The 576716-nt window shown below is 36.7% G+C and overlaps 1 protein-coding gene and 2 long non-coding RNA genes across 6 annotated transcripts; 1 reads left to right on the top strand and 2 right to left on the bottom strand.

The window, feature by feature from the left end:
• Positions 1-162874: 162874 nt before the first annotated feature.
• Positions 162875-176913, bottom strand: LOC129050826 (uncharacterized). Of its 2 annotated transcripts, XR_008514652.1 has the most exons (5): positions 176537-176913; positions 176257-176413; positions 174802-174882; positions 164135-164330; positions 162875-163142 (listed from the first exon to the last, which is right to left on the bottom strand). It is a non-coding gene; the product is annotated as an uncharacterized LOC129050826 (long non-coding RNA). The 2 variants fall into 2 exon arrangements; XR_010137785.1 differs by having other exon boundaries at positions 176257-176913.
• Positions 176914-179160: 2247 nt separating this feature from the next.
• CDH8 (cadherin 8) lies at positions 179161-570619 on the top strand. Of its 3 annotated transcripts, XM_054534013.2 has the most exons (13): positions 180895-181248; positions 195718-196168; positions 312178-312472; positions 360538-360657; positions 395186-395353; positions 399213-399400; positions 402597-402850; positions 423528-423664; positions 489968-490089; positions 503246-503363; positions 562239-562490; positions 563857-564039; positions 570052-570619. In XM_054534013.2, exons 2-13 carry the CDS (start codon positions 195917-195919, stop codon positions 570096-570098), a joined length of 2136 nt encoding a protein of 711 aa, XP_054389988.1. In that variant the 5' UTR covers positions 180895-181248; positions 195718-195916; the 3' UTR covers positions 570099-570619. The 3 variants fall into 3 exon arrangements, with proteins under 3 accessions (XP_054389987.1, XP_054389986.1, XP_054389988.1); XM_054534012.1 differs by lacking the exons at positions 180895-181248; positions 570052-570619 and adding an exon at positions 179161-180399 and having other exon boundaries at positions 563857-565900; XM_054534011.2 differs by lacking the exon at positions 570052-570619 and having other exon boundaries at positions 180880-181248; positions 563857-566431.
• Positions 275690-282463, bottom strand: LOC134760448 (uncharacterized). The gene is made up of 3 exons (XR_010137883.1): positions 282352-282463; positions 278563-278629; positions 275690-276299 (listed from the first exon to the last, which is right to left on the bottom strand). It is a non-coding gene; the product is annotated as an uncharacterized LOC134760448 (long non-coding RNA).
• Positions 570620-576716: the final 6097 nt, after the last annotated feature.

Here is a 576716-nt window from a genome sequence, read left to right as displayed (position 1 = left end):
AAATTGAATAACCTGTTCCTGAATGACTTTTGGGTAAATAATGAAATTAAGGCAGAAATCAAGAAATCCTTTGAAAATAATGGGAACAAAGGTACAACATATGAGAATCTCCGGGACACAACTAATGCAGAGTTAAGAGGAAAATTTATAGCACTAAATGCCCATCTCAAAAAGTTAGAAAGATCTCAAGTTAACAACCTAACATCACAACTAAAAGAACTATACAACCAAGAGCAAACAAGTAGCTAACAGAAGACAATAAACAACCAAAATCAGAGGTGAACTGAAGGAGAATGAAACACAAGAAACCATTTGAAAGTTTAACAAGTCCAGAACTGGCTGTTTCAAAAAAGTAATAAGATAGACTGCTAGCAAGACTAACACAGAAGAAAAGAGAGAAGATTCAAATAAACACAATCAGAAATAACAATGGGAATATTACCACTGACTTCACAGGAAAACAACCAACCATTAGAGAATATTATGAACACCCTATACATATATACTAAAAAATATAGAAGTAATTAAAACATTTCTGGACATATATACCTTCCCAAGACTGAACTAGGAAGAAATTGAATCCTTGAACAGCCAAATAATGAGATCTAAAATTGAGTTTGTAATAAATAGTCTACCAACCAAAAAAGCCAGGACCAGATGTATTCACAGCTGAATTCTACCAGATGTACAAAGATGAGCTGGTACCATTTCTACTGAAGCTATTCCAGAAAATTGAGAAGTAACTCCTCCCTGACTCACTTTATGGGGCCAGCATCATCCTGATACTAAAACGTGGCAGAGCCACAGCAACAACAAAAAAAACATCAGGCCAGTGTCCTTGATGAACACTGATGCAAAAATCCTCAACAAAATCCTGGCATACAGAATCCAGTGGCACATTAAAAACTTATCCACCACGATCAAGTAGGCTTTATCCCTGGGATGCAAGGTTGGTTCAACATATGCCAATCAAAAATCAATCAATTATTCATCACATAAACAGAACTAAAGACAAAACCACATGATCATCTCAATAGATGCAGAAAAGATTTTTGATAAAATTGAACACCGGTTCATGTTAAAACAAAAACTCTCAATAAACTAGGCATTGAAGGAACATACCTCAAAATTATAAGTGCCATCTATGACAAATCCAAAGCCAACATCATAATAAATGGGCAAAATTTGGAAGCATTCTTCTTGAAAACCAGCAAAAGACATGGATATTCTCTCTCACCACTCATATTTAACATAGTATTGGAAGTCCTGGCCAGGGCAATCAGGCAAGAGAAAGAAATAAAGGGCATTAAAATAGGAAGAGAGGAAGTCAACCTCTCCCTGCTTGCAGACGACATGATCCTCTATCTAGAAAATCCCCTATTCTCAGCTCAAAAGCTCCTTAAGCTGATAAACAACTTTAGCAATGTCTTAGGATACAAAAATCAATGTACAAAAATCACTGGTATTCCTATACACCAATAATAGTTAATCCAAGAGCCAAATCAAGAATGCAATCCCATTCAGAATTGCCACACACAAAAATAAAACACCTAGGAATACAGTGAACCAGGGAGGTGAAAGATCTCTACAAAGAGAGCTGAAAACACTGTTCAAAGAAATCAGAGATGACACAAACAAATGGAAAAATATTCCATGCTCGTGGACAGGAAGAATCAATATTGCTAAAATGGCCACACTGCCCAAAACGTATTGAATAGATTCAATGCTATTCCTATCAAAATACCATTTACATTCTTCCCAGAACTAGAAAAAAAAACTATTTTAAAATTCATATGAAACCAAAAAAGAGCTCGAATAATTAAGGCAATCCTAAGCGAAAAGAACAAAGCTAGAGACATAACACTGCCTGACTTCCAACAATACTACAGGGCTGCAGTAACCAAAAGAGCTTGCTGTTGGTACGAAAACAGATATATAGACCAACAGAAAAATAATAGAGGACTCAGTAATAAAGCTGCATGTCTACAACTATCTGATATTAACCAACCTGACAAAACCAGGCAATGGGGAAAGGATTCCCTATTCAATAAATGGTGCTGGGATAACTGGCTAACCATATGCAGAAGATTAAAACTGGACTCCTTCCTTACACTATATACAAAAATCAACTCAAAATGGATTAAAGAGTTAAATGTAAAACCATGAACCATAAAAACCCCAGAAGGCAACCTAGACAATACCATTCTACACATAGGAAAACAGGCAACGATTTCATGAGGAAGACTCCAAAAGCAACAAATGCAGAAACTGTCAAATAGAATCTAATTAAACAAAAGGGCTTCTGCACAGCAAAGGAATCTATCAACAGAGTGAACAGACAACCTACAGAATGAGAGAAAATTTTTGCAAACTATGCGTCTGACAAAGGTCCGATATCCAGCGTCTATAAGGAACTTAACAAATTTATAAACAAAAAACGAACAACCCCATTAAAAAGTGGGCAAAGGACATAAACAGACACTTTTCAAAAGAAGACATACATGTAGCCAACAATCATGCAAAAAAAGGCTCAACATCACTGATTATTAAGGAAATGCAAATCAAAACCACAATGAGATACCATCTCACAGCAGTCAGAACGGCTATTCAATAAAAAAAAATAACAGATGCTGGCAAGGCTGCAGAGAAAAACGAACACATACACTGTTAGTGGGAATGTAAATTCGTTCAACCATTGTAGAAGACAGTGTGGCGATTTCTCAAACATAAAAACAGAAATACCATTTGACCCAGAAATCCCATTAAAGAGAATATACTAAAAAAAATGTACATCATTCTATCATAAAGACACATGCAGGCATGCATAAGTTCATTGCAGCACTATTCACAGTAGCAAAAACATGGAATCAACCTAAATGCCCATCAATGGCAGACTGGATAAAGGAAATATGGTACACATACACCATTAAATACTACCCAGCCATAAAAAGAATGAGATCATGTCCTGTATAGACACATGGGTGAAGCTGGAAGCCACTGTTCTTAGCAAACTAATGCAGGAACAGAAAACCAAATACCACACGTTCTCACAAGTAGGGGCTAAATGATAAGAACACATGGACACAAAGAGGGGAACAATGAACACAGGGGCCTGTTGAGGGGTTGAAGGTGAGAGGAGGGACAGGATCAGGAAAAATAACTAATGGATACTAGGCTTAATACCTGGGTGACGAAATAGCCTGTACAACAGTCCCCCAGGACACAAGTTTTCCTATATAACAAAGCTGCACTTATACCTCTGAACATAAAATAAAAGTTAAATTAGTAAAATGAAATATATGTACTTTAATAATTGTAGTGATATATTTTACCAAAATTATTAATACTTCATTTAAAATTAATTTTAAGAGATACAGCTTTGGATGGTTTTACACCAGCGATTCACACATTCTGCCTTAGTATCACAGTCTTAGAAGTTCTGACGACACTAACGATACATTTAAATGATTTTCTGTATTATGAAAACACATAAGACATTTTTAAAAGAAAGGAGATATTAACTCTGAAAGTATGATCAGAGGGAGCAATTTTAAGCAATGCTCTCAGCTACTTTGGGAAAATTAGAGAGACGTAATTTGGAAAATTATGGAGTAGGGGCAGGGAAGAGTGGTGTGTAAAGGAGAGGATACCATGGTTTTAAGAGGTGACAGAAAAATTTCATCAATTTATTCATTAATTTGATTAAGGTTATTGAGGACCTTCTGTTGCCAAATACTAATCTAAGTGATCTTAAAAAGGTTGCCAAAACCATGAGCCTGAAATTAGCCCCAGGATGCATTCTTTTCGTAAATATTTACTGAGTGCCTACTATGTATTAGGCATGGGTGGTACAGAGTGGCAAATCCACACAGGATGCCTTAGACTCTTCACATCTATGCCTATCCTGGATCAACCCCAATTCTAAAAAGGCATAAACTATTCCAATAGAGCAATGAAACATAAAATTCTGAAAATAGAAGATATTTTTCCCAACCAATTCAGGAAAAAATAGATATGTCAAAAACAATCTCAAAAAAGTATCAGTTAGTTCTGCCACTAAAGATTTCTAGGAAAGGGATATCTTGAATGATTTAATTATCCTAGGAATAGTTGATTTACTTTTGTTTCTCCACATCCCTTCCAGTGTCTTACTGTTCTTGTTTCTGTAATCTATTTTTAATCTCAGCATTCAGAAGGTTAAGAGGAGAAAATAAATAGGAGACTATATCTAGGGTAATTTTGTCTATTGGAAGAATTGTAACACCAAATGCTCAATCTTGATTCACTGAAAAAATATTTAATTGCAATAATAGCTAACATTTAATATGTAGCTACTAAGTGTCACACAATTTACATGGTATATTAGCTTTCTACTGCTGTGTAAAATATTACTATAAACTCAGTGGCTTCAAGAACACCCATATAGCAGCTCACAGTTCAGAAATTGGGCAGAGTTCACAAGTCCAGGCAGGCTCAAGTGGGTTCTTGCTTGGAGTTCTCACAAGGCTGAAATCAAGGTTTCAGTCCTGCTAGACTCTTACCCAGAGACTCTAGGGAAGAATACTTTTTCAGTTTCATTCAAGTTGTTGGCAAAATCCAGTTGCTTCTATGCAGATGTAGATATGTGGTACCCATTCCCTTACTGGTTTATAGCTGGAGGCTGTTCTCTCCTTTTAGAAGCCTCCTGAATTCCTTCTTCCAAACCCCCTTCTGTCTTCGAAGCCAGCAACAGGATATCAAGTCTTTCTCATGCTTCAAATCTCAGCCTACTCCTGCCACTAGCAGGAGAAAACACTGCTTTTAAAGAGCTTGTGTGAATCGATTAGTCTACCCTCAGCCTCATAATCTTCCTATACTAAAATCAACTTAATTGCACATGCAAAGTTCCTTTGCCAAGTAAAGTAACATAATCACAGGGGTAGTACCAAAGGGCAAAGGCCATGCTACCTACCACACATATTTTAACTCTAATCTTCATTACTACTCATTTAAAGTTGGGTATCGCTATTCCCAATTTTCACAAAGTGTGATGTCCAAGGTCACACAACTGTTATGTACTGTAGCAGTGGTTGAATCTCAGGTCTTTCCAACTCTATATTGCTGTTATTTTCCACAATTCCACAATCAACAAAACTTTTCTGAGCTCCTATTTTTGTTATAATCTAGAGATAAATAAATGAATAATGCCTTTCCTTGCCCATCGGAAGAAAAAATCTAGCAGGTTCCTTTTTATCCAATTAGTCAGTAATTAAATAATTCCTAATACGTACTATGTGTTCTTTTAAGGACTGTGTTTATGTTAGCTCATTGAATTCCCACAATAATATGAAGTAACTGCAATCATTTTCCCTGAGATTAAACTACCTGTGGCTGGCAAAGTTCACATTGTATCAGGGACACTTGGCCTCCAGAGTTCATGCTTTTAACCATGACATATACTGTGTCTGAACCATCCACATGTAAGTTCCATATTCAAGGTCAGGTCAGGTAACGTAAGTAAATGTTCCACACATCATACTATATTTTGTTTTACAGTGTCAAAATCCACCTTATGTTATATTATAAAGTAAAATTTCCTTATTCTCAATGTTGACTTGGATTCGAGGATTTCCTAAAATATCTGGAGCTCTCACAACACTAGACTGAGTAGTATTCTCCCGACCTTCTCTTTGATAGGAATCCTCTCTAATTGGCCATAATCCCCACCACCCACTATTGTCTCCATGCATTAAAAGATTAAGTGACCATCTAATATCCTCTAACACTATTGCATTTTATTACAGCAGAGAAATATTTTTTTTGGCACTCATCCTAAGTAAAACATTGGAAGATAAACTAGGAATTGGAGACAGCAAACATTAAGTCCTCCTCCCTTAATTTTAACTGCCCAATCTCTATGGGAGTTTACATTAGTTGACAACCTTTGCTTCATCTAGACACCATTTAATTGGCTTGAGGAATTCTGTACCATCTTCAGGTAAAAGAGAATATTGGAATGAGCTCTGAAATTGTAGGATTTGAGTAGGACAAAGGAAATTTTTTAAATCTCATATCCAGCCACTAGGAGGAGGAAACACGCTTTCCAAATGTAATTGTAGGTCATCATATCTAATTTTAAACTTAACCACACGTTTAAAATGTTAAATTTAAATTGATGAGCATCTACCTCATCTGAATCTATGGTGATATTTACCCTTTGTCTTTGCAATGATTTTTTTTGTGAATTAATCAGTTCTCTTGCATATCCTTTTTTATTTCTAACATTTATGTTTGGTAATCTTTGTGTTGCTTTCCAAAAAGCATTTTGCCCATAACATTTGGGCCACATTCAGGGAAAACAGAACTAGTAACCCATTGGAAAATCAGTAGGCTGTATGCCTGAAGAGCCCACGCGTTTGTGTTAGATAAATGTCTCCCTACCTGGTTTTTGTTCAGCCCATCCACCTATATAAAACTTCACAGCGGCCACATCTGTATTCAGCCACCAGTCTTTGTAAAAGGGACAGCTTGAGAACCTATTAAAAATACATTGTTACTATGAGTATTTTGTTCCTCTTTGCTATATAATAAGCTGAAAACTACAGTAGGTGAGCATTCTATGGGGAAGACTGCTGTTCCTTTTATTGACTTTATGGCCACACAAACTAATAGAAAATGCATTTTATATCACACAGGTGAACTCAATCACGCTGAACTCAACGGGATGGAATATTTTCCCCACATTTAAGTTGTAAATGGCAGGTTGGTTTACAATAAATATCTGGGACAATAAAATGCCACTTCTTTATACAGTTTTATTATAAAAAATACTTATGTTGTAAATAATATTTTAAAATTCTGACTACGTAGCTAATGCCTATTATAGAAAAATTGAAAGTTCTTAAGAAATATATGGAAAATAAATAACGCCCACAATTTTACCATCAGAACTCTCAGTATATAGAAAATGTGAATTTCTTTTTCCGTATTAACTTTACATGGGCACAGATATTTATGCCACGACTATTTTTCTATAAAATACACTGTTTATAAACATGATATTTCATGGCTTAACATGAATTATTCAATAATTTTTCTATTTTGAGGTATTTGAAGCTATTTCTCTTCATATCTATCCATTCCTTTTTCTTTTTCTCTTTCATTTTATTTCTTTTAAAAGATATTTACTGTGATTTATGTCCACACAGGAAACTGTTAGCATGCTATTCTACTTCTTTCCTTCAGATGAAATTCTGGATATAGAGTTGCTAGTCACAGGCTGTTATTATTACTGATGGTGTCACTGTTGTTTGTAGTAATGGTAATGTTCTCACTTGTAAATTGTGTTCAATATATGGAAAATTCTCTTTTAGAAAGATTGCACAAATATGCCATTTCATTTTGAGTATAGTGGTGCCCCAGAGCAAGTAATTTAAAAGCATCGGTTCTCTACCATGATATCATGAGAAGACGCTAAGTACAGCCCCTAGATCACTGGCGGGAAGAAAGAAGTCGCAGAATTGAGCTACCCATATGCCTTCCAGGATGTAGTTTCACTGGATATTAGTTCTGTTGGTCTAAATGTAGAAGTCCCCATAGGACAGAAGCATAACTCAGGTAAACGCCAGAGCCTAGTTTTCTGGATACTGAACACTGTTTCTTGCCACATTCTAGCTTCTAACTAGAGCATGTTAATCTTGACACAGCCAAAAGATACGGGGTAACATGTTTTATAGCAAACATAAGAAAGATGTGCAGGTTAAATCACATGTGAGATAATTAAAGGTGCTCTTTCCAAAGACAAACAGTTAAATGAGGAAAGTAACTTTAAACAGAAAATTTCTTCTAAATTAGATTTCTATATATGCTTTATATATTTAATAGACTTATTTGAGGCTTTAAAATGTATCTAAATATCCATATACATAAAATTTTGCCATCATATTTCATTCTGTGTTAAAACATTTTGAAAAAATTACTAAGATCATTTTTTGCTAGGGTGATAAATAATTTATAATCTGGAACTTATTTTTAAGGGTCTCACTATGTTTCCCAAGCTGGTTTCAAACTCCTGGGCTCAAGTGTTTGTCCCACATCGGCCTCCCAAAGAACTGGGATTACAGGCATGAGCCACCACACCAAGCCTAACTTGGGACATTTTGAGAGTTTAAAGGACGACAATTATTAATTACAACAAGAAAATTGACATAAACCAGAACTATCTCAGGCAAACTAAGAAGAATGAGCTTCTTCACTCTTGTCTAAAAAGCCATATCATGGCCTTTGCTTTCTGATGTTTCTATTTTTCAGTGTGAGTAAATAAGCAATTGAAAAGCCATAAAACACCATTTTTTACCACACACTTACCCATTTTATTTCAAATAACATTTGTTTTTTTTTTTTTCTAAGTAGGATGATTTGTAATAATGGAGTTATTTACTATTATTTTACGTTGAGTACGGCAGCAATTCTCAACTTATTACCTAACGTGTCAAGATGAGTTAGAGAGGAAAAAAGGGACCTTATGGACCCCTTTTTTGGTCTTATTTTATCTTATTTTAAAAATATTTAATTAATGTCCATAGAAGGGTTCAAATATGGGACATTATATAGCAGATACGTTATCAGGGTTGGAAAAGGAAGATATTGTTAAGAAACACCGACGTAAAATTGATAAAAGTGTAAGTTCAGTGGCCTATATCTAAAGCTCTTAAAACTCTAGCCCCATCTATATTCCTAAATTGGTTTCTCATTTCTCCAAATGTAATTCTTAAATTCTATCCAAAATTATCTATACACTTGCCTGCTTCTCTCTCTTCTTGTATTTGCTAAATCCAAGTTTTGGGTGAGTGAAGATCTGGAACTTTACCCAATTTCTTTAATTTCCTTTTACAACACTTCTCCCTCCCCAACCCCTTCCACCCAGACACACACACACACATCATGCAAGAGACCCAAGGGCCATCATTTGGACCCTGCTGATATTTCTGTGAGAGACGAGACATGCAATAAAATTGTTAAAATAATTATCCTATTGTTAGATGTTAGGTTATTTACATTTTATTTCTATCATAAAACATTTTTTCGTTAATAGAATGGAGATACTTGGGTAACAAAAGTAGAAAAACTTTAAAAATTTCTCTTGTCCATAAAAACTGAGATATGCCCTATATTTGAGGCAGAATTGCTTGTAAGTCCTACACTTGGCTTAAGTTCATGTCTTCCATTGACTTAGAGTAACCTTTATGTCTTTTCTGCTTTTAGCTATAAAAATACTCTGTTAAAAACTTAGAATCAGATACACAATTCCTAGCAATTTGGATTTATCATCTCGATTTCATAGATGCTAAGTTGCCTGAGTGGTGTTTAGAGGCTACCATTTCACATTGATGTAATTAAGAAGATATGGCCCCAGAAAAAATGAACTACAAAAGCCACCCACAGACCACCTCCATTTTTGGATTGCAACATGCAATTTACCTATATAACAAAACTGCCTATGTACCCCTGACCCTAAAATAAAAGTTTCTGGAAGTACTGAGACAGACCGGTGGGAGGGGCTCTCTGGCAAAACTTCAGCCGTCCTGTGCTCTGAGGTGGAGCCTCAGGAAGTTCCCACCATTTGCAGTGGGGAGGAGCTTGGCCCCGCCTCTTCCTGTGTGGAACCTGGGTTTCAAAGGGCGAGGCTGTAAGTGCACCAAGAGGAACTCTGGCCTTGTGGAGAGGCTCTGTTTCCCCCTTTTCTTCCTTTCCACCCAATAAAACCCTGTCTTACCATTCGAATTGTCTGAGAACCTGAATTTTCGTGGCCGTAGGACAAGAACCCTGTCTTTAGCTGAACTAAGGGAAAGTCCTGCAATAGTACTACTTTAAAACTTATTATGTTTTTAGCTTTTTAATAATATATTCAATTATATAATTAAATAATTATTATTTCTTTTAATGGTTTCATTCTGTATCATCATTTTTTCATACAAAGATCCCTACACTGTTCTTGGGGTCTTGAATATGATTCATCCGTCAATTAGCTAGATTAAATATCTCCAATTATTGTTGTTGTCTTAGTTTTTATCTTCTAGAAAGCATATAATAATCAAATTTTCTAAGTGATTGAGGAGCTTAGACTTATCTTTGTATTGTTATCACATACGAATCAAAATTTGACTATGAAGAGAAGTTGGAGTTCATAACTTTTGCACCACAATAATAAAAAATGTTACTCCATTATATTCTGGCATCTAGTAGTGCAGATAAAAAGTCTGAATTAAGATTTTTTTATATCTAATATTTTCCACACAATTGTTAGATTAACCCTTCTACCTTGAATTTGAAATTTTCATTAAGTAATGAATATTACTTGATACACTTGATAGTCCTGTTTTAGTAGTTGGTCCTAATATATTGTGATCATTCAGGCTGTAGATTTAAGCTTTTCTGTAGCCAAAGAACAATATTCTGTATAAATATTGACCAGCTACTACTTACCCTTCCAATCATTCAGTTTTCCTGAATAAGTGAAATAAACTGATGATAATAATTTCCTTTTATTTTTATCTCTAATTATTTTCACTTTGAGATACTTCCTTAAACTTGTTTTCCATATTCTTAAGACAATTATGTGCAGAATTTGTGCCGCCTGTAAATATTTACAGATGTAGTAAATATAATTAGTTCTTCAATCCCTTTTTACTCCTGTTTACCTCTCATCCAGGTTTTTCTTTCATCTCTGAGATGATAACCTACTGTGTATTGTCTGTCAAATCAATAAAACCACTTTATTGATATTTTATGGAGGGAACAAAACAGACGTGGCTAAAATGTATTTTTATTCTGTGCAGATATTTTAATGATTATATTTTCCTTTCATTTCTTGAGTTCTACATTCAGGTTTATGCTATTTTTTCTCTTTTTTACATGCTTTTCTGTTTTTTAAGTGATTTAGAAGGGTTATGAAATAAAGAAATCTAATATATTTTTAATAATTTATTCCCCCTTGTATGCTGTTGGAACACATTTTAAAAAATACTTGTAGTTTTCAGGATGAAGATCTTGTTATTAGTTGAGCATCCCAGCCAATGTGCACGAAAGGAGATGCTGTGCCTCTGGAAAATACAACATGGTTTATTTGTTTTGTGTTTTTACTTGTTTTTGATTTATCTGTTTATCATCATTAATATTGTTATATTGTCTGTGGATGTCTGAACTGAAACCATAAACAGCTATCCAGCTTGCCAGTAAGATAAAATTGTAGTAATTGATGTTCCATGAAAAATATCTTTTTAAATTTTTGTTGTTGCTGGTTTTCCCCCCTCTTTTTGTGAATTCTTTGTGTCACATGCCAGCTACCACTAATGTAGCCAATCATCTTTCCTAGAATTGGGATGGGACAGATCTTTCCGTTATTTTTTATAACTTTGAGATTTAAAATAGTTCTATTATATCCAAATTGCCTCTTCTAAAACCATTGCTACCACGGTCACCATCTCAGCCCCAATGCCAACCACATAAACCACTTTTCAGATCTGTTTTCACCAGTGGCCTCCCATCTTAGCGGGCAGCACAACCCCAGCATTTCCTGGCTCAGTTCCTTCAGTCACTACTCGGGTGAACGGCATGCTTCTACTAGCCACCCAGAGCAGCTGGTGCAAGGTTCCAGCTCATTGGAATCATCTGAGATTCCAAATAGCCACAATAACCAAAGGAAATTGAAATAAACTATATTAGTTTTAAATCCCACTCCCACGTCTATGCTCACGGACTACAGGATCTCCGCCATTTGCCTTTAGCCTGTCCAAAACTTTCCTTTATGGAAGGTAATTTCTAAAGTGGCTTGTGCTGAACTTATGTACTGTGATTACAGTCGTACTCTTTATGGTTAGATGAATAAACCACATAGATAAGAATTGGGAACTAGGAAAGAGAACAAACTAAATCTTTAGTTACTTAAAGACATTTTTCAATTTTGTAGTTTGTGTGTGAATGTCTGTGTGTGCTTATATATGTGTATCTGTGAATATTTGTGTTTCTCTTTTGTTACTTTGAGATATTCTCAAGATACTCTAATTTTCTCAAGGTATTCTGTGCTGACTGTTTTCTTTGTTGTTCTGACTTCCAAACAACTAAGAGCCACATTTGCGTCTCAGTGAAGTAGAGTCTGACATGAATTCTTGAAATATGATTTCCCTGAGGCTTTACCTTCCATTCTAATTTTTATATTTCCTATTTATGCTTTTTAATCTATTATATATAGTTAACATTGATTGTATATATTCTTATACATCATCAAATTACTTATGTATGAAATGGGCTGCAATTAAGGGACTATTACAAATAATTTGAAGCATATATTTGTTAAAAGAATAATGTTACCATTAAATTCATAGATTGCCCCAAAAAGAGGGCCCTTAAATCATGTCTTCCAATTTTAGCATATGTAAGTATTAAATAAATCACAAATCTAAAGCCCAAAGAAGACAAATACCTCCTTCATGTCTCCTAACTTATACACTGGAACACACTAATTTTCACCACTGATTTATTATTTATTTTTATACCTGACATTTTAAATGACTGTAGGAATCATAACAGCCAAATAAACATATGAGGGATTCTATAAATTCTTATTTTTAAACTAGAATGCTGTGCAGGTAAAATAGTGATATAGAGATATACATTCTTATAATTGAAATTCAATTTATATTATGAATCATACATGTGAGATTTTAAGTAGTATATTAATATGAACTCTATGCAAAATCATGTATTTCACACACACACATGCATATATAAATTTTGAGATTTTTTTTACCATTAGCACTAGTTATTCCTTTAGTATAGCACTAAACGTAAATAATTTAAAATCATAGATTTCTATAGTATTTCAATTTTTTTTTTTTTTGAGATGGGGTCTTGTTCTATCTTCCAGATTGGAGTGCAGTGGCATGATCTCTGCTCACTACAACCTCTGCCTTCCAGGCTCAAGCAATCCTCCCATCTCAGCCTCTCGAAAAGCTGGGATTACAGGTGTGCACCACCATGATGAGCTAATTTTTTTGTGTTTTTGTTAGAGATGGGATCTCACAATGTTGCTTAGGCTGGTTTCAAACTCCTGAGCTCAAGTGGTCCACCCGCTTTGGCCTCCCAAAGTGCTGCTGATTACAGGCGTGAGCTACCACACTTGGCCCAACATTTTAATTTTTAACAAGTAATTATAACATTTATAATGAAATCTATTCTAATTAATTTTTGGAGGGAAAGGAACATTTATTTTTTAAGGCCAAAATATTAAAAACGTTAAATTTTCTAAAAAGTTTTTAATCTTTATATTTAGTTATATCCAAATAATTTGAATTTGAATCCTACAAAGGGTTTACAGACATCTTTATCTCATTTGTTAATCAGCGGCCATGCTATGCTGATGGTTTTCTCTTTCATAATATAAAGCACTTCATTTTTTCACTCAACTTTATTATTTTATTATTTATATTGTTTTCTTTCTTTCTAAAACATACTAAAATTGTGTTTTTCTTAGTTATCTATGAATCACCATTGTTTGCATATTATAGTGTCTCAATTTTTTTGCATTGAATTAACGTTTAACAATTGAAAATAGAATGTAAAATTTGTACACTGTCATCGTAGATCTCAGTTAAATGTTGGAGTTCATAATGAACCTCATTTTGAAAGTGAAGATTGGATTTTTGAATAGAAATTTAATGTATTATGTTTATGGGGGAGATAACTTATAGGGGCGTTGTGCATATCTCCAAACTTTTGTAGTTTATTACAAAAGAAGAAAAAAAAGAAACAGAAGCAGGTGATCTGAGTCAAGTTTTTTGTCACAGCCATGCATTAGATATATCCTGGAGATTAGCGTTTGCCAAGTATATATCAGTTAAAATAAATGAATACATAGAACTACTGGCTTTGTATGAAGCAAGAGAAAACCCAATTTCCCCTCAATTATGGCATTTTGTGCTATCAAAACACTAACAATTGAAAATCACGGCAAGTACCAACTCATCTTTCTCAGTTAGCATGTGTGTATATGTATTCATCTTAGTCTTACAATCAATTGTATCTTAATACCTAAATGGAGATCATCAAAATAGAAAATGAAAGAAAAAAAATCTCAGCTATAACTCTAGAACAAAATCTCTACTTCCTTTCTTCTTGGACCCCGTTTGAAGTGGCTCTGAAATGCAAGTAACAAATTGCACTATCTTGATATTCCATAATGATGTTTTTAATCTTTATGTCAGCCTTTTCTGTCATTGTTATTGTCATGCATGTTTCTGACATTTTATGCCAATGTTTATCTGTTGGATATCACAGACTTTATCAGAAAACATTGACAGTTATACATAACATTTTCTGAATAATCAGATATTACTGTTTTTCCTTAATTTGTCTTATATTTTTATGTATCTTTGTAATAAAATATATCTTAAAATAATACTTTTCATTATTATAGTTTTATAGATTGTAAAGCATTTTCTTATGTGGCTCAAATTTAATTATCACATACTCTGTAAACTTCATAAATCATCTTGTTATTGAATTAAAGAGGCTATAAAAGCTCAGGGCATAACTTGATAAAGGTCATTCAACTTATACAATGACAAAACTGGATCAGAGTCTGTGGTTTTTCAGTAATTAATTAAACCCAATGTTTACAAAATACTTATGATATGTGAAGCCCTTGGCAAGTTCATTTCATTTAGTTGTACAACTTCCCTATGAGAAAGAAATTATTAGTATTTCAATTTTACAGTAACTGAGGCTCAGGAAGGTTAAGTACTTTGCCTGCAATCACAGATATAGTAAGTGAAGGAGCCAGTATCCAAACCCAGACAATCTGCTTTCAGAGCCCACCTTTCTTAAATGCTAAACTTTAAGCTTAATAGTATATATTTTGCCTTATTTATCAATGACTATTAATTTAAATATGAATACACAAACTTGTGATGGGACACCACTGATTATACTATAATTGAAAAGCTACACCAGTTACTTAAGTCAAGCATAAATACAGAAAAGGGCAAAAATCATTCTTGTGCACTTTGGGAAATTTTCACAAAGGGAAAAATACCTGTGTAATCAATCAAAAATTAGGACACTAGGGGCCAGGCGTGATGGCTCACGTCTGTAATCCCAGCACTTTGGGAGGCTGAGGCGGGCGGATTGCCTGAGGTCAGGAGTTCGACACTAGTCTGGCCAACCTGGTGAAACCCCATCTCTACTAAAAATACAAAAAAATTAGCTGGGTGTGGTGGCGTGTGCCTGTAATCCCAGCTACCCAGGAGGCTGAGAGGGGAATTGCTTGAGCCAGGGAGGTGGAGGTTGCAGTGAGCATTTTGGAAAATGTAATGTTTTTAATATTTTGGCCTTAAAAATTAAATGTTCCTTTCCAGAGCTTTTCCAGAGTGAGACTCTGTCATAAAAAAAAAAAAAAAAAATTAGTACACTAGAACCCTAGCACCCCCGCATTATACATGTAACACCCATGTAACTAACAAGCACAAGTACCCCCAAATCTAAAAATGAAAACGTCAACAGCCCTCATCATGCTTAACACCACCACCCCCAAGTCATTCCACCTCTCTTTAAAGACCACTACCTTTCTGACTGTTAACACCATGGTTTATTTTGCCTTAATGCTGAACTTGATATACATAGATGTGTACAATACATAATCTTTTGGATTCGGTTTCTTCTCGATTTTTTAAATGAGATACATCAATATTATTGCAAAGAACAGAAGTTTGTTCATTCTCTTTGCTGTATAGTACACTAATATGTGAATATTTGACAACTGATATATCCAATTGGTGATGGGCATTCTAGAAATTTCCAATTTAGGGGTATTATGAATAGTGTTGCAATACATTTTGTAAACTGAAGGTGTAAATTTTGTAATAACACTTTAGTCCACAGATAACACATATTTCTGTTGGAATGCGCCTAGGAAGGAACAACTCAGTCACAGTGGATGTGTATATTCAACTTCAGTAAATATTATCTGAGTGTTTTCCAAAGTAGTTTTACTTATTTATATTTCTACCTTATTGAATAAGAGTTCTTCTTTTGCATATCTTCATCAACATTTGGTGTCTTCTGGTTTTGTTTCTGTGTTTTTATAATTTTATCCATTCTTGTTGATGTGTAGTGTTATATCATTGATGTTGACGAGTTCTTTTTGAAATATTTTTTGGTTATGGATATTCTACTTGAGAAATTGCCTACTGAAGTCTTTTGCCAAGTTTTCTTTTTTAATTAAGTTGTCTCTTCTTCTATTGAAATGTAGCTCTTCATTACGGATATAAGTTGTGTGTGTGTGCATGTGTCCATGCACTCTCATACTCTTTGAGCTGTCATTTTACTCTCTTAATGGCATCTTTTCATAAACGGAAACTCTTAATGCACAATTATAATTTTATCCATCTTTACATTTTAGTTAGTGCTATTCACAGTTTACTTAGCGATTTTAGTCTGCTCCAAGGTCATAAACATTCTATTCTATACTTTTTACTATACAGTTGCATTGTTTTGTTTTTATCATCTATAATCTAGTGGAGTTAATTTTTGTTTCATGGTGTGATGTAATAATTTATTTTTTAAATATGAGTATCGAATTGAGCAGTACCATTTATTGTGAAGACCATCGTTTTCCCCACTGGATGGCAATAGTGTCTATATTGCAGATCTGGTAATCTATCAGGCCTCCTTCTGGCCTCTATTCTGTTACAGTGATCCATTTGTCTATTCTTATGTTAATAGCACAGTGAACTGCTTACTTTAGATTTATAGTGACTCTGGATATCTGGTAATGTGAGTTCACTGGCTTTGCTTTTAAAGATTATTTTGGCTATTCTAGGTACTCTTCATTTCCAGATAAATTTCAGAAGCAGCTTTTAATTTTACAGAGGAATATTTGCTGAGTTTTCAATAGTAATAAGTTGAACCTACACATCATTTAAGTCATCTTACAATTTTGAAATTTCCAGTTTGGAAACATCGTATATCCCTTTATTAATGGAATCTTTTGAAATTTTTTCAGTAATAATGTATAATGTCCTGTGACAACATTTTGCAAATTTTGATTATATTTGGCCCTTGGTATTTCCTATTCTGTTTTAAATGCTAGCATTTATATTTTACTTATTTATATTTTATATGGACATAAATAAAACATATGTATTTTTATTTATTTATATATCATTCATTACTTTTATACAGGAACACATGATATAGATGTAGCATTATATAAGAATTATTATATAAAGCTCGCATTAAATAGCTTCTACGCCCTAACAATTGTATAGATCTTTTTGGATTTTCTGTATACTCATCCATGTCTATGTAAATGATATATCTGTTTCTTCTTTTCTAATTCGTATACCTTTTATTTTTATTCTTTTTGGTTTATTACTAATTTCTTCATTCATTTATTAAATGTTTGCCTAATTGCACTGTCTATGACTTTCAGTAAAATGGTGAAAAGACATAGCATACATCTTTGACTAGTAGGCAAATTCAGGGCAGGATAATACTTATGTTACTATTTCATATGAAAATTGCTGTTGAACTTTAAAATACTCTATATAAATAAAATATTTAAATTCATCTCTAGTTTGTTATAGTTTCTTTTCGTATAAGTGCTTGTTGAATTATATCATTTTTTCAGTATCTATTTACGTAATCGTGTAATTTTTATCTTATCTTTATTTTTATTTTTATGTTTTAATGTAAAAAGTTACAGTGCTTGGTTTCAAATCTTATATTATGTGTGTATTCCTCAGTTAAATCTCATTTGGTCATGATATACTATAAATTTTATATGTCTTTGGGTTCAGTTTGCTAGTATCTTGTACAAATATTTCAGATTAGTTCATCTATGTTTATAAGAAATATTGATGTGGTACCTGTGTTAGTCATGTGTTTGCTTTGATAATAAACATACATTGATCACATATATTGTGATGGGAAGTGTTACCTGAATTTTTATTCTCTGAAAGAGTTTGTATAAGTTTGTTGCTATTTTTTTCAAATGTTTGGATAAACCAGTAAAATCATTTAGACTAGAAGTTTTTTTGTTTTAGAAATATTTATTTACATATTTAACTTTTATAGAATTATTGTTTAAAAATTTCTACTAGATAACATAATTTATAAAATTTAATAGATTTCTATATCTTCTCAGTTTTGGTAAACTGTTTTTCAAGAAATTTATCAATTTCATCTAATTTATCTTAAATCTGTCAAATTTATTACAAATTTGATTGTAATATCCTCTTTTCTTTTCAATATCTGTGGAATTTTTAATAATGCCCTTTGTTTTACTCCTGAAACTGGGTTTACTAGTGTTCTCTACTGTAAAGTATTCCCCATTCCATTCATTTCTGTACTTTCTTTGTTTCTGTTTTGTTTTTGTTGTTGTTTGTTTGTTTGTTTTAACTTTTGATATGGAAGACTAAATTGTGGATACTAAGCCTGTATTATTTTAAAATGTATATATTTAGGCTATATATTTTCCTTTGAGCTCTTTTATTGCATTACACACCTTTTGATATGTCACATTACATTACTCTTCCATTTCAACATGTTTTCTCATTTTCATTTTAAATTCTCCTTTCACCCAGGAGTTGTCTCACACGCTGTTTGTTCCTTTCTTATCTTCTTCCTTACCCTCTGTTAGATTAATAAATTCTTTAAAGGATTCATGTCCCCTTTATTAGCTTTGTAGTTACAGTTATTCACATTTTTTTCTCTTTTTTGAGATAGGGTCTCACTTCTTGCCCAGGCTGAAGTGCAGTGGCACAATCTCAGCTCACTGCAGCCTCTGCCTCCCGGATTCAAGCAATTCTCCTGCCTCAGCCTCCCAAATAGCTGGGATTACAGGTGTGTGCCACCACGTCTGGAAAATTTTTGTATTTTTAGTAGAAATGGGATTTCACCATTTTGGCCAGGCTGGTCTTGAACTCCTGACCTCAAGTGATCCGCCCACCTCTGCCTCCCAAAGTGCTGGGATTACAGGTGTGAGCCACCACATCCCACCTACAACTTTTATACTAGTTTCACTATATGCACCTTGACTTATTAGAGCCTAATATAAATTAATGCATTTATCATTTTTAATATAATGCTAGGATTTTTTCATCTTTTACCTCCATAGAACCCTTTCTTAGCTTTTGTATTATTAAATTCAATTAAATTCTAAACTTCAAAAAAATTACTATTTGTATAATCAATGTTTGAATAGATTCTGCCAAATATTTACTTTTTCTTTTCCCTTCACTCCTTCTGGCTGCATTTTCGTATGTGCTCAACTTCCCATTGATGTACTCACCTTAGTACTTTCTTTGAGTGTTTGTTTCCTGAGAACAAATTATATGTTTCTGTATGTTGGAAATTTAATTTGTTTTTCCTTAATGTTTGAAAGATATCATCTCTGAGCATACAAATATAATTTGCCAGTTATTTCCCTTCTGCACATAAAATGTGGTATCCAGTTGTATTGTGGCTTTTGTCTTTTCAATTTAGAAGTCAGATGAAAGTATTATGGTTACTCTATAGATCTCTCTTGTCCTCTACCCTTGACTACTTTTAAGATTTGCTTCTTGTCTTTGGTGCTCAGCAGTTTGAATGAAGTGTGACAAGGAATGGTTCTTCTCATGTTTATCCTGTTTAGATTCTCTGAATTTCTTGAACCTGTAAGGTGATATCTTTGATCAGTTTTTGATAATGTCTTGGCCTTTACTTCACTGGGTAAAGCACCTGTGGCTTGTTATTTCTTCCCCGTATGGGCCTCCAATGACATAAACATCAGACATTTTCACCATGTACTATAGCTGTCTTACACATTGTTGACTTTTTTGTTGCTGACTTTTTTGTGGTAGTTTTCCTTTTTTTACTCTTTGTGAGTTTCAGTTGTATATATTCTACAGCTTTTCCTTTAGATCACTTATTCTGTCTTCATTTGGGTCCAATATGCTGTTTAATTATTTTTTGTTTTAGTTGTTAATTTCAATTTTTACTTGTTGTAGTTCTCAAATTTGTTTCAGTCCTTAGTTTTCAAAGATTCCAGTTCTTTGGTAGAATGCTTCATCTTATATTTTTCTTCTCTTTGATATATTAATTAATCTTATTTTAAAGTTCATGTAACACATTTATTATCTAGATCACATAAGGGCCTGCTTTTTTTCCCCATTATCTTGATCTTATTTTAATTTAGCCTTCTAAGTTTTGTTGGAATGCCAGATGTTATGTTTTAAATGCCATAGAGGCTTTGAAGGTTGTTGTCTTCCTTCCAGAAGATTCGATTATCCTCCAACTATCCCTTTGGCAAGTAGGGGCAAATCAATACAGTCTAATGAGGGATTGAGCTGACTTAAGGCGGAATTTTGGACTGAAAAATATGCATCTCCCTTAGCCACTAGTTTTCTCCCATTCTCAATGTATTTACCTGTGTTCTTCTGCACTGACAGATCTCAAACTCCAATGATGGTCTTCCTAATACACTGAGAGCATCAAAACTCCACTAAAATTTCAGCTGTTGTTGGTTTGGTTCCTTATCCTCTTGTCCAATGTATTTAAGGAATAAACAAATGTCTTTTTATGAAACTTGGGTCACAGTGAATAATAAAAATGCAAATTCACCTCCGTGAGCTTACCTTCTCTTAGAGCTTTACCCTTCAAATCTTAGATGTCTCCAATGTCTTCAAACAGTTGTCTTTTTTTTTCAATCTGGTCTTTCTATTTTTTCCTGGTAAAAGTGTTGATTTGCCATCAGATACTGTGGCTTAGCCAAACAACAAAAAAAGCCTATGGTACAGCTTTAATTGCAAATTTTATGCAATTATTGCATTTTATTTCTTAAAATAAATGAGATATCTATTGCATATGCAACAAAGACTGTTGCATTGCCTCTGTGTATTTGCAATTTTCATACAAAAGTAGATTTCACCCAAATGTAAGTGTTTTTCTGTATAAGAGCCTATGATCTGTGATTTGTTTTTAAAGGCCTAAAAAAGGGCTGAATTGGGGACTTTGGAATGCAATTGCTAACTTAGTTAAGCTCTAAAGCACTGCCACTCTGTGGTAACTCTGAGACATAGCAGCCCCCTCTATATTTCTACTAACAAGATGCCCCAGAAAGTTAGTTCAAAATTCCCTTCCACTGTTATTTAGAAAGCTGAAATATTTCTGTTCAGTGCAACAGTCCAGCTACTCTATACTTCATCACTTGCACCTCTCTTTCTATCCAGTTTTCCAAATCTGAAGTCTAGCCTTAGGTTCTCTTCCTTGAGATAACCTGAGTCAATAGGAAAGCATTAAGTCTCTGGCACTTATTTATGATGTGGTCTTAGGCTCATTACTTATTCTCTCTTTCATCACCAAAAAAAAAAAAACAAAACAAAAAACCCAGCAACGTTAGCAGGCATATTCACTTTGTGAAAATTCACTGAGCTATACATTTGTGTGTATGTGTGTGTGATATTTCAATAGAATTAATTTTAAAAGAGGTTAATAATACATATTTAAGTGCATCCTCAAAAGATTATTCTGAACACTTAAATATATAATGTCACCTCCACAGCGAGGCCTACACTGACCTTCTTTTTCAAAATTCTAATCTTTCCTCTTCATCCCCATCCACACAAATCTAGACATCCCAGCATTTTTACTCAGTGCCGATTTCTTTTTTGTTCCTACAGCACTTAGCATCTTTCAAAATGTTATATAATTGACATGTTGTGTATTTCTCTCTTCCCTTGCCTCATAAAGGCAGAGATCTTTGCTTGGCTCCTTGGTTTACAAAAAGTGCCTAGAACAGTGCTTGGCATATAGCAGTGCTCAAAAGAATTTGTTGAGTGCATGAACTGGAACTTAGCATAGTTATTGGTGCATAACGATAGCTTATATTTAAAAAATATGATCATCTCATTATCATCAAGGTTTCCACTAAAGGCTTTTGTTCTCAGATCTTAAATATTGCCTATGGACAAGAAAGGTGCTGATGAGTAGATGGTATAGTATCAGGTATTGCTAGGAAAGAACACTAAATACAACTGAATGGTACAATTTAAAAGCATTAATTTGATGGTATGTAAATCATATCTCAATGAAGATGTTATTTGAAAAAATAAAAGTACATGATTAGCTCTTCAGGAGGAGAAAAATGTTTAACTCCTGGTTCTGACACTAACTTATTTTTTGATCTTATATTGGTATTTCCCTCTTGTCCTTAGTCTTCTCATATACAGATTGAATGTATTGGTTAGCTAAATACTAAAACACATTCGAGCTCTAATATCCTGCCTTTTTAAAAATCAGCTTCTGCAAAAATGGAGAGAAAAGAAAGTCAATGAATATTGCGCCGTCAAATTGCTCTTCAATCTGGAGCACACACTCTTCAAAAGCGCTGGGCTGAGAGGATGAGCTCCTTTTTACATATATACATTTACATACAGACATGTAAACACACAAACCCATACATGCATACAAATATCTAGCTATCTAATTTTGTTGGAAAGGAAATAAGACAATGAATATCGATTTCTTGGTTTCCACATAATCTTTTCCAAAACAGCTTTTCCAGTTCAAAAAAGTAGATCATGGATTACAAAGGCACTGATTCCCCTGCCTGCATACCAGAGTGTACCTTAGGGGCCATCTGGAATCTCAATGCTTAACAAAATTAGCTTAGTTTAATTTGAGCGAGTTAGAAAACTCTGTTGTCAACAATGAGAGAATGTTCCTATTACCTAATTAACAGGGCTGATTAGGAGAGCAGTGACTACTGAAGTCCACTGAATACCCAGCCATATGGGCATATGAAGCATAGATCAAACAGGTCTCTTTGTAATTATGTTAATAGTTACTCTATTTGCTTTCCCTCATTTTTGTCTAAGGTCACTGCAAAACACATTCCCTGGATTTTGAATGAGTGTCAAATAATAGGCACTGTAAATGGATTTGAGGTATTAAGGCCACCATTTACTGGACACATGTTTGCTGCCCAGTGGCTAACCCCTTTCGCTGCTTCCCAAAATGCCTTTCTGTATACCTCGTCTGAGACACCACAGGTCGTGTGCTTGATTGCTGTGGCCTTTTCTCTGCCATATGGGTGTGCTGCACCCAACTACCCATGGCAATGTGTTCCTTTGATATATCTTTAATGCAAAACCCTTTGCTAAATAGGAAAGTACAACATGTGTAATTTCCCCATTAAATCAATAGACAATGTCACTGTGTGTTAAATGGAATAAAAAGCCCATTCCCACATATTACACACTGGCATGAAAATACAACGCATTGACATTTCAAGAAAGTATTTAATAAGCACAATCACATATTTCCCTCTTGCTAAATGGTGGGCAAAATGATATGCATACACTCAAAAGCACAGGTGAGAGTCAGTACTCTTCTTTCTCTCATTTCAAAGAAGAAAACTGAGTCTTAGAGCAGAGAAATGATCTCAAGTCAGACTCACTACAGTGTCTTTTGAAGCCTATGAGCACCCTGCAATCCAACAATGTGCCTGGCACACAGTAGAAGCTCAATAATTTTTTTTCAATGAATGCCTGTGTAATACTTATACATTGGTTAGTCATTTATTCAGAGTGTTGCCTTAACAAATAAGTGTCCAATGAAGTCTGAGAAAGGGAAATTCTAAACCTGAGAGGAAGATAAGTTTATGTTGACAAAAAGAGTCAAACTCTGTAAAACATGTAAAGAGGTTTATTCTGAGCCAAATATGAATGATTAAGGCCTGAGGCACATTTTCCAGAGATCCTGAAACATGTGCCTAAGGTGGATGTGTTGAAACTTGGTTTTATATATTTTAGGGGGACATTTAGAACCTCAATCAGTACATATGGGGTATACATTGATTCCGTCCAGAAAGACGAGACAACTCAAAAAGGGGAGGGGGGAATACATGTAACAGGTGGATTCAAAGATTTTCTGATTGGCAATTGGTTGAAACAGTTAAGTCATTATCTAAAGATCTGAAATAAATAGAAAGTAGCATCTAGATTAAGATAAAGGATTGTGGAGACCAAGGTTCTTATTATGTAAATAAAGTTTCATGAGCAGCACCCCTTAGAGACAATAGATGGCAAAGTTTTCCTTTTCAGGCCTTAAAAGGTGCTAGACTCTCAGTTCATCTCTTCAAGATCATGAGGGCCTGGAAGGAGGAAAGATCTCCTTATGTTAGTAGAAGTTCTTTACAGATGCAACTTTTCTTCCACAAAAAATGGCTTTGCAGGGTCATTTTAAAATACAGCAAAGAAACATATTTTGGGGTAAAATATTTTTATTGCCTTTTATACCTGTCTTGTGATGTTATGCCAGAGTCAAGTTGGAAAGTAAACTACATTACATAGGGTTAAATATAATCCATCTGATGAGATTTTGTTGTTCCTAGGGTATGACTCTCCAGGCCTTCCAGGTAAGAATTTGGGCAAGAGAGGACGAAGGTCAGAGTTTAGTCTTCACTTATTAATATAATAGAGATTTGTTATTAGAAAACACTTTTTCCTACCGAACAAGTACATGAACAGACTATTAGGAAACTGAAAGGAAATTCAGAAAACACTTGTTTTTCAGTCCCTTGGGGCTATTGCTGCACACAAATCAGGAGAAGGGGCTAGTTCTTATCTGTATAATTCAGATCCCAATTCCTGAAATATCCAAAAATTAGTGAGAGGGAGGAAAGATGTTCAGATTTTACTAGCACTATAAATACATTTTCAAATCTCCAGAAAGTAGGATCCAAAAGGAGATAAAACAAAATTAAAATTGGTCTTCTCAATTTGAAAATTACAGTGTTAAATGCCAAGTTTCTGTGTATGAGTGCATCTTGTTCTGGGGAATCCTACCTCACCCCTTCCTCCATCCTGATGTCCCATTGGGATCAACAAACATCCTGAAGCTACCTTAATACTGAAGATGCTTAAGTTTGAGCAGCAGTAATCACACCCTATTTTTATGGTTAATTTGCTGTTAGCCTCAGTCCTATCTTGACTCAAGCTCTCTATGTAACTAATATGTAAGCTATCTATGTAACTATTTTTTCATTTGTTGTTGGCACCTATTCCAATTAGAAGAGGCATTTAACATAAGAAAATGTTTAGAATCACACTGACAATTTGGGTCATTAAGTTTTTTTTTTTTTTTTTTTTTTTTTTTTTTTTTGTGGAAGAGCATCACTTACTATTCTACCTGAAAAGAGAAAATTTGCATTTTTGCAATCAAAATTGCTAGACTCATCTATAAGTACTTTTTCCCATTTTTAAAAAAAATTCTATATAAGAAGACACTGCTAATGAGAAATGAAGACTGTTGGATATTAAATTAAGAGGAATCCTATAGAGAAAATGTTACTGCTCTTGCAACCTGGGATGTCATATGTGTACTTCACTAACCTATCAGTCACTATCTCCTTTGTAGTGATTAGAGAATTGTATTTCTATTACAACAATTTTATAGCAGATATTCATAAAGGGTCTTGAAGAAGAATCTTTATTTTTACTAATTTGCATAAAGGAGAAGTTATTATTACCAGCAGAAGTATTCTAAGCCACAATTTTACTCCCAAAATGTTATTTCTGGATTCTTCTTCTGAAATCCCATATTATTCCTCTTATGAAATTTTTCAAACTTCACTATAATTATTTCCTTGAGGATGTATCTCTTTGGGAGCTTCTTGACACCAAAAACTGTATGAGATTCAGCTCCAAATCCCTAATTTCTAACACTGATGTACACTGATAAATGTTAAACGATTAGGTAAATAACACTGAATTAACTCACCTTGAAATTTACTTGAAATAATTAGCAGTTGCTGCAGAAAAAGAATGAGTCACAATAAAACAGAAATCAAAATACTAATGTAAAGACATAGTAATCAGCTATATCTCAGCAAAACTCCTATCTTTTGACTGGCCAATAATTAATTTTATTTTCCACCAAAATTCTGCAAGTTTATTAAAGAATATGATGGGTTTTTGGCACAAATTGGATATGCGCCATACCTTTCATAATTTAGGAAGGAATGACCATGTTATTGCATATATTTTAAACTACTTACATTTGTTTTGGAAACAGATACATTAAATGGCTCAAAATCTGAACAGTACAAAAATATATACTGAACAAGTCACTTATGCACATCCGTCTCTTAACATTCAATACTTGTTCAATAGAAATGTTTCTGGACTTCCAATTCCAAAATGGCAGTGGAGAAACAAGCTGGCTTCACTCCCCTTCTTTCCAAAAACCAAAAATATAAATATACAGTGCCAAGATTATTACCAGCAATCTCTCAGATTTCAAATATGAGGAAAAGACAGTTCCCGGGTCCACAGGGAAATGAAAATAGTTTGAGCAGATGGTTAAAGAAGTGGACTTCCATATTCATGATATTCCTCCCCGCAATCCTTCTAGCGGCAAGCATGTGGAAAATTTCCCCTGACTGACAGCTTCTACACTAGAAAAAAGTGATATCAAGGTGGATAAGCAGCTTCCCCATCATCCTAAGTTTGCTGGCAGGAGACCTGTCCCTGCCAAACTCATGAGAAGCATCTAGAGGGCCTGGAGGAAAAAATATCCCTGAGGAAATCTAGTGACAAAGGGGAGAGGAGGGACTGCCATCTCCAGCCCTGGAAACTCTGCTCTGTAACTCCTCCAAAGGTAATGCCAAATCAGAATGGACATTCAGCAGCACCACACTGTAGAAGATTCATTCTAGAGCTCACCCTAGCCACCCTTCCCATGCTATTGGACATCCCCTTTAGGACATCCCCCATTTAGGAAAGGCAGCACTCTGATCATTTACCAGAATTGAGGCAAACCTGGGCTTAAGAAAGCATCTAGTGCCAAAAGGAGGCAGTAACCCAGCAGGGGGACGGGGAAAGAAAGAAAATCAACAGATAAATTACAAAGAATTTCTAAGAATACATACCCAATAAAAACTAAAACAAGCCAGATAGAGATGATTTGACTAAATAGTCCTTTAATGCAAAGAGACATACATACACACACACACACACAAACAGCAAACTGGGAACCATAGCCTTCCCAAACCCAAAAGGCAAGAAACAAGTGACTAACTCTAACAAGACAGCAATATATGATCTCTCTGACCAAGAATTCAAAATAGCACCTTTAAGGAAACTCAGTGATCTCCAAGATAACACACAAAAAGCGGTTCAGAAACTTATTAGAGAAATTTACCAAAGCTATTTAGTTGTTTTTTTGTGTGTGTGTGTGAAAAATCAAACAGAAATCTTGGAACTGGGAAATATGTTTGCTAAGCTGAAAAATTTATTAGAGGCTCTCAACAGCAGAATAGATCAAGCAGAGGAAAAAATGAGTGAGCTCAAAGACAGGCTATTTGAAAATATATTGGCAGAGAAGAAAAAGAAAAAAGTGAAAAGGAATAAAGATCACCCACAAAATATAGAAAATTACCTCAAAAGATCAAATTTAAGATTTATTGGTGTTTAAAGGAGTTGAGCAAGAGCAAGGGGTAGAAAGCCTATTCAGAGAAATAACAGAAAACTTTCCAAAACATGAGAAGGAGATACATATCCAGGTACGGGAAAGTCAGAGAACACCAAACAGATTTGCCCCAAAGAATATTACCCCAAGGCATATAATAATCAGATTCTCAAAGGCCAAGGACAAAGAGAGGATTCTAAAAGCAGCAAAAGAAAAGAAGCAAATAACATAAAGACCCCAATTTTTCTGGCAACAGACTTCTCACTGGGAACTGTACAGTGCAAGAGGGAGTGGTACAGCATTTTCAAAGTGCTAAAAGAAAAAAAATTGTCATTTAAGGATACCATCTACAGCAAATCTATCCTTCAGCTATAAAGGAGGGCTAAAGTCTTCTACAGACAAAAGCTGAGAAAATTCACCAATACCAGACCCATCTTACAAGAAATGCTCAATGGAATTATTCAATCTGAAAGAAAAATAAACACTAATGTGCAAAAAGTAATCATTTGAAAGTATAAGACTGATTGGTAAAATTAAGTACAAACTCAGAATACTAAAATACTGTAATTGTGGTGTGCAGTTCACTCATAACTCTAGTATGAAGCCCAAAGACAAATCTATCAAAATGATATCAAAAACAGCTTGTTAAGGGAACAATTAACAGGAAACAAGAAAATATTTAAATTGAGACAATATAAAGTCAAAATATTGAGGGGGATGGAGTAAAAGTTTAGAGGGTTTCTTTTTTCATTTGTGTTTGCTTTTTTTATTTTTGTGTTTGTGATCTAACATAATTCATCATCCCTTTAAAATAACTTGTTATATCTATAAGACTTTTTTTGTAAGCCTTATGGTAACCACCATGCAAAAACCTAGAATAGACTCACTAAAAATAAAAAGCAACAAATAAAACATATTACCAGAGAAAATCACTTAACCGCAAAGGAAGACAGTGAGAAAGAATGGAGAAGATCCTCAAAACAACCAGAAAACAGGCAACAAAATGACAATAGTAAGTCCTTACTTATAAATAACAACGCTGAATATAGAGTGCCTGAATGGATAAAGAAAGAAAATTCAGAAACATGTTGCCTACAAGAAACTCACTTCACCTGTAAAGACATAGACTGAAAGAGAAGTGGTGGAAAAAGCTATTCCATGAAACTAGAAACCAAAAAAGATCAGGAATAGCTATACTTATGTCAGATAAAATAGACCATAAATCAAAGACTATAAAAATCAGAGACAAAGAAGGCCACTATATAATAATAAAGGTGTCAATTCAACAAGAAAATATAACAATTATAAATATTTATGCAGGCTGAGTACAGTGGCTCATGCCTGCAATCCCCGCACTTTGGGAGGCCAAGGTGGGCGGATTGTTTGAGCCCAGGAGCTCGAGACCAGTCTGGGCAACATGGTAAAACCCCGTATTTACCAGAAAACAAACAAACAAACAAACAAACACATTAGCCTGATATGGTGGCACACTCCTGCAGTCCCACCTACGTGGGAGGCTGAGATAGAAGGATTGCTTGAGCCCGGGAGGTTGAAGTTGCAGTGAGCCATCATCACGCCACTGCACTCCATGAGACACAGTGAGACCCTGTCTTCAACAAAACAAAACAAAAAATCCTATGCACCCAACACTAGAGCTCTCAAGTATATAGAGCAAACACTGATAGATCTTAAGGGAGATATTTATCAGAATGCCTAACAGGTATATGAAAAAATGCTCAACATCCCTAATCATCAGATAAATAACAATCAAAGCCATAATATAATATCACCTCACCTCATTAAAATGGCTTTTATCAGAAGATGGAATAATGGATGCTGTCAAGGATGTGGAAAAAGGGAAATCCCTATACACTATTGGTGGAAATGTAAATTATTACAGCTGCTATGGAGAACAGTATGAAGGCTCTTCAATAAATGAAATATAGAACTAACACATCATTGAGCAATGGGAATATATTCAAAAGAAAGAATATCAATATATCAAAGAGATATCTACACCCCCATGTTTGTTGTAGCATTATTCACAGTAGCAAAAATATGGGACCAACCTAACTGTCCATCAAAGGATTAATGAATTTTTTAAATGGGGTATATATACGCAGTGGAATATTATTCAGTTATTAAAAAGAATAAAAAGCTGTCATTTGCAGCAACGTGGATGAAACTGAAGGTCATTATGTTAAGTGAAATATGCCAAGCACAGAAAGACGAATATTTCATATTCTCACTCATATGTAGGAGCTGAAAAAGCGGATCTCATGAAGATAGTTTATTTGTGGTTACAGAGGCTGGAAAGGGTAAAGGGGAGAAGAGAGGTTGATTAATTGGTACAAATATATAGCTTGATAGAAGAAATAAGACCTAGTATTTGATAGATCAGTAGTATCTATCAAATAAACTATAGTAAACTATAGTTTACAGTAATCTAGTATATATTTCAAAATAGCTAGAAGAGAATAACATGAATGTTTCTAGAATAAGATAAAGACAAATACTTAAGGGGCAGGAGGCTCCAATTACAGTGATTTCATCTTTACATTTTATATGAATATATTGATTTATCATATTTATCCCCAAATATGTACATTTGTTATGTATCAACTTTAAAAATTAAAAGAAAGAAATCAATATTTCCAAAATATTTTGTATATTTGTAGAGGCAGCTTGTGCAAGCAAAAGCAAATACCTGCACGCATATATTTATACGGTTGAATTATTTCCTATTGCTGCTGTAACAAATAACCGCGAAGTTAAAGCAACATATATTTATCTTACAGTTCTGTATGTCAGAAGTCTCACAGGGGCCACACTGGGCTAAAATAAAGGTGCCCACAGGATTGTATTTCTTTCCAGAAGCTCTAGAACAGAACCTATTGCATTGCCTTGTCCAAATGTTAGAAGTCACCCACATTTTTAGGATTTTGTGCTCCTCCAGTCCTCAAAGACAGGAATGGTGGGTAGAGTTTTTTTCATGATGCCATCTCTCTGATCCTCTGAGTACATTTAGGAAAGGTCCTCCCTTTTGAGTATTCATATGATTATATATTGGGCATATCTGAGTGATCCAGGATAATCTCTGCATCTCAAGTTTCTTAACCTTAATCACATCTGAAAAGCTTCTTTTACTATGTAAGGTGTTTACAGGTTTTAAGGAGGATCAAGGCATGGACATCTTTGGGAGCCATTATTCTGCTTATCAGTGTTTCATGTACACATACACATGCACACACACACACTCATAGGCGCGTACACACACACTCATATGCACACACACACGTAGTTTTCTTTTAATGAAACAGCACACTATGTTTAGCACTTCGTTTTTTTAATTATTTATTTAGTATTGGGTTTTGAATATTTTTCCATTTTACTACATAAATAACATTATCATTCTTTTCCACAGCTGCACAAGTTTTTTTTTTGTTTGTTTTTTGCTTTTTGTTTTTTGTTTTTTTTTTTGAGACGGAGTCTCACTCTGTCACCAGGCTAGAGTGCAATGGCACAATCTTGGCTCACTGCAACCTCTGCCTCCTGGGTTCAAGTGATTCTTCTGCCTCAGCCTCCGAGTAGCTGGGACTATAGGTGTCTGCCACCATGCCTGGCTAATTTTTGTATATTTTTAGTAGAGATGGGGTTTCACCGTGTTGGCCAGGATGGTCTTGATCTCTTGAACTCGTGATCCACCCGCCTCGGCCTCCCAAAGTGCTGGGATTACAGGCGTGGGCCACTGCTCCCAGCCCACAGGTGCATAGTTTTATATTAAAAGACTATACCATAATTTATTTAACTCACTAAATCCTTTGTGTATCTGGATGTTCATGTTCATGTTTCTTGAAAGAGGCTTTCCTGGCTAGGCAGTCACATTTATGTAATAAATGTACTGCTTGCTACCATTTCAATTATTATAAATGTCCTCCTGGTTAATTCCTAAATGTTTTTATTTGTTATTAATAATTTTTCTTAAACTCATAATGCCCTGGGATGTAACTCCTTGCAAGATAACACTCATCTTTCCCAATTTCCTTCACATCTTCATTGCTTTTGATTATTGGTTTTCCTCACGTGTGAATAATCTTAGGAGATTGGAGGTGGGCAGCTACTCATCTTCCTTTTCCTCTCTCATCACCCTGGTTCCATTGGCCTTGTTACATCCTTAAGGTCATTTACTTTTCATTTTCTTCCTGTCTTACAGGCTGTCCTCAAAGTCATAGATTATACAACATCATTTTCTTCCTGATATGGTAGGTATTGTTCAGTCATATAAGTACTTTCAACTCTTTCTAAGGCTGCTAATGTGTACCTACTGAAAATATGATTTATTTTCTGTCAATTAACTTTATATAATTTTCCCGTGTCAAAACATTAAACTGGCATTTAGCACAAAACAAATTCATCCTATCATTGGATAAGAAAGATTGGGCATTATTTGCTAAGTTCGATTGACTGATAAAATAGTTTCATCTGGAATTCTTGAACATTTTCTAAAGTATTATTTTTTTAAAGCTTCTTGATTTTTGCTGGATTTCACCTTTATTATTTATGAGATTTATTGTTCCTTTTTTAATGATTCTTCTTTAAATTATAGTGCCTTACGGAACTAGAATTCTTAAAAATTAAACACTAAAATAAAACAGTAGATACAGAAAGTTCAGAAATAGTGGAGAAAAATGTCTAATAGCAAATACAGGCTATTTTTTTTACATGCAAGAGGCTTAAGTATTGTTTGTATTACTGCATTTTTCTTTCTTGTCATTTTTTTGCATAAGACAATTTAAAAAGAAGTTACAGGATTGTTGTTGTTGTTGTTTATAATGCAATAAACATTATACTGACTACCACTAGAAACCATAACAGAAGCAGGAGAGAGGAAAATGAAAAGGGAGAGGAAAAGAGAGAGAGCAAGAGAGAGAGAGAGAGATGGGGGGAGAGAGAGAGAGAGTGAAGTTATAGAATAAAAGAAGGTACTCACTTATGTCAAAAGTCTGTTAATATGAATAGGGTAAAGAGGTGTCAAAAAGCTTGTAGACATTTTCATACATGATAATATACTTAAGTACAAATTATATTCAAAATGTCTGAAGTTTGTATTCAAAATTATATTTCAAAATGTTTATTTTATGCTGAGCTGATACCACGAATCAAAGAAGATACTCATTTGCTCTGAAAAAGAAAAATATAATTCACCTTAAATATAAACTGTTCTTTTGAACACCGAGGTAAAACTGAAATAAAGAAATTTGTTTAAAGCTCAACAATTGAATAAATAGCTATAGTACCTCTTTACCAGAGATATAGGGATCATTTTCTTTCTTGTAACAGTGTTTGTTTTTAAACTGCAAGAGGTCTGAATACACCCACTCTTCAAATCCAAAACGTATATTTCTATAAACATTGCTTCAGGTTGATTATATTTTCTTACCAACAGAATAAAAGCTTCCATTTCCATGTGCAACGGAATTGTACCACGGGGGATGGCAGAATACAATTAAGGAAGCGAGTGTCAATTTAAACCAGAAGCTGAGATGTCTGAACCACCAGCTAGCTGGAAGGGGATTTACATAATATGTAGGAAGTCACAGGATCTCTACTTAGACAGTATCCCTTTTCTCAGTTCTGTGTCCATGTTACTCAACGCTTTCATAAACGCATCATGGCAGAGTTTGTAAGACGGAGTTTTGGAGTGAAGAGATGACATCTTTCTGTCTTTAAAACAATCAGCTCTGCATCAAATATTCTTCTTGTAGTTTAAGTAGGTACACAACAGCCAATATTAAAGGGGATTGTGGGTTGCATGCACTTGCTGCCTGCAGCATCTGAAAGCCATTTTCAACTAAAAGTCTGACTACTTAGAATTCAAGCCGTATGCAACTAAGAGACTCCAAAAGAGGTAATGAACCATAAATTATTGCCGTTAGATATTTAATACTCAATCAGTATGTGCTCTCTCAAGCATATCCCACCGGCATTACATTCATTCTGAGAGTGTGGTACCGGTTCAATTACTTTGCTCATTTACAATAAAAGATTAATGAAAAGGGGTATATTTTAGTTCACAGAGATTAATTGCATCCCTTACTTTCCCTATACTAGAAATATTCAACCCATAATCGTGATAGCTTTTGCATCAACAAGTATATGGAAAATTAATAGACTTTCTCCTGCTAGAAATCTCAGAGGCTTTTTCAGAGATAAATATCCAGGGAAAACAAGATTGAAAGTCGGCTTTGGGCTGGAAATGAATTAATTTACCTGTTTCTTAAGATTTACTCTTATGACATTTTGAATTAACCAGTATAAAGATGTGTGTGCTATACTTTTTTTATCTGCACATTTTCTGTTGAGTATTTGCAAAGCAAATTCTCTTTTGAGACCTAATTCTTCCAGATAGACACAGCTATGTCTATGGTTGGTAGATGTTCCAACATTTGAGGAGATGTTGACTGTTAACATTTCACAGCTTTTTCCTCAGAGAAAATAGATGCCAAGTGCACTAGTACATTTATTTTGATTTTTTTTTGAGCATAAAGTTATTTACCACTGGGAAATCTAGGATTAAAATTTCAAAGTGCCTCACTGGTAAATAATTCTTGAGTTTTCACAAACTTTGTGGGTGTGGTACTGTGTTTTCCAGTACCTTGAAGATAACAAGCAAACATCTCTAGCTAGTGTGTAGCTGGAATAAAAAGGAAAGTTAAATTTGTTGAGCCTTCCCTGCTTTGTATAGAGCTTTTGTCATACCTCATGTGACACAATCCTTACAGCAATTTGCTTATATGATTGTTTCTATTCCTCAGAAAAGAAACTGAGGTTCAAAGAAGTACAGTGGCTTGCCCATGATCACTAAATTAGCAAGTGGCTAAACCTGGAGTCAAACCATTGTCTTTCTGTCTCCAAAATTCAGCATATAATGCAGAAACCAGATTTAAAATAAGAAAACCTCTGTGACCAAGAATAAATGCTTCTCTAAGCCTAATTTTTTGTCTATCAAATGGTGAACATAAAATTTACTTGACACAAATGTTTTGATGATGAAATGAGGCAACCAATACGAATGGAAACCAGGCAAGCAGAACTGCTCTATGTACAGATGGAAATAAAATAAGGATGCATTGGGGTTGAACTGTGCAAACCTGATCTTTCAGTCCTAGTGGAGTCAGTCCCTTTGGCATTGCCAGATGGACTGTCTGAGATGTTTTCCTGAGTCCAAATAGAAGTTTGACTCATCTCTTCTTCTTTGCAATACAGTCTATTAATCTATTTCTCAATCAGAGCTGTTTAGGAAAATTTCAATGGCAGAAGTATCTAGTCTGTTTCTTCAGATTGTTATCCTGTTGCTGAGAGAGATGTATTTCCTTCCACATAAACTTAAATAGAAAGAGAGAGAAGGAGATAGCCTAATTTCCCTTCTCTATCTCTTAGGTACCTTCCATATGGCTTATCCCCCAATTTCAGTGATGTCAGCCTCCAGGAAACTGTCAGCTGTTTAGTAGACACTCCAGTTTTTCAGTGGTCTCTGAGGAGGAACCCGGTGGATCAGAGACAAATCCACTACTTCTAAAAACATATATCCATCATAAAAATCAAAGATGAGCAGGGCTGAATCAACTTATAACAAAATTTAGCCTCGTTGTCACAAAGAAAATACTGTCTTTGTAGCACCAACTAACCCATTTTGTGATGAATTTCACTGAATGTATTATATTTCGGCACTGATTATATTGTGTCAAAAGGAATAGAGCTCACCATTGTATTTTGACAAAGTGGCATATTTTGCAGAATTTTTAAACTAGATTTATTTTGTAGATATCTGATCGAGTTTATTGCATTTCATTTTAAGAAAGTAATCTACAAACAGTGGCCACAGAATGATGTCTTTGTGTTTGTTTTCATACTTGTAGGAAATTTAGATGAGGAAGAACTGGTTGTTTCCCAATGATTTCTTGCTTGCTTTATAAATGATTATTATACTTCTATTCCTCATGGAAGCCATCACTATTTGGAATTTCTTACATGTTTTGTGCCTGTATTAATGCAGACTTTGTGTATTGTCTTTCCATACTTTCTATTTAACAACTATTATGTATAAGAAGCCACCTGTGTAATGCTGTGGGCAAGTCTTTTAACCCTCTTAGACCTTAATTTCTTCATTTATAGAACAATGAAATTAGAACAGAGAATGAACCAACAAATACTATCTATCTGTTGGGCTACATCTTTAAAGGCCTGGAGTTTGGTACTTTATAAAATAGAGAGTGTGCCTTCAATAAGCTTACTATATAGAGCGGAAGATAGAGGCAAGCAAAGAAGAAAGCATGAAAGAGTGATCAGCACAACATTGGAGAGAGGCACAAGATCCCAACAAAATGAAATACACAATGTGACCAACATTCAGAGAGGGGTGATGTAAAAAGTCAGAAAATGCGTCATGAAGAAAGGTAATACATGACCGGCATCTTGAAAAGTGAGTAGCAGTTTGTGGGCAGATGTCAGGAGATAGATAATGTAGGAACCAAAAAAAATAGCAAAAAAAAAAATGCCTATCAAAAAAATTGTGCAGACAGCATAATACTCTTAGAGACTGGCATATAGGCAGGAGGATAGGTAGGAAAAGATAGAGATTCCAGCACGGGCCAAGTTTTATATTGCCCTATAGGCGTCCTGAGATCCCCAAGCTTTATCTCAAAAGTAATAGGAAACTACTGACAACAATTACCAGCCTTAGATAATATTATAATTTAGTCATCAAGTGACAATATAAAAAAATCCTATGCTCTCATACTTATAAACTACTTAATAAAAGTGTAAGAAGAAAAAGTATGGTAAACACTCTTCAAATTTAGGGGTGGATTATTCAGAGTTCTCCAGAAAAACAGAACCAATAGGGCCATATAAGAATAGATTTGTTATGAAGACTTGGGTCATGCAATTATGGAGGCTGAGAAATCCCATGGTCTGCCATCTACAAACTGGAGACCCAAGAAAGTTGGTCCTGTAATCTCTGCTCAAGGCCAAGGCCTCAGAACCAGGGTAGCTGATCTTTTAAACCCCATTACAAGAGCAGTAGAAGACTTATATCCTAGCTCAAGCAGTCAGGCAGGATGCTAAAAAAGAGTGAACTCTTCCTTCCTTTGCCTTTTCATCCTATTCAGGCCTCAATGGGTTGGATGATGTCCAACCACATTGGGGATGAAATCCAAGTCCACCAATTCCAATGCTAATCTCCTCTGGAAATGCCCTTTCGGACACACTCAGAAATAATGTTTAATCTGGACACTGGGTGGCACAGGCAAGTTGACACATAAAATTAAAGAATGCAACTCCAAAGGTCTCCAATTTCATCCTGATGTACAGTGACTATAAACCTTTTGAAATCTGCATTAGATAACTTTGCAACCTAATGCAGGTTAGGTAAAATTATAACACTATAACAAGTTCCTTCCTTGATGCTTAATGAGGACATTAAAATTATTCATATTTGGTTTGAGTTTTTTAAAAAAATTCTTGTTATAGTAGACAAATAATATTTCTGTAAATTGTAGCTTCTCATTATAGTCACTAAACACTAAATCTGGCTTAATATCAATTAACTAAAGAGGATACAAACAAAAGGAAGAACATTCCATGCTCATGGGTAGGAAGAATCAATATCGTGAAAATGGCCATACTGCCCAAGGTAATTTATAGATTCAATGCCATGCCTATCAAGCTACCAATGACTTTCTTCACAGAATTGGAAAAAAACTACTTTAAAGTTCATATGGAACCAAAAAAGAGCCCACATTGCCAAGTCGATCCTGAGGCAAAAGAGCAAAGCTGGAGGCATCACACTACCTGACTTCAAACTATACTACAAGGCTACAGTAACAAAAACAGCATGGTACTGGTACCAAAACAGAGATATAGATCAATGGAACAGAACAGAGTCCTCAGAAATAATGCTGCATATCTACAACTGTCTGATCTTTGACAAACCTGAGAAAAACAAGCAATGGGGAAAGGATTCCCTATTTAACAAATGGTGCTGGGAAAACTGGCTAGCCATATGTAGAAAGCTGAAACTGGATCCCTTCCTTACACCTTATACAAAAATTAATTCAAGATGGATTAAAGACTTACATGTTAGACCTAAAACCATAAAAACTCTACAAGAAAATCTAGGCAATACCATTCAGGACATAGGCATGGGCAAGGACTTCATGTCTAAAACACCAAAAGCAATGGTAACAAAAGCCAACTACCATCAGAGTGAACAGGCAACCTACAGAATGGGAGAAAATTTTTGAAACCTACTCATCTGACAAAGGGCTAACATCCAGAATCTACAATGAACTCAAACAAATTTACAAGAAAAAAACAAACAACCCCATCAAAAAGTGGGCGAAGGATATGAACAGACACTTCTCAAAAGAAGACATTTATGCAGCCAAAAAACACATGAAAAAATGCTCATCATCACTGGCCATCAGAGAAATGCAAATCAAAACCACAATGAGATGCCATCTCACACCAGTTAGAATGGCGATCATTAAAAAGTCAGGAAACAACAGGTGCTGGAGAGGATGTGGAGAAATAGGAACACTTTTACACTGTTGGTGGGACTGTAAACTAGTTCAACCATTGTGGAAGTCAGTGTGGCGATTCCTCAGGGATCTAGAACTAGAAATACCATTTGACCCAGCCATCCCATTACTGGGTATATACCCAAAGGATTATAAATCATGCTGCTATAAAGACACATGCACACATGTGTTTATAGCAGCACTATTCACAATAGCAAAGACTTGGAACCAACCTAAATGTCCAACAATGATAGACTGGATTAAGAAAATGTGGCACATATACACCATGGAATACTATGCAGCTGTAAAAAATGATGAGTTCATGTCCTTTGTAGAGACATGGATGAAACTGGAAACCATCATTCTCAGCAAACTACTGCAAGGACAAAAAACCAAACACTGCATATTCTCACTCATAGGTGGGAATTTAACAATGAGAACACATGGACACAGGAAGGGGAACATCACACAACAGGGACTGTTGTGGGGTGGGGGGAGGGGGGAGGGATAGCATTAGGAGATATATCTAATGCTAAATGATGAGTTAATGGGTGCAGAACACCGACATGGCACATGTATACGTATGTAACAAACCTGCACGTTGTGCACATGTACCTTAAAACTTAAAGTATAATAATAAAATTTTAAAAAAGGAATCTCTTAAAAAAAAAATATATATATATATATAAATTAACTAGACTTTGCCAGATCATCTCATACTTCCAAACCCTTGGGACGAGTAATCTACTTTGCTTTCTGAAGAACATAAATTACCTTCTTCCGTTGTCAAAAATGCAGTTGTCTTGGGGCTCTGATTGGCTCCATATCCAGCAAAAAGTTGAAACTAGGAATATCTCAGGTTCCATGTGTCATCTTGGTGCCTTGAATTTGCTGTCCTAATCATTCTCTTGGCATTTCAATATGCTTTTGGCACCTCAAAGTCATACCACTCTAAGTCAGGCATGGTGGTACATGACTGTAATCCCAGCTACTCAAGAGGCTGAGATGGGAGGATTGCTTGAGCCCAGAAATTCAAGATCAGCCTGGGCAACATAGCAAGACCCCCACCTCAAAAAATAAACAAATAATGACACCATTCTGATATTCAACATTAAAAATCATACCATTCTGATAGTCAACATATCTTTCCTTTTAATGACATTCTTGCCTTGTATCTCTGATCTTCACGGGCCTAGCCATAATTTTGATTTACTTAATGTGATATCTAATAGAAACTCCTAAATAACAGGCCCACACATAGTAGACATAGCCTTCTTTTCCTTTTAATTTCCAAACAGAGGAGTTTAAAATGAATGTTCTCCAGCCTTAGTTAAGGCCATCCAGTATGATTTACAAAGTTATTTTTAGTTAAATGGAAACACAACCCTCCCCACTTGTTGGAAATCCACTGAGCAAATTAATTTCTAAATTTATACAATTCCTGTGATAAACTGAATGGGGTACCACAGTGAACTGACATCAATACTGACATCAAGAAATGCCAGTTTTGTTAGGGGAAAGTTGTAGGATTATGGAAAAAAATCTTGGGAGAGCAATCCCATTTTTTTTTTATTTCTGCTCACTGTGACCTTGGAATATTCACATAATCCTTTAATTTCAATATCATTGAGTTTATTTTACAGACCAGAAAATGAAGATCTTGAAGGAAGATTTTAAACTAACAATAGTCAAAATAATGTTTATGAAGCACCTAGTATACCATATGGTGACACATATTAGGAGCTTGATAAATGGAAGTTATTATCATTATGTCTTCAGTCATCACTTAAGGACGAATAAACATTCTTTCTTCTATAAAAGGAAGAATGATATTCTTACATAATTACACCCTCAAATTGGAAAATAAAAAGCAGGTGTTAAATTGAGGATTAGAATCAGAGCAATACTCTTTTTTAAAAAATTAATGGTCCTCTGGTTCTAAAATGAAAAGAACAGTCTATATAGTCTTCAATTTGCTGAGCTCTTTAAAATATTCTCCTGAATCTTTCTATAAATGTGGGGGGGAGGAAAACTCAAAAGTTTGATGACTTGAAAAGATTAATGCCTGTCCACCACAGTGCTACTCCTGTGACAAGTTCAAATGTCCCACTCACTGCTTATTAAACTTGGCTCTGACATTTGTCCTCTAATCCTCCTCCAATTGTTCATACGTAGTGCAATGGTGGATTCAAGTCTGAGTTATGGGTAATAACAATATTTTAATGTCACCCGGTATTTTAATATGCTATGGTCTCTAGAAGAAAATGAACCTTCATTATAGTATAAATGCCTTTTATATACAGACTCAACCGGATTCTTGACTACTATTTCAATACATTTATTTCAAGCATAATCAAATTCTGAGAAAATTGGTTAGTAGAGGGAGCATTGGCTGAATTATCCATCCTGTTGAATTTTAATTCATTGTTCTAAGTAAATCTAAAATTGGTGATATGACTAGAGTGCAAAGTCAACCACCAAAATGAACATGTATAAGTTGGAATTATTTCTATCACAGTGTCTCCCTAAGAAGGTTGGACACAGCAGTTACAGGAGGATTTGAGTTTTAGAAGCTTAGGAGCCCATAGAGCTAGGACTGTTGTGTAAAATGGGTATATATTTTCATGTCAGGAGATGGACTGGCTTATTCATTTTTATCAAATAAGGGAATCAATAAATATTGAGAAATAAGAGTTATTCTATTATTAGTATCAGTATGGCAATAAATTATTATGCTTAACTATTAATATTCTTGCACATACAATTATACCATTACAAAAGTCCATGACGTAAGCTGATCAAACATGCTTATCTCCATTTCATAGAATTAGAAATGGAGGCACAACATAATGATAGCTCATCTACCTTCTCAAAAGAGATTATTCCACTGGGGAAAAGCATGTCCCCAGCATGTCCCCACAACATGATCCTACAAATACTAGCATTCTTGTAGGAAACACTTACATCAAATCATTCCGATTTCACTGAGACACTACTTGTAAATAATCACACTTGACTTAGAGTTATCACCATAAATAAAATAAAGTCCTGGTGTTAGGATTTTAACTTAAATTGTGTCATACTCCATCCCCAGAAAATTAAAGTCAGGGGGATGGAAGTGAAGTGGTAATATTCCTAGGAAAAAGAAAAGTATATAGTAAATTGTTCCTATAACAGCATTGAGAATTGTATACGTTAGAAAACAAGCTCCTTGCCCCACGTGAGGACACAGCAAGAAAGTGCCATGTATGAAGCAGAGAGCAAGTCCTCGCCATACAATAACACTGCTGTCACCTTGATGATCCTCAACTTCCCAACTTCCAGAACTATTCACATGGGATTTGGCATGAAGTAGGAAAAAGAAAAATTTATCTAGAATGTGCACTCAAGATTGAAAGCGTATGGCTGACTAGAAATGTCGGATGCCAAGTCTCAGAAAGAAGATCAAAGTTATAGGTGAAAGGTCATGATGTGAAAGAAAAGCTGAGTGAAGAGAGCCAGGACAAGTTGGAGAGCCCACAAAAAGAAATTGGGGCACATAAACAGGGAACAGCAAGAGTATAGAAAAGATTGACCCCAAAGGAACTTGGAGCCCTGAGGAAAGGGTAGGTGGGGAGGATTTTCTGCTCCTGTTACCCCTGTGACAATCTGGTGACCACCAAATTGTCAGGGGGCCCCTCTGCCCTTGTGACCCCAAGAAATGCTGTCAGTGGTGATTTGCAAACTTCCCAGGGACAGAGCACTAGCTGGCCAGCCCATGTAGGTGCAACAACACTTCCCAAAGGCCCGAGCTGAGACAGCACGTACCACAGTGGTTGTGCACCTGGTGGGGGCCACTGCCCTACCTGGGGAACCTCAGCCCTTGTGTCAGTACATCACTAGATCCCCTGCAAACATACCCCACAGCCCACTCTGACTTTGGAAACCCAACAGTGAACCAGTGGGTTCCAGGGGAGCTGTGGGATCCCCACAGATCTAACCCATGGTGTAGATCTAACCCCTTGGCGATGAAGGAGTACAGCACACCAAAGCCCCTCTTGGAACAAAGGAAACATGGGCATAGCACCAATTGCTGAAGGTTGTTGCACCATTGGACAGAAACAGAAGTGAAGAGGGGAGTAATCCCCACTCCCCCTGTCAACTTTTGTGCATGGTGCAGAGACCCTCCAGGTTGAAGAGTCCACCTGGAGAGAGCCTTCCCAGCATTTTTCTGCAGTGGCGGCACCCACATTGAAATTGAGCTTGTGCTGCTAGGACATACACAAAGGACAAAGCCCACCTCCCACTCCCTGCACCAAACGGCAGCGTCCTGGCAATGGAGGGCAAACAAGATGCAGACCTGTCTGCGCTGGGCTGGGAAATCCCAGCCCAGTTTGGTCATAGCTGCTAGAGAGGGACTTCAGTCCCCAGTCACAATTGGCAGAAGCCAAAGGATGATGTCTATATGAGGTGAAAGATGTGAGCCCTGTGATATGGGCATGGTAGGAGAGTGGATCACATTCCGGACTGCTCAGGATGAGGAGCTGGTGTAACCCTCCCACCCTGCCCTTACCCCTGAGACCTAAGCGCACTCTAACACATCTTCCTCACCACTTCTCATCAGGGCAGGTGCCTCCACTCATTATTGGGTTACACCAGGTAGAGCTGGCTCTTAGTCTCAAGTGCCACCCACTGGTATGAACCCTGTACCGCACCACCAAATTTAAAAAACAAACCAAACAGTGATAGTACAAGATACACTCCTGAGACCTCCACACTCTCAGTCTCTGAGGGCTAAGAGTGTTGGCTCATTTATCCAATACATTGCTATAACAAGCAGCCTTTGAGAAAACCACTGCCTAAAAGCTATCCACAACCAAGAAACCCATACAGAGCCCACTGAAAGCACCCAGAAAAGAAACCACGTGATCATACACAACATACACCACAGTCATAACCTCAAGGGAAAAATAATAAAAAATGTAAAAATCTCATCTAAACAATAGAATATTCAAAAATAAGAAGGAACAGCTCCTTCAGATGGTAAGGAATGAGTACAAGAACTCTGGCAGTACAAAAAGACAGTGTTTGGGTTTTTTTTTTTTTTTTTTTTTAAGTTCCAGGGTATATGTGGGGGATGTGCAGGTTTGTTACATTGGTAAACCTGTGCCATGGTGGTTTGCTGCACCTATCAACCCATCACCTAGCATAATGTGCCCAGCATGCATTAGTTATTTTTTCTGATGCTCTCCCTGCCACACACCCTCCCTGAATAGGCCCCAGTGTGTGTTGTTCCCCTCCCTGTGTCCATGTGTTCTCATTGTTCAGCTCCCACTTAAGATGTGAGAACATGTGGTGTTTGGTTTTCTGTTCTAGTATTAGTTTGCTGAGAATAATGGCTTCCAGCTTCATCCATGTGCCTGCAAAGGACATGATGTCATTCCTTTTTATGGACACATAGTATTCCATAGTGTATATGTACAACATTTTCTTTATCCAGTCTATTATTCATGGGCATTTGGATAGATTCCATGTCTTTGCTATTGTGAATAGTGGAGCAATGAACATACACATGCAAATATCTTTATAATAGAATGATTTATGTTCCTTTGGTTATATATCCAGTAATGGGATTGCTGGGTCAAATGGTATTTCCAGTTCTAAATCTTTGAGGAATCACCATAGTCTTCCACAATGGATGAACTAATTTACATTCCCACTAACAGTGTAAAAGCATTCCTATTTCTCCACAACCTCTCCAGCTTCTGTTGTTTCTTGACTTTTTAATAATCATTATTCTGACTGACATGAGATGGTATCACATTGCAGTTTTTATTTGCATTTCTCTAATGATCAGTGATGTTGAGCTTTTTTTCATATGTTTGTTGGTTGCATGTATGTCTTCTTCTGAGAAGTGTCTGTTCATGTCCTTTGCCCACTTTTTAATAGGGTTTTCTGTTTTTTTCTTGTAAATTTGCTTAAGTTTCTTGTAGATTCTGGATATCCGACAGAGGTCAGACTAATAGATGGCAAAATTTTTCTCCCATTCTGTAGGTTGTCTGTTTGCTCTGATGGTAGTTTCAAAATAACAGTGTTTTGACACCTCCAAAGGATTGCAGTAGGTCTCAAGCAATGGACCCTAACCAAAATTAAAATTCCCAAATGACAAAAAAAGAATTAAAAGTATGGATTGCAAGGAAGCTCAATCCAAGAGAAAGTTGAAAATGAACACAAAGAAACAGAAACATGATTTGAATGTGAAATAGAAGATAGCTATATTTAAAAAACAAATACAACTTTCGGAATTACAAAATTCACTAAAGGAATTTCAAAATACAGTTGAAAGCTTCAACAATAGGCTAGATGAAGCAGAAGAAAAAATGCAGAGCCTGAAGACCAGTCATTTAAATTCACTTAATCAGACAAAAATAAAGAAAAAAATAATTAAAAAAATGAAAATGGCTTCAAGAAATCTGAAATTATGTAAAGTGACCACACTTACAATTTATAGGCATTCCTGAGAGAGAAAAAGAAAAAGTAAGCAATTTGGAAAACATTTGAGTGAATAATTCAGGAAATTTTCTCTAATCTTGCTAGAGAGATAGACATATAGATACAAGAAATTCAGAGGAAACCTGTGAGATACTGCACAAGATGAACATCACCAAGGCATATAGTCATCAGACTATTCAAGATCAATGCTAAAGAAAAATCTTACGGGCAACTAGAGAAAAGGGCCAAGTCACCTACAAAGGTAATCCCATTAGACTAACAGCAGACTTCTCAGCAGAAACCTTACAAGCTAGAAGAGATAGGGGGGCTTATCTTTAGCCTTCTTAAAGGAAAAACATTGCCATTCAAGAATATTATATCCTGCCAAACAAAGCTTCATAAACAAAGGAGAAATAAAGTTTTTCTGAGACATGCAAGTGCAAAGGGAATTAGTCACCAATAAACTGGTCCTGCAGGAAATGCTCAAAGGAATTGTAACCACAAAAATGAAAGAACAATAGTACTTGCTACCACGAGAGCATATGCAAATATAAAGTTCACAGATCCTATAAAAAAACTACATAATTGAAACTACAAGGCAAGTAGCTAAAAAAAATAAGAAGGAAGAAAACCTCATATATCATTATTAACCTCGAATGTAAATGGCCTAAATACTTCACTGAAACAATATAGGCTGACAAATTGGAATAAAAACAAGACCCAACCGTCTTCATCCTTCAAGACACCCACCTGATGTGTAATGACACCCACAGGCCCAAAATAAAGGGATAGAAAATAATATTTCATGCAAATGAAAAACATAAAAAAGCAGGGTTGGTATTCTTGTGTCAGATGCAACAGACTTTAAACCCAAAACAAAAATCCCCCCCAAAAAGGAGAAGAAGACAAAGAAGGGCATTATATAACGATAAAGGGTTCAATTCAACAAGAAGATTTAGTTATCCTAAATACATACGCACTCAATAGTGGAATATTCAGATTTCTAAAACAAATACTACTACATTTAAGAAAAGAGACAGACAACCATAAAATAATGATGGTGAACTTTGATACCCTACTGACAGCATTAGACAGGTCATTGCAGGAAACTAACAATGACAACAACAACAACAACAACAACAAAACTCTAGAAGTAAGCTGGTCTCTTGACCAAATGGACTTAATAGACATCTATAGAAAATTCCACCCAACAATTGCAGAATATACATTTTCTCATCTGCACATGGAACATTCTGTAAAATTGAACACATGGTTGGCTATAAAGCAAGTCTCAATAAATTCAAAAAACAATAAAAATCATATTAAGTATCCTCTCAGACCACAATGGAATAATATTAGAAATCAATATCAAGAGGAATTCTCAAAGTCACACAAGTACATGGAAATTAAACAACCTCCTCCTGAATGACTTTGGGTAAACAACAAAATTAAGGCAAAAATCAAGAACATTTTTTGAAATAAACAAAAATAGAAACACAACATACCAAAAATAGTATTGAGAGGAAAGTTTATAGTGCTGACTACCTACATCAAAAAGATAGAAAGATCACAAATTAACAATGTAATATCACACGTCAAGAAACTAGAAAACAAGAACAAGCCAAACCCAAAGCTAGTAGAATAAAATAAATAACAAAGAACAGAGGAGAACTAAATGAAACTGATACCAAAAATCATAAAAAGGTCAACAAAACAAAAGTTTGTTCTTTGAAAGGATAAACAAGATTAATAGACCACTAACTAGATTAACAAAAGAGAGAGAGAGAGAGAGAGAGGATTCAAATAAACACAATAAAAAATAATAAAGGTGACATAACAACTGATACCACAGAAATACAAAGAATCATCAGAGATTACTATCAATTCCTCTATGCACACAACCTAGAAAACTTAGGGAAAATGCATAAATTCTTGAAAACACAATCTCCCAAGATTGAACAAAAAAGAAATTGAAGTCCTAAAGACACCAATAAAGAGTTAAGAAATAGAATCAATATTTTAAAAAATCTGCCATCCAATAAAAGCCCAGGATCAGATGGATCCACAGCCGAATTCTATCAGAAGTACAAAGAAGTGCTAGTACCAGTATAACTGACACTAGTCCAAAAATCAAGGAGGAGGGATTCCTCCCTAACTTATTCCATGAAACCAGTAGCATCCTGATATCAAAATCTGGCAAGGACACAACAGACAAGGAAAACTACAGGCCAGTATACCTGATGAACATAGATACAAAAACCTCAGCAAAACACTAGCAAACAGAATCCGGCAGCACATCGAAAAAGATAACTCATCATAATAAAGTAGATTTTATTTCAGGAATGTAATAATATTTCAAAATATGCAAATCAATAAATATGCTTCACCACATAATCAAAAAGTATAAATAAAACCTAAATGAGCATGTCAATAGATGCAGAAAAATAATTTCATAAAATCCAACATCCCTTCATGATATAAACCTTCAAGAAACCAGGCATTAAAGGAATGTGCCTCAATTATTACAGCTATATACCACAAACCCACAGTCACCATCATATGGAATGGGGAAACATTGAAAGCATTTTCCCTAAGAATTCAAGACAAGGGTTTCCACTCTCACCACTTTTATTCAACACAGTACTGGAAGTCCCAGCCAGAGCAATTAGTCAAGAGAATGAAATAAAGTCATCCAAATTGGAAAAGAAGAGTTCAAAATTATCTCTGTTCACTGATGACATAATCTTATATGCAAAAGAATCCTAAAGATTTCTTCAAAAGACTCTTGAACCTGACAACTTCAGTAAAGTTTCAGGATACAAAATTAACACACAAAATCAGTTGCATTTTTACACATCAACAATGCTCGAGCTGAGAACCACATCAAGAACTCAATATAATTTATAATAAACAAAAAATAAAATACCCAGGAATATATTTAACCAGGGAGGTGAAAGATCTTTACAAGAAGAACTACAAAGCACTGATGAAGGAAATCTTAGATAACACAAACCAATGGTAAAACATTCTATAGGAAGAACCAATATCGTTAAAATGACTATACTTCCCAAAGCAATCTAAAGATTTAATGCAATTCCTATCAAGTTACCAACGTTATTTTTGACAGAATTAGGAAAAATAATTCTAAAATTCATATACAACTCAAAAAGAGCCTGAATAGACAGAGCATTATTAAATAAAAAGGACAAAGCTGGAGGCATCACATTACCTGATTTCAAACTATACTACAAGGAAATAGAAACCAAAACAGCATGACGCTGGCACAAAAGTAGACACACAGATCAATTGTTTAAACAGAATATAGAACTCAGAAATAAAGCCACATGCCTACAATCAAATGGTATTCAACAAAGTCAACAAAAATAAACCATGGGAAAATAAGGTATCTTATTCAATAAATGGTGCTGGGGAAACTGGCTAGCCATATGTAGAAGAATGAAGTTAGACCCCTGTCTCTGACCATATACAAAAATTAACTCAATATAGATTAAAGACTTACATGTAAATATAGATTAAAGACTTGAAACTGTAAAAATCCTAGTAGAAAAATCTAAGAAAACGTCTTCTGAACATTGGCCTAGGTAAAGAATTTATGACTAAGACCTCACAAGCAAATGCAACAAAAACAAAAATAGACAAATGAGACTTAAAGAGCTTCTGCACAGCAAAAGAAACAATCAACAGAGTAAACAGACAACTTACAGAATGGGAGAAACTGTTTGAAAACTATGCATCCAACAAAGGACTAATATCCAGAATTCATAGAGAACTTAACAACAACAACAACAACAAAAATAAACACATTAAAAAGTGGGCAAAGGACATGAACAGACACTTCTTAAAAGAAGACACACATGTGGCCAACAAACGTATGAAAAAAATGCTAATTATCACTAATCATGAGAGAAATACAAATTAAAACCACAGTGAGATATCATCTCACAGCAGACAGAAAGGCTATTATTAAAAGACCAAAAAAATAACAGATTTTGGTGAGGCTACAGAGAAAAGATTACACCTATACAAGGCTGACGAGAATGTAAATTAGTTCAACCTCCATGGAAATCAGTATGGCTATTTCTCAAAGCACTAAAAATAGAACTACAATTTCATGCAGAATTCCCACTCCTGAGTATCTACCTGAAGAAAAGAAATTTCTTCTTCAAGAAGACATCTGCACTTTTATGTTTATCGCAGCATTATTCACAATAGCAGTCATGAAATCAAACTAAGTATTACCAACATTTGACTGGACAAAGAAAATGTGGTATATATACACCACACAATACTATGCAGCCATAATGAAGAAGGAAATTATGTCATTCGCAACAACATGGTTGGAGCTGGAGTTCATTATCCGAAATGAAGTAACTCAGGAACAGAAAATCAAATACGGCATGTTCTTAATTATAAATGGGATCTAAACAGTGGGTAAGCATGGAAAAAAAGTCCAAAAATAATAAATGCTGGGGACCCCAAAAGGGAATGGTGAGAGGGAGGTGAGGGTTAAAAATTACCTACTAGGTACAAATTCACTATCTAGGTGATGAGTTCACTAGAAGCCCAAACATTACCATTAAATAATGTGCCCTTGTAACACACTTACATATGTACCCCCTAAATCTAAAATAAAATTAGAATTAAAGAATTATGGTTAAGGATTGTAGAGAAAATATGTTTAAATTGATCATATCAACACAAAAGGAGCTAAAACATACAATAAGTTATTTTTAAAAAACAGCCTTTTTTTTTTTTTTTTTGACAGAGTCTTGCTCTGTCGCCCGGGCTGGAATACAGTGGCAGATCTCTGCTCACTGCAACCTCTGCCTCCTGGGGTCAAGCGATTCTCTTTCCTCAGCCACCCGAGTAGCTGGGATTACAGGCGTGCACCACTATGCCCAGCTAATTTTTGGTTTTATTTTAAATAAAGATGTGGTTTCACCATGTTGACCAGGCTGGTCTTGAACTTCTGACCTCAGGTGATCCTCCTACCTCTGCCTCCCAAAGTGCTGGGTCTGCAGGGATGAGCCCCTTGCCTGGCCAAGAATAGGCATGTTTGAAAAATAACTAAATAAAACCACAGGGAAAACCATGTGATTTTTTTAAAAGAACAGTTAAAGGCAGACTAGGTGCAGCTAAAGGAAGAATCTCTGAACTAGAAAACGGATTTTAGGAATTACCCAGAATGCCAGCACATAGACAGAAAAAGATTAAAAACACGGAAGAGAGACTGGACACTTGAAAAGAGTGAGACCACCAAATACAAACATGAACTCGTAATTTGTTAATTAAGTAACAACATTGTTAACTTGTTAGTTAAGTGATGAAATTACTCAATATTTGTTTTCCAGTGTGGTAGAGCCAATACATGAAGGGAATTTCTCAGAAGTGATAAAAGACATGAACACTTTTATATTAAAAACAACAATTCATTGGGTCTCAAGCAGGATAAATAAGAATAAATTCATACCTGTAAATATTGTAATAAACTGCAAAATTACCAAATATTAAAAGAAAAACTTAAAAGCAAGTGGAGACAAAAAATAACACTATACATAGAACATACCGAAACTTCTGAAAAGAGAAAAAGACCAGATGTTATAGATCGAATGGTGTTTCTCAAAAATTCATATGTTGAAGTCCTAACTCCCAGTACCTCAGAATGTAATCGTATTTGAAATAGAGTAATTGAAGATGTAATTAGTTAAGAAAAGTTCATCCTAGAGCAGCATGGTTTTCCAATCCAATATGACTAGTGTCCTTAGGAAAGGAAAAATTTGGATTTAGATAGGCAGAGTGTCCAGGAATATGATGTGAAAAGAGAAGCACAAAACGGCTATCTACAAGCCAAAGAGAGGAGCCTAGAACAGAGCCTTCCTTCATATCCTTCAGAAGAAACCAATCTCTGTGACACCTTGATTTGGGACTTCTAGCCTCCTAAACCAAGTGGCAATATATTTCTATTGTTTAAGAAAAAAAAAACCCACAATGTGACATGTTACACAGCACGAAAGTCCCATGTTATTGACTGAACATGCACCGTGCCTGACAGAAAGGACATATTCATAGTTAGTGAATACTTGTCAACTTTTTATAAGTCTTTGGCTGGTGACAATATAATAACAGGTCTATTAATATCTTGGCACTAAGGACTTAGGTTAAATGATTCAGTTTAGGTCACTGAAAATCAGAACTTTATTACTTTCCATGATGCTGAAAGAGGGGAAAATGGCAAAGCCATCTTTTATATTTCAGGGTTGTGGGGAAAAAGAGAGATAATGAGATACTATCAGAAGATCGAATCAAATGCGTTTGAAAATGTTTTCCCCGAGACACAAAAATGAAACATTTTAACAGGTTGTGTCTTCTCACCATTTTGATGATTTCATTTAATTTAGAATAGCAGAGAAATAAAAAAACCTTGTAAAGGTTTTCTAGGCTGGGCACAGTGGCTCACGCCTGTAACCTCAACAGTTTGGGAGGCCGAGGCAGGTGGATCACCTGAAATTAGGAGTTTGAGACTAGCCTGGCCAACGTGGTGAAACTCTGTCTCTACTAAAAATACAAAAATTTGCTGGGCATGGTGATACATGCCTGTAATCCCAGCTACTCAGGAGGCTGAGGCACAAGAATCTCTTGAACCTGGGAGGCGAAGCTTGCGGTGAGCCGAGATTGCACCACTGCACTCCAGGCTGAATGACTCTGTCTTTTTTTTTTTTTTTTAAAGAATTCTAAAACTATTAAAAATTATAAAGAAGAAAACAGAAATCATCTATTACTATTATAATATGCTGCCTCTCTGGCTGTTTCTGGGTGAGAACCTGAACAGCATAGACCTTGGAGCCAGATCCCTTAGGCTGGAGCAAATCTTGGCCACTTGCAAACTTACTAACCTCCGGTAACTTTACTTAATTTCACTGTGTCAGCATTTTCGCACCTGTAAACTGGGGTTAATAATAGCATCTACCTTTTAGGACTGTTATTAAGTCTAAATAAGTTAATATTTGAAAGTGCTTACAGCAGTACCAAACATATCATAAGAGCAGTGAAAGGCCGGGCGTGGTGGCTCACGCCTGTAATCCCAGTACTTTGGGAGGCCCAGGCAGGTGAATCACTTGAGCTCAGGAGTTTGAGACCAGCCTGGCCAACATGGTGAAATTCCATCTCTACTAAAAATACAAAAATTAGCTTGGTGTGATGGTGTGTGCCTAGAGTCGCCTGTAGTCTCAGCTACTCAGGAGGCTGAGGCATGAGAACTGCTTGAACCCAGATGGCAGAGGTTGCAGTGAGCTGAAATCCCACCACTGCACTCCAGCCTGGGCGACAGAGTGAGACTCAGTCTCAAAAAAAAAAAAAAAAGCAATGAAAGTGGTAAATATAATAACAATAATGTTAATATATTTATTAAATATGGTAAATTACAAATATTGTTGGCAAGTATTCTAATCATTCATTTCTGGTTTCCATGAGAGCATGTGCTTCTTCCTCTCATTGCAATGGGCTTTCAGTATCCTCTGTGGGAGGACAATAGTGCACTGTCCATATGAACTTGCTTTTCATAATGAAATGTAAGCAGAAACAATATACACCATACTTAACCAAGGTCTAAAATGCCGTATATGTTTATTCCAACTCTTGTACTTTTTCTTCTACCACTACAATGACATGTCTGAAATATGGACTGCTATTTGGCCCATATCCATCGCAGACAAATAGCATGAGCAGAAAATAAATATTTGTTGTGGTAAGCCATTTAGATTTGTGAAGTCCTCCATTACTCTAACAAAGTTGACAAATGCAATACACAGATAACTAAATGAATAAATAAATAAATTCTATTAGCATGTAGGTGAATTTCAAAATAAATCACCTTTGATTATTTACATATTTCATTTCTTTAATAATCTTAAATTTTACATATGTATAATCTTTAGCATGCTTTCCTTCCATTTAGCTTATGAGTTCATTTAGCTATATGTGAAGCATCAAACAGCCTTTTAAAACCTTACGGCTTATAAGTAAGTTGAAATAGCCACTGGGAGCCTATACGTGACAATAAAAACAATAACAATTATTGAATTAAAGTTTTCTAACAACAAAACTGTAAAATGTACATGTAATGTATTTAAACTGAATCTTGTAAATCCAAATAACGTTTCTCAGGGAGTGAGGATATACATAATTTTACTATAATAAAATCAAACATAGAAGATATCTAAATAAAGTAGATAAAAAATGACAGAGCGGTTGAAATTATCAGTGCCCACTCAAGAAGTGTTCAACGATTATACAATAGATTTAAGTATATTTCCTTTAGCAACGCCATCCAGAGGATAAACTCTATGCATCTAGGACTGGTTTACTTAATCCATAAACTAGCCATATATTCATGGGATCAATTAACATGAGTGTAGAAAAAAAAAACTGGTTTGATAATTTTTTTTTTTTTTTTTTTTGAGACAGAGTCTCACTTATCGCCCAGGCTGGAGTGCAGTGGCGTGATCTCGGCTCACTGCAAGCTCTGCCTCCCGGGTTCACGCCATTCTCCTGCCTCAGCCTCTTGAGTAGGTGGGACTATAGGAGCCTGCCACCATGCCCGGCTAATTTTTGTATTTTTAGTAGAGACGAGGTTTCACCGTGTTAGCCAGGATGGTCTCAATCTCCTGACCTCGTGATCCACCCGCCTCGGCCTCCCAAAGTGCTGGGATTACAGACGTGAGCCACCGCGCCCGGCCCGGTTTGATAATTTTTAAAAGCTAATAATTCATCATGGAATATTCAGGAATTCATTGAGCCTTCTTATTCTTATTTCATCCCGCGAATATGGAGCATAGCATTATCATTCAGGGTATCCATCAACTAAATGTCACAACGCTACCTGTAAGCATGGCTTTAAGGACACCTACTGCTATGAAAACAATGTATTTGGAAGCATATTCCATGAAATGCTTGTTCTACAGCATGCCAAAAATAACAACCACCAAAAAAATCAAGAAATTCCATAGCCAAAATGTTTTAAAAAATCTTGGTAAAAACAATGTTTGATACAATTCTTCACTCTAAAACTTTAAGGACCCGTTGAGAAATCAACATTTCATGAATTGGTAAGAAAAGATATTCCACAAGGAAACAAAATTTTTAATGACCACAAGGTCCCTTTTTGCACACAGCATTTTGCAACCCTCTACTTTTCAATTAATACAAATAGGGACTTACCTATTATCTAGGTAATTTGTCAAATAATCTTTTTGTGTGTGTGATTTTATGCTCAGCAAACAACCTTTATATTGCTGAGTTTCGGTTTCTGAATCTTTAAAATGAAGATAATAATAGAACATGCCTCAAAAAGTAGTTATGAAGATTAAATGAGACTGTTCAAACCCAATTTTCAGCATAGAACCTGGCAGATATGTGCTTTCTATGGACTCACTCATTTAATACTCTGAAGTTCCTTGAACAAGGAAATTGACAGAGGAACCTCGTTTTTAACCATTACAAGACTGCCTGTGTTCATTTCTAAGCTATGCCACTTTATTATTGAAACAACACTGGTCATGTTACTTAACCACTCTGGGCCTTCCCTAATTTATAAAATGTAGATCAGAATAGCATCTATTTCTGAAATAAAATACTGATTATAAAGAATTTAGAAGAATGCCATACAGTAAGCATCCAGTAAATATTATTTCTACCAATTGCTTAACCTAACCATGTTAAAAAGAATACATTTCCCAAAAGCAATGACTATATTCTTCCACAACAATATTTAGTACTTTCTGATCATCATCATATTAAACAAATATATATAATAGGATAATATATAATATAGAACAGTACCCACACAGTGAAAAACATAACTACTTATTGAATTTCTACTGTATGATAGGCATTGGACATGCATTAATTTATTTAATCTCCTACAATCAGCTTGGAAATGAGCATTAATGTTACCATTGACAAACATATCAATTGAGTATCAGGGAGGATAAACATTTTGGCCAAAAATGCATCTAATAGCTGTGATGCCACCTAGGATTAGACCTATTGTGTCAGAATACATGTAGCTTTTCCACTATGCCACTAAATATGAGATTTATACATAATGGCAACTTGAGAGACATGTCTTTTCAAATCATCAAGTTTAGTACATTAGCGCGGAACCACTTTCTAACAGAAAAGAGTGTGATGTGCCATGATCAGAAAGTGCACACATCTGTTACAATCTGACTGTCACCTGCTTCTCCTAGTAAAACTGTTTTATTAAAGTAAGTCACAATTCTCACTATGTCTACTCCCATCACTGAAGGTGCACAAAGAAATAGCAACTTGAGATAATCCAGGAACAGATTACGAACAAAAATCAGCCGATAGAAAGACAGAGAGCATGCAGCGCACCAGCATGGCGCATGTATACATATGTAACTTACCTGCACGTTGCGCACATGTACCATAGAGCCTAAAGTATAATAGTAATAATAATAATAATAATAATAAAAAGAAAAAAAAAAGAAAGACGGAGAGCATGTATCCATTCTGTTTTTAACAGATTCTATTTGGTTTAAAAAATATGTTCCAATACAAAATTTCATTAAAAGGCAGGGATTTTCCCCATGCTGAACATGTATTTGTGTATTGTGCTGTTATTCATAACGTGCTTTTGATAAGAGGAAAAACATTCCTAGCTTCTGTTTTGAAGTGGGAAGGAAGGAAGGAGGGAAGGAAGGAAGGAAGGAAGGAAAGGAGGGAGGGAGGAAGAGAGGGAAAGAGGGAAGGGAGGGAGGGAGGGATGGGATGGGAGGGAAGGAAAAAAGAAGGAAAAGAGAAGAAAAGAGAGGAGAGAAAAGAAAGAGAATGAGAACAAAATATAATTGATAGATTCTAAAAAATAATTGAAACCTTTCTAATTCCTGGACTTCCAGCAGACACAAATGCTTTTATTCTCTTTTTTGACTTTTCTTAAAAAAATTGTCTAAGTTCTATATAAATATTTGCTTCAGGAAAACCACAAGTAACTTGCCTATGATGTAATATATCAATGAAATTTTGCTTTCTGCGTGAGTCTGAATACTTAACCTTAATTATGTTATATAAAACACAGCTTTGGAAGAATAAAGTAAAGATTTGGAAAAATTATGTTCTTCTTATAGCTGTTAAAGAAACTTTCACAAGAACTACTAATCTTGTCCTGAATATTTCTGAACCATAAGGTTACTGACATCATTTTCCTATTTTCGCATTTTGTTAAATTTTCAAACATACACAACAGTAGACAGAATAGTATAACGAATCTATAGTAGGCATCACTTAGATTTAATAGTTGTCAGCCCATTTTTAAAATTGTTTCATCTACACCTTCTGACCTCATCTCTTGCAGATTGTTTTATACGTTTTATTGGGGTATAATTTATCATAAAATTAACTTATGTAAGTATATAATTCATTGAAATTTAGTACATTTACAGTTATATAAGTATATAATTCATTGAAATTTAGTATACTTATAGAGTTATATAAGTATATGATTCATTGAAATTTAGTATATTTATAGAGTTAAGCAATTATAACTATCAAGTTTTATAATACTTTAATTCTTCTGATGACCTTTGCAATCTCCTTTCTCTCCCTCAGGCTCAGACAAACACTTATTTGCTTTCTAGATATTTCTTGTAAATTAACTTATAACATATGTAGTCTTTAATGTCTGGATTTTTCACTTAGCATGGTTTTGAAATCATGCATATTGTAGTGTGATGGTTAATACTGAGTATCAACTTGATTGGGTTAAAGGATGCAAAGTATTGTTCCTGGGTATGGCTATGACGGTGTTGCCAACAAGATTACCATTTGTTAGTGGACTGGGAAAGGCAGACCCACCCACAATCTGAGTGGGCACCATCTAATCAGCTGCCAGCATGGCCAGAATAAAAGCAGGCAGAAGAATTTGGAAAGGCTGGATTGGTTTTGTCTTCTGGCCTACATCATGTGTCCGTGCTGCATGCTTCCTGCCTTTGAACATGGGACTCCAGGTTCTTCAGCTTTGGGACTCAGACTGGCTTCCTTGCTTCTCAGCTTGCAGACAGCCTACTGTAGGACCTGTGATCGTGGGAGTTAATACTCCTTAATAAACTCCCCTTTATATATAAATATACATATCCTATTAGTTCTGATCCTCTAGAGAGCCCTGACTAATACATGTAGCATGTATAGGTAGTTTATTCATTTATATTGTCAGATCGTATTTCATTGAATAAACATACAACATTTTGTTGATCCAATCATCAGTTGATGTTTGAGTTGTTTTCACTTCTTGGCTCTTATGAATATTGCTGCTATGAATAGTTGCATACAAGTCATTGTGTGGACATATATTTTTAATTCTCTTTGTTACATCCTAAGAGCAGGATTGTTGAGTCACATGGTGAACTCAACTTATTTTTGGAAAAACTGCCCAAATTATTTTTTAAAATGTCTGCATTATTTTACAACCCCAAAGGCAATGCATGTTAAGTTTCTGTTTCTTCACATCCTCTACGATAGTTATTATTGTTTGTACACATTTGTTAAAGATTTTTGCATTTATATCATTAGAAATATTGGTTTTTAATTTAGGGTGATGGTTTTGTCTGGATTTGGTATCAAGGTAATACTGACCTCATAGTACTAACAGGGAAGTGTTTTTCCTGAAAGATTTTGTAAAGGATTATTATTTATTATTTATTTGAAAGAGCTCACCAGTGAAGTCATCTGACTTGGAGCTTTCCTCTGTAGGAAGATATTTAATTATCAATTCAGTTTCTTTACTTGTGATAGGACTATTCAGAAGTTGATGAGTAGAAGATTTTGAGAGAGGAGGCAATGAGAAATAAAAGAGTGACTTCCAAAGTAGTGGGTATAGAATGTGTACATGTGTAGAGCCACAAAGGAGCTTGACCCGATTTAACACTGTAAGTGGATGGTTAGACCCAAGAGGGGGGAAAGTCAAGAACTATAAATATAGCATAGTCAGAGTAAAGCAAACCCATATTTTCATCTAAACTAAATTAAATGCATCAACAAAATTTATTTAATTATCTTCAGAAGATCAAATCTGTTGCTTACTTATAAGAAATGTATAAGCAGATGATAGTACCTGAAAGATCCAAACAAAAAAACCATTATAAATTAATGACTAACCATATTTTCTGATGATTGTTTTGTAATGAGAATATTTAAATATGAAAACATGAATGGTGAAATGGTAGAGCAAGATGATGGAATAGAAAGTCAAAGTCCTTGTCCCCTCCACAGAAATACCAATTTAATAGTGATACACAGACAACCAGAATACCTTTACAAGGATTCAAGAACCTTGTTAAGAGGTTGAAATGCCCCCAGTGCACACAGAGCTAATAACAACGGTACTGAAATAGATAAGAAGAGGAACTTCTCTTTACTCAAGTCAACCTCTCCCATAAGCTGGCACAGCTCAGTTCTGAGAGATTACCTTAGCCCAAAACTTCTCCCTTGAAGAGAATGAGTGGAGTTTCTGTCCAACATCCCTTGGCCTTTTGGAGTGCTGCCCAAGGGACCGGTTTCTATCTTGCCTCATTTGCAGTGCTGATGAAATTGACATAGTTTGGATGCCTAGGAGCATATTCTAACAGTGTAATGGTGCTGTGTGCATCACTCATAAAGATTAAAAAACAGTATTAAAAATAATTATAGTTACAATAATTTGTTAATGGACACAGAATATAAAAAGATACAAGTTGTGACATCAAAAACATAAAACATGGGATGAGGGAAAATAAAAGCGTCTGGTTTTCATATGGGATTAAAGGTAAGTTGTACAGAGCTAGAAATAGAGTGTTTTAAGATGGTTTACGGAAGCTGCATGGTAACCACAAAGGAAATACCTATAAGAGATACATGAAAGAAAAAGAGAAAGAAATTAGAGATTATCAAAGAAAGCAAAAAAGAAAAATAAAAGGAGAAAAAGAGCTAAAAGACAGGAAAAAAATAACAAAATGGAAATAGTAAGTTCTTCTCTATCAATAAATAATTTAAACACAAATGGATTAAACTCCCCAGTCAAATACATATTGTGGCTGGATGGTGGAAAAGATAAGGTCCAACTATATTCTGTCTACAAGAGAGTCACTTTAGAATTAAAGATACACATAAGGTCAAATTAGACGGACGTAAAAAGATATTCCATGCAAATGGTAACCAAAAGAGAGTAGTGGTCAACATGTAAGTATGTATGTGTGTGTGTGTGTGTGTGTGTGTGTCTGTGTGTGTGTGTGTGTGTGTGTGTGTGTGTATATATATAACCAAATATATATATTATAATCAAAGAGAGTAGTGGTGGACAAATATATATACATATATTTATATATAGAATATATATGCACACACATTGAATATATATACATTGAATATACATACATTGAACATATATATGTTTTATATATATATATATATATATATGTCCACCACTACTATTTTTTGGTTATATATATATTCAATGTTACACCACATTCACAGAATAAAGCACAAACAGAACATAATTCCTTAATAGATGAAGAAAAAGTATTTCACAAGATTCAACACTCTTTCATGATAACAGAAACCCTCAAGAAACTAGGTTTGGAAGGAACATACCTCAACATAATAAAGGCCACATATGAAAAGCCCATAGCTAATACATAGTAGTAAAAAAACCAAAAGCTTTTCCTCTAAGATCAGGAATAAGACAAGGATGCTCACTCTTGCTGTTTTTAGTACTGGAAGTCCTAGCCAGAGAAATTGGGCAAGAAGAATAAATAAATGGTATACAAATCAGAAAAGAAGAAAGAAAATTATCCATTTGCAGATGACATAATCTTATATGTAGAAAACTCAAAGGACTCCACACACACAAAAAAAGTTAGAATTAAAAAATTCATTTAGTACAGTTGCAGGATACAAAATTAATATACAAAAATCATTTGTGTTTCCACATACTAACAGCAAACTATTCAAAAAGGAAATTTTAAAGAATCCCAACCACAATAATATTACAGAGAAACTTAAGAATAAACTTAAGCAAAAGGAGAAAAATTTGTACACTGCAAAGTACAAATGATGAAATAAAGACACAAATAAATGAAACAATATTATGCCTTCATGGATTGGCAAACTTAATATTGTTAAAAGGTCCACATACTAAAAGCCATATATAGATTCAAGGCAATCCTCATCTAAATCCCAATGGCATTTTTTACATAAATGAAAAATAAATTCTAAAATGTATATGGAACCACAAAAGACCTAGAATAGCCAAAGCAATCTGGAGAATGAAGCACAAACCTGGAGGCATCACTCCTCCTGATTTCAAAATATATTCCAAAGCTGCATAAATACAATAGTATAGTACCAGTATAAAGATGGACAAATAGACAAGTGGAACAGAATGGAAAGACCAGAAATAAACCCACATATACATGGTTGTCTGGTCTTAGAACAGGATGCCAAGGATATACAATTGGGCAAGGATAGTCTCTTCAACAAATGCTGTTGGAAAAACTGGATATCTACATGAAAGAGAATACAATTAGAACTTATCTTACACCATGCACAAAAAAAGTAAACTCAAAAGGAACTAAAGTTTTAAATATAAGAGCTGAAACTATAAAACACTTAGAAGAAAACATACAGGAAAATCTTGGCATTCATCTTGGCAATTATATCTTGGATATGACACCAAAAGCACAGGCAACAAATGCAAAAATAGGCGGGGGTGCCTATATCAAACTAAGAAGCATTGGTACAGAAAAAAATTAGAGTGCAATGGCAGCCTACAAAATGGTAAAAGATATTTGCAAACCATATATCTGAAAAATGTCCAAACTATATGAAAAATTCATACAACTCAATAAAAATTAATAATCAATTAATAATATTGATAATAATAATCTAATTAAAATGGGTTAATGCTTGAATAAGCACTTCTCTAAAGAAGACACACAAATAGCCAACAGGAATAGGAAAAGTTTCTCAATATCACTAATCACCAGGGAAACAAATCAAAACCACAATGAAATAACACCTCACACCTGTTAAGATAGCTATTACCAAAACAAAACAAAAACAAAAGATAACACTGTTGGCAAGCATGTGGTGAAATTGGAGTACCTTGTGCACTGTTAGGAGGGATGTAAAGTGGTCTAGCCACTAACAGAACCATATAGAGACTCCTCAAAATATTAAAAGTGACCTACCATATGATCCAGCAATTGCACTTCTGGGTATATATCCAAAAGAATTAAAATCAGAATCTTGAAGAGATATCGGCCCTCTCATGTTCATTGCAGCATTATTCACAGTATTCAAGATATGGAAACAACCTATATATCCATCAGTGGATGAATGGATAAGGAAAATTCTGTGTATATGTGCAATATAATATTGCTCAGCCTTTAAAAAGGAAGAAACTGTGCACAGTGATTATATGCTTGTAATTCCAGCTACTCAGAAGGCTGAGGCGGGAGGATAGCTTGAGACCAGGAGCTCAAGACAAGCCTGGGCAACATAACAAGAACTAGTCTGATAGAGGAAGGAAGGAAGGAAGGAGGGTGGGATGGAGGGAGGGAAAAGGAAAAAAGAGGAAAAAGGAAGAAATCTTGCCCTATGTTGCAACATAGATGAATGTGGAGGACATCATGCCAAGTGAAATAATCAGTCACAGAACGACAAATACTGCACAACTCCACCTATATAAGGTATTAAAATAGCCAAACTCATAGAAACTCATACAGAGTAGAATGGTGGTTGCCATGAACCGGGGGTGGGGAGTGGGGGCTGGGAGGAAGAAATGATGGGTTTCTATAAGATGGATATCAGGTTTCAGTTAGGCAAAGTAAACTAGTTCTAGAGATCTACTGTACAGCGTTGTGCCTATAATTAACAATCCTATAATATGTACTTAAAAATGTGCTAATAGGGTAGATCTCATGTTAAGTGTTCTTACTACAAAGAAAATGGAGGGGAAGTAGGAGGAAAATGAAGAAAATAGTGGAGGTAATGAGTAGAGTCATTACCTTGATTGAGGTTGATAGTTTCACAGATGTATACACATGTCAAAAGTCATTAAATTATATACTTCAAATATATACAGTTTCTTGTATAACAATATACCTCAAAAAAACTTTTTTTTTTTTTTTTAAAAAAAAGGCCAGGTGTGGTGGCTCATGCCTGTAATCCCAACACTTTGGGAAGCGAGAAGGAAAGATCGCTTGAACTCAGGAGTTCAAGACCAACCTGGGCAACATAGTGAAACTCTGTCTCTACAAAATTTAATTTAAAAATTTAAATTTTTAAAATTTTAAATTTAAAAATTTAAATTTTTAAAATTTTAAATTTAAAAATTTAAATTTTTAAAATTTTAAATTTAAAAATTAGCCCGGCATGGTGGTGCATGCCTGTAATCCCAAGTACTTGGGAGGCTGAAGTGGGAGGATCGCTTCAGCCGGACAGGTCGAGGCTGCAGTGAGCCGTAATTGCACCATTGCACTCCAGCCTGGGTGACAGGCAGAGTGAACTCCTGCCTCAAAACAACAATAACAACAACAACAAAAAGACAGAGAAATGGGATCAAAACTGACATATGCGAGAAAAAAAATAAATGATTACCCAAAACATTTTCTTGTTTTAGCAACTGTGGGAGGCAGAACACTGGCCCACAAAAGATGTCCATGATCTAATCCCTGAACCTGCAAATTGTTACCTGATGTGGCTAAAGGGACTTCGTAGATATGATGGAAGTTAAAAGATCTTGAGATGGGAAGACTATCATGGATTATCCAAATGGTAATAATATAATCAAATGAATCTTTAAAATCAGAAAATCTTTCCCAGCTTTCGCCAGAGGAAGATGACTACAGAAGAATAATCAGAGAGATGCAATTCTTCTGGTTTTGAAAGATGTTCAAGAGCTAAGGAATGAATAAAGTTTCTAGAAGCTAAAAAGGCAGGGAGACACATTGTCTCCTATAGCCTTTACAAAGGAACATATTCCTGCAGACTCTTTGGTTTTAGCCAAGTGAGACCTGTATCAAATTCTCACCTCCTAAACAATAAGACAATAATGTGTGATATTTTAAGCCATTAAGTTTGTGGTAATTTGTTTCAGGGGTAACAAAACACTAATACAGTAACTATTCTAAAAATGTATAAAATCAAAGTGCTTCCAGGCTTATTACTAAAAGCGCTATAAAAGGAAAGCCTGTGGTTACTCAAAATATTAAACACCATCAGCACAATCTGTGCATGACTCAGTCATATAAAGTAAGATCTTAGTCTGCCAGCCCCTGCCAAAAGGATCCAGCAATAAAATTATGAGTACATACACTTCTATGTATATATCCAGTCTCTTCTACTTTCAGCAACATTTTAAATCACTGGTTTCAAAGACTTTCCTTCCCAGTACTTTGTTTTTCATCAATGACTCATCTTTTTCTTCTCCATTATTAGCTTGGGTTCCAGAGTGGATTGGTTATCTGCAACTTGACTTTGGGATTGTCTTTTGAGGTCAGCCATAGGATGTACACCCCATCACTCCGAAGTTTCTTACTGTCCATTTTAAGATAAAGTTTCTTTTGCCAAGTTATAAGATACTGCCAAATCTTTCCACTATCTTCCTAAGTCCCTTTACTGATTTCTCAAACCCCCTTTCATTCTCTTCTTAAAATGCAAACATTTCATCTGGTAACTCTTATTTTCCTCTTGCTCCATCTTGACCCTACTATAGTTTCTTTAATCTGTAGTTATATATATATATGTGTATCGTTTTGAGTGATATCACCGAGGATAAATTTAAACACTTACTAATATATATTTTTTGTATAAAAGATGGGACGTATTATTTAAGTAATACAACTAACTTATTCTTTATAATTCATGTGTCATATGAGACTCTCAAAGCTGTCCAAATGCTTTCTGAATCTTTATTGAATAACAGATACATGGCACAGTTTTAACCCCATACCCCTATCCCATATGCAAGTGTCAGATATTGTTATCAGGTCAACAATTCATTGTTTCAGATTCTCCATGATGCCATAACAAATTTCCATATGTTGGGCAGGTAACAATAACAGACATGTATTCTACCATAGTTAGAGTCTGAAATTCGAGTGTCAGCAAGGCATGCTGTCTTTGATAGCTTTGGTGGATTAGCTTCTGATGTTTGCCAACAATTGGCATTTCTTGGTTTGTCAATGCATCATCCCAGTCTTTGTTATCACTTGGCCTTCTTCCCCGTGTTTCCTCTATGTCTTTAAATCTCTGTCTTCTTATAAGGACACCAGTCATTGGATTTATGGCCCACCCTAATGCAGTCAGACTTCATCTGAACTTAATCGCATCTGCAAAGACCCTATTTCCAAATACCATCACATTCCTAGGTACCAAGGATTAGGATTTCAATATGGCTTTCTTGAGGTGGGAGGGTGAGGGGTAAGGAGGTACATTTCATCCCACAATATTCCTATACAGAGCTTCAGAATACTCAATAAAAAATTCAAATTCCAACTTGCAATCAACAAGGAATGGGATGTAGAACAAAACGCATTTGAGAAGACAATATTGAGGAATGTTTAAAGCTTGGATTCTGGAACAAGAATGCCTTGGCTGGAAGGCTGGCTGGACTTCATAGCTGGGTAACTTTGTACAAGTTATTTAACATTACTGTTTTTCAGATGTCATGTGCAAGACAGGAATCATAACAAGACCTATCTCAGAGGGTAACGGAAATTAAATGATATGATGTAAGCAAAAGCACAATGCCTGGCATGAGAAATGATTGATAAATATTGGCTATTAAAATTATTAATTATCCTGAAAATATTTTAATTGTTTTATTATTGTAAACATTATTTGAATTGTTACACGTAATTGGCATTGTACAAAATATCAGATTAATGGAAACAGCCTTTACTTCACTTGTAAAAATATATTTAGTCCATATTACATACAAGTTTAAATGTACAAAAATTACATGTATTAGTTTTTATTATTAAAGTAATAATTGCACCATAATGTCAAGCATAAAATTTTTAATGATTTTTTTAGTTTACTTACAGTCTTAGCTGCTCTATCTCCCACCACATCTCTCTCTTCTGTCTGTCTTGCTTTCTTCCTCTCTTTCTCTCAGTATCTATTTATATATTCCGTTTATTTATATACTTGTACAATTATATTATTTTTATTATATTGAAATCTCTAGTACATGTAATATTATATGTAAGCATTTTTCAGGTTTCTATAATCCTGTGGAAACATAATTGTTAGGATTCTGTAATATTCTATTAAATGTTCTTATTAAAACTTATTTAGCTTTTATAATATTTTAAACACTGTGTATGGTTTCAATTTGATTGTTTTGTTAATGTTAAAATATCTGACACATTAACAGAAAGAAAACTGTTGTGTTTTAGAATTAACTAAAAAATCTGATGAAAAACTAAGTGAATACTTAGGGAAGAAGTACTGCTTAAGTGCAGAACAAGTAACGGAAGTAATGGCTAATTTTAGAAGCTTTGCACAGCAGATAAAGATCACATTTCACATATAATAAGCAGTTAGGCTAAAGTTAAATTCTTATAAGAATTTCCTTATAGGTTTTAAAAATTCTGAATTCATACATTTTTATGTGTCACTTGCTATGATGTATTAAGTAAAAGAACAGTGTTTATTTTATTTGTTGTTACATTTAATCAATTCACATTTGTGCTTTCAGATTATTTTACTAGGTCCTGGGTTTATAGAAGCATAATAGTCTGTTGGGCAGCACTAGAACAGACAAGAGACAGAAAAGTCTGCAAATTACCTGTTTCCTCTCAATTTTAAATTATGGAGACTTCTTTTCAAAAATAAAAGAGAAAGGTATTGATATTTGTTGTTAGTAAATTAAACGTGATGAAACACACAGGGATCCTAATGTGTAGAAGGGAGACTTCCTCCCTTAACTTTCTTGCTTTGAGTAATGTTTTCCCGCTGCAGCATGAAGCAACTTTGAACCTTAAAAGGCATCAACATAAAAAAAGAGATGTCATATTTAGATGCAAATTATTAATCATGGAAGGGAAAAATCCAAACTGGTCTGTTGTGGCAGACACATGCCATGAGATATATGACTAATTTGATGGTTTGTTCAGCTGTCAATGCCACCTGACTTACTAAAATGTTACACTTTTCTCCCCTGCACAAAAGATTATTGTTCAGTATCATTCTACCTACAAGAATGTTGTACAAACTCTGGTACTTGTATATATTTAAATAATACTTTGTGTGTAATTTTTCCAAATATAGTGACAATGAATAAGAATATGCGGTGGCTCATGACTGTAATCCCAGCACTTTGGGAGGCCGAGGTGGGCTGATCACCTGAGGTCAGGAGTTCAAGACCAGCCTGTCCAACATGATGAAACACTGTCTCTACTAAAAATACAAAAATTAGCCAGGCATGGTGGTGGGAGCCTGTGATCCCAGCTACTCGGGAGGCTGAGGCAGGAGAATCGCTTGAACCTGGGAGGCGGAGGTTGCAGTGAGCTGAGATCATGCCACTGCACTCCAGCCTGGGTGACAGAGCAAAACTCCATGTCAAAAAATAAAAATAAATAAAAATAAAGAATACATTAATTTATTGGCTCGAACTTCTTTTGAGATGGACTGTTTTAAAGCGGCAAAGACACTTTTTTCTCTGGGGCAGCGGTTGGGAAGTTATTTTTATGTTTCTCGGTACCAGAAGCATAATATTTGAAAGCAACTGAACAACTTTCTTACCTGTTTCAGGTATTTAAATTTATGTTGCTCGTTTTTCCCATGCATAATATATTTATCCACCTCAGGTGAAAACAACATCAGAAAGGGGGGAGAAAAACACCAAACCAAATTAAACCAGCAAGATTAAGCAAAAATTTAGGTGCAGCCAGCTTGATCAGTGATGTTTTATTGATCAATCACCTGCACTTACATTGAATTGTTTACACACACATTTCCAGCATAACTAGCAAATGCACAACTTCATTTTACTTATGTGATATCATGGGTTAATGTACACATTAGTCTGTTAGATCCACCTTAGGTGTTCAGGTGCTGCATAAAATGACTTGTTGTTAGTTGCATTAAACTTTTCTTTTTTCAAATACAATTAAAAGAATTTTCAGGTGTTTTAAGACATAATGAGGCAGATGATTTAAGTACCTAGGCTACTTTATGAAGGTAAGTTAGACATGACTGGAAGCAGTATTAATACATTTATGTCACAGAGAAAATTGCTGATGTTTATATAGTTATTCAAAGTGTGTTTCACAAACTATTCGCCAGTATTTCTCTAATTTTATGTTATGGAGGCAATGGAAATTTACAGGGTTGACTGATACAAAGTATGTAGGAAGTTGTATTAGTCAGGGCTCTCCAGAGGGACAGACCTAATGAGATATATGTACATGTGAAAAGGAGTTTGTTAAGTTGAATTGTCTCACACAATCACATGGTGATCCCTGCAAGCTGAAGGCAAGAAAGCCAACAGTGGCTCAGTCCAAGTCCCAATGCCTCAAAGTAGGGAAGCCAACAGTGCAGCCTTCAGCCTGTGACCAAAGGCCTTAGCGCCCCTGGCAAACCACTGGTTTGAGTCCAAGAGTCCAAAGGCCAAAGAACCTGGGGTCTGATATTCAAGGGCAGGAAGTATCCAGCACGGAGAAAGATGAAAACAGGAAGACACAGCAAGCCAGCTTATTCCACCTTCTGCCAGGTTTTGAAGCCATGCTGGCAGCCAGTTGGACTGAGTCCAGCCTCATTGAGGGTGGGTCTTCCTCTCCCAGTCCACTGACTCAAATATTAATGTCCTCTGGCAACAACCTCACAGACACACCCAGAAACAATACTTTGCCTCCTTCAATCCAATCAAGCTGACACTTAGTATCAACCATCATAGAAGTCTACTTCAGAGAGGTTGGTTCAGTAAGAGCTCTAAAAGGGAGAATATTGAAGCAGAACTTTTCATAGTAATGAGTCAAGCCTGAAAAGGTCACGAGGAATCACATTCAAAATAGAGCCACTGCCAAGCGCAAGATCCAGAGGCAGGGACAAGCTTGGCATGTTCCTGGAATAGGAAGAATGCTAGTGTGTCACTTAGCATACTCAGTTCTGCCTGATGCCAAATCTATACTATTGATACTACACCAAGCTACCATGAAAAGAACATGTAGAAAATATGAGAATATTCTTTATTTTCCTGAAGCAATTGATCACTCTTTTCTTTAGGTCACTAAATATCCACTGATCATGCTTTCCTTTTCTTTCTGAGGTCCTCACTCAGCAAATGGAACTCTATTTTCCAATCTAACATACTTACATGTTGCTAAAATATTTACAAAAAGACAACACCTAGTTTATATGTTTTATGAGAAATTTCATTTTCAGGAAGAAAGGATGGCTTGATGCATATTATTTTTATTTTCAGGAATTCTGTTTCCATGAATTTTACCTATGTTCTTCAGCACTTTTGAGCAATTTAAAATCACAAAGACCAGGACTCTAAATTATGCATTATTGTGAGTATTCATTGCTTAATCATGATTAATATTCTTCATCACTAGTTCTAGAAAATTGAGTCTATGAAACCTATTCTTTTTATTATTACTATTATTAGCATATTCAATCATTTGCTTCAAGAATGGTATTATTACCATTGTGTGTTTTTTTTAAAGATGAAATACAGTAAAATTTATAAATAATAGCATGAATAATCTTTTTGTTTAAAACGGTGAAATTTCAGAAAATAATGATTGACAAGTTGAATGATTACACAGTAGCTTAAAATATACACCCAATAGCTTATATAAGAAGTGTAAATGCATTATAAAAGGCAAAGAAAAGTAACAAAGTGCAACACTCAGAAGAATGATTTTACCAAAAATACCCTTTGATTTTCTTTTTGCCTTGTATTTCTTACCACTCTAGATCATTTAAGATATCTTTATAAGATATATGAATGTCTGTAAGCCGTCTTAAACTATGTTTATTTGCTTACAGAAAATTAAATAAGTTAGAGCTGCACTACACTTAAAAAATACAATAATGAAATTGTAGGTAAAATCTAGCATTAAAAAAGCAACAAGCAGAACAAATGCTTTTGTGCTGAAAGTACACTAAACTAAGAAGAGAGAAAGAACTCTTGGATCAGATGGCTCACACCTTATTCATGAACTGGTAGAATCTCTGGTTGTTCATCTTATAAATTTCATTTCTGCTCATCATGTGTAGTAACTTTCTTCTTAATTTAAAAAGTAGAATACTAATCATGTAATTTTGAGATGAAAAAAGAGAATCCCTGTGGCATTTGAATGGTTTCTCCACTCCAGACATTGTTTTCTAATTCAGAAAATTGAGAGCTATGAATATGTGACCTCTAAGCATCCTTTCAATTTTGACATTCCCAGATTCTATATAAAACCAGACTCTCAAATAAACTGTCCCTAAGAATGATGGCATAATTTTGCTTTCGAACATCAATAGTTATTTATTCTTAACATATGTCCTTCAAGAGTGTACAGCATAGTGCAAAAAGTCTTGGTAGAAGTGTTGAGGCACAATAGTGCTCCCATCCCAGCTCTGCCACTGACAAGCTTAAGATATTGAATAGCTCACTTAATTCTGCCAGTCCTCATTTATTAAGCTAAGATGAGTTGAAATATTTTTTCTCATTATAAATGAGAAATTTCAGTGAGAGATCAGTAAGTTGCTCTTAAAATGAATGTTAATAATTATAGCCAACACACAATGAACACATTCTCACTAAACAAAAGACTATAAAGCTTTTAAATCTTGATTTGCTTTTTCCCTTTTGAAATGTGGAGTGAGTTATGATGGCTACTTGGCATACTTGAAGCCCTTCAAATTGTCAGTTCCTTGCTCTTTCTAAAGCTCTGGAGGTCTGTTTTCTCTGAAATGTTTGTTTCTTTCAATTTGTAGCTCTCTGTAGGTTCCCGCACTCAGAGCATAAAATAAAAAATACAAAGAAAAGTGAATAATCTTACCCAAAATTTATTACAAATAGCAATGTAAAAGACTCATTATCACAGTATGAAACGTAAAAAAGAAGGATCATAATCAAAAAATGTGAGAAAAATGTAGAAAATGTGTGGGTATATATCTAGCTATTTCAACAGCATCTGAATATATGATGTGCTATCCATGAATGAATCAATAAATACATTTCTGTACTCATTTAATAGTGCATTATTGGAATTAAACTATAGCTATAAATACTAATTAGAATTAAATCATTAGAAATGAATTGTGCTCAGCATCTTTTACCAGGCTGCTATTAATGAGGAAGCTCAATTGGTTGGAATTCATCAATTTTGGTTTTATACTTCTATCAGGGTTTATAAGACAAAAGTATTGGGGGAGGAGAGTCCCCAGGCTTCAAGATACTATAAAATCTCATTGAAGTTTGTTTCCTGAAAGTTAAATAAAAAGGAGAAAAAAACCCTCTTGGTACTTGTGCATTGCTGAGTTAGTCAAATTGAGCCAATTCTAGTTTTTCAGGGTTGTTGAACTCACCAGGGAGGACATGAGCAGACAGATGAAGTACAGAGGATACTCTATGCACCAGCTTCAGCAGAATCCAAGTGATTTCTCAGCCAGAACTTCCAAGTCCCTGCATCCTGGATCTGAGTGCTCTTTAACACTCTTTAGTTAGCACATAGTGCCTTGCTCAGGCAGCCCTACTTCCTTGATCATTGTGATGGTTAATATTGAGTGTCAACTTGATTGGATTGAAGGATGTAAAGTATTGTTCCTGAGTGTGTCTGTGAGGGGGTTGCCTAAGGAGATTACCATTTGAGTCAGTGGACTGGGAAAGGCAGACTCACCCTCAATCTGGGTGGGCACAATCTAATCAGCTGCCAGCAGAGCCAGCATAAAAAGCAAGCAAAAGAATTTGGAAGTACTAGACTGCCTGAGTCTTCTGGCTTTCATCTTTCTCCCATGCTGGATGATTCCTGCCCTTGAACGTCAGACTCCAAGTTCTTCAGCTGTTGGACTGTTGGGCTTACACCAGTGGTTTGCAAGGGGCTCTCAGGCCTTTGGCCGCCAACTGAAGGCTGCACTATCAGCTTCCCTGCTTTTGAGGTTTTAGGACTTGGACTGGCTTCCTGACTCCTAGACTTGCAGGAGGCCCATTGTGGGACTTAACTTTGTGATCGTGTGAATCAGTTTGCGTAATAAACTCCCCTTCCTATATACATTTATCCTGTTAGTTGTGTCCCTCTAGAGAATCCTGACTAATACAATAATATAATGTGTGACCTCAGCCCTCTCCAGCTCTAAGATCTACTAGTCTGGGCCAGAGCAAGGCTGACCATTGATTGCAGCTTTTCCAAGAAAGATGGGAAGCTTTGGAGTTCAGAAACTCTACGGAAGACTTCAATTTGTCGCGGGTTGGAAGTAGCCACCTGGGCCAACAAGAGGGAACTGAGAGCAGTGGGGAGAAAACACCAAGAAAAGATGCACATTAAAGGCTGGGGAGGTAGAGAACTGCTGAGGGAAGGTCACCAGTCTGTGCTCGGGGTTCTCAAACTTGACACTGTTGGGCCAGATAAATTTTTCCTGTGGGTGACTGTCCTCTGTACTCAGCAGCATCATTGGACTATACCTAGTAGATGACAGTAGCACTCCTTCCAAGTTTCAAAAATCAAAAATGTCTCCAGACATTGTCACACATTCCACGATGTGGGATAGAAGAAAAGGCAGCAAAATCTCCCATGGTTTCAGACCAGTGATTTATGCATTCCCATCTCCAAGATTTGGGTTAACTCCTTCTTATTTTACCATTGCATAATCACGCCCTGCTACGAACTGAACTTTGCCCCCTCAAGATTCATATATTGAAACCCCAACCTCTAATATAATGACATTTGGACAGAAGGCCTTTGGGAGATAATTAGGTTTAGATGAGGTCATGAGAGTAGGGTTCTATTTTATTTGTCTAATTTTTTTTTTTTTTTTTTGAGACAAGGTCTCGCTGTGTCTCCCAGGCTGGAGTGCAGTGGTATGATCACAGCTCACTGCAGCCTCAACCTCACAGGCACAAGTGATCATCCTGCCTCAGCCTCTTAGGTAGGTGAGACTACAGGTGCATGCCACCACACCTGGCTCATGTTTGTATATTTTGTAGAGATGGAGTTTTGCCATGTTGCCTAGGCTGATCCCCAAACTCCTGGGCTCAAGCAATCTACCCACCTCAGCCTCCCAAAGTGATGGGATTACAGGCGTCAGCCACCGCATCTGGCCTGGTTCCCTTGATGGGATTTTTGTCCTTATAAGAAGAGACACTAGAGGTCTTGCAGTTTTTCTCTTTCCATCATGTGAAGACATAGTGAGAAGGCAGCCATCAGCAAGCTAGGAAGAGAGACCTTCCCAGAACCCAACCATGCTAGCACCCTGATCTCAAATATCTAGCCTCCAGAATAGTGAGAAAATTGCCTTTAAACCACCCAGTGTATTGTATTTTGTTATGGCAGACGGAGCTAAGACACGGCCTCTCTCCCAGAAAACTTTCCCTCACTCTTTGTAAGATTTAGATGCCTGCCCACCATGCTTCTTTAACACCTTATTCTTTGTTTATTCAATGTAAATGTAGTAGACACCTGCTACATACTATATATTGTCCCCAATATATGGTAGCAAATAAAATTGACAAGGTTCCTGTCCTTACAGAGCTTTCATGTTTGGAGAGCAAACAGACCATAAAGTGCATAACCATAAGTAAATGAGATACGTGTGGTTGCCGTGAAGCAAATTAAACAGAGTGATGTGATACTACTAGGGAATTAACAAAATAACTAAAATGTTCATGAAAGCTAGCAACTGAGCAGACACAGGTGAAAGGAAAGGAAGAAACTATAACAACCAGAATGAAGAGGCATCAAGGGTGAGAACCCCAATGTGAAAACCAACTAGGCTTATTTGCAGAATTATAGGAAGGCCAGTGGCTAAGTGCTGTAAGTCAGCGGTTGAAGGCAAGTCTGAATTGAACTAGAAGAGATGGGAATGGCCCTGTTGATACGAAGCCCAGTAAACCATGGTAAAGAGTTGGATTTTTTTTCAGTGGTCTTTATAGTACTTAATGCACTATCTCTAATTGTCAAAACCATTGGTCTCTTTCCCTTATTATCCATATGGCCTTTCACAATTCCTTCAATGTCTTGTAAAAAAAAAAAATCTGTAAAACAGGTAATAGCAAATGTCTCAAGTAATGTTGTGAGGTATACATAAAATGTGGTGATGCTAATAATAAGCATTATTTAATAAAATTGTACTTAGTGCATTGCGGCATTATATTAATATCTTTTAATCTTCAGAGTGGTAGGCTTTATTCCTGCTACAAGGATAAAGAAAAAACACTTGAACTTAGTGTTGAAGGCAGAATAGGAGATTGTCGTTGAAAAAAATCACAATGAAAAGTGCAAGGCACTTCAGAAAATGGGAATAGCATGTGCAAAGCACTGTTATAAAAAATCCCGGAATGGAGAGTGATTATAAGCAATTAGATGCAGCTGGAGTGTAAAGTGCAAGGAGCAGTAGGAGAAAAACCTGGATAAATATATTCTTACCTTAATTAGCTTATGTGATTTTGCTAAAAGTAACTTTATGTCCATTAGCCTCAGTTTCCTAATCTACTAAAAAAAAAAGCAACAACACCTCCTCATTGCAATATTGTGAGGGTAACATGAAATAATACTTTATCAAAGAGCCTAGTACAAAGTAAGTTTTAAAAACATTAGGTATATAGCCAACCATCTAAAGGATACATATTAGTGCACCAATGCCCCTCTAAGCTAATTTCCAGTGGTAAACTGAAAGACTCTGTTTTCAAAACTTTTCCATTTTTGATGAATGACTTGAATGGTACACAGATTAGATATTTTAGGTTACCGAAGTTGGAATGGATAGTGAATACACCACATGACAAAAATCAAATCTTCACAAGCTGAAGTGATTCAATTTAACACCAATAAATGTATAGTCCAAAACACACATTTAAGGGGGAATAAGTATCTATTTGAGATGAACCAGATGTGAGTGAACAGCCATTCATATGAAATATCAAAGGGCATTTTTTTGGGTGAATGCAAGCCTAATATGATATAAGAATGGGATGTATTTGCTTAAAAAGCAGATGCAATGATTTTCAGTAGCATTCAGAGAGGTACATATCCCATATAAGGAAGTAATTATCTCACTTCAATAAGACCAAAGAAACTTATCATAGTAACAGAAAATGGTTGGTATTTATAAATTGTTCAAATGATTGCATCTTTGGAACTAATGAATGAAGTGGTCAGTATATTAACAGTGTAAATCTATCTCTAGTTAGTTTCCATTTAGAATGGAAGGTGTGAAAGATTTCTGAAGGATATGAAAAGCAATGCCCTGAGAGGAAATGGAGCCCACGATGTTGACCTTCATCCTCTCTTTTGATTCCTATAATTCCACTTGTGTTAAGGAGGCCAGTAGACCAGTTGGCAGATCGTTTCAAGGAAGTTGACCCTGAGTAGCTTGCTTTTGACATGTAGCCAATGGAAAGTCCGACTGTAATTCATCTGGGGAGTGTGGTTGAAATGTGCAATGATGGGCATGACATGTACTCAGCAAGAGTGGCACTAACCCATACAAGGGAATTGGAATGCTTACAAAGAGGATGCTCCAAAAACAGGGGGCAGAGAAAAGCGCAGCCTTCATTTGAAATATACTCTTAGTGAATTTCAAGAGACTGGAACATGTTTTAAGGAAATCTGGGCTTGCTTTCAAAAACAGGATCCATTTATAGTCTGAGGGGACAGTCACAGGAGGCTAAGGGAAGCTGGCTGAGATTCACTTTGAATTCCTTGATTTTCCAAATCTGAAGCTCAAAGTGAAATTTAGGCCCTGCCAACTACTTGAACCATGACAGGAGTTAAAAGGTTTTTAGAAGTCCTTGAAAAATTATACTGCTGGTGGCAACGATAGCTTGACGACTTTAATTCTGCAACATCAATAATGGTGTCTGGGTTGCATAGTCACTGTGGTACTCCTCATTTTCACTCCCTCGTACAAACTCTGCATATATTCCTCGTTTTGGAAAAGTGTGACTGATATGGGAATAAGTGTAGCATATTTTTTGTAATGTGATTTTCTTGAAGCTGTGACAATCATGACTTGCTTTACATTTGGGGGGTGGATTTGACCCTCAGCAGCTATGGAATTTCATAAGAGCATATTAAAACTATTTTAAGAAGCAGGAAAGGAGAATTAGAAAGATAATGAACACAGATTAAGAACAAGTGCACCATTGGCCCTATAATGCTTGGGTTCAAGAGATAGATAACAAAAGATAGAAAGATAGATGACAGACAGGTAGATAGATAGATAGATAGATAGATAGATAATCAACTCAATTATTTACACACTGTTATGATTTTTATCTAGCAGGCCCTTTTCCTTTAGACTTCCCTCTGATATCATCCATCTTTGTAGTTTTTCAGCTAATATAGCTCTTGCTCACAGTTTTAGAAAAACTTATTTCTACTAAGCTGGTCTTACCAAAATATTACTTTATAAGCTCTTTTTCACATGTTGATTCTGCTGTCCATGCTTATTTCTACCTATTCTATAATAAGCTGGATAATCTAGGTTATATTCCTGACAACCCCAAATCTCATTTGCAAAGAACAATGAAATCTACTTATCATCTACTCTAAATGTTCCATGCATGTCAGTGTGGGGTTTTGCTCAACACTGTCACCCAGGGAGCCTGGCTGACCCAGGCTAGCCCATGTTATAGTGGCACCATCTGTGACACCTGCCCCTCTTCAGTATGTAACACAGGGGAAGAGAAAGAGTGACGACTTGTGAAAAGTTGATCCAGACATCTCTCAAAAAGCGATATAAATAAATTACACTCACATTGCATCATTTAGATTAGTTACCTGGTCTTGACTTACTGCAAGAAGGTTGGAAAGTATAGAAAAGAAAAGTGATATTGATCTTGTCTGCCGTTTTGCCTATTTTACAATTCTGGCTAGCCTAGAGTCCTTTAAGTTCTGATCAGGAGACTGAAAGATTAAGATTTCACTTGTCATATGTGGTCCTGGCAACATCCCAAACTTCATGTTCCCATGTACCTTGTGATGAATTCTAGGGCCTCCTTATAAGAAGCAGAATATAGAATTTAAACTCATGGACACAGCATCAGTAGTGCTACCAAAACCAGACTTGTATTATTGTTAGAAAGGCCACCAGATACGACTCTAAGTGAATGAATTAATGAATCATTAAGCTCCTTTATTCAACAGCCCATTTAATGTATCAGTTGAGAAACTGACGTTTATTATCTATGCTACAGTGAGAACCATGCTTTGTACCCATTGTACCTAACAATCTGAGACAAGCATGGCATATTTCTACCCAAAAGGAGTTGTAGCTGCCCAGGAGAAGGGAGGTCAACAAAAGAACATTGAAGTTTAGTGTGATAATTAATAAGATAAAAGTTAAATGCAGATGCATGCGTATACTCCCTATCCCTCACCCACCCATAAACACTCACAGCATGCCAAAACTATACTAGGTATTTGAGTTTCATGGCTCAGTAAATACACACATATAATAAATTCTGTGGTGTGCCACATACCTCTTGCAAAAATCTGAGGCACTCATTTCTCCTTCTGCTGGGAGTATGGGTAGTAACTATAGCTTTCAGCTTTGACGTTCTCCACAAATTGCTCTCAGCTTAAAAGGGCCCCCTTAGTCAAGGTCATGCCCCATTCATGGGAGTAACCCACATTCAATACTGATCAATGGAGGGGGGATGGGATGGGGGAGGGGTATAAATTCCCATCTTTTTTGGCTTAAAGCCGAGGATGAGTAATCAGCAATTAAAATCTAAGTGTAAAAGCCAATGGATCATCATGAGAGCACATCAAGTGACTCATTTTTCAAAGTCTAAGGATATAAAAAGGTTAAGTTCAGACCCAGAGCTTATATAAGAGTATTTTAACTCCAGTGGAAGTTGAATTCTTCATTTTAGCCATACTATGGTCTGGCCCTAATTAAGAACGAGCAAAACCAGAGACAGGAGATGGGGATATATGAGTCCATACATATAAAATCTTAAATCCCCAGATCTCTCTGAAATATCTGGGCTCAGAGAAGTGGCCCACTCCTTGTTAGAGGATATGACTTTCTTTTTACTTGAAGATGATTCAGACACTTTGCCTTGCAAGAAAATATTCATGCCCATAAGGATCCTCTTACGCTTCTCCTCTGACCACCAGACCACTAATTTGGGTTAGGCCACAGATGACTTGGCTCAGTATGTGTGTGCTACCCTAAAACTCCAATGGACATATTCCTTTAAAAAAGAGCTGTAGAAATGAATCCTGACAATGAATTAACCTTCAGGTAAAACACCTGGTCACACATGTTTTCTGGAAATATAAGTGGCTCAAAGTAAAGAATATAAATATGAACGAATAACCATTGGCTAATACCTTGGCTCAATGGTCAAGGGCCTGGAAAGAAAACTAGAATAATAGGGATAAAGAGACTAAAGATGTATACATATAAATAAACGTATGCTCATAAGCAGAAATATAAATATTCTTGTATCACATGTTAATACCCAAGAAAATGCATCCACGTTTTTGATAGTCTGAATAATGATCTCCCTCTCCCCACAAAGACATTTCCATTCTAATTCTAACAGGTGTCTCTGAAATAATTTGGATGTTTGTTCCATCCAAATCTCATGTTGAAATCTAATCCCCAATGTTGGAAGTGGGGCCTGGTGGGAAGTGTTTGGGTCATAGGGATGGATCCCCTCATGAATATCTTGGTGCTCTTCTCATGGTAATGAGTTTACATGAGAACTGGTTGTTTAAAAGTGTGTGGCACTTACACCCTGTCTCTTTTGCTCCTTAGCACCATTTGATGCACCTGCTCCCCCTTCACCTTCTGCCATGATTGGAAGCTTCCTGAAGCCCTCAGAAGGTGCAGAGGCTGGTGCCATGCTTCCTATACTGCCTGCAGAACTGTGAGCCAAAACAAACCTTTTGGAACTTCTTAGAGACCGGTTAAATAGTTGTGGCCAAAATACTGATAGAAATTGGACAGTGAAAGCCAGGCTGAGGAAGTCTCAGAGAGAAATGTGTAATTTATTAGGAGTTAGAACAAAGGTCATACTTCTTATGCCCTAGAAAAGAACTTAACCACATTATGAACGTGTGCTAGGGATTTATGGAAGATTGAACTTAGAAGTGATGACCTAGGGTATCTGGCAGAAGAAATTTCTAAGAAGCAAGGATTCAAGATGTGGCCTGGCTGCTTCTAACTATCTATAATCTGATATAAGAGCAAAAAAATGACTTAAAGTTGAAACTTATACTTGAAAGGGAAACAGTGCAATAGTTTGGAAAATTTGTGGCCTGGCCATGTGGTAGAGAAAGAAAAAGCATTTTTGGGAGAGGAATGCAAGCAGGCTTTGGAAAAACCACTTGCTAGAGCAATTAGCATGACTGAAAGGGAGCCAAGCACTGATATCCAAGACAATGAAAAAAATGGCCTTAAAGGCATTTCAGAAGTCTTTGAAGCAGCCCCTCCCATCACAGGCCTAGAGGACTAGGAGAAAAGAATGGTTTTAGGGGCCAGGCCCATGGTGCCACTGCCCTGCACCACCTCAGGATACTGCTCCTCACATCCTGGCCCCTCTGGCTGTAGTCAGAGTTCAAAGGGCCCCAGGCGTAGCTCAGACCACAGCTCCAGAAGGTACTAGCCATAAGCCTTGGCAGTTTCCACGTGGTGTTAAGCCTGAAGGTGCACAGAATGTGAGATTTAAGGAGGCTTGGCAGCTTCCACCCAGATTTCAGAGAATGTACAGGAAAGTCTGGGTGCTCAGGCAGAAACCTGCTGCAGGAGCAGAGCCTCTACACAGAGTCCCCACCAGAGCACTGCCTAGTGGAGCTGTGGGAAGGGGCCTGCTGCCCTCCAGACCTGAGAATGGTAAAACCACTGGCAGCTTGCAATCCTAGCCTAGAAAAGCTACAGGCACTCAAATCCAACTTGTGAAAACAACCACGAGGGCTACATTCTGAAAAGTGCCAGGGGCAGGTGTACCTAAGGCCTTGAGAGCCCACTCTTTACATCAGTATGCCCTGGATATGGGACACGAAGTCAAAAGAGATTATTTTGGAGCTTTAAGATTTAATGACTGCCCTATTGGGTTTCATACTTGTGTGAGGCCTGTTGCCCCTTCCTTTAGGCTGATTTCTCCCTTTTAGAATGGCAATATTTACCTAATGCCTGTGCCACCCTTGTGTCTTGAAAGTAAATAACTCCGTTTTCATTTTAAGGCTCATAAGTGGAAGAGACTTTCCTTGTCTCAGATGAGACTTTGGGTTTTGGACTTTTGAGTGATGCTGGAATGCATTAAGAGTTTTGAGGACTATTGGGATGGGATGATTGTATTTTGCAGTGTGAGAAGGACATGAGATTTGGGAGGCCAGGGGCATAATGATATAGTTTGGGTGTTTTTTCCCCTCCAAATTGTCATGTTGAAATCTGATTCCTGGTGTTGGAGGTGGGGTCTCGTGGGAGATATTTGGGTCATGGTGGCAGATCCCTCATGATTGGTGCCCTCCCTGTGGTAATGAGTGAGATCTCTTTCTTTATTCACATAAGACCTGGTTGTTTTAAAAAGTGTGGCACTTCCCCCTCTCTTTCTTGCTCCCTCTGTCACCATGTGCACACTGGCTCCTCTTCACCTTCTGCCATGACTGTAAGCTTCATGAGGCCCTCACCAGAAGCAGATGCTAGAGCTATGCTTCCTGTACAACCTGCAGAACTGTAAGCCAAAATAAACATCTTTTATTTATAAATAACTCAGTCTCTGACATTCCTTTATAGTAACATAAAAATGGACTAACATAGTCTCAAAAGACAACAATTAGAAAAAGCCATCCCAACTCCAACATTACCCTTGGATTGTAGTGCCTATGTATAGTTCGATAACTCCCACTGTCTACTCTTACCTCTTTTACTCACCCACAGGTTTTGCTTGAAAGCATATTCACCCATAAAAGTCTTACATAAATCTCCATCTCAGAGACTATTTAGGAAAAGAAAATGGAACTAAGACAATTACATCTACCATATAAGCTATGCATAGGGAGTACAGGTTTCTATGAAGTATGGGATATAAGAGTAGATTTCACTAGGAGGCTGAAAGCCACATATGTGAAGTGAATATCAGAAGGATGTAAATAAAGGTAGTACTTGAATAGCCTCTGGAGAAGCATAGGGAGCAGGAGGAAAGAACCTCTCTAGGAGCACCTGCACATCTGAAGCACAGTGACAAGAGAAGCATGAAATGTCTTGGGGAGTAAAAGAAGGCCAAAAAAGCTGAGGCAAAGTAAACTGAGACTGTAGAGATAGCATCTCATAGAAATCACTTTAAAAATAACAATTCCGGGCTGGGCGCGGTGGCTCACGCCTGTAATCCCAGCAATTTGGGAGGCTGAGGCAGGTGGATCACAAGGTCAGGAGTTTGAGACCAGCCTGGCCAGGCTGGTGAAACGCTGTCTCTACTAAAAATACGAAAATTCGCTGGGCAAGGTGGCAGGCACCTGTAATCCCAGCTACTAGGGAGGCTGACGCAGGAGACTCACTTGAACCCAGGAGGTGGAGGTTGCAGTGAGCCGAGATCGCACCATTGCACTCCAGCCTGGGCGACAGAGTGAGATTCTGTCTCAAATAATAATACTACTAATAATAAATGAATAAATAAATAAAAATAACAATCTTTATTCTAAGATCAGTGAGGCAGCTACTGATTTTTTGTTAACACAGTTGTGTGAAATTGGGCAAGAAGTGAGATATAATCAGATTCTCATTGTGAATAGAACTTTCTGCCTTCAGTATAGGAGCCAGAGAAGGTGTGCACTAAAAGTAGGGAGACGTGATAGACAGCTATGGAAGTCCAGGTGGCAGTCTATGAGCACACAAGAAGGGCCATCTAATCCAAACCAGGGTGGCCAGGGGCACCATGTAAGGCTTCCTAATAAAGACACGACACATCTAAATAGAGTGGGAAAAATGAATCACATTGGAGATTGTCAGGCAAAGGAGAGAGGAAGGGGTTTTCTAACAAAGCCTCTGACTGAAAGAGGGGAAGCCTTATCACTAGCACTATAACTTGGTAGTCATGGATGGCTGGAGAGAAAAGGGGAGTGGAAGCACAAGAGCTGGAGAGCTAAAAGGTCATGTCTTCAATAAACATTGAGGGTAGGAATTCAGGCTCTGCCAAAGGTAAAACAGAGCTGTGGCATGGTGTTAAGAAGCAGGGACATGATCACAACTCCACTTCAGAAATATCTCACTGGAAGCAGCTTAGAGAACAAAATGGAAGAATTGAAGAACCATGGCAAGGTTCTCTGATGAGGAGAGAGGATGACTCTCTATTGGAGTTTCAAGTCAGGAAGTTCACCCTAACAGCAGTATATAGGGGGGATTTATAGCAGAAAAATGTATGAAGGCTGGTTACCAGAAGCATAGAAAGATAACACAAAGATATTTTTATATACCAGCAAAAGAAACAGACTTCCAGCCAGCTGCAGTGGCTCATGCCTCTAATTTCAGCACTTTGGGAGGCCAAGATGGATGGATCACCTGAGGTCAGGAGTTCAAGACCAGCCTGGCCAACATGGTGAAACCCCGTCTCTACTAAAAAAAAAAAATTACAAAAATTAGCTGGGCGTGATGGCAGGGGACTGTAATCCCAGCTACTCAGGAGGCTGAGGCAGGAGAATCACTTGAACCCAGGAGGCGAAGGTTGCAGTGAGCTGAGATTGCACCACTGCATTCCAGCCTAGGCGACGAAACAAGACTCCATCTCAAGAAAAAAACAAAACAAAACAAAACAAAACACACAAAAAGAAAAGAAAAAGAAAAAGACTTCCATGCACCTGGTGATGACAGAATTTTCATGACATTTTTGCCTCATCTGTGAGTAGAATTTTCAGTCTATTTTAACTGTATCATTGAGATTCAATGAATAACCATTCTGGTTTGCTTGGGTCTCTTCCGCTTTAGGAACTGAATGTCCCACATGCCAGAGAAACCATCAGTCCCAGACAAAGGGTAAGGTTTCACTATGATTTTCACTATGTTGAAGTTTCTGAGGTCTAGTTTCAGAGAAAACAGACTTGGCGGCAAAGATTTGCATGCAGGGAATTTATTCACGAGTTGTTTGAGAAAGAACACCAGTGAAGAAAGGAAGGCAGCAGAATTAGGCAAGGGGCAAGCTGAACTATGATGCCATTACAATAAAGACTACAGCTGGTTCTAGAACTGGGAGGACCCATCAGAGCTGCCCCAAACTGAGACATGGTGGCTGGGTATCTGTACTCCCACATAGACTACATTTTGGATTTTAATTTGAACCCAGACAGGGAGCATACTCTTGGGCCCGGTCAAGGTTAATTCCTGGTAAGGAACTCAGTCATGAGTCATCAGCTGTATACACTCTGATTCTCAGCAGGTGGGGGAATGAGTAGTTTGGCCATTAATGGGGGAACCGGTCCATACACTACAACATCCACTAGAGAAAACAATTCTACAACTAATCCACCCAAGACATCCCTTCAGCTCTCCATGGATTCTTGTTTGCAGCTTGGCCCTCTGAGAGGACTTATACACTTTTCAGTAAGTCAGCTTCTTTTCCTTTATTCCTTCCAGTTTATTTTGGAGGCTATAACTCAACTGCTTATGCAGACTTGAATAAATGCATTTCCAGCTCTTTGCAAGAGAAGCCCATATTAAATATTAGATGGATGTGCTGTTCACCTCTTTACTTAGACTGGGTAAGTGAAGCCATCTCTTTATTCCTCTGCCCTTTTCCCTATGTCTCTCTCACTAGGGAAACTTTTGCCAACATCAAAGTGTAGCCTAACTGCAGAGAGCTGACTTAGCCATAAGGATTTCTCATTCCTGTGATACATGTGATCTTTTCCTTTTACTGTCACTTAATTCTGCTCCCTGGACTTGCCTCTAAGGTGTCAAGAGAGAAGCAACTCTCTGCACTTCAAGGAGGATGTTTCTTTCTTCTCAAATTATCGCTTAACAGACAGGATGATTCTTCTCAGACCTTTTCAAATTTCCCAATGGGTTTCCAAATACAGGGCAAAGCACAGGCAAAGTCTCGCAGGTTCCTGGCACTCCTATGTGCAAATTACTAGAAGGAAAATGCAAATAATTATTGCTAATTAAAGACATCTGAGAAATGAGTTAAGATACATTATCACTGATATTACTATAGGTTCGTAACCCTTTTGTTTTTAAAACCATTTTATTGAATATTTATTAACAGCTTCAACATTGGAGTCAAACAGTGCAGCTTCCAATTTTACCTCCTCCTACCCTTGCCTGTGTTATTCTGAGCAGGTTGGTTAAACACAGTGAGCCTCTGATACACCATTTGTCAAAGGGGGTTATAATAAGCAGCACTGTTGTTAGCGTTCTGCCCAATCCTCTCTTCTATAACAGCAAAACCCTCCCGCTGCTGTGGGTTCTGACTTGTCCTGGTACACACATGCATGGTTCACCAAAGAATTTACCTTGGCTGATGAGGTCCCCCTGAAGTGCCTGGGAGGTTATGTACCCTCAACTCAGGCCAGCAATTGACTCTGAGATGAGCACGTGTCCTAATTCTGACCAAAGAATTCGGAAAATGAAAAGTGTTCTACTAAGAAAAGGGAATTTTTTTCTCATTAAGAAGAGACAATCTTTTCCATCCTCTGTATGTTGCTGTGTTTCCATGTATTTTATGAAACAACTGTAGTTATCCACAAATCATACTGAACAACACGAAGCTGTCAGAGCACACATAAAGCAAAACAAAACAAAACTAAACTAAGATTCTTGATGACACATGTGATTGCCCAAATCACACATTCTGGTGTCTTCTCTACCTGTGGACTTACTATTACATTAGTTACACATGTCATCATTATTTATTGAGTTGATTCAAGGTTTTTCTTGCAGTCAAAAGCAAACTAACATATATAATGTGTGTGTGTATGTGTAGGGAGGTGGAGAGGAGAGAAAAAGGAAAAAAAAAGGAGGAGAGGAGATGGAGCAGGTGGAGGAGGAGGAGGATGAGGAGGAGCAGGAGCAGGAGGAGGAGGGAATGGGAGAAATGAAAGGAGAGAGAATATGTGTCCTGGTGTCCACCTTGTTTCCCTAGGTCTGGTCCCTGCACATATTTTCCCAATACATCACCCAGCTTTCACTTCTACTTGGACTTGAATGAATTGTTAAAGGGAACCTGAAAGATAAATATTGATTAATTCATCTTCAAAGTTATTGGAACAGTTACAGTGCAATAAACACTCAATGGCTATTAGCTATTTATAGCATTCCTAATTATCAAGATAATCATTATGTTCTTTTATCTTATCACTCCTGATGAAGCTGAAGTAGTGGTTCCTAAAACTAGTTTCACATTAATGTCACCTATAAAGCTTTTAAAAATTAATGCAGTCCAAATTTTCCACTTCTAATATAATGGGGTAACTGATTCAGGTCTTTAACTGAAACAAGGAAACTAGACAAAATTCATGAAACAAATTTTGTCAGACATTGTAGAACAGACAGCATAGGATTATTATACCTGAGAGACAGGAAATAAATGAAGTGAACTTTACAGTTTCCCCAGCTTTCAGCCTGGAAAACTTTTTAGATCCAGTACAGGGAGGAGGTACCCCAGCATTACTGGGCAATATTCTTGAGATTTGGAGGCAAATATCAGATTTAAGGGAGGCTAAGGTAGATTTTTAATGCAGAATACTGGAAAGGATAGAGCTATGAAGAAAGAGAGCTACAGAAATTTGCAAAATGTCTCATGAGTATGTTACTCAAACAAAGGTGCACATGTGTAGGGGATAATTTTGTAAACCCGGGCAAAGGTACACTATCAGAAAGCTAAAATATAAACAATTCCCAGAGCTCACATAAGGCTTTGAGTCTTTTTACTTCTGACTAGTCAGAGTAGAGATGGCTCCTTGTACATCTAGGGTATCCAGTAGGCACCAGATGAGTCACACCTTAGTAGCAGGGCAAAACTGTCTCCAGAATAAGAAATACGGTAGACAAACACTAACAATATTTAAACACAAGCAAACCTAGGAAGTCTCAAACTGCTCCACAAAACAATATTCAACGTGTTTAAAGGAAGACAACACAATCCAGACCCTCATCAATGTGAGTCACTATGCCCAATGTGACTAAAAAATTATTAGGCAGGTAATTCTAGGCAGCTGTTATGACTGTTTGTGTTTCCCCCAAATTTATATGTTGGACTCTAATCCCCAATGGGATGGCATCCAGAGTTGGAGCCTTTGGAATGTAATTAGGTCATGAGGGTGGAGCCCTCATGGATGGGATTAATGCCCCTATAAGATGCCAGAGAACTAGCTTGTTTGCCCTCTTTGTGCCGTGTAAAGATACAAGAAGTCGGCTGTCTGCAACTGCAAGAGGACCTTCACCAGCATGAACTATGCAGACATCCTGAGCTGAGGCTTCCAGCCTCCAAAACTGTGAGAAATAAATGGTTTTTGCCTAAGCTAGCCAGCCTATGGTAATTTGTTATGGCAGCCGAAACTGACTAAGATATTGCCAAGGCAATATCAGACTTGTAAATTTAATGTACCCAACCAGGGCAGTAACAGAAGCAGTAAAGAACTACAAGTATAAATAAAACTAAAGAAATCCAAGCTGCCCACACAACATTAAGAGAGTGAACAGCTAAAATGTAATTGCCTGTAGGTAGAACAATAATGCCCAATTCTTGCCAGCTTTCTCTGTGTTTCCGGCCAGAAGAATTTGAAAACGCAAGTAAAGTTTGAAAAAAAAAAAACTGTTGAAGAGAAAAGAGAAGAGGTACCCTTGGGTCTTTTATTTTTTCCTAAAGCCATATTATATAGAGAAAGTCTACCTTCTGTGTGAAAATGATGAAAAAGCATATAAGTAGATCAAAGCACCGAATATAGGAAAAAGGCTAAAAAGGGCTTTGTGGGCAGAAGTGGGTGAAAAGAAAAGGAGAGTCACCCTTTGAAAACTGCATGGGAAAGAAAGAACAGCAAGAAGAGAAAGTTCAGGATGTTGCAAGATAAAATAGAGTAAAAGGTATCAAAGAAAACACAACCTCTCCCCCAGCCCCTCCCCCTCCTCCCAAACTGGAAGGAAACATACTTTGCTAGTCAGACAGTAGAGGGCACTCTTGAAGTAGGAATCTTACAAACTATTCCAAAACTGTCTGACCATAGAAATGCGGAGTGGACAGTCTGTCTACTGGAGGAGGTTCGTCAGGGTCTCTCTCTCTCTCTCTCTCTCTCTCTCTCTATATATATATACACATATACTGAATATATATATATATGAATATATATATGAATATATATGTGAATATATATATGAATATATATGTGAATATATATATGAATATATATGTGAATATATATGTGAATATATATGTGAATATATATATGAATATATATGTGAATATATATGTGAATATATATGTGAATATATATATGAATACATATATATGTGAATATATATATGATTACATATATATGAATATATATATATATATATATACTGGATTTATACAGAGAGACCGTCTATATATTTAAATAACTGGAATATAACATTCAAACCTCAAATAAATATATTCAAGTAAGTATTGGGAGATATGAGAAGATAATTTGAGGTGTGTGTGTGTGTGTGTGTGTGTGTGTGTGTGTGTGTTTGAGACAGGGTCCCACTCTGCCACCCATGCTAGAATGCAGTGGCACGATCACAGCTCACTGCAGCCTCCAACTCCCCAGGCTCAGGCGATCCTCCCACCTCAGCCTCTCGAGTAGCTGGGACCACAGGCGCCCGTCATCATGCTTGGCTATTTTTCTTCTTATTATTATTTGTAGAAACACGGTCCCACTATGTTGCTCAGGTTGCTCTCAAACTCTTGGTCCCAAGCAATCCTCCTGCCTTGGCCTCCCAGAGTACTGGGGTTACAGGTGTGAGCCACCAAGCATGGACTGAGAAGACAATTTGCATCAGAAATTCAAAAACCAAAAATAGAAATGGACAAAAAAAGGAAGAAATAAAATATAAATTGATTAATTCCTGGAAGAAAACAGAAAAAAAAAGACAAAGTCATATTAGAAATTACGACTAACTTATGCAGTACTTAAGGTAAAAAAGAAATTTGAATGAAAACATTAAAAAGGCACTGAAGTAGACAGGAAAACAATGCATTGAAAATGTGGTAAGTAAATGAAAATGATGTGAGAAAAAATGTTTGAAATTGAAGACAAAGGAAAAATAACATCTATATATTTAGAGTCCCTGAGGAAGCTAAGATAATGAAACAAAACGATTAAAATGATTATACAAGAACACTTTCCAGAAGTAAAAGAAAATTTGTATCAACATATTTATAGGGTCTGTGGGGTGCCTGTAAAAATTGATCTGCAATGATAAACTCTATGATATATACAAGTAAAGATCATAGTCTGTAGAGATTTTTAGACCATCCTTAGGACCTTCAGCAGAAAGATAAAATATTTCACAAGGGAAAAAGAGTGATTGGCCTTAGACCAAAATACAAAACGAGGCAAAGAGGAGAAGCATTTTCAATCAATGCTAGGAAAGAAAGCCTGAAATAAAGTTGGCATTACATTTTTTTCCTTCAGTTTTTTATCAACAGAACTGTCATTCAAGTATCAAGGCTATTTACAAAAATGTTAGACACAAGAACTCAAAGAATTCTGAAACCACGAGCCCTCCTTGAAAAATCTACCAGAACACAAACTGTATCCAACCAAAAGATGCCTGGGGAAACTGAGCAAAGGATTAATAAAGAGCAAAGTTTATTAATATACAAATTGATATTCACATTTGATCTTAGTTATTGCATTTGTAAGAGACTAAGTTGGGCTGGGAGTAAAAGAATAATATGCTATATGATATATATTTTATCCATTTTATATTCTGACGAAGTATAAATCATGCCACTGAAAAATGGAAAGAGAAAAGTAAAGAAGAATGGAAAGTAGACTAAATGATTTGGCTCTTTTATAGGAAATAAATGTGAGTTAAAGGATGCCACAGATAAATGACAAACCAAATGGAAATATTTTGAACATGAAAATAGGGGATAAAGGGCATTTTTAAAAGTATAAGTAAAAGATATTCAATAAAACAAAACCACAAAGCTTCCTAAATACTATAATAAATTAAAAATTTTTAAATTAAAGAAAATACATTGTATAGAGAAAAAACATAAACGATTTGTCCAAGTATTAATTATAAACTAAGATAATATGGCCGAATTGAGGCCAAACACATTAATCTTTTCAATAAATGCTAATGGATTTAACTCACCAATTTATTTTATTTATTTTTTAGTTTTAATTTTTAGTTTAATTCCGGTATACATGTGCAAGATGTGCATGTTTATTACATAGGTAAATGTGTGCCATGGTGGCTTTTTGCACAGATCAACACATCACCTAGGTATTGAGCCCAGAATGCACTACCTATTTTTTCCTAATGTTCTCCCTTCCCACACCCCAACCCCTGTCAGGTTACAGTGTGCGTTGTTCCCCTCCCTGTGTCTGTATGTTCTCATTGTTCAGCTCTTGCTTATAAGAGAACATGCGGTGTTTGGTTTTCTGTTTCTGCATTAGTTTGCTGAGGATAACGGCTTCCAGCTCCATCCATGTCCCTGCAAAGGACATGATCTCATTCCTTTTTATGGCTGCATAGTACTCCGTGGTATATACATACAACATTTTCTTTATCCAGTCTATCATTGATGGGCATTTGGATTGATTCCATGTCTTTGCTGTTGTGAATATTAACTCAACTATTTACAAAAGAAAAGATTTTGCCTGACATGGTAGCTCATACTTATAATCCCAGCACTTTGGAAGGCCAAGGCAGGAGCATTGCTTGAGCTCAGGAGTTTGAGACCAGCCTGGGCAACAAAGGGAGACCCCGTCTCAAAACAAAACAAAACGAAAGATCAAAAAATTATCCAGGCATGGTGGTGCACACCTGTAGTCCCAGCTACTTGGGAGGTAGATGGGGAAGGATTACTTGAGTCCAGGAGTTTGAGGCTGCAGTGAGCAGTGATCACAACACTATCCTTCAGCCTTGGTGACAGAGTGAGACTCTCTGTCTCAAAAAAAAAAAAAAAGGAAGAAAGAAAGAAAGAAAGAAATGAGAGAGAAAGAAAGAAAGGAGACAGAAATAAAGAAACTATAATCTGATTTACAAAGACTCAACTATATGCTGTTTATAAAAGGCACACAAAAGAAAATGAATACTTGCATTGAAGAAGACTAAAGAGTAAGTGTTAAGATATATTAGAAAAAAACAATAAAAAAAGCAGTAAGAAAGCAGGGGTAATGACACTGATAATAAAAGTAGAATACATACCTAATCACATTATACATTCAAAGAAAAGCATATTTAATGAAAATATGACAATTCATAATGAATAATAATAAACATCTATGCACCACATAACAGAGCAACCACCTATATAAATAAAAAACAAGAGACTCACAGAATCATAGATGTTAAAACTTTAGTAATAGGAGACTTAAATTGCTATCAGTATAAGACATTGAGTAAACAAAAATATATAAATAAAACAAGAATTTAGATGACCTATTCAACACAATCTATATATATATTATTGTATATGCCCTGCTAATAAAGAATACACCTTTTTCTCAAGCACACAAACATTTAAGATAGTTTAAAATATAACAAAAAAAGTATTAAATCTCCCCACCCAAATCTCATCTGGAACTGTAGTTCTTATAATTCCCACATGTCCTGGGCAGGACTTTGTGGGAGGTAATTGAATCATGGGGGCAGGTTATTCCTGTGCTGTTCTCCTGATAGTGAATAAGTCTCATGGGATCTGATGGTTTTATAAAGGGCAGTTCCCCTGCACACTCTCTTGCCTGCCACCATGTAAGACATGCCTTTGCTCCTCCTTCACCTTCTGCCATGATTGTGAGGCCTCCTAAGCCATATGCAACTGTGAGTCTATTAAACCTCTTTTTCTTTATAAATTAACCTGTCTCAGGTATTTATTCACAACAGTATGAAAATGGACTAATACAATTACAAATGTCACTCTGTTCATAATTCACCAAAACTAGAAATGTTTGAAAATAAAAACCCTAGAAATCAAATAAATTACTGGTTTTCCTAGAGGTCCTATGGACTGTTTGACATTGTACCAACTACACTTTACAGTCTCTACCTAGAATTTTATCTACTCTGGCTTAAATTCAGCCCCAAATTTTTGTTCAGTTACTCAGTTAAGAGAAAGCCCCAATTCTACTTGTTTTTATTCACATGTTTGCTGGTCAAAACTCAGATGATTTCACCTCTTTCAGTTGATTCCCTTATATTCCTAACATGCGTAGCAAATAGCAGCCCAATCATTCTTTTTCCAATCCTACCCTGAGATCCAAACTCCTAATGCTAAAATGCATAATGAGTGAAATCACAGAATTTGTAATTTGTGAAACACCACGAAATTACACACCATTAGGAAGGAAAACTCTTCAGCTCAGCTCACTCGATGGTGTTGGAGCAAAAAAAAAGAGAAGGCAGATTTTTCTGGAATCTAGGAGTTTACTCCAAAGTGTGCTTCCACTGATGACAAGAAACAGACATTACTACCCATGTTTGAATAGTTTAGATAGTCTCACCTTCCTTCCAACTAGAAATTTTTCCAGATAAAAATTTAAAAATAACACATTAAATACCCAAATGTCATGTGACATCAGATAACTGGAAAAGGCATTGATCTATCCATTCCATCATTTAGAAAAGTCTATTTAAACACCAGCTACATGTGAGGTGCTCTGGTAGGTTGTATCTCCAAAGATACATAAGACACATTCCTTGCCGTCCAGTAACTTATCCTCTACTGAGAGAGATAAATGCATGAGCAACAAATTTCAGTAAAATGTAATGAATATTATTATGGACATGTGGGCACACACACAAAAAACTACATTTGAGATTGAGAAGGATCAAATAAGGAGAAAACTTTGGGTGTGACTTGGGCAGATTAAAACATAGTTTACTCAAATATACACATGGTAAAATGTATTTGTATCTGTTAGCTATTTCTGCAACAATGCTGCATAGTATACAGTCATAACATCCAAATGGCATACAAGAATAAGCATTGATTATTTCCCTTGTATGTAGTTAAGCTGAGCCAACTCTCATGATCTCTGCTGGACCCATCTATCCATCTTCAGGTTGTTTTGGGGTGGTCCGATCCTGGCTGAGCCTAGATGGTTGACTCTGCTTCAAGCTACAGGGAAAGCTGGGCTTTCCTCATTACTGTTGTGCTATGTTTAAACCTAATCCATATATTTACTCTGGAACCCACGCAGAAGGGCAGCAGCTGCACAAAGGAAGTGCTTCTCTTAACAGCAATAAAAAGGCAAAAGAATGAGCAGAGTACCATGGTATCTCTTAAGGTCTGAGCCCAGAAATGTCATAGTGCCAACCGCACCCACATTTTATTGTCCAGAGTCACTTGGACAATCCAATACCCATAGGATCATAAGTAAAATTCATCCTATTCTGTTGGATGTTATTAAAAGTCCATGGCAAAACGAGAGAAGGAAAGAAATGAAGAATTGGGAATAAATGATTCAACCTACAATTATATTTGCAGCCAAAGTAATAGCATGAGTGAGCCATAGTTATTAAAAATATATAATATATATCCTTTTCAATATGTTTTATATAATATCATATAAAAATATATTAATTTTTATACAAAAATTGCATATGAAAGTAAAATTTCATATATATGAAGTTTTAGGGAACTGAGAGTAGTTCCCTTAGGTTGGACCAGGACCAGGGTACACTGGCAAAAGATACAGATAGAATCTGAGCTCTTTTTTTCCCCAAAAATAAACATTTGATTTCCTTTTGATTTAATGTCTGTTTAATAGTCAAACTTTTTTAAAAGTTTGTTGTCTGTCATCTCTTACCCACAATTACAAATAGGTCTTATTCATCAATTTAGTGTGCAAGAAGCAGAGAGTGTATTGTAAGTTTGCAGGTGATGGTAAGTCCTTACCACATCCTAGTTAGCGTTGAAATTACTATTATTGAAAAAATGCGCATATCGATTTGTACCATGTGAGATGCCATGGGGAAAACATGAACCTAAATTGGAAACAAAATGAAACACAATATTTAGACTTTAGAAAACTAACAATTTCCAGGATAGCAAACACTGCACGCTGTTTCATGAAATGAAAAATTCTGACATCTTTACCTTTCATCAGTCAGTTAAAAATGACACATGATGAATGTTAAAATGTTTAAAACCAATATAAATACCCTGTTTCATTCCTTTTCCAATTTGCACCAATATCTCTCCCTCTGTATCTCTCAAAATGCAAATTCAAGTGTACTAACCCGTGGAGAAAATTTTATTAACAGTACCGTGAACATGAAGGAAAAAAATAGTAACTATTTGAATCTGTGGTTTGAAGAATAAACATGATCTTGCAAGAGTTTCTTTTTAATTGCATCTACATCAAAATATTTGTTTTCAAAGCAAAGTAATACTAACAATAGAATCATGCATTGCTATAGTTCCAGAGGCTCTTGGTTCAGAAAAATAATTTAAAATCCTTATATTTGGAGGCCTTGAGATATGTTATATTTGGAGACTGCTATCACGTTTTTTAGCCATATGATTATATGACTTATATATAAAGTCTTCATTTCATTGAGCAGTGGTTTGTAGTTCTCCTTGAAGAGGTTCTTCATATCCCTTGTAAGTTGGATTCCTAGGTATTTTATTCTCTTTATAGCACTTGTGAATGGGAGTTCACTCATGATTTGGCTCTCTGTTTGTCTGTTACTGGAGTATAGGAATGCTTGTGATTTTTGCACATTGATTTTGTATTTGGAGACTTTGCTGAAGTTGCTTATCAGCTTAAGGAGATTTTGGGCTGAGATGATGGGGTTTTCTAAATACACAATCATGTCATCTGCAAACAGAGACAATTTGACTTCCTCTTTTCCTAATTGAATACCCTTTATTTCTTTCTCTTGCCTTGGTGCCTTGGCTAGAACTTCCAATACTATGTTGAATAGGAGTGGTGAGAGAGGACATCTCTGTCTTGTGCCAGTTTTCAAAAGGAATGCTTCCAGTTTTTGCCCATTTAGTATGATATTGGCTGTGGGTTTGTCATAAATAGCTCTTATTATTTTGAGATACATTCCATCAATACCTAGTTTATTGAGTTTGTATCATGAAGGGCTGTTGAATTTTGTCGAAGGCCTTTTCTGCATCTATTGAGATAATCATATGGTTTTTGTCGTTGGTTCTTTTTATGTGATGGATTACGTTTACTGATTTGCGTATGTTGAACCAGGCTTGCATCCCAGGGATGAAGCCGACTTGATTGTGGTGGACAAGTTTTTGATGCACTGCTGGATTCGGTTTGCCAGTATTTTATTGAAGTGATTCCTCAAGCATTTAGAACTAGAAATACCATTTGACCTAGCAATCCCATTACTGGGTATATACCCAAAGGATTATAAATCATGCTACTATAAAGACACATGCACATTGTATGCTTATTGCGGCTCTGTTCACAATAGCAAAGACTTGGAACCAGCCCAAATGCCCATCAATGTTAGACTGGATAAAGAAAATGTGGCATATATACGCTATGGAATACTAATCAGCCATTAAAAAGGATGAGTTCATGTCTTTGCAGGGACATGAATGAAGCTGGAAGCCATCAATCTCAGCAAACTAACGTAAGGACAGAAAACCAAACACCGCATGTTCTCACTCATAAGTGGGAGCTGAACAATGAGAACACACGGACACAGGGAGTGGAACAACACACATCCGGGCCTGTCGGAGGATGGGGGGAGGGGGGAGGGATAGCATTAGGAGATATACCTAATGTAGATGACGGGTTGAGGGGTGCAGCAAACCACCATGGCACATGTATACCTATGTAACAAACCTGCAAGTTCTGCACATGTACTCCAGAACTTAAAGTATGATTAAAAAAAATTAATTAATTAATTAATAATAAAGTCTTGAGAAAAATTAGCTAGGGGAGAGTCCATTGTAGTGATTAAGAGCTAGGCTTCTGGTGTCTTTCATTATCAAAGCCAACAGCAGCAGGTCAACTTTTTCTCATGCCTTGAATTTCTCTTTCCTCCCTTTTTCTTCATCTCTTCTGCCTTCCTCTTCTATTTTTAAGGGTTTATATAATTACATTGGACCAACCCAGATTATCCAAAAGAATTTCTCTATTTTGAAGCCAGCTAATTAGTAATCTTAATTTCATCTACAATGAATAATCTTAATTCCATGTACTAAATTCCTTCATAGCAACAGCTAGATTAATGTATAAGAAGGTACTTTTTTAGGGCCAGGTGCTGTGGCTCCTAGAACTTTGGGAGACTGAGGGGAGAGGGTCACTTGAGCCCAGAAGTTCAAGGCTGCAGTGAGCTATGATTGTGCTGCTGCGCTCCAGCCTGAGTGACAGTGAGATCCTGTCTCTAAAGAAAAAGAAAGAAAGAAAGAAAGAAAGAAAGAAAGAAAGAAAGAAAGAAAGAAAGAAAGAAAGAAAGAAAGAAAATGTATTTTTTAGAGAGAAGAAAAGGGTATTTAGATTCTGCCTATCACATCGCTTCATAGGGCTTTGGGGGTATTAAATGAGATAATACAGTCACCTGTTGCTTAACGATGGGAATACACTCTGAGAAATGTGTTATTAGATGATTTCATTGTTGTGCAAATATTATAGAATGTATTTACACAAACAAATCTAGATGATAGTATAGCCTGCTAAGTACCTAGGCTTAGGGTATAGCCGATTGATCCTAGGCTACAAACCTGTACAAGATGTTACTGTACTGAATACAGTAGCAAATTGTAACACAATGGTATTTGTGTATCTAAACATATATGAACACAGAAAAGGTACAGTAAAAATTTTGTATTATATTCTTATGGGATCACTGTCTTATGTGCTGTCTGTCATTAATAAAAATGTCATCATGTGGCACATGACTATACTGATAAAGCACTTTGTATAGTAGCTGACACATCATAAAATCTCTAGTAAATGAGCTAATAATAACTGATTAATCAATAGAAAGTCTGATGTTTGGGAATATTTGCCTTGCCCTCCAAGGACTGGAAAACAATGATTCAATTTTTTTTTTTTTTTTTTTTGAGACAGAGTCTCGTGCTGTCACCAAGGCTGGAGTGCAATGGTGCCGTCTCGGCTCACTGCAAACTCCACCTCACGAGTTCAAGTGATTCTCCTCCCTCAGCCTCCCAAGTAGCTGGGATTACAGGCATGCTCCACCACACCTGGCTAATTTTGTATTTTTAGTGTAGACGGGGTTTCGCTATGTTGGTCAGGCTGGTCTCAAACTCCTGACAGGATCCTGATCCACCTGCCTTGGCCTCCCAAAATGCTGGAATTACAGGCATGAGCCACCACGCTGGGCCACAGTGACTCAATTTTTGAGGGCATATGTACAGACCAAAATCACTGGGATGATTAGAGTTGTCAATGCATGTCAAATATTGAGTAAAGCTCTTATTTTAGACATCTAAACTCAGATATGTCATTTTGAAGTTCTTTTTTTAAAAAAAGTTCTTCAATACATAAGGAAGGCTGCAGACTTAGGCCTTTTTACTTATTTGCCATATGACCCCAGGTGATTCACTGAACTCATCTTAGCCCTAGGAGTTTTCAACTGTGAAACAAGGATAGCGATACTTACCATCACTTAAACAAACAAAAAAATTAGGCAAGAGAAATTAATAAGGGACATCCAAATTTGAAACAAAAACATCAAATTAGCTTTGTTCATAGATATAATCTTACTCTTAGAGAAACCTAACAGCTCTACCAAAAAAATGTTAGAATTGATAAGCAAGTTCAGTAAAGTTGCAAGACACATTATCAACATACAAAAATTAGTAGTATGCATAAGCACTAACAACAAACAATCTGAAAAAGAAGTCAAGAAAGCAATCCCGTTTACAATAGCTACAAAAAATATAAAATGCCTAGGAATCAATCTAACCAAAGAGGTGAAAGCTCTATACATGGAAGACTATAAAACTCTGATGAAAGAAGTAGGACACACACAAAAAAACAGAATGATATTTCATGTTCATGGATTGAAAGAATCAGTACTGTTAATATGACAATACTACCCAAAGCAATTTATAGATTTAGTGCAATCCCTAGTAAAATACCAATGACATTCTTCACAAATTTTTTTTAAATCTTAAAATTGAAATGGAACTACAAAAGACCCTGAAGAGAAAAAGCCATCCTGAGCAAAAAGAACTTCCAAGCTGGAAGCATCACACTACTACCTAACTTCAAAAGTTATTACAGAGCTGTAGTAATCAAAAGAGCATGGTACTGGCATAGAATAAAACAGACACATGGACCAATGAAACAGAATAGAGAACCCAGATATAAACCTGTGCATTTACCAGTGACTCATCTTCAACAAGAACTTGCACCAATAACTTACAATGAAAAAAAGCAGGTTTTCAATAAATGGTGCTAGGAAAACTGGATAACTATATGCAAAAGAATAAAAATAGACCTCTACCTCTCACCATACACAAACATCAAATCAAAGTAAAGACTTGAATCCAAGACTGAAAGCTGTGAATTTACTAGAAGAAAACATTTGAGAAATGTTCTGTGACATTAATCTAAGCCAAGATATTTTGTGTAAGACCTCAAAAGCATGGGCAACCAAAACAAAAATAGGCGATAGGGATTATGTCAAGCTAAAAGGATTCTGAATAGCAAAAAAACAATCAACAAAATGTAGAGACAACACACAGAATAAGAGAAAATATTTGCAAACTATCCCTCTGACAATGAATTAAAGACCAGAATATATAAGAAGCTCAAACAACTCAATAACAAAAAGCAAATAATTCTATTTAGAAATGGGCAAAAGATCTGAGCAGACATTTCCCAAAATAAGACATACAAATGGCCTACATTTATATGAAAATATATTCAATATCTCTAATCATCAGAGAATGCAAATCAATACCACAATGCAATATTATCTCACCCCGGTTAAAACGGTTTGCATAAAAAGACAAGGAATAACAGGTGCTGGCGGGAATGTAGAGAATGGGGAATGCTCGTACGCTGTTGGTGGAAATGTAAATCAGTACAGCCACTATAGAGAACAGTTTGGAGGTTCCTCAAAAAACTAAAAATAGAACTTCTGTGTGATCCAGCAATTCCATTACTGGGCACATATCCAAAAAAAAAAAAAAAGGAAATCAATATAAAAAACAGATATTTACACTCCCATGTTGCAGTACTATTCACAGTAGCCAAAATATGGAATCAACATCAGTGCCCATCAATAGATTAATGCATAAAGAAAATGTGGTACATATACTTCATGGAATATTAGTCAGTCATAAAAAGAATGAAATCCTGTCATTTGTAGCAACATGGATGGAACTAGAAGTCATTATGTTAAATGAAATAAGCCAAGCACAGAAAGACAAATATTTCATATTTTCACCCATATGAAGAAGTTAAAAGGTGGATCTCATGAAGATAGAAAGTAGATTTGTGGTTACTAGAGGCTGGGAAAGGGAGAGGGTAGGAGGTGTGATAAAGGGTGAAAATATATATGTAAAAATATTTAAACTGTACACTTAAAAATGGAAAAGATTATAAATTTATATATACATAATTTTATATGTACATAATTATATATAGTTATACACGTATATATATATATATATTTTAAACTCAATAAATTATTTTAAAAGGATAAGGAAAGTACTATGATGTCTTCTAAATAATAAGTGCCCAGTAAATATAGGTTTCTGCCTCCTTCTCATTTCAAACACGGGTTTTGGAATCAAGCCAAAGAAAGTGTTGCTTTTTGCTCAGTTTTTATAACGGGCCTTCATTTTCCTAGTCTGTAAAATGGTGATAATTAGTCTTACCACAAAGGAATACTGGTAAATTAGAGGCTCGGTACAGGGCTCATGCCTGTAATGCCAGCACTTTGGGACGCTGAGGCCAGTGGATCACCTGACAGCAGGAGTTTGAGACCGGTCTGGCCAACATGGTGAAACCCTGTCTCTACTAAAAATACAAAAATCAGCAGGTGTGGTGGCGGACGCCTGTAACCCCAGATACTCCGGAGTCTGAGGCAGGAGAATTGCTTGAACCCGGGAGGCAGATGTTGCAGTGAGCCAAGATCTCGCCACTGCACTCCAGCCTGGGTGACAAGAGCGAAACTCTGTCTCAAAATAAACAAACAAACAAAAATCAGAAAGTCCGTGACTAGATGATTACTGACTTGACCTTTCAAAAGCATGCAAAATGTTAAAGCATATCCAAATCTTTTGATTGACACATTTTCATCTTTCAGGTCATCTGTTAAGTAATATTTGTGTTCTAATTACTGTAATAAGAATGATTAAAAACAATCATGTTTGGAAAATGTGCAGCTAGCTAAATATAGTCCCAATATCTAAGGCATTACTGCAAGGAATTCACCTCCTGTGGTTTTGTGAGAATGCGATCACCCTTAAGTATTTCAGTGTGACATGTGAAAGGCTGTGGTTTGCCCTACTATTTATTAATATGTGTTATCTATATTTTAAAATGAATATTCTGTATCTGTGTTCTCTATGATCACTATTAGTGTGGTAGCCAAGGTTATGGAAGATTAGCTGAGATTTAATGTAATTTGATATTTGACAATGATAATGAGTGTACTGTATTAGAATTTTGCTTGTTAAACAGGCATAGTTTTTAATCTAGAAATGTAACTCATGAAATAATTACAATGCTGAACCCTAAAACTAGAACAATGAAAGGAAAAAAAAAACTGGTTACCTGGTTAGGTCTGTGGAAATATTTTACAATTCGGGAGAAATATTTACTACAGTACTTCAATGAACCTAACCATCAGTGTCTGTGTCTGTGTCTGTGTTTGTGGTTTGTGTGTGTGTATGACTATGTGTAATACACACACACACATATATATATAAAAATAATTAGTAAAGGTGTATAAGTTATCCATATAGAGAGAACCATATATACATAAAAGCATTAAATTAGTAATTATATATATAAAATGATACAGTAAACCTAAGTTGTATGTATGTAGGAAATATATAAAATATAAAAATATATACAATTAGTTATGGTATAAATAACATTTATTATATGTGAGTATGCCTAATAAATGACTTTTTATTATGATTATCAAATGTCATAGATCAATATGATAAATATTGGTAATTGATATAAGATAATGACTTGTTTACAAGTTATTTCTTTTATAACACCACAAGTTCCTTGAGGAAAGAAACTATAGGGAAATTCTCTACGTGTATATCTATATATTTTTTCTTATTTTATTTTAGGTGAATGATATCAAACATCTATAAATGTTTAATATGTATAGATGTTCAACAAAATAAACTGTGTTCAGATAGACAATAAACCATCCTGTGGAGAGAGAAGACAAAAGAAAACATGAAAACACATACAGGTTCCTAATATATGCTACAGAGTACAGTAGGTGCTTTCAGATGAAATTACATGAATCTCCTCATTTAATATTCCTGCCCAAACTCTGCTGTAAATACCATTTATTTATACCAATAATTATAATTACCAATTATTAATATAATCATTTATATGATTATATTAATAATTTTCATACTAAGCTTATTGGATCAAAGAAAATGAACGTTTTTAGTAACTTCCATATATAAAACACCAAAGAATACTTCTAATGTGAATTACATTACCGAGTCTTCTTCATTTCAAAGTTTTATTTCCTGCAAAATCCCTGTTAGGTAATATTGATTTACTTCTAGATAGCATGAGGTCTTTTACAAAGCATTTGATTTGAAGAAAAAAAGTTAGTTACTCTAGTCATTCTCCTTTTATTAGGAGATGTTGTCAAGGTAACAACATCTTTTATTGTACTTGGAGGTACCTGTGTGTAATGGTTAGGACGGTATACTTTACCTGAATTAGCAGGCAATAAACTGTCTTCTGTCTGGGCCTTCCAACCAACGGTGTCCCCTGTTTAATCTAACAACCTGCTGTGTAGAAACTGTTTCTAGAGGTAATTCCACTTAAATGGGCATTCAAGAAATGTCTTTTTGAAGTACAACACTGTTGTTATTCCCTAAAATGCCACTGCCTAAAATTTCGTTTCACAAGGGATGTTAATGCTGTCAATAAATGAGAACGTCATAAGCAAAAGAAAACTATTCTAGAGAAATTTATTCAGACATTTGAAAAGCATTGTGCCCTAAGTGCTGAGACAAGAGGTACAGAAATGAGGAAATAAACAAAATGTGGTTCCTTCACTAAAGGAACTTGTAGTCTTATGAAAAAAACAGCAGTAAACAAGTCATTATGTTACAATATACTACTTACCAACATCGATCCCAGTAATCTATCCAGTTTAGTAATCACTACTAAAAACAGCAACCTTTAGTCCAGATGCTATGGCTCATGTCTGTAATCCCAAAACTTTGGGAGACCAAGACAGTAGCATCACCTAAGGTCAGGAGTTGAGTAGCCTGGGCAACATAGCAAGACAAAAAATAAATAAATAAAAATTAGCTGGGCATAGTGGTACACACCTATAGTCCCAGCTACTTGAGGGCTGAGGTGGGAGGATCACTTGAGCCCAGGAGGTTGAGGATGCAGTGAGCCATGATCCTGCTGCTTGAGTCCAGCCTGGTCAACAGAGTGAGACCTCATCTCTAGCCGGAAAAAAAAGAGAGCAATCTCTATTAAGCACATCACCTGTGCCACATGCTGAACTTAATATTTACAAACATAATCTCATCTGATGCTCACAACAACTTAATGTGGTAGATGTACTATGATCATCCTATTTTCCTGAGTGCTAACTAAGGTTAGACTGACATGATGTGGATAGAAGGTGGCACAGTCAGGAGCTGAGCCTATCTGTCTACGGAGTCAGAATGTGTCATCACTGTGCTGTGTAGCTCAAAAGAGGGTGAGTTTATTTCTTTTGGGGGGAGGGGGTAAGGAAGGAGTGATGTCAGAGGATGACATTCAAGAATTCACAAAAGAGACCAGGCACAGTGTTTCATGCCTGTAATCCCAATGCTTTGAGAGGCCAAGGCAGGAGGATTGCTTGAGGCCTGGAGATCAAGACAAGCCTGGGTAACATAGTGACATAGTGACACTTTTGTAGGGACACGGATAGAGCTGGAGGTTGTTATCCTCAGCAAACTAATGCAGGAACAGAAAAGCAAACACTGCATGTTCTCACTTATAAGTGGGAGCTGAACAATGAAAACACATGGACACATCAGGGAGAATAACACATACTGGGCCTGTTGGGAAGTGTGGGGGGAGGGAGAGCATCTGGGAGAGTAGCTAATGGATGCTAGGCTTGATACATAGGTGATGTGTTGATCTGTGCAACACATCAAACCACGATGTGCAACACAACAAACCACCATGACACACGTTTACCTATGTAACAAAACTGCACATCCTGCACATGTACCCCAGAATTTAAAATGAAAGTTGAAGAATAAAATAAAAATAGGGCCTGGCGTGGTGGCTCACTCCTGTAATCCCAGCACTTTGGGAGACCGAGGCGGGCAGATCACCTGAGGTTGGGAGTTAGAGACCAGCCTGACCAATATGGAGAAATCCCATCTCTGCTAAAAACAGAAAATTAGTCAGGCGTGGTGGTGCATGCCTGTAATCCCAGCTACTCGGGAGGCTGAGGCAGGAGAATTGCTTGCACCCAGGAGGTGGAGGTTGCAGTGAGCCAAGATCATACCATTGCACTCCAGCCTGGGCAATAAGAGCGAGACTCCATCTCAAAAATAAATCAATAAATCAATAAAATAAAAATAAAAAAAAATGCTTGTATGTTTTTCAGTTCAACTGATGAACATGGGGAATTTCAGGAGGAGGATAAAGCACATGCAAAGATGGAAAAGCCTGGGAAATCGTGGTGGAAAGAAGATATACAATCCAGTATGGCTGGGAAGAGACTGAAAAAGGAGCAAATGACCTTATATGATTCTGGAAAGGTAGTCAGGCATCACAGCTAAGGATTTTAGATTATAAATGGTCTTGGAGTGCCATGGAAGAGATTCAAGCCAAAGAGTTGCATGGCTGATTTGGAATCCAGAAAGATTACTCTTCAGAATGATGGAGGGATCAGAGGGAAAATGACCATCTTCCCAAAAAGAAAATTGAAAATGTCCAGGAGAAAATGATGAACTAAGGTAGAGGCAATAGAATGGAAAGATCAGGCAAGATTAAGGAATACCTAGTCAAATGTGGGCCAATGAAGAAGAGAAGGATTGATGAGACTTCACACTTCTAATTTAGGTGATTAGGTGAGAGAGGGGCTTGAGTGTTGGTGCAAGGTAGTGGGAAGGTGGAATTAGAATGATGAGTATACTTTACTTATGTCTGACCCTTAGTTATATCAAATATGGAGTTATCTCACTAGAATAAAAAATGAAGTCTTTTAATCCATTTTATTTTCAAATGAACAGTGAGTTGATGCCTCACTGTTCTTTTGAAAGCATTATAGTTTAGCAAACCCACACATTTTTGAACTATAACCCATAAGGTACAGTTTATCCACATCCTGCCTTCTATTCAGTAGTTTGAGGAGACCCAAATAAATCTATAAAATTGCCAAAACAATAAATATCCCGGGAGCACATTGTTCCTTCTCTTAGCACCTTGACCTTATTGGTGAATGACTTGCCTTCCTCACCACGGCTTCTGTATTAGTACACTTTCACACTCCTATAAAGAACTGCCTGAGATTGGGTAATTTACAATGGAAAGAGATTTAATTGACTCACAGTTCCACATGATTGGGAAGGCCTCAGGAAACCTACAATCACGGCCTAAGGCAAAAGAGAAGCACGTACCTTCTTTGCAAGGTGGCAGGAGAAAGAGAGTGAAGGGTGAACTGCCAAACACTTTTAAACCATAAGATCTTGTGAGAACTCACTCGCTATCACAAGAATAGCATGGGGGAAACTGCCCCCATGATCCGGTCACCTCCCACCAGGTCCCTCCCTTGACACGTGGGGATTACAATTCAAGATGAGATTTGGGTGGGGACACGAGACAAACCATATCAGCCTGCTTTATTGAGGAATCTCTGTTTTCATCTCTGATATCCTGTTAGCTACTGCAGTTTTGTTCCTGGCTCTATTTATGTTAATTTGCCTGATGGTCATCTCCCTGCCGCCAAAATCTTGTACAACAAGTTTCTGAGTTTATTAAGCATAGTCTTCATACCAGCAGATACTATATTTATTGAGTGTCATATTAGCTATTTAAAATACATTTTACTTGTTCTTTACCCAGAGAAACCTCGTGGAGAAGGTTGTAAGTAGAAAATACAGACTTCATTTGAGATTGAAGAAAAAATCAAATATATGAGTTACTGAGAATCCATTCTAAGCCAGGTACTGTGCTTCCAAGACATCAATTATTCTTCCAGCTAACAATATGAGGTTGATATTACCATCCACACTTTTTGAAGCAGGTTATCATGTATAAGAAGGTTAAATATCTGCTCAACATGCCACAACTAACTGATATTTAATTCAGTTTTGCAAGGAGAAAAAATACTGCTGCATCCAGTTGCTTCCCATTGGGAAGATGCTGAAGAATCACTAAAAGTTTTTGCTGTCAGCTTTCAGTTATTCCACAACCTCCGAGAAGTGTTAGATCTCACCAGAAAAAGGAATTGCTAAGATGAAGCAGTCACTTTAGGACAAATATTTGTTGTTCCAAGTTGTTTTTACTAATATACTCTAAAGGGATCATTTTCTCTTGCTGGGGGAAATATGATGGATGTATTCACATTGTCCATTGTCCTGGCTCCTTAGTGAAAGTCTCAATATTTGCAGATGATATTTAAAGATGACTTACAAGTGTTTCCAATATCTTCCTTCGCCATGTCAAGGAAGAACAATCCTCCCATCATATATTAACTACCTTTTCTTTTGTGATGGTATAGAATTCAGATACTGATGTACACATGTGGGCGAGTTGAAATAAACATAGCCTCTAAAGTAATCCACATAAAAGGTGTTGAGCCAAACAAGGAAGGAAGAGAGTCAAGAACTCTGTGAGCTGGGTTTAGTAACATTTTAGATGTCTAGAGTAAGGAAAAAGAAACATTTCAGTGCGGGGAAGTATTGTGGGAAGAGGGGAAAAATCTGAATAACGTTTTAGAATCAGAGATTACCCTATATTGTTCCTTTAAACATTTTAATGATAGACAAATATTTCTTTTACTGGCACCTTGTAGAAAGATGTCCACACAGTTGGTGGCTTGTATTAACTAGATTCACACGATAGAATAAAGAAGTAAAAAAATCCACCTTAGATCTGTAAGCAAAAGCTTGAATTTTAATTTAAATTCTACCGTGTTTTCTTTATGTGATGATAGAAAAGATATGTTAACCTCAGGGTCTTAATTTTAACATAAAAAAGAAAAGGTAGAAGATGAAGAATATTATCTTTTTCCTATATCCCAAAGACTAGCAACGTAAGAAAATCTGGCAAGGAGAAGCCATGATGATGATGATTAATTCAGCAAAGGAATGCAGAAAGTTGCCTCTTTGTAAACAATACTTCTCTAAAAATTCACCCAAAATTCAAAAATGCAAATTGTACATATTAGACTTACAAATTTTTATGGTAATTCTATTTCCAGAGAGTTAAAACATAATATACTATCGCTGATTTTACTTTTTTATTTTAAACACAATTTTCAGAAACATGATACTAACTTTTAAATGTATCATTCCTTTAATTTTGTTCCTTTGCTTCACAATCAAACATGTTGATGGCTGGCACAGGTTCAATGAGTGTCCAACTAACCCTCAACATGTCTGCTTTTGATATGCATTTTAAGGATTTCTATCATGTTTTTAATGCCATTGAACTTTTATAACATTCTCCTTATCCCTGCTATCGGTACTTCTCCCTGTTGTACACTGTTTTTATAAAGCCATGCAGGAAAGAGCAATAAAAAATTCAAGTAGTTGCACAAATTGGCAAGCTTTTGTAGATGCTGCCAGCAGCTAGAGACAGTATGTGAGAAAATGAAATGTGAGCTAATCAGCTGATGAGCAAAAGCCACAGTCTGGCATAAGAAGGGGAGTTCAGGGTGCCAACACATATTACATAAAAACACAAATGTTTCAAAAGTGAAATTGATAAAAATTAAAGATGAGACTCTACATGTGTACACAGAGAAAACAAAGCATCAGAAGAGATGAGAACTAGTCATGGCAAGCTTACTAGGAGCAGAGGCAAGTCGGCTCAAGCAAACTTTCCAGAACAAAGAGACAACACCGAAGAATTGCAGGGGTTTAGGAGCATAGATTTAGGAGTAATTTCAGTGTGAGGGAAATTATTCAGAGGGAGATGCCGCAAAGGTTTTGACATGCATTTCAAGAAGTGTTGATATGCAGCTGGCTAAAATTTCATTTGAAAGAAATAAGGATATATATATGGGAACAGGAGAAATTGAGGTATGGCTTATAGAAGATCAAGACAGAAAGATAGCTTGGGGCCAGACAAGAAGAATTTCTGCACCCCTTGGGACAGTCTTGCTTCCTTTTTCATTCAATTCTTTATAATCCATAAGTTTCTTATAAATGGAAACTTGGAATTACTTTTCAATACATGAATACTCTGGTATCTCTGGAATCAAAAAGCAATATGAGTTGATTCTACGGTAAAACCAATAAAAAATACCCTTTATTCAAGCAGATTTTGGATAGTACCCTCATATAGTTACAGAATACCTACAGACTCTCACCTTCAAATGTCAAACTCTCACTCTCCCCCCAACCAACCCCTATCAATTCTGGCTAAAGTTTTGATAATTGGTTCAATTACCATCACAGAGGCACTACTTTCCTCTTTCCAAAAGTAATGCTGAGATAGTGAAATTTCGAGTCTCATGTTGCCTGTAAGAAAATGAGTGATACATCCTGTTCCAACGAATGTTTTTTAAAAAAATCATGAAAGTATCAGTGTCTTATTGTTACAGAGGGAATTAAAAAAAAAAGAGGTGCAAAAATGAAATTCTTCTTTCCACACTCAATTTTGAAACAACTGAATATTGACACAGTGGGAAATGTAATAAAATATTATATAAACTGTTTTGAGCCTTGTGTGATTAAATTTTCAAGAGACTGTCAACTGGCCACATTTAGATTATTGTCTATGAACTCCTTATTTTATTTTTTCCAGATTAGAAGTTTGTTTTCTCTTTGTTTGAATTTTCTTTTTAATTTTTGAGTGATGTACCTAAAAGAAAAAGCGTTGGGAAGAAAATTAATAAAACTCAGTTGTAGTTTTGAAGTATTTAATTCTGGGATTTTAGACAAAACATTCAACCTCTTTGGGCATCAGTTTCCTAATGTGTAACAACTACAACAACAACAAAAACTGGAACACAATAGTTGTAATTTTAGGGTAGGATGTAACCTTATCTGCATTTATTTAGTTAAATACCGAAATAAAAATTTATTTGTTCCTCTACTAGTTATATCCACATGTCGTGAAATTCTCACAGACAGAGCTACCCAATGAACTGTGGAATTTCTGTCTCCTCAAGACAAAAATCTTAGACATAATGGTGCTCTCTTCTGTTTTTCCTACCTTAACCCAAAAGCTTAGGGCCTCTGTCCAATCATCTTGAGTCAACATTGCTTACGTGCATCCATTAACTGAACTCATTTCCAACTGCACTGTATCTCTTTGATTCCTTTTAATTCATGAGCAGCTACCCTCCCTTCTCCCAGGAAAGGGCCTCTTCAGCAAGCCCTCTTGTAGTTTGAAAAAGGTGAATATACAAAATTGAATCAAACTTTATCAGGTAAACACTTGGTGGAGGGAAATAGGCATTTATTAAGAATGGTTATTAGCAAGTGAGGAGACTGGAGAGTGGAAGGCATATGACCATCCCCAGAAGTCCAGAGACTTTAGAAGTTATTTTGTCTGTTTAACTAAGAATTGCTGAGTAGTAAGCACACAAGCAAATTATCTAGCTACTTAAGATCTGAAATAGTGTGGCAGCAATGACATCATCCACTGTTCTTGCCTTGCTAAGAACTTGCTTTCACTGATAAGCTGACTAATATTTGATCTGAATAGCTCAATCTTTCCCATTTAGAATGATTACTAAAGAAACTTTTGTAGAATATTTTGAAATGTCAAGATCGACTCAATGAGCATCAGTTCTCAGAAAACTGATACAACTTTATAGCTTCCTAAAATATTGTAATAGGCTGTAAACTTTGGAAGTGAAGGCCAAGGTTTCTAAAACATATGAAGTATCATAAGAGACAATGATCTCGTTGGCTATTCTGAAAATTAACACATGTATGAGATTCTAGCTACTTCTGTTCATATAATCTATACCTCATAAACTGAGACAGCTTGTAAACAGTATTTTTGGAGGGACACTGGTCTCACTCATTCTGCTTTGAAATGGTCAGCAAAATACAACATCTACTATAGGGGTGGTCCTAAGATGCCCTATTGACCACCTAATACTCTTCACACTACCTCTATAAGCATTAGTCATAGCTCATGGGACCAAGAAGACTAATGCATAGACAAGGCTAGGAAAAAACATGTATTCACTTAATAAGATTTTTTCTGACAAAGTGAGAGTTATTCCAGGAATAGAAAGATGGTCCTTGGGAAACATGTCAATATATTTAATATTTCACTATTTTTAGTGAAAACTGCACAATATTGATGGAAGAAATCAAAGAAGAACTAAACAAGTAAAGAGACATGCTATGTTCATCAATTGGAAGAAACAACATAGTAAAGCTGTCAATTCCTTCAATATTGATATACAGATTTAACACAATTTAGACCAAAATCCTAGCAACTTTTGTCATGGGTATGAACAAGATTATTCTAAAATTTATATGGAAAGGCAGAGAATCTAGAAAATATCAAACAATTGTGAAAAATAAAAATACAGTAGGAGGAAATAAGTCTACTCAATTTTAAAAATTATTATATACATGCATTAGTCAAGACTGGGGAATTGGTAGAGGGATAACCACATAGATCAATGGAGTAGAACAGAAGATCCCGAAATCAATGTACACTCTCTCAACAATTTGAATTGAAAGAAAAACGCTCCTGAATCAATTAGATGATAGTGTTACTGGAGAAAGAAAAGTCAGAATGGAGCAACTGTGTCATTCACATTCAGGAAAAAAAGCCAGAGTCCCTGAAAGCTAAAAGGATAGATCGGAGACTATAAGAGGCTAGGGGAGAGAGAGAGAACATGATTGATTTTTCACTTCTATGAGTTCCAGCTGGGAAGGAACTCCCTATTCTTTCCTATTAACCTATTTTATCCTTGAGCTAATTAGAAAAAGTGTTGTTGCTGTTGCTGTCATCCAGGCAACCAGCAGTCATTTACAAAGACAGATATGCAACTTAGGAACTATTTAGCAAACTCAATAGTTCAGGTATAATCACAAACACAATTTTATTGAGAACTTGAGGTTTCTACAAACAGCCTTTATGTTTTTTTTGCAGAGAATGACAGAACAGCAATCTCTCGGGCAAGATCAAGAGGCAAACGTACATGACTTCCTGATTTAGGATAAAATTTAGAACCCTGAGATGGCATAGATGAGGCGATAAAAACCAGTGCTTTATGGACATGAGCAACACTAGGAGATGTATGTGCATAAGACTGTCACTGATTAAGACTGTGCACGAGCTCCAAGACTAAATCACCTTGGGCAAGTCGCTTAACCTCTCCAAGCTTTCATTAGTTCAATGCAGATAATAACAGTAGCTACAGGATCGCTCTAATGTTTACCAGTAAAGCATAGCACTCTAAGTGAAAGAACTTGAGTGTTTTAATTTTTGTTATCTGTTGTGTGTTTTAGAAAAGGTCTATATATGGAGACATTAAAGCGGCATTTGTTAAAATTTCACAAATGTATGTACAAACGTATGAGATTTTGCTGTGTCACTTGTGACAGAGCAGGAGCACTATCATCTTGGACAAACACAGCCACTTTAAGTTTCAGCTCTCTTTTTAGCTTTAGGTATTCTAAGGAAATTACTTCTCTTTTAACTACAAGCAGCCAAAGACAGCAGACAGTAAAATACAAATAAGACAGCTCAGGCACAGAGGGAGGTGGAGGGAAAGTCTCTTGGGTAACAGCCAAACTTCACCCTCATACAATGGGCCCCAGTAAAACAGTGGGCCTTAATACGTACATTCATTTCCCTTCAGGTGCACTAAGATAGGGAAGCTAAAAGCAGACTCAGGGGGTATGCCTGCAGTTGCAGAAAGATGTATGGCAACAGACACACAACTCTCCCTCCCAGATAAGCACAACAAAAAGGCACAGAAGCAAGCCAAGTCTCTGATAAACTCTCCCACCCTGAATCCTTAAAAACTCTTAGTCTGTAAGAGAGTGCACCTCTAACCTAACTCGGCCAGAAGCTCCTCTCAGGTTTGTTTTCTCTAAAATAAATCTGTCTTGACTGGTGAGCCACTTTTCGTGTTTCTTTCCTCTTTCTTTAATTCTTACAACTTAAGACACATGAAGTCACACACACTTAGGAAGAAAATTCCAAGCTCAAAATTTCACTTATTCGTGTTTGAACTGTTAAGTGATTTCTTCAATGCTAACTTTTCTGAATTGCAAGTTATTCATATGTAAAAGAAAAGTCATCATGTGCCCTCAGAGATGAGTCATTGGGATGAACAGATAAAATGTACATTAAATGATTTATAAAGTTTCAAATACTATATAAACATGTATGACTATTATTTATAATTTTGTACTCCCTATGGTCATGGTGATGAGTTTGAAACAAGTTCCATTTGACAAACTTTTATCTCTTTCTTCCACATTTGTTTGCAAAACATAAGTTCTCAGCAATTGTTTGGTTTATGACTGATAATCTGTATTAATAGAAGTTAGAACACAAATTAGTTATATTTATTAAGTAACTATTTGCTAAATGATCTAAGAAAACATTGAATTTCAGAGTTTAAGGTAAAGAAAATCAAAATGAACTTGCTCACTTAAAGTATATACTTGTTTTAGAGATATGATAAAATTGGTAGATATTCTCTTAAGTGTCAGATAGCAAGATAAATGCCACTGATTGTGAAATAGTTAATTAAATTAAGTATAGCTATTTAACTCACCTACCATGAATCCCAAGAATGTGTTACAATTGAAATCAAGGTTTCCATTTGCTACGGTTCACTGCTGTGAGCTTTCTTGAAATCTCTGCCAAAGAAAATGAATGGAGGTTACACATTCAAGGGCCTTATCTTTTATTCCTTAAAGCTCATCAATATGTAAACCCCTGGGGAGTTAACTTTCTCAGTTTGCACACCAGGCCTTCACTCATGTGAAGATCACAGTTCAGTGAGTTATGTTAAAGAAACCTGCCATCCTTCTCCACCCTCTCCCCCTAAAAAGAAGATAATCTGCAAAATGCTTAGGATACAAATGAAAAGGGAAAAAAAAAAGCAAAAACAAAAAGCAGAGCAGAAAGTTCTCTAGATAGAAGGATGGATGGATAGATAAATAGATGATAGATAGATAGATGGATAAGACTGATATCTCAGGGTGTTAGGAAAATTAACAACAAAATCTTTTAGGAATATTTTATTGTACAGACAAAATTCCATCACTGGAAAACATTCTGGAATAAAACTGACTTGAGAAAAGAAAACTTCAAAAATATTTTACATAAAATCCTAAATTGCAACAACTTCTTAGTCTCTTTCCACTAACTGAAGTCACTTCCTAATCACTTATGGTCATCAATCATCCAAGTCCACATCTTGGATCATGGGTCAGCTCCTCTGGCAACCCCCCACCACCCCGCCCCACATCCTGATGCTCTTTGCATCTGTTGCCATTGCTAATCTAGTTGGCTTTTGCAGTGCTCATAGTCTGTGGAGAGTCTGGTGTCTTGAGATATTAACTAATTCACATGAGATGTTAAGAAGTGTATAGATGCTCAATAAGATTTGTGGAATAAATGAATGACTGAGTACTGGAATTAATGGATGATAGACAAACGGATGGACAAATAAATGAATGGATGGATAGATGAACAAGCAGATGATTGCAGGTGTTTTGGTCAAATTAAACTACTTAATTTTCATAAAAATAAAAACAATGCATTAGAAATAAATATACACCATGCTAATTTTACTAATTGCTTCCTCATTATCTACTTTATTGTTCTTAAAATTGCTATAGCAGGTGGATCTTCTTTCTTCTTAAAATGTATCAAAGAAGGAATTTGGGGGAAAACACTTTTATAAAAAAATGCAAGAAATATTGAACAGCCTACGAAGTCTCTACAAGAAGAGAAGAGATCAATTGATACTATCATCAGTGCACTTAAACATAGCTTCAAAAATGAGACACTGATGAAAAGGCATTTAAAAGCTGTTCCCTTTACACCATTCTAAAGTTGATGTGGTTTCGTTTTTTTCTCCTCTGAGCTTTCAAAATACTCATGCTGAGATACTGAGATTGTATTCAGTTTGTGAAATTAGTGACATAAACCTTCTCCAGCCACCCCTATTATATTGCACAAAGACACCAAAGCAGAATTGAAATCCTATTATATATATTGCATTAAATTGGTTCCCAGCAGGGCACCTTAATTAAGATGTGCTTATTACCTGGGTCCAGATTAAGTGGCATGGACTGTATCACAGTCTTTATAATCAGATAGAAAGCAGGGTTAGCCCAGGTCCTAATTTGTTAATGAAGTCTAATGGCCCATTGCCTTCATGGTACAATAGTGGTGGGGACTTTTTAATACCATACCAGACACTGTTTTAATTTAATGCTAAGAATGCATGTAACCCTGTTGCCCCGTCTTAAGTAAATACTTGTAGGTTTTTAAACATTACTTTCCTAACGAGAGCCTTGCATCAGACATTCACTTTATGCTACGTGGCAATAATATGGTTATTCTACTGAACCTAGAGGCAATTGGAATTTCTTTCCAGTTTGACTTCTCTCATTTCTATTGTATCCCATCTCAAACTCCCATGTTATCACATCTCACCCTGCCCCACATATACCTTCGTCTGGCAAGTATTCACCTCCCCTCCCAACCTGTACAAAATCCCAGAGTAGCAAATCTATGAACAGCAATGAGTCAGGGTTCAATTCCCATGGTCTAAGATGGCTAGGAGATTGAGCTCCAAAGTTCCAAGCAGGTTTTTATATGTCTTTTGTGATATCAGAGGGAGAAAGGTGTTCCAAGTGGGCCATCCATACAACTACGTAGTTTTGTAATGTCTTCACTTTTATTTCCCTTTTCACTTTGCTAGAAAGTCCTGTCTTTCTAATCTGGTATGTACTTGATTCAGCAGGACAGAAGCAATTCCACTTGTGAGAAAGCAGGAAATTTAGCTGACCAAAGGAGCAAGACGCTTTCTCATTCAGGTAAATACCCTCTGGTTCATCTTCATCGACCTGTAAGTAAAATCTTATCAAAGCCCTAGTTTTCCTCACTCTTGCGTGCCTAGCAAAACTACAGCTGAATTAAAAATTCAGCTGAATAGCAAGGATCCTATGTAACTGTCCATCAAACACCTCCATAATCAGCATTGCTGAAAGAGCTAGCATAGTTACATAAATATTTGATGAAGGGGACACAGTTATTGGTGCTGCAATAATTTTACAAATTGTAATGGTAATCCTCGATATTAATAATACCTTTAGAGGAAATGGCATTATATACTTCACTCACAGAGAATAATAACAATATTAACACAGTTCTGACACTTGGCAAGTCAGTATCTCCCTAGCTGGGCTCACTTGGCAATCAGGACAGCAAGGATCCTTAGCAAACACATATTTTTTTTTTTTTGGCTGTCATTCAGTTGCTGGAGTGTCAGAGAATATTTGGCATTTAATGCTATGCAAAGTGTTGTTCCCATTTGATTGTTGTATACTATTTAAGCCTTGGAGCATGACGTGAAGTAATTTAACAACTGGAATAACAGGCATTTGGGACAAAACTAATTTCATAGGAAAGCTGATCACAGACACTCAACTTGTTCATAAAAATGTTACCTTGTCATATAATACAAAGTTGAAGAACAAGTAATATGAAGAAAAGCTGGTTGTGGGAAAATGTCCCTCAATTCTGGTGACATGAAGTCTATGTTTCATGATAATGTTATCTTAGCTCTAAACACCAAGATGTGCCTTGATCTTTATGGCTGTATCCTTCCCTAGTTTCCAAAAAGTGGGCAATTGAGTTAGTAACTTTGTCTGTGTTTTAATGAGCTCTGTTTCATGCTCCATGTCATGAGACAGCTCTTCACTTCTGCCTGGTTGCCTATGGAAGGTGCTGAAATATTCTCATCAGTGCATCAGATATGATACAAAGACATGAAAAATACAGAATGAACAAGGCAGAACATGAGCTGCTCCTGATGATGGGAGCCTATTTTCTTTTCCTAGACCATTTATACAGATAAATTCTTGGGAATCAGTATCCTTGTCATCCCCACATTTCCAGAGTCAGTGCCCTTTAGAATCTGTTCAGGAAGGGGAGGGTTTATCTTGGAAGCCTCCAGATTCACCTGCTCTGTGGACGCTCTTCAACATCATGCCCCATCCCCACTAACTGTGATCTTGTGATGCTTGTCACTGTCAGTAACTTTTCAGCATTGATAGAACTGTGACAATGACAGAATCCTCCATCTTCTGCCTGGTGTTGAGCAGAGAATTGAGCGTTGGGAAGAGCCACAGTTGGTTTTACTGCCTTCCTTTTTTTTTTCTTCAAAAATCTGTCTGGTGTCTTAGAATGTAGTGAACCTTAGTGTGTAAGACTTGCAAGAACTAACTTCCAAAAATGTTTTCTAGACATCCACTGATCAACACACTCATTCCCAAAAACTTAATTCAGCCTGCCATGATCTTTCACCTGTATTGTGGTAACAGCCTTTCTCTTGTTCTTTCTACTTTTCCTGTTGCTTTCCTGCTGTTCATTCTCTACCTGACAGCCAAGATGATCTTAAAAAAATCAAATATGGGCCAGGTGCAGTGGCTCACGCCTGTAATCCCATTACTTTGGGAGGCTGAGGTGGGTTGATCACGAGGTCAGGAGATCGAGACCATCGTGGCTAACACGGTGAAACCCTGTCTCTACTAAAAATACAAAAAATTAGCCAGGCATGGTGGCAGACACCTGTAGTCCCAGCTACTCGGGAGGCTGAGGCAGGAGAATGGCATGAACCCGGGAGGCGGAGCTTGCAGTGAGCCGAGATCGCGCCACTGCCCTCCAGCCTGGGTGACAGAGCAAGAGTCCATCTCAAAAAAAAAATAAATAAATAAAAATCAAATATGTTCAAACCACCACCAAATGTTAATAAAATAAATGCACCTTTAAAACAGAACAAACTGATGATATATAATGTGTAGAAATAATACATTTCTCTTTCTCAGTGCAATGTACACCTAAAGAAAGAGACAGGGACAAGGGATTTGGTTTGATTTATTCATTTTTATAACCTTCAATATGGCTAGATCAGTTCCTAAATGTTGCGGAATTCAATATACATTAATTGAATTAGTTAATTAATTATGGGATATTTAACATTCCTAACTGTATTCTACTTCATAGAAAGTTCTACATATTATCTTCAGGATTTGGTCTTGTCTCAAGTCCTTCTTCCTTGTAATGTTTCTCCCTAATGTGGGATAAATTTAGTCGTAAATCAAAAGAAAGCAAAACCAGAAACAAACTAAAAACACAAAGGGATTCCTCTGCAGGACAGTTCATTATGAGTTTTAGCAATGTATGCTCCTTGGAAAACTGCACCATGGGTGTGAATACTCTAAAGTCTCCAACTTTCCAATGTGCAGTGTGTTTGTGTGAATCACACACAAACCCACTCATACACGTACTCAATCTCAAATATGCAAACACATACCTGAAAAGGATACATTTTAAACAACATGCTAAACCTCTGAAAAAAGAAGCAAAAAGTCCTAACTGCTCCACAATTGCATAACCCTCTACACCATAGTTTCTACTTTATGTCACCTTTATTAGCTTACCTTGGGTCTGCAGAGAATTGAAAACACATGCAAAGCTGAAGCATATACAGCACTATTTAATTGCTCTTCTTCCTTGATGTAAAAAGCCCGGATAAAGCTCTGAAACTTTGGCTAGTAAGGACTCTGACATTTTTAACCAAGGCCATCTTCTTTCTCAAATTACTTAGAGAAAGAAGATATTTATCTCAATGCCAAGTAGAAGAGCAATAGTCTACTGTCCAACCTTGTCATGTTTTAAGGGAAGTACAGTGCTTAAATCTTTGAAAAGAAATTATTTTTAGGGATCATTCTGGATAATCATGCCCATTTCTGGGGGGTACATTTGAAGGAGTCTTTTGAACGAATTAGATCATATACACACAACACTTGTCCACAACTTGACCAGAATATTAAAATAGAGTTTCTCTGTTTGAAGTGGAATGTATTATCTTCTTGATTTGACCTTTGAGGAAACCACTTTTCAAAAGGGGAAAGAGGCACATGCTATTTATGTGTAATACACAATATCGGTTTCCAGAAGTCTCTTTCTCCACATGCATTTAGGTCATTTTAACCAATATATTTTTACGTAGTGCATCGAGAGCAAACTCCTAGTCTCTGGATCATAAACTTTACTTCCAATATCTGCTTTTTGTTTTAATAGCACCTTTCTGTGGCCCGTTAATTCCACTTTTGACACCTTAAAATAAGATAAAAAAAATCAAGAAGTTAGTTGCTCTTGCCTAGTCATCGAGTCTTACAGATGATTGATGGAAGGACAGAGCTGTTCATATGTGCCTGGCAGAAATCAGGTTTGTGCTCCAAGAATCAGAAGATTGAAAGTCAGGAAGGGGCCTGTGATTCATGGCAGAGGGTGGTAGGCGCTTGGATGAGTGTAAAAAAGTGGGAATATGTGGAGGCGGGTGAAACGGAGAGAGACTGTAAGAACTTGAAAGACCAATCACCTACAAGAATATTAAAAATATTTTAAAGTCATTGTGACCAAAACTTAAAGCTAATATTATGGGGTTTTTTTTTGGTCAATAAAAATATTCATTGTTAATTTTTCATTTAGGAAGGAGATATAATTTAATATATAGGAGGAGCCAAGTCTGAATAGCACTAGGCATTTTCTGATGCTGATTTGCTGATGTTTCCTATTAGCTTTTTAAAAAGCTGCATGGAAATCTAGTTTGACAGATGCGCTAACAGAGATAGATGTGACATTACATTCTGGGTTTTGTTGTAGTTGCTGTTTTGGATGAATATAAATGGAGTTCTATGTGACTGATATCCTAAACTTTTACTATTCAGTGATTTAATGGAGTTTGTGGTAAGACAGACCCAATTTTATGTAAGAATTTCAGGTGTTCTGTCTTATCTTTCATCCTGACTATACCATGCAGAGATACTAGTTGAAATGTACTCTTCTTAACAATAGGGCAAGAATAAGCAACATTAGGACTCAGCCACAAAGGACTTCATAAGGAGAGATTCTGTGAACCTGGGGCTGGATCACTGAGCAATGCAGAATCAGTTCCCTGGAAAGACACTGTGTGATGGGGAGTTGCATACAGAGGGTTAACTTGGGAGTGCTCTCAGGGATTTCACCTGTAAGAAAATGAGGAAGGCAGGATTGGGCAGAGAAAAACGCTAGCCTAAAATAAAATTACAATAGAGGCCTCAGAAAATCCTACAGGACCCTGAAGCTGGACTGGCCCATTAGAATCATCCAACATTGAGTCAAGGTGCTGGACCTGTGCACCTCTGCATCGGCCAAGCACCACTTGTGGCTGAGAAAATGCCCAGTGAAGTACAAGGCTGTGAGCTCCTGATAGCCAGTATTGCCAGGAGTTGGGGCATGGAGGCTTGGACCCTGAAGAGGAATTTGGGCACAGCACCACAGTATCTACCGTACTCTGCCCATATCTGGAAAATTTGAGCCAAGAGCTGTGTAGAATCAGAATGCATGTAGAACAATGAATTTAAAATGTGATACTGTATACTTCTGAATGAGTGACAGATCCCAGAGAGACCTCCAGTAGGGACAGTGAAGAGCCAAGGTTTTAGAATAAGGGAGACAATACCAATGAAGTCTTTATCAGGATGAAGGCAATTGATTACGGAGGGTGATATCCTTAATGCAAGATGTTAAAATGTCAGTTTCCAGAAGTTACTATAGTGGGAAAATAGGTGTTGCTGGTTTAATGGCACAAAGCTGGAGGAAAAAAAACCCAGATATATCATACCTAAAACAATAAAATTGATTTCATTTATAATGAGGCCAAAAAGTAAGATTTTTTTTCAGAAATAAGAATTCCCATCTTAAACCTACAAATATTTTAAAAATAAAAAAATATGGATAGAACTATGCTTTGATCAAGGAAGCAAAAACCTTCTAGAGCATCAAAGAAGCATTTTAAGTGTTTCCATCAAGGTTTCTTAAGAGTGGCACTACTGGCTGGGCACAGTGGCTCATGCCTGTAATCCCAGCACTTTGGGAGGCCGAGGTGGGTGGATCATGAGTCAGGAGTTCAAGACCAGACTGGCCAACATGGTGATGCCCCATCTCTACTAAAAATACAAAAATTAGCTGGGCGTGGTGGTGCACACCTGTAGTCTCATCTACTCGGGAGGCTGAGGCAGGAGAATTGCTTGAACCTGGGAGGCAGAGATTGCAGTGAGCCGAGATCACACCACTTCACTCCAGCCTGGGCAACAGAGGAGAGAGACTCTGTCTCAAAAAAAAAAAAAAAAAAAAAAAAAAGAGAGTGGCACTATTGGTATTTTGGATCAGATGGTTCTTTGTTGTGGAGCCTGTCCTATGTCTTGTAAGGTATTTAGTACTATCTCTGGCCTCTACCTCACAGACGCCAGTAGCAGCTACTCCTCCAAAGTCACGACAACCAACAATGCCTCTAGGTATTGGTAAGTGTTCACTTGGGGGCAAAACCTCCTTAATTAAAAATCACTGTTCTAGATACTTCCATTTTCTTTTATTTCATTTAGGGTAACTGGCTACTATGATTTGCCCAGGGCTGAGGTGTTTCTCTGAATTTAAGAATTTCAATACTAAAACCAGGGAAGTGCCAGACAAACAACTCATGTGGGTCACACTAATTGGGTGCTGTTTTTTGTTGGGACTTGAAAAAAAAATACATAGTTGTATACCAATTTAAATTACATGCAACAGGATTGCCTAGTAATAATTTTCTCTTACACCAAAGTGAGCTTCTGTTTTCCTCAGGACAGTGTTGGGGAGACATGCTGCAATTTAAAGAAAAGTTAATTCAATGAATTTTCATAATTCTGGTAAGAGCTATTGCACTAAAACTTGATCATATATATAAATGGATTATATCATTTTTCACTTGTAATGAAATTGTGAAATCCATCTAAGCAAATGGTATTATATTTAAAAGGTCTTAACAGAGAATGATTTTCACAAATAAGTTTAACATTCAAAATCTAAACACGTAAATAAAATTAAAAGCCCAATGATTTATAAGTGAGTTTTCAGCAGAGGTTTCTCAAAAAACTTACGTGTTTATCCAATCCATTCATTTGCTTCAGTAAATTAAGAAGGTTGAAGAGAAAATGATTCACTCAAGGGCATAAAGCTAGCATTCTGCTCTCAATTTGCAGGCATTCTAAATATAGTAATGCAAACTAATTGAAAATTTACTAGTGAGAGAAAAACTAGGTTAAATATTGTTCCTTTTGCTAACAACTCATTGTTTTATCATTAAACAAATACTTATTAGATCTTACTGTTTGCTAGGGATGCCATTAAGGGTCATGAGGGGCAAAGTTCAAGTGAAGTAACGCAGAAATAAAATCAAATATTCATGTTCTCACTTATATGTGGGAGCCAATGGGTACACGTGGACATAAAGATGGGAAAAATAGACGCTGGAGACTCCAAAAGGGGGAGGTTGGGAATGGGATGAAGGCTGACAAATTACTTATTTGGTACAATGGTCACTATTTGGGCGATGTGTACACTAGAACCTCAAACCCCACTATTATATAAGCAATATATCTATGTAACAAACCTGAATATGTATCCCCTGAATCCAAAATTTAAAAAATTGAAAATAATAATAATAATAATACTTTCCCTAAAAGACAGCAAACTTGATAAGCACCAGTAAATCACTGATTACTATACTTTGGGATATGAGCAAAGATTGGTAATAATAATAATGTCTTATTAATCACTATGTGCCAGGCATTATGCTTAATGCATTTGTATTTTTTTCTCAACATTCACAATAACCTTATAAAGTAGATGTAAACACTATACAGATTTTCTATAAATAAATTTTATATATATATTTTTTATATTTGTATATACTGAGCCTAAGATATGATAACTCCCCCAAGGCCACATGGTTTGCAAATAATGGGGCCAAGATTTAGACTCCTACTCTGGAAATTATGCTTTTAACTCTGATCTTGGGCAAAGTACTTTATGATTTCTGTTTCTTTACTAATCACAGACTGTTCATATTTTTATAAATAACTATATGATTACTATGTTCACAAATATTAGAGCAATATATAATATGTATATAATTATCTTTTTAGATTTTCTAAAATAGCCTTAATTTCAGTCGTTTGCGTTGTTTCCAGAGTGCATTTCTTTTTTTTACGAGTCAAAAGATATGGGCACTCTAAGAAGCATTATCTACTATTTGCCTACTAATGAAAGAGATCCATAGAAATGACTTTTCCAGGGATGCACAGCTGTTAACTAGGAAACCTAGGATTGGGACCCTGACATCTAATTTCAAAGCCCACTTTTATTAAGTACTCTACCTCACAAGGTTGTGAGGTAGGCAGCAAAATGTAGCCAAAACCCGAGCTCATATTAGCATGTAATTTTTCTTGTGTGGTTTTATTAAAGACTAAAGATCTTCATACTCTCAATCAAAATGGTGTTGGACAGCAAGGGAAGAAAATCTTCCATGAACACTAACATTCCTCCCGCTTGTTTCTTATTAATCAGGGGAATACATGTCCAAGGTAAAAGTTTGAAAGCTTTTCCATGCAACTTCCTTACTTCCTTCTTATTCTCACTATTGAATATCAAGACCCTATATTTTGAAAACCTATTTGTTGCCTGGATCTTATTTTACACTGCAATACTGACATTTTCTTGAATACCTCTGAAGGGGGAGCAGAATTCTCTCTGCTTCTCCTGATTTCCCAACCAGGTCTTCACAAGAGAGGAAGGAAAATGAATCATCTTGTACGATTCATAAGTTCGTAGCTTATGGATTCTCTCTTCAGAATAGATTATCAGATGTAGAGGTGAAGGAGACACTCTCTTTTCTGACCACTTCTTGATGTACAGTTTGCTACAGTATATAGAACAGAAATCCTGTTGCTGAACATTTGCTGGCTTTTAAGCATTTTATTTTTGTCATAGTACATTTTTTAAAGCTAATTATAACAGCCAAGGTTCTAGAAGACATAATTATAAAACAGCAGCGTGCATTGTTTAGATAAGAAACTCTGATACAGGCAGGAGTTTAACTTATTTTCCTCTATGTATCCCAGGAAATTTATTGGCACATCGTGAGTGGGCAACAAATATCAGCTGTATTGAAGTGAAGTGGATTCAATGTATCACAATGGAATCAATTGAATTACATGTATTATAGTAATTTAAACGACTGCTCTTTCTCTAGAGTGGAGCTCAGAAACTGATCAGAAGAACTTTGCATCTCTACTGGAAAGCAGTCTCTTGAATGAGTAGCAGTGATGTGGAGCAAAGTGAGCAAGGTTTGAATTTCAGTCCAAGTTCTGACGTGTACTCACTAAAGAAAGATGGTAACCCTCTTTGCCCACCTGTGCCCCAGGTTTCTTGTTTATAAAATTTACCAGTAGAATTTTCTTTCTAGGCCTCAGGTTCTAGTAGTATGTGGTCACAACCTTATCCATGCTCATTTGGTTTTATAATGAGAAGCCAGTGAGAAATTTTCCAACTTCAGAACTTTCAAGAAAAAAACAACTCTAAGCTCCTTATTTTGAGCATGTTGTAGATGCAAAAAATGCAGTCATCTCCACATTTTCCCCAAATTCTAAGCACTATTCTGCAGATGGCACCATATGTTCTATTTTACAAACTCTGTTTTATTTAATTAAGGTGTTTTTGCTTAAATGCAAAGCCCAGTAATTACTATTTGAGTTCCTAAAAGATAAATATAAAAGCAGGTTTTTGTACTTAAAAAAAAATTAGAAAAGAATATATTGACACCTATATTTAAAAATACAGAAAGGAAAAGAATGGAAAGAAAATAATCACTCATTATGCATATTTCTCACCGGATCACTTTTTCTCTTCTTGAAGCATCACCGTCCCTCCGTCAACCTCCATTGAAGTGTCTGTCCTCGTCAATTGTCTGTCACTGCTTAATGTCATTCTTAAAAAGACTAGCAAAGTTTTTGAGTGACATTGTAACTTCAATCAATTTGCATTTCTGCCACAGTGGAAATTATTTTTGAAAACTACTGCATCATTCCTAGGCTGTATGAGGCCTTAATTGCCTAGAATGTCACTTGATCTATAAACTTTCTGCAAGTGGTTCCATCTGAAAGAAGCCTGAGTGAGCATGAGGAGGATTTCTTTCATAAGACACTTTAAAACAATTTCTACACTCTTGTCTAGCACACATTATTACGGGATTTTGAGATGACCTATTGTCATGGTGTGTTGAATTATTTTTTAATATTCTGGACTTTTGGGAAATACAGCATAAAATCCTATAGTAGTTCCTATGCAGTCTTAGAAGCCAAATTGGTTTACAATCATGGATTTCTCTTTTACCCATTCTGTAACCCCAGGTACTTCACGTCAACTCTGTTAACCTTGACTTCCACTTTGCAACACTGGAGACTGAAAAGGCCCTTCCTGAGATTGTTGTGATGGTTAAATTTAACTGTACTTCATGCTTTGAACATTGCAGGCACTCAATCAATGTTCTCTTTCCTTCTTCTATGCCTGTCTCCAGAAAAAACTTTAAAGGACATGTGTATTTGGGAGCCCAAAACAGGAAACTTGAATACAAGTCAAGGGTGTTGTGAAGAAGAGTCCTGGATATTGCTAACAAGTTCTAATTTAACATAGTTTGTTTTTGTCTCTACATAATATGCATCCTTGTCACATTACATATGCCATTATTTATTCTCTCTGTCTGGGTCTCTCTATCTTTTGTCAATCTTTCCCTTCCTCTCTTTTTCCCTCCCTCCCGCCCTTCCTCCCTTCCTCCCTTCCTCTCTCTTTGGCTTCCTTCCTTCTTGCATATGCTTCAGAGAATAGGTTCAGGAAACTGACATAAAAGAGTGAAATGTAGTTACATTTTGCAGATGAAGAAATGAGATACAGAGAGGTTTAGAAATTTGTCTAAGTTCACACAGCTAAAAAATGTGATAGGTGGGCATGCTGCTCTCTGTCGGATCTTTCTACTGCACAAAGCCGCTCTATAGCAACATTTTATAGCCATCCTATTAGTTTCTCTGATCAAATGACACTAAACCTGCACTTTTGTTTCCCTCTTAGGGAAGGACTGATTCTAAGCCTAATAGCAGCTATTAACATTCTCATACAAGGTCCTTTTAAAATGTTGAAATAGCTTTGAGATTAATTTCTTTTAAAGCAAACTTGAACTAGCTTTTCTATTGATGCTATGAAGAGGAAAATAGTCTTGCCCAAGGTCGATAAAGAATTGAAAAGTGAGGTTAATAATAAAAGCAGAATTAGAAGCAGTTTCAGTGGTGATATGTCATGTGCAAGCCTATAAAATAAATAGCAATTATCACATTAGAAAAATGAGTCTCTCAGAACGAGAGCGGTTTCTGACAACCCCATCTCTGTACCACTGTCCTCTGACTTGCTCACTTTGTGCCTGTTATTGACTAAATCAATTCACAACACTCCCCACCTCTGTGCTTAAGATGAAAGCTATTTTGCCCCATAAAAACTCAATAACTAGAGATAAAACCACAATATTTAAAAGCACCCCCTTACATATTGGCTTAATGTATTTGCAAATATTTTCTGTATTACATTTTGTGTATAAAACAAAGATTACTTGCTTATATATAAAATATCTATAACAATAAATGGTCAATAAATAGTATTAAATATTATGTACAACATACTACATATTAAGTGCTCATTTTATGTTATCTCTCTGAATCCTTGCAACAGTTCTGTAAGTTAATTATCATTATCTCACTTTGTGATCAGAAATAGGACTTTGGAGAGGTGTCATGACTTGCCCAGTTTCACAGTGCTGTTGGGTGGAAGAGACAGAGTTAAAATTCAATTTTGCAAGGATACTTGGCATTGGCATTGATCTTAAGTGTGTATCACCTCCTTACATTTTTTCATATAGAATATCTACATATATTTATATCATGGCCACTACCAATGGCAGAAAGTTAAAATTCATCTATCTAAAGCCTGGAGATAATTCTGAATTTTTGAAATTGGGCAAGTACAAGTACCTATCTCAGTACGACTTAATTATATTGATTTCTAAGTCATTTCAGTCAAATACAAAATTCCTGACCACTTCTTGAGACCTTTATGATGTCTAACCACTCAGCGGGTTCACCCTGGCTGCTGCCTAGACAGAGACGATTTATGAAGAAAGAGGAATTGCAATGGAGAAAGAGTAATCCACACAGAGCCGGCTGCGTGGGAGACCAGAGTTTTATTATTACTCAAATCAGTCTCTCCGAGCATTTGGGGATAGGAGTTTTTAAAGATAATTTAGTGGATAGAAGCTTGGGAAGTGGGAAGTGCTGATATATCATGTTGACAATGGAAGCATAGGGAAGTTGAAGTGAAGTTTTCTTGCTGTCTTTGTTCCTGGGTGGAGTTGCAGAACTGGTTGGCCAGATTACCAGTCTGGGTGGTGTCAGCTGATCCACTGAGTGCGGGTTCTACAAAATATTTCAAGCACTGATCTTAGGTTTTACAATAGTGACGTTATCCCCAGGAGCAATTTAGGGAGCTTCAGACTCTTGCAGCCAGAGGCTGCATGACCCCTAAACTGTAATTTCTGATATTGTCGCTAATTTGTTAGTCCTACAAAGGCAGACTAGTCCCCAGGCAAGAAATGGGTCTTTTTGAGAGAGAGCTATTATCAATTTTGTTTCAGTCAAATCATAAACTAAATTTCTTCCCAAGGTTAGTTCCGCCTATGTCCCAGAATGAACAAAGACAGCTTAAAGGTTAGAAGCAAGATGGAGCCGGTCAGGTCTGATCTCTTTCAGTGTCATCATTTCCTCAGTTATAATTTTTTCAAAGGTGTTTTTGATGGACTTGTTTATTTGTTCCAGAGATCACATGTGGTGATAGCTTCGTATTTGTATCAGAATTATAGTCCTCCAGGTAGGGAACGATCTATCCTGAGGAAACTTCTCTGCCCAAGCTCTCCACTGGATGTCTTAGTGTCAGTCAAATGGCCACCACTAGACAAATCCCTGTCAGTGTTGTTCATGACACAAATAGAAGCGCTGTTGTGAATAATTTGACTCTAACAATATTCCAAGGACCTCGTCATCCAATACAAAATAGTTCACTAGTTCTCAGAAATAAGTATGCCCAAAATGTAATTGCTTAACTGAATTCTTTTTACAAAGCACTGAGTTTTGCAGGCTGGTAGATGAGACATAGTGAAGAAAAAGTCCAGCTGCTTAATATTGGTTTTATTTCTGTCTACTTGGACTTATCTGGGGACCACTGGAGCAGTCATACATGGGACCTAATTGTATGGTGGATCAAAGAGCATTTCTGGAAAAGCATTCATTTTAGTGAAAGCAGAAGTGTCAAAGGCAGTGGCTCTCAAAGAGGAGTGCCCAGACCAAAAACCAGCATTACTTGTGCACTTGTTCAAACAAAAAGCTCAGACTCCATTCAAGACCTACCGAATCAGATACCCTGAGGGCTGGGTCTCGAATTTGTGCTTTAACGAGCTCTCTGGGTGATTTCTGATACACACTACCTTTTAAAAATTAGATTTAAGTGCAATGCTTCTCAAGTATGGCTGCATGTTTTTCCTCTATTATATGTACTTTTTTAAAATATATACTTTAAGTTCTGGGACACATGTGCAGAAAGTGCAGGTTTAATGCACAGGTACACATGTGCCATGGTGGTTTGCTGCACACATCAACCTGTCACCTACATTAGGTATTTCTCTTAATGCTATCCCTCCCCTAAACCCCCACCCCCTACAGGCCCCTGTGTGTGATGTTCCCCTCCTTGTGTCCATGTATTCTCATTGTTCAACTCCCACTTATGAGTGAGAACATCTGGTGTTTTGTTTTCTGTTCCTGTGTGTGTTTGCTGAGAATGATGGTTTCCAGCTTCATCCATGTCCCTGCAAAGGACATGAACTCATTCTTTGTTATGACTGCACAGTATTCCATGGTGTATATGTGCCACATTTTCTTTATCCAGTCTATCATTAATGGGCATTTGAGTTGGTTCCAAGTCTTTGCTATTGTGAATAGTGCTGCAATAAACATACCTGTTCATGTGTCTTTATAGTAGAATGATTTATAATCCTTTGGGTATATACCCAGTAATGGGATTGCTGGGTCAAATAGTATTTCTGGTTCTAGATCCTTGAGGAATTGCCACACTGTCTTCCACGATGGTTGAACTAATTTGTACTCCCACCAACAGTGTAAAAGCATTCCTATTTCTCCACATCCTCTCCAGCATCTGTTGTTTCCTGACTTTTTAATGATTGCCATTCTAACTGTCCTGAGATGGTATCTCATTGTGGCTCTGATTTGCGCTTCTTACTTTAAAATCGTTTGGGAAAGTTTGAAACTAGTGACAACTGAACGAAAATATCTGGAGATAGAGCCCAAGTATTTGTGGTTTTTGTTTGTTTGTTTGTCTTTTAGATGAATTTAATGAGCAAAACCAAGCCTTCAGGGTTAAGGGTGATGGCTCTGGAATTCTGCAGTCCTTTATTCAAATCCAAATCCTGTCTTGTCTCCGAGGCTTTTAATTTCTTCCAGCCACTACCCTCTCCTGTTAAATGAGATTTAAATACAGTACCTATTTTTTTTTTAAGCCCAAGTTACGTATCTGACAGGGAATGATTATTTTGCATGCCTATCACATTTCAGAATTAGGTAAATATTAACCCCATTTTGCAGCTGAAGAAGCTAAGAGACAGATAAATTAAGCAACTTCCTCAAAGTCACTCAGTAATGGAACTTAGGTCTAAATGCTGGCATCTCAAACACAGAGCCGGCATTCCAATCCACTATTTGGCAACAAGCAGGATAAACGGCAGGTGCCCAACATGCATTGGTTCTTTTATTTTCTCCTAAGACTTCAAGGTATATTTCTCTCCCTACTTTCTTGGATGCTCTTTAGCAGAATGCATTATTGAGCCGATGAATTATTTTTGGAACCCTGCTTTGTAGGAGCCAACCGCTTTTTTTTTTTTTTTCCCAAAAAAATATAGCAAGGAAAAAGAAAGAGATATAGTGACAGAGAGATTCTTTTAATTTAAGAGAGAAAGAAGAGAAGAGGGGATGTGATTTCATGAAAGATCTTAGGGTTTCTGGATTTCAAATGTAAGTGAAATAAAAACTCCCATCGTATCCCATTATATACTGCCCTATCATCGTTTTCAAGATTTTCCCCTTTCCCTCTAAACTCTTTTAGTGTTTTTGTTTTCATTACAGGATACAAACAACCTAATTTAGGGAGCTAAATTAAAGCTGGGGAGCAGCTTTAATGTGAGCAAGAAAACATGACTTTGAAAAGGATGGCTCTTTTTCATAGCATTTTAAACTAAGCAATTGGCAGAGTGACAGCAGCGCAAGGAGCAAGGTGATATTCCCCTCCTTGTCGTGCTGCAAACTTTTTTTTTTTTTTAAGATGGAGTCTCACTCTGTCACCCAGGCTGGAGTGCAATGGTGTGATCTCGGCTCCCTGCAGCCCCCGCCTTCCAGGTTCAAGGTATTCTCCTGCCTCAACTTCCTGAGTAGCTGGGATTACAGGTGCGCACCACCACGCCGGGCTAATCTTTGTATTTTTAGTAGAGACAGGGTTTCACCACATTGGTCAGGCTGGTCTTGAGCTCCTGACCTTGTGATCTGCTTGCCTTGGCCTCCCAAAGTGTTGGAATTACAGGCATGAGCCACCACACCAGGCCTGCAAATATATTTTACCACTAGGCTACAGATGGTTTTGATATTTTCTCACTAAAGGGTTAAGGCTGGGCTCAATAGAATCAGCCTGAGTTTGATTTGAAAGAGTAGTATAAGAAAGCGGAAGAAAAATACTTTATCCTAGAAAAACATGAAAGATATTGAATGTTTATAATGTGCCCTTCACTCCTCTGGTGGGATAATGGACCTTGGAAACTTGTGGGGTGAAGAGGGGAATAAAAGACTGCATATTGGGTACCGTGTACACTGCTCAGGTGATGGGAGCATTAAAATCTCAGTTCACTGCCGTAGAATTCATCCATATAACCGAAAATCACTAGTACACCAAAAGCTATGGAAGTTTTTCTTTGTCTTAAAAAAAAATAAAAATAAATGTAACATCCCCATAATAACCCACTGTGTGTCCATCCTCCATCTCTGGGCAGGTTTTGCTGTTGCAAACATCTCTACTAACTATTGGTGAAATCACTGGCTCATATATACGTTTTTACCTAAGTTGCCTAAAACCAGAATAAGAACAGAGAAAATGAGATTTTTCATTTCATTTGCAAATAGCACCGCAAATGATTGGTGATGAGTTATCAAAATCCTGACAATAAACAGATTGCCTTCCAAAAAAAAAAAAAAGGCAAAATACCATTCACTCTTTATGCACCTGCCACATCACCTTGAAACACTATAAGGAATAACTGTTATTATTCCCATTCTAAGGAAAGTTAAATAATTTCTCAAGGTCATTCAGTAAGTGACAGAGGTGGAAGTTAAACTCAAGCACTCTTGCCTTTAGATAATGGCTCCTTATTTTTACCTATGTATAGTCTCCTTGAACATTGTTTTGTAGAGAACTCTATGTTGCTCCTAATCTTTTCTTGAATTTAATCATTTAAATAACAACAGTCTTTGTAATGCCTACCCTCTGTTAGAGACTGAAGGAAGTGCTGGGAATACAGGGGAAATTTATAGTTATCCATATATTGAAATAACTCTTGATATTGTCTTTAATATACTGAAATGTGTCTTCCTCACCACACTTCAAAAAAAATTGTAAGTTACAGTTGATACTGAATACATGATTGTTCAATGAATAAATGTAGAAATGAATACATGAGCTAATAAACAAGCCAAACTGGGAGTGATAGATATATAAACATATGCTGCTGACACCTATGTAAATAAATGTTTTCAGCACAGACTATTATTTGTACCCCAAAATCCATTCCACTTCTTTTCCTTACTAAAGGAATCCCTGATATTTATATAGGCTAGTGGAAACCAGAAGTTTAAATGACATTCCCTACTCTTCTATGTAGTGAGGTGCTATGGCTTCAATGCATGTGTCCCTCCAAAATTCAAATGTTGGAACTTAACCTCCAAGGTGACATTATTGAAATGTGGGCCCCTGGGGAGGTGATTCGGCCTTGGGGGATCCACCCTCATGAATGAGATCGATGCTCTTACAAAAGAGGTTGAAAGGAGTGCTCTAATGCCTTCTGCCCTCTTTGTCCTTCCATGTCTTCTGTCAAAAGATGACACACCACCAAGGCACCACCTTGGAGGCAGACAGCAAGCCTTTTCCAGACACCAAATCTGCTGACACCTTGATCTTGTATCTCCCAGCCTCTAAAACTGTGAGACATACATTTTTGTTATTATAAATCACCCAGTCTAAGGTATTTTGTTATAGCAGCAGGAACAGACTAAGACATGAGGTAGGGTCGTGTAACTACTTGCAGTTAAATTAATTTTTAAAAAACCATAGTTTTATCTTAATTTCAAATAATTGTTTCATAGAGAATTAGCCCACTTTTCTTTATCCTTTTCTTTTTACTGAATTAGCCCACTTTTCTTTATCCTTTTCTTTTTACTGAATTAGCCCACTTTTCTTTATCCTTTTCTTTTTACTGATCTCTGGAATCCAGAAATATCTGGATAAATTTGTTACTGTCCAGAAATATCTGGATTCCAGAAATATCTGGAGCTCAAGTGCCCATATTGGACTACAAGGTGACACATCAAGAATTAGAGGGTAGCAACCTAGAAGGACATGGATCCTGAAGGTCACAATGTTTCATAGTATTCTTTATAAGAGAAATGAATAAATTTCTGTCTTTTTCAAGCTATAGTTATTTGGATTTTCCTGTTATAAGAAATTAATCCCAACCTCAATGATTCAGTGTTGAAACACAAATATGCATGAGGTATTGTAGGAAGAAATGTTGGTGAGCATCTAACTTAAAAGATGGCAGGAATTAGGAATGATTCCCGGGAGGTAGGGGGCAAAACTTAAAGAATGATTTGTTTTCCTGTTTCCAAGGTGAGGAAATTTGCTCTGGAACCAAACCACGTTTCTAGGACTCACTGGCTATATCTCTCTCCAGGCCACTCCTTATTGATAATTGTTGATGTATAACATCAATTCAAAATTCATTCATTAAATATTTACTGAGCATCTAATGCAGCAGACACAGCTTCTCTGCATGATAGAAACTCACTGTCCTTCACAGATTGGGGCCAGCCTACCTCTTTAGCCTCAATTCTTGCTACTGAGCCAACTTACACTTTACAAGTATAGTGATAGGATAGTGATTTTTAACACACCATGACCTGTCTGACCTTCGTGCGATAATGTTTGTCCAGAATTTTTTTTCCAGTCATAAGAGCTACTGAAACTCTGTGCATTCTCTTCTTCTTCCTCTTTTGCTTCCCTTCTCTTTTCCTCCCAGCTAATTCAGATGAGACTGAGTCAGGTAGGCATCTGTGCCACGTCAAAAGCAGCTGTGTAGTATGGGGCAGGATGTCAGAGTCCAAGCAAGTGGAGGAGAGCATAAAAAATGAGCCTGCAGCATCTTGTTATGCCAGAGAGTAAGGAGGGACTAACAGACAAAATAGACGATACAGCATTTCTTTTTCTTTTCTTTTTTTTTTTTTTGAGACCGAGTCTCACCCTGTCACCCAGGCTGGAGGGCAGTGGCACGATCTCGGCTCACTGCAACCTCCACCTCCCATGTTCAAGCAATTCTTCTGCCTCAGCGTCCTGAGTAGCTGGGATTACAGGCACCCACCACCACACCCATCTAATTTTTTTTTGTTTTTAGTAGAGACGGGGTTTCACCATGTTGGTCAGGCTGGTCTTGAACTCCTGACCTCAGATGATCCACCGGCCTTGGCCTCCCAAAGTGCTGGGATTACAAATGTGAGCCACTGCACCTGGCCTATAAGAGCATTTCAAAAGCACACAGAAGGCTCATTCGAAGGGGCTATCACTGGCCAAATCTGGGAAAGTCTGAGAATCAAAGTAGGTAAGACAGTAACAAATTTGTCCATTGAGTAAAAAAAGAAACAACAAATCCACACTTTCATTTGAATTAATCAATAGATTGAAAGTTATATGAGAATTGAACTATGTGCATAGATTTGAAGTAACTCCCCAACAAATACTTACTAACTGTAAAGGGGAAACTAGGTATATTTCTAATGATGATCTAAATTCAGGCTGATATGGGTTTTAATCTAAGATTCACTGCATAGTTTATTTTCTCTTGTGTGCAGTAACCCCCTCTGCAAAGAGAAAAATAATAATAATGTGTACCTTTGTTGTGAGATTTAAATTAGCTATAGCCTGCCAAAAGAGTCACAGTGTCTGGCACAGGGCAAGCATTGAATATGTGCTAACTCCTTTAGTTGACATCTTATGTCCCCATATGTACGTCAGGATCTCTAGCCACTGCAGTCTTGTCACACAACCTGTGGCCACCAAGGCACCCTGCAGACATGCAACATCCCTAGGCCTCCTCTGGTATGGCTCCTTTCATCTACCTCAAGCTTTGAAATTTCAGAATCCTCAGTAGAAGAATGGCAGGCCAGCCAGAAACCATGGGACCTTTTTCATCTCCAAACTTATTTGATCCTTACAACCTTCCCAGGAGGTACTAGCAAGTCCACTTTACAGGAGAGAAAACAGACTCCAAGAAGTGAAAGACCTCATCTAATTCACTCAGCAAATAAATGGTGCAGCTTTGAGACACTCTTCTGATTCAAGTCATATAGTCTTTCTACCACATTATGCATCTCTGTTTAATTGTGATTTCTAATGGCTGTACGTATGTCACTGATGTAATTGCATGCATTAGAAAGTGGGAGCTAGAGCAAAAGAGACAGCATGAGTGGAGAGAGCAAGAGTGTGAAAGAGAAGCTGAGTGCAGTGGCAGGAGGATCACTTGAGGCCAGTAGCTCAAGACCAGCATGGAAAACATAGTACGGCATCATCTCTACAAAAAAATTGAAAAATTTCTGGGTGTGATAGTGCATGTGTGTGATCCTAGTTACTTGGGTGGCTGAAGCAGGAGGATCCCTTGAGCCCAGGAGGTGGAACTCCAGCTCCTCTGACTGTACCACTGCACCCCAGCTTGAGTGGCAGAGAGAGACTCTCTCGCTGAAAAAAAAAAAAAAAAAAAATGAGAGAAAGTGAGAGACGTGAAAGTTTGCAAGGTTCTCTAAGGAAATATCTATATATCTATATAGATATATAGGAATTCTAAATCTATATAGATATATAGATATTCCTCTTTTGACAACGGGGAGCTCAGAATTTCAGAATGTGAGCGCTGCAGATAGGGGGTCGAACTATATCCAGAAACTAAATATGAAACATGAGATTGACACCCCATATCCCTCTCTCTTAAAACACTGTCGGTGATGATAAAGACAATAAGGACTTAGACTTAGAGTCTTTGTGAAGGGAGAGTTCTGGTGAGTCACCACACACAGTACCATGGTAACCCAGAACACTAGTGCCTAAGCAATTACTTTCCCAGAACTATCTGATAAAAAGTGTGACTAGCTGAGTTTTCTTCGTAGATTACCGTTTAAGTAAATGTCTGGGGTCTGCAAGAGGAATCATTGCCTTGAAGTCATTGTGATCAAAATCAGCAAAAACTTTTCAAATAGCATTCTTTATGCTATGTAAATTAGACCCATATTCCTGAGAAATGTGAGACACCTTTAGAAAATAAACAAATACATCTTGGTCTAAGATAATCATAGCGCACTTTTAACATTGTTTGAAAGGAATTCTAAATTCATATAATTACTTTGGAGATGTACAAATAAAATATGTGTGTTCTTCATTGCACACATCTATATTGCGTCTGTGGACACTTTCAAAATAGAATTAATAAGGGGGAAATATCTTACTTATTTTTTCTCAGACAATCTTTCTGTGCATATTTAAAATCAAAAGATCTTCTGTCCTCTTTATGGGCATAAAGAAAAGAAATATGTTACAAATGCTCTTTGTAATTACCTGGCCTTCTTGGGTTTTTAAAATCCACAGATTGCAAAGTCCTGTGACAGGAGAGAGAAATACATAAGCCTAGAGGCTGAGAACTCTGTCAGTTCTTCATCATGTTCGTAGAGAGTATAAAAGGATGATAGCGGGCATTTCCTTGTTGGCCTCATCTGCAAGCATTGAATAACGAACACTCCAAATTACAAAAAGGTATTACACCATCAGTACAGAACCCCTATTAGGCAATGCAGAACCAATGTACCATCAGTATAGAATCTCAGACCAATGCCAAACTCCAGACTGTAGGTGTTAATAGCTTAGAGAACTATTGGCAGACATCAGAGATGTCTTTGTAAAGCTTTAGGCTCTGTGTTCTGGGATATATCCAATCAAGGCAAGAGAGTTGGGCTCAAAGAGAACAACTTCTGTTGGAGAGTGGAGCTGCCTGGCAGCACAGGAAACCAGAAACTCAGCCATAGAAGGAGAGCTGAGCTTCAGGAACCCACAGGATTGTCACAGGACAGCTAGTGGAGTGGAGGGAGCTGATGCATTTTCAGGGATCGGCATGCCAAGAATGAGGCAAGTAGGCAGCACAGAAGGGACCCCCAGCTGAAGTTCCTTGAATGATTCCACCCAAGAGGATCATTGGAGCAGGAGCTGAAAGGGAATTGCAAGAGGCCAACAAGAGAGGGCAGCACCAGCCTCAGGTGGTGATAGAGGCTCCATGGCAGGAGGGGAATAGGTGTGGGGTTCACACCAGCATATTTAACACACAAGAGAAAGGTAGAGCACTTCTAAGTAAAATCATCCCCCTACCCTTTTCCCTTCCACTCATCCCCTTTGCTCTAACTTCTGTAGGAGTCAGAGCCATAAATTAAGTAAGAGGGAAGGAGCAGAAAGGAAAGAGAAGGAAGAGTGAAAGAGCTTCTCAGACTCCACCCACACAAAGCTGGCCTAAGGATTATGGAGACTGAGCTGGGTTGGGGGAGCAAATATTTTTTAAACTGGTGAAAGAATGAAGTTTTTTTCTAAACTGATGAAAGAATGAAGTTTTTATATGCCACGGAATTGGACATTTAAATATGCATGACATGAGAAGGTTTTAATGCCAAAAAGTGTCAAAAACAAAAAGCAATGGGATCTGCTTGATGCTGTCCACGAGTGAAGAAGGGAGATAGGAAAGTTTTTTGGAAGAACTGGTTAAAAAGAGAGAGAGAGAGAGAGAATAAACGTGTTTCTTTCTGGTACCCATCCCTCCATCATTCATTCTTTTGATTTAGTTACTCTAGGTATTAGTTTGTTAGGGCCACCATGACAAAATACCACAGACTACGTGACTTAAACTACATAAATGTATTTGTTGCTCACACTTCTGGGGGCCAGAAGTCTAAGATCAAGATTTTGGCTGGTCTGGTTTCTTCGGAGGCCTCTCTTCTTGGCTTGCAGATGAATGCCTTCTAACTGTGTCTTCACGTGGTCTTTCCTCTGTGTTCTCCCATTCCTGGTGTCTCTTGTATGTCCAAACCTCCTGATAGGAAGCCAGTCATATTGGAGTAGGGCTCACCCTACTGTCCTTAATTTAAATTAATCTCCTCTTTAAAGGCCTAATCTCTAAATGCAGTTACATTCTGAGGTGCAGGGGGTTAGGGCTTCCATATATGAATTTGAAGAAGATACAATTCAGCTGATAACACTTTGTTAGTAAGTATTTTCTCTACACCATAGAGACTGCTAAGTGCTTTCCTAATAGTAACTGAGTGCCTGGCACTTATGACGTTTTCCGTAACACTTAGCCAAGTACTGCATTATGCCTTATGTTGCTATAGTTGAATGTGTCCCCTCCAAAATTCATTACACATTATGTTACTTACATCTCACAACATGATTTGGTAAATCAATCATTACAATCTGCCTCTAGAGTAGAAAACAGAGCCACACAGTAATTAAGTAAATTTTCTAAGATCTCAGAGTTGAGAGTAATTCAGCTGAAATTCTAACACAGACAGTAAAACTCAAGCCAGCTCTTCTTCATTTATTATCTCACTCATCATTGAATGTATATAACTATGTGATAATCTAGCTCTATACCTGGGTTTTACAAATATCCCAGTAATGGAGAGATTTTTAATTGGTGTGTTTGTAACTCCACTCTTCTTGATATCATTGATATAAATATGTGTAATACTACTTAAAAATAAACTACATATAGTTACATGTACATAAAATTATGAATACATTTATCTTTAACAATATGGCAATATAACATCCATGTATGTATATATTTATACATAAGAGTTAGCTGTTTTGTAAAGTGACTACATTCTGTTCACAGTGTGTGACTTGTTCTTTTTGGTGAATCTTATTTTTGCTTTTTAATTAAGGGAATTAAAGAACAACTGAAATTATTATAAAAGAAGACTTATTAACATTTTTTGAGAATTTTCTATGTGCTGAGGCCTTTGAAAATTTATCCTGTTCCATCTTCCCTGCAAGTCTTAAAAGATAGTACTTTACAAATAAGAAAACTGAGCTTTGGAGAAGTTAAGTCACAAGTATCTGCATTAGGAAACTTGACTGATACTTGCAGAATCTCCCTTAAGATTCAAAGTAGGCAGATTAAGGAAGTCGGCTCCTAACATAGTGGACAAAAACTTCCAATGCCCCTAAAAAAAACTGTCTTGTGATCTCTGTCATGAAAAGAGCAGAAAAGTTGAGTCCAGAAATAAAAGGAAGCTCTATGCTTAATAAACAACCTATCAGAGGTGTTGCTATAGATTGAATATGTCCCCTCTGAAATCTACATGCTCCCAGCCTGGGGAACATAGCGAGACCCTGTTCGTACAACAAGTTAAAAAATAAAAACTAAAAAAAAGAGAAGATAATTTTTTTAAAGGCCAGGCATGATGCCTTACAGTTGTAATCCCACAGGTTGGGAAGCTGAGGCAGGAGGATTATTGAGCCCAGGAGTTCAAGATCAGCCTGGGCAACACAATGAGACCTCATCTCAGTAAAAATAAAAAATAAAGAAATAATTAATTTAAAAAATATATACATGTTGCCAATATGATTATATTAAGAGCTGGGGCCTTTAAGAAGTGATTAGGTCACGAGGCCTCTTCCCCTGTGAATGTATTCAGGACCCCTAATGAAGAGGCTTCACATAGCATTTTGCTAGCTTGCCCTTCTACCTTCCGTCTTGTGAGGTCAGAGCATTCCTCCCCATGTGAAAATGCAGCAAGGATGCCTTCACCAAATGCCAGCACCTTGATCTTGCACTTCCCAGCCTCCAGAACTATGAGAAATCAATTTTTGATCTTGATAAATTACCCAGTCTGTGCTATTCTGTTATGGCAGCATAGAATAAGACAGGTGCTAATAAGGCAGGTGTTACAAGTCTGACAGAAGCTGCAATTTCAAAAACTTTAGAATACTAGCTACCAAACTTCATGGTAGCTGTGCATCAACTAAAATGCTCATAAAAATAGTTGTCCCTGTATCCCCTCTCAGAAATTCTGATCCAGTGAGTTTTGCTAGTGCCAAGAATTCATACTCTTTATTAATTCTCCCCAGGTAATTCTAATTAATGTTGCCAATTTACTACACATTGAGAAACATTTATTTATATATTAATGGTTCTTTGCCATGGCGCCCTATTAGAGTTACCTAAGCCATTTGAAAAATTAATAAAAATAAACTATCATTGCTGATGGCCACGCCCAGAAATTCTCGGTTAATTGGTCTGTGGAAATGCTCAAGAATCAGACCATTTTTAAAGTTCCCCAAATGTTTCTAAGAGGCTCCTATGGGGCAAGATCTGGAAATGATCTCTTAGATATAATGGAGTCAGGCAGATCTCAAAGACCACACTTATCCTCCCAAAGAAGGCATCCCAGTTAAAATGTTGCATGGAGATTATTTTCTCCAATGTAAGTATTATTTTCTCCTCCAAATTGTGATACAGTTATATTTAATAATGTCAATTTAAAATTCCTACTTTGCAAAAAGTGACAGAAATATAGGCAGTTTTTACTCAATATAAACCTGACAAAAAGAACATCAAAGAAAGTGTAAGTGTCTAAAGATTAGAAAAGCAAAGAAAATAAAACAAAGTTGAAAGAAACAATTATTGTTAAAATGAAGAGTTTCTACATTGTGCCAGGTTCTGTGCTAAACTGTTAAGATGCATCATATTATTTAATCGTTGCAATAATGCTATAATATGGACATCGATGGATACACTTTACAGCTAAGAAAACTGGACCAAAGTCACAGACAACATAAAGTGACCTACTGGAACTAGAACTCAAAGCTCATGACATCAGGCAATGTTCTTCGTGTTATTATAAGATAGCATTATTACACACAATTCACAAATAAATGTGTGGACTTTTCCATGGAAGAAGGAGAGATGAATTCTGAGATTCTACTTATAACAAAAGAAATTCATGAGGATGAAAATGACAGACAAGAACTGATCATGGAGATGTAAATGCCCCGAAGTAAGCTGATGGGAGCCCAGATGGAAGCCCACATCCCTCCTTTCTCCTGCCCCTCGTCTTGAGTTAACATCACTCTCCTTAGAATCCAGATTTTGGTAGGGCATGTAAAATACATGCAGGTTTCCAGACTTTTGCTTTACAGAATTGTTTTTCTAGAATTGTCTGCTTAACAGTTGGCTTGCCACATGTAATCAGTGTGCCAAGCAGTATACTCCATATTGAGAATATGTAGTACAATCTCTGCCCTCATAGAACCATATAAATAACCAAGATGAACTGACAAATACATTAAAGCAATGGGGGGGTTGTATGCTAAAAGCAATGAGTAAAATCATTTTGATGGGGGAGGGATGACAAATGGAGAATGGAAGGAAAGAAGGAAGGAAAAACCAATGAAGGAAAGAAAAAAAGAAGAAAATTGATTTCAGAAACATGAAAGAATAATGTAGGAGGAAAACCCTAAAAGCTAAAAATAGGTGCCTGATATATTGTACTTCTGCAGAAAACTCACCTTTCCTAATTCCTCTTGACTTTTTGTCTTGTAAAATAAAGAGCCAATAGTTTATTAAGTCTTATTGATGATGACATAGTGAAACTTCACCTCTCCACACATCCATTCAATCCTTCAAAATATTCCCAATGGGTAAGAAGTACTTTATAAACCTCCTATTTCCTCTGAGTGCTATCATTATGAGCCAATTTATTTGAAAGCGTTTCCTGAAAAACATTACCTATTGACTAATAGGAATCTGCTTGTCAATAGCAGAAATCCTATGGCAACTATTTAGCAGTGCTGCAAATACAAAATGTATACGCACTTGTGTTTTCTCTTCTAGTCTGAATGTTATTTTCTTAAAAATAGCAAAATATATTTATATTGACTGCTTCTCTTTTATTTGTCAGATAAATTAAGTAGCTCTATTCTTCTATTCCAGGAAATTTTTTTTTTAATGATTAACCTGTTGGGTAGGGCTATTGAAAGAGATAGGAAAGGTAGAAATTCTATTCTCTTTTAACTCATCCTAAGTCTTCTGCCATGGGGCATGAAGACCTGAAGTGTTTGCTATTCAGCCATGCATGGTCCAGTAATCTACTCAGAAACATGCATACATCTGTTTATACACCTTCTCTTTTTGCTCTGCCTTGCCTTGCCTTGCCTTGCCTTGCCTTGCCTTGCCCTGCCTTGCCCTGCCTTGCCCTGCCCTGCCCTGCCTTGCTGGGTTGCTTGTTTCCTTTCTTCCTTTCTTTCTTTCTTCTTTCTTTCCTTTTCTTTCTTTCTTTCTTTCTTTCTTTCTTTCTTTCTTTCTTTCTTTCTTTCTCTCTCTCTTTCTCTCTCTCCTTCCTTCCTTTCTTTTTCTTTTTTTGAGATGGACTCTAGCTCTGTCACCCAGGGTAGAGTGCAATGGCATGATCTTGGCTCACTGCAACCTCCGCCTCCCAGGTTCAAGCGATTGTTCTGCCTCAGCCTCCTGAGTAGCTGGGATTACAGGTGTCGGCCACCACACCCGGCTAATTTTATATTTTTAGTACAGACAGGGCTTTGCCGTGTTGGTCAGGCTGGTCTCGAACTCCTGACCTCAGGTGATCCGCCCGCCTTGGCCTCCCAAAGTGTTGGGATTACAGGCGTGAGCTACTGTGCCAGGCCTACACCTTCTATTTCACTACATTTTCATTTTGATTGATTTTTACATTTCTTCTCTGAACTTTATAACTTGGAGAAAGACGAGTTTGGCACTGACCACTTGATATTAAAGAATGTACTGAACACTTGCTCTTAAGAGAAAATTGAATCCGTGATGTGACTACTTTTATTTAATGTCAGGTAGTCACAACTTGTTGAGACCTACTTCTCTTAAGACTGCAATTGCACTTATAATGGAAATTCATTTTCAGTGTTTCGTGTATTCTCAGAGCAGGACTTCATCTGTAAATTACCTGTAATTTTCCTTTTGTACTAGGCTAACTCCTCAAATAACATAGTTTATTTCCAATTATAGTAATATAAATTAATAAATAACAATAACTGAATGATCACCATGGTCCAGTTAACAATATCACACCAATATGGCTTCTTGGTTTTGATATTGCATTAAAATTACTTAAGCTTTTACCAGTGGAAGAAGCTGGGGGAAGGGTACATGGGACTCTTACATACTATTTTTGCAAGGTTCTGTGAATATATAATATTTTGAAATGAAAAGTTAAAACAATTAACAGTAAAGCAAACAGTATTATAGTATTAACAAATGTACACTTTATAACAATAACATTTGGGTTACTGGCTCCACCACTTAAGACCTGTGTGACTTTGAGAGAATTCTTTGATCTCTCAAAGCCTCATATTATTCATCTCTAAAATGGCAGTCATAGATGAGTGGCAAAATTAAATAAGAAAATGTATCCAATGAACCTCACCTGGAAGCACTGCTAAAAATGTGATGAGCAGGCTGGGCGCGGTGGCTCGCGCCTATAATCCCAGCCCTCTGGGAGCTCAAGCAAGCAGATCACGAGATCAGGAGTTTGAGACCAGCCTGGCCAACATGGTGAAACACTGTCTCTACTTAAAATACAAAAATTAGCCGGGTCTGGTGGCAGGTGCCTGTAATTCCAACTACTCAGGAGTCTGAGGCAGCAGAATTGCTTGAACCTGGGAGGTGGAGATGGCAGTGAGCCAAGAGCATACCACAGCACTCCAGCCTGGGTGACAGAGCAAGACTATCCCGAACAAAAAAAAAAAATGTGATGAGCCATTTGTGGCACAAGTTAAAACCAACATCAACAAAAATCTGTGTTGAATTCCTTGTGTTTGTTTATCTCTACCACACACACTGGGCCTTAAGCAAAAGGTATGTTTTAGGGTCCTTTACAGCCCTCTAAATTCCCTGCCCATTTGTGTCCCTATCCTATCATTTTGAAATGATTGCAGGATACTTTACTGATACCAGGAAGAGAAATTTAATCTTTCTTGTCTTCCTCCTAGCCATCTCAAAACTTCCCTACTGGGGTACTCAGTCTCTCTTATCACAGGATCAAGATCCAGGTGTGTTGGCTAAATAGATGATCAGTCCAAGGCTCTTTGATATTGTAAATAATACTCCTTCATATGCCCTTTCACAATTAAAGCAGATAATCCATTCTAATTAAACAATCCATTGGCTATCATCTTTGTCAATGAACACAAGTACTGTTACTTCATGATCCTAGAGAGACAAGGAGCAGAAGTTTTTTTCCCTGTGATAATAGAACATAGCACAGCAAAACACCTTTTGGAAAAGGACATTAAAGCTTCCCATTTTTTTCATTTGTCTCTTATCTAGTATTGAGTATATCAGTGCATTCCTAATGGGCATCATTATAGACAGAATTATCTGCAAAGTTCTTCTGAAACACATGGTCTAACAGAGGGGTCCCCACCTCACCATGGCATGTTAGGAACTGGGCCATACAGCAGGAGGTGAGCGGTGGGTGAGCAGGCATTACTGCCTGAGCTCCTCCTCCTGTCCTATCAGTGGTACCATTAGATTCTCGTAGAAGTGTCAACCCTATTGTGAACTGTGCATGTGACAAATGTAGGTTCCATGCCCCTTATGAGAATCGAACTAATGCCTGATGATCTGAGGTGGAACAATTTCATCTCAAAACCATCACCATCCACAAGCCTGTGAAAAAATTTTCTTCCAGGAAATCAGTCTCTGGTGCCAAAAAGGCTGAAGACTGCTGGTCTAACTTCTACCCTATGAATTACATTTTTAAAAAGTTTAGGCCAGGCATGGTAACTCACGCCTGTGATCTCAGCATTTTGGGAGGCCAAGGTGAGAAAAGTGCTTGAGGCCAGGAGTTCGAGACCAGCCTGGTCAACATAGTAAGACCCCGTCACTACAAAATAAATAAATTAATTAATTAAAACACAAGTTTATTCACTGATACAAATATATATAATGTATTTAATTTTTATTTTTATAAGCATCATCTTTCTGGGAAGAATGAATCCCTTCTCTTCATAGCCATAATGTAATTTTATGCCTTTGTGTTGAATTTTCATGTCACAGCTTTTGTCTGATCAAATCCTCAATGAAGTGTTCATAATAAACCATTGACTAGTGGTTGAAAGTTGAAATTGATGTGGTTCCAAGATGCCTATGTTCTTGTCAGATATATGGAGATCAATTCTCAATGCATATTTTTGGTTTTGATTTCTATAAGAGTTCTATACACTTTGACAACCATTTTCCACAGTTATAACTGCAAATGATGTTGATGAACAAAAGGATAGCTCCCACATGAACAAAAGAATGCTGATGACACATAATATACAACCTGATGAACATTTATGTTCTTATCAGAGGACTAATAGAAAAGCTGAGACTTCTGAAAATAAAATACTCGAGCATCAGTGGCTGCTACAGAAATCTTATACATTAACAAAGAAAAAACATTCCTTTTCTGATACACCTTTGACAACAAAATCACATTTTCAAAATTATTTATAACTTTGACTTATTTTGAATGAAGCCAATCAAGTCACTAAAATGTTGAAATCTTGGGCAAAATCTAAATATACACTTTCCCACTTATTTCCTGAGTGATCTCAAATAAGTAATTTAGCACCTAATTTCACAATTTCATCTATAAAATGAGGGATATTTAAAAAGCTTGTCAGTTATTGTGTTGATAAAATGATGCCATGTGTCAAAACTGTTCCCTCTCATGTATAACACAAGTGAAGCTACAATCCTTTTTCCCCCAAAATTATATTAGAACTGGCTACCTCCCAAATTGTTAAGAATACAGTTTCAGTGTCTTGTCTCCACCATGCCCTTCTTTGTCCTTAGAACTTAAGCACCTAAAGAATTCAAACATCACTTAGTAATATGCATTTAAGCTTCCTCCATGTCTTTTAATGGTTTCACATACTATGTAAAACCAACTGTATGACATTCTAGAAGAGGCAAAACTGGAGACAGTAAAAAGATCAGTGGTTGCCAGGGCTGGAGGTAAAAGACATGATTAGGTGGAACACAGAGGATTTTTAGGGCAGTGAAGCTATTCTGTATGATGCTATAATGATGGCTGCATGTCCTTATACATTTGTCAAAACCCATAGAATGTACAACACCAAGAGTGAACCCTAATGTAAACTATTAAATGATGGTCGGGTGATATAAAAAAAAATAGAATTCAAACATCAGACAGACTCCTATGTAAAGCTATGTGACTGTAGAGAGGGAGGATTCTGGTGGTATAAGCTATCTCTACTGATGTCCTTACTTGTCCCTGCCACAAGGGATGCTCTTGTGTATGGTCTTCCACTAGTCAACTACGGTGACTTGTCTAGGCTACAATGATGTCTCTATAACCCAGACCCTGAGAAAATGTCTTGGAACATGAGAATTTGTTCTGCACGTAATATCCTTTCATCAATGCTTTCTTTGATTTGGAGGCCCCTCCTGATATTTTGTCAGTCACACAGAGTTGTAGCCTCCTTGAGGTCCCTCTCCTCTAGTACAATGGTTTTATTTTCCCTGGGTGACTCCATAGTATCTATATTTCTGAAACTAGAGAGACCATTTCAAGTGACTTTTTCTTTATTTTATTGTGGTTGTTTTTTTTTTTCCTCTAGAAACACAAAGTGTTCTCTCCCTAGCAATAGAGTTTTCCAGCTTCCTTTAGGACCTGAACTCAGAAACAAAAAGGCATATTTGGATTGCATTAATCACAACTGTCACAACTGTGACTTAATTTAAGAGGTCAAACTCAAGCATCTTCCTGGAAAATAGCTGAATGGTCTCTAATAGGACCCAATTTTAATTTAAAAGGAGAGACGTGTTTAAAATTTCAAGCACCACTACCCTTGCCTTCCTTTCTTATAGTTATTGATCATAATTTCATGGGGAAAGATTTAGATCTTTTCACAACCTAGTCTGATATTGTCTTTGCAAATTATTTTCCATTAACTGCCGTATTATAGGTGATATTTGGGCCTTGTCTTTTCACCCCTAAATAGTGTTCTAGGAGCCCTAGGATTTGTTTTGAAACTCTGCAGGTGTAGGGAATAGGCCAATAGGAAGCTATCAGTTTTAATCAGAGAAGCTCTAGTTTCCTTTCACCTGGATGCCACTGAGAACCTGTCTACACTGAACTGAAGTTCACAAAACAAACCAGTGTTCATGACTTTCTTTGCGCTTTTACAAATCAAATTTTCCAATCTCTCATGCCCTAATTTAACCCAGTCTTTGAGTCTGAAGTATTTGTTGAGTGAATGATGTCTCACAGCCTCTCAGAATTCAAGTAAATTTGTTTACTCTAATTTTCACAAGTGTTATACTAATAAAAGAGGATTTTGCCTGTCTAGACTGACTACAGAGACCTAGGGAAATAGGCTTTATATACAAGAAGCAATGGGTTGTAGTTACTGATTGTATTTACAGTAAATATCCTTTGTATACCTCTACTTCCTCTTGCCGTACAGATACAGATCATAAGGCCAACAAAGCTTTCCTTTGGGTGGTAATTATTGCCACATAAGATTTGGATGGGTAGTACTAAACTGTACGTTGCTTAGATATTTCAATATTTTCTTCTACTTTTTTTTTTTTTTTTTTTTTGAGAGACAGAGTTTCACCCTGTCACCAAGACTGGAGTGCAGTGGCATGATCATAACTTACTGTGAGACAGCCAAGTATAAAACGGTCCCCGGAGAACCACCAACCGCACTGGGAGGAGGGTGCACTAGGGTGGAGCCATGGAAGTTTGCCCTGTTTGCAGCGAGGAGGAGCCTGGCCTCTCCTATTCCTGGGTGGTAACCTGGGATTCAGTCTGCGAGGTGGGAAGCCTGCAAGCAGGACTCTCACTTTGCTGAGAGTCCCTGTTTCCCTTTTTTTCTTTTTCACCCAATAAACCCTGCCCTTCTCACCATTCAAAGTGTCTGTGAGGCTAATCTTTCATGATAGTGTGATAACCCAGTTTTTCCTACAACTGTAACCTCGAACTCCTGGGCTCAAATGTTCCTCCATTCTCACCCTCTCCAGGGAGTAGCTGGGACTGCAAGTGCATGCCTCCATATCTGGCTAATTTTTTTGTGTGTGTACAGATGAGGTCTCATGGTGTTGCCCAGGCTCGTCTCAAATGCCTGGCCTCAAGAGATCCTCCTGCCTCGGCCTCCCAAAGTGCTGGGATTATAAGTGACACTATGCTCAGCTTTTTACATTTTGAAAATAATTTTTAACATTACACTCTTTAGACTATTTTTAACTCTCATGTAGACAAACTGTATTATTAAATCCTTCATTACATCCAAAGCTCCCATTATGTTGTAAGTGTTTATTTCTTCACTCTAAATTTCCACCTATTTGATAATTTTTGTTAGTGCTAAAGTAGCTGGAACTTTTCCTGAAGAAAATATAAAATATTTGAGTGCTTCACTAGGCCACTAAATAGAGATCATCTGCATGCATTTTTTTCTAAAATGATTCTTGTATGTCATGCAAATAACGAGATATTAAGGTTTATGTGTATAATATATTTTATAGTATTTTTCAAAGTAGTATCAAAGATTAGAGAGGTTGGTTTTTCAAAACAAAAATGCCTAATGGATCAGATCGTATATTTATATTATTAAAAATACTGGTCAATGGTTGCATTTTCAGAGTCAAGAAAATGTGCATGGATTGAAATGCACCTGGCAATGTACAGTTGAAGCTGATAATGAAATCCTTCCTTGTAAACTTGTACTTTATGTCAACTTTGGGGTGGGCAAAGTTGGCAACTCTTATGTAAGACACCTGGCATTAGGGGCTGTGAAGGAGAGCAGTGATTCTAGTTTGTCACCTTATGACAATTTATTTTCTCGGTGAAAAATGAATAAACAAATAGCTTTTTGGGCCATTGGTACATTGGTACTATTGTCTTCATCATCTAGTTGAAGAAAATAATGAAGGAAGCCATATTTCTTGAAACACAAACATAAGGTTGTAGTGTTGAATATAAATTATGTATATGGTATTCTGTAGGGTAGTCTCCAGTGATATTTATTCTCATTTCATCTGCACATTAACTCTGCAAGAGATAATTACTACTGAAAGAGACAATTTTTATAGAGGTATCATAATGTACATTCATCGAGGTATTGTAATGGACCTTCACTGAGTAACAACTCTTTCCTTAGAAATGCTCCATTTGATTTATTAAAAACGCTAGCTGGTGTACAGTGAGATACTATTTTACAAATGAGTAAATCAAGGCTCAGAGAAGTTAAGAAAACATTATTTATTCACACTGTCATTTAATAAACATTACTGAGAAACTAAATTTAGTCTAGTGGTAAAGGGCATTGTGTTACAAAAATGAGCAGAAAGACAAGTTTCCAGATTTTGTGACATTTAGAGTCAAATGAGCGAAGCTGCTGTTGATTAACTAACCCTAAAATAAATGCATAATGAAAAGTTGGTAAACATGCTATGCAGGTAAAGAATGCCATTCTGTGACAGCATATAATAAGGAAACTTTACTGAGCGTAATGGGCTACGGGAAAGCTTTCTCCAAGAAAAGTGTCATTAAGAGGAGATGTAAAAAAAATAAAAAATAAAAAATAAAAAGTAAAAAATAAAAAAATTCTAGGATGGGTGCCAGGAAAATTTGGACAGTTCAAGCCATGCCAAAATTTGCTATATGTCATTAGAGAATTATTCTGATTTTCAAAAAAACAAAATAACTAAATCAAACCAAACAAAACCAAAGTTTAACAGATCCCTAAAATCCACTTCAGTTCTAATAGATAAAGAAAGTGAAACTCTAAAATAGTACAAGGACTAATATAAAGCCATTAAAATTCAAGTTATAAGCCAAGATTCTTTTTTCCCCTTAATATGAGAGAACAGATAAGGACCACGCCCCTGTCCCCATTTGAAACCACTGAGCAGAGACAAATCCTGTGATTTCACTCTTGCACTTTTTGATTTTTTAGTCATGTATTCTTTTTGGGGGCACTGAGAATTTACAGCCCATTTCATTCTTGGTAAGTAAATATCCCACACTTTGGCATGAAATCTGCAACAAGGGAGATACAAGTTGACATTTTGTTAATAGTCAATATTTTTACAATGCAAGTTAAGGCAGCTCCTCAAAACACATTGTGTCCTAAAAATCTTTTAGATTAAAATGTCAGATCAATTGTTTCATTTTGTCTAAGAAAAACCGCTCCAAAGGTGAAGGACAACAGAATGGTCTACCTGGGACTAGCTGTAAAAGACAGCAGGAAATATAGGTGGTCAGAAAGAGTAAAAGTAAGGTATTCCCCACTGTTATCACCATCAGCATGCCCCCCGGGGCTAACCTCTCTTTAGGTTCTGACCCGAATTTACCTGGAGAAAGTCCTTGTGTAAACAAAAGTTGTCTCTAATCCTAGTATGGCAATAGAGATATGTCTTTGGGTAAGATCCAGGAAGTAGTGAAATAAGGAATCGTAAATCCCATGAGTGCTTATGCCTGCTAACAGAAAAAAATACGGGGGCCTCTGAGTGTTGCAACTGTTTCCATCTGTTCTCTTTATGTGTAACTGATGTAAGAAATTAGTGATTGCCAGAAGTCACTTGGTTTGCAATTACAGTGTTTAATGATATTAGCATAAACTAGGAAAATGAGCTACTCTGTTCTAGAACAGAAAGCACAGATGAAGGTGAAATCAACTTTTGAGATGCTATATCACTTATGACATCCTTTCTCATTACCTAAAGCAAAGGAATGTTCTCACTTTACTTTCAGAGCAGATGGAAAATCCCTGAGACCTGCTGACACAAGACAAAAAGAGCTTTCATAAAAGCTCCTGAATTCTCACAACGGATCATTGCAATGGTTTTATTTGTCTCAGATAGGTCAAGTAAGTAGGTAAAATAGAGATTAAAGTCACAAAGCTAGTCCTACTACAAATTAGCCTCTGTTGCTAAGTATGTGTTCTATTTCAAAATGAGGTGGTATAATATTGATCTTTGTTTTTAGTCTGAATGTGGCAGGTCACAGCACCGGTAGTCCTGACTTTCACTAAATCCTCCACCCAGCAGGAGAATATTCACATTAACCAAATGCAGTTGGATAAATAATTTCAGGAAAACGAGGGTCATAAAAGCATCTGTGGAATGGGCTTGTTAATCTCTGCCCTGAATAATACACAAAATGATGGTATGATCAGAAGACATACAGGCTGTTAATGGTCAGTGAACCAAGCACCATACAAATATAAGTGGTCAAAAAATAGTGTCACTATTAAAGTACAAATAAAATGCATAGCTTTCTTTTAGTCAACAATGGAAGAAAAACAAAAATTCAGACACACAACTGTTTAAATATTTTATCTGTGGGAGGCAGTAGATTTTAGCAGAAAATGTACACATTCTGGAGAAAGATAGACATGAATTTGTATGCCCAATCTGTTACTTACTAATTGTATGACATAATTAAGCCCCTTAGCTTCTCAAAGTCTAAATTCCTAATAGAGGCTGGACACAGAGGCACACATCTGTAATCCCAGCGCTTTGCGAGGCCAAGGAGGGAGGACCCCTTGAGCTCAGGAATTTGAGACCAGACTGGGCAACATGATGAAACCCCATCTCTACAAAAAATACATAAATTAGCTGGGCTTGGTGGTGCACATCTGTATTCCCAGATACTTGGGAGGCTGAAGTGGGAGGATTGCTTGAGCCAGAGGTGGCTGAGGCTGCAATGAGCTGTGATTGCTCCACTGCACTCCAGCTTGGGTGGTAGAGTGAGAATCTGTACCCCAAAAATAAAATAAAATAAATAATTTTCTAATGGAAAAATAGAAATAATTTCAATTGTCCTATTATGCTGCAGTGGACAATTTTATGTATTAATGAATATGAAGTTCTTAGTATGTAATAGGTAATAAATGAATTGTAATCTATTTAAACTTCTGAAATTCTTTACTTTTCGAAGAATTTACTATTTGAAGGGTCACTGAAAATCTAATAAAAAACTTCATTATAAAAATTTTAGACAAATACAATTTATCATTCATTTCTGAATGTTCATAGATGACTTCTAATCCACTAATGGCCTATACGTTGGCAATAGATCCCTGGCTTAGACTGAGTTGATATACAAAAGGAAGGCCGAGGGCAAGTATAGTGTTTAGACATAGTGTTCTGAAAATTCTTCAGGCACATCAAGCAAAAATATATGGAATATCTTTTATTAAAACACTCAATAAAACATATTTCTTAGAGTTGAGTTGTATAGCAATTAACACTTTTTTCCTAAAGTCAACTGCTAGAATAATATAAGGTTATAACAGAAAAATCAGATGTGCATATTTGCGACAAAACATTTGATTCTTCTGCACTTAATATTAATGTTATGAAGGTTACTGCTTATTGGCTTATATTCTCAAATTTGACAATACCTCTGCTGCTGAATACACAGAGCATCTGCAAGTGGTAGAGAAATTTGGGACCACAAAATCAGCCACTTGAGAACTTCCAATATTCGAACTCCTCAGGTAATATAAGGTGTTCTGTTTATTTATTTAAGTACATTCTCCTCTGAAACTTCTAGATATTAAAAATATATTTTATTGCAGATCTTCCTTATCTAGTTCACTTAGTAGTATGAAAACTCCTTCAGTCATTGTTTTCTTTTGAGTTATGGAGGCGAAATATTGGGGAAACAAAACAAAGTCATCTTTATATAAAACCTAGTTTCACATGTATTATAATAAATAATTATAGTATTAACAGCTATAATTACTGCAATTTTGCTACAAGCAGCAACTTAGCAATTTATATAGGATTTTTTTAAATGATCCTTTTCAATAAAATGTTTCCAACTAAATATTTATCTTAAAGTATTAAAATTATTTTTTCAGAATATCTGTTTCTAACAAAGCCTTGATACTGCCAATAATCTCATAAGCTTAGGGGTACATTTTTACATATGTCTCTAGTTAAATGGTAGAGCAAAAACAACTACAAGAAAGTCATTGGGAGGGGGGAGGAGCCAAGATGGCCGAATAGGAACAGCTCCGGTCTACAGCTCCCAGCGCGAGCGACGCAGAAGACGGGTGATTTCTGCATTTCCATCTGAGGTACCGTGTTCATCTCACTAGGGAGTGCCAGACAGTGGGCGCAGGTCAGTGGGTGAGTGCACCGTGCGCCAGCCGAAGCAGGGGCGAGGCATTGCCTCACTCGGGAAGCGCAAGGGGTTAGGGAGTTCCCCTTCCAGGGGTGACAGATGGCACCTGGAAAATCGGGCCACTCCCACCCGAATACTGTGCTTTTCCGACGGGCTTAGGAACCGGTGCCCCAGGAGAGTATAGCCCGCACCTGGCTCAGAGGGTCCTACGCCCACGGAGTCTCGCTGATTGCTAGCACAGCAGTCTGAGATCAAACAGCAAGTCGGCAGCGAGGCTGGGGGAGGGGCGCCCGCCATTGCCCAGGCTCTTAGGTAAACAAAGCAGCCTAGAAGCTTGAACTGGGTGGAGCCCACCACAGCTCAAGGAGGCCTGCCTGCCTCTGTAGGCTCCACCTCTGGGGGCAGGGCACAGACAAACAAAAAGACAGCAGTAACCTCTGCAGACTTAAATGTCCCTGTCTGACAGCTGTGAGGAGAGCAGTGGTTCTCCCAGCACGCAGCTGGAGATCTGAGAACCGGCTGACTGCCTCCTCAAGTGGGTTCCTGACCCCTGACCCCCGACCCCCGAGCAGCCTAACTGGGAGGCACCCCCCAGCAGGGGCAGACACCTCACACGGCCGGCCAGGTACTCCAACAGACCTGCACCTGAGGGTTCTGTCTGTTAGAAGGAAAACTAACAGAAAGGACATCCACACCAAAAACCCATCTGTACATCACCATCATCAAAGACCAAAAGTAGATAAAACCGCAAAGATGGGGAAAAAACAGAGCAGAAAAACTGGAAACTCTAAAAACCAGAGTACCTCTCCTCCTCCAAAGGAACGCAGTTCCTCACCAGCAATGGAACAAAGCTGGACGGAGAATGACTTTGACGAGCTGAGAGAAGAAGGCTTCAGACGATCAAATTACTCCGAGCTACGGGAGGATATTCAAACCAAAGGCAAAGAAGTTGAAAACTTTGAAAAAAATTTAGAAGAATGTATAACTAGAATAACCAATACAGAGAAGTGCTTAAAGGAGCTGATGGAGCTGAAAACCAAGGCTCGAGAACTACGTGAAGAATGCAGAAGCCTCAGGAGCCGATGCGATCAAATGGAAGAAAGGGTATCAGCCCTGGAAGATGAAATGAATGAAATGAAGCGAGAAGGGAAGTTTAGAGAAAAAAGAATAAAAAGAAACGAGCAAAGCCTCCAAGAAATGTGGGACTATGTGAAAAGACCAAATCTACGTCTGATTGGTGTACCTGAAAGTGACGGGGAGAATGGAAACAAGTTGGAAAACACTCTGCAGGATATTATCCAGGAGAACTTCCCCAATCTAGCAAGGCAGGCCAACATTCAGATTCAGGAAATACAGAGAATGCCACAAAGATACTCCTCGAGAAGAGCAACTCCAAGACACATAATTGTCAGATTCACCAAAGTTGAAATGAAGGAAAAAATGTTAAGGGCAGCCAGAGAGAAAGGTCGGGTTACCATCAAAGGGAAGCCCATCAGACTAACAGCAGATCTCTCAGCAGAAACCCTACAAGCCAGAAGAGAGTGGGGGCCAATATTCAACATTCTTAAAGAAAAGAATTTTCAACCCAGAATTTCATATCCTGCCAAACTAAGCTTCATAAGTGAAGGAGAAATAAAATACTTTACAGACAAGCAAATGCTGAGAGATTTTGTCACCACCAGGCCTGCCCTAAAAGAGCTCCTGAAGGAAGCGCTAAACATGGAAAGGCACAACCGGTACCAGCCACTGCAAAATCATACCGAAATGTAAAGACCATCGAGACTAGGAAGAGACTGCATCAACTAACGAGAAAAATATCCAGCTAACATCATAATGACAGGATCAGATTCACACATAACAATATTAACTTTAAATGTAAATGGACTAAATGCTCCAATTAAAAGACACAGACTGGCAAATTGGATAAAGACTCAAGACCCATCAGTGTGCTGTATTCAGGAAACCCATCTCACGTGCAGAGACACACATAGGCTCAAAATAAAAGGATGGAGGAAGATCTACCAAGCAAATGGAAAACAAAAAAAGGCAGGGGTTGCAATCCTAGTCTCTGATAAAACAGACTTTAAACCAACAAAGATCAAAAGAGACAAAGAAGGCCATTACATAATGGTAAAGGGATTAATTCAACAAGAAGAGCTAACTATCCTAAATATATATGCACCCAATACAGGAGCACCCAGATTCATAAAGCAAGTCCTGAGTGACCTACAAAGAGACTTAGACTCCCACACATTAATAATGGGAGACTTTAACACCCCACTGTCAACATTAGACAGATCAACGAGACAGAAAGTCAACAAGGATACCCAGGAATTGAACTCAGCTCTGCACCAAGCAGACCTAATAGACATCTACAGAACTCTCCACCCCAAATCAACAGAATATACATTTTTTTCAGCACCACACCACACCTATTCCAAAATTGACCATATACTTGGAAGTAAAGCTCTCCTCAATAAATGTAAAAGAACAGAAATTGTAACAAACTGTCTCTCAGATCACAGTGCAATCAAGCTAGAACTCAGGATTAAGAATCTCACTCGAAACCGCTCAACTACGTGGAAACTGAACAACCTGCTCCTGAATGACTACTGGGTACATAACGAAATGAAGGCAGAAATAAAGATGTTATTTGAAACCAACGAGAACCAAGACACAACATACCAGAATCTCTGGGATGCATTCAAAGCAGTGTGTAGAGGGAAATTTATAGCACTAAATGCCCACAAGAGAAAGCAGGAAAGATCCAAAATTGACACCCTAACATCACAATTAAAAGAACTAGAAAAGCAAGAGCAAACACATTCAAAAGCTAGCAGAAGGCAAGAAATAACTAAAATCAGAGCAGAACTGAAGGAAATAGAGACACAAAAAACCCTTCAAAAAATTAATGAATCCAGGAGCTGGTTTTTTGAAAGGATCAACAAAATTGATAGACCACTAGCAAGATTAATAAAGAAAAAAAGAGAGAAGAATCAAATAGATGCAATAAAAAATGATAAAGGGGATATCACCACCGATCCCACAGAAATACAAACTACCATCAGAGAATATTACAAACACCTTTATGCAAATAAACTAGAAAATCTAGAAGAAATGGATAAATTTCTCAACACATACACCCTCCCAAGACTAAACCAGGAAGAAGTTGAATCTCTGAATAGACCAATAACAGGAGCTGAAATTGTGGCAATAATCAATAGCTTACCAACCAAAAAAAGTCCAGGACCAGATGGGTTCACAGCCGAATTCTACCAGAGGTACAAGGAGGAACTGGTACCATTCCTTCTGAAACTATTCCAATCAATAGAAAAAGAGGGAATCCTCCCTAACTCATTTTATGAGGCCAGCATCATCCTGATACCAAAGCCTGGCAGAGACACAACAAAAAAAGAGAATTTTAGACCAATATCCTTGATGAACATTGATGCAAAAATCCTCAACAAGATACTGGCAAACAGAATCCAGCAGCACATCAAAAAGCTTATCCACCATGATCAAGTGGGCTTCATCCCTGGGATGCAAGGCTGGTTCAATATACGCAAATCAATAAATGTAATCCAGCATATAAACAGAACCAAAGACAAAAACCACATGATTATCTCAATAGATGCAGAAAAGGCCTTTGACAAAATTCAACAACGCTTCATGCTAAAAACTCTCAATAAATTAGGAATTGATGGGACATATCTCAAAATAATAAGAGCTATTTATGACAAACCCACAGCCAATATCGTACTGAATGGGCAAAAACTGGAAGCATTCCCTTTGAAAACTGGCACAAGACAGGGATGCCCTCTCTCGCCACTTCTATTCAACATAGTGTTGAAAGTTCTGGCCAGGGCAATTAGGCAGGAGAAGGAAATCAAGGGTATTCAATTAGGAAAAGAGGAAGTCAAATTGTCCTTGTTTGCAGATGACATGATAGTATATCTAGAAAACCCCATTGTCTCAGCCCAAAATCTCCTTAAGCTGATAAGCAACTTCAGCAAAGTCTCAGGATACAAAATCAATGTGCAAAAATCACAAGCATTCTTATACACCAATAACAGACAAACAGAGAGCCAAATCATGAGTGAACTCCCATTCACAATTGCTTCAAAGAGAATAAAATACCTAGGAATCCAACTTACAAGGGATGTGAAAGACCTCTTCAAGGAGAACTACAAACCACTGCTCAAGGAAATAAAAGAGGATACAAACAAATGGAAGAACATTCCATGCTCATGGGTAGGAAGAATCAATATCATGAAAATGGCCATCCTTCCCAAGGTAATTTACAGATTCAATGCCATCCCCATCAAGCTACCAATGACTTTCTTCACAGAATTGGAAAAAACTACTTTAAAGTTCATATGGAACCAAAAAAGAGCCCGCATCGCCAAGTCAATCCTAAGCCAAAAGAACAAAGCTGGAGGCATCACACTACCTGACTTCAAACTATACTACAAGGCTACAGTAACCAAAACAGCATGGTACTGGTACCAAAACAGAGATATAGATCAATGGAACAGAACAGAGCCGTCAGAAATAATGCCACATATCTACAAGTATCTGATCTTTGACAAACCTGACAAAAACAAGAAATGGGGAAAGGATTCCCTATTTAATAAATGGTGCTGGGAAAACTGGCTAGCCATATGTAGAAAGCTGAAACTGGATCCCTTCCTTACACCTTATACAAAAATCAATTCAAGATGGATTAAAGACTTAAATGTTAGACCTAAAACCATAAAAACCCTAGAAGAAAACCTAGGCATTACCATTCAGGACATAGGCATGGGCAAGGACTTCATGTCTAAAACACCAAAAGCAATGGCAACAAAAGCCAAAATTGACAAATGGGATCTAATTAAACTAAAGAGCTTCTGCACAGCAAAGGAAACTACCATCAGAGTGAACAGGCAACCTACAAAATGGGAGAACATTTTCGCAACCTACTCATCTGACAAAGGGCTAATATCCAGAATCTACAATGAACTCCAACAAATTTACAAGAAAAAAACAAACAACCCCATCAAAAAGTGGGCGAAGGACATGAACAGACACTTCTCAAAAGAAGACATTTATGCAGCCAAAAAACACATGAAAAAATGCTCACCATCACTGGCCATCAGAGAAATGCAAATCAAAACCACAATGAGATACCATCTCACACCAGTTAGAATGGCAATCATTAAAAAGTCAGGAAACAACAGGTGCTGGAGAGGATGTGGAGAAATAGGAACACTTTTACACTGTTGGTGGGACTGTAAACTAGTTCAACCCTTGTGGAAGTCAGTGTGGCGATTCCTCAGGGATCTAGAACTAGAAATTCCATTCGACCCAGCCATCCCATTACTGGGTATATACCCAAAGGACTATAAATCATGCTGCTATAAAGACACATGCACACGTATGTTTATTGCCGCATTATTCACAATAGCAAAGACTTGGAACCAACCCAAATGTCCAACAATGATAGACTGGATTAAGAAAATGTGGCACATATACACCATGGAATACTATGCAGCCATAAAAAATGATGAGTTCACGTCCTTTATAGGGACATGGATGAAACTGGAAGTCATCATTCTCAGTAAACTATCACAAGAACAAAAAACCAAACACCGCATATTCTCACTCATAGGTGGGAATTGAACAATGAGAACACATGGACACAGGAAGGGGAACATCACACTTCGGGGACTGTTGTGCGGTGGGGGGAGGGGGGAGGGATAGCATTGGGAGATATACCTAATGCTAGATGACAAGTTGGTGGGTGCAGCGCACCAGCATGGCACATGTATACATATGTAACTTACCTGCACATTGCGCACATGTACCATAAAACCTGAAGTATAATAATGATAATAATAATAATAATAATAAAAGAAAAAAAAAGAGAAAAAAGAAAAAAGAAAAAAATAAAAAATAAAAAATAAACTGGAGGAATACCTGTGATACGCTGCAAAATCAAAATAAACTGTTGCAAATTATGTATACAAAAAAAAATTAAAAAAAAAAAGAAAAGACTATTCATTTCCCAATGAATAGTTTTAATGTCCTTGTTAAAAATCAAAAAAAAAAAAAAAAAAAAAAAAAAAGAAAGTCATTGGGAAAGCAAGGCATGAGTTACTTTTTGATTAGTTAAACTGGAATCATGTAGATTAAATACAGGGGGAGATATACAGTGTGAGTCAATGACACACAATTAAACACCCCTTGTCTTTACTCAGAAGCAAAATAAACACTGAAATAATTTTACCATCAAAGATCCACTTCTTTGGTCAAATTGGGTGACAGATTGGCAGAAGACGAAGTGCGCATGAGCCTATTGCATCTCTAGTGTTGGTAGTATCTAGAGACTTAGTTGCATATAGAATTGCATTTGGAGCCCACAGGCACTTTGAAAAATGGAGTCTTTTGAGCACAGTCATTTCTAAATATGTGCTTTTTTACAATAAAGGTGTCATGCTGCAAAGGATCACTAAATGGAAAAAGCCAGTATGCTTTAGAGCACCCAGTTTTTTTTAATAAGAAATAGTTTTCCCTGAATCTTTCATCACCCTTGCTGTGTAAGGTAGATTTTCCTCTGCATTGATATTTTAAGTTAGTCACGAGACCAGTCTGTTTGAGGGTGCAGAACCATTTGTGGATGGGAGCTGAGTATTCTTTCCTATGGCATGCATATGCTTTCTAGCAGGTGTGGTTGCAGACAGTGTGTGTTAAAAGAAATACAAAAAATCAAAGGCATGGGCCCCGCTTCCATCCCTGTATAGGGGCTTGAAAATATGACGTCTCAGAATATGTTAGATGTGGGACTAAGAGATGGGAGCTCTAGTTACCGTGTCCTCCCTTTCTGTTTGTCTTTTTTATTTTTAATTCTGCAGCTTCAGCTTTTTTTTCCAACATTTTTCACACATCAATATTTACTTTTTGTAAATGGTGCATATATGGAATGCCCACTGTATGTCAGGCACTTTGCTAAGAACCATGGATTTGTAGATGTTTAAGAGAAAAATTTCTGCCTACAAGGAATTTTCAGACTTGTGTTGGAGGACTTGAAAACAGATGATCAGAGAGCAGGATGGTAATAGCACTGATAGAGGCATGAAAATTACAGGGTAAACTCAAAAAGAGGGATAGATAACCCAGCTAGGGAGAGAACAGAGTTTTGGAAGACTTATCCATGGAAGTGAATTGTAAAATGCCAGGCTTTCTCTGGAGATTCCCCTGAAAGAGCCAACAGTAGTCTCCACTCTGGAAAAAATGTATTTTCACTATGACACTCTACCATCATCCTATAAATAATTACAATGGCTATTGCACAATAAACCCGGTAAGTGCCAAGTTGATGGCCGCTTGTCTAATGACTAGAGCATAATAAGTGATATGGAACTCATCCCTTGGCGGAATAGGGTAGGTTAAGAAAAGAATCCTGGAAGAGATTACATCTGAGTTAAATGCTGAAAAAACAGGAGTTGGCCAGAGATGGAGAAAAAGAAATTCATTCCAGTAAGAGGCTTGTGAGAACTGGGCATGTTTTTGTGTCTTTCCTTCCAGAAAGTGTGTCCAAAGTTCTGTTTCTCTTAGGGGAATGTTAATTCTGATTTGTTAGGGTTTGCTAAGGGTCAAGACTAGAACATGTCTCAAGGAAAACACCAATTTTTTTTTTAAGAAAAATGAAGGTACAAAACAGGAAAGATTCAATGGGATGATACCTTCCTTTGGGAAAAGGGGAATTAGGACATGATTTCCATCCTTACTACAATGACAACAGGAGTTTTCTATAGCTCACAGGGTTTTCAGAAGGAATTAATGACGTAAACTTTTCATCCTCAGGCCTAGGAACTAGTTAGAACCTAATAGAAATAGTTCCCTCTCTCCCTCCTTTTCTCTCCCAAACATGCTCTTTCAGTTAATATGATCTGAAGACAGTTAATGTGTCTGTAAACATTCTGAAAAAAAGCACAGATTTTGTAAAAGAAATACATTGAATAGAAAAGAAAGATGCCTGGCGTCGTATGTTAGTTTCATTCTCTTTATGGCCCTAAAACCTGACTCATAACAGTCAAGCAAACAAATGGATTTCTTCACTCCTGCCTAACTTTCATGTACATAATACATAAATAATGCAAAAGGGTGACTTCTAGGCTGGCTTGATTTCTCTTTCACTCATTTCCCAGTGCCTTCTCAGAATTCTAAAAGCATTATCTTTGTTTTATGAAAACAAAACCATGTTTAATTGAGTTTTCAACACAGATAAAAGCTTATCTGTATAATTGAGTTTTCAAGGTTGGTAGAAGCTTATCTGTTTTAAAAGCTAGAACCCATATAGTGCTTAATATATCTGGTCACTATTCTAATGCATTATTTTAATCATTAGTATAAGCCCATGAGTTCAGTTTTATTATTGTTCCCATTTTAAAGAGGAGTCATAACAAATAAGTTAGTAAGATCACGCATCAAGTAAGAAGTGTAGCCTGGACTTGAACCCAGGCAGTAATGCGTGAGCATCTGTGCCTCTAGCTACTATTCTAAAGAAAGAAACACATGGTAGGAGAATCAACAGAATGAATCTTTACAATGTCTCTACCCTATGTGTTCAGACGATTAAGGTAAGGTTCTAAAAAAGCTGTCTAGCACTGCCTACGCATACCCTCTGTAAAAGTAAAAGGAGTGTGAGTATGTTTATGTGTGGGCGAAGGTGTTTGACCGTGCAGATCCACCAAAGGTTAGAACAAAGCAAACACCTATCTGGCATTACCTTTGTTATCTCATTTGATTCCCACCACACATCTATGATGTAGACATCATTATTCCCAGCATGGAGGGGAAGAAATTGAACTCAATGTGGACAGGTTGACTTTTACCAAGTGACAGAATTAGTATGTGACAGAGCCAGGATTAAGTATAGGTTTGTCTACACAAAAGAAAAAACAGTAGTATGAAAGCATTGAACAAAAAACCCCAACAGATTTGCTGGAAATAGACGTAGATTCAGGGATGGTTTTCCTGAAGAAAGAGTGCTTGCACTGAGATCTAAAGAATGAGTAAAATTAATCCAGAATGGTGAGTTTCAGGAGGAGAGAAGAACATGAGCAGAGCCTGGATTGCATGAGGACTAGTGCCAAAGCCAGTATTCCCCAACACAGAGAAGAAGTAGCAGTTTCCTGCAAGATAAGGAGAGGTATTCCCCATTCAGGATCTTGTAGGAGATGACAAAGGTGTCAATCTGCATACTAAGAGGAAAGGGCAACCTCAGGGTGGTTCTAAAGAATGTCATGAGCAGCGAGGGCGAGGGCTGAGAGGAAAAGCTATGCAGTTACATGAGCCGATTTCCGTTTCTGAAAGCTGATTTTTATGGATTTATGTAGACCAGTTCGGGAGCTTGTAATTATGTCCCCAAGAGATGGTGAAGACTTAGAATAGAGCAATGTTAGGGGTGATGCAAATGGATACATTTGAGAACTATTAATGTGCTAAAAATCAGGTGAACTTTTACTGAAAGACTGCATGAGTAGTTAGAGAGAATGATGGATGCAGTCTTGAATTTCAATTGGGGGGGACCTCAGCATCCCTCATTAAGAGAAGAAGAATGGATTAGAACTGCTCGCCTGGCAGGAAGTGTGGATGGGGGGATTCCAAAGGGATTCAAGCAATGCACATTTACTCACATCCAAACATTTGTGACTCTACTATTGAAACATAAGAGTTCTTCATATGCCTGGGGCATATGCCTATTTTGTAATGGTATTCTGAATAATACTTGAACTATTTTTGCAAAGAATGAACAGTTTCTTTTTTAAACTTTGTTTTTTATGTTCAGAGGTACATGTGCAGGTTTGTTAGATAGGTAAACTCATGTCATGGGGGTTTGTTGTACAGGTAATTTTATCAGCCAGGTACTAAGCCTAGTACACATTAATTGTTTTTCTGATCCTCTCTCTTCTCCCACCTTCCACCTTTTGATAGGCCTCAGTGTTATATATCCATGTGTTCTCATCATTTAGCTTCCACTTGTGAGTAAGAACCTACGCTATTTGTTTTTCTGTTCCTGCGTTAGTTTGCTAAGGCCTCCAGCTTCCTCCATCTTCCTGCAAAGAACATGATCTTATTCATTTTCATGGCTGCGTAGTATTCCATGGTGTATGTGTACCACATTTTCTTTATCCGGTCTACTATTGATAGACATTTAGGTTGATTCCATGTCTTTGCTATTGTGAATAGTAAGAATGCATAATTTCTATTTAGACAGTCTTCCCTATGTCCCTCTCTTTGGTTCTAGTTTACTATTCAATCAATTAGCCTCAGAAAAAATGTATCATAAAACATATGCAATTAACCAAATAAATAGATACTATATTATTTTTATCAAATAGATATTATATATAAAATATATATTGCATCTACTATTTGCATAATATATGATATATATGACATATCTCATGTATACTCTATGATACATATGTTTAAACTATTTTCATTAAGATCCTAAACACTAGATGTTCATTAACATTAGGAAAATTGGCATAAGATGACTAATTTTACATTGGGCACTGTAATGACACTACTTAGAAGATTTAGGTGGCAGAATGGTTTGGTGAAAATTATGCGGACTTTCTAAATAATAATAGGTCAAGCCAAATTCCAGGATTTAGTCTATGTTTTCTTGAGAAAGTTATTAAGTCTTTCTGATTATCTATTCCTCATTTCAAAAGTTAAGGTCATATAACCTATCTTACAGTTTTAAACAGATGATAAAATAGGTAATACACATTTAAATGCCAGGTATCAGGAGACACTCAAAAAGTACTGATATCCAACTCACTGTAGCAAATGTAAACATAAGTGATACAAAACCACTTGACTTTTCAATGAACTAATTAAAAGGGTCATTTTAGGACACACATAAAATGAAAGATCGCTGATATGGGAGTCAGGAATCCTGAATTTGAATTTTGGCTGTTAGCTGTTATGCATCCTCACTGAGCAGAAATCACCGGCACAAGACTTTTGTGCCTGGGCCAGTTAAGAGCCAGCATTTCTAAATACCATGTGTGATCCTGAGCAAGTTGCTCGAACAGCACAGATCTCAGGTTGTAAAACAAATCAGTAGGCCAGGACTGCAGTGGTTTTATGCCTGTAATTCCAGCACTTTGGGAGCCCGAGGCAGGCAGATCACTTGAAGTCAGGAGTTTGAGACCAGGCAGGCCAACATGGCAAAAAAAAAAAAAAAACATTAGCCAGTGTGGTGGTGCATGCCTGTAGTCTCAGCTACTAGAGAGGCTGGGGCAGAAGAATTGCTTGAACCCGGGAGGCAGAGGTGGCAGTAAGCCGAGATTGCGCCACTGCACTCCAGCCTGAGCGACAGAGTGAGACCCTGTCTCAAAATAATAATAATAATAATAATAATAATAAAAGATTAATGACCAAAATTATCTTGAAATGTCCTTCCAGGTCTGAAATGGTATGACTACTAACACCTAATGTTTAAAAATATTTAATAATGGATCTCGCCTTATTTTTTTCCTGAAAATTGATTTTAAGATGGTAAATAATGCAAGTAGTTGAGAGGAAGTATGAGAAAAGTCATCTCCTCCAGTTTCAATTGTCATTTGAATCCTAAGTCAGAGATAGAGTTTTCATGAGAAAGAGTCAACTTGGAAGAGCGTGTGGTATGTGTGCATCTTTAAAAAAACCAGATCTTTCCTATTCTCAATAAAAAAAAAAAAGTACGTCCAGTCGACGGCTGTCAGCTACTGTCAGGTGATTTGTTTATGGCTCATTGTCCCTTTTACCTTTGTAGCATCATGCATTTTAATTAGGAGTGCTTACAAACCTGGTGACCTCTCTATCTGCCACATGGAAATGAATGTTAGCATGTTGCAGAAGACAGTTATCCTAGGTGAAAAGAGCCAAACATCTCAGAAAATTGACTGATATTCATAAAATGAGTTAAAAAACCCAGGGGATTAAAATGAAAGAACCAATTTGCATTGAGCCAATATAATAGATATCCCAAGGTCAGTGGCTCAATTTCCATATGCAATATTGATTAAAGTCACCATTGTTACCATTTAAGAGTCTTCCTGTGTGCCTGCTATAATGCACTCATGTTATGTTACAAATGTGGACATTTAGATTCCAAGAGGTAATGATATCTCACCTAAAAAACAAACAAAAAATCAAAAAATCCAAGTCCCACTGCAGCTTTACTTGATGAAGTTTACTCTTCAACAAATTGTACATTGAGTGCTATTCGGGTGGCCACACCATCTATTTGAGGAGGAAAATCTCTCTGAATGCAATTAAAAAAAGAAATAAACTAAGGGAGAAAGGGAAAAACAGAGTGATACAAAAAAGAAATAGAACCTAAAGAAAAATAGTTCTGCTAAAATAGTTGAAAAGAACAAAAGAAAGAAAGAGAAAAAAAGAAAGGGAAAGAAGCAGGAAAGCAAGGAAGGAAAGAAGACAAAACAGAGCACAAATTAAACTATTTGCAGAAAAGCCGTGAGCCAAAATGAGAGTATCAGAAATGGGATTTTTGCGTGACAATGCAGAATGGAAAAGAAGGAGCAAAGGGATTTGCTTGTATGCATGTTAAAATCTAACTGTTTCCCTTAAGGAATGCGTATTAGTGTCTCTTTTGATCAGTAAGTCAATGTTTCAACTGTGTTATCACTGCCTTCCTTGTGGCTTTTAATAATCATTCTTGAAATAGAAGTGTTTTTGCAGACATATTGGGAGATGCTCTTCTCACTTGACTGATTATTTAATCCACCCTGAAGCTGTCTGTCTGTCTGCAGGACAAGGTGTTCATGCAGATTGAAAGCCAGGAAAAGCCAAGAAGGGCTGACATCTTAGAGCAAATTAACTTACATAATGGCCCTGTCAATCCACTCTCTTCACTTTCCATTGTCTTGGTTTATACTAAATTTGGTCAGCGTCTCTTCGGGTTTGCTTTTTTTCCCCACCCATCAGTTGGTTATCTCTGTTATTCCAGTTTCTCTGAACTCCTACTAAGTGCTAGGCTTATATGAGTTCCACAAGGAATATGAGGAGCATTTCTACCCCAAAAAGAAGTAGACAGGTAAGGTCATGCAAAAAGGTGGCTGTGACTGCAACAGCTAAGGAGGCAGACTAGGGAACAAATGAGAAGGATTTTCTGAATGTTATAGACCTGTGATACATTAGGTCTGAGGGGGTAATTCCCCATGAATTGAGGAAATCAGGACGTTTTCATGGAGGTTGTGAATTAGCAGGATTACTAATGATGAGACCAATGACGCTGGCCATTTCAAGCTGAAGGAAGCATGCAAGCTTATTTGGCAAAGGAAGTTAATCTAATTGTCAAATTCTGAATGATTTTTGGTGGCTGTCTTAAGTGCTGCCCTGAGATAAATCTTAAAAATGCTTCCATACTCAGTCACAATCAATTAAAAGGGTCTGCTGTGGTTACAGCATGGCAAGAGGTATCTGTAATAACTGCCATAGTCAAAAAAATTTAAAGAAAAATCTAGTAAAGCAAAGCACTAGGTTCAGAGTGAGTGGAGAGAAAGTTTCACACAGAGGGTATGAGAGATTGGTTAGTAAAAGGAAGTTGGAGGCAGATTATAAAGGCTGTGGACATCAGGCTGAGGAAATTATACACTGTGAGGAAATTATCCACTCGTATCTTCTCTATTCACTATATTATGTGTGAAAATCTAGTGGGACAAACTTTGTTCGACTTAAGCTATAGGTATACTATCCACAAAATTTAAACACTGTCAGTCACTTATCATTTCCCATATGTTCACAATCCTTCAGGACATTCTATTTTCTTTATTGCATATTGCCTTGTGTGTAGTTCATACTTAGTTAAAATCATAGGTGCTCCCTGTTTTCCCAGATCGCTTGGTAGGTGTGACAGGACAGATAACAGACATCTGGAAAATACTGCAGAGTGCTCTAAGTGCAGTAGTCATGGTGGAGAGTTTGTGGATGGGCAGAGATTGCAAATAATTCTTACAGCAGTTGCCTCATCAGCAGACTGGATCTTGGAGGTCAAGCAAGATGTCCATACGCATAAACTGCAAGGGAAAGTAAACAAGAAATTCTAGGTTAAAGCAATGAGCAACGATGATGGAGGAGGGCAAGAGCAATGGGCACTGTTGCATGTCTGCCTGGCAATACCTGGGGTCTCATGTTGCAGTGGAGTCATATACTTCAAACTGTAGACAGAATCTACTGATGCCTCGGACTCCTATCACCCTGGTGCACTTGCTAAATGTGCATGAGCTGTTTGCCAAGCACTAAAGAAGGCTGTGTTAAAACACTATAAAGATAACAATAATTTATGCAATTCAGAGTGCCTGTTCTGGAGGTACAAACGATATCATAGGCACAGAGATAGCAAGTCCAAAATGTGCATTCGAATAAAAAGCATGTTCTTATAATGCTTTAGCTTAGTGCAGGCCCTCCTATTCTCCCACCTGGACTACTGCAGTATAACGTAATGGTTAAAAGTAAGATTTCTGAAGGCACTCTAACTGTGATCATGAGCAGATTACCTAACTTCCCTTTACTTCACACTTCTGATCTACAAAAGACAATAAGAATACCTGTATCACAAGTACCTATATCCTAAGGTATTCTTATTATAGGTATAGGTATGAGGTATCTATGTGTGTGTAGTCAATGGGTTAAAGCACTTATAAAAGTTCTATTTTATGTTTGTTGTTATTTTGTTAGTATTGCAATTACCTGTTAAATGGTATTCCTGCCTTCCATTGTCCCTTATAACATCTACACTTCACCCGACCTCTAGGGCTATATATTTTTAACAGCTATCATGGAAGTGATATATATATATACACCTCCTGGATATTTTTCAACATGAAAGAGGCCTGGTAGACTAACGTCCAAGTTTCTCAGCCTGGAAGATAAGGACCTCACGAGTTGGCTAATTTAACTTTCTTGGCACATGATCTTCCAACTTCTTATACTCTCCCATGTATTCTACACTCCAGCCACACCCAACTATGTGTCAGAGAAGTTAAATGACACAAGATTAGAAGGTTACAAGGTTATTCAGAGAGGTGTTTCCAAGGATCTTCTCGGACTGCTATGCCTTCGCTGTTTCCATCAATCCATTCTGTACAGCACTTGAGAGCTGCTGTTGAACCAAGATCACGTGTTCTCAATGTCTGTCTCTGCCACTTGACTGAGCTTTTGAGGGCATCTTGTCTCATTCATTTCTCAGTTAGCTGCACCTGGTACTAAGTAGAAACCAAAATGAGATTTAATGCATACTTGATAAAAGTGAGTAGTCAGGTAGATGTAGTCATAGATACACTATTTATACATTAATAAGACACTGAACTTCTAGTGGGTTAATCAAACAAACTAAACACTATTACTACTAAGTATTCACATAATGCTTTTGCTTATAATGAGAAATGTTCATGGTGAAATTTTCAAAGAGAATGGCAAGCCAGACAAGTATGTCTGCTGATGAGGGAGATTTTGGCTCCCGCACATATAACATGGTACCCACTCTCTCTGTCTATGTGTAATATCGTTATGGAAGATGACAGATACAATATGTCTTAGTTTACTGTTGCTACAAAGGAATATATCTGAGGCTGGGCAATTTATAAAGGAAAAAGATTTATTTGGCTCAAATTCTGATGGCTGGAAAGTTCAATATTTGGCATCTGCATCTGGTGAGAGCCTCAGGCTGCATCCACTTATAGTGAAAGTGATACAGGAGATAGAAAGAAATTATTTAGACAGATAGTGAAGGTAAAGAAGTCCTCAGCAGAGCTTCCCTTCTAACAAAAACAGCCACCAAAATAATTTCTTTCCTAACAAAGAGCAGCCTGAAAAATTGAGCTGCAAACAAATAAGGAAGCTAGAAGCTTGCATGGGGGAATGCTGGCAGCGGCGCCAATAGAAAAGGGCTACCTGGGGGCCTGGTATGTCCAACATGGAGGCTCCATCTTCCTTTTTTTTGTTACCACATGTACAGTAATAAAGAAATGGGCAACATGGCACAGCTCAGGCAGAGAACCTGCCTGCATAAACAATTAGGGTGGGATTACCAGAGATTCACACCGTATGCATATGACACACCTGGTCCAACCAGTTTTTTATGCCTTATGTAGATCAGACACCACCTCCTCACCAGCTCATTTATAAAACCCCCTGCATTTCACCATGGACCTGGCAACCCATTTTTCTGGGACCCTGCTTTGCAGGGAGCTATTCTCTTTCTTTCCCCTACTAAACTTCTGCTCTTTTTTTGTTTGTTTGTTTGTTTGTTTGTTTTTTTGAGGTGGAGTCTCACTCTGTCACCCAGGCTGGAGTGCAGTGATGCATCTCCACTCACTGCAAGCTCCACTTCCCGGGTACATGCCATTCTCCTGCCTCAGCCTCCCATGTAGCTGGGACTACAGGTCCCCGCCACCACACCTGGCTAATTTTTTGTATTTTTTTTTTAGTAAAGACGGGGTTTCACCATGTTAGCCAGGATGGTCTCAATCTCCTGACCTCGTGATCCACCCACCTCAGCCTCCCAAAATGCTGGGATTACAGGTGTGAGCCACCATGCCCGGTCTAAACTTCCACTCTTAACCTCACTCTTTGTGTGTCCACGTCCTTGTTCTCCATGGCCTTGAGACAACAAACCTTGGGTGTTACTCCAGGCAATGACACTGCTTCAAAAGGTGAAGGGGAGGTGAGGAGCTGATGTGTGCAGGGATCACAGGGCAATAGAGGAAACAAGAGACGGTGGGGAGGTGCCAGGCTCTTTTTATCAACCCGCAGTAGTAGGGGAACAAACAGAGAGAGAACTCACTCACCCTGGAAGAAGTGTTAATCTATTCATGAGGGATGCATCTCCAGGACCCAAACACCCCCCACTGGGCTACACCTCCAACACCCGGGATCAGATTTCAACCAAACATCCAAACCATAGCACAACGTTAGACCCAAAATTTCTGACAAACAGGAAGAATTTTTCTTTCTTGCTTTTGACTTCACCTGTTAACATAAATGACTGTAACATTGTGTGTGTGTGTATGTGTGTGCGTGTATTTAGAGTTAGCAGTTTTGCCACATAGATTTCATATTATTGGAATTTTACTAAAACCCAGTGAGAGAGGTGAGACAAGGGTAATTTCTTCCCGATTACTGATGAAGAACCCCAGGTTCAGAGAGTTAAATGCAATCTTTTACTGAGAGTTAGCGGAGGTGTGACCATAGAAAAAGGAAAAAGGAGAGGTGAAAGCACTGTATACATATAAAAGTGACATTGACAAAAGACTGCCGTAATAAATTAGCATTCCCATCTTGACTGATCCAACCAGCAGGAACAAATTCACAGGGCAAGTAGAAAGGAAAATGGGGAGGGTTCTGTTATAATTTGTCAAATAGTGACTACCAGAAACTCATCTCTGAAAGAGAAACAAATCAAAGCGAAAAAAGAACAATTGCCATTTTACTTTTTAAAAGTCCTATCTCTAGCAACAGGGCCCAGAATACATCCTAGATTTTCTGAGTCCAAACTGGTACATTTCCAAAATTGTATATTTCACATCTGGCAATGATAAAACATGTGCATGGTTTACAATTGTGAATATCCCCACAGAAGCACCCCAAATTCCAAGGCCCTGAATACATCATGCAAAACCAATGATCAAAAAGGGACACAGTGTTTAGTACTGTGTGCATAGCACCCTCCACACCCTCTCTCTGTTCACTTTTCTTTGTAAAGTTTTTTTTTTTTTTCCTTACTCAGCACAGTGTTAGTCAGTAATTCAAACAAAAGAAAAACATAAATGATACTTCAGTATTAAGTCTTGGGGGATTTAAGTGATTTATGCTCTCTTTCTTCAGCAATATTTGCTATAAAGCTACTGAAGGTAATATTTAGAGAAAGTGGATATTTTGTCACAAAATCACCTTCTAATCCTCAGAGCATTTCCTTGATATCTATCAGCAGTTCATAGAGACAGTCACACTTTATGAGCAATATGTTGACTTCCCTTTGCAATGGCAAGGAGAAAAAATAAAAATAAACTTTCATTGAAGAGGACCACAATGTCTCCCCAAATGAAATTGGGTGATAAACCAAATAAAATAGTCACAAAACTTGGAAGTAGGTTTTAGTTTGTTTTCACATACTCTGCTTCAAATGTGTACACTGGGAAGATTTATTTGATTTATTTTAACTCAGCCTTCTGTGAAAAAAAGAAACTACAGTGGAATTCCCATTAACCTATGTCCAGGATGTTAAGTGAAGATGATGATTATTGTTTTGAAATATTGTTGGTGGGGAGGAAGGCAGGCAGAGATACAATATTATAATTCTGTTTGTATCTGAATGGTAGCTGAAGACTAAAAGCATTTCTGCAATGTCCACTGGAATAGGTTATACTGTTCCAATTCTTTGTAACTTCTAGACCTAACATTTATATTTTCAGAGATGACTTTACAGGAAATCAAAGTAATCTGAAACATTCGATATTGAATAAAACTTTAAGCTCAGGAATACTACTTTAAATGTGTATACTTCCCAGTTTAAGTGGACAGTTTACTTGATAATGTTATTTTGAAAAGACGTTGATTTAATATAATTATTTCTCCCCAAGCTACAGTCATATATACAGTGCTGTCTTTTTTTGTCTGTCCACCATCTGCGTGATACAATATTTTAATCAACTCATTTCTCTAAAAACATAAAATAAACATTTGTTTTGAAAGAAAACTTTATATTCATACCTAAAAATAAGAAAATTATTTTTACTTGCCATAAATACAAGGTAAACTTAGAAATGAATTGAATGAATGCAAAACAATGTTCTTCAATTCTAACAAGGTACTTGGAGTCCGCTTAAGGCTCTGAACCTGAGGCCAGCATTGGCCTTGTTAGAGAGATCAGCACTGGCAGGGAACTGAAATGTTCTCTCTTGACAAAAATCAGAGGGTTGAAAGAAAATTGGAAAGAAAGTAACTTTCCCACCTGTTTATTTTCCACATCTCTGTCCCATCTGAAATCGCCATGGGGACTCACTACCTGCAGCATGACAAATGCTGAGGTCTTCTAAAAAGTTTGGTCTGAAGGGAAAACACTGGTAGAAATCCTACACTCGACGCCTACCACATGTGTGATTTAGGGAAGTCAATATCTCTTTCTGAGTCTTACATTCTTCATCTAAAAAATGGAATTAATAACATCTGTATCTCCTAACAATTGAGTAGATTAAATAGAACAGCATTCTGAAAAACTCCAACATATAGTGGTTGCTCAACTAATTCTAGTTACCATCACCTCTTAAACACATTTTCTTTTGGTTTTATCTACTCTACAAACATGAAGACATCAACAGTTCCAAGCCTCTATCCTCAGCCTTTGTTTTGCGCCTTCTTCCTCCACATGATAATCTTGTGTAATTCATTCACTCCTCCATTTTGCTAGAAACTTCTGAGGTTTTTTTGTTTGTGAGGAAGGAGATCACATCCTATATTCTGACAGTCTCCCCAAATATATCTGCCTGTTTCCTTGAGAATGCTACTGACAAAATAATGAATAAATAATAGATAGATAAAAAACTAATCATAATCAAATCCAGGTTAGCTACCTCTGGGTAGGGGTAAATGGAAAGATTTTGAAAGCAAAAAGATTCTGTAAATGAGACTTGAAACCATATCATTTGTTTATAAGATCATGGCGGAAAAAGTAAGTTCCTCTTCTTAAGACAAAAACAGCTTTAAAGTCCCATTAGACTTTTTTAAAAAGGCTTCTTGAACATCAAATATCTTTTGCAAAATACTTCATTGATTTAAGTGTAAATTAATCAGAAATGCATGGATCCTATTTCCCTTAAAATACACATGGATTTTTACATCCAGATGCAAAAAGCTTTTCCTGTTTTCTATCACTTCAAAATTTAAAAGAGTGCTTTAGTTGCTCAAGACTGACTCAAAAGTGTTAAGCCTTGTCCTTGATCCTTGCAAAGCATAAGAAGTGGTAACTTTGACATGAGATTTCTTTAGTCCTCTATATGAATACTAAAGGAATGTGCTTTCTTAGAATTGCTAACAGAAAACAAGTAATTATTAAGCAATGTGACCTTGGTAATCTTTCTAGGCTATACTATGGCACTGCAGAAAAAAAACAATGGGTTCAAAAATCTCAGATTTGTTTTCCAACTTCAACTCTGACCAAATATCTCTGGTTTTCTCATCTAAAAAATGGAGGTACAGGACAGGACCTATTTATCTTGGAGCTTGCTGTGGGATAGATATAAGATGATAAATCAATGAAAATGTACGAGCATCTCTTCTGTGCTACCGAGGATTCAAAGATAAGTGAATAAAATACTTCTCTCTGGTCTTAAAGAAAACTCCGAGCTCTGGAGGAAGAAGGCACTCTGGGAATCTATTTTAGCACTCTATCTTTGGAATGAGATGACCATTGTGAGTCTAAGGCAATGGAGGCAGTATACTCTGCCTGAGGGATCATTTACATTCTGAATGAGAAATTGCTCTGTAAACACTGAGGTACTAAATTATGAGGCACTAAGAAACAGATAGATTCTCGTTGATTCTTGGTGTCATTATAATTATTATTGCTACTAGTATTACTATTATGCAAATCATCATTTGGAATTTGAATTGTTTCCCTGTGCTCACTCTTAATCTTCACTGTTTTATTTTTGCTCCAGAAGATTGAGTTTTCTGGTTTTTTTTTTTTTTTTTCCACTTTATTTTGCCATCCTCTTTACTCCCTCTTTCTTTTCCAGAGAAATCTGTTATTCTCATTGAGCTCCCCACACCAATCTGCTGGGCCATCTGATTTTTCTTAACTCCAAATCTGGATCTATTTCTAGCTAACTGCTGACAATAGTGCCATAGTTATCCCTGCAGTCATATTCATTGGTTTGTTATCTTAAATAATATAATTTCTGAACATTGACTACATATCAGGCTTTGGGCTAGATCTGGGATACACAGATATGGATATACACAGATATGGATAATAGACTCTGTCAGTCCTCTGAGCCCAAGCCAAGCCATCGCATCCCCTGTGACTTGCACGTATACACCCAGATGGCCTGAAGTAACTGGAGATCCACAAAAGAAGTAAAAATAGCCTTAACTGATGACATTCCACCATTGTGATTTGTTCCTGCCCCACCCTAACTGATCAATGTACTTTGTAATCTCCCCCACTCTTAAGAAGGTTCTTTGTAATTCTCCCCACCCTTGAGAATGTACTTTGTGAGGTCCACCCCTGCCCACCAGCGAACAACCCCTTTTGACTGTAATTTTCCATTACCTTCCCAAATCCTACAAAACGGCCCCACCCCTATCTCCCTTCGCTGACTCTCTTTTCGGACTCAGCCCACCTGCACCCAGTTGAAATAAACAGCCATGTTGCTCACACAAAGCCTGTTTGGTGGTCTCTTCACACGGACGCGCATGAAAGACTCTGCTTTCATGGAGCTCGAAATCAATCTAGTGAGGGTGGAAGATAAATAAGCATAAAGTTATAGGACAGTGTATCGAGACTGATGCCGTAGATATGCACAAGGCATAGTAGGAGCTTACAAGTGAGGAAGCATGGATGTAAGTGAAAACTTAATAGTACATGTCATATTTATGATCCATCTAGAAAGATAAGATGGCCACTATTCATAAGGAGGTAGCCTAAGAGAGGAAAAGTCATTTCTCTATGCTCGGGGTCTGTTCAATAAGCTGATCCCAATTGAATCCCCAGATTATGGAGCCAAGCTTCCTGGCAAGTCCAAGGAGTTGGAGTAAAGGGGTTGAGCCCCTTTATAATCACCAGCAGCACCATAACCGTGCATATCCAAAGAGACCTAAAATCTATGCCAAAAAACAGTGTTCTTGCTAGTTCTTGGACAAGCCAGACCCTCTTCTTCAGCTCCAACCAAGGCATTTCCATCCAGATTTTTCCTTCAAGACCTTCCCATGTATAAGGCTGTTTAAGACCCAGTCTCCAAGATCCACAGCTTCCAGGTAATTGAATAGGTAAAAAAGAAATCTCAACAGAGTTCATCAATGGGGAAATGGATATGAAGAAGACCCATTATTCAGAGGGTACTTCTCATCTGCAGCCCTGGACTGGTCAAGAACACACCCACCAGATGTTCTGAATGCTAGTATGAAGATCAGTGGCCAGACTTTTCCTCCATCTGTAAGTTTAAGTGGTTTCCAGACTGCAAACTGGTATCAGAGCCTGTTTCCCTGTAAAAACAGAAGAGCTCTCCTCCCACAAGGATCTTGGCCCTAACACTTTCCTTTCTCTCATTTATGCCTCAGGATTCCCTTATTTCTTCTTTAGGTCATTAAATACAAAATGTTAACCCATATTTATTTACTAGACTATGAAACTGAAGCAACCCCTCTTCTAACATTAGCTGCCTTTAGTCTTGTATTAATGAAAAGGAATAGAGAGAGAAACAATTAAAACAAACAAACAAAAAAACAATTTTGTCTGGGCACAGTGGCTCATGTCTGTAATCCCAGCACTTTGGGAGGCCAAGGCAGGCAGATCACGAGGTCAAGAGATCGAGACCATCCAGGTCAACATGGTGAAACCACGTCTGTACTAAAAATACAAAAATTAGCTGGACGTGATGGCACGTGCCTGTAGTCCCAGCTACTCGGGAGGTGGAGATAGGAGAATGGCTTGAACCCGAGAGGCAGAGGTTGCATTGAGTCAAGATTGCGCCACTGCACCACTCAAGTCTGGCAATAGAGCGAGACTCCGTTTCAAAAAAAAAAAAAAAAAAAAAGAAAAGAAAAAGAAAAAAAATACAAAACACAATTTTACTCTCCAGGAAAATAAGCTGTTACATGTGCAAGAATTAACCGTTTAGAACACGATGATTTGGAGGATGAAAGGAGGGTTTGCCTGGAGCCCTGAAAATACTGGAGAACAGTGGAACATTTAAAGGGCTAATTGAGAGTGGAATGAATGCGTGAATGCCCTGTAGCCACAAGACAGAATGGTACTCTAAGAGGAGTAGCCAAGCTGTAGGAATCACAGAAGGACCTATTCTCTAACCATCTGCTCTTCTTAGATAAGTATCGATGGGCTCACTGAGAGGAAACCAACATGTATATCAAAAACTAGACATGTGTCTTTCATTGCATCCTTTAATACAACAACCTGTGAGTTAAATATCTTTATACACAAAGGTGAATGAGACTCAAAGAGATTATCAACATGGTTAACCAGCTGGTTCAACTTACAGAGTGTATTAGTCCATTCTCATGCTGCTAATAAAAACATACCTGAGACTGGGTAATTTATAGAGGAAAGAGCTTTAATTGACTTGCAGCTCGGCGTGGCTGGGGAGGCTTCAGGAAACTTATAATCATTGTGAAAGGGGAAACCAACATGTCCTTCACAAGGCAGCAGCAAGGAGAAGTGCCGAGCAAATGGGGAAAAAGCTCCTTATAAAACCATCAGATCTCATGAGAACTCTCATTATCATAAGAAGAGCATGAGGGTAATCACTCCCATGATTCAATTATCTCCCACTGGGTCCCTCTCAGGACATGTGGGGGTTATGGGAACTAAAACTCAAGATGAGATTTGGGTGGGGACACAGCCAAACCATATCACAGAGCTAGTAATGTGTTCAGCCAGAACTTGAAATCAGATCTATATGACTCCAAATGCCTTGCTTTTCCTTGCAGGTTTTACTTTCCCACCAACAAATAAAGGAGTTACCATTTTCAAAGTCTTGAGAAAAATAAAGTAGTTTGGCTGGTGCATACATGACAAATAGGTTGTATTATAAAGTGATATGGGAGAGATAAGCAGAAGTCTAATTGGGATTTAGAGAAGCAAAATACATTTCCCTTCACAGTTTCTTCACCTGAAAAATTAGGGAGTTATTATAGAGAATGAATGGGATAACATATGTAAATCAGTCTCTATAGTGCCTGGCAAGATATTAAGCCCTCCATGTTAAGAATACCAATTACAACTGCTAGTGCCATTTATTATCATTTTCTATTCCAGAAAAGTGATTATGTGTCTTATGTAATTTAGGGGCAGAAAACAATCCAGTGAAAAATAAGGTGTTCCCTGCTCAGACACAATGAGATAGTTTCGGGGAAGAAAGCCAGAATACTATTATGCAAAATAGAGGAATGAGAAAATATTCATTAGATTTCCTAATTTGGACAAGTCATGTACTTTGGCTTTTCTCTGCTTTGGGATAATGTAGGAGTCAGTCTTACATACCTCCATTTTAAATGAGTTATTTTTTCTGTTTGGGTTTCTTATCAGAAAAGACCAGTGAAAGTTTCAGTACATTAGAGCATATGAGAGCACTTTTTGTTTTTCTTATGTTGTTGTCTTCCTCTGATTTCCTAATAATCTTCACTTCAAAAATCTACAGCACATGTGATGTGCTTGGAAAAAAGCTTTGGGGCTACCTTAGTGAGCTAGACTCTAGGGTGCTAAAATAATTCAACCAAGACAAGACATATTGTTAGACTGAATAGAGACTAGGCGATGAGAGCCAAGGTAATCTCACCAGAAACTAGATCAGAAAGTAGATCTTCTCTAGACAACATTAATTTGAATCAGAGTACCTAAACTACATTTTGTTTTGTTTTCTCTAGTCTTTTAACTTTATATGTTGAAGACTACTCAGGTTATTAGCTTAATAATTTTTCCCACGTGCAGGGACATGTGCCATGCTTACATCCTTTAAAGACCAATGACCTGTGCTCTGGTTTTCTTTTGTTCAAGAGCTCACTCTGTAACCTTAGGCTCAGAAGTCAAAAGCCTTACCCAGCTTTTTTTCTGTGAAATGAAGGGGTTGAACTAGACGATCTCTAAGGGCCCTTTGGGCTCTAAAAGCCTGTAACTGTATAAAATTGAAGTAATAATACATCGTCTTCTCACCTCACAAGATCATGGCAAGGATCACATAGGAGAGCTGATGTGCTTGAAAATACGTAAAGGGATATACAAACCTAAATAGCAATAGCAGAACTGTAACTTAACCTTGGACTTTAGCAGTAAAGAGGTTAACAAGACTTTAGATGTCATTTGGTTTCATTATTTCCAAATGGTCTCCAGAATGATGCTTGTAATGTTGATTCAAAATTACCTTTTTTGCTTTCTAAAAAAAAATACACACTCTTTTGGAGAGTTTAATTTAATTGGTTAGCCACGGAATCTGGGATCTATATTTACAAAATCACTTGCAATTAAAGATTCAGATTCTCTTTGTAAACACAGAATGTTTAGCTTCTCTTTCATTGCAACTTATGAATCCATTCTATAGTGAGGTATTGCATTATTTAAAAGTAGGTTATAATAGTCACTTATTAGTATTTTAATATTGACAGGCAGTGCTAGACAACACTTGAAGTTGGAAAACATGGGTTTAAATTATACTCTTTAATTTTTTAACTGTGTAACCTTGAACAATCACTTAACTTCTCTGAGCCTCAGTTTTTTCCTATTTTAAAGGATACAAACAATAGCCACCATCCACAGTGCTTTAATAATTAAAGAGATACTGCATGAGAAGAAAGTAATGAAATATGTCATGTTAGCTTGCCTTTCTCCTTTCTTGCCCTTCAAAGTATTGTAGCTATGAGGATATTAATAAAACACAATGCTGCATAATAATCACATCACTATAATAGTAATCTCCAAGTTGTATAACAGGTGTCTAGATATCTTACCATCAGAACAGATGTCAATACATAAATTTGTTTACAGGTATCTCCTCCTTTCTCAGAGAATAAGAGTTTAGTGGGTGGCATCTGGGTGAGTAAAAATACCTTCTGTTATTGTTAGTTTGTTTTAAAATTTAGGAAGATATGCCCAAATGTATGTCTTGCAGAAATTTTGCCTTACTATTTAACTATATTTATTCATACACAGACATGTTTGCAAAAACAAGTATATTTTTCTTCTGCAAATATCCTTTTCCATTTCCTGCCATTCCAAATCTCTTCAGTAAGTCCACTATTTACAATACAGCTGTTTTAACGACATGTTTATGAAAATACAGATCCTGATCACAGTTTCCCTATGGACTACCAAAGAGAATTTGAAACCCCGTTAGTAGTTGCAAGATGAAAGTTAAGTTCAAATGTATATCGAATTGTATCTAAGGAACTGAAATTGTTTTATAAACCTCAGTTAGACCTCATACCACCCCCCTGAGGATGGAAAGAAGTGTTATGCACTCTTATGGAGACACAAACTTAAAACCCATTGAAAGGTTAATCACTTTGCATCAAAAGCCTTATAGCTGGTCTGTGGTGGAGTGAGGAACAAAACAGAATTTCTTCCTAGGGAGCAACTTACCTTCTATTTGCCTGATTACTCGAGTGTACGAAACTTCTGGAAAATTATGATGAATGTTCAAAAGAAACCCCTGAGAAAGGATTAGCATTTGTTTCTCAGTTTAGAAAATGAGTGATTAGTTTTTCATGCAAAAGCAACAGCACCTTTTTTGTTTTGCTGAACACTTAGGTGGAAATGACCCCTTTGAGGAAGGAGAAAAGAAGAGCAGAGCAATTCAGGAATTAGGATAGCAATTGGTAGAATATTTCTCTTTCTTTCTTCTTTCCTCCTCCTTGTACATAGCAACCTGCACAGATATTGCACGCTAGAGGGCACTTGAGGTAGAAGAAAAAAAGCCTCGACATCCACTCTAACAGGACTAGTTGCCTATGCAGGCGGGAGACGGCAACCTAAGAGCAGTGCCCTGATTTCCACATGGCAGCATCTTTAGCAAAAGAACAAACAAAAATCCTTAGTATTATCCAGCTTTGACTAATAAAAGAAGCCTGTTCACATTCTCAATAATTAATTTCCCTTCAATATTTTGTAACATTTGTCCACTGCATATATATGTGGTCTTCTCTCTAATAAGCAACTTGATAACTAATCACAACTATAAATTCCATTTTACACATATTAAGATAATTGTTTTGCCTTCACCTCCCCTCCTCCATACATCTGTATTCCCCTATACATCTGTAATGGTACATTAGTATAAGTGTGCAAATATCAAATAATGGTAATCTTCTAAGCCAAACTTAACATTAATTAAATTTAATTATTATATTTTAGTATTAAATACACTCTGTTATACCAAAGTAGTAGTATTTTAGGGAGTGGGGTACCTTTTTTACTCCTCTTTCTTCTTTTTTTATTCTTACTCATTTTTCTTCTTTCTTCTTTTTACTTGGAACACATTGTGAACTATTTTTAATTTTTTCCTCCTTTTTTCTCCTAAGTTAAACAAGAGTGGTCTAGAATCTTAATCTAGTTGCTATTCTCCTACAGAAGAAAAAAAAAGAGAAAAACCAAAACACTAATATGCTAAGTGTGTAGTCCACAAAACCTGGACTGGCTTATTTGATAGCTTTGTACCAGTCCTCTTAAATCTATTTACTACCCTACCCGCCGCCCGTCCGACCAAGCTTCTGTTCAGAAGCTGAGTTGAAGCTTATCTCTTTTCTAGCACCTGGGAAGATGGAAGATAATGCCATTTTGAAAACCTTCTCCAAAATGCTCTCAGCACAGATGTGGTTTTCAGAAAGTGTTTACACCTCCATTTACTGAAAATATAATGACAAGCTCAAGATTAGTAATTATAGTCAATATTCAGAGATGCAGGCCTAATTTCAGGGACAGCTAAAACCAGCAAGCCAAGAAATGTAGAGCATCACAACTCTGAATAGCAAGCCCAATGATGATTTTATGCCAAGAATTCATAACTACTTCTAAGGAAATCAATTTAGTTTTTCAAATCCCATACTAAACATTAGTGAGGTACTCAGACGATAAAATTAGTGTGCTTACATTTTTATTCTTCTTTTCAAATCTTATTTTTTAAGATAGTATTTTGTCTTAGAATATTCTGGGACAAAAACAGTAAATATTGATACAATACACTATTTTATTTTTTTCCTTCTCATCTTTATATATGTCACACGAGAAAGAAATTGCCTAAAGCAGTGTTCTCAGATGTTAGCAGGTAACAGAAACTCCTAGGACATTTGTTAACACCCAGATTTCTGAGCCCCACTCAGATTCTGGGTCCAAGAATTTGCATTTCTAACAAATTTCCAGAGAATATTGAGGCAGGAGCTCGTCCAGGGATTGCAGGTTGAAAACTGCTCATCTAAAGGAATCTCCAGAATTGCTCACATTGGTTTAATGAGAGCACCATAATAACTTCTCATAATCTTAGTAAGAGAATGGTTTAAAGCAAATTCATAAACAAACAAAAAAGCTGTCCTAAATTTACTTAAACATTTACAAACTTCTCAAAACTTCTTCTTCTTTTTTTTTTTTTTTGAGACGGAATCTCGCTCTTTTGCCCAGGCTGGAGTGGCTCACTGCAAGTTCAGCCTCCCGGGTTCACACGATTCTCCTGCCTCAGCCTCCCGAGTAGCTGGGACTACAGGCGCCTGCCACCAAGCCCGGCTAATTTTTGTATTTTTAGTAGAGACAGGGTTTCACCTTGTTAGCCAGGATGGTCTCGGTCTCCTGACCTGTGATCCGCCTACCTCCGCCTCCCAAAGTGCTGGGATTACAGGTGTGAGCCACCATGACCAGCCTCAAAACTTCTCTCTTAATGTTTTTATTTTTATGACTTACGCTTCAATATTGGAATCCAAAATAAAATTTAAGTTTCTTATGCTTAATGCCAGAGTTGTTATATATTACTTACCCTTGCCCCATACCCTAAATAAAGGGCGTGGTTTCAGATATCTTCATCCTAATGAAATACAGGAAAGGGACCCTGCATTTCTGGAAAAATATTACAGGGTAATTTGAGTTGTCATTTTTCATATGTCAGATTGTTGAGATTTTGTTTTAAATGATAATACCTGGCACCATAGATATCACATTACAAGCAATCCAATAAATCTAAAGGTTACCAGTAATCATAATATGGTAAATACGTTTTGTTTTTAGTTTGTTTTAATTTTTAATTCTATCTTGATGAATGAAAACTACAAAAGATTGCATTTTAATGCAGCAAATAATAGTTATGTTCCATTCTGTCATTTCCTGCTCCAACCAGAGAAGCTGGAGACTTCCTAACACTGTCTCCCTCTTCTCGAGCTCTGTTTCCTATGAACCATCTGATTCCCCACTCTGCAACTGCTGGGCACTTGGTTTACTGTTTCCCTCGGTCAAAATTATGACAAAGATTCCAGCCACAGTGGAAAAATAAAAGTCTTTTACTATATGGAGTCCCTCTCCTTCTCATTCACTCTCTACAGTAGACTCCCCTGCAAAACTGCCTGCCTGTCACCGACACCCGGGCTAGAGACATCCCGCCTCATTCTATTTTTTGCATTAGTCAGCCAAGGTTATTCTGAATGCAATCTTCTCTCCCTCCCCCCCACTCCTTCTCCAATTATACTCCTGCCCTATCAGATAATTCCTCACCCTTTCTCTCCCGCAATGCTCCACAACACATGCAATTTCACTTGCCATTCTAAAAAGCCTATGTACCACAGTCCTCTTCCCGCTGGAAGGCTGTAACCCTGGAGAGGATGTTGAAAGGAAAACACTTTCTTAAGGGGGTAGGCTCTCACCATTGTGACATTACACTGCATCTTATTAAGAGTGGGTGGAATTGTTAAAGAGATAAATGCCTTGTCTTTCAGCATCCCTGATAATTTTAGAAATATCCTTATAGGGCTTTCTAACATTATCCTAATCCTCTATCACACTGCTTAATCATCCAAACCTCTCTTAAGAATTAGTCAGGAAATTCCTATTGCAACGCTTTGAGCAGATATTAGCAGGTATAGATAGGTTACCTTAAATTCCAGAGGACCAAAATTCAGGGAAGACAATGTATATAACTGCTGTAAGAGTAAATGTGGACAAGATGAGTCAAAGCAAACTCTTCTTAACCCTAGATACCCAAAGCCATTGGATTCTGGCTCTCTTTAAAAGCCACTGGATTCTGACTATCTTTACTATGTCAGCATAGTTTGTTAAGAAAATGAGATTTGAGGATATTTTCTAACAATCTGGCTTTTTTTTTTTTTTTTGAGACAAGTTTGTTACTTGTGACAATCCCCGGCTTTCAGTAGCACATGAGTTTTTTTTAGTTTTCATAGATGTAAGAAGTTACCCCAAGGAAAGGTTCACATTATTTGTTCAAAGTGAAAATGAATGTCTGAAATTAAGCACAACCCAAAATGTGATCTATTTCTTTGTCCACTTGGGACTGTCTGGTCTAGCAGCAGTTATAATTTGATTGAGCCTTGACTGCTGCTCCTTTTTCCAAGACAGAATTAGCCAATTCCAATACCCTGTAAGCAGACACAGTCTGAGAAGAGAACAAACAATTACTTAGTGACTGCCTGGGGGGAAAAATACCACCTGGTTCTCTTCACCTCTCCCTCTCTGAAATAATCCACTAAGTTTCTTGCCTATGACAGCTAGAACATGAAACAAACAGATATTAGAGCTACAGTCAATATTCTTTTTCACATTTCACAACGGGTTGTTAGATGCAGCACACAAAAAAATGTCAAATTTGCATAAATATCATAAGCATGTTGTGCCTATTTTCTCATTCTGTTCGCTCTTTCTCATTAATTTGAGTCAGACAGTACAAGCTCTACAGACCGTGCGTCTGGTCCCCTGCACCTTTTCCCCCTTTCTGTTCTTGCTGTGTCCCCAGATGGTAAAATCCACCCTCAGGCTCACGTCTAGTGCACACAGGGAAGGGACTAAATCGGGATCTCCTGTGGAGGGGAGGGTTTTTTTTTTTTCAGGTAAGAATTTATTTGTCTTATATTTAGCTAATTTTATTAGAAGATGATCACTGTGGCATCGTCTACATGTTAGCCCCAGTGTTGAAAAAGAAATCTGGACCTCCTGATTCATGATCCCTTTTACCCCAGGGTGGCCATTTCTCAAGATCTGAGCGCAGCCCATCAGAAGACTTGAAGTGACCACAGACCGGGCAGCTCTTGGTGGAGGCAGGACAGCCGCAAGGATGGTATCTGAAAGGATATGAGGAGATCAGGGCACATTGAGAAGACCTAGAAATTCCTCCCCTATTTCCCAAGCAAGTTCTGCTTTGCCTGCCCTCCTCCCCATAACAAATTACTGCGCGCCCCTCCTGGCTGCCACTCTGCTGTCCCTCATCCCATTTTCCCAAAGGAGCACGGGGACATCACGAATGCGCTCCATCACAGAACCGCGACACACAGCGTCTGAGTTGCAGGCAGGGGTCTCACAATCACCCTATTCTGTACGCAAGAGGCCCTTGGAATAAAGAGGAGGTAAGCTGCCCACGCTCAGCCCTTTGCCCTGTCGCGTCCTCTTCCTTCTACGGAAAATAGCTGCGGGTCACTGGGACGCTTTTCAACATAACGCCAGCCCCAGAGCTCAGGTGAGACCTCTAGAGAGAAAGCTCGCGGATACCTCCTCCGCATGCTGTTATTATCTGCCAGCCCCCTTATCCAGGAGCTCGGCCCTCGGCGGGCTGCGCGCACCGCGCGGAAGGGCGCAGCTTCACCCTGTGGCTCTGGCGGCAGAGACGCGCGGGGCTTGCTCGGGAGCGAGGAGCGAAAAGTTATGCGCCCACTTGGGTAGGGGGAAAGAGAGCGATCGAGCCAGCGCGAGAGAGCGAAGGGGGAAGGCGGGGAGGGGGCGGAGAGGGGGGACTGCTTACATGAATTTCCAAGTGGTAGACCTGCCTCTGCGCTCTGCCCAATGAGATCCGTCAGGGGAGGCACCCGGCTCACTTTTCCACATCACTTCACAGTTACATTTGGCAGGCAGGCGGGCTCGCACGCCGGAGCGCTCAGCCCAGAATTAGTGGATTTATTTGGAATCTCCCTGCCTCCTGCAAGCTCCGCCGCCGCCGCCGCCGCCGCCGGCTTGTGCATAGACGGTAGCGTCAAGACACCAGCTGCACTTTGGGCTGCGGACACCCAGTGCCCAGCGCGCCTGCCCCGCATCTCCGCACCAAGCCCTGCAGCTCCGAGAGGCATGAACGGAATCTGGAGGCGCCTGCCCAGCGCGCGAGGACCGGTCGGCGCTTGCCGCCCTCGGGAGCTGACCCCGAGCCCCTCCAGCCATTTGTGAACCAGGAGGCTTGACATTCGCCAGTGCAGGGCCCCACAAGAGTAAGTGTTCCCCTAACCCACCCCCGTTTTCCTCTACGTCCCGACGATCCAGAAGGGACCGTTTCTTATAGGATTTCCCATGCCCCTTCGGACACCTTGCGCGCCTCCTGCCTCTCAGATGGTGGATGCGGGTTCCTAGCATAGGCTCTGGGCTAAGCTGTGTCTTTCGCGATATCCGTGGGTGATAACGTACGTACGCCTCAGGGTTTTGCCTGACTGTTTTTGCAAACTGCTTTGACAACAGATCCTAGAGAGTAGCAAGCTCCAGGCTGTGCCCCTCCAGTTTTCCTGCCGGTTTCCTTCCCTGCGGGGACTTGGCTATTTCGCCGCCTCCCAACGCAGGCAGGCGCGGCTGCAGCCGCGCGCCTTCACTGCCGGGTCCGTGCGGTCAATGGGAAGCATCTGCCGCCCGCTGTGCGGAGGGTGCAAGCCAGGGAAAAAAGGAGGCGAGGGGGCCAGAGTGCTCTATGGCTGGTTTTCTGCACCGCCTCATCTCCGAAGCGAGGGAGGGCGACCCCCGTGGCAGGGCTGCGGGCCAAAGCTCAGCTGCGAAAGCCTCAGCACGAGGCTTTCCCACAAGTGGCAGCTCCAGCTCTGGGAGATGCGGTGCCGGCTACAAACTTGCCGGGCTCCGGAGTCGCCCCGCGGCTCTGCCCTCGCCAAGACGCTGCCCAGCACCCCTGCAGAACCCGCAGGCAGTGTCTCCCCGCAGCTCGAGATTGCGCGCACGGAGGCCCCCTTAAGCCGGGGACTCAGTAGCCTCTCTCCTAGGGACCGCTGAGCCCAGAGCTGCGCTTTCTGTGGTCTGGCCGCTTCTCATCCGAGAACCTTTTGGGGGCTGGTCGCGCCCCTCGCAAGACCGGAGGGAAAAAGGCAAGTCTTGCCTAGGTTCTGCCAGTATGTAACAGGTTCATAAGGGACCTACTCCCGTTCTCCCAGGCTCCAGCCAAGGCTGGGAAACGGTAAAAACGTGGTGCTGCCAACGCTGATGCCAACAGGTATCCACAATTTCCCCCACTTATTCCTCCCAAGCGCCAGAGACTTCCCCCACCCAGTCTGGCAGAATCCTCAAAGTTTCCTTGCGGTTGACCCTTCCCCCGCAGGCACGGAGCCGGCGGCATGTGAAGGACTAGCTGTTTGCCTCCACCAGCGGAGATGGCAGCTGTTTGCTTGGGTTGCTAAATGTAAGAAATCAAACAACATTAATTGTTTATTGTTGCAAACGCACAACATTAGTCCGTAATGGAAAATCGGGCTGGCAGCTGCTCACTTCAGCACCAATTAAACGATAGAGCTTATCACTGAGACAGCGGGAGGGAGGAAAGGTCCTTTCAACTTTACCACCCTTTCCTGAAGATTCCACAAGAGTTTCCTCCTTAGGAGGCATGATTCGACAATCCCCTAGCGCGCCCGAGCTGCTAATCAGATCAGCTGCTTTCTTTCACCTGGCGTCATGATATCTGGGGGCTGACAATGGGAACGAGGGGACGCTAGGGAAGGTAAGCGAGAGTACTGTCCTCTCGCATCCAGCACCATCGCAAAGCAGATCCGAGGAATGGGGGTTGGCTTTTGAAGCGCCTGTCCTCTTTACAACACTCCTGACACCCATCTCAATGGTTAAAAACCCTCCTTGGGCTGTCACCTCCGGCTTCATTATAGGAGCTTTTCAACTGGAAAACGATATGTGGGAAAGATGTTTATGTAAGATTCGAAAGTGGGATTTTCCATCCATTCAGCCTCGCTGCTGCACCTCACTGCATGCAAAGTGAGCCCTGTCGTTCATGCTAAATACCACTAAAATCCCTGCCTAGATATTGCTTTGCATCAGCTGTGTCCAGTGTTGCAGGGATTTGTTCGTGTGCGTGTGTGTGTGTGTGCGTGTGTGTGTGTGTGTGTGTGTTTGAGAGAGAGAGAGAGATATGAGGTGGGGGCTGGGACTGGGATTCTTCTACGGAGAGAAGTGATACCTTTGAAGGATGATCTCTTAGGGTTACATTCTTTTTCCCTTAAAGGGAGTTCTCCATAATCATCACGTCCAGACATGTTTTTCCACTTCCCCGAGCTCTGTGGCTGGAATAAATTCTAGAGCTCTCCCCCTTATTAAATAATAATTCTGATAATAATATTCTGTAATTCTGCTTTAGCAGATTTGAAGCTCGCTGTCACATAGTCATTTCATGCTGGAGCAGTCGCAGTATTTTAAATCGCCTTTGATTTTTTTTTTTTTTCCTGGACTCTGAAGAAGGCGAGGAGTTGAGGAAAATCACTCTGAAAATAGAGAGGGGAGTCTTTCTAGCAACTCCGGGGACTGCTTCATTCAGAGCCCTTCAGTGGCAGTTCACCTTCCTCATTCTGATCCCACACTCTCCAAGTGAATGTCAAGTTATCCGACCATCACAAATAGGCCAAATATTTTAGAGACCCTGGCTAATGTGCTCTGACATTTGTGCTGTAATGCTGTCATTCAAACTTTTTAATCTACTCCCCCTGCAAATTGGTTCTTACATTACTAATTATTATTGCTGTTAGAAATCAGTGCTTCTGCTTTATCATTTACAGTCTCTTAAAGCCTTCAAGATGGGTAAATCTCTACATTCAAGACTCTGTAACACTTCTTGGCTGCATTTCTGGTGTGTAGGATGCATTTCTTGAGTTCTTGAAGCTGCATGAATTTAGCTAAAAGAACAGAAAATTTGATAGCAGCCTTCACTAGAATAGCAGCTCCATTTGCCTGCTGTACACATGTCAACTCTGAAGGGAAGGAATTCCTTACCCTGGAAAACAACTTTATTTGGGTATTATGTGGAACTGTGGTCAACACAGTATTCATTTATAGCAACCCCTCAATTAGCACTGAACACAATTTAAGTAGCCAATGGCAGCATGATCGATGTAAAACAAAACAAACAAACAGCCCAGGAAACATGCTCAGCCGGATGGAGAAGACCAGTTGAGAAGGCATTTGTAAAGACTGATGTGAATGTACTCAAAGGTCTGATACTGCTTGTTAGTCAGGAGGAACAGATTGTTGGAACAAAGCAAAGAAACTTCAAAGAATGAGAATATAATGATTCTATTCAAGAAATTGTACCTCTGGGCTTTGCTTTCCAGGTTCCTTTCATTGTTTATTGGTGGGGAAAAAGAACATGCACATATTAAAAAGTTCAAACTCACACTTCAACAGCTGTTCAGAAAACCTTATCAATGTAGGTAAATTAATGCTTTAAAGAAAAAAATGACAATCTTTGTTATTTTTCTACTCAAGGTGGCACACCTCACAGCTTTATCAACATTCCAATTTGAGCAGATTTTCCATGCAAAACCAAAGGCTTTCAGTGGGTAAAGTGACATTCAATTTGTATTTCCAACCACACTTTTCTGGTCCATCAGCAAACTTTTGTGTCTGGCAAATCAAGGGACAAGGATAATCGGAGAAGCCTTTCTATTATAGGTGCAATTTAAGGTCCAAAGACTTCTTTTTGAAAATATTCTGCTCAGTGGTGCTGCTGAAACTGGTTTCAGTCATTTTATATTTGTTACAAAGTTATTCAGTGTAGCTGGTGGAGAAAAACAATTTTCTTTTTGTTTTCAGCTCTATTGGCATTCACAGAGGAAATGGTCTAACTTTGCTTTTTAATTTAGGAAAAATGTCCTAACTTTGGTGTGGTATACACTTCTCAGGGTGGGGGGGTGGGTGTAGATAAACCAATGATAATTCTTGTTGCTCTGTATTACATACACACACACACACACACACACATATACACAGCATGCTTCTTGAAAATGTGCCCAGATAACTAACTCATTTATTGGTCAAGTCTGAGATTTTTATCATGTTCCCTTTGCCATTTCGTCTGCCTTAGATTATTTGATTTGCCTTTCTGGCTACTCTGATTTGTATATTGATCAGTCTTTCAAAAAATGTTATCTGTGGTGCTGGGAATTCCCCTCCAGTATCCAATACACGTATATTTATGAAATAGAACAATTTTTTGATGGACAAAGGCCATCATCCGATTTAGCAGGGCTTAATTAACCAAAGGGCTATTAGTGCTTTCTCATTTCATTCTTACAGAAAGTTGTGATGCTAATCTATTTCTGCTGAACTGTTTGTTCCTGTCTCTGGAACCTGCTTTAGATGTAACCATGAAGAGAAAATTAGTTGAACCTGGCAACTTCAAAAGGTCAGAAAAGAAATAAGTTCAAGGGATGCCATTTAGCTTCTTCTACCATATGTTGCCGCTAACTAAATCTCTGTTGCTTCTTTGTGGCAAAGCACCGGGGCCAATACTGTTTCTTTTTCTTATCAAGTTTTAAGCTTTATTTCCTGGGTTTTAAATGTCATGTGCTATTCCCTATCATAAACAATATCCATCCTCTTGCTTAGATGTCGTGTGTGTGTGTGTGTGTGTGTGTGTGTGTGTGTTTAAGTTCTCTTAGTAGGTAGAGGTATATAGATGTGATTTTCTGTATCTCTTTGGAAAGTATCATCAATGAATAACATTTATATTTGGAACCTTCAAACAGTTTTCTTTCTCTGCCTCCACTGCCAAAGACAATTGCAAATGCTAGAACGATGATGGTTCAGGGCTAAGCACAGACTTAGTGCTCAGGAAACATTTATTTAATGCAATAACAAATTAGCAAAGACCCTGCACCCTATACTAGTATATTTTCTTTAAAAGAAAGAGATACAATCATATCCAAAGTTCAATATTGTGACTTATCTACCACAATTTTCTCTACAGAAATTTCATAAGTCCTCCTAAGTCTATTTTTAGTCACAGCTTTTCTCATTTTTTAAAATCAATTTTACTCATGTTCCACAAAGCATATTTTTGTTCTCTCACAATCATCTTTTAAATGATATGGGAATATAAAAAATGACATAATTCAGCTTTGTAAAAATGAGAATGCCTCCAAGACTAGACTTGCATCAAAGAATGCTATTAAACTATATTTGATGCAAAGTTATAGTTTATTGGCAAAAAAATGCACTAATTGTGGGGTTGCTGCATGGGTGACTCAATGTCTGTACATTGTTGAGAATGTATAAAAAATAATTGAGGATTAATTTACTTCCTCTCTCCTTCCTGCCCTCCTTCTTTTTCTTTAGTATATTTTTGCACTTGAATTGAACAGTTCACCTTACCCTCATGTGAATTGCAACTATGGGTGTTTTCAAAGACAATTCCATACTCTTCTGTATTAATCAACAGGATACCTGGCCCTCACATATACACACAGGGAAAAATAGTGTGCCATGATAAGGTACTTTTGTGGATGTGTTTATTGATATTTTAGGCATATTGAAGATATTACAAAGGAATATTAAATGGAATCTCCTTACTCTTTTTTATGTACATCAAGTGAAAATATTACAGTATATTTATGTTTCATTTGCAGTCAGAACAATATTTTCCATGCCTTTTTTCTCTCTAGATAGATTAATGAATAAAATATGATTATTTGATTCTAGATGTGACACAAATGATACAAAATAAGTAGATGGAGGAATGGTATAAATATCACAAGGAAATTATTTCCTTTTTATGTAAGAAGATTCATCTCCAAAATTTAATTTAAAAAGTACAAAGGCACATTTTCTTCTTTATTAGTCTGTTGCTGGTTGAGCTTTAGAAACAGAATTCACATTTGTGTCTAACTATTCCCATCTTCAACATGGGGATGCTCAGAAAAATGAAAAAAAAAATAATTCATACTTATTTTTATCAGAGGGGTAAAACACACATCTTCTCTTGCCTTTGAGTGTCACTAAACTATAGTAGCTGAAGATTATATATGTATTTTGGAATCTGCATAAGCAACTCCCTTAATTTTCATAAATTATACATTCTGGGTCATAACTCAATAGTATTTTTGTCAAATAATTGCTTGCTGTCTATCTGACTGTCTACTCATCCATCACCTGTGTCCGTAGTTCACGTTAAGTGTCAGTGAGTGGTTATTAAGCTATAAAGTTTTAGAAACATGAAAGAGTGACAGTAAGGTGCACTTGTAAGCATGGTTACTACACAGTGTAATCTAATCGGCAGAATCTGGATGACTTATACCAGGATCGTTGGCTGCATTTCAATTTCAGTATAAGAGACTTTGAAGCCCCCATTATGTGATATAAGTGATTTTAACCATTTCCACATTTCTTAAGTGAGAAGAGAAATCTAATTTCTGTCATCAGTAGTGCTAAAGTTTCTTGAAATAAATAGAAAAAGTTAGTTGCAATCTCTGATGAGCATTACCTTCTCTGAGCTCCCTTCTAAGTAGTATACAGCTATCACCTTGGATTCATTTCGGAATTAGTAGAGACTTTCCACTTGTGCTGTCCTCACAGGAATGTAGATGATTATGAAGTGCAATGGAATTTATCTTGTAAAAGAGATGTACCAGGCAATGTTTTTTAATGAGCGGCTACAGTTTGATTGAAAGAGAATAGCTCACTGATGAACAGGTAGTGCTTGTACTCTGTCCTCTCGGCAGAAAATAGTGATGGACAATGTCATGTCTTCTATGGGAAGGAAAGACGTGGTTGGTTCTGGACAGTAAAAATGCAGCCCTTCTGAGGCTTAATAAAACTACTTGAAGTCATTGCTTTAATTGTATGTTAGTTGTGGAGAGGGAAAGCTATTTCTAAAATGCTATTTTATTTATACCCACCCTGGTTCATGCCATTTTGGTTTTACAAATCAAGAGTTTAAAAAAGTTACTTTACTTATTACCTGTCTACACAGAACATTGGAATTTTCCCCACTGAAGTAGATACACAGCACGAGATTGCAACAAAATAATTTTTAAAAATCGGTAAATATTTTCGGTTAAGCACTCGAAACATTCAATAAATAGTTACTATAATAGCTACATTGACAAAGAGTTTAAATTACCTTATTTATTTCTTCCTTAATCTTTCAAAGTAGGTAGTATTAAACACAGCATCAGTTTCTTCACCTGCCACAAATAAGATAAATGTGCCCAGGTGACTTATTTCATGAACGATAGAGCTGTGTTCAGACTACTTCTATCTGACTCTAGAGTCAATGCTCTAAACAGCTATCTCATGGGGCTTTCCACAGTTCGGCTGAATTACAAGGTTGATAAGAATAAGCTTGATTCTGATTGATTGCTATGATTTAAAGGACCTGCACAAAATGTTGTCACTCAGTAGTAGGTCTCTGGCTATTAAATTCTGAACGTGTGATTTAAAGACTGCAAAGGATGTGACTTTAAAGAAGGAGGGATTTAGGTAAGACTCGAGAAATGATTTTCTGGCACCACTGTGTCTGTAACTGGCAAGGGAGTTGTGGGACTGATACTCATTTTTTTTTAGGATGATCTTGATACTGGTTTGCCTTTAAAAAGCCCAAAAGAAGAAAATTATTAATATCTTAACTAAACTGATGATTCCAAGAAAGTTTTCTAAGTAAAGGTCTGGTTCTAGAACACTAGAGAAGAGATCTTATTTTGACTTTATTGTCTTTGTCACTGGCTTAGTCACCCCATTCTGAAATTTCTATAACAGAAAAATGTCTACATGAAGAATAAACTTGTGACTCTACCTTGGGAAAGAAGGAGGAGGAGAGGCATTTATTTATTGATTTTTGCAAAGGAAACCAGCAATTATAGAACTTAAAGAAAACAAAAACTTCAGGTAGAGAGGAGTAGCATGGCAATAACAGAGCAAAAAGTGGATTTGAGGCCGGTCGCGATGGCTCACGCCTGTAATCCCAGCACTTTGAGAGGCTGAGACAGGTGGGTTACTTGGGTTCAGGAGTTCGAGACCAGCCTGGCCAGCATGGTGAAACCCCATCTCTACTAAAAATACAAAAAAAATTACCCAGGTATTGTGGCGGGTGCCTGTAATCCCAGCTACTCAAGAGGCTGAGGCAGGAGAATTGCTTGAACCCAGGAGGCAGAGGTTGCAGTGAGCCGAGATCGTGCCATTGCACTCCAGCCTGAGCAACAAGAGTGAAACTCCAACTCAAAAAAAAAAAAAAAAAATGGATTTGACAGATATTATTCTGGATGGCAAAACAAGCAAACAATATGCTTTCGGACAGATTGACATCTGGATAAATATGTGGTCTGATGCCAAAAAGGATGACCAGAAGGGTTGTGGCTGAGTGAAGGATACACAAAATAATATGTGCGTGTGTATGTGTGTATGTGTGTGTGTTTACATAAACAATTTCAGAATATGTTTCTGCCAAGGGAATCTGGTTAAAGAATTCTGAAGGCTTTAGGAAAGGTGATCTTCTTGTATTATTTATATTTGAATAAATGCCAGTGTATTTCCTCTCTAAAATCCAAAGGCTTTTTCTACCTGCTCAGCCCCAGTCAGCCAGGACTTGGGTGAATTGCTCTGGGTCACACACTGAATCGCCATCCCCTGCTTTCGTGAAATACCACTTTGAATTCAATGTGCATTTACCTGTTTTGAAACAGGCTGCTAATGGCTCTAAATTCAAGGTCAGAAACATTTTTAATAGAAACTCACTGGTCCTCTGTGTCATTTTTGCTTTCATGAAATATTGTGGCTGCTAAGCCTAGTGGATAATAAAAGCATAGTTTCCTGTCAACCACAATAATCTGCTGGATTGAATCCTGAAGTGTCTGTAAAAGCCTGTTTTTTTTTAGACTTCACCTATCAGTGTGTTGTTCATCATTTTGAACTTTAATCCACATTATTTTTAAAATGGATGGAGTAATATGTTTTTGCATAACGACTTATATATCCATGATTTGACTGAGTTCATCTTAAAATAATGTTGGAATCAGCAGAGTGAAATTCAGGCTGTAATTAGAACTATCTCTGAAATGTAAGTATGAATGAAAAGTCAGATTATAAGTATTTTACCCAGGAAAATATATCATCATATGGGGGAATTCTAAAGACTTTCGTATATGTAAGAATTCCAGAGAAGCTGTAAAATCTCTTCATCTCACTATCTGAGTGTAAATCAATGCAACAGCATTATAATAAAGTAGATTGCTTGGTCAGACATACATACTGTGGTTGGAAAATGTAAAAATAAATTGATTTTTTTACCCCAGCTTTACAACCTTGCTCAATTTCTTCTTCCTTGCATCAAGTTAAGCAGTTTGGGTATGCAGCTACTATTCACAGTATTTATTAATACTGATAACACTGACATAAGACTCAGTTGCATCTCGAAAGTTTCTACAAAGCCATTCTCTGATATTCTAAGAGAACAATGTTAGTCTGCCCATGGCAGAGGTACAAGCATACAAATAGTGTGGTTCCAAGTGTCACAGCAGAGTCCCATTTCTCTCGAATTGGCGGGATTGCCTTGAAGACCAAGTCTCAACTCTCCCTGATAGCATGCATGTGCCTGTGAACATACCAGTTAGCTCAGCAATTTTCCCAGTGCCTCACATAAAATAGATACGCGAGGAGAGGAAAGTATTCTCACATCATATAAAATTCCGTATATTCATACACCCTAGTCCAAGGTTTCCCCAAATCTGTGTGTTCACTCCTTTATTCACAGTGGTGGTTAAGTAGTTCATGGCGTGACATTCAATGACATGAGGAAGTGACTCTTCCACCACACCACTGAGTCCTTTAGGTTATCTCGAGGAGGTCTGAGCTGGGAGCTGGTGTTCTTTAGAACTACTTGCTTCGGAAAGTGTGGTTTTCAAATCAGTAAGTAGCATCAGCACTGCGGGAAGGTTATAAGAAATGCAGAATCTCAATTCCCACACTAACCTAAGTGATTCATAATCTGTGTTTAAACAAGATTTCCAGGTAATTTGGATGCATATTAAGATTTGAGAAGCACCCCACTACAGGTGTGCTAGCATTGGCTCTTTACTGGGTTTTAACAGAGCTGATGGTTAAATTTTCAGTAATTTTCAGAGCTGGTTAATGGTCAATTGGAAGCTTAGAATTGGTCGTGGTGGAAGTATTTATACCATGAAAATCAGAAAACATTACAAATCAGAATTTTTTCTTTCAAAGAGCCACTAATTAAATATTAACCAGTCTGCCTCTAACTATTGCTGGTCTTTCTTTTTAGCAAATAGTGAGATGGCCTCAGGCTTTTAACAGTGTCTAGTTCAGTAAAAATAAAACATTACTTAAAATACTAATCTCCCTGTACTTTAATTTGGTTATCTCTACAATGAGAATGATGATAATAAAGTAATAATAATATTATAGAGTTATTTTGAAGAATAGATACGAATCTATATGTATATATCTGTGTATGTATAGTTCTTTATGATTTAATATTATCTGAGTACTTTCTAAGTGTTTGCTATTAACCTCGTAATTTTAAAGTTATATTCCATTATGGCAAATAATATTAGCTTTCCATTTAAAAATAAATATTTCAAAAACTGAGCCTATTTCAATAAAATTTAAAGTAATAATACAGATGATTGAAGAATTTGGCAAAATCTAAGAGATGGCATATAAGTGTTTCGATTTCTAGAAGCGCCCTACAGACGATGTGACAGGAATGACCTATGTGGATGAAAGGTTTCCCCTGAGTTGGGCTAATTTCTCCCCAGGGCTATACCATTGACTTCAGAGTATTGGCCATCTCACCCCTAGAAACCCCTGAAAATTGGGAAGTTGCAGGGGAATAGCACTCAGTTGCCTCTCACACCCTGTCTGTGGTATATGGCTAGACCTTTGGAGAAACCAAACATGCTCTCCTCTTCACAAAGAACTGGCAGAGGAAAGGGCTACATATTTAACATGTAGTCTGTAGAGACCATCATTATTATGAATTTGATGGGTAGGAAAAAAGATGGAGTGACCATGGACTGGGTGATTCTGTAAATAATAATTTGAAAGTTACCTTAGATGCTGATTCATTCAGAGATCCTAGATTAATTGGTGGTCTTGTTTGTATCCATTGGTTGACTGAAATGTTCTTTCACTTATACCCCCTTCTCAGTTGGTTAATTCTATTTCAACATTTAAATAACATCCCCTCTAGGAAACCTTCTTTAATGCTGCCAATATAAGTGGCTTACCCATCACTCCGTATTTCTTTTAAACCTTCTAAGACTACGTTTCAGTGAATTGTTTATGTATTTCTTTATCTTTGCCAAACAGATTCTTTGCTTCTTGAAGAGAGGAGTTCTGACCCATTTGCCTTTCTCTCCCCAGTACCTGACATACAGTATATGCTCATAAAATATTTCTACAGTGAGAGGAAGGGTCTTGTTCAGAAAGAACTTTGAAATTACATTACTTAGGTTCATATAATGGTTATCTCTTTACTCAGAGTTGCTCCTTGAGTAAATTATTTCATTATTCTCCCATCAGTTTTGAACACAACAAGGCAAGGCATTATATGCTTTATCTAACAGTAAGATATTGTGTTAGTGGATACTATTTGTGACTACACAAGTATCCCCTTTCTAATTAACCTACTCATTCTGACTAGTCAAGCTATGCCGTTGTATAACATTGGTCCAGAGTCTATTATCATTTTTTAAATTATTCTGGTGAGTTCAGGTAGAGGGAACTCACTGCAATCAATGCTGCAGTCCATCCAACATACCACAGTCCCTCATTGCCGCTTGGTGGTTTCCATGAAAGTGTCTATTATGAATTTAAATTGAGATGAAATTTTCTTATCCCAGAGTCATTAGCAACAAAGCAGATGCCAGAGTATACTTGCAGAGTGTTTGGCAAAATTTTAAAGAACTGTGCATGCTAGTCTATCCTATCTGAGGTACCACGAGTATCTCCTTTAGTCCTCAAAACCAACCTGTCAGGTCAGTATTATTATCATTGTTTCATTGCTATTGTTATTAATTATCCCTCCCTCTGCTGTTATACAACTGGTCAGTGTAAGAATTAGAATTCAAACCCCAAGCAGGCTGACACTAGAGGTCATTCTCACAACCATCTCATTATTCTGCTATTGTAGAACCCAGGCCAACCAGGTACAGTGGCTCATGTGTGTAACCCCAGCTGTTTGGGAGGGTGGAGTGAGAAGATCACTTGAGGTGAGGAGTTCGAGATCGAGATCAACCCCTCCCCCATTTCTAAAAATAATAGTAATAATAAAATTAGCCAGGCATGGTGGTGCACGCCCAGCTACTCTGGAGGCTGAGGCAGGAGGATCACTTGAGCCCGTAAATATGAGCCTGGGTAAACAAATAAACAAAAAAAACTTATGCCTTTGGAGAATAACATACATGGCTTTTGCACGTTCAAGTATGGTCTATCATGGAGTAGGGGAGAACTGGAAAGAGTTAAGTCCCTTTTCTCTGAGAAGTTTAGGCTGAGCCTCCATGACTAGAATGGATCTCCCCATGTGCGTTAAATGGCACAGGTCTCTCCCCTCTAGCACCATCCTCATCCTCCACCACAGGGAAGATCTTTGAGCACTTTTTGACACCCTCATACCTTACCAACTTTTACTGCAGAGGTTACATAGCTTCACTCTGCTCATTCATTTGTCTTTTTGTCTCAAAGCCTCTCTAGGGCAGGAATCCTGTCATCACCACACATCTAGCCCAGGATAACCACATGGATTCGAGTTTACCGAGTATTTCCCATGATCTGGCTGGTTTACATGTGTCTTATTTCTGAACCACGCTACCGTCCCGTTAGGTAGGAATTATTATTAGTGCCACTTAGCAGAAGAAAAGACTGAAGGTCAGAAAACTTGACTATCTTGTCCATCATTACAGAGACAGCAAGCAGGGTGAGCTGGGATCCAAATCCAGGTGTATCTGTTTCCAGAACAGACAGTCCTCAGCACGCACAAGACGCCTTTAGCACCTACTTCTCGCTCGGGTCTAGAGAGAGCACAGCATGGGTATGCTGTAAATGCTGTTAAAATAATAAGTGGCTTGACCATTCAGAAAGACACAAATATTTGGGGGTTTCTTTATGGGGGCTTTTTGAATTTTGTTTAGTTTAAGTTTTGAAGCCTGCCAAGATCTGCTCACACACTGGGATGAGAGAAAGACTTAAGGGGAATCTGTTTTAAGGGGAAGATTTTCTGCAATTCCAGGGAAAGGAGGAGACTTTGTTCTGGACTCCGTTTTCTCTGTTTTGGCTCTCCATTGAAAGCTGTTTTTTTTTCTTCTTCCATTTCCAAAACAACTGCTGCTTGCCGTGGCTCCTCTATACTCATCAGGTTGAGCCCTTTTGAATTATAGAGTCCCAGTGATTGAGCGGAGCCCAGGCAAAGAACGACAAGCAGGGTGATTCTACTGGCCATCTTGTTAGATCAGATACTGCCTGTATTTGCAGTACAATCTGGGTCTGCCCCTTTTAGCTGGCTTCAGTAAGGCCACTCACCAGCCCAGCTAATGTTAATGACTTTCTAGGTTTCTTATTCTGAGCCAGAATGGAACCAGAGACCTAGAGGTGAAAGGTTTCCTCCCCTTCTATGAATTCCCTGAGCCACAGTGTCCCCGAGGGTGTCCTGAGAAATTATTTTCCCATTTAGTCTAATTCAGCAAAGCTTCTCTGTTGGATCTGCAGTGAACATTATTTCTTTAAAAATATTTTTTTTTTGAGAGGGAAGAAACACATTTTGCCATGCTGAGGGTAAGCAAAAAATGTATCTGACACCTCAGGTAATGGGGATTTTTTTGTGCCCTTGCCTTTCTGAATCTCTTCAATTGAACATTACATTTGTTACCATATTTTATTCCCAAGGAGGATTTCCATAATTTAAATCTCCTGTTTAACTGTACATTTAGAATGGGGACCCTGACACTGTCCTGATTATAGCATACAAGCTGGACATTACAGAATTTTTCTCTGGGAGCATTCTAATTTTATTCACTCATTATTAGCATCCTGGCAGAGGATTGCATTCTGCACCCTGAACTGGGCAATCCTTTCTGGTGAATCCTGGAAGCTAAGATTGTAAAAGTTGGGGTAAATTCCCCTTCCCATTCTCATGTGTATTTTTTTAATGTTGTTAATTCAAAGCTAGTCATTTCATGGAGTTTAGCATAAAAGGAACTAAAATGTATCTTTTAAACAGGTAAAAAAAAAAAAAGAGAGAGGAAGAAAGAAAGAAAGAATAAAAGGCCTACAGTGTGTTCGACAAGTGGGCTGTGTTAGCGTATACCCCAAAGTGTTAAAACAAAAAGAAATGGAAGAAAGAGAGAGGAAGGGATGGAGAGAGGAGGAGGAAAGTCAAGAGGAAGAAACGAAGGAAGAGAGGGAGATGGGAAAGAAAGAAGCAAGGAGGAAAAAGAACTTCTATTACGCAAACCAGTTTCTGATAAGTCACATAGCTACAAATGAAAACTGAAATCTAAATAAAGCTTAAAAATTAAAGGACTTACTAGCCTACTTATTCTAATTCTTCAGATCCACTTTCTTAACTCAAGAGTTTGAGAAGTGCCTACTATTGTTCACTTTAGGTGCTTTTGAAAAGCAGTGATTTTATTTTAAAACCGGTTTGAGTAGACCCTTATCTTTCTTCCTCCTTGTTTTCGCAGGAAATTTCAATGAAAAGAAAAGCCAATGGATTGTGGTCTTAGAAAAGCTGCTTAGATGATGTCTGTTTCCCGTGCTATAGACACGTGGCAGAGCTGTAAGTAAATGCTCGGCACTGCATGATGAATTGGATGGCTGCAGACCGGAGACAAAAAAAATAATTGTCTCATTTTCGTGGTGATTTGCTTAACTGGTGGGACCATGCCAGAACGGCTAGCAGAAATGCTCTTGGATCTCTGGACTCCATTAATAATATTATGGATTACTCTTCCCCCTTGCATTTACATGGCTCCGATGAATCAGTCTCAAGTTTTAATGAGTGGATCCCCTTTGGAACTAAACAGTCTGGGTGAAGAACAGCGAATTTTGAACCGCTCCAAAAGAGGCTGGGTTTGGAATCAAATGTTTGTCCTGGAAGAGTTTTCTGGACCTGAACCGATTCTTGTTGGCCGGGTAAGCTTTGTTTTTAAGATCTCAATTTCGGGGTCTGTTAGTGGTCTTCAGATGTTTAATACCAAACTCTTTTTAATTGTGGCCACACTTAGCTGTAAATTGTTCAAGCCAGATGGTTACTGAGTTTACCCGTCGTTCTGTTAGGAATATGATTAATCCCAAGGTAACAGTTTTAAATGGTCTTGTAGGGAAAGCTTCTCCCACCACCTCGTCTACCCGGCTATCAATAAAATATAACACTGCTTATATAATCCATAAACAAATAACGTTTTCTTTCTCATTCACATGACAGCGATCTCATGCCAAACCTTTTCTCTAGTTTATAGTACTTGGAAGAGATATGCATCTTTTCTCAGTTTGAGTTCCTACCACTTCAATTACTGAGAGTTTATTTTGTTTTATTTTATTTTAAGGCTATGCAGATTTCTCTAATTGCAGGTAGATATTTATCTTTTTTGTTTTGTCATCTGCTTTTTCAATAATTAACCTAGGATGGAGAAAAGGAAGTTCTTAAAGTAGATGCTTAACTGTGCATTGTACTATTTGAAAAACTTTGCAATAGGAAACTAGTTCATTCATTGTCAGGTGAAATCAAATGTACAGAATCAAAATTTTAGTTTAGTGGAGTGTGTGTGTGTGTGTGTGCACGCGTGTGTGTGTTAGACTGGACTTACATTTGTTTTGCTGTTGTTGGCAGGTTAGACAAATGTTCTTTGTGTAGACATGGGCTGCCTGCTTTCCAAAATCACACTGTGGGTTATTGGAGACTACACGTGTTTATTCCTCAAAACTGTTCATAAGCTCCTTTTAATTTTGATGCACATCTTCATGTAGGTATAATTCCAATTATGAGCCTGCAAATGACTGATTTTCTTGATAAGTTTTAGAAGTGAATCAGGCCAATGTTATTCACTTCCCAAATGCAATGATTTAAAAGAAAAATAGGAGGGGAATTAAATGCTGATCTTCAGGACTTGAGTTAACTCTTTGTGTTTCACTGGGAACTTCTGATTGCGTTACTGCTTTTACCCTATTGTCTTGCAAAACAAATCGAGTCTCCCCAAGGATTATGTTTCTCATTTCATATGGTTCTACTTGGATGAAGAAAGCCTGCATAAGGAGATATAACGAATCATTACATGGATATTTATTGAGCCTTTCCTATGTGCCAGATGCTCTATTAGGCACAGGAGGCATATCAATGAATAAAACTGTGATCTCTTATAAAACATAAGGAACTTATATTTTGGCCAATACTGAGTGTTTATTGTCTGTTGAACACGATTATAAAAGCACTTTGTGGGCACCAACCTTTTTGATTCGAACAATAGCCACCTTCAGTATATGCATATGTATGTTCATTTGCATGTACGGATACAAATATATATGTATGAGACAAGTCTGCACTCCCTTTGTCGTAAGCTCAAAGTATAAAATCCAAAAGATTTTTTTGTGTCCTTGATACAAACTCAGGGAGCAGAACTGACTTGAGGCTATTATAGTCATAATGCGTAATTGTGACTGTTCACATATTTTGCTGCAAAAATGTTAATGTGGTTGATTACAGGGTGCTGCCCCAGACCCTGCTGAGGGTGTTACTTACCATATAGTTTATATACCTTAATGTTTCTGAAGTATGAAAAGTTTTGAATTCCAAGATACATCTGGCCCCATGGGTTTTGGATATGAGCTTCTTTACCAGCATTGTCTTATCTTTTTTGTAGGTACAAAAGTGAGGTTTAGATGGATTAATAAAGCAAACCAAGATCACAGAGCTGGTAAATTATCTGCCTGAGTTTGAATACTGTTGGAAATTCCAATGGCCATTATTTCACCCACTATACCTTATTACATATTAGGAATCAGCTAACTGGAGTTTAAACTGTAATTTACACTTACAAGTTATTGAGTATAGAATGTAAGGTCTTTAAATGCCTACTTCTGGATATTCAGAACTTCTTTAATCAGCCCTAAGGCAAGGCGTTCTCATGCCATATGAAATTCTGGGAATACATGCATATTTACGTAGTGGATGCTTTGTTCCTTGCTTTTCTTAGTTATCTTTTTATGAAGGTATATCACTCTGACTGTGTCTTGCATAATGTAAATAACAAAACATGCTATGCCCAGGAAAACATTTCATTTTTATCTGGGTAGAAAAAGTAATTAACGTGGGGTTGCTTTGGACTCAGAATCCGATAACTGATTTCATCTCCATTCCTTACATGAAGTAATAGAGATAGAGGTAAACAGCCAGGCATTCAGCATCTTCTCGTGACTTATTGACACATGAGACGTTCATGCTTCTCTGAACGACAGAAATGTTGCCAGTGAACCCTAGGATTTTGAAATAGCCCAAATGCTTTTGAGTCTTAGTGATGGTGTTTATCTAGCCTTTTCACGGCTTCCTACAATGACCAATTCCCAAACAATTGTTAAGTCAGAGTTTATTTTCTGGAAAACTTTTCTGCGAACATTTCCCATCATACCTATTTCCCTTTAAAGAAAAATGCTCCTGAATTATGACAGTGTAGCCTTGGAGGATCTTGGGTTGTAGCGTGGCCAAAAATACATTTCAGGTGACTGCTTCAGATTATGAGTCAGGCTGAGTGCGAAGATGATCTGAATCGGGGTGCCCACCGGTGCTTTAGTGTTTTACCTCTGTGCACACTCTTCCACATCCGACTCTTTAAACCACTTCACCTCCCAGCTTCTCCCCAGGAACCGGCTGAGAAGCATTACTTACTTTATGAGCACACCTGCTCTTTGAAAGGCCCTCCTGCGAGTGACCGTGGCGGGGCCTCTGACCTGGCAGGCTGAGCTCAAGCTCAAGGGCAGAGCTAGTTTTTGAGTGATAGGTTCTTCAGAGCTTCACATAAAACCTTACAGCATCCATCTTCTGTTTTTAGTATATTGGTAGGCAGCTGGATGCTGAGAAAGCTCCTTAGCATCAGAGGTGTACTCTCTTGAGGTTTGAATATGAGCTTGGCCACTTTCTGGGTGTTAACCCTGAGAAGGTTACTGAAGTTTTTCAAGGATTATGCAAATAAGATAAATAAGAATTTGTAAGAGTAAAGAAAATAATAGAAGCATAGTAGCTGCTATATAGTAATTGTAGTTGTAATTGTATTCTTAATTGTATGTGTGTGTGTATGTGTTTGTAGTTCGAGTGGCAGACAAATTAACAATTACCTCACTAGGTGAAAACAAGACTCTGGGGGCGCCTTCACAGGTACATGTTGTATAGTGTGGAGGTGATGTTTCTGTGTGTCTTGAAGAGTCACTGGCCTGGGGGTGTGGGGTGGGAAGCGAAGTGCCCCAGCAAGATAGAGGAGTTTATGCAAAGTCATTGGAGAGAGAGTAAGATGACTGAGAGTAACATGCTTCCCTTGGTCAGAAGCAACATAAGCCTTTATATTTTCTGTTGAAATGGAATGAAGTCAGTGGTCATATATATTGGTTTCTTTTTAAGATAAGGTCTTGCTCTGTCACTCAAGCTGGAGTCCAGTAATGCACTCACAGCTCACTGAAGCCTCGACCTCCCAGGCACAAGTAAATAGTCCCTCCTTAATAGCTGGGACTACAGTCATGCACCACCATGCTTGGCTATTTTTGTTTAAATCTTTTGTAGAGATGGGGTATCCTGTGTTTCCCAGACTGATCTTAAACTCCTGAGCTCAAGCAGTCCTCCGGCCTTGGCTTCTCAAAGTGCTGAGATTATAGGTGTGAACCACTGTGCCTGTCCTGGAAGTCATATTCTTAGAGAGGTTTTCCCTATCAGTTCTTCTAAAATGTAATTGTTCCTCCTTTAATATTTCATACCCTTTGTCTATGCTTGACTGTTTTTCTTCCTGATAATCATTATCTAACATACTGTATACCTTATTATGTTTATTATTTGTCTCTTCTAGGATGCAAGTTCCGCAAAGAAAAGGATTTTTGAGTCCTTTGGTCTTTGCTCTGTATTCCCAGAACCTAGAACCCTGCCTGCATATAGGAACTGCTCAGTAAATACTTTACATGAAAAAATAAATGAATAATTTACCTACATAATGGAAGAATTTATAATAGTCATATAAGCTCAATGGCATTTTTCAATAAAGGAACTTTCATGTTCTCTCTTTCATATGAGTATTTTATAGACCACCTGGGTAGTTAAAATTTTTTTTATGTATTGATTTTGAAAGTCTTTCTTTGAGGTAGTGGGCATGAAGAAAATGCTAACTTGCTTAAGCAACTCTCTTTCAAAAAGCTGCAGAATTACCTCTGTGGAGACTGTCTTTCTTACCACCGTCATAAAGCAACACGTTGTCTTCCAGCTATCTTCAGGCTTTTGTGTTTGGGCTTATGGTACAAACTGGAGCAGAAAGCTTTTGTCTGGATTTCTGAAAAGCAAATACCAGTCAAACAGACTCTATTCCTGCCTCCAGTTCTCTGTGGACCAAGGCAAGGCAGAGCCTGTTCATAAACACATAAACATTGGGCATTCACATCTCCATGTAGCTCAGTGTTGACTTTCTTTGGAAATTGTGACAGAGAAAAAAGTGGCTCATGGGACACTTAGCCCAATTATGCTTATTTGTTCTGGTCTTAGGAAAGAGAAAACCTGTGGTGGTTTTTGATGAATCTGGCCACAACACAAAAATACTATTCTGTGGTAAAATGTGCAGATACTCTTTGTGGTAGACAGCTTTGTGTCATTATGAGAACCCCTGGCTGCAAGTCAGGATGGTGATTGATACAACCATGCCACGAAAATTTATTGAGCATCTACTATCTGCAGAGCATTTCATTGCCAATGGATTCTGAGCTCTGAGCAAACACAGATCTATCTATGCCTTCTGCATGGAACTAATGAGCTCCTAGAGGGAGACAGACATTAAAACAGATAATCACATGAAGAAACATCACAAGAAAACTGAAATAAGTACTCTGAAGTGAAGGAATGTGGTTCTCTTGAAGCATATACAGAGGAAGCTGCCCTATTCTATGGGAGGATGGAATCTTCCCAAAGGAAATAACCTGGAAGCTGATATGCATTAACATGTTGTTGAACCAGGGTTCAGAGATAAAGAGAAAAAGAGCATTTTTGATAGAGGAAATAGCACGTTCAAGGCCATATACAGAGCTGAGAGAGGGTCAGAGTAAGTGAGTGTGTCTTAGTCAGTTCTGGCTGTATAACAAGTTAAGACAGACTGGGTGGCTAATAAACAATAGAAATTTATTTCCTTCAATTCTGGAGGTTGGTAATCTTTAAGATCAGGGCGCCAGCATGGTTGGTTCTGGTGAGGGCCCTTTTCCAGGTTGTAGACTGCAATCTTCTTGTATTCTCACACTGGTAGAAAGAGGGCAAGGAAGCTTTCTGGGGCTTCTTTCAGAAGGGCTCTAGTTACCTTCATGAGGGTTCCACCCTCATGACCAAATTACCTTTCAACAGACCCATCTCTTAATACCATCAAATTGAAGATTAGAACTTCAACATATGAAGGTCATAAACATTCAGTCCATTGCGCTGAAACACAAAGAACTAGGCTTAAAGTCTCTTGTGTCAAGTTAGAAAGACAAGCAAGGATCTCTTGGAGATCTGGCTTCTTTCTCTATTAATTCTACTACAAAGCTACTGGGAAAGAAAAGTCATTTCTGTTAGGTGCAATTTCCTCACTTCTGAGTGTATGGGATTAAGATATTATATATTTAAGATACAAACCCCTATGGAACAGGAATACACACACACACACACAAACACACACACACATGCCCCACATGTTCATTGAATATCCTTTTTCTAAAATGCTTGGGACCAGAAGTATTTCAGATTTGAGATATTTTCAGATTTTGGAATATTTGCACATATATTGAGATATCTTGGAGAATGGAGCCAAGTCTAAACATGAAATTCATTTATGTTTCATATTTACCTTACACACATAGCCTGAGGGAAATTTTCTGTAATTTTTAAAATAACGTTTTTGTGTAACAAAGCTTTGACTGTGACCCATCACATGAAGTCAGGTGTGGAATTTTCTACTTCTAGTGTCGTGTCAGTGCTCAAAAACTTTCAGATGTTGGAGCTTTTTAGATTTCAGATTTTCAGATTAGAGATGCTCAGCCTCTGTGTGTGTGTGTGTGTGTGTGTGTGTGTGTGTGTGTGTGTGGTATATGTAACATCGATTTTTGGCTCAGGTTGCTTTAGTCCTTGTTCTGTAAGTCCTGTGATCCTCAATCCCTTATATTGCTTTATTTTGGGAAAAAAACACCAGTCTGCTCTGCAGGTGGTCATAGTTCTTCTATACTAAATCCTCTCTCTTACATAAACTTCTCTGCTCTCTTTCCTCCCTTTTTTCCTCCTACCTGGGCTTCTGAGCTGTTCCTTATTTGGATGTAACTCTCTTGCTTGTAATGCCACATCTATTTATAATTCTCTTCCTCCAAGGCACTGACTCATTTTCTCTCTTTAAATTTGACCTTCTAACCTTCCCTCTTCACTGTAACTTGGAAATCGTTTGGGTGGTGCTTAGTATGAAGGACACGGGATGCCAAATAATTACACTATATTACAGTTTACGGTGTCTGCGACTGGTGAGAAAATTGCACTTGACATGCCATTATTTTTTGCTGGCCGTTTGCATGTTAAGAGCGCTGGACTACGCAGTCACAGCTTAATTGTATCTTCGGCCTTGTGGGAACAATTCACTGTCAGTTCCATGAAGCTTCTACCTACTCAGACAGAGCCTTGTGCACCAATAATTTGGCAGGAATGCAAGTCAGCATCGCGTGTCTCAACCTGGCCAAACAACAAGAGTTGGCTCCCTCTTGTGCAATGTTCTGACTTAGAAATAGGGGTATCCCAGAGCTGTTGGAAATCTTTGGCTGCTAATACAAATAATATAAATAAAGAGAATAATATTAGTCATTTAAATTAGCAGAAATTAGCAGAAACCCTAAACACACACATGCTCATCTACATGTGAACACACATGCTCACCTACACATGCACACACATGCACATGGAGGATTTCTTAGCTAAGTTTGTGCATGAGCAAAATCCCAAATCATCTCTTAATCCTTTTTGTTTTTTCCTGTAGCTCCAGACTCTCACCCTGCTCATCTCATTCCTTACCAAGGGATGAGGTGAGAGAGAGTGGATAATCGATGCTTATGTTTGTAGATGCTCTGAGAAGTAAATTCTCAGCTTTCTTATAAGAAGAATCCTGCATATATTGTCGGCTATTTAAGAGTCATCTCATGAAGGCAGATATTTTTCCCACTTGAAGCAAAATAACAGCAGTCATATGTTTATGGATGACACAATCAGATTATATAATTCTGTTTTTTAAATAGATTGCAACAAGATAGTCAGTATAAAAAAACAAGTTCAGAGTATTGATTCCTATTACAAGTATGAAGCTGAAATTCACAGGCAAGCATTGGGCAAATATAAATGCTACATGACTGGAAAGTGACTCATTGCATATTCACATGACAGAATAGCATAAAGTCATTAAAAAATTCAGATTTATAACATGAGAGTGTGGTTGCAACTTAATAAATATCAAAGGCAAGATATAAAATGTGTATAGAAAATAATTATTAAACTATATGTGTGATACAGTCAGAATGCCTGGCATATATCTGTTAGAATATGTGTGTGAACATGAAAAAATACATTTAAACATTTTTGTATCTATCTTCAAACCATGAATATAGATGTATGTATTCAAATTTACAAAAATAATGAGCCATTAGTGCCCATTATCCTGCTCACCCATACACCCATATTCAATATTTTTAGTCATTCTACTGCTATTTTTTCAATTACCTTCACTCCCACAAATGCATACACATTGCCAATGCTCTTGATTTAAGTAGTTAATTTAAAGAGAATGCAAATCACATCTATAACCACTATTCACTGTTTTAATGTAAAGATTTCCCCAGTTGAAAACAACACAGAATCATAAAAAAATCCCAAATGCATGATTATATCTAATGAGTATGTGATATCCAGGTAACCCACCTTAAAAAAAATTGAGGAGTTCATTTCTGACATTGATTCAGATTAGTAACTATACCACAAAGCAATACAGGAGAACCTGTAAGGAAATATATCAATATATTCAATCTTTCTTCCCCCAGTATATGTGGTTGGATTATGAGCTTTAAAAAATAATTTTCTGCATTTTATTTTCTTAATATGCTTTTATTAAAATGTAAAACTTAATAAAATGAGAAAAAATAATATATTTTTCAATTATCTTAACATCAATGCCATCCATTCATAGCAAATTCTTGGGGACCATTACTTAATGTAAAACAAATTTGGTAAATAGAATCTCGTTTTAAAAACTACACCTCTGCTAAACACTTGTATGGCCAATCTCATCAATTAATAAAGCACTAGGCTTATTTAATCATTTTTATGAAACTATGAAGAGGGAAAGAACAGCTACAGTCTTTCTGCATTGCTAAATGCACATTAAACATGTTCCATAACTATGAAATAGACCAGATATTAACCAGATGTGAAGGTTTTCTATTTGATTTTTTTAAATGGGAAACTATCTTATGAGTCTTCAAGTAGTATAATCAGCCTACAGGTTGCTTGTAATTTTTTCAACAGATAGGAATGACCTAGAAAAGTTATTTATGAAACCATGTTATTTAAGAAAGATAAAAGTGTTACAGCGTTTACAGAATTTCTTTTGGCCTGGCTAAGAATGTTTGCTAGACAGTGGTATTTTAAAAATAGTTCAGTATTTTCCATCTGTACATATCATTTCCATTATAATTAACTTAAGTTCACCCACTTGCATTCACATACACACCTTGGCCTAATTTGGTCATCCACATTTCTGTCCCTAAGTCTTTGAATATTTCATTACACAATATTTTGATAGGCAGACTTGTGCACAAAAATCGGAATACTCAGTTAAGATATGAGCGTGTTTTCTCATCGGCACTGGCTCTCTAACCTCAGATTTTAATATGTTTAGGAATCCCTTTAGATGTTATATCCTAGAGGAGAAATATAATACACTACATTTTTATTACTCAAAGTGAGGTCTGCAGACCACCAGCGGCAACACATGGGAGCTAGTGAGAAATACAGAATTTCATTCAACACCTGTACACCCGGACTTATTGAATCAGAATCTGTGTTTTAACACTACCCCCAGGTAATTCTTATGCACATTAAAGGCTTTAAAATGAAATACACATTTAGTTTTTAGGAAATCAGCCAATCATCAATCAACCCCTGTGTGGGTCAAATCATGCTTTTTTGCTCTCTGTACCCAGCCAGAGTCACTTTTGAATACCACCCAATTTTTAAAAAGGGTCAAGGGAGCTAGTGTTTGCAAAAGCCCTAGGTGAGGTTTTGGAAGGAAACAGCTGTTGATTTTATTTGAACCCCATGTAGTAGGTGATGAACATGATGGGCTGATGGGACTCCTTCCACATTGCAGGTGATGGTGAAAAGCAACCACCTGCGTGTGCACCCATGCTCCTACCACCAGCTCAGTTCCTCAGTGAGAACTGTTAACTGTTGTCTGCTCAGTTCCGTGGACTACTTCCTTTTCTCTATATGTATTTACCACAATGTGGCAGATGTGTTCTGAAATCTACAGAGTATCAAATGTCACTGGGCTTCCATGGAAGGCAGTAGCAGAATCCAAATGAGCCTGATCAGAAGGGCTGAGGAATATTGGGAAACAGCAGGGAATAAAATACTACATGCATATTTTTGTTTCTCCCTAATCCTAAGAATAACCCAGCTGGGTTGCATACATTTTTTTTTTTTTTCTGTGAATATGTGGTTGAGACTAGGAAACTGAAGACATTATCCAGGGACATGAAAATGGGGGAGAAAAAGAGGGTTTTTTTTTTTTTTTGAGACGAGTTTCGCTCTTGTTGCCCAGTCTGCCAGTCTGGAGTGCAATGGCGCAATCTCGGCTCACCGAAACCTCCGCCTCTCGGGTTCAAGCGCTTCTCCTGCCTCAGCCTCTTGAGTAGCTGGGATTATAGGCATATGCCACCACGGCTGGCTAATTTTTTTGTATTTTTAGTAGAGATGGCGTTTCTCCATGTTGGTCAGGCTGGTCTCGAACTGCCAACCTCAGGTGATTTGCCCACCTCGGCCTCCCAAAGTGCTGGGATTACAGGGGTGAGCCACCGTGCCCACCCCCAAGAGAAAAAAGAGATTTTAAGTAACCCGAATAAAGTGATAGTATCTATTGAGTGTCTACTATATGGCTGACAATTTATTAAAGTTTGCTTATTCAATCTTCACATCAATCCCCTGATAAAGGTACCATTATACACATTACCAGATCGGGAGAAAGTCACTGAATGGAATAGTCGTTTCCACTAGAAGGTGCAGGGGAGACAAATAGTGATTACGTGATGAAGTCCAGAGTCAAACCTGAGCGTGGTGATCATAGAATTTGTTCCTGTCACCATGGCAACACACGATCTCATTTGAACCGTGTGTGGTAGATGCTCAGTGTGCTGGGCTGTGACCCCAATTTGCGGATGAGAACAGTGAGATCGCAGAAGGAAACAAAGGTAGAATGTCAAAGGTTTAGTAAGATTTGAGCAGACAATGAGAGGTGTTTCTCCAATTACAAAGCCACAGCATATTTTTTGCACCTCTATATGCTTTGCTAGTCAGGGACAGAGGTGCACATAAATCCCTTGAGAAAAGAAAAATGTCCTTGAAGATTATGCTTGTGCTGGCTCTGTTTCATTTATTTTATGGGAATCAGAGGAGAGGACATTGGCATAGCCTGGGCCCGAGCAGGGCTGCTACCAAGTACACCACAATTTGGGGGTTATTCTCCTAATACGGGGGTTAGCCTAGTATCTTGATGTTTTGCTTTCTCATTTTAAAAATATATTAAAAGTGATTATGCTTGATGAATAAGAAAAAATGATGGAGAAGGAGTAGGAAGAAGAGAAAAACGGTTTTATTGAAAATTGCAGACATCTTGCTACGTGCTTTAAATATATTTACATGTTATTATTTTCCATTTTGCAGATAAGAGAATTAAGACTTTTGGATGGAAGTAAATTCTCACCGGCTAGGTGACCAGAGTGTAATGATTCTGGTTTTGCCTGAGCTGGGCAGAGCTTTTAACCATGCCAGAGCTGTAGCATAAAGTTAGACAGCTCACTGGAATCTTTAGCCAAAACTGAGCAATTTTCTAGGTTCTTCTTAAAGTGAGAATCCCAGAACACCAAAAAGAAGAGTGGAATGAAAAATAAAATCCTGTATACATAGACAGGAACTAAAAGAAGACAAAACGCTTGTACCCTCCAGTTGCTTGAACTAACTGTGTTAATGCTGAATAATTTAGTAACAATTCCCTGTACTCTTGGAAACTGAGCTGGTGGACAATATTACAGAGACTCCAGAGGTGGGATCTATAATTTACTTAGCTTTGTGCAGTGACTTTCCTGGCTCCCCTTGTAACTTTATAAGTCTTTTTCCAAATAGATATGTACTTCTCTGTTGCATCTCTTCCATTCCAGCCCGCATCTTGGTGACTTTCTCCTGAGCAGTTCTGGTCATGTCCTCTGCTACTGGTGCACCTTGGCCACTGAGAATAACCCCTTTATGCCTTTAGCAAATACTCTGAGGAACAGTAATTTGATGAAAGAGCAAACATGCTATTAAAAATGACCAAATCCTGTAACTCTTAGAAGGAAGTCAGACTCCCTAGCCACTCAAAAGCTTTATTTAGAATGTGGCAGGGTTATTTATAGTAGAGTTTTTCTTTGCTTTTTTTTTTTTAATGTGTGTATAGGAACCTAAAAGTATAAATGAATTTCTCATTGCAGTTTGCCTTTTGTCATACTCTTGTGTGTGTGTGTGTGTGCGCACATCCTATTATTTTTTCTCTTAAAGGAGCTTTTCTTTGGCAAAGCTCATCCTCTGATTACATCCTTGACTTTGTAGGAACATTTATAATCAGCTTTTCGAGGTGTTTTCAGAAATCATTAGATGTTTGCAGTGGCTGGTCCTATTGATCAAGGCCACTGTTTTTTGAGTACTCTCTTCTGTTTTTCCTGTCATTAAACTCTTACTGTAAAGAAAGGTCTTAGTTTTTTACAGCTGAACCCAAATTTCACATTCCAACTAGACTATCAGAAATGCATTTAAGACTGTGATTCATGCCTATAATCTCAGCACATTGGGAAGCTAAGGTTGTGAGGATCGCCTGAGCCCGGGAGTTGGAGGCTGCAGTGAGCTGTAAGGTCATGGCACTGCATTCAAGCATGGGCAACACAGCAAGACCCTCCCCATCAAACCCCCAAGAAAGAATGCATTTAAATGTTCCTATCTTTTCTTCCATCTCACCAGTTGGAGGAAAGACACAAACAAAAAAAAAAAAGCTGAAAGACCAAACAATAAACATGGAGACTCTCCCGCCTCCCCATCATCACATACACGTAAACAAAATGAGGTGGTAAGACAGTGTCAAAGAGACACAAACCACAGAGCCAAGTGGTAAATAGAGGGTGAGATAGAAATCCAAAAATACAAAGCAAAAGTCACACTACAAGCGATACAACATAAGAAAGGAGCTAAGCTGGGCACAGTGGCTCACACCCATAATCCCAGTGCTTTGGGAGGCTGAGGCAGGAGAATCACTTGAGCCCAGGAGTTTGAGACCAGACTGGGCAACACAGCAAGACCCCAGCTCTACAAAATATTTTTAAAAACTAGCTGAGTGTGGTGGTGTGCACCTGTGGTTGCAGCTACTCCAGAGGCTGAGGCAGGAGAATCAAGGCTGCAGTGAGCTGTGTTAGCAGCACTGCACTCCAGCCTTGGTGGCAGAGCAAGATCCTGACTCAAAAATAATAATAATAATAATAATAATAAAGATAAAAATAAATTTTAAAAAAGGAGCCTAGAGCCAGAAAACATACACAAAGTAAGAGATTTTCACAGGAACACAGCATTCAAGCAACACAGAGGATCAAAATCAATGAGAGAGAAAATGAGGTAAAGTAAAAATGAAGACTGAGGGAAGGAAAGAGAGTACGATATTCCCTGGAGAGAAGGAGGAAAGGCAGAGGATAAGCAAGCAGAGAAAGGCCATATGGAATGGATTTGGGGTCCACTGAGTGATTCTCACTAGGGCCAGGCTAATTTCTTTTAGCCCCTGGACAGATGTGTTAATGTATACTTTTATGCATACTTTTCTGATCACACAGGTTCTGATTTTTTTGTTTTTGCTTTGGAAAGGTGTGCATTTTGATTCTAACACAAGACGTTTGCCAAATAGCTGAGGCTGACAGGACTTGGCATGAAGTTGGAACAATCTGAGTGAACCAACAAACATGATGATCTTTTTTTGTTCTTGAATTTGTAGAGACCAATTTTGTTTTTTAACCCTATATATTTTCTAGGAATTGGCACTAGAAAGTAAATCGTGGCCATTTTACCTCAAATCAGATGTGAAGCATAATAATTTAATAATAAGTCTTTAAATAAAATTATCACATGCTTTCTATCTACAGAATATGACATCAGCTTAGAAGAGACGTGGGAGGTAGAAAAGGCATATGGGTAAGCCCTTGGACAATTTACATCTGTCTACAACTCTCTAAAATTATGAAATGGGGGCCAGGTGTGGTGGCTCACACCTGTAATCTCAGCACTTTGGGAGGCTGAGGTGGGTGGATCATGAGGTCAGGAGCTCAAGACCAGCCTGATCAATATGGTGAAACCCCATCTCTACTAAAAATACGAAAGTTAGCCGGGCGTGGTGGTGCTCACCTGTTGTCCAGCTACTTGGGAGGCTGAAACAGGAGAATCACTTGAACCTGGGAGGCAGAGGTTGCGGTGAGCCAAGGCAACAGAGTGAGGCTCCATCTCAAAAAAAAAAAAAAAAAAAAATGAAATGGGCTTTTGAAACATTGGCAAAAGATATTTTAAAACAAGATTTATCTTTCTAGTATATTTGGGTATAAAAACAACTTAATTTATGCAGTTAATTTTAAAATGATCTAAAATGGCCACAGAAAAGGCTAATGCTAGTTTTCTGTTTCTGCTACTTTACAAATACATTTGAGCAAATGCATTTTATAAAATCTTTTATTTTTAACTTTTGTGGGTACTTAGTAGGTGTATATATTTACAGGGTGAGCAAATACATTTTTAATAGCTCAGTGAAGAACAAGTAAGGTGGAAGTTGGAGAATATACATAGATAGAACCAAGGAAAATAATACTTTTTTGACTACCTAGTACCTTCCAGGATGTATGAACTCTTATTTAGATCTCACCTGAATCCTGTGAGATAGGGTATTAACATCAACCACCTTTTAACAGACAAAGAAATAGGTTCAGAGAAATTTAGTCACTGTCCCAGGTTGGCTAATAAGGTGGGGAATTGGGATTGAAATGCAAAACTAGCTTATTTCCAAAACCTATACTTCCTCTGCCTAAACTGTGCCACCCCCTCCCTCAATTTACTTGGTTCTTCTTTATGTATCTTTACACATGGAAGGGCTCTTGTGGAAATAGGAACAACGTTCTCATGGAAAAGTGCTTACTCTTATGGAACACTATTTGCTCTTCCAAGTATTTCTTTTGATCATCCCAATAACCCAGAAGGCCAAGTGGAATGACTAAGATGGCATTAGACCCACACTAGAAACCAGACCTTTGGACACCTTGTCTTGTGTTTTCTCTAGTGATCATATTGCCTCACCGAGGCTTTTGTGAATCCATCAGCATTACAGATGGTGTTCCCACCCATAGGGTAACTCTTCACCATTCAAAGTGTGTTGAGATTAACACTGCAGTTCCAGGTTGCCCTACAGAGCAGGCCTCTTAAGACATCCACTCCTAAATCTTGCAGCATGCCAGTGCAGCAAGGTAGGAAAGCCCTGAGTGAGATATCCTTTTAAGTGCACCACCCAATCACATGGTTTATGTGGTCTCTTTTAAATCCAAGGACTATGCTGCTTCCCTACTTACACTGGCAAATATGAACTGAGAACCTGCATTAATAATAGACATCCTCCCTGGGCATTTTTTTTTTTTTTTTTTGAGACGGAGTCTAGTCCTGTCACCAGGCTGGAGTACAGTGGCGTGTGATCTGGGCTCACTGCAAACTCCACCTCCCGGGTTCAAGTGATTCTCCTGCCTCAGCCTCCTGAGTAGCTGGGATTACAGGCACACACCTCCACGCCCAGCTAATTTTTGTATTTTTAGTAGAGATGGAGTTTCACCATGTTGGCCAGGATGGTCTCGATCTCCTGACCTCGTGATCCACCCACCTCAGCCTCCCAAAGTGCTGGGATTACAGGCGTGAGCCACAGAGCCCGGCCTCCCTGGGCATATTATTGAATGAGATTTTCAAAAGCCTGTACTGCCTTGTGACCTCTTAGCTTCACATCATCCAAGATGGTGCTCCTTAATATAGCCTAGCACCGCACATTGTGAGTGCTACATAACGCAGGCCGGGAAACCACACATGCAAGAATATTGGATAATTCTTTTGCTAATGTTCGAGGAAGGCTTTTGCTGCTGTCTTCCTATAGGAATACTTCACTAGGCTTGGATTTGGGTGAGAAAAGTTAGCACAGTTGGGTGTCACTTGGCTTTGCAAGTACTAGGACACAGTTATGTACTGTGACCTGGTAGGGAAGTGTTGTCACATTTACAAAGAAAATCAGCATGCTGGGAACTGCTCCTCGAAATGTGATAAGGAAGTAAAAGTCTGCATCTGAAGACTCCTCTATCTCAAGAGAACTTTTGAGGTAGCAGAAGAAAGCGTTCTTACTTTGGAATTAGAGCCTTGGAAGAATCTTTGCAAATATAAAATGCTCTCCTTCTGCTACTCTGTAAACTCCACAAGGTTCTGGCTTTCTCTTTTAAATTTTATAAAAGGGTCAGCACAAGGGAAACTTTTCTCTTCCACCTAGCAAGGGCTTGGGCTAAGAGAGATTTTCCTCTTTCTCCCCTGAAAACTGTAAGCATTAAGACTGATTGACTGAATGCAGATACTTAATCTGAACCTTTTTAAAGAATAGTATTTTCTATTTTACAATTTACTGTTTAAAGTATATTGTTTTACCCAAGCCATGCTTTTTATGAGCCATAGCCTTGTGTTTGAAACACCAGGAGGTATACAAATTCACATATCCACAGACACACACATTTATACAGAATTAGAAAATGATGATTAGGATACATTTCTGAAACCATTAGCAAGTTTTCAACACAGCTTCTACCTTTTTTTGTTGTTATAACCGTGGTGGCTTGTCTATTTTTTTGTCATCTTTATCGCCTGAAATGAAGAGCTTATATGCAATATCCTATCTTGCAGTACCTTTATTGACCTCTGTTGGTCAAGAGTCCAGGCTTGTATCTTTTTCATTGAGAAATAAGGTAGCCTGGAGGATTGTGATTCTGCTCTGAAGTTAGACAAAGCGAGGCTTCAATTCCTGTCACAATAGCCCCATACTCAGCTTGTATCATTGCATGAGAGTTAGTGTTGTTAAGCCTCAGTTTCCTCACTGTGAAAGTTACTATGTAAGATTTGTCCTTTAGGTATTCCCCTAAGCAATAGATGTGATATCCTAGTTCACTGAGTGGGGGCTAAATATTATGGTACTTGTTACTATTCTAGACAGTTCATGTCTTGGACATTTTTGTCATTAATTAAAGCTTTTTAAAAATCGCAATTAGCGAGACTGTTTTTAAAACCTGTCACTCTATGGCCATATGTTACACATCTGTACAATAACCTGGGTGTCTTCAGTACTTTCTAGTGCCCTTTGGAATTCAACATTCTGTTTCTTTGTTTTTGATTCATACAAACTGATCCTAATACTGAGCCTGAGGAAGGAATACATTTTACTAAGTGGAAGGAGAAATGCTTTGCCTTCTGAAGGCATAGAGGAAAGTATATGTTTAATTGGTACTTACTTTTCAATATTTAAGAAGAAGAAGAAAAAGTAGAATAAAATGATGGATAACCACATTCCATATTGACAGATGGACATGTCTAATATTTCAAAATGTCACATGCAAATACCTTAATTATTTTGAAGATCAAGGTGAGAGGGATATTGAAGATGACTCCAACTTTGAACCTCCACCCTCAGTAACCCATCTAATTCAACAGTGACGTGAGACATAGTAGGTTGACTTCTGTAATGCTGCAGACCACCCTTGGAGGGACACAAGTCGGAAGGATCGTCTTTCTTTTGAGCCGTCTAAGAGTAAACATATCCCTGAAAAAAACACAGTCAGGCATTACAAACTGTTCATGCATACAAGTATAAAATCACCACCATCATAATACTATGAATTATAATGAAATATTACATCTATAACATCTTGTAAGGAGATTGCATATAAAGCACGTTATTAAAATACGCTTTATAAAAGCTATTATGTTGCAATAACTGAGAGCTATTCAACTGCTATTATCTTTTGTGCAAAATTTTAAAAACGCTTGATCTTCAAACTGTTGCAAAGGTTAAAATAAATCCTATGATTAGAAGTACATGGAATTTGTTGAAATAAAAGCTAACATTTAATGGCACATTTTATAAATACTGAAGAGAAGGAATCTTTGATTCACAATTACTTAAGCATGTTACATTCCCACCTGCCCCAAGATACACACACATGCTTACAACCAAAACCCCATGCTTATTAAGACAATTTTTAACCTTTGTACTAATGGATGATTATGTGCCAAACATTTCTGATAATTTTTTTTTTTTTTTGAGATGGAGTCTGGCTCTGTCGCCCAGGCTGGAGTGCAGTGGTGCAATCTCCGCTCACTGCAAGTTCTGCCTCCCGGTTCACGCCATTCTCCTGCCTCAGCTTCCCGAGTAGCTGGGACTACAGGAGTCTGCCACCACACCCGGCTAATTTTTTGTATTTTTAGTAGAGATGGGGTTTCACCGTGTTAGCCAGGATGGTCTTGATTTCCTGACCTCGTGATCCACCCACTTCGGCCTCCGAAAGTGCTGGGATTACAGGCGTGAGCCACCACACCAGGCCAAGTTTGTTTTTAAGTACAGTGACAGTTAGATCCTTTACCTAAGATAAATTGTAAAACATGTAAATTCACCTAAGATTTTTATTGACTTGTTCTTATAAAAAATGGGGTATTTTATAAAAAGAAGTTTATTTCTAGACTGTGCTCTATCACAACATCCATTTTATAATCCTCTTCCAATGATAATAGGAAATCTGATTACCATCAATAATGCTAATGGCTAACATTTTGAGTACTTTTATGCTTGCAATAGGTGGAACACTTAGGGCATATCTCATTTAATGCTCACACACTCCATATGAGGTACACACTCATGTATTTCCATTTGTAGCTATAAACCGATTTAATCAAGTTGTATAGTTCCTCTAAGGTCGGTCATCCGAAAGCTGCTGAGTCAAACCCTGAAGGTAAATATATTTGCCTTCAATTTCAATCCTAAACTTTTCTGATATAAGTCTCTTATAAAAAAGTTGAAGTTTCTCGGGTAGTCACATTATGTCATTTCATCAAACATACACACACACAGTTTAGAAACTAATATTGCATTCTACAGATTAATTTACTTTCTTTTTTTCAAAATCAATACAATTGATTAACTTGTTATTCTGAAGTGTTGACAAATTATTGGGTAAAAGTGAATTAATAGATTTATTCTACAGTATCTATTGGGAACACGCTATGTTCCAGGGTCTTTCCGAGGTCATGCAGACACACAAAAAGATTCTGAATGATATGAACATTTACTTTGAAGAAACAAGGTAAAAATATACAATAGTGGGCTATTCACTCTTTAAACAACCTTCCTGATTTTTAAAAATAATATCTACTTGTCATATCTACTTGTCTTCTTAGCAACCACAGCATCACTACCAGTTCACCTACATTATCCAGATCTCGCGTTACTCCTGGAAAAGAATTCACAGTCAAAACCAGTTTGGGGGGGAGGGGGGAGGGATAGCATTAGGAGATATACCTAATGTTAAATGACGAGTTAATGGGTGCAGCACACCAACATGGCACATGTATACATATGTAACTAACCTGCATGTTGTGCACGTGTACCCTAAAACTTAAAGTATAATAATAATTAAAAAAAAAAACGGTTTGAAGTAAGAAGGATTTCTCTCCCCATGTGCTTTAACAGAGCACATAGCTTGAAGCTAGTGCAACCTTCCAGGCAGGAAGGGAGAAGATCGCTATGTAAATCATTATCACTGACAAGTTAAGCCTCCAGTCAAAAGTGGAATGTATAGCTTGTGTATTTACCTCGGGCTACTTGTCTCCAGGAGGTAGCCTGAAAAGAAATACTTAGAGCAGGTTGATATCCACACATACACACCCTTATTGTACTGAAGGGCCGGTCTCGTGTTGCCTTGGATTAGCTGAATATCAGGGCTTAAATTATTCTCAGGACTCCTAATATCCATCTCTTCACCCCAACCCAGAAATCCTAAGTAAAGGAGATGAAGTGAAAATTCCATCTTGAATGAGTTGCTATTTGATTAACTCTAACTGTACCTATTAAACATAGGATTGGGAGTGGAAAATTATGAGTCCAATCTTCTCCATGTAGGTGGTCAAATCTGTTCTTCCAGTCGGCTTTCTCTGTTGCATCAGAATCACATTTCTGAATTTCAAAACTAGACCAGTCATTCCCCTAATTTCTGTGTCTTCATTATCTATGTGCATGAGTCCCAAATACTTTTCTAGCCTCAATGAACAGCAGTTACCATTATTTGACCTTGGAAAGTCACTCAAATTTTTAGCATTGTTGAATACCTTAAATGAGTTGATAGAAAGATAGCACTTAGAATAGGACATAATGGTGCTATGTAATTGTTAACTATAATGATAATGCAAATTTTTATTATTCATTAATAAACTATTGTTAACTATAGTTACTGCTAGTGTTACTACTACAGTGTCTACTACTAGTAGTAATACTACTACAAACACCACTAAATTTGAATTTGATATTACATGAGAAAACAACATGTTAAATTTTATCAGCAACCATATTAAGAAACAGCTCAGTGAAATGAGAAAAAGTTCAGTTCAACATTTTTGCCAAAGGCTTTATCTTTCCTGTATATCATTATGCCTTCAGCAACTCCTTTCTATTCAGTTTTTGGCAGACTGTGGGTTCAAAGTAAATGTTTATTAGTTGAGATATCTGTGTAACATTTCTGTTAGAACTTAGAAAACCATCTAACACTAGTAGATGCTAAATAGATGCACGCTTTTTTTTTTATTCTAGCTTTTTCTCACAACATTTTGAAAGCCAGTCTACTCAGAAAAGATGCAGCATGAGCTGTCTTAAGCCATGTGGAGAAATAGGAACGCTTTTACACTGTTGGTGGGAGTGTAAATTAGTTCAACCATTATGGAAGACAGTGTGGAGAATCCTCAAGGATCTAGAACCAGAAATACCATTTGACCCAGCAATCTCATTACTGGGTGTATACCCAAAGGATTATAAGTCATTCTACTATACAGACACATGCATACATATGTTTATTGCAGCATTATTTACAATAGCAAAGACTTGGAACCAACCCAGATGCTTATCAATGATAGACTGGATAAAGAAAATGTGGCACATATATACCATGGAATACTAAAAAAGAATGAATTCATGTCCTTTGCAGGGACATGGATGAAGATAGAAACCATCATTCTCAGCAAACTAACACAGTAACAGAAAACCAAACACCACATGTTCTCACTTATAAGTGGGAGTTGAACAATGAGAACACATGGACACTGGGAGGGGAACATCACACACCGGGGTCTGTCGGGGGTGGGGGGGCAAGGGGAGGGAGAGCATTAGGACAAATACCTAATGCATGCGGGGCTTAAAACCTAGATGATGGGTTGATAGGTGCAGCAAACCACCATGGTACATGTATGTATACCTGTGTAACAAACCTGCACATTCTGCACATGTATCCCAGGACTTAAAGTAAAATTTAAAAGGGGGGATTCATTATAATTTTTTTTTCAAAGAACATTTAACTCACATCTTTTCATGCCCCAGTGAGCACGATATAAACATCAGAGACACACGGAAAGCGATATGCATGTGTATGACATTTTTCAGGGTCCTTTAAAGTCATAATCACTACCTGGCACTTTACACCCATTATCTCATTGAATTTTCATAATAAACCTAAAAGTTAGATGTTATTATAACTGCATCATAAGAAACCGATACACTGCAAGAGGTTAGGTAAATTTTCCAGCATTGCGAAGACTGTTCTGTATCTGCTGAACTCTAACATTCTTCTATCTAGCTCCAAAGACTTGTTTCATTCTTCATGCGCTCTGTGTAGAAGTAGCCTGTGACCTCCACGATTTTCATGATCCTTTTACTCTGAGTTTCTGCCTCTAAATCTCAGTCTTCCTTTTTAATAGCTCCAGTCTCCAAAAGCTGTGAAACCCTAGCAAAATTAGTGGTGGAGTTGTGCTTTAGATCCAAATCCATGTGACCATAAACAAGTCAGTTCAACATCACTGAGCTCAGATTTTTCATCTGTAAAATATTTGGCAATCTTTATATTTTGGCTTAAATGAGGCAGTAAATATGTGAGAAGTACCTAGCAGTGTCTTTCATAGAGTAGGCACTTAGTGGATGAAAGCTACTCTTGTTATTATCCTTACTTTTCTGATGATTGTTTATAATCAGATAATGAAGAGGCATCACTAATCATTTAAATTCTCATCCTTCTAAAGCTGTGTATTAGTTATGTTTGCTAATGAGACTCTTGTACTTAACTGATCTTATCTGCTTTGTCATGCCCAGTATCTTAGTTTGAGCTTCCATATAATATCTATCCTTCCAGTTTCTTAGAACTGAGTCCTTTTTTTCCCCTCTGTATTGATTTTATTAAATCTTTTGGCTCAATAAGTCATTAGAATAAAATATCTAGTCTTAGAGAGAAAATGATCTTTGGAATCAGCAACTCAGTTTTATTTCGAAGATCAAGAAAGTGAATGGAGGAAGCAGAGACTTGAATATCTTTTCTAGTTGACAGGTAGATTTTTCTGGATGACAATGCTACTACCCATCCCAGAGGTCCTTTGATTCATGGACTAAAGTTGGGTGACTCAGCATTCTCAGTAATGCCAAACATATAGTGGGCATGACTCGTTTAATTACAAGGTGAGAGCTTAGGTACATCTCAGAGGAAGAAGCAATAAAAAGATACATTGGAGTCCATATCAGCTTTCTCTGTGTCTTGGATCAAGGGCACCTGGTGGAAGACAGTATGCTAGATCGAAGAGTCTTGGATGCAAACGGTCCTAGGTTAAAATACCCAATTCTTCCACCAACTAGCCATGTGCTTTTATGCAAATAACCTGATCTCTTTGAATCTCCATTTACTCACCTGTCAAATAAGGAAAAAACACCTGTAGATATTTGATGAAGTGCTTTAATTATTATTTACCATAGAAGACCACATTTTATTGGGATATAATTTCAAATTTACAGAAAATTTCCAACAATGATAATAATATTAATAATAATACAAGAATCTCACCATATTCATCTAGTGTTTAATTTTGCTTCATTCATTTTATCATTTTCTAATTATCTTTTCATGCATATTGCATTTTTCTTCTAAACGATTTTCCAGCAAGTTGGGGATATTTTTTTCCATTACCATAAAATACTTCAATGTATTTTCTAACCACAGAGTAATTATTATGATCTGGAAATGTAGCATTGGCACAATACTATTATTCTATCCATAATTCATAAAAATTTTGTCAGTTATTCTAAAATTGCTGTTTATAGATATTTGTATTTCTTGGTACAGGTCAAGATGACTCACTGCATTTAATTGTCATATCTTTTTAGTTTCCTTTTATTGGAACAATTTCACAGACTTTCTTGAAATTTATATTTTTGGAGTTTATGTGCCAGTTATTTTGTAGGACATTTTTAGATTTTTGCATCTGATATTCCCTTGTGAGTACTACAAGTTAGGCGTTTTTAACAAAAACCCTGTAGAAGTCATGTGGTTTTCTAAGGGCACCATATCACATGTTATGTGAGGTTGGTTTATCTCAATATTGATGATGCTAACTTTGCTTACCTGGTTGAGATGGTGTCTGTCAGGGCTTTCTTCTGCAAAGCTACTGTTTTCCCTTTTGTTATTAATAAGTAATTTGTGGGGAGATACTTTCTGACAATTCTATTTCTCATTAGACTTTCGTCCAATAGTTTTAGCATTAATTTGTGATTTAAAAAAATCTCCATATTCCTTCTATATTTATTAACTGGCATTCTACTCTAAGGAAGTCCATGATCATTTGACAATTGCTTTTCTGGAAGGACAAAAATATGGTAGGAGCTAGAGAAAATATAGGAGTATAAGAGTCAGTGTATAGACTTTAAGGGCCTAGGCAAACAACTAGTATATGGGATCTCTTCGATGGCATGTGCAAAATGATACAGGTAGGGCCTCAAAGAAATATGCATTACGTTCTTTTCTCAATAGAACGTCTTTATTTTATTTCAAACAGTGTACCATAAGGCAGGATTGCGGAATATTGTGAGAATTCCTGGCACATCAGCAAAGTAGACTCTGAGAGACTTTAAGTTAAGGTGGCTTGGAAATAACATTAAAATTATGGCCTTATGACTTTTTTAGAGAAAATCTGAATCTTAGGATAAAAGAGAAGAATTATTCTTTTTTAAAAAAACACTCCTCAGAAAAGGATTATACTTAAACACACACACACACACACACACACACACACACAATATTCTGTGGTCATGAAACATTTGTTTTAAGAGTATTAACCTCATATATGAAAGAAAACAAAATGCTAAACTATTCAATATTTCAGGACTGTTTAACTTGTAGACCAGGGCCAGGCATGGTGGTTCATGCCTGTAATCCCAGCGTTTTGAGAGGCTGAGTGAGGTCGGAGTATTGCTTGAGCCCAGGAGTTCAAGACCAGCTTTGGCAATGTAGCAAGTCCCTCACCTCTACAAAAAATAAATATAAATGAATAAATAAATTGTAGACCTAATCAGAGATGTAATAAACTATCCTGATTGACATAATATAATTTAATTTGTGTTTTGAAAATCATTTTATTAATTGAATTACCACTGAACCATGGGTTTAGGTAAAAATGTCTTTTTCTTGGTGACCATCTTATCTAGGTCCCTGTTTTTGCGAAAACTTCAGAATTTAGAATGAAAGCTGCCGTAGCTTTATGGAATGTCAATATTATATGATTTCATATATTCTCAAATAAAAGCTATTGTCGATGAGCACCTTTAAATGTGATGAGTTAGTACATTAATGCTCTTTTAAGAAGGGAAAATGCCAGAGCATGAATTTGTTTCACCTGGTTAGAGGTTGGGAATAATTTTTAGTTGCATTCATTCTCCAAGGAGGGCGGAATTTGTCCCCATGTGCAGAGTTTGCCATTCCCTGCAATGATGGTGTCAAGACTGTGTTGCTCAATTACAAGGCATGATTCTTTCATCCTGGACTTAACCTCAGCTTTGATGCTGTTATTTTTAATCTCTGCTTCAGGGGATTGGGTTGGATGATCTGTCAGGTCTCTTCTAGTTCAGATATTCTAAGCTACGAAATAGAAGAGGCACTAGTAAACATTTCCACTGGCCTTGAGTTTTGATGAATTTATCTGCAAGGATGAATTAGGTTTATTCTTCTTTGTCTGGAGGCGAAGGAGACATATGTCTTTAAAGCTGCCCAACCAGACTATCTTTTCAGCATGATTTAAAAACACAGGAAACTTTCACATAGGATTAGGATCAGTATGAGCCATCTGAAGATTTCATACATTCTCGCAGGAGGAAAGTGGTTCAGAAGACCAAGAGTGGAGGGATTATATCTACTGAGTTGGGCAGGTGAGATGTAAGCTTGTGAAGTTGAAAGCAATTTTTCCTTCATCCTTTTAATAAAAATGTATGTTACTTTTAATTATACAATAATGAGAAAACATTATTACATATGATTATAGGCACTTGGTCTGCCTAATGGAATCTGTTCTGTTCTAATTCGTCTGAGTAAAGAATAAGACACATAAAAAGTAAAAGTAGGCCAGGCGCCGTGGCTCATGCCTGTAATCCCAGCACTTTCAGAGGCCAAGGCAGGCAGATCACAAGGTTAGGAGACTGAGACCATCCTGGCTAACACGGTGAAACTCCGTCTCTACTAAAAATACAAAAAATTAGCCGGGCATTGTGACACATGCCTGTAGTCCCAGCTACTCGGGAGGCTGAGGCAGGAGAATTGCTTGAACCTGGGAGGCTGAGGTTGCAGTGAGCTGAGATCGTGCCACTGCACTCCAGCCTGGGTGACAGAATGAGACTCCATGTCAAAAAAAAAAAAGTGAAAGTAACAGCAAACACGCCTGCTCCCCAGACAGGCCAATCTATTGCTTTAGAATCTGAGAATTAGATGATGTTTTGTGCAAAACAGTAATTGTTTTTAGTAGCCTCTAAACAATTTGTTTTGTTTTGTGTTTCCTTCCTTCTTTATTATAGCTTTGAGATGTTGTCTCATTTATAATCTTCTATCACAAGAAATAATTTCTATGTCTTATAAAAGAGAATGTTTTCATTGTATGTATACTAGAACTGTTCTCTCTTTCATAAAATTTTACCTGCGAATACCTTGGCTAGGAACAAGAGAGCTAGCATGATTTCACACAAGTAATCACCTGTTTGCAATTTGGTTCATTTTTCTTAATCTCCCTGAGACTTAGAGTTAACTTTCAGGCAGGTTTGTTAGCAGAAACTAAGTATTGTGGGACACAGTTATAACTTCAATAAAATTGTACAAGGAAATATGAACAGCAGTGGTGATATTTTGCTGTTTTTCCTGAGGAGTGATTCTAACGTGAAGAGCAAAAATGTTTGCAGGCGGATTGAGAAACAAGAATTGAGAAACGTGTTCTCTTGCAGTGGTTCTGAAAGCGCAGTAAGCATCAGAATCATGTAGAGGATTTGTTAAAGCAGGTACAGTGGGCCTGACTTCAGAGTTTCGGATTCAGTACCTCAGTGGTGGGACAGAATTTGTGTTTCTGACAGGTCCCCACGCAATGCTGACAATGCTGGTCTGAAGACCACACTTTTAGTACCAGTGATCTAACATATCCTCCAAATAGATTTATTTTGGTAAGCTGTTGTGTGTAGTAGAGAGAACATCAGATGAGAGTCATAAAGCTTTTTACATTCGATTAGTCGTTCGACAAATTTTCCTTGGCCTGTAATAGGTAAATTATGTGCTACGTTCTTCAATACAGAGATTAATAGGGCCCATTCCTCATGGCTAAGGAAATTTACACTCAATTAGAGGAGACGATCAAGGGAATCCACAATCTCAATACAGTACAATTAACAATATCATGGTGGTTGTGCAGACTTAATGGTGGTAGTGCCTGACTCAATTTGCACCCGGAACCTGCCATCAAAGTAAGCTTTTTAGAAGCAAAATTTAAAATGAATTCTGAATACAATATGGGATTTATTACACTGGAGGACATATCTCAAGAGGAAAGGGTAAGAGTGAATGGCACAAATGAGGGGAACGAGAATGCAATTTAAAAATGGCAAACAGTTCAGCAGCAGTAGAACATGTAATACTATGGAGACATATACTTAGCCCCACAGCTTAATCGCTATTTACTTCCCAGCCATGAGAAATTTCACCTGGTATTCTTAGGGGTTTGCACTTTATCATGTATGTGATGGGAGTGGAGGGCCAGACACTGAAGATTTTAAATAAAGAAGTGACGAGATTACGTTTCTATTAAGATTGCTTAAATAAATTTTGATATATCCATTATTTAAAATACTATGCAGCTATGAAAATAATGTCAGTGCTATATATATATTATGAACTAGCTCTAAAACAAGATATAGAATAGTGTTCACAGAGTTTTTTTATTTGTGTACACAGAAGAATGAAGAGTCCACGCATTTGTGTATACTTACGTGTGCATAAAATATTTCCTTGGGTATAGACAAATGAACAAGCATGAACACGCATAAAATATAACTTGATAACGGTACTTGCTTCTGGAAGGAGGAACTGGAGGACAGGGTGCTGTGTTAGAAAGGGGACTTTTTGCTTTGCCTGCTTTTTTATTACTATTTGACATTCTTTTGACATGCACATATTTTATTTTTTATTTTATCATATGTATTTACTGCCATTACTACCACTATTGCAATTAACAAATCATTTTAGAGTTAAAAAAGATTACTGTTGCAAACATTTAAAAAATTACTGTGGTGCATGCCTGTAATCCCAGCTACTCAAGAGGCTGAGGCAGGAGAATCACTTGAACCCAGGAGGCAGAGGTTGCTGTGAGCCGAGATCACGCCATTACACTCCAACCTGGCAACAAGAGTGAAACTCCGTCTCAAAAAAAAAAAATAAATAAATAAAGAGTGCTGGAGGAAAGGCTGAAGCTGAAGGGAGGGGAGGGAGTGCTGTCTCCAATTTTAGTTAATGTCTTTAGTGATAAAAGTTAGAAATAATGGTGACAGATCATATGAAAAGGAGGGAATTAAACTGAGAGAGTTATGAAACCCAGATGCTTTCTGCAGTCACTTTATACACAGAAAAATTTTCTTTGAGCCCAATATATGCATATTAAAAAAAAGTCTGTCTTTGGGTCAGCCAGGCACAGTGGCCCACACTTGTAATCTCAGTACTTTGGAAGGCCAAGACAGGAGGATTGCTTGAGCCCAGTAGTTCAAGACCAGCCTGAGTAACATAGTGTGAGACCCCACCTCCATACACACACACAAATTAGTCAGGTGTGGTAGCCTGCACCTGTAATTCCAGCTACTTGGGTTGAAGTGGGAGGATCCGAGGAGCCCAGGAGGTCAAGGATGCAGTGGGCCATGACTGTGCCACTGCACTCCAGCCTGGACCACTGAGCAGGACCCTGTCTCAAAGAAAAATAGCAAAAAAGAAGAAAAAATGTCCGTGTTCGACACTAGGAGGTAAGCTACCCGAAGGCAAGGAATTTATTTTCTGGTTACTGCTATATCCAGTACTTCCTGAGAAGATATTTAGTAAATGTTGTTAAATGACTGAATCCAAGGGATTTAATTTCTTGACTTTGTTGAACTTTTTATTCTCTGAACCACGTATTAAAAGTACTTTCTTCTTCACCTTGGTGTAGAGCCCAAAAAAGAGTACATTTCCTTTTACTCATTTCCTGTAAAAATCTCTCTCTCTCTCTCTCTCTCACACACACACACACACACACACACACACACACACACACACACACAAAGATTTAGCATGTATTGCGCAGAAAGCAGGAAGTTACAGGGGATAGATTCACTACATTATCTGGCCAACAAGTTAAACAACAACAACAAAGCGTTCAGTCACCCACTGTCTGATCAGAGCAACTTGCTTCTCCAAAGTAGTACAAAGTTTCAAGATGACCAGTTTTAGCAATCAGATTAGACACCAGTTGCCACCTCTTCCAATCTCTGCATGGGTTGGGGAGTGGTGGCATTTTATCTTCTCAGTTCCATTTAGAAAAGAGAACTGCTAACTCTTCCAGAATTATAGATGTGGAAGAATCGAAGGCAAGTGGTAAAGGGGAAAGTCAGGGAGACAGAGAGAGTGAGATCTTGGATGACTTCCAAGTTTTCTGACTTAACTAAGTGGGCACACCGGCTTGAGCATGATCTTTGTCCCTAAATTGTGTTGCTTTGCACAAAACTCTTATTCTGCAAGAAACTCGGTTTCACACCTGTAAAGTAGATGACTATGTATTCTCCATCTGCCTCCAAATGTTGTTTTAAGTAGTATGTAAAGTGAAATATGTGCAAGCATTTTGTAAACTTCCCCTGTGCTACAGAAATTTAGTCATGTTATTGCTTGCCTAAGTTGAGTCCTTTACGCATTTGCATTAGGTGTTAAGAGCAACTTGAAGGTTATGATCACTTACATTCCTGATGCCTTTGGTTTCTATGGGGAAATGAGAGCAGAAGTTCACAAAAAGGAAAATCTGTAGTACAGACAGAGCACACAAAAGTGCCTCACATTCTGCGTGGCAGATGGTAGTACCTTAATAGATGTGAGTTTCCTTCCCTTCCGCCCCTGCTTACCCAAAATGACTTAGAGACGCTAACTCTGGCAGTTTGGAGAAAATTGGATTCCCAAACGTGCCAAGTTGGTTTAGGGTATGCATATATGATTTATATCTGAGTATTGTTAGTGAAGATATTGGAGTCACAGAGGTGAGAGTCAAATTCTGACTCTTTAATATTCAACTAATGTGCAGCTTTGCACTTGACACTCTCAGCTCCCTTCTCCTCCCTTCCTCCCTTCCTTTCCTTCCTCCCTTCCTTTCCTCCCTTCCTTTCCTTTCTCCCTTCCTTTCCTTCCTCTCTTTCCTTCGTCCCTTTCTTTCCTTCTTCCTTCCTTTCTTTCTTTATTCTTTCTTTCTTTCTTTTTCTTTCTTTCTTTCTTTGTCTTTCTTTCTTTCTTTCTTTCTTTCTTTCTTTCTTTCTTTCTTTCTTTCTTTCTTTCTTTCTTTCTTTTCTCTCTTTCTTTCTTCTTTCTCTCTCTCTCTTTCTTTCTGTCTTTTCCTTCCTTCCTTCCTTTTCCTTCCTTCCTTCTTTCCTTCCCTCCCTCCCTTCCTTCCATCTCTCTTTCTTTCTTTTATTAAAGATGGGGTCTCAATCAGTTGCCCAGGATGGAGTACAGGGGCATGATCATAACTCACTATAGCCTGAACCTCCTGGGCTCGAGCAGTCCTCCCACTTCAGTTCCCAAATAGCTGAGACTACAGGTGTGCACCACCACACTGGCTAAATTATTTAATTTAAAAAAATTTTTTTGTAGACACAGGGTCTTGCTATATTTATCAGGCTGGTCTCAAACTCCTGGCCTCAAGCGATCCTCCCAACTCGGTCTCCCAAAATACTGGATTACAGGTACGAGCCACTGTGCCTGGTCTCAGATTTTACCTGTAAAATAGGAATGCCTCTGCTTTATATGGACATTAAGAGGACTTGAGCTAAAATACATGCACTTTGGGAGGCCAAGGCAGAGGCTGAGGCACAAGATTCACTTGAACCCAGGAGGCAGAGGTTGCAGTGAGCCGAGATTGTGCCACTGCACTCCAGCCTGGGTGACAGAGTGAGACTTAGTCTCACAAAAAAAAAAAAAAATTAAGGACTTCTTCAAGAATCCCATTATTACTATGTACATTGATAAATGGAATACCTGTTAATAACTAATATAACCTGGCTTAGAGGCCCTTTTTCTAATCTGTTATAATAGGTAATGACAACATCCATTCTGTAAGAACTTAATGATTACTACTGCACTGTGCCAGACACCATATTAACCATCATATTTTTGTTTCTTTATCTGCAAGTTGAGAAAAATAATAGTACACATGAGTTAATCTTCTAATTTAAAGAGATTGTGTACATTGCTTCTAGTCAAAGACTCAGTAAGTGGAAGTACAGGAATTGGACTTATTATTGTCCATTTGTGGAGATCTAGCTGGATCCCAACCAGCATGCGATATTTACTTTTTAGAGTATTAGAAGAAGAATACAGAAGTTTGCATTTTGGATTCTCCCAATGACAAAATTCACGGGCTTGGACAAATTATATAATATCTTAAGATCCTAAATTTAACAAATAAAATTGTACCCTTAGCGTAATCTCAATGGATTATGGGAAAGTATTAATATTTGTAGAGTGCTTATTTGTTTGAACAGGAATACAAAGGAAAGAATACTAACAAGCACATGTTTTTCATTCCTTAGACTCTAATGTAATTCAGTACAGTTAATTTATTTCACCACCTCCCTGATCAATCTTAGGAGCTAAGGATGGCAGTCTGAACACATTACCAATTTGCAGCTGCAGAAATTGAGGCTCTGGCTACACACGCAATTATCTGAAAAACATGTTCCAGGAGACTTGAGATGGAGCCCTTGGCATTGGTTTTATCTCTGAATGTGTATATTGTTCTTCTAGGGCCCAGATGCTCTGCCTTTTCTAGGACACCAAGTTGAAGTTACGGTGAATCTCAATGTCTCTCCACGTCTTGAGAGTTTACCATTTTCTCAAAACTGGCTGCCCAAACTTCAACATCGGCACTTTGCCACTAGCCAATCTCCATGTGTGGGAAAACTCATTTCAGTCAATCATGGTATTGATTTATCTGGAATTTTTTGAATCACTCTTTTTGTCAGAAAATAACAATGTACCAAAAGCATGTAGTTACCCTTGCCAAAGAATACAAATTTGTGAAATTTAAATTTCAGCATCCCTTTAATTTTTCATCTATCTATTTTATCTTTCTCCATCTGACTAGGTGTTAGAACTAGTCTCTAAGCCAATTAACTTCCAAGGGTTGCAAAAGTCTCCAGTTTCTTGCAAGTCTCACATAATCAAAGGAACTTTCTGTATGTGAGCTCAAATACAGACCAAAGAAAAATTACTACTGTGTTTTTAGGAGCTCTATTCAAGTCTTACCTGTACCCTGACCCTTTCATTCTTTTTCTTGACAGAAAAGCCAGTTCCTTTTGGAGTGAAATTATATGGATGCAGTGATCTTGCGTGTAAATATTACTGGCCTCAGCAGCTTTCTTTATGTTCCTGCTTAGCCTAAGATTGGGATTTCCTGGATAACATTTCAAAATTTTAAAGGAGTTTGAGCCACAGAGTTAAAAAGTTGTCAATGAATGATGGTCTCAAAAGATTCACTTATGATTTAAATTAATAACAAAACATCATTTTAAAAACTTCCCATCCAACTGTGTTATAACAAACATAGTAAACTTGTTTTTTCCTGTAATTTGGTAGGTTTTGTGTTTATTTAGTAAAGGATCCTCTATCATCTGAACTTGCACCTTTTTTGTTTGTTTGTTTGTTTTTTTGTTTTTGTTTGTTGCTGTTGCTTTGGTATTTGCAGCTCATGGAGACTGGCCCTGAGAAGTGGCTGGCATCATCACTAACTGCTGTGTTATCAGGGGTGGTTTTATACTGTTATTACTAGAATATTTACAATTAAAATGCAGGGCTTGGTTTAAAGAGCAGCTGCTTAATCAAGGATAGAAAGTCATATTTTGTATATGCCACTAGGTGAATAGCTGACTTGCATATTAATTCTGTCCCTGACTGTAGTTCTGTTCATGTGGAGTTTTTTCTCTATAGATGATAATTCTTTGTAGAACTATTCAGTTAAAATTTTAGGACAGATCTTTCTGTATGGAGTGTTGCTTGGGCACTGCATTAGGCTTTGTGTTTTGTTATTTTTTAAAATATAACTTCTTATGTTTGAGTTTCCCTTTGCCTTTAAAATAATTTTCTGTAGATAGGAAAGTGCAGCTCTTCCCTAGAAGAACAAAGGGAAAATAACAGTAATGTCCTGAATATTCTGAGTATTGTAACAATGATACATTTTTGTTAAACAAAAAATTTTATTCTCTAAGAGTAAATATAAATTGGTCACAGCCTAGGTTCCTAACGCTATAAAGTCAGAGAGGCTTGGGTGATTTACCAGCAACATAAATTTGTTAAATTTACTAAGCTAGAATTTCCCTATTTGGGAAGTTATGAAAATGATATTACATACCTCATAAGGCTATTGAGAGAATTAAATGAGGCAATTCATACAAAGTGCCTGAAATGCAGTGAGCACTTGGTAAATGCTAGCTGTTAGTACTAGTATTAATATCCAAACAAACTATATACGGATGAACAATTTTCAGAGACTGGGTTTTTTTTTTTACCAATCTAAAACATCATACGATTATAATTTGAGTAATGGGGAGATCCATGTTTTTGACATCATATTGTCATGAGAGAAGTATGAGACTATGAAATCAGTCAGACCTGTATTTGAATTTCAGCTCCACTACCTACTGGCTAAGCTTCTGCTTTCTTCCTTACCAAACGGAGGTAAAATTATTATCTCTAACTATTATTTGATTTGATTTGATTTATTTCATTTTGTTATTATTATTTTTTGAGACAGAGTCAAACTCTGTCGCCCAGGCTGGAGTGCTGTGGTGTGTTCTTGGCTCACTGCAACCTCTGCCTCGCAGGTTCAAGTGATTCTCCTGCCTCAGCCTCCCACGTAGCTGCGATTACAGGCACCCACCACCACGCCCAGCTAATTTTTTTTTGTATTTTTGGTAGAGATGGGATTTTACCATGTCGGCCAGGCAGGTCTCAAACTCCTGACCTCAAGTGATCCATCCACCTTGGCTTCCCAAAGTGCTAGGATTGCAGGCGTGAGCCACGGGCCTGGCCTCTAAGGATTAAAGACTGAGTGATGTCTCCAAATTGTATGATCCACAGGGAAAACCCAATACATTTTTAGCACTTTATACATTCTCCCGTAAACTTTTGATTACGAATTAGCATCAGAGAGTAGATTAATTCAATGGAAACACCATCTTCCTCCTATGTAGCATATTTGTGTTTAACTATTTGGAAGTTGGGAGAGGGAGATGTTTGTTTGAATGCTTAATCTTAAGTCATGATTCTCATTGCTTTTCCATTATTGTTGTGAATAATCAGTAGGTCAGCCTACTTGGGGTTTGTATCTGAAGAGTCAGTCACAGAAAGAGAAGCTAGAAAAACTACACTAAGATTAAGATGCTTAGAGAAATTCATAGTATGCCATATCCTGATGCCTCTTCTTGATTCTTTCAAATGTAAACGGCCTCCCCAGGCAAAAGGACTCAGGTGCGTTTGAAAGCTGTTCCACAGCCAGTGTCTCACAGACTCCATGATTAAGCTAGAGGATTACCTATTCTGATTCTCTAATCTACCTTCATACATTCTTGGACTCCCTGCCCTCCTCTACTCTACATAATCACCTCCAGATGCTGTTGCTGTAAGGACTGCTTGGACACATATCACCAGTTCTTGCTCAGACTTAGTTCTCATAATTTCAGGGATGGCTTAGACAACATTGTCATCAAGCCCCTCAAAGTGCGCATTCTTCCTTTCTTGGCATATTGTAGACCATGTTTCTTTTACAGCCATTTCCTTGTGAACGGAGAGCCTGAGAAGATAGGGAGTTTCTTATCACCAGGCATATACAATCAGAGATTAATTAGCCTAGAAGTTCCCCAGGGAATTCAAAGATCAAAAGAGAAAAGAAAGGAGTGAGGGAATTGCACAGGGGAACTTTAAGATCCAACCTACCCTTGAGTCTACTATGCATTTTCTACGTAGTATTCCATTATCATTTAGATCTTCATTTATTAGAATGAGGATAGTCATATTAAGGAATACAGATATTTGGCCAGGTGTGGTAGCTCACGCCTGTAATCCCAGCACTTTGGGAGGCTGAGGTGGGCAGATCACCTGAGGTCAGGAGTTCAAGACCAGCCTGGCCAACATGGTGAAACCCTATCTCTACTAAAAATAAAAAAATTAGCCAGGTGTGGGGGCAGGCACCTGTAATCCCAGCTATTCAGGAGGCTGGGGCGAGAGAATCACTTGAACCAGGGAGGCGGAGGTTGCAGTGAGTTGAGCTTGTGCCACTGCACTCCAGTCTGGGTGACAGAGTGAGACTCTGTCTCAAAAAAAAAGGAAAGAAAGAAAAAGAAATACAGATATTATGTATGTATATGGAGATTTAAAAATATCCAAATGTTGGGTAATGCAAAAGTTGAGAAAAATCCACTAAAAACATTATTGCTTCAATGTTTTCTTCAGGCCAGGCGTGGTGGCTAATGCCTGTAATCCCAGCATTTTGGGAGGCTGAGGTGGGCACATCACCTTAGGTCGGGAGTTCGAGACCAGCCTGACCAACATGGAGAAACCCCGTCTCTACTAAAAATACAAAATTAGCCGGGCGTGGTGGCAGTTGCCTGTAATCCCAGCTACTTGGGAGGCTGAGGCAGGAGAATCACTTGAATCCAGGAGGCAGAGGTTGTGGTGAGCCAAGATCATGCCATTGCACTCCAGCCTGGGCAACAAGAGTGAAACTCCATCTCAAAAGAAAACTCAACCAACTTCTTTTGATGGTTCTGCATTAAAGACCTCAATCAGGATGTTCTGTCCAATAGTGCATTCTGTGAAGATGGAAATGCTCTATATATGTGCTGTCTACTATGCCAGCAATTAGCTACTTGTGGCTACTTAAATACTTGACATGTAGATAGTGACCCTGAGTAACTGAATATTTAATTTAATTAATATAAATTTTTTTTGACATATGTGGCTGGAGGTCATGATATTAGACAATACAGGTCTAGAATATCTCGTGGCTTTCTTAGAGGGCTATTTAATTCCCAAATAATATTTCTGATCATCCTTGCAAAGGTATATCAGTCTTACCATTCACAGAGGATATAGCAAAGATCATCAAGAGTCTTTACAGTTGAAAAAAAAAGCTGACATTCTTGAGGAGAAAAAAGTTATGGGTGCCTACACTAACACATATCAAGAGTCATTGTAAAGGGAATATATATGGTTGTACTTACTCAGTGACAACCAGGCAGATATTATACCTGGATTTAACAGGCCCCCAAAAGACCATGCATATATAGAAACTTCATGTAAACAGAAATAGCACTATAGGTCAATGATGAAAGGGTGGACTATTTGATAAATAGCTCAGGGAAAATTAATTATCTATATGGAAAAAATATTTCTGTTTTATACTATACGCAAAAAATCAAGTTCATGCCTTAAGTATAAAAAGTATAATTTTTAGAAGGCATATGAGAGAATATCTTTAGGTTCTTTCTGTAGGGAAGCATTTATTAAGCAACAAACAAATAATATAACCTTTAAAATGAAAATTTTTACTGCATTAAATTTCAGAACTTTGGTTTATCAAAAGGCATTATAAAATAAAACAAAAAAGTACAAAAAAGAAAAAGCATTTGCTATGTATAATTGAGAAACTATGTTTATTAGAATATAGGCGTGATGGTGCATGCCTGTGATCCTAGCTACTTGGAGGCTGAGGAGGGAGAATTGCTTGAGCCCAAGACTTGGAGATGAACCTGGGCACACATAGTGAGACCTTGTCTCTATTAAAAAAAAAAAAAAAATGTAAAAGACAAAATGAGCAAAAGATGAGGAAAAGGAAACACGTGTTTCTCTGAAACATACAAAAAATACTCAACTCACTAACTATTATGTGTATGGATTAAATGTCTGTGTTCCCCAAATTTCATATATTGATGCCTTACCTTCACTATGATGGTTTTAGGAGGTGGGGCCTTTGGGAATTAATTAGGTTTAATGAGGGTGGAGCCCCCATGATGGGATTAGTGCCCTTATTAAAATAAAGAGTTGGGCGTGGTGGCTAACGCCTGTAATCCCAGCACTTTGGGAGGCCGAGGTGGGCGGATCACCAGGTCTAGGAGTTTGAGACAAGCCTGGCCAATATGATGACACCCCATCTCTACTAAAAATACAAAAATTAGCCGGATGTGGTGGGCTCATGCCTGCAGTCCCAGCTACTCAGGAGGCTGAGGCAGAAGAATAGCTTGAACCCAGAAGGCAGAGGTTGCAGTCAGCCAAGATGGTGCCACTGCACTCCAGCCTGGGTGACAGAGTGAGATTCTGTCTCAAAAAAATAAAATAAAATAAAGAGGAAACACCAGAGCTTTCTCTCCTTGCCATGTGAAGACATAGCAAGAAGGCAGCCATCTGTAAGCCAGAAAGAGAGCCCTCAATATGCTATTATCCTGATCTTGGACTTTCCAGGCCCCAGAACTGTGAGAAATAAATATCTACTGTTTAAGCCATCCTTTCTATGGTATTTTGTTATAGAAGCCTGAGCAGACTAAGATGACATGCAAATTAAAATTTATAGTTAAGCAGCATTTTATACAGAACAAATTGTAAAAATTAAAAATTGAACAATGTTAAGTGATGATGCAATATAAAGTGAATTCTTATAACTGATAGGTAGTGTGTGAACTAATTAAATCATTTTATAAAACAATTTGGTATTATCTTGGAAGATAGAAAAATTTAGGCTGTAACTATACCTATCACCTAGTAATTTTCTTCTGAGATAAATGTCCTAGAATGTCGTTCTTAGTCATGGGAACTAGAATTCAAGTAAAAGGTACAAGTCGCAATTGTTTATAATGCTACAAAAACAAAAAACATAGAAATAACTCAAATTTCCATTGGATAGACTTGGTATTGTCTTGCCATACTTTGGCGAAAATAAATAAACTATAATTATATGCATCAACAACGGTGAATCTCAAAAAGATAGCTGAGCCAAAAGCAAGTCACGAAAGTACATATGAGGTTAAACTCTAAAGAAAGAAAAACCATTTTAAATATAGAATTTGGGGTTCTGGACACCCTTATTGGTGAAAGACAGGGATGCTGTAGTATGTATATATATAGTATCTTATTCAGGGCTTCAAATTTTAGATTTGTTCTATTTTTATTGGATTGATTAATTTATGAATGCTCTTTTTAGTATTATTTGTATTATTTAGTATTAATCTTTAGCTTACTTTTATATTTTACATGTAGAAACTTTTCATGATAAAAGTGAATACACAAAAAACAGAAGAAACACTATTATGGCAGTATATAAATTCCTTTATAAAAATATGCCTTACCAACTGCAGAGAATCTCTGGGCTCACTCATAAGCTAAAGGATATGCTGTTTTATTTTATTTTTCTTTTTAAGACTCAGTGTTCCTGTGTCTGAAATTCTTGTTTCAGTAAATTCATTGATTCATACGTTGTGAAACTTGAGAATTACTTTCAGATAGTTAAAACTGCTAGAATTACTTCTAGAATTAAGAATGGCTTGTGTTTACCGAGTACTGTCTATGGACCTGGCATTTTTTAAAGAGCTTAATACATATTAACTTATCGAGTTAACACATTGTTATCTTTATAACAACTCAAAGAGGGTACTATTATTCATCCCTTTACTGCTGGTAAGGAAACTGAAACTCGAGAGAGTTAAAATAACTCGCCTAGCTGGGCGCGGTGGCTCACGCCTGTAATCCCAGCACTATGGGAGGCCGAGGCGGGCGGATCACGAGGTCAGGAGATCGAGACCATCCTGGCTAACACGGTGAAACCCCGTCTCTACTAAAAATACAAAAAATTAGCCAGGCGAGGTGGCGGGCTCATGTAGTCCCAGCTACTCGGGAGGCTGAGGCAGGAGAATGGCGTGAACCTGGGAGGCGGAGCTTGCAGTGAGCCGAGATCGCGCCACTGCGCTCCAGCCTGGGCGACAGAGCGAGACTCTGTCTTTAAAAAAAAAAAAAAAAAAAAAAATGCTTAATGTCTCACAGCTAAAGAGTAGAGAATTCTGTTTCTTGCTCAGGGAATGTGAGTTCGAAGGATGTGCTTCAGCAATTACATTATAATGATCTGCTATATATACATTTCTGAATTTGGTAATTTATTTATTTAACACATATGAAGCACTGACTATGTGCTAATCATTGTTCATGAAGATGGGGGCACAGTGACAAAGACAATACAAATAAAAATAGAATAATGACTTTCTTTCCTGAAATCCAGCATCATGCTCAGATAAAAGGAAGGAGAGAAGGAAGTGAGGAAGGGGAGAAAGAAGAGGAGGAGGAGAAGAAAAAAAGAAAGGAATTGTCAAGAATTTTGTTGTTCTTTTTACCTTAAAAACCTTAATAACACAGACAAGACCATTTATTTTCTGGTTCCAAATTATTGTATAATCTGAGATTCTTTATTATATTACTGTCCATTTCCTGGATGCACAGAAAATTCTCCATGCTCCCACATCTGCCAGGAATCCCTTTCTCGTTCCTCTTTCTGCCCCAAACACACACACACACACACACACACACACACACATTCTTTTCAAGGTTCAGCTCAAAAGATATGTATTTTTTGAAGACTTTTCTGCCTCCCTGGTAACCTCTACAAAAAGTGAAGGGATTACTCTGTGTCCTTATTACATTTGGAGATATCCAGGGAAACTAACTGACTCTGTACAATACTCTAGAGACTCTTTCCCTGTATCATTTAATTGATGGTAAGTATAGAAATCCATGTTCAGCTTTAGATTCCTACAGAAAGCAAAATAGAAGCCCATGGAACTAAGAAATATAAGCCTTCTTGAGAGATATAGATTGAGAAAACCAAGACTGTGTACATTTTATGGTGATAAGAAAATGATTAGACAAGCCTACTTAATAAAGGCAATATTGTGGATAATTATCATATCTTAAAATAGTAATAGTGGACACAGTGCAATTGGTTTCTGCATACATTCATTATTAGAACAATTTCTGAATGTCCTTATTTCACTATTTGAAGTGATTGAAGATCTGACTGGTTCTGTTGCCAAGAGGAATGAAATAGTAATAGCTAATACCTCATAAGTTATTTCTATGTGCCAAATAGCTAACACTTTCTAAGTTATTTCTGAGTGCCAGGCAATCTTCTAGATATTTTGGGAAAATTGTGTGATGTAATTTTTGGCATAGGTAACATTTTATCCCTATTTTCTGTATAGATGAGCTGAGCCACCAGAGATTGAAGTAACTTGTTTAAGGTCATGCAACTGGTAAGTTGCAGAACTTGACTTCGAATCCAGATCTTTCCAAATCTGGCGTTTTTTCTTCTTAGACATTTTACATCTGAATGGAGAGTATATCTGCATTTTATATTTATTTTCTGACATTATATTTTAACAAACATTTACAAATTCTTGCTATGCACCAGGACATATTCTAAGCCAGGAGTTCAGAAGTTAGTAAACTTTTCTGGAAACTTTTCTAGAAATATCGTAGGCTCCGTGGGTCACATAGATCTGTTGCATCTATTCAACTATTTACATTTACATTATATGTAAATAAAGGAATGTAAATAAGTGGGTGTGGTTGCATTCCAACAAATCTTTATAGTATTTACAAAAAACGCGATTCATCATAACTGACCTGAGGGTTGTAGATGGGGGACCCCAATTTTAAGGGCTTTATAAATACTCCCAGGGCTCTTAAAAGCAAACAAACAACTAAAGAGAGATGTTACTATGATATGATGATACTATGATGATATGATGATGATGGATGAATTTTATATATGAAAGGAAGGTATGATGTCAATAGGGCTGTGTTCTTCACCATTCACATTGTGCTGCCTCCATTCTGGCACAGAGGTTTTGAATTTAATTTGTAGTCCCATATTTGGAATCCCTGAATTTGTGAGATAATAGAGTTACTCACTGCCTCTCCAGTCCCAGGTTTACCTCCTTGGTTTCCTGCATGAAATGCTAAGCCAGAGTACCTGTGCTGAGCCCTTCCAAACATGTATTTCTGCCCCTGTCTTCCCTGTAGAACCCTGTGTGGGCTTTCCCGCATGCTTCTAGAAGGTTGCCAGGCTACCTTCTTGGGCTCTTCTTTCCACTCCTGTTTTTTAGTTCCTACTTTCTGATTGTCTCTGACTGGAGTGGATCAAATTTAGTACATAGCCTGAGTGAAATTCTTATACAGTAGTACTTAAGAAAAGACGAAAGCACACTTCTCCATGCTAAAGTTTCAACAAGGTGGATTCCAAATGGGGGTAAATTGCTCTGTCTTGTAAGCGGAATCAGACAAGAGTCATCTCCACTTGTCCAATAAGTATCACAGATTCTGGCATAAAATGCATGCTTAATAAATGTTTGGGGAATACATTAATGGTTGAATGTCATGTCTTATTTGATAGTCTTAAAGCATTTCTGAAGTCAGGAGAGTATTCACTGATTAGAACAGTGGCTGACATTATAGAAAAACCTGATGGTATCTTAGAAAAAAAAAAAACCTAAAACAAAATCATACTCATCTTTACTGCCGGTCTTCTGTGTTTGAGTTGGCACAAAGGTTTTTTACCCCCCGTGCCTTTTACATTTGGTTGATGGAGGCTGACTGGAAGATGTGTTTATAAGGATGCCTAGGTTAATCCTGGTCCAGTAAGATCAAGAGCCTTGATCAACTAGTGATGTCTGCCCTGTTTGCAAGATGGTAGAATTGAGGCACCCACGCAAAGTATCTGTTGATCTTTATGGAGAATTTATGTTGCTCTGTAAATAAAAGTTTTTTATTTTATTAATCAATGAGGGAAGTTCAATTTAATGACAGACTCTATCTGGAACTGGGCCTTAGTAATGTTCTTCCAGTACACATTTCTTCAATCCACCTGTGTCATGTTATCCTCCAGGGATGAGGAGAGTCTTTTCCTCCAATCCCAAAAGTCCTGTATGATGTCTCATCTTTAATATCTGAAATGTGCATTGTCAGTAGCCAAGATTTATTGGAGTGCCTACCTTACAGAAGAGACTTTTACTTCTGGCCCGTTGTTTCTGGCTCTGGCTTTGGGCTGAGATTCTTTATTTCTCTCTGCTTTTTTTTTTTTCTGTCTAGAAGCAAATTGCTTTTCAAAAGTTTAAAGAGAAACAAGAGCAGCTTTGGATGGGTTAGAAATGGGAAAAAAAATGGCTCATTTTGTGAATAAATATTTGCCTGCGGTTCTCCACTTTGCAGACTCAAACAAGGATTAAAAGGCAAAGATTGGCAGGAGGGAGGTGAGGAGGCTTTTAGGCAAAAACAGCATGTGTGTTACAGCTCCATACACAGGGAATGCAATTTCCCCTTTGTCACAAGGAAAATCAACTGTAAGTAGCCCTTTGTAGGTGCTGCTAAAGAGAGGTGGTCTAGTGGAAAAAGCATAGGCTTTGTGCCAAAAATATCTGAATTTGGATCACTTACAACATACATGAGCTTGTGCAAGTGGATTAAGGTCTCAGAATGTCAATTTTCTCATATGTGAAGTGGGGACCAATGCATGCAAAGTGCCACATTTAGAACCTGACATGCAATAGATGGCCAATAGTCAAACTTGAATCTCTTAAATTCACGATGAAGGAAAAAAAAGGAATTTGATAGGATGTGACTCATTACAAGTCGATCAGAATTATTCAATTTCAGGAGACTAGTTTGAAGCAAACATCAAGCATTTTATTTGGATAAATGTGTTTGCTATACAAAAACAAAACCCTACCACTACTATTACCAATATCAGCAACAGCAATGGTGGCAACAGCAACACTGCCACCATCAATGGGTAACTTCCCTCAGCATTCATAGTCAGGGAGAAAGGTCATAGCTTTGAATAAATGGACTAAGGAAAATGTGATTTGTGCAGGAAGAGGTTCACATACACACACAAATGCATACCCATAATGAGGACATTGTGTTTCAGCACTGTGAGGCTACCATGCTCCCTAAAATTCTGGTATATCTTTTGAAGTTCTGTAAAGATTTTAATAGCAGAGCAGAAGAAAATGTTGGAGTAGGCAAAGATAGTATGGCTTCCTTGCCAAAAGAGAAAGAGATTACAAATCTGTAGATTCTGGACGTAAACTGAACATGAATGTAGATGAAAAAAATGCTATTTCATGTACTGGGCACATTTCACATAATTCTGTGCTTTCACAACAATGAAAGAAAGCAACACAAACCTAAAAATGGTAAAAATAACAAACTATCATTAAAGCGGATATGTACTGAATGCTTAGTAGTGCTAGGCATGTGATAAGCTCTTTAATAAGCCTAAAGAAGCTATGTTTCATGGTTGTGAAGAAATTTTTAAAAATGAAATTAATAAATACAATTTCTCCATAGTTGCACAGTTTGGACATCGTCTATCCAATATTAGAAGCTAAGAGTTCAGAGGTCTTATGGGAATGCTATGGGCAGGCATGATCTTAAATAATATTCTTCCTTTGACTTACATATAAGGAGACTTATCTTGATTCATTCACTTTACCTCACCAAATCTCTCATGGGGTTTCTAGAAGATCTTTCTCCCGAGGTGTATTGTTCAATTTTAGACTTGAAAAGTGCTTCACTATAGCTATCACATTTGAACTGATTTCAATTGCCCTTAACCTCAGACTCACACTTTTATAGATAAGAATTTATCATATTGACAGTTGAGCCATCATATTTTAGCCCACACAAATCATGGGGAGAAATCACTTCTCTTTAAACTTTGTTGGGAAGAAGTCTTTGAGGTAAATGATCTTGGAGAAATGTTGTATAATATCTCCTTATCATAGTACTGTTTCCCCTACAATTTTTAAGATTTGTAATACAAGACTTCCTGCCTCCTGTTTTCTTGCATTACTTACTCAGACATTTTTGAGCATTTATTATGCTCCAGACACTGCTTAGAGCTGAAGACTCAAAGTATTCCCTCTGCCTTAAGGAAGTTGGCATTCCAGCATTTCTCAGAAGGTTAACTGCCACATGGCTGGGAAAAGATAGTTGAATTCTATAGAAGTTAAGGGACTTTTCTTAATCCCACAGCAGTAAGAGTTTATTTATTTTTTGACAGATGGTGCCTATATTCCGTGATTGTATGCTCTTCATTACAATTCTGACTTCTTATATTATGCAGTTCAAGAGCCCATTGATTGCATGTATTATTAGGTATTCTGGAAACTGATATTTATACTGGATGTCTGCATTCCACACTGTTTTCTCAAATGGATTTATGTGCATTTTTTAGTTGCATTTGTATTGTTTGCTGATGAATTCCCCAATGAAAGTAACAAGTTACCACTAGCATGGATAACAAGGGATTGTGCTTAAGAACCATTTAACTGCTCATATTCTTCTAACTTTGATTTGCAATTAGCGTCTCCACCAAAGTCCATTATGCCTTGGTTACACACTGATGTGTTCTTAGTGTAATTATCACCAAATTATAAACTGTCCTTCTTAATACTGTTTCCTTCTGGAATTTTTGGTGGTAGCAAAATAAAATACTTTCAGTTGGCCTAAGCACAAATAATGGTAGAATATCAGAAGGCTCACAGAATCCATGAGAAGTCTGTTAAAAACTAGCATAGAGAGCATATTTACATCCTGAAATGGGGACAGCTTGGTAACAACTCTGCCTCTGGTCCCTCCAGTACTCACTCCTGCTGGTGGTCTAGAATTCCCACCCAAACTCATCAGCGGTGGTGGCTTGCCAAGATATCAGAAGGCTCAGAAACTGAACAGTCGAGAAAGAGAGAGGGAGGAAGATCTACCATAAAATCAACCTGGGCTATTCCTAAAATAAATTATGCACAATTGAAATATAGCTATATGTACTGAAGGGCTATTTTGTATGTATTACTACAGAAACATTTACAGAATGTTTTTCATTTCTGTTTTGCAAGCTAAGAGTCAGAGAGTTTAAGCAACCTCTCCAAATTTTCACAGCTAATAAAAGCCTGTGTTAAGTTTTGTATGCAGTACATTTTGCTAGAGCATTTTCTCTGAGGAGCTTTCCGTCGAGTCTTAAGCATAGGATTACCAGTGCAGCCTTTAGTAGAAAGGGAGTGTTATTTTTTTCAGGCACTGCAGTAGATTGACTCTTCAGTCAATTATGTTTATGTTAGTTCTTGTCTGCATTTGTTAAAGGAAAACTATAGCTTTTTAAACTCATATTTCAAATTTCTCATTGTCTTTAACATCCAGATATCTGCTGGAGCTCCTTTATCTTATTGTCATGCACTCAGTGGAGCTGGGTAGGCACATAAACCTTATGGAAATCATAGGACATTGACTAGATGTTGTTGTCCTTCCACTTACAAGCCTTTTGACCTTGAGGAGTTCAGTTTTCTAGAGCCCTATCACTTTCCCCTTAAAAACAGAATATCCTTAAAAGGAAAGTTTTGTAACTGTAGGATCAGATCTATCTTTTCTACTATTGTTGAACACTGAACCATTAAACAATTATGTGTGAATTCAGTTATTTATAACCACTATTTACTACAATGAAAATGTTTTTAAAATTTGCAAATATCAAACAAATGATAGACTTTTTATCATACTGTTGTATTCCTGCTATTTAATCATTTTTAAAATTTACATCCCACTTAGTTTCACCATTGGTGCTCCTTATCAGTTACCTACTACATGGCAGTCCTTGTGCTTAGCCTATGGCATACACTAGACCTCCTAAATGAAATAATCTTTGCCATCATTTGACTGACAGAGACATGAAGAGCAGAGTTCTAAATCTGGGTAGTAGGCGGAGCTTGAATTTAACCCCACCATTCTGTGTCTGACAATAATGGTTTTCTCCTTTGGATTTCCAATGTCAAAATCCTGAGCAGCCTTTCTCTTGGCAGGAGGATGCTCACATTTCTCTCTCTCTCTTTCTTTTTTTTCTTTCTTCCTTTCTTTCTTTCAATGTCAGTGGCACTTTCTTCCTAACCCCATAGACCATTACTGAACCTTGATGATTTAAAGGAAGACAAGGAGATTTATGGCTTCTTGAGACTGTCTTCTGCTTTTGTGAGAATAAAATGAAATTCTTTGTACCACACTTCAATACACTTGACATCTTTTATAATTTTCAGGTCATACACATCTTTTTTCCTGTAAAGAAAGTCATCCTACAAGCATTCATTCATTACTCTTAAGGTCATGTCAGAAGGAATCATAAACTTATTGTCAACACATTCAGTGTAAAAATACAAAACCTTGCTTTTCTCCCCAAACCTTCCATATGTTCTTATCAGGAAATCAATGTGCTGATGGGGCACTGAGGACTAGGGGACTTGGAGAAATTCTGTGCACTTTGCCATCTGCCCAAGCAGATGGAATTGGGATTGAGAGCTCTCACTCCAATCTCAGATCTGCTGGGTATTACGATCTTGGATGTCATAGCTCCTAGAATTACTGCCCATGAAAACAGTACCACTTAAGACGCTGAAACAAAATATGCAGAGAATACTTTGCTGTGATGCAGCTTCTATATTTTCTATGCTATCTAATTTATTGTCTGTTTTGGAAGTTTCTAAAAAATCTAAGGATATCTACAATTTCCTTTCTTTTGAGTCTGTTTCTAGGCTTCCCGAAGGCTGTGATACCAACAATAACAGTGCCAAATAATGTTCCAAGTGTTTCAAAACATTCAGAACTGGATGTCTTGGATTTCATGGTACTCATTGCATCCCTGCTTACATTAGTGCCTCATTTACGTGAGCCAGCTGCGCCTTGCGTTGCTAGGCTTAGCAGAATAAACCAGATGCTGTTATATATTCAAACCCCTCTTCCCTGACACAGGTTGGTACCCATTCCCATTTGCATGGTAAGACCAGCATAGTTCAGGATGCCTGTGTTCACTTAATAAAATATTCCACAATCTTATAGATGGTTACTGAAACTCATCATATGCCTTTATCCTTTTCCAAAAACCTTTTTTCCATAGAACACTAAATATATTTTTTCATTTTATTAATGTATTTCTTTATATGTTACTGCTGTTCATAGCCTTTTGGGTTATTACAGACAAATGTCAGACCCATTTCTAGTTGCAATGGTCAAGTTATTACTCTTTCTAGCCTCAGATTATTTATTTCAGAATGTGACTAATCAGACCTACACTATAAAACTCTTGTGGTTGTTCATACATTCAAAAGGTTTATTGTAGGCACAGGGTTAGTGATCACTAGATGATGAGTCTGACGATGCAAACCTGATAGACAAGTCTAAGGGAAGCATGTGAACTAAGGTGCATTTCAAGTACTTGAGATGGGAACATGAGGTTACATGTAGTTCTTGGAAAAGTGTTAAGTCAGTGTAGAATGATTGGATATCAATTTACAAATTATAAATATTAAGGCAATTTAATCTGTAACTGGAGACTGACCCAGAAGTTGTGGGTCTTTTCTTTAGATCATCCTTCAGGATATGATGTCTCTGGTTTATTTATTTTCATGACTTTGTTTTTGTTTTCAGTCCAGGTTTCTTTGCATCTTGTGGATGATTCCTTTGGATTACTGTGCATGTGGTTTTATTAAGCCATGGGCTCTGGGTTGTGAACAAGAGTTGGGAAGATGTCCAGATAACCACATGCACCTGATTCAGGACTCTGAAGAGCTGTACACAGTTGACCTTTTAACACTGCAGGAGTTAGGGACATAGACCCTCACACAATGCAAAATTTACATGCAGCTTTTGACTTCCTGCAAACAAGTGCCTACTGTTGACTGGAAGTCTTACCAATAATATAAATAGTTGATTAACACGTATTTCATATGTCATAGGTATTACATACTGCATTCTTACAATAAGGCAAGCTACAGAAAAGAAAATGTTATTAAGAAAATCAGAAGGAAGAGAAAATATATTTACTATTTATTAAGTAGAAGTGGATGATCATAAAGATTTTATCCTCATCATCCTCAGTTGAGAAGGCTGAGAATGAGAAGGAAGACAAGTTATTCTTGCTGTCTTGTGGGTGGCAGAGTCAGAAGAGGTAGAAGGGGAGGCAGAGAGTTACACTCGGTGGGTGAAACATTTATTGAAAAAAATCGGAGTATAAGTGGACCCCTGCAATTCCAATCCATGTTGTTCAAGGGTCAGCTGTAGTTACCTAAGCCTCAGAATTACTTTTGTATTTTCAGCTATTTAGACTTGAATTTTCTGTTACTTGGAGAAAGTAGCTTTTGAAGTCAGAATCACCTCTGTTTGTAAAAGCTTATAAAAACCTTAACTGAGCTTTGCATTTTTCTCTATGTAATGATTATGCTTTTCTCTCTGAGTGGAGATCATTATGCAGACTGCTTCTTTTAAGAACCTGGGTAAAATAGTTGCTGGCACGTACAAGATCAACTGCTCTTTCAAACTCAAAAGACAATAGGAAAATTTAGGTCCATTATTACCTAGCATTCTTAGGTCATTCCATGGAAAGATTTTGATTAGCCTTGATTGGGTCATAGTCCTGCTCACGGTCCAATTACATTTTCATGGAGAAGGTTATTCTGAAAACTCTGGGAACTAGACACAATTAAACACACACACACACCCACCCCACAATGTGTTCCCAGAAAAAAAAAAGACAATGTTTCTTGCTAAGAGAAGAAGAGAGGTACATGCATTCTAGCTACACAGTAGAACTCAACACGACTCTATCCAACTTTTCACTGGCCCTGCCATTTCCCTTGGGAGTAATACAAGATGATTACACTATCCCGTTCAAAACCCACCTAACTACAAAAATAGGAGTTTCTTGCACAATACTCCTCAGGGAGTTGAGAAGTGTATTAGTCTGTTCTCATGCTGCTAATAAAGACATATGCAAGACTGGGTAATTTATAAAGGAGAGAGGTTTAATTAACTCACAGTTCCACATGGCTGTGGAGGCCTCACAATCATGGCAAAGGGCGAGGGAGGAGCAAAGTCACATCTTACATGGTGGCAGGCAAGAGAGCTTGTGCAGGGGAACTCTCATTTATAAAATCATTAGATCTCATTAGACTTATTCACTACCACGGGAACAGTAGAGGGGAAACTGCCCCCATGATTCAATTATCTCCACCTGGCCCCACCCTGACACATGGGGATTATTACAATTCAAGGTAAGATTTGGGTCAGGACACAACCAAGCCATATCTACAAGTTTTGTTTATTTTTTTCTTACCTTGATACATTCCAATCTTCGAGTTTCTTTCTTGGCTTAGAGATTCAAATTTTTTTCAATTCTTAACGGCTTTGTTTTGATGATATTGTAAAATATATACTTGGTCTTCGTCCTCATTTCCTGGCATACAGTTAAACTCCTTGCAATCTCCAAAGTGATGTCTTTTTGTATGCTAATGAGTTGACTGGTGGCTGGCAGCTCTTATGCAGCTCTAGTGTGGGAGCTGGTCACAGGAAAGACAGAGGCATTTCAACCCCACCCTCCAAACTCCAGGGAGGGAAGAGGGGCTGAAGGCTAAGTTGATCACCAATGGCCAATGATTTCATCAATCATACCTGTGTCATGAAGCTTCCATAAAAACTCGAAAGAACTGAATTTGGAGAGCTTCCACAGACCTGAATACATGGCGGTTCCTGCAGGGTGTCATGCCCAGAGAGGGCAGGGAAGCTCTGTATGCAACCCTTCCCACCTCCCTTGCTCTGTGCTTCTCTTCCATCTGGTGTACATTGGTATCTTTTTAAAATATTCTATTAAACCAGTAAATGTAGTTTCCTGGAGTTCTGTGAGCTGCTCTATCAAATTTATCAACCCAAGGAGGGGCTCATGGGAATCTTTATATACAGCCTGTCAATCAGAAGCACAGATAAAACAACCTGGGGATTGTGACTGACATCTGAAGTGGGGGCTTTCATGCACGTCCTTGTGAAGAGACCACCAAACAGGCTTTGTGTGAGCAATAAAGCTGTTTATTTCACCTGGGTGCAGGTGGGCTAAGTCCGAAAAGAGAGTCAGCAAAGGGAGATGGATTATCATTAGTTCTTATAGGTTTTTGGATAGGTGGTGAAGTTAAGAGCAATGTTTTGTGGGCAGGGTGGATCTCACAAAGTACATTCTCAAGGGTGGGGAGAATTACAAAGAACCTTCTTAAGGGTGGGGAAGATTACAGAGTACCTTCTTAAGGGTGGGGGAGATTACAAAGTACATTGATCAGTTAGGGTGGGGCAGGAACAAATCACAATGGTGGAATGTCATCAGTTAAGGCTGTTTTTACTTCTTTTGTGGATCTTCAGTTACTTTAGGCCATCTGGATGTATACGTGCAAGTCACAGGGGATGCAATGGCTTGGCTTGGGCTCAGAGGCCTGACAGGGGCCAGTCTCGTGGGACTCAGCCCTCAACCTGTGGGATCTGATGCTATCTCCAGGGAGACAGTGTCAGAACTAAGTTGAATTAGAAGGCACCCAGCTGGTGCCTGATGCAGACTCTGTAGAATTGATTGCTTGTTTGGGGTGTGGGGAAAATCCCCCACACATTTGGTCACAGAAGCGTTCTGTGTCGTGAAAGCAGAATAGGGAAAATAGTTATTTATTTTCTCACAGAGTTCCTCATTTTTCTTCTTTTTTTTTCAGCTTTATTTGTGTATAATTGACAAATAAAAATTATATATTTTTAAGGTGTACAATGTAACATTTTGATACACATATACATTGTCAAAAGATTACCATGATCACATTTCCCATTTTTCTATGCCTTTAATGACTTTTATTTAACTTCTACTTATGAAGAGAAACTTTAAATTTTTCTGCTTTATTTTCTTCTCTTATTTTTCCCTTGAGTTTGGATTTCACTTGGATCATGCTGACATACAAATATGTGTCTCTAAACTAAGTCTCTTCTTTTAAGTTTCTAAACCACATGACTAATGTTTCCACCTAGACTTCTACATCAGCACATTAAGCTCAAGTTACCTTGGTGTAATGCAGAGTACGTGGATTATGGCATCTTACAAACTTAGGTAGAAGTTCAGCATCCCAATTTTAATAATGGGGTGACCTTGTAGAAAGTAATGTATATTGTGGAGCATGTTTAATATAGAGCTAATAATAGATGCCTTTAAGACGTATATTGAAGATCAGAGATACTATGTGTGAAGTCCTGAGCAGCTGGCCTGGCACAAAGCAGTGAAGGAGGTTACCCTTATTATAGTATTTCAAACTAAGAGAACAGAATTCTTTTTCAGCATTCACATAGCAACCCCAAGGGAAGAAGCACCTTCGTTGGTGGCTTTGAGTCACACACCTATCTCTGGGTCTAAGCATTGTTGTTTAGAAGATGGGCTCATGCTTGATTGATGCTCTCATATCACAGTCCTGGGAACTACTTCCATACACTGGCTTTATTTTCATGCCACTGCACTTAAGGGGAATGCAATATTTAGTAAGGGGATCAGGAATGAGACTATACACATCTTATTCCACTGGTTGTCCAGTATACAGTGAATCTATCAGATGGTCAGTAAATCTTTGTTAAATTGATGAATGAAATGCATTGGCAAATAATATCGTATCTAATATCTCTCTGTATAGATAAATGATCATAATTGGATGATTGTCTGATACTGACCGAAATAGTCTGTTAGAGCTGAGAGAGGCATCGGAAGTTATTTAATACATTCCATAGATAAGCCCATGTAGGGCTTCTCCGCACTCTGGATATTCTTTCATGGATTTCAAAATAAAATGTAAGCACTATTCAAGAAACCTGCTATGTGCCAAGAAAGATTCAGAAAGGGAAGATTCAATCTACACTGAATCCGTTCAATGATGGGTCTGCCATTGGAGTTAGCTTTCTGAAGTGGTTTTCTGTGCTTGTTTCTGTTTATGTTCCCGAAGTTCTGAGAATTCTCACTGTCGGATGCCCATCCTCACTCCACAGCACTTACTCTGAGAACCGGGAGTTCTATTTGTTTTGAGTCATTCAGATCATTATTGCACATATAAGGGGAAAGAGATAGGGCTTTTTAACACATACCAACACCATTGCTTTTATTTCTGTTTCTCCTTAAACATGAAGCTCTGACTGAGAAGGTTTTATTTCAGCTCCTTTTTGTGTAAATCCAAACCCTAGATCTGTGCGTCTCAAGAATCTTGGACTCTGAGCACTCTGCTATGGTCTTTTGCCAAGAAAAAATAATCCATATGCAGTAAAGGGAAATGGGGAGATGTCCTCACCCTTTTTGGGAGCAGTGGAGAACTTGTTTTAGATGAGCTGCCTGCACCTTGTCAGGCTTCATGCCGCTTTCTCAAGCAGCACTAAAGGAAATGAACTAATGATAGCTGATGCTTGTGATAGGCAAACTCCCTCCTGCCACTTAGAATTGGAATGTGAGTGAAAGCTGTGGGGGCCTGGGCCAACCCTGACAGAAACAGGTTTTTAACAGCATGAATTTATGAATCCAGTCAATGCAAATGAGAGTTTATTATGCTTGGAGTCTAAAAAACGATGCCTCATTTATTAAATTAAGCTGCAGAAAGTCTATTCAGATAATGTTAAATGGTAGTTTTTACACCAAAAGCTAGGCTTTTCTTTCATTGATTCTGCTTATTTGATAGTGTTATTTTATAGTCTGCCTACAAGGGAAGGGAGGATAAAGACTTGGAGATGGAGAGGATTGTGATTGCAGCCAGGTAACACTGGATTTGACTCACCATTATGCCCTTTACCTGTCCTAGGTCTCACAGCTTTTGAGAGAACCTTTATCACCTTTAGAATGGGCATAATTACCTAAGCTGTAAGACTGCAGTGAAAGAGTGGGAAAAACTTGACACATCACTCAATAGACGAGGGTGAATGAAAGGAGGAGGAAAAAGCTTCAGATACTTTACCTGTTTCATTCTTTCTCACAGAGTAGTTTTTGAGTCATGTGCATGAATTTCTATTCATTTGTAATTTTTTGGAAGTTGATCACAGGAATTTGCATAAAACTACCCTCCAGGTAACCCTGATTCCAGTTAAAGAACCATTGGAACCAACCCAAATGTCCAACAATGATAGACTGGATTAAGAAAACGTGGCACATATACACCATGGAATACTATGCAGCCATAAAAAATGATGAGTTCATGTCCTTTGTAGGGACATGGATGAAATTGGAAATCATCATTCTCAGTAAACTATCGCAAGGACAAAAAACCAAACACCGCATGTTCTCACTCATAGATGGGAATTGAACAATGAGAACGCATGGACACAGGAAGGGGAACATCACACTCTGGGAACTGTTGTGGGGTTGGGGGAGGGGGGGAGGGATAGCATTAGGAGATATACCTAATGCTAAATGGTGAGTTAATGGGTGCAGCACACCAGCCTGGCACATGTGTACATATGTAACTAACCTGCACATTGTGCACATGTACCCTAAACTTAAAGTATTAAAAAAAAAAAAAAAAGAACCATTGTTCTTAAAATAATGATCTCTAGGCCCAGCCCGGTTGCTTATGTAATCCCAGCTCTTTGGGAGGCCAAAGCGGGTGGATCCCCCAAGGTCAGGAGTTCGAGACCAGCCTGGCCAACAGAGTGAAACCATGTCTCCACTAAAAATACAAAAAATTAGCTGGGTGTGGTGGCGGGCGCCTGTAATCCCAGCTAATAGGGAGGCTGAGGCAGGAGAATTGCTTGAACCCAGGAGGCGGAGGTTGCTGTGAGCCGAGATCGTGCCATTGCACTCCAGCCTGGGTAACAAGAGCGAAACTCCGTCTCAAATGAAATAAATAAATAAATAAATAATCTCAATTTAAATTCAGTTGTCATATAAGTACAGATTGAGCATCCCTAATCTGAAAATCCCAAATCCAAAAGCCTTCAAAATCTGAAACTTTGAGAGAGGACATAATGCCGTAAGTGGAAAATTCCACACCTGACCTCAGTCACAGTCAAAACTCTTGTTTCATCAAAAGTTATTTAAAATCTTGTATAAAATTATCTTCTGGCTACATGTATATGATGTATATGAAACATAAATGAGTTTCATGTTTAGATTTTGTTTCCATCCCCAACATAGCTCTGTATGTATATGCAAATATTCCAAATTTTTTATAAAGAAATCCCAAATCCTCCTGGTGCTAAGCGTTTCAGATAAGGGACACTCAACCTGCATTAAGAATATTTCAATCCCATCATGAGATTTTTCACTTGGTTACTGATTATCGGCATTAACACATTGGGAGGAAATGTGGTGGTATTGGAAAGAGAAAAATAAAACCTACACACTATTTGCAGTCATTCATACATGGGATATGTTGGCATGTCTACCTTTTACAAACTGTATGACTTAACTAGTATTTTATCTCTTCTAAGATGGCCATTCCTCTTCTCTTTATTTTTTAGGGATAGGATCTTATGCTATTCCCCTATCTGGAGTGCAGTGGCACAGCCATATCTTACTGCAGCCTCGGACTCCTGGGCTCAAGGGATCTTTCCGTCCCGGCCTCCTGAGTAGCTGAGACAACAAGTGTGTGCCACCACCCTTGGCTATTTTTTTTTTCTTCTAGAGAGGAGGTTTTGCTGTGTTGCTCAGGCTGGTCTTTAACTCCTGGCCTCAGGTGTCCTCCCGTGTTGGCCTCCCAAAGTGTTGGGATTACAGGTGTGAGCCACCATGCCTCTCCCACGTTCCTCTTCTTTAAAGTGAAATTATCCTCTCATATTTTTCATGGTTGCTTTAGCTAATAAATGAGTTAATGCATGTAAAGGTTCTAGTGCAGGGCTTTGCATGAAGTGGTTGTTTTAGAATTCTAGCCTTCTCTCTACTTAAGTGCTAAAATTAAAAATTGCTCATTGTTTATTTCTATATTTTAGAATGCATTGATTTAGTTGATTTAATTTTGATTTGATTTAATTTTGATTTGAAGCAATGTATTCTTAAGTGTTCTTATTGTACACATTCTGTGATATTAAGCTAATTATATAGTTGAATATTTAGGGAACTACTCTGTGTGTGTTTCTGAATAACCAGATTCTTTTCTTCTTCTTCTTTTTTTTTTTTTTTTTTGAGATGGAGTCTTGCTCTGTCCCCAGGCTGGAGGGCAGTGGCACAATCTCGGCTCACTGCAACCTCCGCCTCCTGGGTTCAAGCAATTCTCCTGCCTCAGCCTCCCGAGTAGCTGGGACTACAGGCGAACACCACCACGCCTAGCTAATTTTTGTAATTTTAGTAAAGATGGGGTTTCACCATGTCGGCCAAGATTGTCTCGATCTCTTGACATCGTGATCTGCCCACCTCTGTCTCCCAAAGTGCTGGGATTACAAACGTGAGCCATGGCGCCCGGCCCACATTCTATTTTTTATTGATAAATTATATCAATATACAAGTAGGGTTCCTCTCAAATTAGCACCATTTTATGTCTTCTTGAAAAAAGCATAATAAATATGTAGACTAAGACATTGTTTTATACTCTTCTCTTCAAAGTAACATTTTCATAGAAGAGATTTGGCCTAATAAAGTTTTTTGCGACAAAATCAATGAATTAATTGCTATTTCTTCCTAAATCTTGCAAGCATGTTTTTTTTCATCCTAGCAAGCCAATTTTTCTAACCCTTTAATAGTGTCACATTTTTGATCAAGGCATAAGGTGTTACCAGAACAATTAGTTGTCAGGATTCTGGTGTAAACAGAAGGATAATACAGGAATATGCATTCTCCATACATGTTATGCTAAAGGGCTGCTGCAAATGAAAGGAATTAACATATGTTATGGCTCATTTTCATGAAAGTGCCCGCTTTCAAATGAGTAGACCTAGTGGGAAATGTGCAATCATAATGTCCCCTAAAGTACACTAGCACCAGGCCTGTCCTTATCAGCATGTTTTACCAGGAAGGCAGTCAGTTGTAAAATGCTTTTGTGTATATGTTTCTTCTAGTCCTTGCTTTTGTTCTTTCATTTATTTAGAATCAAGTTTGGTAGCAGGAGACAGAAGTTACTTTATGAGACATCTACCTTATGTGAGCTTATTTTAAATTTTTTTGATAGTTTTCTAAGAGCCATAGAAACCTTACAGAAAGTTGGGTCGTTAAATACTGGAGTTAGGAGACTTTGCTATTGTGAACCTTGGGTTTCATAAAGTGGTCCTTGGAACATTTAGTAAACATGTGTGAAAAAACTGTCCCACGCCTGGCCGTGCGTTGGATACTGGCAGTTCAGCAGTGGACGTGATCCCAGCCTTTATGAAAAGGTGACTTGCTTTTGGTTCTTCATTCTCTGCAAGAATGTAAGCAGGTTGATAAATTAAGCATCAGAATGGGAAATTAGCTGTGAATAAAACAAACCGGGTGCTGATAGAAAATAACAAATGAGTAGGGGAAGTCTATGTTAGATGAAATGGTCATAAATGTACCACTTTGTACCGTTAATTAGACAGAAGTGATGCCTACTTGAGGGGATTTTCACATGCTGTTTCTTATATTTTGAACACAGATGCCCCCAACCTCAACCCCCAAAGCCACAGGATGAACAGATGTGGGAGAAAAAGAAATTCAGTTATAAAAACCAGCATGTAGCAAAGGCCTTGGGGTAGATGGAGGTAGGAAAGAACTAGACGTATAAGAGGAACTCAAAGGCTTCTGTGGTAGAGGCCAGATTATGTAGAACGGAGTAGGATGCTGTAAGGAATTTGGATTTTATTGTTTTTGCACAGGAAAGCAATCAAAAGATTTTAAACACAAAAAGACATAATCGAATTCACATTAAAAAAATCAATCTATCCTCTACAAAGCAGTAGGGTAGGATGGAAGGAGAAAGGTGGTCAGTAAGCAATCTAGAGGGCCAATACTTAAGTCAGGAGAGAGAACTGATTGTGCTGTGTAGAGAGGGACAGCACCAGATAATGGTTCCATTGATGATTTCAGGGCAGACCGAGGCCCAGAGAAAGCAGTGCTATACTCAAGGCCACAGACCCACTCAAGAGTTGAGCTAGGACCTCAGCCAAGTACAGCAGGTCCCGGAATAACCTGGTTTCATTCAAGATTGTTTTGTTTGAGGAAAAAAAAAAAAAAAATCTCTCAGCTTGGGCCATTGTGTGGAGCCTGCATGTTCTCCTCATGTATGCCTGAGTTTTCTCTCCTTCCGGTTACTTTTCCCATCCCAACGATATGATTGTTATGTGAATTGGCGTGTCTAAATGGTCCATTGCAAAGCTAGTGTGGATGTGTGTGAGGATGTGTCCTGCAGTGGAATGAACCCCTGTCCTGGGTGGTTCCCACCTGGTGTCCTGAACTGCCAGGTTAGAATCCTGCCATCCTCAACCCTGAACTGGAATAACTGGGTAGATTATTATCTTACTTGTTTCTATTAATCTCTTTAAAATGTATGTAGAACTCACAATTATTTCAGTGTTTAATACAAGAGATGTTTTGGTCTTTAGACATTTAGTGATGGTTTTGTGACTGGAAACATTCCGTAGAAACTTAAGTCTTGTTGATATCAATTGGCCTATGGTATAATAAAATTGGTTTCATTGTAAGTTGTTTGGCTTAAAGTTTCAGTTTTCAAGAACCGTTTGAGGATATTAAGTGAAGACTTACTGTATTTTAGCCCCTAAGTCTGTGTTCATTGTAAACAGGTGAGGCTTGAAGGACTTTCTAGAGAGAAATGCCCGAGAGCCTAATTGTGCTGCCATTGGCTGCTTCTTGTTCTGTAGAGACAAGCAAGATAGAAAGAGTTTGAACAAACTTAGAAGTGTGTTTCTAAGCATTCACTTACATCTGATTTGTTAGAAGATTCTCAAGTAACGAAAATATTGACAAAAACTCAACTAACATCAATCAATTAACATTGAGGAATATTTGATTCCTCAAATATTCAGAAACAGTGGGAGCTTGAGGAAGACTTTAGAAAGTGGGTAGTTTGTTATTTCCCAAGGCATGACCTCTTCCTTTCTCTTTCAGTCCTTATCACAATGGAGAACAAAGTCTCACTTTATTGTTAATTTTTAGTGAGTGTTAAAAAGGGAGACTAACACCTCCCTTGGCCTGAGGCCCCTTCTCTCTTTCTTAGAGCCTTTGGCTGGCAACAGCATCTAGACAGAATTTAATAACATTGCTTTGTTTTCATTGAATTTGTTTTTATGATTATGTTTATTTATGGCATGTGATACAGGTTTGCTGTTACAATGGTGATATAAAGCTGTTTTTGAAATAAATTTGAGTAAAAAGTCAACTTAAAGACAAAAGTAAAAATGTTGTAGACGGAATGGGTATATAACAAACATGATGGAGTATTTTAGACACCTTGTGTCAATGACTGCACTGATGGTCATGGTGACATGGAAGGGACATGGAGGAAGGGTGTGCCTAGGGTCCAGTTTTCTGTCTCCCCCCTCCCCACCATTCCTTATCATTCCTTGCTTTGCTCTCTACTCTGGGGAAGACTCAATTTCCCAAAGTGACAAAGTGAATGCAAGATACAATATGGCCCTGATATTCAGAATCTAACTTCATAATTGGAATGAACTTGGGCAGAGAAGAATTAATTTACGTGTTTATCGAAAAGAAAAATTTTAAGGTAAACTGTGCTTTATTTGTTCCACGGAATGGTGCATAGTCATTAAAAATACAACATTGATGTGAATACAATGTTACAACAGAATTCTGAAATAAATTCAATGAAAAAAAGATCAAAAGATGCTACATAACTTTGCTTTATTTCTCTCATTTCCATAAAGAAAAAAAAACAGAACTGCTATATGCATAGTAACATAAATGTGTATACTGAATGTCTAAAAAAACTCACCTGAGGAAGTTATAAATTTTTGCCTCAGGCAGAGTTGGGAGGCTGGATGTGAAGAAGGGCTTATTTTGTATTTTACACAATTTTATACTTTTGTTCCATTTTGCCATGTTATGCCATACTTTTGTTACAAAACCAGAAGGAACAGCATACATTCAGTTTTGAACAGAAAGGAGTAAAGCACTAATTTTAAGTCAAAGCTCATTAACTCCTGCTGTATTATAAGTGATGCTTCAGGCCAACAGCCCCAGACTAACTGGGCTTGCAAAAGATGTGCTCAGAACCCTCTTCGAAGGGCAGGTTCATGCAGATCATGTGATGGTACAGAAAATGTTGAGTATGATGGTCATACACTCAGGTAATACACTCAGGTACCATCATATACTCAGGTAATACAAAGGTCATACACTCAGATAATTATATCCTCCTGCCCACGTCCCCCACACCCTCCATCCTGACCCCATGCCTGCTGTACCTCATCTGAGGGTTCAAGGCTATGCTCACTTGCATGGAGACATGCTTACTCAGTACACCTGGCCCTTGACAATTTGAGTTTGAACTTCATGAGTCCACTGGTACGTAGATTTTCTTCTGCCTCTGCCACTCCTGCGACAGCAAGACAAGCCCCTCCTCCTACTCCTCCTCCTCTTCAGCTACTCAAGGTGAAGACAATGAGGATAAAGTTATTTCTGATAATCCACTTCCACTTCACGCACAGTAAATGTATTTTCTCTTCCCTATAATTTTCTTAATAACAATTTCTTTTCTCTAGCTTATTTTAATTCTAAGAATAGAGTATATAATGCCTATAACATACAAAATATGTGATAATCAACTATTTACATTATCAGTAAACAGAAGGCTATTAGTTAAGTTTTTTGGGGGAGTCAAAGTTGTAAGTAAATTTTCCACTGTGTGGAGAATGGGGCTTGGGACCCCTAATCCTTGTATTGTTCAAGGGTCAGCTGTACTTGTATTGCTCTCCTTTTTAATAAATTTTTAAAAAATATATTTATAGAGTTTCTACTTTTTGCTAGGCATTGTTCTAAGTATAGAGGCACAGAGGTGCACAAGATTGATCTTACCTAACGTTTTTCTTTTAATGTGAAACAAATGAACAACTCATCTTCTAATGGAAGAGAGCTACAGTTGTGAGTGTGCTATTTATTAGGCTGGATTAGGAGGTAAAGAGTAGTAAACAGAAGATTCTTCTGTGAAGAGGAAACATGAGAGCAGAGACTGGAATGAAAGCCTATGAAGCTCTTTCCCTGAGACAAGAAGTAGCTGGGCAGATCTAAGGAAAAAGAAGAGAACGAGGAGGCATGACGACAGTGTGGGAGACAGAAAAGAGAGAGGACAAGAAAAGAAAGAAGCAGGTAGAACTCATCAGCCATGGATAGGGATTTGCCGGAGAAGTGTTTGACAGGGATTCGCTGCTGCTGGAGATGTTCAGTGGGCGAATGATGTGATCCAATTCATGGTTTTTTTTTTGTTTGTTTGTTTTTTTTTTTTGAGACAATGTCTCGCTCTGTTGCCCAGGCTGGAGTGCAGTGGCGCGATCTCAGCTCACTGCAAACTCCGCCTCCCGGGTTCAAGCGATTCTCCCGCCTCAACCTCCCGAGTATCTGGGACTACATGTGTGTGCCTCCACGCCCGGCTAATTCTGTATTTTTAGTAGAGACAGGGTTTCCCCGTACTGGCCAGGCTGGTCTCAAACTCCTGACCTCAAGTAATCCACCCGCCTTGGCTCCCTAAAGTGCTGGAATTACAGGCATGAACCACCGTGCCCAGCCCCAATTCCTGTTCTTATAGAGATCCTTCTGTCTTTGAGCGGGGTGAACTGTAGGGAGACAGGAGGAGAAGCAGGGAGCCCATTTGAGATGCTACTCTGATTTTCTCAGAACTTTCATAACTTTACAGAATGCAAATCCTCAGAGAATGCAGATCAGGGAAAGTGGGCAACTTGAGGTGAACAATCCTGAAGCTAGCAGGGAGAGGTCTGGCAATATATTTTTTAAAAGGATGAAGTATACTCTCCAGCTTGCCCACAAAGATCCAGCCAGTCAAGACTGATCTGTAGTGGAAGGCAAAGGAAGAAAGACAGGGCGAGAGAGAGGAAGGAGGGCAACAGGTAAGCAAACTGAATGAAAAAGGGAGAACAGCTCTGAATTAGCAGTAATTCATCCATTTGCTCAGTTATTTATACTGCAGTTCTTTCAACATCAAGAGTCTTTTTGGGCATCAGCTTATGGGCTCAATATGCCATGCTTTATTACTAAGAAAAAAAAATTAAAAACTTTTACCAAGTGATGGCAATGTGACAGACTTTGTGCTGAGGATAGAATATGTATACACTCTCTCTGTGTTTGTGTGTGTATTTTTATATATACATATGTATGTGTATATATACGCACACACACAACACATACAGAGAAAGATTTGCTAAGGTATAATGACCATATCCTCCCTCTGTGTGTGTATATATATTTACATATAAACACATATACACATACATATATATGCACACATATATACATATATGTATATATATACACACACACATACAGAGAGAGACAGATTTGTTAAGGTATAATGACCATATCCTCCCTGTCTCTGTGTGTGTGTATATATAGATATATAGATATCATACATATGTGTGTGTATATATATGTGTATATACACAGACACACATACAGAGAGAAAGAGATTTGTTGAGGTGTAATAACCATTTCCTCCCTCTGTCTCTCTCTGTGTATGTGTGTGTATATATGTATGTGTAGTATATATGCACACACACACATCTCTCTATATACATACATATATATATATATATATATATACATACACACACACACACAGAGAGAGAGAGAGAGAGAGGGAGGATAAGGCAGGGCTGGCTTAGAGTCCCAGTAGAGTCCCACAGGTGTCTGTTACCCTAAGGGGCCCTATGCTTTGATGAATGCTCTGCTGTCATTGTCTTGAGATTCTTAATTTTTCAAAAGTGAAGTTCTATGGGACAAATGAGCATTCATGTAAGCAAAAGAGAGATGTGGAAGCAAGGAAAAAACCCTTTATATTTAGTACGTTAAATGATGTCTTCTTTCCTTTCTTTCACATTTTTGTTTTGTACTGGGCACCACAAAGTCTGTAGTTAATTCTGCAGCCAGGCATGTGAATAAGTATAGTAGAGCCTGGCCTTTCCTATGTGAGAGGTGCCCACAGATAGGAATAGAATGGAAGTATTTAAGTTAGATGAAGGTGAGAGATGGAGATGGGGGAGAAGGTGTGTTAAAGAAGAATTTCAAGAAAAAGTGAGAATCAAGTTGATTTTTGAAGGAAAATCAGAAGTTGGCCAAATGAGAGAAAGGATTTCAGGCAGAGAGAACAAGCAACATGTGTGAATGTGAAAAGTTATGATCGGGCTGTGTGTAGCTGGGAATTTTGTATGGTCACTAAGGCAGTTGTCCAGGGAATGGCCTGAGGGTTATACTGATGGAGATGGAGCTGGAAAGAAATGGTCAGGGTCAGATCAGTGAGAGCCTCCTGTGTCATACTCCTGAGTAGAGAAGGAAATTGTCTCTGAAATACTACTCTAAGTAGATAATCTCAGATGTGGAGAATGTTTTCAAGAGTGTGACAATTGTAATTACTGAATATTATATGACACTCCTGATACAAATAGTTTCATATGCATTATTTTACTACATAAAATACTTCTGAAGATTATGATCAATCCCTATCATGGATGAAGAAACTAAGGATCGAATCTGTGATTCTCCAGCCAGGAGGCTTTAGAGAAATTTGACTCCAGAGCCCACCCTTCTAACTTCTATATTTTTGCCTCCCTGTGGAATCATAGATAAAGAGCAATAGTATACAAAAGGCTTTGACAAATTGACAAGGGTTGACCTAAATTATAAGGATGATAGAATTTTATTATGTTGCTGTTATGGATGAATGTGACAATATTGCTTTCTTATATTGATGTAGTTCTGCTTTGTTTAGCTGCCTTCCCACATATCATCGTACTCGTACAGATACATTCAACTTTCAAATAGATCAGAGAACAATCATGACTTCAAGCCTGCATGCTTGCTTTTCTTTTGACTGGAGAGCACTTCCAAGCATTCTTTTATTTAGCTCAAACCCAGACGGTCCACCTAGGCTATCATCAGCCTCAGGAGTTTTCCCTGTCTCATGCAGGTAGGCTTGGCTTTCCAAGCTCTGTGCTTCTTGATTGCTAATCATCCACAGGGTTTGATCCATTTAACCCCCTCTCCCACAAGATATAGCTTCTTGAGGGCAAAAACTGTTTTATTTCCACATACTCTATTCAGTCCCTAGAATGGCCTGTAATATAGTCGATACACATTTATATTGCAGCGTATGTTACTATCAATTACCCAAGTAGAATTACCCATCTAATAGAGTCCCCAGCATTAACAGAACATTGTATTGAGTGGCTGTTCTAAAGCAGATCCTGCGCTAGGTTCTTGGAATATAAAGATGAAGGGAAAGATGTGATAGAGATGAACCGGAGGAGGGAGAGGAAATGGCTTTCTGTATGGTGGTCAGCAGAGGCGGGATTACATTCAAGCTGTAAATTGAAGAGTGAGAAACCAGACATGAAAAAAATCATGTTGAAAGTATTTCATGCATGAATAATATAACAAGTCCTAAGGATCTGTGTTATGGGAAAATTTGCCATACTCAGATAACCTGTGTGGCTGGAACAGAGTCAATGAATGCGTGTGCATGTGTGAGCATATGTATGTTTGTGTTCATATATCTATATATGTTCATATATCTATATATATTTTAGTTGGTCTTTTCATTTCCATCCTATATCCTGCCCTCTTCTCTTTTGTACCTGAGCCGAATGGCTATTTAAATAGTTTGGAACCTCTTGAAGTCACATTAACTAGTGTTCTTTTTCATAGAAATTGTGACTCTGACAGAAAGGGAGCATTTCCAATGTGTTCCTTTTAAACTACACTTAGCTGCTGCTTGTGGCTCTTAAATCGACATTCTTTCTGGCTTCCTTGAAGGGAACAATCAGATAGACTGTAGGTGGTCTTGCTTAGACATTTGAAGCTTTATTCTTAGACAAATACTGCCAGGATATCATTTGATTCCTGAGAGCAGCTAGAACTTTTCAAGGTGTGTGTGCATATGTGTGTGTATGTGTGTGTGTATCTGCATATCTTAGGGGAGGAGGAGGGACTATTAACTTTTATCTCTTGAGTCTCTGATTGTGTAATTAAGAATCAATTGGCCAAAACCTAATTTTGAATATATAACCATTTCTACTAACTTGCTTCTGCTGAAATGATTTGCCAAGCAATATTACATTAACACCTAATCTACTCTGAAAATCAGTTGGAAATACTAAATTACCCAGGTACATCTAATGTTCTTAATGAAGCATCTGCATTTTATTGAACACAAGGACAGACCTAGGAATATGGACTGTTTTGACCACAAGGAGGATGAAAGTGGGTTGGAGAGAATGCAGGTAATCATGCAACGTTAGCTTTAAGGACCCTACAAACTAGCCCACCTGAATGAAGAACTTCAAGTCCATCCCTGAGGGTGCCAGGTAAAGAAAATCAATACCAATAAAAATACTATTGAAGTCGGAATGAGTTGCACAGAATTGAGCATTTTACCTCATTTTTATTCTTTTATTTTCTTTCTGTTTTATACTTGAGAAGTAAAATAAATTCCTGCCAAGGAAATACAAACTTGTTAAGCAGCATCATAAAAATACTGTTCAGGGACTTGGTATTTTTATGGTAAAAATAGATACTGCTTTGTGTTTATGCATATTAGGCTTCATTTGCCCTCATAAAACGGAATTTGCATCACCTTGGGTATGCTGTTTGGAAATTAGATAACATTAAAGAATGTAATAGAACACAATGTAAATTTATTCCCTTTCTTTCCTCTTTTTCAAGATGGATTATTTGGAGTTAGTGGTTATTTGAGTAAATTGTAGACATTTTCTTTGAGTTTACCCTAAGATAAGGTAAGGCTTGTGCTTTTTCAAACGTTGTCTTGTCTCCTTTAGAACAAAACAAACACATAAATATCACTTCTGTTATGCAATGAACATTTTTTAAAAAATGAGATCAAAAGAGATTTTTAACTTCAGCGTGTAGATATTCTTAAAAAGTGTATGTATATGAGTGTTTCTATGGTGTGTGTATACAAATTTTTGACAACTAGTTTACAGGGTTGATACTCTTTGTCTTATTACTAAGTTATACATGGAAATTTAGAAAAAGTTAAACATATTTTAATATTTTCTTCCTTTTATTTGAACACTAAGGTAGTTAAGTGACTGGATACAATTATATGTAAGCTTAATAATTTTAATGTAAATAAAAGTATTTGAATTATCTTAATAAAGAACTCAGTTCTACCTGTGTTTAATTGTGGGATAGCTTTTATCTACATGCTATTGTACTCTCAGGTGGCAACTGTGATAATGGAACTGTGTATTTGGGGGCACTTACTGATTAAGAATATCCCAGCAGTTAAACATTTGCCACGGAGAGAACCCAATAGTTTTGAATTTTCCAGAAGCCCTAGAAGATGCATCTTTACAAGATACTAGGCACTGTAATTGAGCTGGTTTGTATTTTTACAGACTATCAGAAACATCCTTCCTGCTAGGATTTCCCTGTTTAAAGTTATCCAGAGTTTTGTGTGACCACTTTTAAATGACCTTATGATAAACTCTTTCTTATAAATAGTAATTAAAAAAATAAAGAAAAAAATTTAGAAAGTAGATGAAGTTTATGTCTATGAGGTTTAAGAGAAAAATCTTAGCCAAACTAAATTTAACAGAATTTAATTGACCAAAGCACGATTCACAAATCAGGCAACTCTCTGAACCAGAGGCTCAGAGAGACTCCACTGCAGCCATGCAGCACAAGGAGGTTTATGAACGAAAAGGAAGGTGGCATACAGAAAACAGAATTGATGTACACAAACAGTGGGATTGGCTACAGCTTGACGTTTGCTTTATTTGAACATGGTTTGAACAGCTGGCCCCCTTTGATTGGCCAAAACTCAGTGATTGGCACAAGAGTAGGTTATGGTCTGTTTATACCTCCATTTAGGTTATGGTTCATTATGTATAGAGAAACCTTCAGGTTGACTTAAATATGTAAGGAGGCAGCTTTAGGCTAACCTTGATTTAACAGAGATACTAGGACATCTGAAGAGAAAACAGTAACCCATTTGGTTATGTGAATATCAATAGTCTACAGTGGAGGATAGCATGTTGTTTATTAGGTGCAAATCCTTTTCTTACACATTTAGTAGGTCTATGGACTTGGTAATGCCATTTCCCTGACTCTGTTTCATTTCTTCATCTGTGAAGTGGATCCAAAACCCACTTTAGGAGGTTACTGCTGAAATACAGTGAAATAATGGTGGTTCATTATGTGTTAGCTTTTCATATTATTGCTACAAAGCAGAGTTTATATTTACAGATGTGTACATTATTGCTTAGATATTTCACTTCTCCCACAGTTAAAGATTGGGACTTAGGCTACTCTAATTTGAATTCAACAATTGAATAATTATATGAGCTTGAGCTGGTTTTTAAAAATATTTTTGTTTTTCAAATTCATTTCGTGTATTTATCTTTCTTTCTTTTTTTTTGAGACAGAGTCTTGCTCTGTTGCCCAGGCTGGAGTACAGTGGCCCAATCTCAGCTCATTGCAAGCTCTGCCTCCCGGGTTCACGCCGTTCCCCTGCCTCAGCCTCCCAAGTAGCTGAGACTACAGGTGCCCACCACCACGCCCAGCTAATTTTTTGTATTTTTAGTAGAGACAGGGTTTCACCGTGTTAGTCAGGATGGCCTCGATCTCCTGACCTTTTGATCCGTCCGCCTCGGCCTCCCAAAGTGCATTTCGAGTATCAATCATGAGTAAAATTTAATTGTAGGTGCTAGGGATACAAAGATATTTAAAACCCAGTCACAGTTTTTAATATAGACCACACTATTAACATTACCATTGGCACTGGGACTGGAATAATTGTTTTGACGTGAAACCCTCAATAGGTGACAGGGTGAGAACCCAGTAACTGGGAAAGATGGACATCATATATAATGGGTTTTTGCTCCTCCTTTCTCCATGGTGGTTAGATGAGAGCTGAACAACCAACTTCAAAATGTGTTTTAGCAAGATATGGGAAACCCTGACATGAAAAGATTTCAGCCTAGTGCATTAGTCCCCTTGTTAACCTCTAAATCTGGCAATTATACATTGCAAACACGGTGTATTAAATGAGACGATTTTATGGAGTTGGTCAATACAACATTAAACAAAATGTAATCTCTTGGAAGCAGTTATTCAATGTTTAGTTCTGAGTCCTTTGATATTTGAAGGAGAAAGTCTCTATAACTCTGTTGCCCAGGCTGGAGTACAGTGGCACAATCCCAGCTCACTGCAGCCTCGATCACTTGGGCTCAAATGATTCTCCCACCTCAGCCCCCCAAGTAGCTGCAACTACAGATGTGTGCCACCATGCCTGGCTGGTTTTTGTATTTTTTTGTAGAGACAGGGTGGTGCCAAGTTGCCCAGGCTGGTCTCGAATTCCTGGGCTCAAGCAATCCTCCCACCTCTGCCTTCCAAAGCGCTGGGATTGCAGGCATGAGCCACCAGGCCTGGCTCCAATGTCTTTTTTTTTTTGGTAAGAAAAATTGGTCTCATACTCAGAAATTTTGGGAGACAAGAACTAGCATTATATTTAGTTTTCTTTTTCACTGTATTTTTTTTAATGTTCTCTTCATAATATGACATCAGTTTTCCCATTAATAACAACATGACAAGTTATTTTAAAATGTATTTCATGATGAGCAATAAATAAATTAATAGTGTTCCTGTACAGAAAAAATATCAAGTGGATGAAGAAGAATAGCAGAAGTATGAGAAATATGGAAAGCTCTGCTCCGCGAAAATTATACATTCTTAATATGTCTTGTATTAATTCATATACTTCTCTTTTTTCTCTACCCTTGAGCTCTGTCTTAGTCCATTCAGTTCAGGCTGCCTGGGAAGTCCAAGATCTGGGCACCAATACATTTGGTGTCTGGTTATGGGTTACTTTCTGGTTCATAGATGGCACCTTCTGACAAGTTCTCTCTGCGTCCCCACATGGTGGAAGGATTGAGAGTGGATCCTTTTATATTAGTGTACTAATCCCTTTCAGGAGAGTGAGTCAGCCCACGTGACCTAATCACCTCCAAAAGGCCCTGCCTCCTAACATCCTCACATGGGGATTTAAATTTCAACATAGGAATATTAGGGAGACATAAAAACACAGGCAATAGCAGGATGCAAATGAACATCTTCTGTGAATTGTTACCTAGGTATTCTAAGTGATCTCTTTGTATCCATTTGCTCCGATTCCCAATATGTGCTCTATACTTAATCATAGAGGGGATATAATTTGATTTGCATTTTGTGAAAATTATTCAAGACAGCACAACACATAAATTATTTTTTATTGTCCATAGGAGATAACATTCTGAGGATCCCTAATAAACATTGCATAATTTTGCCCGTTCGCCTATTCAACCTTCTGCAGATCATGCAACCTCTTCAACAGTATTTGCACTCCTCCAGCTCTAGCCTCTTTTAATTTTTGACGTTTGCATAGATTGTTTCCTCCATGTTTTTCATGATGTATTTCCTCTATTTTGAATTCACCTCCTCTGCCGTTTCAGCAACCAGCCTGCTAACTCCCAGCTTTCTGCAAATCTTTTACATGTTTACTTCATTTGAGAAGCTCTCTCTGGCACTTCTCCATGAAGCCAAACCTCTATTCATTCTTACATGACACCCAATACCTATCTTTTATAACACTTAGCAACACAAATGCCATAAGTAAAACCATAAGTCTGTCTCCCAAATCCAACAGTACATTATTATATTCTCAGCACCTAGCACAGTAAGGGAGCTCAAAATATATTTATTTTTGAATTAATTAATGAATGGAGTTCTTCTGTGGTATTCTTAAGCTGTGGTAGTGGTATTTTATTCCTATTACACAACCCCATGGGAGAAATGATAGTTTATTTTGCTCATTGTTTTGACTCCTATTAATAATTAAATGAGAATTAGAATTTTCACAAATCTCAAAAAAGACATTTTAACAGACAATTAGTCAATATCAGCTCTAAAGAGTTTGACTTTGGGAGCCACATAGATAAAGTAGAAGACATGGCCACTGTCTTCAATAATATTCAGTAACTTCTTAAGAGTTTGTTCCATTTCTCTCCACATCAAAGTTTTCTATTAGCTTATACAATGAATGAATTCCAGCAAAGTTGACAAATTCTTGTGAAGCAAATCCTGTTTCCCATTGATTTCATTATTAAATTTTAAATGTATTTCCTCTTGGTGTGGGATATCTGCAGTATTTTATTGTTTAATGCAGTGGCTCATGGGGAAATCATATCCCTTTCAATGAGCAAAGAGAAAAGGAGGAGAGAGAGGCATGAAGGAATTAGCATCCTATAAAAGTGCTGTAGGTGAGGAAATGATAATGGTGGTTTAGAAGCTGCTTCAGGCTTTTGACTTCAGTATGGTAAAATGTGAAATCCATTGCAATATGTAAAAGAAGGACCTGTGGTATGGAATCCCAGTATTTTCATGCTAGTTGAATAATCTAAGACAGTTTTTTAAAAAAATTATTTGAGTTCTGTTTTGTCATATACAAAAAGAAGATCATATGGCATCTTTTTTTAAATTTATTTATTTATTTATTTATTTTTGAGACGGAGTCTTGCTCTGTCGCCCAGGCTGGAGTGCAGTGGCGCGATCTCGGCCCACTGCAAGCTCCGCCTCCCAGGTTCACGCCATTCTCCTGCCTCAGCCTCCCAAGTAGCTGGAACTACAGGCGCCCGCCACCAAGCCCGGCTAATTTTTTTTGTATTTTTAGTAGAGACGGGGTTTCACCGTGTTAGCCAGGATGGTCTCGATCTCCTGACCTCGTGATCCGCCTGCCTCTGCCTCCCAAAGTGCTGGGATTACAGGCGTGAGCCACCGTGCCCAGCCCATATGGCATCTTTTATACATGTATTGGGAAGATAAAATGAAATGTGTGTGTATTGCTCAGCATCATGTCTGGTAAAAAGAAAGTGCCCATTCAAATATACCTGCCATGATGATGATGATGATGATGATGATGATGATGATGATGATGATTACTAGTTATCCAAAGACTGGAATGTGGAAGGTTTTTTTAACTTTTATTTTAGGTTCGGGGGTAAGTGTACAGGTTTGTTACATAAGTAAACTTGTATCATGGGGCGTTGTTGTATAGATTATTTCATCACTCAGGTATTAAGCCCGGTACCTAAGAGTTATCTTTTCTGTTCCTCTTCTTTCTCCTACCCTTCCCCCTCAAGTAGACCCCAGTGCCTTTTGTTCCCTTCTTTATGTTCATGAATTCTCATCATTTAGCTTTCACTTATAAGTGAGAACATGCAATGTTTGAGTTTCTGTTCCTGCATTAGTTTGCAAAGGATAATGGCCCCCAGTCCCATCCACGTTCCCACAAAAGACATGATTTTGTTCTTTTTTATGGCTGTATAGTGAATATGAGGTTTTAATGACATAAAAGTATAAATAACAAGGAATTATATTTAAACTGGTTTTGGGGGGAAAATAAGAAATGAAGTAGATATTTTGTTATTCAAGTATTTTCAAAGGAAAGTTAAGACAATGCAGTCTCATATCTTGACACCGTAGTTCTTTATATTGTAACTTTTGTCACAAAGTCATTAAGCAGAAGTCATAAGTGGGATAGACACCCAGTCGCATCCCTTCTGCTACTCTGCACTCAAATCATTTAATTTTTTTAAACATTGATTCACTCAACAATAAGTATTGAACTCTTATGCACATCTGGTAAATAGAGTAAAATCTAGTACCTACCAGCAATATTTCCCTGAAGTTGTCTTTCTTATGAAGAGCTGCTTCTCAGCTAAAAATATCCTACTGTTTATCTTATCTCTTGCACCTTGTCTCAACAGAGAAGTCAGAGAGGAAGAAAAAAAAAATTCATTTGAGATCAAAAAGCCTTGCCTTCTGTATTACAACCTGTATCACTTACCAGGGAGTATATTGTGTTCATCCTTTATAGACAGAAAGTGCTTTATCAATAATTTTGCTGTACAACCTCATTTGTAGGTCCCTAACTGTCTTGATTTCGGGATTATTCAGGCTATCTATGATGCAAGAAGCCAGGGAATAGCAACTGCCACTGTGATGCAGTGGTTCATGAAGCTTAGGATTTTTTTTTTTTAAGACAGAGTCTTGCTCTGTCACCCAGGCTGAATTGCAGTGGCAGCATCATGGCTCATTGCAGCCTCAACCACCCGTGTTTAAGCAATCTTCCTACCTCAGCCCCCTGAGAGTTGGGACTACAGGCATGCGCCACAGTGCCTGGCTAATTTTTGTATTATTATTATTTAGTAGAGACGGGGTTTTGCCATGTTGCCCAGGCTGGTCTCGAACTCCTGGAATCAAGTGATCTGCCTCCTTGGCTTCCCAAAGTGCTGGGATTACACATGTGAGTCCCCATGTGCAGCCAAAATGTCTTAACTATAACATTTTCCCAAGCACATCCTGTGAGGTATTAATAGATGTCATGTTGTGTCTGGAGTTGTTTCCTTCCAGTGGGTTCTTGGTCTTGCTGACTTCAAGAATGAAGCTGCGGACCTTGGCGGCGAGTGTTACAGCTCTTAAAGGTGGTGCAGACCCAAAGAGTGAGCAGCAGCAAGATTTATTGTGAAGAGCGAAAGAACAAAGCTTCCACCGTGTGGAAGGGACCCAAGCAGGTTGCTGCTGCTGGCTGGGGTGGCCAGCTTTTATTCTCTTATTTGTCCCCACCCACTTCCTGCTGATTGGTCCATTTTACAGAGTGCTGATTGGTGCATTGAAAATCCTTTAGCTAGCACAGAGTGCTGATTGGTGCATTTACAATCCTCTAGCTAGACAGAAAGGTTCTCCAAGTCCCCACTCCACCCAGGAAGTCCAGCTGGCTTCTACACTCCCAACTCCGAAGAGTCAGGGGTTGTTAGAGAGTCCTTTCCCAGAAAGCCTGATACCCGTGTCTTTAGTCTGGCAGCCGCAACAATGTGAAACAGAGATTCTCAATATCTACTACAAGACTCATGAGTTAATTAAATTGTAATATGTTTCTTCATTGCAAGAGTAATCAGAACTTTTAAAATTCTGACCTCTAATGTGTATCTCCAATTTAGAGATGTGAGATAAGATACACATGGTAGGTACTGTTTACAAAAATGCATTTAAACACTTTTGATATGTAAGATTACTTTTGAACATGTTCATTCTCTTCTCCACTTTCACCTCCGTGGGATTAGTATACTTGTGTGACCCACTGATGTCGGGATGGGTTATGCGATTTGAGAGAAGAGTTTTACAGATTACTTTCTATTTTTGTCAAAAATATTAAGAATAAAAATTTAAAAAAGGAAGATTTCTTAAAAAGATACTGTACCAACAATTAGAATATACTCTTGTCTTTAGCATATTCTTGAGCGGGCTTAAAGCTACGGATTTAACATCTATTGTTGGGCTATTGTTTTTTTCAAGAATGACTCCCTGGGTTTGTATTTGTAAAGAAAGTGTTGGGACTCTTCAACTGTCTGCTCTTTTCTGTTTTTCCTTGTTAAGTTCTTATCTCTTAAGCAAACGTAGGCTTCACAGTTAACCTTTGAGTAGAGAAGCTCCCAGAGATGCACATTGCCTATGAATTTAGGTGACCTTTGGGGGACAGCATATTTTCCACTTGGAGCCGTCATTGTGCTCTGGTTACATATTGAAAGATATTTGGTGAATAATGAAGGAGTAGTGTGTCTACCGTTGGGGAGGCACTGTTCTAGATGCTGTTAGATTTTGGCTGTGTTCTCAACTTCTTCCAACTTCATGATATATTTTTTTAAATATACCTGACAATGATTAGATCAGAACGAGCAGAGAAGCAGGAGATCAGAAATCCTCAGAAGCTAATTCTTATAGGCAGGTCTAAGTTAATGCTTTCATACATATTTTAATATCTGTCTCTTCCATTATGTTATTTTTTACAGAATCAGCTCCCTCCAAACACCTTCTTAGTTTTTCCCCAAATTTAGGGTCATACGTTTGTATGATTGATTGATTTTTGTGTGGTTTTCTCATTATTGTGCCAGTAACAAATGTGAGGTTCTTAGGGATTGGATAATCAGTCCAGTACAGAAATAGGGTCAGGGAAGGTTTAATGGAGACTGTGAACAGGACGTTACTGGAAGACCTGTGCTTTTGACCACAGAGTTTGCCTGACTATCTCACTGTATGGATATAAATTCCATCAGCTGAGCATGCCCTTGGGTTATTTTCATTTTCTCGAGCCACCCCTTTTTTGAGAACAGAGCCCTAATAGCTCTGTAAGTTGACCAATAACAATTCAATGTCGACATTTACATATATATTAAAACCATTTAACATTTATTTTAATCATAGACATTTCTTGTAATACTCCAGAGTAATGAATGAAGCTTTTTAAAGAATGAGTTAAAACAAACATGTAGAACAAGAAAAAAATCACATTCATATATTAAGTCTGAAAAGAAATGTATTATTTCATTTAGAGGAAAAAATGTTTTATACTTTCCCTCAGATTTACACTGTCTGAAACAAATTCTGCTCTATTTTACTTTCCACTGACTCACATATATAGGGGGAGAAAATTCAACCTAGAATGAGAACTCCTTGAAGGCAGGGACCAGGTATTATTCATCATTCCTGTGTGTAACTTCTCTGGCAAATGATAGGAATGCAATATAGGTTTGATGAATCCGTATGACTGAAAAGAAGTTGAATCTATCCCTGAATGGTATAGGTACAAAAATATGTGCTTGGGGAATGATCAACATTTTCTTTGACACATTTAATATAATTTTTAATTCAAACTGTTTTCATACAAAAATATTTTATTGCCTTGCAGAAAAATCATATTTGCCTCATGTCTTTGTAGTCATCGCAATAATAGTCTTACTCAATCTTAAGTCAAATATACTTCAATTTAGAAATAATGTCTACAATAATATTCATGTATAGAATTAAATAATGGGGTGAAGTTGTTTTGGTACTGTTTGTGACACTGTTTTTGATCAGTCTTGAAATTCTTGGGCTTAGGAAGCAAAGCTGTTACAAACTCCTTATACTGACATCTACCTGGTAAATACGAGAGTTGAGCATTTACACAGGAAACAGATAACAGTTTTGCCAATCTTAGTTACCACACAGTTTGATTCTGTGTTCTACATGGAACATCAATCATTTCTCTTCTGCTCTATAAATTCTGCACCTAAGATTGTTCTGCATCACCCAAGAGAAGAAGAGAAGTATTGCTATTCAGTTTAGGAATTATTTAGTAGGAGTCCAAATTGTGCAGAATAGAATCAACAGATAGCTTGATAGGCAGTGTCTACTTGGGCAAGTTGCTTTGTGGTATTGACCTTCAGAATAACCCTGTTTCACCTAAATTGCATCTGTTTTCAGGATCAAGAGGGTTAATGTATGTGAGGCGAAAAGATGGAAGAAAACTTGCATATTGAACATTTACTATGTACCAAAGGTGTGACCTATCAAACGTCAGTTTCCTAACCTATTAAATAAGCACGATTCTATTGCCTACCTCAAAGGAGAAAGTAAAAGCTTGAGCAAACATCAACTGTTGAAGCTCAAACTCAAGTCCTATTGTGCCTGGCTCTGAAATTTATCTCCTTTAATTTTCCCTAAATTGCTTCTCCAAGAATATTTTACATCTAGGTGTAAAAACTAATGCTTTCTTTAGAATTCTGCTGGGCACCATGAAAGACACCCAATCTTCAATTCTTGTGAGTTCCACTGTTTCTTGAAGACATAGTTTTTGCTTTACAGAAATAGAAAAGAGTTCCCAGTCTTGCTCAAACTTCTTGTGGGGTCTCTGACTATACAATTTTCTGAAGGATCTTAGGCCAGAAAAAGCAAAAGTACCACTAGAGGACACCTGGTGGTCTTCTCCAAAATAGCAGGGTAGATCTTTGGCCATGAGTGTGTTTCAGAGGTCCTCTGTGTGTGTGTGTGCATGCACGTGTGTGTATGTGTTCCTGTGTGCAAGTGGGATATTAGGAGTGGGCAGGAGGCAGTAAAAACTTCAGAACAGGAAGGTGAACTCAAATTTTTGAGAATCCTTTGACAGATAGCAGTTTTGAAGATGCCAAAATACATTCTGCCTGTGACTCATTAAAATAAAGAGAAATCACAAAGCATCCTTTGATTCAGCCACGTTTCTTTTCACATTTTACAGCCTTTCATTCTACAGCCTTCCAAAGGATTTAGAAGAAAAATTGGAGGAAATAGTGAAAGAAACAAAACAAAACAAAACAAAAAAATCACGGTGCCTGAGAAAGCTGTTAGAAAGCCTAGTTCCCTGTAAACAGCTTGCCCGACTACCTTTTAGCAACATATTTCTCTTGATTCACACCAGCTGGTCTTTTCTAATTTCTCCTCAGTGTCTTGAAATAGCTATTTTCCTTGAAGCTAATCTCTCAGTCTTTGCTGATGACTCCCTGGGTTTGGATTTCCTAAAGAAGGTGTTAGCACTCCTCAACCGTCTGCTCTTCTCTGTTCTTCCTTGTCAAGTTCTTAACTCTTAAGCAAACTTAGACTTCGCAGCTAACCTTTGAGTAGGGATGCTCCCAGAGATCCACATTGCCTATGAGTTCAGGTAACCTTTGAGGGTAAGAATGATGACATACTGGAGTGGATAAACTTGAATCTTTTTTTTTTTTTTTTTTTTAAATCATGCATCTAGGCACAAAACGAAATTGGCCTTTTGGCAGGACCGATTGAGGCTTGAGTATCCTGCCAGCTACCATGTGTCTCTCTGAGCAGTGATAACCATTTTTTAAGAAGCAGCTGACTTTGTGATCATTCCGATGCAAATTCTATTAACAAAGATAGAGTGCATTTCTCATTTACCATTGCATTTAATCTTCACAATGACCCTGTTGTATGGATAATCTCACGTCTTCTTTAGAAACAGTTTTTAAAAGTCTCCAAAAGTTTAAGAATTTGCTAACATCACAGAGTTCTTAAGAATGAAACCTCAATTCAAACTCAGGAGTGTCAGACTCAAAAACCAAACGTTCTCCTCACTAAAGCGCTGATGGTAAGGCCCTGCCTATAATGGGCAACAATACTGGATCTTCCATTGCAGTAAATGTGATGAACTTGAGTTTTCTTTGAACCTGCTGTCTTAGATTTGGGCCATGTTTTTTTTCTTTTTTCTTTCCTTTATCATTGATAGGAATTTAATTTTATATCTATACCTGTATCTATGCACTTTTTACTTTAATTTCTGTTTTTGCATTATTGACAGACATCCTTGAACTTGAGAAGCCTTGTTTAAAAAAATGAGAAAAGCAGAACCATGCCTGTTGCATTCGTCTTATGTTTTTATTTAATTTTTTTTTTTTTTTTTTTGGAGATAAGGTCTAACTATGCTGCACAGGCTGGTCTGAAACTCCTGGCCTCAAGTAATTCTTCTGCCTCCGGCTCTCAAACTGCTGGCATTACAGGCATGAGCCACCACACCCAGCCTGCTCCTATTTATTGTGTGTTTGTTTATATTAATATCTCTCAAAATGTAAGTGATTTACACTGATTTAATATGTTTAATTCTCATAAAAACCTAATAAGTTAGCTGCCAAAATTATTCCTGATTTTGAAAGAAGAGGTGAAAGCTTAAATAATTTGAAACAGGTGATTCAGCTAATAATCAATACAGGCAATATTGAAACAACTGAACTGTGTATCTAACAGGCAATGCCACCTCCCCCAGCAGTATTTAGAAGGGAACAGCTGAGAACCCTTAGAGGTATATTTTTTCTGTTAAACATATCTGAATTCAAAGCAGCAACAATTACAAATTCGCAGACAATCAACATCCAGACTCTTTAATTTGGCTCCTGTCTATCCCTTTAACTCATTTCCTGTCACTTTGTGCTTCTCAACTGAGTGTTGCAAAATTCACAGGGCACTCATGTGTCAAGAAATGTGACATTACATATTTTATACATATTATTGTCTCATTCCAGCCTCACAATGCCCCTCTGAGGTAATGAACAATACTCTCCAAGCCTCCATTGTTCTCATCTGTAGAAGGAAATAATAAGTAGCTTGCCCAAAAGACACACAACTCCTATTCAGGGAAGCTTGAATGCAAACCCAGTCTAAAAGGATCTGGTCATTACCATTAAGCTATGCTGTTGATGTGCTTTATCTACTTCTGTCTACTTGGGAGTTTTCTTCCACTGGCTTTGGTAAATTGATTCCCTTCTTTTGTTGACACTATGCCTCATTCAGTTTTTCTCTGTTCTCACCCAGCTCTTCTGTTGCTTTGAGAATCTTCCAAAGATGGCTTCTCTGTGTTTTTCAGCGCCTGAGCTCTATAATACCTTCCTATAATATTATTTCACTTTTCATGTTGTAGTATTCATTTTGTATTTATTGTTCTACTATCTGCATTAGATCAAGGGATCTGAGAAAGGGACTCTGTCTCACTTATATTTTCCAAAGTTAACACAGCACATGGAAAATAGAATACATATTTATTCAAAAAACATATAAAATGCCTTGTGTGTCTGAATAAACCCACTTCTTATGTAGACATAGTAAGGGATTATTTGGTACTCATGTGAGCAATTAGGTTTTGTGTCAGAGTAGAATGACCACTCTATTAAAATCTCCATACTATTTTGACATGAAATTGATCTGCAAACACCTATCCAGAATCCCAAACTAATCTAAAGAAGGACAGAATATATCCCCTGAATTTTATCTTTCTCATGTGTCTAGAATCTAGACGATGAAAATTCATTTCCCTACCACCTTGTTTGTTTACATTCATTTGTTCTCTCATTCAGCAATCTACCACGCAACACCTAATGTCAGTGAGCCACTCTTCTAGGTGCTGAAATACAGACGAACAGATAAGGCCTCTACTCTCTTGAAGTTTATATTCTAGTGTCTGAGGTTGGAGAGTAAGAAAATACAGAAGATGAAACAGAGTGATATAATGTAGAATGACTGGATGATTAGTTTGGGATTTCTGGAAAATATTTTCTGTATTGTTGTTTTTCTTTTTTTGTTTTGGTTTGATTTTGTCTTTTTGAAACAAGATCTCACTCTGTTGTCCAGGCAAGATGGTGCAGTGGCAGCATCTCAGCTCACTGCAACCTCTGCCTCCCGGACTCAAGTGATCTTCCCACCTAAGCTTCTCAAGTAGCTGGAACTACAGGCATGGACCACTTTTTTGTATATTTTGTAGAGGTGCGGTTTCGCCATGTTGTCCAGGCTGGTGTTGAACTCCTGGGCTCAAGTGAGCCTCACACCTCAGCCTCCCAAAGTGCTGGAATTACAGGTGTGTGTCACCATGCCCAGCCGGAACTGGTGTTTTTCAAAGCTACCCTGTGCATGACTAGAAGTAAGCAACTATGGAAAGAAAAAGGGGAGTAATGAAAATGTCTTTAACAAGGAACAAGGTGAACTTGTTAGCGGAACAGAAAGAAATCCAGGTGGTTGGTGAGCTGTAAGCTAGCAGTAGAGTGGTATGAGATGAAGTTGGAGTGTAAGATCAAGGTCAGGTAACATAGGTCGCTATGTGAATCAAGATAATGAGCTTAGCCCGTTTCCTCTCCTCTCCTCTTTTCGTTTTGTTTTGTTTTAGAGGCAGAGTCTCACTCTATAGCCTGTAGCCCAGGCTGGAGTGCAGACGTAGGATTATAGCTCACTGTAACCTCCAACTCTTAGGCTCAAGCGATTCTCCCATCTCAGCCTTCTGAGCAGCTAGGACTACAGGTGCACCTCACCATACCCAGCTAATTTTTTATTTTTATTTTTGTAAAGGTGAGGTCTCATTACATTGCCCAGGCTGGTCTCAAACTCCTGGGCAGAAGTGATCCTTTCACCTTGACCTCCCAAGTACTGGGATTACAGGTGTGAGCCACTGTGCCCATTCCTTAGTCTGTTTTCTAAATGTGATGGGTGGGTACTGAAGAGTTTTAAAGTGAGGGCAACAGCATGGTTCTTTAAAAAAAATCAAAATGATCAATTAGGCTATAATATAGAGAATGGGTAGCATCGGAAATAAGAAAACTGGGACTTCAGGAATATTTTTAGAGAATGAACCGCCACTTCTTACCCACTATTTAGATGTAGTATTTGTGAGAAGAGAGGGGTCAGGAGGACTTATTGGGTAGATGGTATGGCCATTTACTAAAATGAGGAGCAGGTTAATGTATAAGGGAGAGATCAAAGGATGAGATGAGATCTCCCAAGGAGAGTGTGTAAATAGAGAAAATTGAGGATGCTACTGGAGGGAGCTCCAGTTTTTTGAGTTCTGCAAAAGAAAAGGGTGTCAACAGAGGAGATTAAGATTATAAAAGATAATGCAATCAGGAAAAAGCAAAACAAAACAAAACAAAATAGGAGGCCAGATGCGGTGGCTCATGTCTGTAATCCCAGCACTTTGTGAGGGCAAGGTGGGTGGATCACCTGAGGTTAGGAGTTCAAGACCAGCCTGATCAACACAGTGAAACCCTGTCTCTACTAAAAGTTATCCGGGTTTGGTGGCACATGCCCATAATCCCAGCCACTTGGGAGGCTGAGGCAGGAGAATTGCTTGAACTTGGGAGATAGAGGTTGCAGTGAGCGGAGATTGTGCCATTGCACTCCAGCCTGGGCAACAAGAGTGAAGAGTGAAACTCTGTTTCAAACAAAACAAAAAAAACAGGAGAGTGATATATTCTGGAAATCAAGAAAAAAAGAGTATTTCAAGGGAGAATAGGACGCTTTGTTTTACTTATTGTTTTTCATTATTATAATTCAAATCATTTTGGGTCAAAGAAGATCTATACGAAGATACTCTTTGAAGAAATCTTAACTTTCCAATAAAAGAAGAGGAAAAAAGGTATTAGCCACATTTCTAGGTCATATCTCCGGAAATTTCACCATACAACTGAAACTGTCTTTTAAGTTTGCACATGAATAAAATGAGAACAAAAGATGAATGCAATTTGCCTTAACTGTTTATTTTTCTTGTGGATTGTGACAATTGTTGGAAAACAATCTTGCATTCTCACGAATTTACTGTATATTTTTCTGTGTCAAGTTCAACTTGATTGAGTTCTATGTGCATTCAAAATGCTACAAGATTAATATGCTCATTTCTAATTCCCACATCTTCCTACATTTTCTTATTATTAGCATTGCTGCTATTACTGTTTTTATGATTATCATTACGCAAGTGTTTCTCTTGTCCTGAGATCTGGGACATCTTAAAAGTTGAGTCTGGGATGCTTGAAAGATAGACAAAGAGAAGGAGGCATCTCTCCAGGTGTTCCGTATTGCATTTTATTGCCAAGCCGCTGCTGTTGAGTCAGCCAGACATGATTATATCAGATCCAGGGAGACTTTAGGGATTCCAGCAGTCTCTCTTCCAAGTCTCTCTTTAAGATAAAATAGTCCGGCTGGGCGCGGTGGCTCACGCCTGTAATCCCAGAACTTTGGAAGGCCGAGGAGGGCCGATCACGAGGTCAAGAGATTGGGACCATCCTGGCCAACATGGTGAAATCCTGTCTCTACTAAAAATGCTAAAATTAGCTGGGCGTGGTGGCGCACGCCTGTAGTAGTCCCAGCTACTGGGGAGGCTGAGGCAGGAGAATCACTTGAACCTGGGAGGTGGAGGTTGCAGTAAGCCCAGATCACGCCACTGCACTCCAGCCTGGACGACAGAGCGAAGACTCCGTCTCAAAAAAAAAAAAAAAAAAAAAAAAAAAAAAAAAGATAAAGTAGTTCATTAGCATAGCTCTCGCTAGCAAAGCTGTAAACTATGGCCTTGATAAGGAGCACACATATTCAGAAGCCAATTCTAGCCAGTCGTGTTATCTTTAATGTGCAAATAAATATTAGATGGGGCAAGGAGCAGAGTATAATTCGATCCTGTGGTGACTAATGTTGATGTGCACCATTCGACGTAAGAAAGATGTCAAAGGAGATAAGAGGTAGAAGTTTATTTTTAATAAATTCTTTTTATGAAAAAAAATCTATGACTAACCTAGAAATATAATTCAAAACTGAATTGTATTTTCTCTTTGATATTGATTATTTTTGGTGTGGTAAAATGGGTGAATTAATAAGGAGATATGCTAAGAAAGGAATGCACCTCTTTTGTTTGGGTTTGGAAGAGATGTGTTGGAAGTGGTTTGATGTTTTGTGAGCCAGGTATTTCTAGCTAAAATCCTGTCCCCCTCACTTGGAGTCTATGTGCTCTAGTACAGGTTTCTTACATTCTTTGAGTCTCAGCTTCTTATCTGTGCCATGTGACAAATAATGCTTGTGTCCCTGGAAATGGCAGATAGTCCGTTAGTGACAGCTATTTACAATATTGTTTCACATCTTTCTACAAATTGCTAAACCTTTACCCTTTTCTCCAACGTTATGTGTAGCAGGAGAGGCAGATCTATTTGCATAGCCCATCATTTTCAGATTATTATAGGGCTTGGTATTTAGCTTTTTGGTATTATAGTCAATTACAAATGATTTATTAGCTACTAGGAAGGTGCAGTATAAATAATAAACTTGAAGGTTATAGACAAATTATGTTTTTAATTGGAATGCTAATAAATTATAATGTCATGTTATGAAATAGGTAGCTGGGTTCTTCAAACATCAGAGTAAAAGTCACCTGGTGAATATTTACCCAATGATGGCATAAATTAAACTTAGCTGTCAAAGAAAAATCTGCAAAGGAGGAAAAATAATGCTTCCCCATCTTCAAACTTTGTTTATTTAAATTTAGAATGATGTCTGCAGGTATTAATCTTGATAATCTGGAAGACTTAGAAATCATTACTTTTTCCTGATTAGGTAACAATGAAGTTTTTTCCAATTCATGTTTTGTCTGTAAATATTTTCTGAATTGAAATGTGAAACTTAATTCTAATTAGAAACAAGGTGGATTGTTGTGGTAAATAGAAGTATTTTTTATCCATCTTCATCTTTCTGTATCTAATACCAATATCTATATTGATACCCAGTTCTAAAGAGCATTAAATATTTCTCAAATAACATCACCTCTAGGAATTAAGAAACTCAGAATCTTATGAACAGATGAGTGCCTTATTCTCTATGAATGAGCCCTTGTTGATTTCCTCATCTTCCTTGCCTTTCCTTTTTCTGAGTGACGGACGTGTTTATACTGTACAGCTACACGTAATAGGATAATGATGAACATTTAATAAATGCTTACTAAATAGCTGGCACAGTGCTGAACATTTTACATATATCATCTCATTTAGCATCATCCCATTTATGGAGAACTGTGTTAATTCACAGGAACATTGAGCAAATTGCTTAAGTTCACACAGTGTGTAGACATTGAAGTCAGGTCAAGGACCCAGGCAGCCTACTGCATGTTTAACCTCAATTCAGTACACCCTCTTTTCCATGAAATGCCTTGGGAATAAAAATCCCTTGAACATGTTGATCTTTGGAAAAATTTGAGGGATTTTTCTCAGCTATGACTAACAACCAGAGGTTACCAGGCAGATGCACTTTATTTATTTATTTTTTATTTCTAGCTTAATTATTTGCAGTACCTTACATTTTAATGTTACTTGCCATATGTGTTATTTATTAATACTAATATTGAGCAAGTATATTTGCAATTCTTAGACATGTGGACAAGGCGTAGGGCCTCTTCTGTGTTATTGCAGGGGAAAACAAAAAATAGCTGCATATGTTTCCCCTTCAGGCAAAGCGAGATTCCCACAGGAGTGAGGATGGTGGGGCTTCTCATTAATATCTAAATGCAAGGAGTGAATACTCCTAATTTTATGCTATTTTTCTCCTAGAATGAACTATTTCAGTTCTGAAATGACAGTAAGAACATAGAAATCATGTATATTTTAAAAGAAATGCCATTTGGGAATGACTGGGTAATTAATTCATTCCTCATCAGCTTGTCTACAGCCACTCATGTCTTACACAGATCTGTGTTTCATTAGGAATCAGTGAGATATACACTCAATGAAATCATTTTATATATGATTTGGAGAATTAAACAAAATCTGTATTACTTTTATCCTGATGACTCAACATGAAGGGTTGTAGTTTTCTGGGCATCAGTGAAATACTGAATTATACCATTTGTCTCTTTTAAAGCAATTTAATTCCATTACATTTAATAATATTTAGTACTTACAGGGTATCATCTCCTTTCAAATGGAAACATTAACTGCTGTAATTAATCCTCCTGGCACTTCTCCAGTCTAAAAATATAAATAGAAATAAAGAATGCGATTTGGAACAGGTGTGCCTTGATAAAAGATGGAAACACAATTAGATGTTTAGCCCCTGACTCAGGACTCCTGGGTTCAGTTACTGCCCAGAGAAGTTTTTTCCTTAAGGAGGCAAGCAGTTCACTTCATAGACATTGAAGTTTATACCTCAGGTTTGATGACTTGGGAGAATATATCCAAGATCCTTTACAGATATGTGATACTAGCTCTATCATAACTAAAAGTTGGGAAATAGATGACATTTTAGGGAAATCTCCACATGAGTCGCTATGATTGTTTTATTCTGTGAAAATTTTGCCTATAAAGTGTCTGCTGTTTACTGCCCTCTTTGGCTTCCACATACTTCCAGAGTCTGAGAAAAGTGAGGAGGAAGGAACAGATAGCAAACAGAAAGTTTATTTCTTTGATCACTGATGTCCGGCATTAAGACTTGTAATCTCTCAATTGAACTGTATCTCTCAATTGAACTGTATCTCAAATTGTCAGTTTGTCAGTTTGATTTTTCTATGACACAAACCTGAGTCTTTCTTAGTGATTGTCCTTTGGTGGTTTCCTTCTGTTCTAGGGAACAAATCTAAGATCTTTCCTATGGCAGAAATCATGCTATAGTAAGCAACTCTCTCTTGTTCTTTATCCCCAAGTCTTTGAGAACGATAGCTCTAGAACCATGTTTTAAAGTTTCAAATGTATAGTATGCTAATTAAATATTTATATTTCACAGAGAAGACTCACTAACTAACTTGAGTGCTGCTCCACAGAAAAGTAGAATAACATGTTTTATTTATTTACTTATTTATTTGTTTGTTTGTTTATTTCAACCTGAAAAAACCCTGGGAGGTTAAAATCACCCGGGAGGCTTTAAAAAAATACTAATTTCTGAATTCCACTGCAATTTACTATTTTAGGATACAGGGAAGCAGTGCCTAGCCATTGCTGTTTTACAAAATCTTCCGGAGATAGGTGATTTTAATTTGCATCTAAATGTTAAAACTACTTTAAAATAATATAATAATATGATAAAAGATAATATTGCTTAGAAGTTAATAATAAACTATAGAATTAGACAGTTCTGAGGTTCTTAATGTGTTCCAAAATTATTTTTAAAATTCATTACTTAATTAGAGAAACATAGCAGGACATTGGCAATGATCAGTGGGACCCCTGGTGGCAGTCCTCAGTTTTGTCTCCTTTGTACTGATCAGTTAAGTTCTGGACCCCCAACTTGCATATCCCATTCAGCAAGACAGAAGACTTCAGGTTTTTTTGGATCTATCTTTCTTAGATATCAGAAGGATGATGATCCATGAATACTTGAACATGCCTCTTTGGGAGGCAGGTGGCATATTGCCATCTCCAAGTGACTTCTCACATTGCTCTTTGTAGCTACATATATCCTTTCCTTGATGGAGTCATGAGCAATCTTGTCTTTTTAATCTTGTTAGAAAGCTAATGATTTTTGGCAATCCTTATCTACTGCCCCGAGTTGTGAGAATGAAACACAGGAACATAGCATGGTTGGTTGGCAGTGTTAAATATTCAATAAATGGTGGTGGTGTTTTTATTTTTATTTTCAGCACTATATAATTGTTTACCTGAATGCCCCATAACTCATGCTTCTCCTCTCGTTATTCATTATTTCTCAAATGCTATTTTTTTCTCTTACCAGGGAGAAATGGAAAGTAAGAGCTGTAAATATTCAATGTAAATATTTATTAATACAATGTAAATATATCCCTTGAGTATATACAATGTGACAGATATGCTTTAAATTCTTTTTATATATTTAGCTTATTGAATTCTTACATTTATAAGGTAACTATTACTATTGCCACCATTTTAGAGATAAAAACACTGATTTACTGACAAGTTACTTAACTTTTTAAAGGACACAGCTAGTATGTGGTGGGTCTCTGGGATTTGAACTCAGTAAATTCAGTTCCAGAGCTTGTGCTATAAACCTTCACAATGCCTACTGTCTTACTTTCTTAAGATCTAGCTCCCAACGTTATGACTATGTGAATTTATCATGGACAGCCCCCTGTCCCCCAAAAATAATAAACAGCTTTCCACACTGACTCCTAAACAGGCTAAAAATGTACCCATGATATTATACTGCATGCATTGTTTATTTTCTCTTTTTTCAAGGTGCACAGAGTCCAACAGATGAGCACACAAGTGTCTTACATACTTAGTTGCTTTTAATTCACAGTAAAATGTCTGGCATACACTAGATGCTCCAAAAATAATAAGCATAAAGCCAAAGAGAAAAATGAATAGTGAACTCACAGGAAATAGACTTAGAAACAAAATTTTATAGCTATTTAATAAATAGGAGGTTTCTTCCTTCCTTTCCCATAAAAGGTGTGTAAGTGTCAACTCCTGCTCAGGATAGGGATGAAGATGAGGACATTCAAATGTATAGTTCCATTCTCAATACTGTATTACTAAAGTACAGAAACAGTTGTAGATATTTATTTCCAGCTATATGCTATTGCTACTCATCATTTCTAAATTCCTCCACTCAGGATTTGCCTACATAAAGTTGTATTTGAGCTTAATGGAAATTTAATGAAAATATATTGGTTAATTCATTTCATATAAAATAATATGATGACTTAATTTTTCTAGTTATACATCATACATAAACATCCTAAAGCTTACTGATGCATTCAAAATAGGATAACTCCATCCCACCCTGACATTTAGCAGGCTCGTTTAAAGCAGATAGACTGTAACTGCTCTACTTTTGCCTCTTCTAAAGATAACTTGCAGGACGCTGGAGTATTATCATCAATAATGTCATCTAATGTCCAGTCCAAGTGTAATCATTTCCTCCTCTCTTATATAAAGGCCGCATTCACCATGGCTTTGCAAAAGATGCAAAAAATGATGGGATAGTTAATATTAGTGTTAAAATTTCAAAATATTTCCAGCAGGCAACCCTCTCAACACAGTTTTCTATCTGGTCTGCTTCTTTTGGGCTTGGCATGAGATGTAACTCTGGAGTCATGTCCTGCAGTTGTAATTATTGCACTGGAAGCTGAAGCTCACATTTTTATCCCTGAAAAGCTTCGGGTGACAATCAGATCTAAATTCTCTGGCAATTTTATTGCTTGTGGTCATGGAATAATTCTACAAGCGTGTCTTGAATACTAACAACACACTAAGCCTTGTGCCCAGTGCCAGAGATACAAAGGTGAGTGGGAAATGGTTAGGAGTTTAAATCCATTTAGGGGCAGGGAAAGAGTCATTGTACTCGTAATGATATAATAAGTTAAGCTTCCATTAATTAATTGCTTCATACCAGACACCTACTTCTCAGAGTTCTGTTTTGACTTCATATTTTCCCATCTAAAATACTGTAATAAAATAAGTATATTATTTAAGGTTAAGTAAGTGGCATATATACCATAGGAAATGTGGGTGATATGTAACCCATGTTCTTAAATGCATAGGATACAATATCGTATACTGTCCCTCCTCAATCTTTACATAAGCTTTCCGTTTGTTTCTATTCCTTAATTTACACTAGCTAGCATAGAATTACAACTTACCCAAGGCATCTCAGAAGGCCTTTTGTTGTTATAAGCTATGCTTATTAAGAGGGAAGGCTTGAAGGTGGGCGTTTGTTCAGATTTCCAAGCACGTTTCACATTTTCCCTCTAAAGCTTCTGAAACATATTGCTACTTACCTTTCCCAAGCAGCCTCATGTGCCTGGGATTCTCAGCAGCCGGGACCCTGGTGTTCTAGAGGTTTAGATAGGATGTCTGGCTTCCACTGAATCTGGGAACCACTCAGTGCTTCTGTAAGGTGTGGGATGAGGCAAATTCATTTATTCAGGTATTATCTTCTTAGTTTGTACCATATGCCAGCACCATGCAAACACACTCCTGCTGTTGATCCCATCTGAATATAGCAGATGATTTCTGACCTGACATAACCAATATTATTACTACAATCGCAGGTTTTGATGTGTTAGTTTCTCTCCTTATTCAGAGAAAAATAAATCCATGTATTTTTAAAATTGTTCTGTCTATACTACTTAAAATTAACATATGTATCTCTCTTTGGGAAACATTGTAAAAGCTAATGTAAAATGTAATAGACCATATGAGACCTTAAATTAGTAGGAGAAAAATCTTCTGGAGCTCTGTCTCTTTTGCCACATGTGAAGGTTGCAAAAAAACAAACAAACAAAAAATCACCACCAGCACTAAAAGAAAAGAAAAAAAACAGGCACATAGATTAATTAGTATCCTCAGTAATAATTTATCCCAATAAATATGTCTTCAATCTCACTGTCTCTCTATTTGGGCTGCTGCTACCCTAAGCCACATTTCTATCCTTCCTTGTCTGGTTTATTTCGCTACATATTTAAAAGGATACATGTAATTTAAAAAATCTTTTCTAAGTTCAAAATCGCATTATTTCAGTCATTTTTCCACACTGGAATGTGAATGATGTTTCAAAAATACATGTCTGGACATGTTACTTTCCTGCTCTAAATCATTTGTTAGTTTCTCCAAGACCTTGTGGGTAAAAGTTCAATATCCCTAATATATCTATGCCCGCCGCATAATATAAGATGCCCACAAACAGCCTACTGACTGCAAATACAGACTCTCCTCTTGTCACTCTCCTCTGTTGCCTGACCATACTGGACTTACTCTGATTTCTGAAACTCTTTGAATAATATTGATTCTCTTCGTTTGATGTACAACGAGGTTAACTGGAAAGACAAAGAGCTTTGGACTGAACCTAGATTTAAATTTGGCTGTACAGTCTCTCTTAACTTTACTTTTTCATATATTTAAAATAGAGATGAGAAGGTCTCACTCTTAGTGTTATCCTAATAACACTTACTCCTAGTAAGAAAGAAGACAACAGCCTCCTTGGTCAATGTCACTTCCTTTTAATAAGGGCAGTTATCCCTCATTTACACTGACCAAAGAATGGATTTCTGCATTGTTTCTCAAAGTGTGTCCAAGGGCTTCCTGGATCACAACCTCAATATCACCTGGTAGCTTCATAGAAATTAAAAACCTCAGGTCCCATCCTGGGTCTGCTGAATCAAAATACTTATTTTCACAAGATTCCCAGGAGGTGTAGGTCCACATTAAAGTTTAGAGTACTAGGCTAAAGGTTGAGATCTTCTTTCCCTGCAGCTGGTTATTTTTTATTTTAAAGTTACTGTGTTTTTTCCTGTGAAATTCAAATCAAGTTCTAGGGGCTGATAGAAGACAGGAAAGAACTCTGACTTATTCACTCTTATATCCACAGGGTTTAGAATGGGTCATGAAACAACTGCTTTTTAAAATAATAAATGATAAGCGGGGCTCAGAAAATAAGTAATGGTACAACTTTCACCACTCTTAAACTATTGTTTTACTGTATGCCTGAGAGAGTTCTGGGTCATTATATGGGAGTGGTACAATATTCAAGGACACTATATATATTAAAAATCACATTACTCCAGATTAACTTTTACACGGAGCATAAATATGCTCTCGTTTGGAGCATATATTTGGTGAAACAAATATATACACACTGAACACACTTTTAGAGTACATCTATTCAAAATCTTTGAATTACATTTTTGTTTTAGTAATGCTTCATCTTTTGTTTTAGCAATATCTCTAATAGATCCCAGAGTGCTCTCTTTTAAATTAATAATATGTTATGGTCATGGAGATATTCTGTGCTTTTTCTTTTCTTTGCTTTTTTTTTTTGAGACAGAGTTTCGCTCTGTGGCCCAGGCTGGAGCGCGCAGTGGCGCGATCTCGGCTCACTGCAAGCTCTGCCTCCTGGGTTCACGCCACTCTCCTGCCTCAGCCTACAGGCACCCACCACCATGCTAATTTTTTGTATTTTTAGTAGAGACAGGGTTTCACCATGTTAGCCAGGAAGGTCTCGATCTCCTGACCTCGTGATCCGCCCGCCTCGGCCTCCCAAAGTGCTGGGATTACAGGCGTGAGCCATAGCGCCCAGCCTGTGCTTTTTCATTATATTCTATCACATTTCTCTTCTAAGCCAGTTGCACGTTAGATTTGTGTATATGTGCATGAGCTCCCTCGAACATGTGTGTGTTATGTTTTCAGCAGAAATCCTAGGACAACACCTTTAGTATTATAGATGTTTTAAGGGTATGTCTTATAACTGTGGGTAGCATTTTTGTCTAACATTTTGCTTAACATTTACATTTAATGTTACTTTTATGTAACATTTACATTACAATGGGAGAAATCCCTCACAATCTTTCTGAGGGGCTCAAATGACATTGGTGGCATAGTTACTGATTGTGGAAAGTGGGGGTTTCTAATATCCAGGAAAAGTGGCTCAGCAGTGTGACAAGAGCAACATACTGCTTATATTTTATTCAGTCAGAATGCCCTGAAACAGGTGATTCCTAATGAATGTTTTTTTTAGGAAAGCCCTTATTAGGCTGAGTGCAATGGCTCATGCCTGTAATCACAGTGCTTTGGGAAACTGAGGTGGAAGGATCACTTGAAGCCAGGAGTTTGAGACCAGCCTGAGCAACATAGTGAGATTCCTGTCTCTACGAAAATAATAATTATTTTTTAAAAATTAGCTGTGCATGTTTGTGTGCACTCGTGGCCTCAGCTACTCGGAAGGCTGAGGTGGGAGGATAGATTGAACCCAGGAGTCCGAGATGACAGTGGAGTGATCACGCCACTGCACTCTGGCCTGGGTGACAAAGTGAAACCCTGCTCTGAAACAAAACAAAACAAAACAAAAGGTCCTCGTGATTTCAACTTTTTCATTTTAAGTGATATATTATTACTGTACATTTATATCTCACAATTTCGAAATGGTATAATCAAATACGCAGAAAATGCTGCAGTAAGTACTGTCTTTGACATGACTATTCAGTAACTTATTTAATTTGATAATGTGGCTAAATGAGCATTTAGCTAGTCAAACCCAATTTGGAAGCAAGTTTGACTTTTTTGAAAGCTTGCATTTTATCTCTTGGGCTATTCAAGCTACTCATTGAAGAATAACATGAGGAATTTTGCTGGGAGTGAAATTCATTTATGGCTTTTTGTTTTGTTGCAGGCAAATATCTAGAGACTACTTTTCTTAACTAGACAAAATTGTGGTTAGAAAATCCTTAATGGTCCAAGGAGAAAGAAATGATATAGTACAAACTCTTACTTTAGGGATTTTAAATCTGGAAATTATTTTACCAGGACTGAAAAAGAGTTTATGGCTTATTTTTATGAAATAAAGGGTCCACATAGTTCTTAACACATATTCTAAGCCCAAAGCAAGTGTCTCCTAAGGTTTGTGAATGATGAATTCAGAATTCAAAAGGTCAATGCAGGGTTGTAAACCTACAGTCCTTTTGGCATGAAAGAAATAAGCTACTTTCAAATACTTTTCAAGGGTGCATTGACAAATAGGCCATCTAGTTGTAGTGTAAGCAAAGGTCAGTGACTTAATGTGCTAAATTCAAATCATTCTTATCCTGTTCTTAAGTTGGGGTGCGTCCTAGCAGCAGTTCATTAATTTGCATCTAAAGATTATATGCACTTAAACATAATAAATTTGAATTTCTCATTAAAAAATGCCTGTGTGTACATGGGGGGTGTGTGTGTGTGTGTGTGTGTGTGTGTTTTCTAACTTCAGTTAATTTAAACAAGAAAATCCTGGGCAATCACTCTGTATTAATAAAATTTTTACTTTTAGTATTGACAGCTCTTTTTACTTTAAATGCTTCTCTTACTCTTGGCACCGGATAATACAAATATAAGTAAGTACTTGTTTTTCAGCTTTCAGTTATAATCACTACTGTGATTACAAACTGATTAACAATCAACCTTCTGTTTAAATGCCATCCTTACATCTATTTGTTATGGAACAGAGTCATAGAAGAACAAACTCTGCATATGTTAAATTGACTTATGACTATACTTTATTTAATATTGGCTTTTGGCTGAGTCATGTAATTGACATGTGTTTTGAAAATATCAATTCTTTTGTTTTGTTTTGTTTAAGAGACTAGGGTCTCGCTGTGTCACCCAGGCTGGAGTGCAGTGTCATGATCATAGCTCACTGCAGCCTCTAACTCTTGGGCTCAAGCAATCCTCCTGCCTCAGCTACCCAAGTAGCTGGAACTATAGGCATTTGCCACCATGTGTGGCTAAAATTTTTAATTTTTTTTGTGAAGATGGGGTCAACTTATGTTGCCCAGGCTGGTCTCCAACTCCTGACCTCAAGATATACTGCCATCTTGGCTTCCCAAAGTGGTGGATTGCAGATGTGACCCAGTGCACCCAGTCTTGTATCAATTTGTTGATTGATTTATTGATTCCCAACCTGTTAAAAAATAAGGTACAATAAGTCCATTTGTGGATTTGTTGGAAATCACTGCTGGTAAGCTCAGTCAGTATAATAGGTCTCTTCATAAGAATCTCGAATCCATGTAGGCAAACAGCCAACCCTTTCTGAGATAGTTGAGAATGAAAACACTTAGCCCAAACCTTTTGTAGGCAGATTTTTGTTTTGGTCACATGGTTAAGAGAAAGAGTTCTGGATTCAGGATGACTGTGTTGATACCAAAGCTACTAGATATGTGATTTCATCCACTCTGTACAGAATAGGAAACCAAGGTTCAAGATGCTTATACATAGGAAATACATAACACAGGAGTTTACAACAGGTAAAAACCTAAAAACAGGCCAGGCGCTGTGGCTCACGCCTGTAATCCCAGCACTTTGGGAGGCTGAGGCGGGCAGATCATGAGGTCAGGAGATCCAGACCATCCTGGCTAACAAGGTGAAACCTCCTCTCTACTAAAAATACAAAAAAATTAGCTGGGCGTGGTGGTGGGCGCCTGTAGTCCCAGCTACCAGGGAGGCTGAGTCAGGAGAATGGCATGAACCCGGGAGGCAGAGTTTGCCGTGAGCCGAGATCACACCACTGCACTCCAGCCTGGGCAATTGAACGAGACTCCATCTCAAAACGAAACAAAACCTAAAAACAACTCTATAAGCCCTATTAAAGAACAGTCTAATGTATGTCACTTGACAGACACTTCTGCTTTTATGTGGATGTCCCTTTTCTACAACGTTCAGATGCCATTGTAGGCCCAAATGTGTAGGCCTCTTAGAATACAATGTAGACAGAGAAAGGATATTTTGATGAGACGGCTTATACAACAGCACCTATAAAGAGTCCTTATATTGCCCATTTTCATAGTGTGTCTAAAATAAAGTGTGATTTCCATTTGCTCATTTAAAATAATGCTAAACCTGTACTATTTACAGTTAGTGGGTGCATTAGTACAGTGGCCAGTGTTAGAATCAAGAAGTTACAACACTCAGTGGCTAGGGGTGCAGTCTTTGTCTCCAGGTTTAGAATTGGAGGTGAGATAGGCAGCAACTGAGGAGGTATAGTGCAGGGAATGATAGATGCAGTTACCCAGGACAGTCAAGAGCCATAGATGGCACAAGCTTTCTTATCTCATGTCTTAGAGCTGACAAGGTTTCTTCATGAAAGAGCAAAACTGGCATAGTAAATGTAGCTAATATGCAACATTATGTAATAGAATTCCTATAACTTTGGTTTTGACAGGGCCAAAAATTTGACTCTCAGATTCACAGTATTCATGGTGAAGTGTAAAAGTTGATTAGTAGTACAAATCAAAGTACCTAAAAGATAAAATAAACTGATTCACATCAAGAAATTTGGTTACTGTCTTATTGTTGGGACCACCTGTTTTCCCCTAAGTATTTTCTGTTAGAGGTACAAGTAGGTGGTGTAATGAGCAATGTCCTTAAAACCAGCCATGTAATACCACAGTGAGGTATTTCATAGGACTTTTAATTTCTAGCATTCCTTAATGTAGGTCACAAAAGTGCAACTATTGCATGCAAAGTGCAATTCAGTGGAACTAACTTTACCGAAGGGAAGGACTGGTTATACAAATAATATTGCAATGGAGCTCTCATGTGTTTGTACGTAGTGTGGGGATAGGTATTAGTGTATCCACAGCAATGATTTTCAAACATTTTAACTAGCCTACTCTTCTTGTTAAACAATATCTTCAACAAATATATTTGAAATTGATACATTGAGGCTTCAGTATCATGCGATAGCCATGTTGGCCACTGGGCCCTTCACGCCGCATCTCCTAAGGCATCACAACAGATCCTGCCCCTGGCACAGAGTTTGATGATGCCTGGGCCATTAGATGCCACCTGATGGGGTGCCTGATGGGGTGCCACCTGACCGCAACATTACTCATGATTTGAGTAACACAGAAAGCCTAGTTTTGAGTCATGGAACCAGTGAATAATGTGACTTTTATGTGGAAATATTAACTAATTATTAACCTTTTGATATTTGTCTAGGAGGCATATATCTAACTAAAATTATAATTGCAGTTTTAGCATTATTTCAAATAGAATTCTAGAATTAGTTTACAAATATATATACTTATAAATATACACATATAATATCTATGATTTAACATTAAAAATATGTACAGTGTGTGTGTTTACTGTATGACCTAAGGAAGGAGAAATAAAATAATGTTTGGCAAATCAATATCTATATCTACTATACTTATATCTACACCTATGTACCTACTATTTCCAGTTAACAGGCATACTTCTAGTTAATGTAAATCCCATACTGACTCCATAAAATGGTATTATCCCTGTAGCTATACAGAAACTGAAGCTAAGAGAAGTAAAATGATTTGTCTGAAGTTACCTGATATTTAAATCACAAAGCTGGGATTGGGGTTGAGGACTGAATAACTTCAAAACCCATACTCTTTCTACTGTACAAGGATATTGAATTACATGACAAGTGAATCAAGGCAAAATGAAAAGAGGAGAGAAATGAATATGAATGATCTCCAAGGCTAACTGGTGGAGCACTCAGATAACAGGCGATGACTCATGCAATGCCTTCTAAGGTGTCTGTTGTTTTTTACTCTTTATCCTTGAAATTGTCATGAAAGGTATGAATGGCAGAGTTCAATGGCAGTAATTAGCCACTTCAAATAAAAAGTACATAATATCTTAAATGAGACCCTTTGTATCCATTTTTCCTCCCAAACCTTGCCATTAGCTCAGCACACCCTAGATGCCAGTCTCCAGCATGAGTCTACATAAAATTGCCGTTACTATTAAAGAGACTCATGTAGACTCACAAAAGAAATAATGGAATCTATTGAATCAAAATGATGAATCCTTTAACAGTGCCTCCTGTGACTGAGCACACTGCATTCTGCCTGTCTCTGTTGCACAGACAACAATTGTTTAAATGCTGGGTCGTTTGTGGGCATATGCTCCATCTGTCAGGTGTCAAAGAACCCTAAGGATATAAAAAAGTCCTTCTACCACCTAACGGTTTTCATCTGTTGGTGAATTCAGGAGCTGACCCTTTAGAAAAATAGCTAACAAGGACACAGATCGGGGTGTTAATTTCGAAGGTGTTACAAAGACAGGAAGAAAAACTGTCTATAAATAAATCAGAAGACTTTGGAAAGGAATGTGAAGTATTGGAGATTAATGGGCTGCTGTCAGGCATACTTGGGTTCAAGTATCTGTTTTCTTATTTTTTTGTCTTGTGATTTAAATTATCTGCCAAAGGATCAAACCTCAATGAATGTTTATACAATTTCATTCTTCCCATATTTGGAACACAGATTTTATTTTCCCACTTGTAAGGTAAATGTATACACACACACACACACACACACACACACACACCCCTTCTGAGTCCCAAACCAACATTTTATGATTCTGCTTCTTATTAGCTTGTGTGGCTTGGAGCAGGTGACTTATCTACTCTGAATCTCAGATTTCTCATCGATCAAATGAGAAAAAAGAAACGACCTTGTGGAGGTATAGTAAGGATGATGTAATGTTTGTAAAGCAATTTGAACAGTATATGGTATATAGTAGATTCTTAACATACATTTATTGCTTTCTTCTTTCTCCATCTTTTCCTCTTTTCTCTGCTACTTTCTGAACTGATCCTGGTTGGAGTCACCTTTGAAATAATAATGTTAGAGACTTTGTTTTGCTTTGTTGTGTCCTGCTAAAAAAATACTTCAGAAGTCAAAACATTTATGGAGTAAGTGGATATTTACTATGAGTCTTGAATTTAACATTTGATGACATACATTTCCTCAAAGGAGTAGTATATTGTGCTCTTGCAGATGAGTGACCCTACTTTAAACTCCCCTTGAAATTCATGTTGCTTGATGCTTTGAAATGAGTGTGGAGTGATTCTTCTGTAATTACACATGATGCATTAATTATTTCCTAATGAGGCCTAATGGAGAAAAATAGAAATAAAACAAATTATAACAGCATACTCCTTTAGCTTTTCTAAAGTCATCAAAGTCACATCTCTAACAGTAAAAATAATGTTTCTCCTCCTTCAGATAGCATCAATTTTGGTGAAAGGTGAGCCTTGTGCTTTTGAGCTACTCAATATTTTCTGTAATAATATAGTATTTTATTGAGATTAATTCTTAACTGGGGTAAGGAGAAACAATGAATATCTTGATTGCCATTAGCTTCTCAGTGTTCTATTAAAACAACCACAACAAGAAAAACAAAACCTTGTTTGCTCTTCTTATTTTATTTTGTCTTGTAATTTAACCAGTGTGGCCATGTCTGATAGGCATTTGACAGTGTTGCCACCCTGTGGTCTCATCTGCTTTAATTGGACAATGGCAGTTTTCCATTAGAGTAAGCACGGCTTCTTGGACTGCCTCAGCAATTTTTCTCACACATATATTGTAATTATGTGTGTACCTCAATGTGTGAGACTATAAACATATGCTATATGATTGAATAGGAGTGCTGTCAACACTTTATTTTAGAAGTGTATTAATTATGACTGAATAACAATGTGGATGCTAATACAGAGTAACACCCTCTACCTGGTTGATATTTACATTACCAACTGCATCTCATTCTCAGAACAATGAATTTCAAAGTACGGAACAATTAGCAACTCTATGGAAATCGTACATTAAGAGTGTCTTACAAATAATCCTTCTCAGGACCATTAACAGCTCTTTATTTAAACCGTTTTTATTTGTTGATTTATTCTGCCCAAACAGGAGGAGATGCCAAAAATAGAAGGTTGAATTTTAGAATTGCAGTAACTAAAGATGACTACGTGGATAAGAAGGTTTTTAGTTTAAGTGTTTCTTTTATTTAAAAAAAAACAGGAACTAATATTCATTTCTTCTGATTATATTGTTCCATCAATCACCAAGATCCTGTATATTTATGACTGCAATTTTTGAGTATGATGCTCTTTAACCTTCACATGAGAACACACTGATGAAGTCTAGCAAGCTTATTATTTTCAACAACTTTCAGTACTGAATGTAGAGGTCAGAGGTGGAGAAGGAATTTTGTTATTAAATATCCCATGTACCTGTGGATCTGGGTGAACAGGTAATTTTGGCCTGATATTTAACTCTATAAGAAGAATGGGAATCTGCTATGGCCTCTAACAAGATGATGCGTGAGAACCTATAGGTTGTGCACACAGTAGAAGTATTATAAATAATTGTTAAAGGGCTGTGTATATTTCAACATAATCAAGTGTTTTAGTATTCAGAAGTGAAATGTTCAAAAGTCCCAAAAAATGTTTGGAAGCTAAAATTGATTATTCCCTAATGGAAACATTTCGAACCACTTATTAAAAGTGGCATTGCCAAATAATACCATCCCACTTAGAGTATCAGGATTAAAACGACAACAACACAACAACCACAGAAAGGAATAACTTTTTGATCTCGAAGTCAGTGGTCCTCATAGTGTGGTGCCTGGATCAACAATATTAGCATCACCCAGGAACTTCTTAGAAATCCAAGTTTTTTTTGGTCCCATCCCAAAATTGCTAGAGAGGGCCCAGGAATCTGTGTTTTTACTTATGATTCTGATACCCATGATTCTGATGCTTGCAGAAGCTAACCCTATTCTAAAGAGATATATATGTGTATATATTTAAATATATTATATATAGTAAATATATATTTATTATATATAGTAAATATGTATTTATTATATATAGTAAATATGTATTTATTATATATAGTAAATATATAATATATTTATTATATATAGTAAATATATATTTATTATATATAGTAAATATATATTTAAATATATATACAAATATATACATCACATATATTATATATATTTAAATTATATATTTATCACACATATACATCACATATATATGATGTATATATATATATCCTCTAGCCATCTAGATTGCCAGGGCTTCATAATAACCTGAGATAATATTCACCTCACAATATTCTGGTCAGGGAACTTGAATATGCCAGCTTTATGTTGTATATGTGACATATAGTATTTCACTTATTATTCACAACAGTTCAAAGACAGAAGAGTTTATTTCCTCATATCTAAAATATTCATTAAATTAAAACAAAACAAATTTGACTTTCCTGTGGTCATACACTGAAGATTTCAGACCCATGTTTTGTGATGCCAACCCTATAATTTTTTCCCAAACTTTATGCTGCTACTTGTATTGGTTATTAATGGCAAAAGTTATCAGTGATGACACTGAGGACTAAAAAGATTGAGTGCGGGTGTCCGTTATCAATTAATTTTAGTTCAGATAATGCTTTTTATACAATAAAATACTTATTGAGTGTTTGACGGATGGTGGAATGAAAGGAGTTGAATTTGGAATGAAGACACCTGTGTTCTAATCCTCAAGATGTCTAATTTCATTCATTGTCAGAAGAATTCCCCAGGGTTGTGGGAAAAATCAAATGAAGCAACATACAAGACAGCACTGATATAGCTTAATATCATATATGAATTATTGGTAGAAACATGACACTTAATGTATTTTGTTACCTGTCAATAAGCTTTATTATTCATTTCTCAACTGTTAGAAGGTGGGCAATTATATTTTGCCAGACTGCATAAATTATTTGAATGGTTTTAGCTTAAGGAAAATACAAATATTGAAGGTGATGGATATCCCAAGTACAATGAATTATTCTTTACAAATTATATGAGTGTATTAAATTATCACACGTAGTTTGAACTATATTCATCTATTCTCAATAAGAATAAAGTTTAAAAATACCCCACTCCAAAACTGCATAAATTTGTATGTGATTTATAAATTTTACAGTTTTAAAAAGACATTTATATCATTTCCTGGATTTTAGATTTTTTCCATGTGAATGAATCCACATTTTACAGCTTCTGGATCAAAAAAGCTGGACACAGCATTAGTTACAAGCATGACAAAGTGAAAATTGCCTCAACATAGGACAGTAGTGGGAATGGTTATGAAAATTCAAGTCCCTCTCATCAACAGATCTCTAAAAAGAACTTTCATAAAAACGTTTTTCACATGTACATTATTTATATACAAATTATACATAAAAATTGGCATGTCATTATCTAAAAACAATAAAGTGAAAAAAGCAGGATGCAAAATGGTATATAAAATACTGTCTCAGGTGTAGCATAACTCTCTTTATATGTCTTTTTATATAAATTATAAACAGAGATGGTTGCCTCTGGGTGGAGTGTTTTATTTTGCCCTGTATGCTTATTTAATTTGCCACATATTCTACAGTAAACGTGAATTCTTCATATAATAAATATATCTTTAGAAGGTGATTGTTTTTTACACAAAATTTGCATGGAAAATATTTAGGAGTGCATGCTGTTTATTTCCTTAAAGTGCACTATAGTATTGATCTGGCAGACAGCTAATATTTGTTATCAAAGGCCTGGATTCTTTCTGTTCTATGATTAGGAAAATCTGTCCTAAATTATTGGGGCTGTGTGCACACACAACAGTAGAAATTGAGACTTCGTTTTATTTTGTGGACAACTTCGGCTGCATATTTCATTTGTCTCTGAAGAGGTGGCTCAGAATTGATATGACCTCTATTTTTTTTCCCCAGTCTTGCTCTGTCACCCAGGCTGGAGTGCAGTGGTGCGATCTCTGCTTACTGCAACCTCTGCCTCCCGGGTTCAAGCAATTCTCCTGCCTCAGCCTCCTGAGTAGCTGGGATTACAGGCACGTGCCACCGTGCCCGACTAAGTTTTGTATTTTTTAATAGAGATGGGGTTTCACCATGTTGGCCAGGCTGGTCTTGAACTCCTGACCTTGTGATCTGCCTGCCTCAGCCTCCTAAAGTGCTGGAATTAAAGGTGTGAGCCATGCAGCTGGCCCATGACCTCAAAATCCAAAGTGCTTAGATTACCATGCCCTGCCCTTTTGCACTTGTAATGGCTCTTTTGCTGATTAATAATTTTCTAACATCATGTATTTGGAAAATACTGGTTTACTGAGCTATGTAGAACTTCCAGATTTTATTATACAGTATCAAAAAATCATATTCTGTAACATCAGCAATGCCACAGAAAAATATTTAAGTATTTAGAAGTTTCTGTTCGGGGACAGATTTTCTGAAATTCGAATATTTGCTAGAAAGCTCAGATTTTGACATGGGTAACTATGGTTGGTTATCTTTAAAAGAATAAGCTAGTTGTATTTATTTTGGATAAATATCTGCTAAATACAGAAGTCAGAATAGCCATAGTTTGCTTTCAGTTGTTTTTTTCAAGAACATGAGGTTTTACAAATAAAGTGGTTAGTTCAGCTTACAAATGAAACAATCAGGCTACACTCTTGAGTCGACACTCATAGTTCGGTATGTACCAGAAGTGGTTTGTGTGTACTCCCCTTTCATTACAGATTATTACTAATATAAGTACATAGGGCTGAGAGTTAATAAAAATATTTTTTACTGCATAATGAAAGACACTCATGTGAAACTGGATTTTTTTTTTTTTTTTTTTTTTAATCCTGAGAGTGAGTAATGAAGAGTTCTATGACTCTTAGTACAGTTGGTGGCACTGTGTTGATTGGTACTAAGGCGGCAGCAGTTGTACCCATCATTACATGTACATCAATACAAATGTCAGTACAGAAAAAAAAAAAAAGGCAAATAACTTTGACCTCCTGGTTGCCTGGGAAGAGACTTAGAGATCTCCAGGGTCTATGGACCATTCTACGAGTCCTGCTACTCTTGACATCCCTGTTTCTTCCAGGATTTAGGTCTAAAGTCCTGACAGAGGTAGTTCCTGTAGATGTAGGGAAGATTTTCTCACCAACTTTACAGCTTTACTTCTTGCCAGAATTGTTCAGTACCCTGTGCAAAGAAGGTTCACTATGTACTAGGTACCACTTCAGTTCACTGCATCTCGGGCTGTACTTTTACTCCTTGCCTGAGTCTGGTGAGATAGAACGTTCACATACATAGCGAGCTACAACATGTGGATTTGTTACTTACAGATAGGCAGCAAGGGACAACAGAAGCCTAGGATTCATGATGAGCCTATCTCCAAGGCTCAGTAATGCTGCACAGAGTGGATGAAGTCTCGTCTGTGCATGCCCCACTTGTACTGCTACCAAGGGACCCCAGAAAATAATCTGCCTTAGGATTTATACCCTGGGGAACAGGACACACTAGGCTCAAGTGTTGAAGGGCATCTTGTTTGTAGGAGGGACAAGAACAGAGCCCAGGCTGTCTGACCAGTCTTTCCATATCTCAGGATGTTGCATTCCCATCACATTCTACAGTTATTCTTGAACAGTACAGGAGAGAAAGCAGGGAGAACTGAATTGGTTCAAGGCCATCCAGAAAATTGTCCTGCACCCTGAAGAAAATGACCAGGTATTTTAAAAAACCTTACCTATAGATGACTAAAACTCAGCCAGCAGGAACACAGCAGCTTCCCATCCTTCCATCCTCTCTCTCCAGTTCTCTCCTCCTGCTCCCAACTTGCAAGGACAGACATCATACACACACACACACACACACACACACACACTAATAGGTAAATAATTTGTGCAATGCTGAACTGCAACGAGCCTTTATCCTAGCACAAGGTCACTTTCAAAGTACCCTCAGTTCTCACATGCAAAAATAATTAAAAATCAATTTATTTCTTTAATGTCAGCACTTCATAATATGACAAAGTGAAGTCTACGTATTTATCATTTAAAGAAACTTTTGGAATCCGAGTCTCCCTCTGGTGTTTCTGACAGTCTTTTACATTAATAACGTGTCCTCCAATATTTTTTCTCTCTTCAAATGCACCAATATTGAAAGTAAATAACTAATATGGCAGAAAGCAAATATTCTCTCCTGACTCCTGCCCAGGTGAGCTTTTTGCCACTTTTATTCCTCTCCTTTCCATATCTATTAGTATCTGTGTTAGTAGTGCTGACAACTTTTCATTGCAAATAGAACTAGCATATCTAATCAATACAAAGAAGTTTAAAGAGACCATACAATTTAATAGTGAGCTGAGTTCACCAGGCCAGACACAACGTTTTTACTATTATTATTATTATTTATTTATTTACTTATTTTTTGAGATGGAGTCTCGCTCTGTTGACCAGGCTGGAGTGCAGGGGCATGATCTCGGTTCACTGCAACCTCTGCCTCCTGGGTTCAAGCAGTTCTCCTGCCTCAGCCTCCCAAGTAGCTGGGACTTCAGGCATGCGCCACCACACCCAGCTAATTTTTGTATTTTTGGTAGAGACAGGGGTTTCACCATGTTGGCCAGAATGGTCTCGAACTCCTAACCTCAGGTGATCTGCCCACCTCAGCCTCCCAAAGTGCTGGGACTACAGGCGTGAGCCATGATGCTTGGCCGACACAATGTTTTTAATAATCAGAGTGGATAAAGAAGTCATGAATGCACATATGCATCTATTTTTGTCTATCTCAAATATATAGAAATACTTGGAGGAAGGAATGAGATAGAGTCGAGCTTTTTCCTATATTCAGAATTACATAGTGAGCATCTGTTATGTACTGAATCAGTGCCATTATATTACTGATACTGTTGAATGTGCAAAGAAAGGTTTTATCTGTATATTTGTTAACAGGTGGTATTAATGTATGATCACTGAAATCAGTATTTCCCATTGATAGGGTCTGATTTGCCAAGTACAGCTAGTAATTCTTCATCTTGTCATTGTTTTCTGCAAATGCCCCACCCCCCACCTTTCTACCTCCATCTTCTAGGTTTGCTAGATTTCCCAAAAGCTTATTCTTCTTGAAAGGGAAAGTTCTGTTCCACTCACCTCAATTCTTAGCCTCTTCTCCACAGGGGAGTATGGGGACGTCAGACCCTGTGGTGTTAATTGGGTATTACTGGTTTTCAGAGGTCACTCCCTACCGCAGTGATGAAAACTCTTATCTTAGATTTAACTTCACAAGACTATTGAGCAAACAGGGAATATGTAAAATGTATCTTTAAAAACAAAACACTAAACACCTAGTTTTGTGAACAGTGGAGTCCTTGGTTTCAGGTACTGACTTTTATCTTTTTCTGTCCCATACTTGGTTCTGGTGCACAACGTTGAAACAATGAAACAGGCATGGGCTTGAGAAGCTAATAGTCTTGGGTTTGAATCATTTTTTCTATCATTTGCTACATGTGATATTGAGCAAACAATTAAATCTCAAATCTTCAGTTTCTAGAATATGTAAAATGAGAATTTTGTATGTGTCTCATAGGGTTGTGATAATTAAATGAAATAATAGACAATGAATATAATATATCTAGGATAGGGATACTCTCAGTTAGTATTCTTGAAGAAATGCCTGAAGAGTCACATGAATAGATTTTCTTCTATGTCTGGGTAGCTATGGTAGCAGTATATTTTCCGAGTGTAGCCACGATAGCAGGAAGGATGTGTCCAAATATTCACAGGCTATTTGAGCTAGAAAACATCGAAAAAGTAATTTACTACCCCTTCTCTTATTTTACAAAGGAAGGAAGGTACAATTAGAAAGGATACAAGGTTTACCCAAAGTCACTAGCTACTTCATATGTAAACATGTCAACACGTCAACAATTCTATTACTTACATTAATTGAAAATAGTGTATTGGCTCTCTATTGTTGCTGTGCCTAATTATTACAAATTTAGTGGCTTAAAATAAAACAAATGTATTATCTTATAATTCTGTCAGGCAGAAGTCCGACACAGGTCTCAGAGGACCAAGATAAGTCATGTCTGACTGGGTGGCATTTCTTTCTGGCGCCTCTGGGGAAAATCTGGATCCTTGCTTTGTCAGCCTTCTAGAAAACCCCACACATTTCTTGGCTAGTGGCATCATTCTTTTTTTTTTTAACTCTTTTTTTAATTATTATACTTTAAGTTCTAGAGTACATGTGCACAATGTGCAGGTTTGTTCCATATGTATACATGTGCCGTGTTGGTGGCATCCTTCTTGCATTGTCAAACTCAGGAAGGTTACATCTCAGTGACTATTGTGCAGTCAGATCTTCTTCTGAATACAAGAGAAAAACTTCTTTTAAGGATTCATATGATTAGATTGGGTTTACTTGGATAATCCAGAAAAAAAAAATCTCCCTACCTCAAGGTGCTTAATTTAGTCACATCTGCAAAATCTCTCTTGATAGGTAAAGCACATATTTACTTTAGGGAATTAGGGAATGGATACTATCCCGCCTACACACCTAGAATCATATCTATGCATAGTATCGCTGCAAACTGCAGCCATCATTTTGCATCTATAAGGTATTCATTGATAATTAGTATGCTTTAGGAAGATGTATGAGCTTGCTTGGGCTGCATTACCAAAATGCCGCAGACTGGGTGACTTAAGCAACAGAAATTTATTTTTTCGTGGTGCTGGAGGCTAGAAGTCCAAGATCAAAGTTTCATCAGGTTTGTTATTTTCCAAGACTTCTCTCCTTGGTTTGTGATGGCTGCCTTCTCTCTGTGTCCTGACACAGTCTTTCCTCTGTGCACTCACATTCCTGGTCTCTCCATATGGGTCCAAATTACCTCTTCTTATAAAGACACCAGTCAGATTGGATGAGGAACCTAACAGCCTTATTTTAAGGTAATCATTTTTGTTTAAAGGCTCTATCTCCAAATCCTGTTATGAGTTATTAGGGGTTAGGGCTTCAACATATGGATTTTGATGGAAAATAATTTAGCCTATAACAGCGGGCTTGAAATGATTATTTTTGTTTTTGATTAGAAATGGAACAAAATACTGTATTTTCATAAAATATTAATATTATTATTAATGTAGGAGTTATACATATTTCCAACAGTTTTATTTATGTGTGAAAGATCTATTTAGTGTGAAATAGTAAGAGGGCATCTTTGGTTTTCAGGTTTTCTTTGAAGTTTTGTTTGGTTTTTGTTTTTCAGCCAAATTTCAAGTTTTGTTTGTGGAATGGAGAAGGGAGAAACCTACACATGCACACACACACAAACACACCACACACTTTTCAGTGGTGCAGGCTATATTATTAGCATTTAATTAGAATGACCCGATGGCATGCTAGGCACCATTTCCAAATCTGCATGATAGGTATTTTTCAGTATCCATGAGAGGTTGGTTCCAGGAGTCTCCAAGGATTCCAAAATCCACAAATGCTCAAGTTACTTATAAACACTGGCATAGGATTTGCATATAACCCATGTACATCCTCCTGTACATTTTAAATAATATAGATGACAAATTGAGCATCCCTAACTGAAAATCTGAAATCTGTAATCTCTCAAAATTCAAAACTTTTTGATTACCAAGATGATTCCATCAGTAGAAAATCTGACACCTGACCTCATGTGACTGGTGCACAAAATTATTAAAAATATTGTATAAAATACCTTCAAGCTGTATGTATAATACGTATATGAAACATAAATGAATTTTGTGTTTAGACTTAAGTCTCATCCCCAAGATATCTCATTATGTCTATGCAAATTGTTGAAGTTTTCTAAAAATCCAAAATCTGAAACACTTCTGTTCCCAAGCATTTAGCATAAGGGATATTCAACTTGTACTTATCATACCCAATAGTATATAAATGCTATGTAAATAGTTGTTACACTGTATTTTTAAAAAATTGAATATTAGTTTTTATTGCTGTGTTTTAAAAATTGTTTTCTTTTTAAGAATAATTTTCTATTTGTGATTGTTTGAATACATGAATGCAGGGCCCACCGATATGGAAGTCAAGGTATATGGCGTAATGATATTTGAGAGAGTAGTTTTATAAAAAAGCTTTCGTGTATATATTATCTGTACAATAATCTGAGAAGATTTTTGACTGTGGTGCTGATGGCCTTATTAATAACATTTGAATAAGAGGAAATTAATATTAAAAAAATGTAAGTGACCTGCCCAAGATCATATCTGGTCATTGTAATTCAACCCAGGTCTTTTGATTTTTCACTTACCTAAAAGGAAGGATGTTTGAGAATTTCTTTAGTTAGTCATGCTGCCATTCTCTCTTTCATCCACCCATACATTCCTCAGTAAAATCATTTGTCTATCCATTCTCTTCATTCCAATTATATTATCTGTCCGATTAGCCCTTCACCTAGTCATCCATCAACCCATTCATCCATTCATTGAGTAATCATGACAGAAACTCGAAAATGTGATTATTTCTTTGAAGCAGGGATTTTTGTCACAAGCTTCTGCATTCTTCCAAAGCTTTGAATGAGACACTTTATTGCTCAGGAAGCAGGAATAAGCAACACAGCTAAGTTAAAATCAGGCATTCTGACACAGAAAAAAACATGATGTGCCATTGTCACCCTGCTATTTTATGGCCCAAATGAAACTCCAGTTTTATGTATGCCTTTTTCTTTTTAAACTTCAATTGCAATGTTCTTCCAAGTTCACAGCATTTTGATTGCCCCATACTCCCTTCATAAATATGGAATTTCGTAGTAGATGACTGTTATTTGGTTATCTACTGTGTTCCTTCCCGCTGTGCTATTGTCACTTATTTGAGTAACAAGATGCATCCTGTTTTGCAAGTGATTGCGATTACTGTATGAGAAATCTATCTCATATTTTCAGCTCCTATTAGTACTCTTGTTAATCAAGCTCTTTGAAACGTAAAGAGCACTGATATAACATTCTCTCAGGTTTTCACACTTTTTGACAGTACAATCTAATGTTCCTCTGTGACTCGCCCTTTGGAAAATTTTCTGAATATCTGTTTTATCTGTGTTAAATATCCATATCTCTGTAAGATCCACTTCTTTTGTTTGGCTGATAAACCTGGGTGTATTTTTCAGTCTTATTCTTACTTTCATCATTTATTACTTCACTGGGTGTTTATTTGTCGAAAATTTCTCCTTTCTTTATAGAATGGATGGATATCGGTATACATATCTATACACATATCTATATCTCTATTCATCTACCTATCAAGAGAGAAAAAGAGAGAGAGGTGGGGGGGGCGGTTTAGGGAATTCATAAAGAGATATTGTGTTGATGAAAATCAAATATGTACCAAAGCTCTTTATAGAAGAATCTCTTGTAATTAAAGTTTAACTTCCAACGCCCATGCCTGCTTCAGTGCAAAATGAGGAGTAACACCCTGGGACAGAATAACTTGTTAGTTTTTTCCCAGATCTATCTTTTGCGATAAACACTGTGGTTCTTGAAGCCTACCCACTCACCAGTGCATCTGTTAGTTTATTCATCCATTTATTTAAAACACTTAATGTGCATTGAAACATAAATGGAAGGACGGCTGAGAATCTCATTTAGTTAGTAATCGCTTTATTACTATGCCCTTCATCCATTCATTCTCCAATAAAATCTTTCATCCACCCATATTCTTCCTCTTAATTCTCTTATCAATCAATTTATTGATTCATCTATCTATCCATCCATCCATCCATCCATCCATCCATCCATCCATCCATCCACTACTCTTGGAGTTATTCACCTAAATCTCTTTTCAGTGATTGACCCACTATTACTATTCACTTGCACTCTTGCCCACTCAAGTGTTTATTCACTGACCCAGTGCACATCGACCACCCTCTTCCCATGTCTAGGCTTATAATTATTAAGTAAACGAGAAATAAAACCTTCCAGATATATTTTATATCATTGCTTATTGAATGGGTGAATAAGTACCAAACATGTATTTATTAAGTAACTTGCCCAATGTAAGACGTTAAGCTCAGATTGTGTCCAGATAATTTAATTCAAGAAGTTACATTCTTATTTTTACTACAAATCAATGTTGTATATTGAATTATAACCCAGAATACGTTGATAGGCACACTTTTCTTGGAAAGTAATTCCAGATTGGGCAGACACATCATTATATTTCCTAAATTTAATCCCCATAAGAGTCCACCCTATATGCCTTTTTATTTGAATATCATAGTTTCTGGGACATATTGTGCCTTAAATAGCATTATCTGTTATCTAACGTTAATAATGACAAGAACTGTAAAGGACAAGTACTGTTATTAAACTTTCTTGCAAATAAGGAAACTAGTCTTGGAGAGGTTAGTAAATTTCTTAGTATCTTTATTCCAATCTACCTCTATTTCTTATCAGACTCTTATTCTAGATATTCTAGATCCCACAATCGGAACACTTTTAAATCTTTGTTTGTCTTGGAGAAACATATTGATTTCCAAGCCCTTACATAAGATTTAATATTTTAATCAGACTGTTATCAGCATACATAAGAAAATATGTATCCAAAGAAACGATTTCTGTTGCCTTTTTTTTGTGGCTGCTTGGTTAAATATTGGAGTTTCCAATGCAGAATGCAAAGGAAAAGAGAAATTCCAAGAATATAGAATTTGAGCATTCTTGGTGTATTTTTAAGACCTTTTAAAAAAACTAAATAGGCATATTTGAGTGATTTTATTTTCTGGCATAATTACAGAATTAATCCATCTAATTCTCCTTTCTCTGAATTCTATCAAAAAGGTTTCATTTGTGTGTGGGTTCTTATATAAAAATAATTTGCTCATCGTAATAAGGGTTTAAGAATCTTAGAAATTACATTTTTTGTAAAAAATGAGATTTGTGAACTTTACTGGAGTCTAGCTACAAGCAATGGATTTGCTATAGGGCTGACACATGTTGTTTCCAAACCTGTAAAACTGCGGTCCAGACTGAAGATAGTAGAAAATTTGCCAAGGCCATGAACACTGGCTTGGGAATTCTCCTGGGAAAAAGCTTGCCAGCCTCTCCTTGTCAAATATTCTCTCTTTGCACTTCTATTAGCTGAGTTTTTGGGTATACTGCCTTTCTATTTCTAGGTTTATTCTATTTCAAAATTTTACAGGACAGATTGGTTTACAGAAGGTGCCTAGACCATGTGGTTTCGTACACATGGCTTCTAAATGTATATGTTACATTTCTATTGCCATTCAGGAGCAAAGTAGAGAGGCTTCTCTATTCTGTCTACTCCTCCTCTAGAGAATCAGGAGGTCTTCAGACTTACTATTCATGCTTTCCTGAGGGTCTTTATAAAATTATGCTAAAGTATATAGGTTCTGGAAACTGACTCAATGGATTACATCCAGTTATGTCACCTAAGCCATTCATCCATGTAAAATCACTGACAAGATGTAGGGCATTGAGATATGTCTTATGGAGACAAAAAGTTAGTCTTCGGTGCACACTTACTATGTGCCAAGTGCCACGCTGGTTGTTTGGTATAGTGATGAATAATGTACATAGAGGGCTTGCCCTTGTGAAACTTACCATTTAAGAGTAGCACAAGCAGTGCATTCCATTCTTTGACTTTTTTCCAGGTGTCCACAGCCAAAAACAGCAGTTCATTTGGGCTTGTTTTCAATTTTCTATTTCTCTGGGCACCGGTCCCCATGGCCAGGTCAAGCTGTTCAACGCTCACACCAGCAGCTGACACAGAATGGAAAGAAAGCATGTCTGAGATATCAAATGCTACACATTTGCCTGCCATAAAATGTTAAATATTTTTCTTTCTTTTTTTTTTGTAGAGCAGAGGTTATTTCCAGTGTAGGATACTATGTTCTTTTCATTTGATCAAGGATTATTTCTCCTTTAGCCTTTCACTTTGTAAGACAAATTTAAGAGTACCTTGGTATGATAGGAGAATTACCTTGGGAAGCGTTTTTAGTTCACAGAAATATTGTTTCCTTAGACTATGTGATCATGAGGGTCATTGCATATTCCAAACTTAATTTTAACTAAAATTTTGGGGTATTCGTATGCTTATTACCTAGCTTTAATTTTATGATGTAATTTGTTTCTGCAACTTGTTAAGAATGAAGGACTGAATGAAAGATAACTATATTTGCCTTATTTAGATTGACTGTAGCAGTAAGACATTTCAGCATATAAAGGCATTTTCCCAATTATGTGGTGCAGCCTGAAGCCTCCCTCCTCCCACTCCATCTACCACCATCACATGATGCTTTATTCAGCTCCAAACATCAATCACAAGTGGGTGTTCAGTTCTCCCTGGAAACAATGTTCCTGGAATGGTCCATTTCACATTTGATAACATTCATCGTGAGATGTTCTGTAGTATGCAAGAAGGCTGAATGGAAGTTAACATGAGTCAATTTTAAGGCTTACTCCTGATCTTTTTGGTAGCAGTTCAGAAACATGCAAAGAAGTCTTCAGCTCTTCCTTTTCTTTCTCCTTCCTGCCCTTTCACTGTCCTAGTAGCCTAAACACTTGTCTGCTCTAGATTGAAGTCCTATATGCTCATCATTTTGGAGACCTGGGCCCAAAACTAACATCATGTCAAAGTCTCTGGTCCCATCTTTGATATTGAATGACTCTGAGTTAAGGATTGTAATTAATTCACTGATAGCTTCATAGCCAGCTGCCCAGTTTCTCTCTTTCTGCCTGATAGGCACTGTACTAGATTTGGAGAAAATAATGCTAAGATGTAATTCGACTCAAGAGTGCTAAGCTTGCTCTCCTCTCTAAGGGTGAGCAGATTAATGAAAAATTGGAATCAATATATGACAGAGATTCATGTTGCAGTGATCGCTGTTCACTCTTTTGTTTTTTGAGACTGAGTCTCACTCTGTCACCCAGGCTGCAGTGCAGTGGCGCAATATTGGCTCACTGCAAGCTCCACCTCCTGGGTTCACACCATTCTCCTGCCTCAGCTTCCCGAGTAGCTGGGACTACAGGCGCCAGCCACCACGACCAGCTAATTTTTTGTATTTTAGTAGAGACAGGGTTTCACCGTGTTAGCCAGGATGGTCTCAATCTCCTGACCTCGTGATCCGCCTGCCTCAGCCTCCCAAAGTGCTGGGATTACAGGCGTGAGCCACCGTGCCTGGCCCCTGTTAACTCTTTGGGTTCTAAAAGGTATAGGTTTTCTCCCCAGTAAGTTATATATTTCTTTCTTTACTTTACTTTTTTTTTTTTTTTTTTTGCAACAGGGTCTCACTCTGTCACCTAGGTTGGAGTGCAGTCACCTAGGTTGGAGTGCAGTGGTGCAATCATGGCTCACTGCAGCCTTCACACTCAGGCTCATGTGAACTTCCCACCTTGGCCTCCTGGGTAGCTGGGACTACAGGCGTGCACCACCATGCCCGGCTAATTTTTTCTATTTTTTTTAGATACAGGGCCTCACTTTGTTGTTCAGGCTGGCCTCGAACTCCTGGGCTTAAGCAATCTGCCCGCCTCAGCCTCTCTAAGTGTTGGGATTACAAGCATGAACCACCATGCCTGGCCCTTAGGTACTTGGAGAAACTTTTCCATGATGTCCTTCTTGATGGAGTGAAACTTCAAAAGAAGTTTTGGTGTCAGAGTTACCTGATTTTCAGATGTGGAAGCAATTTCCTGTGTAATTTACTCAATCCCAATCCTCATCTTATTCTAGAGGAAGAGGTAGGCAGAGTGGCCCAGTCTGATCTTCTCTGGTAACTGAGTCATAATTTGGTATTAAGATAGGTACTCACAAAGGAGAATTTATCTACTCTTGGTGCTGTTGTCCTAGGATTACTTTAGGCTCCTGAAGAATCCTGTGTGAGAGGATGAAAAAGTAATGTGCGTTATTTTTTCACAATCAGTATGTTCAACCTTGAGAAGGATATGAATGATACTGAAGACCAGGGTTCTTACTCTGATTTTGAAAGCAGTGATGACTGTGTACAAGATAATTGGCATCTATCATTCATTATTCATCCATTACCCATCTGTCTATCACCTACCCATCTTTTCTTCCATCAGCTCCTTTAAAATGTCTTAATTCCTATGTTGGATGCTAAATTCGAATACATACGTGAGGAAATGCAAAGGCTTTGCATTTATAGCAGATAAGATTTTAGGGCCCTGGGGATAATTTTTCTAAATTCCTTTGTCTTCTTTTTAAAATCATTGTTTTGAAAATAAATGGAAAAATCTCCTTTCTTTCCATTCCTTTATTTTCACTTTACTCCATAAATATTTACTGAGCTTCCAACAATATGCCAGACACCTTACTAGGCAGAGGAAATACAAAGGAGAATGAAATGCAGATGATTCTTCCCATGAAACTTTTATAGTAAAATCTTGTCTTTTAATTGGATGGTGTTATGCAAATATATGGAAGATGATGAGGGTGTAATGGTGCTGATACACACAATTCAGCTCAGTTATGTAGCAGTCCTGTTAGGATTCCTGAAATTGAAGGCTTACTGTATATGACTGGGATTATTCATTGCACACTTGATACTCTCTGCTTCTCCAACCAGGCTGCAGTGGGTGGCCAGAGGGTTTGAGGATTCATCTGGTTGTAAACATGCCAATCCTGGATGCTAGGCTGGCCTCGAGAATCAGAATTAAGGCAGCTTTGAGAATTGGTGTCTATGTTTTTTTCCTGACCTCCCCTTTCTCTTTGCTTCCATATTGTTTGCTTGTAAGCACACACCGATCACTGCAATATACTACAACAAAACTATTATCAAGTCAAACTCCTTTTTGAAACCATTTATTTATGGTCTCTTGTCACATTTATAGTTAAATCCATACCCTGTATCTTGGTTTCACAACTCTGTATGATGTGGCCCCTGTCTTGCTCTCTTACTCTTATTTCTTATTACCTTTCTTTTCCTCAATTCCTTGCTCTATCTATTAGTTTCTCTCCCATACTATGCTCTCTCTCATCTCTGCATTTTTACCCACAATATTCCCTGTGCTTGGCACACATTTTCTCCAATGTTGAGATCTGAAGTTTTTTTTTTTTTTTTTTTCCGTTTTTTTCAAGACAGGGTCTTGCTCTGTTGCTCAGGCTGGAGTGGAATGATACGATCTTGGCTCACTGCAACCTCCACCTCCTGGGTTCAACGATTCTCCTGCCTCTGAAGTTTTAATCATTACTTCTTTGGGGTGGACTTTCTGTCTCTCTATACCCCATTTTCTGAGTTAAATAAAATTTCTGTGTGCTCTCACAGCCTCCAGTTCCTTTCTTAGCATAGCTCTTAGAGCATGCATTTGAATCCAGAAATGAACTCCAAAACTTGTGCCATTACGTTTGCTACTTGCAGATTATGAACTCTCTGGAAAAGTTCCGTGAAAATCTCTCAATCTCAATAATCTCATTGGTAAAATGAAGAAACCGTCTCTAGTTTGCTGTGAATATAACATTATTAATATGAAATGTTTACCAGGTAATAAGTAGTCAATACATTAATAATAACCATAATTAAATATATTAATTACATATATTAACAATATATTACTATGTAGTTTACTAATAATATTAATATATTAATGGCTCTATTTCCCCTAAATTTTCTGTTTGTTTCTGTCTCCCACAAAATTATGGTATTTTGAGAGCAGAGACTTTGTCTGTGTTTTTTATTACTCTACCTCCATCCCTAAGACAGAGAAGAGCACGGGGTTTATCGAATGAATGGATGAGATCTTATTGTACCACAGCCAGCTGAATGAGACCTACCTGCCCAGGCAGGATTGCATGTGATTCTGATCCCGCTGTGATGAGCAGAAAGAGCCCTTGGAAGAGATGGCACTCATTCCTCTAGATCACCCTTCCCCAGCCTTTTTGGCACCAAGGACCAGTTTTGTGGAAGACAATTTTTCTACAGATTGGAAAAGGTGGGAATTTGGTTTCCAGATGAAACAAATCCACCGCAGATCATCAGGCATTAGATTCTCATCAGGAGCAGGCAACCTAGATCCCATGCGTGTGCAGTTCACAATAGGGTTCCTGCTCCTATGAGAATCTAATGCTGCTGCTGATCTGACAAAGGCAGACAGGGCAGTGTTGTTGCATTTACGTGAACAAGGTATAACAGCAGAAAAAACAGCAGCTTGTAAGCATGTATCCGCTCTGTGTTTTGTATGTTTCACATGAAACATTCTTAGCTCATTTTGTTTCTAAAAAGGAAATGATTATATGAGAAGTGATTCACATAGTCCTTATCACACAGGTAGTGACCCATAAAAGGCAGCTAATCATAATCTCTTTCAATAAATGTATCAATAAGTTGAAAATAACACTTATATTTTTGTATTTTTCTCTTTGACCTTTTTTTTTGAATCATTTTAAAAGCATTTTGGTTTATACCAAACAGTCCAGAGTATTTTTTAAGCAGTAATGTTCGCTCATCTGCTGCTCACCTCCTGCCCTGAGGCCTGGACCAGAATTAGTTCATGGCCTAGAAATTGGAGATCCCTGCTCTACATGATGTGCATATGTGAACATTCAATGAATTTGGGATATCATTGGCGCCATAATCTCAGAGAGGAGGTTCTTAGAGGGGGTACATTGACCAGGCAGTGTTGTTGCATTTAAGTGAACAGGGTATGACACACTTACGTGAAGACTGACAGAAGAAGCTACAGCTTGTAACCATGTATCCTGTACTTGGAGGGCCAGACCTGCAGCCTCAGGTGACTTTGCTCTCTGTAAATTGCTGGTTTTGCACACCTACAGTCTTTTCTTATATTATCAAATTGGTTACCTGAACAAGTCATGTGCAAGAGTATGTACATATCTGTGTGTGTCAGTGTGTGTGATACAAATAATAAGATGAAATAAATGAACATACATATATTGTGTTCTGAGATTGTCATTGGCCCCAGGATCTGGATTTTACTTGGATAAGCTAAAAGTGAAAGTTCTGAAAGAAAGAGGACGTGTATACCTCATTTTTTTTTTTTAAAAAAGTGCTGTATGTTTAAAAGCTATTTTTGAATGGAATCTTGAGAATTTGCTTTCACTTACATTGGAACTGGGATTATCACAATGTTTTCAAATAGTTGCATATGACTGAATGTGATATGAAGTAAAAATGGACACTTAATAGTGCCTCTTCTCTGTTTTAATAATTTTCAGATAGCTGGATGGTCTCAGTTTCTAAAATCAGTTCTGCAGATAGATGCTTTATCCCCGTCTTCTAGGCCAAGAAACTGAAACACAAATAAATGAGTGAATTTCTTCAGTTCATATAGTTAGAGAAACCAGAATCTTAGCTTTGTGTTTTGTTCTTTCAAAAACCTATGCTTCGCCAGGCGCGGTGGCTGACACCTGTAATCCCAGCACTTTCAGAGGCCAAGGTGGGTGGATCACAAGGTCAGGAGATCGAGACCACAGTGAAACCCCGTCTCTACTAAAAATACAAAAAATTAGCCGGTCGTGGTGGCTGGTGCCTGTAGTCCCAGCTACTCGGGAGGCTGAGGCAGGAGAATGGTGTGAACCCGGGAGGCGGAGCTTGCAATGAGCCGAGATCGCGTCACTGCACTCCAGCCTGGGCGACAGAGCGAGACTCCATCTCAAAAAAACAAAACAAAACAAAACAAACAAACAAACAAAAACCTATGCTTCTTTTTTATCATTAGGTACTTCCCTTAGTTAATTTTAACACAAGGGAGCATTAAAACATACAATTGTAATACCATTTAATAATCAGAGGCTATTGATAATTAGAAGAAAATATGGCACAAATAAGTTTTAACATAAATAATAATGACACCAAATGCAATAGCTTATTTGTTAATTAACAAAATTTTGTGGACAAAAATGATACATACTGATTCCTTCTGTGTCTCAAGAACTTCTTGTATGTGAATGGAAACTTCCATGAATTATATATTATTCAAATTTTTTTAATAAAAATGCTAATGGAAATGTTAACATGCACATAAATTAAAATGATCATAAATTAGGATTAATATCACATTAATGAATTATAATCCCACATTCATTAAGATAAAGTGGCATTTCAATATTTGTTCATGTTAATACATTTTATACAATAAATGAAAGGGATACATTTTGAGAATCAATAAATATTTGATGTAATCTTACGCTATAACTTTAAAAAATATTCAAAAGTAAAGTAGGAGATCTAGATGCATTTGGAATCTTTGTTGCTATTTTATGTCTTTTTTATAAGCCTTTCTTTTCACTTATTGAAGGGCTTAATACAATTTAAATTGTTGAAGAAAGTGAAAGAGGCTGTTCTGAATAAAAGGGATCCCAAGAGAACACAGCGTTTTTTGAATTTCTAGGAGTTTCTTTCCACAAGACAGTTTTTTTTTTTTTTGGAACAAATATTTGAAATCTCAACTGGAACTATATTGGCAGTTAAGTAACTGAGTTAAACTGAAAATATGTACATTGAAGTAGTACATCGCAATGGGCTTTTCTTTTAAAAATTGAAACCCCCAAATACATATATTACTGTTTTATTTTGTTTTAGTTTTTTAAAACAGGAGAAACACCGTGTATAATATTAGAATACTCCTGTCTCCAGCTTGAGAGAAAATTGTCAGAACCTTAAAACCAGGGATTCTGTTTTCCCTGGTACCTACCAAAATGTTTTAGGCAAACTATTTGCTGACATACAAATTCAGTAAATATTCATTGCTATGACCAAAAATGGATTTGGGTTCATGGTGAAAAGTTGTCATTTTCTGAAGGGGTTCCATTTCTGGAAAATATACTCCTATATTCTGGCCTCAGTGTTCTTCTCTATAAAATGGGAATGATTTTCCTGGACTAGAAGAATTGTCAGAACTAAAGGAAAAAAGACTTTCAAAAACATAATATCCTAATATCAGTCAATATATTAGAATTACTTTTGTTTGTATAAACATCACAGGCAGATCTGAGTTGAATTCTGGATCTATCATACTTGAGTCGGTCAAATATAAATCTTGGAGAGGTAAATATGTGCCTTGTTCAGCATCAGTTTTCTCATGTTTCATATGAAATATTCTTAACCCAGTTTTTTAAATAAAAAGGATATGATTATATGAGAAGTGATTCACCTAGTCCTGGGCATACAGATAGTGACCCATAAAAGGTGACTAATCATAATAATTTAAACAAATGTAATAAATTGAAAATAACACATATATTTTTGTATTTTTCTCCTTGACCTTTTTATCATTCTAAAAGCATGTTGTTTTATACTAAACAGGCCAGAGTACTTTTTAAGGACTGTTCTAACTTATTTAGATGAATTTCATTATATTTTATTCTTAATTGATATCCGCACAGGTGCATACACTTTGTACAGCTACTATTAGCAGAAATTGATGATGTTATGTAAAAAAGAACCAACTTAATATTCAAAAAGGAGGTAGTTAAAAAAATAACTTTTCAGATTGCTCCATCACTAACTAATGCCATTTTTCATTTCAGCTACACACAGACCTGGATCCTGGGAGCAAAAAAATCAAGTATATCCTATCAGGTGATGGAGCTGGGACCATATTTCAAATAAATGATGTAACTGGAGATATCCATGCTATAAAAAGACTTGACCGGGAGGAAAAGGCTGAGTATACCCTAACAGCTCAAGCAGTGGACTGGGAGACAAGCAAACCTCTGGAGCCTCCTTCTGAATTTATTATTAAAGTTCAAGACATCAATGACAACGCACCAGAGTTTCTTAATGGACCCTATCATGCTACTGTGCCAGAAATGTCCATTTTGGGTATGTATGCTTCCAATTTCACAGAACTATTAAAAGTCATCTTTAGAATAGCTCCTGGCATCAAGGATCGTGTATTGCTGAATAAAAGACATTTATTAACGCCTTATCTCTAATTTGCATTTCCAAATCCCCCTTTTTGGCCTAAGTTCCACAGCTCAGTAGCTTTATTCCCTTAGTAACAGGAACTGATGGAAGAGCAATTTTATTAAAATATCTTTCCTCACACGATAGTACTTCAATAGGCTGAATTTGTATTCCTCTCGTAGACTTGGAGTATTGTTACTGAGGCAGATTTATCAAGATTTGTTCTAACATGCCAAGCTAATCCTGTTGATATTTGCTTGATGTTTAATTATTTGTTTGTGTATATTCACATGCAGATGCAGCACACAGAGAAACAGAAAGTCGTCTAGGTCTGTAGTCAGCCAGATATTAGGTTGCTCTGGTGGGTCATGTCTAGGGTGGATTAGGCAATCGCCATTACCAAGGACCTCTGTATTTGTGTCCATCTTAACAACATTTTTTAGGAGTGACTGCTGGTACCGTTGACCCACTCTCAATTTTTCTGAGTCATTGAAGAATCCATTACATATTACAGAGCAATCTGTATTTCAAACATGATTTTATTCTTGTTTCTCCCTCTTTGGATCTGCTTATCTATCCATAAACCCCTGCCATGATGATAAGAAACCCCTCAACCCAGACATTCTATAATAAAAGGAAGGATTTTAGAGCTCTTCCTTGTATGATAAAAGTAGTAGGCAGAATCTAAAGTTCAAAGTATAATACTACAAAAGCCATTTTTTAAAATGTGTAATACATATCCAAGTTTGTTTCAAGTTGCATTTAAGACAGCCTATAAGGATGCATGCTATGTAGTAAAGTCACATAGGTTTGAAGCAGGTGAACAAGGTGAGACAAATAAACACAGGTAGAGATAAATTGGAAGCCAGAATTTGGTAAATACAGACATGTATATTCATTATTTAAAGCCCCCAAATTTAACATTAAAGGAACTGCGAGAAAAAATAAAAAAAGAAATCTGATCAAGAACCCTGTTCACAAGTTTTATAAAATTAAATTGCTTAAGAAAATTGCAAATAAATAAAGATATGAACACCAGAGGAAGTATACAGACATATAGTGTCTTCAGTAACATCTTCACTTTAGACACAAATAAAGGCCAAGTATTGATTATGGTTTTTGAGCTAAATTGGGTGGCCATTATCAGGTATAGTACAGAATGCCCTTACCTTCCAAATGTGGTCCTGGTATTTTAATTTAGCAATCCAGTGAGATACTCGTGTGTGTGTGTGTGTGTGTGTGTGTGTATGTGTCTTTATAACGTTCCTGATGGAAATTAGTTGGAATTTAAATTTCAAATAAAGAAAAACCTTTTGTAGAATAAATGACTTAATTTGCAAGTAAGTTATTCTCATGCATTTCTGAGAAAGAGAATATCCTAGTTGTTCTCCTTGACTTGATCTGTTTTATGTTTGAATGACTTTCTCATATTTTGTCGCGTACGCTTTAAGGTTATTTTGTTCCTCAGAGTTCTTTTTTCTTCCCCATACTACCTTTTCTTATCCCTCTTCCTCTTTCTCACCTTCTCCATTAGTTCTCCTCCTTCATCTTCTCCTCCTTCTGTTATTTCTTCTTTTTATCCCCTTGCCATCTCCTTTTCTCTCTTTCCCTCCATTGTCTTTCATGGTCACCCGTGTATCTTCAGCCATTTGTTTAATGCGGCTGGCTGTAGAATCGTATGCCTTGCTCCACTGGTATGCTTAAGCTGTTAATCCACATTGTCAATTGCTTTATGAACATTATCATCTGGATAGTTCAAAGACAGCTCAAATTGCACATTAAAAATCAAACTATGTACACGGATGAAGCTGGAAACCATCATTCTCAGCGAATTAACACAGGAACAGAAAACCAAACACCGTATGTTCTCACTCATAAGTGAGAGTTGAACAATGAGAACACATGGACACAGGGAAGGAAACATCACACACCGGGGCCTGTCAGGGTGTGGGGAGCCAGAGGAGGGATAGCGTTAGGATAAATACCTAATGTAGATGATTGGTTGATGGGTGCAGCAAATCACCATGGCACGTGCATACCTATGTGACAAACCTGCACATTCTGCACATGTATCCCAGAACTTAAAGTGTAATTTTAAAAAATACATAGAAAAAATGACTGGACAGAATATCCCAATATGGCATAGTAGTCACTTTTGGGTAGAAAAAAAAATCACACTAATTACTTTCATGAATATTTTTTTTCTGTTTTCTGACTTCTATGACTTTATCGATGACTCTGATGCACTCTAAAATCCCATGTACAACATGCAAGTGATATTGTTGAATCTTTTTTTACTCATTAAGCCTCACCAGTAGTCTGCTCATTTAATCCCTAATTCCAGTCACTACTGACTGCTGTGTAATCTTAATACATCATCTCATTTCTTTCTTTTAACCACTCTCCAAAATCATATCTTAATGACCCTCACTGGATTATTGATGATCTCAGTAATTTTCCAAATAGTGTGCTTGATTCTAACCATGTTATTTCTTAGCTGATATATGTGTTTATCCCAGAGGAAAAAATAACCCTTACATTTTATAGGTGTTCAGCTACTTACCCAGGGGGACTTTTCATGGTCTGGCTTCATTTGATTCTTTTCCTACCTACCTACAATATGACTTTGGTAGATACACCCATTCGGCAGCAAATCACAAGTGATTTCAGATCTTCATTTGTTATCCATATATTTCTTCTGCCAAGACTCCACTTTATCTACCTCTTGTGAAAGGAGCTCTATTTTTTTTTCCTTCTTATCAAAATTACTTTCTTTTTTTTTTTTTTTTGAGACAGAGTCTTATTTTGTTTCCCAGGCTGGAGTGCAATGGCACGATCTCTGCTCACTGCAAACTCCACCTCCCTGGTTCACGCCATTCTCTTGCCTCAGCCTCCTAAGTAGCTGGGATTACAGGCACATGCCACCATGCCCGGCTAATTTTTGTATTTTAAGTAGAGACATGGTTTTACCATGTCGGTCAGGCTGCTTTTGAACTCCTGACCTCGTGATCTGCCCCGTTCAGCCTCCCAAAGTGTTGGGATTACAGTTGTGAACCACCGCACCTGGCCCAAAATTGTTTCTTTATGGCTGGCTGGAATGACACTTTTCCTAGCAAAACTTCTGTGTTTTTCTCTCAGAAAGTTATCTTTCTACCATCACCACCCACACACACACATAAAAAACACACAAACAAGCAAAAACACCTCCATCTTTTCACTTCGTTTGGCTTCTGACTTACAAACAGGAACTGAGAAACACTGTATATATATATTTCACTTTTTTCGTATTGTTTGGTCATTTCATTTAGGCCAGGGAACTTTCTAATTCATCCTTTCATCTAGATTAGAGTAAGATAGTTTTGATGAATGATTGCTGCCCACAAAACATACAGCACACTTTATCTTAATTGTTAATAAACATTGAACAGAGAAGCTGTTATTTTTGCCTCACTATGATTTCTACATCTTCGTGGCAAGCCTATATCTATTGATTGTAAGTGTGTCAGAGTCTCTCATTTCTGTGTATATAAGTCATGTGTCTGATAAATATGTTGAGAAAAAAACTGCAGAAATATCTGCAAACATCAAGTCCATTTTCAGATAAGAAAAGGACTTAAAATATATTACTAGCAGCCAACATGGTGAAATCCTGTCCCTACTAAAAATACAAAAATTAGCTGGGTGTGGTGGCATATGCCTGTAATCCCAGCTACTCGGGAGGCTGAGGCAGGGGGTTCACTTGAACCTGGGAGGTGGAGGTTGCAGTGAGCGGAGATCGTGCCACTGCACTCCAGCCTGGGCGACAGTGCGAGACTCTGTCTCAAAAAAAAAATTATTAGCTACGTAATGAAGTGCCTATATGCACTTGTAAATACATACATACACATGTATATATTTATCCATCTAAAATGTTTTTGCTAATAGAGTAGACATTTAAATAATCCACTCTAACATATATATGTTGTATATAGAATTCATAGTTATGTATGTTATATATATTTATATATTATATTATATATATAATAAAGATATATATGTATTATATATCTTTAGCCTGCGACATGTCTTCCAAAAACCACAGAGGATGTATTGAAGTTTCTGGTGGGAGTTTGAATCCTGGTTCTATCTCTTTTTATCAGGTTGACTATGAAGTTTGGGGAGGTTAAATTATTGCCATTTTCCTTAGCTACAAAGCAAGGATAATAATTTTTATGTTGCTTTCATTGTGTGGGACTTGCATGACAAAGTACAGTGTAAAGGTATGCCAAAAAGTAAATAAGTGTTCCACAATTGGTTGTTGTTTATGGCTTTAAAATTATTTTTATTAATCTGTTTCCCACCTTACTTTTGGACCTTTCCTTATATATCGATTTTATGCATTGGATGTCTGGTGTCTGTGTGACTACAGCCTCTCTGGTTAAAGGAAGCAGAGGCGGCTGCATTATTTCATTGCGAAGTGTGAATTATTCCCTTCATTTCTCATGAAGGTGAATATCTGGAAGAAGGTCAGCTACCATCTCTTTTTTCTTCCCCTTACCACTGTTCTTCCTTAGCCTGTCTCTTCCCTCCCCTCCTTCCTTCTTTCATTTTTCTTCCTTTGCTGTGGCAGAAATGCCAGCACGTGCACCTGTATGCCTTGAGGAATGCCAGCAAATGCTGAGAGATTTCATTGTGCAGAAAGTGAAGAATACAATTCTAATTGAGAAATTTACCAATATTAAATTGAAATGAATGTGATGTTCGAGAACTGTCTTCCAGTTGACAGGCTGTCAAGACAAAACACACATATATATTTGCCCAAATGGCAGCCAAATTATTTTAGAAATATCTTATTTGGAAGCTGGAGACACAGTTCTTTTTTATCCTACTGTGAATTTCATGACTTGATGAGAATTCGCTTTTGTAGCAATACTGCATAAATAGAGGCTTGTGAGCTTGTCTGATTTTAACTGTGGATCCCAAACTAGCGTTGCTGAAGTTGGTTTTTCAATGCAAATGTCCCTACCTTTAGTAAGTTCTAGACATTTAAAATCTATATTTTGATTGTTTTTGTGTATTGGAGTCAAGTGTATTTTAATCCTGATTGTTCCCTAAGCCTGGGTTTGAGTAAAATGAACTTTTTTTTTGACTTTGACTTAGATTTGCAAGTTATTTGGCTCCAAATCTGACTTCTTGCGTAAGTGGCATAACCCATCTAAGCTTGACTTTCTCCATCTCTATAGTGTATACAATAATCCCTGCCCAAAAGTATGTTTGGAGGAATTCAATAATTATATTTAACGTGCTACCTACTTGGCCTTTAGTTTCTTTACAACCATTCCTTTGTGACTTACTTCTACCAGTATGATTCAATAAATTGCCTGTATAATATGAATACATTGGTTAATGAAAAATTGCTTGACAAGACCTAACTTCATATTCCAAAATGCATATGTTGGAATGAATCCTATTTTACTCAAAAGCATATTAGTGAAGACTGAAATAAAGGGATGAGAAAGAGAGTAGTGTTTAAGTTGGTAGAAATTATTGCATTGTTGTGTGCACAGATATATAAAACATGACACTTGGGGTATTCTTAGTTTTCTCTGAGATTCAGGGCTCCTGTAATGATGACCAATATGTACTGAGAATTTACTATATGCCAGAAGCTGTGTTAAATGCTTCTAATATACACAACAGTACTATTATGTTAGTACCGATATTAGTTTTTCTATTCTTCATTATTTTTAATGGAAAAATACTACATAATATAAAGTCAGATATTAAGTGGCTGAGCTGAAATTTAAAACCAGACATCTGGTTCTACCTCCCATGGGCTTAACTAGTATGCTCTACTGATCTTTGATTATATCTCTAGATAATTCTGTTTATAAGAGCATTAAGATTCTGCAGCATATTTATAATAGTTAATGTTTTTCCAAGGTGGAAGAACTCTTGAGGTCAGCCTACTTTGCAAATTAAATTGAAGTACTGAGAGAAGAATTGGATAGGAAGTTTAAGAGAGGTATTATATAATTTTCAATATAGGAATATGAGCACTTTAAAAATGTCAGAACTATACATCACATAGAAATTCAAATAACAATAAAATTAATGAAGAGCTATGTGATAATTACTGCTAAATATATTAAAGATAAAGACTAACAAGAGTAACTTGAATGGACTCTGGGTTTCTTGGTAGCAAATGCAAAAGAGGAATGCATGCTCCACCAAAAAATATTAATTGAAATATCAGAAGAAGGTCAAAAATTACTAGGTAAATATATAGTTGAAAAAGGCAAGTCTCAGTCTTTTCCAAAGCAGTTTCACTGAGGAGATTATAGAAGTCAGTATATGATGAGCAAGTCTCCTTGAACAACGACTTCTTAATTTAATGTGAAAATTATTAAATAATTTCAGTCTTTCTCCTTGTGTAAAATATGGCTATGTTTTCCTCTTTTGGAGGAACGCCATAGAAAACACATACTATTTCTTTTGTGCTATTTTGTTATCTTTGATTTAGAATAAATTTAATGTTAGAGAAAAGTTGCAAATGTTGTACAAATGTATTGTCTCTGAACCGTTTGAGAGTAAATTGTTGACATTTTGACCCATCACCTAAGTAAGTCTTCCTGTATGAATGTTCTTCTAAGCCAACAAAATACAATCATCAAAATTAGGAAATTAATCTTGACACACCATTGATATCAAATACACAGACCTCATCAGATAATCCCCAGCTGTCCCAATATCGTGGGTTTTAGTAAAAGTATCATATCTAGAACCACACTAACATAAGACGTCTTCAATCTGGAAGGGCTCTGCAGTCTTCTTCACTTATGACTTTCATACCTGACCGTGGAACAATTATTTTATAGAATTTCTTAAGATTTGTCTGATGTTTCCTTAGGATTAGATACGGAAATATGCATTTTTGACAAGACTATCACAGATAATGCCTTACTAATTTGTATCAGGTGGTACATGATTTTGATTTATTCCATAATTGGTGACAATAATTTTGATCACTTCATGAAGGAAGTGTTTGCACTGCATCTCCATCATAGTTTTTTTTTCTCTTTGCACTTAACACTTTATGAACAGATACTTAGAGACTATGTAAGTATCTTATTCCTCATGAAACTATTAACCCAAAATTTTAACATCCATTGAAGTTTCTTGGCTGAATTAATGATTACTATAAGAGCTGCCGAGTGGTGATTTTTTAATTCCATCATTCTATCTACAGTAATTGGTTAGCATTCTTCTGTAAGGAAGATTTTCTCTTCACGTTAATTTGCTTGTGTATTTATTTACATTAGCTTTGGCTTTTCGATTTCTGTTTTATTTAATGAATTATAACAGGTTGAGTTATTTATCCTGATGCTCAGATTATCTGACACTTGGTCACGATGTGTCCTTGGAGCTGAGTTTTGTGTCCTACTGACATGCCTCCATCATTCTTTGGGTACATTCTCACCTTTTGGCCCAACACACTGTTTGAGGCTCATTTTGTACTTTTTCTAGCCCAGCCCTAGAATTAGCTATATACACAGAAAAAAAAATCTGGTTCCATTTAAAGGAGAATTGTATTTACATATGAAAGTCTGGGCATTAGTTGTGTTCATTGTTATTAGGATGTCACTGTTCCCAAGCCTTCTCAGTGGACAGGGCAGAACTAAGGAATGTTTGGGAGAATGTACACACACACACACACACACACTCACACACACACACATCTACCTGTACTGGGTTGGATAGTGTTCCCCAAAACTTGATGTCCATTCAGAAACTTAGAGTATGACCTTATTTAGAAACAGCATTTTAGCAGATGTCATTAGTTAAATTGAGGTCATACTGGAGTTGACTGGGGCCTAAGTCCAATGATCGGTGTCCATCTAAAAAGGCTGTGGAAAGATACAGACTCACACGGGAAAGAAGGTTGTTTGAGGACAGAGGCAAAGATTGGAGTTTTGCTGCCACAGCCAAGAAGAATCAGGAGCTGGAAAGGGCCTAGAAGGATCCTTCGGAGGGAACTGGTGTTGGATCTGACAACATCTTGATTTTGGACTCCAGACTTCTGAGAGAATAAACTCCTGTTGTTGTAAGCAGCTCCATTTTTGGTAATTTGTCATGGCAGCCCAAGGAAACTAACACGCTATGTATCTCTCTATTGAAAACTACAAGTTCAGCTCTATAACTGCATTCTAAAATGACACCTCAGGCTTCATTTTGGTTTTTCCCCCTTTCTTTAACAGTGAGGAATATATCTTTTTATTTTTAATAAGATTATAAATTAGCTCACCGCTTATCCTTGCAGTAACTTATTTCCATTTGCTACCTCATCCATCGCCTTACTCCCCACACTAGTATTTATCTACTGTCTCACTCTTCCTCTACCTCCTGTCCTTATGTGGCATCCCAACTTGCCCAGCCACCTTATAGCAGAAGGTGTTCAGGCAGAAGGCAGAAGTTAAGAATGGAGATAGGAAACTCCATAATACTCTGTGTTTTTATTTGTCTGTATATTTCAACTGTTTCTTATATCATAATAGATCGGTGGCAACATTTTCTGATCTGTATTCAAAACCGGTTTAGTGCAAACAAAAGTATAAATGTATTTGATAAACACCAAATTAAAGAAAGTGAAACTGCTTTTCCTATTTCAGTCTCTAAAGTATAACTCTATATCATAATTTGATAAATTCATCTAATATACTCTTTGGAGATTTAAACATATTGTATGCTCTTTTGGAAATTCATATTCATTTATATGACCCCAGTAACTATTTTTTCAAAAGGATCCCGCAGGCGTTACAGAATTTTACTCCACAAAAGCTCTAGAGACACATATCTAATGAGAATACATTTTTGGTTTTATGAAAGGCCACATGTTAATTTAGCATGCAGCTAAATAGTAAAATTTGCACTTTCTAAAAAGTGAATTGTAAATTATGATGACTACAGCTTACATGGATTAGCTTGTTATTCTTGTCATTGCCCAGTACATATTTTATCCTCCAAAATAAAGAATATTTCTGAACTAATAATTAAAGAGGCTCATTTTCATATTTTTTATTATTAAAGGAACAATTTGTGTCACATAGGCTTAAAAGATCAAAGGATGTACATACTGACAAACTGTCTTCAACCTAACGCATTTCTTTTTTATAATTTATAGGTTGTGTCTTTCTTTCTCCCTCTCGGCTAGATTTTAAAAGAATTTGGCAGCACAACTCTATTTTTAAAGGAGAGATGCAAAGTGGGAAACGGGAAAAGCATATCTTGATGGATTTGATTATATTTTTTCTTGTTTCATTCAGAGTGATGAACAAAATTGAAATTCTTTAGGAAAACATGGGTGGGAATTCATGAGGATTGAAATAAACACTTTCAAAAGAAATCTAGCTGTTCTACCTGATATGAATGACTAAGGCAGCTGTGGTTCCAAAACTCTACAATGGGATGAGGAGTCTGTAGTTTCTCTTCTGCTTAAAGAAGCTAAACTTCTGTTAGAGATATGTAGGCAGTTGATGTAATCAGCTAATCTTTTTTTTTTTAACTTTATAATGAAAGTGAAGCAATGGCTTCTAATATGTGAATTTTTGTGCTATTCAAAGGTCTCCCTAAATGGTCTATGGTTTAGAAATTACCAGATTATCTAAATGGGGAAAATGGTTACAGTTAATTGTTAGGGGTGCCTAAAATGCATTAGCCTTCCAAGAGGCATTGAGTTATTTCTACATTATGGCTGAGAACAAGCTTTGCAAACAATGATGACGATATGAACAAGGTTTATTTGAGTAACTTTGTGATGGGAGAGCTCCTTCATCGGATTTTGTTTTAACATTTGCTCATTTGTACTCCCTAAATTATAATATTACATTTTATTAAGGAATTAACTTATAACAGAAAAATACAATTAACCAATTTTATTGCCCTGTATGGGCTGCCAACTGTTTTTGGGACCTTAGGTTGATAATTCCACATCCCTGATCTCTTTAATTTAAAAACATTTGGTCCAAACCTCAACCTTACATATTATATGTATAAAATATATATATAAAGCTATGCTAACAAATGTAAAATAGCGAAGGAAAGTTTAGTCTTATAGAAACATTGCTTTCAGTCATTTTGAAAACAGTTAAAATTGTAGAACTATTCACTATAGGGCTGTGTCAGCTGTCTCAGATTCACCCCGTCTGGGGTCCCATTATCAACATAAGCTGGGTGTTTCCAGTGCACTCTTTTGCAATTGGTCTATGGACTTAGGAATTTCAAGTAGGAAGCAGAAAATCTTTGAGTTATTTCTAGAAGATGAATTCTCAATCACTATCCAATAAAAATTCCTCAGAATGACATAAATCATAAGAAAATGTGATGAAAAACATCACTTGATTTCACAAGGGATAATATTGGTATCATTTTTTGTTATCTATAATAGAATATTACATAAAGTATATTTGAATGAATTACAGAAATGCCTGAAATTTGAACCTACTGAAAAAAATCTAACAATCTCTTCCTTTTACCCCACCGCCATAGGTAAACAATGTGTCATTCCTGGTGGACTGTGATTTGTTGCCTCAATTTGATTTAGAAACCTATATCTCTTAATCATAGGCATCTGATAATTTGAATTGGTGTTTCAGATTATTAAAATTAAAGAATTGGATCAGCACTAACAATGTCTAAGTGAAGAGGCAACACTGATGATGTATCTTTATCTGTGTCTTTAAACTAGTGTCTTTAAGCCAATTTATCTATATACCCATTAACCAATAGCTCCCAGGCCTATTCACAGTATTAGCTAATGCTGAAATTTTATTTCCCTTTTAATTTTTTCCTGTTATATCTCTGTGCTTGCTAATTGGAATTATCTTAAACTCGATTTGATTATCCTAACATCCCTTTATGTTCTTTAGAAATACATTTTCTACTCACTCACATCTTGGCTCTTGCTATTTCTAAATACTTTGGTTTTCCTCTCTAAAAACTGCACCCTACTCTTCTGTTCTCAGAGATATATTCTACGGCCAGCATTTCAACATAGCCGTCCCTGAGCCCTTCTGAAGAAAATAAGACATCAACCACTTTCTATTCAAGTAATGTTCTCGTACTTGAAATATTGAAAAGTGTTTTCAAATCAGTCAATCTGCACTTATCGTAAGAAAAATCAAAACACTCAAGGAAAATTTGTATTATAGGTGGAGGATTGAGGAAACCAGGTAGGAGTCTACCCAGACAACCCCATGATCCTGTTTTCTTTCTTGCCTCTTTTTGCCCTCAGATGGGAATTAATATTTCAGGCTTCAACATATTTGTTGATTCCAGAAGATAAAAAGGCAAATCTTCCTATTTATTCAAGCCACATATGTGTCTAGAATTCTGTAAATTAGAATGAACACCCACAGTATAAATTGTTATTACATAACCATTCTAGGAAAGCATATATTAAAAGGGGCTGGGGAGTAAACCTCACAGAGCTGCATTTGCTGGTCAGAGAAATGAATTAACTGCATGTCAGCGCAGCTCTGAAACACATATTTGTCAAATTCTGAAGACTTGCCTGAAAATGAACATGGGACACCTTTGTCAATATATTTTTGGTGTATGCCTCGCTTCCTCAGAACCTTGCGTCTCATGGGCAGTGGGGATTTCCTCGAGTCTCCTTGTATCCATGTGTTATTATTTCTTTAACTTTGACATTCATGTATCATGGGCTTAATAATTATACTTTCTGTATTCACTGGACTTTGAAGTTTGCCATTTGATTTTTAGACCCAAATGCACTTATTCTTTGATTAATTAACAATCATAGGTTTATGAATTTAATGGCATTTTTTCTATTCTCCCCACCAGTAATTTCACATGTATATATATGTGTATATATGCATTTGTTATGTTATTAGACATCATGACAGAAAGACAAAAGATAGTTATAACATGAGGCTGCAGGTGAAAATATATAGCTATGTATCACCTGAGATCACATGGAACACATAATCTCATATACATCCCCATCCTAAGGGAATCAGTTTTCATCCCTTGTGTCTGTGCTCGAAGAGTTTATAGTAATTCTAATCATATTTGTGCTACTGTTGCAGATGATTTCATTAATTTTTCTTTTGTCAGGGAGCATGACTCAAGGAGTCTTCTCTTTATAACCATGTCAGACTTTACAGGTCTCATCATTGTCTATCAGTTATGAATCTCGGCAAGTAACAAGAGTGGTTTGAGTTCAGGAAATACATTGGGGATGGAGCAGTAGTGGGGGGATGTTCACAAAGTAAAGTTAACACTTTTTGAAGCAAGTCTTGAAATGTCTATACATTATTCCTTCTGAAATCCAAAGTGATGTTATCAGCTTAAGGTTAACATAATGACTAATTAATTATTATTACACAGGGATTAATATTTAATTAATATGCAAAATACTATCCTAAGCATTCTACATACACATTCAATCTACCAACAACCTTAGGAGGTGAATTTTATTATTCCTATTTTACAAATGAGAAAAGTAAGTCATATGATCATAAAGTAGTTTACTCATGGTCTTATCACAGATGAGAATAGGGGCTCCGCATCAGAAAGGCGGAACCAGTAACAGTCTTACATACATAATAAAAGAGTTATTATAGGGATTAGACCTTATACGTCATGAAGCAGAGAGAGAAATCTGTGCAAAGCTGTTGCTTCTGCTTCTGGTGATGGGAAAAAGCTGGACATGAAGTGGGAAAGACTAGGAATACACTGGAATCCCAGAGGACCAACTAGAACCCATGGGGACAAAGTGGAGCCTATCTATATCTGTCTCTCATACTTCAAATTCCCATTCATTGGGTAGTCTGCAGGAGAACTAGTGCCCTTTGTCACACACAGTCACATATACCTGGCCTAGGACTCGGCGAACCTGAAGGTGCAAATCCTAAGAAGCCGGAGGAGCTGTGAGCCTGGATGTTGCTGCATGCCAACATGGTGAGCTTGCAGATCTGCTGAATCACACAAGAGCCCAGTGCCTGATGTCTTGCTCTCACTTCCTGTCTGCCTTCTTCACTTCTGCTTTCAACGTCTCGTGCCAGAACTAACTAGGGCAATATAGAGAAGGGAGTTCTAGAAACAGAATTTCAGTTTAGCTTAATTGATAGAGAATGAAGCCACAACAGATACAGTTTATTTAGTTTCTGCTCTAGGCTAGGTACATGTAAAACACTGTGTAGATTTTTAGAAGGGAGCATTATATATGTCAAGCATGACTGTTGTACATTATATATTATATAAAGATTATAATTATCAGTCAAGTATTATTAACACATTTTTTACAGTAAAAAATGTAAACACAGTGGGTTTGTGTTGGGGTCAGAATTGTGTTCCCCACAAATTCATATGTTGAATCCATAACTCTTAGTATCTCAGACTGTGATTGCATTTGGAGATGGGGCTTTGAAGGAGGTAACGAAGGTTAAATGAGTTTACCTTGTGGGACTTAATGCTGTCTAAATGGTGTCCTTTCAAGAAGAGGAAATCTGGACAGACAAAGAGACATCAGGGGCACAAGTGCGCAGACGGACAAGCACATGAGAAGGCAGCAAGAGGGAAGCCATCTGCAAGCCAGAGAGAGAAGGCTCAGAAGAAGCTAAGTCCGCCAGCATCTTGACGTTGGACTTCCAGCTTTCAGAACTGTGAGAAAATAAATTTCTGCTGTTTAAGCCACCCAGTCTGTGGGAATTTTGTTACGGCAGCTGTATTAGTCTGTTTTCACACTGCTATAAAGAATACCACCTAAGACTGGGTAATTTATTTAAAAAAGAGTTTTAATTGACCCACAGTTCAGCATGGCGGGGAGGCCTCAAGAAACTTACAATTATGGCGGAAGGCAAAGGGGAAGCAAGGCACATCTTACATGGCAGCAGGTGAGAGAGAATGAAGTGCTGCAAAGAGGGAACTTCCACTTTTCAAACCATCAGCTCTTGTGAAGAACTCTCATTATCATGAGAACAGCATGGGGAAAACCGTCTCCATGATCCAATCGCCTCCCACCAGGTCCCTCCCTGGATGCATGAAGATTACAACTCCTGATGAGATTTGGGTGGGGATTCAGAGCCAAACCATATCAGCAACCCTAGCAAATGAATGCCCTTTGTGTGGTCAAGTTTACTGAATTAAGAATTACTATAATTAAGATCCAAAACCAATCAGATGCATATTAAATCAGGTACTAGTGCTCTCCTTTCTATAACTACTGTGTCCATGTATCAAGCTGGGCTTAGGGTCTTATCTATAGATAAGATAAAAAGCAAAAATCTCTTTCCAGCTATGATTTTTTTTTTTTTTTAATTAGGAAATTTTGTGCTTCAGTGCCTGGAACCTCTTTTGTTTTTTAAATCAACTTTTAAATTTTAGTATAGTTTTAGATTTATAGAAAAGTAAAATTGTAAAGACAGTTTCTATATACCTCACACCAACTTTCTATTCTTGTTAACGTATTTCATTAGTATGATATACATGCCGCAATTAATGAACCAATGTTGCCACAACGTTTTAACTAAACTCTACAGTTTATTCAGAGTTTCTTTGTTTCTATTTAGTGTCTTTTTTACTGTTCCTCTTCTCTATGAAGTTTTCAGACTTTCCTTGTTTTTGATGACCTTGACAGATGAACATGGGTCATGTATTTTTGTAGAATGTCCCTCAATTGAGACTTGTCTGATATTTTTCTCATAATTCGACTGGGGTCACGTGTTTGGGGAGGAAGACCACAGAGGTAAATGTGCCATTTTCATCATATCACAAGGGTACGTACCATCAATAGGATTTATCATGGTTGATGTTGACCTTGATTAAGTGGCTGAGATATTGTTTGTCAGGTTTCTCCCTGTAAAGTTACTCCTCCCCTCTTTTTCATCCTGTACCCTTTAGAAGAAAGTCACTACGTGCAGCACATACCTAAAGAATAGGAAGTTATGCTCCTCACCCCCCATAATTATCTATATAATTCATGTTAATTTCTTTCACATGGCAGATTTCCTTCCTTACCTCCCTTCCTTCCCTTTCCTTCTTTCTTTCCTTCCTTCCCCTTCCTTCCTTCCTTTCTTCCTTCCTTCCTTTTCCTCCTCTCTCCCTCCCTCCACACCTCCCTCCCTCCCTGACCTTCCTCCCCCACCCCTCTCCCTTTCTTTCTTTCTTTCATTCATTATAATGGACTCAAGTTGTTTTTTTTTTAATTTTAATACTTAGGGTTATAATTCAATATAGCTTTATTTCCTTGCTCATTTTTACCCCCTAAGTAAATAGGGCCATTGAAATTCTCAGTTAGCCCCTATGTCTCTTAGGCATACCCCCAACACTTTTTTAAAATATATTTTTTAGCACTTCCTTACTTTCTTGCACTTTGAGATGCTGCAGGAACTACAAGATACTCCAGGTTCATCATTATATTTATTGCCCCAATTTTAGAATTAACCATTTCTCCAAAGATCCCTGGTACCTGTCATTGGAAATGATATGAATAGTTCCTATTGCTTTAAATATTCACCTGCAATTTGTATTGTCAAGTGATTGGATTTTAGCCATTTTAATAATAGCTGTGCCGTGGTAGCTCATTTTTGTTTTAATTTTCAGTGTCCTAATAACTATTGGTGTTGATAATTGTTTTATACATATTTGTCATTTGCATATCATCTTTGTTGAGTTATGTTCAGACCTGTTGTCCATTTTTAAGTTGGGAGGTCTGTTTGTTTTCGAGTTGTAAGATATTTTAAAAATAAAATGTCAGCTTTTATTTTAGATTCAGGGGTAGGTATACATATTTGTTATATAGGTATATTGCATGATGCTCGGGTTTGGGGTCTGATTGATCTCATCACCCAGGTAATGAACATAGTACCTAGTAAGTAGTTTTTCAGTCCTTCTCCCAGTCTCTCCCTCCCCTTTTTCAGAGTCCCTAATGTCTACTGTTCCCATATTTGGGACCATATGTACCCAGTATTTTGCTCCCACTTGTAAGTTAGAACCTGTGGTGTTTGTTATTTTTGTTTCTGTGTTAACATACTTAGGATGATGGCCTCCAGCTACATCCATTTTACTACAAAAGACAACATGACTTTGTTCTTTTGTATGGCTGCATAGTATTCTATTATGTATATGTACCACATTTTCTTTATCTAGTCTGCCATTGATGGGTACTTAGACTGATTCCATGTCTTTGCCATTGTGAATAGTGCTGCAATGAACATAACAAGTGCATGTGTCTTTTTTGTGGAATGATTTATTTTCCTTTGGGTGTATAACCATTAATGGGATTGCTGGGTTGAATGGTACTTCTGTTTTAAGTTCTTTGATTTTTAAGATTTCTTTGTATATTTCAGATTCAAATTCTTTACCAAATATTTGTTTGCAAATATTTTCTCCTGGTTTATGGCTTCTCTTTTGATTTTCTTAACACTGTCTTTCACAGAGCAGAAGTTTTTAATTTTGATAAAGCCTAACTTTTCAATTTTTAAAAAGTGAATCTTGCTTTTGTCACTGTATCTGATGAATAAACATTTTTTTTTCTTTTATTATTATTATTATTATACTTTAGGTTTTATGGTACATGTGCGCAATGTGCAGGTGAGTTACATATGTATACATGTGCCATGCTGGTGCGCTGCACCCACCAACTCGTCATCTAGCATTAGGTATATCTCCCAATGCTATCCCTCCCCCCTCCCCCCACCCCACATCTTTTGAGAAATGTCTGTTCAAGTCTTTTGCCCATTTTTGAGAGCCATAGTTTTTTTCTATAGTTGGTCCTTCTTTATCAAGATGAGGAAGTTCTCCTCTGTTTCTGATCTGCTGAGAGCCTTATCATGAATGAGTGTTAGAGTTTGTTAAATGCTTTTTGCATATCAGCTTATATGATCATAAAGTTTTCTTCTTTACCTTGTTGACATGATGGAATATATTGATTGATTTTCTTATTTTGCACAAGCGCTGCATTCCAAGAATAAAACCCATTTCTTTATCATGTGAGAACCTCTTTTACTTTTTCCAAATATGTTAAAAATTCTTTTTACTATAGTGATAGCTAACATTAATTCAGAACTTATTCTTTTCTCAGCACACTTTTAAGTACTAATTTAAAATCACTTGATTTTTATTGAATGATGTTAATACTATTATTTTTCTCAATTTGCAGATGAGGAAATAGATACATAGAGGTTAAACAAGTTTCTGAAAATGATTAGCTAATAGATTATAAGAAAGATTTATATTGTGTATTAGGCAGTGCTTTACAATGTACATGATTATTGTATTTCTCAGATAATTTAACATATTAAAGAAACACATTTTAATTAATTTAACCAAAACATTGACTATAGGAGTCCTATCAACAATTCGTAAGACATTGTAAAGATATCGTTCCTTTGTTATCACATAAAATAACAGCAGAAAACCTAGAATAGAAAGCAATCAGTCAATTTATAGATGAACAGAAGTACTCGAGTCAGCTCCAATGATCATATTATATATAAGAACCATCTTAAAATGCTGCCAGACCGAAGAGACTTTGGGAAATGCTACACAAGAAGAATTTTTTTTTTTTTTTTGAGACAGAGTCTTGCTTTGTCGCCCAGGCTGGAGTGCAGTGGCACCATCACGGTTCACTGCAAGCTCTGCCTCCCTGGTTCATGCCATTCTCCTGTCTCAGCCTCCCGAGTAGCTGGGACTACAGGCGGCTGCCACCATGCCCAGCTAATTTTTTGTATTTTTAGTAGAGACAGGGTTTCACCATGTTAGCCAGGATGGTCTTGATCTCCTGACCTCATGATCCTCGGCCTCCCAAAGTGTTGGGATTACAGGTGTGAGCCACCGCGCTCAGCAAAGAAGATTTTCTTTCCTTTCTTCTGCTCAAAATTGGTCCTCCTACTCCTATCCTTTAAAACGTGTTCATGGACAGTCTGTTTACTAAGTTATCATTACCAACGTTACCTACTTATTCCTATTGTTTGAAAGTTTGTGTGAAAAAGGGAATGAACACAGGAATGAATATCTTGTAGTCATCAACCCCCTAACTTGTTCCAAGTCTGCAGTGAATGTCCAATATCCACTGAGTGGCTATCTAACTCATGCTGTGTGTATTCTCTAGTTACTATGCATCACCCTATTGTCAGTGTGGAATACCAGCAGTTAGCTTATATAGGTTGCTTCTGTTCTGGGACACAGGCAGACATTCCACCAAATCTAGTTGAATTAGTCTCAACCACAGGTATTTGCCAGGAAAACTAGGAGGATGTTGAAATAGTACCTTTCCAAGTAGCTCAACATAAACGTATGTGAACTTGGGAACCACTAGGCAAACATGATCCTTTATTAAAGTAAAAGGGTAAAGCCAGGACCTGCAGAGGTGGGTGGAGATGGAACAGGCAACCAAGACAAGAAAAAGTGAGAGACTGTGAAACTTCTTGTTGGTTTTCTTAGTCTCTGGTTCTACAAACATACTGATCTTTAGGCACTCCCCATCTCTGGCTTCGATGACACTTCCATCTATCTATAGAACGCAACTCAAAAAAATGGAGAAATGTATTATGTTTCTTAAAAACAAACATTTCCTGAGAAATATAAAGTATATGCTGGATGCCTTGGGTGGAGTGATGACAGTGACCATGGGGATTCAAAAGAACTTTGGTCTGTAAGAGGATATAAAAGCATCTTTCTTCCTGGCTATGTAAACAGTGTGTAAAGATAACAAATATTCATATCCACACAGATTATGTGCAGTTTTTTTTTATTATATGGGCCTTAAAAATAGACTATCACTCTTGTGTCTGCCTTGTGAAAGATCTTGGCTCCTTAGGGTAAGGCATGGTGTGAATGTCAGAACTAGGTAGTAGATATCTTCAAACTATAATGTGAACAAACTCGAAAGTTTTTTCTTCATCTGCCATCGACTGCTGCACAGATAAGAGCAATGAGCTGAAACGTTAAATACTTGGGAAAGTTAGAACCAGGGTAGAGGGTGAGATATCCCCTTCTACTGGGCTTATGAAAGGATCATGCATCTCCTTGAACTGGGAGATAGAACGAGAGAAGGAATATTCTCAGTTCAGTAGGAAAAAAGACTCCGTGCTGACTGCAATGTCACTCTTCCATCCATTTATATTCACAGATCATATTAATGGATGTAAGATAACCTACAGTCTTCCATGCTTTGTTCTTTTTGAAATTACTGTTAAAGAAAACTAGATGATCGAGACTGAAAACAAACGGCAAAACCCTTTCCCGAGCATGTCTTTGTTGTCCTTTTTCTCACCTTGACAGAATAATCTGAATAATGACAATCACCCTAGGATTCCTTTTTTTTTTTTTTTTTGGATTGCTATTCCTGTGTAATTATTAGAGCTGCTGTTACCATTAGGAGATAATGAAATAATATCAAACAATTCCCACACATTTATGTATATGTAACACGTTACAATGTCAAAATTAAATGAAAGGAGAAATACCAGTATCCATCTTAAGAGCTGCTCTTACAGCGTCTCACAGTTCTGATAAACACTAAGTGCCTTGTGAAGGCCTTTTTTGGGGAGGCTGTCAGCGAAGCAAGTGAGACCATGTGATGTGAATCTAGCACTAAGAGCATTAGTAACCTAGATTTCTCATGAACATAGATAGCAATTCTTGTGTTCAGGTTTTTCTACATTTTCCTCTTGTTCCCCATACATATTTTTAAATTCTGCATTCAAGTTTAATAGCCATACAGTAAAATGCATATATCCATAACAGCATAAGCTGAACAGGTTTGTATACACAGCACCCAAATAAAAATTCAGAATAGCACCATCCCCACAAAACTCATTCTGTGTCCCCCCTCCAGTCACATGATTAACGGATATCCTAACTTCTAACAGCATAGATATGTTTTGTCTGCTTTGTACTCATTAATTGACTCATATACAATGTATGATTTATTTATCTTAACACCCCAGACAGGCTTAAAATTAGGTCTACCAAAATTACGGGACATTTAAATGAATCAATGAATATATTCATTCTTATATTCATTTATCTTGTTGATCCTCTCTACCATCCCTCCTTTTTTTTTTCCTTCTGGTTCTGGAAGGTGACTTTAAAAATATATGTGTTATTTTGGGTGGCCTTTCCTTACATACAGTTGGCCCTTGAACAATGCAGGGGTTAGGGTTATAACCCCTTGCAGAGTTGAATTCCATGTATAATTTTTGACTTCCTAAAAACTTAACTACCAATAGCCTACTGTTGACCAGAAGTCTTATCAATAGCATAAGCAGTTAATTGACACATATTTTTTATGTTGTGTGTATTATGTACTACATTCTTACAATAAAGTAAGCTAAATAGAAGGCAATGTTGTCAAGAAAATCATAAGGGACCAAGTGCAGTGGCTTACGCCTGTAATCCCAGCACTTTAGGATGCTGAGGCGGGTGGATCACCTGAGGTCAGGAGTTCAAGACCAGCCAGGCCAACATGGTGAAACCCTGTCTCTACTAAAAATACAAAAATTAGCCGGGTGTGGTGGCACAGAGCTGTAGTCCCAGCTACTTGGGAGGCTGAGGCAGGAGAATCACTTGAACCCAGGAGGCAGAGGTTGCAATGAGCCGAGATCACGCCACTGCACTCCAGCCTGGGCAATAGAGCGAGACTCCGTCTCAAAAAAAAAAAAGAAATCATAAGAATGATAAAATATACTTACTATTCATCATGTGGAAGTTGACCATTATAAAGTTCTTCATTCTCATTATCTTCACGTTGAGTAGGTTGAGAAGGAGGAGGAAGAGAAGGAGTTGGTCTTGCTGTCTCAGGGATGGCAGAGGCTGAACAGAATCCACATGTAAGTGGACCCTGCATATAAGTCAAATCTGTGTTGCTCAAAGGTCAGTTGTGCCTAGCTCAAGGCAGCTAAGTGGGAACTTTCAAATTAAGGCTATTTTTCAAGCATATCACCAACATCATCTCTTAGTTAAACCAACAGAAAACCCACACCAGTGGGATATTTTAGAGGTGTCTAACCCGTTTTAATCACACTTTTCTTTTTTTTCTAACAGAAATTCACTTTTTAAAACTACATTTATTAAGAAAAAACCCTTCTACTGTTTTCTGTTCTGCTTCTTATCTTGTTTCATGTTTTTTCAACTCTCATTTCTATATTTTCTCTAATTGTTCTCGTCAAATACATTTAATAAATATTTATTGAATACCTGCAATAACAGATAGTGAAGTCTCATAGATAAAACTGTCTTTGCAGGTAGAAAGACTTTGTGCTTAAGAGTTCACTCCCTCGAGGTCTTGTGATAAATCCCTGCTACTTTCCTTAGTCAGAGCATTGAATCCACCTCTTAGTTCTTTGAGATTCACCTCTAGTATTTCGGTCTGGTATCAAGTATGCCATTAACCTACATGGGACATGTCATATTAAAAGAAAAACTGCTATACTTGTTTTTATTCATATGAATTTTGATTTAAAAAAGAAACTTTATCTCACTATTAGTATCACTTGCTGTAAGTAGAAACAAAGGCCAGATTAAAAAATGAAATAAAATGTAAAATATATGTTCATATATAAGTATCATTAACTTTTATATAGACAATGTTACCTGCTTCAGTCGTATCCCCAAGCCTGCTTCTTGTTTGCTGTGTAAAGGGATATTAGCATGTATCAGAAAGGTGTTAAACACATACAGTACTATAATAAAATTGATATATTATCTTCAGTCTAATCAGAAAAGTTAAAAGGGGAGTGAAATGGATAAAAATCTCACTACAAATTTAAAGCTGATTAATATTGATTGCTTGCATACCTAGAGTGCCCTGCTGGTATGTTTCTCTTGTTTTGGTGGGCAACATGCTATATAAAATGCACGTTTATGTTTTGGTATATACCAGTCAAGGATACACACTCTAAATGTTCTTTCTTAGCCATACCTGCCTCCAAGGAGCACAAAGCCTGGCAGGGAGGATAACTTGCAACCTTGAGGCTTACCCAGAATGTGAAGGACCATCATAACAGAGATTATGATGATCTGAATTCCCCAGGGATGTCTGGAGGTATCACCTAGGACAGTGCTTGCTTAAGATTTACATGGCAGAATATCAATTAAAGTTTCATGTTTTCTTATGACTCAGAGCACCTGCAACTATTTCTTTTTTTCAGCTTATTTTATTTTTAGTTCAGGGGTACATGTGCAAGATGTGCAGGTTTGTTACACAGGTAAATGTGTGGCATGGGGGTTTGTTGTACAGATTATTTCATCACCCAGGTATTAAGCCTAGTATCCATGACTTCTTATTCCCAAGCCTGTCCTTCTTCCCACCCTTCACCCTCCAATAGGCTCCAGTGTGTGTTGGTCCCCTCTATGTGTTCATGTGCTCTCATCATCTAGCTCCCACTTATAAGTGAGAATATGCGGTATTTGGTTTACTGTTCTTGCATTTGTTTGCCAAGGATAATGGCCTCCAGTTCCATCCATGTTTCTACAAAGGACAAGATCTCATTCTTTTTTGTGGCACCTGCAGACATTTCTCAAAATTTTTGGAACTGTTGAGAAGTAGGCACAAACTGTCTCCTGCTCAAAAGTCAAGCCATGTGAGCAGAACAGAGATGTGTCAACACAACTGCGGGGGCTCCGCTTCATAGCTAAAAGAGGGATATCTGAAAAATGGAAAGCATTTCAACATCATCTCTCTATTCCTAGATCTAAGCAATTCAGTACACATAAACAATTGGCAACATATTCAAATGAGCAAGCAGGCAAATGCATGGAAAGGTGAATGATTGTTTTAAATATTGGATGGGAGCTTTTACATTATATCCATCGAATGAAACACATTTGATTAGAAGCTATTTCAAGATATCATGATTAAGTTAGTTATTGCTGAGCTTTTGGCAATGGTTAGAAAGGCAGTTTTCTTCTACAGCCTTAGAGACAAGAGCTATGTTGGGGTTTGAAGAGACATTCTGCCATATTAGACACGGCATTTGCTTTGAACAGAAAATATATTCTTGATTAATTCTAAGATTTTGCCTGAATTATCAGATAACTCGATAGTGCTTTAAGTTCTACAGAGCTTCTATTACTAAAGAAGCCAATTTAAAGGGGGAAATGCTTAGATACGTGGGATCCAAGATTAGGCTTAGGACAGCTTAGAGAATATAGAAATGTGGTCCCCAGTGTCTGATTTGATGCTTCCTTGAAGCGTTCAAAGTTAAAATCTCTGGCTTTGAAGCCAGAAGGGGTTACAGTTGTGGATCTTTGCCTAACTACTAGGTAACCATGAGAAGGAATTTACCTCTCTAATCTGAATTTCTTTTTCTTTAAAATGAGATTTTAAAAGAAAAATTATGTGAAAGGATAAAATGCTGTGCTTGGCATGTGATATTTCAATAAATGTCAGTTTTGCCTGGCTCTGAGGCATTCACTATGTGTCATAGTTTATCCTGATTTACCTTAGTCAGTATGCTGCTTCTGAATTCCCTGAGCATTAATAAACATCAATGCGCATCTTCTTTTCTGATATGTTTGCTTAGGATAAATTTTCAGAATTAAGCTAGTTAGTCTGTTTAAAACAAAGGATTGATTATTCTATTACCTTTACTGTAGACAATATCTTCACCCTTTATTTCCACAACCCTTACCCTCTCTTTCATTATTATTTTTTAATTCACTCTCCAAAATTAACTTCTCATTTCTGACTTTTCCTCAGAGTTCCAGGCTGACACCTCAAACAGCTTACGTGACATGGACATATGAGATTGAGGTAACTGTACAGCAATCAGCACATTTAAAACTGAATATATCAGTTGTTTATTGCTGTGTAGCAATGTCACCACAAACTTTATGGATGTTAACAACACACACTTATTATCTCATAGTTATGTAGGTTAGGAATCCATTCAGAAGGTCTGTAGATCTTCTGCTTCAGGCTCTCATGGGCTGCAATCAAGGTTTCATCCAGGGACGAGGTCTCATCTGAGACTCGACTGGGCAAGAATCCAGTTTTAAGGTCTCCTGGCTGTTGGCAGCATTCAGATCTTGGTAGATGGTGGGACTGAGGGTCTCGGTTCCTTTGTTTACTGTGTTGAGTGGCCACTCTACACACTTTGCTTCATGGTCTTTCCATCTGGCAGCTCAGAATAAGAAAACTTCCTTCTTCACAGTCAGCAAGAGAGAGAGTCTCTGGTGTGATGGACACAATTTCATGTAACGTGATCATGTCCACACAATTACATTAAACCTGGTCTCTTGCTGAATGTTATTGATTCAAAGCATGTCACAGGTCTGGTTCTTCTTGATCCACTCACCTCTGGTTCCACAGTAGCAAGAGTGGTATTTTCAAAACGTGGTTTTGAACATGGCATCTCCATCAACACCTTCCTGTTGCTCTTAGAAATAAATGTGGGTGGATCTGAATCATTTTATAATAAATACAAGCCATCTTCTTCTTCTCAACTGTGAAGTCATTTCTCACCATCCTAGGGCTAAAAACTACTTTATTTCACTTGGACCTCTGTCCACCCTCCATACTGGTCTTTTTGATCATGACAAGTTCCAGCTTAATGAGCTTCAGTGTTTCTCCATTGCTTTCTGGATACAGTTCAAAATTCACAACATGGCCAATAATGCTAAGCATGAATAAATCATGCCAGCGTCCTCACATCTTATCACTGCCTCATAGATTTGCTTTCTGTCCCTCTAGTGTGAAGGCTTCAGAACCTCCATATATGCAACTGACGTTGCCTAGACAACTCTTAACTTTTATTTATGCTTCCAGCTTCAGATTATCATTGCTTACTCCAGGCCTGTTAAAACTTCATATTATGTGGCTGGGCGCAATGGCTTACACCTATAATCCCAGCACTTTGGGAGGTCAAGGCAGGCAGATCACAAGGTCAGGAGTTCAAGACCAGCCTGGCCAATATGGTGAAACCCTGTATCTACTAAAAATACAAAAATTAGCTGGGCGTGGTGGTGGGCACCTGTAGTCCCAGCTACTCAGGAGGCTGAGACAGGATAATCACTTGAACCCAGGAGGCAGAGGTTGCAGTGAGCTGAGATGGCACCACTGCACTCCAGCCTGGGTGACAGAGCAAGACTCTGTCTCAAAAAAAACCAAACCAAAACAAAACAAAAAAACCCCAAAAACCTCATATTCTTCTGGATTCTCCTTCATACAATTAATTGATTGATTAATTACTGTATTGCTATTTCTACTCTTCCATAAGGTCTCTGAAGGTGAAACTTGTGCTTATATTGTTCCTTGTGGTTTTTCAGGGCCTATCACAGGACTGGCTGGATGCATGGCAGACATCTCAGCAAATATGTAGTAGATGAAAGGAGGGTAAAACTAAGAAAATGAGCAACGTTCTCTCTGAAGATTTCAATTGCAGTTAGGAAAAAGGCAAAAGACCTTCCTGCCAAAAGGTCAGGTGGGCTGGAAGAGGTTTAGCCAAGACCAGGGCACAGAGCAGTTTGTGAGGATGATGACAAGGAACAGGTGCAAATCATAGCATTCATGGAACCCCGTGTTGAAGCCAATTTCAGGGTCTTACATGATGCATTTTGGTGTTGGAATGTCAACCGGATCTGCGTTGCCTTCCAGAGTGGCAAGGCTGCTGATTCCTGAAATGTGACAAATAGGGAATTTCTTCTACATGATATGTATCTTCAGTCTTTCTACATGAACCAAATTGATTCAGAAATGAAGAAAGTGCTAACTGTTTAACTGAGAAAGTGTTCATGGCCTTTCTCATTTGTCTTTCTTTAGTTATCCAAATTTCTCCTTGCTATTTAAGAGGAAGTCACTTTAAACAAGAACATTCTTTTACTTGATGATTCAATATAAGTAAAATTTTTTTTAAATTTTTGTCATCAGAGGTAAGAGCATAATGGAAAGCATGAGAATAATAACTTAGCAGTCAGCCTGCCTTCGAGGAAACTCATTTGTGTGGGATTTAGACAATGAAATATGAGATTCACATCTTTTATTTTTTCATGGCATTATAAACTTAGGCAGGACATGGGGGCAAATAAGTGAATCTTACTCAGATAGAAGGGATCAAATCTTCAAGTAATAGCTTAAAATAGCCTGTTGTAAAATAGAATTTATTGCTTAAAATGGTGAGTTAAATAGAAATTCACGTCGGGCAGCAGACAGCATGTGGTCTGGAGAGTGAATTGTGGATCGTGGAGGCCACTCATTAAACATGCGAATTTGGCTGTGTAAATTTCCTTCTCTGCACATCCTACTGATTATTTTTAAAATGATTTTTAGCTGTTATTTAGAGAACTAATGTGCCTGCAGCAAATGACACCTAGCAGATATTCAATAAGTGCTAGTCCATAAATAATAATATCGTATGTAAAATACCCAGGCTAGTGTCTCGCATAAAGTAGGTGTTCAGTATATCTATATTATTATTATCAACATCATTATCATCATCATTACTCCTACTATGGACCAACACTAAACTGGGCAGTTTCATCTGATTTGATTTCTACAAAAAGCCTATCAGAAAGTTTTTGTTTTGTTTTGCTTTTACTAAGAAAATGCAGTTAAGTAAGTGTCTTGAGAGTCTCATAGCAAATACGCAGTCAGGCTGAGCTTTGACTCTATCCGTTCTTACCATAACCCTTTTCATAGAACAAAAACATGGTGTTATACCTCCAGGTGGAGCACACCATTGCATACTAAATACATGAATTATTTTCTCAAGATAACAACCACTTTTAAGGTAGGTATGACTTCATTCATTTCTCATTCACTCACATCAGACTAAAGCCTGTGAAGCTATGTTAAAATACCTTAAGGCAGGCAAAGAAATCCAAAGTGCTTCTTCTATTTGGTCATAACTTACAGAAGGTACCCTCGGCCATCTTATTAAGGATGCCTTTAGCAGGGATGGAAAATGGGATTTATTACTCAATTTTCTATCCTTCTCTACACTTAACAGTTAAACACAAAATAAGTATTCAAAGAAATGTTCACACTCTTCTAATATTTGTCTAGATGGTCAGTTCTGTGAAGACTGGACCATTACTCATACATCTTTAGTATGGTATTTGCAGGAGTGATTTGCACACAGCAACCACTAATACATGTTTTCCCTTGTGTGCAATTTTTCAACTATGACAAAGTTAAACTTATGAGAGCTTCATTCAAGTTCTTTTTCTTTTTAGTTTTTAATTTACTGTTTATGATTATGGGCTACTGAAGGTTCCAAAAATATTTCTCTTTAATCCTTGAAGGAAGCAAAATTCTCTAATATTTTTCCCCCTTGCATTCATTTTCTCTTTCTCTCTTTCACATAGACACACACATATTCTCTCTCTTCATTCTCTTTTATTTCTATATGTTGCAATATATGAGTGTTTGTGTGTGAATTTGTGTGACACATACTGTCTAAGTTGGAAAGAAAATGTTGCTTTCTTTCCAAATTAAAGAGAAAAGTGTGTAGAGTCTGGAACTACCACAAAAATAGCTGCCTTGACTCACAATGTCTCCACTCTGAAATATAAATTTTGTCCTGAAGGGAATTCTCTTTTCTGTCTCAAGTAGGCTTCTCTCCATATATACACACATAATGAAACATGTGAAAACTCTAAAGTCTTCATAGGAACGTGAGAGATCATTAATCTTGTATTATCTTGGCAAAAATGGAGATGAGAAATTATTTATATTGTGGGCTCTGGTTCAAGGTAATTCAACTTCCAAAGGGTTGAATTCCAGCAAATGCCTAGAAAGCTTCTTTTTTTTTTTTTTTTTTAAAAAAAGAAATCCATATTACCCAATTTATTTTCTTATGAATTTGTCAGTTCCAAGTATAATATATAGCATTTAATAGTCTCGTTCTAAGATGATGAAACAGTTTCTTTATGGTGATGTTTAAAGTAATTGTGTTTGATTTCAATGGGTTTTATGAATGTAGTGGTCTCTGTAAAAAGCAAAAAAAAACATCATGCTGGTAACACAGATTGAGGTTAAAGGAAATGACACCTAATGTGTTGGTACATTTATTTCACAATTATCCTTCAGGTTTCTTAAAGTTTGCATGAGATTTTCATATGTTATATAGTAGTATTGTATATCTTTGTTCCCAATTGGTTCTCCATGATGGTACAGTGAAGTGGGTAAAGCAAGTAAGTAAATTAGACTCAGAGATTTAGTAACTTGCTTTAAGTCTGCCATTTCTACCTCTTATTGACTATAAGACCCACATATGCTGATCCCTATACCAAATGTGCTTTCCATTAAATCTAGGATAATGCTTAGATTCGAAATAAGGGAGAAAGGACAGACACAAATGGAAAGTTGAGATTAATTTGTTCTTGGTGGTTGTTCAATAAATATTCATTTAATGAGGAGAGCATCATTACTGTAAGAATGCATGTATGAGAGGATTCTTTTGTATAGTCAGTATCTCATAGTGCTTGTTTCTTCTTTTGCCTCCTGAACAAGACTGGGAAGAGAAATGAGCCAAACCCGTGCAAGCAGAGGCCTTCTTCCTGATAATGGATTAAAGCATGCTTAGACCTAGTTTCCAAGGATATTTGAAAACTCTCATGCAAGCAAATGTCCAGGGGTCTTGGTATTAGTCATTCAAAGCTCTGAAGTATGATTGCCTTTTATAATGAATGGGAAGGAGGAAGTTGACTTAAAGAACCAGAAGTCTTTCAATCTAATATGGAGGACTAGGAAACAGCAAGTCTCAGCTGTTAAGGGATTTGTAAAATTGTCCGTCTGGAAATTTACGCTTATTTGATTCTTGTTCAGAATTTAACAGAGTACAAATTTATAATGACTATGCTTATGATACATTAATTTCGGATAAAAAAGTACAATTAGCATGAAGACTATATTGCATTCTACATTTCTTAATTTACCATCCTAAAGAAAGAAAACCTGGCCGGGCACAGTGGCTCACGCCTGTAATCCCAGTACTTTGGGAGGCCGAGGTGGGTGGATCACAAGATCAGGAGATCGAGACCATCCTGGCCAACATGGTGAAACCCTGTCTCTACTAAAAATACAAAAATTAGCCAGGCATGGTGGCGGGTGCCTATAGTCCCCACTGCTCAGGAGGCTGAGGCAGGAGAATTGCTTGAACATGGGAGACAGAGGTTGCAGCAAGCCGAGATGACACCACTGCACTCCAGCCTGGGTGACAGAGCGAGACTCCGTCTTGGGGGCGGGGGGGGCGGGGGGAAGAAAAGAAAACCTAACTATTTTGGTCACAATATCTTCCTATTTGGTGGCAAGATACCGTAATGATGGAAAGCCCTGGATGAACACGGGAGATTTATGAGTTATAGGCTTACTGATAATTTCACAATGTAACACATATTAAAAGGTTAAAATGCATACGTGGATGTACACCTGACACAGTACTTTCTGTGCACCTTGAAGCGTATATAGGAGAGGAAAACTTTTCAGTCAACTTTTCTATAAAATTAGAAACTTTGTAATTATCTTACCTCACTCAGAAGGTTGTAAAGTTATAAAAAGAAGTGAAAGCGTTATATAACACATTATATTCGTGGCTTCTTTTTAGGTTATAGATGATACCTCTGTTGATTCGATATAATAGTCCTGTTTCTGCTCATGTAATGCACTGGTTCTTCAACTTGAGTGTATGTCCGAATTACCTGGAGGATCAGTTAAAGTGTAGCTTCTGGGTCTTGCCCTCAGAGTTTATAATTCAGGTGATGTTCATATTGCTGGTCTGGAGACCATACTTGGAAAACCACTTGCTTAGTGGGTCATTTTAATGCTCTATTTCTCTACATGGAGTCCACGGTAGTATTCCAGAGGATTCTAAAAACAGTAAGAGCCATGATACAACCTTCTGAGGTGTTACCAGAACATTTGCAAAGCTATTTTCTGTGAAAAAAAAAAAAAAAAAGTAATGTTGACATATTAAGGAATTAAATGCAGAAGCTGCATGATATATTCTGGGAAAAATGCAAGACCTCAAAGTTGTTCCAAATCTATAATTGTCTGCTTCTCCCTGTGAAATGTGTCATCTAAAGGACTTCCTAACTTGCTAGAGCTTTTCAAATGTTTCCACCAAAGATTTTTAAAATTAGAAGCTCTGTCATGGTAAATTTCATGCCTATTTGCCTAATCTTGAATCCCCAGATTCTAGCACTCTGTCTTGCAAAAACAGAGCCTCAACAGTCTTTGGGGTCTTAGGAAAGATTCCTTTCGTTGAACCTCTCTGCATCTATTAGGTTGGTGCAAAAGTGATTGTAGTTTTTGCCATTGAAAGTAATGGCAATGACCGCAATTACTTTTGCACCAAACTTAATGGTTGCCTCACAGGTAAAAAAGCAACAATAATGGAACCACTTTTTTTGGATTGAGTGAGATAACATTCTAAATTGGGGCTGTTGTATTGATACATTCAGAGATAATATTTGAAAGTATTTACTGAATACAGATGCTTGTGCCTTGTGATAGGATTACATCTCAATAAACTTATAGTAAGTTGAAAATATAACTTTGGGAGGCTGAGGCAAGCAGATCACGAGGTCAGGAGATTGAGACCATCCTGGCTAACACGGTGAAACCCCGTCTCTACTAAAAATACAAAAAATTAGCCAGGCGTGGTGGTGGGTACCTGTAGTCCCAGCTACTCGGGAGGCTGAGGCAGGAGAATGGCCTGAACCTGGGAGGCGTGACTTGCAGTGAGCTGAGATCACGCCGCTGCACTCCAACCTGGGTGATAGAGCAAGACTCTGTCTCAAAAAACAAAAAAACAAAAAAAAGAAAATATCATAAGTAGAAAATGCATTTAATATACCTAACCTACTGTACCTAACATCATAGCTCAGCCTAGCCTACCTTCAATATGCTCAGGACTCTTTTTTTAAAATGTTTGAAATTCTATTTTTATTAAAAAAATTTTTTTGTGGGTACATAGTAGGTATATATATTTTGGGGGTACATGAGATGAGAACTCTTATATTAGCCTACAGTTGGGCAAAAATCATCTGGCACCACAGGGCATTGTAGAGTTTTGTCTGTCTGTTTGTTTTGAGATGGAGTCCCACTCTGTTGCTGCAGGCTGGAGAGCAATGGTGCGATCTTGGCTCACTACAACCTCCGCCTCCCAGGTTCAAGCAATACTTCTGCCTCAGCCTCCTGAGTAGCTGGGATTACAGGTGTGCACCACCACCCCTGGCTAATTTTTGTATTTTAAGTACAGACAGGGTTTCACCATGTTGATCAGGCTGGTCTCTAACTCCTGACCTCAGGTGATCCACCTGCCTTGGCTTCCCAAAGTGCTGGGATTACAGGTGTGCACCACCACCCCTGGCTAATTTTTGTATTTTTAGTAGAGACAGGGTTTCACCATGTTGATCAGGCTGGTCTCGAACTCCTGACCTCAGGTGATCCACCTGCCTTGGCTTCACAAAGTGCTGGGATTACAGGCGTGAGCCACCTCACCTGGAGTAAGCCACCGCACCTAGTTGTTTAGCTTCACAATGGCGTGACTGGCTGGGAGCTGTTGTTCATTCCCTCAGCCCAACATTGAAAAAGAGAGTTATATCACATATCACTAGCTCAGGAAAAAATCAAAATTCAAAAATGAAATAGTTTCTACTGACTGCAGATCACTTTCCCACCATCATAAAGGTCAAAAATTCATAAGTTGACCCATCATAAGTCAGGGACTGTCTGTATAGTAAACGTATTTGAGAGCTTACTCAGTTCCACATAACTATTTAATTACTAGTTAATTAGTAATGTTAATTATTACAAGTTAATGTATATTGTTCTATGTTCAGTTCTTCATGTCGGGGGCCTGGGAATCTTTATGTTGAACCAGCTTACACTGTGCTGCTTCATAAGTAGCCTGTGTGGTCCACAATTTAGAAAACACTGCTATAGAAGTTTTTATTCCTTTCAGAGACAAAGCTAGTGTGGGGGATACGCCACCAAATAAAGGTGGTTGAAAAGAATTCAGCCTACTTTAGGCTTATTTATGTAAACTAAGAGTCTACAGGACACCGGTGCTTATCAAAATAATTAATCTTTTTATTATTCATATAATATTAGCAACTATATTCTTCATTCATTTCTATGAATACAGACACACATTCACACAAGACACACCCTAACTAGAGGGAATTAGAAAGGAATCATAGAAATATTACAAAATATAGGTTTAAATACTTACAAAAATAAAGTTTAAGCTGTTATTTTTCACAATTTCCCAGGCTTTTCTGAGTGTTTTTCAGTGCTTGACCCCCCATCTGTCCTAAATTGTAACTGACTGCTCTTTAGAATGCAGGTGCTAATTCACTTCTTAACACTTCTTTGTATCATCCTAAAAGCCCAGCCTTCTCGCTTCTGTGCCTTCTGAAGTGTCTCTTTGAGTTGTGTTGTTGAAGAGTTGTATTTCCCATAGTGAATACGTATTACTTTTGTAACGTAAACCAAAATTAAAATTCTAAGTCCCCTGAACCATCTGAGTCCCTGCCCTCCTCTTGGCCAAGGGCATTCCAAAGTTAACCTGAAAAAACTAGTTCAGGCTCTGATGGGAATGGGGAGCTGGACATGACTCTTTATGCCCTCCTCCCTTTTGGAATTACTGTTAGAACAGACTCTTTGAGTCTTATGAGAAGCATTCACAATGTATTCTCTCTGAAGCCTGCTACCTGGAAGCTTCATCTGCATGATAAAACTTTGGTCTCTACAATCACTTAAAGTAATCCAGGCATTCCTTTGTATTGATAATAACTCCTTCAACCAATTGTCAATCAGAAAAATTTTAAATCTACCTATGACCCAGAAGCCGTCATTTTGAGTTGTCCCACCTTTCTGGATTGAACCAGTGTAAATTTTACATGTATTGATTTATGTCTCATGTCTCCATAAAATGCATAGAACCAACCTGTATCCCAACTACCTTGGGCACATGTTATCAGGACCTCCTGAGGCTGTGTCATGGATGTGACCTTCACTTTGGCAAAATAAACTTTCTAAATTGATTGTGAGCTGTCTCAGATACTTTTCATTTACAGTAATTAAAAACTTGAGATAACATAATGCTTTTAAAAGGATATAAACATCTTTCCCTCTGTCCTAACTCACAATTAGCCCTTTTCCTTGGGTTAATATGTGAAGTAAATTCCTGTCCTGAACCTCTGAGATTCCAAGTTGGTTTCCATTGAGTCAGGCCCAGAGATTTGCATTATAAACACTGCTCCTCAGGGGATTCTAGTCCTGGTAGAGAAACCATTCATGCAGAGCAGAGTTCTTCTCACACCGGATGGATATACTGCTCTGTTTTCTGACATACTGTGCTTTGTTTGATGGTTTCAAAATATGTACAGTGAGTGTCTCCACATTCTGATTTTCAGGTAGCTGATTTCTGGTTTTTTTTTTTTTTTTTTTGTATATAGAACAATAGAGCATAGCAATTAAGTACATGTAATTTACTGTTAGTCAGAACTAGCTTCTGGCTGCAGACCCCACATCTGTTGATTATTGGGACCCAGGCCAGTGGCCTCAACATTCTAGCTTTTTGTTTTTGTTGTTTTTAACAATTAAGGTTTTCTCACATTTCCCATTGGTTGTTTTCATTTTGTGTGTCCTATTTTATGTTCATCTTTAAAAAATATATTATTATTATTATAAAGATCATCAATGATGTTCTAAATGCTTCTTAAATAAATATTTATTTGTTACATCAGAATCTAACACGAAAACATTTGCCCATATTTTGAATTTTCTCTTTAAGATCCTTAGGTAGGCTGGGCACAGTGGCTCACATCTGTAATCCCAGCACTTTGGAAGGCCAAGGTGAGAGGATTGCTTGAGTCTAGGAGTTCAAGACCAGATCCTGTCTCTATTCAAAAAAAAAAATCTGCCATGGTGGGATTACACACCTGTAATCCTAGCTACTTGGGAGGCTGAGGTGGGAGGATTGCTTGAGCCTGGGAGGTTGAGGCTGCAGTGAGTTGTTACGGTACCACGGCACTCAGTTTGGATAACAGAGTGAGATCCTGTCTCAAAAAAAGGAAAAATATACTTATCGTATGAGTGTGTGCGTATGTGTGTGTGTGTGTACGTGTTTTCCTGGCTGGACTAATTATTGGGGTGCTTGCTCTTATAATTATGCCATAAATGTCTATACAAAAAACACATCTGTAATTGAATAGATGAATGAATTAAAAACATTTCTTGAGTACCTATTTATGCCTATCCTCTTTTGGAAATCTAAAAGTGATTTGAATATAATTTAGTCTCATTTAAGTCTAAATAAGATAATTATATCAAGTAAATAAGTACTTGTACCAGAAACATAGAAGCTCCTTTATATTTGATGGTAATTATTAGTATTCTAGTTACAGACTAATATTTGACAGAAAAACAGGCAATTGACAATGGATTAGAAAGGGAGATTCAAATTATGTGGCACACTCTTGAAATTTAGTGAGTTTCAGCGTAAAAAACCCCAACCACGTTGGGCACATGTTGTCAGGACCTCTGGGGGCTGTGTCACGGGTATGCTCTTAACCTTGGCAAAATGAACTTTCTAAAGTGATTGAGACCTGTTTCAGATATTTTTGGTTTACAGTAATTAAAAACTTGAATAACACCACTTTTGGGGAAATCTACACCTCTGAAGGAGAGTTATTTGTGAGGTTCTTTGTTTAATGATTATCCTGATTTCTAATTATTTTCTTGGGAGTTCTGGAAAGCTCCTCAAGGTATCTTCTCTTCCTATATGAAATACTGTTTTGAAAACATTTCCCTGGAGAATCTAAACACAAGAACAGCTCAGATTCCACTGTTTTAAGACATTTCCCGATGCTCCTCACTTCACACATTTACACTGAAACATGTACAAAATACTTACTGCCGCATTTTTCTTTCCGCCTGGTGAACAGCTGTAAAGATATTAATTGTGCTTCGGTTATAAATGGATTGCCAAAAGGGACAGAACGGGTTGTGTATCTCATCAGCATGCCCTGTCTAGTATAAATAATGAGACAAGAACTTGGTAAATTGGAAATTTGTGATAAAAACAAGATGTGGTATTATGAAGTCCCACCAGTTCTTTCTTCTAGATACATCGATTTTTAAGGCACTCTGTGAGACTGCTAAATCAATGATTGTCTGTCACAAAATGTTGGCTAAAAGGGCTATATTACTAGGGTCAACTACAAATTAGCCGAAAGGGTAAACATAAAGGTAGTACAAATGTTAAAAAGAAAAATGTCGCAGATGTTGTAAAATATAGTTGGAAAGGCACAGCTGTTAGAAAATGTATATGGTCTTTTTCTCCTTTTCCATCTAAGAGTCTTGAATACGGCAACTAGGAAGAATTGAAAAGAGAAGAATCAGAATTGAATTGAGTGCAGGACTTCATCACTTGAGTTATTTTTAAATAATGTCAGAATTTTCTCTGTTTCCTCAAATTATTCGTGTGTGTCTGTCAAATCTGCTAATTTTTGCTTTTACCTTTCATAAGTACCCAGTGAAGTTGCTATTTCCTAGTATGGCATAATGATTAAAATTTAAAGAAATTTTTAAAAATATTGATATTGCTAAATACGTTGTATACATAGATTTGTGCACTTTGAGTTGCATTTCAAATGAAACCCAATTTTGTAAGAAGTCTTCAATGTAATGAAATTTGAGGATTGGGGAACAAAACAGTACTCATACATGTACACATGGACACATACATTGTTCATTTACTATAACAGTCAATATTGTAAAATCACAGACTACCTTTGAAGTTGGGCTATTCATCATGTCACTTTATCAGGAAGATTTCCTTTATGTACCTCCAACCTGCGCTCCACCTTTCCCTAGTAGCAGGTCTCAGGGTCAGTCTTCTCTGCACACTCCTGCAACATGCCTAGGTTACAGTCTAGGCAATAATGTTTCTTTCTGTGCCTCTCCCAGGTAGGCTGTGAGCTAGCTCCCCAAGGGCTAGAAGGACCTGTATTCATCATGGGTACTCCAAGACCAGGAACAGTTTGGTGGCATTCAGCAATTGACACATATATAGTGTGAGAAGAAGGGACTAAGGAAGTGAGAATAAAGAGAAAGAAGGATACCAATAAAGAGAAATGAAGGCATATGTTGAATAAATACAGCATCTATTCGATTTTCTTGCTATCATTTCATTAGATTACTTAAGAATATGGTCTGCATCAGATTCATCAGTACACCTTCAGGGCTGAAAACATAATCAGTTCTTTTCTTTCTCTTATCTCACCCTCTCTCCCTCCTCTTTTCATCCTCCCAATTTGAAAGCCTCCAGATATTGGCAGAACTTTAATCATTCTTTGTAAACCCATTGCTTAGCCTTTCACATATTATTTTGTGTTTGCCAAGATTTTAATTAAGTCACGTAGAGTTTTCAATACATTTTTTAAACAACTCTCTCTAGGCATGCATGTACCAAGGTCTCACTACAGATTGAGTCCCCAATCTGAAAATTCAAAATTTGAAATGCTTCAAAATCTGACAGTTTTTGAGTGCTGACATGACCCCAAAAGTGGCAAGTTCCATACTTGATCTCATGTGATAATGTGATAATGTCCGCAATTCATTATTTCCTCCATAGGAAGTTTTCAGGAGCTTAAGTGAGGGTTTAATATCATACTAGCCTCCGTTTGAAGCTAATTCTGGCTTATGTTGGGACTGGGTTCAACTCTAAGAAGACAAGGTCATGACTACCCTTTTAAGAGTAGAGAAAACCGTTACCGTTATTCTTTAATAAATTCAAAATGAAAATAAGACAAAACAGTAGACATAACATCTAATTCAGAACATGATCAATGTGCTACATTAATTTTTGAATATCTTCCAAAAGAAAATAAGCTATTCATTCTCTCTTATTTACATATTTACCCAATGAATATTTCTATGCAATGCATTTTCTGAAGTGCTAGGGAGAAAAATAAAAATACTAGTTCATATTCTCTGCATTTGAAGATGTAAAATTCAGAAACATTATAGTGTTTGTGTAGCAGTTAAAAGGGCAGATTTGGGAGCATTCTTGTGTGCTTATAAATTCAGGCTTTATTCCTTCTGTTTGAATTCAGATATTCATAGCAGACTCAGAGGCTTGTTGCAAAGATTAAATGAATAAATATTTCATATCAGGTATAGTTCTCAGCACTTGTATAACAAGGAAAAAGTAGAATCATGCTTATAATTTGAACAAAGTGACAGAGCCACGTTTTCAAGGAATGGGTTAATTCTGGAGGGGAGGATGAGACGGGAAAGTTGAGAGAATAAGAAAGAATATTGTTCCTAAGAAGCTTTTAGTCTAAAAGGGGAAAATCTGTATGCACTGCAATTTATATATAAAAGTAAAAGGTGTCCCTAGAGACAATCAAGTAAAGTATTTTGAGAGTTCAGAAGAGGGAATGATTCAACTTAGGAATCAACTAAATCTTGAATCTGGGTCAGATTGAGCTATGTGGATAGTTGTGGAATCACAGAAATGCAGTGATTAGTGGGTAAATAAAGTAGTTGGGAATATTACAAAGCTCTGGGTAATTGGTAGAAAGGTTGTTTAAAACCCTTTACTAACTTTCCATTCTCCTAAAATAAGCTCCAAACTGATTAGTCTAATTCATGGGTACCCTTCTAGATTTGCAGCCCCACCTGTGAACATTGACCTGAGATTATCTTTTTCTGCCTGATTTCAATATCAATGTCCCCTCATACCAAAAGCTTTGCTTTAACTGTTTATCTGCCCCTCCTGCATTCTTCAGTATTTCTGTGTCACCCACTGCATTTGATCACATCATTTAGTAGTTAATTGTTCCATTTTGGCTCTCCTACTAGTCTACCCTTGTAGAAAGCAAGAATCTTCTAACCGCAGTTTCTGAAGCTTGACACAGCAGGATTTCAATTAAAAAAAATTAAAACAATGAAGAGCTCAAATAGGAGATTAGCCTAATTTACTTCCATTTTAGCTATGTCACTGATGCCAGCATGTATAGGATATTATATTTTGTGTCAGTTAGTAAATATTTTTTAAAAACTCTTTGAACTCATAGTTCTTGTAATGATCGCAAAATTAAACCTTTTTCATCTAAGACTGTCATTCCTCAGTAGCTCAATGGCTCAGTGGATTTTCACTTTGTCACATTTGAAATTTGGTAAGATTTTGTCTCTCACATTGGAAAAGGGAGGGTAACCCCAGCTACACTATTATTATTTTTTAAAGTCCTGGCTTTTAACTAGAAAAGTAAGCTCATTCTAGAGGAACAAAAAAAATGAACAGCCACTATAATGGTTATGTCTCTGTTCTCATGCATCTTGACCATAAATTTATACTTTATTAAATAAAAATAAAGTAGAATGCTCTGGAAAGCACAGAGTGTGTCTCAACCAAAATTCTCCACCTGGAGAATACTGATTGTATGTTATTTTTATGGAGCCTCAGAATAAGAATAGGAAGTAGGTGGTACTATTCTATTTTTTAAATAAAGCAAGTGAGTCTTATTGATGTAAAAACATTCTCTTCCTGTATAAGGGTGTTAAGTCATGGATGTAGAATATGATTTCAGTATAATCAAATAATGTCAACAGAAACATCTGATATTACAATTATATAATGTGTATAATATATATATTATATAGTATATATATAGTGTATATATATACTATATAATGTAGAATTATATAGTATATATATACATACACACTATATAATTCTATGTATACTACAATTTTATATGTATATGTAGTATGTATATATGTACTATGTATCGGTACTTTCGACTACATCATGCTGCCTTTGAGAAAATACATTTAATGAAGATTTGCAGTTTCTTACAATAAAGAGAAACCAGGTGAAAACAGTGCTAAAGTAAACTTCAGATGCTATTAGGAGAGAAACTCTAGCTCTCTTGCATATTCTTATACCCTTCGTATCTAAGTTGGTGCTTGGCATATAGTATATACTGTGCAAATAGCCATTGTGTGATTGAATAGATTAGTTCATTTACTCGAATAGAATGAATTACATTTCTTTTTTTTTAAATTGAGACTGGGTCTCACTCTGTTACCCAGGCTGGAGTGCAGTAGCATGATCACAGCTCACTCTGGCCTCGACTTCCTGGGCTCAAGTGATCCTCCAACCTCAGCCTCCCAAGTAGCTGGGACTACAGGTACACATCACCACACCCAGCTAATTTTTGTATTTTTGTAGAGACAGAGTTTGGCCATGTTGCCCAGGCTAGTCTTGAATTCCTAGGCTTAAATAATCCACCTGCCTCACCCTCCGAAAGTGCTGGGATTAGAGGATGAATGACATTTCCACCTGCTGTAGTTGTCACATAGTGTAGAAGGCATCTGGGCATCTATGGTGCCACCAGTAGCATAATTTCTCAAAGTCAGTGTGGATATCGATAGCTGCCAGTCTAAAGCATTTACGGTGCTATTTAGTTCTCAAGCATTTACAGGATTTCATTCCATAGGTAACAAATTAGCAAAGGTTTGATTCCTGGGAATAAGCAGACTATGAAAAGACAATACTTTTCTTTTTCTGTTGTATTAGAAATGGAACCGCCCCAATTCAAAAAAGGTGTGTTTATGCACACGGAACTATAAAACAGGCAGCTTATTAGTTTTCACAACCAGGCCTCCAATTGCCCTCATTATCTGTTTGCAAAAGCAGTGGGTAGGCTACCATGCTAGCATTGTTTGTGAGGGATACAGAAGGTACTTACCCTCTGTGCATATAAACATGGCTAAGATTCTACAGTTACACATTTTCATATGATATTTTCCATTTCTCTCACCCAATGCACATTACAGATGTTTGCTGGAATGATGCATGGGTGAATAGAAGACATCTGTGTGCTCAAACGCATTTTCTAAAGTGTTTAATTGTTTCAGAAAGTTTCAGGCTCATTCTAAAAACACAATGTTAAGTGTGCATGGATGTTTCATTAAGTTACAAAATTGTTTGGTTCCCTAAATTCTGCAGAATAAAATATGTAAACTGAATTTTATTTCCCCGGTTTATGTCCCAAATCATGGAGCCAGAGAAATGACAGGATACATTTCGGTTCTGTCCATCCGCCTGACTACAGTTAAGAATCTGTCTCCGTTCCCATAATAAATTTAATCTGGAGCATGTGGAATTTGGCAGCAACATTTCACTACAGGCTGAGAGTTGGCACATAAGGAGAACACCCAGTGAGCAGCGGGTAGGCCTTTGCAAAAAAGGAAAGATAGGGAACTAATCATTGAGGATTCCATTGTGCGGTATGTGTCATAAAAGAGAGGTTTCTGAAGCAAAATGGCAAGCACATGCTGCCTCTGCCTCTTTTTCAACTGGCTTTTCTAAATGGCAAGACTGATTACCCACAAAAGAGAAGGATTTGATCTTCTGTTATCAGCTTGACATTACTCTTGCAGTTAACCAACTGTAATTCAGAGCGGAAGTTCCTGGAAGGAATTGGAATCCCTGTCTTCTTGCTTGTAGTTGAATGGTCAGATGGTAATAATTCAGTATTTATTTCCCCTAGAGCTTGGCTGGGGATGAAATCTCCATATCCAAGGTTAAAAAAGAAGTCCTAATTTTGGCTGATCCATGTTTAATCCTCCTCCCCCTGTAAAGACACACCTAAGTTGCCCCTTGGAGGTTTGGATATTTGGCATGTGTATTCCATAATGAAATAGCAAAACTGAAAAATACTGGTAGAATTTAGGGCATGCTTCCTGCTGGGGGGAATTTGCTTGAGGCCCTTCAAGAGAAATGAATGTTGAAGACTATGGTATCAGTCAGAGAGATGCAAAGGAAAATGAATGCGTGAGCTGCATGCACTTATTTCTCAGCTTTTTCCTTAAGCACATCAGGTCGGTGCTCTGTTGTAACTTGGTGGGGGAAGCAGTGTGATGGGGAGGGGGTGGAGACTTTCAATCAACCAACCAACCAACCAACCAACCAACCAACCAACCAACCAACCAACCAGCCGGACATCCAGCCAACCAACCAAGCAATCAACGCACACAAAACCTCTAGAAATATGTGACAGTCAAGTACAGAAGTATCCCAGAGCATTTTTCCCTAAAACTAATAAATAATGAATTCTGTCTGACACATTTAAAACATCCAGGACCAGAAGCTTCTACTTCCAGTAAGGGATAATTTAAACATCAACAAGTAATGCAGGCCTTATGAAATTATTGCTCTGCTATACAACAACAACCCAAAAAAGGTTGTCATGGCAACCCCTGTGCCCCCAACAACTATTTGTATTGCACAGTACTTAGGGGAATTAATAAGGATGAGAGGAGTTGGGTTGAGGGCTTAGTTTTATTAAAATAAATGAACGCAGTTGCATCGTTGCTATGACCTTTTAGGCCAGTGATCTTTGGGATGCATGAATGTTTAAGTAAGACATTTTCAGATGATAATGCCAAACACTTTGTCTGTGGATTGTACATACTGCACTTGGAACAGGATAACTAGCAGGTCAAATAAAAAGTTTGAAGAGCATAGTAGGAGACCGAGAATGTGCATTGTTCTGAATTTTAGTTATTGCAAAGGTTCTGCCCCTTTATTTTCCCACCTGGTATTGGAATGCTGATTCTCTAAAAATGTATTGCAAATGACTTTTTGCAAATGGAATTTGTCTTCTTCTCATCATAAGAGTTTTAGCTTTTCCAGTGTGCACATTTTTACGCTGCACCGAACAGTTGTTTTCCTGATCAGGGTGTCAGCACCAGCATTTTTCTTTCTGAATAATGTGCAGAATTGGTGTGCTGACTTGCTCATAAAAAAAAGTATAGCCTCGCTAACAGAGCTGCACTAAAACCCCAACATCTCATTTTCCCGAAGGCCTTTCATCTTAGTTTATCAGCAAACTGGAACCTCCATCCCAAGAGTGTAGCATCTTTGATGGTTAATTTTGCCTGTAGTTTTTGCTGTTATTATGTGGAAGGGGAGAAAAATGGGTCCTGCTGCTAATGGGAGGAAACTTTCAGGTGTGGCAAGAGGCACATGATACTGTAAGCCTTTTGTTAATTAAAATCCGAGCAGCACATTGGCAAATTTCACTTAAACGAGTGAAACAAACTAAATGCAAAAAAGAAAAAAAAAGTTAGTTTAATGCAGAATTCACCTTGGAATTGATGTGTTCATACTCGGCTTGATACTAGCAGGCTGAATTGTGGTGACAGGGATCATTTTTGTTGACAACAGCTGGAAATACAACAGCTATATTATTATAATTAGGATCAGTATCAAGTTGGATTATAATAGGGGCTTTCTTGGAGAAATGGCACAGTGTCAAATTTATAGTCACTAGCTAAATGAGTCTCTTGTATCCTTGACAAAGGGACAAAAACAGTTCCAAATGAAAACACAAACAGAGAATCCTGGTTGTTATATTTCCTGGGTATCACTCAGGGTCCTATTTATCACTCACCAACACTTGCAGCTTTGAAGAAACATTATCCTGCAAGGTTTACACTTTCCAATTTGCCTTCGTGGTCTGCATTCTGTATGCATATCCTTGGAGAAGTGTGCATTGCTGCTTGACTAGCAATCTTTTCTGCTACAAGATTAACCTCGAAACATCCATTTTTTTCCCCCTATGGGCAATCACTTGACAAATGCACCCACAAAACCTCCACACACATCTATTCCAGTGTACAGGTGCATCAACAGTCTTGAGTCACTATTACGAGAAATATCGTCCTTGATGGAAAGTAGTGCTGCCTTTTCATTTTCAGATGTCTAAAGCTGAAGGATGTGGATTTCCAGGAAGCCAGACATCAGGCTGAAATATTCTGGATGAGTATGTGTGTAAAAGCTTGTCTTAGCTCTGTTGCAGTCCCCAGCCCAGTAGTTCATCTTGGCATGGACTGGGAGATATGGCATTCATTCAAAATGCCATCCATTCAAATAACATTGAGAAACTTGTACTGACGATGTGCCCAGTGTCTAGCCTCCTGCTTAATGTATAAGCTTTTACATAGTACACTTTTGTTTATAAAATGCTTTCTATTTTTGCTCTCAGAGCAATTGTATACCAAAGAGAAAGCTGATGTGAGATAGATTAGTAGACTGGATGGAAGAATGAGATTGTGTGTGTGTGTGTGTGTGTGTGCACGTTTGTGTGTGTTTTCTTTTGAGCAGTTTTACTAACAAAATCACTTTCTTTCTAAGCATGTGGATATATTGCTACATTTGAGATTGTCTTTTTGTGTTTCCCCCCAAATTTAATAAAATCTATTGTCAAAGCCATTATGCAAAACTACACTTAATTATAAATTAAAGCATTCACTACCATCTAAAATTGTAAAAGATTAGTTTGTTAGTTTTATCTGTATACACACATAATATAACAATAGTGACAGTAAGCTCGTAGTGTCAATAACTCTTCTGTGCTCTTTGCATACATTAATCCATGTAATTATCTCACCAAGCCTATGATGTAACAATAATGTTCACCTTCCTTTTTAAAGATTAGGGAATCAAAGCTTGGAAAACTTTTGTTACTTGGCCAGGAACACAGAGCTAGTAAAAGTTGGAGATGAAATATAAAAGAAATGTTCTGGTTAAAGACATTTTGACTCCACATGTATCCTCTCAACCACTTTTCTGTACTTCATATGATTACATGTGATCCTCATGCAAAACTTTGAGGCTTGTAGAATAAAAATTGTCTTTGCATATGAAAAGCTGAATCACAGAGCATGTAGAAGATAGAAACCCAACCCCTTACTCCAGCACCAGTTAATAACATGATGGGCTGCCTCTCATAATAAGATAAAATCAACAGAAATAGATATGCTCATCATCAGTCTTGTAAGCTCCAGAGAAAATATCCTATCTTCCATTTAACAGGAAATAGTTTGCATGACTATGGAGTAAGAAAAAAGAATACTTCACTTTACAAATGAATCTGAATAGTAGTTCTTCGACGTAATCACAATAGAAATTAGTGTCTCTAGGGAGAATGGATGAAGCTAAATTTTAAAAAGTTTGGTGCACACTACAGGCATTTTTAACTATTATTTTGTATTAAATTGCGTGAAAAGATTTTTTAGAAATGTGTCTCCATTTTATTATTCCATAGATCTGGAAGGGACATTAGGCATTTGTTTTTCAGAGGGTAAAATCTAATACAGAGACATTTAGTACTCACTGGCTTAGCATGTTGTTATTTCTGTGATAGGCACCTACATATATTATTTTGTTTAACTCTCACAATAACCCTATTATATTTTGTAGATTTAAATCTGAGGCTAAGACAGGTTAAAGTATTTGCTCAAAGAAACAGATAAGCGTTTCGGAAGACGTCAGAACTATTTTATGTTCAAAACTGTTAACCCCACACTACTCTGACCAAACGCACCAAGCCTGTGCATAAATAAAACAACACGGTTTTTCAGAAAATATTTGGGTATGTTTTTTCTCTGTGAAGGCATTTCCTAGTTTAAGAGTCACCCACTAGAAGGAAATTTGGTAATGACAGGAAGTTTTGACAATTTGTTCACTTTTCTTTTTTGATTACCAAGGCAGTGACTGGAACTAAATTCTCAGATTCATTAACCTAATATCATACTGAATATTACACCTTGACTTTTTTTTTCCTGATAATGTGTTACTTCATAATGGGGGAGCATAATTTCTCCTGAAAAAAATCAAGGTAAATACACTAGACTACAAAACAAAGCAAAAAAATAAATTGTTATATGGTCTTCTGCATGAAAGAGACCTCTTTCTCATAAGTCTCTGAACTCTGTTAGTTCTTTCAGTAACTCTGGTGTCTTTTTCTTATTATTCATTCTTTTTCTTTAATTTTTGGACTAATTTTAAACTTACAGAAAAGCTGCTAAAATAGTTACTGCATACCCCTGTCTTAATCTGTCTTGTGCTGCTTATAACAAAATACCTAAAACGGGGTAATTAATAAAGAAAAAATTATTTTCTCACAGTTCTGGAGGCTGGGAAGTCCATAATCAAGGCACAGCATGTGGTGAAGCCCTTCGTACTGTCATCTGAAGGAGAGGAACACTGTGTTCTCTTATGATGAAAGAGAGTTTGTCTCTCCCTCTGTTAAGCTCTTTTATAAAGGTGCCTAATCAGGCCCTGCAAGGTGGCTCACGCCTGTAATCCAAGCACTTTGGGAGGCAGAGGCGGGCAGATCACGAGGTCAAGAGATAGAGACCACCCTGGCCAACATGGTGAAAAACCGTGTCTACTAAAAATACAAAAATTAGCTGGGCGTGGTGGCGCACGCTGTAGTCCCAGCTACTCAGGAGGCTGAGGCAGGAGAATCGCCTGAAACCTGGAGGCGGTTGCAGTGAGTCAAGATCACACCACTGCACTCCAGCCTGGGCGACAGAACAAGGCTCCATCTCAAAAGCAAAAGCACCTAATCTTTTGTGAGGGAGGTGCCCTCATGGCCCAATCACCTCTTAAAGGCCCCACCTCTTAATATTGTTATGTTAGCAACACCTGAATTTTGGAGGAGACGCATCTAAACCATAGCAACCCCTCACTCAGTTTACCTTCAGTTTAACACCTTACCACAAAGATCAAAACAGGGAAATTAACATTGATATCCACTTCTATTGTCATTACCCAGCATTAATGTTTTATCCTCTCTTAACTGAACTACTGTTGTAACCTCATAACAAGTCTGGTTTCTTAATCTGTGATCTGTGTCTGTATTTCCAATTAAATCTGGAGGTCCTAACAGAGAGAGTGGCCCACAATATGGGTTTGCCCTTTAACTGAAATTTCTTCCCTATTTCCTAGAGGGTAAAGCCAGTGCTCCCCATCTTGGCATGAAAATTCCCCTATATTTTCTTCTTAATTTCATGTCCAGGCTTAGCTTTGATGGCAGACTTTTTCTGTCATGTCATCCCTCTTTCTGAGTATTTTTTGGCAATTTTATCTCACTATCTTCCTTTTACCTAGAAGGTTTTACTCCCAATTCTTCTGCATCTTATGTAATACTCAAATAGCTACGACTATTGTACTCTCACGTGTTCGTTTTTGCTAGCTAGTTGATGAGTTACTTGCATCTGGTGGAATGTGTTACACAAGAGGCATTGAGTGCATTTTTTATAACTGCAGATTTTGTAGGACCTCTGAGTCATCATTCTGAGTAGAAATTCCAGTTTTACAAGACTATCAACTGCTCAACAAATATTATTATTACCTTTTCACTTAGAGTGACTGTAATTCAAAACACTTCCAAAAGATATTGACTGACTAGATATTGCTAAAGTTCTACCCTATTTCCGTAAACACTGAGGTATGCTGCTCTTCCCCCAGTTGCTGCTGAGCATGTTGATTTCTGACAGCCCAACACCGATACTCCCTGCCACCGTTTTATAGTTGTCCTCCCCTGAAGGGAGCTGCTTGGGCCAAGACTAAGGCTCCATTCTCAGGGGGCATCTTGCATGCTGTAACTGTTTCCTGCTGGAATATAAAAACTTGGCCCATTTCCTCAATGGGCATGCCATCTCTAGAGCCCTATGGAGTCCAATGAGTCTTTTGTTGTGACTGCATCACATCCCAGATGCTTCTGTCTAATTTTATCCTTTTTCACTCTCCCATAGATATTGATTAAAAACACTCTCCAATGAAAGTTTAGCAAGAAATCTTTATCTCAGAGTCTACTTCCAAGGAAACTAATCTGTAACACCTACCTGCTGTTTCTCATTAAATCATCAGATAATTTATTCACTCACCCATTTATTCAATGAGTAAAGGTATGTTCAATAACCATCATGTTTCCAGCACTTGCTGTATGAAGAAGACATTGGCCCTGACCTCACAGCATGTGATTCTTGTTACTACACCAGACTTTTTCAATTTCTTTCCATTTTCAGGAGTTCCCAGAACTTCCCATAGTCTCTGACACTACTTTGCCTTTTCTTATGTTTATCTTCTTGCTTAGAATTCCTTCTCCTGGTTAAACTCTACCTTTCTTTAATGATTTAACTCAAAGGCAACCTCTGTTAGAAAATGTTCCTGATCACCCTGTCTGTGCTGAACTAAGTGAGAGATCCATAATTGGCGCTACTGCATTCAGCTGAATTTCTTTCTCTATTTGTCTGACTCTTCCTCCTCTTATTCCCCCTCAAACTGTGAGCTTTTTGAGTGTAAAGATTTGTTGTGTGTGTGTGTGTTTAATCATTTACATGTCTGCCAACAATACACTTGGGGAGGCAGGTGGAAGTTATTTTTTTTAATGGCATCAAAATGTATAGAGATTTGGTTGCTCTTTAAATCCAAAATGTATAGGTTTCCTCTTTAACTGAAATTTCTTCCCTATTTCCTACAGGGTAAAGCCAACGCTCCCCATCTTGGCATTAAATTTCCCCTATATTTTTATATATATACTCCATAACAGGCAAACTGTATATGCTCAATTGTTGAATGAATGAGTGAATAAAAAATAAATTTGAAAGAAAGGTTATGATTCTGTTATCCATTATGCCTAATTATGTAAGCAAGATGATTAATTGGTGGTTCAGATCTAATTTTATATTCTGAATAATTAAATAAGATGGGATAAAATATTCTTTTGATATTTCTGTACAGCTTTTTTCAGCAGCCAATTTTTCCAGGTACGTTTAGTTGTACTTTTGTAAGATGTAAATGTGACATGGTATATTATATTATTAACCTTACATTTCATATTCCTTTGTTAGGATTCCTTTGCATGTTCCCCAAGCCCACATGCTTCTAATACTTATCTTTAAAATGAAAGCTACAAAGGAATCTTAAATAATACAGATACTAAAAGTATCCTTATATAGTACTCCAGGACTCTTTCTTTTAAAAGACTTAGATATAGTTGAAGTTATGACGGAGCAGTTTATCTTCAACTTTTTAAAAACATTTATTTTCCTTTTATTCCCTACACATCGATTTCTGTATAAAATACTTGACAAAATTTAGCTCTTGGCAAAGGACAATGTGTTAATTATTATCTTTTTTCTTTCTCTTTTTCATTAGGTACGTCTGTCACTAACGTCACTGCGACCGACGCTGATGACCCAGTTTATGGAAACAGTGCAAAGTTGGTTTATAGTATATTGGAAGGGCAGCCTTATTTTTCCATTGAGCCTGAAACAGGTTTGTGGCCTAAATTTCGAATTATATTTGCCATGTTTTGCTTCAGGGAAACGCTTTTCTTGGGATTTGCATTATGAAATATTATGTGTAAGTACTTCACTGCCTGCATCAATACTATTTGAATATGCGACATGAGGTACACGGTGAGCCCTACAACCATTTTTGATGCTGATTACGACAAATCACAGAACATTTGTATGATATCACCTATTTAACACACGGTCTGACACCATTTTTCATCCTGGAATAAAGGGAAGAATGTGCTTATATATCAGACAAACTTAAATAGTAGACTTAAGTAAAAATTCAGTTGCTTATTGGCTGTGTGATGCTTGAAAAGTATCCAAGTTCCAATTTGCACATCTGTAAAATGGGTATGGAACATACCACATAATATTGTGATGAAGATCAGATAAAACAATAAATACCAAACAGTGCACGGCATGGGGTAATCATTCAGTGCACTTTAGATATTATTACATTTGCTACTAGATTCCTCCTTGTAAAACACAATACTTATATATATCCATTAGAGCTCTTATAAAGATATTATTATGGTCAATATTAAATCCAGCTAATACCCTGTGATCTGGTGGTACAGATTGTATAAGCCATGAAGTAAGTTATCTGACAAACAGCCTTTTTAAACCAAGCTTTAAAAATAGCCTTATAAAAATAAGTTTTTTATAAATGAAAATATGTTTTTAATTTTTTAATTTAACAGTATATTAAGAGATCAAACATATTTTGTCTGACTTGTAAATCCTGTGAAGTTTTGTTGTAGCACATTTAAAAACTATTATTAAGAACAATTATTGTTTAAAAAGCAATATCTTTTTTGTATATTTTCTTCTATATCCAGTGGTATTGTATGTAAGTTTCCAGATAGAAAAATTCAATGTACAGGCACATATACATATATTGTTATTTCTTTGATTTATGACTTTTCAGCGCTATTGAGATAAATTTCCATGACTTACCATTAATTCAATTATTAATTAAATTAAAAATTTAAAGGCTATCTTTGCTTTTCTATTTTAAATTCAAAGGGTAAAATCTTAATAAGTTTAATACTGAGAAAAAGTACATTTATATATAAATAGGTCAGGGCGTAAAATTGAATTTAGATTTGGAAACAGGAAAGAACTCTTGTAAAACACATTAATTAGGGGTATAATTATATATCCTTCCTCAGCCAAGAAGGAAGTCTGTTCTAAAGTTTTTCTCATTTGGTTCCCTTGATGATCCTGAAATGGCAGAGCAGGTGGCTGCCTCCAAGTTTGAGATGTCCTATAACTTGGCCAAAGTTACAGTGGCAGAGTTCATAGCAGAGGTGGGACTCACACCCTGGTTTTTTATTTCAATACTAATGTCAAATTTGTTTTGAACTTCAGTTTAATAGGTAATAACTATGGCACAGGGTCTTCTGTAAGACAGAAATGTGTTAGATGCCAAAATGGACTTGAGTAATGTTCTCTTCTTGGCCATTTGTTCACTTGGGTCTTTTTGTTCACCATTCCCAGTGCAAATAGACATTAATCCAGAAAATACCTATGGAGCATTCACTATGTGCCAGGCACTGGATTAAATATAGGGAGAAAAAAATCACAAAGGCTAATCTCAGTCTACAAGTATCTCACAATCCATTTCAAAAGACAGATTTTTTTTCCACCATAAATAAATGTAGCATGGTAATGTCATTTAAATAATTTGTTTCTTAGGAATAAATTACTGTGAGGTATAAATAATAAAAGCCCCCTGCTAAATGAGAGGATTTGGACAATTATAAGTTTCAGTGATATAGATTGCCATTTGTTTAATTAACTGTTGTCAGCAACATTTAATATTTACATTTGTATTCAGCATAATGTGTATCTATATCAACACAAACTCATTTTAGTTTTATCACTTCCAATCTGACAGATATCAAATTGTCTGATTTATAGTTTAGGAAGTTTATTTGGCATTATAGTGGATAGTGTAATGGAGATAAATGATACTTGAAGAATTCACATAATATTTTCTTAGTAATGTTGGGTGAATGAAGTTGAAGTTTTTAAGTAAGGTGGACACAATTTAAATAAAAATAGAAGCTAAATTCAATAATCGATAAAAGTCAGACTAAGTTCTTTAGATGAAACATAAATATGTATGAGTGGAATGTAAACATTTTTGGGTAAATGTCTGCAAAATTATGCTTGAGTGTGTTCAAATGAAAGCAGTAAGTGTTAGTTGTCCCTAAGAATCTAAATTAGACTCTATCTTTGAGGACCTCTCTCTTAAAAAAAAGAATTGAGACTGATAAAATGTGTGTGTGTTTTAAAGGAGGATATACGAGCTAAGCAGAAATAGATTAAGGACATTGTTTAACATTTTTTATTAGAAAAACAAGAAAAAAAGAGGCAATGGCCTTGAACATCTGGAGTTTAAAGTCTGTAAGCATATGGAAAGCAAATACACCCTTTGTGGGGACCAAAATATGTGTATTAGTTGGGTCCTTTGGAAAATAGAATGCTGAGACAGAGATAGGAGTGCCAATGGCTTATTAGGGGCTTATGACTGTGAAAAATAAAAGAGGTATGAAGCCGACTTGGACATGGAAGTTCCTCTTATCAAATGCAGATCTTCTACCCATGCGATCAAAGAGGAGAAAAAGCAGTATAAGGCAATGTAGATCTGACAACATCTTGACCAAAACAGTGGGACCCCTGGAGCAAAGATTACTCTTAAAAGGAGTTTCATGTTGCACATAAATGGCCAGGCTTTAATAAACCCACCATGCTCAGTCATTGGCTGGGATGTGCCTGTGGAAAGCAGGGTCTTGACTTGGATCCTGAGGTCAAGCCTAAAGATACTTCAGCCACAGGGTCTCAGCTAACTGCATGGAAATCCTTAAATTAATCCTTTGGCAGGTAAATCCAAGCAGTGGGCTTCTGTGTCTTCCACAGTGTGTGTGCGTGTGTGTGTGTGTGTATGTGTGCATGTGTGTGCATACGTATATACATATATACATGTATATTCACACATATATGGATACATATATACACATATGTATGTAAATATGTGCTTATATATACACATACATATGTATGTACATATATATGTTTATACATACATATATGTACATGTATATATACACATATATGTATATGAAGAAAACAACTTTTAATTCTATAAATTTAGCAAATATGATATTAAAAACTATAATATGCAGGAATAGCAAGTACTTGGTGGATAAACTGATAATGGGAATATTAATATATACATTGATTTTAAAAATGCATGCTATGGGTCAAAAACATTATGAATGGCTACTAATTTTGACCCAAGAATCCAAATTCTAGCAAAAGAAAGAAAATGTCATGGATGAGCAGAGACTCATTACCTAAGACCCACATACCTCTGAGAGTGCCTAGTAAGATGGTTCTTTACATGATAGGTCTGCACATTACTTCAGGAAGTGACCCAGCATAGATGGGTTGGAAAATGTTGGCTGAATACCATTACACATCACCACATATTTGGGACCAACCTTCAGTTCCTTTTTACACCAGGATTCTGGCATACTCTCAAGGGTCAAATCTGTAGCTAAAATGATCAGTATTGTGACAGTGAACACTCCCTCACCAGGTTACATAAGGCAGTCACATTCATATTCTTTATAAAGAAGATTGCCCATTGACCACTATCAACTCTTCTTTGCTGTTATCATATTTTCAATAACAAAAAATAAACCAGGGCATGAGACAATAAATCTTGTATGTATCTTGTTTTTTTCTCACAAATGCTAAAAACAGAACTCCGGAATTTGGAACAGATAAGTTCTGCTCTCCCCTTGCTTGTTACATTTCACTTCATGGAATTATTTTCTGTTGCCATAACATATCAGAGAGAGCTTCTTCTATTGTTTCAGTTATCACCTTAAGAGCACAGAGAGATATGCCATTTGTTCTTTATTTTCTTCTTTGAGCTTTAACAAAATCAGGGTTATCTTGTTTATTGACTTGTTTATATTTTTTGTTAATTACCATGCTAGAGTTCAAGGTACAGAAAAGAATGGGGCTTGTATGATTTGCTGATTTTGCAAATCTATGCATCCCTATGCCTAGGTGTCTGGCACCTAGAAGTCCTTCAGTAAGTAGTGAAGGATAGAATGAGGGAAAGAGGGAAGGAAGGAAGGAAGGGCAGAGTCAGGAAGAGCTGGAGGAAGGGAAGGCCGGGAGGGATGTGCAAAAGAAGCAGGAAGGATAAAGGGAAGAAGGAAGAAAGTGCAAATTAATAGAAAGAGAAAAGCTTGCCACAATTCATAGAGAAGATGTAAGAGGAAACATCTAGGGATTAAGGCTTGGTATCCAGTCTATACTTCTATCTGTTTCTCTGATGGAAGGAACACTATATTAATCTCAGATATGATTGTTGTGTTTGAAATTCATTTAGGACCAGCATTCATGCTTTTTCCAAATCTCATACTATGTTTTAAGTGTCTAGGCAACACAATGCTATTCTAGTATTTGCAAAAATGAGCCTTAAGACCATAATAAACTCTTGCTCAGATTTGCTTCTAGATCATACAAGGAGATAGAAAGGTTCTGGGACCACTAAACAAAGAAGAAATGGTTATTAATATATCTTCCTATTCCAGAGGTCACTGTGCTGGTACTACTAGTGCTGCTAATAATAACAGCAACAATAGAAAGCCAAATCATTGTGTGTATACGGTCTTTTAGGTTTGACAAAACACCAAAACCAAACTGTGGAGTGAAGAGTTTCTGTCTCCATTTTGCAAATGACAGAACTGTGTTTCAGAGAGAATGAAGTAAAATGTCTTTCTCACCTTCAGATAAGTTCCTCTGTCAAATCATAACAGGAAGAATAAAAAGAACAGAACAAGAACCTTCTTTATTGAACTCTTACTATGTTCTTGCCATTGTGCTAACTGGGTTTGCGTACATTATTGAATTGAATTTAATTTTTTCCACACAATATTTTGAGATAGGTATTAGTGTCATCTCACTTTTACTGATGAGACAACCGAGTTTGACTTGCGTGTTTCTTGCCCAAGGTGTTTGAAGCAGGATTCAAGGTGAATCTGCCTGATCCCATACCTCAATTTTTGACCTTCTCCCTTGCTTCCCACTTAACTTCCAAGCAGCATAGTTCATACCAGGGAATGACATTGGTTTGAAAAGAGATCTAAAGAACTTGGAAGCAGGTTCAGGCCTCCTCTATCCATAGGTGTAGGAGACAGTGTAGCATCAGAGAAAATGGAAGGCAGTAGTAATTGTAAAATGAATTGTCATTCTTGTGAATAGCTTTTATTATGGTACTTCAAAAGACTGAAAATAGTTTATTTGTATTCTTAAAATGTTTTTTTTTTGTTTTGTTTTCCCCTCCCTGCCACCCCCAGTACCATATGTTTGCTTGTAATATTTTGGGCACAGACAAGGAGAAATGTGGCATTTATTTAAAAGGCACTAATTTGAGGACAGCAGTGAGAAAACAGTTGCAGTCCATCCTAGGTGATTGAAGATGGAAAGTCTAAATAAAATGCAAGGCAAGTGAATAATAAATGCTTATCTAAAGAGACCAGGGTAAAGTTTCAGAACAGCCTAAACTTTGCTCCAGGCAAGTGAGAGTATGAAAAATAACCTGCTTAAAAATAAACTAAGTTAATTCATTGACCTTTTTTTGAAACTCTAACCATCTTTCTTCACTGGATACAAATAACATTTGTGTCTGTGGAACCTGTAAAAATGAGCTAAGTAAAAAATACTCCTTGGGAAGAAAAATCCATGTAATGAATGGTTCTTTCTTAGAAAAATCAAGATAATACATGGAGTCTTCATGGAATGCCTTCATGGAATTGAGTCCTTTTTATGCCTTCTGAGTCAAAATGATAAATTGCTTACACACAGGGCCTCTTTTTAATCAGGATTGCATAGATTATAATTTCCACTGCCAAGAGGACTGGCTAAAGAACTTGCTTAGTGAAGACATTTGAGAAGGGGTGGGTACTGAGATAAACTCAGGCAGATGAACAGTGCTGGCATATACATTTATAGGTGGGAATGTCTTCATATTTCACATTTTTCAATGCTTAGTCAATATCTACATGCTGCCATGTTGTGGGCACTAAGATTGAAGTGCTGTGTATGATAAATACTACATATAATATAGGGTTCATGACATAGGGATGGAGGACAATGCCAACTTAGCAAACATGTATGAAGAGCAAGAAAGTATTTTTTAGAGTAGTGATAACAGAGAATGTGTCCTGAAAAACTAATGGTAGTTTAAGAAATGAAAATGTGGGGTAAGGGGAGCTATTAAATAAGGTCTTATGGCATGAGGAAATCAAAGGGCTGTGTGCACAGGGGAAAAAATAAATTGGTGATCAGGGTGATATTGAGAAATTAAATAGTTTGCATTTCCTCTATGGTATTAGAAGATTTTACTTGAAGAATTTTTTTGATATATAATAAACGTAATCTGCAATTTAGAAATCCAAACGTAACTAATCTCTGTCTGACTTTGAATGTGTGCTTTCACTTCTTGTGACTTAAGTACCCAATTTTTATTTTTATTTTATTTTATTATTATTTTTTGTCCCCTCCTAATCTTGTGTTGAAATGTGACCTCCAATATTGGAAGTGAGGCCTAGTGAGAGGTGTTTGGGTCATGGGGGCAGATCCCTTATGAATGATTTGGTGCCCTCCCCTCAGTAATGAGTGAATTCTCATTCTATTAGTTCATGCAAGAGCTGGTTGTTTAAAGGAGGCTGGTACCTCCCTCTCTCTTTCTTGCTCCCTCTCTCGCCATGTGACATGCCTTGCTCCCTCTTCACCTTCTGCCATGAGTAAAACTTCCTCACCATAAGCTGGGCAGATGCTGGTATCATGTTTGTAGAGCTTGTGGAACCATGAGCCAAATAAACCTCTTTTCTTTGTAAATTACCCAGTCTCAGGTATTTCTTTATAACAACACAAAATGGATAGTATGTAAGTCCATCTGTACATAATTCTTCATTAAGTACCCAATTTTTAAAAGCACTAACACTGTCTTCTAATCATTCATGATATTGAAAAAATATATGTCCCATCATTTGCTTTTGATCTTCACAAATTAAGGATATCACTAATATCATTACTTTTGTTATTCTTGTTTGTATTTAATGAAACAAAATGTGATATTTGTGATAGGACATTTTCACTTAGAAGAACCAAAAGCTCTTGCATTGCTGGTAGGTAAAAAAGTCCTTCAGCTGTGTTCCACACAAACCACCTGTTTTCATTAAAACTGCTGGATTTGGAGTTGAAAGTTTGAAAGGCAGGAGTGACATGCAGTGGAGGGAAGTTTTTTGACCATTGCTGCGACAGTTACATCATAGGAGACCTAGAACCTCTTTCCACGCCAAGTGCTGATTAAAAGATGAGGTAGCTCTACCAATCCCACAGCTGATTCACTTTACAAAATCACACACCCCCTCCAAATTATGCCCTCTCATAAAGTGGGAAGCCAGTAGTGGAGAGGCGCAAGGGTGGCTAATTCTGTTACATGTGGAGTCCCTTGCAAGCCTCTTGGCATAGCACAGGAGTTCTCCCTGTAAATATTAGGCACAAGGTCAATAGACAGGAGGACTTGGGAGGAAGCCAAAGAGTGGTTTTTGTCACCTGTGGGGTTTCCTCCTAATGCACTCTTCATCCAATTTCCTTTATGTTTTTCTTTTAACGCAGTAATGGGCATAGATGTCCACATTTTTGGAGTAAGAAGACAGGCGGAAGACAGGTCTTTCAAACACACACCACACACACATACACACATTCTCAGCAACTAAAGAGAAGGAGAATAATATCATATGATTCTATTATTGTTTTAGGACAAAAGAGAGTATGGAGAAAGACACTTGCCTTTCTTATGTTCTTTACATTTCAGATAGAAGAATCAATATTACAATAAAAATTGTAGGCAGCAATAAACTGTGCTGGTGGCCAGTGTCTCCAGTGTCTTTGCTTGCACTCTTATTTAATCCCTATATCAAGTAAAGTAGCTATTTTAACATATCTTATTAAAGATGAAGATTTTGAGGATCTTTGAGGTTAAATGATATGGCCAATGCCAAACAGGTGTCAAACTCTTGGTACATATAGTTTACAATAAATATTTGTTGGGCAAATTAATGAATTAATACATTGAAGAAGAATAATGAGAAACTAAAGTGACTCATTTTACTTGTACCTAACTTTACATCTCATTGATTTGTCTGAAATGCCCAAAATAAATGATGATAATGATGGTGACGAAATGTAATTTTAAGTTTCTAATAGGCGTCTGCTCAATACATACAGATGTATACCCCCAACAAATGTCATCCTTCTCCACCTTTTAAGTCTCATTTCGTAGTTAAGAGGACAGCTAGCTGCGTGCACACAATGACTTAACAATCACTATTTTCCCATTTCGTGTCTTCTGTGGGAGATACAATATATGAACTAGGGGCTGAGGTCATATTATTTGTTTTATGATTATTAAAATAATCCCCCACTCCAAGCACATAGAACAGTTAAATATACTTGGGTAAGCTTGAAGTGGTGTGATGGTCATGTTACTTGCACCTTTGGACAAACCATTTTTGAAGTTCACAAGGAACTTTCCAGTGCTGACCATAGCTAGAGTCAAAGAAATGTCTATTTGGAGAAACCAAGGTCTGCATATGTGCATGCTGGATATAAAGACTATGAACTACACAGCCACCTCAGTAGGTAACACCTGATATCACACTGGGATGCGTTGGGATGGGTTTAGGTGGAAGCAAAAGAAAAAATGTATTCCCCAGTGGCATTCATCCAATGTGAACACACCAGGTAGGATCAGGATTTTTTCCCAGCTTGCTATGTATCATGTCCCTTCAGAATTAAATTGTATATTTGGTTCCTATAGTGATGTCATTTTTGACCTTGGAAATCTAGCTCTGTTTCATATGACTAGTTCAAAATGATTTGGTGAAGAACAACAAAGGTTTGTTTTCATTAATTTTATAGGAAAACATGTTTATCTAACAGCATCAAAGATTAACCAATATCCAAGAGATGTTAATTTGTAATAACTCCTTATACACTAAAAAAGTGTATGTGTGTGTGTGTGCATGTGTAGGATAGATGATAGATATAGACAGACAGATAGATAGATTGATTGATTGATAGATATAGACAGTAAACTTTTATGTTTATTGTTGTAGTTCCCTCCCTCCGATTCCTATAACCTAACTCTGCATCCTCAGTACTTAAGACTACATTGAATATATTCCTTCAGAAATCTCCAGTGCTCAATAATTGGTTTAAATGTTATGGCAAAAGTAACTTTAGATGTAACTTCCAAAGAGAAGGATTATCCAATGTTCTTGTTTAACAGAGAGTTAAACATCATATGTCTCCACCCACCTCCCATAATTAATTTTATATATTAATTACATATATATATATATATATATAATGATTGGAAGCTTACAGAAGGGGGTTACTTAACGTTGGAGACCACTTTTCTTTAAGCCAAAGTTAGTCTCTGATGCATGAGTAGGAATCCACTAAGAGGGCAGAGGTAGAAGGAAGAGGAAAGGAAAATACTCAATTTCTTTCCTCATAAAGTCAAATTTCAGAAACATCCCTATGAAATAATTTTCTCTGGACTAAAACATGAGGCCATAGTTTCTCTTTTTGTGCCAAAAATATTGTTTTTGTGTTTTTTAAAAAGAGTTTGTGCCATATGGACAGGGATCCTGGATCGTTTCCTCACTATGCATTGCAGGGCTTAGCACGAGGCCTATCTCATGATAGTTGTTCAAATAATATGTCATGAATGAGAAAACAAACACAGACAGTTAAATCCAGAATGAACATGGTTAGAAAATGGGCTTTTTCTGAAGGATTTTGATACATTTAATTTCAGATGCCAGGAGATGCTGGATTTCAAAAATGGATGCTTTCTAAAAACTTAGAATATATCTTTTGTCATATTCAATATATCCCAGCATCTGATTATTAGGGAACAGTAGCTATGGGATTGTTGATAGTGGACCAGGAACATAAAGATGTGCCCGTAAGTTCTACATAGGACCATCTCATAACATTTCACTAGTGTGTTCTCTTTAGACGCTTTGTGTCTCCTCTTCCCTTCTAGAAGCAATGACTTCTCATTTATGACAGTGGAATGTAACTCTTGAGTATCCCAGTCTGTTTTATTTTGTTCCAAAAATTAAGCGGAAGGTAGTTACCATTTATTGATCACAAATTTTGTGCCATTTCAATAATTTTCTTAGTAACTATGTGAAGTGGGTGTTATGGTCCTTACTTTTCATGTAAGGAAATAAAATCTCTGGGCAAATTAATTTCTGAGAAGTACCCAGGTAGTAAACTTCAGAGCTTGGTTTTCTGACCACTTCTGTCGCATTTTCACCTCTGCTGAATTAGGCTTCCCATCTGCAAATGTAGAGGAGTCCGGACAAAGGAAAAGAAGACAGGTACTCTAAATACCTTGATGCTCTCATTTAGATTAATTTTTAATTTCAATTAAGTGAATTATTTTCAATTAAGTGAATAGATGCTTATTAATCATCTCCACTATCAGGGACAAAATGTGTGGGGTAGAAATAGATTTGACTTGATGGAGGTTAAAGAACTGGAGAGATGCCATCATAAAAAATTATGCCAAAATTATACCAATTGGATATTTTCTTGCTTATTTTCCAAAGTGTCATAAAGGAAATGTATAAGGCCATGAGATCATTAATTTATTGTTATTTCAATGATTTTATTTTGATTTTATGAAAGGGAAGTGGAAACTTAACGGAACATTCTTGAATTACCAGCATCATTAGTTTTTATTCATCTGGATATGGATGATTCAGGAATGTTGGGTACAGGAATTCAAAATGGAGTCACTTGCAAAGCATATTCAGTCTCAAGAGAATCAGTCCTTTGTTCCTTAAAAGGCTGTGAGACTTTCCACTTGGAGCAAAACTCTAATTTAAAAGTAATTTTGAGTTTAAGTACTGATCTGTAGGCTTACTTTTTTTTCCCCTTGCAATTAGAAAATTGCATGGCTATAAAATGAAAATAAATAGATTTTACACCCATTCTTTTAAAATAGATATTTGCAGGATAAGTCGGTTTTTCAAACTCCTATGGGTCTGGTATTATGTTTCCAATAAGTGAAAAAGACACAGTTTTTGAGTTCTCATGGGCAGAATCTAAGGCACATATGGCTATATAAATAAAACAAAGGAGAAGCTAGAAAAGTGATTTAAGGACTATACTAGACTTACTTTACAATTTGTGATTATGTGTAATTTGCCATTCAGAATCTGAAGTGTGATAGTTTTATTATGAGCTAGGCAGTTTTATATCACCATGAGGATCAGAAATTTGGAATTTAGTAAATTAGAGATTATAGTGTTCACAAGGTTAACAGAGTCGAACTGGTTGGTGAATGCAAGCATAGCTATAATTAGATAGATTTTTTTTTTTTTAACATATCTGGAGAGTTTCTTTAAAGGTAGTTTTCATGTGCGGTAAAGTTTTATTGTGTGTGACACAGCACTATTGGAACTTTCCTTCCATTCCATTAACTTTAATATTGTTGCTGTGGTATTATCTATCTTAGAAGCCACCTTTGCACTCTAACACCTGAGGATCTTTTAAAGATAGAAATTGAGATTGCCTAATTGTGCTGTTTATGGACAAATGCATTCATCAGCTGTAAATGAAAATAATAATAAATGACTGTGTTTACAATGTGAAACAAACAGCAGATTTTATTTTCTTGCTCTCACTCTCAGCAGAGTATAAATTAGCAACCCTAGACACAAATTATAATAATAGAAAAGACTTACTATGTGTCAGGGGACAGTAGAGCTGGTAAAAATATTTGGTAATTGAGATAGCTGGGAATGAACCTTGCTAGTCCTTAGTTTTTCCTTTACCAAATGGGGTCAAGGAAAGAAGTGGCCCCATACAGTTATACAATTAACTTTGCTCTCTGTATGACTTTAGTCAATTCATTTGAGTTTAAATCTGACTTCCTATCAAAGTGGCATTCTTAATAACCAGGTTTTACCAACTTTACAAAGTCATACTTTTAAAGTCTTTCCCTTATGGCATAACTGTACAAGATTGTTATTGATCAGATATTGATAAACTGATTATTGATGTGCTACAGGTTGTGTTTTTTCTCACTATACATAACTTTCCTTAGTTATCCTGTAATAGTTAGAAGAAAGGAACCCACCCTGACCCATCAAGTTTCATTTTCTATCCACAAGTTATACTAAATTGCAATAATCAAATACTAGAATCATCATAATGAAATCTATTCTGAGATCACATCATTTTCTATAACATTGGAAAACAGACTTGGAGAAAGTGCATTTAAAAATGGGAATTGCCTTATTTACATTTCACATGAACTCTAAAGTAATGTGCCTCCTATGCCCTGGAAAATGGTTATTGAGGACTGTCATCTAAAGTAACTGAAAAATTGGCTGAAGGAAATAAGCCAAACAAATGCTCTGTTTTACATATAAACATTTAAAAAAAAAAAAAGAAAAAAAAAAGCTAAGCCGCTGAGTGGTCACTGTTTCTGAGAGAGAGAGGATTTAAGTTTGAAGCAATGTGTTTTGGAATTTCAGGGGAGACAACTTGGTATGTAAAGTTCTGAATGGGAACTTCGGAGTCAGTTAGGTTTCACTTCTCTCCCCAACATTTCCTAGTTGCATGACCTTGACTAAGATATTCCATATCTCTGAGATCCCATTTCTTTATATCTAAGGAGGAATGATCATAGCTCCCTTCCAGAGCATCTTATAGGGTTCAAGTTGAGATATTCAAAGCACCCCATACATGATTTCCACTCAGCTACTTGAGTTCCTTTCCTGCCAAAGTGAGAAATGTCACTGAAGGGCATTAAGCCAAATATTACTGTCTTGAATCCTGCATCTGTCAATTCTGAGTCACATTGTAACTGAAAATTGTTGGTAACATAAGACATTGGCTTGAAAATGATTTAGGGTGGAAAACTGAGTCTTGCTTACATTTAATACACAAAGCAACTACCAGCCTTATTATCTTGGTGGAGCAGCCCTGAAGTATAAAGTATAGGACCAGAGGATCCAGGCTGTGTGTTCAGACCCACAGCAGCTGACAGAAAGTATCATTTCAGAGCCACCCTTTAACCCATCCACCTCCAGTAGGTCCTGGTTTCTGAACATTTGCTACACCACATATGGTTGTTACTTTGACAAAGGGCTGTTTTCCACTGTGCTGACTGCCAACACCTGTCTCTGAGTCAATTTACCTCATTTTTCCGTGCAACCATTTCAGTAAATGTCAAGGTGCTGAATTTTCACATGTGCAAATATTTATGTAAGAGGGAGAATAAGTACAACAGTAATTTGATCCTAAGTATTCAGAATGTTTCACAGGCATAAATTAATGACACCACCTAGCTCCCTGTTAAGTAGGGCAGTACTGCTCTGGCTCTTGAGTATTCTGTAGCCAGAGTTTTCTATCTTAGAGGTGAAGAGGCAGGAAAATTCAGCTCTAATCCTCTATGCATCTTCAGAAGAGGTCTGAAGGGAGTCACTATTTGTATATGTTTGTTTTCATATAGAATTTCTGCCTTAGTCTGTTGTGTGCTTCTATAACAGAATACCACAGACTGGATAATTTATAACAAACAAAAGTTTATTTGTTCACAGTTCTGGAGGCTGGGAAGTCCAAGATCTGGGTGGCAGCATCTGGTGAGGGCCTTGTTGCTGCATAAGACATCAGTTGGCAAAGGGGCTAAGAGAGGGCAAGAGGGAGAGACAAAACAGGGCCAAACTCATGTTTTTATAAACAACCAATTCCTGTGATAATGGCATTTATTCTTTCCTGGGAGCAGAGACCTCATGGCCTAATCACCTCCTAAATGTCCTAATTCTTAATACTGTTACAATGGCATCTAAATTTCAACATGAGTTGAAGAGGGAGCAAACATTAAAACCATAAAAATTTCTGGCCAAGTGCGGTGGCTCACGCCCGTAATGCCAGCACTTTGGGAGGCCCAGGCAGGCGGATCACGAGGTCAAGAAATCGAGACCATCCTGGCTAACATGGTGAAACCCAGTCTCTACTAAAAATACAAAAAAAAAAAAAAAAAAAAAAAAAAAAAAAAAAAAAAAAAATTAGCCGGGTGTGGTGGCGGACACCTGTAGTCTCAGCGACTCAGGAGGCTGAGGCAGGAGAATGGCGGGAACCCAGGAGGCGGAGCTTGCAGTGAGCCGAGATCGTGCCACTGCAATCCAGCCTGGGCGACAGAGCAAGACTCCGTCTCCAAACAAACAAACAAATGAACAAAAAAACAAACCACAAAAGTTTCTTTATTTTTTGATGGGGAAACTTCATTTTTAAAATTTTTATTGTCTTATTATTATTTAAAATTTCATGGGTACATAGTAGGTGTGTATATTTATTAGGTATATGAGGTGTTTTGATACAAGCATGTAAGTAAAATAAGCGTATCATGGAGAATGGGGTATCCATCCCCTCAAGCATTTATCCTTTGAGTTACAAACAACCTACTTACACTCTTTATTTTCAAATGTACAATTAAGTTATTATTATTGACTATAGTCACTCTATTGTGCTATCAAATAGTAGGTCTTACTTATTTTTTCAATTTATTTTCTAGATGTTAACAATCCCCACTCCCTCCCCAGCCCGTTACTACCTTTCCCAGCCTCTGGTAACCATTATGTTCATGAGTTAAATTGTTTTGATTTGTAGATTTCACAAATAAGTGAGAACATGTGATGTTTGTCTTTCTGTGCCTGGCTTATTTCACTTAACATAATGATCTCCAGTTTCATCTATGTTGTTGCCAATGACAGTATCTCATTCTTTTTTTATGGCTGAATAGTACGCTATTGGTAGAAATGTAAATTAGGACAACCACTATGGAGAACAGTTTGGAGGTTTCTCAAAAAACTAAAAATTGAGCTACCATCTGATCCAGCTATCCTACTACTGGGTATATACCCAAAAGAAAGGAAATAAGTATATCGAAGGAATATTAGCCCTCCTATGCTTGTTGCAGCACTGTTTACAATAGCTAAAATTTGGAAGCAACGTAAGTGTCCATTAATAGATGAATGGACAAAGAAAGTGTAGTAGATATACACAATGGAGTACTATTCAGCCATAGCAAGTTTTTTCCCCTGTAACTGATGGACTACATCATTTTATTTTATTTAACTTAAATTTATTTCTTTTATTTTTTCTTTTCTAATTTCTTTCTTTTTTTTTAAAGTTATTTTATTTTATGTTAAGTTCTGGGATACATGTGTAGGACATGCAGGTTTGTTACATAGGTAAATGTGTGCCATGGTGGTTTGCTGCACCTATCAACCCATCACCTAGATATTAAGCCCCACGTGCATTAGCTATTTATCCTGATGCTCTCCCTCCCTCTGACCCCTGACAGACCCCAATATGTGTTGTTTCCCTCCCTGTGTCTATGTGTTCTCATTGTTCATCTACTACTTATAAGTGAGAACATGCAGTGTTTGGTTTTCTGTTCCTGAATTAGTTTGCTGAGGATAATGTCTTCAGGCTCCATCCATGTCCCTGTAAAAGACATGATCTTGTTCCTTTTAGCCATTGCAATTCATTACAAGCTCATAAAGGAAAAAAAGTATTCATGCATCGAGCCATTGAAAAATATTTAGAAATACTGAGAGACTATTATGTGCCAGGTATTGTTCTAGGGGCTGGGTAAGCATCAATAAACAACAACAAAAAATCAATTTGTTTATTGTCTGTCTGATCCCACTAGAATGTACATGGACAAAGACTTCAATGGTTGGGTGAGAAAGAATAGGAGTGCCGACAGAGATTTGTTATTATTTTGTAAATGTTGGTCAGGGAAAGCTCATTAATAATTTGACGTTTGAGGAGAGGTATTACAATGCTTTTTTTACCAAGGAGGACAGGATCAGGGAGACAAAGTGGCTTGCTGATAGTCACACTGTCTATGAAGTGTGCCTGGGATATAATAGCTGTTGGGATTCTAAGTTTAGGACTGATCTGTTGCAACATGGAAAGATGAAAATCACTTTTATATATTCTTATGGTATTTATCAAAATTCTCAGCGGAGTAAACAAGGCATTAGTCATGTATTTTAGTGTGGGAAGATTGGAGCAGGAATACCTTTACAGAAAAGAGAGTGCTCAAAGCCTTGGCAAATTTTGACAAAGAGGGGCAGGCAAGGTAGATGCAAAAATTAGGAACAAAAGCACATATAGAAAACGAATTTGGTGTGATAATTGTTATAACAGAGTGAAGTGAGACACAATAGCAGGTCCAAAATGGGAGGAGATAAATTTGCCTTTTAGCAGCTATTGCTCACACTTGCCTCATCATTTGAACAGTGAGCTATTTCAGATCTCGAGAACCACACCTCATCTGTCTTTATATCTCCAACCCTTAGTGCCTATCTCATTAAAAGTGCTCTCTCCATGGCTTTAATTGGAATCACATTATCTAGCCTTATGCAAAGTTGGGGAATTAAGGAGGATGGAAGATGAGAACATGGCTTCACTTCTCTTTCCCTTCTGTGGGGTGCTAAGAAATCAGGGTTAAGTTTGGAGTATTTGACAGAGGTAGCACAAGTATGAAAAACCATTATGAAAGAAAGTTTAATTCATCTATCATCTGTCTGATTTGCTCACCTAAGATTTCTTTGGATTCTAAGTCCACTCACAGTCGAAATGGAAACCTAGAATTCCTTCATAATATCAGATCATTTGAATACATGAAGATCTTCAGGCTTATTTTGTACTTTCCTCTAAATATATAAAACAAATACAATAAAACTAAGTTCACACTTTGGGAACATGAAATAATCAGACAAACAGCTATGGGAAGAATGGCTGACTGATAGGTTCAGAAAGAATCAACAACATCCTCTTATCTTTGGAACCCTTTGGGGCCATCACATGGCAATTATTTCTAGCAAAACGGAAAGGAAAAAAAAGTTAAAGATCTTGATAATCATCAGTACAATCTGCCTGTCTATGATACAACGCATTTTAATGTGTTCTATGGGATCTCAGGAAATGTATTTTTTTCAGTGAGGATGGACAAAGAATTACACTATTGCTTAAGGAGAGAGCTATTTGAATCAGAGTTAGAAAATTCTAGATTCCAACGTCATTTACTAGCACTGTGACTTGGAGTAAGTCACTTATTATGCTGTACTTTCAAGAAGCAGGAAAAGTATATATTTCAGACAACCTTACGTGCATTTCCTGATTTAATCCCTTGATCATTTTAGTGACAAAAGATTAGTGTTTTTCATTTAACAATTCAGGGACTTCATGATTAGAAAGGATTAGTGACTTACTCAAAGTTACTCAAAACATAAATGTCAGATTTGAAGACACATTTATGCTTTTGTTCTAGCCCACAATGTTTTCTCTGCACAAAATGATTTTTTCCTTTGTATGTTGAACTTATATGCACATATATAGGTTACTTCTAGAGATGGTATTTTGTTCAGCATTACACAGCATAAAATGTCACATGCTAGTAATGGCTGCAAGTTTCTCAGAAATCAATCAGGGACTTGCATTTTTTGTATTGTAAGAAGCACAAAAACAGAAAATGCAAACAAATAAACCTCAGGTTCTGTAATTACCATGAAAAACGAAGAGTTTGAGGGAACCAGTCTTTTATCAACAGTGGGTATCTTTGCTGCAGAGAATCTTATGGAGACCCCCCTCTGTCCACCAAGCCTAAAGCTTGACAAATAGGAGGTAATCAGTGAGTGTTTATTGAGTTGAATTGAAGGAAGCAGACAGTTAGGAAAGGTGGAACTTCAATATCCGTTCATTCATGCATTCACATGCCAAATATGTTTTCCTATAATATGTATCTTCCCTTAGATTCATTGAAACAAAAACATTCAAAGAAAGAGCACATAATGCAAGGAGGCAGTGGAGAATGAGAAGAGACTGATAAGAATCAGGAAGTGTACGCCAAGGGAGAGTCATATAATCTTTAAAAATCTAGAGAAGGATAAATAAGATTACCTATTTGATACAGAGTTAATTTTAATATAAAGAATAAAAAGCACAAGCCACTTAATCTATTTGGAGAAACACTGCTGTGATGTATTTTGACAACTGTCACTAAGGGTACAATAGACCTGTAACAACCTGCTGTTACTAACCCTCTGTTTAGTAACTCTATTAACTAGAGCATCAACCTCACTTTCTGTTCTAAGTGTTTTTTGCCTCCGGCTTCCCTCCAAGGAAGGTCAGACTCAGCCTCTTGTTTATACAGATCTAACTGTCTCTGTCCTGGAGGGACATAGAGATCTATTTCCCTTTGCTTGCCTCTTTATCTTGGGGCATAATCACACCTAGATTGCAAGTTTCCCAAACAGCCTGGGCTAAGTGTAGTTAAAATGTGGTCTATGTGCATAAGGACCACTAGTAATGAATGGCTCCTGCAGATTACACGTATTTGTCTTATTTTGTCTGCAAGTACCACTCTCTGTTTTATAAAGGGAAAGGCTGGAACCAGAAAGCCAATACATTGCGGTGACTGTTTGCTGTGTTTCATACACCTGTGCAACTTGCAATATAGTCCCCTGCCTCCACACTTAGAATGTAGAGATTATGAAGTCAGCTTCCTTCTCTGTCTTTATCTGAAACAGTGTTTGATATGCAGTAGTTGTTTGATAAACACTTATGGAATGATGAACTCATTCCTTGTCAGTGGCTAAGTATGCCCATCCCGCTTCTTTTCCTTAATCTGTATAAAATAGAACCCAAGATTTTATGTGCCACCCACTTTCTTAGGTGTATGAATGGGAGCTGAAAAGTGTTGACTACATGAGTACAAATACATTCTTTTGAAAAATATGAAAACATAAAGAAAAAATGCAAAATGGGAACTGGTGATTATAAGCAAAAGGGAAAACGAGGTGCAATGTTGAGCCAACAGCTGATGCTATGTCTTGCACAGACAGTGATCTGATGAAGCAGGAATCCTGCAGCAGCATTGTCTGAGAAGAGGCATAAGGGGAGGAGGAGGAGGAGGGAAATTCTATTTTCAGAGATAAATGTGAGGAAAGAGGCAAGTCACTGCATTGGGAAGAAAGAGAGCCTGCACCCCCAAAGGAGAATGTAGGAGGATTTCAAAAACAGGACTTGTGGAATGCAACAAAAGGGTCAAGGAGGGTATTGGCTTGAAAGGAACAAAAGGAGTGGTGAGAAGATTATCCAGGGTTAGTTGTAAGATCTGTGCCCTTTGAATTACTGTGAAAGAATCAAGTCGTCAGAATTTTAAGTGCCTCTATCATGTAACTCCACTCAGTACTTGAACACCTTTCACTTTTGTATATCTCAATGTTTTATAAGCCTCTTTGGCTGACAAAGAAAAACCAGGAGAAGCATGACAGTGGTAGAAAGCCCTGGAAAGTATACATATATATATATATCTCAGTCTAGCTCCTGAGTCTTACTCTGAGGGGAATTTAGACAAGTCATCAGTCTATGTTCCATGGTCATTGTGACAGCTACCGTAATTAAATGAAGACACTCCCTCCCTGGTGAAAGATCTCTCATTGAAATAGTTGTGCTTTTCTGCCCTGTTTTAAAGCAATGGAAGCAATTATTGTCCCTGTCTTTACAGCTTTGTGCAGTCAGAGTTATGCAATTACAACAATAATGTAGTCTTAGGGGTTGTAGTAGTAGTCGTTATTGTTGTCATCACAGTGTTGATCAGCTAATTATTATTTTATATTATTATTGGCTAAATATTTTATCATGCATTTATCTTTAATAATCATCTTTTAAAAATATTTTGGGGTAAGTGCTGTATTCATGTGGCAGAAGAAAAATCATGGACTCAGAGAGGTTGAGAAAATTTCCCAGGTTATTTACAACAACCGGAAGGGAAAAAGCCAGAAATCCAACCCATTGTGTCATATCAAACCTGGGCTCCTAAAACACTACTTGTATTGCTTGTGCATAGTGGTAGGCTGTGATCAATATGACATGCCCTGATTGATCATGTCTGTCATGATCAATACTGATTGTCATATACTATATCTGATTGATATCTAGGCCTTTGAAGCATGACAGGCATTAGGACCACATTAACGTTTGGGGATAAGATCAATTCAATTAAAATTTGTTTGGAGTACCTATTATACTCTGTGAATTATGTCAGGTGCTATTTTATAAGTCTCAGGTGGGTATTTCTATGTCTGTTTTATAATTGAGGAGACTGGTTCTAAGGATTGAAAGTTGTCACTAAATTGTATTTAGATTCAGGTCTGAATTCTGGCTCCATTTCCTAGAAGGTAACTCTAGGGCCAGTGCCCCATTCTCTCTACAACTCTGCTGTTCTCTTCTGCTTAAGTTCTGAATTGCTAGGAGAAAGCATCCAATTTTGTAGTGACTTTCACTTTGCTTTTTTAAACCATAATATACTTATTATACGTATAATTAGTTATTGGAATTGTGGCTTAAGGAAAGAATAGTGCCATCATATTCTTCACAGAAATAATTCCACTTGATTGAAGTGTCCCTGGAAATGTTTTCATTTAGGAAAAAAGAAATTTCACCTTAATTCTGAATAGGAATAATTGGAAGTATTTCAATGTAACTCAAAATTGGCAATTTAGGTAGCATCAGTCATTGGCTAGCCGTATGTTGGTACTGGAAATGGTGGCCTGCGTAGAATTATTTAACAGGGAATCCAAGAGCTACAGAAGTAACAGTCTATACGAAGTCACTATGCATGTTGGGAGTAAAAATATAGAGACGGGATATAATAGTTAATTCACTTGCAGGGATTTCATATGTTATTCCATATGGATATGGATATAGAGATGGCTGTGATCTACACAGTGGGATAATTAAGAAGCGGTAGTTTTTTTAGTCTAAGAATATGCTACATTATAAAACAGGAAATTCACATGTAAGGAAGTAATTTTTACACATTGAGATAGTGGAATGATCCTCAGTGGTCTGATTTAAAGCTTTCAAGCCCGCTGTTCTATAGCAACAATTTCCAAGCATAAATGGGGCAGGGCATATAGAGGTTAATATATAAAACCCTATATGACAGAGACATGCCTGTCAAACAGAATCATATTAAGATGCTGGGATAGCATAGAAGGTGATTGTTAGACAAATATCTTACTAAGCATTCTGCAGAGATTTTTTTGGCAAAGGAGAGTATATTATTTTCTACATTCTTTTTATCAGACATGGAGTTTCTAGGCAAATTTAAAAAAATATTTTATAATTAAGTTTCTAAAGACCAAGATTTGGACCCCACAGCTGCAGGCTGCGGGACCTTGTCCAAGACCTTTCTCATTGCTGGGTCACATTCTGAATTCCCAATATTCATGTGATAATATATTTTCAACTGTGGAAAATGAATTGTTTTCCTATCAACTCTTATAGGAGAATTTGCATGTCATAACTATATATTTGCCAAGAGAAATAAATAACTATGAATCTTCAAAAATAGCAAGTAACACCAGAACATCATTCACTGGTAAAGCATGTATATCAAAGAAATTGTTTTTTCACGAATTCATCCCCAAGTAATTATATTCACGAAATATTTCTAGAATCCATAGCTCATCAGCACCACCCTTTTTTGAGTATTCTTGAGAATATATGAAATATTAGAACACTGCCCTACAAATTTATATTGAGACAATTAATACTTCAAATGTCAATTATGAAATGAATAAAATATCTACAGAAACAATGAGAACCTTGTGTTCTTCAGTCTATAAAACACACTCACCTCACTAGCATTAATTGTAGTGCTATGTCCTTCTTCTGGCAAACCAGCATAATCTCAAGATGTGACTTAGGCTGTGATGGAATGAAGTAGCCCTTGAGCCTTAAAGCAGTAAGACTTGAAGTCAAATACGGCCACACACACCCCCACCCTCCCACCAGACACACACACTTAGTGGCTCTGTGATTGTGTAACAACATCTGTATGTCTCTGGTCCCTGGAGGCATGGCAATTATTAATAGTTTTCAAATGGTTGCATGCTCCAGGGCTGAGTCCCTGAAGCAGCAAGCTTCAATTACCATGTTTTTTTTCTCTCTTTCTTCTTCCATCTTCATTCTCTCCTATATTCTCTTTTTCTCTTTGTAGTATTTTCTTCCCTCTTACATTTGTTGGATAACCTATTATGTGCCAGGGATTGTGTTAGGTTCTGGATGATAATTATGACATGGCTTTCATACCCATTAATTTGCTAGCAGGACAGGTTGAAATAGAGGAGGTGGTGAAATGGAAAGAAACATAAAAACAAATGCTGTGAGGAAGTTTCTAGCAAAGGTGCATACAATCAAAAGGAAGAAAGCAAGTAGTCCTATTTGGAAAGACTTCTTGGCAGCTGAAACATCAGAGCTGGGACTGAAAGGATGCACGGAATTTTAAGAGATCCAGTAAAGAGTAAGGGTGTTCTAGACTCTATTATCCAAGCAAAATTGTGGAGGAACCAAAGTATATGGCAAATCCAAAGAAAGGAAAGTGTTTGGAAAATCAAAGGCATATGCTGTGTAGACTACTATAGTAAAAAATGTTTGGAGACAAGTCATGTAAAGATTTGAATAAGAGAAAAATCACTTTGTTACCTGGAAATCACTGTGGAAGCATTACCTTTCTGAAATTGGTGAGAGATGTTCACATCTTGTAGTAGATTTTCTGAATATAATCTTTGTTTCTAATTTTAAAAATAGCATAAATATTTGCCGATTATCATAACCACTGAATTAATACCTACATTTCATTTGACATATGTATATATGTATGCGTGTATACATTTATAAAACCTAAGTAGAAAACATGCATATATTTACATATGTGTGAATCTATATATCCATATATGGATGTATATATTTATAAAAAGAAATACAAAATTTAACTACATTTATATGTACATATTTATAGCTATGAGTGTGCATATATATGTGTACGTTTATAAAATATATATACTGTGTGTATATATAATATTATATATATATATAATGTAGAAAATAAAACATTTGCCTTTTTACTTATCATGTAATAATACCAAACAATAATGCTGAGTCTAAACTCTTGATTGCAATTAATAACATTTTGTATATGAGATCAGTGAGCCTCAGGGAATTTCAGTGACCTGCCCACAATCACATGGCTGGTAATAGTTCTACAAAAATAATTTCTCATCTAGCTAACTCCAGAGCCCATACTCTAAGCACAGAGCTGTGCTTCCTGTTATAGACAGGTGAAAGAAAGGGGGGGACACTTCCAGTGCCTGCACTAAAACATATCAAGCTATCTTTGTGTGTATTTATTTCCAAATTTTTATATGCACAGTATAACACAGGCTAATCATGGCATATATAATTCAAAATAATATTAAAATTATTATAATGTAATCATTTGTAATAGGCTCTTTATAACAGTTTTTAATGTCTGCTTAATATTGTATGCCTTTGATCTCTATAACCTTAACCACTAACTTAATATTTTTCTTGTTATTATTTAAATTGCTTTTCTTTTAAAAAATATTGTACAGAAAAGTGAACACCTAAAACTAAAAATATGAGTAACCAGGAGAAAATAAAATTTATGATTTTCTTAGAATAAGTTCTTAGTTTAAAAAGTACTGGTCAAAATGTATAAACAAGCTTTTGATTGCTGATTCACTTCATCAGTCGTATTTCCAAATGGGTTGTTATATTTTTAAAAGGCACCAGAAATGTATAAGAGGAGATACAGTTTCTCCAAATTCAGACCCATCTATCTATATGTCTATTTATCTGTCTCTCTATTTCCCTATCTCTCTATTTCTCTATTTATCTATCTATCTTTCTATCTATCTATCTATTATCTATCTTCCTCTATAATCTCTCCCCATCTATCTAAATCATAAATTATTAGTCACAAAGAAAGGGAAATGCTGTTTTCTTTGAGCCTTATGGAGGCCGAATTATTTTCTAATGTGTTTATCTAAGTGTTTCATTTTTTCCTTTGTGGTATATCTGTGCAAGTTTGATATTGTTGTGATTCTGTTATCCAGTGGTAAGGTGGGCGTGTGTGGAAGTATGTCTGGTTATATATACTTTATTCTTCATAACTGGTAGCATGTAGTATAAATCACATAGCTAGCAGAAAGTATGGGTGCAGTACATGACCCCCCCCACTTATAAAAGAATTGTCTCTTATAGCCTTTTACCACTTAACCTCATAAGTAAAAGACCCCTTTTCACAGATAATAAAATGATAATTGCACATTGAATTGGAAAGGGTTTTTGGGGATAACAAAGCTAGTGGTTTCATAACCAGGATAATGTGTTCAACAAGTCTTATTCAAAAGAGGAGTCTAGCACAGCATTTTATATCAACTGCAATCTTTGAACAGCACAATCTGGGAGACCCGTGAAGAGTGAATTACAGTAATCAGCCTTCAAAATGACAAAAGAGTCAATCAGCATCCCCTTGCCTTTCTTGTGAAGCCTCTCAATCTGGTGATATCACAGAAATTATAAAAAGAAATCTTCGTGACGGATACAAAATGCTTCTCAAATGATAACGCCAAAGACAATGGGAAGAAAAAAGAACACACACACAAGTTTAATGTTTTTGAGATGACTGAAGCTGGATTCTAATCAGAAGTACTCCCTGGATGATGAGACATAAGAAACAGCTGTTGAGCACTAAGAGGAACTTAGGCCAGTCTAGGATTTAAATTCTTAAACTCCTGAACCAGGAAAATCTCCATTTGATTGAATAACATAAAGATAAAATCATATCTTAAATACAGGAGAATCAAACACATCAGTCTATTCACAGCTAGGTAATGAATGTTGGTTTCAAACAAGATGATCCTCCTTTTCCTTGTAATTCTTCTACTAGAATTCACCCCTTAATCTTCTTCTACTCCCCAGTGCCAGGTTCAAATTTCCATTGAATTAACTTCATGGAGAATGGAGGGTTCTCGTTAATTGAATTCTCTTGTTTGCTTGAATTTTCAAAATGAAGTTCCAGGGAAACTTCTAAAATATAGTCATTTGTATTCTCTCATCTGGAACTACTATGCAACTTAAGCTACTGAGACTCCAGGAGGCGTAGGTACCTCTGAATACCAAGTGTGATTTTTCCTTCTCAAAATTACAAAATGTTACAGCCCCCCACTTTCAAGGAAAAAAGTTTGTCCCAGCGGTGTTCTGTTGTTAGTCCAAGGCTAGCTGATTACAAAAGGGTCTAAATCTAGACCCTAGAAACATTACTGTTAGAAATTTACAAAAGTAAAAATAAAAGATGTGATCAGATAATTTTATCAACTCAATACTCTTATCCTGGAATTTCTATGCTGGAAAAAATGATCTAAGCTGTTTTCTTTCTTGTGAGATTATTTATCAAATATCCACATCAAGAATTTTACTAATTGCTTCAGAGGAAAGCGTTTTGTCACATGGCTTCTCCTAAACTTGGGACAACTAACTTGTCTCCGCACTGGTGTAATGGAAGGTTAAACTTATGTGAGCTTCTGAACATGTTGCTGACTGTTGAGAATGTGTGACTGTAAGCATGCTAGGGACAGGGACACTACTGCTGCTTGGTCATTTATGAAAAAGATAGACACAATTTATGTCTTGGGCAACAGGATGGTATTTAAAGTAGCATCATAAAAATTTGCTTTAAATTAAACTAATTTGCCAAAATAAACTATTCTGGCAAATAGCGAGTCAGAATCTTCTCTCTGGCTTTTTAGAATAAAAGTTGAAAATGGATAAGAAATGCCATTTTATTGAAGATTTAAGTCTTTTTTTAGCATTCACAGTTCAAAATTTTTGACTTTTGGCTTCTTAAATCTGAGAATTTAAATCCTTCTCAAATTTGAAAACAGTCTTCCCTAATTACTATATTTTGTGCTCTGTATTAGGTGGCATTTCATACCAAACAATTATTTTTAAAATAGGGGAGTTATCTCTTGTCCATAATTTTGTTTATTCATTAATTTGTTTTACTGGACGCAGAGTTTCTCATCAAACACATTTCTTTTCGTAAAAGAAACAGCCTGAAGCTACTAGTGCTTGGGAGATATGTTAGCCAAAACAGGAGAAAAGAAGTAGAAGGGAATAGTAAGGCTATTTTCATCTTCTATTTTTGGAGCTTGTCAATATCTTGAAGTATCTATGGAAGTGAAATGCGTTGTGAATAGGAATAGTAAAGTTAAGTAATATGTGTAGATAAGCCCAACACGAAAAGAAAAATAAGAGGATCCAGGGCAATTGTGGTTTCCCCTATCCTGCCTTTCCAGCTACAAAATAGCATAAAAAGCATTCCAAAAATTCTGTCTTGGATGTTTTAATGAGTTTCTGCTAGTCATGGTGTTGAGACTAGAGGCAGTGGACTCGGGAAAGCAAGAGCTGTTCATTATTCAGTTTGAATTGAAGCCAATTAACTGTGCTGCGTGGACTAAAGAAACCTTGGAGAGACTTCCTACTCGCCTTAGAGATCAGAAAACCTACTCCCAATGTTGTGGAAGAAAAGAGGAGATGCAAAGACTCTCAGAGGTGCAGCTTCCCAGTGGGGTCATCTTGAGCAACCCACTTAAATGAATAGGTATTACTCTCATTTTACAGGTAAGAAAACAGTCTGCCCTGCCTTCTTAAGGAGCAGGCCTGGACCGCAGTACATTATTACATTGAAGTGCTTTTGAACTATAGATGTCTGTGTAGGAGTGACATGCAGGCAAAATGTTTGGCACTTGGACAGAGTCCCAGTTTCATAACCATATATTTTAGGATCTTGTCAGGAAAGAGGCAATTGAGGAGAATTTAACAAAGGGCCAATTGACAAAAGTATGGCCCGGTTAAGAGAGACCTTCATGGAAGAATGCAGCACCAGATGCTAGCAATAGAAGTACCATCAAGACTCCTAGACCTTAAAGAGCAAAGGAAGGTGGCAGTTATTGGACACTAAATAGAATTTTGCTTTAACGATATCTCTAAATAATAACCTGAGTGGCCAAATACAGGAATAAAGTCTTTGCAGGAATCTTTGGGGGAGCCAGTTGCACAACCTCCTAGGTTAATGTATAGTGGTGGAGCCTAACAAAAAGCCAGAAAGTAAGGGAGTTAATTGGGGCAATCTATTAAGGCCACCCTTACATGCCAACACTGGGTGGATAGGGCTGGGCAGTGGACTTGTAGGAGCAATTGTAGAATATTCTGTACTCTAGCCACCATCAACATAAGCATTAAAAAGTCTGGTTGGGGAAGGGGAACAGTGTGTTTGGGTAACAATTGTGTACCAAGAACTTTGCCTGAACTATCTCACATCATCTTGGAATGTCCACAATGAGAAGCTGGTTATTATCTCTGCTTGAGAGGATATGGAGTTTGTATGACTTTATTAATTTATTCATGGAGTGGTGAGAGAGGGCATCCCTATCTTGTGCCAGTTTTCAAAGGGAATGCTTCCAGTTTTTGCCCATTCAGTATGATATTGGCTGTGGGTTTGTCATAGATAGCTCTTATTATTTTGAGATACGTCCCATCAATACCTAATTTATTGAGAGTTTTTAGCATGAAGGGTTGTTGAATTTTGTCAAAGGCCTTTTCTGCATCTATTGAGATAATCCTGTGGTTTTTGTCTTTGGTTCTGTTTATATGCTGGATTACATTTTTGATTTGAGTATGTTGAACCAGCCTTGCATCCCAGGGATAAAGCCCACTTGATCATGGTGGATAAGCTTTTTGATGTGCTGCTGGATTCAGTTTGCCAGTATTTTATTGAGGATTTTTGCATCAATGTTCATCAAGGATATTGGTCTAAAATTCTCTTTTTTGGTTGTGTCTCTGCCCGGCTTTGGTATCAGGATGATGCTGGCCTCATAAAATGAGTTAGGGAGGATTCCCTCTTTTTCTATTGATTGGAATAGTTTCAGAAGGAATGGTACCAGTTCCTCCTTGTACCTCTGGTAGAATTCGGCTGTGAATCCATCTGGTCCTGGACTCTTTTTGGTTGGTAAGCTATTGATTATTGCCACAATTTCAGAGCCTGTTATTGGTCTATTCAGAGATTCAACTTCTTCCTGGTTTAGTCTTGGGAGGGTGTATGTGTTGAGGAATTTATCCATTTCTTCTAGATTTTCTAGTTTATTTGCGTAGAAGTGTTTGTAGTATTCTCTGATGGTAGTTTGTATTTCTGTGGGATCATTGGTGATATCCCCTTTATCATTTTTTATTGTGTCTATTTGATTCTTCTCTCTTTTCTTCTTTATTAGTCTTGCTACCGGTCTATCAATTTTGTTGATCTTTTCAAAAAACCAGCTCCTGGATTCATTAATTTTTTGAAGGGTTTTTTGTGTCTCTATTTCCTTCAGTTCTGCTCTGATTTTAGTTATTTCTTGCCTTCTGCTAGCTTTTGAATGTGTTTGCTCTTGCTTTTCTAGTTCTTTTAATTGTGATGTTAGGTGTCAATTTTAGATCTTTCCTGCTTTCTCTTGTGGGCATTTAGTGCTATAAATTTCCCGCTACACACTGCTTTGAATGTGTTCCAGAGATTCTGGTATGTTGTGTCTTTGTTCTCATTGGTTTCAAAGAACATCTTTATTTCTGCCTTCATTTCGTTATGTACCCAGTAGTCATTCAGGAGCAGGTTGTTCAGTTTCCATGTAGTTGAGCGGTTTTGAGTGAGTTTCTTAATCCTGAGTTCTAGTTTGATTGCACTGTGGTCTGAGAGACAGTTTGTTATGATACTTTACAGGAAAAGAGGAAGTCAAATTGTCCCTGTTTGCAGATGACATGATTGTATATCTAGAAAACCCCATTGTCTCACCCCAAAATCTCCTTAAGCTGATAAGCAACTTCAGCAAAGTCTCAGGATACAAAATCAATGTACAAAAATCACAAGCATTCTTATACATCAATAACAGACAAACAGAGAGCCAAATCATGAGTGAACTCCCATTCACAATTGCTTCAAAGAGAATGAAATACCTAGGAATCCAACTTACAAGGGATGTGAAGGACCTCTTCAAGGAGAACTACAAACCACTGCTCAGTGAAACAAAAGAAGATACAAACAAATGGAAGAACATTCCATGCTCATGAGTAGGAAGAATCAATATCATGAAAATGGCCATACTGCCCAAGGTAATTTATAGATTCAATGCCATCCCCATCAAGCTACCAATGACTTTCTTCACAGAATTGGAAAAAACTACTTTAAAGTTCATATGGAACCAAAAAAGAGCCCACATCACCAAGTCAATCCTAAGCCAAAAGAACAAAGCTGGAGACATCATGCTACCTGACTTCAGACTATACTACAAGGCTACAGTAACCAAAACAGCATGATACTGGTACCAAAACAGAGATACAGATCAATGGAACAGAGCAGAGCCCTCAGAAATAATGCCACATATCTACAATTATCTGATCTTTGACAAACCTGAGAAAAACAAGCAATGGGGAAAGGATTCCCTATTTAATAAATGGTGCTGGGAAAACTGGCTAGCCATATGTCGAAAACTGAAACTGGATCCCTTCCTTACACCTTATACAAAAATTAATTCAAGATGGATTAAAGACTTAAACGTTAGACCTAAAACCATAAAAACCCTAGAAGAAAACCTAGGCATTACCATTCAGGACATAGGCATGGACAAGGACTTCATGTTGAAAATACCAAAAGCAATGGCAACAAAAGCCAAAATTGACAAATGGGATCTAATTAAACTAAAGAGCTTCTGCACAGCAAAAGAAACTACTATCAGAGTGAACAGGCAACCTACAAAATGGGAGAAAATTTTCGCAACCTACTTATCTGACAAAGGGCTAATATCCAGAATCTACAATGAACTCCAACAAATTTACAAGAAAAAAACAAACAACCCCATCAAAAAGTGGGCAGAGGACATGAACAGACACTTCTCAACAGAAGACATTTATGCAGCCAAAAAACACGTGAAAAAATGCTCACCATCACTGGCCATCAGAGAAATGCAAATCAAAACCACAATGAGATACCATCTCACCCCAGTTAGAATGGCAATCATTCAAAAGTCAGGAAACAACAGGTGCTGGAGATGATGTGGAGAAATAGGAACAGTTTTACACTGTTGGTGGGACTGTAAACTAGTTCAACCCTTGTGGAAGTCAGTGTGGCAATTACTCAGGGATCTAGAACTAGAAATTCCATTGGACCCAGCCATCCCATTACTGGGTATATACCCAAAGGACTATACCCAAAGGACTATAAATCATGCTGCCATGAAGAAACATATACATATGTTTATTGCATATGTATACGTATGTTATACATATGTTTATTGCAGCACTATTCACAATAGCAAAGACTTGGAACCAGCCTAAATGTCCAACAATGATAGACTGGATTAAGAAAATGTGGCACATATACACCATAGAATACTATGCAGCCATAAAAAATGATGAGTTCATGTCCTTTGTAGGGACATGGATGAAATTGGAAACCATCATTCTCAGTAAACTATTGCAAGAACAAAAAACCAAACACCGCATATTCTCACTCATAGGTGGGAATTGAACAATGAGAACACATGGACACAGGAAGGGGAACATCACACTCTGGGGACTGTTGTGGGGTGGGGGGAGGGGGGAGGGATAGCTTTAGGAGATATACCTAATGCTAAATGACGAGTTAATGGGTGCAGGACATCAGCATGGCACATGTATACATATGTAACTAACCTGCACATTGTGCACATGTACCCTAAAACTTAAAGTATGATATTAACAAAATAAAAATAATAATAATAATAATTTATTCATGGTCACAGAGTTGGTAAGGTTAAGACTAAGATAAAAAAGACAAACTTGCTTGATTTCAATTATGAGGGCAGCATTGATAAGAGGAATCAAACTTGAAAATATAGGGTTTACCCTTGAACAACACAGGTTTTACCTGTGAGGGTCCACTTACAAGTACATTTTTTTCAGTAAATATTTTGAAAATTTTTCTGAGATTTTCAACAATTTGGAAAAATTGACAGATGAACCAGGTAGCCTAGAGTGTTAAAAAAATTAAGAAAAATGAATGTCATGAATGCATAAAACGTGTGTAGGTACTATTGTTACCGGAAAGGGGTCCCAATCCAGACCTCAAAAGAGGGTTCTTGGATGTTGTGCAAGAAAGAAGTCAGGGCAAGTCTGTAGAATAGTGAAAGCAAGTTTATTAAGCAAGTAAACGAATAAAAGAATGGATATTCCATAGACAGGGGCAGCCCTGGGGCTGCTGGTTGCCCATATTTATGCTTATTTCTTGATGATATACTAAACAATGGGTGGATTATTCATTCCTCCCCTTTTGTAGACCATATATAGTAACTTCCTGAAGTTGCGGTGGCATTCGTAAACTGTCATAGTGCTGGTGGGAGTGTAGCAGTCAGGACAACCAGAGGTCACTCTTGTCGCGATCTTGGTTTTGGTGGGTTTTGGCCAGTTTCTTTACTGCAACCTGTTTTATCAGCAAGGTCTTTATGATCTGTATCTTGTTCTGGCTTCCTATCTCATCCTGTAAGTTAGAATGCCTTCACTGTCTGGGAATGCAACTCAGAAGGTCTCAGCCTTATTTTACCTAGCCCCTATTCAAGATGGAGTTGTTCCAGTTTCACAAGCCTCTTACACTATTCTATTTATATGTTAATCGACTGTTTGTGTCATCAGTAAAGTTTGTGGTCAATAGTAGGTTATTAGCAGTTAAGTTTTGGGGGAGTCAAAATGACATACTGATTTTCAACTGTATGTGGGGTCAGTGCCCCTAACCTCCCGTGTTGTTCAAGAGTCAACTGCATATGCATTTTAGGTAGTATGAAGCTGCTTACCTCAATGCGGGAGGGTAAAAAGAGTTGTGCAATAGATGAATGCTCCCATGGAGCATTTCTTGTCCTATTTGATAAACAACATTCTCCACTGTGATGCTTCACTCATATTCTGATATAACTCGTAGGCACTAACCCAAAGGTGTTATTTCCAAGTGAGTAAAAAAACTATTTTAATTCCAAATGCCTGAGAGACATCACGGTTTTGTTTTGTTTTACATTTTCACTTTCACAACATATAAAAGAAATGATAAGAATAATACACACCAATCTTTTTTGACTCGGAGAAGTTGCAGGAGTTCTTTCACGCAGGTATCCTGAAAAATCTCATGCATAGACCTCACCTCATCAACTTTCTTGAAAAACGTTGCTGCCTTCCTTGGAGAACGACATTATTTTGCTCTGATTGTTAGAAGCTCCATGTCAAATTCCAAAGTCCAATGGATGGCCTAATTCGTGATGACCTTAGAATGTGGTGGTACAAGCATTCATGTAAACATCACAGGAGGAAAACAATGTTCTTATCTTTTTTACTGAAAATTTGAGCCATAATGAAAACATTCTAGGTCATGAAAATATATATCCATAGCGGAGTAGCTATCTTGGTATCTCAACATGCTAATATAATGAGGTTGTTATCTTTGTTGCTGTTTTTTGCTTATCTGTTTGTTTTCTTCTCAAACATGCCTCAGAGTGATCTAAATCTGAATGATTGATATATTTCTACTTTTATTTCTGTTTTTATTTTTAACTATAGAGGTATGACCTGTGAGCTATATTATGACGTGATCAAATCCTGAAACAAAGCATTGCATTGAAAAATATCATCGTAGTATTACAAATGTTTCCAAATAAGCAAGGTTATCTAATTCAGTGCTCCCTGAATGGGAAGCCCTATTATTAAAGTTGTGTCAGAGTCTAATAAAGTGTATAAGAACTCACAGTTCTCCCAAGACCCTGCTCCCTGTGTAGGTGCATTGTATTTCCCTGGTAACTCTTGGGACTCACTTGCTACTCAAAAGATTTAGGGACTTCAACTTCTTGCAATGCTTTTACAGACAGATGATTTAAATAAACCATATAAATTTAAAAAAAAGAATTACAACTTCAGAAGTGGCCAAGGCAATGGCTCAGCTTCAATTTGAATTGAACATGTATGGTGCCCCTGGGTTAGACGTGAAGGGATTAAATTACCTTTAATCTGGACATTTTCCTTTTAGTTTGACCAGAAATGTAACACACATCAATTCAATAGAAGTATTCTGGACTAGTCAAAATAAGTTTTATTATGGACATTTAGCAATATGGGGAAGGGGCATCTTATGACATAGAGTTAAGTAAAAATGCAGGAAATAAAAAAACACAATATTATCATACTACTATATCTGTTAGTTGTTTGACATGGGAAAATATGAAATAACTGCAATATTTATCAATGTGAGAATGCCTTAGCCACATAGAGTATATTGTACAATGAAAAATTATGCAACTGTAGGAAGTAATGAGGTGAACTTCTATGCAGTGACAAGGAAGTTTTTCAAAAATATCTCCTGTGAGAAAAAGAAAGTCTCAGAATGCTGCCTACATCATGATCATGTCTGTGGTTAAATGTTTATACATACATTTCTGGCTATGTACATATCATGGCCTTGTAATTTTGCGCCTCAAAATGTCAGCATTATCTATGAAAAAAACATGTGGAGGCAGAGAGAGAGCTAAATAAGGATTTTTGATTTTCAAAATAAACTTCAGGAGGATCTAAGCAAATTTTGGATCTTTAACAAGAATATTAAATTACCAGTGAAACAAACAGACAAAACCCACATGAGACCCTGAATATATATCAGAAGAAAAAACATTAAGATTTGAGCAGTGTTAATTTTATCATATTTTATGTAATTTTATCATATTTTATGTAATTTTATATTTTATTCACCTTTTCCTATATCTTCCTATTTTTCTAAACTATTTGCTACTTTTACAAAGAGAAGATGTATCTAAACAATTAAAATATAAATATAGCTGAACAGTAAATTAGAACTTAAGACACTTGACTATATTAATTCTGATTGGTATTTTATTCATCTGAGTTGGTTCTAATGATGCCTTTATTTATTTCATCTCTCTAATGTATTTGTGAACTTCAGAATAATTTATCTTTGACCTCAGAGCCTTCAAGCTATGTGTGTATTTACTCCTCTTGTGGGAGAATTGAGATCTGTGATAAATTGGAGAATTCTTTCACTCCCAGGGTTTTCTGGGGTGGACGAGACTGTGTTATGATATACTTTATAATTTGGTAGGCAAGGGATGCCATTCAGTTTACTTTCTAATATACATTTTTGCAAGTTCTTTTTATACATTATAAAAATATTTTTGCAAATTATTTATAAATGTCTATGACCACAGTCTTTCTCATTGATATAACAGGCACACACCAATCAAATGCCAGAAGAACACAGAAAATTATCTGAGTAGGGACTTGGTGTATGCTTGTGTGTTTATGTGTGTGCATGTGTGAGATTAACACTTTCATTTTTGAATTAGCTCTCTGACTGAAAGTCATTCTTCCATTTTTCCCCTCAGCTATTATAAAAACTGCCCTTCCCAACATGGACAGAGAAGCCAAGGAGGAGTACCTGGTTGTTATCCAAGCCAAAGATATGGGTGGACACTCTGGTGGCCTGTCTGGGACCACGACACTTACAGTGACTCTTACTGATGTTAATGACAATCCTCCAAAATTTGCACAGAGTAAGTTAATTTCCTGCACTGGATGAGAATCTTGGTATGATGTTTCCTTTTGAATTTATATTATAATTTTTAGCGATATTTAAAAACCTGACAGCAACTATTGAGTGGCTTATTATGTGCCAGGTATGGCATGATTTTGGTACTAAACTTATTCCCATTTTACAGATTACAAAGCAGTTGATACCTTTCCAAGTATCAAGCATATAGTAAGTAAGAATTAGAACCAGTATGTCTGACTGCAAGCTGTGCACTCCTTTCTCTTTTGCCCGCTATTTCTCTTTATGAAAGCTTGAGAAGGTGATGAAAATGAAGCTCAGATATTGCTCTATTATTAGCCCCATTTTTTTTAGAAAGGAAATCAAATCTCTAGTGCCCAAGGTAGGGAAGACAAATATGCAGTAGGCTTGCTGCAAAACGTACACTCCTTCTTCCTGCAACTGGGAGGACATCAGTAAGACTCCACTCTTCCCTGCTAAAGCCATACTCTGCCTTGGAAATTTCAACAGCATGCATTCTAGGCAGCCAACATGAAAGAATCAGGGAGACAATAATTATTTGGCAACTTTCTTTACTCTCATCGAACACTTTCTTCTGAGCATTTATTCAAGTAATATGACAGAGACATGATTTGATAAGGCCTTTCTGACATGGGGACTCTTGAATTGAGACATGAAAAAGTGAATACAATTAGTTGGAACAAGGTGAAGCCGTGGGAGGGAGGATGAACAGTGCAGCTAAAAAGGATGTTTAAAAGCCCTGTGTCTACATACTTATTATTATTATTATTATTTTTTAAGATGCCACATATAAGTAAGATCAGGCAGGACTTTTTTTCTTTTGATCTGGCTTATTTCACTTAACATAATATCCTCTAGGTTCATTCATGTTGTTGCAAATGACAGGATCTCCCTTTTAAAGGCTGAATAATATTTCATTGTATAAATATACACCACAACTTTTTTAGCCATTCATCTGTCAGTGGATACTTGGGTAATGTCCATTTCTTTGCTATTCTGAAGAATCCTGGAATGAACATGAAAGTGCAGACATCTTTCCAAGGCAGTGGCTTCTTTTATCAAAACATCATAGTGTACACCTTAAATATAGTCAATAATAAAACAAAAGAAGCTCTGTGGAAGGATGGTGTACAGCCCTGTATGGGAATGGAAATAATTTCACTGCAGCTAAAGCAGAGAGTGCCAGGGGAAAGTGCTGCAGCAAGAGTCTGGAGAGTTAGATTAGACTGAAATTAGCCATACTTGGATTCGAAAGCCATTTTAAGTATGAGGACCTTTATCCTAAGATCATTAGGAGGCCATTTAAAGATTTTAAATTGCAGCTTGAGTGACAGGCTGTGGTTCCAGGGAAATTGGAAAGAAATTAAATTTGGCCTTCCTTCAATGTTTTTTTCTGCTTTGCAGCCAGTTAAAGAGTTATTTGCAATCATTCACATAAAAGGTGATGGTAGCCCTGGCAAGCAAGGGTGGTTGGGTTGGATGCAGAGAAAAGTGTATGGATGTGATGCATAGTTGAGTTACAGAGGATAAAAGTCTAAGGAAAGATTGCATTTTCAGTTGAGGAAGATAGATGATCATATTTCTAACACGAAAGATTAGATGCATGCTAGTGCTATTCGTTGGTTAGAAAATACCATAGGAAATCTGTTTTTTAAAGAGTTAAAGGAGGGAAGGTGGGGGTGGGGAGAGACAGGGAGAGAGTGACAAAGAGAGAAATGTGTATGGAGCTTGAAAATGACACATTTGAGGTATCTTTGATGATTTATCTGAAGAAATTTCAAGCTAGAAAGGATAGAGGAGATGCATTTCCATTAAGAATTTTAGAATTTTTACATCTGGCAATTCATAAATCAGACAACAATGCAATCCTTTTAAACAAAATTATTGAAATGGAGAACACCATTTCTTCTACTCTTTCCCTCACTTTTTTTGCCTTTGCAGTTGCCATTACAGTGAATACTGCAAGATGCCATATTTCATTATAAGAAAATGATTATTCAATCCAATAGTGGCAGATCAATTTCAAACGTGTGCCTTTTCTTAGAGATAATAACTATCAACTATGATCACACTGATAGAGATGAGGAGCAGGCACAGAATAGGAATGGTTAAAAGAATGTTCCATTTGCTTGGCTTCCCAATACTCCCCATGTAGGACTAGCAGCACAGCGCGGCCCCTTGCTGTCTTATTTATTTAATAAGTATACCAAAAGGGATCATCTCAAACCTTACTTGGAATATACAGTTTGTGGAAAATGGAATCATTACACTAATTATGAGAAAACTGGGAGACTTTGCTTGAAGTGAGGATTTTCAGTGCCTACCTTGTGGCAAAACTATTTGGAAAATGTTTCAATCCCCAGTCCTATAACTTCGTGATTCTAAGAGTGATGTTTTTATCCCATTGTTAAGTAAAGGGGTGTTAGTGCTAGAAGAAACCTTACTGTTATGTTGGCTATAATGAGCCTTAGTTTATCCAAGTGTCTCAGTGGATTTGAGCTCAAATGAGAATTAGGTAATGTTCTCCAGATTTGATTTTTCCTTTTGGGTTTTTAAGTCATTAAATGTTTAATTTTCCCTTGTTGTGGTTGCAAGGGGACTAAAACTTTTTGGGTTTTTGAGTTTGGGTTCCCCAGAAACAGACCCTGAGACAAGAATTTGATTGTAAGTTTAACTTGGAGATGGGACCAATAAATGCCAGTGGAGAAAGGAGAGAGAGAGAGAGAAATAGCCCCCCCCCCCAAAAAAAAGGTGCATTTTTGAGTCAGTTACTACAGTGGGTTACTGGAACTTTATCTTATTGGAGAAACTCTGGACCATTGTAAAGAAGGAAAAGAAAAGAAAAAACTCAAAGTTATCCTACCACAGAATGGAGAGACCTAGAATTTTATATACTAACTCCTGTGAGTCTTTGAGGGCTGCTTCTGCAGGAGGCATTAATTTTCTGGCATTTCTGGCCTGACATTCAGTGGGCAAAATAGGTTCTAAAGGCCAGAAATAACCCTCAGGCAAAGAAATGCAGGAGTGGCAGTTAGATGTAAGACAGGTGTACACTACAGTAGCAATGGCCGGGGGTTATGACTGGGACACCAACAGCTTCCTCTAAACCAATGAAAGTGAGTGACAGCAGTATAACAACTAAAGTGACTTGAGTTAAAATGGACTAATGCCACTAATTAGACACACTTTATTGCCACCATAGGAGAGTGAAGATACACTTGATTGTATTTTGCCTAGGCAGTGTTGAAGGCAGGATTTTTGTCTTTAGAGCAATGAGGACTTTAGCAACAAGAGGAGTGTTTCATGTGTCTGAACAGCTTGCTGCAGGGCACAGCAGAAGTTCAGTAATTGAATTTTATCAAAAATGGTCTAAAAGTCTGTAAATATAAAGGTAAGTTCAAAAGTGACTTCCAGTGTGTTACACATTGCATCTTTCTGTGCTGAAATTAGCTTAATATTTTATGTTGGCAACAACGAATATCCCATGGGCAGTAAATGTGATTATACAGCAAAAAGGAAAAAAATATACACATAGATTCCCTAATAGTCTTGATATAACTGCTCCAAATATACACTTGGTAAACATATGGTTGAGTAAGTTTCATATCTCAGAAGAGCCTTGAAAAGGGATCATGCCTTCTTCTGGGAACTGTTTTTCTCTGATTCAGTTAAAAGACTGAACATTCCACAAGGGAAATGGATATTTCTGTCTTTTCTATCACTTTATTGGTAGCATCTATAGGAATGCCCAGAACAAAGGAGGTGCCCAAAAGATATTTGCCATACGAATGAATGAATGGTTGGAATTTGTGTGACTCTCATTGTTTCTTCTCTTTTTAAAGGCCTGTATCACTTCTCAGTACCAGAAGACGTGGTTCTTGGCACTGCAATAGGAAGGGTGAAGGCCAATGATCAGGATATTGGTGAAAATGCACAGTCATCATATGACATCATCGATGGAGACGGAACAGCACTTTTTGAAATCACTTCTGATGCCCAGGCCCAGGATGGCATTATAAGGCTAAGAAAAGTAAGCTAAGGAAGCTTTTTTCCATCTTCAAAATATCTTGTTGAAACTTTTAAGTTTTAAAGTTGAGGGACTTGTGTGGACTTCCTGACAGAATTGTAGAGCTGGTAGATGTTTAGCTTTGAGCAGTAAGACAAGATAACTAGTACAGTCCTTTTGGCAACTCTTATCTCTTGGGCCCCCTTCACATTTCTGCTAAAGGTCTGGTAAACAGCTACCGTAATAGTGCTGGTCCTCCAACTTACCTATTACCCATAACCACAGGAATTTACTGACTTCTTGTACAGGGCACTTCAACTATGTGGGGAAGTCAATACCCTATGAAGGCAGCCCTCAACCAAAGGAGGAGAAAAATTGGTGGACAGTTACTATTGTTTGCAGAAACTATTCTGAGTCATGTTGTTTAAGGTTGTAAAAGGATTCTCAGTAAGTACAGGCCTCAGTTGCCCACAGAGGTGACAAGTTCAGTGGCTTTTAGTCTTTCTGTATATAACTTTCCACATGTTTCAACTCTTGCTTCCTGAAATATCTTCCCCCAAAACACTGAAGCTTCCCAAGTCCTTATTGAAGGCTGTACTTTCATGGAAACAAAACAAAACAAAACAAAACAAAAAAACAAACAGGCAGAACGTTCAGGTTCAGTTATCCTGGCTTTCTCTAGTGCCTGAAGGACAGGGCCAACCCTGCTACCATTGTATACTCCAAACTATGGCTCAGAGGTTTGAGCATTATGGGAAATGAATCTCATCGTTCCCTTGCTTCTGGATAGGGAGCTACCATTGAAAAAACAAACATCTCCATAACAAGTACAAATAATGTAGGAAAATTTGAGACTGCTTTTGTTAGCAATCTCTTGTTTTTATGGTAGATGTAAAAAATTCTGTACAACATTTTCCATTTATAGTTCTCTTCATAAAATCTACACTCATAAGAAATGTGTAGAACATAGTTCATTCTTTGTAGTCACAAAACACATGCAAGGAAAATACTCTTTGATTCTCATCCTGATTATTTTCTTCAATATTGTTCTTCAAACCTTTGTCATCAAGTAGATCAAACTAGTTTTTAAATGGATTAGCTTCTTCTCAAATAAGGTAGTTGGTGGACCACACTATTGGGAGTCAATAATTTTTTTCACTTTCTTCATCAGTATTATGTAGATATGACTGTAAGGTTACTATCTGAATCTCCATCATGTTACACAGAGACCTATTTCCAATGGTCTTGCTCTGAAAATTGCCCCCACTGAAGAGATCTTAACAATGGAGACCTAAAGTTTTCTGGATATTCTTTTTTATAAAAAATATTTTTAAAAATCAATTTTGGAAAAGATGTCTACATTTATTTTAACTCTCTGTTGAGCAACGCTATCTTTCTACCAAAATCCTGGTTTGAGTTTAGCATTAACAACTACAAAACATTTAAAAAGCCATGTTTGAAATAAAGTAGAGTATAATATTTGAGTCAATTATTGAATAACCCAGAGCCACATTTTCCTTGACTAATGATTCCTAATGTCATTTTTATTGTTGTTATTCCCATTGTTTTTCCATAAAGTGCTGTTATAAACTGAAACAATTAGCCATTTACTTTATTTTTATTTGCTGTTATTCATAAACTTGGAAGCATATACTATACACCTTGACACCAAGTAAAATGTGTATTTTACCCTAGAGAACAGTGCGAAGGGGTTGTATTTCTACATTTATAGGACCTCTTTTTTGTCCAATAAAATTCTTGGGACACCAGAATGTGTCTGGGTTCATTGTCGTTATCTTGAGCTGGAATTAAGCAGAACATAATCTGTTATACTTAACAATGTTTGCGAAGAGTTTGAAATTGCAAAATTGTTACAGTAAAGGTGATTGGCAAATTGTGAATATGCTGATGTTGCATGATCTATTCATGGATGCATATGCCTAGTAATTTTAGAATAGATAGTAAAGTGAGTGCCTGCCTGGTTTACTAGAAAATATTGAAAAAAAAAAAAAGGAGACAAGTTCCATTAGATCAGAATTCAAATGTAAAAACCAACACAATAGTTTGAAATAAGAATACATAATTAAGCTTGTACTAGGATTCTGAAAGAGTTCACTGGTGCCAGTTTGTCTTCTAGCTTATTTTTAAAAATCTTCATTGCCTATTTAAAGTTCTATTTCTTATGAGAAATTTGTAATGCAGATGTATACTATCTCTTTGAACCTCGACAGACTTGCATTCTTGAAATCTGAAGTATTATGAGTTGTCAAAAATCAGACTATAAAGGTGCTAATGCACGTGGGCTTCTGGCTTATTGAAGGCGACTTCTTTTTACCTAGCTTTACTTACCTAAGTCATTGACCAAAGTCTCTCAGAGTTTTAGGGAATGAAGTGTTAATATGTCAGAAATATTGTCAGTAATGGTGCAATGAGGTAATTTCAAATTGCTTTTAAGTGGTTGGTGGGGGCACAATTAGATTCATTTATCTATTTATACAGCTCACATAATTTCTTCTTCTAAATATAAACACGAGTACATACATATGTATCGGTGCACATATTTCTTTACATGTCCACCTGCCTCATAGCATAAATTCATAATAGAGAGCCTCTAAGAATGTCCTAAAAAATAATAAACCTCAGTTTAACCACATGATCAGTAGAGTAGCAATGCTTTAAAGTGAAATCAGAAAATACTCTTTGTGGGGATTAGTGCTAAATTACGCTTTATAATGTCTCCTTGGACTAAACAATGATTATTTCTAGTTCTTTATATTTCACACTCTGTTGCAGAAATGATAAAATATTCTTCCCAGATAGAGATTGTGTTCGATGTCGCCTTATCTCCCACCAGCAGAGGCCCGATTAAGTGGCTGATTAGTATGCAGGTCATGCTGTCACTAGTAAAATTTTATTATGACTCTGAAGTGAAATTTTGATGGCACAATTCTTGACTGTGAATATTTTGTGAATTCCAAGTGAAATGAGCAAAACAAAACAAAACAATAGGAGATTAGATTCACTGAGCTTGTATAATAAACAGATATCAATAAATGCCCATAAAATTTACAGGTTGAATCTGGGGGACTGGAGAGTGATCCCATTAAGGCTCACAAATGGGTTTAAATGCACATAACTTTTATCCATCAGCATTATACTCATTAGTTCTTGCTGCTGTGGTCATTAGTGAGAAGCATTTATCTTTGTCATTTCTTAACAGCCTCTGGACTTTGAGACCAAAAAATCCTATACGCTAAAGGTAGAGGCAGCCAATATCCATATTGACCCACGTTTCAGTGGCAGGGGGCCCTTTAAAGACACGGCGACAGTCAAAATCGTCGTTGAAGATGCTGATGAGCCTCCGGTCTTCTCTTCACCGACTTACCTCCTTGAAGTTCATGAAAATGCTGCTCTAAACTCCGTGATTGGGCAAGTGACTGCTCGTGACCCTGATATCACTTCCAGTCCTATAAGGTATTTTTCTTTTAAAAGGAATACTGGCTACTGCAAATGACAAGCAGATCAGTGAAAAATGCCTTTGCATGTACCTTCTGTGGGGCTGTCCTTGGGAATATGCTCACATGACCAAATAATGTTGGTTGGCACATTGTGTGTGTGTGTGCGTGTGTGTGTGGTGTGTGTACATGCACATGTGTGCCTACTAAGTGCTATATAGAGCCCAGAGCCAGGAACAATAAGATGAATACAGCTATTCCAGCTCTTAGAGAGCTCTATGAAAATGCAAAGTTGCAAATGTTTGCAATACATTTGGGTGGATCTTGTTATTTTTATGTTTTTGTTTGTTAGTGGTTTTTTTGTTTGTTTGTTTAGCTTTGGGGAAGCATTGCTAGTTTGTCCTCTGTCTCTTTTGACAGTTCTGGTGAATTATATTTTAGAATTTAGAGGCATGAGACCACTGTGTCAATGCATTAAGAGGCTCCTATCTTACTTCTGCATTTGGTGTTTGGCTTTGAAATTTTTTTTTATCACTTCTTGGACATTTCTGATAGGTCAGCATATCTGGTTTGGTGTCTCCTAGATAAAAATCTTTCTCTGCCATTTCAAAAATACCCTCTGTTTATAGTTTTTCTGCTCAAAATTTTTCCCCAGGATGCGAAATGATTCTTTATTAAAGCTTTTCTGCCTTTTTTAGAAATGAAGCTCCGTTCGATTTTTTTTTCTGTTGTACCGTACACATCTTTTTTCTTTTTCCAGTCACCCAAATGACAGTACAGGTTCTCCAGCTAAATAGCTTTCTCCCGAAAGCACACTGAAAATCTATAACTTCTATGCTGGTCTCCAAGGGTGAAGTGTTGGCTAATGATGTGTTTTGAGTGTGGATTTCAAATATTGTCTTACAAATATTTGTTGCAAAATCAAGGAGATAGAGAGTGAGAAGTAGATGGAGGAATACAATTTTAAAGAATTGTCCAGCTGATTTCTGCGTTTGATGTCAGCTCATACCAAACCCTTTCAATTTACAAGTCACAAATAACTAGGGCAGACCTGCTTCCAATTACTTCATTTGGAGAAACCCTGGTAAAGTGAGTTATCTGTAGGTTTATTTATTCAATTTTTTAAAAAAGGTATTAAATTCCTGTTACTCACAAGGGTGCTGAGACTATGAGGCTGAGATTAAAACCTTGCAGGACAGTCAGCTCCCCAAATAAGTTGAATTTGTACAAAAATTATTTATAGACCCAGAAGAGAACTTTTTGTTTTTAAGCACAAATCATTTCTAAATTCAGAATAACAAATAAGACTACAGCCAATAAGGATGCAAAGAAGGCTTCCTGCAGAAGAGTCTAACCTCTAAGAAGATGAAACTTTACCTGGGGATTTGAGAAATGGTCCATTGGCCATTCTCAGTTCTAAAGAAATTTCACAAACTATAGACATATGCAAAGCCCTTTATTTGGCTAAGAAAATTGTATCTATTAATTGGCCAATGTTGAATGCAATGGGAGGAATATCCAAAAAAATAAATTTACATTGACATTAATTTCCTGAAAATATAGTGTAATTATGCAATGGCTTTACGCTGGAATGCTGACATTAATGGGGACAACGATATTTGTTGAGTGGATGAATCTGCCCTGTTCCTATGTTTCTCAATTTCCTCTGAAAGGAACTCAAAAAGGAGTAGTTGCCACATCCTTTACATCTCCAAGCAGGAGACAGAATGTGAAGGGAGTAAATGAGATTGGTTCAACTGAGAGACCAATCAGAGGACCAAATTTAGTGCTTGATTTGACAAGGTTTCTACTCTTGTCAGCCAGGAGCATGTAAGGGCTCTGGAGTCTGCCAAGCCAAGGGTCCGTAGGGAAAATAAGGGTTCAGATATCAGCACAATAATATAAATTCTCAACATGGACTACATGGTACCAGTGGGAATGGACCGGCTATGCAGAGACACGATCTTAATCATCTAGAGATGAGGCTTGAGGAACTTTCACGCCATAATAAGAGTAGCATCCTATTGGCAGAGCTAGCTATAAATCCAGGTTCATAGTTGTCCACATATGGTTGCACATTTTATAATCTATTCATTTTACTGATGTAAAAATGGAGATTTACTGATACTAATTCCAGTTCACAGGGAATCAAGCAAAGATTCTCATTGTAGTTGCTAGTTAGTATTATTGCTATTGCTACTTTTATTACTGTTAGTGGCAGGAAAGTTTGTGTAGAGGAAGTTTGAGGCTGTTTAGAAATAACTGTCCAGCTTAGAAGCATCTCATTTTCAGGAAAGCTAAAGGGGATTTGAGACTGTTTTTACCAGGAAGAGATGGACAGATAAAGCACTATTTGATGACACAGGCATATCTGTGCTTCTGATAGATGTCAGGCAAGTGCTAGTTCCTCGGCATCTATGGTTCTACCCAAAGAAGGGACGAATACTGTTTCAAAGCATTTACAGCAGCCTTTGATGTGTCATTCAGAAGAGGGAGCCCACACATTTTTGATTAAACCTGGCTTGGCTCCATGGGATGAGAACTTAAGAATCACAAACCATATTTTTCAACATCTGTTCTGCATTTCTACAGTCCTCTGCCCCCACCTCCACCCCAGTTGGATCATGGAGAGCAGCTTCCCTCTCTCTATGCACAATTGGTTAATTTCAGAAGAAAATTAAATTTTCTGACTAGCCAGAGCAATGCATAGTTCCTTATGAGTCTAGCAGACAGATTTAGAGCCATTTAACCTTTTTAGACAGAACCAGAGGATATGGATATTCAGGGAATTACTGGGTAACACATAGTTATGCATTATTTTCTCTTTAGGACTGTTGTATTTTATACACTGACAAGAATGTATCCATCTTTTAGGATAATGTTTAATTTGCTATCTAGCAAAAAACAGGCATTTATCCCAGCATCTGCCATGCTAAAACATACAGTTATTTGTCGGTTGGTTGGCTTCTCATGCGGTTCAATTTCTTTTTAGAGCACATTGTCAAGCTAGAAATATCATGTATTTTTGACTTCTTATACCTACTACTATATCTCTATCTGTATGTATATGTCTGTATATTCCTTTCCGGGGGAAAATGAAAACTGACATAAAGAAAAATCCGTCCTCTTACCCTCTCACTTGCAGGAACATTAATTAGTTTCTTGCTACTTTCTGCAATACTGTCTTTCAGTAATGTAAAATAAAGTTGTGTAAATTATTTAAAATATAACATATTTTGAATTTAGGGAGACTAAGGTTGAAATCATATCACTACTACTTCCCAGTCGGAGAACTAGTCTCTGGAATTCTCTGAGATTCAGTTTTCTACTCCGTATGGGATAATATCATCTTTCTCGCAGTGTTAATGAGATGATTAAGTGACAATATTAAATAAAATATATGGTAGCTAGTAGTGTTACCAGTTAATAAAAGGTAAGCCACCATCAATTTCACATCTTAAATGCAAATTAAAAACCTAAAACTTATTTTAGCAGAGATTCATCTAGGTGGCTGACTGTGTGCAGAATTGTGTGTTTTTTCTTTGACAGCTATAGGCTAAATAGTCTAATTGATCTCATTTAGTCTTATTTTCTCCTGCTACTGCTACGGATGTTGTTACTAGTGAGTGCTTAGTATATATCAGGACCTGTGCAATATATACTTGTTTCATTCTCTAACACCTCTAGTATATATATGTGGAGTCATTATGTTGCAGCTAAAGCTGGGTTCTTGTCACACAACAAGGAAAATTTAGGCACGCAGACACATTAAAGGGTGAGTAGGGCAGGATTTTATTGGGCAAAAAGGGGGGGAAAAAAACAGCAAAGCAAGATAAGAGTCATGCTAACAGGCTCCCCACCTCACAGATTGAATCCTCCCGGTTAGGACACGGAACTGGAGACCAGGCTTCTCCCCCTGTCCTTGGCTCCACCCTGTTCCCCCAGTGCGCATGTAGACATGCTCAGACACAGCCCTGGGCGAGTTCCCTCATCTGCACAAAAGCATCTGATGTAAACGCTTGTGGGGCAGGCCGGAGATTCTCCAAGGGCCTTTAATCAGCTTAGGCATTTGCCTGTCTCAGTTATACCCATTTAAGAGATGTGAAACCTGAGGATTAAAGAACTAACTTGCCCAGTATCACACAAATAGTTAGAAGTGGAACTGGGGTGTACACTTGGGTCTTATGATGGTGCCATGCCTATCCCCAGTCCTTTCTTTTCCTTGTAATCTCTCTAACTCGTCAACTGGGCCTATAAGCTTTAGGATGACTGAGTAGGACCAATTATAATGGAAATAATTGACTATTCATCCTCTAAATGACCTCACTGAATATCAGGAAAGAAGAAAAATAAACCAAATCTGTGGAATTAACCAGAGTATAAATGCTGTGATCTTTGCTCATCTGCCTAGCCACCTGGTATGGGGTTTGTTATTATTGGTTGTGAACCAGATTGTGATGGGCAAGGTAAAGGAGAAAACAATGTTATTTTTATTTGATGAATCCGACACCATACTAAGCTCCTATTATGTATTATCTCACGTAATTCTTACAAATGACACCAAGAAATACTCAGTATGATTTCAGTTTTATAAAGAAGGAAACTTAAAAAGGATAAGCTTCCTGTACTTAGTGATATAGCACGTAAACGCAGGACGAGAGTTTAAATCCAAGTTTCTGCTTATCATTGGCCACTATACCTATGCACGCGCTTCTAGATTATGGATTCTTGAAAGTGGAATACGATGATGACAGTGGTGTTTATTGAGCCCATACTTCGTGACAGACACTCTGAAAAGTTGTTTTATGCAGCAAATTATTTATATTTAAGGTAAACATTCCTAGCCCAGAGCAGATACTAGAAATAAGTCAGTTCTTTCATGTAAATCTGCTATAGCCCAATTTTTTTTCCTTTCGTAAACTTGTTTCGAGTGTGTATTGGGTGTCACCATGGCTTTGAGATGGTATGTGATTGTTTCTAAGGAAATCACTTTCTATTGTTTCCCAAGCATTCACCTTGAATAAGGCTGCATGAGCTGCTTAAGTTAAAAGTGGAAATGATGGCCATTCAGTAGGCAGAGAAGGAGGTCAACATAAGATCATTGTGGCCACAGTGCTGTGTTGTCCTAATTCCTCTCTTGAATATAAATACCCGCTCAACACAGAAGCATTGCATTTTTTTTTTTCCTACTGGTATTCTGGCATTTTTATAATTCACCTGAGTTACCAGGGTGGCTGTTCATCAGCAATTCTCCTGAAAGCAGTCTTTATATTCATGATATCTAAGGATGCTAAAGTGAAAATATTTCATACTGTAGAAAACTTGGAATTAATTTAGATAGTAGATGGTGTATTGATTGATTCCCTCAGTCTTGCAATAACTCTCAATTTCGGTAAGGAGCATGTGTGTGTATGTGCGTGTGTTTGTGGTGTGTTTGTGTGTGTAAAGAGCACTTAATAAGCGATCCACTATCTTATAAGATTTATAGGTGCACAATATAGTATTATTAACAATAGGTGCTAAAGTATAATAAAAAAACAATAGGTGCAACACTGTACAGCACATCTTTAGAACTTATTTATTTTGCGTAACTAAAACTTTATGCCTGTTGATTAGCAATGCCCCATTTTCTTTTTCCCCAGTCCCTGGCAACTGCAATCCTTCTCTCTGATTCTTTGGATTTGACTATTTTAGATACCTCATAAAAGCGGAATCATGTAGTATTTGCCCTTTCGTGACTGGCTTATATCTCTTAGTAGAATGTCCTTCATTCATTCATGTTGTTGCGTATTGCAGGATCTCCTTGTTTTTAAAGGCTGAATAGTGTTTCGATGTCTCTCTATACCACATTTTCTTTATCCATTCATCAATGAACGTTTAGGTTGTTTTCCCATTTTGGCTATTGTAAATGCAATGAACATAGGAGTGCTAATATCTTTTTAATATCTTGATTTCAATTATTTGGGATAAATACTCAGAAGTGAGATTTCTGAATTATATAGTGATTCTGTTTTTAAGTTTTTGGGGAACCTCCATACTGTTTTCCATAACAGCTCCACCATTTTGCATTCCCACCAACAGCGTGTAAGAACCTAGTATTTTTAAATAATTAAAACTTGCTTCATTTAATTCTTGCACTCTCATGGCCAAATAAAAATTTGATTCTCCCCAATTTGAAAACAGCACATCGTCGAACACTTTCAAAAAACTCACTATACCTGCGAATTCAACTAATGGTAATTAATTCATTAAGTCTCATGTTCAGAAACTCATTCATTCATTCATTCACATTAATTCATTTATTCATTCATATATATTTTGACTGACATTTTGTCCAATTATTGTCAGCTGAACCTACATTTTGTCAAGAAATTTCTAGAAAGGCACAATATCTGTCTTTGTGAGCCTATAATACAGAGGTTGGCTGAATATCCCCAGAAAAACCAAAGCCCTTCACAGTTGTCTAACTAGTCTTTTTTTTTTTTTTTTTGAGACAGAGTCTCACTCTGTCACCCAGGCTGGAGTACAGTGGCACAATCTCGGCTCACTGCAACCTCAGCCTCTTGGGTTCAAGCAATTCTTCTGCCTTAGCCTCCTGAGTAGCTGGGAACACAGGCATGCACCACCATTCCTGGCTAATTTTTTGTATTTTTAATAGAGACGGGATTTCGCTACGTTGGCCAGGCTGGTCTCAAACTCCTAACCTTCTGATCCGCCCGCCTCGGCCTCCCAAAGTTCTTGGATTACAGGCATAAGCTACTGCTCCCAGCCTTATCTAACTAGTCTTTTATACATGCTCTCTGAAAATGGTAAACAAAATCAAATTGTAGAGCTTTACGGTCACATGGAGGAAAACCTTTCCTAATGAATTTTGAATAGAAGTTCATAGATATCCAAGGATGCCAATAATGTTAAAGTGAAAATATCTCACCCTGTAGAGAACCTTGTAGTAATTTGAAGGGTAGATTTTATTTATTGTTTTCTCACATTTTTATTCGCCCTTCATTTTCTGTCTTTCTCTCTCTCTCTCTCTCTTCTCTGACCATAAAGAAATTATTTGGGTAGAAAAAGGCTCCTTCTTTTCCTTAGAGGAATAATAAATAATATGTGATGCAGGGACCTTAGAATTCTGGAACTAGCAGAACTCAGATAATATTATTTATTAAAGCAGTTAGAGCAACCAGTGGAGCAATTAGAGGCAAAAAGCTGAAAACTTGTAGATGGAATTTTTGATACTCAAAGTGCATGCGAGAAAATGTTAAAATGGTTTCTTTAGGCATAATAACAAAAGCTAGAATGAAATTAAGCAGTGAGAAAGAAACAGTTGGAGTTCAGTGAAATATAATAACTGATTCATAACTAAGGGGTTTATTTCATTATGTGTGGCTCTAAATAGCATCTTCACTTGCAATTGGTTCACAATTGTATCTTCCTATAAATTTTCCATACAGAGGCCTCAAACCATTGTTTACCAAAACATTTTTTATGATATAAAAGTGCATTTATGCCGTTTAAATTTGAAAAATAGATACACAGTCTTTCTCCAAGGGCAGCGAATCCCTAATGGAGCTCTAATAATCACTACTGGGACTAAAGATAGGGTGTCCGGGTCACTTTGAATTCCACGGTCTTTGCTATAGGACTTAACGGGTGAATTGCTAAGGTACATTGCACCCTCTAAGGGGAGAATGTAAGTAGCATCTTTGATTTTGGAACCTTGTGTTTTGCTCTGCACAGCATCTAAAGTATGCTGAGAACCATGCTGATGTAAAAGAGGGCAGTCAGGCTCCAATAATGCAGGATGCAGTGGGTACCCTGACAAATACTGTGATGTTTCCCTGCTTAGAGTGAGGAATTTGTTTCCTTCGTGGTTTTATTGTAAATCTCTGTTTTTTTTTTAACCTGTTCCTTTTCTTCTTCTGATCTCAGTGATGGCTATAATACAGGGGTTTGGAATTGAGGCTGTTGACTGCCTTAGCCAAACCCTAGTCTCTTTACTTTAATCTCTTCACACATTCTTTGATTACAGCAGTATTTCTCTACCAAAATGAACGAAGAAGCAAGAACAAGAAACTGACTTAGATTTGTAGTTTGTACATCAAACTCGAATATGCATTCTTCTATATGACACTAGGTTTTCAGCAAAGAATATGAAAAATATTTTATATGTCTATATTCATGCATATTTAGCATTTTAGTACAGCGCCTTTTGCATATATTTCATTTACATTTACACTTTGTAGCATTAACTCCCTGAATTACACATATTCTTATTCCCATTAAACAAACGTGTTACAGGTTTGAAAGTAGATGGAGTCTGAAATGAAAGCCATTTGTTAGGGATTGCCACCTATGAAAGGAAAGGAGCAAGAGCATGATGGACAGACAGTGAAATCAAACTGCAATTCAATCCAAGCCAAACCTTGGCCCAAACTAGTAGTTTCCTTTGGAATCACTGTTGCCTGTCAGAGGAGTACTACATCATGCCAAAATGGTAGAGCCTTTATATCTCTGTTTGCTTAGTCTTCAGAAAACCTCTGGAGTGGGGATTTTCTGAAACTGAGATGGACCCTAAGTAGTGGGTAGCTGGAGGCTGTCCCCTGACCACACCCCTCACATCTCTGGCACCCTCCTTTGAAGGGCAATCTGCACAGCAGTTCTTCATGTCCATAATGGATACGCACACTGAAACTCTGTAGTAATGAAGTAATTTTACTGAATTCACACAGCTAGCTGTCCAGCTCCCAAATCCACAGTGATTACCATATTGGATAGCACAGGGCACATTTCTCAACCTAACAGTGTCTTCCCTTAGGTAAATATATATCTGTTACACATTTTGAGATGCAAACCTCATAGTGGCAAGTTAAGTTACCTGAAATATTATCAGTGTGGTATACTAGACCTGGCTATTAGTTATAAATAATGATCAAATTACATGTATTCGTAAAATATTTTAAAACTAGTGATCTAAGGTGGTAGAGATTGAACAAGAATCTTGAGAGAGAAACAAAAAAAGAAAGTGCTGATCTAGGGTTTAAAATCAGCTTTTTTTTTCTGATTGGTGAAGCCTCTGTATTCTCTAGGGAACAAAACTTAATAATAATGTTTATATTCTGAGAGAAACAAAGATGCTTGCGTAGGCTGAGCCATGATATCTAACATTATTATACTCATAAGGCAAAATAAATCCTCTATTTTGCATCATGACAAAGGGAGATTGACATCCTTATCTGATGTTCAAATATTTATGAGAGTCATTTTAACTAAACCTTTATTTTTCCTTATATTTCTACATTCTGGTTTGACATGATGTATTATACAACTTTGCTTTTGATAAAGGACAATCAGATTTGACTTAATGTTGCAGAGGAAAATGTAATATTGCATATTTTAAGAAGAGAGCATGTTGGAAATGGAGAGCTTCTATTTTCATTCATCTATCAAATGTTTATTAGCTCTACCCCATGAGTATGAAGTCTGCTTGCTGGGGAATGGGATGGGTCTAGCTGAAGTGCCTTTGAAACAGGTAATAGGGGACAAATCAAGTTTGGGATGATCTACTGAGGTTCATACCTTCATCGTAAATGAGAATACAATTTATGAAAGTCCTTAAAAAGGGTCAAAGTCATGGAAAATATATTTAGTGGTACAAAGCACAGGAAAAGACCTAAATGCCTTTCCAAAGCCAAGGGTCTGAAATTGGACAGAACAAGTGTGGAAGAGAAGCAGGGTGTAGACTGTAGTGAAGAGAATTGTCTGTTTAATGGCAAAAGAGGACACATTTCTGGCTAACATTTATTGGACATCAAATACATGATCTTGCGTTTTGCATTTGTTTAATTGTACAAGACCGAGTGAGACCATGTGGATAGACATTGCGTTTAGGAAAAAGCATTTTTGGTAAAAAACATTTTTGTCCCCAGAATGAATTACATCTGGCAGAACACTGGAATGGTGTGTTTATCCTATTATTATAGTGTATAAATAAGCAAGCACATCATTTGAATATAAATGCGTCTCTAGTTTTCAGGTTGAGAGACCACCAGCCTAGGCAACATGGTGAAACCCCCTATCTATAAAACATACAAAGAAATATCCGGGCGTGGTGGTGCATACCTGTGATCTCAGCTACCCAGGAGGCTGAGGCAAGAGGATCACTTGATCCTGGGAAGTGAAGGTGGCAGTGAGCTGGGATCGTGCCACTGAACTCCAGCCTAGGTGACAGAGGGAGACCTTGTCTTTGGGGGGGAAAAAAAAGAGTTAATAGACCATATCTTGCTTAACAGTTCATTCCCAGTATTTACCAAAACTCCTTATTATTTGGTAAATGGACCTTAATATCCAATTAAAATTTATGACATTTATGATATTTTACAAAACCTATTTTGACATAGTTATACACTACTTTTTAAAATTAATTTTGGTATGCATGCTTTCCTCAAATACATTTTTTTCTATATTGTAAACAATTTTTACCAAAATGGAAACCACTTACATAATCAAATATCACCATCCTCATAACTTTCTAACATTTAATAAGAGTTTATTATGTGACAGATACTATGGTCGAGACATTATACATGTTTCTCTTACTAACTTTATGACAGGGGAAATGCATGTTATCCCCATTTTACAACTATAAACATTGAGAGACAAGAAAGTCTACAATGGGCTACTCCACTAGATTATAGGAAAGATTAAATGAAAAATTAATATACAGGGCTTAGCAGAAAGGCCAAAAATTAGGAAAGATTCAATAAATGCATTAAATATATTATTAAATATGATTACTGGATCTGGTCCTATGGTCTGTACTGTTACATTTTAAGATGCTTTTTTTATACTTCATCATTCTGTTATCTATTCTGTTGTCTATTAGCGTTTGTCAACCTTGGCTCTATTTCCTATGGAGAGAAGTATGATAAGCACGATCAACTGCTCCAAAAAGATATCATTTCAGGGAGGGGAAAGATTCTCTTCACTTGTAGCTAGCCCCTGGCATTGCTGGGTCAATGTGGACCTGTGGACATTCGTAGAAATCGACTGGGCTTCCTGTGTCCTGGGGGTAAGCAGTGAGGATCAAGGTCATCATGAGGGCTTTGGAGTAAGAGAGTTTATCCTCACAACTCCTAACCTCCCATCATAGAGAAGCACACACAAGAGAGAAATCTCAAATAGCCACCAGAACTTCCAGATTCCATGTATTTCCAGAAATATTTAGTCATCTTTTGCTAATATTTATGTGAACATTTCTGATCCATTTGTTGTACTTGAATAATTACATAGAAATGGGTAAAAGAAAACAAGACAGAATTATTTTTAACTTGAAAAGCAATACAGAGTAATTGAACATGTTACAAACATACTATAGGAGTGTTTCTTCAAGATCTCTTCACTTCCTTTGCTTTCCATGTTCAAATAATCACTATGCCTGGTTTATTTTACTTCCTAAGCTCAAACACCATCATCTTTAACTTGAGTAGTGATAACAGCCTCATTTGCTCATCTCTTATCCTTTGATCTCCACACAGCTGCCAAGATGATTTCTACCTCAGTTTCGACCTGTGCTGTTCAATATTGTGGCCACTAGCCAAATACAGCTCATTGAAGTTACAGAAAATTAATTTGAAGTTACAGAAAATTAATTTAAATTAAATAAAGTAAAAATTTCAATTTCTCAGTTACACTAGCTAGATAGCTAGGGTGAAATAGCCACATATAGTTAGTGGTTACCATACTGGATAACACAGAGCATATTTCTACTACCATATAAAGTTCTATGCAATTCAGCTGTGGTTTAGATCATATCACTCCCGAGTTTATATCATATCACTCCTCTTAATATTATGCACACATACAAGCATGATAGTTTTATGATACTCAGCACTAAGGGGCAGTCACTAAAACTTTGTTGACATTAAATAAAAAATCAAATTTGCAATGTAATCCTTTCACAGTGTGTAAAACTGCATTTCATTTTTACATTTTTTGTTACCACATCATCACATTTAGAATTCTCATAATGCACTATTATTTTCCTGGATCCAGGGAAAAAAAGTTCAAATTTTTCAACAGTATTATGTAAACATTGAAGAATTGATCACGAGTCAAACTGAATGTGGGATTTACTCTGGAGCATTTTCTATTTTTTTGTTCCAGTGTTACATAAAAGTATACATGTGATTATGGTTTTATTATGTTATTTTCTAAAAGTGTTTGTGGAACAAACTATAAAACAACACAAACACACTGAAGAAATGAGACCTGAAATGAATTGACATAGATTTGGAATCTGAGACCTCTGTATTTACCCAAAATAATGTAAAGATACATTGATCGTGTTGAGTGAATTTGCTTCACCCTATTGGTGCAAATAGCAAATAGAAATATCACAAAATTATGGCTTTTTCCATGTAGAGCCCTCACACCAGAATCTTTCAAATATGTTTGTTGTTGTTTTAAAAAATCTGGATATTTGGCAGTGTCATCTACAAGTAATGATAAACACTCACCATGATGCCATGTTTTAAAGTACAAAGAAATCTTGATTGCATACTCTCATTTGGGGCATACCTTAACCTTTTAAGACAATCCTGTTGTTCTCATTTTTTAGATGAGGTAATTGAAGTGCTGATATATAAATTGGCATAGCACAGAAGTTATGAATAAAAGAGTTGGTTCCTGGAAAAATCATCAGCTGTTTCGCGCAAATTGCAGTAGAAAGAATGCAGTTCAGAATAACTTTTTTCACCTATTATTCATTTATCTGTTACGGTAATCTGTATGGCTGCTGTGTACATTCCAGACTTAACTGCAGTTTGTTCGTGTTGTACTGGAGTCACAGGGAGTAAAAATGAAAGATCCACGACATTCAAAACTTTGTTCTGAAAGTCTTGAAAGTGTTCTGCATGTATATTGTCACAGATTGATGTTCTTTATTACAAAAAAACAAAATAGAGTAGGAGATGAAGGCTTTGTGTGGATATGTAGCATTGGGTATGAGTTGAGGGAAAGGAAGTAGGAGATGCTTTAAATAAATATATGTTAGCAACAAAAAATCTAATGTAAGTCCACACACACACACACACACACACACACACACAAACACACACAAAGAGGTGGAATTTTTGTGCCAAATATCAGTATGAAATGTATGCAGCTGGGCTGTGTTAATTGAAGAAACATATTACTCTGGTGAAAGTTTCTATTTAATATCAACAGTAGCAGCAATGCAGAAGTATGTTATTTCCCCAATGCAATAATATTCAGTTGGCCATTTTGACCTATTCTCAACCACTACACCAGTGTATTTTCTTAAATTTACTTTTGATCTCTGCAAGCTACTCTGAATTGAATGAACTGGTGACATCGGCTTGTGTCTGTGGTTAGTGTGCTGTGTGTTAAATTATCGTCTTTGAACAAGGTGCTAAGCCATTAGGAATTTTCTTGAATTTGTATCCTTAATTCCGCAAAGTAAAAGGATCAGTTCCTTAGCATTTACTTCCAAGAAATACTACTGTAGATTAGAGGAACGGTGGTATTAAAAGCCAATCAGGATACTTGTTGGATTAAACATGAGAAAGTTTAAATAAGGCTCTTGTGAATATTAGTTATCAAGGACAATGCAGTTTCTAAACTATATCTATTGCAGTAGAAAGGGACTGTCTATTTCTAAAACTTCCATCATTAGAATTGATATTAACATGACCCAAGGAGCCCATTTTCTCACATGCCACTTCCCATTGTGTTAATGAGAAGTTTCTTCTTACTGAGGCAGGAAGATGACTCTCCAATGTGCATGCTATTCTTCTCAAAACTAGCTCTTCTGTCTAAAGCATTTCAAATAATTCTGCAAATGAGCAGCAAATCCAATACATGCACAATTCTCAAGAAATTAGAACAGAAACTTCAATTCTAAAGATAAAAATACTAGATTTTTTTAACCTAAAATAAAACTCGTTAGCCTTTTCAATGTGAAAAGTAGGATCCAAATTAATTTTTTTCTTTCTCTTTTTCTCTCTTATCTATTCCCTTTTTTATTTCTTTTTCTCTCCCATCTATTCCCTTTCCTCATATTTTTAGTACTATGTTTCACAAAAAATAATATTCCATGCTTAATAAATGTTCACACATCCTTCCAGCAAGCCTTTTTTGAGTAACTTCAACAATCTATGTGATGCTATATGAATCAAACATTCTTTCCTTGTGCTTAAAGAGAAAAGGTCAGGCAAATGTTTATACAAAAATAGGAGAGAAAAGTCTTAAGAAAGGGTCAATCAGCAAACTCTAGGGCCAGGTATAAAAGGCTCCTGTAGGTAAGATGTGAGCAAGGAAACATGATATGGCTTCTCATCTCTTTGCTTGAAGTCTATGCTCTATGGGGATACCTATAGTAAGAGATATTTTGAAAATAGTAAACCCTGGTATAGACAAACACCACGAAGAGTTTGGAAATACTTTTTGAGTGTCACATAAAGAATTCTGTCTTTTCCGAAGCTACTAAAACATGTGACTAGTAGTTCTTATTTATTTCTTTTCATTTTTGGATATTCATCTCCACAGTCAATTTGGGCTTTAAGAGAACTCTTACGGATTAAAGAATTGACTCATCATTTATATTTATTTATTTTTGTATCTAAATGTGAATCGTTTATTAACTCATTTACTGCAAAGCAATCCTTGTGAAGCAGACATTTTCTCCTATTTATAGGTGAACATCTGAGATTAAGAGATGGCAAAAACCATAATTACTTTTGCACCAACCTGAGAGTTTCAATGTTATTCCCCCAGGTGAGATTCCACTGAAGACTCTCTGGCTTCTCAGGTTGTTTTTATTCTATTTTATGTGGTGCCACTCAGAAGGATGCTGAGAATCACAGGAAAACAAAGTGGCTTGAGGGTCTACTACTGAGATTTCTACCTCAAATCATGATGCCTGAGAAATTATATGATACAGATACTTTGAATTATGAAATTTAAGTCATTACCCCAGAGTTGTTATTTTTAACCCACTCTTTTTTTTTTTAAAGTATTTTCTGTGATTTGGCTTAAAGAAAGGGCCTATATCAGAGTTTTGTAATGAAGTGTTGTCCTTTATTGATGCTGCAGTTTTATCACACAGTGAAACGAGTAAGAAGAGAGGGGAGGAATTAAAATGGTGGAGGGTATGGTGGGAGCTGTGAGGACCAAAAAAAAGCAGACTGAATCTTTGCAGCTAGAAATGGGGTTGGCATAACTGTGGTATGGGGGTGGGGAGGAGGGTAATTGGGACAGCATTTGCTGAGAGCATTCCAAAAACGGCATCCTTTCTGATTTTGTGATTAATCTTATAACTAAGATTAAAGGCTTATAGGCTACTCAACATGAATACAAAAATCAACCTAATAAACCTTTGAATCTTCAATGATCAGTTCAAGGACAGAGATTTTGGTTAGAAAAGTTGGTGGAAAAAAAATACTGGTACCAGAAATGCAGAGATTGGTTCCTATTCATTCTCCCTTCCCAGCTTCATCATTCATCACTTAAATCAAATTCCTCTATTTTCCTGTGTACACGCAGGACACTAACATTAAGACCTAGAAGAACTTCTTTAAGGACAGAGAAGTAAAGAGTGAAAGGAAAACTACCTTGGACCTTAGAAAAAGTCAGGGAATCATCAATAGAAATCTTACTGTCTTTTCCTTATAAATAATGCTAACACTAAAGCTTTTAAAATACATGTTTACAGAGCTTTTGTTTTGGTGTCAGACCCTTAATAAGTATTTTATAAGCATTACCTCATTTAAAGTTCATAAATCATGTTATAATCCCCATTTTACAGATCAGGGAACAGTAATAACATAACTAAATCACATATACGACAATAATGAGACTAAGATGAGAACTCAGGGTAACTGAGGACCCATGTTTTTTGTGAGGAGATTATGAGTATATGAGCAGCCTATGGACTAAGACTCTCCTGGCAGCCTAAAGAAACACGCAGAAATCCAGGTCATGTCTTCAAGCAGCAGAGCAGAGTTTGTGAGAAAATGAAGGTGGATTTAAAGTTTATTCATAGGCCTGTAAAGAACTTGGGAGATGGAAGCTTTTATCCTCTGGCTTTCAGGGAAGTTCTAAATTCTTACCATCTTATTCAATAAATCGTCCTTACTTAGATATTGCATTTTAATATTTAGGTGTCTAAGATATGTTCAAATCATTATATTCCAAGATGAGAAAAATAATCACTTGTTATATTCTGTTTTGTAGTCCATTTGGGCTTCTATACAAAATGCAAAATACAAAATAGACTGGATGGCTTATAAACTGTATAGAAATTAATTTCTTGTGTTAGTGGGGATATGAATTAGTTCAACCATTGAACTAATTGTGGCAGTGTGGTGATTCCTCAGTTACCTAGAGACAGAAATATCATTTGACCCAGCAATTCCATTACTGGGTATATACCCAAAGGAATATAAATCATTCTGCATAGGTTAATTGCAGCACTGTTCACAATACCAAAGACATGGAATCAACTGAAATACCCATCAACAATAGACTGGATAAGGAAAATGTGGCACACATATACCATGGAATACTATGCAGCCATAAAAAAGAATGAGATCATGTCCTTTGCAGGGACATGGATGGAGCTGGAGGCCATTATCCTTAGCAAACTAATTCAGGAACATAAATCCAAATACCACATATTCTCACTTATAAGAGGGAACTAAATGATGAGACATATGGACACATAAAGGGGAACACTGGGGCCTGCTAGAGGGTAGAGGGAGGGAGGAGGGAGAGGATCAGAAAAAATAACTAATGGATACTAGGCTTAAGACCTGGGTGATGAAATAATCTGTACAACAAACCCCCATGACACACATTTACCTATGTAATAAACCTGCACATCCTGCACACGTAACTCTGAGCTTAAAGTTAAAAAAAAGAAATGAATTAATCAAAATTCTGAAGGTTGGGAAGTCCAAGATTAGCATGCCAGTGTGATCGGATTCAGGTAAGGGCCTTCTTCTCGGTTGCAGACAATCAACTTCTCACTGTGTCCTCACAATGGAGGAAGGGGGCTTGCTAGATCCCTGGGGTCTTTTTTATAAGGGAACTAATTTCATTTGTGAGGGCTTCACATCCTAATCACCTCCTGAAAGCCCCACCTTCTAATGTGATCACCTTGGGAGTTACGATTTCAACATATGTGTTTTGGGAATCACACAAACATTCAAATCATAGAATGTTGTGTCCCAGTTTGGGGTTCAGAAAATTGAGTACATGTGTAGGCATTCAAGGATGTCACCATGATACAAATGATATGAGGGCCCTTCACACTGTGTTATACACAGCGGTCAGCACACACGTGTTGGTGAAGTGTGCCATACCTATCATCTCATGTGATCCTCACAGCAATCTTGTTAGCCAGGGACTATTACTATCCCCATTTTATGCATGAATAAGATAAGCCCTTTATGTATTTGGCTTATGCATGAACTTCACAATGACTCAGAAGTGAGTATTCATTCTGGTTCCGCTGTTTAACAGTTGTGTTACCTAAAATGTCCTAGTCTCTAAGAGTTTTATTTTTCTGTTATTCATTATATAAGAAACCAAGAAAAGAAGGGTGGGAGAAGGAAAAGGAATCTAGCACTGTGCTTGGTACAAATCTGGTGTTTCATGCATGCTTGTTGACCAAAACGTTGAGTCAGAATTTTTGTGCTGTTTAGTCATTCTTGGGAGCTGTTATCATAAAGTCTACTAGGCAATAAAATGTGTGAAATTTCTACAGAAGCAGCAGGAGTTTTCCAAAATAGTTGAGGTAGACTTTAAAGTGAATTTTAAACTAAGTCATTTCTTTCCCATCAAGTTCCTTCTATTGTGTAATCTGGTAATATTGTGACATTCCTACCTCTGATCTCACTAAAGGGCTGTATTTATAGACTATTTTATAAATTCCTATGACTCACCCCATAAAGTCTGTCATGATCTGGAACTTTAAAAAATGAGAAAAATATCTCTGCCTTTGTTAGAGTTATGGGAGTTAAATAACACACATTTTTTAAAGTTTTCTGCCATTTATAAATTGCTAAGGAGGGGCATTCTTCACTACCTTCTAAATAGGGAAGTTTATTAATATATCATTTAATGAGAGATGATGATGACAATGATGATTACGAGCCTATTTTTAGTACATACTAAGTGCCAGAGATTGAATTAAGCTTTGTTTTTAGACTTCACAACTGTTCCTGGGATATAAATAATTCCTATTTCACCAGCAAATAAATTGAGGCTCAGTGAATTTATTAATTATCTTAGAAACAGCAATACATAAGTAATAGAGATATAATTTGCTCCAAATTTGAGTTCTGCATGACGCATATTTGAATAAGAGATTCACAAACAACAACATTTTTTTAATGCCAACTTCCAAATACCCTGCTTTTGCTCCCCATGCTTCTTTGGGGCTAGAAATTCTAGGCAATTACTGGACAGCAACCAAATAGCCATGGAACGTGCTTCTGATTTGGGATTCATGAGTATCAGTGATTAGACTGATTCTTGCTTACTGTGGCCTCTGGGAAACTGGTTGACGCATGGATGTGTGAAATATCAGCAGTGAGATAATAAAATTACTAGAACCAGAAATGCCTGCAAGTTTATTTATGAATATAATGCAGAAAGTGATAATTAATCCTCTGGACATCTTTTAGCTCTTTTAAGAGTCAGAGTACACATGATATCTGAAGCAAAACACATATCTGTTTAGTTATTTTACAGTTAAACTTGGAATATCATTGGTTGAATCAGCCATCATTATTCCCCAGGAAAATGACTTTTGGTCTTCTTTCCATAATACAACACATTTAAACACTTTGCAGTAAACACATCCTCATGTTCAGGATTTTGTTGAGAGCACTGTTAACTTACCTGTCTCTCAGTTCTTAAATTCTATCTGAATTTCTTCAATTATCCTGGGGATTGAGGATGGGAGTGATTTGTAAATGCCTAATGTACAGGTACAAGTCAGTGTCTTAGTTTTTATTTGTAGTGAAGTCATTACTAAATGGGCAGTTATTATTTCATTTTATAATATATTTTTTCAAATGATTTCTCAATAAACAATTGCCAAAAATTAAGTCATTCTAACTATTATTCCAAATATTTTAATTATGCTTATATTTGGTGGGCAGGATTTAACAAGAAGGTCTTTTTACAATGACTTTTGAATCTAGTATAAATGATATGCATACCTTCTCTAATGAAAAAGAAATAGCTAAAACGAGAAGGAAAAATCCATTAATATATCTATCTATACCTATCTAGCTATCTAACTAGTAACTTGCTGTACAGTTACTTATCTAGCTATCTTCATAGGTAGGTATAGGTACAAACTGGTAGATGCATATTCATATACATACATACATAATGTTTTCAATGAACTCTACTAAAATATTAACAGTGCAAAATTATAGTGGGAGGATTATGGAGAATTTTTTTTATAATGGCATAGTCTTATTCTTTGTCATATAATAAGTATCTATAAAGAACATGTATAAGAAATGTGCTCAGTACTAACTAGCATGGACCATGCTTCAGCTTTGAGTTTAATGAGTATCAATGAATAGAGAGATTTCGTGTGCACTTCCTAAGACATCATCTCAATCATGAAGGCCTTCTTCAGTCTTTCTTCCTGAAATGCAATTGCATACATCCTTCTTTGGGCGTCCATCCTATCCTGTTTTAGTGCATCACTGCTTACTTATGGGCCAATAGTCCGCCTTGTAGTCTTTAAAACTTAAAGATTATTGGGTCCAGCATTCCATAGCTAGGAAACGAATCTTGGTGTATAAAAAAGATATTAATAAATGTCGTGAGAATAATTTCTTTTCTTTGTCTTGATACTACCCTGATACTTAGTGGTCCTGAGAAGCAGTTTGCTCTAGACACCACACATCTCACGTATTTTCTTATCTGGATGAGTTTGCTTGATAAAAGAACTACTAATAAGTCCCTTTGAAATTCTTAATTTAGTAGACTGTAGTGTTTAAATATGTTAAAATATCGATTCTAACTTTTAAAAAACACCAACTATAGAATAAATAACTATTTAAAAACAACCATAGAATCAACAACTATCCAATTTCTATGGACTGAGACTAATAGAAAACCTAAATACACACTTTACTTAAAAAGAAAATAAAACAAAACAAATGACCACCACCAACAACAAAATGAAATCCCATAAATGCCGTACAGTCAAATGAAAGTTTAACAAAATACATGTTTTATTTGAACGGACATACGTAACATGCTGCCTAGTGCCATCCTGCTTTGGGCTTGAATTCATTGTTTTATATGATGTTTTGTGGCAACTGCTAATTATCATAAGCTGTCCAATAAATGTGATGGATTGTCCAATTAACTCTTCATCAGCATCCATTTTTGAAGATGCTATCTATTGAAACTGATGGCAGTTTATGACCTACATGTTGCATATGTAGCTAATTGCTCCTTGGACAATAATTATTAAGTTTCTTGTGCCTCATTCAGTCATTTTATTTTATAAATTATGATGCCACTGAGCTTCCCAATTCATTTGACTTCGCAACTATGGCTCTCCAAGGATTACTAAAGGTCTGCTGTGGAATGTATGGATCATATAAACATTGAAGTAGATTACAGATGTGTCTGTTTTGTAGGTTTTCCATCGACCGGCACACTGACCTGGAGAGGCAGTTCAACATTAATGCAGACGATGGGAAGATAACGCTGGCAACACCACTTGACAGAGAATTAAGTGTATGGCACAACATAACAATCATTGCTACTGAAATTAGTAAGTGCCTGGATTTGTTTATTTCTTCCTTGTGTGACTGAGTTCAATTTATGCCTATTAATAATGTGATAAGCAGCCCCTGTTTCTGTTAGATACCTTGGCATTGGAACTTATTTGATTGTTCCCAAGGAGCCTTTGAATGTATCATCTCGACACAAAATAACTTACACTGTGGTAAATTACTGAAATGTTTCAGGATATGTGAGAAGGAAACATTCTTATACCCATTATTCAGCCATTAAAAACAATGTTTTGCATTTTAAAGTAAGAGGAAAAGATTTAGTATAAAACAGTAGGTTAAAAGAAATTCAAGAACTATACACTATAATTTAAATAATTGGACACACATATACATATAGCATGGTACATACAATATAGAAACAATTACATATTTAAATCATACACATGCACACATACATGTGGAAAATATAGACGGAAGCTTTATCAATATATATTACTTTGGGTAGGAGAGATTATAGATAATTTTTTGTTTTTTCAGAGTCTAATGTATTTTACACAGTAATCATGGACTGTTTAAAATTATATCAATATAAATTCAATGTAATTTTTTTCATACGTTTTGTGAAAACATTTGAACTATTTTATTATAGGGGGAGGAGAGTCTAGGGTTGTTAAAATAACTTGTTAATCTTTTTATTGACTTTTTTTTGCTTCTTTGCACTCGATAAAACTATGATGGAGTCTCTAAACAATAGCTATATGGTGAAATTTGGTGCCAAACTGTCTTTGAGAGCTTACATCTACTTTACCAACTTTTATTATACGAAAAAATGGAAAATGGACATGATGTTCATTTTATTTCCTAGCAAAATACATGTTGCTTATTATCTGAATATCTTCTTTCTATAAAGGACCTCGAAGTTGTGCACAAATTCAAAGGAGACAATAAATTCCAAGAGAGTTGGGGTAAAGGGAATTTGAATAAGAAAATAAAAATCAATGTTAAGAAAGATTCATGGGCACATATACTATATAGAGAAATATAGATGATAATTGTAGGAAATATGCCCTCAAATTCACTCACTGCCTGGCACCTAATGTGAAAACAGGGGAAATATCTCTGTGAAAAAATGATTACTTTGTTTGTATTAAAAAAAGAGTAATCCAGGTGTTCAGGAGAAGCAATGTTTTTTCTGGTTTTGTGATGTGAGGAAAATATCCTCTACCAAGCCTTATAAAAAAGAACGCTTGTGTGAAAGAGTGAAGATTCAAGAGTGAAGAATGTTTGTTTCTTATAGCAGCCTTGAGTGCAGGCAGAGAACATGCAGTCAAGTTGATATGTAGTTTCAACACTACCAAACTCTGGCTCTGGATAGAAACAGAGCTTTGGAAACTTTGCTGTTTTTCCTGCCTTAGGAGTACTATTTTCTTCCCTAGTGTCTTACCATCACGGCAGTTTCCCCTTGTACCATGAACAGAAGAAGCAAATAAAGCATGCCATTTGGTGATTTTGGTTTATTAGAAGTGTTAACCTCATTTAGAAAGATGTAGACGTAATTTTTTAAATAATTTACCATGTTGAAGCCTGATTATCACCTTAAGCCTCTCAGAAAAGCTGTATCTATTTAGATGACTTAAGGCTTTATAAAAAGCTCAAAAAAAACCAGTCTTCTTTAATGTGGATAGTCAATAATTACTTTATAAAGAATTTTCACATATACCGAAAACAATCTAGTAGAGTTAAACTTAATTCATGTTACCTTTGAGATAGATCTCTCTCTGTTGCCCAGGCACTATCATAGCTCCCTCCACCCTCTATCTCCTGGGCTCAAGTGATCCTCCTGCTTTAGACTCCCTAGTATCTGGGCCTACAGGCACAAGCCATCATGCCTGGCTAATTATAGTTTTTGTTGTTGTTGTTGTTGTTGTTGTTTTTAAGAAACAGGGTCCCACCATGTTGCCCAGGCTAATCTTGAACTCCTCACCTCCACTGATCCTCCTGTTGGGATTACAAACATGATGCACAACCAAGGCCCATGCCACCTTTTTAAAATGAGATAGATTCCTTTACTTAAATATCCATCAAGGTTTATGAGTTATCAGCAAAATGTACTCAAAGCAGTGAATACACAGAGCTTTGCTTAAGAAACATTTCAGGACAATCCAGAAACAAAAGACTCATTTTCGAGAAATCCCACACAAGTAAGAAAAACAGATACAAAAATAGCTGCTCCAGGGCATTGAGCTGTTAGCTGCAGAGTGACAAGGCTACCAAGCTCAGTCAGGGAAGATGTTCATTTGTTCATTCATTCAATAATTATTTATTAAGTCTTTACTATTGCTAAGCACTCATCTAGTGACTGAGGATATAGCAGGGAGTAAAGTAGGCATAAATCCTGCTCCTCTTGGAGTTTTCTTTCCAGTGGCACCTGGGAATACCTGTATATCAAAAGGTAAATTGGAACCTGTTGATATATCCGTAAAGAAAGGCGCAGAGGTAAGGAAGAAGACGATGAGTGTTGAGAATTCAAGCAATTCCACATTGATGGTGTGAAAATAAATGCAACTACTGACCTCCTTCAATGAGGATATGATGATATTAAAAATTACTTCAAAACACATATGAAAAATCAAGACTTTATGTATTTTAGTAAAATAACTAGTTAAGATTTTTAAGTGGTGTTAATATTATTATTATAAACACAATATAACCAAATTACCGAAAATATCAAAAGTAGACCAGATAAAATTTTCTGAATGTTTTTAGAGAAATGATTCAGTCATATCCCTGATTCAGGTTTATAGTTGGCTTCATATGGAGAATGAACACATTGTACCTGTGCTCATATGCTGAGCCTCAGCTTGCTCATGAACCATAGAGAATTTAAAATATGTGCCCAATCATACATTGATTCCATTCAAATCAATGAATGGGAGTTGATGGGAGTTGTCTCACTTTTTTTTTTTTGTCAGAGATTGAATACTAAACAAACTACACAGGTGCATTTTGGCCAAGAAACAAGCTTAATTCATGTTAAACATCTTAAGAAATATTAGACTGTAAACTTAAAAATCTGTCTGTTTGAATTTTTGCAGATTTCTTTCTTAGAACAAACAAGGATGAGAATACAAAAGAAAGCTTTAAATTTTAGCTGTAAAATAGTAGCTGGGGTAAATTTGAAAACTTTAAGTGTACAATTAAACCATCTATTTTCTTAATCATAAAGGGAAGTGGAAATCATAAGATCACAGAGAAATTTAAAAAATTGAAATGACTATGAACATAGCTTAGAAACTTGTTTTGACTTGATTTGATTATTTAGCCCATCACATGATGTTTATCTTCCAAAGCCACAGACCATGTCTTGGGGAAAAAAATTAAAAGGAGATTTATAGAATTTGTCTGAGATGAATATTTAAAACCATTCAGAATAACAGAACCCCATAGGGGGAAGTTCTAATAATGATAAAGAAAAAGTCATTCCAGGGAGAACAATTTAAAATGACTCTCAGAATGCTATCTCATCAGATAAAAGATTTAAACAAATGAAATTAGGCTAAAAAGTGGATTTTAGAGAAGTCCATCTGTTATCTCTTAATGAGAATGGAGATGTCATTCTTTATCCTCTTGTGTCAGATTCACTTAACCAAGGCTGAGATGCTTCACTGTGTTTATTACCCAAGTATTTCAGTGGTAGTGGATCTAACATGTCATCCTGATCAACTGGCACATCTTATCACATGAGCTGGCAGGTAGATGTCCATGTGCTAACAAGAGATTAGGTTTGTATCGTATATCTCTGCTAGTAGCAACCCCATTCCCTGAAACTACAGTGCATGGCTGCTATTTACCATGATGATGAAGATTTAAGGTAAATTTAGCTGAATAATGAAAACAATGAGAAAATAAACTGAAAAAAGCCCGTCAATGCATTTAATTCTCATAACATTTGCTGAAAAGTGACTACTATTATTATAAGCTTTTTCCAGGCAAAGAAACTCAGATACAGGTTAAGTAACTTGTCAAAATTTCATAGAGGGCAAGGATGAGAGTGGAGGTACAAGATCAGCTCTTTGTTTAACTGCAGAATATACGTCCTTAAACACCTTCCACAGAAACCTCACTTCAATCTTCTTTCCTCTTTATCTTCTTGCTCAGTTTGAGCTTCTGATACTGCTACATCATTTCTTGAATCAAGTGAATGAAATCGTTTTTCTGTGCAAAGGAGAAGGCTAGGGCTAGGACAAGGGTGAGGTGAAAGAATGAAAAAGCATGCATTTTATTATGGAGAGTAAGAATATTGCCTAATAAACATAGCAGAGCTTTGGAACTTTTATAACCAGAATCCTAGTCCCATTTTATAAATTAGGAAACTGAAGAACATAGAATCGAGAACACAGCATAGTACATTTTAGGAGACTGTTTTTCAAAGCAGACCATTGATTAGAATTGCCTAGAAAATTGTCTAAAACAAACAAACAAGAAATAGTCCAGACTTTTTTTGAGACCTCTTAAATTAGAATCTCAAGGGAGAGTTTCAGGAATTTACTTCTCACAACTTCTTCCTTGTTTCCCTCACCATGCACACACACACACATACACAAATAAACAAACATTAAAATTTGACAATACTGCAAAGGGAGGCAAAGAAAGATGAGGCATTATTGGTTTGTTTGGTCTTTTTTTTTTTTTAATTTTCCCATGCTGATTATAGCCATAGGACAATAAAGAATACTGAGAATGTGGGAATCAATTTGCTTAGAATAGAGTCTCTGCAGGGGCATTTTAGATGCACTGAATGCTCATTTTCAAGTGTCCTTCACAGAGAACGTGATGGTGTGGAATAGAAAGTTGCAAAACTCTCTGACACTCTGTACCTGGGAGCAGGCAATTGGCATGGCATTTGCAGAAAGTACACGACTATTGGTTACCTGAAAGTATTGCAAAGCAAGAAGCATATAATTGCCCATTAAATTAATCTCTTTGAGTTAGTGATAATGCATTGCTCTGGCCCACTACAGCGGGCTGCACACATTATTGCAAATGAAGCTTTTCGCTAATGATGGTTAAATCTCTCAGGGAAAACACTAGTTTTATAGCACTTAAGGATTGTTTTTTCCTGGCATGGGGCCCAGTTGCCAGAATAATTGCTTTGTCCAACCCAGGCTACTTCAAAAAAAATATATCTTTATGGGCAGTTCATTGTTTAGAGGAATCTTGGGTTCTGGAGTTGGATGGAGTTGGAGTCCTTGCCACATTTTGGTCATATAACCTTGCGTACATTATTTCTCTTTTACTCTCAGTTTCCTCATCTATGAATGGAAATGATTACTCTTTAAACTTGTGGGTATAGTGAGAATGGAAATAAAAATGATAGTACTATGTCTTTTAGCAAATAATTTACCTACAATCTTAAGAAAGTGATGGAGACAGTGTATGTTCTTCTGGTCAATACAGCCCTTAACAGGGGCTTTGAATCACAGCTTCATTTAAAATTATTTATTTAATATTTTGTCTGTTACCCTTCCCCCTCCCACAACAAAATAGTTGGTAATTATGGCCTGTGTGTTACTTCTAGGTGCAGTTATGTTTCTGCATTGCATAGCCAATATGTTTGTTCATTGACCTTCTTCTTGCCCTTGGTTGAGGCATGGTAGATTGATCAATGGCTAAACAACGGCCCTCATAATGAAGCAGGCACATGCTTACTAAAGACTTTAGATTTTATATCAAGATTGTGCTTCATATATATCCATCTGTCTCTTATTGCCTGTGACATGGAGCGAGAGCTCCATAAAGATCGATAGCCATTCCTTTGTGCAGGGTGAAGTGGAGATAGTGGGAGAGAAGCTATTATTGAGTTAGATAACACCCATGGAAGAGAAGAGGTGATAAGAGCCTAAAGTGGGCAGTGAAATTTAGGTACAGAGGTGGTTAAGAGGCTCCCAAATATCACACAGCTTGCAGCAGTAGGACTGACAAGCCTGTCTGGGAATATAGTCATGTGGCAAGTTCCTATCTAGATCCCCTACTTTAGATAGGCATGCAGGTGCTCTAAGCTGGAGATCAATGTTCTTAGCAAAGAGAAATACAGTGAAGGAAAGTGAAAACTAAAATATGGAAAGTGAAAGGGAAGCTACAGATTCCTGGGGAGGGAATCAGCATCCAAAGCATGATTTCCTACAGGGAAGAATAGGGGTCCATGTCCTTCCAAGTCCAAGGAGATAAGTGATGCAGGCACAAAATGGATGTAATTCTGCGCATAGCCCATGTCAGTTTTATTCTAATCCTTGTGACTCTCTGGCTACCCCTGCAATGTAGGTGGCAGTGGACTTGACTTGGGAATTTCTCCCTGATTTTTACTTTGTTCTGCAACCATTCTACTAATTTTCTCCTACCACCTCTTCCTTTCATCTTTCCTGCCCTTGTTCCTTCTAGTCTACTTAGAAAGAACATGTGGATTGAGAACGCAGGAATAGATTTTAGCCAGGCATTCCTTTAGGATGTCAGTGTGATTAATAGCCTCCAAGTCCTAAGCTCAAAAATAAGAGTAGATAAGAGGCTCCCATACCTACGTCTTGCCCTTGTCACTCTTTATAAACCACCCTCTCCAAAGCCGTAACAATAACTCTTACTGTAGACAACTATAGACAAAATATGGAAAGAAGGTAAGCAGAAAACATGAATGCTAGCTTTTCAGGTGCAAGTTGCTGCTAATTGGTAGCTCATAGCAAACGGTCATCTCCAGGTTTGTAGTACCATATTAAAGGAAGTGGGGAAGACTCTAGATATCTGAACAGATTTTAAAGATAGGATAGTATTGGGTTGATTCACCCCTCAGGCTTCGGTTTTCTTTAGGGATGGAGAAGTCATTAGGACTGGGAGGAGAAAATGAAGTTATCAGTCCAGCAGTTGAAGGGAATAAGATAGTGGTTAAGTATCCAGGCTCATAAATCTGTTTGCTAGGTAGGAATCATTGCTTTTTCATTTATCCATGCTCACTCTTTTGTGAAGTTACTCAACTTCTCTCTGTGAGTTTTGCTATCTATAAAATGGGTAATGTATTTTTTTAAACTTTTATTTTAAGTTCAGGGGTGCATGTGCAGGTTTGTAACTTAAGTAAACTTGTGTCCTGGGGGTTTGGTGTACAGATTATTTCATCATTGAAGTATTAAGCCTAGTACAATGGGGAATGTGTTGGTGCACCTTTAGAGATGTGTGATGAAGAATAAATATATTTAAGTGCTATAATCTTCCCTAACTTAAGGTAAACTTGATAATAACGTCAATGCTAATATCAATTTTGTAGTATTAATCACAATATAAACTCAATTCTATCATTATTGTATAATTAAAAAGAATTTGCCAAAAAGTGACCATGTTTGTCATCAAGCAAAACTACCCAACTTAATCCAGAGAATCTCTCAAATTGTTTGTTCAGGAACATATCACTTTGGGATTATTTGAGGGACATAATTTTCCTCAATTATGTATATTAATAGGAGCATCTTCTTTCCTCTGTCAGTCCCAAGTATCCCGGCCAGGTTGGCAACTTTAAAAGCTCCTTCCTCATCCAAAACCAAGGTCATAGGCAAGTTGTTCTAACAATTTTTTTTTTATAGCAATAGAGGTTATTAGTTAAGGACATAAGCTGTTGAGTTATAGTAGAGGTTATTAGTTAAGGACATAAGCTATGAAGTCAAATTGCCCTAGTGAAAACGTTGGGCCTAACATATGTTAAATGTGTGACTTAAATAAGTTATGCAATCTCTTTAGGTCTCAATGGCTATATTTGAAGTTTGTTATGGGAGTTAAATGAGATAACACAGGTAAAGTGCGTAAACAGAACCTAACTTATGGTAAGGACTCGATAATATTCTTTGTATTTTCTCTTTCATCCCCCTGCCTTCCCTTTTCTATCCTCCTCTCTACCTTCTTCCAGATGAAACCTGGTGCTTGCCAACTCTTACATTCCCTATCATCTCAGTCTTATATCTAAAGGATTGTATTTGTCATTCATTTTCTTCCTTTATTCAAACCACTTGGGCTTAGAGAGAAAGAGGACTGAAATAGTCATATGGAGATGGTAATATGTATTAATTCACTTTTGCTACGTATTACATCATGACACAATTTGGTGGCTTAACATAATGTTTTTCTTCTGGTTCTGTGGAGCAGCTGGGCAGTTCTTTTGGTTTGAACTGGTTTTGGTACTCTTTCTGGTCAGCTGATGGCTTATTTGGGACTAGAAGTCAATCTTGGCCTCACATGTTTATATGGTGGGCTGTTTAGTCCAGGGTGCTTTAGCAGACACAGCTTGTCTCTCATCCTCTAGCAGGCTAGCTTAGCTTTTTAATTATGTTCTCAATGTTACAAGATGCAACAAAGCAACAGGAAGCCCCAGTGAGCAAGCACTTCACAAGCCTTTATTTGCATCCAGTTTGATAATAGTTCATTGACCAAAACAAGCCACATGATCAAGAGCGTATACAAGGGCTAGAGAAGTGTCATCTCTTGATGAGAGGAGTTAGAAATAATATGGCCATATTTTTTCTTTTTAATAATATACTTCAGACTGGGATGCTGAATCTCAATATGTAGGACTGAGGGATATTGATTTGTAGTTTCCACATAATTACTCTCCTGCCTTCTTTCCAGAATGTTCTTCTCAGGATAATGCATGCATATTCAAAATCCTTTGCTCCAATTCCTTATTTATTTGGCCAAAAGGATTGGACACAATATTTCTCTTTTTATTATTTATTTTTTCTTCAATTTAATTTTATTTCTTATTTATTTCTTTAAAAATAGAGATGGGGTCTCCCTATGTTGCTCAGGCCGGTCTCAAACTCCTGGCCTCAAGCAATTCACCTGCTTCGGCCTCCCAAAATGCTGGGGTTATAGGCATGGGCCACCACATTATCAGGATACAATATTTCTAACAGCCATCAATTGGTTAACTATAGATTCTTTATAATTTCATCTTAAATAGCGATTTGTATTAACTCATTTAATGTATTAATGCATTTTTAATGCTTAGAACAACTTCTGCTGCATATAAGCTACTGTAAGTGTTAGCACTTATTATTTATTATCTCCTGATACCCTGGTTGGATCTGGTTCCTTTGTTATAAGTTCTGACTTTGTTGTACGTGTTTATTTTCTTTTAAATGACTGTTCAAGGCTTATAACACATACGCATTTGGTTGAGGTTTTGAAAATAAATTTCTAAGGGGAGAAATAGTTAAGTTCCCTGTTCTCATGTAACATTTTATTATTGCTTTATCCTGTGGGCCTACCATAGTGCTTTGGGGCTCCTAATAAATATTGGTTAAATGAATGAATGAATGAAGAAAGGAAATAATGAATTAGTATAATGAAGGAGTACCCTGATGATTTCTAACTCCAAAAAGACACTATTAATTGATTGGCAGGGAGGATCTTTGTTTTAATATACCCCACACAGCTCTTTGTTAAAAATCCCATGCAGATAGGCACACATCCTTTACAGGTTTCTGGATCTTTATGTCTTTTTTTTTTTTTTCCCCCTGAGTGATTGAAGCTGAGACAGAAAGGGCAGAAAGAACTGTGCTCTCCTTGTAGAAAAATTGTGGGGCACTGACTGTGTTCAGAGGGAAGGATCCTCACAGAATATTAACCAATCTTGGGAGTTAGAGACCATGAGAAAGGTGCTGGCAGAGAGGAGCCTCGGGTCCCCTGTCTGTTTCCCTAAGGAGTCTGGCTTCTGATCTTGGAACCTTGATTTTTCTTCCCTTCTGAGAGCCTGGAGGCAAGCCTTGAATAATGCCAGCCCACGCTTCATTACCCAACAAGCCCGTTTATCAGTTAGTCTGATCTGTATTGAACAAGTGCAAGCAGGTTACAAAGCAGCAAAGCCAAAAGAATGAAAATGCAGCACGTTTTCTGATTCTGGGAATCCCTAATCCAAAGCTTAGAGACTGGGGCTAAAAATAGGCACCAATTCCATCCTTATCGACCCCTACCCAACTGGCATTTCCGTACTGGGTCAGGTAGCCCCTTAGCCAGATGATGGACATTTAAATGATAACTTGGCTTCCATCTCATTTGGGCTGTCAGTGTGTCAGTTACTCTACTCACTTACTTGCAGTGCTGATATTTTCTGGTCCCTAGAGCCTCTATAGGACAAGGACTCACCTCACATGTCACCCAAATTCAAAGGTTATGCTATTTGTCACAAGAATAAGTTATGCCTGCTCCTTTTATGGCTGCCAATTCTATCCACCCTGGAATTCAAATTAGCTAAGAAAAAAGAAACTAATATCCTTTGAGCAGCATCTTTGGGCCAGGCACTGTGTAGATCTCTTGAGAAGCTCTATCTGTTTCAGCCGCACTGAAATCCTTGGAGGAATGATGAGGAACCATACTCAGAGATGTGGAACCACTGCCACAGGCCCACAAAGCCAAAACTCACAGAGCAATTCTTGCCAAAAACAGTAGTCCCATCTTCTCACACCTGTATTATTTCTCTAAAATTTTATATACAATACACAAATAGCAGTACAGATAGGATTCAGCTTATTTCTGTAACTTTTCCATGTGCACCAACTGTGCATTAAGAGGTGAGCACTTAGAAAACAAGACATGGCTCCTTTAAGCTTTGCAAATTGGGGACAACAAACTAGAGACATGCATTTACAACTCTAGCAAATCGTTCACACAAAAAAATCATGTATGTAGTGTGGAGTAGGGTGAGGTTCTTCCACTACATGGGATAGACAGTGTTCTCTGTGAAGATTCTCTGTAGGAGTTTTCATCAGGATTGTGAAGTAGCAGTAAGAGATGCATTTAAAAATTAGAAAATGGCTTTATCGAGAGGAAAAGAGCTTAGAATATCTTCTGAAGATGAGGGGAATCGGGAATGTGAAGTAGATATGGCTAGAAAGTTCAAGTAAAGCCTATTCAGTTAAGGATATTATGTTTGCCTTTGGGTGCCAGATCAAGGAAATAATCTCATTCTCCACATTAGAAGGGCCCATCAAATGCATTGAAATAGGAAAATATAGTGCCTAGAATATTAGCATTCAAATTCAGGAGCAGAATAGGTTATGAATGGAGTAGTGAGTGTATGACATAGAGAATAGGAAAGGAAGGTGTTTCTTAAATTTTTGGGTGCATCAGAATCACCTGGAGGGCTTGTTAAAGCATAGATTGCTGGCCAGGAATTTGTATTTCTAACAAGTTTCCACGTGAGGCTGACGCTGCAGGTCCAGGGACCATGCCTTGAGAACCATAGCCATAATCCCTGCAGTCTTAATTCAGACTAAAACTAAACCTGCATTAGAGATGGAGTTTGAATAAACAGAAATTGGCATCTGGTTAAAACTAATGAGGAAACAAGAAAAGCAAATTCTGCTGGAGATCGTAAGCCTTGACAACAAGGACAAATATAATTACAATTAAAAGTGTTGCAGCTTACTGTGTGCTAGGCAGGTTTTTAACCCTTTCTGTATTCTTTAGCATGTTTAATTTTCACAATAACTGCATGTGTTAATGCCATCAGTTATTTCATCTAATAAAGATACCAGAGCTCAGCCTCATTGGATTTAATCCTAGCTTTGTCTTACTTTTCAGACTAATTTCTGAACATTTTGCATCTCAGTTCTCCTAGGGAAAACCCAATTGCTATTAAGACATACCATGAGTGATGCTAACAAATCAGATTACAGAAAAGATGGCCCAACCTTTCCACAGCCTTCCTTCATCCAGTTTGTAAAAGAGTTTTGAACACAATGAGATACTACTGGCAGGCTTTCATCCCTACTGAAGTAACTGCATGGAGTGGTTAGGTGGGGGAGGTCCAGACGAGAGTTAGGAATTTAACATTTGCATCTGTGATCCTTGTTCCAGAGGAATTTGGATATTTAGAAACCTCTGGGTTCTGAAATTTTAAAATAAAATAGAGTTTAAATGAGGAGCTGATGTTGAAGTTTGAGTGCTCCTGCTGGCCACTCAAGTAAGCCTGGAATGATGCTGAAGTCTGTTCCACACCTGTTGCCATAATTTAACAATGAATGCATAACATTAGGCTGGAGAAGGGAGATGTGGATGACGAGTATGGAGGAAAAAACTTGTACACTGCAGTCAAATAGATATGAATTTCAGTCTAGGTTTCCTTAAAAATTACCTGCTGGAAAGAAAAACTTTGCTTGACCTATATAATTTATTTCTTATTAGTTAAAAAAGAAACTATAGTATTCAATAAAAAGCTGCAACTCACTTGAGTTGATGTACAGAATATATGTATGTGTGGGTGTGTGTACATATATATATCACTTGACATAAACATGTTTTTAACAATGGTAATGCCAAATCTTCATCAACCTGTTCTTTCAGTTAGATTGTACTGAGTTTGATGTTTAAAGGACTCCGACTTTTTAGAGCCCCTCTGTCCAAGCTTTGTTTTTGTTTAGTAAAACAAATAAGCAGCCCTAATACACTGTAAAGAAAAATTGGCCAGGAACAAGTGGTTTTTTTTTTTTTTTTTTTTTGCTGGCTTTTAAATACAGCTTGTCATTAGATTTGTGTGTGAGGCATAGTATCCAAATCTCTCTGCTGGTTCATATTTGAGTATTTCTGGATATAAAAATACCCATACTGAGCCAGCATTTGATTTCCTGCTGAACTGTTTTTCACATTTCCAATATAATTATGTAGCAGTTACAAAGAAACAAAAGTCTGAACTCCACAGAATACCATAGAAACCCACATTCATTTATTTAAGAAAAGATATAAAAAGAAGATAAGACAGAAATTGATGTGTCAGGTGACTTCTCAGGGTAACTGATACCTGAAATAAATCTGTGAATATCTGGATACCTATTAAAAATGATTGGTTAGACATGGATTTTAAAAGGCAATTATATATTCTACCAATGGTCCCTGGTATTTAAATAGAAGACCTTCATGAAAGTAAGTGCTGAATTTGATATCTTTTTATTTGAGCCTTGTTTTCTGTATGATTGCTTTTGTCCTCAGTAGTGTCCAGATTAAAGAGTTTTAAGGTCTAATAAACCATTCACTTGGTGTACCAAATAATTGCAAAGTGAATACAGAAAACATTAGTGAGTTGAACACATTTTTTGCCCACCTATCCTAGGCACTTCAGACACAGGTTGTTGAAGACCTAGTTCCTGGCCTGGAGGTGAAGGTTCTGTAGTGGAGAGGACAACTTTTGGACTACAGTTAAATTGTTTAATTGAAAGAGACAGAAAGCATCCAAACCACAAATAGGAGGAAGAAATGAGTTCTGTATGATGCTTTCTCTGGTGCCCTTCACAGTCAATCCAGATACTACCATGTGGCAAGTGAAGAAGGAAAGCAAGAATGTTAGTGGCAAAGGGAACAGCATGAAGCCATCCAGGAAGTTTTGGATATTTTTAGATGCAAAGGAGGAACTTGTTGATCTTGGTCTCTTTCATTCAGCTATGGTTATGATAGACTTCATTGTATGTCCATCTGGAGACTGTGCTTTAGGAATGAGTAATAGACTAACAAGGAAGCCTCAGTATAAATAGATACCCAAGGCCTAACTTTGGTTGAAGAATGGCTGGAGAAGCTGTTTCTTGGGCATAATAAGAATCGTGACTTAGGGAAATGGCCTGGGTGCGAAAAGAGCGGTACATACACTGGCCCTTTCATGCTCTCTGTTGGTTCGATGTCTAGATCTGTAACATTAAATGATATTTGCATGTGACAATAAAGAACAGGAAATAAATCAGCATTTAAGATGCTACTTAATCCCAAGCAGAATGCTGGTCTCTGTATACTTACCTTTCTTGTTTCATTCAATCCTCATAACAATGTTTAGATGGATGTAACCTGAATACTGTTTTAGAAATGTGTCAAAAAACCAGCTCCTGGATTCATTAATTTTTTTGAAGGGTTTTTTGTGTCTCTATTTCCTTCAGTTCTGCTCTGATTTTAGTTATTTCTTGCCTTCTGCTAGCTTTTGAATGTGTTTGCTCTTGCTTTTCTAGTTCTTTTAATTGTGATGTTAGGGTGTCAATTTTGGATCTTTCCTGCTTTCTCTTGTGGGCATTTAGTGGTATAAATTTCCCTCTACACACTGCTTTGAATGCATCCCAGAGATTCTGGTATGTTGTGTCTTGGTTCTCATTGGTTTCAAAGAACATCTTTATTTCTGCCTTCATTTCGTTTTGTACCCAGTAGTCATTCAGGAGCAGGTTGTTCAGTTTCCATGTAGTTGAGCGGTTTTGAGTGAGATTCTTAATCCTGAGTTCTAGCTTGATTGCACTGTGATCTGAGAGATAGTTTGTTATAATTTCTGTTCTTTTACATTTATTAAGGAGAGCTTTACTTCCAAGTATGTGGTCAATTTTGGAATAGGTGTGGTGTGGTGCTGAAAAAAATGTATATTCTGTTGATTTGGGGTGGAGAGTTCTGTAGATGTCTATTAGGTCTGCTTGGTGCAGAGCTGAGTTCAATTTCTGGGTATCCTTGTTGACTTTCTGTCTTGCTGATCTGTCTAATGTTGACAGTGGGGTGTTAAAGTCTCCCATTATTAATGTGTGGGAGTCTAAGTCTCTTTGTAGGTAACTCAGGACTAAAGGATCAACAAAATTGACAGACCGCTAGCAAGATTAATAAAGAAAAAAAGAGAGAAGAATCAAATAGATGCAATAAAAAATGAGAAAGGGGATATCACCACCAATCCCACAGAAATACAAACTACCATCAGAGAATATTACAAACACCTCTATGCAAATAAACTAGAAAATCTAGAAGAAATGGATAAATTCCTCAACACATACACCCTCCCAAGACTAAACCAGGAAGAAGTTGAATCTCTGAATAGACCAATAACAGGATCTGAAATTGTGGCAATAATCAATAGCTTACCAACCAAAAAAAGTCCAGGACCAGGTGGGTTCACAGCTGAATTCTACCAGAGGTACAAGGAGGAGCTGGTACCATTCCTTCTGAAACTATTCCAATCAATAGAAAAAGAGGGAATCCTCCCTAACTCATTTTATGAGGCCAGCATCATCCTGATACCAAAGCCTGGCAGAGACACAACAAAAAAAGAGAATTTGAGACCAATATCCTTGATGAACATTGATGCAAAAATCCTCAATAAAATACTGGCAAACAGAATCCAGCAGCACGTCAAAAGGGTTATCCACCATGATCAAGTGGGCTTCATCCCTGGGATGCAAGGCTGGTTCAATATACGCAAATCAATAAATGTAATCCAGCATATAAACAGAACCAAAGACAAAAACCACATGATTATCTCAATAGATGCAGAAAAGGCCTTTGACAAAATTCAACAACCCTTCATGCTAAAAACTCTCAATAAATTAGGATTTGATGGGACACATCTCAAAATAATAAGAGCTATCTATGACAAACCCACAGCCAATATCATACTGAAAGGGGAAAAACTTTAAACCTTCCCTTTGAAAACTGGCACAAGACAGGGATGCCCTCTCTCACCACTTCTATTCGACATAGTGTTGGAAGTTCTGGCCAGGGCAATTAGGCAGGAGAAGGAAATAAAGGGTATTCAATTAGGAAAAGAGGAAGTCAAATTGTCCCTGTTTGCAGATGACATGATTGTATATCTAGAAAACCCCATTGTCTCAGCCCAAAATCTCCTTAAGCTGATAAGCAACTTCAGCAAAGTCTCAGGATACAAAATCAATGTGCAAAAATCACAAGCATTCTTATACGTCAATAACAGACAAACAGAGAGCCAAATCATGAGTGAACTCCCATTCACAATTGCTTCAAAGAGAATAAAATGCCTAGGAATCCAACTTACAAGGGATGTGAAGGACCTCTTCAAGGAGAACTACAAACCACTGCTCAAGGAAATAAAAGAGGATACAAACAAATGGAAGAACATTCCATGCTCATGGGTAGGAAGAATCAATATCGTGAAAATGGCCATCCTTCCCAAGGTAATTTACAGATTCAATGCCATCCCCATCAAGCTACTAATGACTTTCTTCACAGAATTGGAAAAAACTACTTTAAAGTTCATATGGAACCAAAAAAGAGCCCGCATCGCCAAGTCAATCCTAAGCCAAAAGAACAAAGCTGGAGGCATCACACTACCTGACTTCAAACTATACTACAAGGCTACAGTAACCAAAATCGCATTGTACTGGTACCAAAACAGAGATATAGATCAATGGAACAGAACAGAGCCGTCAGAAATAATGCCACATATCTACAACTATTTGATCTTTGACAAACCTGAGAAAAACAAGCAATGGGGAAAGGATTCCCTATTTAATAAATGGTGCTGGGAAAACTGGCTAGCCATATGTAGAAAGCTGAAACTGGATCCCTTCCTTACACCTTATACAAAAATTAATTCAAGATGGATTAAAGACTTAAATGTTAGGCCTAAAACCATAAAAACCCTAGAAGAAAACCTAGGCATTACCATTCAGGACATAGGCATGGGCAAGGACTTCATGTCTAAAACACCAAAAGCAATGGCAACAAAAGCCAAAATTGACAAATGGGATCTAATTAAACTCAAGAGCTTCTGCACGGTAAAAGAAACTACCATCAGAGTGAACAGGCAACCTACAAAATGGGAGAAAATTTTCGCAACCTACTCAACTGACAGAGGGCTAATATCCAGAATCTACAATGAACTCCAACAAATTTACAAGAAAAAAACAAACAACCCCATCAAAAAGTGGGTGAAGGATATGAACAGACACTTCTCAAAAGAAGACATTTATGCAGCCAAAAAACACATGAAAAAATGCTCACCATCACTGGCCATCAGAGAAATGCAAATCAAAACCACAATGAGATACCATCTCACACCAGTTAGAATGGCAATCATTCAAAAGTCAGGAAACAACAGGTGCTGGAGAGGATGTGGAGAAATAGGAACACTTTTACACTGTTGGTGGGACTGGAAACTAGTTCAACCCTTGTGGAAGTCAGTGTGGCGATTCCTCAGGGATCTAGAACTAGAAATTCCATTTGACCCAGCCATCCCATTACTGGGTATATACCCAAAGGACTATAAATCATGCTGCTATAAAGACACATGCACACGTATGTTTATTGCGGCATTATTCACAATAGCAAAGACTTGGAACCAACCCAAATGTCCAACAATGATAGACTGGATTAAGAAAATGTGGCACATATACACCATGGAATACTATGCAGCCATAAAAAATGATGAGTTCATGTCCTTTGTAGGGACATGGATGAAACTGGAAATCATCATTCTTAGTAAACTATCGCAAGAACAAAAAACCAAACACTGCATATTCTCACTTATATGTGGGAACTGAACAATGAGAACACATGGACACAGGAAGGGGAACATCACACTTCGGGGACTGTTGTGGGGTGGGGGGAGGGGGGAGGGATAGCACTGGGAGATATACCTAATGCTAGATGACGAGTTAGTGGGTGCAGCACACCAGCATGGCACATGTATACATATGTAACTTACCTGCACATTGCGCACATGTACCATAAAACCTAAAGTATAATAATAATAATAATAATAAAAAGAAAAAAAAATAAAATTACTATATATTAAAAAAAAAAAAAAAGAAATGTGTCATGCGAGACTCAGGAAAGCCGGGACACAAGGAAAAGCCCATAGATGTAATAAAGGGAGGTTTGAATCCACCAGATTTGATGTCAAAGCCTGAACTCTCTCTACTCCTTGATACCGCTAAGTGTGATAGATGGGCAAACATCCTCTAAACAAGGTTCATCTTTGTACAGAGTTTCAAGTGCACCATTATTTGCCAGGTCCTATATTAGATAATCCACATATAGAAATAAAAAATCCAGGAATCACATTGCTTGCATCAACTTGGTTGCAAAATCATAAAAAATAGCAGTCATAGAATATGGCATGTTTATTTTATCCAGTGTAGTTTGGCCATGAAGTTTGGCTTACTGTGACTTTCACATGAATAGTTTGGTCTTTCTTTTTAATGTTCAAATACTATAATTATTTTATCTGCAACAGAAACATCTAATTTTAAAAGTCAAAGGGGTGGGTAAAATAAATCCATTTGGGAAATGTTGATTCAATCCATGGGATTATTGTAATTGTACCTCTGAACATCATAATTCTCTTCAGTATGTGGATGAAATGAGACAACTACTAAGTTTTTTTTTTTTTTGCATTTCTATTTGGTAAATCTTTAGTGTCTGTGTATCGCATGATAGTGAAGAGCACAGATTTAGACAGAAAGATATGGGATTGTAAACTGACTACGATATTGGGAAGTTATGCAATGTTAGTCAAAGTACTCATTCCTTTTAAACCTCAATTTCATCACATTACGGTGCAGATAATAATCTCTTTCTATGTTGTTGTATAATGCATCTAACATAGTAATTAGTCTTAAAGTGAGTAATTGAAACATATTGGGGGAGATTGGGGCAACAGACTTTTATTCTTTAAGACCGTCATATTCAAAGAGTGGTCCAGGGATCTTTAGAGTCTTTGAGACATTTTTAAGGGTTCTGCAAGGTTGAAATACTTTTTTATAATAATATGACAACACTGTTTGCCTTTGTCTGTCTCAGATTTGAAAGTATACTTTTCCAGAGACTATATAGCACTTGTTAATATCATACTGAGCCATTAGCTCAATGGCTAATGGAATCTGTGCTTCTATATTCTTGTGTGTGTGTGTTCATCTTACAATATGGTAAATATTGAGAAGTATAACCCAATAACAAAATTTTAATGCATAAATGGTTTTGGGGTTCTTCATTAATTTTTAAGTGGGTGAAGTGACCCTGAGATCAAATTGTTTGAGAACTGATGCCTTAGAAAGGCATTTATTTTCTCATTTAGCTTGAGGTAATTAGTTTGAGATATAGTAACAATAAGGATTGTTACTGTTAATATATCTTGAATATAACATTGATGGAAACAGCTTATTACCTGTAAAACATTGGTTGGCTATTCAAAGAAGTAATGCTTATAATTTCTTTATTAGGATTCTTGGTATGGAGTAATCAGTAAGCACTCAATAAATGCGGATCATTGTTAAGAGCAGAGTGAAAATGAAGGTAACCCCAAAGGAAATACATTGGCCTTATAATTTACACTTGTAGGGTCTCACCAAATAAGGTTGCCTTCTCAAGAGACAAAATTGTTCCCAGGGCAGATCAAGACTCGCCCATTGATAACTCCTTTGTATTACCCTTTCAGAACAATTAATAGGGTCACATAGATAGAAACTGGGGAAATTCATCCAGGCACTGTGAGAGAGAGAGAGAGAGAGAGAGAGAAATAGAGAGAGAGAGAGAGAGAGAGACAGAAAGGGAGAGACACAGAGAGAAAGCCTGAAGTGCTCTTCCAGGGACCCACCCTCTGGAACTAGAGGGCCACTAAATATATAAGCCCACTAAAATTTAAATTACACATCTTACCCTCATGGCTTTAACTCCATGTTTTTCAAATCACTTTTGGTGATTATTTTATTCAATTTTAGAAACAGCTGCAACAATATATGCTTACTTAAATAATAATAATGACATCCATAATAATAACAGCTACCATTCCACCATTTCTTGAGCCTTCTTTTCTCAGTGTTTGACACAAAGCACTTTGAAGAGAATCACCCATGTACTTTACAAAACTGCCCCATGTTGTGGGGAATTCTATTATCAACACTGTAGGAAGGAGAAAATTGGGCAGCTACTGTATCTCTCTGAGTTCTAAAGACTTTGCAGCAAATAATTGATGGAGCCAGGCTTTGAGGCAGACCCTCTGCCTTACCGATATGCCACACTCCAAAGCTTTTGGCAGACATTTTATTTTTTATTGTAACTTAACAAATTAGCTTTATTGTTAAGTGACTGTCTTCTTAGAACTTGGCTAATGCGTGTCTGTGCTGAAGCAACATTCACTTTAGGAATGTGCTGACAGACTAAAATTTCTGTTCCTACCAAATTGAGGACAAAACCCTAAATCTCAGTGAACCTAGCAAGGTGACTGACATTTTGAAAAATTTTGTCGTGAATGAGGGTCCTTGCCAGAGAAGAATAACTTTGGCCTCCCTTCTTTTTTAATGTTAGTAACAGGAATTCTTAACATTTCCATTATGATATCCTATACATTGTACACTGATTCTTTATTCTTTACTACAGCGAAGCCTCAAAACAACTATATAAAATGGTCCATGGCTGGTATTATTATCCTGTGTTTCAGGTGATGTAGCCAGAACTCAGAGAGCTGACTTGTTTCCTGAAGATCATTCAACTAAGACGGTGCCAAGTAATTCTTCAACCCTAAGACTTTTCATGAATCCATAATTAGAATGTGCTTAACTAATATTCATTTTGCAAGCATGGATATACATCAGATTGATTCTAGTGATACAAACTGTGACAATGCTAACAATCATAGCTTATGTTGCTTACACTGAAAATCACCATCAATTTTGTAGAGTGATTATTTTCCCTAGAAATGGTATGAAGAGTGTCGCAAACACCCACAAGTCATGCGGAAATCATTTTGGTAGACACTTAGGAGTAGTGTCAGCATAGCAAAAGAAATATCATTTAGAATATGAATATTTCCATACTCTTCAAGAGAGCAAGATGTCTGATGGCTTGCTCCATAGAATGCCCATTCTCTCCTTTTGCTGCAGATTGTTTTATCCAAAGCATGTACATGGATCCCAACAGTGAAGTATGCTTGCAGCTCAAAGGTTAGTCCTGCATTTTAAAAAGCCAGGATAAACTTGTCCTGAAGCTCCTCTTCACAACATAAGTAACTTGCACAGAACAAACGAGTATTAACTTTTTAAGCATAATTTCCTAATACATAATATTATGATGAATAGATACTGAAGTAGGTGGGTTATGTTATCTCCATTTTATAAAATTGAGATCAAAGTAAAACCAGAAATGAGATGCTACCTTACCTCAGCCAGAATGGTCATTATTAAAAAGTTAAAAACAAACAAACAAACAAAAATGGACAGTGTGGAGGTGACGAAAAGGAATGCTTATACACTGCTGGTGGGAATGTAAACGAGTATAACGTCTATGGAAAACAGTATGGAGATTTCTCAAAGAATTAAAGCAGATCTATCATTTGATCCAGCAATCCCATGCTGTGTATCTACCCAAGGGAAAATAAGTCACTATATCAAAAAGACACCTGAATGTGTATGTTTATCACAGTGCGATTCACAGTTGCTAGGATATAGAATCAACATAAGTGTCCATCAAACAATGAATGGATAAAGAAAGTGTAGCATATGTATGTACACCATGGAGTACTACTCAGCCATAAAAAAGAAATAATATCTTTTGCAGCAATTTGGATGGAACCGGGGCCATTATTCTAAGTGAAGTAACTCAGGAATTGAAAACCAAATACCCACATGTTCTCACTTATAAGTGGCAGCTAAGTTATGGGCATGCAAAGGTATTCAGATTGGTATAATAGACATTGGAAACTCAGAAGGGGGTAGGGTGGGAGCGAGGTGAAGAACAAAAAACTACCTATTGGGTACAATGTACACTACGTGGGTGATGGTTGCACTAAAATCTTAGACTTCACCACTCCACAATTCGTATATGTAACCCCAAACCACCTGTAACCCTAAAGCTATTAAAATAAAAAATTAAATAAATAAATAAATAAATGGAAATATACAGAGGGGAAATGGTTACCTCAAGGTCACAGAGCTAGCACCTGGTGGAATTAAAATGTCCACAGATCTTTTTATATCAATAGACTATTTTCAATTCAATATCACATGGAGTCATGGCAGGTATCTAGATTTAGTTTGTTATTTTGTTCATCATTTCTGTCTGCCTTATCCTTTCTCTTCTACCACGGAATCAGCCTTGGATTTCTGAAAGAAGAGCAACTAATTTGAAAAATTTCTACGGGTCTATTATTGTACTGTGTTGAGGTAGATGAAATTTTCATTTAGTTTCATATTTTAAAACAATAAAGTTACTTCTTTTCTTACTGTAGTTAAAGCCCAGAGGGAAGAAAACACTAGAATTCTCTTACATTAATCTGAGAGCATTTTTGGATACAATTATATATCTATAACTATATGATGCCAAAACATCTGGAAGAAAAATGATAAATTAAATCAACTGGCATTTTACCCAGACACAGCCAAGCAACAGATGTGGGGTAAAGCTGAATGAGTATCTCAACTAATTTTGATGAATTTCAGGAGAAACAAACCATAATTGTCTATTTATTAAATCTTTGAAATCATGGCTATAATGACAATAATCTCATCTGGGGTTTAGGGGACAAACTGAAATGTCAGCCTAAAGTATTTGAAGATCATCTCTTTGTTGATTTCTTGATCCTGCCATGCATTCATTATTTTCTTCTAGAAAAATTGCATAGTTTCTCAGATATGTTTGAGATTTAGAAATTTGATTTATGCACTTAATTTAAACAGCAAAGACCTCTTTTAAAATTATATTATTACTACATTTTCATGTCTGCCTTATTGGCAAAGGTTGGAAGGGTCGTAGTTCTACCGAAAATTTTATTTGAAGAATTCAATAGAGTAATGGCAATGATGTCTTAATTTATCCAGTTTACAGCTCTTCACACATATTTCATTAATTCTTGAAACATCTCTCTGAGGTATGTAAAGGGCAGGGATTATTAGACCCATTTTTCAAGTTTAGAAAATAAGATAAAATTAGATAGAAAATCATTTTCCTAAGACAGCAGTAGGAAGCTTGACCAAACAACTCCAGGTTTACAATTGCAATATTGCTTTGAACAATCTACAAATATTAGCTCATTAATTCTCAAATATCACATGGAAATTATTTTTTAAACTTTTACATGATGGGGTATTTGTATATCTGTATCTATATTTGTATCCTAAAAGGAAAGGGCGTAAAATATTTCTGTACATTAAAATGAACATTGGAGAACTGAGAACTAATTTGAGTTCGTTTCTTTGTCTACATCATGCTACCCTTTACATAACCCTAAATGTGTCACTTTCCTTCAATAACTCATGATATGAGAGACTAGGATGACAGAGAATCTCTAGTGTACTTCAGCATTGAGATGAACTAAAATGTGCAGTAACATTAATCTGACAGTTTTGCTGACATGTAAAATGGTTACCATGTTGCATCAGGAATTGAATATGAATAGTTAACAGTTTGTATAGATGGTAGTAATTAATCTTAGTTTTCCTACGGCAAACTGAGTACATTTGAAATCATCTGTGGAAGAGAGGACGAGTACTGAAGAACTCTGATTTGAGTCTAAAATCTACTCCTTTCTCAGCTAACTCCTTCTGACCTCCTTCTATTCATTTTTGATTCCCCTTCTCACTTCTTTCATTGAAGAAAACAGTTTTGGGCAGAGAGGTCTTTGTTGGAGTTTTGACTGGGCCACCAACTTGCTATGTGACTACGGGAGAGTTATTTCCTGTTTCTGAGTTTCAGTTTCCTGCTTCGTGGAATATGAATGATAATATCAATATCACAGGAATGTCATGTGATTTAAAGTAGAGAAGCCATATTTTGCACATTTCACTATGCCTGGCCCATTGCGATTGTCAAGTAATTTTAGTAGACATATTAATTCATTTGATTCATATGTAGTTCTCATCCTAAATTATTTATCTTTGAATATCCAAGGCTATCAGAGAAACTAGCACATCATGTTCAATAACAGTAGTTGCGATTGTTAACTATTATTAATGAATGTGTACCTTGCTCCATTAGCCATTTGTTTTGCTCTTACAGGTATAACCTTATTTATTTATCACTTCACGTAAGGATCTATGAAATTATACAGAATCCTCACCTATCCCCTAACAGCTTTGAAACATTTTCCAGTCATGCCTCCCTACTTATTCAACAAAAGAATTAAAAACTACCCTTCCCTTGAAATCTATCTACTCTATGTGAATTGTGCTATTTTCTTGAAGTTAAACCCTAGATATAAAAATGATAAATGATTTTTTATGCTGTCAACTGTGCATCCAGGTAATGCTTGGTTCTGCCTGCACGCTTCTACAGAACTGAAGTTTGGAAGATAAATATGAAGAAAATCCTATCCAGGACAATCAGAGATTTCCCATTCAACTCTAGCTCCAAACAGTATTATTGTACGGTTAGTGTGCATTCTGTAGACTTGGAGTCTGTGCCCTGTGATTTACATGAGAGGATCAATGGGATGCTTTGCGAAGGAGGAAGAGAACATGCAGACTTTCTGCTATCCTGAAGCCAGAAAATCCTAGGGTGGTAGATTTGAACTTCCTGTTATGAGCTTAGTGTTCAGATAGTAATATGGTCAGAGCTGTCTGAGTGAATACTGGTATCTATTCTGACCCTGGCACGCGTGTATGCAATTCATGACATTCCCTGCTGTAAATGCTTGGAAACCAGAACTGGCCCACTGGAGCTGGCCAAACAGATGAAGAAAGCCTGGGCAGTTTTGCACAGTGCTATGAACATAGGCTCTGGAGGAATCCAGACCAGAAGACTCTTTCCTGTTGTTCTTTTACATCCTATGCAAGCTCAAATCCTGGGTGGCCTCCTTATGAGATGTGTGATCGAGGGCAACTTGTTTAACATCCCTGCCCCAGCAGGAAGTTGGTGTCCAAATGCTCTTATTTTCACCAGAAGCACAGCTGCATTTTGATGGACTGCATATAATAGTTGTTCAGCAAATACTCTAAGGCACTGCTTCTCAAGACTTTATGTGCCTATGAATTACCTGGGGATCTTGTTAAAACACAGATTGGGATTCCCCAAGTTTGGGGTGCAGATTCTACATTTCTAAAAAGCCTCTAGGTGATGCTGACTCCACTGGTCATTGGCTATAAGTAACAATGCTCTATTCATATATAATACACATTTAATACTATTTATTCATATGAAATAGTTATCACAAAACAAAACCCTAAGCTAGTGTCTCTGAAAGTTTAGCATGTAGCACGCTCACCTGGAAGGACTATTACAGATTACTTGGTGCCATCTTCAGAGTTCCTAATTCAGTAGGTCTTGTTTGGGGCCTGAGAATTTGAATTTTTAACGAATATCTAAGCAACACTCATACTGCAGTGTAGTCCACTAGTTGCAAACCATTGACCTGGACCAGTTCCTTCCCTATCTGGAAACTTCTGTTAACAGCTTTGAAAATGGTATTTGGTCTTCCAATCTTAGGGAGGTAATAGTCATCAGGAAGTTTTGTTTTTTACTTAGACTTTCTATTTTCAATGTTTGCATGCAGTTTTAAGAAATAATACAGAGAGACTCTATTTAACCTTTACATAGTTGTTTTTCCAATGGTCACATCTTACAAAACTATATTACAATACTATAACCAGAATATTCACATTGATTCAGTCTACCCAGTTTATTCAGATAGCTCCAATTGTCCTTGTATGCATTGCGTGTATATGTGTTTGTGGTTAGCTCTATGCAATTTTACCACATGTGTAAGTTTATGTATACACCACCACAGGCAATGCCCAGAGGAAGTCCACCACCACCAGGATCCCACCACATCTGCCTACCTCTGGAGCCTCACCTCCCGTCTTTAGTTCATGGCAACCACTAATCTATTTTCAATTTTTATAATTTTGTCCTTTTCTTTTTACTTATGTTTTGAGACAAAGTCTTGCTCTGTTGTCCAGGCTGAAGTGCAGTGGCTCAGCTCACTGTAGTCTCAACACCTCTAGGTTCAAGTGATCCTCCCACCTCAGGCTCCCGAATAGCTGGGACTACAAGCATGTGCCACCACACCCAGCTAGTTTTATTTTTTGTAGAGACAGAGTCTCAGTATATTACCCAGGCTGGTCTTTAACTCCTGAACTTAGGTGATCCACCCACCTCGGCCTCCCAAAGTCCTGGGATTACAGGCATGAGCCACCGCACCTGGCCTAATTTTGCCATTATAAAAATGTTATACAAATGGAATATGCAGTATATAACCCACAGGAAGATGCTGTTAAAGCTTGCTAGTGCCCAGGTGTCACCACTGTATTCTTATTTGTTTTAGTGTGGAACTCAAACGTTTGTATTTTCTGAAGCTTCCCAGGCGATACTAACATTCAGACAGGGTTTATACTCTGCCTGCCATTAAGGGAGGTCTTTAGCTCTAGGGACTGTTTGCAACTCAAAGGATCATGTGGATGAACTTCCCTTTCCAATAGCCAAAAACACAAAATGCACATGTACCAGAATTAGTTATCATCAAAGACTATAAAACCAGAAATCTTTTGGGAAATGCATTTTGAATACGTATCTAAAGTTTCAATTTACTCCTAAATCAAACAGAAAGACTGTTTATACTGTAAGGATGGTCTCTATTTATAACTTGGAGAAAAGTTATTTATAATACCCATGCAACATTGTGTTTGAAGCACTGAAATTGGCAGTTATTTCTGTTGTGGACACTCATGCTTTTGTTTTTCTGATCAAATATTGTCTAAGCCAGATCAGAAATATTGGTATTCTTAATTTTAAAAGTATCATAATTAATTTTAAATTACACGCACACATATTTATATATGTATCACGTGAAATGTTATAAGAAAATCAATGTCATGTGATGATATGGGTGTATTTGTGTGTCATGTAACTTTGAGGAAAATAGTTTTCAGTAAATTATAGATTTGCAAATTGATACTCTTTTGGAAAACACAATTACTTCAAATTCATTGTTTGTGTCTTCCCTCTGTTTTTGCATCTTCTTGAAAACAAACCTTACAAATACAATGATGTCTCGTCTTTGTATGATATTTATAATTAATTTTAATGCACTTTTGAGTTATTTTTATTTGTTTAATGTTAATATATCAGGTGACTTGCTAGATGTTTCTTATACTGCCTCATGTAATTATGTTTACACTGTACATAACTAATATGACAAATAGCCAATATTATCTGCTAAAAGTATTTTAGTTTTAGCCTCTATTTTAGAGACTCTACTCAAATATTTCTAGACATTTCAAGTTTAGAAGAGAGGCTGTTAAAATTCTGTTCCTTGCCAGGTGTGGTGGCTCATGCCTGTAATCCCAGCACTTTAAGAGGCCGAGGTGGGTGAATCATTTGAGGTCATGGGCTTGAGACCAGCCTGGCCAACATGGTGAAGCCCTGTCTCTACTAAAAATTCAAAAAATTTAGCTGGGCGTGGTGGTGGGCACCTGTAATCCCAGCTACTGGGAGGCTGAGGCAGGAGAATCACTTGAACCCAGGAGGCAGAGGTTGCAGTGACCCGAGATTGCGCTACTGCACTCCAGCTTGGGGGACTGAGTGAGACTCTGTCTCAATAGATAAATAAATAAATAAATAAATAAATAAATAAATAAAATTTTCTTCCAAATATATTTTATCTCATAACAAATTAACCCCAAACTTAGTGGTTTAAAATAATAGCAACCAATTAATTTGTTCAAAAATGTATAATTTGGGCAAGGCCAAACAGGGTCAGACCATTTCTAATCTAGACAGTGTCAACTGAGGTGGGTTTACACAGGCTGGAAGACCCATGTGGCTCACTCAAACATCTGGGAAACTGAGGTTTGTTTTGGTTCTCCTCCATAAAGGTTTCCTTCGGTGGGTGTGGGGGGTGTGTTGGTATCTGTGTTTCATGGTGTCCATGTTTCATGGTATCGGTGTTCCAAGAGTAACAATCCAAAGAGTGATAGAGAGTCAAACCTGCCATTTTCTTAATGTCCAAGCAGCTCTGATATTGACACAACATTCATTGCATCTGTCATCTTCAATTACTTATTCAGTAAGAGAGCCCATATCCAGGGGAAGAAACTCAATGAGAGGAGTATTAAATAATTAATGTCACGATTTAAAACAAAGCCAGTTGACCTTTGGCCACAAAATATTTGCATTCCTACTAAAAGCACTCTGAGATTTTAAATCATTAGAGCATCATCCTCCAGCTGACCCAGTATACAATGGGGGGATAGAATAAGGATAATTTCTGTAGACAGCATTACTCAAGAACAGAGAAAGTGGAAGTCATATGGCAGTTACTGGTAAATAGTGATTCTTGGAATCATTTTGGCACGTTACTGGTTCCTTGATGAGTATCCAGTACTGTTTCAGAGAACTGATTGTCCTAGACTTTTGACTCTAGACACATGGCTCTTGGTTCTGTTCCCATCCTCCCCTTCTCCATCCCCTCTTCCTCCTCCTCCTACTACTATACTACTACTATTACTTTCCTTCTCCTTTTCCTTCTCTTCCTCTTCCTCCTTCTTCCTCCTTCTTTCTTCTTTTTAAAAAAAAAATTATCTGTGTTTGTAACTGAGATGTCTTCTCAATCTGCATGCTGCCTGTAAATGTTTGGGAGTCTGGCAGCATTTTTTCATTGTTTACTGTCTTTTTTGTAAAAGCCAATATGCTTTCTTTAAATATTTTGTAAGTTTCTTACAAATCAATTTGTAATTCATTTCATTAGACAGCAATCACACTCACAAATCTCTTCAGTGTGAGCTATTCTTGACTTTGGACACCTCATGAATCTGCTGTGGTCAATGCTGTTACGATTCTTAGTAGAAGGTCTATGAGACATACCCTATCCTTAGCCCATTTATGCCTCATGTTCCATTTTTGGAACGCTAAGCGTGTGGGAGTTCTTTATATCTTTTATATCCTACTGCTCAACGTCATAACCAAGGTCTGATTTTTCACACCCAGGAAATTGCAACCCCCAGCATAAATGGATTAAGCTCCTCAGAGGACCTTCTATTTCTTTGAAAGTTCTAGTAAAAAAACCTCAGATCTTTCTGAGATATTAACAACAAAAGATCATATAGCCCCATTATGTATTTGATCTATGAACTGAGACTCTTTCTTAATTTGAGAATTATTTTTCTCTGGAGAAGCTGAGAATCAAAAAATATATATTTTCAAACTCAAACATTGGGAAGCCGAGGTGGGCAGATCACTTGAGGTCAGGAGTTCAAGAACAGCCTGGCCAACATGGAGAAACCCTGTCTGTACCAATAATACAAAAATAAGCCAGGCGTGGTGGCATGCACCTGTAATCCCAGTTACTTTGGAGGCTGAGATAGAAGGATCCCTTGAACCCAGAGGGCAGAAGTTTCAGTGAGCCAAGATCGTGCTATTGCATTCCAGTCTGGACAACAAGAGCAAAACTCAGTCTCAAACAAAACAAAACAAAACAAAACAACAACAAAACAAAACAAAAAGACCTCAAACAGTCCTAATTTCAGAAAAAGTTCCTTCTTTAACTGATTTATCTCCGTTCACATTTTGTTTAGGTATTGAGAAAAAGCCATATGGTAATCTAATATTCTGCCTCTTCCTTGAATCTCTTTAATGAAATCATCAAATTCACTAGGGGCATTTTCTTTTTTTCTACATGACTCAAAGGTGTCATGGGCAAAATTCTCACCAGGTTTCCTTTCCTCTAATTTCCAATAATACTTTCCTTGTTGTAGTTACTTTACTGTGAGATCTCACCAACAGCTTCTGCAAATCCTTTGCTCTTTCACTAACATTATCCCTGAGGACCATTAAGTTTTTACTAACAATATTCTCAATTAATCTATCTCCTGCCTGCCACCTGTTCCCAGAACCAGTGCCACATGCTTTGTCATTACAGCAGTACCTTATTTCAAGGAACTCAAACCTGTTTTGATTATCTACTGCGGCATGACAACAAATCCCAGAACTTAGCGGCAGAAAAAAACCCACCATTTATTTTGCTCACAAATTTGAAATTTGGGCAGGGCTTGCCAGGGTCAGTTTGTCTCTGCAGAATGTGATATGAACTGGGGCAGCTTTGAAGAGACTGACTACCCAGTTCCAACATGGCTCAATCATGTGGCTGGCAAATTGGTGGTGGCAGTCACTGCCCTTCCAAGGAAGAGTTTGGGCTTCTCCATGGCCTGGTATTTGCATTCCAAGATGAAGTACCCCAAGAGAGATAGAAGCTGCTAACTTCTTAAGACTTGAGCTTAGAAATTAGCACAGTGCCACTTTGTTCATATACTATTGATCTATCACAGAGCCTATATTCAAGAGAACAGCTACCCTTTCAGTGAAAGGTATTTCATAGAATTTGGAGCCATGTTTTAAAAGTGTGTGATTGTGAATCACACAAAAGCATTAAGTTACAAAAGATAATTAGAGCTCTCAAAGACTTTAAAAATCAAATGATAATATTTTATCATTAAGTATTACTAGATATTAAATATTATAAAATACTTCTTAAATACTTTAACAGTTGTAAGTCCTAAAACCATAGAGCATTCTGAAAGCAGAGAGCGTTTGTTTATTTTGGCTATTTCTTCATAGACCCCTTTAAATATTTTCTTTGTGCTTTGTTTGTGGATAAAGCTAGTCCTTGGCTTAAGGCTTGGCTTTGCAGTCTAACCCACTGTGTGACCCGGGAATGTTTCTTAAATCCGCTAAAATTTTTTACTTTTTCTCTGCAAACCAAGAAACATTAATAATATTTCTCCTACTTAACTTGGAGGGAATTGTGATGGTCAAATAGGGACAATGTATTGGAAATTTAAAAAAGATAATGTAGACACAAATGTTGTGTGTACACTACTTTATTGCAAAGATATTTTAATCAGGAACTCAGGGGATCTAAAAATGGAGTTTAAATTACTAAACTGCAGGGGTCTATAGGGGCCAGCTTACTGGAGAAATGATTGGATTAGGATTTGTTCAACAGTAACCATGTGCACACAGGAAGATGGAGCTATGTGTGTGTCGAACTTCTAGGACAGTGAGAATCCCATTTCCAAAGCCGAGACATTCTTATTCAATGGGACATATGCCAGGGTCAATAATATGAACTTTTTGCAAACATCTCAAATAATTTCAATATGGTTGAGATTTAGAATGCACTTTGAGAAATCTTGTGGAGGGAAAAGAATGAAGAGTAACTAGAGATTTAGACAAAAAAAAATGTTCTCTATTTAATTTGCTGGGATAGCACACTATGTTAAATATGATAGTACCACATAACTGCTCTCTTTAGACAAGGATTTTGATCTTGGTATTATGTATGTGATTGCAATTTTCAGTTATTCAGAATAATTGTAAATTACAAATGTGTGTGTGTATGTGTGTGTGTGTATTTCTGTTGCCTCCCAAAATCTAAAAAGGAATCTTTTAGTAATACTTCATGACTTCTCTTACTTTACTAGTAATCCGCTATATAATATTTTCATCTGGGGAATTTCTTGAAATGGTTTTCAATGGTTTCATAAAGTAAATTTGTAAGTGGAGAGAATGACACATGAATTCAAATTTACCTTAAATATTTAGTAATAGAAAATATTGCTGATTATTGGAAAAACAGAGAAGTGGCAACTATGACAGAAAATGTACAAGAAAATCTTGCTTGTATTATATATTTTAAAGACACAAAAATGTATAAAATGTCAGTGTTTTGGGAGACTGGAAGTAACAACTTGGTTACAAAATCTCTATTAAGGTCGGTTGCAGTGGCTCACGCCTGTAATGTGAGCACTTTGGTTGGTTGGGGTGGGTGGATCACTTGAGCCCAGGAGCTCGAGACCAGCCTGGTCAACATGGCGAAACCCCGTCTCTGTTAAAATTACAAACATTAGCCAGGCATGGTGGCACGTGCCTGTAATCCCAGCTACTCTGGAGGCTTAGGCACAAGAATCGCTTGAACCAAGGAGGCAGAGGTTGTAGTGAGCTTAGATTGAACCATTGCACTCCAGCTTGGGTGACAGAGCGAGACGCGAGACCCTGTTCCCACCACCAAAAAAAGAAGAAGGAGAAGAAGGAGGAGAATGAGGAGGAGGAGGAGGAGGAGGAGAAGAAGAAGAAAAAGAAAAAGAAGAAGAAGAAAAAGAAAAAGAAGAAAACTCTACTAACGAAAATAAAATAAAATTCAGTTATTTTATCTTGATTAAATGTGTGATGCGTGGATAATACAGATAAAATAAATAAAATAAAATAAAAGAGAAAATCATTAAAGAACAAAATCATCCATAGGCTCACAATTGGCACACAGCCACTGTATAAAATTTAATATATTTGAAATTTATGTAAACTTTTCTTGAAACTGACAATTTAAATTGTTTAATTCACCCTATTATTTCTACTATTTTGAAATATTTAACTGAAAGTAACAGTATAAAATTATTTCTCTAATATGAATACATGTTTATACACACTACACACGCCCATATGTGGCTATACATATATGCATATTTAATAAATATATAAAGATGTGGATACATTAAATGTATACTATATATACACAAAATATTAATAATCATAGTCACACAGTTCAACTAAATTCTCGTTTTCTGATTATTCGGTATGTTAATTATAACTCCTTGTGATAATTATAAATTCCTTAAGATTAATACTCCCTTACTGACAAATAGTTGGCTTTCACCCAATACTTTGCACTCTTCACTGAGCCTGAATTTACCTGAGGCCCATATTCTAACTCTTGCAAACTGACTTAACCATGAAACTTCTTTTCACAAGAGTCGTTATTTGGCTTATATCTCCTATATTGACTTGAGGTTCTGAATTATATTTTACATTAAGCAAAATATACTGCTCTTGGAAAACTAAATACTGCATGTTCTGACTTGTAAGTGGGAGCTAAACACTGGGTACACATGGACATAAAGCTGGCAACAGTAGACTGGGGCCTGCTAGAGGAGGGAGGGAAGTAGGAGTCAAGGGCTGAAAAACTAACTGTTGGGCACTATGCTCATCACCTGGTTGATGGGGCCATTCATACCCCAAATCTCAGCATCACACAATATACCCAGGTAACCTGCATATGTCCCCCTCTGAACATAAAATAAAATAAAAGTTGAAATTAAAAAAATATGCAGTTAGATAGAAATAGGTTTTAGTATTCATTATTAAAGTAGGGAAAATATAGTTAACTATAATGTATTGTATATTTCAAAATAGCTAGAAGAATTGTAATGTTTTCAACACAAAGAAAAGATAAATATTTGAGATAATGGATTAGCATAATCTAATCACCATACATTCTATACATGTGTCAAAATATCACATGTACCCCCCAAAATATGTACAACTATTATATATAATATAAATATAAACAAAATAAAAACAACAAAAAATGGCTTCTGGTAGTATTCTTCCTTTGATTCATCAGTTCATGCAATCACTTGTTTATCCATCCAACAATCAACCTAGCTATTAATTATATTTTCATTCATTCGTCTAGTGATTTAATAATCATTATAAATGAAACACATGAATCTTTATTTCTCTGGAATGCTTAACACCTATTAGAAATATCAAGGATCAGTAATAATGTATGGCTTTGATTTTAACCTTGAGGAAAATATTTTGGGATAAAATGCTATGAGTTTTTTTCTCATGGAAAACTGTGTAACATGTCTTGTATCTACACTATTTTATTAAAATCCTTGTCGCTAAGTTTTTGTGTGGAAGCTGAAGGACATTAAAAAGGATTTTATCTTTGAGAACCTAGAAGTTTTCCTAAGAAAGGGAAGGGATTTCACATTCAGACAGTACTAAGTTTGAGACCTTACAGTTAAATCCAGAAATGTTGGGAGTCCTGCATTTATTTCTTACGGGTAGCGTATGTAGTTTCTTCATTTTGAGTGGTTGTACTGATTTAATTTTCACTAAATAAAAAAGTAATATATAATAATATCCAATGTGACACCTGGCAGATGAAAGCTCCTACTGTTTTTATTATTTTTTTCCTTATTATTTATCATTATTACTTTTTCTATCTCCACTCAAATAAGTAAGAGCTTAGATACTTTTTGTTTCTGACAAGGTACATATTAATTCTTTGGCTCTATTTTGGCCCCAATAACTGGATTTGGATTATAAAGTGTAGTACTTTTTTACTGACTATAATTAAAAAATCCAAACTATCTTATGAAATCTAAACTTGCAGTGTCTCTGTTACCATTTTTATAGCCTATATGAACATATCCTCTAAGGGCCTCTTTATGAATAAAAATTGTTTAAGTAGGAATCATTATTTCTTTGGAATACTCAACATCGATTAGAAATGTCAAGTATCAGCTGTGTGCGGTGGCTCATGCCTGTAATCCCAGCACTTTGGGAAGCTGAGGCGGGCAAATCACTTAAGGCCAAGAGTCCGAGACCCGCCTGGGCAGCGTGGTGAAAAGCTGTCTCTACTAAAAATACAAAAATTAGGTGGGCGTGGTGGCACATGCCTGTAGTCCCACCTGCTCCAGAGGCTGAGGTGAGAGGATTGCTTGAGCCAAGGAGGTGGAGGTTGCAGTGAGCCGAGATTGCACCACTGCACTCCAGTCTGCGTGGCAGAGCAAGACCATATCTCAATTAAAAAAAAAAAAGAAAGAAATATCAAGCATCAATAATAATGTATGGCTTTCATTTTAAACTTGAGGAAAATGTTTTGGAATAAAACACTATGAATGTTTTTCTCATCCAAAACTACACAAGATGTCTAGTATCTACAGTAGTTTATAAAAAATCTTCTTGCTCATCACACGTGTCTCAAACATTTTGTGCAGTGCCTTTACTCTGGAATTTTGTCCATATGTTTTTGTGGTTGTTACTTAAATATCTTGTCATATCTATGCACTTCCACATATTACTTTTCCTTCAAGGTCCAGATCATTACCTCCCTTAGAAAGCTGTCTATGTTGCTGTAAATAAGTGGGCTTTCAGGGAAGGCAGTTTGATCTAATTTATAATTATTGTTATTTGTGTATGTGCCTTTTGTTCCCTCTCCAGCCTAATGCCTTCAAGGGCAGATAAAACATGTTACACTTTTCCGTGATACTCGTAAACTTGTAGCATGCACTGTATCACTTTATAAATGAATGGCAGATACTCATTGGATGAATAAATAATCTTCATGGCTACTTTTGCATGTAATTGCAGGGTTTTTAATTACTTACTTATAATAGACAAAATACTATTCAGGAAAGGAAAATATATCAGACTGTCAAGATATGGGGAAAATGGCACACAGAATGCTTGCAGATATTCTGAGGTGGAGATGTATCAGGAGTGGTTTCTAAAGAAAATAAAATATCCTACAAGAACACAGCAGTTGGTTGTCTCCTTCAAAGTTAATAACCCAAGCCTAATTCTTTGTTAAAACTTAGAGTAGTTTTGTCTTATATTATCTCAATTCAGTAATCAAGAAAAGGAGGTTGTTTAATTCTCTTTGCAATCTGTCCATATTATGTGCAAATCTATTACTGCATGTAAGAAATTAAATTTTTTGCTAATCATCCAGAAATCTGTGATTGACTACTTCAAGACATTATCCATGCCCTTCTTTTAGAGTCTCTGCCATAACATGTCTGCCTGGAATATGCATCCCTTGCTATTGTCATGGCTAACTTCATTATTTTCAAGTCTTTGCTGAAATAGGACTACCCTGATCCCCACAAGTACCAGATCCTCCTTATTCTGATTTATTTGTTTTTATTAGCACTTACTCCTTTCTAGTATACCATATTACTTAGCTATCATGTTCAATGTTCATGAATTCTTCCCCCTGAGTAGAATGTCTTATCCCATGAACTGATATCTCCTTAACATCTAGGAAAGTGTCTGGAGTAGTAAGCCTTCAATAAATGTTTATTGAATGAGGGAACTGTTGATCAAATAAATGAATGAAGGGAGAATAGGTAATCCAGGAATAAATTATTAACAATGTTATTTGGCTTGAAGAATATTGGCTAATACTTAATATCATTGGATAATTAAATGGTAGTATAATAACATGCTTAGTTTTCATAGACATCTTCAAATATTTGAACTAGAAAGTTCACCACAACTCAATATAATATAATTACCATTCAGTTTTCAAAAAGTGGAGAGTGAAGGACAGGGAAAGGAAATATGTTTCCTGCAACACCAAAAGCAGTTGAAAAACATGTTAATTTTAAGCTAACCTTGCATTTGAATTCAGAGTTGTCACTTTTTATGCAGCGACTCCATGAACCAACTTTTTAGTGTTTTAATTCACCATGTTAATGCATTCTGCACATTTGAGACTTTAAGCACATCAAGACGGCTAAAAAATGTAATGGGACAGTCTTCTATCTTGAGCTAGGATGTGTCTTCTTTCCTTTAAGCCATTTTTTTAAGAGTCTCATGTTTAAGTAAATTTTTAGATATGTTAAACCGCTTTTTTTTTTTTAAAGGAGAATACGGAAGGACATTTGTGCCAACTATTTAACCTCAGAGTTTTCCTTGTAGAGGAAAATCTTCTCTGGTAGTGTGTGATTCCACTTTTACGGTGTCTATGTCTATATCAAGCTAAAATTGAAGGCATATGTTGCATAACTGCAAGAGATTTGAATGTGTTTTAGAGTTAGGCACACATGAATTTTGTGCTGTATTGCATCGGTATTTATTAATTGTTTGACTTCAGTGAAGTGAGATAATTTCTGTTTATCTTTGTTTGCCATATGTATGTTGGCATCTATCATTATTAGCTTCTTTTTTCTCTTCTCTTCCTTTGCTTTTATTTTCTATGTTACCCAGAAACTATACTCATTGTTATTCATGTGATGAAATGATTCATTTAATTGCTTTAATACATTAGGCAATTAATTCTTTTTAGTGTTGAGCAAATTCCAACAATTTCCTAAAAAGAAATTATAATGAGGGTTTATGTGCAAGAAATTAAAAGCTATGGAATCTTTTTATTCTCATATAGCTATGAAAAAAATCACCTGGATAGGCAACATTTGAAATTATGAAATTCTGAATAGCTCTCATGCAGTTAATTAGAATCAAATATGGATATTAGCCTGAGAAACTACATGGTGGAACTCATTGGTGGCATTTTTATTTGAGGGTTTTATGTTTTGTAGAGAATCCTGGGGGTGACATCACCATCAGTCAAAGATTAATAATTTAGTTGGAGGAAAACTTGAAAGAATGTATAATAAACTAGAGTCAACCTGCTTATCGGAAAAACAAATTTGTGGTGCTGTGAATGCATGATCTGTAATTTCAATGTAAGAACCACATGAGATGCAAAATTATTATAACACTTCCTAATTTAGTTTCACTGAGTCAACCCTGAGATACAATTTTCCCAATATAAGTTTGGTAGCTAAAACATTAGTCAGAATGAAATGCAATGTTTGTTTTAATTTCGTGATTACAGGAGATATTTAAACCTAACCCACATCCACCATTTCATATTCCACTTCACTCTGCCACTGTCTTACCCTGTGATTGCACACTTGCAGTGGTCAGAAACTTACTACCTTGAGAGACTGAGTAGTTTTTCTCTTGAGCAGGTATGTTAGAAAGCAACGCCTTAGAGTGAGCCAAAATGTGCCAGTACCATTATCCTAAGCAAATTTACACAGGAACAGAAAGCCAAATACCACATTTTCTCACTTATAAGTGGCAGGTAAACATTGATTACACATGGATATAAAGATGGCAGCAGTAGACACTGACTACTACTAGAGCTGGGAGGGAGACGGGGGACAAGGGTTGAAAAACCAGCTATTGAATACTATGCTGACTACCTGGGTGACAGGATCATTTATACTCTAAACCTCAGCATCACAAAATATACCCAGGTAACAAGCCTGCACATGTCCCTCTTGAATCTAAAATAAAATTTGTAATTAAAAATATATATATTTAAAAACGTGCCAGTAAAGTACAAAGTTCCTTTAAAAATAGTTTACATGTCACTGTTTAAGTTTTCTGGAATCATGGCTAAGGAGAAAGATGTGTTTATGGAATTAGACACAGAGGTATCAGGATCTCAGAGGAAGGTGAACCAGTAAAGAGGTAACTTGGAAGTTCAGATCAAAATAAAATGGGGACAAATAAACCAGGGCTAACTCTTTCAACACTGCAATTTGCTTGGTGTTTTTATATATAATTTCATTCAAGCCTTTCAATCACCCCTGAGATAGGTATTATCTTGACTTTAGGATAACAGGTGCTGTTTTGAATACATCAGTGAACAATATGTGGAATACAACCTTAAACAAAAAAAGTCTCAAAATTTTTCTCCAGATGGAATTTACCTTCTATTAATGTTAACTGGGGTTTTCTAAACTGTAATATCTGCTTACCAGTCAGATAAAAGTCCAATTTTCTACTGTTAGAGGAAATCCTGGGACAGATTCTTTCTTTCTAGAATCAAAGCTTCTGAAAGCCTGTATATAAATATAGGAAGTATTAAGGCTATCTTTCAAACCCTTGCAAGATTCACGGTATAGACAGAGGAAGATTCTTAAATATGGAGTTTTACCACTATGGTTCTTATCATTCATACTGGTCTTGCTCAAAGCTCTGGCGGCCTTTTCTTTCCCCCTCTAATAAAAGTTCCTGGGTTCCAAACTAGAACCATTGAATCAAATGATGTCAAATGTTCTGATACCCACAAGAACCTATAAAAAAATCTGTATATGTTTTATTTTAGATGTTCCAAATGAAATGAATTTGCTTCTCTGCCTTACCTCAATATTGTAAGCCTGGGCTTGAAGAGCCAGTATTCAATAAGCTCATTTGTTACCTTCATAGAAGAGAATTAGAAAGACAATAATGATTTTCCTTCTGAACAACCTATACCCTCCTCAAACATCAGTTGGCGAAATATTTTAGGGCATATTTGACCTTTGGAAGCCATTACTCTGTGATCATTATTGGTTGCCAACAGGCCTGCTGCTGAGAGTAGATTAAGTTTCTCTGCATTCACAAAGAAAGAGGAATAGGTCTTGTTTTATTTTCATATTGAGGATGAATCCTCGGGTCAAATTGTCAGAACTAAGTAGAGATAGGAAAGGATTGGTCATTGGGAGAAGAAAATAGAGAAAGGAAGTTTACATTCTTATAACCTGGTATTGCATCTCTGTATGTATTGTTTGTAAGCATGAGAGACAGGAATTTGGGTGGAGAAATGACATTTAGAAGGACTAACCCCTTCCAACATTTCCCTTTTTTTTTCTTTACTTAGTTTTATTTTTATTCATAAGTTTCAATAATATCTCATTCATCCCCCTTATTTCTAAGTATCTAAGAATATAAGTGAATGTGGGTTTTCTTTGTTTATTTGTTTTTCTGTTTGGTATCTGTAGTGCCTATAAGAGTAGTTGGCACTCAGTAGGTGTAAAGTCAGTATTTGTTTAATGAATGGATGTTGGAAAGTTACTTTGGAAAATAGAATTATCATATGTTAAGTGTTTATGAGAGAATAATCATGCCGCTTTCTCCATAGGATTGTTAGGAAAATTAAAGCATGGTGCCTGAAAGTAAGTGTTCAATAAACAGCATGTAATCTTAAAAAGTGATGATGAAGATGATGACAATGACATTCTCAAATGGCAGGCATAGATTATTAATGGAGTAGGGTAGTGGTCTGCAAGTAGGATTTCAATGTTAGTTTGGTTGTGCTGACTGAGACTTATATAAAGAATACACAGAGCTTGAACACCAACCATATTAATCTCTATAACACCTAGAACAGTGCTGAGGAAGAAGTCAACCAAAGTGGTTTATTCTACACTGACTGGTTCCAATGCCTTGATGGAAAAAATCTATATCAAACTGGTTGATGTTCTAAGAGGCATGTGACAATATATGAAAATAAATTATTTTTTAGCCAAATAACTGTGTTCAAAGCCCTGCCCCAATGATGCCAGGCCATGTCAAGGAGACCCCCACAAAAAACTGGATTGTCTGCAACAGCAGAAATGCAGAGGTCAACAATTGAACTCAGCATTTTTAGTTACAGTGGATTTTTTCCTGCATCTTTTTTTTTATTTTAGTGTGGCAACAATTTTTTTTAATTTTACCATTTTTTAATTTTAGAAATTAAAATATTTCTGGTAACAAAGAAAGGTTTTCCCATCTTACATTAATTCAGGGTAAAAATAAACCTCTAGCAGGTTTTTCTTTTTTGACACTATTTGGAATTATTTTGTTAATAACATTGAAGACTCCAATATTGGTCTATATTTTCTCACTTTCTCATAATGTTTTGGAATAAGCTTGATGCTTTGTCCCTGTCAGCATCTCTGTTGCTCTATATTGAAAATTTGCATGATAGATTTACTGGGTCCAAGATTAGTTTATTAACTTTCCATTAACATGGTGAGTATTTTAAAAGTGAATTTTGTGAAGCCAGCACATCATTTTAGCTATGCCTTTTAAAAAGGCTTACAAGCATCTTGAGCACGATAATGTCATTATGCACAGGCCCTCTGCATTACCTCTCTAAGTACATCGAAAACCAAAACCCAAAAGAATATTTCCTGTTCCTTGCAGAGTTGCGTATTTTACTCAATATATCTTTTACAATCTTATTACAAGAATACATAATATTCTATCTCTAGTTACCTTTCTAACATGCGTAGATGGACGGATGACTTTATGGACACTAATTCAGTTAGAGGAAGTAGTAATGTATAAATGTGACTGTGATCTGTGTTTACATTCGCATATATCCAAGGCATTTAACGTTAACATCTGGGAGTAAATCAACAACGTCTAGTTTATTTTTATGTACTTGACACTGAGATAGTGGGTCGTACTATAATCATTTCAGCCAGTTCTGCTAATCACTCATCTTGAATTCTGCTAATCGTTCATCTTGAATTATGTATTTGTTTATTTAACTCAATATGGTGCATGCATCTTGGTCCACTGTCACAATAAATGCAGAATTTACTGTGGCAAAAGCATAGACTGAGGAAAAGCAGTCTCAAGAAATTGGTCTGGCTTTGTAGCCAGAGCATCAACTAAAGATAGCACAATCTTAATCACCATCCATGAACTCTGTCCGGCACTGACCACAGTGTCCTTTGAACTCACAGAGGATTAGAGTCCTTCTAGAGTAAATTTTGTCTGTTGCTAAACAAGCACAGGGTGATTTACAGTTTATTTTTCTTGGGGAAATAATGAACATATTACATCATAATGTGTGTGTGTGTGTGTGTGTGTGTGTGTGTGTGTTGAGGGGGAATCAAGTGTTTTCTTTACGTCTATGATGGTAACTTACATCAGACAAACTCTTCCATGGAGAACAACCATCAAGTTAGGGAGAACAACATGATTTAAAGGCAGCCAGCAACTAAGGAACTCAGATACCAGAGAGAAAGAAAATAAATTGAGGTGACTCCTCAATTCAGCACTACATATTCCTTTCAGAGTTTAACTGATTCAACTCACAGGGCATAGAGACCACATGGAAATCAGTGACCTGGAATTTTTGATGGATTTATAGGACTCTGGAGACAAAAGTTAGATTTCGGTGTTACTGAGGTATCTAGAAATTGAGAGGCCAAGGTCACAGAGCAAAGATAATTAGAGAAGAATGGGTGTTTTTTCACCCTTGATGAATTGGCCACATCTTAACATGTGCAAGAGTAAGAGGATTTAAACATGTCAAAGAGCTGGTACTAAGAAGCTGAAAAGCTAAACAAATATTTTAGCAGTGTAACAGAAATAATAGACCCTAGAAGTAATAGAAGCTCAGAAATTAAATTAATCCCCATAATTCTGAAATCCGGTCTTAGTGGTATCAAATTGATCTATCTAAACATATCTTCCCGGGAGAAGAAAACCAAATTTGTCTACAGGGAGATAACACCTTTTATATGAAATTTTCAAAATCCAATTAAAAAAATTCTGAAATGCTGCCAAAGAGGAGTAGGCCTGCAACAGTCAGAAAAAAGACAATAGAAAAATATCCAAATGATACATGTATTCAAATTTTCCAACTAAGAATATAATAGTTAACATGTCCAAGAAAATAGATAACAAATGAGATGGATACTTTGCCCAAAGTCATGGAGCCTATAAAAATAATCAAAGAAAAAGTCTGAAGCTGAAAAATCCCCTGTGTTAAAGTAACAATAAAATCAACTGAAACAGAAGATTTGCAAAACAGATTTAGAATAGAAAAAAAAAAAAAAGAAAAAAAGAGACAAAAAGAAACAGGAAGAATCACAGAAAGAAAACAATAGTAAAAATACAAATATGAGCATAAGACGTAGATTATATGTAAAGCGAAGGTATATTATATTTGAAACTGACACTTCAGAGAGGGGGAAGACCAGAGAAGATGCAATATATGAAGAAATAATGGTCACAAATTTTCAAATCTGATAGAAGGCATCAAGATATAGATTCAAGTGGATCAGTAAACTCTTAAATGGGGTAAATACAAAGAAAAACATACCAGGACAAATCATAGTAACATTGCTAAAAATAAAGACAATGAGAATTTAAAATTAACCAAAAAAATTAAGGTCTCAAAAGCAGACAGCTTATTTGATAATATAAATTATGAAAGGCAGAGACAAAGAATGTCGTTTTAAAGGACAGAAGGAAAATAATTGCCAAGCCACAATATTGTATCAAGAGAAAAGAGCCTTCAAATTAAGTTGTTTTTTTTTCAGAAAAAAAAACTCAATAAAATGCATTAGCAGCAGTTTTTCACTGAAAACATTTTTAGAAATGTATTTTTCTAAAAAAAAAAATGAAAACCAGCCTAAATGGCAATATGATAATACAGAAAAGAAAGAAGAAAAACAAAAATATTAATATGTGGGAAAATACAAAATAATATATACTACTTAATATAATTAGAATGTGTTACACATATAAAGTTGAGGTAGAATTAAAATACATAACAAAAATGATGGAAATGGGAAGGGTGTAATATAAATTATCATAAACAATGCATTACAAATATCCTTTCATTATACATATAATGTTTGATACATTAAGATATACTTTAATGAATCAAGGATACATATATGAATTATATATTTAGTGTAGTCACTAAAATAATATTAATTAAAGACTGTATAAGTAATATAATAATGGGGAAATGGAATAATTAAAACTAATTAGTTAAAAAACATAGAAAAGGGGAAAACTAAGAAATAACTGATTTTAAAAAACATTAAAAAAGTACAAAAAGAAATCCAAACCCATATGGTTACATACTTTAATATTAGATAAACATTGTCAGATTAGATTTAAAAAGCAAGCAAAGCACAGACCATGTCTCCTATCACAGATAAAGCTGTAATATAAGGATAAATAGAGACTGAGATGATTGAAACAAGATCTGACTGCAAATTGAAACTGAAGAAAAGTTGTTCAGGTGTAAACTAAAGAGAAAGAAATAATTCCCCAAATACGGAGAAAAATGTTATAATGATAAATAACTAAATTCAGCAAGATGTAAAAATCCTAAATTCATATATAACTTATAATGTATTTGCCAAGTATATAAAGTAAAACTTTGGCAGAATCTAAGTGAGCAAAGATAAACCAACAATTAGAACAAGTAGACCGAAAAACTGAAGATAGAGAACATTTGAATATCATGATTAATAAACTTATTTAATTGAAAGGTATAAAATACTGCACTAAAGAGTTACAGAAAAAATCATTCTTGTCAAACAAACTTGAAATATTGACCCCAAATGGCCAAAAGCTGTGTCATAAAACAACTCTCAACACATGCAGCATATACCTTCCTAACAGTAGCATTAAGCTGTAAAAATGAATAACAACAAAAACTTAAATTATTCTTAAGTATTGAAAATTAAACCACACACTTCTAAATCACCCATGAAAAACAGAGTAAAACCACAAAGAAATTAACACATTTAAAAAATGAATGATAGCAAAACAATGACATGGCAAATCATGTGGAATAGAGTTAACACAGTGCCTACAGGGAAATTGACCTTAAGTTCTACATTAGAAAAGAAGAAGTGCTGAAAATCAATTATCTAAGCATCCACTTCAAAGGGGCTGAAAATGAGAAGAAAATTAAAATTAAAAAGTAGCAGAAATGTGAAAATAAGTATAGGATAGAAAATAATGAAATTGAAAATAAATGTACAATAGTGAAATTCAACAAAACTAACAGCTGTTCAAAAAATGAATAAAATTGATAAAACCTCGCAAGGTAAAATAAGAAGGCAAGTCATCAATATCATAAATGAAGAAGGAAGCATTGCTACAACTTCTACAGATATTGAAAAAATAATGGAAGGACATGAGGGCTATCAGGCTGCGACGCGTGTCACCCCATTGATTGCCAGGGTTGATTTGGCTGATCTGGCTGGCTAAGCAGGTGTCCCCTTCCTCCCTCACCACTCCACGGGCATCCCACCCGAAGCTGCATGCCTTGTGGAAGAAAATGACCATCCCCAAGGAGGACCGGTCTTTGGTCAAGGATATAGGAGTAGCCGTGCTCTCCTGCTAGAATCTTCAGACACGCTCTCAAGCTTCATTTGTAGGAGAATGTAGGGTAGTCAAACTTCCAAGACCTCAGACACATCCAAATGAGGTGTGGCGTGTGGCAGTCTGTTTTTAAAAAGGAAAAAAAGAAAAAAGATAATGGAAATATTTATTCCAATTTTAAAAGTTATTGGCAAAAATATAAATACATTTAGCATAAACACAGCATGAACTGAACATATTTATGTCAAAAACTTTTAAAATGTATTGTGATAGAGGCAAGTTTAAAAACATAGGCTTTGCAAAATGGCATAAATAAGAAAAAATAGAAAAATATGTCTATTACTTCTCTATTGAATAATTGAATCCATAATTACCAACTCTAACACATAAGTTCTCATGCTCAAATGAACTCACCGATATAAATTTCAACAGAGAAAAGTAAAAGAGGGAGCATTTCCCACTTAATGTCCCAAAGTCAGTGTAATCTTAATGCCAAAACCTGATGAGAATATTACAGGATAGGAGAATTAACAGCCTGCTTCTGATATACAAATCTTAGGTAACATATTAGCAAAACAAACTCACTAATATACCAAAACATTACACTCAGGGAATACCAGGACAGATTATAACATTTAAAACTGTTTTTATTCAAATTAAAATATTGAGAGAAGATAGAGGAAAAGATGATCTATCTTTATAGTGCAGAAAGAATTAAGTATGCATTTCTTGTCCATAATAAAATTTCTTCTCACACTAGAAAGAGAAGGGGACTTAATTTGATAAAACATAGCTACAAAGAAACATATAGTAAATATCAGATCTAATGGTGAAATACTGAAATCTTTCTCACTTAGATTGCAAATGAGATGAAGTTGTCTACCATTGCTAGTTTTATTCAATTATACTGAAGGTTTTAGTCAATACAATAAGGTTCGAGGAAGAAACAAAAGTATAAGTATCGGAAAGAGAGAAATATGATTGTCATTACTCACAATCAACATGATTGAGTATAAAAATACAAAAATAATCTATAAACTATTATAAATAGTAAGTCAAGTTTGTACGGTTGTCAGAGTTACAAAAATTATTGCATTTTGTTTTCTACCAATACTCAGAAAATTAAATAAAATACTACCTATAATATCGAGCAGACTTCAATTACATAGCAAAACAATCTGATGCAAGGCCTCTAAACAGAAAACTACAAAACATTACTGAGAAAAATTAAAGATACAAATGAAGATACAAATTAAAGATACAAAAGATAAAAATTAAAGATACGAAGTTTGCAATTTGAAAGATTCAAATGTAAAATGCCAATTCTCTAAATTTATCTGTAGAATCTAAGCAGTATCAATACATTCCAAAATTTCTCTGTGTGTGTGAGTGTGCATGCTCGTGCACGTGTGCATGTGCATGTGTGCATATAATTTGACAAATGATACTATAATGTGCATAGAAATTTAAAGGGCAGAAATAATAAAATATTTACTAAGAACCAAAATTGTTTGTCTTATAATATCATTATATGAAGGTTTATTATAAGATAGAGTTCTTAATAAAGGATTGTAGGACTAAAAAGATAGAAAAATAGACCAATGGAATAGAAGACTTCAGAAATAGGCCTACAGAGAAAATGCTCAACTGAATTATAACAAAGATGCCATAGGGGGAAATAGCAATAATGTGGACTGCAAACTGGATACCTGCAAGCGGAAAAAACTGAACTGTGACCTGTGCTTCCGACCATCAATACAAATAATCTTCACATAGATCAAAGATATAGAGGTAAAAACTAAAATAATAGACCTTCCAAAAGTTAACATGGGATTTTCAAATTCTGGAACAAGAAAATAATGAATGAATAATATGAAAAAAGCACTAAAATTAACAAAAGCACATATTGATGAATTCAATTGATTGAATTAAGAATTTATGCTCATCAAATGATACTACTAAAAGAATGAAAAATCAAGCCATTGGGCGGGAGAAGGAATTGTGGTACATACATCTACCAAAGGACTCACATTTTTAATATAGTGTAGGCATATCAATTAGGAAAATATAGGCAACTTAATTAATATAGGAAAATTTGAACAGGTGTTTCACAAAGAAGATGTCCAAGTGGCCAGTAAACATAAGAGAAGGCCCTAAGCATCAAATGTTCAGGACATTGCCAATTGAGATATACCTAAAATACAACTTCAACACTCCTACAATGTCTAAAATTAAAACAGAATAATAGATAACTGATTTTACCAAGTATTGATGCAAATATGCAGCTGCTTGATCTTTAATACAGTGCTGGTCAGAGGGTAAATTGGTATATCCACATTAGAAAAATATTTGGAAAAAAATGCGAAAGCTGAATGTATGCATGACCTGTAATATTTCACAGGATATTGAAGTATGTAATATAAAGAAATTAATATGTTTTTGCATCAGAAGACATAAAGAAAATATTTATAATAGTGAAATTCAAAATAGCATAATACTGAAAGAACCGAAATGCCCACCAATAAGAGAACAGGTAAATAATTGTGGTGTATTAATACAATGGAATTCTTTCCAAACAATGGAAAAGCCTGATGTACTGCTGCAACTATATGAATGAAAAAATATTACATTGAGCTAAAGCATCTACATGCAAATATGTATACACTGTATGAATTCAATCTTTATGAATTCCTGAGGAAGATAAACTAACATACTGTTAAACCAAGTAGAGGTTATCTTGAGGGAGATAATGACTTGGAAGGGGGTAAATGAAAGGCTTCTGGGGTATTGGCTACTTTGGATATCTTGATGTAAGTGATAGTTACATGGGTGTGTTCATTCTGGGAAAATCCACTATAATAAATTCTTAACATTTATATGCTTTTCGTTCTCATGGCTTACTTTAAATGCAAAAATTGACCCCACATAAAAAAAAAAGGAAGTCACTATCATATATTCAAAAATATATGACTATTAAAATTTCTGAACATGAATTCACTGAAAGAAAATTCCATGTTAATGAAATCACCAAACCTTTCTTTTGACATTATTAGTTTATTATACTTGTGCATTGGGTGCAGAGTGATCAGTATTAAAAATATTATATTGGCCGGTGCAGTGGCTCACCCCTGTAATCCCAGCACTTTGGGAGGCCAAGGAGGGCAGATCATGAGGTCAGGAGATCGAGACCATCCTGGCCAACATGATGAAATCCCATCTCTACTAAAATTCAAAAAATTAGCCGGGCGTGGTGGCATGCACCTGTAGTCCCAGCTACTTGGGAGGCTGAGGCAGGAGAATCACTTGAACCCGGGAGGTGGAGGTTGCAGCGAGCTGACATTGTGCCACTGCACTCCAGCCTGGTGACAGAGCAAGACTCTGTCTCAAAAAAAAAAAAATATATATATATATATATTTTGGGAATATGTTGTACAAATGCTATATTAAAGAGAATCTGTGTGAAGTAATTAATTTTGTTTGTTTTGTTACTTGTTGGTCAGGCCACCCTAGGTTTGTTTGTTTGTTTGTTTGTTTTTCTTTTTTTTGTTGTTGTTGAGGCAGAGTCTCTCTCTGTTGCCCAGGGTAGAGTGTAGTGGCATGATTTCGTTTGGACTCGGTAGATATTCAACAATACATACTTTTTCAACATATTAGGTTGGTGCAATAATAATTTCAGTTTTTCCATTGGAAGTAATGGCAAAAGCTGCAATTCCTTTTGCACCAACCTAATGCTATGTTATATATTACATACAGATTGATTTCAACCTGTATATACCCTGAAATCATGTCCCCATTTGAAAAAAAATCTTCACTTTAACGCAACAAACTTCAAAGAGAGATTGAGGTATAACACATCACTCAATAGATGCTGGGTAGTTTACAATATTAGCTTTCTTATCTAATAAATTGTGTGTGTTGCTTGTGTGCGCATGGGCATGTACTGGGGTCACTATGTTGTAAAGTAGTATTAAATGAACGTTTAATCTGAACATTAGATATGTCGACAGATTAATTCCTCTGAAACTGTGAGTATCTCTAAGTTTCTAAAATATAAGGGATTAAATAGAAACACTTAGCAAAGTAAACTCAAGAGATTCACTTCCAATAATCTCGAATCAATCCTATTTGAGATAATTAGGGGGAAATACCACTAAGGATTTAGTAATTGACATATAATGCAACTCGGTTGGCAGAATAGAATTAGAGATTTTTGCAAAGAAGACTTAGTTTACTAAAAAGGACATGAGAAGCAATAAACTCACTATCCAATTTTATTTCTTTACCTGTTGCACCATGGAAAAAATAAGAGATATGTAAATGGGATAGAAATATGTACTTAAGGGTATAAAAGGAAGGAGTCAATATTTTAGAGTTACAAATTGAACCAAAGTAATACATAATAGGATGAAGACGCAGATCAAAACTAAAAGAAACAAATAAAAGCCATGTATGTGCACACACACACATATACATGCATCAAAAGCAAAACAAAAAAGATGACATTTGTATGCACGGTATAGACAACAGAGGACAACAAATTTGTAAGCATACTTAAATAATTAAAAGTAGGTCGCATTATAAAACACAAATTAAGAGAAAAATAGAAAACATAATAGTTCCATGCTCATTCATACTATTGTTTTTTATAAACTGTCACTCATGTTATCTTTATTTGGAGTGTGATTGCTAAAATTTTACATTTATGAAATATAAAGAAAGGATCTAAGATTAAAAGGCTATGAAGGATAAAGTCAGGTCTCTCTCCAGTAGCTCTAAATCTTTTCCTCATCGGATTAAAATTTTACAACCGTAAATGTGCCTACCCTAGTTTTCAAGATCTCAATTCTTGTGAGGAGGAGAAAGGATTCTGAGGGTTCATTGTAGATACGTAGAAAAAGGTGGAGTGAAGAACTTGCCAAGTGGTTATACAGAACTCCACTATTTCCAGGTTCACTGAAGATGAATGTAATAAACAAGGGACCCGCACAATTTCTCCCCATTTAGAGAGCATTTGAAAATTGAGTAGCAAGATAACATGCTTTTTAGCAGTCAGGGAAAACACACAGCGGTCAGTGAGGGCTTGAACCAAAGTCACTGTTTAAGAGTCATTTTCTCCAGGGAGTTTAAGACATTTTCAAAAATGTCTAAGTCCACAGCTTTCTCAGTGAGAGAAAGTATTTTTTCTCCTCTCTTGAGAGAGCCACTTCTTGGTTAATAGAAAGGCTATAACTTATAAGCTTTGTTCATTAGACACTAAAGCCCCAATTTGATTAAAGTTCTAATTTAATTCTAAACTACTCTAGATATGACTGGGATTTCAAAGAGTGAAATAAAGTGACTACTCTTTATACTCTGGCTTGCTGGAAATTTCACAATCTTATCCTCAAAAATTATTGAAATTCTGTTGGTCAACTGCTCCTTCTTTGTACAACAGAACACAGAAATTTTTTGATAAGTATTTGATGGTGTCAAAAGTCTGCATTTGAACCAGTGCAAGAATACAGTTGCCATAACAGAGAAAGGGGAATGCATAAAAACAATACTGTAAAGATAAAAACTATTAGAAATATCCCCGGAAACATGGCTACCCTCTTGGTGCCTGTTGGTTAATTACATTCTAACTTGTTCCTCAGCTATCTAATAATCTATGGATTTGATAAATCATCACTAATGATTTAGAAATTAATATGCCATTTACGGGCAAAATGTGTCTCAAAAATTTCGTCTTTAGTCATTAGAGAGCTTAACCCCACTATTGACATTATTTCCAATATCTTCTTTCAAATTCCCATTAGTTTTATTTCAAACTTACTAAGTTGCTGTATTTCCATCATATATTCAATTCATATCTTCCTATTTTTATAAAATTCCACTGCTCCTCTTATTACCTATTCAATTATAAATTCTCTTGTTTTGCATTCCCCAGTTGACTATAATTTACTGCTCATAGCTTCTACCCTTCTACTTGTAGAAAGCTCAAGAATTATTTATTGTGACCCACTAGTAAATCTAAATTTGTTGAATCATTTTTCTCTCTTACAGCTTGAAAAGGCAAATCTGTTTATTTCAATCGATGCCTGCAAAAACAGCAGCTCATGGAAACCAGTTAAAAGCAAATTCCCAAGTAACTTAGACTTGGCAGTATTCCATTACCTTTGATTATAAAAGGGCAAAATTAATTAATGGGCAATTCATGAGGGTATGTGACAGAGAGGTGATAGGAAGTCACTACTACTCAAATGGTAGAAGTCAAGAACTTGTTTATACCAGATGCTATTTCAGCCTTTTCTTCCGTCATATGTGAAAACAGCCTGACTTTTGTGACCAACTGATATAGGCTTTTCCTTCCAGACCACTTTGTCACATCTCTTGTGTTTAGCAAATTAATCTTTAATGAATGTTAATCAAGTTTCTAATTATAATATCTTTATATTTAGTATTTATGTATCAGATGAAAGGCAAACATTTTGGGGCCAGTCACAAAGGACATAAATAATTTCCTTAGAAGCTTATCTAATTAATTTTGTTGCTCTATAATATCTTTAAAATTTGAACTGCTATCATTTCATTAATTCAGATATGAGTGAATCTTCAGTTTTTAAATATGACACTTATGTTGAAAATTATAAGTTGTAATTTCAGTCATGTCTGTTCATATAATATCGATACAGATAAGATATTTTGGTGGTGTTTGGGGACATGGAACTATAGGTTTTATTTGCTTTATTGTTTTTCTCTGTGTTTTAGCAGTTTCAATACCCAGTAGATTTCTGAGGCATTCATATACCTGGGATAAACATTCATCTACTTAGGGCTAAACAAAATGAAACATAATTTCTCTTTCAGTCTGCTTTTTGCTAATTTTTAAAAAATAAATCTGATCCAGAAATAGTTCAACGGCTTGCCAGTGATCACATGATATATATCTCGCTCATTGCCATATAAAACAATACTTGTCCTGACATGGCCCCAAATTTCTCTCCTAATATCACCATTGGCCTTATCTCAAGATAGTCCCACCATTAGAACTCCTGATTATTTGGTGATGGCATGGTCTCTGGGCCTTTTTACATGCCATTTACTCTATCTGAAACAATTGTCCACTCTTTCTTTCTTTCTTTTTTTTTTTTTTTTTTTCTTTTTTTTTTTTTCTTTTATTATTATTATTATTATACTTTAGGTTTTATGGTACATGTGCACAATGTGCAGGTAAGTTACATATGTATACATGTGCCATGCTGGTGCGCTGCACCCACCAACTCGTCATCTAGCATTAGGTATATCTCCCAGTGCTATCCCTCCCCCCTCCCCCCACCCCACAACAGTCCCCAGAGTGTGATGTTCCCCTTCCTGTGTCCATGTGTTCTCATTGTTTAATTCCCACCTATGAGTGAGAATATGCGGTGTTTGGTTTTTTGTTCTTGCGATAGTTTACTGAGAATGATGATTTCCAATTTCATCCATGTCCCTACAAAGGACGTGAACTCATCATTTTTTATGGCTGCATAGTATTCCATGGTGTATATGTGCCACATTTTCTTAATCCAGTCTATCATTGTTGGACATTTGGGTTGGTTCCAAGTCTTTGCTATTGTGAATAATGCCGCAATAAACATACGTGTGCATGTGTCTTTATAGCAGCATGATTTATAGTCCTTTGGGTATATACCCAGTAATGGGATGGCTGGGTCAAATGGAATTTCTAGTTCTAGATCCCTGAGGAATCTCCACACTGACTTCCACAAGGGTTGAACTAGTTTACAGTCCCACCAACAGTGTAAAAGTGTTCCTATTTCTCCACATCCCCTCCAGCACCTGTTGTTTCCTGACTTTTTAATGATTGCCATTCTAACTGGTGTGAGATGGTATCTCATTGTGGTTTTGATTTGCATTTCTCTGATGGCCAGTGATGGTGAGCATTTTTTCATGTGTTTTTTGGCTGCATAAATGTCTTCTTTTGAGAAGTGTCTGTTCATGTCCTTCGCCCACTTTTTGATGGGGTTGTTTGTTTTTTTCTTGTAAATTTGTTGGAGTTCATTGTAGATTCTGGATATTAGCCCTTTGTCAGATGAGTAGGTTGCGAAAATTTTCTCCCATTTTGTAGGTTGCCTGTTCACTCTGATGGTAGTTTCTTTTGCTGTGCAGAAGCTCTTTAGTTTAATTAGATCCCATTTGTCAATTTTGGCTTTTGTTGCCATTGCTTTTGGTGTTTTAGACATGAAGTCCTTGCCCATGCCTATGTCCTGAATGGTAATGCCTAGGTTTTCTTCTAGGGTTTTTATGGTTTTAGGTCTAACATTTAAGTCTTTAATCCATCTTGAATTGATTTTTGTATAAGGTGTAAGGAAGGGATCCAGTTTCAGCTTTCTACATATGGCTAGCCAGTTTTCCCAGCACCATTTATTAAATAGGGAATCCTTTCCCCATTTCTTGTTTTTGTCAGGTTTGTCAAAGATCAGATACTTGTAGATATGTGGCATTATTTCTGACGGCTCTGTTCTGTTCCATTGATCTATATCTCTGTTTTGGTACCAGTACCATGCTGTTTTGGTTACTGTAGCCTTGTAGTATAGTTTGAAGTCAGGTAGTGTGATGCCTCCAGCTTTGTTCTTTTGGCTTAGGATTGACTTGGCGATGCAGGCTCTTTTTTGGTTCCATATGAACTTTAAAGTAGTTTTTTCCAATTCTGTGAAGAAAGTCATTGGTAGCTTGATGGGGATGGCATTGAATCTGTAAATTACCTTGGGAAGGATGGCCATTTTCATGATATTGATTCTTCCTACCCATGAGCATGGAATGTTCTTCCATTTGTTTGTATCCTCTTTTATTTCCCTGAGCAGTGGTTTGTAGTTCTCCTTGAAGAGGTCTTTCACATCCCTTGTAAGTTGGATTCCTAGGTATTTGATTCTCTTTGAAGCAATTGTGAATGGGAGTTCACTCATGATTTGGCTCTCTGTTTGTCTGTTATTGATGTATAAGAATGCTTGTGATTTTTGCACATTGATTTTGTATCCTGAGACTTTGCTGAAGTTGCTTATCAGCTTAAGGAGATTTTGGGCTGAGACAATGGGGTTTTCTAGATATACTATCATGTCATCTGCAAACAGGGACAATTTGACTTCCTCTTTTCCTAATTGAATACCCTTGATTTCCTTCTCCTGCCTAATTGCCCTGGCCAGAACTTCCAACACTATGTTGAATAGAAGTGGTGAGAGAGGGCATCCCTGTCTTGTGCCAGTTTTCAAAGGGAATGCTTCCAGTTTTTGCCCATTCAGTATGATATTGGCTGTGGGTTTGTCATAAATAGCTCTTATTATTTTGAGATACGTCCCATCAATTCCTAATTTATTGAGAGTTTTTAGCATGAAGAGTTGTTGAATTTTGTCAAAGGCCTTTTCTGCATCTATTGAGATAATCATGTGGTTTTTGTCTTTCGTTCTGTTTATATGCTGGATTACATTTATTGATTTGCGTATATTGAACCAGCCTTGCATCCCAGGGATGAAGCCCACTTGATCATGGTGGATAAGCTTTTTGATGTGCTGCTGGATTCTGTTTGCCAGTATTTTATTGAGGATTTTTGCATCAATGTTCATCAAGGATATTGGTCTAAAATTCTCTTTTTTTGTTGTGTCTCTGCCAGGCTTTGGTATCAGGATGATGCTGGCCTCATAAAATGAGTTAGGGAGGATTCCCTCTTTTTCTATTGATTGGAATAGTTTCAGAAGGAATGGTACCAGCTCCTCCTTGTACCTCTGGTAGAATTCGGCTGTGAATCCATCTGGTCCTGGACTTTTTTTGGTTGGTAAGCTATTGATTATTGCCACAATTTCAGCTCCTGTTATTGGTCTATTCAGAGATTCAACTTCTTCCTGGTTTAGTCTTGGGAGGGTGTATGTGTTGAGGAATTTATCCATTTCTTCTAGATTTTCTAGTTTATTTGCATAGAGGTGTTTGTAATATTCTCTGATGGTAGTTTGTATTTCTGTGGGATCGGTGGTGATATCCCCTTTATCATTTTTTATTGCATCTATTTGATTCTTCTCTCTTTTTTTCTTTATTAATCTTGCTAGCGGTCTATCAATTTTGTTGATCCTTTCAAAAAACCAGCTCCTGGATTCATTTATTTTTTGAAGGGTTTTTTGTGTCTCTATTTCCTTCAGTTCTGCTCTGATTTTAGTTATTTCTTGCCTTCTGCTAGCTTTTGAATGTGTTTGCTCTTGCTTTTCTAGTTCTTTTAATTGTGATGTTAGGGTGTCAATTTTGGATCTTTCCTGCTTTCTCTTGTGGGCATTTAGTGCTATAAATTTCCCTCTACACACTGCTTTGAATGCATCCCAGAGATTCTGGTATGTTGTGTCTTGGTTCTCGTTGGTTTCAAAGAACATCTTTATTTCTGCCTTCATTTCGTTATGTACCCAGTAGTCATTCAGGAGCAGGTTGTTCAGTTTCCACGTAGTTGAGCGGTTTTGAGTGAGATTCTTAATCCTGAGTTCTAGCTTGATTGCACTGTGATCTGAGAGACAGTTTGTTACAATTTCTGTTCTTTTACATTTATTGAGGAGAGCTTTACTTCCAAGTATATGGTCAATTTTGGAATAGGTGTGGTGTGGTGCTGAAAAAAATGTATATTCTGTTGATTTGGGGTGGAGAGTTCTGTAGATGTCTATTAGGTCCGCTTGGTGCAGAGCTGAGTTCAATTCCTGGGTATCCTTGTTGACTTTCTGTCTCGTTGATCTGTCTAATGTTGATAGTGGGGTGTTAAAGTCTCCCATTATTAATGTGTGGGAGTCTAAGTCTCTTTGTAGGTCACTCAGGACTTGCTTTATGAATCTGGGTGCTCCTGTATTGGGTGCATATATATTTAGGATAGTTAGCTCTTCTTGTTGAATTAATCCCTTTACCATTATGTAATGGCCTTCTTTGTCTCTTTTGATCTTTGTTGGTTTAAAGTCTGTTTTATCAGAGACTAGGATTGCAACCCCTGCCTTTTTTTGTTTTCCATTTGCTTGGTAGATCTTCCTCCATCCTTTTATTTTGAGCCTATGTGTGTCTCTGCACGTGAGATGGGTTTCCTGAATACAGCACACTGATGGGTCTTGAGTCTTTATCCAGTTTGCCAGTCTGTGTCTTTTAATTGGAGCATTTAGTCCATTTACATTTAAAGTTAATATTGTTATGTGTGAATTTGATCCTGTCATTATGATGTTAGCTGGATATTTTGCTCGTTAGTTGATGCAGTCTCTTCCTAGTCTCGATGTTCTTTACATTTCGGTATGATTTTGCAGTGGCTGGTACCGGTTGTGCCTTTCCATGTTTAGCGCTTCCTTCAGGAGCTCTTTTAGGGCAGGCCTGGTGGTGACAAAATCTCTCAGCATTTGCTTGTCTGTAAAGTATTTTATTTCTCCTTCACTTATGAAGCTTAGTTTGGCAGGATATGAAATTCTGGGTTGAAAATTCTTTTCTTTAAGAATGTTGAATATTGGCCCCCACTCTCTTCTGGCTTGTAGGGTTTCTGCCGAGAGATCCGCTGTTAGTCTGATGGGCTTCCCTTTGATGGTAACCCGACCTTTCTCTCTGGCTGCCCTTAACATTTTTTCCTTCATTTCAACTTTGGTGAATCTGACAATTATGTGTCTTGGAGTTGCTCTTCTCGAGGAGTATCTTTGTGGCGTTCTCTGTATTTCCTGAATCTGAATGTTGGCCTGCCTTGCTAGATTGGGGAAGTTCTCCTGGATAATATCCTGCAGAGTGTTTTCCAACTTGTTTCCATTCTCCCCGTCACTTTCAGGTACACCAATCAGACGTAGATTTGGTCTTTTCACATAGTCCCACATTTCTTGGAGGCTTTGCTCGTTTCTTTTTATTCTTTTTTCTCTAAACTTCCCTTCTCGCTTCATTTCATTCATTTCATCTTCCAGGGCTGATACCCTTTCTTCCATTTGATCGCATCGGCTCCTGAGGCTTCTGCATTCTTCACGTAGTTCTCGAGCCTTGGTTTTCAGCTCCATCAGCTCCTTTAAGCACTTCTCTGTATTGGTTATTCTAGTTATACATTCTTCTAAATTTTTTTCAAAGTTTTCAACTTCTTTGCCTTTGGTTTGAATATCCTCCCGTAGCTCGGAGTAATTTGATCGTCTGAAGCCTTCTTCTCTCAGCTCGTCAAAGTCATTCTCCGTCCAGGTTTGTTCCGTTGCTGGTGAGGAACTGCGTTCCTTTGGAGGAGGAGAGGTACTCTGGTTTTTAGAGTTTCCAGTTTTTCTGCTCTGTTTTTTCCCCATCTTTGTGGTTTTATCTACTTTTGGTCTTTGATGATGGTGATGTACAGATGGGCTTTTGGTGTGGATGTCCTTTCTGTTAGTTTTCCTTCTAACAGACAGAACCCTCAGCTGCAGGTCTGTTGGAGTACCTGGCCGGCCGTGTGAGGTGTCAGTCTGCCCCTGCTGGGGGGTGCCTCCCAGTTAGGCTGCTCGGGGGTCAGGGGTCAGGGACCCACTTGAGGAGGCAGTCAGCCCGTTCTCAGATCTCCAGCTGCGTGCTGGGAGAACCACTGCTCTCCTCACAGCTGTCAGACAGGGACATTTAAGTCTGCAGAGGTTACTGCTGTCTTTTTGTTTGTCTGTGCCCTGCCCCCAGAGGTGGAGCCTACAGAGGCAGGCAGGCCTCCTTGAGCTGTGGTGGGCTCCACCCAGTTCAAGCTTCCAGGCTGCTTTGTTTACCTAAGCAAGCCTGGGCAATGGCGGGCGCCCCTCCCCCAGCGTCGCTGCTGACTTGCTGTTTGATCTCAGACTGCTGTGCTAGCAATCAGCGAGACTCCGTGGGCGTAGGACCCTCTGAGCCAGGTGCGGGCTATACTCTCCTGGGGCACCGTTTCCTAAGCCCGTCGGAAAAGCACAGTATTTGGGTGGGAGTGGCCCGATTTTCCAGGTGCCATCTGTCACCCCTGGAAGGGGAACTCCCTGACCCCTTGCGCTTCCCGAGTGAGGCAATGCCTCGCCCCTGCTTCGGCTGGCGCATGGTGCGCTCACCCACTGACCTGCGCCCACTGTCTGGCACTCCCTAGTGAGATGAACCCGGTACCTCAGATGGAAATGCAGAAATCACCCGTCTTCTGCGTCGCTCGCGCTGGGAGCTGTAGACCGGAGCTGTTCCTATTCTGCCATCTTGGCTCCTCCCCCCTTTCTTTCTTTTTTTGTTTTTCGTTTGTTTTTGAGATGGAGTCTTGCTCTGTCATCAGGCTGGAGTGCAGTGGCATGATCTCGGCTCACTGCAACCTCCACCTCCCGGGTTCAAGCGATTCTCCTGCGTCAGCCTCCAGAATAGCTGGGACTACAGGTGCGTGCCAACATGCCCAGCTAATTTTTGTATTTTTAGTAGAGACGGGGTTTTACTACGTTGGCCAGGATGGTTTCGATCTCTTGACCTAGTGATCTCCCCGCCTTGGCCTCTCAAAGTGCTGGGATTACAGGTGTGAGCCACTGTGCCTGGCCTCCACCTTTCTATACCTAAAGTACTTTTACTAATTTTAAAAGGCAAAAGATAATTCCCTATTTTATATCTTTCTGCGACTGTAGAAAAGTGTTTCTTCTTTTTATATTCTTCCACAACACTGTGAAAATGAGTAACTTGTAGGATAAATGAACATATAGATAAACCACTATAATGTGATATTTCTCAAAATACTATGGATTACTTGGTTATAGGAGATTCGTCTTAACAGGACATACATATATAACTATGTATTGAATAACTGAATAGAAGAATAATAAGGCAATGAATGAATGACAAAAGGCATTTATCGAAATTCTCAGGAGAGAGTTATGGGGTACTTAACCTTCTTGAGCTGATATTTATGATATTTGGAAGAATGAATTCAAATAATTATGCACAACCACATTAATGTCGCATATCTCTGTTTTCTAGGACAAAAGGGTATTTGTGATGGTATTATTTTAGTTAGTCATGAATGTCTTAGCTTTTGGAAAGAGATAATTTAGTGGATTGAATAGTGGCCTTCTAAAAAGATATGTCCATTTCCAAACCCCAGAAACCTGTCAGGATCACATTTGGAAAATGGTCTATGTAGATGTAATTAAGTAAGGATCTTGAGATGAGATTATTCTACATCACCTAGGTAGTCCTTAAATCCAATGACAAGTGTCCTTATTAGAAATAGAAGAGAAGATACAAGAAGAGGAGAAAGCCATGTGAAGATGGAGGCAGAAACTGGATTTACGTCATCACAAACCACGAAATATTGGAGATACTAGAAGCTGAAACGGACAAAGAAAGATACTTCACTGGAGGCTTCTCAGGGCATGTGGCACCACTGAGACCTTGATTTTGGACTTCTGACCTCCAAGTGTGAGAGTGTGAAGGAATACATTTCTATGTCTTTAAGGCATTAAGCTTGTGGTAATTTGTTATGACAGCCCTAGGAAACTAGTATAAACAAGTTTACGAAAAAGAAAAGAAAAAGTCATAATTTTTTTGTAATATGTTTTTAATTTAATTGAAGAGACAAGAAAATCTCACATTTACTGGATAGATAGAATATTTACTACACAGCTTAATAACTCTAAACAACTCTTGTGAAGTTAAAAAAAAATGAGAGACAGAGAGAGAGAGAGAAGGAAGGAAGGCAGATGATCATTGCTGCTGATTCTAACAAAAGCCTTCTGGAAATGGTGGGGCTTGTAAGGGACCTTGAAAGAAGGATGGTCTAAGAAAACTGGAAGGACTTCCCTCTCACAAAGTAGGCACAAGCATGACCAGTATGGACAGAAGTGCCACGAAAATATAAACTCTGGAAAATATCCCTAGAAAGGGAGTAGGAGGTCAACATAAAAGGCAAAAGCAGATCTATCACTGGAGCTAGAGACCCACGTTCATTGTAGCATCCTTGCAGATACTGAAGGAAATCATTTTCCCCCCAGCAAGGTTGACAAGTCAATGTCAACAAGGTCCCAATATGTTCTCTAAATGGAATGCTTCCTAAGTTCACCTACCTCAATTCCAACTGCGAATGTTCAAAGTCCATCCTCTTTAAACCCTCCAACCTAGTTAAGCTCTCTCTGTGATGTGCTGCACTAAAACTGTCTGCTTTTCTTCATATCTCTCAGTCTAGCGTATAATTCAACACTATTTGATTATTCTCTGCTACTGTAATATAAGTTCTGAGACAACAGAGTCTTTATCTCTGTTTGCCTTTTCTTACGTTGAAGGCACATAGAAGAGTACTTATATATCACTATACATATCAAATAATCAAAATTAGGGCAGAGAGTAGATAAAGCTATCAAGAAAATGAATGAATTAATAAAATAATATATTATTTAAGATTTTGGATTAGATTTCATTAATTAGTTTGAATGTTTTGAGGTATTCATTGATCATTTACTGGATCACTGTGGTCCTAGATCACTATGGAAGAGATATAGAGGGCTCAAGAATCAACGAGTTACAATTTAAACCACATAATTTTGCAATGAATGTTTTAGGGTAGTACAAACTCAAAACTTGTTTTATGATAAATTTTATACTGGACAAAAAAATAACAGATAAAATATAGAAATTTATCTGAAAGTGACAGGAAGGGTGGGAAGGGCACTGGCAAAAGCAAGACCAAGGAACATATTAATAGGCTGTAATAATTAATATAGCAAGGAACAATTTTATGATTATATGACTTTAGATATATGAATGTGATATGTTTTCTCTATTCTGTCAGTGTCTTTTTACTTTTTTTGATAGTTTCCTTTAAAACACAAATATTTTTAATTTTGATGAAGCATAATATATTTATTTTTTATTTTCTTATTATTTTATTTTAGTGTCAAATCTCAAATAACATGTAAGATGTCAAATCCTACAGCATAAATATTTTTTTTTTGGCAAAAAAATTCACTGTTTATTTCCTGATTATAAAATCAGTTATATTCCTTATAGAAAATTTGGAAACTAGAGAAATGTATTTGTATACAAACATACACCCAAAAGTATGTAATTATTTGTAACAAATATTGGTAACTTTTTAATGATTCTTCCAGAGCTTACCATATACATTTTACTTGGCAGAATAAGTTTCAGATGTATATCATCTTAATTCAAATGAGATATAAAAATGCTACTCCTATATAGTTCTATTGCCTCCCCCTCCTATTTTGTGATATCACTGATGTACATCTTATACATATACGTTACAAACCCTAAAATTATATTGCTGTAATTATTACTTTATATAATATTGTGTTTTTAAAAGAATCTTAGAGGACTGAAAGTATATATTCATAGCTTTTGTTATAGTAATCTTTTTATTCATCATTTCTGTTCTTTTCATTTGTTCCTGTCGATTTGAGTTACAACCTAAATTCATTTTCTTAGCCCAGTACACTTTCATATCCACTCACCTCCTTTTTGCTATGATTGGCAAATATATTACATTTTGATATGTTGCAAGCTCAGCAATACTGTTATATACGATAATATAAATAGATACATAGAGTTTTATGCAATTATGTTTAAAATAAGAAAAGAGGAGTAATGTGGATTTATACAGTCTTTTATAAGGGCATAATTACCTTTACCGTTTTCCTTTCTCTTTATTTTTTTCATTTGGATTAGAATTATTATCTAGGATCCTTTGTTTTCAACTGAAGAATTTCTTATCGTTTATTGTGAGTGTAGCAGGGATTCTACTAGGAACAAATTTTCTAAGATTTTGTTTATCTGGTGATGACTCTATTTTACCTTCATTTATGAAAGATACTTGTGATGGATATAGGATTCTTGGCTGACAGTTATGTTTCATTGAACACTTTGAATATGTTATCTTACTGTTTTCTCACTTCCTTTATTTCACATGAGAAGTTACCTGCTATTTTTATTGGGATTCCCTGGTGATTAGTTTTTGTTTGTTTGTTTACCTCCCGTTGGTCTCAAAATGTTCTTGTTTTTGGCTTTTAGCATTTTAAATATGACATGTCTGTGAGTCCCTTTGTGTTTATCCTACTTAGAGTTTGTTGGGGAAGTTTTAAGATATACAGGCTAGTGTTTCTCAATAAACTTGGGAAGTTTACAGGAATTATTTATTCATTTTTTTCTCCATTCTCTGTCTCCTTTTCTTCTCTCATTCCTATTATGCATATATGACACTTAATGGTGTCCTATATTTCACTGAGGCTCTGCTCATTTTTCTTTGCTTTTTTTTAACTGCTCTTCTTTGATTCTCTACTGATCTTCACTTTCAGTAATTCTTTCTTCTGCCAATTTAAATCTACTTTTGAGTCTCTCTAGTGAATTTAAAATTTCGGTTATGGTAATTTCCTACTACACAATTTCCGTTTGCTTCCTTTTTAATAATTTCTGTCTTTTCAGTGATATTCTCTACTTGATGTTATGTTGTTATGGTATCTTCATTTACATATTTAATTATGCCTTCTTTTAATATATGTTAATGGCTACTTTGAACTGTGTTAAATCTGACATATGGTCACTCTTACATATGATTTCTTTTGCCTGATTTTTCTCTGACCTATGGGTCATACTTTATTGTTTGTTTATTTTCATGTCATGTAACTTTTTTTGGAAACTAGATATTTTCAGTAATACAATGTAGCAATTCTAGTTACCAATCCTCCTCTGGAGTTTGGAATTATTATTTACTTACTTGTTTGTGACTTGCTGAATTGTTTTAGTAAAACCTTTTTTCCCCAGTGGTGTAAAATCTGTGATCTTACTTCTCCAGAGGTACAATGTTGGATATTTACATAAACACCTGGAAATACAGTGGTTTTGGCAGGGCTCTCTTTGACTGTCTCTGTCCCTGACCACATCCAACTATTAAGGTTGTTTAAGTGCCAGCCAACTGCTCAACTGTATTCAAGTGTCCTAGGTCATAATTTTTTCCACAGTATGATCCATTCAAATTTGGGCTCTGTTAAAGAAATGATTCCCTAGATAAATGTTTGAGATTTGTTATTTTTCCTAGAAGGCTCATTTCAGCTGACTCTATCTGCGTTCTCTCTCGCAACTAGCCTATCTCTCCAGTGAATCTACCAGATCTACCGACGCTCTCTCATTTGTCTTTCATAGTAAACTTTAGTGTTTTGAGTTTACACTTAGACTTGAACATCACATTCCTTTGTATATGAAGGAACTTTCTGCTTCAAGGCCTGCTTTTCTCTTTCACTCTCAAGCAAAATCTTTGAGCCATCGCTTTGAAACTCCTTTCTTTAGGAACGAAGTGCTTTGTGGAGAGAAGGAGGCAGTGACCTCAATCTTTTTGTCTCACCTGCTGTATCCCTTAGGACTTTTTCCATAGACTATAATTATTTTTAAAAAAACTTTCACCAGTTTTTCTGGAGGCTGGGTTTGTAGAGTTCCTCAGGCTATCATGTAATGAGTCTTAAAAAACAACAACAAGAAAACAAACAAAATTGAACGATGTGTTAAGAAGATTTTCTGGAAGAGATGTGACTTATGCTAAATTTTGAGGGATAACTAGAGAAATTCTAATCACTTGGAAATAGCTTTTCAGTGCAGAGTAAACAGTTTAGGTTTTATTTTGCTTAATTTTTCTAAAGAAATAGATAAAATATTAAAAGGAAATATCTAGAAATATCTACAACACAACTAAATAAGAACAAATTAATTTAGTACACTTGCATAATTGTTAAATAAATGTTAAAAAATAGTTGAATTTGTACACCATGATATTCTTTACAGCTATAAAAAGTGGGTGCCAAATTTAGTTCCTAGTTTCTCACCGAACTATAAACTAAAGAACCACAAACTAAAGAAGAAAATAATGATTATTTACAAAGAGTTCTTTGACCATTATACTAAAACATTAGTTGCTTGTAGAGGTGCTGAGACACATGAAATATGATAGTTGAAAAAATATTATATGTCATTCATGATTTTCCAACAGTGTTAAGTAATAGCTCCCTAATCCCACATTGTTCCTACAAAGATATTAGTTGGTATTTTGCACTGGGCCCCAGAGATAGATAAATACCAGTTTGTCCCATATATGACATATGAGAAAACCTACTTTAATGTTGAAAATTGCCTCCAATAAGAAGCTGATGGAGTTTGTTCATTCTTTATCCCTGAGTTTTGCCACCTGTTGGTCATCTAGGTCTAAGAGATAATTACAATTTATTGCAACTATGAGGCCAAACTAAAAAGAAAAGAGAAAAATAAGAATGGACTTTGACAATTTTTTAATCAAAAGAGTGGGGAGAAAATGTGTATATGCCTGTTTGCCTGCAGTGTGTAGATATGAGTGTGTGTGTGTGTGTGTGTCTGTGTGTGCATGTAACATTAAAGATAAGGAAAACAAAGAATAATATCATACATAGTTGACTTGGCCTAGTCAACCATTGTCAGTGTTTCTGAATCCGTAAAATTAGCAATTTTTTCACTTCAGAAGGAGCAAAATAATGTTTAAGGAATATGGTAGCTTTTTCTTATACTTTCAGTTTTCTAAGACTGTGCCCCTATTATTCACTGTCTAATCTGTACATGCAGTTTATTAAGCCTGAGCTAATCACTATTTGTTAATTGAATATTTAGTGAGATTAAAGTAAAAATATCTAGTAGAAGTTTCTTTAATTATTTACATACACAGGAATGGGTCTAGGATGTAGAATGGAAAGAACGAGTGTTATAGAGTTAAAAGGAATAACCAGCAATTCTTGGAATTGAAACAGAGAATTACAAAAGGAAGTTAATCAATTAATGAGACTCCAACTGGGTGAAATAGGACTATGAGCAAACTTCTGGAAGTTAAATTGCACAGTTTCATAGGGAGAGTTGCAGATTACGAGTGCAATTCTGAAACTATTCATGATGGTACAACCCCTTAGACATTCGGTATTTGATATTTGGGCCAAAACTTCAAATATTTATCAAATTTCAGGTAGGTATTTGTAACAAATTTACAAACATTCTTGAGGAGATAGTAGTAATTAGTAACCTTCATACACACATACACACACACAGAGGCACAAACACACACGTATATGTATTTTTTTGGACTTCATCAGTATTATACTATGAAAATGGCTTACGTCTGGAAGAGCAAAATCACATTTTGAAGTTGATGCTTAACTTAGTAATCTTGGTAAAATTATATAACATTTTAAGTGTCAGGTTTACATCTTACATATGGGGATCCCATTAGCTACTTCATAGATTTTTTGTGCAGATTGAATGAAATATAATTATGTGAATTATTTTGCATCATGAATAGTAAACATTCAATATACATGATGCTGTTCATGTGGAAAATTGCAAAAGGCAAAGGCTATAATACCTTTGAATGTGTGTCCAATACTGTATAAGACACTTTTAATTTTTCTCACATGACATTTATAATAATTCTATAACAAAAGCGTTAAATTTCTGAGTTTCAGTTTTTTTAGGAAAAAAAATTGAGTTTAAATTACTTGCTCAGAGTCACACAAGTAGTAGAAGGAAAAGCTGGGTCTCCAAATGTGCATGTTTAGCACAAAATGCTATGCTCCTTTTTACTCTCCAAGAACTGCTATTAAGCTAATGGTCAGGCTGGAAAATGGAAGTAAATATTTAAAAATATAACCACACCTTACTCAAATTATAAACTTCATAGAGTTTTGTTGAATAGATAAAGGATAAAATATGAGTTCCTTGTCTTAGAGTCGTATGTTAAACTTCTATTTATTTTCTTCCTTCTATCAAAACTAGGAAAGAGCATGTTTCCTCCCTGAATGAAGAATAAACAAGTTCATTAGATAGATATTAAAAAAGAGTATATCAGGTGAGGCATTTCAGGCCATCACCTTGCTTTTTGGGAAGTGAAGTGAAGTCCCATTAATTCCTCAGGATAGTATTCAGCCACTTGTAGTTAACCAAATTAGAATATTGGAGAGTAGTCATGGCACTCAACTAAATTCAAATCTTGTAGCAGAGCCAGCAGGGCAAACCAACTGTAAATCTGTAGCATAACTATAGCTATTTGGTGTATACTTTAGGAGTATTTTTATCTTTAACCAAAAAAAAAAAAAATGAGTATTTTAGAGCTCCAAATGTAATCAGTTGTCAAAAAGAGGAGTTTGATATATCAAATGAAAGTCTGTTTGTTCATATTCAAAGCCAAACATTTTTTCCCCTCTTGGCTTGCTTATAAATATTCAGTGCCACAGAAACACAAATAAATAATTGGCCATCTCCAATGCATTCTGTATAATTTATAACAGATCAAAAGATTATTACGTGGTACAGTCAAAGTCAAACTATATTCCATTTATTGCAAGTGAAAACCGTAACATGTTCCAAGTCAGGAATGTATTAATGGACTAGATCTCCTTCTGTGTGTATGTGTGCATACATAACTTAAAAAAATAAGGATTTAGGGATTAAGGATTATGTATTGAGTTCTCTGCTATTGGAATTGACCTGGAAAGATTAGAAGATTATTATTCGTTTGCATTGATAAAAATCCTCATGAAAATGACAATATTAAAATCACTTGGGATCATCTCATCCAAAAATATTCCAGGGTCAATTTTAATGAAAAATGCAATTCATAAAATATATGATATTTCATCTTTAATCTTACCTCTTTTATCATTGTTAAGGACCACTTCTCAACAAGTGATTTGGTTCTGGCCTTTTGCTAGGTTTTACGTGTTCATCTCTATTATACAGCCAGTCAAGCAAGTAAGAGCTTAAAATGGGTTGTGTTCTACTCAAGAAAAATAGAGATACATTTTTGTTGTATACAACATTTTTGTTTTAAAGAATGGATCCCTTATCAATAAAATAAAGCTTGCTTTATCAAAGAAATCTCTTTTAATTTATTCAGAAATGGTCTTTATCAAGCTAAACTCCAGCAAATGGTGTTTGAAATAACAATTTATGCTTTTTTTAAAGCAGTCAAGCACTTGCTATTTTTCTTATTTGGTCATACTCTATAATCACCATGTTGAAAACATCCTAATTAAGGGAAGTTGGAAACAGACACACATGCTTTCAAGAGAAAGTTGAGTTGCACGTTAAAATGAAATACCCTCAATGCTGATGTTATTTTTTCCTTCCCATAGGGAACCACAGTCAGATATCACGAGTACCTGTTGCTATTAAAGTGCTGGATGTCAATGACAACGCCCCTGAATTCGCATCCGAATATGAGGCATTTTTATGTGAAAATGGAAAACCCGGCCAAGTAAATATCTCCATGTTGTTAATGCTGAATATGTTTGTATACAACTGTCTCATATTTGATTAACCTGCATTATATTGTGCATTTGCATCATTTATGATCTGCAAAGTCTCAGGCAAGAAACACATCCAAATGGGAAGAGAGAGGGAATTTTTTTTCTCCATCAGATGTTATTTCTCTTCCTACTTACGACCATATTGGCTCCTAAAGTGGAACAACCTGCTGTGCCACAAACCCAGAGCCAAATCACTGTCTTAAAATATCTTAGGATATAGATGATAGCAGGAGATGTCTTAGAGTGATGGGGGCTGAATTTTTACTTTCAAATGACAAGAAGCAAGGTAAAACCTCATGGAGAGGAGACATTTGTTTCACAGCAAACATATGAATAACAAATAATAGTGAAACCCAAGAAGACCAGTGGTTTATAGAAAGTTGTAGGAAGTGAATATTGAAATCTGTAAATATGTATATATATTTAGATAAACATAAGATAAACAACACGTTTTAGATGTGTGTATTAGTAGAACATTTTTTGTGCCTCATATAGCATAGATGGGGCAATGAAAACAGAAAAAAAAAGAAACATAAAGAAAGTGAGAGAGAGGGAGAAGAAAAGGGAGGGAGAGGGAATGGGAATGGGAGTGGCAGGAAGGGAGGGAGGGAGAGAGAAAAAGAGGGAGGAAGAAAGGGAGGAAAATAGTTAAACAAGCAAGATGAACAGAAACAAATACCTGCTATACTCTGAATGTCAAAATGGAAATAGCCTGTGTAAAGTTCTGCAAAACCATAAATGTAATAGATTTATTTTAACAAGGTACCAAAGTACTGTATGTTTAAGAAATTTATCATTTTTCAACTTCCTAATTTATTTCTGGATGGTGACATTTTAATTTAAATAAACAGCAGCTGACAGTATGACACTGGAGTTGTTAATCCAACTATTCTTGTGCCTCATGTGGGTGTTAGGAATTAAACCTACTATTTGCTAAGCAGCTTACCTGACAAGAGTCAGATTTTTTCCTCCTAAAGAAAGGACTAGCACTGTAGCTGTATGCTTCATTATAAATGATCAATTTGTTACCCTCCTATAAAACAGTGGGCATTTCTCCATAGACTACTCTCATGTATCTGGAGGATTAGCATTGTTTTCATCTACCAGAATAAGACACGCCACACACCACACACACACACACACACACACACACACACACACAGGTTAAAGCTAAAATTCTAATAATAAAACTGATCAACTTTTAAACATCTAACTATGTTCTCATCAAAGCATTCAGCTTTAGTAGAGATATAGGTTTATTTTTATAATATTCTAACATTAGCTTAAATGTTTCCTAATTTTATCATGTGGAATTACCCCCTATCAATCACATGTTTTGAGCATCTTCATTTGTGATCCTTTGAGAAGGGAGTGTGTATGTGTTTATATATACACATATCAATACATATCATTTACCTAAATTGGTAGATTGAGTTGTCAGAGAGAGTTTAATCAAAATATGGCAGGTTGTTTCAAAGATATGGTTGTTGTGTGGACCAGATCATTGCTGAGATAATGTAGCCAAATCACAGACTGGTAAGCTAGACTTCTTCAATCACATAGAGTCCGTAAAATACTTCAGAATTTAAATAAAACTCCATTGCTCATGCAAAACTCATCAGATAAGTTCAAGGAGTCAATGACATTGATATTTCAAAAACTCAACATTGGCTTCACTTGCGTTATTGACAAGCATGTTTCTTGGATCTCTGGGAATTTGTAGGTTTGCCCTGTGGATTTTGACTGTTTTCGAAGTTCTAATGATTTCTCAGTCGTTCTTCTTAACTTCAGAAAAAAATGCATTGTTTTCTCATCTTTCCTATGCAAAACCAAAATAAAAAATTGATTCTTTGTTTTATGATTTTTGCAAATCACAATGAATGACTCTTTCTCTGAAGAACTGGTTATGTTGTGTGTATGTGTGCTACACCATCTTATCCTGTAATGATCTGTTTAGGCATATTTATTAGAGTTCATTAGTTACATGAAAGGATCAGATCTTTGATGACTTAACATTTTTGGACATATGGCTGACTGTTTGATGTACATGCTGTTGTTGAAACAACTTTCTTGAACTCTTTGAATCCTTTGTGTTAGTCAGAATTCAGGTTTTATTCCTTACATCACTTCTAGGTCACTTTTAATGCTCAGTGATCTAATTTTTATATTTAACATTTACCAAAATTTGTATTTGTTATTCACACAAGTGTTTACTTATAGAAGTTCAACAAAGATATACTTTCAATCATCTCTCATAATACCACACAAATGACTGACTCACTATGGAACTAAAATATTCCTTAGCAGATGATCACATGCTCATGAAAAATAAATGTCAAAAAACCGAATGAGCCATTAAATTCGTAGCTTTCTCAATATTTTTAAACAATTTATGTCTGCTTTACAACAGCCTCAGAAAAACTGCAGGTGACATTCAAATGTCTTGTTTGGCTGGAAGGTGTGGATTTAAGGCTAAACTCAGGGGATCAGCTTCCTGGGAGATGGTATAGCTGGAAATTATTAGCAATAATCAAGAAAGGATAAGCCATTAAAAAAAATCCAGGCTGTATAAACTGTCTGGACTGAAACGGCCTATGTAAAGAGGTTTTCAAAATGGCTCACAAAATGAAAACGAGTATCAACATGAGCATAGATAATTCTATTGTGCTTTATATTTTTTCCACTGAATTGAACTCATCTAAACACAGAATGAAAAACAAGAAGAAAAAGAGGGAGGTCACTTTCTCTTGTCTAGGCAGTTATCTCCAGTTCATGATATACCTGAGCTAAAATAGGTCTAGATTCAATTTGAAAGTAGAATTGGAAATCATATCTGCTCTTTCCACCTTCTCATGATTCTGAAGTTAAAGGTGACATTCCCTTGAATTTGTATTCTCAGAAGTGTAACCATAACCTCAACAGGGAGTAATGGTTCACAGTCCATTACACAAAATCCACCTGAATCACGTTTGATTAGAATCCTTTTAAATAATCTCTCTGTTACATAATTAAATATTATATATGTTATCATTGCTAATTATCTATATTTTAAAAAAAAATCTGATAGTTTCAGGTAATTTGTTTTTAAGTCAAAAGACTTGACATGGTATACATCTTTAGACTCTAATTCAGTGGTGATATAGTCTAATTCAGACATGATATAGTCATTTGCAGATTATTTGGCTCCCAGTTTAACAGGAAGGTTAAACAGGATATTCTCCACTTACTCCTCTCTAATGTCCATGGCAAAAATGGGAATGTGTGTTGAGGATTCCGAAATCAGAAAGCCAAATATATGTCTGACAGTTTGTGTGTCTGTTGGGTTGTGGGTTTCTGTCAGTCGGTAAATACTCACTGAACACCAACTGTGTTCCAGGACTGGGCTAGACACTGAAAATGTAGTAGTATACCACACCCCAAAAATCAGCCTTTTTTTACCTTCATGGAATTTTCTCTCTGGCAAACATTTAATTAAAATTATAAATGATAGAATTGCAGAAAATGTTTCAAATCTTCTGGACAGGTGGGATGCTGAAGGGAGAAGGGGAAATGGAGCTATCTCAATGAAAAGACCTCTTAATATAGGACAAGTTTCACCAGAGACAGAAAACATCTATCAAGTACTGAAAAGGAGACAGCTGGGGATAAACCAGATTCTTTCTGAAGAGAATGGTAATCTGGCTGGACGAGTGGAGGAACAGGTAACAAATGTGGAGAAACCAGTATCTTCCTTCAATATACTTGACAATCCCACACTCAGAACCAAACACGAAAGAAAAATATAGAACTTCAGTGACCAATGTTGGCCAGAGGACCTTCCATAACTGTGTTCTAACTCTTACCTCCTTAGTAGGATCTTTCTTGGATTTTATTTCAGATATTAACCTCTTGGTTAACATATACAGAATTAGGGTGACTTTCTCTGGATGATCTATGAGTGCAGGGACTGAGTTGAATATTTTCTTCTGAGGCATGAGGCAAAGTGTTTTGTTCAGTCTCAGAAAATATTCATTGCTTGAGAGGTGGCAGGCAGTTTCAGTTATTCTTCAGGAAAGAATTTCTGTAACTATAAATAAATCTAGTGGAGTATAATTTGAGCTTCATCACTATCATACAAGTTGCTGTTTGGGGTCAAATAATTATATCTGAGTTAAAAAAGAGAAAAAAAATATTTTGGTTTCTCTTCTTTAATCTCATCTTTCTGTCTCTGACCAACATCGTAGAAATATAAAGTTTGTTTATTATGGGGGCATCAAAGTTCAAATAAAAAGGTAGTCACTTATACTTCTGGATGATATGTATCTAGCCAATGCTTGACACATAACATATATTCACAAAATCTTAGAATCATGGCTCTAAATAATTTCATTCAGCAATGACAGATACTTCAAAAATTAATTTCCTAGCTATTATCATGGAAACACTTGTTCCACTCACAAACACACAGTATGCATGCTAACATCTTCAGATGAAAAATTCCTCATTTATTTATTGGACAATATTTATTGCCTATCTACAAGATGCTAATTGTTGTAATATAATCTGAAGAAACAATGTGAAAGGGTCAAAAATTATTTTTTCTTACGAATTTAGTGAAGAAGAGATTTTATGAAAAGAATAGAATGAATAAAATAATTCAAAATTTTGAAAACTGGTTTGAAATAAATGTTCAAGCAACTAGACAGAGAGGAACAAAGAACAAAGAAAACTCAGGGATCTACTTTATGTAGTATTGTCAAATAAAGTTACTTTTTAAATGAGTGCTGTTTATGGTGAAACTGGAAAAAATGAGAAAGAGCTGTGCATGAAGGCAGTCTTCCAGCCTACAGAATAGGCATGTGCAAATATCCTGAATGGATGATGATCTCAGTTTGTTAGAAGGGTGGAAGATACCTGTGACTAGCATGTAACGAGCAAAAATGAGATTGAACATAAAGAGTTTTATGCTTGAATAAAATACACATATGCATACACATGATTAAGCAGGAAGCACATTTAGGAAGCTGTAACTGCAAAAGATAATGGTAGCCAGGTCTAAGGTGGTGGCTATGGAGATGCAAGTAATTGAGAAAGCTGATTGCTTACATAAGTGAAAAATCTACACACACATCTAACGTATAATCAGCGTTCCTGCTCTAGGAGCTTGGTATTAGCAACCACATGTTATAGATATAAAAGCTGAGGCTGAAAAAGACTATGAGTCTTACTTAAGATTTACCATGAAAAGTGGCAAAAATGAATTTTAAAGTCTGCTCTTAAAAGTGCCAAAGTCCCTGAAATTTCTAGGATGTTGCAATGCTCTCCAAGGAAGCAGAACTTTGAAATCCTATGTCTGTGTGACACACCTCTTATAAAACAATCATGAGAATAAGAGTCTGATCAAGAGTGAGCATTTTTTTCAAAAGAAAATAATACATTCCTGTGACCAATGACATTCTTACTCAAAAGCATTTCATGAAACCTTAAATGAAAAGAAATAAAGCTTAATAAGAGAAGTAAAGATAATTATCCCTTGATAAACACTAGCAATGAATGGGTTTGATACTTTATTTTTTTTTTTGTCTAGTTTCTGTGAGTCTTTTTCTAATAACTGTGAAACAATAAAATGAAATTACGGCACTTTATAACACTCATGAAATAATAAATATAGGAGATTTAATTTTAGCTTTCCTGCCAGCAGGCATCTTTCATAATCTATCTGCATACACAAGAGGGAGACAGGATTGATTTTAAAACAGATGAAATTGATAGCCTCCACAAAATGCATAAAATACTACTTTCACTTTATTTTGGGTGGAGTAAGGAGATGGTAAATTAATGGAATGCATAAAACAACATTTGAAGAAACCACATGTAGCAAAACACATTTCAAGGGAGTCATTAACAAAAGTATGACTTTTGGAGCACAAGTTTGACAGAAAACAAAGCAAAGTGAATATATATATTTTGGAGTGTTTGGAGCTTGAACAATCTAAATGTGAGATCAGATCTTTCCTGTTTACTAGTTTTGTGATGCTGAGCCATAATCTCTGTTAGTTTAAACCCCAAGATCTTCAGAATAACTAGATAGATATAGATGTATAGATATACAAATACATACTAAATAAATACTTGCAATTTTCAGTGGTATTTATTTGAACCAGTCTTGAGGTCTACAAAGCAAAAAATACTTTATTGTATTTGTTGGGTTTTATTGTTATTGTTGTATGTTTATGAAGTGGCTTAAAGCAACACACTATACATGATTCCTAAATGGGTCAATATAATAGACAAATCTATTGCTCTAATATTGGAATAACTATTCCTGTGATAACTTACAAGTACTTTATTTGTCAAGGGTGAAAGAAGGATCCATACTTCACTCTTCCCCATGGGAATCTGTGGGTTAATTTAAAAAAAAATTAACTGGAATCATCATATAGAAACACATTCTACCTAAACCTTTCAAAGTTTTACTTGCAGTTCTATATGTATTGACTGGGACTCTTGCATGGTTACGAATTTCACGTTTTATTCTGGCCCCTAATTTAATTGAGTTTGATTATCTACAGAGAAAATGGTGTAAAAGATTGTTTAAAGTCTTGGGCTATTACAGACTGATATATTTTTATTGTATTTTCAACCTACAGAATACTGGATAAGAATTTAGGATGGGAGCCAGGTAGGAAACCTGAATACGCTTTTTTCCGTTTGTTCATAAAAGCCATGATGATGAGCAGGTTTTTTAAAGAAAGTCAAATTGACTCTAGGTAGTAAGAGATTTTAAGCCTAGGTTTTGTGTTTGTGACGTAAATTGGATACAATCTGGTACCAGAGGATCTGAGATAATATTGGGAAGACAGAGAAGCTAATGGTAACATTGCTGTAACCATTAAGCTATGTAGACACGCACCTTCACACAGAGGCTGAGAAAGTCTTCCAATCTTTTAAAGATGCAAATGGAGTTTTAGAGGATAGCATTATTCAAAGTGAGTTTTTCACAGAAACTTGTGCTGTAGCATGCCAATATATGATGTGGTTTGGGGTGTGTGTGTGTGTGTGTGTGTGTGTGTGTGTGTGACCTAATAAGATTGGGAGACATTAAATTATACAAAATTAAGCATGATCTTTTGTTTGTTTTGTTTTACTACAAGTTTCTCTTGCATTTAGAAATACATATGAATTCCCAAGGAAATTATATGTTATCTTGAGTTTGCCAAGGATAGTTGACTATAAAATCTTTCAAATTTCCTTCAGAGAAAATTATAAAATTTGTGGGAGATGGGACCCAGTTGGAAAAATCTTGCCCTTGGAGGATACACAATGGAACATATTTTCAATATAGGAATTACTGTTTATAATCCTAAGGAGGTATCAGGAGATATTTCCACAAAGCAATAGAGTCATGGTGAAGAAGAGATAAGATTGAAAAGGGGGTTGATTCTTCTAAGCTATGTGGAAAACTGTGAATTTTATCCTACTAATGAAAATGAACTATAGATTTTTAAATCAGGGTAAGAGATGGAGTGGTTTGTATTTAATATTGATAATTTCAGTAGCATACAAAGTACACATCAGATATTCAGAGTCCACCAAAAGAATGCAAGAGGCAGAAGAAACTGGAAAATCCAAACTTTGTATAGACACATTCTTCTGGAATCCTAGCATTGTATTGGTTTATTTCAACTTAGTTTCAGTAAAGGTAAAGTGAATGAAAAACCCAACGCTGAAAAAAATGTTGGAAGTTCTACAATGCATTTATGAAGGCAGAGTCCCAAATTCTACCCAGAGGACTGAGGACTTCATTTAGTGTGTCAATAAGATTAGAACCTCATCTACTTCCTCCTGCTATATTTCATATATGTCAGAACTGCAAGCTACATGCTCTGAATAGCCACCTAATAAATTTTAAGGCAAGGATGTTTCAGGCCAAAAAAAAAAAAAAAAATGGTGAGCTCATTAAACATGTTGAATGGGTAGGGAATAAAAATCTTGGTAGTGACTGGAATGCCATGCAAATTGTTCAAAAATATCCAGACAATATATTTTGATTAGATATGAACTGTGAATATATTTGTACTACATTATACAGTTTTGAAATAATTGGGTTATTGTATAGATTTTGATAAAATTTCTTAATTACCTATATTCCCCCCTTTCAATTAATCATCATTGTTATAACTTGATTTGTCTTGCATGCCTAATTTCTATTTTTAAGCACCCTTCTTTAAGGCTCTTAATGTATTTTGTTTTGTTTTATTCAGTTATGGACATCATTGATAATTTGATAAAAGCTATGACCTTTCCCCTCATAAATGCGCATATGTAAATAATTTCATACTATTTCATTTTCGAGTTGAGGAATGACAGCCATATAAAGCTCATTCATGGATCATTCCTTTCTTTCCCAAGTTGAAAACTACTCTAAGAGATAGATGTTAATATTTCAGGAAAGTTAATGTGATCATCAGAAATAAAGTGGCAATAATAATAGAATTAATAGAAAGCCAAACATTATGCTGTTCCTTCTTCATCGACCATAACTTCCTTTCCTTTCCTTCACTCCCTTTCTATCACCTTACAATTCATATCATTATAGAAGGATTTAGAGAAAAGGGAAACTAAGTTTTACCTGAGAAAGTGACAGTGTGGTTCAATTGAAGATACCATGCTGTTTATTATTGCTGGATCTTCCTATAGCAAGAAGCCTTGGAAAACATTCCAAAAGTTACAACAGAATAGGGTTTTCCCACCTTGTCCATATATAGAAAGAACTATTTCTTTTAAATGTTCACTTGGGTGTGCATTTTACTGGTCAGAATCAATCAAGAATCTTCAGACTGCTGAAGCAAAGCAAGCAAGGATGGATGGGTCATGCTTACACACACTCCAAAATATTGAAGGTCTAAGTGCCAATTTAATAGAAATACATATATAGAAATTATAAATATCTACAAGGTTTTGAGGATGCCTGGCATATTGGGGACAATGGGTACAGAGAATTTGTAACTAGGCTTATCTGGGATCAGACGTTTTATACACACTCACACACACATATACACACACATGTACATACACACATGTATGTGTGTATATATACATATGTAGTATATACTTTATATAATTTGAATGTATATAATACATTAGATGTATCACAGTGCTGATAAGTTTCTTAGTATTTACCTCTCAAGGTATTGTGAGGATAAAAGATGATGCAAAAATGTACCTGCCATCGCTTATTTATTATTCATCCATTACTTCATTTAGCCAATAGTTATTAAATAGTTGCCATGTGCCACATGTTATTCTAATAGCAGTGAGGGGGAAAATCTCATATATGATTACTCCTGACACGTAAGGTCATATTGATAAATATTATCTACAGGAACTCATGGAAGAGGTTCTAATGGATCCTATGATACAGCTATGCTTGTTAACAGATCAGATCATCAAAAATGTATTTCTTTGCAGACTGCTTGACCTTTCAAAAGTTAATAATGGCAGTGATATTCTGCTACTATAAAATATTTTTGAGTTAATGTAAAATAGTCCAAAATAAAGTTTAGTATACTCTGTTAAAAACAATCTAATTTAGATTTAGAATTTTTGATAAACAATGAAATATTTTTAAGGATCAGAATTATACTATAGCACACAATTGTTTTCTAGTTTCATGTCTTAGAATGTTTATTCAATTTCAAATCTGTAGTCTCAAGAAACAGAACAGAGTCTGCTCCTCTCAAAATCCAAGCATGGTTCTGGAATTCTTTTCCTTATCCCAACATCCGAGATATGCTTTGTTTTCTCTAATAAAGACGTATATTTTGCCTTCAGCTTTCCTTAAAATTGAAAATATTTCAACAATAAATTATGAAACATTAGATTTTTCAGTTGCATACTAACTTTATTAGTAGAAGGGAAAATATTTAAGCTGAACATTAGATGCATATTTCTAAGAATTTATGACTGCTCCAGAAATTTTTATATAATTCCCATGAAATGAAATTACTTGAAAAATCAGCTGAGGTCATGGTAGCTCACAGTGGACCCTACATGGTCTCCAGTTGCCATCTACTCGGTATGTCAATACAACCTGCCTCTGTGGAGGTACACTTCTTTGAACAAATCTGTTCTTTTTCTTTCACTGTTTAAAGCTAAGTGCATTCAAAAGTTATTTCATCAGTGAAAACTTTAGCCTCATTAGTATGGATATCTTAATGCATTTTAATGGTATAAAGTCCTTCAAGTGACCTACTTGGCATCTACTTTTAGATAAAATGCCAAAGCAGGGGCTATCTGTATTGAAGTGTCAAATGTGGTTTAACCAAAAATCTTAATCATAACCAGTTTATGGGATATTTGGAAGAAAATGTAATAATTCACCAGTTCAGCCACCTTCTTCCCAACATGTAATGCACTGAGCTTGACATGAGCTTGACAATATAAAGCCTCTTAATGAATTGTGAGGAGAGAATTATGAACATGAATCTTTTCCATTGGCTCAAAACAGTGGTTCTCATATTTGTGTGTACACCAGAATTACCCAGAAGGCTGTTTGAAATACTGACTGCTGAGTTATAATCTGAGACTTTTTAGTCAGTGGTTCTAGTGGCTCAATAAATTGCTTATCTAATGAGTTCCTGGCTAAAATAAATGGTGGAAAAATGTATTAAATTTTGGTGTGATGTTTAGACCAAACTTCTGAGATGTGATGTGGCAGGTAGTTATGCTTCTTTGCTACAGGTAAGCTATATCATTGTATCTTTTGTTTTGGCCATGGTGGCTTAGCTAATCAAATGACTCTCCTGTAGATGCAACAGCAGGTATGAGCCATTTTCACGCAGATTACTTGAAAATAGTATGAATGGTATTAATTATGGGAGCTTTATCCACTAAGTGTACTGTAGGAAAGCATTTAATTATGACTGTTCTCTACTAGAGAAAACCAAGACATCTTCTCTTCATTTGCCCTTATTCTCCATATGCACTCACACATTTCAGGAGTTAAATCTTCAATGGTTGCACCTGGGGCTAGAAGTTCTATAGAGAGAAGTCTGGGTAAATGGAGAAGGAGCTGCTACATTTGCTCACAAGCAATGTTTTTCTCTCTCTTCTTTATAATTGCCTGAAAGAAGGCTCTTGTCAAAGATAGTCATTCCCTTGACTTTTTAACATGAAAATCCAGCACAGCTGTTCTGAGGTGAAGTGGTCAACTCATACTTTTCTGTTAAGTATTTTTACTCGCAGGCTGTCCAAAGGAGTTATCCATGTTTCAAATTTAGACCCCTTGTACTTTAACTCATGTTGATTTTTGTGCAACAAGTACCCTAGGGCCTTTCTCTACACTTAAATGTCAAGGCAAATATGCTATGTGTTTAGGTACAGTAAATATAATTGCATTCTCCTTTAATCTGATCATGTTGGGTCATTGAGTAACAGAGTTGTTACATTTATAAAAGATTTATCAAAGTGCCAGGTCATCAATAAATAACAATGGCCCTAATAAATACAATAATAATAATGATATGATGACTAACATTTTATTGAACATTGACTAGAAACCAGAAACTGTCAAAAGATTTATATGAATTGAAATCCATAATCAAAACACACCTATGAGAAAAGATGGTCTTTGCATTTGTATTTCTGGCATACAAGAAACTGAAGTTTCAGAGACTTAAGTAACTCCCTCAATGTCACACAATGAGCCACAAATAGAGCTGTGACTTTTATCTTATCTGGGAAGCTTAACTCCAGAGTCCTTTCTCTTGATGACTATCTCACTGTCTTAAACTATAACATGAGTTATATTTTAAATTATTTTAAGTTATTTTGTCACTCAAGCTAAGAATAATTATAATTATTTATAAGACATTATAACTAGACAAAAAAGTCCTTAACAAAAATCAAACACTTACAAAGTAAGATTATGTTCCATTTTAAAAAGGGAGACCTAGAAATTAAAAAAAAAGTATTTTATTTTTGCTTCAAGTAAATTGAATGAATTGCCTATCATATAACATGTGCTTGATACAATGCAAAGCCCCATAGCTGCTAAAAGTTCTGAAATTGTGGTTCTTACACTTGAGTGGTAAGTTAGAAAGCAAAGATGACCCTTCTCAAAATGAATTGTTTTTTTTTCTCTTTAATAACATTTCAAAGTTCAATGGGACGTAATTGTTCACACAGACACAAAAGCATTGACATCATTATTATATCCTCGAAATATCATAAACCTGAGAACATTTCACTGTTAACTACTTTTTATAGTAAATCTATTATCACAATAGGAGTATACATTCAAACTTTTCCTACATTAGCTCTTGTCCAACTTGTCACATTTAACTAGCAATATCACAGAATCATAAATACAAATTATTAAGATAATTATCTGACATCCCAAGAAACAACTTTAGCATTAAGTTAATGTAGCTTTACAAATGAAACAAGCACATTTAATAAGCACGGATTCCAAGTACCTCTATCTATCCAAACATTTCTCTGCACTGTGGTAATTCTAATCCTTATAATTTATTCATCTCAGGATACACTCCAAAGCATTGTTTGCATATGTTATCCACTAGCTTTAAAAAACAGTATTCATTACTGGGAGGGAACAGAAGCAATTCATCAGAGAGGTTTGTTGCAGTGATGTTTGTGCTGAGGAACACTATTTGGCAAACATTTATAACCTGATGAGTAAAAGAGTTGTGAGGATTCAAGATTTAAGCCATTTACCTCAAAGATCCTCCCAAGAACCACACTGCAATCACTGTAACAATTCCAAATCTCATTCTAGATGCCCGTAAATACTCAAATTGGAAAGAAACCTGTAATTGCCCAGTGGATATTTCAAATACACTTAACTTTGCTATTTCAAGCCACAGACACCAAATGGACACAAAGGTAATGCTCTTAATTTTCATCAACTTATCAAAGCTGAGGTTTTAAAGTAATGGATTTTTCTCCTTATTCTTGGCACAAACCATCCATGACAATTTAGAAAGCTGAAAAAGAGTCTTTGAGCCAAAGTATCAGACCACAAAAAGAATGTCACTAAGCTTTTACCGATGGTAGGAGCCTCTGAAATCATCAGAAATGCTGACGTCAAGTTTTATGTTTCAGGTCATTCAAACTGTTAGCGCCATGGACAAAGATGATCCCAAAAACGGACATTATTTCTTATACAGTCTCCTTCCAGAAATGGTCAACAATCCGAATTTCACCATCAAGAAAAATGAAGGTAAATATATTAGCTTTGTGAAACAGAGTACAATATAAATTGGAAAATAGGATGCAATTTCATAACATAACTGAAAATTATCATTAAAATAATTTTTGTTCAACCATGAGCACTTGAAATTCAGCTTATCAGTAAAATGGCATGGTAATTACCTTACTTCCTATTTTCAATATTTAAACAATAGATAAGAACTTTGTTAATGTAAAAAGTTAATTTTTTCCCGGGAAATAACTCAATCACCTTACTTTAAAAAATGAAGAGTAAAATGTAACCCCTGTGAAAGCTTCCAGGTATTTTGAGATTCTGAGATATCCCTAAGAGGGGGAATTGGCTTACACTTTGTAGTTGTTAAGTTTTAATTGAATGTTTACCACGTCTTTAGGGAAAGCTATTCTAATTTTGCCTGGTTTGTGAGTACACATTAAAGGTTATTTGTTTTAAGCCTGTACCAACTTTAAAAAGAACAATTAGTTCAGAAAATCCTCTTTGAAGGGCATTTCTTATCTGTATTATTTTGGAGCTAATATGAACTGATTTATTGTTAAGTCTTTCGCTCACTGAGCACATTTAATCCATTTCATTAGATTTTCTGAGGACCAACCTTGGATTACTGTTTTCTTTAACTATATTATTTATTACTTATGAAAGCCATAGATTATTGTTTAAAGTCTATCTCATTTGAAAATTTTTGTTTCCTAAGCTGCTATATATTAAAAAAAGTTTTAAACTCGATTTTTGTTCAAATGTATTTAAGTCTTAGTTGCAGCTGTTTTAGAATGATTAGCAAAATATAAGCAATGTCTCAGGCTTTTTTCTGGCTTCACTACAGGTATCTGTTTAGGTCTCTCAGTGGTCTGTATACAAGCTATACTCAGAATAGTAAAATTTGATTAATGATACCTGTTTGTATTGTTTGCAATATTCTATTTAAAGGGATAGTGAATCTTGATAAAATTTCCTTTATGAAGTAAAATAACATTTTATGGCTAAATATATTATGGCCTTGCCTTTGAACAAAATGCTACATAGTTCTTTGGGGATGCTTTGATAAATGTGGATGAATCATAAAAAGGAAATGACAGTCATTATATAGATATTACTAATTTAGCTGACTTCCACTATTATAAACACTAAGGAGACAAAACCTTTTCTGTCTCCTCAATAATGGAGTATTCATTTGTTAGCCACCCTTGATTGGAAACTGTAATCCAAGTACATTGTCATTGTTTATTTATTAGCATCTCCAATATTTTTTAATGGAAATCATATGAATATTTCTAACACAAATCCTCCTTAGAAACCCCAAACTGAACTGGAAGTCTGTGCATAAGTGTGGTCCATGTTTATTCTGATTTTGAACTAGTAAGTGTCAGGCATTATTTTTGCATATAAAATGCACAGCATTTAAAATTCTCCATGAAGAAGTTATTTCCCATTCCAAATATTCTGAGATCCTTAGTGTTTCCTGTAAATTTTGTAATTTCAGGATACACTTGTTGTGTGGCCCTAGAAGGCATCACATAAGGTATTGGGTGAATGGGAAGATATTATTGGGTACCAAGGAAAGTCTAATTTTGACACGTATTTATTATGCCCTAATATTTTTAAAGAGGAGATTTAATTCTACAATAAATGAATTCTATGTGTTTTCTTGAATTTTGGAATTAGTAGAAAGTAAATGTTTAAATATTTAGAATACCTCATTCTGCTTCATCACACATTATGATAAACCGTGTAATAGAATATTTAATGTCATGTTGATTATCTGTTTCATTTTGAAACTGGAAAATAGAAGTTAAAATTATGATCTATCTTATAGGTTTTTCATATTATTTTGTTTTGTAAATTTTTTAAAGATGTCAGTTATTATTGAAAAATGACTTGAAACAGAAAGAGTACTGCATACATCATGATTGCTTATTTTAGACTGTGTTTATTTGTTTTACAAAGAGCGACCATGTAATTTATTGTTTCTACTGGGACATGTTTTAAAGTGAGAGGGGTCGCTGCTTATATTTATGTCTGAAAAACACCATAAACCAGGACTGCCTTATGGAAAGTAGGACTTATGTTCACTGTGATTTTGGATTTAGGGTCCAAATATTCAACATCTCCTTCACAAAATAAATCATGAAACCACAGGTTTGAAATAGATATATAAAATTTATACTCTATGTTCCTCTTCCTAGATCAGAAATCCATGAGTTTTGCTTCATAGACCACTACTTACTTGGCACCTGAATAGGTACTGTAAAACAGAAAAAAATGGGCTTGTCTTAATATGTAGAAACAAAATAATGAAAAGAAGCTGTAAAAAATGTTGGAGATATATATATATATATATTTTTTCCTTCTTAAGATGAATTTTAAAATGGTCAGTATCTGATGCTTATCCACTGAGAGCAGTATGAGTTACAGGTTCCAGCCTGCCAGAAAAATGTGAAAATGTTGAGAGAGCTAATACAATCAAATCTATAGTTGATGAATAAGTTTCTCTCACATTTAATTTGATCTTTAAGGGAGATGATTTCAGTATTTGGCATTTTGTAAGGAACTTGCCACCATATATTTCAATTGAAAATTATTGTAATTTTTCTTGTCTCTTATATGGATTGGTCCTAATGCAATTTCTATCAATTAATTCACAATAAAAGACAAAATGAGATAGAAATGAGCTCTCTCTTGTCTCCTACACAGTTGAATTATTTCACAAATAATTCTACGAAATATGTGAGAATCATATTTCTGCCAGAACAGGAAAGCAAACTTCAATATAAATAAAGGTAGACGTAAAGGTCAAAAATACAGTGAACAATTTATACCACACGTTCACACCAAAAAATCAAAGCACCTTGAATATGGTCAAGATATTGATTTCTTCATCTTCCAGTTGGCTGAATTTGTAAGCAGAGAGTTTTGTTGACCACATTTCAGTTTTGGCCTCAATTTTCACCATGGAAATGGAAAATAGCTAACAATTAAATATAACAAGACAGGGAAGAAAAAAAGCGACCTTTTAGAGATTCTAAAATATCTTGTTTGCAGGAAATTTGAGGTCTCCAGAAAACTACTCTTCCTCAGCCTGAACACTGTAGGTAAAAAATGTGATTCGAATTGCCAGAGCACCGTCTGGTGAAGTGGGAGCCCTCATGGTTTATACCGCAATTTTTAAATCATGTGTGTAGAGAAATGAGAGAAAATACAAATCTCTGCTCTCTAAGGAGAGCCTATGGTAAGATGAGAAATAGACAGTGGACCTGGATTTAGTTATAGTTTGGTTATATTTAACCGAGCAGGAGAACCATAGTACCTGATGTTACCAATTTGTTCTTCCTTCTTAATGTCTTCTCATTGACTGAAATATTGTTGATAAGGAACTTACTTTAAATGCACACTTTTGATAATTAATTTGAATAATGTAGATGCTAACCATTACTTTGGAATAAACATGCCTCGTGTTACCTCATTGTCCATAATATAGTTACCTGTATAGAGTATAATTTATGCATTGTCTGATGGATTTCTGTCTCAACCGAGTGGCCTAGTTCAAATGGTATACAGTTTATTTATTTTTATCTTCTGGAAGTATGGAATACTCTTATTTTAAGCAAATCCTTTTAAGCCTCAGTTTTCTAATCTGTAACACCAGGATAAAATACCTGCCTCATAGTTGTGCTATGATGGATATGTGTGAACTAGGACTTAGACAGCAATTGGCACAATGCCTGGCATATAGAAAAACATGCAACAATAAGTGGGATGAGGTCCCTTTATATGAATTCATTAATTCCTTCTCATACTATATTATATCTCCTCTGGCTTATCATTCTCAGCCAGGTCTCTTTGAAGCTTTAAATCTTCAGAATTATAAATCTTGTGCAGTAATTTTGAACGTGGCTTCATCAATAGCTGGGAAAACACTGATCTTCACTAGAATGCATTGCAAAAACATCTGCTTGTACAGTAACTGCAATGTGTTGCATTCTAAAGGGTATTAAAATAGAAAGACAAAATAAAAAGAAGGAGGAAGAGGATGAGGACCAACTACGAAAGTATTTATCAGCCACAGAAATAGCTGCAGGATTCCTGCATATGGTTTTGAATATGATGACTTTTTTTTTTTTTAACCTCTCTATAGCTCCATTGCCAAAACGAAACTCAGGTTTCTCCACACAATGGTAGCTTCCAATTGTTGGGATCACTTTCAATTCTAGCATATAAAATTGTTCTAAATTGCCTCCAAACTTCCATCCCTCCCTGCAAACACACATACTCTGTGGGAACCATTTACATAGCTGGAAAATTACAGACAGCCTTCCTTTGCATTTTTGACTACCATCAGCCTATCTCAAACTTCCCTTGTTGCAAAACCAAAATTTGCTGCCTGAAAGTGGAAGTGGATTTTCCTGATTCCCATGCCAGCCAGAGCTGACGCTCTGTCCTTCCTCTTTTCTCCAGCTGAATCTTCAGGAATACATTTTCTGTATTCAGGATGTAGGTTTCAAGGCAGACAGAGTCATTCTGTCCTCTGCCTTAAGCCAGGTGTACCTAGCCAGGCTGGATTGTACTTGAAGGACCTACCTGCTGATATATATAGCAAGGAGGGCCACCTTGCTAAGCCAATTGTCCTTTTTCTGGCCACCTGAGTCTTCCTTAAGTTCTGCTATTACAATAGGCTGCTTTGGAACCAACAGAAGGCTTTCCTAAAAGAAACCACTCTTTGTTCAAGTGGCCTTTATAAAAACATCCATACCCTTAGCTTCAGCAGAACCATTATTATTGGGTTTCCCAGGCAAGCATGCCCAAACAACAAGCAAAATTGTGTACTTGCATGAGTATGATAGTTAATATCTTAATATATTTCCATTATGATTGTATTGTCTGTTCCGCTCACATAGTGGACTTTTTCAAAGCACAACACACAGCACCAAACGTTGACTGGAAGTGTTTTCCATATAAGTTGTCTACTATTACCTGTATGAAGCATGGGACATTTCTTCAATGTTGAATCATAAAAGGTAGTGCTCAATTTGCATGAAACAGGAGGTGTGACAGATCATAGATATGGAGAACAGCACTATGCATATATGATCCAAAAAGGCTTCCGATTCAGTAATTTATAATTTATTGTTTACACTTCCAGCAATGTGCTGTTGATAAAAAGACATTTATGTTTCATTTTGTCGCCTAAACTGTAATTAAGGGCGACGTGCAAGCTAAGAAAAATAGATAAAACAGATTTGTGTTTCCAGTTTCTAAGTTGCATATGACTGTACACTTAGTGTCACAAGACAAGGAGGTTTTCTTCGCTTGGGTAGTTTTTGTAAAACTCTTGTTATTTTGTAGTTTTCATATTTTCATTTTCTTTTTAAAATTGTAATTTAAGAGTACCTGCAGAAGTGAACAATTTTCTTTATACATGTTGAAAAATCCTGAAATTATTACTCTGGTCAGACATAGCACTGCTGTGGGTATCTATTTTTCAGTGTATGTTATGGAAAATAATTTAGTTCTGAGATTACTGACCACTAGGATATAATTCAGACACATAGCATAGATTTTATAGTTTATAGGTGTGGTTGTCAAAATGCTATTCAAAGTTTTGAATTGCATCAGACCTTTTCTGTCAATCTGCTAGCAAACATTTCCAGCCTTTACAGAGCTGTCTAATTCTGAAGAAAATAAATTGGTACATGCTTAGTTATCTTAAAGATGCCTTCATGCATAGAATCTTTCCTTTGAGTACCTTGCTTTCTGAGACTGTTGCCCCAAATCCTTATACAAAATAATAAAGGAAGAATATAAAGAATTATTTAGAAAAAATGTTTTTCATTTAGACAGTCTTGTCCATACCACTTTGTTGTTTGTTTCATTAAATAATAATGTTATTTACTGATTTATCTTTTACTTACAAGCATAAAAATCAGTCTTGGGATTTTGTGGATATTAAACAAACATAACTGTCCTTTGGAAAGCACAACCAAATATTAAAATTGAATGTGGAAACAAAATGATCTGTCAGTCTATGCAAATTCTTTTTTTTTTTTGAAAAAAGATATTAAACGTAGTTGACAATTATTTCAACTCATTACAGCACGGAAGTTTGCATTTTGGATTAATTTCAGCACTTTATAGATACAACATTGGGCATGCGTGGCATTCCATCTGCCGATATGACCTGAGTAACACCTACCAAGTGCTTCAGATCCCTCAGTTTATTAAAGAAGTAGATAGAGAAGGCAGAAAAATAATTTGGCAACAAAAAAGCAGGCACTCTGCATAGATAAACATGAAAAAAATTGTCTTGGGATGAATTAGAATGAAACATAAGGGAGAGACACTATGGAATATATAATAGCACAGGCTTTATAGTTTAGCTCTTCCGATTATGATCTATGGGAACCTGCAAGGTAATTGAATAATCTTGAACATTTGCCTGTATAATAATATTTATCCAATGTTGTTTTAAATAATAAAATATTAAGTAAAAAATTTAAATGGTACTGTACAAAATTCATTGACTGACGAATTGGTGATAATATTAGTTTCCTTCTCCTCTTCCTCTCTTTCTGTTAAAATTTAATGAACCTCTTGAATCTCATTTGTTCACCCAATGCAACAAATAAAAATATTAATAAGGAACCTAAATAAGGTATTTGGGAGATGATTAATGATATGCTCTTCCATTTTCCCTTACTCGATGGGCCAATGATTGAACATGTCTGCAAACATTGTCCATGAGTAAAGCACAGGGAAAGGAGGAATGAGAAAGAGAAGTATTTGGGTAACTTAAGTGGTTATTTGAACATAATCATCATTACAGTAACCTAATCAAAGAATAAAAATGGAGAGTACCTAAAAATTGTTCTTTTTCACTTGGCTGGAGAGAGCATAGAGTTCTGTACACAGTGGCAAATGGAATATTTAAGAGTGACAGAATGACCAAATTTTTAAGCCAGGAGTATCTTAGTAAATACATAGCTTATGAAAGTCTTGTTTGCTAAATATAGAACTTCATATGTGCTTAAAAAGCAAAAATCACCAGGGCAATGAGATTGCATGTCTGTCTTCCTAACTTTATTTTCCATTATTCTCTTCTGTCTTCTGCGCCCTTATACGTGCTTTGGTTTGAACATGCCAAGCCAGTTACATTTTTTTTACACCTCTCCCTTCCCCTTTGAAATTCCCATACTCTGCTTTCTCCCTCTTCTATTTGGCCCATTTTAAATCATTCACAATAACTCAGGTATTGGTTCCCCTTATCTATGGGCAGAGCAAGTGGGTGGTTAACAGTTGCTGTAAAGTTTTTCCTCTTTGCTTTTCTCTGTAGGACAGTGTGGTAACTGCTAAGGCAAACACATGACTCAAGGAATGTTTTCCCCACTGTCTTCTGAGGTTATTAATAATGGATAGTATCTTTTTTTCCCTCATTCATTCATTCAATACATATTTATTTGGTGTCTATCATGTGCCAGGCACACCCTTAAGAATTAGAATTGGAAATAAAGCATTGAATTAAATAGACACAGGTTTTGCCCTTCTGTACAGTATATTTTTGTTTTCCTCAGGACTCTGTCTTATAACAGTTTGAAATCTTAGAGAGGAAACTATAATTTACAATGAAATGTGATAGAGTGGGGAAATTTACAGGTAAGTCTGAACAATATTATGATTTTGTGGGAATTATCACTTAGTCTAACTTCTATACTTTCACAAACAAAGTTTCCTTCTTAACCCAATTTTGTGAACCTGGCCTTACATAAAGAAGTGTTAAGATCTTCATGGATTCCATCATTCCCATTCCATCTTTAGGAAGCATTTGTCTGGTCAGAATGGTGATGTACATCTTTAATCGTGGACAGCTAATTCTCCCTCTGAGTTTCATATTGGTGTCCTTATTATGCCTGAGCTCAGATGAGGTATGTCGAACCATACTATTCGATGTCTTTATACTAGCAGGGTGAAAGAATGTCAGTGAGCCCTTTCCAAATGAACAGTGATCCATAGACATCACTGTCTTTTGTGATAAAGTACTGGCAGTGAACTGGGGCTGATGATTCCATTTTGCAGGCTTATTAGAAACCATTATACTTTTCATACAAGTTGCATTATGTGAGATTCATGCCTTTAGCAGCTCCCATGCATGGTTGTTTCAGATACCTGTCAGTTAATGGAGGTTTTAGCTCACTTTCAGTGTATAGTGTTTACTGAGGTCTCCTGGAAACTAGAGAATACTATTGTTTTGATTTCTGGCCATGACACTGGATTCATATTCCATCTGTTGCCTATTCTATCTGTTTGCTAATGTATCACCAAAATCAATGTGCTGATGCACTTTGTTGAGGAAGATAGTAATTGCCGTGCTTGGATCTTTTTGGGTTACTCATTGCCTTTGCTTTCATTCTAGTAGATTGCCTACTAGAATTTCCTTCCTCTATTGCTCAAGTATATTGTCCTCAGCCTTTTGAGGCTGTTTATCTTAGGGTGGTCTGAGAACAAGGTGATACTATACTGGTATGCTGAGCACAAACATCCTTCCCTGAATTTCATTCTTTGGCTTGGCCAGACAGTCATTGCTAGTTCCATCAAGGTCACACTGTGATTTACTTCTCCCTGGAACTCAGTTTTTTCTCTTACAAAATGAATGGGTTCATGCTAGGGAGCTAAAGGCTCATCTATCCCAACATACTGAGTGTTCAAACATGTGGTGTTAGAAGAAATATCACAAACGTTGAAATCAGACTAGTCCCAGGTCCACCAATTAACCAAGAAGTGACTTAGGACAAGACTTTTAACTTTCTGTAACAGACTCTAAGTGTTTGAAAATGTTGAAGCAAAAGCACAGTGATGAATAAATGAAAGAATGTAGGATAAATGCCAGGGAAGTTACCGTAATTTCTGTGGTACTTTATGTTCTTTCTCATTTTTTTTTAACTTTTAAAAATCATGGAAGTGATTTTTACTGTAGAAATTGCTATATAAAATATCTTCCTTATTAAAATATTGGGTAGTATTACTAAAAGATATGCTTCTAAAACATTGTAGCTTTTCTTTCTCAGTATCTTTGGGCAGAATTCTTGACAAATTAAATAATTAAATCATTCTCATAAAATAAAATAACTCAATAAACATATGACAAATGGTCCCAATAGTTCGTAATTTGGGAATATATTTCATTTAAGGCTGGAGACAAGGAAATATAAGCATTTAGCAAAGCTGTTTATTTGATGCCATTTTGATTTATCATAGAGATCTTTCAAAATGAGAAAGCTTTAGTAAACTTTTGCAGACATGAAACATCGCTATGTGTTTGTCAAAGTTAAAGGATATACTAGAATATAGTTTACTTAAAGGAGAACTAGGGATTGGCCAAAAAAGTTTTTAAAGACAAGTTTCATGAAATATTTTCTGTAAATACATAGGCCCTATGATCATAAGACCCTGCTTGATTCTCCAAAAGGAAATTAATGAGATAGTTTTTGGTATTTTGATGTGCTTATATCCTTTGTTGGTGTTTATTTGAGGCTTTTACAAACACACACAAACTCTGTTTAATAATGGGACTGGGAAGTATATTGATATCAATACATATAATATATATCAGTGTTATGCATGAATTTTTTTTTTTTTTTTTTTTTTGAGATGGAGTCTGTCTCCAGGCTGGAGTGCAGTGGCACGATCTCGGTTCACTGCAAGCTTGGCCTCCCGGGTTCACGCCATTCTCCTGCCTCAGCCTCCCAAGTAGCTGGGACTACAGGTGCCCACCCACCACACCCGGCTAATTTTTTTGTATTTTTAGTAGAGATGGGGTTCCACCATGTTAGCCAGGATGGTCTCGATCTCCTGACCTCATGATCTGCCCATCTCGGCCTCCCAAAGTGCTGGGATTACAGGCGTGAGCCACCGTGCCCAGCCTTTTTTTTTTTTTTTAAATGGAGTCTGTCTCCCAAGCTGGAGTGCAGTGGCGTGATCTCGGCTCACTGCAAGCTCCACCTCCCGGGTTCACGCCATTCTCCTGCCTCAGCCTCCCGAGTAGCTGGGACTGCAGGTGCCCACCACCACGCCCGGCTAATTTTTTTGTATTTTTAGTAGAGACGGGTTTCACTGTGTTTGCCCGGATGGTCTCAATCTCCTGACCTCGTGATCGGCGCGCCTCGCCTGCCAAAGTGCTGGGATTACAGGCGTGAGTCACTGCGCCCAGCCCACATGAAAACATTTTATCAGTGCATAGTTTAAAATCTTAAGAAACAAAAAGTAACTTTGGCCATGTTTTGAAACATATATTGTGAGTCAATGTGAAACTTGCATTTGTTTTAAATGTTGGTAAGCTAAAGTTCTACAAAGAAAGTTTTAGAATGGGTAAGAGACAATTATCTAAAATTCCCTCTTTTCTCTCAAAGGAAGAAAATGGAAATATGTTCAGGTAATGAGAAGGAGTTCACATTTTGAGTAGGTAGGGAAGAAAGGAGAAGAAAAACTATCTCCCTATATTAACACTATTATAAGTTTTCTGTCTTCCTAAAATAAGTATGTATTTTATAATGTATTATATAATTTTCCCAAAGAATAATCTAGCTAACGTTACATTCCATAGATACATAATTTCTTGTAAAATAGTTTTTTCAGAAATATGAATTATGTTATAAATTAGGAAGCATGTTTACATATCTTAGATTTTATTAGGGAGTTTTGTAATTATTTTAAGACAAATTTATTTTCTATTACTCAGTATTGATTATATATCAAATTGCAAGAAAAATCAATGTCTAAAATTTATTAGGCACCTATTTATTTCACACAACTTATATTACTTCCACCTCTCCATTTATCTCTCTCTATAAATATTCAGGGTGACTATTATTATTGCCATGTTTCCAGATGAGAAAATTGAAGTTCAGATATAGTAAGTGACTTGCCAGGCAAAGAACACGGCTACCAAGCTGCTAAAGCTGCATTTTCCACAGCAGCACACACTGTTTCTTAAATCCTCGCAGTTTATTCCTAGAACATTTGCTCAGTAAGACTGTTCATATTTCATTTTATAATTTTCACAAGCTGTGCTTCCTTTCTGCAAACTATAGAAGGTCAGCAACCATCAACTAAGCATTAGAGAAGATTCTCATAATATTAGTTGTTGTAAAACTGAGTAACATTACAACAGAAAGATAGAAACAATCAAAATGATCTATTTCAGGTGTTACAGGTCTAGATCACAACATGATAATTGTACCGACTACTTCGTGAGCAGCAACTATATATCAATCATTATTTTTGACTTTATGTATCTCACCTTCACAACAGTCTTTGCAAGTCATTACAATGACACGGAGTCATTAAGAAATAAAGTATGACTTATTTTTCTTTTATTCCTTTTCTTTTCTTTTCTTTTCATTTTTTTTTTTTTTTTTTTTCTGAGTCGGAGTCTCGCTCTGTCGCCCAGGCTGGAGTGCAGTGGCGCGATCTCGGTTCACTGCAAGCTCCACCTCCCGGGTTCACGCCATTCTCCTGCTTCAGCCTCCTGAGTAGCTGGGAATACAGGCGCCTGCCACCACGCCCCGCTAATTTTTTGTATTTTTAGTAGAGACGGGGTTTCATCGTGTTAGCCAGGATGGTCTCGATCTCCTGACCTTGATCCGCCTGCCTCGGCCTCTCAAAGTGCTGAGATTACAGGCGTGAGCCACCGCGCCTGGCCAAGTATGACTTATTTTTCATGCTTAGGAAGACAACAGTGTCTCTTGTATTGGGCTAATAGTCCTGACTCAACATCGCACAACTTTCCGTTCTAAATTTAACGAAGGTATAGAAAAACATATAAATTGTTATAGATATAGAAGACACAAAAAATGAAAAGCATAAAAATTAAGACTGACAGTCAACATATGGCCAAAGTCTTGAAGGACTGTCAATTAGTTAAAACATCGAAATATCTAGAATAAAAAATACTAGCAATGACAACAACAATGGTGCATCCAAAGTAACCTTTCGTGGACATGGAGGAAATCTGCCTGCTGGAAAGTTAGTCAGAAGGCCTGGAGTGGCCCTTTGGTGAAAAAAATTGCACATCAACCAGAAAAGTTAAGTAACTAATTCTATATGGATGTCCTTTTGCTCTTCCTGTATCTTGCTAATGATTGAAACTCATTGAAATAAATTGGACAAAGGTATCTAGTGAATAACACTGGAAATTTGCAAAACTACCATTTAATCCTCATTATTCACATTTATTCTACATTATCCTATTTTAATGATCATGCATAATCACTCAAATGTACACAATGTATTAAGACAAAAGGGACACAGATTCATTATTAAACTTTTAAAATAAAAAGTATCTCAAATGCATTAAATGAAAAGGAAACATTTAGAAATATTTACTGTTTTCTGGAAATGAGAATTTTGTAGCACTGTGATTCCACATAAGCAATATTTATATACTTTTTAATAGTACGATATGAAATTTAAATGATTTAAAGTTAGGTACACAGAAATACAAGAGCCCTCACCTAGACCAGTGTATATTTCCCTGAATATCTCTGGGGATTTTATGTTCATAGAGAACAAAGTAGGGATTTCAATTGGGACGTTAGAAGTATACATCAAGGTAGTCTAGTGACCCATTTGCCACTGGGATAGGTCACTCCCAGTGGCCTGAAATCACAGCAGGTCAACACATTGCCTTTTCTGACCCAAAGCCCAAACTCTAATCTCATTCTTTCTTATTTTATTTATTCTTTTATTATTATTTTAAACTGTCATATTAACTGTACGTATTTGTGGGGTACAATCTAATATTTTTGATATGTGTGTACACCATGTAATGATCAAATCAGGGTAATTAGCACATATATCACTTCAAAGGTTTATTATTTATTTGTGTTGAGGACATTCGAAAACTGCTCTTCTAGCTATTTGAAAATATACAACAAATTGTTGTTTATTATGGCCACCCTATGGTGCAGTAGAACTCTACAACTTATTTCTGGTATCTAGGTGTACTTTTCTATCGATTAAAGAGCCTTTGGCTACCCATGCCACCATCTATCACTCCTACCAGTAACTTCTGTTCTGGTTCTACTTCCATGAGATCAACATTTTTAGCTTCTACATATAAGTGAGAAATCTTATACATTGTTATTGGGAATGGAAATTAATACAGCCCCTAGGGTAGACAGTACTGAGCTTCCTTAAAAAACTAAAAATAGGCCAGGTGTGGTGGCTCACGCCTGTAATCCCAGCACTTTGGTAGGCTGAGGTGGGGGGATCACGAGGTTAAGAGATGGAGACCGTCCTGGCCAACATGGTGAAACCCTGTCTCTATTAAAAATACAAAAATGACCTGGGCGTTGTGGCGCATGTCTGTAGTCCCAGCTACTCGGGAGGCTGAGGCAGGAGAATCGCTTGAACCCAGGAGGCAGAAGTTGCAGTGAGCCAAGAGCACGCCACTGCACTCCAGCCTGGGCGACAGAGTGAGACACCGTCTCAAAAAACAAACAAACAAAAAAAACTAAAAATAGATCTGATATATGATCCAATAATCCTGCTACTGGGTATATATCCAAAGGAAAGATAATCTGTACATCAAAGAGACATCTGCACTCTCATGTTTATTGCAGCAGTGTTCACAATAGCAGAAATACAGAATTAATCTCACACTTTAATATTTTAATGCCATCAAATATAAGATACTGTTAATGAGACATCAGTTTATGTCCAACTAAGAAAGAAAAACTGACAATTAAATACAATAAAACTTTAAGAAACTCTGATTTTGGGAACATTACAACATAAAATATATATATCTTAGAGTCAAAGAACTATAATATTTCAATTAATAAAGCACATTGGCTTATGAAAAGAAACAGAGAACAAGGACAAGAACTTCAGTACAAGAATAATGCTGGGTAGGCCGGGCACGGTGGCTCATGCCTGTAATCCCAACATTTTGGGAGGCCGAGGCAGGCAGATCACCTATGGTCAGGAGTTCAAGGCCAGCCTGGCCAACATGGTGAAACCCCCCTCTCTACTAAAAATATAAAAATTAACCAGGCGTGGTGGTGGGTGCCTGTAATCCCAACTACTTGAGAGGCCAAGGCACAATAATTGCTTGAACCCAGGAAGCAGTGGTTGCAGTGAGCCAAGATCGTGCCACTGTACTCCAGCCTGGGTGACAGGGCAAGACCCTGTCTCAAAATAAAATAAAATAAAATAAAAATAAAAAAGAATAATGATGAGTGAAAAGATTATGTTATGGAAATCAACACTCCACTGAAGTTAAAGTGTAGACAAACTGAAAAAATTGTAAGGAAGCAAAGGCAGCCATCATTTGGATTATATTACTCACTTGTTTAATTTCTTAATGCAGTGTCTTTAAAAGTAAGTGAAGTACCATTAACAAGGAGTTGCTTGTTCATTTTCTTCTTAAAAGCACAATTTCAAATGTTGAAATTGCAAAGTACGAATTTAAAATCCAATTCATGGCTGTGAAAGATTCTCCTGGAAATGCCTTATCAGGTTATGTTCTAGATCCTGTTTTTTAGACTAAAACATGGAGTTTTGCATCAAAGAACTTCTCTTACTAGGGCCCTTTCTTCTCAGAAGGGCGATGAGAATGAGCAAATGGTAGAGAACAGGAGGAAAGTAGCAGAGATTTTTAGTACCATAATTCAGGTGAACTGAATAGCAAAGTTGGTGGGGCTTCATGAAAGGAAGCTGGCACCAAATGGGAATGGAGTTTAAGGGGTTAAACTAGCTATATAAAACCAACCTGAAGTATATTCTAAATGGAGACCTTGAGAGGTATAAAAGGGTTCAAATAAATGAGGATTACATGGCAGCAGGAATTTCCAAACTGCAGGAAAACTTTTTACCCTTTGGGACATAAATATTCCCACTTCAACTCTCCTTCTCAAGAGCATCACCCAGCTAAGGTGCTTTTGTTATATGGGTGACGTATGGCTCCTTAGAAGAGCAAAGATGAAAAAACCAAAGAAAGATATGAGAGAAGTCATAAGTTGTTGGAGGAGATTCAGTGTAACTCAAGAAACAAAGGCCAAACCTGGTCGTGGAGATTAAGCGGATAGAGTTTACAATTTACTGGTTAATTCCTGGGTCCCTGCCAGCTCCAGTATTTTAGGTCCATTAGATGTTGTACTTACAGAAGCAAGGACACTCATATTGTAATGGGTCTGAGCCTCTTGATATATGGAATACATTTGTTTGTTTTCTTAGCAGCCTGAGGGGAAAAAAGAAGGATGCGGAGAAAAATTGGAGGAACTGGGGAACGCATGGTCTGTCACAGCTGTGATTATATTATCTGTGATCCCATACAATTCTTGTCTTTATTATGCTTCTAATACATAAAAGACTCTCGGAGGCAACATGATGAAAGTGAGTAGGGACAGAGACAAGCATACAAGACAAGGAAACCATTTCCCACAGATTGGGTTCTGCCTGTGCGCTCCATCACTTGCTAGCTAATCTTTTATAAGCTATTGCCACACTCAACCTTACTCTTCTCTTAAAATGGATACATCCAGGGATAATTTACAGCATTATGAGGGTAAAAAAACACAAATAATTATACGTGGGCTCAAAGGGAAGATCAATATATGGAGTCTGTGATTAAAGAATGTGAGAGATTGTTAAATGAGTGAATACATTTCATGCAGCTTCACACAAAAGAGCTTTTTTCTTAGATGGAGAAAACTAAATGGAGAGAGTAAATACATTTATAAAACTTATATGTTAGAAGTGTCAGAAAATCCCACTCAGGCTATCTGCACTGTAAAGGGAAATTGATTCAAATAATAAAAAAGTCTAGTGTTTAAATGGCTTGTCTAATAACCAGATCCAGGTGCCTCAAGCATGTTGCATGAGCCTGTTTTTTGTTTGGTTGTTTTTCGTTTTTCCTATTTCTCTAATTTTCTCTATGTTGGCTTATCTGCCCTGCACATTCTCTCTACAGAGTGGAAACAAAAAAACTCCCCAAAAGGGGCCGGCCACAATGGCTCACGCCTGTTATCTCAGCACTTTGAGAAGCCAAGGCAGGCAGATCACTTGAGGCCACGAGTTCAAGACCTGCCTGGCCCAACCCGTCTCTACTAAAGATACAAAAATTAGCCAGATATGGTGGCACAGGCCTGCAATCCCAGCTACTCGGGAGGCTGAGACTTGAGACATGAGAATTGCTTGAGCTGGGGAGGTGGAGCTTGCAGTGAGCCGAGATGGTGCCACTGTACTCCAGTATGGGTGATAGGGCAAGACTCTGTCTCAAAAAAAAAAAAAAAAAAAAAAAACTCTCCAAAAGTGTAGTTCTGACTGCATCTCATAGCTTGGTATTTGTGGATAAGAGATGTTCTCTATCCCAGGTTCCAAATCAATTCCTGAGTAAGGGTCTATGTTTGGCCTAGGTGGTGAACATGTGACCCAACTGAGCCATTCTCTGTCTGCATAAGGGCGACATGTTCTCAAAGCTGCTGTGTACAGTTGTGTGAGTGTTTCCTGTACAAGATGCTGGCCCTGGAAAGAGTGAACCCTGAAAACCAACCCACATGCCCATTGACAAGATAATAATCCCAGTGAGGGCTCCCTTGTCTTTTCAGAAAAGCATCATCTCAATGACAAGCCCCTAAGCCTATGAGGCCGTAGCTTCCCAGAGGTAAATCAATCTTTTATTTTATTTTTCTACAACTTTTATTTTAGGTTCAGAGGATTCGTGGCCAGGTGTTTTTACATGGGTAAATTGTGTGTTGCTGAGCTTTTATGTATGAATAATCCTGTTACCCAGGTAATGAGCATAGTATCTGAGAGGTAGTTTTCCAACACTTGCCGCCTCCTCTTCCTCCCCCTAGTAGTCCCCAGTGTCTATTGTTTCCTTCTTTGTGTCCATGTGTACTTCACTGTTTAGCTACTGCTCATAAGTGAGAACATGCAGTATTTGGTTTCCTGTCCCTGTGTTGATTCGTTTAGGATAATGGCCTCCAGCTGCATCCACGTTGCTGCAAAGGACATGATTTCATTCTTTTTAATGGATGTGTAGTGTTTCATGGTGTATATTACCATATTTTCTTTACCTAGTCTATCATTGCTGGCCATCTAAGTTGATTCCATGTATTTGCTACTGTGATTAGTGCATGCGTGTGTCCTTATGGTAGAATTATTTCTATTCCTTTGAGTATATACCCAATAATGGAAATGCTGGGTCAAATGGTAGTTCTGTTTTAAATTATTTGAGAAATCTCCAGACTTATTTACACAGTGCTTGAATTAAGTTACATTTCCACAAACAGAGTATAAGTGTTCCTTTTCTCTGCATCCTCGCCAGCATCTGTTTTTTGACTTTTTAATAATAGCCATTCTGACTGCTATGAGACGGTGTCTCATTGTGGTTTTGATTTGCATTTATCTAATGATTTAATTCACACAAACTATTGCTTTAGGTTAATAGCATCTTTGAGACCTCTGATGGGTCAGTTTAATTCCCTACTTTCCACCGGAGCCACTTGATTGATAGCCCCATTGCAATCAAAAGAAATGGAGGAAGGTCCGTTTTAAAGCAAGTTAGGCTGTGAAAATAAAGAGTACGTCACAGACAGACCAGCAGCATTAGGGCTGTGAATGACCTCAGCAGAGGGATTCCTTCACTTCCCTTGGGAAGTTTTCAGTAGAGAATGGCTCTCCTGTTCAGAAAGTTATGAATTGTAGTTGTCTATTATGTGACTTACATTGCATTACATTGCAATATGTCATTATGAGATGTGACATAGTATAATGTAAGTGACAGACAGCTAAAATTTTACAGCAGGAAAACTTTTTTTTATATCAAGATCTGCTATCAAATTTGATAGGAGCTATCAATCCATTTTTCCTACAGATAGATCAAAATTTGATGTTCATGAAAAGCAGGTCATTTGAAACATCCACAACACTTCAATGTCTGCACAACTCGGTTATCATAAATCAGTTAAAAAAAACTCTAAAAACTGTATCCATCTTTACTCAAATTCGGGTTTTGCATTCTAAGACAAGAGTAATATTGTTTTAGACTGTGAGTTTAGTTTTCTTCTAGATATTACTAAGAATTGATGATCAAATAAGTTATTTCAGTGCCCAAATCACATCAGTGAGTTCTCAACTGGGAGTGATTTTGCAGTTCAGGAGATATTTGACAGTGTCTGGAGTTGTCACATCTAGGAAAGGGGTGGGCAGTTACTGGTGTCTAGGGATTAGAGACCGGGTAAACATCCTATGGTGCTCAGGACAGCATCTGCAGGGTTGTTCTGCCCAATGTCTTCACAAGGCCTCACATCAAGGGGTTATTACTAAACGAATTGACCCAAATAAGGTCATGAACTAGTTGAAAAGTGGCCCAAGTAAAACTGATAAATCTAGAAATGGTTCTCTTCCATTTACCCAATCTTCAAGACAGGCTATGGCAATGTATTAGGTAAATATTCAGCTAAATTTGGGGGGCTTATGGGACAGTTAACCGAATCTCTTTGCACACCAAAATTGACTGGGGACTTTACCTACTGACAGCCTTACAGCAGAGCCTATAAGGAAAAGAAAGTAGGAGAAACTAGGGTCTAATTCTATCTCAGTCAAAGTCAATCTTTGAGAAATTGTTTCCCCTCTCAGACTCCAACGGTTCCATCCACATTATGGGAATTTGTGTACAGCAGAAGTATTCCACTAAGAAAAAAAAAAGAAGAAGAAGAAGAAGAAGGCCAGGCATGGTGGCTCATGCCTATAATCCCAGCACTTTGAGAGGCTGAGGCGGGGGGATCACGAGGTCAGGAGTTTGAGACCAGCCTGGCCAATATGGTGAAACCCTGTCTCTACTAAAAATACAAAAATTAGCCAGGCATGGTGGTGCACGCCTGTAGTCCCAGCTACTCAGGAGGCTGAGGCAGGAGAATCGCTTGAACCTGGGAGGTGGAGGTTGCAGTGAGCCGAGATCACACCTCTGCACTCCAGCCTGGGTGACAGAGCGAGACTCTGTCTCAAAACCACCACCACCACCACCACCACCACCAGCAACAACAAAGATAATAGATATGTTTGTTTATTAAGCTATACTTTTAAATGTTTCCTAATTATTATAGAACACAGAGACACAAAGCTTCTGTGATTGAAACAGAACCAGAGGCAGGACCAGAGACTCTGTCTGTGTCCCATCACCCTATCTTACCCCCATATGACCAAACCTCATCACCCCATATGACCAAACCTCATCATTCCCAATATGACCGAAGCCCATCAGCCTCATATAACCAAACCCTATTACTCCTAATATGACCAAACCCCATCACCCTCAGTATGACTAAACTCCATCACCCCAATATGACTAAACTCCATCACCCCAATATGACTAAACTCCATCACCCCAATATGACTAAACTCCATCATTCCCATTATGACTGTCCAAGACACAGTTTGAAAACTGATGATGTAAAAGGCTCCAAGTATAAATTCATGTAAAATTATAAATCATGCTAGGGAAAGATACTGGAGTTGTAATATTGCTCATAATAGAACTCACTATGGAGTATGACATCTTCCCCAACCTTCCACTTTCCTTCTAGAAAAGCACCTCTGAGGACAAGGCAAACAAATCCATTGTTAGTGTTTATAAATATCTGCCAAAGAACTCTCAATATCTAGGATTTCCCTTTGCCAAGATGCAGTGTGGCACCAGTAAAACAAACAAACCAAAGTCAATTTTAGATTATGATCAATCAAAATAGGATTCCTCACTATGCCACTTTCTAACTCTGTGTGTACGTGCCCATGATTTAAAGTCCTGGTGCCTCTGTTGCTTCATTTGTGAGGTTGGGTTAATAATGCCTATCATAAAAATGATTTTAAGATTATATATGATAATGAGGTAAAGCATTTACTACAGAGCCTGAGGCATGATATAGCTATCATGTATTGACTGCTTAGTATTACAACTGGAAGAATTAGAGATAATGCCTGCAAAGGGCCTGACATGTACAAGTAGATCCATATATAGTAGCTACTGTTATTATGTAGCTAGATCAGAACTCCCAAGCAGAAAAACTCCTAGAAACATTTATAAAATGAAGGTGGTTTAATTTTACTTTCTTGCATCATACCTCATTTACCTCTTTCTCTTCTTTATGTCTGTCTCTGGGATCTCAGGGCCCCACACTGGCATGAAATAAAGGTTTTTTATGCGTAACTCATATGATAGTAATAACAACAACAAGATTTTACTGTCTCCTATCCCTTTATGGGAGTACACTATGCAATACCTCTATGAGGTGCCATCTTAAATTGTTTAGATGTACCATCTCAAATGGTTTACCCTTAGCAAAGGGAACCTACACCTTTGATTTTATCTTTTCCTGTGCTAAGAGTGCACAAACTTTTCTTATACAGAGTCAGGAAAGGCTTTGGGGTCCTGTATCTTCTCTGTCACATCTACTCAAATCTGTCTTTCTAGGGAGAAGGCATCCAATAAACAATATGTAAACCAAGGGGCATAGTTCTGCTTCAACAAAACCTTCTCTGTACAAAAGCAAAAGGCAGACTAGATTTGCTCCATGGGTCATAGTTTGCTCTTCTCCCCAAACTAGTTTATACTTTGAGAATCCCTTATCATATTGAAAAACAAGAACTGAAGGAAATACTTTTATTTTTTAACCCGGTAAGCCCTATTTTTTAAATTCCATTAAATTATGCTGATAAAATTAGTAATTTTTGTTGCCATTGTTTTGTTTTAGCTCTCTTTGTACATTATTATGAGTTATTAAAATAAGTCAGTTAACACTTTCAACATCTTGTCTGGAAAATATCCTGCCAATATCCACAAATTTATTTTGTGTTTTTTTAAATTAATTTATCATGTTATCATAGGCACTTTACCAATTGTTTTGCTACTCTATGACTCAGTTGACCACTTTGCCAGTTTGCTATGGCAGTTTTGTCACCATTATACTACATTATACTAACTAAGAAGCTAATAGTTTCCCTGCTGCTTTTCCAGCATTTGCTCAAAGCTTCCTGACCTCCCAAAGTCAATCTTACATATTTTAGACTTTAACCCATCTACTCACCGAGGATTAGTTTTCTCCAGAGAAAAACAGATAAAAGCTCTGCAAAGTAATAGAAATTCACTGTTCTTGTCTTGGGAGAGGGCCTTCTACAGACTTTCATTAATATTATTTAGCCTGTTATGATAGGGGAAATCTCAAGGAAAATAAGACCTATTCTCCTTCAATAAAAACAAACAAACGAAAAAAAAAAAACCCACAACTCTCTTTTAGCTGGTGACATCAGGACAAATCTCAACACATACATACACACATACACAGATAAACACACATGCTTTTGGTGTGTATGTGTGTAGAAAAGCTCCAGCAGCCTCAGCAAAGTATATGCATACTCTTTTCATACTCCCTGAAGAGGGAAATTTTTAAAAATAGCAATATATTAGACATTTTTATACAGCTAGATCTGCAGGAAGAAATCAGTCAAACTGCAATAATGACGCGTAGCAAGAGTGACTAAGAGAAATATCCAATGGTCAGGTTCACAGGAAGCCACAGACAGAGGTAAAAATCTCGGATGGGAGAATCTTCATAAAATTGGTCATCACATTTGTATTAGCGCATTGAAATTCATGCCAGCAGAGCGATTCTCATAAAAACATTGTATTTTTTCTCTAGATAGGTAAACTTTCATTACAAATTCCCTGGTTGTGTCCCGGTTTGTGCCAGTTGTTCTAGCATTATGGTTGGTAATAATGACCCTTTTATTCCCAAAGTATTTGGATGATAAATTATATGCTTACCCAACCCTTAGGCTACATCTGCTTCCTTAAGATAGAAAATCACTGACTTTCTCACATATTAATAATTTTCAAGTGGATAATGATGTACTTCCCCTGCGTATCACATTATTAATGTCTAAATAGGAAAAAATTCAGCAGCTGTCAATGTCTAATAAGTTGATCACAGTGGCCAGGAAATGTTGATGGAATGGTTAAATACATAAAAGTCATGCATTATTATTACTGCTGTTCAGTGTATTTTCAGTGTTTGAGCCAAGTACTACAAAAGCTGCCTTTTATACTTTTTTTTTTTTTTTTTTTTACCTTTTATTCATCTGTTCGTGTACATTTAACAGAGTTAACTGTGTTCCTGTGGCTTATCAGAAAGAGGTACTGTGACAAATATGGGGGATGTGGATTAATGTTATGATCCACCTCTTCATCAACAATCCTACTGAAGATCATGCTCTACTCCCAAATCATTGATTTGCTTGTCTAAACTCCGAGGTTCTCAAAGGGCACAATAAGTTCCCAGACAAATGGATCTCAAGCAGATTGGGTGACAGAGGCACAATGAAGAATTTTAGGAGATTGAGACCTCTCAGCTGAGTGTCATAAGGATAATGAGATGGAGGCAATAAAAATTTAGTGGCACTCTAATGCAAGAAAACAAACTGAGAAAAAAAAAAGATAATGTGCATGTATGCAAACCACAGAGCTTGATAATGCAAATAGGTAAAATCAGTGCAGCAATGGCCCAGGCATACCCAAAATGAGTATGATCCTTTACCTTAGTAGAAGCCTTGAGAGTAGAAAAGCAATAATTAAGACAGTGAGAGGGACAATAATAGGGTGTAAATAGAACACAGATAATCAGCTCTGAAGGAAGTTAATCTGGACTGACTTCTCAAGGTGTGTGTGGCACACAAAAGTGCATGATTTACCCAGGTAAGAGAAAATAGGCCTTTTCGAAGATAATGGGAGCAGCTTGGCTAGACGGCCAGATATATAAGGAGAATTGGTTGGTACTAGTAGACTATAAAGTGAGGAGCAGCCTGGCATCAATACCTAAAAGTGAGGCTGGAGAGAAACTCGGGGAGATTTTGAGTAATTGCAGAGCTGAGGTTGAAAAATAAGTAAAACAACAAGGAGGTAATTCTTAAAATGATTTTGTAGACTACAATCAGCCTTGAGGGAGGAGTCACCCACATATGATTAACTATACTTGTTAGGAAAAATGTTTCAAAGGTTTCAATTATGTGTTATATAAATATATTCATCATATCCCTGCATTTTCTTATATTGGATAATGCTCTTTGAGCCAACATATGGTTCTGCTAATAAATGTGTTACCTGGCACAGGAAAAAGAAAATAAACAACAACAACAACAAAAAAGACCAGAAAGCTGAGGGATTTATTTCAAAAGTTTAATCAATAGCCACTATAATATAAAGGTAGGTGTGCTTATCAAAGGTGTACAAATATTTCACAACTCTCACTTCTGCAAATTCTGACCAAACCCTGAAGATCTTATCACGCATATTGATACAAATGATATTCCTTAAAACCTCATTTTTCTCATGTGAAATACGAGAGCTTATATAGATGAAAAAGACCGTTATAGAATCATCTATGTGTGAGAAAACACATTTAGCAAGAGGGTTTATAACTTGCCACCACTGTGCCCAGTTATTCTAGGGTTTCAGAAAGCCAGTAGTGACAGAATTGCAAGAAGGATCAATAATGAATCTATTCAAGCCAAGAAAGAGAGGAATTATGAACCTTTAGAATCTATCTTTATATCTCCTTCTCAACAATGCCCTCAAGAGTTAGAAGGCTACTTCAGAGATGCTCTTGACCCAGGCAGCTTCATCATTTTTAAAACATAAATATTGCATTGCCAAAATACCAGTATAAATCCCCTGGGACTCACTATTCAACATATGTTCAACACACTTCCTTGCTCCTACACGTTTTGAAGTATGTCAACTTTTATGGAATTGTGGTATGAATGTAGACATAGACAATCACAGTATAACTGGTTAACTGATGTGAAATTGGAAAAGGAAAGACAGTCTAAATCAGTGGCTTTTAGAACATGGTCAGACTGTTGTATCCTACCTATAATATATAAACATATATTAGTGATGTAACCTTGAGCAAATTAGTTGAACTCTCTAAAACTCAAGTCTTTATCTGAAAAAAAAAGTATTAGTAAAACCATCCTCATAGTATTATTATGATTTATGTTTAAATCTTCAGAAAGATTGAATAAATGTTTTCTTGTACCAAATATCTGGCTATTCTTATCATCACTGAAGAAAAAAAAAGATTCTGCAATCATAATGAACACATAGTAAGTATTGCATCTTGGCTTACAAAACGATGGTTTCACTTTTCCTGAACCTTTTGTTTCCCGACAAATATCTTTGAGCTCATATTATTGTTATCCTCATTTTAAAGCCGTAGAATTTAAGACACGGTGAGGTTGAGGCTAAATGATTGCCCTAAAGTCACAAAGCTAATGAGGGGTAATTAAGTGGCAGAAGTAGTATTCACAGTCTGTATGTGCCTGGGTGTGGCTGGAGCAACTTAGAAGAGAAAGTTGGGTTTGGGGTAGAGTTTGGCTGACACTAATTGAGTGCCTCTTATAGGCCAGGTACTTTAAGCATCTTATCTCATTTTAGCCTATGACAACCCTACAAAAGAGGTATTATTGTTCCATTTACATGTGTAAATACCTGAGTGATTGAGAGAGACCTTTTCCAAGATGACAGAAGAGCTAAATTCAAGCTGGAATCATTTTGATTCTAAAACTTTTAGTATGTCATTGTGGAATCTTGTTTTGTGTAACAGAGAGAAGGCCGGTTTCTTAAACTGTCAAATGAAATAAAGGACCGTACTTGTGCATTTTGGAACAAGCTGGAAATCTATGTTTTAATGAAGTTCTCATTTCCTGTTCTTCCTTATGTTTCTAATCTTTTGGATTCTGTACTTTAGGCTGTTAAGGATTACAGATATTTGAAATGTGTTGCTTGGTGGTGAAATAGGTGGTTAATGCCTGGATTTAAAAGTAAACATAAGCTCTGGAAAGGTAATCCTTTCACTGTACAAACCTCCCAAACCTTTTCACAGCGCTTTGGTTGAAACATGTTTAGGCATACAATGACTTTGAGATTTTTTATTCCATTGAAAACATCACATTGAAGATGATAAAGACCACTATAACTGATGTTGAAGTTGACCTACATGCTAAAGGCAGAAAGAGGGAAATCACTTTATAAATGGGGTGCGTTTCCCTTGTCCATCAACCTGAGGTCTCTCAGTAGACGGCATCCCCTACCTGAGGATAGAATGGCAGGAAATTTAAGCTCTTTGAATCTTCATATCCCCACTGGGATATGATTCATCTCAGTGGGGTAATTCTGCAGAAATTCAAACCACACGAGGACACTAACACTTACCTTCAGAGCTCAGACTGCTGCATTTGGGGTTATTCTAGACAGTAAGTACTTTTCATTTCTTCCAAATATTCAACACCCCACACTACACGAAAAAGGAAGCACTCATAAAAAGGGCAAAACTCCTCCTTTAACTTAATTGAAAACAAATTGCTTTGCGGGCAAGTCTGGGTCCTGCAGGAGGTTAGCATATGGAAACAATTGCCACCGTACATATCTTAAGTCCTTATATCTATAGGTAAAGAAAGCTGGTGTCCTTCATTAAAGTTTCCAAGGGCTATGTGCCCATATGGTTACATATTTGGTTTGTGTCAGAGTTGAAATAACAGAATGTAAATTAGCTGCTCAGGCAGGTAGGTGGGTATGGAAGGGTAGAGCTAACACTGGCAGGTGACACAATGAAAGGAATGAGAGAACACAAATGTGTGGGTTTCCCCTTCCTTCTCCCTCTAAAGTTCCAGAACATTGGAAAAGTTACTACTGGGAAGAGAGACTTCAAAGTTGTTTAGAACATAAATTCTGGATGCAGAGAGACATAAATAAGAGTCCTTTTAGGTCAGGTTACGAGATGAGTTATTTCACCGCTTTCACTTTTAGTATTCTGATTTGCTAGCGGAGGCTGATGACTTTCCTCACCTTTAAGAGGTGGGAACTGATTGAAATCGTGATGATAAAAATGAATGCAATAATATATAAATGAGATAAAGCTTAGAAAAGACTCACTACAATTCTTAGCTTATAGATTCTATGCAATCAAAATAGCTAGAAATTCCTTAGGTTAAATCTGTTATTTTCTTCATTTTCAAGATAAAACTGAAGCACATGAGGATTAAGCAACTTGCCCAGGGCACTTAGTGGATAGATGGAAAACCAGATTTAAACCCAAAAAGTCTGACTCCAGAAAGCACAATTAAAACTATTGTGTTAATAGGTCTTTCTTATAGCAGAAGATTAGGATAATTACTTCTGGCAAGAAGGTTTCTGTGAGGACTGAAGGTGTTGTTAGTATCATCTTGTAGTACATTTAAATTGATAGCATCCTCTTCATGACAGGCAATCAAGACCTTTATAATAGCCATTAAATTGAAGACACTAGGCTGTGGCATCAGGAAACCCAGGTGCCCAGAGTGCTGCTAAAGAACAGAATGGCTTTTAGAAAAGTAGTTAGACTATCTGAGCCTCAGTGTCCTGGTCTACAAAATGGGTATCTGATTATTATGTCGTCATCTGTAGTTAAGATTACTGGATAAAATCTGTATATGTACAGTACATATTAAGTAAAGAATTGACTCTTATGTACTTTATGAACTTTGTGACCGATTTTTTTTTTTTGGCTTAGGAGTGGGATCAGGACTGAACATTGCAACTTTCTTTTACAGTTGTATTTCATTCCTTTTTATTGTGGTATTACAGGAAAAAAGGAAGACAAATGAGACTATAATTAATGTATTATAATCCAGGCATACTGTTCAATGGTTCATTTAATCCATCACAACCTTTAAGGAAAGTATCAACATAATTTTAAAGTTTACAGTACCGTAGTAAAGGATATTATATAATTTGCATACAGTTGTATGATTAAGAAGTTGGAGAATTGATCTGTAGAACCCTTTTTAAACCCTATGGTTGCTGCTTTCTTTAAAAATGTCTAGTTACTGTAATGAACTATTTATTTTTCTGTTGTTTCAAAAGCTATTTTTTAAGCACAGCTTCTGCTTTCAAACCTCAAAAGGACACATACAAGATGCAGAAATGTCCTTCTAATTTCCAAACACATACTGCTAACCTAAAATGCATTCACTCAAATAAATATAAAGAAACACAAAACCCAGCTCTGTCAGGGTTTCTAGCTGCAAGACTTCCAATTAAAAATATCTCTTTTTCTTTACCCAAGTAGCATTTCCAACATAGATAACAATTTCACTGCAACATCTTCAATACTATTAATGATTTGATCTTTCTGCAGAGAACTTGAAAGCCTGTAGAAGACAGCGGCAGACCCGGGGTAGGTAGGTGGAAGGTTACACAGCAGGAATATCTAGTGATCTGAACATATTAAAGAGAGTGCACCGGAATTAAAAGAACCAGATGAGGGGCACTTAAAAAGTACCACTTGAACACAAACCAACTGCTGATTTTTAAAATAAGAACTTTGGAATGAGAAAGTGAATTTTCTATTTCTCTTTGGTTTTATTTTCACAGGCAAAACTAAATGGATAGTTGTGGCAATCAATTCTGGGAACAGTGCCCTGTATAGCGTAGGTGACTATGAAATTTGAAAAATGAATAATTCAGGCAAAAAAAATCACGCTGCTATGAAAATAGAGTAAGAAGAATGGAGGTATTCCTGGATGAATATTGATCATTATTTGAATAATTTTTCTAAACATTCAGATTATGTTTGTGTGGCTTTACTTTGGTTTTGAGGAATCAGATTCACTGACATAGAAATATCTCAACATGAATAAGACTTTTTGCTTCAGTTACGTATAAGCGAAAACTGGCAACTCCACATTTATCTAAATTTCTCAAATTAGATAACCAATGTGGACCAGAATATTCTTCTTTCACTCCGTAAACATCAAAGCCTGAATACAGCCTCAGTGCTAGATTCTAATTAAGTTATTTAAGACAAAGACTCCCGCCCATAAATAAATTTATCATCCAATTCCAATGAACACAGTAGCAATTAATTTAGATTCATTTTCAAGTGGGAGGGCAAGTTGTGCTTTGATTTAGAGCCACTTATTCTGCCCTAAAACCTGACAATCGTCTTCTAAGAAAAGTATGGGTGAAGCAAGGCAAGCTCATTGTCTCTGCAGGAAAGGGTAGTCGTGATGGAAAACACAAAGAAGGCAATAGTAATAAAAATAATGATAATAATAATAAATTGATCTCGTTATGCTGTGCCTGATCTATGTTAAGCACTTTGCATACCCTATGTCTTCTCATCCTCACTCTTATGTAAAATAACTGATTATTATCTCCATTTTATATACAGGAAAACTGAACTTTCAGTGTTCTAAAAGTTCTTATAGAAACTATACAAAACTTAACAAAAAGCTTCTTCTTTATCTCTTCTCCACGTTGAACTAATCATAGTCATCACCATCTCAGGGCCGTTGAAAGTGCTGTTTCCTCTCTCAGCACTCTCTTTTTCCCTTCCCTCTTCCAGATATCTGAATGGTTGATTCATTCATATGCCTCAAATCTGCTCAAATGTTTCCTTTAAAATCAGATCTTCAATGAGCTTGTGTTCCTCTACCCTTCCCCTTAATCCCCAAACTTGCTTTAATTTGCCATTTTTACCTTCAATGATATCTCACTGGACAATCTCTTATACCTTGTCATTTTGTTATCCAAACCAACAAAGATGAAATCTGTAGGTTTTTTTTTTTTTTTCAGACAGGACCCTTTAGAGAAAACAATGCCTTTGCTCCCAACTTCTCTCTATTCTCAATTCTAATTGTATTGACCAAAGATGTACCAAGAAAACAGAAACCATGTTGAATGTTCAAAACGAGAAATTTAATACAAAACGATGGTGACAAAGATGATGGAAGATGCTAAAAACCAAACAGGAAATAGGCGGGTAACTTAAATATTGACAGTAATAGGAAGCTACTCCACTCCTATGCAGAGAGAGAAGGAGTAGAATTACTGGAGCCAAGAGTCTGCAGTTAACCAGAAAAGTTAAAATCAAAAGAGGCCAAATTAAAGGCAGGGGAGCTGAATCCATTAATGATGTTCAGCTGCTGCCAGAAATGCCACATAAAGTGGAAAATAAGGGAGATGAATAACTTGGAGTCTTGACCTCTAAGAATTCCACTGCTTCCCATTAGCTTAACCCAGCCAAGCTCTGGACTACAAAGGAACTGTCAGGTCAGCACCTCCTGCAGTACAGAGCAGAGCACTGGACGGCCAAAAAATGATTCTGAATGCAAGCAGTCAACAATGGGCACAGTCTTAGTAATATGTTATGTTTCTAGTTGGTGTTAGGGCCCCTTGATATAGACCCAAAATGTAATGTGAAATTTTTACACAGCATATGCAACAATTATAATTAATGAAACATGTGTTTGATTAATGCTGTTGTTATAATGTTGTTGTTTAACTGTGTCTTCCATCAGATATTAAGCTCTATCTGGATTTTTTATTGCTATATCTTTTTTATTGCCTAGCCAATAAAAAACTCTCAGGGTTCTTCTTCTCAAGTAATACCTGGTGAATGAATGAATGAGAGTGAATAACACAGGATTTAGTAACATAGTAATTTACACTCACTTTAGCATCATATTACAATACTTATTTTTCTAGAGGTTTTAGTTCTCTTTCTTAATCTAGTCTTCTGGCCTCAGAAAGATAAGACCATACAATTAATCACAAAGTTTTGAAGAAGATATTATTGCTAGTCTCACAGAACCATCACACATATGATAGCTACAAAATCCCATATATTTGTAAGAGAGTAAGGGGAAAAGACAATTATCAAGACACAATACCACAATGACAGAACCAATCTCTGAGGAGCATGAAGGGTGCAATGGTGAGCAGATATTGGAGGGAAGGTATCCTCCAAAATGTCTGTGTTCTGTCTTCAACTGGCTTTTCTAGAATTACCAAACATGGGCCCTGCTCTTCCTTCTAGGGTGATGAAGGTGACTGAAATAATGTCTTTCATAGAATCTTTGTTCTGTCTTCAACTGGCCTTTCTAGAAATACCAAACATGGGCCCTGCCCTTCCTCCTAGGGAGATGAAGGTGATTGAAATAATGCCTTTCATAGAGAAATTGCCATTGAGCAACAAGAAGCTCAAATGGATTTCAGAAATTTTCCATCTATAAGACTCTTAATGGGAGGGCAGTGAGAAATTTGTACCATGAACCATCCAAAGATATTAGTGAATGCAATGGATGATGAAATAAATAGCATCTAGGGTCAGCCCCTCCAGAAAAATACTTAATGATACTCAAATGTTCTTTAATACTTTTAAAGAACTCAAATAGTATTTGTTGTAAAGGACCTACCTCTTTCAACAGGCTTGTCAGACAATCCTTAATTGTGACTGGTTAGAGCATGCCAAAGATACAGAAATTAAAATGTATGCTTCAGTGACTTCTACAAGCAGACACTGTATTAGGGAATCTACATACACTGTGTCATCTTTTTCTTATTTACAAGTATAAATGCCTCCTTCTAAAGGTCTGTTAATTAAATCATGGGTAACATTTACAGACTTTAGGTTTTGTACCATGTTATATTGCTTATTGTTTATATATGCAGAACTATTTGTAATATTTCTAATAGTCCTATGGGGGGTATCCTATCATTTTATTTTTCAGTTAAGGTAATATTCAAGGAGGTTGAAAATTTTGCTCAACTCTACAAAGCAGTAAAAAACAAATATGTTATTGGAGGTTATCTATCTAGGTTTTCTTTTAACTTTTTACTGTGAAAAATATTGAATATATAAAAGTAGAAAAAGTGCTTTATTGAACTTCACATACTCTTATTTCAAATATTAAAAATTCTAAACTCATGTCCAAGTTTATTTCATTTATTTTCTCACTGATTTCCTCCACTTGTATTTCTTTGAAGCAAGTCCCAGTTATCATACCATTTACCCATAAATATTTTAGTGTATTTTATTTAGGTTCTGTGTTGCTGTAGCTACTTTATGTCCTTATAGACGGAATAGTTTTGTGTAGAACTAGTTATTGGTTGGGAATGTTAGAACGCATCACTTAAACCTTCACTTTAAAATGTCACTGGCAAACTGCTGATTCTAGCTTGCACACGGATGGGCAATTGCTATTCTGTAAATCAAGCAAGATAATTACAAGTGCTCCATGGCTTCTTGGACAGAACAAGCATTTCCACAAAACACATGTAAGCCAAAACACATGTTTTTTTATCTTAAACTTCTTTATCTTTAAAATGAGGGCTGATGAAGGACAAGAGTAATAATTGAGGAAAAACACCATGGCTGTAGTGAACAGGAGAATTTAATTGGAGATACTATAAGAGGGAATACTAATAATTTTAAAATCCTGAACAATATTCAACTGTGAGACCATGGTAACAAAAGCAACACAAGTATTTAGGCATCATTCCCATACCCTAGACTGCTGTGGACATTGAGGTTTTGGCAAATGGGTGTTTAAAAGTAAGAATGCAGAGCAATTAGCAGAAAATCCACATGTGACATCTCTTGGGATTCTTTTGAAACCAGTTTCACATCTTCTTAGAGTTCTATATTTTTCATTTCAAATTCTAAAATAAAATAAAGTTACTATTTTTTTCCTAATACATAAACTCCCACTGCATCTGATTACTAAAAATTAATGAGCTATTAAATGCCTAGATAAATTGTTTTCAATCTTCAGCGGCTTATTATAAAAGGAAAATGCTATAACTCTACTTGAAACATTGGCTTAGATTTCACTTTTCACAAGGAGAGAAAAAGAGATTGAATATTATCTTTTTTTGTTATAGAAGAGTAAGTTGAACAGCAGGATCTACTTATTGAGTTGTGGGAATATCTCTTTCTTGAAATGTGAAATATCTCAGGGGCTTATCCTTCTGTACTTGGAGAGATTATTTTCCCAGAGATTCAATGAAGGTTTTTAGAGCCTTTGCAAAGCATTATGAATACCGTTAGCATCGTCCAGATTACCATACAGGACTCTCCTCAGATGCCGGCTATTGTCAGCATTCAACTCGTGCACAGTATTGCTCAAAGGAATGTTCTGTGGATAAGCTTTAGGATCACGATTTTAGCTTTGCAACTACTCTTCCAATCTTCAAAGGGTTAGAATATGCCCCTTTCCTATGTGAATGCTAATTCAACTGTGACAATATCCTCTTTCCTTTCAAAATTTTAAGTAAGATTTTTGAGAAATCATTTATATTCCATAAAATTTGCCCATTTTGTGGTACAATTTAATAATATTTCACAAATTTAGAAAGCTGTGCAACCATCAGCACCATGTAATCTTAGAACATTTCTATCACCTCAAAAAAAAAAATCTTCTTGCTCATGTTCAGTCACTTTCTGTTTACACCACAAGCTGCAGACAGCAATGAATCTACTTTCTGTCTCTATAAATTTGCCTTTTCTGGGCATTTTAAATAAATGAAATTACACTGTATATGATTTTGTATTTGTCTAATTTCATGTAGAGTAGTGAGTTTGAGGCTCATTCAAGCTGTGGTTTGTATCAGGACTTTGTTTCTTATTATTGCCAAATAGTATTGCATTGTGTGGATAGGCTATGTTTTGTTTATTCATGCAGCAGCTGATGGACATTTGCATTGTTCTTACTTTTTGGTGACTGTGAATAATGCTTCTATAAACATTTGTGGGCAGGTGTTTATGTGGACATGTTTTCACTTATCTTGCATAGATAGCCCAGAGTGAAATGGCTGGATCATATAGTAAAGATAAGTTTAACATTTTAAGAAATTACCAAAGTGTTTTCCAAAGTGACTACCCCATTGTACATCCTTAAAAGCAATGTAAGAGTGATCCAATTTCTCCCTGTCTCCACAAACAACTTTTATGGTCCTTTTTTTTTAATATATATAAAAAATTATTATAGTCATTCCAGTAGGTGTAAAGCGATATCTTGTAGTTTCTAATTTGCATTGGTGTAATGAATTTTGAATGCCCTTTGCCCTGTACTAAATATTATGCCCAGCTTGGCACATTTATTTGTTCTTTCAGCCACAAATATTTATTAATATACAGCTTTGTCTTAGGCGGTATATTAGGTGCAGAATCTACAAAGGATATTGTAGATTAATACAAATGATATTAAATCCATAAAATTTAAAATCTTACAGGTTATAACCATGGGATCTATAGTGGCAGAAAACAGATGAATCAAGTAATAAAGTTAATGTTTTAAAATTACATATGTCATAGGTGTCAATTGTGTGTGTGTGTATGTATGCGTGTGTAAAACGAAGTCGGGGGAGAAAGTGATGTTATGCAGATTTATAAGTGTTAAAAAAATCCTTGTTCTCATCCACAAATTCAAGTCCCCCTGAGTAAATAATGATTGAGCTAAGATGTAAAGTATGAGAAGGAATTTACCTAGAGAAGGTAAGTAGGGAAAGCTGTATTACACAGAAATTGTGGTATTTTCAAAGGAAATAGAGAGGGAAAGATAATGGCATGTGTTAGAATCGGCATTGGTAGGATGTTCCATATTATCATAGGTGATTTTCCTAAGTTACCGACTACTACCATCAATCACAAATATGTGTAATCATCTTCAAATGTGGCTTTATTTAATGGACTAGATTGATATGGTTTGCATGAAGCCAGAGAGGAAATGTGACCTTCCAAATATGGTAAGCACTTTGTTTATTAGAGTAATGGACAATCACCGAAGTGTTTTGAAGATGTGTTTGCCCAAGTTTAAAACAGATCTCAGGATGTAGTGAGGAGAACAGATTTGGGTTGGCAAGAATGAAGCAGGGATGTGGTTAATGGACTATTATTAGAAACCTCACAGGCTTAAGTTAAAAAATTTGTGAAAAGATCACCATAATTGTTTTCATTCGCTTGACAGCCTTTACCTTATCTGAAGACTTATATTCACAGAACACAAAATTTGAAAATTGAATGAATGATATTTGGAGAAGGATATCCATACAATACAATGAGGAACTTTCTAATTCTTTTTGGTTGTTTAACCATGGCATAGACTGCAATGAAGCAGTGATCCTTTTATCTTGAGACATATTCAAGAAAACACTGAAGAGTCATTTGGATAGAATTAGAGTACTTCAGGAATGGAACAAACTAGAGCCATCATCTAGCCAAACGTTCCTTCAGATGCCCAATGATTTGTGATTGATTTAATATTTTGATCCCCGCATTAGCATAGTTTCAAAGGAATTTGGATGCCAATGACGAACATATGATTTGAAGATAAACTATTGAATTACATCTTATTTTTTAAATAAACATTGATTATTTGAGATAAAATCTGTCCTCTCCCTTAGTTATTTTGTGACTTTGAACAAATAATATAGCCTCTGCTGAAGTTCTGATTTTCAGTTCATTATTATGGGCATGAAAAGATCGCCTTTTGCAGAGGACAGTAACTGGTACATGTCTGACAGATGCTAATTTCATGGTCTGCCCAGAAATGCTTTCAAAAAAATTGTTCCATTGGTATAATGATAACAACTTAATAACATATGGTAATCATAATTAATTATAATTATAGAATTTTAAATGCAGATTTTCCTGATAGTGTCCCATCTCAGAGATTTGACAGTGGATACAAAAGCTGATTTTGGATGTGAACTAGTTTAGGTTATATAAATATAACAAATCCAACATCCTTGCTCGTTGTTCCATTTTTAAAGAATTCATCGTAGACTGATTTATGGGGACTTAGGATAACTCTAGCAAGAAAAATGCAACATGTGAAATTGCTTTTATTAAATCTTTAGCCTGGAAATGACATACATCACTTCTGTTCACATTTCCTTGGCCAAAGCAAATAAGATAACCACACAATTCCAACTTAGAAGGGGCTAAGGGTACAGTCCAACTGTTTCCTTAGAAGGTGAGTCAGATATACTTGCTGAACAGCACTGTTGATGACCATCAGACTCCATGTTCCAAGTTATGACACTGTCTTTGTAAGTATTTCAAAAGTTCAGAACTAATTCAATGAACATCAGTTTGTAAGTCACAGCTCCTTATGAAAAGTGGTCGAAGATAAAGAAGCCAGTAATAAGGACTGCTTTAAAGGTGCTTAAGATTAGCAGGGGAGGGTATGAGAATATGGCTTTCTACAATTATTTTACGAGTAAGAGAACTCAAAGAGGGTCATTAGAAGGCATTAACATGTGCCAGTGTCATGCTCTTTTTGTTACTGTAACCTTGTAGTATAGTTTGAAGTCAGGTAGCATGATACCTCCAGCTTTGTTCTTTTTGTTGATGGGTGCAGCAAACCACCATGGCACGTGTATACCTATGAAACAAACCTGCACATTCTGCACATGTACCCCAGAACTTAAAGTATGAAAAAAAAGAGAAGGTATTAACATGTGCCTTAGGGCTTCAGGGACAAACAAGTTGATATCTGACACAAAAGAAAAACGAAAAGCAAGTGGCTAACCTGGTCTCTATTTTGTGGTAGAGCAAAGAGTTAATAGTGTTGAGAAGAAGTTGCAGTTTCATCAGTAGTGTGGATGAAGAGTCAATCTCTGTAAAATATTTGAAGAGATTTATTCTGAGCCAAACATGAGTGACCAATGACCTGTGACACAGCCCTCAGGAGATTCTGAGAACATGTGCTCAAGTTGATCAGGGCACAGCCTAGTTTTATACATTTTAGAGAGACATGAGACTTCAATCAAACACATGTAAGATATACATTGTTTCAGGCCAGAAAGGTGGGACAACTTGAAGGGTGTTTTGTGGGGAGCAAGGGGCAGGTGGGAGATTCCAGGTTATAGGTAGATTTTAAATTTTTCTGATTAGCAGTTTGTTGAAAGCGTTATTAACAATAGAAAGGAATGTCGGGATTACCATAAGAGGTTGTGGAAACCAAAGTTTATCATGCAGATGAAGCCCCAAGGTAGCAGGCTTCAGAGAGAATAGATTGTAAAGGTTTCTTATCAGACTTAAGGTCTGTGTTGATGTTAAATGCTGGTCAACTTTTCCTTAATTCCAAAAGGGAGGAGGGTATGATGAGGCATATCTGACCCTTCCTTCCCATCATGGCCTGAACCAGTTGTTCAGGTTAATTTTGGAGTGCTCTGGCCAACAGGAGGGGTCTATTCAGGTGGTTAGGGGGCTTGTAATTTTATTTTTTGTTTACAGTAGCAGAACATTTTATATGTTATTATTATATGCAAACGTAGTCTGCAGCTGGGACTGGCTGGTATTAGAAGGAAAATAGATAGATGCACTTACATAGAGGCTGAAATTCCAGCCCAACTACATTTCCAAAGCAAATCGCATTTTTGGTTTTCCAAGATTGGGGGTTGTTGCAATTTATCCTCTCTATGTAATTTTCTGACTGTATAAAGTATCAGCAAAACATAGGATCATCTTAAAGGAAACCCCAGTCCTAATAGGGCCAGAGGACCTAGAATGGCAGAAATCTGAGTTGGGGACTTTTTAGGAAAAGCATGATGTAAAGTAAATGGAGCCCATTTATATCAAAATAATTAAAGTTGGAGGTTGCCACTGGAAGAGTCTTTGAGGAACACATGAAAGATGCCAGTAAGGAAAAGTACCAGCAGTATTTTGTCTTCCTCACATAGGCCTTCAGTGACAGGTTACAGCTATATCAGCCATACAAGATTATGTCCTTTACCTTGATCCTGTGTTTCCTGGGAAAGACAATGAAGAGATCAGAATCAGATACAGCAGATACTGGAATGAAAGAGAAAAATCTAGGAATGGAGGGAGAAGACAAAAACATACCCGACTTTTCCAGGCTATCTTCCAGACCTGAAGGAAAACAAAGCTTGTGGAAGGCAGATGTTTTAAATTTAACACAGTGGAAGGTTTATAAAAAGCCATCTTTTTTTTTTGTGGTATAGTTGACTTACAATAAACCTCTTTTCAAGTGTGTAGTTCCAAAAGTTTGACAAATGTGTACACTTACATCACTATTAACAATAATCAAAGTGTAGAATATTTTCGTCACCCTACAAAGTTCGCTTATCTCTCTTTGCAGTCAATCCTTTGCACACATATGGTAGCAAGCAGTGAGGGAATTTGGGGGATGATGGAAATGTTCTACATCTTGATGAGTATTTTTTATTTTTAGGATGACATTGTCAATGAATACAGGCAATTTATGTGTTTCTTTCTAAGCCGTATGTTAAATGAAGGTTGAGAGTACAACCTTGCTTGTTGCTGATGTTTAGGAAAAATATTCAGTCTTTCAAAATTAAGTGTAATATTAACTGAAATTGTTGTGGTTGACCCTTAATTGGTTGAGGAAATCCCCTTCTATTCATAGTTTGCTGAGAAATTTGATCATGAATGAATCTCGAATTTTATCAAATTCATCTCTTGAAATGATCATGTGTTTTTCTCCTTTATTCTGTTAATCCATTGATTAATTTTCAGAATTTGAAGAAAAAACAAACTTGTGTTCCTATCAGAAGCACCACTAAGTAATGCTATTATCAATTTTAGTGTCTCTTATTTAATTGACCTTTTCATTATTATGAGATGGCCCTCTTTATCACTAATATTCATTGTTCTAAGATTTATTTCATTTGATATTAATATAGCCACTTCAGCTTCCTTATGATATTAGTATAACCACCCTAGCATTTTTATTACTAGAATTTTCTACTTGTATATTTATATATATTTTTTCTTTTTTGCAATTTTACTTGTTAAATTTTCTTTGTCTTTATAACTTTCCAAGCAAAACGCTGTGGTTTTTTTTTTTTTTTTGAGTGTGTGTGTAGTTTGTATCTTACTAAGTTTTTAAATCTAGTCATGCAATGACTGCCTTTTTATTTGAGGACTTATTCTATTTATTTTTATGTAATATTTGACACTGTTAACTTTAAGTCTACAATTTTTGTTTGCTGGTTCACTCTGTTTTATTTTTTATCTTAAACTGTCTTCTTCAGTATTAAGTGGCTATTTTTGTGCTCAATTTTATGTCTTCTGTCAACTTATTAGTAATAGCTCTTTTATTATTAGTAGTATTGTCATTAGTCTAAAGTTTATAATATTTGTCTTTAGCTTATCAAACTTTAACTTCAAGTATTATACTACTTCACACAACAATGTAATAATGTATTTCTTACAATGTAATAATTTTTCTTCACAGACATCTTTATGCTCTCATCTCATATTTTATTTCTATATATTATAAAGTCATAATTGAGTTATTTTAATTTAATCAGTCAATATGCATTTCTTAAATTTCATAAATGATAACACTATTTTTAGTTAACCACATATTTACCAATTCTGGCACTTTTGGTTTTATTGTCTAAATTCATGTTTCTAGCTGGAATAATTTGCCTTCAAGATTAATAACCTCCTTTAACCTATCATTCAATGCAGATCTCTTGGTGACAAAACTTTTCATTTTATTCATTCTTTATTTATTTTCTGCCTCCTCTTTCCCCTTCTGGGACTCTGATTACACATATATCAGACCACTTGGTATTGTCTTATAGGTTTTTTTTTTTTTTTGCTTTCCGTTCATCTCTGTGTTTATGTTCAGATAGTTGCTATTGCAATGTCTTCAAATTCACAGATCTTTTCTTCTGCAGTTCTTTATTTGTTGATAAAAAAACCAACTAAAATTTCATTTCAGATATAATTTTATTATTTATATAACATCCATGTGTTTTAAAAGTATATAATCTTCCGTTTTGTAATTCTTTAAATACTTGAATGTACATACAACAGTTCCTTTAAAGCTTTGGAGTATCTTATCATCACTGTCATTTCTATGTTGGTTTCTATTGACTGACTTTTCTCTTGATTTTAGATAACTTATTTTTGTTTCTTCACATATCTTGTAATTTTGTCTGAGTCTTAGACACCACAGCTGTTAACGGTAAGATACCTGGATTTCACTAAAGTTCTTATTGCCCCTTGAGTTTGGTAGAAATGAATAGAATTTTAGATCAGCTATAATCAGTGTGAGGCTTTTTTTTTTTTTTTGAGGTGGAGTCTTGCACTGTCGCCTCAGCTGGAGTGCAGTGGCATGATCTCGGCTCACTGTAACCTCTGCCTCCCAGGTTCAAGCGATTCTCCTGCCTCAGCCGCCCGAGTAGCTGGGATTACAGGTGCTCGCCACCACACCCAACTAATTTTTTGTATTTTTAGTAGAGTTGGAGTTTCACCATTTTGGCCAGGCTGGTCTCGAGCTCCTGAACTCATGATACGCCCACCTCGGCCTCCCAAAGAGGCTTATTTTTAACAACAGGTTTAGGGTAGATCTAGAGTAGCTATTCCCTAGAATTAGTTTATCCCTACTTTTATGGTGTATCTTTCTTGTTTATCTGCTGAATGACTTATGTATTAGGTGAGGTCTTTCTGCTTTACATAGTCAAACCTCAAGTGTTTCCAACCCTATGATAGTCACAGTAGTCATTCAATATATATTTCCACAGTTGATATTTTATCCCAGTAGTTGTTCTGGCCAGGCCTCTTGGGTTCTCATTCTATATGTGTGTAGCTTGATAGTCAACCAAAGATTCATGAACCTTATCATATTTCACAAGATCTGATTTCTGCAGTTTCCTCCACTCTAGTACTCACTTTTGCAAATTCCAGCAATTTCACCATTATCAACCCCCCATCTCTGTATCTTCAGCTCAGCAAGACTGTCATCCTCCGTTTGGGCTTTACTTGAGTTGAGAGTTTTTAAAATACATTGAATTACACTTTTTAAATATTGAAATGTCTCTTGTCACTAAATCTCACTGAAAAAGTGAGAATGTGCCTCAAATTTCTTCCATGGATGAGAAAGAACAAATATAGTATGTGGTTTCTTTCTTGGTAAGAAATGCATGTTTTATGCATGAGTTATACTTATTGTATATATTGAATAAAACATTAAGTACAATAACTAAACAAGAATAATGCAAGTCTAGAACCAAGCATCATGGAATATCATGGAATTTGGAAGAGGAAATGCTGTATTTTCATTTTAGAAAAATCTGAATTCACAGTAAAGAAAGTTGACTTATATCAGATTATTTTAAAGAAAGAAGTAAGCTCTTTAATGATGAATGAAATGTATTCTGAAGTGACATGGATACAATTTCCTAGAGGACACTAAATATTTCTCTTAATAGTTGAAATATTCCAGTCAATAGAGATACATGAATGTAAGAATTCTGTGAGGAAGAAAAGGAGAGGCCTCAAAACAGAAATAAAAAGATAGCAATTTATCAAATGATATCAATGACCTTGGGTTAAAAGGGCTACACATTAAGATAAGAGAGGCAATTCTGTGCTATTTAACAGCACCTACTGTATACACAGTCTAATGCTAAATACCTGAGATAGGAAGATGTAAACATTCAACTAACAATCTTGTCTTCTAGGAATCATTATCTCTGGAGAGTTTCAGAATTTGGTTCATAACTATAGCATTTTCCTAGTCGCTTTTGGCATTTTCTTTGGTGATGTAGAAAGATGTAAGTTCACATGAGCTTGTCTATTATTAAGATAGTTTTAAATCAACATCTGTATTACCTAAAGCATTGAATGATGGATTTACACTGTGTTAGGTAGAACATTTGCTTGAAAACCACTTTATATTGCATCTGAATACTATAATAACCTCATATTTCATTCTGAGAACTCTTCCTCAATATGAATCTTGAAGAACCTTACTTTTATCTTAACATATATATTTTTAGTTTTTTACAGTTTACTTTATATACCAACTATGAGGCTTCCAAATAAAAATTTATTGTAAAGTATGAAAGTGTGGAATCCAAACATTCTTAAAAGATTGTAGCTTTCTGCTTTATTTCAAAGCTGAGATAACTGATAATCTTGCATATGGTGATAATAACTACTATTAGTTTAAATTTTATTGAATATTTTACACATGAAAAACTCTGAAAGAACACTTTAGGTGGAATAACAAATGTATTCCTCAAAGATTTTTTCATCTTCAGTTCCTTAATTAGTAATGTGAACACAGTCAAAATATCTGGTATTACCTTGGAAAATTTATTTTAAAATGCAACCAGATAGGTAATATGCAAATAAAAATGATTCCAGAGCCTGCGCACTATCTATTACAATATTCAAAAAGATTCTGAAATATGCATCATAAAGAAATTGCACCTAATATAAGCCTTTCAATAATCAGAATTTTGAAAGGGAACAAATTCCCTAAAATTCTCTGGATTTTTTAAGCATGCCTCTTATGATTCTAAAGTGTGAAGCATTTGATGGTAGACATCTTTATATCACTACCCAGTACCAGGAAGTACGACACATCCATTGTCAGCTAGGGATGGCAAGCTTAGAAAATCAAATATCATCTTGAGAATGTTTTAAAAGACTCATTCAAAAAATATCTTTTATTTTAAAAGAAAGTATTAAAATGAAATCATGCATGACTTCAAAAGGTATTTAGATTTCTCTATAGTGTACAACAATAGGGAATTTTATCAGATTACATTTTCAGTAAAAAGAGTTTGAATGAGTTTGCTGTGATTTCTGTTTCAATCATAAGGGTGACCTACACAGGTATCTTTTTTTTCAATCATTTGTTTCTGCTCTCTCCATCTGTATTTTAACCTGTTCATATGTGGGTGAATTTGAGGAAAAGCAAATCAGTTTGACCTTTAATGTAAAGTCATTCTTGTGTGATCAAAACAGTACTATTTCCAATATTAGGAAGAATGTAGATTTTAAGATTCAAAAGCACATGCCACTCTCAGCAACCTGGGAGGAATGATAATGTGTCCACTGCTTGAATGATAATTTTATCTACATAACCACCTTCCATTCTCTCGCCTTCACTGTGTATTAGGACTTCTGCCCAAAGATATATGTTTAGACAGGCTGTTTTAATATCACATATTAAACTTTAAAATGATTCAAGGACAAACACTGGACTTTAGCTCACTGTAGGATACCACATTTCCTTGCATCATTTCCTTTTTTTTTTTTTTTTTTTTAGCAGCTATTTTACCACTAAACCAGGAAAGTAGGAATTATGCAGGAAAATTGCTATCAGCTGGTACCCTGGCTGGACCACACAATCCAGAGCATAATAGCTTCCCCAGTGGAGCCTCTGATGGCTTGATCCAAGCCATTAACCACTACTAACACCTAAGGGAAGAAATGGAATACGATGAAAGGGCTATCAAGCATCCCAGAAGATCTTTATGCCAACAAAATTTGTTTGAAATGCAGATACCCAGGGCCCATCCCCAGAAATTCTTATTTAGCTGATTTAGAGTAAAATCCAAGAATATGCATTATTAATATGCTCAGATATTTTTAACTGAATTACTGCAGGATTTTTTTTTCACTTGGCATCAGTTTATATGAATATATGCTCAGACATAAGTGGTAATGGAGTTGAAATTTGGATTGTCAAGGTGGATCAGATGCAATAGTTCCCCCTTATCCATAGTTTTGCTTTCTGAGGTTTCAGTTGCCTGCTTTCAACCTCGGTCTGATAATATTAAGTGGAAAATATCAGAAATAAACAATTCATAAGTTATAAATTGTGCACTGTTCTGAGAACTGTGACAAAATCTCATGCAGCCTTGCTCCATCTTGCTGGGGATGTGAATTATCTCTTTGTCCAGCCTGTCCACACCTTTAGTCACCAAGTACCTATGTGGGTAATCAGATAAAAGAAAAAAAAACAGTAAATATAGGATTCAATACTATCCATGGTTTCAGATATCTCCTGGGGTCTTGGGATGGATATCCCACAGATTAGAGAAGACTACTGTGTATCAGAGCTTAGTATATATAGGTATTTATTTTTAACATTTTAATCAACAAGTAATAATTCTATGTGTTTGTGGGGTACAATGTGGTGATTTGAACTGTGTATATATTTGTAGGGACTTAATTTTTGAAAATTAATGTAATAATAAGTTCAAGATCAGTGATGCATGTTTCTCTCATTGCATTCCATTTGTGTAGGTTAGATATATTCAGGACATCTCAAGACACTGCTTGTTATTTTGAATCTCTTGTTACACATTCACCCTCTCATATTCATTTATGCCTATTATGTATTTATTCAACAAACCAATCAGCACCATTATATCTACTTTATATTTATTTTATAATCAAATCTCCATTACATCTCTGAATTCAGTATTACAAAATCCTCAGGTTGTTTGTTCCTGCTGCCTCTTTCCAAAAGGAAGCAGTAAATTTTCAGCTAACTATTGAAGAATGATAGGACTTTTCTACATTTGTAAAGAAGAAGTGAGTTTATTGGATGGAAGGGGAGATATGTACAAAATCACAGAATCACAAAGATAGCACAAGAAGTATAACCAAGAAAGAGATTGTAGGAGATGGGAAAAAATAGGCAATCAATATCATTAGTTCCATTATGGAACGATTGAATCTGAGATATTGAACATCCAAGCACACTTGCTTAATAGGTAAGTGGGAGAGTCATAAGGCTGAAGTTTTAGAAAGAAACATAGCTTGTTATTTGAAATCAGAGAGCAAATCAGGTTAACACAGTTTGTAAAGAGGTTAGAGAAAAACGCTAAGGAGAAAATGTTATAGAACAGAAAGATGGGAGGTGCAGAGAGATGAAGGACTGCTGTTCTCTGTGTTTTGTTCCGGTAACAAACTAGCTTTTTCTTCTTGACTGAGCCACTCCTTTCTTAAGGCATTCTCTCATTCGTATCTGATGGTAGAAATTTAAATCGAGATACAAATGGCATAGCGGACCACAGTGTATGGGAGCAGAGACTAGAAAGGCAAGGATCACAAGAGGATAAACCATCAACTGACTGATATTTTGACTAGTTAGAGTCTGTTTTCTCCTTCTGGGTAAGAAGTTTCTTTTTTTTTTTTTTTTTACTTATTTTTTATTTTTTTATTTTTTTTATTTTTTTTAATTTTTTTTTTCTTTTATTGTAATTATTATTATTATTATTATTATACTTTAGGTTTTATGGTACATGTGCCCAATGTGCAGTTAGTTACATCTTGAAATGCGTAATCATTTTCCTCACTTACCGAACTATCTATCTGTTCCTTCATCAAGGATTAATTGAAATCTTACCACAGAGATTTCTTTATAGTGACACATATAACAGATTCTAGGATGCACTTACTAAAAAGGCAAACTTTCTGCATCCAAAGATCTTACAGTTGGTGAAACAGAAAAGCAACACACACCACTCTATTGCAGCATGCTGGGTGGAATGTGTGTTGAGGGAGACTTTCCTGTGCCAGTGATGTCTTATAGATAGCAGATGCTAAATAACTGAAGGTGGAATTAATTAAATGTGTCAAAGTAGACTTGAAAGAATTTAAGATGGAGGTATAGCTGATGGCAAGGAAAGTCGGATTTGTACTACATTTGGTGGCTTGCCTGATGAAGCACGTTATGTCTTATTTTCATATGTGTGAATGCAAAATCTTCAGGGAGATCATGAGATTCAACAAAATGATTATGTTCAGGGATATTTGACCTACAAATCAAAGCAAGTTATTTAGAAAACACACTACCTTTGGTACTATAGTTTCTTTCATATTTTCAGCTCTCTATTCACAATATTAAAGATTTCAATATTTTGAAAACACTGTGTACTTCACTTAAACTAGTGCTTTAAAACAATTTTACTCTTTGGCCCAACTGCTCTTTATATCAAATGAGTTAATGAGCACACATTTATAAGCTCAAGTACAAAATGAGTTAATCTGTCTTTTTCCAGTTTCTTAAATATTTAGAGGCACCTATTCAATTCATAGAGATATGTTAGGGAATTTGCTCTTCTGATAATGCAAGCTTTCTAATGTCTGGATATTTACCTGCTATTAGGTTGTTTTCTGAAATTGTCACAAGAAATTCCACTAAAGGCCTTGGTGTGTGTTTGTTTTGTTTTTTTTCCTAAGTGGTTTATGTGCTGACAAAATGCATTTTTTACCCTTCTTCATAAATCCAAATAGATAAAATATTCTTTCTAGATTTGTTGATATTTATAAAAGCTTTAAAATTTTCATTCAAACACAATAGAAATTGTTTATTGGAATAGTTTTCACTTTAGTGGGTTAGTTAATGCAAGCATTCCTCAGATAAAATGAAAGTAATATTAGTCTTCATCCCTCATTCCCCAGTGCCTGAAGTGGAATAAACCTGCCTTTCCTCTGAGCATTAAGGGATCTGCAAAAGGTGCATGGAGCATTTTGAGTAAGAGCAAGCATGCTAATTAAGAGCAGAGGAAAAATCATCAAACACACCAGACCTTGGGCACTGTGATTGAATCTAGCATGGAACTTGGATTCTGTGATACTTGCATTCCTCTCTCATACCAAAAATGATAACTTTTTCATAATTAATTCATGGTTATGCTCTGCTCTGCTGTGTTATGGTATGCTATTCTCTGTTATGTTGAGGCTCAAAGTATGGAATTTAGATCTATAGAGTATAGTATTGGACATCCTTTTAATCAAATACTATACTCTTGTCCACCAGTGACCTTGTCCACTTCGCTTTTTGTTGTCTCTAACAAAGGTGGCATAACAAGGAAAAACTTCCCTCCATATACATTTTTCCCTTATCCTTGAGCTTTAATAAAAATATCTTAGAGTCTATGTTCCCTTGTTTTTTGAGGTAATTTTTGTTAAGGTGACAAAGGCAGAGTGTAGAAAATACACTGAACTAGATTGTAATTTTTAGCCTCCAGCTGAGAAAACTTGAGCATCTCATTTTATCTTTCAAAAACTCTGATCCTCATAAGTAAAATGGGAATAAGAATGCCTTGCTCTGACTCAGTTAATCATAAATATACGTAATCAGATTTTCTTATTGCATTTATTTTCTAGGGATGCCATAACAAATAATCCCAAACTGGAAAGCATAAAACAACAGATGCTTATTCTCTTAGAGTTTCCAGAGGCTGGAAATCTGAAATCAAGGTGTGGGCAGGGCCATGCGCTCCTCAAAAACTCTAGAGGAGAATCCATTCTCTGCTTAAGTTTCATAGATCACTTGATGACTCCTGGGTTTTGTAAAGTGAATAGCACAGCCTACTCTCTGTCCATTTTCACTCCAAAATGACAACCATGCAGATATGTACGAAACTCTACTGCTAGATGGTTACAGTGCAGAAAGAGCCTGCCAAGTGATTTTCTGTGTTAAAATGTTCTAATTCATTTTGTGTATAATTGTAAATTGTTGGGTAAACATTCAGTTTGGTGTTAGTCTAGAAACTTCCATAAGAATCCACCATGATGTTGATTTTTTTTTTCCAAAGCCAAAGTAGACCTTGCTCCAATATTTTATGGCTAGATATACCATATTTTTTTTTTTTTTTTTTTTTTTCTTTTCTTTTTTTTTTTTTTTTCTTTTATTATTATTATTATTATACTTTAGGTTTTATGGTACATGTGCACAATGTGCAGGTAAGTTACATATGTATACATGTGCCATGCTGGTGCGCTGCACCCACCAACTCGTCATCTAGCATTAGGTATATCTCCCAGTGCTATCCCTCCCCCCTCCCCCCACCCCACAACAGTCCCCAGAGTGTGATGTTGCCCTTCCTGTGTCCATGTGTTCTCATTGTTCAATTCCCACCTATGAGTGAGAATATGCGGTGTTTGGTTTTTTGTTCTTGCGATAGTTTACTGAGAATGATGATTTCCAATTTCATCCATGTCCCTACAAAGGACGTGAACTCATCATTTTTTATGGCTGCATAGTATTCCATGGTGTATATGTGCCACATCAACAAGTGGGCGAAGGACATGAACAGACACTTCTCAAAAGAAGACATTTATGCAGCCAAAAAACACATGAAAAAATGCTCACCATCACTGGCCATCAGAGAAATGCAAATCAAAACCACAATGAGATACCATCTGACACCAGTTAGAATGGCAATCATTAAAAAGTCAGGAAACAACAGGTGCTGGAGAGGATGTGGAGAAATAGGAACACTTTTACACTGTTGGTGGGACTGTAAACTAGTTCAACCCTTGTGGAAGTCAGTGTGGCGATTCCTCAGGGATCTAGAACTAGAAATTCCATTCGACCCAGCCATCCCATTACTGGGTATATACCCAAAGGACTATAAATCATGCTGCTATAAAGACACATGCACACGTATGTTTATTGCGGCATTATTCACAATAGCAAAGACTTGGAACCAACCCAAATGTCCAACAATGATAGACTGGATTAAGAAAATGTGGCACATATTATTAAATATTATAATATTTGGTAATGAGTCAACATTCCAAAAAAATTGAGATTATTGACATCAGGTGGCATGACAGAAAATCTAATGAGAAAATGGAAAGCAGTCACAAATAAGCCAACGATCTAATTAGGTGGCTCAGAATATCCAGTTGCTCATGGCAGATTTAGTATGTTGGTACACTTTCAATTAATTATGTAGGAAGTTGTAATGGTACTGAAGGAGACTGGCTTCACAAAGACTTAGTTTTTATTAATTCATTACACTGTGACTGTTTCCAAGACTCAGTATTTAGAGTAGAAAGATATAAATGAAGTGTGGATGCTCTAATATTTGTTCATATTCCTAAATATTGGATACTACTGTACATATATCCTTCTAATATGCTGAAAATTTCTGGATTTGGTATTTTTATTGCTTTGCTGGGTTTTTATAAATAAACAACAGACACAACACGGTGATAAGAACTTAATTAAATCTCTTGTCCATACCTACTAAACACAGTGGCATTTTTTTCTTTGTTTTGACCTTCTTATCATTTTTATTTCATTTGACTTAACCAAGAAAATTTGAAATAAATTTGCAAGTCAAATGTCAGGCGACATTTCTCAACAAGGCACAATACCTACTGATCTTCTCTTCATCTATTTATTTTGCCATAAATATTTGCCTGGCAAGTGCCTTCATTAACTCTGCCTCCTTTTTCTTCTTGTTTGCATCTAAAAGGACAACCAAAAGTCATAGCTCAATAATTTTAAATAAATAGGATCTAGTCCAAAGTAACATTTCTGTATCAGGGCAACAGATGAAGTACACTAAAACAAATAGAGAATTTGAGTTTGCCTGTTTTATTCTATCTAAAAAATAGACAATGTGGAAAGAACTTGAGATATTTAAACACTAACAGTAATAATAACGGCCAATCCTGTTTTATTAAACATACAAAGAAAATAGAGTATTTCCCTCTTTCATCTGCAGGGGATATGTTCCAAACCCAGATTGGATGCTCGAAACCACAGATAATACCAAACCATATATATATATATAATGTGCTATGTTTTTTCAATCTGAACCAAAATTATTGCTAAGTGACTAAAGGGCAGGGAGTATATACAGCATGGATACGCTGGAAAAAAGGGATGATTTACATCCCAGGTGGGACTGAGAGGGACAGAGAAAGATTTCATCATGCTACTGAGAACAGTGCACAATTTAAAATTCATAAATTGTTTATTTCTGGCATCTTCCATTTCATAGTTTCAGACTATGGCTGACTGTGAGTAACTGAAACCATGGAAAATGAAACTGTGATAAAGGAGGACTACTATAACTGAAAGAAATAAAAGAAAGGAAAGAGGCAAGGAAGGAAGGAAGGAAGGAGGGAGGGAGGGAAGGAGAGAAGGAAGAAAGGAAGGAAGGAGGGAAAGAAGGAAGGAAGGAAGGAAAATAAATTCAGATTGTGGGATAAATTACACAGATAAAAGTGAGGAGTTATCCAGATAGGCACAGTCTATCTGTTTTTTTTTTTTTTTTTTCTTTAAACTTTAAGTTCTGGGATACATGTGAAGAACGTTCAGGTTTGTTGCAGAGATATACACGTGCCATGGTGGTTTGCTGCACCCGTCAACCTGTCTTCTAGGTTTTAAGCCCTGTATGCATTAGGCATTTCTCCTAACACTCTCTCTCCCCTTGCCCCCACCGGCTGACAGGCCCTGGTGTGTGATGTTCCCTGCCTGTGTCCATGTGTTCTCACTGTTCAAATCCCACTTATGAGTGAGAACATGCGGTGTTTGGTTTTCTGTTCCTGTGTTAGTTTGCTCAGAAACTCATTCCTTTTTAGGAACTCATTCTTTTTTATGGCTGCATAGTATTCCATGGAGTACTATAGACTTTTTAATTTTAAATAGACTTTTTAATTTTTCATGGAGTATACATGTGGGGTATGCAAGGTAGTTTTCATTCTGAGGGATCTTCTCTTTGCTTGTAGGTGGCTGAGCCCACATGAGCTCTTCTTTGTGTGCCCACAGAAAGAAACAGCTCGCAGAAGCTCTTTAGTGTCTCTTCTTACAAGGACGCTATTTCTCTTGGATTAGAGCCTCACCATTATGAACTTATTTAACCTTAATTACTTCTGTAGAGGCCCCATCTCCAAATGCAGGCATACTGAGGGTTATAGCTTCAACAGAAGAATTATTTATGTACTCAGTCCATAACAAATACTTCCTTATTTGCTACAAGAAAAATGATATGTTATAAGGATATTAATGTTGTATGAAAGAATATCCCTTGATTTCCAACTCCAAATGCTTCAAGGAAGAAATATCAATAATCAAAGAAGAAATTTCTCCTCGACTAACTATAGGAGATAATTGATCCATCTGTGCGCCCCTGTCTGAATATAGGACTAAATATCCAATTTCACTTCAGTAAAATAGAATTCTGGTATGCACTTCTTTAACATGATGGTATTTTCAATATTTTAATAAAAGTTTGATTTTTTTTTCCTCTCTAAGGCCTCTTTCTATCTGAACCTAAGCATCCTCAGTTTATTGCTCATGTTTCATGATCTGAGTCATGCCCAGAGAAAGGCTTGGAAACCATCAATATTTCTCTTAAATTTTCATACACAACCCCAGGATATATATGCTTTCCAATAGCCTGAAATTGAACTCTCCCTCTCTCTGATTTATTTTAAACTACATGTAACCCTTTACAACAAATAACATGAAGGAAAATAAATTTAAGCCCACAAAATACAGCTTATGATTACTTATTCATTTATTTATTCAGCAAATATTTGCTGAAAACTCATTATGCATCTGCAATTGGTTATTTGTTACTTGGAAGTTTCTGAGTTTATTTCTGTACCTCTAATGTCTGTCTTATCTCCATTACTCTATCATTTCTTTGTAATAGTGTTTTGATAAAAATATAAAGATTTTTGTAACATCATGTAGCTCATTTATCTGGAGATATTGGGTACAATTTGTGAAAGAAATTATACAGAAAGAAGTGTTATTTGAGCATCAATATAAAGAATACATCCATCTTCACAATTCAAATTATGACTAAGGAGAGGTAGAGAGATTATCAAGCAGAACAAAGAGCAAATATGAAAGCCCTGAGGAGGGAAGATGTTTGACTCAGAAAAGGCCAGGATGTCTGGAACATACAGAGAAAGGAGAGTGGCAGCACATGAAGCTGGAGAACTAGACAGGGGCTAAACCATGCAGACCTTGGGGGAAGAAACTCAAATCTCTAATGTGTAATCAATTGCAGAAATTCTAAATGTACTCTCTCTCTTCCTCATTTCCCTCCCCCTCAACACACATATACACACACATATATATAGATAGTTATACATGTTTATCTATTATCCATTTTTATTTGATATAATTTTTCCAGAATAATGTGTTTACTCAATTTTGGTTTTGTTCGGTAACAGGAATTCTTATAAGATTAGAGAGATGGATAGATAGGTAGTTAGGTATGGAGACAGACAGATAGATAGATATTCATTGCTGTCTCATTTTCTAACTTTTAAAAATATTTCTTAGTTCTAATGAATCAGTTAGGCGTTCAGTTCCTCAAAACTGAAACCATTCCAAATAGAAGTGGGTTAAACAATGGTATCAATGTTATGAGAATTCCTGCTCTATGCCAAGTCCTGTGCTACAGACTGGGAGTAGAACTGTGACTAAGGCAAGTTGGCCTCAAGGGGCTTATATTTTAATGAAATAAAACATATACATTTTATTTAACTGTATCTATTTTTTTCTAAAACTTCACAAGAGTAATGCATAAACATTATAAAGGATTAATTGTAAGATGACTGCCTTTAGCATTGTCTCATAACATTCAGTAAAAACCTAACAAATTACTTGAAAAACACAATTACATAAAACTAAGAATAAAACTAAATATTTCTGTTCATAATCAATCTGTTATCATAATCTGAATAAAAGTTCATACATATTTACATAACTGTACTCTGCTGCCTGAAACTAAGTAAGTCTATGTACTTGAAAAGAGTTCTTGTTCGTTTGGTCTCTTCTTTACTATTTATTTGGCACATACCTTATATTTCTCAGCCAAGGAGAAGGAAACTCAATTCTACTATCACTTTAGGAATATTGTCACTGGAGGCATGCCCGGTGCTCTTAGCCCACTTTAAGTCCCCAGGAAGATATTTGTACAAAAGTCAGTCATAAACAACTGGGTATGGAGAATAAAGCAAGCTCCTGAAAATTGAGTTTTTCTTTTTTCTTGGTATATTATTCATCTGTAAAGCATTACAAAAAAAATGAGGAAACAGGAAAATCCCTAACTGGGAGAAATGTTGGGGAACATGAATACATTTGCTTATTGGTATAGACTGGGGATTGGTTCCTGTGGATATCAAAATCCACGGGTCCACAAAGTCTCATATAAAATGGCATAGTATTTGCACATACTCTATGTACATCCTCCCATATACTTCTAATCACCTCTAGATTACTTATAATACCTAATGCAATGTAGTTACTATATATAGATATATTTGATTGTATTTTTAATTTGTATTATTTTAATTATTATATTGTTATTTTTTATTTTTTTAAGTATTTTCAATCCACTATTGGTTGAATCCACAGATGTGGAAACCATGGATACAGAAAGCTGACATATTTGAATACACCTACTGAGAATGTCAGAGACCCAGGTGATAACGTGATGATATGTTTTATCTCAGTGTAACACAACTGTGGTAGACGGGACATCAGCCTATCCAATTGGATATTAGTTCATCCTAGAGAATTGCAATTGATACTGATCGGCCCATTTCTTAAATTGATCTTGTCAGCATATCCTTCTATCTTTTGGAAATTGTTGTTTTACCCTCAACTTCAAGAGATTTCTTTTTTTTAAATAATGTAGTATGTAACTATGGATTCAGTGATCATTTCCTCTCCTTTTTCATATATTTTTTATTTCTAGAAAAATTTCTCTCTTTTATCTAACATCTCATTATTAGGACACACTCTTCTGTTTACTCTGCTCAAAAAGATAAAATAAATGCAATAAAAGCAATAAGCGGAAGCTATAAGGGGAGAGGGCAGGCTAAGATTCAGAGACAAGAAGATGATACACAATGAAAACATGAAAGACTGAAAAGAAGGTTGTTGAATAATGTAGGAGTAAAATTGAAGCCAAGTTTAGAGGTAGTGAACAGCCAAGTGAACAGTCACTTATATGACTGTTCTTTCCTTTTACACTATTGGACAGCAAATAAAACAAACAAATCAACCAAAAAAAAAAAAAAAAACTAAAGTAAAACTAAAGTAAAAAAAAAATAAAAACAATGAGTGCATGTAAACAGACAGACAATTAAAAAATCTTCCAATAAACACCATTGATCATCTTACCAACTGTTGAAAGTCAAAAGCCTTTTTCTTTTTTAAAAAAAATCAGAAACAAGGTAAAGGTGCCTACTATAACTACTTGTACTCAAAATTGTATTAGAAGTTCTCATTAGTGTACTAAGATTTTTTTTAAAAAAATGAAAACAGTAATACTTGAAAAGGAATGAATAAAATCCTTTATTTGCAAAGAATGTGTGACTACATAGAAATACCCCCAATATGATCAGATATATTTTTCTATTCCCTATTTTACTAATTTGCTTTTTAAATCCTTATCATTTCCTTTCTTCTGATTGCCTTAGGCTTATTTTGCTCTTCTTTTTATATGGTTGATGGCGAAAAATTAGGTTATTGATTTGAGAGCTTTCTGCTTTTTTAATACTGACATTTAAAGCTAAAAATTTCCCTCTAAGGACTCCCTTAGTTGCAGCTCACACATTTTGATTCATAGCATCTTTATTTACATTTGTTTCATAATTTTTTTAATTTCCCTTTTGCTTTCTTCTTTGATCTATTGGCTATTTAAGAGTGCATTATTTAATTTCTACATGTCTATGAGTTTCCCAAATTTCTTCCTATTATTAGTTTCATTCCATTGTGGTCAGACAACCTACTTTGGATTAGTTCTATCATTCTATCATGTATTGAGGTTTGTTTTATGGCCTAGCATATAGTTCACAGTGCGGACTGTTCCAAGTTCACTTAAGAAGAATATTTATTATACAGTTGTTGAGTGTTCCACAGTGTTAGGTATAGTTTGTATTGTTTTTCAAGTCTTCTACCTTCTACCTTGATTTCTGCCTCATTGTTTTATTTATTATTGAAAATGAGATATTAGAGTATGCCACTATCACTTTTTAATTTCTAGATATTTTATGCTCAAAAATAGATACTTTATGCTGAAAAACCTAATTGTTTTATACAATTGCTTTGTAAAACAGTTAAGACAAAAAAGGAGAATAACTATGCATTTCTATTGTCTTTTATAAGTAGATAATTATTGTCACTGATACTCTTTTTATTTTTAATGTGGATTTGAGTCACCATCTGGGGTCATTTTCTTTCAGTTTGAAGACAACTTCCTTTAGTATTTCTTAGTAAACATGCCTGCTGGTGACAAATTCTCTCATTTTTTTGTCCATCCGAGAATATCTTTATTTCATATACATATTTATTTTGAAAGATAGCTCTACTGAATATGATTGTTGGTTGACAATATTTTTCCTTGAGCATTTTGAATATGTTATCCCACGTCCGTCTGGCCTTCATTGTTTCTACGAAATTTTTGCTGTTAAGTGATGAGTCAATTTTCTCTTGTTTTTAACATGTTCTACTTGGTTTTGGCTTTCCGTGTTATCACTATGATGTGTCTATTTATGAATATCCTTGTGTTTATGTTCTTGGAGTTCCTTGAGCTTTCTGGATGTATAGACTATTTTTTTTTAAATTCAGGTTTTCAATGATATTTTTTCTGTTTCTTTCTCCTTCTCCTCCCCTGGTACACTCACTGCACATTTGTTGGTGCACTTAATGGTGTTATACATTTTTTTGAGGCTCAGCTTATTTCTCTTTATTCTTTTTTTCTCTCTATTCTTTAGTTTGTGTATTCTTTATTGTTCTATCTTTGAGTTCACTAACCATTTCTTTTGCCAATTCAAGTCTACTGTTTAGTCACTCTAGTTAATTTTTTATTGTCCCTCTCATGGGCTTTTTCTTTTTGCCAGCTGTTTTCCCCCTGTGGGTCATATTTTCTTCATTCTTTGCCTGTCTCATAATCTTCTGTTGGAAACTAGGCATTTTAGATAATATAGCAAAACTGAGTACTTTCCTCTGAAGGCTTATTTTATTTGCTTATTTGTTTAATGACTGGCTGGGTTGTTTTAGTGAAGTCTACTTCCCCCTCTGTGGTATTAAACCCACGATGTTTCACTTCAGGGAATCTTAAGCATGGGTATGTCCACAGTCACTTTAGAATTACAGTTGTTTGGGCAGGGCTCTCCTTGATTGTCTTTTCCCCTGACCATGTCTAGCTGTTGAATTCCACTAATTTCCAACAGGATTTCTCCACTGTTTGTAAGGCTGCCTTGGAACCTAAATTACTCTACAGACCAATCCATTCAAATTTGATCTCCTTTGAAAGAGTAGTTTCCTAGGTCAGAGTTTCAGATTCGTTCTGACCCAAGTGGGCTCCAGAGGCTCTCTCTTTCCAAGATTCCCTGCTTTCCACCCCCCTGGGCAAAATCCTGAGCTACTGGCTCTGGAGTTGGTGTGAAGATTATGGCATGTTTCTCTGAGGGGCAGCTAAACCTTAGGACAGAGCATATGATGCTGGGGGAAAAATAGCCTCAAGTCTTTTTGGCTTGCCTTTCCCAGTGTACAGTGGGCTAGAGAAAGGGCAATTGAGGCTCCATATTCTCAGTGGCACAGTGCCCAGCTAGAGCCTCTCTCCCATGAATAGGGATCAGGAGGAAGAAAAGAGTCCCTGCCTCCTGACCATACTGACTTAGAACTTAGCTTGAACAGTAAGTAACTAGAAACAGAATGAGAATGTCTGACATCCCACCTTTTCCCCAGAAAATCGTCCTCCAACTGCTTGCTGCAGGGAGAGGGACCCCTGTGTTCTTGGCTAAACCAGTTTGGAGTGAAGTTTCTACCTCACTGAGCTGAGACAAGGAAGGACGGGAGTGGGTTCTTGTTCATGCACCAGAGTCTTACCATTCTTACCAAGCTCTAGTCAATTTTCTTGAATGAATGTTTCTTTATTTGCTGCTTGCCTCCAGATCCATTTCCAGAATCTTTAAATGTTTTTCCATTTATAATTTTCACCAGTTTCACTGGAAAGCACATCTGTAGAGCTCCTTTTCTATCATGCTGAAATGGAATTCTCTGATAAGATACGCTTTTATAAATAAAAAGAAAGTCTTAGAAGATTGCTGAAGCTAAAATCAACATATAAGACAATTAAATTTTATATACTAGCAGCAGTGAGTTGAAAATATATTTTTAAAAAGGTAACTAAATTTTAAACAGGTTTACTATCACAATAAACTATATACAGCAGCAAAAATAAATCTAACAAAAAGATGTGGACATTTTTATAAGCTAAAAACATTTCATTGACATATATTGAAGAACATAAAGAAATAACTGTCTTAATATAGAAAACTGATGATAAAGTTGTAATTATTTCAAACTTGGCTAATATTTCAATATAACTTCTATGAAGTTTCTTATAGGAATTTTTATAAAACTTTATAAGCTGATTCTGTATTTTTCAGAGAATAGCAAATGAACAATAATAGCCAAAATATTCTTCAAGAACATGGTATGAGAAAATGCTGTAACCAATATCAAGATTTATGGTAAAGTTTTCATACATGAGAAACAGGGTATTCATGCAGGGTTAGAGAATCAGATTACTGAAACAGAATAAAGATCTCTTAAAAGAATGAGGATGCATAAAAATTTCATTTGTGAGAAAATGATCTTTGACGATCAGTAGGTAAGTGATAAGTTACTCCATAATTAACATTGAGAAACTCAATTTTTAGTATAGAAAACAATCAAATTAATACAACAACCTAAAAATAATTTTATATAATTAAGAATTTTTAAAATAAGGCTTGAAAACACTAATTATAAGAGATTGATAAAATAAACTATATTAAACTCAAAAATTTAAATGAAATGAAAAGGCATCATGAGGGTTAGAGAAGAAACCACAACTTTGTAGATGATATTTACAACATTTAAGATATAAAAAATAATTCCAAGAACATTAATTTGAGCTTTGTGAAACTGCTAATATTCTATGGTTTTTGATGTGTAAAATAATGGCAATTTCATTCAGCCTAATGAAAGAACTCAAGTAAGTTGAAAACAAATACAATTACCAATCCAAAAATAGGAAAAAAATAAAAACAAAAACAGATGAGTAGGTAAAAAAGGAATTGATGTTGTCTGGAACTGGCAGGTAAAATTTAGCAAGAATAACTCATGGACTTTCTTTACTCAGTCAACAATTTTCTGCCTGTAGAAAGGAAAGCAAGATAGGCAAATTCCAGGATTAGTAAAAAAATATATATATAAGCATGAATTTAGTGTTAGACCCACCAATGCTTTTCTCAGTAGTGAAGAAGATAGCTTTGTTCTGCAGCAAGCAATATTCCTGCTGCAGTTTCTAAATTATTATAATAATCAGTTATAAAAGGAGAATATGGAAAGATTGTTTCTCATAGAAATGTCAACCACAAAAAGACAATAGCCTCATTTCAGTTTTATTAATTGTCCCTTGAAGAACAAATTTTATCTTTTGTTTTGAACTATCGTGTATAAAACCATCCAGAAATGTTCTTTGTACTAATTAGCTGTACTCAAACTTGTCACATACCTTCTGAAAATATAACACAACTATATATTCTATATCTGTTTTAAGATAATGTTCCTTGCTTTTAGCTTACTGGTATTTCCATCTAGGTCATGACAATAAAGATTACTGGATCATTTGGTATATAACTGCTTAACTCCATTAGAAATCTCTTTTTCTCAGTATATTCAAATTACTATATAATGATGTACAACCAGAAGAAGTTCAGAAAACAATTGTTAAATCAGAGTGCTTTTTCTATTTGACTGCTTATTAGAAAAGCATTATAGGCCTGTTTATATCTTAAACAAAGCAAAATTAAATATAACTATACATCTATTTTGGAGAATGGCTATCAATTTTTGGAAATCCTAGTATAGTGCTATATGGTACAGTAGTTTTACAAAACTTATTTGAAGTCATCTGAATGGGATATCTCACTTAGTTGAGTATTTTGGAAACCAATAGGATACTGATGATTAGAAATTGGATGGCGATGGTTTGGAATCATTACTATTATATGCAATGATTAGGTAGCCCTGTGTTCGGGGGTTTATAATTTGCCAGTGTTTGAAAAAACAAACGAAAAAAAACCCAAATAATTATTTTGCCCAAATAACACTATGCATTTAGTAACCAAAATTGTGTTTATTTGCTTTTGGCTGTAATATCAGTGAGAGTTAATCAGCATTTCCATTTTGAGTAAATGTATATCTTTCAGTAATCAACATGAGAAAGAAAGTTAGCAATTATTATATATAATGTGACTGCAATTCATGAGATGAGGATGAATGACAACAAAATATTTCAACTTGGGGGTGAAAGTTTGAGAACTGTGTATCTAACATGGGATCAATCACTTCTCACTGACCAGTTTTACTTTGAACTGAAGTATATTCTTAAGTATTGCTTAACTGTTGCTCCAGACAACCAGTATATATCTCCATATAATTAACTGACACGTGCAAAATGGAACACATGGTTTTATGACTTCTCATTTTGTTCTTATTATATAACCACTATAGGTCTTCTCTACAGAATTTTAATGTATGTGGCATATCTCCTACGGGTAGTAAATAGGGCTTTTGCTGTATCTTAATGTGAATGCTCTAGGCCATAAATGACCCTCTTTTTAGGTACCTGTGGGAATCAACAAAGTGCATTGTTTTGCAACTGTGTTGTCATACAGTCTATCTTTTAATACAGAGCTTCTCAAACATGTGTTTCAAATATGATGACATTTTATCCAATCAAATTTGTTTAACCTATTATCAGGCTAAATAAAGAAAATCAAGCTTATATATGGTATATGGAGATGAGATAATATATGTCTTCGGAAGGGATACTTAGAGATTATTTTTGTAAAAGAAATATTTTGCATTTTTAAGGTGATGATGGTAAAACTCCCTTGGTTAATCGGGGGTCCCAATCATTCAACCTGTTATGGTTGTCCTGGTCCATGCTGATTGAAAAAGTGCAGGCTGGGCGCGGTGGTTCATGCCCGTAATCCCAGCACTTTGGGAGGCCTAGGCGGGTGGATCACGAGGTCAGGAGATGGAGACCATCCTGGCTAACACGGTGAAACTCCGTCTCTACTAAAAATAAAAAAAAATTAGCCAAGCATGGTGGTGGGCGCCCGTAGTCCCAGCTACTCGGGAGGCTGAGGCAGGAGAATGGCGTGAACCCGGGAGGCGGAGCTTGCAGTGAGCCGAGATAGCGCCACTGCACTCCACTCCAGCCTGGGCAACAGAGCGAGACTTCGTCTCAAAAAAAAAAAAAAAAAAAAAAAAAGTGTGGAGACGAGTTGGGGAGAAAGCCTGAGCAGTCCATTGAAGTTGGGATTGTCTTGAGGTTTGCAAAGGTTTCATGAACTAGAAAAACAAGTGTTATTTGGGCAGTCATTTTGAAATGATGCAAATTATTGTAATTTTTACTTTTTCCAGATAATTCCCTCAGTATTTTGGCAAAGCATAATGGATTCAACCGCCAGAAGCAAGAAGTCTATCTTTTACCAATCATAATCAGTGATAGCGGAAATCCTCCACTGAGCAGCACCAGCACCTTGACAATCAGGGTCTGTGGCTGCAGCAATGACGGTGTCGTCCAGTCTTGCAATGTCGAAGCTTATGTCCTTCCAATTGGACTCAGTATGGGCGCCTTAATTGCCATATTAGCATGCATCATTTTGCTGTTAGGTACGTATTTCCTTCATAGCCTACCGGTCACCCTTTTTCTGATTCATAAATGACTGTAAATAAGGACAGAAAACTCTGATCTATACAGGCAACAGCATTCCCTTGGGGAAGAGGAACTTCCTTTCCTTCTCTACATTTTGAGATCTCTAAGAAGTGAAGAGAGAAAGGGTTGTGATAGTAAATGTCCAACTGAAGAGGACTTTCAGTGCCTTTTTCAATTCCATCACCAATAAAACGATGAACAAGGCACAATGGTGGTGGCAGTGGGGAAGGGCTTTTACGTCGTTACAACACCGTCTATTACATAAGAAGAACTCTGGGTGTGAGGCACACCAGTTCACTGCAACAGCAGGCTCTGCTATGCCCACAATAGTGTTTCATTATCGATTGGGTTGCTGAGTCCATCGGATCCCAAATCTGATGATATAAAAAGAAAGCAAATAAGCAAACTAAAAATAAGTTTTCTTCAAAATGCCATTGCATTTCTCTGATATTTTCCTTGATATAAACATCAATTTAAAATGATGATTGCAAATTAAGATTCTGTAACCTTTTAATTAAAAAAGTCCAATTATAACAATGAGATTAGACAATAGGAAAATAGAAAAACAGGAGAGTCGTATCTTATCCTACCCTTGAGGAACAAAACACCATAAAGACGGTATCAGTTACCGTCTTTCTTGTTCCATCTGTCTTGCTCACCCAGTGCCTTGGATTTAAGCATCACTTTGATGACATATTTTGCTCCATTAGCCCACATTTGATTTGGCCGATCTGGCTAGTTGGGTATGTTTTCCTTGCCCTTTCTTCACATTCAGGTTTCTCTTCCCAGCTAGAGGCATTCCAGCCCTCCCACAAGACAAGCTGCCCATGCAAATTTGACATTCACTTTTTTATAAAAGAACATAATTTAATTGGAGAGTGCCTTGAAAAACTGTGAAAGCCCAAGGACCTAGTTCGCTGTTTTTTTTTAACAGAAGGGAGCTTTGGAACCAAAGGATGTTAAAGGACTTGCTTGAAACACACATCAAGATAGTCATACTTTCAGTGCTATTTCTATTTTGTGCCACCCACTCTAATGATCATAACAGTATAAAATGTAACTTTCACCATGAATACATACATGCCAATTATTTTAACCCAGCTCTATCACCATTTAATAAACCAATAATCTGGAAGAGTATTTACTCAAAATTTAATGTTCATCCTTCAGAAAGATGTTTAGCTTAATTTTCTAGTAAATATTATTAAAGGTGTATGCTCATACAATTTTGCAAAAATACCCCTCTCTCCTAACGTATATAGTGTGTTGCTTGTGAAATTATACGCTTGTTTGGTTGACTGTTATTTAATATTTTTCCTCTAGTCATCGTGGTGCTGTTTGTAACTCTACGGCGGCATAAAAACGAACCATTAATTATCAAGGATGACGAAGACGTTCGAGAAAACATCATTCGCTACGATGATGAAGGAGGAGGGGAGGAGGACACAGAGGCTTTTGACATTGCAACTTTACAAAATCCAGATGGAATTAATGGATTTTTACCCCGTAAGGATATTAAACCAGATTTGCAGTTTATGCCAAGGCAAGGGCTTGCTCCAGTTCCAAATGGTGTTGATGTCGATGAGTTTATAAATGTAAGGCTGCATGAGGCAGATAATGATCCCACAGCCCCGCCATATGACTCCATTCAGATATATGGCTATGAAGGCCGAGGGTCAGTGGCTGGCTCCCTCAGCTCCTTGGAGTCCACCACATCAGACTCAGACCAGAATTTTGACTACCTCAGTGACTGGGGTCCCCGCTTTAAGAGACTGGGCGAACTCTACTCTGTTGGTGAAAGTGACAAAGAAACTTGACAGTGGATTATAAATAAATCACTGGAACTGAGCATTCTGTAATATTCTAGGGTCACTCCCCTTAGATACAACCAATGTGGCTATTTGTTTTAGAGGCAAGTTTAGCACCAGTCATCTATAAACTCAACCACATTTTAATGTTGAACCAAAAAAAGATAATAAAATAAAAAAGTATATGTTAGGAGGTTATAAATCTTGTGGAGTGTGAATTAAGTATGTGGAGTGTCTAGAAGTCCTTGGATATTTGATATTTACCTGACCACCACAGACAAAGATTGGGATCCTGGCTAATCCTTAGATAAATGGTTTAAATAGAGGAAAAAATCATAATTAAAAGGTGCTTTCTTAGAAAAAAAAATATGGACCTGCAAGCAATCTGCTGCTGATATGTGTCTTCTGCAAGGATTTTTATGAATGCAAATGGTTTTTTCCCCTTCACCAATAAGGATCCCGCCACAAATGATAAAGCAATACTTGGTCTGCTGTACATTATAACTTTTTGGAGTTTTGAGAGGCCTCCTAGATTATACGGTACGGTGACCACACATTGTACATAATTGTTGGCCCCACTCACCAGAGACTGAATAGCATCTTTAAATATTGTGTCGAGCCTTAAAATATTCACATGTTCGTAATCCATTCCAGGGTGGGGCTTGCCAATTCAGTGGCGGGAGGAGAGAAATCCCATTCAAACATGCTTGTTTTCTAGAAGCAGGATTCTTCGTTCCCTCCTCTTCATCTTCTTCCACAAGGACACAAAGATAAACTGTATCACACAGTGGACTACATAAGAGACAGATGGTTTTATTGCTAGCGCGTGAATTTATTTGTTTAATCCTCGAAATAAATATTTTATTGATGTCCATTAATGCTTTTATTTATTAAGGTTGGTAATCTATAGATTAAGGGAATATATGGGAAAAAACTAAATTATATCCATTAATAATCCTTTAGATTGTTTTATATAAATATATATACAATGAATGTTTAATACATGTACATTTTGATGAGATGAGTATGGCAGGCAATATTATCGAAAGGAGAGCTAATAGTCTCTTTAGAGTAGAAAGTGTTATTGTAACTGGTGATGGCAGGAACAGCATTTTCCCAGAGAAACTTTTGGACTGTTTTCTATTTTGTTCATAATCCTAGTATTTGGTGTTTTTACTACAAGCACAAACATCCTAAAGTATATTGATTCCTGTGAATATTTAAACTCTAGACTTTTAGATACCTACATCATGCCCTGCCCAGTAGACATGCTTCAAGTTACCCCCACAGTTTTAGAGCAGGAACTGATTTGTACATAATTTCACTGCTTACGTTTTTAGCACTCCTATCCCTGATCTTCATGGTGATGCACAGAATGTCTTAGACTCCAAAAAGGAACAGCACTAGAAGATGTGAGCATATTTAATTTGTAATGCAAACCTGCCATTTAGGAGTAGAAAATGTATGATAAAACTCAAGTATTACATGCAGATCATTTTAATTTTCTACTTTGCTTTAATGCAATATTGTTTATTTACTCCATGTATTGTATTCAGAGAAACTCCTGTATTGTTTCCTACTTTGTGAAATATATTTTTATAAATACCTTTGTTGTCATTAATTTTTTTTCAATCAGTGGAAGATCTATTAACAGAATCATCAACTCAAACTAAAATTCTAGAATACTCAACCAAATCATCCCAAGGGTCACTTTTGTTTTTAAGACTCTTTATTATAAAGAAACAGAGAAGAGAAATGGCTTGCCAGTGATCACACAGCAAGATACCAGCAGGGACATAAAAGGAACATGGAACACCTAAAGGCTAGTCCAACTGTGTCATTTGGGTCCTTCTGGAAGCAGACGCATTGGGCAGGGAAAACCTGCAGACAAGTTTGCAGACCTAAAACTTGTAACAATAAAGGGATTGGGAGCAGGATTTGGCAAGAGAGTCTTAGACTGCAGTGCAGACCTGGCAAAATCTCTGCCAGTCTGACAGGGGGTTCTAGAGTGAAAACATATCCATTAAAGAAGTCAGGCTGTGGTTCTCTGTCATCTCAGTCCTTGGTGTGGGGCTGCTAAGAAGAGAACGGTTTTTGACTCAAAAACTGAACGCACCAACTTCTAGAGGCTACCTTCACTGTGACAGAAACAACAGTTTAAATACTATAATAACAATTTATAACTATCCAGTGGCTTAATCAACTTTTTATTGAGTTTCTGTTGCTGAGAATAAGTAATCTTTTATGCGTATTATTACGGCTAGTGAACACTTTTTCTTGAGGTCAAAGGGATGGTCCAACATGACTTTAAATATACTAGGACTTGGCACAGTGTCTAAAACAAGTGCTTGGTGAATGTAAATTATTATTAGTAGTTGCAGTAATAATCAATAGTAATATTCTAACTATCTTACACCTTCCAAACCAAGGAGAGATTATTATTATGTTTTATGTATCTCTTGAACATCAGACTCATTTCTAGTGTACTTTGAAGTGCCCAAAGATTATAGACACACAAATATGTCTAACAGAAAAATTACAGTATTTTGTAAGGAGTATAAAATCTATATCCTCAGATATTGGTAATCAACAGGATAATCTTCGTACAGTGGTTTCTGTGAGCAGGAGATAATGTCTGGTGTACAAGTTGCCCAAATATCGCCTAAGTATTCTCTTTGCCTAGGAACACAGAATGAAAACTTGAATCTCTTGCTGACTTTCTTTGCCACCACGGTGTCAGCATTTTGCATTTAAAAGCCTATTTCAGGTCTTGTAACACACAATAAAGTGACTAATACCTTGATCCTAATAAGATTGACCTATACTTTTAGAGTGTCGTGAATTAAACTAAAAATCTCAGGAATTATCTCTCTCTTTCTCTCTCTCTTTCTTTCTCTCTTTCTCTCTCTCTCTCTCACACACACACCCACACACACAAAACAAATAAACAAATAAAAAACACACATTTTAACTTGAGGTTTTACTTTAGTAATAGACTTGCCAGGACTTTCCCAACCGAAAGAGATCAATAAGATTCCTAGCATTTTCTAAGATTTAAGTATCCCATGCTCAATTTGTTAAATAACACATTTTAAAAACTTTATTGAAATGACTATTTTTTAAAGCTATGTGCATTGTTGTCTGTTTCATCAACATTGACATAGCAGAAACAAGAGTACTCTCTGCTAAATGGAGAAGAATGATTAAGTTGGAGCCAAGTTAGACAAAGTTATCTCCCTCTGCCTACCCCACCTAGGGAACTGATGCATCCCTGGGTGATTGGACACAACATGGGATCAATTCAGCCTCTACTCTGCCTATGATTTGATCAAATCATATTAGCAAAATGTCTCTTAAACATCCATATATGAATATTCAAGAGTATTAAGGGGGGAATTTCTTAACAATATTTCTATGAGTATAGTTATAAGGTTCTAAACGTTTATAATACGATGATTAAAATATGCTATTTTTAAATTCATGTGTTAACCTTGCCACACAGAATTATGACTTCTAGGGTGTAAACTTTAAACTGAAACTGTTTTGAAAAAAATCTGCAGTTAAGTGTATGTGTATATATAGAAGAAAAGGAAACTTAGATTTACTGGTATCACCAGTGAAGCAAGAATGCTTAGAAAGATACAAATGTGTCTTTCGGAGAGTCTGCTTAATCAGATGCTTAAAGTAAGACAAGTCTCTGCATGAGACTTAGAAATCTCCTAGGAGCAGCTGGATTCCACACTGAGACTCAACAGAGTTCTGGGCTATGCTGTATTTTGGAAAAGGAAAAGCGGGTGCTGAGAGCTAAGTAGCCAATTACTCTTTATAGCCACATAAGGACTGAAGGCAAGTAGGCCCTTCCAACAAGTTGTATTATGCGATCACTGGCTTTGCAGGGAATCTCACGAATGTATAACCTTCTGATTGCCTTTTTGATTGAAAGTTCCATCTGAGATCAGGGCAGTGTAACCAGTAATAAGATTTCAAAAAATCCCATCACTGGCACTGTCGGAAAGGCTGAGCATGACTGAAATCCTATCATTGTCAGTCAAAAAGATAAGGTAACAGCGGGCATCACTATAAAAGCTCTATAAATGCACAACTTAAACATGAATATCAACATTAAAAAGAATATATATATATCCTTATGCATATATTTATAAATATATTCATATATATAAATATGCACACATATACGCAAGTTATTGGGGATAATTTATAGTTTTAATTTTTCATCTCATAATCTCACGCACTGCCAAAAAATTGAAATTGTGGCTCTCTGTTTTCATGAATCTAACCTTGAATTTGAAAAAAGTTGAATTGAGGGTAAAGGGTTTTAAAAGCAGCTTTTTATTTGTGAACAGAATAATGCCTTATAATACCTGGGATTAGAATTAAATATGTCACGTTGTGAGGCTGTACTTAAAGACTTTTTAAATGTCATTGTATTTTTTTGTGGACAAAATAATTGTAGAATATATTTTGCAGGAAATACTTTTCTATATTTTTTCAATTTCAATACTGTTTTATTTGCTATAAAAAGTGTCTTTGCACTGTTACTCAGCCAAACAGTGTTGAATGTATTATTTGCCCTTGTAATTATTGCTTCTTATGATAATTGTAGAAGAGCATGTCTTTATGACCTATCATTTAAAAATACATTTATTATCATTGTAGTTTTAGTCAACACAAATTTATGGATTACATGGTATACTGTTGCTATTGAAGATATTCTAGTCCTAGTATTTTGAACACAGACCTAGCGTTATGGAGGACATAAAATTTAAAAATTTCCTGACTTGATGGACCATCTGAGGATCAAGAATTTTGTCTGCCACATTTATTGAGTATCTATCAGTACAGAAATTAACCTACATGGTTGATACAGAAAGATTAAATACAGTAGCATTCTCAAACTTATTTTCTTTATTTATAAAATGTACCTAATCAATCTCATAAGAACTAATTGTTGGATTTTTTTTTTTTATCTATGGATAAATACTATTTGAGTCTGGGTTTAAGTTTGGTTGGTCTGACACTAAATCCCCTTAACTTTCAACTAAACAGTTCTCTCTGTAATTATGAGACTTTTGATGATAAGAAATAGAAACTAAGTTATATATAGTGCTATGGAAGTACTGAGGAGGAAGTAAGGGACCCCATATGGGAAGACTCAAGAAGGCATTACGGTGAAATTTTCCAAAAAGATGGGAACTCAAGAATGGGTGCAACAGAAATCACAGCTTTTCCAAATACTAAAAGGGAAAATTATAAAAAGCACCAATGGCACATTTTTGGACATTCAGAAAGATCCAGAAGTTAGATGCTTATAGGACACTCTAGGTTTGCCAAATTGTAGTGTTTTATGGATAGGAAAAATGAAGTTCAGAAACATTATAAGGAATTTTCAGGGTTAAATTACACATCAAATATGTGAGAGAAACAGAAATTACATGCTGGTATTTGGGGTCATCTCCTGAATTGTAATGTTGTAAGTGTTTTTGTATGTATTCTCCTCCTTCCTTTATGTGTGGAAGTTTCATCTAGGTCTCAAGGTTAGTAGGCATTTGCTGGAGAAAATAGTGCCTTTGGGTACTATTTCCCCAACTTGAGTTACCTGCCACCATCTAATTCACATCTTGAATGCAAGTATTATTTCTTGCAAGTATCCCTACTAATAGATAATAGATATTTCTATTATTATCCACAGATTACAGAAGAGGGTTGCTAGGAGGAATATCACAAGATGCTGTCTGAAGAGAAAGACTGTGGAAAACCATGCCTTCAATGAACTCAGAGATCAGGACCAGAAAAGGAAATGAGAGGTCACCAAAGCCAAATGTTAATTTCTTGGGATTTCTTCTGTACATGCAAAGAACTTCAGGCCATCCTATGATTCCTCATAAATAAGAGGAAGATTTTAACAATTATGCTCTAAGATGGAACATGACAATTTAGGAGTTATTGGGATCGTCCCCCAAAGCCAAATGTTAATTTTTGGGATTTCTTTTGTACATGCAAAGAACTTCAGGCCATCCTATGATTCCTCATAATTAAGAGGAAGATTTTAACAATTATGCTCTAAGATGGAACATGACAATTTAGCAGTCATTGCGATCACCCCCCCCTTTCCAATGTTACTCTGCTTTAACTACAAATATGTCGAATGGTTTTCTAAATTTTCTTTAACTTAACCTCTAAAGTTTGAGAGATATGTCATCTTTGTCAAGTCTGATTGTTGAGTATGTGAATGGATGTTTTTGGCTCAGTGTTAGAGCCAAAATTTATAAATAATAATTATTTATACATAATGATATTGCAAATAAACTTTAAAAAAGAGCTTTAAACATAAAAATTCTTTTCTATAAAATACATACTAGGTACTATGCTAGTAACAGTAAAAGGATATACCCAACACACTTCTCTTGCCTTTCAAGACATGTAATTAAATTAGATAAATTATAGAAGCAAATGAATGATAAAACATTTGATTTGGCTATCCTGTGGAAGAACTAAGCAGACAGTGTTTTTAAAGCACAGAGAAAGAATATTTATCTAAGTCTACCAAGGCAAGATATCTTTCTTGAGGCTGTGTTAGAATGAGTCCTGGAGGGAAGCAAATCTTAGACAGGGAGTATCAAAAAGTAATGCCAGTTTGAGGTCCTGACACCTGAAAATAAATGGTGATGTGAGGGGATCTCTCAATGGGCTTCATTATTGTGTTTCTCAATGTATGAAATTCTCCAAGTTACAAAAACAATCAGTATCCTTATTTATTTAAGAAATATGTAACAAAGAGTTCCCATTCATTTGGGTGCTGGGAATACAGCATTGAATAGGACAAAGGAGGTTTTTTTTTTTTCAAAGAGCTGGTAAAATGGAAGAAGTGTAAATAAATAAAAATAAAAAAACTTGATACGATAGAACAAAATAGATGGATGAGAAACTAAATGTTTTACTTACAGTGGACAGAATGATATTTGAGTTGCCATGTGAACTTTTTGTAATCAAGGAAAACCATAGTAAAGGGTTTGGGAGTGTTTATGTTAGTTGTTCTCCTGGACTGAATCAGTGGCATATACAAGAATGAATATGAGGTCCAGATTATAGTGGTTAAAGGTGAAAGAGATGCAACAGATGTGGAATCCTGGGAAGAGACCATATTATCTGAGTTCTTGTCAACCGAGATAAGGAGCTCATGTTTACTTAATGTAAGAGAAGGCAATTGAAGGGATCTAAAAGCAGGGGGATGGTATGATCTGATTGCTATTTTAAAAATAATCCCTCTGGCTCTATATGAAAATCAGATTGTAGGAGACATGAATGAAAGTGGGAAACCCAGATAGAAGATTTTTATCATAAGCCAAGGAACATATTATCTTGACTTTATGGAGTGGTAATACAGATAGAAGAAATACCTAGAATTCACATATATTTTGGATATAAAATTGGTAGTAATGGTAGTTGCATTACATGCTCAAAATAAAGATGGAATCTAAAAATAACTCCTAGAGTTTTTGGCTTGAACAACTACGTAGACAAGCTACGTAGGAAGACAAGAAGTGAATTTGTTTATCAAAGGTTGACTTCCTAACTTCTCTAATAATGGACAACAGAAAAGGATAACAGAAATAAGAGTCTTTATAGAAATTCTTACACGGGGTATGTTAGGGACTGTATTAGGGTTCTTCAGAGACGCAGAGCCATTTGGTGAGAGAGAGGAGTTTTTAGGAGGAATTGGCTCATGAGATTATGGTGGCGGATAACTCCTATGATCTGTTGTCTGCAAGCTGGAGCAAAACCAGTATTGCAGTTCTGTCTGAGTCCTAAGGCCTGAGAATCAGGGGAGATAAGATGTAAATCCCAGTCTGAAGTCTGGAGAAGATGAAATAAGATATTTCAGTTGAAACAGGTAGAAAAAAAGGGAACAATTCTCCTCTTCCTGTTCTTTATGCCTTCAGTGTATTAGATGAGACCCATATATACTGGGGAAGGCAATCTACTTTACTGAGCCCGTCGATTCAAATGCTAATCTTATATGGAAACACCAACACAGACACACCCAGAAATAATGTCTAATCTGTGCATCTTGTGGCCTAGTCAATTTGCCATATAAAATTTACCATCATAGGGATCATCTGGAAAACATTGCTACATTTTGATTTTTTCTATATATCAATACCTGAGTCAATGAAGGTCACAAGAGACATGATACATTTCAGAAAGAAAAGATCAGTCAGACTGATAACTTTATATATTTTAGCTTTCTAGAAATTAAAAAAATAAAGGCTCCACTTCAGTTAGTTTGTTCATTCTTGGCTGAAGTATGATGGATTCACTTACTAGAAATATTAGTTAGTGGCAATGAGGAGATAATATCTTGAAACCTTTATGTATGCTTACCTAAAAGTAGAAAAAAAAAAGACACATATAGCTTTCTCTATAAACGTAATACATTGTCCAGAAAGCATTCCTGAGATATACCCTTTCTCTTTGGACTGAATACTAAATCTCAAGAGAAGAAACATTTGGTCTTTTTGGTTTAGGTATGATAAAAATTACAGGAGAAACACACTCAAACGAATCATTTTTGTTGGTTTATTGCTACTTACTGATAAAGTTATCTGGTTGTTTGGAAGTTTAGGGTTTTGGCACTTAATTAATGTTGGGCATGTAGAATTGAAGCAATATCCATTGAGAGAGAAAAGTCTTATGCAGAGTAAGTATAAGAAATTCTTATATTAAAAGCTTATTTATGAGAATGCATCTAATCTGTCATGCACTTATGCTATAAGCCCTGTGCTACATGTGTGGGGCTTGGACAAGGATAGAAAGACATCCTTCTTCAGAGATTACTGTTTTCTGTAGTAGTTTGATACAGCTCTTGTTTTTAAAATAATAGCATTATTTATATATAGATATATAAAATCCATGTTTTAGTACTTTCAAATTGCCATAAAAATACTGATTCAAAATAATGAATGCTTAATGAGTTTATGGATAGAAACATATTTATTGAGCTACGCCATAAAAAAAAAATTAAGAATTCTATCAGTCATTATGGTGAGAGATGGAACATACAAAGGTGATATCACAAGTGCAAGGCAGGAAGGCCTGAAGACCCAGAGTCTAGAAAATATATTGTGTGTATCTTAAAACCTGGCAGGAATAAAGTAAAAACAGAAAATTACAGATACACTAATTTTTGCTATGAAAACATCAATAGAAACTCATAGTGTATTAATAAGTAATACCTCTTATTTTAATATGGTTCATCCTAGGAATAGAAAGACAATCTTATAAAATAGTTAATTGACTATCAAAGACAAAAATACATACATATGAACATTTCTGTAGGTGTATTTTTAAAAAGTGTGATAGAGTTCATGACCTACTTAAGATAAAAACCCTCAGAAAACTAAGCATTATGGATAAATGAGAATGTCCTTAAATTGATAAAGGGTAATCAACCCAAATTTTATAGTAAATAAAATAGTTAATAGAGAATTGTAAGGGAAATTTATTTAAGATGAAAATAAGAAAAGAAAGGCTGTCCATATTGCTTTGGTTCAATATAATATTCCAAGTCCTGACTACCACCGATATCCAAAGAAATGCTAAAGCAGGAACAAAGCTTTAAAGCTTTATAGAAAAGAGGGGAACTGTGCCATTATTTACAGATAATTTTGTCATACACATAGAAAGTTAACAGAGTAAATAGACAAACTATGACTACTAAGCAAGTATTTCAGCAATGCCGCTAAATCTGAATGATTTATCTGATGAAAGGAAAATGCTAATTATGTCAATTATATTAGTGATTTTTATTCTATTATAATCAAAATGATAACAGAATTTGTAACCAATTCAATATTTTGTTTTTACATTCGATTTTAGTATTTGTTGAGCTCTATAATTTAATTTAACTAAGACTAGTGAAGAGATAAGGAAGGAATAGTATTACACTACCAGGTAAAAGAAACTTACCACCGGGGGAGGAGCCAAGATGGCCGAATAGGAACAGCTCCGGTCCACAGCTCCCAGCGCGAGCGACGCAGTAGACGGGTGATTTCTGCATTTCCATCTGAGGTACCGTGTTCATCTCACTAGGGAGTGCCAGACAGTGGGCGCAGGTCAGTGGGTGAGTGCACCGTGCGCCAGCCGAAGCAGGGGCGAGGCATTGCCTCACTCGGGAAGCGCAAGGGGTCAGGGAGTTCCCCTTCCAGGGGTGACAGATGGCACCTGGAAAATCGGGCCACTCCCACCCAAATACTGTGCTTTTCCGACGGGCTTAGGAAACGGTGCCCCAGGAGAGTATAGCCCGCACCTGGCTCAGAGGGTCCTACGCCCACGGAGTCTCGCTGATTGCTAGCACAGCAGTCTGAGATCAAACAGCAAGTCGGCAGCGAGGCTGGGGGAGGGGCGCCCGCCATTGCCCAGGCTCGCTTAGGTAAACAAAGCAGCCTGGAAGCTTGAACTGGGTGGAGCCCACCACAGCTCAAGGAGGCCTGCCTGCCTCTGTAGGCTCCACCTCTGGGGGCAGGGCACAGACAAACAAAAAGACAGCAGTAACCTCTGCAGACTTAAATGTCCCTGTCTCACAGCTGTGAGGAGAGCAGTGGTTCTCCCAGCACGCAGCTGGAGATCTGAGAACGGGCTGACTGCCTCCTCAAGTGGGTCCCTGACCCCTGACCCCCGAGCAGCCTAACTGGGAGGCACCCCCCAGCAGGGGCAGACTGACACCTCACACGGCCGGCCAGGTACTCCAACAGACCTGCAGCTGAGGGTTCTGTCTGTTAGAAGGAAAACTGACAGAAAGGACATCCACACCAAAAACCCATCTGTACATCACCATCATCAAAGACCAAAAGTAGATAAAACCACAAAGATGGGGAAAAAACAGAGCAGAAAAACTGGAAACTCTAAAAACCAGAGTACCTCTCCTCCTCCAAAGGAACGCAGTTCCTCACCAGCAACGGAACAAAGCTGGACGGAGAATGACTTTGACGAGCTGAGAGAAGAAGGCTTCAGACGATCAAATTACTCCGAGCTACGGGAGGATATTCAAACCAAAGGCAAAGAAGGTGAAAACTTTGAAAAAAATTTAGAAGAATGTATAACTAGAATAACCAATACAGAGAAGTGCTTAAAGGAGCTGATGGAGCTGAAAACCAAGGCTCGAGAACTACGTGAAGAATGCAGAAGCCTCAGGAGCCGATGCGATCAAATGGAAGAAAGGGTATCAGCCCTGGAAGATGAAATGAATGAAATGAAGCGAGAAGGGAAGTTTAGAGAAAAAAGAATAAAAAGAAACGAGCAAAGCCTCCAAGAAATGTGGGACTATGTGAAAAGACCAAATCTACGTCTGATTGGTGTACCTGAAAGTGATGGGGAGAATGGAAACAAGTTGGAAAACACTCTGCAGGATATTATCCAGGAGAACTTCCCCAATCTAGCAAGGCAGGCCAACATTCAGATTCAGGAAATACAGAGAACGCCACAAAGATACTCCTCGAGAAGAGCAACTCCAAGACACATAATTGTCAGATTCACCAAAGTTGAAATGAAGGAAAAAATGTTAAGGGCAGCCAGAGAGAAAGGTCGGGTTACCATCAAAGGGAAGCCCATCAGACTAACAGCGGATCTCTCGGCAGAAACCCTACAAGCCAGAAGAGAGTGGGGGCCAATATTCAACATTCTTAAAGAAAAGAATTTTCAACCCAGAATTTCATATCCTGCCAAACGAAGCTTCATAAGTGAAGGAGAAATAAAATACTTTACAGACAAGCAAATGCTGAGAGATTTTGTCACCACCAGGCCTGCCCTAAAAGAGCTCCTGAAGGAAGCGCTAAACATGGAAAGGCACAACCGGTACCAGCCACTGCAAAATCATACCGAAATGTAAAGACCATCGAGACTAGGAAGAGACTGCATCAACTAACGAGCAAAATATCCAGCTAACATCATAATGACAGGATCAAATTCACACATAACAATATTAACTTTAAATGTAAATGGACTAAATGCTCCAATTAAAAGACACAGACTGGCAAATTGGATAAAGACTCAAGACCTATCAGTGTGCTGTATTCAGGAAACCCATCTCACGTGCAGAGACACACATAGGCTCAAAATAAAAGGATGGAGGAAGATCTACCAAGCAAATGGAAAACAAAAAAAGGCAGGGGTTGCAATCCTAGTCTCTGATAAAACAGACTTTAAACCAACAAAGATCAAAAGAGACAAAGAAGGCCATTACATAATGGTAAAGGGATTAATTCAACAAGAAGAGCTAACTATCCTAAATATATATGCACCCAATACAGGAGCACCGAGATTCATAAAGCAAGTCCTGAGTGACCTACAAAGAGACTT

The sequence above is a fragment of the Pongo abelii genome, chromosome 18 (assembly GCF_028885655.2).
Source record: "Pongo abelii isolate AG06213 chromosome 18, NHGRI_mPonAbe1-v2.0_pri, whole genome shotgun sequence".
NCBI lineage: Eukaryota > Metazoa > Chordata > Mammalia > Primates > Hominidae > Pongo > Pongo abelii.
Note: the sequence above shows the minus strand (reverse complement) of the source record. Positions and strands in the feature narration are given on the sequence as shown.

Coding starts and splice junctions, on each gene's coding strand:
- CDH8 (XM_054534011.2), top strand. CDS start 195,917: ATGCCAGAACGGCTAGCAGAAATGCTCTTGGATCTCTGGACTCCATTA. Junction 360,658..395,185: donor TTCCATTGAGCCTGAAACAG/GTTTGTGGCCTA, acceptor TTTTCCCCTCAG/CTATTATAAAAACTGCCCTT. Junction 423,665..489,967: donor AATCATTGCTACTGAAATTA/GTAAGTGCCTGG, acceptor TCCTTCCCATAG/GGAACCACAGTCAGATATCA.